The 505,855-nt window shown below is 41.2% G+C and overlaps 8 protein-coding genes across 32 annotated transcripts; 5 read left to right on the top strand and 3 right to left on the bottom strand.

The window, feature by feature from the left end:
- Positions 1-119,963: 119,963 nt before the first annotated feature.
- On the bottom strand, positions 119,964-125,514 carry S1PR1 (sphingosine-1-phosphate receptor 1). Of its 2 annotated transcripts, none has more exons than XM_027825041.3 (2): positions 124,301-125,514; positions 119,964-122,815 (listed from the first exon to the last, which is right to left on the bottom strand). In XM_027825041.3, the coding sequence occupies exon 2, from the start codon at positions 122,669-122,671 to the stop codon at positions 121,529-121,531; it is 1,143 nt and encodes a 380-aa protein (XP_027680842.1). In that variant the 5' UTR covers positions 122,672-122,815; positions 124,301-125,514; the 3' UTR covers positions 119,964-121,528. The 2 variants fall into 2 exon arrangements, with proteins under 2 accessions (XP_027680842.1, XP_043376814.1); XM_043520879.1 differs by having other exon boundaries at positions 119,964-122,877; positions 124,301-124,557.
- A 1,896-nt stretch (positions 125,515-127,410) lies between these two features.
- On the bottom strand, positions 127,411-204,015 carry LOC102931241 (uncharacterized oxidoreductase ZK1290.5). Of its 9 annotated transcripts, none has more exons than XR_005226440.2 (9): positions 203,892-204,015; positions 179,995-180,243; positions 166,217-166,318; positions 148,729-148,820; positions 142,566-142,748; positions 141,924-141,983; positions 139,910-140,013; positions 135,421-137,154; positions 131,388-131,440 (listed from the first exon to the last, which is right to left on the bottom strand). XR_005226440.2 is itself a non-coding variant. In XM_037906379.2 (8 exons), exons 1-8 carry the CDS (start codon positions 203,995-203,997, stop codon positions 131,433-131,435), a joined length of 903 nt encoding a protein of 300 aa, XP_037762307.1. In that variant the 5' UTR covers positions 203,998-204,015; the 3' UTR covers positions 127,411-131,432. The 9 variants fall into 9 exon arrangements, 4 of the variants coding, with proteins under 4 accessions (XP_037762307.1, XP_037762310.1, XP_037762309.1 ...); XR_005226439.2 differs by having other exon boundaries at positions 135,421-137,166; XM_037906379.2 differs by lacking the exons at positions 135,421-137,154; positions 139,910-140,013 and adding an exon at positions 132,130-132,232 and having other exon boundaries at positions 127,411-131,440.
- Positions 204,016-204,043: 28 nt separating this feature from the next.
- Positions 204,044-233,318, top strand: DPH5 (diphthamide biosynthesis 5). 4 transcript variants are annotated; one of them, XM_027825022.3, is made up of 8 exons: positions 204,044-204,140; positions 204,537-204,714; positions 208,233-208,357; positions 214,820-214,937; positions 228,001-228,121; positions 230,544-230,583; positions 231,547-231,650; positions 233,075-233,318. In XM_027825022.3, the coding sequence occupies exons 2-8, from the start codon at positions 204,580-204,582 to the stop codon at positions 233,296-233,298; spliced, it is 867 nt and encodes a 288-aa protein (XP_027680823.1). In that variant the 5' UTR covers positions 204,044-204,140; positions 204,537-204,579; the 3' UTR covers positions 233,299-233,318. The 4 variants fall into 4 exon arrangements, with proteins under 4 accessions (XP_027680823.1, XP_027680821.1, XP_007062676.1 ...); XM_027825020.3 differs by having other exon boundaries at positions 204,061-204,161; XM_007062614.4 differs by having other exon boundaries at positions 204,067-204,161; positions 214,820-214,928.
- Positions 233,319-234,350: 1,032 nt separating this feature from the next.
- On the bottom strand, positions 234,351-288,949 carry SLC30A7 (solute carrier family 30 member 7). 4 transcript variants are annotated; one of them, XM_037906374.2, is made up of 11 exons: positions 288,733-288,949; positions 288,353-288,454; positions 277,014-277,127; positions 270,528-270,615; positions 268,730-268,856; positions 267,637-267,792; positions 266,252-266,302; positions 263,529-263,664; positions 245,392-245,482; positions 244,128-244,277; positions 234,351-240,105 (listed from the first exon to the last, which is right to left on the bottom strand). In XM_037906374.2, exons 1-11 carry the CDS (start codon positions 288,810-288,812, stop codon positions 240,058-240,060), a joined length of 1,143 nt encoding a protein of 380 aa, XP_037762302.1. In that variant the 5' UTR covers positions 288,813-288,949; the 3' UTR covers positions 234,351-240,057. The 4 variants fall into 4 exon arrangements, with proteins under 4 accessions (XP_037762302.1, XP_037762303.1, XP_037762305.1 ...); XM_037906375.2 differs by having other exon boundaries at positions 277,014-277,122; positions 288,733-288,937; XM_037906377.2 differs by lacking the exon at positions 288,733-288,949 and adding an exon at positions 280,388-280,475.
- A 156-nt stretch (positions 288,950-289,105) lies between these two features.
- EXTL2 (exostosin like glycosyltransferase 2) lies at positions 289,106-304,122 on the top strand. 6 transcript variants are annotated; one of them, XM_037907257.2, is made up of 6 exons: positions 290,308-290,582; positions 292,969-293,008; positions 293,313-293,396; positions 298,062-298,489; positions 300,608-300,678; positions 301,373-304,122. In XM_037907257.2, exons 3-6 carry the CDS (start codon positions 293,392-293,394, stop codon positions 301,862-301,864), a joined length of 996 nt encoding a protein of 331 aa, XP_037763185.1. In that variant the 5' UTR covers positions 290,308-290,582; positions 292,969-293,008; positions 293,313-293,391; the 3' UTR covers positions 301,865-304,122. The 6 variants fall into 6 exon arrangements, with proteins under 6 accessions (XP_043376666.1, XP_043376667.1, XP_037763185.1 ...); XM_043520731.1 differs by lacking the exons at positions 290,308-290,582; positions 292,969-293,008 and adding an exon at positions 289,106-289,335; XM_043520732.1 differs by lacking the exons at positions 290,308-290,582; positions 292,969-293,008 and adding an exon at positions 289,106-289,335 and having other exon boundaries at positions 298,157-298,489.
- Positions 304,123-307,684: 3,562 nt separating this feature from the next.
- Positions 307,685-420,758, top strand: CDC14A (cell division cycle 14A). Of its 4 annotated transcripts, XM_007062612.4 has the most exons (16): positions 307,685-308,256; positions 308,826-308,916; positions 324,592-324,667; positions 337,484-337,576; positions 352,562-352,641; positions 369,223-369,289; positions 370,493-370,555; positions 376,123-376,210; positions 382,348-382,578; positions 385,507-385,645; positions 395,498-395,657; positions 401,785-401,900; positions 404,201-404,248; positions 405,796-405,924; positions 406,624-406,954; positions 418,678-420,758. In XM_007062612.4, the coding sequence occupies exons 1-16, from the start codon at positions 308,151-308,153 to the stop codon at positions 418,705-418,707; spliced, it is 1,848 nt and encodes a 615-aa protein (XP_007062674.1). In that variant the 5' UTR covers positions 307,685-308,150; the 3' UTR covers positions 418,708-420,758. The 4 variants fall into 4 exon arrangements, with proteins under 4 accessions (XP_007062674.1, XP_043376664.1, XP_043376663.1 ...); XM_043520729.1 differs by lacking the exon at positions 406,624-406,954 and having other exon boundaries at positions 307,811-308,256; XM_043520728.1 differs by lacking the exon at positions 418,678-420,758 and having other exon boundaries at positions 307,812-308,256; positions 406,624-408,290.
- Positions 420,759-426,885: 6,127 nt separating this feature from the next.
- Positions 426,886-429,932, top strand: GPR88 (G protein-coupled receptor 88). The gene has a single exon (XM_007072728.4). The coding sequence runs from the start codon at positions 427,481-427,483 to the stop codon at positions 428,576-428,578; it is 1,098 nt and encodes a 365-aa protein (XP_007072790.3). The 5' UTR covers positions 426,886-427,480; the 3' UTR covers positions 428,579-429,932.
- Positions 429,933-488,025: 58,093 nt separating this feature from the next.
- VCAM1 (vascular cell adhesion molecule 1) lies at positions 488,026-500,782 on the top strand. Of its 2 annotated transcripts, XM_027825016.3 has the most exons (9): positions 488,026-488,217; positions 488,912-489,187; positions 490,343-490,663; positions 491,333-491,605; positions 493,073-493,339; positions 494,074-494,340; positions 495,684-495,950; positions 496,694-496,957; positions 498,305-500,782. In XM_027825016.3, the coding sequence occupies exons 1-9, from the start codon at positions 488,166-488,168 to the stop codon at positions 498,463-498,465; spliced, it is 2,148 nt and encodes a 715-aa protein (XP_027680817.2). In that variant the 5' UTR covers positions 488,026-488,165; the 3' UTR covers positions 498,466-500,782. The 2 variants fall into 2 exon arrangements, with proteins under 2 accessions (XP_027680817.2, XP_037763751.1); XM_037907823.2 differs by lacking the exon at positions 494,074-494,340 and having other exon boundaries at positions 488,027-488,217.
- Positions 500,783-505,855: the final 5,073 nt, after the last annotated feature.

Raw genomic sequence — 505,855 nt, forward strand, 5'->3', positions numbered from 1 at the left:
TCCTCCACCCAGGTGACTGTAGTTTTCCCCTTCCAGAGCTGTGCATGTATCAAAGTCTCCCAGGACCCACTGGCCCAAGCAGACTTCCCTTTCACTGCTCCTGAACAGTGCCACTTCCCCAGTGGCTGGTAGGGGAACCCAGGCCGCCCTCCACACTGGGAACCAGCCCAGGGACCCTACAGCAAGCAGTCAAGGGTTGCACAGTCCTGATCCTTACTGCTATATTCCTGGGCTGTTTCCTACCTACTTCTCTCACCCTAAGAGTGACTGTAGTCTCTTCCTGTAGCCCACTTCTACTCTCAGCTACTGGACTGTATATAGGCCACTCCTGTTCCTGTCCAGCTGAGCTTCATCTTTAATTAGTCCTCATTGTTCCCTGGCCCCTCCTCCAGGTGCAGCCTCAGTGGTTAATTGGCCCACCTCGCTACCTTAAACCCATCAGGCCTTGTGTGGGTTGGCCACACCGCCCCTTAAATATATAATAAAAGGAAATGGAAGTCAAGCAAAATGACTATCTGTTAGTTTTTTTATGAACAAGAGGGCTGATACTAACATGAATTAAAATCTGTACACCACATAAAGGAGCAGTTCATGATACTTCCACTGTTTTCATCAAGTACTCATAGATCTTCCAAATACATCTTAAGAAAACAAACCATGAAGCAAGTGGCTGTGTCTTCTCATACAGCAGAAAACAGCCTGATTTTTGCAGTACTTTCCTAGACCTAGAGCACCTAATTCCTCATTGTCAGTCTCCCCATGTTGTGCTTAACCCTAAAGGCAATAACTGGATGTTAAAAAGAAGAAATCTAAATGATCATCTGCAGTTATCAACTGCTGCCATTTTGAAGTCCTCATCACTTAACATTCAAAGAGCAACTGGACTCCAACTAGCCTGCAGAGTCTTGAAATATTTTCAGAGTAAATCAGAGGCCAGGCTGAGTTTTAGTTCATGGCATCACTCAGTGAAAAGGTGGCATAAAGCATATTAGGATACTTTATAAATTGATGACTTATTTCACTAGGGCATAAAGTGGTATTCTATCCTTGCTTCTATCTTCTAAAGTTCACTGGCTGGTATTCTAACTATGACGACCCCTTTAGAATACTCATCTACTGGAAATCCATGATAACCACGCAGCACCATTCTGCCCTTTCATGAAAGCTTGGTGAATAACTTCTGTTATCCACATTATGCCTACATTTATGAGGCAGTGTTTAATCCCTAGAAGTCTTGTAATATGTGAAAAATGTTATTCAGAAGAAAAGGCAGTCTGGAATGGGCTCTCATTTAAAATACAGCCAAAGTTCCAAAAGGCACAGACTGATTCTCAAGTGTAGGTTTTACCAGGCTTCTGCATGCACCACTGCACTTCTCACTCAGTGTTTTTTCCTTTCTGTTACACTGGCACAGACCACATTTTCACAGTGTTGCTCACCTACTAGGTTCTGACCATCTGTTCCTCTGCTGTAATGTGTCCCTTTTGGAAGTGTGTTATATACGATATAGGATTTCTTCCACCAGCTTGTTTCAGGGAAAAAAATGTGTTTGATAAATGCTCCCTGCCTCAGAGTGAACACCATTTACAAACTGCAACTACCTCTAAAGGCAGAAGTTTTATAATATATTGGATTAATGTGAATACTCGTCCATCAGCACTCTTCTCCCTGGTTTTAATGCCAAATCTTGCTTGCTTGATATCGATGACAGCATCCCCTCTGGCACTGGTGGATGCAAATACAGGCCTTTAGAGTGTGTCTTCCCTGTAGAGTTAGCCCTGGTGATCAGCAGCTGAGTTCGGGCAGCCAGGTTACCCTAGCCCAGGTGTGAGCAGTCATGCTGCAAAACCATACCCTCATTACTATGTCCTCACTGTTTCTGCACTCATCCATATGTCTGGGGGCATTTCCCATAGTCCTTTCTGCTGAGATTGAGTGATTTAGCCTTTTTCTTCACTACAGTGTGGACAGGTGCTAGCCCAAGTTAAAGCAGAGCCTAGTCTCTAGCCTACACCCACAGCTGAGTAAACTAACCCAGGCTTAACGCACCTCCAAACCCAGATAAAGGCCTTTTGTGTGTGGACTGTAGGTGAGTTTGGCTTAATACCCAGGAAAGAGCCCAGGATAACTCTGCCACGAAGACATGTGTAGGTTCAAATCCAACAATGAGCTCCACAGAGGTGGAGTCTGTGCCTACTAGAATTAATACGGCTTAACTCAGGCATTGGGATTTATCTGCATGGAGCTCATTGCACCATCAGAACCTTGTTGAGCAATTCCTACATATTGACATACACACATATCCCATTCCCTGCCTGTCCCTCCTCTCAAGTCCTTGTCTCCCCAAAACACACACACACATACACATTCCATGGGCTAAATCCTCAACTGGTATAAATTGGCATAGCTCCACTGAAATTAATGGAGATATACTGATTTACATAAGTGTCATTGTTGTGGGATTCACCTTGTGTCATCTCCTGCCCTGCAACTCTGGATGCCTTAAATGCTATGCTGCTGTGGCCATCACAAACATGCAAGTCACATCCTAGCATCCACCACCTGGTTTCTTTTTGCAGGGTAACCCCAAAATACCCCAATCCCAAATTTCCTCAAAACTTTCTCCCAGTAGTGGCCAGCCCTCTCCTGGAACACTCAAAGAAGTTATTAAGTTTATTGCTCCTTTATATAGACACTAAACAGCAGCTCATTAATTTAACTGGGGTTTGGCAAACCACAGTACTGTGTTGCTTATTACTGAAAGAAAAGCATAGATTTTTCATCCTATTATTCATCAAAAAGGCATAGATTTAAATGATACCAAGTATAGGGGAAAAAAGACAGAAAGCCTTGGTACAAGCAAACAATAGTAAAAATATGCTTCTAAAACAAACTTAATTTCAGCAAGTTACAACCTTTGCCTAAGCAGGTTTCTCACCTATATTCAGTTCCCAGAGACTTCAACCCCTTTGACTAAAGGATCCATCATTCTGTGATTTCAAGAGCTGTGGCCCCATTAGCCCCTCAAGTGATAGATGCCAAAATGGTTTTCTATCCTTGCTTCTATCTTCTAAAGTTCACTGATCTTGCTCCAGGAGGCAAGAAGCCTTCCTCGGGGGCTCAGCTTTCTGTGTCCACCAGAGAGCTGACATCACTTTAATTTTTGTAGTCTCCTTCCTGCCCGCAAACCATCATGATAGCCTCTTCACTATCTCCTCATTCACTAGGTTGATGGCTTTGTTTACTTTTTATGGAAATGTACCTTCATTGTCTCTGCCTGATGACCTAGGGCAGACTGGGCTTAGGCACTGCTTGCCAAACAAATTTTAAGAGCATAATTCTAGCACATATTTATAACTTCTTGTCCACACCTCCAACATACACCACATAATGATTTTTGGAACCTTACATGACAACTTTTACAGACAGATTATGACAACAGTGTATGAGGTATAGTGAGTATGTCAGGCCTGACAAGAGTTGCTGACATAGAGTAGAGAACAACCAATGGGCCTCTGTGTCCCAACTGTGTAACTCCTCTATGAAGTGGGATGGGAAAGCATATTGTGCAGATGTTTATTTCAAAAAGGACATATGCATCTTTCAATCTATATTTTTTTATTTAAATTGTGTATTTATCTATTTACTTTGCTTTGGCAAGGGCACCTAGCCCAAAATATTCAAATTTCTGAAGTTAGGAAACTCAATACATATTTAGACATCTAAATAAATAGCCCTATTTTTTAGAGATCCTGGGCAACCATAACCTCCACTGCAATTTCTTTGAAGCCAATGAGAACTACAAGTGCTCAGCATCTTTGAAAACCAGGCCATTTAGAAAGGTGCTAAATATGGATTCTAGTGTCTCACATCCAGCACCTGCATTTGAAAATTGTTCAATTTTCTCTGATTGGGATACACAAGCATTCCTGAGAACAACCAGGCCTGAAGAGTTTTACTTCTGTTGTATACTGACGCAAGCTGGAGATAAAAAAGCAAAGTGAGAGAGGAAACAAAGTCCTGATCAGATAGCCATGTGGAAACCCAGACCTTACCAGAATATTACTAAGCCTTTATTGGTAGTAGTGTGACCCTGAAATCTCAGACTAATGGTGCATGATGGAACTGTCTCTTTGCAGCCTTATGGAGAGAGGTAGAGTAATCCTTGAGATAGCAATTAGCACAGCCATCTTCATTAAACACTTAATTGTGCTTTGAATAATATTTTGGAAGCACTTTAGGTACTTTGGGATAGTTTTGTTTATTTCTTTTAGAAAAATGTTGCCATCAACTCTGCCAATGCACTGCAGTCCTGAACTGAAAAAACCCTGCAATTTCAGCATCAGGCCTACTCTAAGCAGAGATTGATAATTGTGCTGTGGGAAGAGGCTAAAACTGACTGTGATGAAAGTGGGACTTAAACCCAAACATTCAGAGGTGAGATAGCAGTGTGTTAAATAGTTATGTAGCCCAAACTATGCATATTGTTATTGAAAACTAAGTAATTTATACAATAGCTTTGATGCACACATATATATTCTGACAGAGCCATGTTTGGGTATAACTTTGTAACCCTGGATCAGTCCTCTCCCTTCCAGTCACTGCTGCAGGCAGTGACTGTATTCATTCGGAATATTCTAGGAATAGTCAAAGGCAAAAGAAACAGCTGATTTTTTTCCTCGATATTTAACAAGGTGTCTGTAATATAAAAACACAATGATGCTAGGGGACGCAAAGACTCAGTGGGCCTCATTCTGATCTTGCATGCACCAATTTTACACCCATGTAATTCTATGGACTTTGAATGAATTACTTCTGAACTACCCCTGTGTAAGTGAAAGCAGAGTCAGTATTTATAGCGGGGTCCTCTAATAGATTTGCCGTCTAGTTTTTAAGTATTTCACTGTGCTTGTGTATACTGGCAACCTTGTTGAGATCATCAACAAATGTCAATACCAGATGCCCACTAAACACTCTTCTGTATAAGCAGCTTGTCAGTGGAAGAAAAGTCTGCAACAAAATTAGAGGGAAAACGTGGCTTCCTTGTCAAAAGGAAAGCTAATGGTGAAAAATAAAACTGCATTTCATTTCATGCCTTCAGACACACCGATGTTATAACCTTTTAGGAATAAAGAAAGAATATTATTATTTATGGCATTTAGGCAATGGCTCAAGTAAAGGGCAGTACAGAGCAGCACCACCGCATGACGAGCTGAGCAGGAGCACAGTCCCTCCCTGAGTGGCTCAGTGCACAGGGTAACTGGCAGCTCTAGTTTGTCCTGCAGCACCAGCGATTTTCAAACACTACTGAGTGAATTGGTCCTTCTGGCTTGAAAACTTATTCATCTGTTAAGTCAAATGATGGCATGATAACCTATTGTAGAAAATCAAAACCAACACAGTCTCACGGATACTAATGACGATAAAATGTTCCAGAACTCTGAGCGACAGAACCATCCTACTGAACTAAAATATACAAACATGTAATACTTGAACTAACTCGCCTACAGAAGTTCTGTCTTATGTCTTCTCAGAACTACATAAGCAGAAAAACACCAAAATAAAAAGGGTACTCAATAGGAAAGTGCAGAAATATAACAGAGGCCAAAAGCACAACATTAGCTATGATACTACAGAGCAAAGCCAAAAAAAAGGCCCTGAAGTTAAGAAGAAATCAATTGCAATAGCCAACACCTTTAAAATAACACCATGGGAACAGTGGTGCTCTGTTTTTTGTGGGAGTTTTACATTTTTTTGGATACTTTTACCTGGAAACACAACATTCTGGACAGTTCTAGACATTGGCAGTTTGACAATGACTATACCGTACATTAAGTTGGTGGGGGGGGGGTCCATTGTCGGGTTTGTTGGAGGAAGGTGTGTACCTCTTTAAGGGGTTAGAAAGGCAGGGGGTGACTTTTACTGCAGCTGCAAGGCAGGGCACAGTTGGAATGCTGACCCATCCCCCCAGGTGGCCAGAAGAGAGGAGGTACTATATAGGTCCATACCAGGCAGGAAAAGCCCTCTTTTACCTGGACCAGGCAGAGCAGCATGCACCCTCCCAGCCATGGAAGTGGTGAAATAGCCTCCCCAACCCTCATTCAAGGGGGTGATGGTGAGGTCCCAGCAGCAGCTTGGCTGTGGTCCAGGATGGGTAAGGGGAAGAGCTAATATGGAAGCCCCCTGGGTATATATGAAAAGGTTCATGAAACTACCTGGACTATACACTTTTATCTGCTCCCAGACAGTTAAGAATAAAGTTGTGGCCTAATTAAACCACATCCAGTGCCTCCCGTCCTCCTTCTGACGTAGCCAGACAATGTGAGGTGTATGAAGTGAGACAGGAACACTGGAGTGGGGAACATAAAAAGGTGACAATGCTTTTGCTAATAACATTCATATCTGCTTTCCACTGGCAAGCTGTAAATTAAACTTGGGTAATTTATATTTTATCGGACACTGGGGTTCTGATATGGCCATCAATTTATTTGTTATATACAGCTTCAGCTGTGCATTAGTGTTTTACAAGCAAAGAAGACGACAAGAGGCCTGATTCTCCATGGACTGGCACTTTGTGTATTCACAGACACTGTGCGAAGCGGGTGAACAGCACTACCTACTCTGAGGGGATAGCCTTGGGCACTCACTTTTGCAGTCATTTTTCTCACCTTTATTTATGTGACTGCTTGAGGCACATGACAGTGGGGAAGCACTTCCGAGGGAAGCACTTCCAAGCTCCCTGACCTGAGGGGCTTACAATCTAAGGTGAGCATGTTCTCACACATGACCAAGGGACACACACAGTGTAGCTGTGGATTAGAAGCCCTAAACAAACGAGGGGAGATGACAGAGTTAGGGAGATCACAGAAAAGTCCAGGGGAAGGGGAAAACCCAGCATTTTTTAAGACTTCTGGGGTGCTGTTTATCTTTCACTTTCATTGTAGAGTTTGGTTTGTTAGGGAGAGACCAGGTAATGTCAATGTGGAGATTAGTAATGGAAATGCAGTGAAAGAGCTGAGTGTACGGAGAGAGTGGATTTTTAGAAGTATTTTCAGAGAAAAATGTCTATATAACCAGTGGGCCTGATCCAAAGCCCATTGAAATCAATTGGAATTTTTCCTCTGACTTTCACTGGCCTTTGGATCAGGACCAATATGAACATCAAGGGACTTAAATGATCAGACACTCCTCATCTCTTTTTTTCTGTTAATAGCATCTGTAAGAAATTATAAGCTATATAAATCTAATTCCAAAGGTTATTTTAACAGCAAAAGATAAACATAAACAACTAGTAACACAGGTTGTGGTGCTGCTGTTCAGTATATATGAAATGCTCATCATCTCACATCGCTTGGTCTGCACAGTTTGACTTACAGAGGCTGATATGACTGTTCTTATAGAGGATGAGAAATCCCTAGCCTTGTCAAAATCAGTGAAATTGCATTAGACACCATTAATTTCAACATGCTGTGATATTTCGAAGTCCAGCAGAGCAGGGCAACCTTGACTTTTTGACTCAAGGTTTTAAAAATGAATGCATCCGATGAAGTGAGCTGTAGCTCACGAAAGCTTATGCTCAAATAAATTGGTTCCTCTCTAGGGTGCCACAAGTACTCCTGTTCTTTAATCTCTCTTGGTAATTTCTATTAGACTTGCTTCCCAAATCAGGTACCTGGATATTTTAATAATACACAAACTGGCCTCTCCAGTCCAACAACAAAGAGCATAATAATAGAAATGATATCACCTATTTGTTCTGCTCTGAGGGAATTATATTGATTTTAGTGCATTTAGGAGTTAACAGTCTCTCATGTAGAAGAAGAGAGCCCCAGCACACTTTCTGTTGTGAAAGTGATACTTCACAAAGGGAAAGCAAACACCACTTTGGAAGGAAGAACATCTTGTCAAACAGAGGTCTCCACATCAAACTAAAAGTCAGATTATACCCTGTGATTGTACTGAGCATGCTAATGTATGGAGCCAAGATCTGGCCAATGACAGCGGCTAACAAAGAGATTGGAGGCTGACCATCACAGATGGCTGAGGAAGATATTACACTTTTCATGGAAAGACAAAATAACAAATGTGAGAATAAAGGGATCTGACAGAGCAGGTCATGTTAGAAAATATTATCAATATAATCCCACATGCCTTCTGTGAATGAGGAGACCCTTCCCACTGCCTTCATTTCTGACATTTTATAACCAAATCTGTGCACTGCTCAGCACTTCCACTTCTGCAACAGAATTAGACTGAAAGTCTGATTGTTACTGAAGTGAAAAACATGTCTTGGCTCATGAAGAAACTGAGGAGGGGTTCAGGTGAAAGAAGGAAGAAAAAGGAGAGAGAACTTTGGAATCATTCTCATTATTCTTTCTCTTCTTATTTTCCCTTGCATTTCTACTATGAATTATTTTCCACATAGGAAAGAAGTGTTGCATAAAATCCTTTCCCACCTCCCGCACCAAGTGCTTTCAATTTTTTTTTTACATCTAATTTAAAGTTGACAACCTATAGTAGCAATAAGCCATATCAGGGTGCTCATTCCTACACCACTATGCACTGCTTGGCCTTTGGCCTTGTGCCTCACAACGTATTTAAGGCATGCACCAGTGGCCCAGGAATACAAGCCCTATTGTAGCTTATCACTTAATTGGCAATTATAATCCTATAATTAACTATAGAAAGAAGCCTCTTGCAAAAATGTGAGATATAAAATTGCTCCTAAAACCTGTCGACACAGACAGCTCATCTGAAAATAAATAAGCAAATCCCAGCAGAGAGTTAATGTTGTCAATTACAGCACCCTCTCAGGTCTCTCAGATCAAGTGGTCCATATCAGTTCAAAAGTGACAGAGCAACCATCAAACTGATACTGGACCAAACAGGTCATTGGTGGTATCCTCAGAAATGAGAGAAGACTGAAAAACCCCAGTCACCTTGTCTCTGTAAACACCCTCATATAATCTCTTAGTTGACAATCACTTACAGGAGCAGTGGTCCAATAAATGAGCTCTTGACAATGTCACTTGCAACAACACATCAATGGGCCAAAAGCCAACACTGATTGGCAACCATCCTGCTGAATTTGACTGAATCCTTCACACCAAACTGCAATACTAATTATATGAAAACATACAGCTGCAACCCACTTATTCTTTTTAACAGGGTGGCAGACAGGCCAAGACTGTGAACGACAGAAAATATATTCTAATAGGATTCACCTAATCTTTTGTTTTCGGATATTTATAACTTTTTCCCATTCCTCACACTTAAAATGAACAATGAATCCTTATAAATCCATAAGTCTTCTCAGCCTATTTATTAATTACTATTCTAGCTAGATGATAACATACTGTATCTGACCATGTGCTACAAATTCCTGGTCACACAGCCTAACTGAGCCCAGGCAATATCTATTAGTCCCTTTCCGAAAGCAGTTAATCTCAGGTTGCCTATAAAATGAGATTATTTTCTTTTTTCAGTTTATACACACTCATCTATGTTACCTCTGTATCTCACACACTACATGGTTAAACAATGTGTCGGGCATTCCAGTAGCCACAGAAGACTGAATAAGAATGAAAGGTGTTGAAATACTGGGTTCCTATCTACTCAAAGACAAATAGATAGTCATCTTTCAGGCTCACAACCCCAAAACCTCTCTGATTCTGGGTCAGATCCAAAACCCAATGGAGTCAACGAGGCCAGATTTTTAAAAGTGTTTAGGCATCTAAACATTCAGATTTTCAAAATCCCATTTTTGAGAATCCCATTAGGCATCAATCCACCTCTTTAGGCATCTAAATCCCTTTAAAATCTACCCCAAGTGTATTTTTGTTCACATTAATGCATTTGGATCAGGCTCTTAGGAAAAAAACCAAAATGATATAGACACACTTAGCATCAGTTTGTTTAATGGAAAATCCTGCTGAATAGGGAAAAAAGGTCCCTCACATCAAACCATTTTGGAATAATCCAGTACAATTTCCCACTTACAGATCATTGGCAGTGTACAAGATTCAACAGCTGGAAGTTGAAACAAATGCAGACTACAAATAAGGCACACATTTTTTAACAGTGAGGGTAATTAATTATTGGAACAACTTAACAAAGGTTGTGGTGGATTCTCCATCACTGGAAAATGTTTAATCAAGATAGGATGTTTTTTCTAAAAGATATACTCTAGTTCAAACAGGAATTAATTCAGGGAAGTCCTGATGCCTGTGTTATACAGGACTTCAGACTAGATGATCACAATGGTTCCTTCTGGCCTTAGAATCTATAAATCAATAACCACTAGTTTCCTTCTACAAATGGTATTTAATGCCAAGTATTATCTATGATAACAACTAATGTGTTTTTAATTTATTCAGTTGATGACTATATATAATGCTTTGTTTCCAGTTTTGTTGAATGGTTTGTGTGTACAGCTGTGAAACAGCTACAAGGACAACTAGAACAAAGATTTTGCTTGTTAGCGTTATAAGGTCTGGGAAAAACACTTCTGCTTTGATTTCAAAACCACCTTGAAGAGGGTCTGGACATTTTCTTGTCAGTACCTTGACAGCACGTGCCTTCTAGGTACTGATTTATGCATTTTTACAATATGGGATTTTCTGTTCTTTCTAAAGACTTGTGCACATTGAAAATGCATATTTTAAAGTACTGAGTAATACTCAACCAGTGCTGCTGCAAAACACTTTTTTTTATTGTTATTCCAATGCCTTTACATACCTAACTGACCTAACTAAAAGGATGAGTCCCTCATTTCTGCCCAACTTCAGTGGAGTTGGAAGTTGAAAGACAAATTGAAAATGGGCCTTTTGGTTTCTTTCTCCCTTCAAAGCGACAGGAGACAGAAGAACACACAAGCCAGTATTTTTCCAGGCAGACTGCTAAATCTGACATTTGGAACACCACCACTATTTAGCTTATGTTTTATGGCAAGCAATTTGAATCTATCTCACAGATTGAGAATAGGCCCTGTGTGGTTTCACAGCATATATGAAACTTTTATTTTTTAAAAAAAAGTATTCATTTGTCCACTCTCTAGAGAAAACATATTATTTTAAAACTTTTTATTTTAGGATACTCATGGTTAGTTGGGGGTATTTTTATTTCTCAAATTTGAGATTTTGGACCACATTGAAACTGTTTCATAATGTCAATGGCTATTTGAAAAAATATTATCCATGTTAATGTTAGACTAAATGACATGCTGGTACACCCTATTTAGTTATTCATTTTACCTTATTAACTATAAACAGAATTTTTTGGTCTTTAGGAAATTAGAGTAGCATATCTCCTACGGTGAGTTGTGGATTATTGTTTGCATTTCCATCCTGGTTATTTTCTCTTGGCTTCTACTTTTTCCAGTAGCATTCATCACCTTGCCAAAATGCAGAGCTTTTTCTCATGCCAACCCACCAATCAGCTCATGGGGTCTTCTAAAAGCAGTGGGGTCAGCAACTTTCTCAGAAATCCCACATCTCACCTGTAAAATCAACCCAGCTTCCAAGAGGTCACAGAAATGGCAAACATGGGGCCTGAACCTTCTCCCAAAGAAATCAAGGGCAAAATTCCTGCTGACTGCAGTGGGAGCAGAGACAGGCACCAATCCAATTCTCACATACCCTTTAAACATTGAAGAATTCAGATACTGGTTTTAATCTAAAGCACAGTATATAAGCCATGGGATGTTGAATTTTATATCTTCATCTTACAATTCAGTGATAAAGCTTGTCATCTCTCCTACTCACATCAAAAGACATGGACCTCTTAACAAATTTCAACCCCCACCCCACCCCACCCCCTCCCGCCCCGAGAATATCACAGCAGGTTTGAATTTCACATAAATCATTGTCCCTTATCTATATAATGTGGGCCAAATTCTGCTCTCAATTGCACTAATATAAACATGGAGTAACTCCATTCACTTAGCTGGTGTGTTTCCAGATTCACACTGGTGTAACTGAAAGGTAATTTGGCCCTGAATGATTAAATTTTCTCTTTGTCCTTTGTATGCTATTCCAGTTTACCGAGAGAATATCAACACACTGAGAAGCCTAGTGCCATAAATCATCTGCTGTCATTCAATTTCCCTTTTATATGCAGAATTTCCACTGTATTTTAAGACTCAAACTGATTTTCTTCATTTTGACAGAGCCAAGGTGGATGAGGTAACATCTTTTATTGGACCAGTTTCTGTTGGTGAAAGAAACAAGGTTTCAAGATACAAAGAGTTCTTCAGGTCTGGGAAAGGTACTCACAGTGTCACAGTTAAATTCAAGGTGGAACAGATTATTTAAAATAAGGTAAACATTTTGCAGGAGACCATTTAAGATGAAGCAGATAATTAACACCTCTGGAGTCATTGGACCAAGAAGTGTTAGTGGGTTATAGATTGTAGTAATGAGTCATAAAACCAGTATCTTTGTTGATTTTTTTAAAAGTCTAGCAGAGTTATGAATTTAAGGTCGGAGGCTCATCTTTTGAAGGTGTTATGCAGGTTTCCTTTGAGGACAAGGACTGAGAGGTCAAATATGAAGTGATCGCTTTGTGAAAAGTGTTTCCCCACAAGCGATAGGGTGTTTTTGTCTTTTATGATTTTCCTATGTGAGGTCATTGGAGAGTGTGGTGATTGTCATAGTTGTTGTTGGGGCATTTAATGCACTGATTAAGGTACACCACATGTTGTGATCGGCATGTATAGGACCCATGGATCTTGAAAAGTTTGTTGTGGGGGGTATTGATCACCGTAGCAGAGACTATATGTCAGCAGGTTTTGCATCTGTTGTTCTGTCAGGGTCTGGTGTCGTTCTAAGTTGGTGTGTCCTGGTCTGTGGGGAGCTTGCCTTTAATGATGAGCTTGGCGAGCTTGTGGGGTTGTTTTGATATGTGATGATACAGAGTGCACCTTTCAATCTTTCACCCAGGAGTATGCCAACAGGAGACCTTGTTGAGATGACTGCTTTTCTGACAACAGAAGTGACAGCATCTGGAGCATCTGATGAGCAAACTAAGAAACTGTAGTTTTCCCATACTGTAAAATGAAACCAGATTCTATCAATTTACTATTCCAATAGGTACATTATCTATATTTCTAAATACTCAGTAAGATGATATATTTCTCAACAGTAAGTAAAACAATAGATCCATGAGAGGACTTAGGTACTTACCCTATAAATAAGTGGTGTTTTTCTCTATCTACACTTGGTATACCCAATAAAGTACAGTCAGACAAATCCCATCAAGATGGCAACATGCAGCTGCAAACCTCTTAATAGTTTGTCTGCTTGTTTTCATTAATGAATAACATAAAGTCAGTGCTTTCTTCTTGTACCACAGAGAGTAGAGAACCATAGTAATCTGAACCAGGACTCCTGCAAGAAAGGTATTTCCAGAGTAGTGAAAGTTATATATGGCATGAAAGATGAGAATAGACCAGACCAAATTCAGAGATGATTTGTAAGGTAATGTAAATTAGACTAGCTTAGATTTTACATTAATTACATTAATGTAATTAATTTTACATTAATTAGACTTCCTTATATTGTTAGACTCCTTTAAAACTTCTTATACTCACTTACCAATGCTGAGAGCAAGGTAGTCTCAGTGGGTATAATCTAAATACTGAGGAGTCAGAAGAAGATGTATACTAAACTAAGACAGGTTTCAGAGTAGCAGCCGTGTTAGTCTGTATTCGCAAAAAGAAAAGGAGTACTTGTGGCACCTTAGAGACTAACAAATTTATTTGAGCATAAGCTTTTGTGAGCTACAGCTCACTTCATCGGATGCCACTGAATGCATTATGCTTGAAATGCATGAAAGCTTATGCTCAAATAAATTTGTTAGTTTCTAAGGTGCCACAAGTAGTCCTTTTCTTTTTACTAAACTAAGAGGGGCAGATCCTCAATTTGTGTGAGTTGACCTAGCTGCACTGACTTCAATAGAATCATGCCAATTTATATCAAATGAGGATCAGGCCTACTTTAATGACCTACTTTAATTACACTTTGTTACAAACCTCCTTTTAGTTACTTTTCTTGATGCACTTTCTCTTCTAACCCCCATCATGTGAATTAAACTAATGTAGACTCCCTAGACTACTTGGATCATATTCAGAGATGACATTGAGAAGAGTAATGTAAATTACATATTAGTAGGTGGGTGAGAGTTTAAATAAATCTGAGGGAGTCTAGGTTGATATAATTTACAAACTGAGTGGGATGGAAGAAGCTGTAAGTCATTCTAATTTAGATTCCCTCCAGACTTAGACTGGCTTAAGCCCATGACTGAATTTTACAGTAATTTTCACATACAGCAAAACCAGAATCCCTATAAGTGCAAAATGTTCTAGTGGCTGTGGAGTGTAATATTTAAGAGATATTCAAATCAGCAAATTAATACCCTTGTCTTTTTCAGACCTTTGCCTCTATTCAGATCCTGACAAGACAGCAGGACAATTCCTTCTCTAGTATCAAGAAATGAATTTCCATTTCTTGACTTCTAGCACTTTGTGTTAAAGAAAAAGCAAATAGTAGGTTTTTGTGTGTTTGTGGTGTGTGTTTGTTTTGTTCTGTTCTTTATTTTTTAAATCATGAAGGTTCTGTTTTACCATTTCCATCTGATAACTGAATTCAGCAGCTGAGTGCTCTGGACTTAATCCCCTTTGCCCAAAACAATACGTATCACTCTATTTTTTGAAAATTACAACCCTCAGTATCAGGGGACAAAGGAAGGATTCCACAACTTTGGTGTAAAAAAGTATTGTATCTATAGCATATATCTGTTCAGTTTTACATTAGTTAACTTCAGAGAAATACTTACTGGGAATGGCTGCTTCTCCTGAATTCATTCGTATCCCATTTACAAAACAAGGATGACCTTATGGTTAAGTCACTGGACTTGGGCTCAGGAGTTTGGTGTTCAGTTCCTGGCTCTGCTACAGACTTTCTGTGTGACCTTGGGCAAGCCTCTTTCTATGTATAATAATAATAATAGTTAATAATTCTTTCCCCGCCTTTTGCCTATCTTGTTTATTTAGATTGTAAACTCTTATGGGTTTACAGAAATTTTCTCTCATTATGTGTTTCTACCGCACTTCACACAATGGGGCACCTATCTCATTTGCAACCCCTGGGTCCAACTGTAATGTAGCTTATTGTGAAAATTGTTATTGGGTGTAATGCCATCACAGAACAAAGATTTGTATAAGTGTTACACTTGATACACACTTATTATGTGGTGTATGTTTTAGACATATTTAATTTAAACCATGTGTTCTGAAATGATTTTGCAATTAATTTTCACTGCTGTAAACTTTTCAGATTACCAGAGAAGTTAGGGTTGGTTGCTGCCTCCAGGAACACACGGATCCTGCTCCGTGAAAGAAGCTCACCATGCCTGGATAAGAAAACAAATGTAAACTACAGTATTGGATGAAGGACTCACCATTAAAAAAGGGCATGTGTGAAAAAATAACAAAGTTGCAAAAAAATCATCACCCTGCTTCTAACTATCTTGGAACTAACAAGTTGTTACAATTTATGTAACCCAGCAGGCTAAACAAAGGAATAACAGTCCACACAGGGAAACAGCACAATAAATAAAAGTTTATTAGGCTTGACAGTGTTAGATGTCCATGAAAAACGTACATGATGACGTCCCTAATGTAACCAATAGGTTAAATGTACAGCATGTGATCTGTTTGATCTCCATTCCAAATCCAAATACAAAACAGGTTTTGTTGTTGCTTTAATGATTGTGCTGTCCATTCACTCTGATTCACTTTCATTGTTGCTCAGTGAAGGATGTGCTCTAAGCAAGTAAGCAATGTACCAGCTGTGTCCATTTCTACCCACATAAACACTACAATAAAATCATATTATAAAAAACAGTGCAAGGGAAATAGCAACGTAGGATTAGCCGTACCGGATCAGATCATCAGGCCATACAGTTTGTTATTCTGTCTCCAGAACTGGCAATACCTGATGCTTCAGAAAAATATACCTGATCAGTTTTGCACAGCTGTACATAGAGAGAAAAAGGTCCTTCCTGACCTCTGGGGTAATCAGTTTATGCCCCGAAGCTTAAGATTTTTTACCCTTATTTTAGTATGAAGCACATCAATAGCATATGCAAAGCTGTCCTATACCTACCCCTTCCTTGTGGCTAGTTGGCTACTATAGATCTTGGTTACATGAAAAAGAAACATTACTACACTATTAAGCAGATGAACATAATCTTACTTTAACAGAGTAGGTGAGGCTGTTTGGTTGCACACACCTTATTTTGTATAGGCCATTTATTCCCTTTCCCTGTTTTTTGGACTTTACATTCTTACTACAAAACCCTTTTTGTAATAAGAAGTTGTACTCTAGTATCCTCCAACGATTGCAGGACTTTTCTGGTGATTCAGAGTAATGCCAGGAGCTAGGATTCCGCCTACGTTGTTTATGCCACATACTCAACACAAATGGCAGGATAAAGTCACCAACGCAGAGGTTCTTCAAAGGGCAAATTTACCAAGTGTGACAGCCTTGCTCAAGCAAAGACAAATGAGCTGGCTGGGCCATCTGAGTAGGCTGGAAGATGAACGCATAACCAAGGACATGCTCTACAGGGAGATATCAAAGGGAACAAGAACAACAGGACATCCCAGGCTTTGCTATAAAATCACACAGAAGAGAGATATGAAGGAATTTGGAATTGAGCCTGACCAATGGGAAATCTTGGCAAGTGATCATAACAGGTGGCACCATTGTCTGCATCAGGGTATCGAAGTCCATGACAGAAGCTGGCTCCTACAGCTTGAAGAGAAAAGAGCCCGCAGGAAGCAAGCAGCTCCCAACCAAGATACATACATTTGCAATAACTGCCAAAGATCATGCAAACCTTGGATTTGACTATGCAGTCACATGAGACTTGCGAACCATCTACATCATAGGCTGCAATTCCCACCGTCTCTCGCAGACAAAAGGATGCCAACAAAAACCTGATGTCTGACAAGGTGGGTCTTATTAAGCACCAAACTACATGGATGCTTTAGATGGAGAGATGGATTTTACACAATTTTTTTGTTAATGAATTGGCTCGCAGACTGTTCAGTATAATTACTCAAAAAGCAGTTCACTTCTACTTTCATAGCAAAGACATACTGTACTGAGGTGACAGTGAATGCATTCAGATTTGGATTTTACTGCTGATGTAGTCTAATTAGACAAAGGAGTCAACCTTTGCATCAGTGCACTAGGGACTAGCTGGTATATAACTTTGCTCTTTCTTCCATCATATTATTCACATCTATAGAAAACGAGCTCTGCTCCCACTCTACCCTGTAACCTTTTCTTTTATTTGTTTTCAACACCTGGGTAGTTCACAAAATGAAGTGTAATGACTAGCAACTCCACGCCAACCTGCAAGAGGCACAGAAATCAAATCAAATGCAGTGCTGCTTACTGTTTGACAGCAATAATGAATTAAATTGCATACCCCACTTCAATTCATTACGTCCTCCATGAAAAAGAGTTATATGTAAAATGATCAATTTAAAAACACATTCTGCATTTTATTAATCTAACACAGTGAATTGTTTTCTATATTGTAACGCTAATAATCCTTGTTCTCACACCGCTGCATCATGGCATAAAGCTGTGGTGCCTGTCCAATGAAAAGATGCAAAGAGGCAATATAGGGATCAAGAAAATGTCACCTTCTAAGGCTGACTTAGAAGCCACCAGCCTGTGAAAAATGTGTTTCATTTGTTTAGATGCCTTCATGGACCTGCCATATCTGTGCCATTTAGTTCCTAAATGAATCCAGTATCCTTTTAGTTTCAGTGATAGAAATTATCTTTACTATGCAGCATTCAAATTTCTCATTGTTACTTACTGCCATCTACTGGAATTTTAGAAACTTTCAAGCAAAAAATGTGTGGATTGTTTGGTTATTTCAGCACATGCTCTTCCTAGTGTGATCCTCTGCCACTGCATTTCACTGCTGTTAAAACGGTTTAACCGTTCTTTTTCATTTCTAGTTTTCTTTACAATGAGAGTTAAATTCTGCCCTCAGTTACGCTGTGACAGTGCCCATCGAAGCCACACGGGGGTAACTGGGGGCAGAATTTGCCCAATTATTGTTTTGTCATGTAGTTGTGACTATAGTTAATGTTTTAACAAACCGCTGTACATTCAGTCCCTTCAGAGGAAAGGTTATCCTTTAATATAAAGGCAATAAATGAGCTAATTTAACTTAGGCTCCTTATTCTTCAGAAAGGGAGAAACTCTAACTTTACTGTTAATGTTATCTTATATTTTTTACATACAAAAACTGAAGGAAAATTGTGTTTTGTAATGGAGTTCATGTATGCACTCTATAGGGTATGTAGTGCACTCGGCACTCCCTTCCATGAATGCTTGTCCCAGGCTTTGATTTACAGAGACCCCATGCCCTGGTCTACACTAGGACTTTAGGTCGAATTTAGCAGCATTAAATCGATGTAAACCTGCACCTGTCCACATGATGAAGCCCTTTATTTCGACTTAAAGGGCTCTTAAAATCGATTTCCTTACTCCACCCCTGACAAGTGGATTAGCACTTAAATCAGCCTTGCCGGGTCGAATTTGGGGTACTGTGGACACAATTCGACAGTATTGCCCTCCGGGAGCTATCCCAGAGTGCTCCATTGTGACTGCTCTGGACAGCACTCTCAACTCAGATGCACAGTTGTTTGCCGTTGCTCTGACGCAGGGAGGGGCGACTGACGACACGGCTTACAGAGTTGGCTTACAGGGAGCTAAAATCAACAAAGGGGGTGGCTTTACATCAAGGGGAATTTCAGGCAGGACTTCACAGAGGGTTCCATTAAGAAATGGTGCACCTAAGTTATTGTTCTTATTGGAACAAGGAGGTTAGTCTGGCCTCTGATTGATACATGGCTAGATTTACCTCGCTGCACCTTCGCTGTGAGTGACTGCAGTGTGACCTAGAGGAATGAGTCCCCTAGACGGGGGGCGGGGAGGGGGTGTTTGCAAATGAGTACAAAACAAATCTGGTCTATTTCTTGTTTTGATACAATCCATCTATCTTTTACATCTTTGGCTGGCAGCAGACGGTGCAGAAGGACTGCATGCCATCCACATCTCATGGCTGCTCGGCAGAAGATGGTACAATAGGACTGCTAGCCATCCTCATCTCTTGCCTGCCCGGCAGAAGATGATGCAATAGGACTGCTAGCAATCCGTATCACCTGCCTGCTCACCATAAGGTGGTTCAATAGGACTGACTGCAGGACTAAAGAGAATGACTTGATCAAGTCACTCCAAATTTAGTCCCTGCGCCCATGTCTGCCCAGGCGCTCCTGATCGACCTCACACAGGCGACCAGGAGCACCTCGGACATGACGATGATGGCTACCAGTCCTATTGCACCGTCTGCTGCCACAAGGCAATGGGTTGCTGCTGCTGTGTAGCAATGCAGTACCGCGTCTGCCAGCACCCAGGAGACATACGGTGACAGTGAGCTGAGCGGGCTCCATGCTTGCCATGGTATGGCGTCTGCACAGGTAACTCAGGAAAAAAGGCGCAAAACGATTGTCTGCCCTTGCTTTCACGGAGGGAGGGAGGGAACGGGGGCCTGACGATATGTACCCAGAACTACCTGTGACAATGTTTTAGCCCCATCAGGCATTGGGATCTCAACCCAGAATTCCAATGGGCAGCGGAGACTGCGGGAACTGTGGGATAGCTACCCACAGTGCAACACTCCGGAAGTCGAGTCTAGCCTCGGTACTGTGGAAGCACTCCGCCGAGTTAATGCACTTAATGCACTTAGAGCATTTTCTTGTGGGGACACACACACTCGAATATATAAAACCAATTTCTAAAAAACCGACTTCTATAAATTCGACCTAATTTCGTAGTGTAGACATACCCCATATGTGATGATACTAAACAGCCCGGGCAGTGGTTAGTTAGGCAGTGGTTAGAGCTAGACAGCCAGGGACATTACAAGATCTGTTTGTATCCAGCTGTTTGATGTTAGTTGTTAAGGCATCAAACTGGGAGTCATGAGATCTGGGTCCTGCTCCTGACAGTACCAGAAACTTCTCACGTAACACTAGGCAAATCTGTGCCTCTGTTTCCCCATCTGTAAAATGGCATAAATTATACTTTCTCCGACTTTACAAAGGTTTTGTGTGGCTAAATTTGCTAATGTTTGTACATCATCTTGAGATCCTTGAAGAAAAGGTGCTATAGAATTCAAAAGTGGTGGTGGTGGTATTATTTTCTTATTCCTAGAAATATAGGGCTGGAAGGGATCTTGAGAGGTCATCAAGTCCAGTTGCCTGGAAAGTAAACCTAGACCATCCCTGACAGGTGTTTGTTTAACCTGTTCTTAAAAACCTCCAGTGAGAAGGATTCCACAACCTCCCTTGGAAGCTTCTTTCAGAACTTAGGCACCTTTGTGGTTAGAAAGCTTTTCCTAATATCTAACCTAAATCTCCCTTGTTGCAGATTAAGCCCGTTACATTGATCACTGTCCTCTTCATAATAGCTCTAAACATATTTGAAGACTGTTTTCAGGTATCTCCCTCAATCTTCTTTTCTCAAGACTAAACATGCCCTTTTTTAACCTTTCCTTATGGTAGGTTTTCTAAACCTTCTATCATTTTTGTTGCTCTCATCTGGACTGTCTCCAGTTTACCCACATCTTTCCTAAAGTGTGGCATTAGAACTGGACACAGTACTCCAGCTGAGGCCTCACCAGTGCTGAGCAGAGTGGGTCAATTGCCTCTCATGTCTTATGTATGACATCCTGCTAATACACCCTAGAATGATATTAGCCTTTTCACAGCTGCATTACATTGTTGACTTATATTCAATTTGTGATCCACTATAACCCCCAGATATTTTTCAGGGTACTACCACCTAGCTGTTTATTCCCCAATTTTGTAGTTGTGCATTTGACTTTTCCTTCCTAAGTGTAGTAATTTGCACTTATCCTTGGTGAATTTCATCTTGCTGATTTCAGACCAATTCTCTAATTTGTCAAGGTAGTTTTGAATTCTAGTTCTGTCCTCCAAAGTGCTTACAATATCTCTCCTCCCTCACCCCAACTTGGTGTCATCCACAGATTTTATAAGCATACTCTCTATTCCATTATCCAAGTCATTAATAAAAATACTGAATAGTACCAGACCCAGGACTCACCCTTTGGAACCCCACTAGATCTGCCCTCCCAGTTTGACAGTGAAGCATTAAATATGGTCTTTCAAACATTTGTGCAGCCACCTTATGTTAATTTAATCTAGACCACATGTCCCTAGTTTGCTTGTGAGTATGTCATGCAGGACTATATCAAAATCCTTAGTAAAATCAAGATGTATCATGTCTATTGCTCCCCCACATCCATTAGGCCAGTAACCCTGTCAAAGAAGGAAATTCTGTTGGTTTGGCATGATTTGTTCTCAACAAATCCATGCTAGCTAATCTTTATAACCCTATCATCCTCTAGGTGCTTACAGATTGATTGTTTAATATTTTTTTCCAGTATCTTTCCTAGTATCAATGTTAGGCTGACAGGTCTATAATTCCACCAGTCTTCTTTGTTCCCCTTTTAAAAGATAGGTTCTATGTTTGCCTTTCTCCAGCCTTCTGGGACCTCACTTATTCTCTGTGAATTCTCAAAGATAATTGCTAATAGTTTGAAATTGCTTCAGCTAGTTCCTATTAAGTGCCCTGGGATCTGCCAATTTGAATACATCTAACTTATCTAAATATTCTTTAAGCTCTTATTTCCCAATTTTGGCTTGTGTTCCTTCCCTGAATTCCTTAATTATGTTGAGTTTCTGGATACTATTAACCTTTCTAGTGAAGACTGAAACAAAATAGGCATTAAATACCTCAGCCTTCTTGATTTAATCAGTTATTAGCTCCTTCCCCGCTAAGTAGAGGACCTATACTTTTCTTCATCTTTCTCTTGCTCCTTATTGTATATAAAGAACCTCTTTTTATTGCCATTTATGCTAGGTGTAACTCATTTTGTGCCTTAGCCTTTCTGATTTTGTCCCTACATGGTTGTGCTATACTTTTGTACTCCCCCTTAGCAATTGATCCATGTTTCCACCTTTTGTAGGATTTCTTTTTTAATTTCAGATTATTAAAGAGCTCATGATGGAACCATATTGGCCTCTTACTATTCTTCCAATCTTTTCTTCTAACTGGCTAGTTGCAGTTGTGCTTTCAACATAGTCTTTGAGAAACTGCCAGCCCTCCTGAATTCCTTTGCCCTGAGATTTTCTTCCCATGGAACCTTACCTACCAGTTCTCTGAGTTTGTCTGTTTTTTTTAAGTCCATTATGCTACTTTTGCTACTCTCCCTCCTTCCTTTCCTTAGAATCATGAAATGTATCATTTTATGATCATTTTCACCCAAATTGCCTTCCACCTTCAAATTTGATACCAATTCCTCCTCGTTGGTCAGAATCAAGTCTACAATGGCTGTACCCCTGGTTACTACTTTCACTTGCTGAAATAAAAAGTTCTTCCCAATACATTCCAAGAAGTTATTGAACTTCTTGGGTTTTGTCATATCACTTTTACAACAGATGTCTGAGTAGCTAAAGTCCCCCATTACTATCAGGTCTTGTATATTGGATATTTCTGTTATTTGCTCTTGAAATGCATCATCCACCTCTTGTTCCTGATTAGGTGATCTATAACAGATCCCTATCATGATATCACCCCTTTTTTTCTCCTTTTATCTTTACACAATGACTTGCAACTGGTCTGCTGCTCACATCCTTCTGGATCTCAGAACAAGTGTATATATACTTGATGTATAATGCAATACCTCCTCATTTTTCCTCCTTGTCCTTCCTGAACAAGATATACCCCTCTATACCAGTAAACAGGTCATGAGATTTATTTCACCAAGACTCTGTGATGCCAATTAAATAATAATTTAGCTTACGTACTAATACTTTCAATTCTTGTTATTTCCCATACTCCTTGCATTTATGTATAAACATCTAAGATGTTGAGCAGATTTCCCCATTGATTTCCCTCTTGTTGCTCCAATGACTCTTTTGTAATTTTCCATGTTTCCGCCCTCCCTCCCACACATGCACACCCAACATCTAGCCCTCTCTTAAGGTTGCCTTTTTTGTGCTTACCTGTGGGCTTTTTTCATCTGTCCCCTTTAAACCTAGTTTAAAGCCCTTCTCCCTAAATTGGCAAGTTAGTGCACAAAGACACTCTTTCCCTTCATGATCAGATGGACACTATCTTGTCTCAGCAGTCCTTCTTCCCAGAACATCATCCCATGGTTGAGGAAGCTGAAGTCCACAGATTGACACCATCTGTGCAGGCATGCATTCATCTCCAGGATACATGTGTCCCTGCCTGGGCCCTTTCCCTCAATCAGGAGGATAAACAAGAACACAGACATAGTGAATGACAAGTGAATGGTGAGCACAACAGAATAGATGCAGAAATGAAGTGGAAGCATTTGCATTACCTGCGACATCATGTCTGACTCAGCAGAGGTATGCTTACTGACACACAGGAAGCTTGAAACAGACAAAGAGATAGAACTGGCACATGGGTAAGAACTGACTCAGACACTGGTGGACACTGGACACCGGTTTGTAAGCAAGGCCAATGCCTTGGCACTTCAAAGGGATTTGGGTGCATATGTGTGTTTACTTATTTATTTTGCAGACTTATCACAACATCAGGATGAAACAAATCCAATGAAAGACTGAAAGGGAGGATTACAAACTGGCAATCTGTCAAAAACCGAGCCAGAGCAGAATGTGTACAAATAAGATCAGCTATTCAGTTCAAAATAATTTTAGTGGACAGCACAGCAGTAAACTGAATATTTATTTTTTAAAACACCACGACATAGCATTTACTACCTATGCTGGTTGGGAGTCTATGCAAAAATCATTACTGGAGGCCATGCCTTTCTCTTCTCCATCTCTCTCATTTTCCTTCTTCTTTCCTCATCTTACTGCACAGCTGTCAACAGATGACTGATTTCTTATCTGGATGCCTGCCAAAACCAACAGCATCATAGGTGCAGCACTTGGCTTTCTGATGTTGTTGCTTTGTGTTTTTACTTCGAGTACCATGAACACAATTTCCCATTGCACAGAATGCACACTGAGTGTGAGAGCATGATGTCCGGGTGTTTCTACTTACTTAGTAATACAAAGCTCTTAAACATTTTCTCCTCCGTAGGCCTCAAAGGAAGGAAAAATTTCTATTACAGATGGGGACACAGGCACAGAAAGATGAAGTGACTCTTGCTTAAGGTGACACACAGCAGGACAGTAGCAGAACTGGGACTAGAATGTATTCCTTCCAACTCCCTCTCTAGTTCCTTATACATTGGAGAATACTGCCTCCCACAATGGTAATATTTATATTGAATAATATTTGTATAGCAGCAGTGCCCAGTAGCCCTGATCAAGATCAGGGCCCCGTTGTGATAAGTGCTGTATGAACACAGAGAAAGATATGGTACCTGTCTCAAAGAGATCAGTTTACCTCATCACACTTCCATTCATCAATCAGCCTTAGACAATCTTACAACCTTTAAGGTGGCAGATAAATAAAAAAGTTTTTTTACTCTTAAAAGTCTACAGAGAATACAGAATATGTTGCATACTTTCTTCTGGCCTCAAATGGTGGAAGACTCCAGTGTTTCACGGATTTTCCAGACTTTGATCTTGTGACATAAAATATCTTGCAGAAGCTTAATAACAGACGAGAATGATTGGAGATGGAATGTTGGTCTCACTTGTAGTTTGTCCCTCATAATTATTGGCACCCGCAAAAAGTACTCAGTCCTAATAAAAGAACAGTGAGATGGCAAAAATAGCCATTGAAATGATAGATGATGTTTGTTTGTAAAAATAAATAACTAAATAAAATAAAGTCTAATGTTATTATTTATTATTATGACAGTGCCTAGGGACCAACTGAGAATGGGATCCCATTGCATGAGGCACTATACAAACAGAGTAGTAGACATTCCCTGCCACAAAGAGTTTGCAATCTAAATAAAGAGTTTACAAAGTTTATAGTATTCTATCCATTGATTTCAGTGAGCTCTGGATTAGGCTCTAGGGCATCTGTGCTGAGACAGCCACTGTATGGACCTAAATCTCTCTCTCCGTGCACATTTGACTACCATGTGCCATGCTTCTATCCTGAAAGACAAAAACAGAACTAAGTAAACGTTTGGGGGCCAGATTTTTAAAGGTATTTTAGGTGCCTGAAGATGCAGATAGGTGCCAAACTGGATTTTCATAAGAGCCGAGGCACCAAAATCCCATTGAAATAAATGAGAGGTCCTTTTGAATATTCCACTGGTTACCTATTAGCATCTTTAAAATACTTTTAAAATCTGTCCCTTTGTTTACAATGTTGGTACTTCCTGTTTCAAGGTAGAGGGAACTTCACACATACACAACAAATAACTATTGTAGAGTAGACAAGGATCAGGTACAGGGCTATGGTTTTCATAGTTACTAACCAGTACATGACGAACACTGAGAGCCAATACCCATCATTGTACCACGGCACTTACAATGGAGATGCAGAAAATCTTGTGCTATTGATGATTAGGATTTATTCTGTACCTCAGACCCAGTTCCAGAATCTAGCTTTAATTAAGGTGAATGTCCTAGAAAGTTAAACCAAACGCAACAGTCTAATTTTTCAGAACTATTCGGGATTCAGAGATGTTTGTTGACTTAGCAAAGCCAGGGACTACAAGCACAATGCTAAGGATTTATAGGTCAGGGTACTTCTACACTGCACACTTCTTTCTTGTAGAGTACATAGCTGCATAGCCCCCCTGGCCCGGGTATAAGTAGCAGTGTAACCAGTGGGGGATGGCTTAGGTACGTAGAGTACAGACACGCCTGAAGGGCGTGGGTACATATGAGAGAACATACCCTATATCCTCTCTACTTGCCCGAGCCATGCCTCCCATCTACAGTCCTGCTGCCTTCCCCCTGGGGGAGCGTTTCCCGTGTGCAGGAAAAGACCTCCCCAGGAGAGAAAGGTTCTGGCAGGGAGAAGGCAACAAGGGGAGGCTTTGCCAGCTCCCCCTTCTGGAGCCTTTCCCTGCTCCAGGGAAAGAGTCTGGCAGGGAGGAAAGGGTCGACCAGCTCACTGCAGCTGGAGCATTGCCCCACCATGGGGAAAGGGTCTAGCAGGGGTGAGGTGTCAGGGAAAGGCTGTGGCAGCTCCCAGCTCCTGGAACCATTCCCCACAGCAGGGAAAGATTCCGGAAGCAGGGGACTGCTGAAGCCTTTTCCTGCTGCCTCCCCTCTGCCAGAGCCTTTCCCTGACGCATGTAGCTTGTGACAAAGTGGGTTTTTCCTCTTTATTATGTGAGTCTTACTGTTTTGCATGAACACTGTGTGTACCTCAGTTTCCCTGTGTATTGCACCAATGCCTAGGTTGTGGGAATAAGGGTGTGTGATTTTTGCTGAGGCCCTTGGGGGCAGGTGAGGCAGCTCCAACTGCCTGCACTTACGCGATGGACAGTGCCCTTCGTAACCTGAGAACAAGGAAGGGGATGGGACCCGGTGACACGCTGTCCGGGAAGCAAAACAAAGACCAGGAGAAGGGGCAACGGGCATGTTGGAGGTCAGCTCGCTGGAAACTGGACAGTCTGCTGTTGGGAACTCAGAGAGGGGAGAGTCCAGGGCGTCCGGCCTGGGGTCCCCGCAAGATGAACTTTGCTGAAAGTCACTGATTTCTGTGCTAACAAGCTCTGTTCTATGCTCAGTTCCTGTTGACTAATAAATCTTCTGAGTTACACGCTGGCTGAGAGTCATGGCTAACTGCGGCGTTGCAGTGCAGGGCCCCTATGGATTCCCCAGGGGACCCACTGCGGGAAGTGTGCGGTGTGAACAGGGATGCTGAATGCTGAGGTCAGATCCAGGAAGGCCATAGCTGAAGAGACTCCTTGCCCTGGACAGCGTGCCCTGAGGGGAATCACGCTACCCAGAGTCCTGTCTGGCTTCATACAGAGCAGTTCCAGAGCATCGGACCTGTGACTCTATCACATAGCTACACACTGCAGTGTGGACACAACCTGCTTTGCACTGCGGCACATAGCTACATGTACACTACACGCTGACACCAGTGGTGTGCAGTATAGATGTAGCCATAGAGGGTTCAAATGAGTTACATAAAATGAGGACAGCAAACCCATTTCTGACAGGTTTCAGAGTAGCAGCCGTGTTAGTCTGTATTCGCAAAAAGAAAAGGAGGACTTATGGCACCTTAGAGACTAACAAATTTATTTGAGCATAAGCTCTGATGAAGTGAGCTGTAGCTCACGAAAGCTCATGCTCAAATAAATTTGTTAGTCTCTAAGGTGCCACAAGTACTCCTTTTCTTTTTGCAAACCCATTTCTGTTGACTGAGTTTTATTTTTACCCATCACTGTTGCTTTCCTATTCAATTAATATTGTTGGCTTCAGGAGATGTTTTGGGTTTTTTCCCCCAAGTAAATAGTGATTCTAATTTATTCCATTTTAAGACGTAAATCAGGCATATTGTTGGTCATTTTAACATAATCTTGCATCTTCAGTATCTATTCCCCCTCTTGATGCATAAGCATACTTCCATTAACACTAATGGAAGTTATACGTGCATCTCAAGCAGGGAATATACCCCTAAGTCTTTAAGGGATAAATGTTCTATGCACTCTTTTGAAGCAGTGGCATTAGGCAGAATTTGTGTAACAGTTTAAATAATATAATGATGCAATGAGTGGTTTGTTTTCCATGTTGTTCTTGCAGAGCATGTTATATTTATGGATGGATACCGCATGCAATTCACCAAGCCATTGTTTTCACGCAGTGCATGACTGTATTATACATTTGTATGGGTAAAAAGTTAATCAATACTGGGAGCAGGTATTTAAATGTATGAAACCTGACAGCTGCTTCCATTTTAGTGAACTCTTAGTGTCTACTTATTTTCCTTATTATAGATTTCTTTTCTCACCCTGGAAACAACACCTCACTTTATTTTGAATGGTATCCTGTATATTTTAGATAGGGAGACAGAAGGAAATTGTGTCTTGCTTGTCTGTGGCTAAAAGCCTCTCTCTCTCTTTCTCAGTTGCTTCATCTCTTCATTTTATGTCAACTGAAGCAAAGCTCTCTCAAGGCTCTAAGTCCTGTTCTCCTCTGTAATACTCCAGGGCCAAACACCTCAACAGCCTGCAGCTTTTTCTCCTACGGTGTCCCAAGCCAGGCTTCTTTATAGCCTGCCGTCAGTGCTGCTTTCTCTGCAGCATCCCAAGCCAGATTGGAGTTATTGACTATAGGTATTGATTGGAATACAAATGGCATGGTGCTGTTACCACTGTAAATATATTGCAAGATGCACCCACTTCAGATACAGGTGACATTAACATTTAATGAAACCTTGAAACTAATCCTAAAATATAATGCAGGATTTCTATTTTATTTTATGACCAAGTAGCAAAGGCCTAGTATACTCTCAAAGTACTGATTTATGAAAAATCCAGTGATCACAGCCTGTCAATAGTCTGCTTCAGTTGTTACCCACACTAAAATTAATTTAATATCATTTCAGATATTAGTATATCCAATTGTGTATGGGAATGTAAATACATGTTTAAAAGGCTGGCACTGCTTTCAGATTGAACATATTAATATATGTGTAGCTATAAATGAGTGTAGGGAGGGATAGAGAGACAGAGACCTCTTGCACACAGACTAAAAGTACGTGTAAATGAGTGCTTAAAATTGTTTACCAGGTCTTATTTATCTTTTTCACAGCTCTTAGAATTGTAAAAAGCAGTCACTCATTCTTTATTGCTTGCAGTCTGAGCATTTGTGGTCTTGCCAAGGAGAATAGATTGGGTAGTGACTATGAGCATATGTCTAGTAAATGCCATCAAACAACCTACATTAAAGTAACATTAAGGTTTTGACTCTAAGTGACAAAAGTGCAAAAACTCAGACCTTGTCTTCACTGTTAAAAAAAAAAATAGCATTGTTTTTTACCTCAGGGTAACTAACATCATGAGTTATGAGGTAAAAACACAGTGAAGAGCAGGCACTTTACTTTTACCATCTGTTTCTTTTACCAGGTAAACAGAACTATACTCCCTCCTGGGTCTCACCCTGGCAAGTTTACCTGATGATAAACTAAAGTGACTGGTCTTCACTGTGTTTTTACCTCAGGATAGCTCACATACATTAGTTACCTGGAGGTAAAAAAAATGAACCTTTTTAGCAGTGAAAACAAGACCTCAATTTTAACTCCAAAGACTTCAGCCATCTTTAAATGAAAATAACTCTTAATAGTCCTGACCTTATAACCCTTGCTTACACTAATACTCCCTTCTCAGGCAAGCAGTCTCCCTAGGCCTAATCCTGAAGTCTTTACGAAGTCAAAATTCACATTGAAGCTGACAGAAATAAGGGCTGAATAAGGAGTTTAGGATTTGACCAGGATTCATGGGATTTCTCATAAGAGTGAGGATTATTCATATGAGTGAGAAGTGTAGCAATTGAATTAACATTTGTTGCACTACTTTGGCAAGATGGTCTGAGTTAAGCATGGGATGGAAGAAACTACTTAGAATTCCTTTGTTTTGTATAGATCAGAGGTCACTAAACAGTGGGGCATGCTGAGGGATGCTCGGAGGGGGGGTCTGGCTGGGGCCCAGGCGAGCCCCTCGGGGGGTGGGGAGGGAGTGCCACCCAGGTCCACTTCTGGCCCTGGCTGCTGGGCCTGGGTGCCACACCCAGTGCCCCTGCTGCTGGCCCTACGCCCAGGGCCCTGGCTGCTGGGGGGTCTGAGGCTCCGCTCCTGCTCCTGGCCCCACCCCCAGCTGTGGCCCCAGCCTCGGCCCCCTTACCGTGTCTGCATCTCCCGCTCTCAGAACCACGGTCCTGCTCCCAGCCCAGCTCCGGGGGCGGCAACAGGCAGGGGCAAGGAGAGGAGAAAGATAAAAAGTTTGGGGACCACTGGCATAGATTATGCTCTATCCTTAATGTTTTAAAGTTGTTTGTTGTTGTTATTAATTATTAGTATTAAATATGTGCCTATAGGGATCAGGGCCTACTATGTTAGACACTGTACAAATAAATAGTAAGTAAAAGTGCCCACCCCAAAGAGCTTTCAGTATAAATCAATGTGATAGGCAATATTATCTCTGTTTTACAGAAGAGGAGCCACCCTAAGTTACACAGAGACTCTGTGCCAGAGCTGCAAACTACACAGATTTCCTGAGTGCCAGTTTTAACAAAGCCATCTGTGATGAGCTGAGGGAGGGGGTCTTACACCATACAGAGCTGAACAAACAGGAGTCCGCAAGCTCAGTTAGCCCACCTGGAAGGTGGACCAGACCTAATCAATGTGAAACCTGGCTGGGGAGGGGGAGTGGGCTAGGTGATGTTATAAACAGAAGAAGTTTGGAATGGGAGGTGAGTGACAGACAGACATTCTTTCCGCAGTCACTCTTCTGATAGTAGGAACAGAGGGACATGTGAGAAACAGGAAGCCTCTTACCAGATGAGGAGAAAGGCTTAATAGGAAGAAGTCCAGGGAGGAGGCAGAAAAAAGTCTGGTGAAATGAACCTTGAATGCCTGTCCTAAGGTCACTTGTCTTGAACTCAGTGTAGAGGGTGGGCCTGACTTCCCCTACCAACCAGCAAGGTGGCATGAAGTCTCCCTGACATAAGGGGGATAAGGATAATTCAGAGCCTGGAGAGAGAGAGATGTAAGGACTACTGGGCCCAGACTCAGGGGCTGGAGACCTGACCTGATACCAGGTCTTGGAATTATTTATTGGACTCCTGTTTGTTGGATTGTCTGTTGACCCAGAAGGGGTGGGAGTAAAATATGACCTGCCTGAAAGACTGAGTCAAGAAATGAGGCAAAAGGAATGTTGGTACCTGAGTGGCTGTCAGCAGGAGGTGCGACACAGGAAAGAACTGCCACACCGAGCCATGAGAGGGCGGACTAGAGGTGAGTCCACTCCTACCTCCCTTCTTCTTTCCTTTGTTTTTGCTTTCTAAATTGTTTTACTCAATTATTGTAAAACTTGGTGAGTTTTGTGCTCAGGAAAGTGAAACTCACACCAGTGGTGTGAACCAGGCATAGGGTAGACAAGCTTTGCTAAGCCTTCCCATACAGCTCTGTAACTGCCTCTCAGTCACACCCTATAACTCTCCCATGATACTAGTCCTAGGCATCTCTTCAGAAGAGGCTTTAGCCAGGCTGACTTGTGATATGGAAAAAATGGGTGAGACTCTTCAAACTCATGTTTATTTCTAACCTAAACAGAATTTCAAACTAACTTTCAGGTTGTGAAACAATATCAATATACAGTGGTTGGTTGGGTTTTTTGTTTTTTGGCTTTGGCTGTTTTGATTCTGGCTAATTTGTTTTTGTGTTTCATGGTATGACATTCGATAAAGTAAAAAAATTCTACTGGTACTGAAATGACATTACTACTGTGTTTTATACAGTTATTTCTTTTTGGAAATGTAGGTTTTTAAACTATCAAATAAACCTGGTGTATAGGATAACTGCTTCTCTAGTTGTGTGTACATAAGTAAAAATAGTTATTATAATAGCTCAGAAATATATAGCATGAACAGAATATATGTTGGAACTTGAGTGCAGAATAGATAAGAAGTGGGCGGAGCAGGAGATATTACTGTGGGAGAAATCTGATGAGGGGGAAAGGAACAGGTGAAGATCCAGAAGATGAGTAATGGAAGATGGGTGGGGGAAGGTGGAGACAACAAGGCATTAAATAGTAAATATCTTATTGCAAAGGCAATGAAACAATCAGTTACAGTAAGTGTTGGAAACTCTTGCAGTATTGGGTATTTTTCTAATAGCCTCAGCTCCTCAAACCAGATGGATATATGAGAATCTTGGCATTCAATTTTTTTCTTTAAATTTCTTGTCCTCCTAGTTATTGACAAATACTGGAAAACATGAACTCTAAGGGCTCAAACTCAAAAGCAAACAGTCCAGTATTCAGGAAAAATAAGTAAGTTTCATTTAGGGTGTGACAAAGCCAATGATCTAAATGGTATCTGATGATTTTTAATCCTATTATATATCTTTTCAGTGATTTAAACTTTGCTGAGTTCTGGGATAATAATGTTTCAGATTATAAAGACAAAAAGAATGATTTCACTGTTTGGGGAGATGAACCCTCTAACTGACTCTAGGAGAGGATTATAATCCACACAGTGACATTAGGAACATATCCCAGTGCCATCTAGGTAACTTCCGAAGTGGGGAGACTGATTAGATAACCCAATAGGGTTTTTCTGTATCTAAGTAATGAGCACTCTGAGCAAACAAAAGTTAGGTCTAAGTGTATTTGAATTCTGTTTTCAGTTTTTAACAACCTTTTTCCAAAATCCTTTTGGTACTTCAGGTTATTATTATAAAATATTCATATTTAATAAAATAAATTTGCACAGACTCGTGCTTCTTCAAATCACTCCTTAAAATTCTCCTCTGCTGCAATTCCTACAAAAGACTTGCAATGGTTAGGCAGCTGTAGTGCTGTAACAGCATCTTATTTTGATGATCAGTATTGTCTCATTGTTTTGTGTTGTGCTGGCCGCCACTTCCCGCAGCCCCCATTGGCCTGGAACAGTGAACCATGGCCAGTGGGAGCTGCAATTGGCCGAACCTGCGGACTCGGCAGGTAAACAAACCGGCCCAGTCCACCAGAGGGCTTACCCTGGTGGGCCACGTGCCAAAGGTTGCCGATCCCTGATCTAGATTATAAGATCTTTGGGGGCAGGGACCATCTTTATGTGTGTATTGCATAGAGACTAGCACATAACTGGCTACAAATGGAATCACTCCTATTACAATTAAGACAAAGGCATAGAAACCAGAGCTTTGAATACAATTGGCACGACCTGTGTATGGTTCTGTCCATCTTGAGAAGAGAAACACTTATTATGTTTTGTGACTGCATCAATGGTGCCCCAGCCATAAATGATCTCAAGAAGAAATGTATGCCATTCAAGAATACATAAAAGACACTAGAACTGGTAAAACTGAGGCTCATTTTCCCATTTTTCCTCTCTTCCACAGCCAGAAGCACACTCTACAAACTACTTTTCAAACAGACTCAATAATTAATTGCTTCCCCCCTTGTAACAGGGTGGCTTGCCCATGGGCTGGAGAGCCTGGGGCTAAGCCAGTCCTAATTACAAGATGAGCTATACCTGGTGGGTTGAGCCAGGTGATCCCAAAGTAAAAGACTGTAGGGTGGGGGCTCTTGCATTAAGACAGCTGTAGTGGGAGAGAGGTCTCGGGCAGTGGTCCAAGAGGAAAAGGGAGGAGGCACTGTACACAGCTTAAACCAGGGTGGAAGAATGTTCTTTTGTGTTTTCTTTGAGAACTTTGTTAATTTAATAATATTATAATAAAGACCTTAAGGAGGACTGTCATTGAAAGAGACTGGAAAGTTTGTTGAAGGAGCCCTGATGAAAGGTAAAAGAGGATCAGTGTTGGATCATATTAAAGACGTTCTGTATTAGAATCACAAATGAGTTTGATTCCCCATAGTTTAAATTCCAGGGTATTACTAATTAAGAGGTCTCTTGGTTTTTGGTACTGTTTCTCTCCCTCTGTGTGTGAAACTTGCAAGCTGCTAATTGTGTTAGTACATTCTAAGACAGAGTCTGTTCTCAAAGCAATTCACAGAGACTCAAAGCAATACTCTAACAACAGAAACAGCACCCAGAGACTCCCCGCCCTTTTGTTGTATTAACAATTGTGATTAAAATAGAGATAGAGGATGTATGTGGATGGATGCTTGGTGTGGATAATAACTGAATGATCAGGGAGGTGCCAGCCTAAGAATCCAGTGTCCATCGGCTGAAGAAGGCGTCAAGTGGAAATAACCAGAGGACCCCCGGAGGCCAGACTGGAATCCACCCAACAGCCTCAAGAATGGGAGAACCAAAGAACAAGATAACATCTTGGAGCCGTCAGGAATGTGCCATCTGCTGATTGATTCAGCAACAGCATGATGCAGCAATTCCCATAGACTGGCATAGGAAGAAATTCCTATAAAAATAGACTCTAAAAAGTCAGAACTTTGGGGTCTGATTCTGCAAACCAACTTCCAGGAGCATCAGATGAGCATCTGACAAGGCCCTGCTCCCTCCTCATGTCCAGGCCACCTGGCCAGTGGCTTGGCATGAGCAACTCTAAGGCTGGTAACTATGATAACAACTTTGCAGAACCTGTGTGTGTGTGTGTGTGTGTGTGTATGAATGAATGTGTGAATAAATATGAGATTGAATGGAATGTTATAGCTATAACTAACTGCTTACTATGATAACAACTTTGCAGAACCTGTGTGTGTGTGTGTATGTATGAATGAATGTGTGAATAAAGATGAGATTGAATGGAATGTTACAGCTGTAACTAACTGCTTACTATGATTCTTTCTGTATTCACAATAAATGTGGTATTTTGCCTTTTTCCCTTTAATAAGATCCTGCTGGTTTTTATTTTATTGGTATAACATCAGGGCATGCAGAAGCACCTCTGGCCACAAGGGGGTGCTCATGTGGCAAAAGGCCCTTGTACATACACACACACCCTCTACCTGGGGAAACAGAAAAATATGATCTAATGTTGTTACTACACTCTCTGATTCTTAAAACTCAAAGGACTGCTTGTGCTAAAAATTATAGCAGAGAATGTTATGTATTATTTAAGATGCATACAATTCCTACAGAAATATTAGATGAATATGAGCAACAACTTAAAAATGCATAATTTATCACAATACAAGAAAAGGGTAGAAAAGCCCATCTCTGCACAAAGCACTTTCTGAATGTAAGGCACTTTTGAGAATCTTGGCCTTTGACTTATTCTCTTGTCCATGTTTACAGTGACGGATGGACTGAGCTATTTTTATTGACAGTGAATAATATCGCATACTATCTTATTTTAATAAGTGCCATCCAGAGCCAGTGGGCCAAATCTGAAATCCTCGCTCAAAGTAGTTGAAAGCAATGCGTGTCTGCCTGTGCAAGGACTTCATCTATTTACAGATTCTGCTCTTGTGGCACTCTGTTCTTACTGGCAGAGACAGGTTTTCCAAGGTATGTCATTAATTGGGTGATGAGGATAAAGAAACACAGGAAGCGTCTATTTGTGTGTTTGAACATAAGAAGGGCCACACTGGGTCAGACCAATGGTCCATCTAACACAGTATCCAGTTACTTCTGAGAGTGGTAGCTGCCAGATGCTTCAGAGAGAATGAACCGAAGAAGGCACTTAGAGTGATCCAGGCCCAGCTTCTGGCAGTCAGAGGCTTAGGGACACCCATAGCATGGGGTTGTGCACATGTGTATAATATCCCTAATGTATTTACTGTTAGAATGTGTGGTGCACTCTGATACAAGGGTGACAAGTGCAATATAGTTGAGTAGCTCAAAGAATTTTATCTTACCTAATTCAACCTTTGGGCTGCACATCTTATATGAAAAAATCTACTTGATATGTATATTCTTATTGTATAGTCTGCTGTTCTGCTTTAGCACCTTGGACATAACACTAACTGATGCTAGACACCTCTCCAATCTACCACCAAATCCACCACTTTTCTACTCTGCTCAGCACTTCATAATCCTGTTGAGAATGTAGTCAGTGAAGGACTGGGGACAACTCAGCAGCAGGGACACAAGACTGTGAGGAGCCCTCTCACCCCCAAAATAGGCCTACTTCCCAGTGCTCCCCTCCCCACCCTTGTATCCTGCAGCTCCTGCCACCAGCCTCTTGAGTGCTGCACTGCTTCCTTGCCACTTTCCCCACTCCCAAGTCCTCTGGAGACGATACTTGACACATCATTTGTGTTGACTGAGCAGATGGTTTTTCTGAGAGCAAAGCAAGGAGCCTTTGGGCTGAGGAAGCATAGGAGGTGGAGGGGTGCAGCTGTGGTTAACAACAGGGATGAGTTACAGCAGCATTCAATGAGCAGAAACTGACTTGAGAATAGTAGTGGCTTTCATCTAGTCATTACACTTGCTTTGTGTGGCATAGCTTCAGCTCTTTTACTTGGTTCACATGCACCTAGGTTCTGGCCAGATTCTTTTCATCACCTCCTATGCAGCCTCCACACACACATTCGAAAACTGAACCTGAACATCAACAGATTCAACTATTGGCCACCCAGGGGTAGAGAATGAATTTCAAAAGAAAAAGACCATTGCAGATAATGCCCTGCCAATCACTCCCTCTCCTCTGTACTGAAGGGGGTCCAGCTCAAGCACCTCTGTTGATCTCAGCTGTGATAGTATGCCACAGGGAAAGTCTCCTGGTTAGGAAGGCTCTAAGCCATTTAGACTTTAGGGGCCACGGTTTAATAATGGGGTGGCTTTCACTACTATTGGTGATGTGATACTTTCTTTTAAGGTACTTTTAAAAAGTAGCATGGATAAAAAGTGATCAGAACTAAACTGTGTTTTAACTAATCAGATTCTATTAGCTAATAACAAATCTTGCTTCTGTTGTAGGGTGGAGGGAGGAGGGAAACAATGTTAAAAATGAAGTCTGATGGAATTCTCCTATTTTTGGATACTGCTAAACCAGCTCTGCCAAAAATGTCTTCTATCCCTGGCTCATAAGGGCTTCTGAGTAGCCAATATAATGCCTTTGGAATATTGAGAATCATCAAACAGATTGAATTTTCCCAGAAAAGGAACCAACCCCCTCCCCCGCATCCTCCTGCACCGACTGGACGAAAGCCCTCTATTTCTGTAACCCCTAGATAGGATTTTTACTACCTGCCTATGGTGACACCTTTCTAACAAAAGACACTTATAAGCTAGTTCAAATTTCTTGTTGGAATAGAGCCAAATTCTAATGAGTTCCCTGGCCAGTGCAAATAGGGCAATATAGTATCATGAAGTGTGTTTTCTTGATTTGTTTTGTGTTCAAACTCATCTCATCTGAACACTGTGTAGTTAGATCCTGGCTGTGAAAGATTCTAGCGTTTACCATCATGCAAGTTTGCCATGACCCCCCCAAAAAATAAAAATAAAAAATATTACCATTCCACTAAAGGTTCAATGACAAGAAAATTTTCTGGAATATAATGGAGAGCCTGGCAGCAGGTCTAATAATATAGTGGTAGGCTTTAAAATGCTGCAGTTATCAGTCAGTCACACAACAGAGCAGGTCATGCATAATAAACAGCTGCTTTATTAGCTTGATGGAGTATGCAGCAAATATGAAATGATAGAATACTGCTACAAAGCAAAAGCCAAGGAGCTGATGCAAAATATGCAGTTATGGACCAGATAATGTGTGCCATTTACAATAATGCTGGAGATCCATTCTGACCAGCGCATGTTAGTTATCTGTAAACCCCTGAAAAATGACAGTGAAGAAGCTATCTGGGCTCTACACAAGAGAGGATCCAAATCAAACTGGACTTTTTTTAGTAGTTCATATATTTTTTTTCCTGGGAGCTGCAAGGCATAATAAATAAACATGTAACATGAATAAAGATGAGCTTTTCAGCAGCAATTTTTCATGATAAATTAGTGAGGGTAATTGGTGATTTGTTACCATGCTGCTCTCTTTCCTTGTCCTTTTCTAAAACAGATTGAAGTACTTCTTCTGACTTTACCAGCCAAGCAACAGTCATTTATATTGTCCATAGAAGACATAAAACAGTTTTCAGGAAAATGAAAGGAATGTAGCCTATTTAAGCATATAATACAGACTGAGGAGAAGCAAGGGCTCTTCCTTTTCTGACAAGCAGGATGTCTGCAATTTTGCCATTGCTTGGTTTCTTTTAGTGAATCAGATAACTTATCAAACATGTTATTTATCAGTGAGATTTCCCTGACACAGTTTAGGAAGGTAGCAAGGCAGTACCTGGTAGCAAAAAGCTTGAGAAAAACTGTTATATCTGCCTCTGCCAAAGAAGTGATGGTGTCGTCTTTTGCACACACATTCTGATTTAATGCTCTCATAAAAACTACGAAGGGAAACCTGAATGACTTTTGTCCTAGTGCTCTCTAGTTGGTCTCAATATGATCAAGACCAGCCTTTATGGGAACATAGAAGCACAAGAATTGAGCTCAAACCACTTAATCCAGTAGTCTCTCTGATAGTGACCAATGCTAGTTGATTTGAAAGATACAGGAACCCCTGAGATAGGCAATACTGGAATAATCAGTCCATAGGGGAACTCTACAAGTTGATTTTTGCACTAAAGCATATGTTATTGGTTCTCTTTTAATCCTATTTAATCTATCTGTGGATGTTCACATTATCCATATAAATGCATTGACTCTTCAGTAAACTTAATTAGTTATTGACTTGGAAGTTCCTTTAAAAGCTTGAGGATCACGGCCACTTTGTGTGGACATTAGAGTTCAAGGACATTCACAGAATCAAATATTTAGGCAATATAGAAATTAGAATATTGGAACAGAGTGGTCCAGCTAGTCCAGTATCCTGTCTACAACCATGGCTAATAGCTACTGCTTCAGAGGAAGATGCATGAAATGCTGCAGTGGACATCATTGGGTAATCACCTCCATGGAAAGTTTTCATCCTGGACTCCTATATTTCATTTTAGCATGCCAGTATTCATGGTGATATATTGGGGTGGGGGTGCGAACATATATACATAGACACACCTGTGTATGTATGTAAAGGTTTTTTTAAAAAGTACTTTTTTGTAAAACTAGAGATTGATCTATGTTCTCCTGCCCCAACCATTGTGCTGTGAAACCTTGGCGAATACCATCCACCCCAGAGGTCGCTGCATGTCATAGTACTCTGACTATGGTGATAATTGCAATATAAATGCAAAGATAAGAGCATTTATACAGCTGGATTCTCTTCTCACATGCATGCACAGGTGTAAAGCAGAGAACTCCGAAGTCAATGAAATTATACTTGTGTACGTGACAGGATCAAATCCATATAGCTATAGTCCTGCAAGATCTGTGCAAGTGGACCTGCGCCATGTGTGGAGCCCACTGATGTTAATGGGGTTCCACGTGTGCAACATTCTGCTTGTGTGGATTAGTTCCCAAGAGACGGGCAAGAGTTTGAAGTATTTGGGGATCCTTTAGCCTCCAGTGCTTTATCTGTTATGAAATATTCTTATATGCAGTGTTGTAGCTGTGTTGGTCCCAGGATACTAGAGAGACAAGGTGGGTGAGGTAATATCTCTTATTGGACCAACTTCTATTGTTGAGAGAGACAAGTGTTTGAGCTTACACAGACCTCCTCAGGTCCTGTGTGGTCAAAAGCTTGTCTCACCAACAGAAGATATTACCTCAGCCACTTCTCTTGAAATATTATTGATATTACTTTTGAACAGGAATGTATTCAGTGCTTTTCAGTGGAGCGGGGCAGAGGTGCTCTGGAAAAAATTGGGGTATTTCCAAATAGATACTTGGAAATTCATGCGTGCTGCAGGCCATACATGCTATGTCAAGTAGTAATCTTAGTAGTATCTCCGCCCCTTCATAAAAATGTGCTATGGATTAGAATGGTCTAAAGTGCCTACATAAATCAGGGGCACATTTCCCATCTAAAAAAATCAATGTGACTTGTGCACCTAACTAACTTAGGGTGCTTTTAAAAATGCTATTCCTAAAGTCTACAGGAAGAGTTCAAAATGCCACAATAAGATGACTAAGCTGTAGTGGTATGGGATGTTATATACAGTGTATTTTCTATATAAACTTAGCTATTCCTTGAACTATAAAATTGTCCATGAAAGAGGTATGCTAAATCCATATATGCAAGGATTAGGTGGTGGCAAAAATAGGGCTTTTCGGGGAAGATCCTAGCAGGCGCATAACTCCCTTTGACTTTCAATGAATGAAAGTCAATGGGAGTTTGGCACCTAGTTGCCATTTGAAACCTTGAAAATTGAATAACAGTAGAACATAACACTTGAAGGAAACACATAGAGACTCACAATGTTGCAACACTGAACTTTGTTTTTGAGGAGGGTAATAAAACCTACACTGACAATGCATGAGAAGACACTCAAATAGATAATTCATTCACATTTCTCTGTTCTCACATTTCTCTCGCATATATAGCTGTTTAATTACAAATTTTCATCTTTTTCTTTCCAATGGAGTTTTAAAAAAAGAGAAAAATAGATCATGACAGTAGTGTCTTCTGCTGTAATACATGCACTCCCGGTCCTCTGCTCCCATCAGCACGTTGCTCACTTGAAACCCACACCCCTAAATTTTCTACCCCTGAGCCCCAGCAGTCATGTTTGAGCAGCTCCTAAGTAGTTAAAAATAGAAACAACAACAACCTTTTTTCCTCTCAAATGTGTAGGACAAATACTTTAGTTTAAAGTTTGGGGATGAAGGGGGATGCATATGAAGTTATTGAAGAGAAAACTTTGCGTTTAGGAATGACCAGGGACTAACCACTTTCAGTACTGCCTACTGTTGGAATGGTTTCCATAGCACAGACCCAGCTCCTGTAGAAGTCTGCCTGTCTCCAGCATAGCAAGCCTCCCCCTACTAGTGGACAGATTAATTGTTTCTACCTTCCTAACCCAGACAGATTTATTGCTGATAAAGTACAGTACTAGTAGCCCATAGACTCTACCGAACCACTAATACATGTATGCCCGTAACAACAGACCAGCTCGGTGAATGGCGGTTCCGTTTCTCCCTAGGCTAGACAAAGATACTCCCTCTGAGATACATCTTTATACCCTGATACAAACAAGTTAGTACTGCCCCTCTGATATATTTAGTTACTGCCCCCTGATATGGCTAGTTACCTATCACCTTGTACATGCTGGTCCAATCAAAATATCCATATTATGTACAGTCATCCTGACCTTATTTTTTAGGAGGGAGCAGTGTGTTCCTGTTATCCTTCGGGAATGTTTTTGTATCATCCTTGATATTGGATTGTTGTGGTACCACTTGATATCAGGATGTTTATGCGTGAGTACTCTGTGACTAGCACTTCTTAGGAATGTGTATTTCTGCAATATCAGCCCTGTTCTTGCCAAATTCTTTTAGCAGGTCCTGCCCCATACCAAGCCTCTAATGCACAGGCTTATGTTTCAGGCTCTCTTCCAACTACAACCCAGAGCTCACATATCTTCCACCGCACCAGTCTCCCAGATAACTAGGGCCAGTCCTTTTAAACATCAGGGTAGATCTCAAATATTCAAATCATGGCAATTATCTGTCTTAAAAATACTGTTTTTAAGCTTAAAGGTGTTGGTGTTAAGTCCATTTTCCCCTTTGTCATTAACAGAGTGTGATTTCAAGTTTTGATGTAGAATCATAGAAACGTAGGATTGGAAGGGACCTTGAGAAGGAAAGGCCAGTCCCCTCTGCTGAGGCAGAACCAAGTACAGTAAATCTAGATCAACTCTGTCAGGTGTCTGTCCAACCTATTCTTAAAAACCTCCCAAATTCCACAATTTGGAATTCCATAACCTCCTTTGGAAGCCTATTCCAGAACTTAACTACCCTTTATAATCAGCTTTTTTCCTAATATCTAACTTAAGGGTTTATCTACACTTCAGAGGTATAGCTAGGCCGCAGTAGTACTTCAGCGTAGACAATATCTATACTAACAGGAGGGGTTCTCCCATCAGCATAGGTAATCTATCCTGCTGAGAGGTGGTGGCTAGGTCGACAGAAGCTTCTATCAACTAGCACAGTCTACTCCAGGGGTTAGGTTAGTTTACCTATGTTGCTTAGCGGTGTGGATTTTTCACATCTTTGAGCAATGTAGCTGGGTCAACATGACTCATGAGTGTATACCTAGACTAAAGCTCCCTTGCTGTTGCTTAAGCCCATTACTACTTATCCTACCTACAGTGGATATGAGGAACAATTGATCATCATCCTCTTTATTACAGCTCTTAACATATTTGAAGACTGTTTTATCTGGAACTTTCTTCTTGTAGTATTGTTATGGACTATTTATTGTATTCTTCCCTTCTATACACCACCCCCTCCTTAGTCAACAGCTTCAGAATAGAAATGCAGATGGCAGTACAGATATAGTGAGCAATTTCTAAACCAAACGTTGGTTCATAACAAGAAGTGATGTTAACCAGTAGTTAGGAAATGCATCACCACTAAATACTAGGGTGACCAGATGTCCCAATTTTTTGGGACAGTCCCGATATTTTGGGCGTTTTCTTATATAGGCTCCTATTACCCTCGATCCCCTGTCCTGATTTTTCACACTTGCTATCTGGTCATCCTACTAAATATAGAACCATAGAACATTATCCACAGCATCTGATGGAACTTTTTTCTTCTCGAGGCAGACAAAATTAACTGAAATAATAGATCTGATGCACTGTGGTTCTCTGTGCTTTATCGATTTATTTGGAGGAAAGGTACCACTTTTAACTGAGGAACACTGCACAGGAACGACAATTTTCAATCCTTAAGTGCACCTCTGTAGATATACCCAACATTATCCTGTGATGTTACTTCAAGGAATCAAACTAAAAGCTGAAGTAAAAGAAATAGTTTTGAGTCACAACAACTTTGATACCAAGAATGATACAAACGACTACTGACAAATTGAAATTCTGATATTTCCCCCTGCAGATAAAGAACTGAAATTATCTTTTGTAGTGTCTTAGCTGAGGATGTTTAAGTAACACATAGAGTTATATAAAGATATTAAGGGATGAGACACTGTATTAATCAAAAAGTAGCTGTTCAATAGTTCTCTATTCTTATTAAATTAAGATTTCACTTGATTAAAGGATTACATATATTCATGCAGGCCATTTTCTTTTTAATTTGATAATATTGTGGCAACATGTTATGTTTTTAAAACACACAGTTGCAAAAGCTAATGGTAAAGTAAATATGAGGGTTTGTAGAGGCACTTTAATTACTTCCAAGCAGCGTGTCGTTCAGCATGATAACCCATTGCCTTAAGTGCTCCTTTGACACTTTCGTTTGTTGGGTGACGGAGTGTTAACAGCACACAGATTTAATGTTGCCGTGCAGTCAAACTTTGGAGTACAAATAATGTCAATACAATTTGTAAATGTGGAATTCAAAGGGATTTAGCTGTATGAGTTGGCTATGAGCAGTGATGCTACTGAGTTAGGAGCCAAGTTTCCAAGCTTATTTTTTTCCAAAGTTATCTTTGCAGCTTTTTTGTATTCTTATATTTTTGTGAACTTGTCACTTGCTGTCAAGGCTGAATCCCTACTCTGAGTGCAGAAGGTGGGGGCCCGCAAGGATTCTAAAAATTAATACTTGCCATTCCAGGCTTGTATTACACTCCCAAGGTTACAGCTTTTCTCTGACCTTGGCTTGGTACACGGTGCCACCACCCAAACGCAAAAGAACCCTTTGAACCCAGGAAGGAGCACTTGGGAATTCCTCCCTGTGCGGTACCCTCAAGCCCTTCATCCCCCCCGATGCCCCTTCCCCCTTCAGGGAAGAGCTGAGAAAGAAAAGAAAGGAAATTAGCTGTGGCTACCAGCTAATCAAACAACATACACAAACCTCTCAGGACACCAAAAATCCAATTCTGTTCTTAAAGGTAAAAACAAAAAGAAAAAAAAATACATCTGGAACTTAGGCTTTTTGCTAGATCTTAAAAGAAACAATTACAAAAATTAAGCACCCAAAATAGCTTTCTTGGGGGTTCAGCTTAAAGGTTACAAGCAAACAAAGGCATTTGGGGTTAACACAGAGGAGAACCACAAGCCAAAATAAAGAATAAACCTGATCGCGTCTAGCTAAACATCCTTAGTTTCAAATAAGTCATTCTAGGTATGATCTGATGAATTTTCATACCTGGTTCAAGCCTTACACAGCATTGCTGCTCCGTGTCTCCTTCTCCTGAGAACAACAGACAAAGGGGAAGTTTCTTTCCCATTTTAAAAAGTTTTAACCTTCCTATTGGCTCTTTTGGTCAGGTGCCCACTCCTTTTCTTTTATCTGTGGGCTTGTTAACCCTTTACAGGTAAAGCAAGCAGAGAACAGCTACCAAGTTACAGCTAACTGGCTGGCTGGGTGTCCATCAAAGGGAGCTACCCCACCACGTTATTTATCACACTTGTTGTCAAATCCTTGTGAAAAAACAATGTACAAAGAATGAGCCTGAGCCTGCTCCGGTGTAATCATTGGTAGCTTTGACTGCCATTGACTTCAGTGGGAACAGGACCAAACCCTGTATCTCACCACTAGTAAAAGTGCACCATGGTTTGATAGGCAGGTATTTAATTTCTTATCAGTAGAAGAAGTGAGGGCTACTATTGAGTGAGGTGTGTCCAGACAGATAACTCTACTGGTTTTCTTCTTTGCCTTCAGGTTTTAACTAGCGCTCGAAATAGCTCCAGTTCAGCAACTTCCTAACCCTTCATCCCCTCCCTGAGGCTTCGTTAGCTTTCTTCACCTTCCCCTCAGCTCTCATGACTGTTCCCTGGACTTTGTATCTGAATGGTTTCCTCACTCCACTGCCCTTCTCTCAATCTCCAACCACAGACACTTGCTTCTGTAAACCCAGTTCAGCTAGCCTTAATACTTTGCTCTTATATATTGCTTTTCATCCATAGCCCTCAAAGCACTTTACAAAGGAGGCCAGTGTCATAGGTTGGTGTCACTAGCCCCATTTTACAATTTAGGAAACTGAGGCACAAAGCGGTGATGTGATTTGCCCAATCAATCATCAAGCCAATGGCTGAGCAGGAAATAGAGCACATGTCTCCTGAGTCCCAGTTTAGTGCTCCATCCATTAGGCCATACAACCTCCCCTATTACCATTAAGTAATGTTCAAGAAGCCCCAGTTTAATCCGTAGGACTCTTCAAGAGTAGTGTACTGCTCAGGAGGATTATAAATAACATCTGGAACTGTCAGTGAAGCCAGAAGTAAACAAACATACCTGACCTTGACTATTTAATGCCAGGTTCTGATACTTACTCTGATATAATAGCACCTCACTGAACATGTGCTTCCATTGGCCTCCATGGATCTGCTTGCGCAGTAAGCTCTGATTGAACGCAAGTAAAGGCATTAGGACTGTTGTTGGGTGAATAGGAGAAGTTTTGCAGGCAGTAATGGGTTGTTGGGGTTTTTGTTGCTTTCATTAATTTACATCTCTTTATTCCACCTTTGCACCTCCCCCGTTCTGAGGCGTTTATTTAAAAAGAAAAATCAGGTGGAAGACTTTGACTTTTTCCCCTTTACAAATTGTGAGCAACTAGAGCTAGATGTAATCCAGACAGGCACTGTACAAACTGCTTCATAGAGCTCTGGCAATGTACTTTTATCTTAACCCACTAACCTTGTACTGATCTAATCCAATGTCTGTCGTGAATGGAATCAGACATCTGTGAGAAGCTTCTGAGATACTTAGAGACCACCAAATAGGATAGGCCATCAGATGTGCTTTCCTTTGTGCCCAGATTCATGCTACAATTGTTTTTTTGTATTGAGGTAGCACATAGGAGCTCTCCTGGATCAGGACCATGTACTAGGCACTGAACAAACAAACAAACAATGAGGGGGGGAAAAGACTTACACCAAATAGCTTACAATCAAAGATTTGAACTGATTTTTCTAGATGCCAAAGTCTAGTGGCTCCCACCCATAACCCTAGATAACTTCCATAGTCTATCTAAGATGCTATATTTGAAAAATAGTCATGCTCTTTTGAAATCAATGTACCCTTTTATGGTGCATTTTATAGATAGGTCCATGGTTGCAAAGTATTTTAGCCAACTAGCTGAGGACTTCTCAGCATATGGGTATCCACAGGTGGCACAGAGTGCCATCCCCCATTGACCACTGGTGTTGCTGGGCAGAGCCAGTGCTAGGCATAACTAAGTAATTGCTTAGGGCCCCAGGCAGCTCAAAGCACCCTTCTATTCATGAATTATTTTCATAACAAAATGCCTGTTTTAATATTTTATTCATTTTTAAAACGGTTTTCAAAGAGCTCTGAAAACAAGCACTCCAGGCTCAGCTTAGTTTATTATTATGTGTTACGGAGGGGGGGCAAAAAATATTCCTGTTTACCCCCTGTAATGGGTTGCCAACTCACCACTGCAGTGCCTCCTCCTGGTTGCTCCGGGAATTAGCTCTGTCCTAGCCATGAAGCACCCTCTGCAGGTGGTGTCCTACCCGTTGCCTGGTCTGCTGTGGTGTGCTATCTGGGACCCTTGCTGGCTTGTGGCATCTCTTCTGTACACAGCCCTCCAGCTGTGCCCCTGCTCTATTCCCCACCCCCGCCTTCCGGGGGTATCAGCAGTCCTCAGTCTGCACCTGCCTTCGTGGCCACCTGCCGCCCAAAGTCTAGTCCCTTGCCTCAGGGACAAGGCACAGCCTGTATCAGCCACGCTCCTCCACAGCCACATGCAATGCAAGGGGAAAGGGGGGGGACCCAGGCTCACCTGCTACTGCGGGTCCCAACCCAGGGACCCTCTAGCAGCATCCTCTCTCAGCCCTCCTTCTCTCCCCTTGTCCTCCAATCTTCCCTGGGCCATTTCCCCTTTGGCCCCTTGCACCTTCTTGTCAGGGGCCACAGCCTGGCAGGTCACAGGCAGGAGCCCTCTCTCTGCTCCCCTGAGCCTGCCCAGCACTGCTCTGTCCAAGGTGTTACCTCCCTATCTCAGGAGCCAGTCCTTCTCCCTTGCTAGTCAGGAAGAGACTGCTCTCTCTGCTCTGCTGCAGCCTTTATATAGAGCTCAGCCTGGCCCTAATTGGCTGCCTCTATCTTGGCCCTGATTGGCTCCCCACAGGCCCTTGCCAATTTGCCGCCAGTCTGCACAGCCTCTCTGGCCTGTTCCAGCCCTTTTTCTCATGGAGTGGAGCAGCCGCCCCACTACACACAGCCCTCCCGCTCCCACCCCCCCACATGGGCTAGCACTGCCACATGGCAGAACAGTACAGTATAACACTACCTGCAGTGACTCAAGAGTGAGAGTACCAACCGCAGGTCAAACTGTTTTTTTGAAGCAGGGCACAAATCCCAAACTGGTTGTGAATTTTATATCTAGATTTCACCAACCAATCAAATGTAAACTCCTCGGACACTATGACCCATGATTAGGTGGTTATAGACAATCCCCTGGGGTACTCAGATCTATCTAGCCATCCAGGTTATCATACCTTTGTGATAGATAGTCCCTTACATGAAAAATCACAGCAATATTTGTTACTCCCAGTCACTTACCCAGGTCAATTTCACCTTAGAGCTCACACCAAAGATAACACTTGTAGCCAATCCTATAATAAAGATTTATTTAATAGGAAAAGGAAATTAGAACGTTATTTACAGGGTTACAGCAGATAAACATACACACACAAATGAGTTACAACAGGCTAATGGCTGAGCAGGGAATAGAATCCAGATCTCCTGGGCCCCAGTCAGTGTTCTAGCCACAAGACTGCTCCCTAAGTAGATAGCATCACTAAAAGGATATTTCGTCCTACAAAGCTGTTCTAGCGGACAGAGGTATTCTTCATTCAAATTCCTCCTACCTTCTGTCTGCACAAATTGATCATATACTAAGGCCCAGATCCACAAAGGTCTCACTCTCACTAATTTCAGTAGGAGTTAAGCATCTAAATATCTCAGAGGATCTGGGACTAACCCACACTGAGCCTGTTGATTGTGACTTGTAGATCACTGAGTCCTTTGGTGCTTACTAGAAATAAAAATCTAGGTCAACACACTCTCATTAACTTCAGTGGCATTGGGACTGCTTGTGATAGGGCAAGATTTGGCCTTCTGGTGAACCTGGAGGCAGGAATAGTAAGTACTCGGTTTTACATGAGAATAGAGACCACACCAAAACACATTATGTATTTATCAGAAGCAAGAAAATGGCCATTTTATGCTAAAACGATGGCACATCATTGAGACAGATAAATTTAACAGATGTCTGCTGCTTTTAAGTTTATTTCTCAGTGCTACTGGACTGTCTAATGGTAGTGATATGGGACTTCTCAAAAGGGGCAGTGAATAGACTTCTAGAATTCCTGAGTCAGTTCGATCCTTCATGGCTATACACAGTAATGCTGGCTGAGGCAGAACTCAGAATGCTTATCTGACCAGTCAAATATCCTACAAATGTGGAGCCAGAATGTATTGATGAATTTGTTTAACGCTTGTTTGGAAAAAGATTGTTCACCTTTATAGCTTGTGACAGGATTCAAAAAGCTAATCAAAAATAAACTGAGGTCAGCCATTGGGCAGGCCAAATTGAACAAGCTGTCACTGTTGACTGAGATCTTGTCCCTGCAAGAGCACATCATGGAGCATGTCCACTGTGCTCCAGTAGGGCTGCAAGTGAGGTTAAGCACTACACATACTACCCTTTAGCATTGGGGACTAAATCTCAAGCCCCTAGCATGTCTGCTTCTTGACTCTCAACAGCGCAGGGTATGGGTGGCATAGGCATGTATGGGGAAACAGGGGTTTAAGTAAATTTGATAATCTCCTTACAAACGAGGTTCCTGCTTACAGCATGGCATGTGCTTCCTTCTTAGATCTCATTGCTGCTTACCAGACAGCTACCCTGAGCCACATTTCTGAGAGTTAGCAGGCTTTTTCAACAGTGCTATCTCAAACCACATTTGCAACAGAAGAACCAGACTAGATGCAATAGGCCAGTGGTTCCCAAACTGTGGGTGCACCCTCTTAGGGAGGTGCGGAAGAACTTTTGGAAAGATGTGGGGATATGGTGGGGCCCAGGTCAGCCCCCACAGGAGGTGGGAAGGGAGCGCCACCCAGTCCCGCTTGGCCCCCGGCCGCAGCTCCCGGAGGGCACGGACCGGGTAAGGGGAGGCGCCACGTAAAACTTTTGGGTACCACTGCAATAGGCCCAGGGAATAAATCCCATTCCTCAGAATGTAATTATGTCTTAGTGCTAGTAGAACAATCTGATTTTGGCAGTAGCTAAAGATAATTGATATATTCTGCAAGTTGAATCCACAACTGCTAGCAAATTAAAAGCTGAATAATTGCTGAAACAGTGCTGCACAGGTACATTGTAATCCACCATGTTGTTTTTCCTATGTTCTGAAATTCAAACTGTGTAGGGTGAGAGGATCTTTTTGTGCATACAAAAAGGGTCAAAGTCAGTTTCTTCTTGCTTTCAACATGTATTGTAAACTTAATATGTTAATCATTGACTTTGGCGCTATCATTGGGCCTTGCTGAATATAGGCCTTAATCATGAAGATTTCTGTTGGTTTTTTTTAAAGTAGTGAAAGATATTTTATCGTAAAGATGGGAGGAGGGGTCAGTTTGACCACTGATGATACTACCTTTCTTTGTCACCATTTTCATTCCACAGATTCATGATCTGTTTTGACAGTAGTAACCTAAAAATACAGACAAAAATTCAAGCCTCTTTAGCCTTACATCAAGAGGGACCATAGTATGGAAAATACTTCACTTGTATTGTTGCTATGGCAAAGCTTAATAGAAGCTTACAGACTGGGCATATAGCTGGGGAGAGGGGTGAAAGGAAGGGTTGACACCTAGCATTCCTTTGTTTGCATTTCTTCTTTTCTTCCTTTAATAGTTGGTTTTTGCATTCTCTACTCAAGAACATAAATGCTGCAATTATCTCCTTAGGAGCTTTATTACTATACAAAAGTGACAGCAGCATCTATTGTGCCACAGATTTTTTTTTTAAATCTCAGGGCAATAAAGTGATCACAAACTTCTACAAAGACTTATCATGTGTGCTATTAGTTTCCGGTATATCAAAAGAAGTCAGATAGGAAGTTCAGGAACACAAAACCAATGGTTTTCTTTTAACTTTAGTTTCTCTTTGTAGAGGAAAAAGAAAACACTTTCTGAAAAGTGACTGAAGTTTTTTTTAAACCATGGATTTCCATCCTGTACCTGAGACACCTTTCCTGACAAGTTTCCATCAAATCTGATATACTCTCACAAAATTTCAGTTTCAACTAATCAGCATTTTCTGATGAAAAACCATTTTGTCAAATTCCTAATCAGTGTCCCATCATCTTCAGCAAGTATTTGACAGTAGTTGTATTCTATAATTGCATCCAATTAACCCTGGAATTAACCTCCTCTGCTGCTGCCAAGTGATGAGCCTCTTGCTAGTGGCAGAAATTCTTATTAGACCCTAAGTGCACGACCTTGCACTTTGTACAATTGAATTTCATCCCATTTCTGTCACTCCAGTCTTCAAGGTCATCACGCTCTGCCTGTATAATATTCTGATCCTCCTCTGCATTGATGCTGCCTCCCAAATTTGTATCAGCAGCAAATCATTAGCACATGCCTACTGCTTGTGCTGAGGTCAGTAATAAAAATATTAAATAAGATTGGTCCTAAAATTAATCTTTGAGGAATTCCACTGCTAACCTCATTCCAGTCTGATAATTCACCTTTCAGCACAACCTCTTGCCTTCTCCTTTTTAGCCAGTTCCTTATTCACCTTACAAGTCTAGTACTGATCCCCATTTTCCGATGAGTTTCCAAATCTAACTAATTTCCCATGTGGTGTCATATATGACCAAACAAACACCTGTAGTCACACCTGACACACTATTGTAATAATCTGTACAAAATATGCCTTGTGAGGTATCATTTGAAAACCTAACTCACTAGTCAATATTGTGGTGAAATGTATGTAAGCAACATTATATGTAAAGTTATGAATTCCCCCTGTATGATATTGGTAGCACATGTTCAAACCCATGCCTGATAAGGCAGGAGTGGTTAAGCGGGTCTATCTTAAAGGAATGTTTACTGTAATTTACATATAAGTATTAAACAAGGTCCTTGAGACAGCAAGAGGGAGACAAGGCAAATCTGAATTTCAGCATACATAAAGGAGAAGAAAAAGAATGGGGGCACCTTCACCCCCAGACTCAACATCGCCTTCTTTACTGTTTGAATAAACTTTGCTTTGAGGTGTAATCCAGTCTGTCTCTCTCTTGCTCTTTCAATTAAGAACAGAAAGGAACCGTCCCTTGGACTTTGACGGCAGATCCCGACTTAAGAATTTGGTCAGCCCTGTTGCTGGAAACATGTGGTAAGGATTTTACCTTGAACCAAGTCTAGTTTAAGTCTTAGCTACTAGGAAGCATTTTATCTTTATTTCTCTTGTAACCATTTCTGACTTTAATTCCTTGTACTCACTTAAAATCTTTGTAGTTTTATTCTTTAATCAAAACTAACTCAGTGTTGTAATTAAACTGAATTGTTAGTTTAACTGGAGTTACCCAAACAAACTATCGGATAATGACCCCTTTTGGGGCAATGGATCTATAATATCTGAACTGTTCAGAAGAGGACTAGACAGTGAAAAACACACATTTCAGGAAAAACTCAGGACTGGGAGTGTGTTGGGGTCATCCTGCAAGGAGTAACCGAGGCTGGTGGAAGCCAGTGTGTGGCTGGTGTGTTGCTGACTGGCTGCTGGAGTCAGAGTTTCTGGACTAAGACTGCAGCTATACACAGACACTCCAGGTGCCCTGCATGCTGTTTGACTGTTCTGAGGGGCCCAGGTTGGGAGCCATAGCAGCAAAGCACTGTGAGGCACCCATGCTCACAGGGCAGATGGTGACACCCCCTCACTGATCTGAATTGCACCCGAGAAAGTGATGTTGTCTCAACTGCTTTACTGAAGTCTAAGCATCAGATTTACTGCATTTCCCTTATCTTAAAAAAAATTCTCAAAGAAGAAAATTAGTTTAGATCATGCCAGTCTGTCTTTGGTAAATCCACGTTGCCTTACATTTCCTTTACCATTTACCTCCAAGAATTGAATAGTTCTGTCCTCCATAATATTTCTAATACCTAGCATACTACTGTGGTCAGACTAACGGGTCTTTGATAGCCCAGATCACTTTTGTCCCTTTCTTAAATATGTCTGACATTAGCTAAACAATCCTACTTCTATTGACATTTTTATTAAAAATCCTTGTTACTGGACTAGTAATCTCATGTGCCAGTTCTTTCAGTATTTGGGGATGGAAAAGATTCAATATCCCCCCTCTTTTCCCCCCGAGTTGAGCACATTAAGCTCTTATATTTTTCTTATCTTCCATTTCTAGACACATTTCCATCAGAGGCACTGCCTTCATGCACATGTTCCATATCATCCTTACTGAAAACTGAGGCAAAGTATTAATCTCTTTTTCAGGCCATACCTAGATTAACTTTAGTTTCTTTGGGCCTCTATGCAGTATGGATGGAAACCTCATCCATCTTTATTCTTTTTATTTATATAACTTAAAACTTTAATTTCCTCGGAAGAGCTAATTCAGCTTGACTTTTTAGCAATTCTCACTTTATTCCTACATTTTTCTAATCCCCCATTATATGGCTCTTTTTGCTGATCAACCCCTCCTTCCATTCCCTATAGGCTCTCTGCTTACACCTTCCAAGTGGTTATTCTTCCAGATAAGTATAAAGACTATCCCTACAAGTTCTGCCCGCCATTGCTTGGGATGCAAATTTCAGCTAGTTGACATGAAGAAATTCCAAACACACAGTCCAAGATTTTCCTATGACTAGCTCTTCTGTGATGTCCTCACTACTTACCAAAAGCAAGTATAAAATTGCATCACCTCTTGTTGGTTTGGTGACAATTTGATGAAGAAAATTATCTATCACATCCAGGAATAACCGGGCCCTACCAGTATTAGTAGCATTTATTCTCTAATTTAGATCCAAGAAATTAGTCTCCCATTATGACTTAATTCCCCAAAGTACTTTTCTCTTCAATAATATTAAAGACCTCTACCCATATCTAAGTCTGACCCATGCGATCTATAGCAGAAACTCTGCACTATCCCAGTAGAATCTGTTGAAACACCTTCCCCAAAGTGATTTTGTCCCAAACAGATTTTGTCCATAATATCATTATTTCTTTAGTTGATTGTATATCAAGGCACAGTTACTCCACCAACTTTACCTTTATTAATTCTCTCTCTCCTAAACAGCACATAGCACTCATAATTGGAATACAGGTATTGAAGGCTATTCCGCAATGCTTTTGTAAGCCCTATAATATCCAGTTTGACCTCCTTGCACGGTATTTCCAATTCCTCCATTTTATTGCCCTGACTCCTTACATTCATGTACAAGAATTTCACTTGCTTCCTTCAGACCTCACCCAGTTTTTAGCCAGATTAGATAGTCCTTTCACTAACTAACACCTACCTGCTACTACTCCAATCAATATTTGCACTTTCTCCTGCTGTCCATACTCTTACCTTGTGGAGTTCCATTATCCCTTACGATATCATCATTTGGCTGATTGTTCTCCTCCTGTGTATTGGAGCCAGGCATGGAGACTTCATGAGTCTCTCTACCTTCATCGACTAATTTAAAGCCCTTCTTATCAATCATGCCAGTCTCAGTCTCAGAAGGTTAATGCCCCAGGTACTTACTTAAGTGGAGTCCATCAGTCAAAGAATTATCTTTTTGTGAATGTCGCACCTTCACCCTTCTTTAGGGACCAGAATTATTGCCCTGAATCACCTGAGTTTCCATTTCTTTAAGCATCTTACCCAGCATTGTTGTCCTTGTTCCATTCTGGTGGGACATTCCATGGGAATCTAGCAGCAGCATTTTCTCCTGACACGCAGCACAATTTGGACCTCCCCCCCACAACCCCCGCCCCGTGAGGATCCTTTTCAGCCTCTCATCCACATCTCATATATTTATTCCTGGCAAAGAGCATGTTCTTCTGTTCTCTGGTATGGTCACAGGTCTGGTGACTCTTCTGAGTATGGAGTCCCCAATCACACAGACCTGTCTCTCTTGCTGGTGCTGGTATGAACCTTTGTTTTTTCTTTTGCAGTCCTCTGTACGTTGTCATTTTTCCTTAGAGAGAAGCTCTGGTACATCTCTTCCTCTCTTTTGCAGGGACTGGCTTCCCTTCCCTTCTCTTCTTCCTTGTCACCCCATCTTCTTTCTCCTCCTCATTCCCCAATGCAGCAAACCTGTTACTCAACTCAACTCCACCACCATTAGCTGGTCTCTTCCTCTGCCTTGTCCTCAGTCACATTCTTCCATGGATTACTGTCCTCTTCTGGCAGTCCTTTTGTTCAGCAGATGTCTGCAAATCTTGAGGTTTTTCTGTACCACTTTCTTTCTCCTGCATTACACCTTCAGATCCCTGTTCAAATTCCATCTTCATCTCCAGCTGCATCTCTAGTCCTTGGATCTTCTCTGCCATGAGCTTGCAGGCAACATTTCCATGAGGTGCCCACTTGTTAGCCGATGGCCAGGGATGTTTGGTGAGGTGCCAGCTATGCCCGTTTATACCATCCATGACTTTAACCGCTAGGACGCACTGTCCCTTCGCGGCGGGCAGCCCGGGCTAGGCTGACGGATGCCCCAAGGTCCTAACCACCCGTGACTTTAACTGCTAGAGCTCAGAGCTCCTTCGCAGCGGGCAGTCAACACTGACTGACAGGTGCCCCAATGGCAGCACTAAGAGCCTCTCCACACCCGTGACTTTAACTGCTAGAGCTCAGAGCTCCTTCGCAGCGGGCAGCCAGGATTGACTGACAGGTGCCCCAAGAGTTTGCCCCGTGGAGGCGGCACAACTCAACGCTAGGCTCTTAGTACTCTCACCTAATGGCCAGGCTTTATAGCCAAAACGGCTGAGGTTCTTTAATTGTGTTGGCTGCTTTACAGTAAACCAGAGAAACAAGTCAGGCTTATGCACAATGGTTACCAAAATTTATTAAACTAGATTCTAATCATGTGGTTACAAAATTGCTAGTGCCTACTTAGTTAAATGTAGAGATGTTACACACACAAACAAGTTACAAAAAACTGAAGCCACAATCCCAAAGAAAGAAAAACAAAGTATAGAGCTCTATTTCAAAATATGTGTACACTAAAGATAGGAGATCAGGTGTGGGTGCTTCTTACCCTCCTTGCATCTCTCGATTCCAGCGGTGCCAAGCCAGGATCGGTCACTCAATTCCGCGGAAAGACGAATAAGGGACAAGGCTTAGGGACCCTCTTAGCTGCAGAAGCCTTGGGAGGCTGTCACTTATCTGACCAGCAGATAGATAGTGAAAAGCACTCAAAAATCATGGTGCTGTAGGTCCCATACTTATACCTCTGTACTCCTTTATTCTCTTTCTCCTTTCTTATGCCAAATTGGGGCTGGTCTGTCTGGGCGACGCCAGCTCTCGCAAGAGTAGTTCACACTTGCAAGGGAGAAACAATAAGTTTCGACTACTGGACACTTCTTTTATCAGGGTAAATATTTTCCCACCTAGGATGTTGGGGTGTGTGCATCACGCTATTTAGTAGGGGCTAAGAGCCATGTCTGTCACAGCTTCTCTGTCTGCTGTGAGCCTAATCGTTGTATATGTTCCCAGAGGCACATTGTCACAGCACACCTGTGCTTCTCACAGCTTCAAAGGCTGTGCTGGAATTTATGTTGAGTGCCCTGTTGTTTTGGCTCCCGTGTGTTTCCAGCAATGCTGGTCTGAGGGGGGCTGGCTGTCTGGCTACATTCCACCCCCTGATGCACCACACTACATCCCAGATTGCAAGGTGGCGGTGATGCCAGCACCTCTTGCCCTCCTTGGGGAAATCTAGAAATACCCAACAACCAAATTAGAGGATGAGGGTTCGCGGAATTGGTTAGGATCCCTTTTTAGCTCTAGGTATCTGATTTGTGTGGAGGAAAGAGCAGTTTGAATCAAATGCTTCATAATACATAAAGTTACACAAAAAACAATTACAATAATTAAAATGGTTAAAACAGTATTTACAACTGAATGTAAAAACGGGGAGAGGGAAAATCCCAAGTGTATCCCTTTACATATTCCACAGGCCGTCCCCAAACAGTGCGATGCCATTGTCCCACCCCCCCCCCCGAGTCAATGCGAGGGTTGGTGGTGTACCATGCTGGTGGTCCCCACCGAAAGATGTCGCTTTTGTTCCACCAATCATTTAGGCTGAGTGGTACAAATTCAATTCCCAGTCCATTGGTTGAATTTAGCAAGGTGCACATCCAGCAATTTGTAGCACCAGCAGCTGAGGCGATGGTTTGGATTGCTCCCCGAAGAGGATGTTCTGGTATTGCCAAGGTGACTGGAGCCAACAGAAGGATCATGAGGGCTTGCAGGAACATATCTCTGGTGGGTCGTGTTCTAGCTAAAAAAAACTTATTTTAAAACCAAAAGCAAAAATTACACCTGCTATTATAAGTAATGGCAAATATATCAACAGTCCATAGTAGTCTCTAGTGATCAAACAGATCTGCTGCATGGTCCATTTTGCTGACAGGTTAGCTGGCAGGTTGCTCGGAACCATGGGACCATTCCTGCAATAAATCACATGGTCAGCCGGTCTTGGATGCGATCCAAGCCTCTGTAATGGTTATTAGCCTTTTATCAGCATTTAAGGCACTCCATACACCTTTCTCTTTATAGGCGTGCAAAACGCAGGTAAAGGTTCCCAGGGCTGGGTGTTTAATCACAACAGTGTCCCCGGGAGCATACTTGGAACTGTGCAGTGGTGTTCTGGCAGGGGAGATAGCTTTCCCTGTAGGGAAGAATCCCCTGCTGATTGGACTTCCTGTAGGAGTCTGTCTGTTGTTTAATCTCTGCACCACTTCGTCCAGTCTGTCTCCCCATGTGCCATCAGTAGGCTTCAAGTGATTCTTTAGCAACCCATTCCAGCGCTCGACCATGCCATTAGATTGAGGTCGATATGGAAGGTGGAAGGTCCATTGGACTCCATGGTTAAGGGTCCATTCCCTTATAAGTTTATTCTTAAAATGCGAACCATTATCTGATTGGATTTCTTGAGGCATTGGGACAATTGCTGTTAAGCGGTTTAGTCCCATAATTGTGGACAACCCTGTTGCCAATCGGGTTGGATATGCAAAACCAATCCCTGAAACAATTTCTACCCCAGTCAAGATGTATTTCCACCTCTGCCTTGTAGTGGGCAGTGGTCCGACATAATCGACCTGCCAGGTTGCCCATAGTGTTTTTCCATCTCTTAGCCTGGCAAACCTTTGTCCTTCTGCTATATGTTTTCTAGTCTCAGCACAAATAGCGCAGGCTTGCACCAGGTCTCTAGCCTGTCTGTGGGTGATAGGCCACCCCCTGATATGTGCTTGCCGCACTAACTCATCACTTCCTGTGTGTCCTAAATTATCATGTAACCATGAATATAAGCGTTCCCATTCTACTTGTGTGGTAAAGAGCTGGGCAGCTGCATCGGCTAAATTGTTTAACTGTGCAGCTGGGGTATTATTCCTCTGATGAGCTGAGACATGTCCTATAGACAGGGGTTGTTGCAGGGCATGCTGATATAACCACTTCCAGTATTCCAGTCCCCATACTGGTTTACCTCCTATTTCCCAGTGGTTATTTTTCCAGTTAGTGATCCACTGAGTGGCACCTGCCCATACCGCATAGGAGTCCGTATATACTGCGGTGGCTCCTGCTTCACAGGCCAGTTTAATTGCAGCCAATTCTGCAAGTTGTGCTGACCCATCAATTTCAGCAGTTAGGGGTGCTGCAGAGGTGTCTGCAGGCACTGCTGCAGCTTTTCCCTTCCATTTTCCTTTAACCAGCCTGGCACTGCCATCAGTGAACCATACTCCCTCAGGCTTAGAAGGGTCAAATGGGGCAGCATCCTTAATGGGAGATTGCTGTGGAGGTAGGCTGTATTCATCAGGCATTCCTACTTTCCATAGGGATTCCTGAATCATAGTGGGGTTTTGTGCAGTGTCTGCACTACCTACCCTGTGGTGTATGTAAAGTGCCCATCTTTGGACAGTCATTTTTTGTGCTACACCAGGTGGTAACTCTTTCCCTTCCAATATAGGTTTAATGATTGGAAGAGGAGTGTGAATTGTGATGTCCTTATCCTGAGTTAATTCCTCAGTTTCTCTCAAGGCTGTGTAAGCTGCCAGAAGCACCTTCTCATAAGGCGTGTAGTTAGCCTGTGACCCTTGCCATGACTTGGAACCAAACTGAATTGGTCGTCTGGGAGCAGTGTCACTTTCTTGCCAGAGAGCATAAGACATTCCAGTGGCTCCCACAGTTAGGTACAAATGGAATGGGGCTTCAGGATGTATGGGACCCAGAGCCTGATAGGTGTGTATCTCCCCTATCAGTTGCCTGAGGGCTTCCTCATGGGCAGGAGCCCATTCCCAGGCAGCACTTTTCTTTAACAAATTGTACAATGGTCTGGCTATAATGGCAAAGCCAGGTACATGTTTTCTCCAAAACCCCAGGGTTCCCAAAATCTGTCTCAATTGATCTTTACTTTCAGGGGAGGGTGCCTGATTTAGCTCTTGCACAGTGTCATTAGGCACAGACCTCCTACCTCCCATCCATACAGTACCTAAGAATTTTATCTCTTGGGAGGGACCTTGGCATTTCTCAGCTGGTAACTCTAAATTAAGGGCTTCTAGTGCTTCTTTGATTTGATTCATAGCCTCCTGTACCTCTTCTGAGGTTTTCCCACCTATTAAGATGTCATCAATGTATTGCACAGTTTGTATATTGGGTGGCAGTATAAGGTCATCTAGGACCTTTGCCAGTGCCCCATGGCAAATAGTGGGTGAGTGTTTAAACCCTTGTGGCATTCGGGTAAAAGTGTATTGTACACCTTTCCAAGTAAAAGCAAATCTTTCCTGGTCAGCTGGTTGCAAAGGGACCATGAAGAACATGTCCTTTACATCTAATACTGCTAGCCAGGGTTTATCCCAGGTTTGTATGGTGTTTACAATATCTGTTATGCTAGGGACTGCTGCAGTTAATGGTCCAGTGTTACTGTTTAGCTTCCTATAGTCTATAGTGAGTCTCCATTTGCCATTTGGTTTCTTGATGGGCCACACAGGAGAATTAAAGTGAGAGTGGGTACGAATTAAAATTCCTCGCTGTTCCAAATCTTTGATCAGGTCAGTAACAGGGCTTATGGCCTCAGCTGGAACATTATACTGCTTTATGTTTGTTACTGTTGAGGGCGGGAGAGCAGGCGCGCTGCTAAGTAAGTTTACAGAATAGTGGGGAGGGCTTTCCTCTTCCAGGTGGGTGGCAGAACTGACTCCAAAAGCCCATCTTTCCCCATTAATCCTTCCCTTCTTTCCTCTTAAAACGTCCATGCCCAGTATGTTGGCATTGCCCAAAATCACCTCATATTTTCGGGGCTGATGGTGGGGTTGCAATGGGATATCCAGTTTTATCTTAACTAATGGGTAAGTTATGGTACTGCCATTTACTCCCGTAACAAGTACCTGCTTTCGGCCAGTAGGTGGCGAGCCCTGAAAACTTTCTCGCTTAATCATGGACATTTGAGCCCCTGTGTCCATTAAGAAAGGAACAATGTGTTTGTCATTTACAGTTACATATATCCGGGGGTCTTTTGCTGTTGTTTTCTCCTCTTTGGATTTAAGCTGGTTTATTGGGAGAGGAGAGTGACCCCCGCAAGCTAGTTTCCCTGTTCTGGTAACTCTTGCAGTTGCTGCAGCAATGGAGTATACAGGGTGTTTGCAGCTGGGGAAGGAGGAGAGAGCTGCAGAGGTGCACTGGGAGTAGCATTAGTTGTCTCCCAGTCAGCTCTTTTAAAGGTGGTGAATAATTTTAGCCGCTCTGTGGGCAGTCCATTTATCACATCTCTGGGATACCCTAAAGCCAGACATTGTCTCCACAACTTGGCTCTAAGCTCCTTTTCCTCCTGGGTTGGCTCTCGCTTGTTTTTATGTCCTTTAGATGGTGCCCCCTTGTTTCCCTGAAGGGAACGCATCTTAGCTTTGCCTGTCAGTGCTCTGATGTCTCCGAATTCTCTAAAGTATGACACCAGAAGGTTTAGCAGTGCCCGAAAGGTACTGTTATGTGCTGCAGCTTCTGATCTAAGGGACAGTGCCACAGCCCTATGGTTACTCGGAGCTCCCTTAAGCAGGGGTCTGAGATCCTCTACATTTACCTGACCCTCCCATGGACTTTCATAGGCTAACTCTTGAGGGTTTTGGCCAAGCATGCTAATGACAGCCACAGTTAATAGAGCTGCTTTTACCTCATCTATGTTGGTCCAGTGCATTACTGTGGGTTCATCTCGGTCTGCTGGGTAAATTCCTCTTGCCCATCGACAAGCCAGAGACCAAAGTGTTTTAGGGGTGTTCCCCTCTGAGTGTTCCAGGAATATTCCTGCACCTAAGTTAAGGCGCTCAGTTTCTTGGGCTGTCAGGCGTATATATCCACCCCCAGTGTCCCAGGGGCGGACCAGCCACTCTATTATACCTTCCTCAGGCTTTTTAGCAAAATCTCCCTGGATTGTTTTTAACTCCATGGGAGTATATTGGCGGGTGGTAATTTTGGTAAAGTGTGTTGGAGCTTTACTCCCTTTTCCCTTTTTACCTCCCCTTTTTGTTTTTGAAGAGGTGGATGGATCATTATCATCCCCTTCTTCATCCAGCTCTGCCCCACTCAAATTTCCCTCATGTTCTTCTGATTTGTGATGTGTGATAGCTGGTCTTAATTTTACAGAGGGACCTTCCTCCTCAGAGGAGGGGGACTCATCTGCTGAATCCCAAATGTCTCCATCCCATTCCTCAGGGTCTAGCCAGAGAGCAGTCTCAACCTTAGCCCGGTTGATTCTGCGTGTTTTAGTCTCCAGCTTTTCCCTTCGTTCTATCCCTTCTTTCTCAATTAAGGGAAGTAATCTTTTCTGAAGATGTTCCATATCCCTATTCAGTGTTCTTACTCTGGTATCTAAATTCTGGCATTCCTTGCGCAGTGTGTCCCTTTCCTGTTGTAGCCTATTAAATTCTGTTGCCAGACTATGATAATCTTTACAGGCAGCTTGCCAAATGTTAGTAAGCAGCCATATACAAGCACCTTTTCCTTTCCCTTTCTTCATCTTGCAGGCAGTTCTCCAGTTACAGAAATGCTGCCAGATCTCTGCTGGTTTTCCCCAATATTTCTCCAGCAGTTCTTTGCTCCACAGAGGATTTCCCCATCCCTCTTGGGTCAAACTTTTCTCTAGCTCAGGGAATTCTGTGGTGTTTATCATGACTGGTTTCATTGTGTTACTGTAGTGCAGCCTATATCACAATCCTGTTCGTGACGCCAAATCTGTTAGCCGATGGCCAGGGATGTTTGGTGAGGTGCCAGCTATGCCCGTTTATACCATCCGTGACTTTAACCGCTAGGACGCACTGTCCCTTTGCGGCGGGCAGCCCGGGCTAGGCTGACGGATGCCCCAAGGTCCTAACCACCCGTGACTTTAACTGCTAGAGCTCAGAGCTCCTTCGCAGCGGGCAGTCAACACTGACTGACAGGTGCCCCAATGGCAGCACTAAGAGCCTCTCCACACCCGTGACTTTAACTGCTAGAGCTCAGAGCTCCTTCGCAGCGGGCAGCCAGGATTGACTGACAGGTGCCCCAAGAGTTTGCCCCGTGGAGGCGGCACAACTCAACGCTAGGCTCTTAGTACTCTCACCTAATGGCCAGGCTTTATAGCCAAAACGGCTGAGGTTCTTTAATTGTGTTGGCTGCTTTACAGTAAACCAGAGAAACAAGTCAGGCTTATGCACAATGGTTACCAAAATTTATTAAACTAGATTCTAATCATGTGGTTACAAAATTGCTAGTGCCTACTTAGTTAAATGTAGAGATGTTACACACACAAACAAGTTACAAAAAACTGAAGCCACAATCCCAAAGAAAGAAAAACAAAGTATAGAGCTCTATTTCAAAATATGTGTACACTAAAGATAGGAGATCAGGTGTGGGTGCTTCTTACCCTCCTTGCATCTCTCGATTCCAGCGGTGCCAAGCCAGGATCGGTCACTCAATTCCGCGGAAAGACGAATAAGGGACAAGGCTTAGGGACCCTCTTAGCTGCAGAAGCCTTGGGAGGCTGTCACTTATCTGACCAGCAGATAGATAGTGAAAAGCACTCAAAAATCATGGTGCTGTAGGTCCCATACTTATACCTCTGTACTCCTTTATTCTCTTTCTCCTTTCTTATGCCAAATTGGGGCTGGTCTGTCTGGGCGACGCCAGCTCTCGCAAGAGTAGTTCACACTTGCAAGGGAGAAACAATAAGTTTCGACTACTGGACACTTCTTTTATCAGGGTAAATATTTTCCCACCTAGGATGTTGGGGTGTGTGCATCACGCTATTTAGTAGGGGCTAAGAGCCATGTCTGTCACAGCTTCTCTGTCTGCTGTGAGCCTAATCGTTGTATATGTTCCCAGAGGCACATTGTCACAGCACACCTGTGCTTCTCACAGCTTCAAAGGCTGTGCTGGAATTTATGTTGAGTGCCCTGTTGTTTTGGCTCCCGTGTGTTTCCAGCAATGCTGGTCTGAGGGGGGCTGGCTGTCTGGCTACACCACTCAAGGCTGATTTCTATCCCATGGCTTCTGCATCTAACTAACTACCTTCTCTCCTCTTGTCAGGTCACTTCTAGTTCTGCATCAGTAGTCACCATTGTCTTCTCTTCCTAGACCTTATTTTGAAGGGAGGATGGAGGGAAGCACCCCCCTCAAAAAAAAAAACCACTCCCACAAACTCTACTGTGAGCTTCTAGCTGTTTGCTGCTCCCATGCTCACTAGTGACTAGCTTTTAAACCTAGCCAAACTAGGTCAGCGCTGCCCCCTCATCAAGGGATATCCACAAATACTGAATCAAGCCAATTACCTGGAACAAATCACTGAATTCAGAACACAAAATCACCACTTTTCTCTCAGGCCAAACTCCCACGGAAACTTCACTGTTAGCTTTCTTGTTAGCATTAAAAATCATTCCCCAATATGTTTAAAACTGAACTTAATGGCCCAGGTCCTCCAGTCCAACTGAACTGTACTTTGTATAGAACAGGGGTTCTCAAACTGGGGGTTGGGTCCCCTCAGGGGGTTGTGAGGTTATTACATGGGGGGTCATGAGCTGTCAGCATTCACCCCAAATCCCGCTTTGCCCCCAGCATTTATAATGGTGTTACATATATAAAAAAGCATTTTTAATTTATTAGGGGGGTCGCACTCAGAGGCTTGCTATGTGAAAGGGGTCACCAGTACAAAAATTTGAGAACCACTGGTATAGAACTAGAGATAGGCTTTAAATCACCATTGTAATGCCTTGATACTGGGCTGACTGAGAACCCATTCAACCCCCAGCACAACTCAGAGCAGCCTTAGGGCTGCTCTAGGTTTGCCTGGCTACTTTGACATATGTGGGCTTGGTGGAGATTGCACCAGCTTCAACACCAGAATCTGCTAGCAGCTGCATTGCATTGTTAGAAATTAAGTATCATTTAGCAATAGTCAGTAAATTAAATGCTCAAAAGCTGACTCATCTGCATTTCTTCTGTGTACAAACATGTGAATTAGTAAGATATGCACAGTCCAAAATGGCAAGAGAAAGGTGCCTGAAGAGGAATTCATTGTAACAGTAGCCATTGGATTCAGTGGCTATTGGCACCTCCATTAGGCTGTGGTGTACGGACCTCTTGGAACCCTAACCATGTTAGGTTAGGGTTATGGAAATAAAGACCAGTCTTTACTGTGTACTATGCTGTTATTACACAGCACCTGTTTCTGTGTGTCACAGCAAGGCAGAGTTGAATCCCAATGTTCCTTGCCCCCAAAATGACTGCAATTCCTGACTGGGTCAGAAGGTGGAGTGTGACCTTAAATTAAAGAGATTCTCTGTTTAAGGTGAATCCCAGAACTGGCCAAACATTTTCCATCAGAAAACCAAAACATTTCAAGGGTTTCATCTAAGCTTTCTACCAAAATTAGGCCAGCTGGCTGGTCTGCCTGTCTTCCTGCCAGCCTACCTGGCTCCCTGGAATCGCCAGCATCCCACTCAGAGGGGATCCCAGGCTCCCTGAGCTATCCACTTCCCCAGCAGCCCACCTGGCAGGTGCCAAGGAAGTACGGCTCCCTGGGTTTCCAGGATCTCTAAGCTGCCTCACTCCATAGCTCACTGGCTGCCTGTGAGGCTGCCTGGCTCCACAGCTTCCTGGGTGGCCAGCTCCCCAGACAACTGGCTCAGCTTCCCACCTGGCAGATTGCTGTAGAACCAGATATTTTGGTGAGCCATGCAGGCTGCTGGAGAGAGAGGTGGATTCTGACAGTGTTTCATTTTGGAAACACGAACACCAGAATTTTTTCACTGCCTGGGAATTGGGAGCACTCTGTTTCTGAAACACAATATTTTGGAAATTCACTCCTCTTAACAATGTAAATTCTTTGCTCTTTCATCTGGATTTGCAATGAGAATTATTTTCAAAACTCTCAACTTTTTTTTTTTTTTTTTTTTTAAACACAGGCACAAACTCTCTCTCCTGGCCAGCTATAATGAACACATTGCAAATGAAATGGCTGCACTGCCATAAGAAAATACCAAAGATATGCCATCAACTTTTCACAGCAGTAGGCTCTAAGCCTAGACTGCAAAACCCTTCCATTAAAAAAAAAAATTATCTGAGGTCCATAGGAATAGCCCCACCTTGGACAGAGCCCTTAAAGAGCAGCGTTTCAATGGAAGGAGCAATAGGAAAACTATTTTCTACCATTATTTTGTGTAAGGAAAAAATTACCATCTTGGTTTTGCTGCATTTCAACATGCCTGATGGTGCAAAACAAGAAAAATACTTTTCAAATGCTCTAAAACTTTGATAAACTTTAAATGAACTCTGCTCCTGAACAAAATGAGATCAATAACAAGAACCAGCTACAGTTGAAAAGGGATCAATAGCCTAGTGCATGGTAAATCAGAAGAAACCTTCAAGCATGTCAGGTGAACACTTCCTAGGGAGAAAAGATTTATAGGCTATATTAATTTGGGGGAATGTGAAATGGAGACTTGAAATACTGCTTATGAACTTTAGCTTGCACACAGACTACCATCCCTCACAAGCCTTAGTTATAACCAGAGCCATGTTTTGCTCTGTCACATGAAAATAACTAGCAGCTGGATAGCAAGAGGATCTGTAAGGATGCAATACAACAGGAGTGATTGACACATGAGAGAAGGATACTTTCTGATCAGATCAGTAGCACTTCAGGATTTAATAATATTGTCATGGAAAGCTGTATTCGGTTTTGCTGAACCGGCTGAATGTGTATTGTTTTGGAAATAGCCCATATAATGTGATGGCTTGATGAATCTAATGAGAACACTATATAGCAGTACAGAAAGGTTTGTGATTGCTGCAATCTGTGTAGCCATCTGAACAGCAAAAGGTCAACAAAATTAACAGCTTAGAGACAGGGGATGAAAAAGTAGAGACTGGAGTGTATATAAGAAAAGCTATAAAACAGGAAAGTGAATGATCTGCTGTCAGAGATAGTACTACTAAGATCTGCCTCTGAAGAGAATATTTCTGTAATAGGGTTGTAACAGAAAAATTGTGTGATGACCCCTGATTTCATCCCAGAGGTCACAGCAAGACCTAAAAGCACTGAGGGTGCAATATTTTTTTTAAGATGTGGTTGCAAGGCATTAGTAAACATTAAGTTTTACAGTCAGATTAAAGACAAATAAATGTTATGTGATCAGCTACTAAAGCCAGGTCAGGGAGTTAATCCACCAAAGTAACTCCTTCTGATCCAAGATATTTTCCTGAGATGGCTCTTAAAAATATGAATTGTGACTTAATTGTATTAATTGTAAAAAGATGTATCTAAATTAGGGCTGTCAAGAGATTAAAAAGATTAGTTGCGATTAATCGTGCTATTAAAAAAATGTATCACGATTAATTGCACTGTTAAACAATAACAGAATACCATTTATTTAAATATTTTTGGATGTTTTCTACATTTTCAAATATATAGATTTCGATTACAACACAGTATATATGAAAATGTAGAAAATCATCCAAAATATTTAATAAATTTCAATTGGTAGTCTATTGTTTAACAGTGAGATTAAAACGGTGATTAATCACAATTAATTTTTTATTAGTTAATTGTGTGCGTTAACTGCGATTAATCGACAGCTCTAATCTAAATTCTGTATAGTTAGGTAAACACTGAAAGGGGATCACAGGAAATGTTGAAAAACACAAAATGGAAAAGGACTAGTTATGAATGAGATATGAGTAGGGTTCAAGAAAAGTGGTATGGGTTTAGATTCTTATACGTAAACTGCAAGCTGCTATCATGCTCTAGTGTACAGTTCCCAACAGTGGTCTGTGGGCCACTTGGTGGTGGTCTGTGGCAACCTGGCTGGCTTCTCCTTATTTCACCTTGCAAAACTGCACTAAAGACAGCTTTAAATGCACTGGTGGCTGTTTTCCATGGGAGCAGGAATCAGTCTGTGTTAAAATGAGGTCCACATTGTATAAGAATTGGGAACACCTAGCCTTGTGTTCAGCATTGCTAGGTACGGTTGCCAACTTTCTAATCGCACAAAACTGAACACCCCGCCCCTTCCCCAAAGCCCCACTCCCACTCATTCCATCCCCCCTCCCTCCGTTGCTCACGCTCTCCCCACCCTCACTCACTTTCACCAGGTTGGGTCAGGGGTTTGGGGTGCAGGAGGGGGGTGAGGGCTCCAGCTGGAGGTGTGGTCTCTAGGGTGGGGCCGGGGATGAGGGGTTCAGGGTACAGGAGAGGGCTCCAGGCTGGGGCAGGGGGTTAGGCTGCAGTGGGGGGGCTGAGAGCTCAAGGTGGGTGGGACCTGGGGGATGAGGGGTTTGGGTGCAGGAGGGGGTTGTGTTGGGGGGGAGCAGTCTCTGGGAGGGAGTTTGGGCGCAGGAGAGGACTCTGGGCTGGAGCAGGGGGTTTGGGTGCAGTGTCCCAGCGGCACTTTCCGCAGCTCCCGGGAAGCAGCCGCCAAGTCCCTGCAGCCCCTAGCCGCATGGGCGGCCAGGGAGGCTGCGTACGCTGCCCTCATGCCCACAAGTGCCTCCCCCCACAACTCCCATTGGTCATGGTTCCCAGCCAGTGGGAGCTGTGGAGCCAGCCCTCAGGGCGGGGGGGCAGTACGTGGAGCCTCCCTAGCTGCCCAGGCGTCTAGGAGCTATGGGGACCTGGCAGCTGCTTGCGGGAGCCGCAAGGAGCCTGCATTAGCCCCAGGCCCCCACTACGCTGCCGACTGGACCAGTCAGGGTCCCTTTTCCACTGCCCCACTGCCCAGGCGTCTAGGAGCTATGGGGACCTGGCAGCTGCTTGCGGGAGCCGCAAGGAGCCTGCATTAGCCCCAGGCCCCCACTACGCTGCCGACTGGACCAGTCAGGGTCCCTTTTCCACTGGGCGTTCCTGTCAAAAACCGGACGGGTGGCAACCCTATTGCCAGGTGTCATTCAGTTTGATTTCAAATGCTAGCCTCTCACTTTGCTGGAATGTGCGTAGTCTCTGGGTTGAAGAACACTACTGATACAGGGCGTTTCTATCAAGCCAAGTAAGGAGTGACAGTGAAAAGTGCTAAAGAGACCTCAGCCACCAACCTTCCAGAAGAGGAGTGGCTAATCATACAAATATTTGAGTGGCAGTTAGAATGGGAATAATTGTGAGGCTTCAGATAAGCGTGTCAGACTAAGTACTGGCCAGGATACAAAATGACAAGCTGCTGAATGAATATATGACCTAATATGTTAGCTTGCAGTCAGACTGCTTAAAGTCAAAAGATCATAATGTAAAAAAGAACAAATAGCCAAATTACGCCTGTTTAATGGCAAAGGAAAAGTCTCTTGCTTCCTAGGGGTGAGGAAAAAGGGTAATTGAGCCAGACTCTCAGCTGGTGAAAATCAGAATAGCTTCACTGAGGACAAAAGGAACTATGCAGACTTGCACTAGCTGAGGATCTGGCCCAGTAACTTCAGCTTGAATCCCTAAGGATGAGTCCTGAAAATGTATTAAGGAATTTAAACCGGCAGTGTTCTGTGGACATGTAATGGGTTTCTATTGGCAATTCATCTAAAAATCTATAGATTTTGATAGTGAAGAGATCCTTTATAGAAGCTCTTGATCCAGCCTCTGGCAGGAATATAACTTTCTTAAAAGTACAGAAGCTATGCATAAAAAGAATAAAAGGTTGCAAAGTGAGGGTCACTTCAACCAGTAAGTACCAGCATTACCAAGAGGGAATAGAGAATCAGTAAATTCTATACAGGAAAGATCTATGTGGATATTAAACATAAATATATATTAGTGCCACCTACCCAGAGAAACAGAGCTCAATATAGAGGTGTAGTTAAATTCAATGATAGGGTTGCTTTCACAAAATGTGCACTTGAACGCAGTGGATGTGTGTACTTACTCTATGTGGTGACTGATTTAATGCTTTGGTTGAGTGTGGATCAGTATCCTATCCATAGCCCTCAAAACTTTAATCAAAGTGTCACAAAACTGCTATAAGCTTGTTCCAATAATAGCAGTTAGTAATACCATCATCTGATTCAGCTTCACCTCATTATTAATACATAAAGGCTTGAGGGCACAATCAAACACTTCACTTTCATTTATAATGGAAAAATTCCCATTGACTTCAATGCCAGTGTATATCAAAAGTACTGTTTTCAGACTAGCTTTTCTGCAAAGCATTGTGAATAGCATCTGTGTGACTGGATGTGTGGGCTGTTTATTAGAGGACATACATAATGTGTTCAGGAACAAGTACAATTTCTAATACAGCTTAGGAAGGCTGGAGAAATCAATAAAGACTGCTTGGCTGCAACTCATGGAATCTATTCATGGAGGTGGGACACATTTTCCAAGGTTTGTTATTTTTCTTACTGTATCAACAGAACCTGAGTAACATAGTAAATGCACCCAGGCCCACCAGTGATATAGTTCTGAGAACTTTCTTATTTGTGTTTCTAGATTGACACCTAGTTTATTTACAGGTCCTAGTTCTACAATCCCCTCTCAGCTAGTAATCCTTACATGAGTTGTTTCATTGACTTTGTCAACTTTGCACAGGAGCTCCACACTTGCGCTCCTTTGAAAGTGAGCCACAGCCAAAGACTGGGCTCTGAGCTAAGCTCTAGGGCCCAATAAACTAAACTTAACACTCCTTCTCTGTGTCTCCTGGTATAAAGCTGCAAATAAATGAGAACTTGAACTCTAGTGAAAACCTCCATAATTGGGGTGTGTCATACTTTAGGAATCATCTATAGAATTTTTCTATAAACTGTGAATTGTATCTCAGCCCCCGATCTAACCTGCCATTTCCATGGCTTTTTGGCTGACTTTAGAGATAGAGAAGATAAAATTGAGCTCATAACATACATAACAGCAACTCAGTTGCGACCTTAACAATGGAATTTCTGCCATCATTCCATAATTGAGTAGCATTTCTCTGAGTTAATGCAGTAAAATGACTGGCTATTAAAAACATTAATCTTGGGTTGACGTCTCTGCAATTGATTAAAATGATATATCAATTTGAAAGCTAACCCTAAAATCGTAACTGTCTCATTTGCGGGGGTCTTCTGTTTAATATGCAGTCATTTTCTCATTAAATCACAAGCACTAAATATATGGTACTAGAACAAATAATTGCTGTGTTTAAACTATAATTCATCATTCCTTTGCTGATGCATTGTGCTGGTACTACCTAGAGAAAGTGGTGACATTCTTTTAAGTGACCTGCACCTTAAATTAACTTTAACATAGAAACTGATCCAGCAGCTGCAGAATATAGCTAACCTCTTATTCCTTGGGTAAAGGACTGGCAATGCCAGTTGTCTTGCAACTCAGATTACATATGAAATATCAAAGGACTTTGCAGTAATTCAATTGGGTCTTTGACTTAATATTTGAACCATCTCTTGTACGTCTCACCCAGGAAACTAGTCACCAAGAATACCTACCTTGAAATTAGTTAAAATTTAGCCAAGTTTCATCATAGGTTTGGTGTGTTTTTACTCTTCACTTCCCAATTGTAATGCTTCTGTGAAGGAGCAACCAACTCCGTCAGGCACATCCCTGGATAGCAGATAGGAGTACATCTGCAGATGCAGGACAGCTGCAAACATCCAAGAACCAGTCATGGACTAACTGGTGGTACCTCAGGGGTGTGGTGGGGTGGCTACCTCTATAAAATGTCATAGACCCTATGACCAAGGTGAATAGAGACCACCTTAAAATGTCTTACTGGGGCAGGTAGGGTTCCATAGCGTTGATAGACAGCTCATATAAGAGGAGGAAAACCTCAATTTCAAACCACAAGGTGTCAGGCCTGGACAGTTGCCATCCCATAGATATGCTCATGTGAACTGCTGATGGTATAGCAGAGACTTTACAGTGAATGTTGGTGTGACCAGGTGCCTGGATGGGCCACGCTGAGAATGCCAACTCAGGGCAGACTGCAAGAATTAGGGCAAACAATCCTCAGAGACAAGGGATTTATTCAATAATTAGATTCACCAAGCCAGTAACAAAACAACTTCTGTAATACCACAATGGTTAACCAGAAGTCAAATACAGTCCCCTTTAGGCAATCAAGCCTTTGGTTGCCATCTAGACAGTCAAGTTTAATATAACTGAAAACCTTATTCACCATGCTTAAAATTCTACCAATCCCAAAAGACCTGACACATTGCCCTCCAGGTCAGGGAATATTTCAGATCTCACCCAAATATATGCTTATCCTTATTAACTAAATCTAAGATTTATTAATAAAAGAAAAAAAAGAGATCAATATACATACAAATGTGTGAGACATTCTATACCTAGGGAGAGCACCCTGTAACCCCCATATTCCTCATTTATATAGAATACCTTACATGGCATGCTTTATATGTATCAGGGGAAAGGTTATGTGATCTGGTGAAAGTCACTGTTCTATCTAAATATGTATATCATTAATGCATATGAAGTTATGAGAATGTGTTGTATGGTTGTCACTAAAATATGCTGGGGGTTGGGAGGTGCCCAGATACCAGCTCTCCAATGACAAGGGAGGTAACCAACACCCAGGTGGATGCTGAACAGATATCACCAGCCATTGTCCAGCAGAGGAGTTACAATTCAATGACTCACTCACAGGAGACACACCAGGGTATTGCTTCACCTTGTGACTCAGCAATGCCCACCATACATGCCTGGACTTGTGTTCTCCAAGCACATAGACTGAGGGTATAAAACAGAACACAGGGGCCCACTGCTTAGCCTTTCTCCTGCCCCCACCTATGCTGCAAGCAACGAAGACACTCAGAAGACTGAAGACTCCAACAGAGGAGACTGTCCCTTAAATCTGAGCCAAACCTCTATATTAAAGACTGTGATATCCAGTGGAGTGAGAGAAACTGCTTAGTCTAGATGTTGCCAGTCTAATAAGGTTGGGAGTTTAGACTGCGTGCTTATGTTTTATTTTATTTTGATAACTAACTGACTTTTTGCATATCACTTAAAATCCCTTAAATTATCTTTTGTAGTCAAACTTCTTTTACTGTTTATCTTTACCAGTGAGTTTGCCTGAAGTGTGTGGCAAATCTTCTCAGGTTTGCAAAGGCTGGTGCATCTACTTTCCATTGATGAAGTGGTGAACCAATTTATTAATTTCCAGTGCTCATCTTGAGCAGTGCAAGACGGTATATTCCTGAGGTACAAGGCTGAGAGCGGCGGGGATATTGCTCTGGTGCCTTTCTCTGTGCGATTCTGGCTCTGGGAGCATTCATGCAATCTAGCTGAGTTTGGGGCTCCACATGCAGTTGTGCTGAGTGATAACAGTGCCTGGAGGGGCTTGCTGCTTGTCACTGGCAAGACATTGAGAGAGACAGTCCAGGCTGGAGAGAGCTAAGGGGGCAGAGCAGTCCCATGGTCACAATGTATATAAAGTCCTGAGGTCAGTTTCATAGCAGAGACAGTGAGGCTGCTGATTTGTAAAAGTCTTTCTGGAATTTAAAAGGTTATAGTCCAATAGGCAGTCCAGGTGCACAATTTGTTCAAATTCTTCCATGAGAATTCCAAAGTAAACCTGGAGACCTCAGTCTTGTGGCTTAGGCCTTCCCTGTCAAAGTTTAAGCAAATCTGAGATAAAAGGATCAGGCTTGAAGCTTCCTTTATAGCTGAAGCAAGTGGGGTGCTGACAGGTAATTCCACCACATAGGCTTTGATTAGGGTTGCCAACTTTCTAATTGAACAAAATCAATCACCCTTGCCGCACTCCCTCTCCAAGGCCCCACCCCACCACTACTCCAGCCCTCCTCCCTCAGTCACGCGCTCTCTCCCACCCTCATTCACTTTCACTGGGCTGGAGATGGGGTTGGCGGGTGGGAGGGCTCCAGCTGGGGATGCGGGTTCTGGGGTGGGGCCAGAAATGAGGAGTTCAGGGTGCAGGAGGGGGCTCTGGGCTGAGGCAGGGAGTTGGGGTGCAGGAGGAAGTGAGGGCTCTGGCTCAGGGTACAGGCTCTAGGGTGGGGCTGGGGATGAGAAGTTTGGGATGAAGGAGGGGGCGCCAGGCAGGGGCCAAGGGGTTTGGAATGTAGGAGTAGGCTCAGTGTTGGGGTAGGGGGTTGGGGTGCAGGAGGGGGGTGCATACTCTGGCTGGGGGTGCAGGCTCTGGGGTGGGTCCAGGGGTTTGTGGTACAGGAGGGGGCTCTGAGCTGGGTTTTGGAGAGTGGGAGGGGGCCCAGGGCTTGGCCAGCAGATTGGGGTGTGGGAGGAAGTTTGGCGTGCTAGCTGCAGGAGGGAGTTTAAGAGCAGGAGGGGGCTCAGGGCTGGGGAAGGGGGTGTGGGCTCCAGGAGGGGGTTCAGGGTGCGGGCAAGAATTAGGGTGTGAGAGGGGGGCTCAATCTAGGGCAGGGGTGGGGGCTCCAGGAGGGGGCTCAGGGCTGGGACAAGGGATGTGTGGTGCAGGAGGGGGTGCATGCTCTGGGTGAGGACTCAGGGTGCAGATAGGGGGGTGGGGTGCAGGGTCTGGGAGGGAATTAGGGTGCCAGAGGGGGTTCCAATCTAGGGCAGAGGGTTGGGGTACAGGAGGCGGGTTGGGGTGCAGGCTCCGGCCAGGCAGCACTTAGCCCTGCTGCACTGCCGACCGGGAGCCACCTGAGGTAAGACAGGCTCCCAGCCTACCCTGGTTCTGCACGGCTCCTGGAAGCAGCCGGCATGTCTGGCCCTAGGTGGAGGTGCAGCCAGGGGCCTCTGCGCAGTGCACGCTGCCCATGCCCGCAGGTGCCACCCCCGCAGCTCCCATTGGCCACGGTTCTCGGACAATGGAAGCTACAGAGCCGGTGCTGGGGGCGGGGGCAGCACACAGAGCTTCCCTGAGTGCCCCTGTGCCTAGGGGCCACTTGGACATGCTGGCTACTTCCAGGAACTGCATGGAGCCAGGGCAGGCAGGTAGCCTGACTTGTCCTGCCACTAGAAAAGAAATCTGTGTACTCTACCACAAAAATGAAGATGGTGAGATGGTCAAATGATTGGATGCTTTGTAACATAAAAAGAAATGAGGTCATATAGGGGCTAATGTGGGTTGCCCCAATTGAAGATAAATTGAGGGTGTCTAGGCTATATGGATAAGGATATATCCAGCAGACACCTGAGAGTTACATTGATAGGATAGCACTTGCAATAATTGTGAATGGAAGATAACCAAAAAGGAGATTAAAGACTTGTACATGGACCTGGTATCAGTGGACCTTAGACCAATTTGCACAACTGCCAGGCATATAATCATGATCTTTTGAAGAAGACTATAAAAGTCACCAATCCCAAATAAAGAAGTGGCAGGTGAGGACGAGGGGAAGAATGTCCCAGTAGAGATGGGAACCAAACTCAGACATGAGCACCCCTGAGCTTTTCATATGGAATCTGAAATTTGCAGACTCATCTCTAGTTGCATGGGAACCAAGTTTTGAGATGTCAGCTGTTTTAATGAAAACAAACAATCTTTGATCCCTTAACTATCAAATCAAAGTAAACAATGGCATGCTAAGAAAAAGACTATCTAGAGGTAGTTTAGTTCTTCACATTTCAGAAGGTTTTGGCTGACTTGCTACACTAAGACTCTTAATAAAATTCATAACATGAGACAGGGGTTAGTTGTTTAATCAGTTCTAATAGACAAAGTACTTTTGTAAGGAAAAGTAGTGAGTTTGTTTCATGAGTTGTGATGCCATAAAGTTACTCATATTTGTGAAAATATTCATAAATCTCAAAGTTTAATATTTAATCCAGTTCAGTAAATGCCCAGCTTTTGAGTACTCACCTTTTCACACCTTAAAGACCTGAGCATTTGTCCTCTGAAAATCAGCCCCTCTAAGATATCTTGAGCTGAGCAACTAAAATTAGTAATCATGTTTGAAAATTTAAGCCTATGTTTCTGAGCTGACCCAATCTCATAAAAGTTGTTAATATTCAAACTGAACAGTTAATGGACCACCAGCAGGATTTAAATTATTTGAAACTATTCAGCTGTGATTTGTGAGGAACAAAGGCATTTACAGAACTCAGGACTGGTTTGCAAATGACATGCTAACCAAAAAGTCTTAATTTCTAATTAATCCATAAAACAGTTCAAACAGCTCTATTTTCTATTAGCAATAGTCCTTACAATGCAAGTTTCATCTTCACTATTCACAGCATAATCAAAATGAGATGTTGCAACACTGCTCCCAACATGCAAAAGTAGTCTTGTATTGAACAGAGTATACATTCTTTACATTTGGAGCCAGGTCCTCAGCTGGTATAAATTGGCATAGCCCTATTGATTACAATAGGTCAATTTACACCAGTTTAGGATCTGGCCATAGATTATTTTTGAACTAAGATGCGTTTCTAAGATTATAAACTGTTCTGTAAGAGTTCCCAAACTGTTCAGGATTGTAGAATTCTATTCTACTTGGGTTCCTGGGTCTTCTCTTAATGGTATGGCTTTGCAGAGCATGTAGAGCTTAGCTCTGTGTTCATGGAAAAGTGACTTATCTGGGGAACATGTTTGCAGGTTATGGAAGATGTCACCACAAATTTCTGAGTGAGCATCATGAACAATATGTGATGGACTCTGTAAAAAGGAAAATGTTGTCGAATTATTTTAGTGACAATCTTTGAAAATGAACAGCTAAGAAGTCAATAGCTGTCTTGTAGTAGCAGAAATCCTCGGGTTATATATTATACCATTGGAAATGGCTAACCCATGGTTGAGAAACTACCCACTGACTTTGCAATAAATAAAAGGATAAGCTACTCGTTGTTTATCTGAAGTGGCCTGAGGCAGTGTTAATTTTGCCAGTTATAAAAACAGAAGGACTTGCTATATGAGTGAGTTGATGTTCACTCTATATAATTCTCCATGGAAACAGGCCTCCTACATCTTTAAGCGATTTTGCAGAGATGGACTGTCCCTAAAAACTGCCTCCAGCCCCCCATGTGTGATTGGGTGGGGGGGGGAAGAAGAGAGAATGACATGCATCATGTCCTCTCTGTGTGAGAGAGAGAAATCATATTTGCCACTGTGCAGCTCTGTCTTTACAACAAATGCAAGTGCTAGTGTGCTCTCTTGAGGCAACTTCCATAATGCCACCCAATATCAGAGCTATGTCAAAAAAACAATGCATCAGAGCTTGGAGTTTACATAATGTGCACATTCTACTTGGTGTACAAGTGCACAAAAGAGCACCAGCATCACTTCACATCATCCTACAGTGGAATATTTCTAACCTAACACAGCATCACATCTAACAGGTTTCAGAGTAGCAGCCATGTTAGTCTGTATCCGCAAAAAGAACAGGCATACTTGAGCATGGGCACGAAAGCTTATGCTCAAATAAATTTGTTAGTCTCTAAGGTGCCACAAGTATGCCTGTTCTTTCATCAGATCTAAGTGTCAGTGTCTTTTTAAAAAGCACATTTCTCTAAAACACTATGAATGTTACTTGTGTACACATATGTTGTGTTCCCCCTTTTTGAAGCCCAGCAGCTGGTCAAAATTTTGGGTTTTGGGTAGGGTTTACCACCTCGCTGGTATTTGACCAGCCTGGCTGAGTTTTTTATGAATTTGCCAGTTGCCAGAAAAATAGTTTAATCTGCTCGGGTTTTTTTACATGGGTCTAAAGATTTGCATTATCATCACAGTACACTGGGATATCTAATATTAAAAGTTTCCATGTCCAGATAAAGATGCTTCAGTGTTCCCACTTAAGCAATAACTGATCAAAATTGCTGATTTTGCCCAGCTGTCTGTCCACCAACACACAAGCAAACTGAGCATGTGAGAGAGGGGGTTTGAGTCATGCAAGAGTGAGGAGGCATGCCATGTTATAAAACTTATCAGTGCATTACTATAAACTACTATAAGCGGTTGTTGAAGGGAGGGTGCTGCAAAATTGCCCTGTGATTGGGGTTGTGGCAGTCTTGCCTTGTCGGGGGGGGGGGGGGGAGGGAGAGAAAAGTGCCGGGTTTTTGCATTTCAAATGTGGTAACCGAAGCTCGGGGGCCGGGGGGAATGTTCCAACTGGGGTAAAAAGTGATGGAGTCTGGTATTTTCTGTATACAGCCATCGTAAACAAGATTGCATCAAAGTCCTGCTTCTCTCAACAAAGGAGGAACCAAAAAAGCAGTAACTTTTCTTAAAGGCCCAAGTTTCTTTCAGCCAGCATCCCCATCCCAGAACTTCTTTGGGCTTCTCCCAGGGTCACACCTGGCTTACAGGCTGTTGCTTGGCTTTCATGGTCTGAAAATATTTTTGGCTGATACTGTACTCCTGGGTTCTCTTTGTCACCCTCAGATGCTGCTGGCATCTCCAAGCCTGGATGCTAGCCGGATTTCACTGGCACCACTGCAGTAACTCATGGAGGGAGTGGCACGGAAAAGCGTCCTATCACAGTGGAAGAATCAAGGCTTCCGTCTCTAGAAATGTTTGGGAGATAATTGCAGAATATCTCCGTGAGTTTCATCAAGATCTCTCAAGAGGATAAAAGGGACATCCCTATTCAGATAAAGTGCTCCCCGTGCCCACCAAACCTAGACCGAGCCAAAGAAATGAAATGAGGACACTGCCTCTGGTTGTTCTGTCTCTGGCTGAGCACAGGACAGTGATGTGATGTGGACTGTGTAAGTGGACTGACATTAATTTTCTTGAATTTATTCCCTAACACTTTATTTTGTAACATTGCTTTCTTCTAGTCAATGCCTGTGTTCTACAAACATACAGGTGGGAGGGACCCCATTTTTAAATTAAGGATGGCAAGGAGAGAGAGATGAGGTTTCAGGCAAGAAAAGCAAAACAAAATAAATGCATGAATACAGTTGTGCAAGCTCCCTCCCCCTTCCTCAGCAGGCTCATCTGCACTCCTTAGCAGGACTGGCTTGACTCTGGCAGAGTTTCAGTTTCTGGCTCAAGGTGTGGCTTGAGTCCCATGCCATGTCTTGCTCCTCCCCCACCCTGTTCATGGAAAGGGTCTCCACCATGGGATCCTGCAAAGTGTCCATAGATGTCTACAGGCTGCTGGTGAGGCCATTGGCCAGTACAGCATGTGGTTCATTGTAAAAGTAGTAGACCTGTGGGATAACATTTCTTGTTGCCCACCCTCACCTTCTGGAATCTTTGGCAAAGTTACTTTGCTTCCATACAGGACTGCTGCTTATCCCTGTCATGCGCTTGTTTCAGCGTCCCCTGTGCACTCTGCACAAGATATCAATATTTCTATAGCTGTTCCCTCTTTGTGCTTGCACAGCCTCTTCTCACCTCTGGTCAACTGGATCCAAGGTTTCTTGCCTGCTCCAGGTAGGATCACACCTAGTAGCTCTTTGTGCATGGAGCCAGCACGGACAGATGCATGCAACAAAGGTGAGCTGGTAGCCATGCTCACCAAGGTGGCAATCAGGAAAAGGTACTTTAAAAACATGTGCTGGGGAAGGAATAAGGTGGGTGAAAATGAGGTAGGATCAGAGTCTAAAATAGGGAAAGAACAAGTCAAAAATTACTTAGACAATTTCGATGTCTTTAAATTACCAGGGCCTAGTGAAATGCATCCTAGAATACTCAAGGAGCTGACTGAGAAGATATCTGAGCCATTACCAATTATCTTTGAAAAAAGTCATGGAAGATGGAGACATTCCAGAAGACTGGAAAAGGGCAAATATAGTGCCCATCTCTAAAAAGGGAAATAAGGACAACCTGGGGAATTACAGACCAGTCAGCTTAACTTCTGTACCCAGAAAGATAATGGAGCAAATAATTAAGCAATCAATTTGCAAACACCTAGAAGATAAACAACAGTCAGCATGGATTTGTGAAGAACAAAGTGTGTCAAACCAACCTGATAGCTTTCTTTGACAGGGTAAGAAGCCTTGTGGATGGCGGGGGGAAGTGGTAGATGTGGTATATCTTGACTTTAGTAAGGCTTTTGATACTGTCTCACATGATCTCAAACAAACTTGGGAAATACAACCTAGACAGACCTACTATAAGGTGGGTGCATAACTGGTTGGAAAATTGCTCCCAAAGGGTAGTTATCAGTAGTTCAGTCATGCTGGAAGAGTGGGGTCCTGCAGGGATCAGTTCTGGGTCTGGTTCTGTTCAATATCTTCATCAATGATTTAGATAATGGCATAGAGAGTACACTTATGAAGTTTGTGGATGATACCAAGCTGGGAGGGGTTGCAGGTGCTTTGGAGAATAGGATTAAAATTCAAAATGATCTGGATAAACTGGAGAAATGGTCTGAACTAAATAGGATGAAATTCAATAAGGACAAATGCAAAGTACTCCACTTAGCAAGGAACAATCAGTTGCACACATACAAAATGGGAAATGACTGTAGGAAGGAGTACTGCGGAAAGGGATCTGGGGATCATAGTGGATCACAAGCTAAATATGAGTCAGTGTAACGCTGTTGCAAAAAAAAAAAAAAAGGCAAACAATTCTGGGATGTATTAGCAGGAGTATTATAAGCAAGATATGGGAAGTAATTCTTCCACTCTACTCTGAGCTGATTAGGCTTCAGCTGGAGTATTGTGTCCAGTTCCGGGCGCCACATTTCAGGAAAGATGTGGACAAACTGGAGAAAGTCCAGAGAAGAGCAACAAAAATGATTAAAGGTCTAGAAAACATGACCTATGAGGGAAGATTGAAAAAAATTGGATTTGTTTAGTCTGGAGAAGAGAAGACTGAAAGGGGACATAACAGTTTTCAAGTACATAAAAGGTTGTTACAAGGAGGAGGGAGAAAAATTGTTCTTTTTAACCTCTGAGAATAGGACAAGAAGCAATGGGCTTAAATTACAGCAAAGGTGGTTTAGGTTAGACAGTAGGAAAAACTTCTTAACTGTCAAAGTGGTTAAGCACTGGAATAAATTGCCTAGGGAGGTTGTGGAATCTCCATCATTGGAGATTTTTAAGATCAGGTTGGACAAACATCTGTCGGGGATGGTCTAGAATAGATAATACTTAGTCCTGCCTTGAGTCCGGGGGACTGGACAGGAGGACATCTTGAGGTCCCTTCCAGTTCTGTGGTTCATGTTACCAAAATCCCAAACCACATGCAGTCTGTCTGGTTTCAGGCTCCTTTACAAATTCCAAACCCAGGAGTTTACTGAGATTTTCTAAGGAACACAAACTTTTCAAGTGAAAAGCAGCATGATTTCAATGGACTTCTTCCCCCACCCTCCCCCTATGATGTTTGTGGTTTTGCATGTGACCTGAGTTAAGCACACCTTCTTTTCCTCCCCTTAATATTTGGATTGGGCTGTAAAAGAGGATGCTGTTAGAAGGTAACATCACTTCTGATCAAAGCCACTAAAATGCTTGATGAAGACATTATGTTGTGTACCTTCCTATAGACTTACCAAAACCCAAAGTCTTCACATTATAGAAAAAAAGTACCTGTAGCCAAATTTTCACATAGCAAAACAGTGGCTAAAAATGTACATGGAGCCAGCATAAATCCAAAGTGACTATTTAATGGACAATCCAGATTATTCCAGTGTACAATGAAATGAAATGCAATGAAAATCTGGCCTACTGCACATAAGGATGGAGCATTGGGAATTTCAGGAGTTTACTATTGGCGGTCCATATTTCTAGAGTCAGTACACATTTGTAAAACTCCTTAGTACATCAATGCATAACTGCACATTTCTTAGGCCACATAGTAATGTGCAATGAGGCCCTACTTCCTTGCACATTGTCTGGTGTGATTCCATCTTAAAAGACTTCATGTAACCATGAAAGCAAAAAGCTTATTATGCAGAAGATCTCACCTTATGAATGATAAATGTTGAAAGCTTTGTGCCTAATCACAGAAACTGCAAAGCCATGATGAGCTTTGAGTATATGAAGCTGTGGAGTTTTGAAACAACACTTACCATATGCTGCAAAAGAATTAAGGAAACTGTAGTGTCAAGAGTAAAAGTTCAAAATATAAGAGAAGAGTTTTAAAATTCAGCCAATCATTTTTGTTTCTGAATGTGGGAGTAACATAATAGAAGTGAAATTCACCAAGAGGCACAAGAGCCTATAGAGAACCCCACCACAGTGGAATCATGGCACTTCTACGTGGGCAGTGCATGGTTGAAGATTAGGTGTACAAGTGCCTAAACCCCTGGCCTGCAGTGGGCTGGGCTCTGCATAGGCTAAGGCAGAGGGACTATTGATGTGGACCAGGGCATGTCCATTTGGTCTGGATTTTGTGTTTATCCAATCACTACAAACTTGAGGTTGAGCCAGAGTCATAGCACCTGATCCAGCACAGGGGCTGGAATGGAGGAGGCCACAAAGATTGAGCAATGTAGTTCCCCTGGGCAAAGCCCGTTGACTAGTGGTGTGTGGAGTGTCCAAGAATCAATATACCGCAAAGGTACAGCTCAATGGTTCTCCATCTGGCCCTGGTTCCGGCCTAGGGGCTGCTTTAATCTGCTCCATCTTGCAATAGTCTTGCAATGGACCGTCTGAACATAGTGAGACCACACCACCAAGCTAGAGCCACGTGTCAAACTGCCTCATGCATTAGGAATTGGCTACACCAGTTCTATCCCTGTGGATTCTGTCACACCGAGGGGGTTTCCAGTAATGGAGTTAGGAGCAAATTCCACACCTTTTGCACTGCAGAACACAAAATAGATGGGTTAGGGCAGAGAATTTGCCCCTGAACGTTTATAAACTAATAGCTTTCAATTCCTGTGCTACTAGTAATGACCTAGATTGTTAAAAGGGAAAGATTTTTAAAATCCCACTTAAGGGTAGAAAGAGGAGACCTTCCAGATCATTAAATTGAAGGCCACAGCCCGCCAGCATGTCAATAAGTGCACTCAATCAGCTGAAACAAAAATTTAACACCCTGGCACTCACTGATTGCAAGGCATATTATAACCAAGTGGCAGACCATGTTGAATTTGGCTTTGCCAGGGGTGACTTAAAGCCAGCATTCTGCACGATCCTCAACCTCACCGGTCAAGAGGTAGTCACTATGAACAGCATCCTGAATGGCAGCCAAGGCCATCCATGTAAATAGGATGACGACATCCTCTCACGCTGGGTGGAACTTTATCAGTGCCCTGAACCACCCTCTAGATGCTGCTTGCACAGAGCTGGACGATCTGGCAGCCACTGCGGTTCTGGACCCAGACACTTGTACTGATGCACCAACACTGGATGAAGTGAAGCGCACCATCTGTAAACGGAAAAACAGACGCACAGACAGCGCTACTGGCATCCCCCCCAGAGATACTAAAATGTGCTACTGACCCTATTGCAGAATCACTTCTGGCCATCTTTCGTCTGGTGTGGAGAACTGGAACCTTGCCAGCCGCCTGGAAGGACAGTATTATGCTCTCGGTTTATAAGGACAAGGGACCGTGCAGTGCATTTAAGAACTACTGGCCGATCACCTTCCTGTCTGTTCTAGGGACGGTGTTTGCGCATGTTCTGCTGGCACGCTTGGAGCTACATCAGAAGCAATGCCCCCAACAGTCAGGCTCATTAAACGCCATTTTGGCCCTTCACTTGATGTCAGAGATACACCGTGAGTTTAGGAAGCCCCTGCATGTAGTGTACGTTGATCTTAAGGCTGCATTTGATTCAGTTGACCGTGTCACGCTATGGAAGTCCTTAAAGGGCATAGGTGTCCCTACCACTCTTCTGGACTTGATTACAGAGCTGCATAATGGAACAACTGCCCATGTACATCTGGGGAATCAGATGTCAGTGCCTTTTAAATCAGTATCTGGTGTCAGGTAGGGCTGCGTCTTGGCCCCTGCACTCTTTTTGTCAGGCAATGGATTTCATAATGCAGCATTCCGTCAGGTCCATCGGCATTGAGATCGGTGATCTCTTGCTCTTAGACCTTGACTATGCTGATGACGTTGTGCTCTTTGTACAGAGCCCTGACAGGTTTCGCGAGACATACAGAGGAGTCGGCTAAGATTGGCCTCCATGTTGCGTGGTCAAAGACAAAGCTGCAAAATCTAGGACCAGGTCCACCCACGACTTCAATCTCTTTGAATAATGAAACTGTCGAAGCAGTTTCTCCAGCTTTTGCTATTTGGGTTCTATACTCACCAGTTCCTCTAACTCTCACATGGAGGTTCTTCATCGGATTGGCATCGCAGCATCTGCCCTGGGTCATTTACCAGGAATATGGAACCAACATCATCTCAGCACAACAACCAAGTTCAGGATCTATTTGAGATGTATCCTTGCCGTACTGTTGTAGGGCTGCGGACACTATGCCGCTCAGATTGGGCTAAATTGGAGGCTTTCCACACAAAATCCCAACACTGTATATTGGGCATAAAATGAATTCATCTGTAATACAGATATTCATGGTCACTCTGGTCTACAGACTACTGAAGCCATTGTCCGCAGATGGTGCCTTACACGTTTCAGTCATGTCATAAAAATGTGACAAGACATTACATCAAATGCCATTCTCCGGGTGGCTTGTAACATCCGGAATAAAATTCCACCACCCAAGGGGTGGAGGTGGCCCAGAGGCAGATCCCCTATTACATGGGTTCATCGAGTTTGTTCTGATGTTGGACTCTCAGGCCATTAAACCCTTGAAGCCATGCAGGAACAAATCAAATGGTGAACGATTGCTACATCCGACTGAACAAGGAAGAAGAAGGAACTCAAACTTCAACTCCCGTGAGGTACTGCAGAAGCTCAGAAGAATGCAGTCTGATGTTGAACCAACTCAAAACAAAACATTTGGATTAGTTCCAAATTTTTAAAAAATCCTTTTTTGGAAGAGAAAATGTTCTAGTTGTCTTTTTTAGGTTTTTTAAAACCTGAAAAAACTGAAACGTTGGTGGGAAGCAGAAATTTTTGCTTTTTCACCAAAAAGATATTTGTTGAAAACCCACTTTTCCATCAAAACCAGTTTTGATAGAAAATTTTCAACCCACCCATAGTGGTAACTTTTTAATACTCAATTTCATTTTCAGGTTCTTTCTGCTGTAAAGGTTGAATTTGAGTCACCTCAGAGGAAAATGTACCTGTTTTAAACAATTACTTTGGAATTTTTTAATTGTGGAAACACTTTTTATCTCTTATTTACAATTGTTTACAAAAATTTACATTTGGATTACATTTAATTTGACAGCCTCCTTATAATGTAGCAAAAAGTAAATATAACATTGCCAGCATAAGTCCTCTATTATGCTAGTTCCAGACTGATGTTTATATCAAGACCTAAACATGTCCTTCTGAAGTTGGTAATTGACTTGAGTTGCTTAGTGACAACTACAAAGAATGGATATTCTGAGAAGTAGCAAAAGTGGCTCTTTGCATTGAGTGTGACTTAAACCCTTCTGTGAAAAACTGCTCTGAGCACTTCATGTATACTGTGTCCCTGTACTTAGCCCATTCTCATCATATAAGTACTGTACTTCAGTAGGAATCCTACTTGGACCCTTCATCTTCCCCCTACCAGTTACCCAACTTATCCATATAGCACAGAGTTCCCTCCCTCTTTCACTCTCTGATCCTCCTTTCCTTTTAGATCCTGGTGTGACGTTGCACTCCATATGATTTTATGAAAATATGCTAATGAGTGTGAATACAATGTAACTGGAATATGCTTCATGCAAAAGGTCTCTTGTAAAGTATCATTACAAATCTTATAATCTACTGAGTGTGGTCATCCAATTTGTATAAATGTATCATTCTTGGAACTGAAACTAGAAATATGAAATATAACTGAGGTCCTATTGTAATTATGCAAAGTGTGGGCCATTAATGGTGGCTTGGAATCTTAATGGCTCCCATTAACCAGGACAATTGGCGGTAAATGGCTCTGTTTACTTGTAAGTCTTCCTGTATACATGTGTACTGGCAAGTGGGTAATGAAGACTTACACAGTGACATGTGATCATGTCACCTGAACTGGAATCCATCTTTAACCTGGTGCTTTTCCATTTAGAAGGAGGGGTGGGAACCCAGAGAGGGACAAAGGATTCCTGCCTTGTGCAAAAGATATATAAGGGTGTCGAACAGAACAAAGGGGATGCAGTCATGAGAAATTGCCTACCTGCCACCTGAGCTGGAACAAGGACTGTACCAGGGGAATGGATTAGTCCCAGACTAGAAAGGAGTCTAGTCTGTGAAAGAAGCTTATTAGAACATCTCTGAGGGTGAGATTTTATCTGTAATCGGTTTCTTACTGTATTAGGCTTAGACTTGCGTGTTTTTGTTTTATTTTGCTTGGTAACTTACTTTGTTCTGTCTGTTTGTTACTTGGAACCACTTAAATCTTACTTTTTATATGTAATAAAATCACTTTTTGCTTATTAATTAACCCAGAGCAAGTAATTCCTGGGGAGCAAACAGTTGTGCATCTCTCTCTATCAGTGTTATAGAGGGTGGATAATTTATGAGTTTACCCTGTATAAGCTTTATACAGAGTAAAATGGATTTATTTGGGGTTTGGACCCCATTGAGAACTGGGTATCTGGGTGCTGGAGACAGGAGCACTTCTTAAGCGGTTTTCAGTTAAGCCTGCAGCTTTTGGGGGATGTGGTTCAGACCTGGATCTGTGTTTGTAGCAGGCTAGCATGTCTAGTTCAACAAGACAGGGTACTGAAGACCCAAGCTGCCAGGGAAAACGGGCTCAGAGGCAGTCTCGGCACATCAGGTGGCAGTTCACAAGGGGGTTTCTGTGACCCAACTCGTCACACCTGGGTCCAATCCGGTACTGCCGAAACACAAGTTAGAGTAGCTTGATGACTGCTCTAATAGGACCAAAAATGACACACAGGCCACTCAGGCCTTTCCCCAGGCCACTCAGCACTTGCACATTATCTATGCTGTGGGTGAGAGGAGGAGGTGGCATTGAGCTAATTGTAGTGGCTTTATGCTGCTCCAAAATAACCACACACCAGATGGAAAGGGAGGGACAGAGGATCCCTATCGTCCATGGACTTCACTGTGCATTGGATCACACGCTAAGTCACCCGTTCAAATCTGACCTTTGTCATTATTGTCTTATAGCCATTTGATACCATGGATTATGTAAAATGTGTTAGTGGACATAATGCCATAGATAATGTCCACATTAAAAAAAAAACAGCCATAACGCTTGGTGGTGGTGTCAAAAGAGGCACTGCCGGGAGTCTGGATCATCAGCTAAGTCATAGGTAGTCCCTGCTAATGAGGCTGAAACTAACTGATCTGCCTTGGTGATGCTTACCTTGCCAGAATACATGCCATGTCTGACTTGTGACTAAACGGAAGATTTCAGTGTCCAGGGCCATCAGTCTTTCACAAGCAGAAAATAAATAAAAGACAATGGGAACTTGAGTTACTTTAGTATATTGGGAAGGGGGACAGTTTGTTGTTTAGTCCCTGATGATTTTGATTAGAAAAAGCCAACCTATACTATGATTTTAGGGCTTGCCTTAATTACAGAATTACCGTAGTTGCTCTTCCTGTGGTTTAACTTGTTGTTTGTGGCTTTACTTTGTAACTCATTAAATTTTATGGCATTAGCAGGGATTTGAAGCACCAGCTTTAATCAATACTTCTTACATCAGCACTTTGGTTCACTTCACTGTATAGTAAGTAACATTTTTAGTACATTATCTGACCTTTCCTTCCTGAGCCTGCACTTCCTAATTATAACTTTCCTTGTTTTTATATGATCTATAAGCAAGGTCAAGTATTGTCACAGCACTTGTAAATTTTCTCAAGGGGGATCACAGAGATGGCCTTTCTACTTGCACAAAACATAATTGCAAATACATTTGGATTATTTGCATATTTTTGTATTCATGTGGTTCACAGTTCAAGGACGCAGTCAGGAAAGCTGCTTTGATTTCTTTTTTTGTTTGTTTCTTTTCAATCAATGTGCTTACTATCACACACTTTTTTTTTTTTAAACTCTAACTACATTTTGCCTGACAATTCCCTTTCTATCAATCCCTCTGTCTGAGGATATCTTTTTGAAATTTGCTGACATGGCAGTAAAAGATGTTTTCTGGCTGACATCTTTGAAGTTTTAATTGGATTAAAAGGTAGGTTTTTTTCCTTTTTAATGCCTTGAAATAAATTTTAATTTCTGTGTCAGAGAAAGACAAAATAAATGAATTGATCTTTACCTTCAACACATCATTATTTTGAAACAGTGGAAAGGTTTAACTCTACGGTATAGAAGTGTGCCTTTGAAGCTCAAATCCTGGCTCAAGTAGTGACTAGCTCCCAAGTCTAATCAGAGGGGCAGTGGAACAGAAAGCACAAATAATTCCATCAAGCTGCTACAGAGGCACTTAGGAAAATGGAAGCTAACATATCTGGTGCGGAGAAAGAAACCAGGAATCTGATGCTGCTGAAATAAATCTAGATGTGACTGAAGAGAGCAAATCAGACATGAATTTCAAATTATATATATGGCAGCAAAAGAGATCAGTGCAGGTTTGGACTGCACATGTAAGGATAGTGCATGAGCAAGGAGGAGATAGTCCCTCTCTAAATGTCTCTGGTAAAATGCATGTAGATACTATATTCAGCTCTGAGTAGATATGAGTAAACTGGAAGGAATTCAGAAAAGACCTCCTAAATGTGCCTGTGTGGGGCTGAGCACCCTCAGTTCCCATTGGCTTCCATGGGATTTGAGGGGTGCTCAGCATCACTCCAGTCATCACAATATTGGGCCCAAAATTATTAGGGACTTGGGGGGGACTGGTTTTTAACTATATATTCTGTGGCTTGGCTAAAAATACTTATTGTAGGCCAAATAACTGTGTTTAAGTGTCACTGGTGCACAGACTCACCCAACAGCACCTCCTACTGGTTGTCTCAGAGAATTAGCATCCAGCCTCCCGAGCACCTCCTTCAGGCCAGTGTCTCACCACCGTCTCCCTCCCAGACCCCAGTGCCCTTGTCTTGAGTGCTTCCCCCTGGCAGTACCCCCACAGTTCTGGGTCTCCCCTTCCCAGGGGAACCCCCACTCACTATCCCCATCTCATCTCAGTCTTAGGCTACTGCCAGTCACCAACTAGCCCCCCGCTCCCTGGGGCAGACTGCAGTATAAGCCACTCATCACAGGGAAGGGGGTTTGGACCTGCTGCCTCTGCCTACCCATGGCTGCCCCTGCAACCCCTGTACCTAATAGGCCTTCCCAGGCCTGCAGCCTAGGGCTTTCCTAGGCCTGAGCTCCCTTAGCCTTCCCCAACCCTGCTCCCAATCTAGGTATTTTTCTCAGCCCTTACAGCCAGGTCCCTCTCTCTCTCCAAGCTAGAGAGAGTCTCTACTGGAATGTCTGGCTCAAAGCCTTTATAGAGCCAGCTGGGCCCTGATTGGGGTGTGGCCCCCAGCTGCCGCCACTTCCCCCAATCAGCCGGGGTTTTACTTCCTTCCCCAGCCCTCTGAAAGGTTTTTCCAACCCCTTCAGGGCTACAGCGGGTCCTCATCCCGCTACACTAAGTATATGAATGGTGTAAGCACCAAGAAAGTAGTAGAATTATTTAGAATGATAAAAGGACCAAACAAGATTTCATGAAGTGAAATGCTAAAGGCAAACTTTAGGCTAAATATCAGGGGACAATTTTCATAACAAGGCGGTTCTAGGGTGGGATAAGCCCTGTCATTTGGGACCATTAAGTCTATATTTGACAAAGTTTGAAAATAACACATTTTCTAATACTAGGTTTCAGAGTAACAGCCGTGTTAGTCTGTATTCGCAAAAAGAAAAAGAGTAAGATCTTCTGTACTTTCCACAGTATGCATCCGATGAAGTGAGCTGTAGCTCACGAAAACTTATGCTCAAATAAATTGGTTAGTCTCTAAGGTGCCACAAGTACTCCTTTTCTAATACTAAGTTCTCTAAGTATGATTATATGAAATGGTTAATGATTCTTCACATGAAGCCAATTTGTTATAGACTGTGACTGTTTTGACTTCTGGTGCCTGTATGGAAGTCATGAAACCTAGACAGCTGAAAAATTATTTTGACCTTCTTGGGAACTAGCAAAAATTGGCAACAATGGGGTCACTCTATTGAAATTCAATAATTGCCATAAGTATCAGGGGATAGCCATGTTCTTGCATCTGAAGAAGTAGGGTTTTTACCTATGAAAGCTTATGCTCAAATAAATCTGTTAGTCTTTAAGGTGCCACCGGACTCCTTGTTGTTAATAATTGCCATACTGGCTGAAATGAGAGTTTTAGAGTGGGATGTTCAAAACAGCCTCCGGGTTAGGCACCCAGCTGCCATTGAAAGTCAGTGATAGCCTCTGGCTGCAGGAGGATAATACTGTTTATATATATTTTTCTTAAATCTGATTTGAAATGTGGGAAATGTAGGCCGTGCCTACAGTGGCCTGAAGCAAAGACTGAACCTGAATGGCTGTTCAGAGCCTCAAGCGACCTAGAGGTTTTTAGTGAATGAAGAATGTTAAGCATTTTACCACAAAAGCACTGTTCCTACTAAGGGTGCCACTGTCAAGCCTAAGGGAGTTAGGTGCCCAAATCCTCTTGGAGCTGTGGAAAATTGTTGAGGGGAAAAGTATAAAAACTAAGCCTCTCTCTTTCCCTTCCTCTATCTCTGATTTCATCTTCAAATACCTGATCTGAATTTTAGGGACTGGCCAGAAGTGCCTTTTTGGCTCCCTTATGGATAAGTGGATATTTCAACTCTGTATCCCTATACCTATGGAATACTAATTAGTTAGTTCTGTATATTCTAGACCATTTACCAATAACAATCCAGTTTTGTATTACACAAAGTATAGTACATAATGTAATACATTTAGCACATTTGTGATTAAGAATATACTATATATGTTTGGTCAAATTCATCCCCTAGTGTAATTCTGACTACATTTTCATGTACATTGATTTCAGAGCAGTTATACCAGATATGAATTTGACCCTCTGACTTATGTATGCACTATAACCATGTTTTAATAAAAGAAAGTGCTTGCTTAAAGAAACCAAGGGAAAGCGGCTTTGATTTTAGTTTTCTATTTGGAAGGACTTCCAATAAGTACAGGACACAGAGTGCTGAAGCTAAAAGGTAAAAAGGCTGCTTTCCGAAAAGCACAGGATTAAGTTCATAGCTGTGTACTAACAACATGAGATGATGATTTGTTAAGGACAAATACTGTGTTCGGCACTATAGCAGACACAGTCCTTGCCGCAACAGCTTAAAAGCGAAACTGACAATATAGAACGCAAAAGGAGAGCTACAAATCAGTACTGCTCGCTACATATTGTTATTTGTTAATGTCTGGGGGGACAATATCTTTCATTATTTGGATTAGCATTTATGGGGTCCACAGAAGTGAATTTAAAGAAGGGATTTGAAAAAGCAAAAAACTCAGAGCCTAATACTCTCTAATAGGGTGGGAGTTCCATGCATAGGGGGAAGCAATGAAGAAGGCAAAAAAATTAGAGTAAGATGATATGAAGGAAGTGATAAGGTGAGCTCCAGGAGTGGAGGAAAATGGGTCAGGAAAATTGGGTCAGGGTGGAATTGTGCAGAGCCTTGAAGTGAGGTGAGAATCCTAAACCTAACATGGACGGTGAGTAAGCCAATGGAGGGATTCAAAGAAGAGAGTAACATGTTCGGAATGATGGGCAAGGAAGACAAATGTAGCCAATGAATTTTGAATTGACTGGAGGTGAGCAGGATAGGAATCAGAAAGGAGGAGGATAACCAAGATATAGAGAAGTATACAAGCAGCAGGAACAGAGAGGAAGGAGTCTGATTTTTGAGACATTATGGAGAAAACCAACAAGGATTTGGCAAGTACCTGGATGTCAGAGAAGGAGCATGAGTAGACTAATATGAGTGTGCAAGCCTGGGTGATAGGGTGGATGGTGGTGGTCTCAATGACACGTAGAAAGGATGGAGAAGTGCGTGCTCAGAAGCAAAAATGAGAAGCTCAGGTCACTATGTTTACTTCACAGTGGCACGCCCAAGATGCCATGTCAGAAAGACAATTTTAGAGATGCATGTCTGGACATCAGGGGTGGAGAGACAGATTTGTGAGTCATCAGTACAAAACTGATAGTTGAAGCCTTTTGAGCAGAGGAAGTTGCCCACATATAAGGTCTGGAAAGGATCAGGGACATAGCACTGAGAGGCACTGACAGAAAGAAAGAAAGAGTGGGAAGGAGAAGAAACTATCGTTGAGGAGAATTTTGGTGAAATACAGAGGCAAAAGACATATTGAATGGATATACGGGAGGAAATTAGAGAAGGTAAAGCATCAGGTGTATAAAGTATATGCAAGGATCTAGAGGTAAAGGTGAGGAAAGAGATGGGGTAGTTGCTAAAATCAGACCTTAGTCCAGATTTGTTGTTCAAGGTGACATTTGACCTGGCTGAAAGGAAAGCCAATCTTGTATTTTTTTCAGGCATATTTTTCTTTAATACAAGCCATATGCTGTACTCCTTCAACTGCTTTGTAACTTGTTAGGAAACATTTCAGTAAATAACATATGGACAGAAAACAGGCTGAGAAATTTGAAGTGTTTTAGTAGAGTGTAAACTTTCAAAAGCCCAAGGATTGCTATTTCTCCACTAATAATAAAGTCTGGTTTTAGGAAATGAAAAAGCTATCTGTTGTCATAGAAACAATGGCAACTGGTCCCAGTGTGTAAGCTGATGTTGGAGAGTATCACTGGTTGGCCATTTTCCAAGCATCCAAACTGAGAAATGCTGAATGGCTTAAAAATAGCCATTTAATTTCTGCCAAATAAGCCAATCTACCACTTCCTTCCCCATGCACTTTCAAATATTGCCAGTTGTTGTGGGTCAATTTCAAAAGCCCTGGATGTGGGAATGGTCTGAAAAAATATTTTCTTGGCCCAAAAAATCTAAACATTCTATTAGGCAAGTGTTTCAGATAGCCTTACAGTCTATATTCTGTTGCAGAAAGGTTATTAAACCTAAGCACATTGTTTCCAGTGTTCATCAGTGAGGAGATGCAATCATTTTAAGGGGCCTATAATTAACTCGGTGATTAGCTTTTGAAAAGATGTCCCAAGGGTGAAGAAGCAATGGCAAGGACCACCACTATCTGAGTAAAAGGCAATGTGTTCATGACTTCTCCCTTGATTTATGACCATTTTGATGTCTCTAAATGGCTTCACCTGTAAATCATTAAGACAACATGTAATAGTGGATCGAACCATATGAGGATAGGTCTAAATAGCTACATTCTCCTGATGGCTTTAGGGATGCAGAAGGCTTATGCTGGGAATGTGATGTGCAGGATACAGAAATTACAGAACATCAGGAGACAAGATAAGTGAGGTAATATCTTCTATTGGCTCAACTTTTGTTGGTGTGAACAAGTTTTTGAGCTTCACGGAGCTCTCCCTCAGTTTCTGAGTTAAATACACAGTGGAACAGATTAAGCCTAAGGGTGTCACACATGCTGTAGAAGACCATTTTAAAATGATGTAGGCTATTAAGAGTTAGCAGACAGTAGGGTGTATTGCAAATTGTTGTAATGAGCCATAAAAGTGGTGTCTGCGTCTATGGTTTTTAGTGTCCAGCAGCATCATAAATTTAAGTTCCCAGGCTTGTCTTGTGAAGGTGTTATCTATGAAATATGTGAGTGCTTTGAAAGGTCTTATTTTCATCGAATAAATAGGAAGATCACTTGTGCTGGAGTTTAAATATACTTTTGGTGTCTCTTTCCAACTCTTGGGTTCTTTCACCCCCACTTCCCGAGCAATGCCTCTTGCAGATGGTAAAGTGAAATATTTCTGCAGGTGTTACTTTTACTACAACACTTTTTTTAACATACTTTTCAGACAAATGTCTATGACTAGAATAGATTATACGCAAGCAGCAATATCTTGGCTTCATGCAGGCTATGAAAATTAAAACTGATATTGAGTAACAGGTTAGGGTTAGGGTATATGGAGCTCTTCTTGGAGGAGAAACCAGCTCCCTCTTTGGAAGTGATCTTCTACTGGGATGGTACTCTCCCCAATCAGATATCATGGTATAAAACCATACCATGAAATATAGCCTAGACGAACCAACTATAAGATGGGTGCACTCCTCATTGGAAAGCCATTTTCAGTAGTTATCAATGGTTAGCAGTCAAGCTGGACCACAGGCTGAACGTAGGAGGATGCCAGAACTTCTTGTGTGTAGAATCTGCTGGGAGCTTGAAAGAATAGTTCTAGTAAGCTCTGGATAACTAAAACCAAAGCTCTAAAATCCTGAGGATCATCATTAATGATCACACATTCTTCTCTTACTAGAAAAAAGCCAGTGGATGATAGTGAAGAAAGAACATTTCTGTGCCTGAGTCACATGGTGAGTGCTGCAGTCACAGCTGGAGAATGAAATCAGGCAAGTATATCATGGGTAACCCCACTGGTGCTTCTGAGAGGAGGAGGGGAAATATCCAGCAGAATTGCTCTGCTTTCTCAATGTAAGATGTGCTGGTGAGAACATTGAGGCCTGGAGTTAACTTGTGTTTATGCATCATTTATAAATGTTAAAGCATTATTAAACTAACCAAAGAGGAGCAACTGGAAAGAGAACAGTTGATGTCATGGCTTTCATATATCAAGGGTAATGCACTAAAGGGTAATTCTACATGTCAAGTGAATAGCTGATGCTGTGCGTTTTGGCTCCTCTTTAGCTCTGCTTTTATACTAGAAGCTTTTTTACGGTTTTATAATTTATTGCAGCAATACATAAAACTTGCTGCTACTGGTGTTTTTATGGTGGAGCTTTGTTTTGCAACTACTTACAGAAGTTGTGAAAGACAAATAGATTTGCACCCTCTGCTGGCAACATGTATCACTGCAGAAGCTCTGCCAGATACTGTAGGTCTTTCTCAGCACAGAAACAGGTAGAAATCTGGTGAGGATGATAACTTTCCTGTTAGAACAGATTGGGGAAATTTAATCTCTAGAATAGTTACACCAGGGATGGCTTTTCTCTGCTATATTGAGTGATGACAGATATATGTCTAAAATGTCCAGTATCATATTTATCTGATATGTAAATATTTAGTGTAATACTTAAATTAACATCCAATTTTCTTCTCACTTAACCCAAAGCAAATCAAGAGTAACTCATGGAAGTCAGTCAAATTACACTGCTATAAAGCTGCTTAAGTGAGAGCAGAATCAGACCTCTAGTGTTCTATAGGTATGTGTCCGATCAGATATATTTCTATGCCCTGAGTTATAATGCTTCTAAAAGGTTTATCTCCATGTGCATCGTAACAAAGTACTGATCAAAGTGCTTATAATACTTAATCCCTGGAAATAAAAACTAAACTGAAATGTATGAACATGCTTTGGATATTCAACAGCCCAGTCATAGAATCATAGAATCATAGAATATCAGGGTTGGAAGGGACCTCAGGAGGTCATCCAGTCCAACCCCCTGCTCAAAGCAGGACCAATCCCCAATCAAATCATCCCAGCCAAGGCTTTGTCAAGCCTGACCTTAAAAACTTCCAAAGAAGGAGATTCTACCACCTCCCTAGGTAACGCATTCCAGTGTTTCACCACCCTCTTAGTGAAAAAGTTTTTCCTCATATCCAACCTAAACCTCCCCCACTGCAACTTGAGACCATTACTCCTTGTCCTGTCCTCTTCTACCACTGAGAATAGTCTAGAACCATCCTCTCTGGAACCACCTCTCAGGTAGTTGAAAGCAGCTATCAAATCCCCCCTCATTCTTCTCTTCCGCAGACTAAACAATCCCAGTTCCCTCAGCCTCTCCTCATAAGTCATGTGTTCCAGACCCCTAATCATTTTTGTTGCCCTTCGCTGGACTCTCTCCAATTTATCCACATCCTTCTTGTAGTGTGGGGCCCAAAACTGGACACAGTACTCCAGATGAGGCCTCACCAATGTCGAATAGAGGGGAACGATCACGTCCCTCGATCTGCTCGCTATGCCTCTACTTATACATCCCAAAATGCCATTGGCCTTCTTGGCAACAAGGGCACACTGCTGACTCATATCCAGCTTCTCGTCCACTGTAACCCCTAGGTCCTTTTCCGCAGAACTGCTGCCTAGCCATTCGGTCCCTAGTCTGTAGCTGTGCATTGGGTTCTTTCGTCCTAAGTGCAGGACCCTGCACTTATCCTTATTGAACCACATCAGGTTTCTTTTGGCCCAATCCTCCAATTTGTCTAGGTCCCTCTGTATCCTATCCCTGCCCTCCAGCGTATCTACCACTCCTCCCAGTTTAGTATCATCCGCAAATTTGCTGAGAGTGCAATCCACACCATCCTCCAGATCATTTATGAAGATATTAAACAAAACCGGCCCCAGGACCGACCCCTGGGGCACTCCACTTGACACCAGCTGCCAACTAGACATGGAGCCATTGATCACTACCCGTTGAGCCCGACAATCTAGCCAACTTTCTACCCACCTTATAGTGCATTCATCCAGCCCATACTTCTTTAACTTGCTGACAAGAATACTGTCAGCATGCTCACAAAGGCTTCCCACAAATATGTGGATTGAGGATCATTAAGAATGGCTGATTGACATTGAGAAGTGGTGTTGGGAGATGCTGGTCCCAGGATATGAGAGACAAGATGAGTGAGGTAACGAAGTTGGTCCAATAAAAAATATTGGCTCACCCACCTTGTCTCTCTCATTAAAGAGAAGAGCATAGGAAGAAATGTGACTCTGCCATAACTAGCATTTGGAAAGGAATTTATCCTCTTGGCCTGATATGGGGGCTGATGTAATGGGAATGCTGGTGGCAGTGGGGAAGCTCTGCCAGAGCTGGTCCTCATCTTCTGTACATGTTCAACACTAATCATCTTCCTTTACACTACATTTTGTGAGGATGCCCCTCTCCTGAGTCAATGTTATCAGAAGATGGTACTTTTGCCTATGTATTTTTAAGTACGTGCTCCTAGATTTTACTTGCTTCTCTGTCACTATCCACAACTTTACATTTATTTAGCGATCTGGGTGACTGAGTGCATATACCTTATTTCCCAACAGACTTACAATATGACAGAATAACAGCATTGGTGGCAGAGATGAGACAGTACATTATCTCCAAATTTCTTTCAGGCCTGCTTTTTTCTTATCCCACTTTACCCCCTGACATCTGACATTCTACCTTCGTAAGTCTAGCCAAGATCCTTGGCTGAGCAGATTTTACTGAAACTACGAACTATCAATCCACTAATTAACATTTAGGATTTGTTCTAAAATTACGGTGAGTCTTTAACCTACTCTGCATTCATCTTGTTTACCCCAGGCCAGGCAAGCCCCAGGGAGTCCTGATATTTTTTCTAAAAATGATCTTATCTGTGGGAATGTTGCTTTAAGCTTTGCTTTCATGAGTGTTAGAACAATGTGTATAATGGTAGTGCTGAGAGCCATTGAGACAACCTGTAAACCCTGTATATGATGGAAACCCCTTCAAGCCAGGGAGTACAGCAGCACCCCTAGTTCCAGCACCTATGTGTGTACCCATGGTCCATTTGTTGTGAGTAATGGCAGATCTTTGATTTGATTATTCTGAGTATATGCTATCATTAGGGCCTTACCAAATTCACAGCTGTGAAAAATGGTTCACGGACCATGAAATCTGGTCTCCCCGTGAAATCTGGTCACTTGTTTGTTTTCACTCTACACTATGGGGTAAAAGTATACAAAAGTACAGTTTCTCAAGGGGGGTTCCGACCCAAAAGGAGGTCATAAAGCTATTGTGGTGCGGGGGTCACAGTATTGCCACCCTTACTTCTGTGCTGTTGCTGACAGCGGCGCTGCCTTCAGAGCGGGGCACCCAGCCAGCTGCTGCTGCTCTCCAGCCACACAGTTTTGAAGGCAGGGCAGCAAAACCATGAACCCCCTACAATAGCCTTGACCCCCTTTTGGATCAGGACCCTTAGTTTGAGAAATGCTGAGTCTTAAGGGCTTTACATGTTTATATTTTGCTGTTTTTAAATAAATATTAATGTTTTGTTACAACACCGTGAAATTTAAGATTTAAATATCTGAAACCATGACATTCAAGATTTTTAAAATGCTATGACCATGAAATTTACTAAAATGGACCATAAATTTGGTTACAGCCCTAGCTATCATCATCATAAATGCAAAAGTATTGTATTTGTCATCATGCCAACAAATCGTTTCTGGGCTTCATCCATTCCCAGCCTTTATGTTCTATTTTATTTACAGTTTAATTCTTCTCATACTTCAGGAGAAAAAATAATTTAAAGGAGTAAAGTTTGTTTACTGATTGTTACTTCTATTCAAAGTTTTGATCATGCCAGGTTTAAGACTGAAAAGGAAAATAGAGTTGCTTTCCTCAGGAAAACTTTGCTCCCTGCCATGAGAATTCACACACTCTGATTGAATTACATCTGGCAGGTTTCACTTTCACAACTAAACCCATATTACAGAAACACAGGACAGTGAATCCATTTTAAATAAAACATCAGTCTTCGTTGATCTCTCCTACCTTTCCTCCTCACCTTGATTACATTAATATTTAATCAAGCCCCTTCCTGAAGCTTAAACCCCAGATGCATTTTCTGCCTTAAATATACCCTTCTCCATGTACTCTGAAGAGGGTTTTCTAAAAGGGCAATTTAAACACAATGCTGTTTCTCAGATGTTTTCTCCTTCATATCTGTCTCTAGCCTCAGTTGCTAACCACCCTGCTCTTCCCTTTTACAGGCTTAGGGGTGTGCACTGGGTTACAATTCATTTCTGCTTCCTGGGCTGACTAACAAGGATTTGTGTGTTAAGCAGGAGATTTTCAGAAGTACAAAATCCAGTTAGGGGGTCCAACTCCCATTTCTGCTTTAGAACATCTTCCCCTAACTTCTTATGTTTTAAAGACATACAAGTCTAACAAAGCAGACGACTATCTTTTGAGCATGTGGTTGCAATGTCACTCAGATTTGGCCCATGTGTCCCTCTCCCTCCATCTAACGACGGAGGGATGGGCCAAATCTGCATGGCTTTGTGACCCCATGCACTAGGTTGCAACACCTGGAGTGAGGAGCTAGGCCCAGAGGTATAGTTGGAGAAGTGTCATGACAAGTGCTGTACTCAAGCTAGTGCCAGACACCTAGACATCTTACAATGTCCAACCACAAGAAAATAAAAAGTTGAACTTATTAAGCCGTTCCTTTAGGTGGCAGTGGAAGAAAGGTTCAATGGGATTGTTGAATCACTTACATGAGTATCTTTCTACAGTAAAGTTCTGTATTATGTCTGTGTTTACCAGTCCCATTTTCTATAACATGCTGTGTCTGAAACTCAAACCATAGGGCCTCTTTCTCTTTCTATGCTTCTTGCCCTTCAAGACTTTCCATCATGACAAATTCAAAAAATTTTCCTGGGACCATCCATTATTACTTAATTTCTGACTATTTTCGTTGATCATTTACCCAGGTTCTTTCTCTTTGACTACTTCAGACTCTCTTTATATGCTGTTAACCTTTTATACACTAGCGGTCACATTCTTATGCTGCAGGATACAAGAAATGTTTACTGATCTCAGTGAGGGTTTTCCCTATCCTGCCACAGAAGAGTAGGGCTTTTGGGGTCATAGGCATTGTACACCTTGTCTGCTATTAGCTGCCAAATAAATGGATTCCTAGGTATTTGACTTGCTAAGGCTAGTACATAAAGCCTTGGTATCAGCTGTTTTTGTCTGATATGTAAGAATACTGGGCAATGCCATGATGAATTGCATATGTTGTAAGGCTTTTAAAAACTCTCTGCCTGTGCTCTTTATTGGTAATTAATCCAGATGGGGAAGACAGATCCTGGGAGTATTTAATCAGTTCAATAACATACCAAAATGGAGACAAAGAGGGCAGTTCAATAAATAAATAAGGGCACATCCAATAAATAAATAAATAAATAAGGTCACGTCCAATAAAACTGTTCTAATAATTCTGATGTACTTGGTTAAATATTCTCTGCAGCCATAAATACCTGCATTTCTGCAAAAAAAACCCAAAAAACGAATTTAACTGGCCCCAGGAAAAAAAATACAGGGGAACTTTAAAAAGCTGTTACTGATTTTTTTTTTTATTTAAAAAAAAATCCTTTTTTCACTGAAATAATAAGAAGTGTGCAGTTTTTTCTCCATAAAGAGATTTCAGTGCTGTAACCGTTTTTTTTTTTTTTCTTTTCTGGCTTATTTTACATCTTGTGTAAGTAAATTACAACAAACCATAGATGTAAAGCTAAGAAGGCTTCCTAGTTTCAGGCTTTCCTCTCCTTTTGGCTACTTTGATATATAGCACCACATTTTTATTTCTATGGGAGAGAGGGGAGAGTGTGTGTATGATGGTAGGGTTCCCCAGGTGCCACTGTTGCACATAGTCTTCCATGTCTCTTTCTTAATGTGTGAGCACATGTTGAGTCTTGGGAAGAGATGCTGTTTTGTTAATTTTGATTATGCAAGCTAGAGGGCACTATGTAAGTATCAGAGTTTTCACTCTGCCGTCATCTCTAATTAGTCAATTCGGGGCAGAGTTGCTGTCTGGGAACCAGACATTGGTGTTGAGCTGAGATTCCTGAAAGAAAAGATCGCCTGCATACAGTTTTACCGCCTGTGTTCCAAGACTGCTACGTATATATAAATAAAATGTTATAATTACAGTATACCAGATTCTGTGTCACTGGTTTCTCCTCCACTGGGAAGACTTACCAGGCTCCAAATTTCTACTGCCCTTTTACCAATTGTTCCCCGTAAAAGAGCTTATCAGATGAAGGGAGAGAAAGTAACGAGAATCCATTTGTTGTCTCAAACTTGATGCTGACTATAATAATAAATATGATCCAACAGTAGTGTTCAGTATTGGTTCAATACAATAGTGCTCACCCTTATTTCACTACTAGATCCTGTATATAATTTATATAGGAGCTATCAGCAGTGTTCTGGGTGACGACTATAAGACACTATCCTGTTTTCAAGAGAAGCCTAGAAATCTGCACTAACGCATTAATCTGCACAGTTCCAGGCATTTGGCACAAGAACTTGGGTTTGGACCTCAGAGGGGGTGTATAAACTCTTCCTAGCTGTTGGGAGAGAAGGAATAGAGTTTGGCAAGAAGGACCACAGCTGTGTGCCTGCCCTGAAGGCAGAGGAGCTGACCAACTATGGAAAATTAAAGAGGGATGTGCTGTGTGGAATGGTGGCAGCAGAGTCTGACTGTGAGAGTCAGGGAGGAAGGATCTGTAGATAAAAAGCAAATGCTGTAAGGAGAGCAAGGGAAAGCCTCTGGAACTAGACTGAAGGGGGTCCTGCCTTATACCTGTGCTTTGAGCTTTGGTGATGAGAAGCCCTAGTGTAGTGACTGACCCTCAAAAGTGCAGGACATGTTTCAATGTACCATTCTGTTCTACCACCAAGGTGTGTATGCTCCTGCAAGGCCTAGCAGTATTGCCAACCACAAATGTTCAAAAATCATGGGTCAGGCTCACCAAAAATCATGAGATTATGTAAATATAATAGATTTGGTGTTTTTTTTCTTTGCCTTCTGCTTTTTGAGCCTTTAGGGTGCAGTAGGGTCACATTTTGAAGCTTTCTCCACAGCTATGAGAGCTAGAAACTTACCTTTGCTTTAAGCATGAAGGTTGAAATCATCTCATATCCACTTCACTCCAGGACTTGGGGCTTTAAGGAAAACAATAATGATCATGAGACTCATGGCAAAATCATGAGAGTTGGCAACACTGGGTAGCCTATCTCACCCATTAGAGAGAGAAAAGCCCAAGATGTGTAATGTGCCTCTAGATCCAAGCTCTTCCATGGTTCAGTGAAGTTTGGATCTGGGATTCTGGTTTGGCCCTACTTCCAGTCATTAATTATTGTGAACAAGAGAAGGGGCTGAATGTATTTTCCTTTTGTAATACACTCCTCACTACCCTGGAAAGTAATTCTCAAGAGTTAAAGACCAATTACACATTTTCTTAGAGTGACACAGAATGTAAAATGAAAGGGGGGAAGGAAAAGTGAGGATAATAGAAAAGACTGTGAAAATACTACTGTTCACTTTGTACTTCAGAGGGGCTGATAGAGAGGATTTAGGGTAGCCTCCCATCACCATATGAACTAAAGTTAGAGTTTGCTTAGATATGACATAGAAAACATCAGTTGGGTTAGCTACAGCCAGTTTTTAATCCTGCAGTCCACACTGCCAGCTGCATCTTCGGAGACGAATGTTCTCCTATGGGGGGGGCGGGGTATCACTGACTTTATACATCAGTTACTGTTGCCTTTGATTTGCTTAATGAAGGAGATAACCTGGCAAAATAAGGAGAATAAAAGGAAAAATGAGATCAAATAACATATGCAAAGTTAGCTGCTTAAGTGTGAATTTTTGTGAGTAGCACGTTAGTTTACACCTGCATGAATCAGGTGGTATTGTGGCCCCAAACCCCACTTAAATAATTTCCTGTAGAATTTGCGGGCCAAGTAAAGGAGAAAGCACACAAGTCCTTTTTCACAGACTCTAAAAGGATTCATGCATCTGATCTTCTCTGATGCAATGTCCTGGAAATATCCACTCTTCACAAGTAAAATGGAGACAGATCCAAAGAAAATCTCTCAAATTTAGTACATGCTGGGACAGAACACTCAGGATACGTCTACGCTACAAGCAGTACAGCAGCACAACTGCAGCACCATAGTGTAGACACGTGCTACAGCACCGGGAAGGGTTTTTCTCACTGTTGTAAATCCACCCCCTCAAGAGGTGGTAGTTAGGTCAATGGAAAAAGTCTTCCATAGACATAGTGGTGTGTATACCAGGGTTTAGATCAGCTTAATTACGCCTCCCAGGGATGTAAAAAATTCACATCCCTGAGCAATGTCGCTAAATTGACCTAAGCTCTAGGTATAGACCTGCCCTGAGGGTCTGAACCAAAACCCAGTGAAGTTAAGGGGAGTCATACCAACGAGTTCAATGAGCATTAGATCAGGGCCATAGGGAGTTCAGTAGCTGTGAACTAATTCTCTAACAGAGCTGCGTGTAGTTCTTATAGCTGTTTCTTATTTTCTTTAATTCTGAGTCTTCAGCATGTTAAAGAGTACTAGTTACATGGAAAGCAGCATCTGCATTTTTCCCTTTTATATCCTATATTACACACATAACTATGTTTAAAGAACATTATTAAGGTTGCAAAGTCAAGTACTCAAAAACTGGGAAATGCCAGAATTAAGTTTGCCTGTGCAATATTATTTCAGTGCATGTGTATTATGTTACTTTTACTCAGTTGGAATTATCTCATATATTTTTGCCACTCTTGAGCTGATCCAGGAACAGCTTTGATTGGGTCTTTGGGAGCAACAGCTTGCCCTTCTTAGTGCCCCAAAATGTGGTGCATACAGCCCTGACATCAGGGGCACTCTTTTTTGGGGGGGGGGGGGCGGGGGAGGCAGAGACTTCATCTTTATTATATGTAGGTTTGGCAGAATTCAATTTTACAATTTTGAAAATATCCGTGTTTTTAAGCATTTTTATCAATTTAAATTTTCAATTTTGGGAAATTACGGGGGAGTCAAACAATCATTAAATGACTGTGAGATTCAAAAAGTTAGTTTTACAACTGTTCAAACTGTCATCATATTTCAGAATTTTAAATTCTCAGGCAGCATTTTTCTTTCTGCCTTTCTATACATTTTGATTATTACTGATGGAAATATTTTTTCTTGGTTTTGTGTGTGTATGGTGGAATCAATGGGTATTGACACTTACCAATAAAAATGTAATCCTTCCAAACCTAATTATGTATGTGTCAGTGTCAGCATAATGGGGTCCCAAGGTGGATTAAAAATCAATTATTTTTTTTAAAAAATACAAAAAGATTTTTTTAATTTAAATCAGATTTTTTTTATTTAAATTGGAAATTTTTTTTTGATAAAATGCTTTTTGAGGAAAAAACCTACCTAAAGATAATTAATTAAGATACATTATAGCTCAAAGATATCTCATCATGGAATAGAGATAATAAATTCTAATTCTATAGTATGAGACAATATATTCATGTAATGTTTAAGAAAAGTTTTGTAAATGAGTTCCAATAGTTCATAGATTAGGGACCCAATCTTATGGGCTTCCACAGGCTTCTGTATAGATTATTTAGGTTAATCTTTTTCTATCTACCCAATGGGACTCAGGGCTCAGTCTGGAAGATACCATCAGAGATGCTTAGTTTTGTAGTTCTCAAACTGTGGATTTGTGTCTCCAGAGGTAACATGCTTGTTAACAGCAAAAATGTTTTAAAATAAATAAATAATATATAGAGGTGAGAAATAACAGACCCTCAACTCTATTGTCCCTCTGCAAATTTGTGTACACAGAGTCAATCCCTTACCTCTCTTTAAAAGTGCAAAGTTTCAAAATGTCCAATAAATAGAATATTGTTGGGGGAGGAATAGATCTGGACAAGGAGAAGAAGTCTGGAGATAAATGTGAGAAGCGAGGGACATATGCTTGTTTTGTTAAAATATTATATGTTTGCTTTTGAAGAAAAAAATCCAGAATACTTAACATTGTTGTCTTAGTTAAATAAAACAATTCAAATGTCTGTCTGGTGATGTTCTCCTCCTAATACAGGATGGCAATGCTCTGTTTAGGGGGCTCTGTACAGGTTTAAAGCAAACAGCCACTAGGTGGCCACCATGTCTCATTAACAGTGAAACTTCCTGGTCCTGGAAACCTGATTAGGAATCACCCAGACACTTTGCAACAAGACCCAAATACCAATTAATTATGCTAGAAGGCAGTTAAAAAGCAATACGTGTTTGTTATGTTATTGCTAGTCTGCCACCAATGTGTCTGAGGTATTAAGGCTAATCTGCCTATCCATTTACTGGCTGAGGCCATGTGGAATATTTCTGGACAGACTAATTCTAACATACTGACTAGCTTCTCTTGAAAGCTACATTTCTTCAGCTGCATAAATTCCGCCATCATGGTGCAGCATTCGTAATAGGCTAGGGGGCGTAGGAAGGGCTTTCTCCTTCTGAAGCAGGGCTGAGTTTGGGGAAGGGGCAGGAGAGGTGGTGATAGTAGTAGTAGTATTCTTCTCCTAAACTCTGTCCACAAACCATGCTTCACTTAAAATGCCAAAGTAGATTGTTTAGCTCCCCATAAAATTATTACCCCTCTGCTTTCTTGTGTGCAGATCAGTTAACAGTATAGACATGTGAACTACATCACTGGGATTCAGAGTGAACACACATTCGAATGATGAGACACAAGCACACAAATGTAAGTATCTATTGTATCAGGCTGTGTGAAGACTAAGGCAGGCATCACTGAATCAATTTAGACTCTGGTTCAAACTCCGAAGGTTGCATTCACAAAGAAAAGCGCTAGAGATTTCATAGTATTTTATTTTGGTTTTATTTTTTTAAAAATTATACTTAAATTCTGAAGCACCAGATAACAGCCCCCAAGAAAAAGTTCTCCCATTTGCCAAGCTGTCATAGGCTGGCCCAATGCAAACTTTTCTCTGAAGTATCTGTAGGTGAGAGCCAGGGACAAACTGCCAAACTAGACTGATCATTAGTGCTAGTGTTACAGTTCTTAAGCCTCCATGCCTCTACTAGACAGGCAACTTCCTGTCCCAAGAGATGACCCCTAAAGCAACTCCCAATGTACTGAATAAAATTGGATTCTAACTTTATTAAAAGACAATCTCTATTGAGTAACTATTTCTTGTCCATTCCTCTGAATGGATAGTTATGATAGATTTCACTGTGTATATGTAGAAGTCTGCGACATTTGGAAAAATGTCCTGGCTTTCCATGCACTAAGTCTCTCTCTCTCTCTCTCTCTCTCTCTCGTGTCCACACACATTCCACCTCTCAAAGCCCCAGCATTTAAAAACCCTTCGGTTATGTGTGATTCAGCTTCTACTGAGTGTTTCCATGTGTCTGTGTTTTTGGGTGCTAATGCCATTGTTTCAGCCACCCAGTATTAATGGCTTCTTTACATTTATTGTGAATAGAAGGTGGTAGCCATGCCTGACCCTTAACAGTGCTTACCTGAACCTCGCTGACCATCAGTTTCTTCTCATTACAACACTTTGCGAATTCAGGTATCCCTGATATTACAAACTGTGATTTTATGAAACTCCTGATATTTCAGATCCCACTTTGAGTTTACAGGGCTGACAGGAAGAAAAATCTCTACTTGTAAACTGATCACCTTCTGTATGGAAATCATTGAGGACAAAAAAGATGGAACCCCATAATACCATTTTTACAGAGTAATTTGAGAAACTGGTTAGAGTTGAGAGAGAGCCATGAGAATGATTAAAAGATTGGAAAACATTCCTTACAATGATAGATTCAAGGAGCTTAATCGATTCAGCTATCAGATTGAGAAAGTCAGGACCAAACCGTGCCATGCTCTGGAAACCCCCAGTTCATGTACAATCTCTTGGGAACTGTTACCATCTGAGGAGAATTTAGAACAGCGCTCAGACTGCTGACTTCCCCTAACCTACTCACTTTCCTCTCAGTGAAGGACACTATTTCACCCAAAGTCTGCAGACAACTTAAAGCACATCAGACTTTCACTGAACAGAGCAGTGGTTGCTTTTAGCTACAAATCCAGGTTTTCTCCTTAGTAGATCTAGACAAATACTACAAACAATTTTCTCCAAACAGTTGGGAGAATATTAAAATCACTTCACTGTGGCCATGTTCATGACCATTTTGTGTTCGTTTCTAAAACATTTGAAAGATCACTTTACTGGCACAATGGCCATGAGGAATGAATTTTAAAAAATGTGTGAGTGTGGGAGGAGGGATAGCTCAGTGGTTTGAGCATTGGCCTGCTAAACCCAGGGTTGCAATTCAATCCTTGAGGGGGCCGTTTAGGGATCTGGGGCAAAAATTGGGGATTGGTCCTGCTTTGAGCAGGGGATTGGACTAGATGACCTCCTGAGGTCCCTTCCAATCCTGATATTCTATGATTTGCAGAAACCCAATTTTAATATGCATGAGAAGTCCGGGTTCACTACCCAATCAAAGAAAAGGAACAATGCCATGTGACCTCTGACCAATCACAGGAAACAAAAGTAGCATTAAGTGCAAACACTGAATAATTGTAAAGAACTGGTCATGATCAGTCTACTGAATTAAAAGCACCCACGTACACAATGAATAATTCTGAATAATTCAGGGAAATCATGATCTGAAAGTGGCAGGAAAGGGCTTAATCACTGAATAAATTATAGGTTAAAATTATTTATTCATTTCCAGTCCCTAACATACATGAAAGTGTTATCATGAGCAGGAAAAATCCATGTTTGATTTCTAGTTGACATTGGAAAACTAGGAAACAGATCTGAGATGCCTAGTAGACCTATGTTTGTCGTCTTAAGCATGAATACCCTGTGTCTAGGCTAAGAGTTTCCTTTGCTAAACAGGATACTGCTGAACAAATTAGCTGGGGCTATTCAACAATCTCTAATACCCGTTCATGTGCACATGTAACACCTAAAGTTGAATAATGCTAAGGGGTGACACAAATTGATGCAAGAAATGGGAATGGAATGCATGATTAAGGAGGAAACATGACACACATCCTTCAGCAACAAGGAGCACAATGAGAACTGAATTTGGCACATCATTGTGATTTACAATATGCTAGAAGAGAGACTCCGAGGGACAATTCAATATTGGCAGAGGGCTTTCATTTCTAACCCATACAGGGAATATTTTCCAGGAAGAGCACATGACTTGGGAGCATGAGATATGGACTCTATTCCTAGCTCAGCATTCCCTTTTTGGGCGACTTCAGGTAGGTCACTTAGGGCCTGAGGCTGTGAAACGTTGAGTGCCTCTGCAAGGTTCTGAGCTCCTTCAAATCCTATGGATTTCAGGGGAAATAAGCATACTCAGAACACTGTAGGTTCAGGCCCTGGGACCTGACTTTTCAAAAGTGCCCACCAGTTTTGAGCACTTAACTTAGGACACTTGAGCATTGACTTCAGCTGGAGCTGTGGATGCTCGCCACCTCTGAAAATCAGACTCTAGCTGTTTCAAATGTAGGCACCCTAAATTAGCAGAGCGGGGAGAGGCTCCAAGGAGTATGCTTTTCACTGGTGACATGATGTTGTGTCATGAAGATAAAAATGAACTAGAAAGGGCCTTAGAACTATGGAGAGCTGTATTAGAAGAAAATGGCTTATGAATCAGCTGACAAACAACTGAATACCTGTGATGATTTGTTAAAAGGGACAACGAGAAGCCAGTAAAACTAGATGGTAAAACTAAAACACCTTCGTTCAGTGTGGAACCATGATGGGAAGGTGGGTGTGGATGTTAGAAGCCACATGAAGAACACTTGGTGTAATGAAGAGAGTTGATGGGAATTCTCTGTGATAAGAATATGCCGAGTAAACTGAAAAGCAAAGTATATACGATCATGATTGGGCCACCTTATGTATATGTAAGTGGGGAAATGGACCCGCTATTGTGGGGAACTTTCCTTGCTTATATACTACCCCGGTGAAATGGGCTAGCGAAAGGATCTGAGTCCTCGCTCCCACTTCCTTACCCGGAGGTCTGCCTGACCTCAAGGGCTCCCCTTCCACTCTCCTGTGTGCCAGAGTCCTCGTAACCCCAACAAGGCTGGACCCAGGATTCCTGGGGGGCTCGAACCCCACCCTTGTTGTGATCATTTAGGGCAGGGCCGTGGGTGCCCCCCCTCCAGGTGCTCTCTTTGCACTGGATGCTTCCCTGACCCACTGATCATTACATACAGTTCAAAGCAAATACAACTTATTGAACAGCAATCAATTTAAAAAAAAAAAGGAAAAATGGGAAAGGTTAAAGGAAAACACCATAACCCCGCTCTGTGGCACAGGAACACCACAACCAGCATCTCTGGAATCTAAGGGAAGTTCAGTCTGTTCTTCACACGTCCCAGGCCCCTTCTCATGCCCTGGCTGTGCTGCAGGGATGTTGTGGGTCGGACACTTGCTCTGGTGGTGGCCACACACCCTCAGGCTGTAGGTGGCAGGACCCTTCTTCCGAGCATCACCCCCGCCCCATCGGGGTTATGATCCCCCTCCAAGTCTGGCCTGCAAGGCCTATTGGCTGGGGGCATCTCCCTGCCCTGGGCCTGCTGCCCTGGGTCCCCCTCACTCTTCCCAGCTGCTCACCGCACCCAGCTCTGGACTGCTCCAGCTCCACTCTGCCTCAGCACTGGGGCTGCTCTGCCTCCAGCTCCCTGGGCTGATTCTCTGGCCCCTCTGGCTCTGGTTGCTGCAGCTCCCCTCCCAGCACAGGTCTGCTCTGTGGGCTGCTTCTCTGACTCTGCTCCCAGAACTGACCTGCTTCCTGGGCTGCTTTTCCTGGATCTGGCATGGCTCTGCTCCCCAGCTCAGCTTGGGCCCCTGCTTTCTCCTTAGTTCGGGCCCACTCTGTCTGACTGAGGCAATTCCAGCTCACATGGAGACGGGACCCCCTGGTCTCCTGACTCCCTGATTAGTCTGCCTGCCCTGTCAATCAGGCTGACCTGGAGCATTGGCCTCTTCCCATTGCCCCGGGGACTGTCAGTCTCATGGTCCTGATTTCCCATCAACCCTTCCCCTTTCTTTTGGTGCTGGGAGCTAGCCAGCCAAAACACCCCCAGTGATTTTTAGTAAGGGGACAACAGTCCCCTTACATATAGGTCAGATGGTGGAGAATGAGAATGCATCAGTGGAGGCTGGGTAAAACGAGAGCTGGTAGGCTATGCAACGAAACAGATTGAGCCATGATGCAGGTAGGCCCCATCATGGAATAGCTGAGGGAGTATCAGCTGAGATGGCTGGGTCACATGAGGTGATGTGGGGCATATGGTGGCCGGGGAGTACAAGAGCTAGTAGTCACTGGGAAAAGACCACAAGGAAGATCTAGAAAAAGGTGGTTTGCGATGCTGAAGGATGACACAAAGAAGGTTGGTGTCCGCTTACAAGATGCACTTGACAAGGGAGTTTGAAGGTGAAGAGTAAGAGTTGCTGAAACTGATTGACAGGGCAAGCCAAAGGTGATGAAGACATAAGCAGAAACTTTAGAGAATATGGGCCTTAACCTTTGCGTGTCAGTTCCCTATCTGTGAATTGAGGATGATAACCCTTCCCTGCCTCACCAGGGTGGTGTTAAGCTTAACACACTAATGCCTGTAAAGCAGCTTGAGATCCTCAAATAGAAGGCACTAGAGAAATTCCAACTATTATATTCTTGTTTTATTACTTTGGGGGGGGGTGCCTTTCCTGTGTGCTAGAAACAAGAAATAGTTGCAAACACTCTGATACTGAAGATATTGCTTTCTCTGACACAAGTGTCATTCATAATACATTTCAATATAACATGCAAGTGGATGCCCACTTCAGCTGTTAGTCTACCAGTCAGACAGCAGGCTAATCACTGCATTCTGGCTATGTTCGTATGGCAGACAGAACCATAAGAGAGTGGTTGTCAACCAGGGGTCCAAGGCCCCCTGGGGAGCCATGAGCAAGTTTCAGGGGGTCCGCCAAAATAAACTAGAGAGCAGGGCTGCCGTTAGTCACTGTGGCCCAAGTCCAAGCCCCACTGCCCAGGGTGGAAGCTGAAGCCCGAACCTGCTGCGTGGAGATGAAGCCAACTTAGCTTTGTGGAGCCCCTGTGGCATTGGGCCTCCAGCAATTGCCCTGCTTGCTACCCCCTAATGATGGCCCGGACTGTTAATCTACTGGCTATACATGTGGCACAGGTGCACTACAGAGCTTTTATAGCATGTTGTGCAGGGCCTCAGAACGAAAAAGGTTAGGACAGTGCTGGAGCCAAGAACAGTGCAAACCTTCTTGTACTTCTATCACGTGGTGGATCACTCAATAATTGCCCTGTTCTGTTCATTTCCTCTGGGGCACTTGGCATTGGCCACTGCTGGAAGACAGGATACTGGGCTAAGATGGACCATTGGTCTGACCCAGGATGGCTGTTCTATGGTGATTATGGTTCCATAAGATTAGAAAATGCTGCATTTTTAAAACATTTAAATGCGAATACAGCTCTGAATACTGCTACTCTGTCCTGGTGGATAAAATAAGCTTTGTGGGCAAAGCTTTGTCTTTGCTATATAAATAAACTTCGAAGAGAGGAGTTTTTACTGAAAAGCAACTCATTTGAGTCTATTTTATTTTCTATTCTGCTTTCAGGAGAGCTTGCAGGACCACAACTATATTCTAATGAATTTTTTTTAACCAGGTGACCTTTGAGGTAGCTATTACACTGGGAATACATCTGGGTTGGTTACCAAACTCAGGCTCCTTTTTTGCTGATTTGTATTTCCACCACAACACCCCTTTTAGTGCTGATTTCATTACTGGATAAGAAATCATTTGTAACTGATGCGTGGCTTCTTTCTCTGATCAGGGTAATTTGAGGACAGCACTTTTGGAAGAAATCCTTTTAAGCTATCACAGAGATGTTACTCAAATCTGTCCCACAAAGAGTTAAAAGCACTTTTATATTTCTCACTGGAGATTCCTCTAAACTTAAGGGTAGGATCCCCTGGGGGACTAACATGAAGGGGAAAGGAGTCCAGGAGAGCTGGCTGTATTTCAAGGAATCCCTGTTGAGGTTACAGGGACAAACCATCCCGATGAGTCGAAAGAATAGTAAATATGGCAGGCGACCAGCTTGGCTTAACGGTGAAATCCTAGCGGATCTTAAACATAAAAAAGAAGCTTACAAGAAGTGGAAGGTTGGACATATGACCAGGGAAGAGTATAAAAATATTGCTCGGGCATGTAGGAATGAAATCAGGAGGGCCAAATCACACCTGGAGCTGCAGCTAGCAAGAGACGTCAAGAGTAACAAGAAGGGTTTCTTCAGGTATGTTGGCAACAAGAAGAAAGCCAAGGAAAGTGTGGGCCCCTTACTCAATGAGGGAGGCAACCTAGTGACAGAGGATGTGGAAAAAGCTAATGTACTCAATGCTTTTTTTGCCTCTGTCTTCAGTAACAAGGACAGCTCCCAGACTGCTGCGCTGGGCATCACAACATGGGGAGTAGATGGCCAGCCCTCTGTGGAGAAAGAGGTGGTTAGGGACTATTTAGAAAAGCTGGACGTGCACAAGTCCATGGGGCTGGACGAGTTGCATCCGAGAGTGCTAAAGGAATTGGCGGATGTGATTGCAGAGCCATTGGCCATTATCTTTGAAAACTTGTGGCGAACGGGGGAAGTCCCAGATGACTGGAAAAAGGCTAATGTAGTGCCAATCTTTAAAAAAGGGAAGGAGGAGGATCCTGGGAACTACAGGCCAGTCAGCCTCACCTCAGTCCCCGGAAAAATCATGGAGCAGGTCCTCAAGGAATCAATCCTGAAGCACTTACACAAGAGGAAAGTGATCAGGAACAGTCAGCATGGATTCACCAAGGGTAGGTCATGCCTGACTAATCTAATAGCCTTCTATGATGAGATTACTGATTCTGTGGATGAAGGGAAAGCAGTGGATGTATTGTTTCTTGACTTTAGCAAAGCTTTTGACACGGTCTCCCACAGTATTCTTGTCAGCAAGTTAAAGAAGTATGGGCTGGATGAATGCACTATAAGGTGAGTAGAAAGTTGGCTAGATTGTCGGGCTCAACGGGTAGTGATCAATGGCTCCATGTCTAGTTGGCAGCCGGTGTCAAGTGGAGTGCCCCAGGGGTCGGTCCTGGGGCCGGTTTTGTTCAATATCTTCATAAATGATCTGGAGGATGGTGTGGATTGCACTCTCAGCAAATTTGCAGATGATACTAAACTGAGAGAAGTGGTAGATACGCTGGAGGGCAGGGATAGGATACAGAGGGACCTAGACAAATTGGAGGATTGGGCCAAAAGAAACCTGATGCGGTTCAATAAGGATAAGTGCAGGGTCCTGCACTTAGGACGGAAGAACCCAATGCACAGCTACAGACTAGGGACCGAATGGCTAGGCAGCAGTTCTGCGGAAAAGGACCTAGGGGTTACAGTGGACGAGAAGCTGGATATGAGTCAGCAGTGTGCCCTTGTTGCCAAGAAGGCCAATGGCATTTTGGGATGTATAAGTAGGGGCATAGCGAGCAGATCGAGGGACGTGATCGTTCCCCTCTATTCGACATTGGTGAGGCCTCATCTGGAGTACTGTGTCCAGTTTTGGGCCCCACACTACAAGAAGGACGTGGATAAATTGGAGAGAGTCCAGCGAAGGGCAACAAAGATGATTAGGGGTCTGGAACACATGACTTATGAGGAGAGGCTGAGGGAACTGGGATTTTTTAGTCTGCAGAAGAGAAGAATGAGGGGGGATATGATAGCTGCTTTCAACTACCTGAGAGGTAGTTCCAGAGAGGATGGTTCTAGACTATTCTCAGTGGTAGAAGAGGACAGGACAAGGAGTAATGGTCTCAAGTTGCAGTGGGGGAGGTTTAGGTTGGATATTAGGAAAAACTTTTTCACTGGGAGGGTGGTGAAACACTGGAATGCGTTACCTAGGGAGGTGGTAGAATCTCCTTCCTTGGAAGTTTTTAAGGTCAGGCTTGACAAAGCCTTGGCTGGGATGATTTGATTGGGGATTGGTCCTGCTTTGAGCAGGGGGTTGGACTAGATGACCTCCTGAGGTCCCTTCCAACCCTGATATTCTATGATTCTATGATTCTATGGTTTAAGATAAAGTTTGCAGTGCCCCTTTTTCCTGCCAAAGCACTTTTTTCTCAATAGTTAACTAACAGAGTGGAAGGGAGGGGAGCGCAAAGATTATTTCCTTATCTGCACAAATGAAATAATACGGTAATATGGCATCTCTAGTTGGAAATCAAACTAATCTGTCAGCGAAAGCAGGTCTTTTTCAGATTCAACAATAATACAGTGCAGAGTTTTTTGCTTTTCACTAAACTGGCTGCAAAACGCTGAGGCCTTGAAGAGGGTCCAGGGAAGACTAACAAAGCATAAGAGCTTTAATAGGATGAGCTAACATAAAAGGCTCGCTGAGCACAGCCTTTTCCCACCAAAGACAAGGAAAGCTGGAGACATGATATTCAGGCCTACTGATACAACGGTTACAGTGGAGTGCATAATACAGAGAGAAATAAAATTATTCAGATGAAATACCCTCAAAATACAGACCAAAGTCTCAGACTTGGGAAACCAGAGACCGTTACATCAAGAGTTTTTCAAATTAGACTTATCTGAACTTTTGAGGTATTTTTTTTAAATGACAATGTCTTTAAAATACTGTGTTTAAATACCAAAGATTTTTTTTTAAAGTGTGAGTCTAGTTTTTCAGCATGGGTCTCTCTATATTTAGGAACTCAAGCCAGTACTTGGATATATATAACAGGTATGTACAAACCTAAGTGCTTAATTTGAGTTCCTAAATGGGGGCTAGGGGGGTAGTATTGGAACATTTTAGTCTCACATGTGGATTTAGTGCTTGTTATAGGTAATGGATTGACAGCTATTCAGTCCTTCATCTCTGTCATGAGGCAGCCAGCAAGGTACAAATCATTGCCATTGTAAAGTAGCTCCTTGTTCACTAGGAACAGGATTTAAACCACTAAACAGCCTTCAGATGATAACTTTCAGCCATTACAAAGACGTGGACTGGATTAGACCAGTGACTTGGAGATGAAAGGCAGTCCCTCTGAGCACTCCAGTCCATTTTCAAGACTATTTAAGTAATTGCTTTCCCCTTCATCCCCTGCCCACTGCTGTCCTTTTGCTCCCCTCTAATTTCTTTTATGATCCTCTCTTCTTCCTATGCTGTTTTTGGCATCTCCTGTATTTTGTTGCCTGTCTCCCTGCCTTCAACTTTTCTCTTCTGCATTTTCCTTTCCTTTCCTCTCCCCTCCTGTGTTGTTTTCCCCCAGCTCTGCTCTATTCTGTGTTGGCAGAAATAAAACTTGCTAGAATCCTGATCCCTGAATCACTGAGCTACAAAGAGCAGGCTCCTTTGAAGTTTTGCTTTGCTGTGTTCACTGTAACCCAGTGGTATTCACTGATTTTACAATTGTGCCCTTGTACCATTTGGAGGTAGGAGGTGGGAATGTAGAGTCTGCTGGTGTATCTTTTACATTGTGAGGCTTTTCATGGAGATAATGAGTCAGGAATTTACAAAACAGAAAGAGACTTTCACTGAAATGCACTTGTACTTCTTGGGGGTGGGGGAGAGCGTTTTGTGATGGGGAGATCAAGCTTACTTGAAGAATTTAAAGATCTTTAAAACAAAAAAACACTAAACTTGCTGATCATTTTAAATACTGATTTTTCCACGTCCACCTGAAATAGCAAAATCAGATCTTTTGTGTCATTTTAAATGGTGATCCTGAACTGCACAATTATTTGCCTCTTGATGTCATATGAGGTATATGTAGGAGAAAAGTTTTTTCTATATGACTGGCACATGCTAAAAAATTGTGCTAATTCAAATTTAGTGTGATGGCTGAACTCTGCAACGCAGTACAATATCGTTCAATTCCACCATAGTATGTCATATAGTGCAGAATCTAAGCTTTTGGGTTTTTAAAAAATAGTTTCTAACCCTTATGGTTCTGAAGAAAACTTAAAAATGTGACTGGCACTTGCATCTGCAGAGAACCTAAAACAATCAGTCAGAGAGACATGAATGGCCTCTTAAATTCAATGGGGTGTTAACTCTGAAACCTAAAGGTGACTGTGTAAGTGCAGTACTTGCAAGTATTTTACTGCTGATCATTTTAACAGAAACATCAGGCTAATGTGCTTAGCCATCCTTGTTGGGGAAGGGTGCAAAGGGGCATCTCCTTTCTGTCAAGAGCTGTGAGATCAGCATGAGAGTGGGAGCAAAGAAATCACCTTCCCCACTCCGCTACCAAGAGCCTCAACTCAGTCCTGGATGCCAAAACCCCAAGCTGCCTCCCATGCCTTTCTGGTGCTAGAAGCCTCAAATCTTCCATGTTTCCTTGTGAAAACCTCCAGGTTTCCTCTGACAACTTTTTAATGTGTTTTCTCTTCAAAAATCTGAAAGATATTGACTATTTGGAGCAGTGTAAAATGGAAAATATCCATGTAAATAACACAATGGATGCTTTAGTGGTCGGGTTATTTATAATCAGATTTAATTAATTTAGAACCTCTATTTTTGCATTTAGCTGAATCGACCACACAATTTCCAGTTTCTCATTCCATGGAAACCTGACCGCAGACAATAGTTCAGTTTGCTGCACAGCACAAATAGCTCAGCAGGTCTGTAACAGTAGAGGAGCTACTTGGGGAGTATGGAGAAACCAAAGAGCCCCACTCCTGTGCTCTGAAAGAGACCAGCATGGAAAACTGTAAGGCTCAGCTCAACAAAGGTATTTAGGTTCCTAATTTCCACTGAATTCAGTGGAAGTTAGCAGCCTAAATACTTCTGTGGATTTGGGCCTATATGTCCTTTAAGGTGGTATCAGTTGGCAATGGACAGAGATACAGGCAGTGAGTGGGACAGGGTTAAGTAGGACAGAGCTGCGTAAATCCAAGGTCCCTGTGGTATCATTTAGGTTCATGTATCACACAGGAACCATTGCCTTGAATATGGCCTAATTTCTACATTCAAGTAGCACTGAAAAAGGCTCTGCATATTGTGCCATGTGCGTGCCGCAGCCTTCTCTGTTTTGTTTGTTCAGAGATGGTATCACTGTTCAGAATATGGTGTGAAAAGTGTCAGAGTAGCTAAAAATAAACTCTGTTTAAACACTTCAGAATGTTTACTCAGAATATGCAATACCTTTACCGTAGAACCTCAGAGTTACGAACACCTCAGGAATTGAGGTTGTCTGTAGCTCTGAAATGTTCATAACTCTGAACAAAACGTTACTGTTGTTCTTTCAAAGTTTACAACTGAACATTTACTTAATAAAGCTTTGAAACTTTACTATGCAGAAGAAAAATGCTGCTTTCCCTTTATTTTTTTAGCAGTTTACATTTAACACAGTACTGTACTGTATTTGCTTCTTTTTGTTTATTTGTTTTGTCTCTGGTGCTGCCTGATTGTGTACTTCCGGTTCCAAATGAGATGTGTGAGTGACTGGTCAGTTCATAACTCTGGTGTTTGTAACTTTGAGGTTCTACTGTATTTCAAAATCACTACTAGCAAAAAAATAAAGGTAATTGCCATAATACAGCTGTCAAAAGAGAAATAACATTAACCACAAAATAACAGCAGTCTAACTCCCAGCCTGAGTTTTACTAGGGTAAATTAGAAATTCCTTCACCTAACAATCATCTGCAATACCATTAATCTGTGTTGCTTCTTTCCAGGCTCATATTGCAATGAAGCAGGAAGCAGAAGCATTGCCATTGAATCAGAGGTAAGATTGTCAATGATATACTTGCATGCACAAGTTCTTACATTCCAAATCAGGGAACTGAGAGGGAAATTTCGTTAGTTATTGTAATTCCTTACTTATATCAAGCAGCTTGAAGTCTGCCTGAGGTCTAGGGGTTTAGTAAGTGGTACAGTATTGCTTTTTTAATGTATTCAAGGGTTTGATAAACCACTATAGTAAGCCTATATTCTGTGTTTGACTATAACATAGCATCCCCAAAATGTGAAAATCAAATGAATGATCTCCATAGATTTTTGTCTCTCAAAATAGCTTTATGGCTGTGACTGTAATATGAAAATGCTTGCCAGTCCTTGCTATTGATTAATTTTGGTCTACTCCAAACATTCAACCATAAGCAAACAAAACATTTTTTTATTTTTGCTGATGAAGACTTTTTGTTTCTAATGACAGTTAATTTTGGTGTGACATTGAAGGGTGGAGCTGTGGTTTAAAACATCAGAGTCTCATTCTGAAACTCACAGACACAATCAACTTTGCTCCCAGCATGGCAGGGAAATCTTGTAGTGACTGACAGGAATGCAAGCAAAAGTAAGAATTATTTTTTAAAAACAGAGTGATATTCAAGCAACCCAACGGATCTTTATTTTTCACTATGGGCCTGATACTGTTCCCACTGAAGCCAATGCTAAAACTCCCATTAACTTCAATGGTGCAAGATCAAGACCTTTAAAGCCTCAACTAACATCAATATATCAGTGGTTAAACACTGAATATTTAGGGTATGTCTACACTGCAATTGAAAACCCATGGCTGGCTCGTGCCAGCTGACTTGGGCTTGGGCTAGGGGCTGTTTAATTGTGTTGTAGATGTTTGGTTTCAGCCAGACACCCAGGCTCTAGGGTCCTGTGAGGCAGCTCCAGCAGGAATATCTACACCACACTTAAACAGCCCCTTAGCCCGAGCCCAGCGAGCCAGAGGCAGCTGGCATGGGCCAGGTGCAGATGTCTAATTGCAGTGTACATTTAGAGATTCAGACTCCACTCTGGTAAGTGTCATTCACATAGCTACAGCTTTCACTAGCTCTTCATCCATAGCCACATGGCTGTCAACTTTTGCTTTTCATGTATAAAAAGGCTAATTGAAGTGTGCCCTTTAGGGGTTTGTGGACAGCACCTTGTGGTAGAGTGCTTAATGAGAGTTAATATTAGTGGAGTTCCTAAGTGATTTACCTGCAGTGCAGAGAACTTTGGTGGGGGTGAAAAGGAAAAGTCTGATTACCAGGTTCCTACAGTGTTAATTTCATTTTCATGGCTGACAGGTAATTAGAGAACAACCAAATTTTGGGGAAACTGAAATTATACTTATAATAGCCGCTCTGTTGACATAACCACAAATAAAAACCACAGATGGAACTGCAGTAAGACATCTGCAATGAAAAAAAACTATATGAGAAGAAGAAAATTAGATCCATGCACCAGAACCTCACGTGAAACTATGGGAGGAAATGTACAGTGCATCCTGTTCTTGCCTTTCTTTCATCACATTTATTCCTTACGACACTTTAATTCTGTGACCTCTAAAATATATGCAAGAGTAACATATTGCGTACACAAGAGTGGCTAAACCACTAAGCATAGTCTCTTTCCTTGAGTTCATTTTGCACAATGGCTACCTGTGGGACAGCTCATCCTGCTGTGAATTCTGGCATTGGGAAGAGAGCAGGTTCCATGGATAGCAATTCCAACTTCAGTAGAGGTGACTTGTAATGTGAACTACACTTGGACTGTCTGGACACTGGTTGGCAGACAAAATTAAATGCTGGAAAGACCTCGTGCTGTGAGATTCCAAAGACAACTTAATTCTCTCTACATACTTGGAGAACTGTTAGCTCTGTAGTTAGTTACAATGAGAGATGCCTTAGAGTGGATTGGAGCTGGTGTGGGGAAGGTGGTTTGTCAAGGGGATTGGATGATGTCAAGACCATAGCTACCTTTGTGCCTCCTCAATTTTGGCCCCCCCTTCTCAGCATAATTTACAGCAGCTGCAGGGGTTGCTTTTCCTTAGAATAACTTTGAACATCCCACGTTGACTGCTCCGTGGGCCCCAAACATCTGGAGTATAGAGCACTTTGACCACAACTCCTCCATTACACAATATTCCCACTACCATCCCCTAAAACACTGGTCACTACTGGAGGATGGCACAGCAACTTTGTTCACCCTACCTCACCCAGGGAACTCTGCACCAGGAGAATACCCAGGTGCCAAGATGCAGCTGTTTTCAACCCCTTTATGGCCCAGAAACAAAATGTAAAGGGGCCAGATCACAGCCCTTGGTGGCTCCTGTGAAACCCATTGGTTTTGCAGAGGTAACGAATTGGAATGGAATGTAAAATTCTGTTGGTGTTGCACAAGGAGGAATACAATCCCGCTCCCTCTCTTGTTGCTGTGTTGGCTCAGCCGGGTTAAAGGAGTAAAAAGCGGTGAAAACTTATTTTTGCCATGAAAGTGAAAGGGATCTGACTCCCCGTGTACAGGGAGCAGCTCTGTGGAGTAGGAAGGTGCACGTTCTGCAGCGTAGAATGCTCAGTAGCTGGCATAAACCTGTTGATTTATTGGAATAGATGTCAGTGGCCTAGAGAATCCACATAGAAAAGAGAGAAGGAGGTTAAGTAGATCTGTACGTCTCACTTCCTGACATGAACCCCTAGTTTTTATTATATACGACATCACCTCTATTCCCAAAGTATGAATCTCTTTGAGAATGAGCGGGTATGTCCTAACTAGCCAGGAAGTGAGTTACCAGTCATCTGTATCAGGAGAGTTCCTTCATAAAGGCTGATATACACCCATGTGCAGAGGGGGTTAGTATGAGGCTAACGCATCACTTTCTATTTATTGCATAAAATGCAGTAGTGCCTAGAGGGCCCCAACCAAAACTGAGTCCCCACTGTACAAACACATCATGAGAGGCAGTCCCTGCCCCAAAGAGCTTACAGCTTAAATAAACAAGACAGACAAAGGGTGGGAAGGGGGACCAAAGGGACAGTGAGAGGAAATTACTTGCCCATGGCATACAGCAGCTGGAAATAGAACCTAAATCTCCATCAATTGCCCTATCTATTGGACTACATCAGTTCTCATTCCGAGGGCTTAAGTGTAATTTAAGTAGTGCATAATCATCATTCCAGCCCTCTGCATGGTGGGGACGGGAACAAATCATACACAGAGCATTTAGCTTATGTTCCCTATTGCCTATCAGTGCCCTAAGTCACTGCCAGAATGTAGGCCTAAGCCAAGAAAAGTTTTATCTTTTGCACAAATACAGATTTGACGTTTTTTCCAGCTTTGCTCAGGACAGTAATTAAAAAGCCTAGGAAGTGAGCATACATGAAATCATTCCTTCCGTACAGGCAGACAGATGGAGAGAAATTCCAGTCTGTTTCCACTCTTTTGTCTTCAGGGCATTTTTGGAATTTCCTTCAGGAAGTGAGAGGTTCTGACCTAAAGCCTTCCTCAGTTAGTAGGCTCCAGTTTCCCACAGTAAACCTTGCACAGAAATGACGTACTGCATAAGAAGGTGAGGTTTATCTTTACGCCCCAACTGTATCCTGTATAAGCTGAATGAAACTTTTAAAGTATTACCTAGAGAGAATGGCAGCAATAGGGGAAATGGAAGAGTCAAATCTTGGAAGAAATACAGTAGCTACTGAAAAACATTGGCCAGATCCTCAGCTGATAAAGTCAGTGGAGTGACATTGATTTACGCCAGTTGAGGCTCTGGCTTTATATTTTAAATATAAACCACCTTGATGTTTGTAATAAGCTAAAAAGCAAAATTCACAACTATTTTTAAAGATTTTTTCCCCCATTTCCATATATAAATACAACAAAAATGGGACTGATTAATATATGACTTAATTTCTAATGCATGATCTCCTGAATTATATGGTATTTCATTTATTCCAGTCTGGACAGTAACTGCAGTAATCTCCATTATTTGCCATAGTGAAATTTCTTGCTCTGGAGCATAGATATATTCAAGTTCTTTTACTGGCACCCATCACCTTTCTTTTGGAGCACCTAAACAATCATGTTCTTGTACCCTTTTATATTGTTTTGTAAATAAAGGTGTCATTATGGATCTATGTCCTTAATTGAACAGAAATGTCATGCAGAATCAGCTTCATCCAATGTCTATTGAAATCAATGAGAGTCTTTCCATTGACTTCTATGATCAATTAATCATGCTTCAGATCTTGATGATAATACAAAAAAAATTGTGATAGTAGCATCTTAAAAAAATCAGTTTATTAATGTTTAGAAATCAATAAAGCTATGTGCAAATTGAACAATAAAAGTCAAACATTTTAAATACTATTTTTTAAAAACAAAGAAAAAAATCAGTTTAATTGCACTGGAAATCATACTACAAAGACAATATTTTTATAGAAAATCACTTCTAGGTTTCGACAATAACTGTACATTAATCAATTGTTCAGCTACCCCGATACACTTTTTTTGTTATAGTAATGCTCTAGGTGTTTGAAGACTTCTGCATCTCGTTAATTATATCTATTGTATACATTCAACCCCCTTAATGCAGGTTAGAAAAATACCGTAATAGAAATGATGCCATAAAACAAATACATTCAATTTAAATTAAAGGTATTTCTTACGTGAATTGATAAAATACAGATATCTTTGCTGAAATTATGAACATTCTAATCAAAGAAGACAAAGTAAGTGTCAAAAAATGTCTTGCATTTTGTTATGGAAGTACATTTATATGTCATCAATAGCCATTTCACTTGGACAAAGGTCCTTTTATATTTCTCTGAATCTCATGGTATTCTATACAGACTTTCTAATCAATCTTTACTATGGAAACACTATGGGCCAAATCCTGAAGTTCTTTTTCAGTTTTTACTCTGTCCTTACTCAGGCAAAAACACTGATGCCAATAGTACTTGATATTATTATATTTATCTTGTCAAATATCACACGTTAATTTTCTCTTTAACTGTAGTTTTATCCTGTAACTATTATGGTCATGTAATTTATTTCATACTCAATATAACAAATCAATAGATCTATCGGGCCAAATGCTATTCTGAGCTCCTCCCATGCAATCCTGTTGACTTCTTTGGGGTTATATGAATGTAATTGAATGCAGAGTCTGGCTCATGATCGTAAAAGTAATATGAATTTTCAGCACAACTTCACAGAACTGATCTTGCTAAAGAAAAGCTTTGGACTCCGCAGGAGAAATCTTATTACATCTAAAAACTCAGGAAAGTGATGCCAGCCTATGGTTGTTAGTGATCTAGATTACATTGGTGTAATCTCTTTCCCGCTGTGTGCCAAATGGCGAACGCTTGTGACCCAGGATAGTAGAGCCATCCCTAAACTTGGTACAGAAAGGTCTTTTGTGTCAGGGCTTTTTCTGCAAGTGAAGAAATAATAACTTCACGTTCTTCACACAGAAAAAAAAAAATCATTCTCCCACCCTCCTCCTTCTGCCCCTCAGTCATGCACATACTCGCGCGCACACACACACACACGGCACCGTTTCACCAAGGCATCAGTCTTTCCGAGTTATGAATACTCCTGGCAATCCTGAGTCTGCCTCAGTGCAAAGACAAAACATGCTCCATAGGGAAATGTTTTCAAGCCAGAACAGTCTGTCCCACTTCCTGAACTCCACCCTTGCAAGTGCCCTGCTTGCCTCTGCAGAACTAATGCTACCTTGCTCACTTAGGCCATCTCTTTGGAGTTGCTACAGTGAGCAGGTAGCTTCTTGTCTGTCAGGTTTCAAAGGGGAGGCTTTTAAATATGCCCCCGATGGATACTTCTAAGAAGATGAGTTGACATTGCCTGAAGACATGATTGTCTCCGGGCAGTCACCCTCATCCTTCTGTGGGTGGGAGGAATTGTCAGATTTGCTTCGGCTAAACTCCATCCCTCCTATGATTGGCCTCTTGAATTTGGCCCCAGAATCTGCAGAGGGGCATTTGCAGCAGCAAAGGATCTTGATGAAGGCCCTCCGCATCTCTTTGTTGGTTAAGGTATAGATGATAGGGTTCGTGGCTGAATTGAGCACAGCCAGTACTAAGAAATATTCAGCTTTGAAGAGGATTGAACAGGCCTTCACTTTGCACCCCACATCCAGCAAGAGTAGGATGAACAAGGGACTCCAGCAGGCAATAAATGCGCTCAGGACAATGATGACTGTCTTGAGTAAGGCTAGGGATTTCTCTGAGCTCCTTGTGGCTTTGGTAATGTTTTTTCGAAATGTCAGCCTGCGGCTCCTAGTCCTGACCATGGAATAGATCCTGCAGTAGAGGACAACGATGGATAATAAAAGACCAGTGAAAACTGTAGTGCAAAAGAGAATATAGTGCTTATGGTAGAGAGGCAGCACAGTGGAGCAACTCTGCAGGTGGTCGAGGCAGTTCCAGCCCATAATAGGGAGCCCCCCTAGGATCATGGATATCACCCAGCAGGCACTGATCAGTAGGAAGGAGCGGAAGCTGTTGCTCCCATTGTGGAGTTTCATCTTCAGCATGGTGATATACCTCTCAATGGCAATGGCCAGCAGGCTGAACACAGAGGCTGACAGAGCTACAAACATGCTGCCTTCCCTGACAAACCACTGGGTAGGGGTGAGACTATAGGTTTTGTGTCCAGATAACAAAAGGTTGGCAGTATAAGCCACCCCAGCCAGCAAGTCTGAGAGAGCCAAATTCCCAATGAAATAGTACATGGGTCGATGAAACTTCTTGGTTTTCCAGATGGTCAGCAGGACAAAAATGTTCTCTAAGATGATAAAGCAGCAAATGATGATAAAAACCACTGAGGTCACTTTTATTCCACTGTCTGCCTTCTCGTTTAACTTCCCTGTGAAGTTGTAATGTTTCTTAATGATTTCAGAGTTGACATAATCGCTGACTGAGTCATTGAAAACTTTCTTCTGGCGGCTGGTGGTAGAGTCCATGGTTCCAGGCTGAGCGGCACTTCTCCAGCCACCCACTAGAGGGTGAAGTCAAGTAGAAACCTCACCGGCCACCCTTGTGGCAGTATCTTTGAGGTGGAGGTTCCAGTGTCCGGTACTCCCTGTGTAACCTCAGACACCACAGCCCTTAAAGCAGGGGCATAAACAAAGCAAAGAGTCAGAGGAAGGGATGCAAACAAGGTGGCAAACTGAAAATAATAAAACAATCTGTTCATTTCACTGCATGTCAGATTTAGATATTAGATCACAAACGAATCACTAAGGTCCATTCACCCTCTCCCCCCACCATGTAAAAAAAATGGCTCAGCAAAGTAAATAGATAAAGCTCATCAAATAAAAATTTTTTCTTAATGCAGATTTGCACAAATAAGTAGGAGCAATGGGACTTGCACTGAGTGTCTATATCTCACCCAGTGCGAGGGATCCCAAGGTAAGCCAGTGGAAAACACAAGTTCCATCTCTCTCTCTCTCTCTCTCTCTCTCAATTTCTCAAACTTTTGACATAGGAAACACCTTTTAAAAGTTCAGGTTTAGAAAGAGAAAAGGCTTGATTTGTTTTAAATGCAACTGAAAATGCACAAAATGAGTCCGGCATGAAAATCACTTGACTGGAGCGACCTCACTGTTTTTCCACTATTAACATTCTAAATGTGTTGTGAGGGAGGGCAGTTCTGCAATTTACTGATGCCAAATTGAGAAGAGGTAAAGGGGTTGGTGCTCACTGATGTGTGTAAAGAGACCCATCTCAAAGCTGTAAGCAGAAAAGCCTCCCCTACTCACTTCTATTTGGCAAGATCATCCTTTGCAAAAGTTGTGCCAGTGTGAAATTCAGAAAAGCAAATAAAATAAGCTATCAAACACATTTTGTAAGTCTGTCTGAAACAAAGGAATGAGCAAATGTCAGTTTGGCATTTAGTTATTGCAAATACAAATATAACATGTATAAACACACAAAATTTATAAGGCTTGTAAAATTATAGGTGCCACTTAAGGGTGGAAGTAAAACAAAAGCAAATGAATTAGCTGTGTTAAATAATGCAAGGAAAGCAGAAAAGAAAAGATTATAGAAGTAGAGAAGCAGAAAGTGGAGTCCCAGGTGCCTAGCATGTTAAGGTGTGATATACAAGAGTGATCTATTGAGTGATCAGATCATTACTTCTCTATCAAATTCTCCCAGAGATCTCACTAACAAATTTGTGTAGTTTTACTGTGAAATATTCTTTTGCCTACTCCTGGCCAAACACAGTTGCTGATGCTGAGTAGTTGGCAGTTGCTAAGGACACTGGCTATTCTACTTCACTCATCAAAATGAGAATCACAAAGCAGAAACTCTGTGTTTGTATGGTGCTTGGACCAATGGGTCTCCATTCCTGGATGTTTCTGAGGTACACTACTGTAATAAACATGAGTAATAATAATTAAAGCTAAACCCACATCTACTCCGGCAGAAAGTAAGGGGAGGCTCAGCTGCCGACGAAGGAAGCTCTTGAGTCAGTAATCCAGTATTTATTCTGGGGAAGACTCACTCAGAGCATTGATTTTTAAACGGGGATTTATACCAAAAAGCTGGTTTCTAGTGCCAGCGTCCCAAACCGTGCTCCCAATGCTTACCTTGCTCAGAAAGCGTTCAGTCTCTGAAGCCACTGCACGGCCTGCACTCCGCATCTCTGCTGCCCCAGAAGGAACTCCAACTTGGCTTTGTTATGCAAGTGGCTTTAAACGTTTCCTTTAGCTAGTGGTCTCCACCCCTTGGGTTTCCTATTTTTCTAAAGAGACGATTTAAGCAGCTTTTTAACTCTTCAGTAACCACAGGCTGATTTCGTTACATCTGCCCTGCTGGGTTCCTTGACACACACACACAGCTGAATTGGAGATCTGAACCCTAGACAGGGTGCGGTGCCCTAACTGAAATCAGTCAAGCAGAGAAGCTTCGGCCGCCAGGCTCAGCTCTCCTCCCATCCTTTTCTCTCGTGCCTGAGCCAGCGCTCCGCTGCCGGCGGGGAAGGGTTAATCCCATCTCCCTCCTGCTGCAGGGGCTGTAGCAGATCGGGGGCTGGGTGTTTAACGCAAAACACACATGGGAAGAGGCGCTGAGGAGCCAGCCTCAACGCTGGTGGAAGCCCCTCGAGGAGTCACTCTGGAGCTAGCCTGGTACAAAGCAGGGCTAGCCTCTTCCTCTCCCTTCTACCCCCAGATTTCATAGTCAAGCCAGCGACAGGATTCAGAGCTGGGGAGACCCGAGATTTCAGCCAGAGGAGGTGGGGGGGGAGACCTAGCACGAAATGACTTCATTCTTTTAACCCTTGAGTGCCTAAAAGACATCCCAGTCTCCCACCTCCCAGAGGCCCCCTGCTTCAGGCACTAGACAATGTCACCCTCTCTGGGATCCTTGCTCCCCCCGGGGGCATCACTGCCCCCACAGGGGGAAAGGCTGTGTTTGAATCGTGTTGGCTCCCTCTAGGTGGCTTAGCATGCTTAAAATGCCTGTCGAGATGCCCGCTTTGCTAAGCAAACTGGATTGAGCTAACAGACCCTTCTGCCCGGCAAGGCGGGGCAAATGTGAGGTGAGTGGAACCCTGTACATCAGCTCCCCTGGGAAAGCAGCAGTTTGGTCAGGAGAACGCCCTCCTTCCGTCCTTGGAGGCAAGTGATGGCATCGCAGGTCTTCTTCCTTTTCACTGCTGCCCAAGGAATACCACAGCAGCAGCCGGGACCCCGTCTGCCCTTCTGCCGCCAACACTAGGATAGTGACGACTGAGGCCTGGGCTCCCCTCTTCCACCAGCAGACATTGGCAGGCTCCTGCAGCTCTGAATGTTAATGCCAGGACCTGCCTGTCTCCTGAGAGCAGATGGCCTATGCTGTGCGCAGTGTGCTCCACTTGCACTCCTTGACCATGTGCGCTGACAGCATCATCAGTTCAGGGGTGGCAGGTTTGTATAATTTTTGGTGGTGCCCAGAATGGGTCAAAGTCCTGCCTCCCCACCCCCACCTACATATTGGTGCACATAAAATTAATGGGGTGGGGCCGAAGGGTTTGGGGTGTGGGAGGGGCTCAGGGCTGCGGCAGAGGGTTAAGGTGCAGAGGGTGAGGGCTTTGGCTGGGGATGCAGGCTCTGGGGTGGGACGGGGCTGGGGATGAGGAGTTTGGGGTGCAGGCAGGCTGCCCCAGGGCTGGGGCCAGAGAGGAGGGACTCCACAGTCCCTGCAGCCCTCTCCCTGCTGGCAACAGCAAGCTCTGAGGGAGGGGCCCCCTCTCCCCCGTGGCAGCACACTGACCAGGCACTGTCACTGCATGTGCTCCTAAGGGCCTGGCCCCTCTCAGGTCCAGAAGCCTCCTCGCCTCCCCTGTGGTGGGTGCCGGGGGTGGGGTGGGGGCTGCCATCACACGTGCGCCTTCTCCCTCCTCAGCCTGCTGCCCCCTTTTGTAGCTGGCAGTGGCCAGCGAGGGAGCACAGTGCGGAGCAGCAGGGCAGCTGCCCAGGGCGCAGGCAGAGATGCTCCAGGGGAGGTGCACAAGGGCAGCAGGCGGGGCTGGGGGATGCTCCAGGGGAGGCGCCTGGGGTGGCTGGCAGGGCCTGGGGAAGAGACCTTGCTCCAAACATTGGTGGAGCTGGGTCCCCGGACTCTGAATTTTCTGGAGCATGGGCACCATATAACTTGCCACCCCTGAGCATATTGACCCCAGAGCCAAGGGTCACAGTCATGAGCCTTTTATGCCAAATAACTAATCCGTCCTTGATTCTTCCCCCTCCTGCCCATTAATTCCAACATCTACCTTTCCTATGCCAGCCAACAATAGAGGACCACGGGTTCCAAACTAGGATTTGTCACAGATGAGAAGGAAACTCCAGCATCTCTTCTGTTCTTTCCCCCGCAAGAGATTCTCTAGATGGGGTTAAGAGGTAAAGAAATCAGGATGACAATGATGGAGACCATACCAAAAAATAGTGTCAGTGTGCCCTTTATATGTCATTTCATGTGCTTCTGTTCCAGCTGTGGATTTTAAAAATAACACTTGTGGAATGAGTTGAATAAAAGGTTTGTTGTTATTGCCTCTAAAAATGGAACATTTCTCATTGTTTTGTGCCACACTGTTATACTTGATCCCTTTTTGTGGTAACGTTCTTATCTACAAAAGGCAGCGTGGGCTAGTGAAATGACCATATTTTGGGTAGCTAATAGCACTTGAGATCTGACACTAACTCCCTGTGTAGCCATGAGTAATTCACCTAAAATCACTGTGTATCAGATTTCCCATCTGCATAAAGGAAAAAAAAAAAGCACTTACCTTTTGAACTTCCCTCACTGGGTGTGGTGGTGGTGGTGGTGGGGGGGGGGGGGCATCCTGAGGATTGATTAATATTTGTAAATATCTGAAGATGTGAAGCACTTTCATTCTGAAAAATGCTAAATATTTTAAATTCATTATTTATTATTAGAACAAAAAAGGCAGTGACAGTGACTGGTGCTGAGAGAGAGTTGGCGGATACTCTATGGGTAGAGTGTGTGTGTGAGAGAGAGAGAGAGTTTTACATGGGGTTTATTCACTCTCCTTTTAAATTTTTGAAATAAATACTATTCTGTAGTGTTTGGAATATTAACCCTTACTTGGCTTGTCAATGTGGCTAACCATGCAGAAACCTTCTTCCCCTCCTTGCACTGTTCTCTTTACCCCCACCCAAGATCTCAATACGAAGGAACATCACAATACACAATAAGATTTTAATAAATTAGGTCTTTTATTTCATAATATTACATGCAATTCAGTTGGCAATAACACTGCCACACAGACCAGAGCATCTCATTTTATTTATGTTGATAGTCATGTTTCAATTGCTCCACACCTCTCCATGAATGATTCAGCTGAAATTGTACTTGAAAACAGACATTTACTCATCTACCACAAAACTAGAATCATGAAAGTTCTTGAGACTGGAGGAAAATACAGCGGTTAAATTGCAACTGTCAGAAAAGTCATGCAAAAATAAATCATGCTTGAGGTTGACATATGCATCCCCTTGTAACTGCCTCACATACACAAGTTGCATATTTTAGTGACACCCCTTATTTAGCTTATTTATGAAGACAACTAAGTGGAAGTGAGTTAATAGATATCTTTTTAAATGTATTTCTTTTCAGGAAATACATTCTCATGTAACCTTACTCTAAGGTAGCAGTACATGAAAGTAACGTGCTGTACTTGGGGATGACTCAGGGTATCTCTGTACTGATTTTTAGGTGTCTGGTCAAAATCCAGCCTAAAATGGTCCTGACTGAAAGTTGTTCTCATCTGACTATTCAGTGGCCTGTGTAAAATGGCTTGGTAATCTCAATCCAGTTCTCAGGAATCAGGTGCCCACATCACAAAATCCAGCATCAATGCTGGCTGACCACCCCTACTTGACATCCGTGTTGGCAGCTCAGCAAACAACAAATGGTACATGGAGGCTGAATTATCTTCTTACCCTTTCAGATACTCTCCCTAGAACAGGCATGAGGCATGTTATTTGTCACTATCTTTCCTACACTTCTTTTGTGATCTTTTTGTTGTCCAGGTGCATCTCCTCCTTTTCTTCTCTCCCAGCCTTTTCCTCTGCTTCTGCACTTTTTCCAAGGCTGATTTCTAATGAGTCCTTTTGGTGCATTTCACTGGGTTACAGACTACAGGAGCACAGGCAAAACCAAACTTTTCTGTTTCTGGCTATATTGAACCGGCTGAATAACTCCGGTTCTTATCCTGATATCTGAGAATAAGCACTTTGTCTCATGCAAGCATTATTTCTGAGTCACAACAGCTGATACAGTACTGGAAAAGAAGCAAACTCCAGGGCTACTTTTGGTTTGATTTTGCTACAGGCTGTTTACCTAGCCTGAATCGACTGTGAAAAGACAAGTGGAGCTTCAAAGAAGCCAGAGCTAGGCAAGAGGCAAAGACTTGTTAATTCTGCTGTGCACCCATTTGTCCAAGGATAGGTTCTCTCCATAATGAATCCATATGGAGAAGGAGAATTCCCCACCCTTCCTTCAGAGGTTCGTACCCCATTCTACTCCCTTTAAACTGTACACTTTCCTCTCTTGAGACAATAAGAGTGCATAAAGAGCTAATGAGTGCCCATCTCCAAGGGGCACTGTTACTGCTCCAGGAATTGGCCCGCAGGAGGTGACTGCATATCTAGTGAGTTCCCCATCTACTGAGTTTATCACCTTTGTGATCTGAACAAGATATCCCAAACTGGTTCTGCACCTGGGTACTCCACATCACAACATGAAGTGTTACTGTCCTGTCACTTTTTCAGTATAAATAGTTTTGTTTTGCGTGTATACCAAAATCACCCCAGTAAAGCCAGGCACAATTGCACTGATGTGCTTGCTATTCCATTGCAAGTCACAGGAGAAGCACCCATGTACACCAGGGCTAAGTTTGGCCAAGGTCTTTCTTTTAGCTGTGCTGTGACTTTCTTCTTTTCTTTCACTCTTATTGTACCAATCCGAAATGTAAATGAACATTTTGTGTCAAAGTAAAGCTGCAGGCCAATTCAGATGATTAAGTTCTTGTATAATTGATATCAGGTAAATTTCAGAAGATCTACTGAGATAACAGTTGCCCCATATTTTTTTAAGAAATGAGACTGTGAAAATGATGACCCAAAGCTTATGTATTACTTAAGGAATGCCATCTCAAAAACAGTGTGAACAGAGATATTGTGAGTTTGTATATTGAATAGGAAATGGCCAGAAATTTCTCTCCAGCTACTGATGAGTAGCTGGCTCTTAGAGGGATACAGTAGGTCACCTGAATATGTATCTGCACTATTTACCATTGTTGTTGTTGTCTATTAATGAACTAGTTTACATTAGCATTTCATTCCGTCCTGATTAATGATAGAAAGGGAACTTTTCTGTTAGATCTCTTAACTTTCCTAAATTTAAAATGACTGCTGGCTCCACTGTGAAGGAATGCTGTATTGAATACATCCTAAATTATCCTGCTATAAAATCTAACATCTTTGAAATTCCATATATATGGCTCATTTGAACTTTCTGCTCTGGAATTACCTGTGTTCAAGATCAGGAGAAAGGTTATCTTTAGCCCAGAATTAGAGAACAAAGGGACACTGTCCCTGAATCTCAAATATATCAGAAAGCAAATTTCAGTGGGATGGATGTAGTATAGTTAAATGTCTAGCAGTGGACTGTTACAGAGCAGCCACTTCACCCGTATGTTTTCTTAAAACGTTGGGTGTCAGGAAACCATGCGACTGGGAAAGTTTAACTACTGCTTCCAGTAGTTAGAGCAGTGGTTCTCAAACTTTTGCATCAGTGACTACTTTCACACAGCAAGCCTCTGAGTGCGACTCCCTCACTATCCACTCTGTACATTTTTTGTAGACTGCCCACAATTTTTTGCACACAATCATTTGTGCAGTCAAACCTTTGAGTCTTTGAATGCAAAAAGTGCTTGTTTCTTTAATAAGACAAAATGAAGACTGGAGATCAGGCACCATGAGAGCTATCAGGGCTGTTCCTTCAAGTAAGTCAGGACTTGATGGTCCTTGTAAGAGTGCCAACAGCGTAGCTTTGCCCAACTTAGGAAGAGTTCAGATAATGGCCTGCAGTGTCCTGGAAGAATTTACAAAATGAAATGAAAACGGGAGAAATGTAAACTACAGAATGGAGACTCTGAGGCAGATTCTGATCTCTGGTGCACCACTGTAAACCAGGCGTAACTACACCCAACTTCAGTAGTTTCTCTGGATTTGTACTAATGTGACAAAGATCAGAATTTAGTACTCTGTTCACAGTCCAATTGCGGAATCCCAGATTACAAATCAGGATGTACTGGTTCTATTCCCAGCTCTGTGATTGACTTGCTATATGAGCTTGCACAAGTCACTTAACCGCTTAGTTTCCTCATCTGTAAAACAGAATAGGGCTACTTACTCCCTTATGGAAAGCACAGATGGATGTATTAAGTACTGTTTTATTTTTTTATTAAGAAACTCACTTTGAACACGTTATAACATGCTGAAGTGAAAAGGAGTTTTGCCCATAACTGAAAGCTGGATTGAGGAGACAATCCTGCTTCCACTGAAATTAAAGTCAGATTTCTAAAGGTATTTAGATTTTTAAAATGTAGCTTTCGAAAGCACGTAGGTGCTTAACTTATTGATTTCAACTAGAGTTAGGCACCTTAAATGCTTCTGAAAATCTCACTATGTGCCTATTTCCATCTTTAGGTGCCCAAATACCTTTGAAAATCTGGGCCGGAGTGCCAGAACTCCAATAGGTATAAATTGGTCCAAGTCTTGACTGAAGCAGGGTCCCAAACAGTAGCAGCTGAATTCAAATACGGTGAGGTTGAACAGAATAACTCAAACTATTAGAAGAAAATATTACAGAAAGACCTGGACATCAGAGAAACAGATTATTAAGAAACGTATGTGTGTGTGTGTGAGAGAGAGAGAGAGAGAGAGAGAAGAGAGAAACTAAGCCACATTTAATTCACTTTGTGCATATAATAGTCAACATCATAAGCTATTGACAGGAGCTTTAAAGGTAATAGAACAATGTAGATGTGAAACAGTTTTGTGCAGTTCAAAATGTATTAGTGTTTCAGTTGTTGCAGGTTAGAACAATCTGGTTTGAAGTTATCCTTTCCATAACGGATAGGTTAGGTGAATCAGTTTTTTGTTGATGTTCAAAGAATCTAAAAATTCCAGATCTTCTTCCCTCAGACTAAAATCAAAAACCTGGGTTTGAGGGAAATAATACAATGATTAGAGTAAAGCAGGTAAAGATAGATTGTTTACTATAAATATGCTATCAAATAATAAAATCAGGTTTCATTCTGTTGTTAAATAACATAATAATATTAATCATGATTAACTTATTTAATGTGTATATGGGTGTCATAAGAGCCCTGGGGGGTTAGACTGTAATTTAGCATTAATTAAACTGACTTCTATTTCAAAGTGATATTGAAAAACATATTTCACTTATTTGTTGCAAAGCCTAAATTAGTTTTTGTGTTTCCATATAATACAACTTATTTTTGTGAACTAGACCAGTAAAAAATGGGTGAAATCAGGAGCAGCTTAGTTCCAAAACAGTAAGAATTAATAAGCGTTAGCACACTAGTGTCTGAATTACAAGTACAGCACTGAGTTTATTAATGCCACTGCAATAGACAGAGAAAGGGGGGAAAAAAGAGAAAGTCAGCAGCAGGAAATGAAAATAGGATTGAAAGGAGTTCAGTAAGTGACTTGAAATACTTTTACCAGAAGTCACTGCATCCAAAGTCCTCAGAAACTTTACTATATCCCATCACTACGTATCTTTTTTTTTTGCACTTATTAAAATATAACAGAAGTGCCCTAGTGGTGCAACTGGAAAACATAATACTAACAAAAATGTAGTGGAAAGATATTCTCAAACTCACTTTTACTCCAATGATGCAAATCAGTCCAGCAAAATTCTACTGTTAGCTTTCTCTGTCTCACCAGCAAACTTGACATTACTGGACAGAGCATCAGAGCTAAACACTGAAGTCAAAGGAGCAAGAATATAGTCTTAATTGAAATATCTGCCATTAATTGGAACCTTGTTTATGTGTAATTCTGAAAGAAACTGAGCAAGAAGACAATTCCCTAGACAGAATGGATTGTGATAATCATCTTCCAGATATATCAAAGGTGTGTATAGCTGTAGACCAGTATTTTATGATAATCGTGCTACACTGGACATATTATATGATTAACAAAAACATTTGCTGTGCCATTAATATAAGGCCTCTATTAAAACAGCCTACTCTTTCTATGCCAAGAAAGTCAATTGAAGCCACAGTACAGGACTTCCATCTCTATACTCCAGAGAGTGATCATTTACCAACCTTGCCATGCACCCAGTTGAATGATTTACCACAAATTCCTCCAGCAGTGGTAGACTTAATTTATTTTTATGGGATGGATCTATGCTGTGGAGAGCCATTAGGGAATAAAGAGCTCACAGAAAAGAACTCTCCCTTCTCTCTCACCATGAAACTGTAAAAAGTCAGATGAAAAAGGGAAAAAAAAACTGTATTTCATAGCTAAGTTATGGATTTATTTAAGGTCGGCGCATCCTCGGTGGAATTTTGAAGCCTTAGCTAAACAAAACTTGGAACTCCCTTTTATAAAAATTGGGTGGGGGAAGAGCTCACTATTTATGGAACTATCATACAGCTGATATAAAGTCTTCTTTAGTAGTTCTGCGTCTGAATTGCTCTCAGCCAGCCTTGACAAGTCCACTCTCAAAAAGTACATCAAAGATGCCCCTGTAGAGGGCTGGCTGTACAGGCTGAGCAAGAGGGCCACTGATGGCAACATGTTAAAAGCAGCAAAGTTTTGTGAAGTTCTTTGCATGGGTGACTGAGATCTGGTACAAGTGACTTAGGGCAGTAGATCTCCTAATGCTGGCTCTGTGCTGTCCACACTTAGCAGAGATCATTTGATGTTATCACTAGTGTATATGTTAAACCACCACTGGGTGGGGGATGCAGCAGTATTAAAATTGAGCCAAATTAATCTGATGGTCTATGTTGGCTTTTATTTCAGTGGATTCTGAAGGAACTCAGAATCCTGGAGGTTTGAGCTCTTAACCCTTAAGCTCTGGTCCCCTTGCAAGTCATGAGAGTTGTTCTTTAATCGTTTGGCAGTAGTTGTAATTATTCCTGTTTGGTGCTGAGGATGGATAAGTGGCTGTTGAATAAAGATGGCGAGTAAAGTCATGTTTATGTCATAAATATCACATGAGCTCATTACAGGGAATACAGTTCAAATATCCCTTCAGAAGCATTGCATTCTCAAGGGAGGTTGAGAAATGTGTGCAAGGATTAAGTTCAAGTCTACCAAACAGTATCACGAAATGTTACCACTAGGTTGACCCATCTTTAACTTCTATTGTGTACAATGAAGTCAGGGACCTATTTCTCAGATCTTCAAAGCACTAGGAGGAGATTTAACCATTTTGTCTCCAATTAACGTCAGCAAGAGCAGCGTCCTTCTAGTACAGTGCTTTGAGAGAGTGGTGTTAATGTTATCAGAAACCAACTACCTTTAAAAGGAAAGGAGATGATGTTTACCACAGTGCACAAGGGTGGCAATATATATTTCTAACTTCTTGACATTGAGGGCTTTTGAACTTATAATTATGACAGCCTGTTTATTACATGTTGTTCAGAAAAGCAATACAGCTACCTTTAAGTTTAGACTGTGGGGAGAGATGTTATAGAAGTTCTGATTTTATGCAATCACTTCTGCAGCTTGGTCAGAAATGCTTTGTGTCTGCACTTAACATAATGACCACAGGTATTTCTCAACTAAAGGGTCTGAGATGCCTTTAAGTCACATAGTATATAAGCTGCCAAGAAAACAGACAAGCATAAAAAGAAAAGGTTAAAAAAAGCCACTCTCAAAAGATCAGACAGGAAGCTACTTGACTGGGCAGCTACCTCGCCCTTCCCCTTCAATTTTTGTTTATTTTTCTCCTTTCCTTATTTATTGTTTCAAATTAGTTTCCATTCCCTGAGTGATCAGCGTGTTCTAGCAAAGATGGTTGATTAGACTTACATATGCAGTACTTGATTCATCAGTATTTCAAATCAGGTTAAATCAAATTTAACCCCAATTAAAGGGGCTGCTCTAATAGCTTAGTGTGTTAATAATATACTGTGACAGGGTTGGGCCGGATGGCTACAGGAGAGTAATAGAAGGCAGATATATTAGCCCCAGGTTAAGTAGGTCCCTTTCCCCTGGGTAAGGTAACAGGGAAGGTTCCAGAACAATCAGGAACCTTCTGGAGACAATTAAGACAGACAAGCTGATTAGAACACCTGCAGCCAATCAACAAGCTGCTAGAATCAATTAAGGCAGGCTAATCAGGGCACCTGGGTTTAAAACGGAGCTCACTTCAGTTTGTGGCGCACTTGTAAGGAGCGGGGAGCAAGAGGTGCTATGAGCTAAGAGTGAGAACGCATACTGTTGGAGGGCTGAGGAGTACAAGCATTATCCGACACCAGGAGGAAGGTCTTATGGTGAGGATAAAGAATGTGTTGGGAGGAAGCCATGGGGAAGTAGCCCAGGGAGTTGTAGGTGTCGCACAGCTGTTCCAGGAGGCACTCTAGACAGCTGCATTCCACAGGGCCCTGGGCTGGAACCCGGAGTAGAGAGTGGTCCTGGGTTCCCCCCAAACCTCCCAACTCCTGGTCAGACACAGGAGGAGTTGCCCTGGACTGTGGGTTCACGAAAACGGCCAAACTAAGGGCTGCCATGAAGCTCCAAGGCGAGAAAATCCGCCAATAAGCGCAAGACCCACCAAGGTAGAGGAGGAACTTTGTCACAATACATAATATTGGATAACAAGTGCTGCCCTCATCTTTATTTCAGCTCCTATTGGCATGGCTGGGGACTACAGTGATCATGTGCAACAATTTTCTAAGCCTTAATTTATGTCTGTATGAAGGTGAAAGCGTTTACTCTCTGGAGACAGTTGGTCTTACTGCATTCCATCCATTCTTTTTGTGTATTTGAGCCCTGACATTTATCCTTTATCAAAGAGGCACACCATAATTCTGAATGTGTGTGTGCATATACATGCATTTTGAGAAAATCTGCAAAAGCATCCTCTACCGCTGCCCTCTTGGGCATTGTAATAAGAGGAAACAAGAAGTGGAGTTGGCTTTCAGTTTTCATACCTTTAGTGCTGCTTGTTTTCTTGGTAATTGAGTCGGAGTATACCTGCTTCTAGCACAAAACACAGTTACTCATATCTTGAAAGCAATGCCAAGTGATGCCTTTAAACTAACAGCTCATTTGCCCTTTTTTCCTTCCCCACCATTTCTGATTAGTTGGACAATACTTTAAAGAAATAAGAACACTGTAAGAATATTAGGATATTGGTGTAAATACATCTATATGGAGTTCTGATTCAAGAAAGGCTGAAAGAAGCGCAGAAAATGACAAGAGTTCCCTTTTTAAACAGCATAAAGTTAGTTGTAAAGTCAAAAATGTAAGATATGAAACCAATGAACCCAATTCTTTCATGGTCCAACATGACTGAAGCCAAAAGAGACAAAGAGAATTTGCCCCAAAGCTCTTAAATTAAACTAAATATTTTAGTATTAAGCTTGAGAAAACAATTCACAAGGGAAAGAAAGCTACAGTGGTAACATGCATTATATTCCCAGCAGCTAGGAGATAACAGGATTCCATTCTTATGATACTGCGGGAATTAGTGCTTCCGAAAGGAAACAATGGGTGGTGATTAGTGATGGCACAACGTGCAGAACTACATGTCACATCATGCCTGCAAGGAAGATAACATGTCAACTTTGTAACAGCATTATGAAACCTACATTAGCTCAAAGTACTGTGCACTTGACTTTAAAATGATCAGGCAAAAACCAAAAAAATCCTTACACTCAGGACAACCAGGTGTAAGGGTAGTTAGAGAAATAAGAATTACCAAGTAAAACAGTTACTTTCAGTAACTGTTCCTTAAAAGGAAGTGGACTAGCAATGAGCCTTTCCCATACATACTATTTCTATCTGATAATTGACACCCAAGCCTTGTGAACATGTTCCTTGCAAGCAAAAAGAGATTTCATTTTGTACATAAACCAGCCTTTAAATTTAGAAGGCATGATTTTATAATTAGCTGGTATTAAATACTATTCAAGCCACTCAGTAGAAATAAGAAAAGGAGTACTTGTGGCACCTTAGAGACTAACCAATTTATTTGAGCATGAGCTTCCGTGAGCAAAAGCTCATGCTCAAATAAATTGGTTAGTCTCTAAGGTGCCACAAGTACTCCTTTTCTTTTTGTGAATACAGACTAACACGGCTGTTACTCTGAAACCTGTCAGTAGAAATAAAATGTCTAGTGACTAGTTCAGCTGATTAAATGGGCATACCCTTGATATCTAGTCCATTTAAAAAAATCAATTAAAAGCAGTTTCAAGTACTACACCTGAGATCAACCCTCCTCACCCTCTTCAATGTTTAGGGGTGTAAAAAACCTTTTTGTTCCTTTCAGCTGTGATAAAACCCACTCAACCAGAAGTAAACTGACTATTTGTATCCCTACAGGGAAAACAGTGAGACTGTCACAAAATGTATTTAGATTCACAAAGAAATCCCCCCTCTAACTCTTTCAGGGATAGTAATTTTAATTTTTGTTACTTGCCGTGTCCTATGATGTGTCCCCATGTCCTGGGGAACTTCTTTCCACTACCCACCTAACCATTTGGGTATCGCTGTTGGAGGCAGGGAGAAAGCTGATGGTGGACTCTCTTGCTTGACCCCAGATTTGAGCAGAAGTAGATGCTATGTCAGATGTACAACAGCCTCAGAAGAGTGAATAGTGAGCTACAGCAAGGAAGCAGGAAGAAAGCTTGCCTCTGAAGTGATCACTGCAGCTTGTAATGGGCCTGGAGAGGACACTACAATGAAATCATGGCTTAGTTCTAGCTGCTCAGAACAGTGAGACAAACCACTGGGAATGAGAGCAAAAAATAGGTCCTGTTCTGGCCTAACTAGAACTGTTGACCAGTAAGCTCCCTCGGTCCTTACTCTGACAAACTCCATCAATGGGAGTTTTGCTGGAGTAATGTAACTAAGCAAAGACTTCTATATCTGGCACATTTTTTTTCCTATGCATCACTATGCTTGAAAAAAGAGGCAATATTTTGGCATGATGGTTGTTTTTTCAAAGTAACTACTGGTAAAACTCCAAACTATTTCCTGTAGTTTCTGAAATATTCCCCAGTGACGATAAGCAAAGCCTTGCAATAGGAGGTATTGGTTCACTTGGGTGGTTCTCTTATGTCTCTCAATGCATATGAGGCCCAATAAATGCACTAACAGCTTATTAGTGCACAATATGTTTTGTTTTATTGCTTAATTTGAATACTCTTTAATGAATTCCATTATACTAACTTATTGTTCTATAAAATGACTTTTCAGAGGTGCATTAGTTGATGCTCACTGGCAGAAATGTTTATTTGTGCTTTCTTTCAGAGAACTCTCCCATGCTCACTTTGCCACTGAATTCATTCCTGTCCTCCTTAGAAGATGACTAATAGGCCCAAATTAAAAAAAAAAATGGCTTCTCATTTTGGATGTCTAAATTTTATGTGCCTAGAGCCTACTTTGCAGATCTCAGTAACTCTGAAAATCAGGCTCCTAAGCATCTAAATTTGGGCATCTAGAAACCGAGGCAGCCAAATTAGAGGCTACTTTTGAAAAGTTGGCCTTTAATCGTTGTTAGGAAGGTTCAAAATCTTTCTTCGAACACAGAGCTGTACGGGTGTAAGTGAGGGCAGCATTTGGCCCAGTAAGCTTTACTTTAAAATTCTGGCAAATGATATTGTACTTTCGGAGATAGGCCTCGGCATATTTTTCTCTTGAATGTTTGCAGAACTAGCCAATAGTTCTGAAGGAGCTATAACCAAGAAGAAAACTGTGTCTATATTTCAATTAGCTGTGTAGAAACTAAACTTTAAGGACAAACAACAATGCATGGCCAGAACACATGCTTTGCTATAAGTTGGTTCTTGATAAAAACCAAGGAGCTTTGTTTCATGATATAACTAAAACTGAGTGGCAGTGGGAAAACTGCCTCAGGAAGTCTAAACACAATGTAAATCATAGTCAGATTTTCCATACCTTTCTAGACACAGGAACTCCTAAAATATCAGACCAACGTGATTATACGCTGAATGCTCTGTTTATAAGAGCTTGCAAATATATTTCCCAAAATATATCTGTAAACGGTATGTACACATTTTTAGCAAAAAAATCAAAGGAACAGTATGTGCTGTGAATGAGATTTCCTGAATGACTGCACCAAAGAGAAAATTAAACTAATTCTTGCTGCACAAAACACTCATGGCTGCAATATGAATAAGAAAAGAGAAATTAGGCAGATATTAGATCTGTCCTGTTTCTGCTAAGTGGATTAGCTGGTTACAAACAAACAAAACAAACTCCTGTATCAAATTTCAGTTACTAAAAAAAGCAAAGGAAAGAAACAGACATATGCATTTTTGCTGTTTATTGACAATGATTGCGGCTGTGCTTTAAATATTATGGGCCAAATCTGGACCCTGTGTTATGAGGTATCCTGATCTCTTGATCCCACACACATAGCTGTGCACCAGCCTGATTGACCCTAAGGATGTTCAAGCCAGTGCAGAAGTGAGCCATAGAGAACTGGCTCAAGGGGTGTGAAAATAAGGTGATGTGATGTACCTTTTGTGTAATGGCTGGAGAGTGTGTATGTACATTTTTTATTTAATTTCATTGTGAGTTGAATCTTTCTTGCTATATGCACACAGATAAAACTACTGAATGGACACTCACATGAATAAGGACAGCAGGATCAAACCCTATATTTGCAATGGTGTCAATATGTATATCCCTATTTCCTATAGGAGTCTATGCCTGGCATTGGTCATTCCTTCATTGCTCTCCCTCACACGACTAAGATTCCCACAGTAGATCTGCCTCAGGAGTAGTTTAACTTGTACATTTTTTGTTCTGTGTTCTGTTTTCTAATTCTGTTTCCACACTACTTCTTAGATTGTAAATTCTCCGGGGCTGGGACTGTCTCTTTTGTTCTGTGTTAGCATAGTGAGGGGCCCTGGTCCATGACTGGGGCTCCTAGGCACTACTGTAATAACAAATAATAATACAGCTTGTTTTTTTAACTCTCACCCAGCATTCTCTCCTTCACACTTCTAACCATCTGCCTAACAAGTCACCTGAAAAGTCACCTGACAAGTCATTTTGCACTGAATCATGTGTTTCTTAATACCACTTTCCTTTCATTTCTAAAGAAGAGGTGTAGCCTAATATTTTCCGTATAAATGGTCCTGTTCAAAGCCTAATGAAATCAGTGGGAGACTTTCCATGAACTTCAGATCAGGCCCAAAGAGCACAAAACACTAAGTACAATATAAATCATATGCAATTTACCAATAGAGCAATATTTTAGACTGAAATTTTTCACATCTGTTTGACAATATTATCATAAGAAAATGTTCCTTTTGTATGTTACAGATTTTAAATCAGTTATAACTACTGATAGCCATCAACATAACAATTACATTCTACTATGAGACTACAAATTTAAATTGAAGTGTGTGGATGGCTGATCACTGACGCAAGAAAAAAAGCTCAAACCTTGCAATTTACACAATAGAGCTTGGGTCCCAGGAAACATGCTGCCCATCATGCATTCCATTTATAATTGCAACATCATCTTCTGCTAGTATAAAATCAAACACCTATGGGAATGCATATGTGGTTAATGTAATGGATACAGTGACAAAGCTGGACACTTCCTATTATTTAAACCCAGATTTAATTCTGTAGCAGGCTTTTATACTTCCTCTGCCCTCAGAATGATTCCTTTTCTGTTTTCCTTTTCTTTACTAGAGTTCACAGGAACAGAACTCTAGTAAAGTGGGCCTGAGAAGCTTTCTTAGGCCCTTTCCCCTTTCTTGTGACTGCTATTTACATTTAAACTTTGCTACACTATTCCCCAGAAGAGGCAGCAAGATAACAAAAAGGTAACATGAAAGCTGCTTGTGACAGCACTCCATATGGCCATCAGGAAAGATAAGTGAATAACCTGACTGCTATCCCTCTGCAAGCCTAAGCTCATCACTTCTCTGTCACATACAGACACTAGGTCCAGGGAGTCGCAGCCCCTTCCCACAGAGAGTCCCTAAAAAGTACTGGTGCTTTAGTCAAGCCAGCAAACCAAAAGCTTTACACGGATTCCAAAGTACGTATATCTTGTCAGTACTCTTGGGGAGGAGGATATACATTGTGATCTACTAGCAAAGTGTGTCATTGCCTCAGAGCTGGACTTCCCCTATGGCCCACTCAGTGCTCACCAGAGCTCCGTAACACACAGTGGAATGAGCTGCTGCCAGGCAAACTCCTCCCTCATCCTGCAATCTTTGGCTGCTGGAATGATCCCTGGTAGCCATAAACTCAGTCCTCAGCCTACTTAAACTTAAACAGGGGACCCCCCTAGGACTGAAGATATGGACTGCTGGCTTAAGGCTGTCTTTGCTTCTTTCTCATTCCACTGTGCAGAACGCGGATCAATCATGGTTGGGGGGAGCTGGGCCAAAATGTGGAGTGAATGAAGAGACAAAAAAAATAAGAAAAACAAAAGCAAGACAGATGTAGTAAATTACATTTAAAAATTACTTAATAGAAAGTTAAATGTGACAAAGTGGTGCATGTGACTAATTTATATGTACACACACCCAGTGTTGTGACTGAAGGGGAATTGATTCCCTTGCTCTGGTAACGTTCATCCTCTTTTCTGCTAACCAGTCTCTGCCAGAGAGATCTTTAGGAGCAAGGCTAAAATTTATTTCTGAAAACTTCTAGCTTTTGTAAAGCACCAGCTGACGCATATTATTAAAAATGGTTCCTGGGGGAGGATAGATGGAAGGACTTCAGCCCACAATTTACGTGTTGAAACACTGACATGAAGGAAAAGGAAGAATCAATTACAAGACAGAATTCTGTATAAAACAAACACTGGATGTCACAAGCTGAGATGATGTCAGTCCCCCTTTGGTTCCAACACCACCTGCTCTGTGCTGGGACCTCCTGCAGAAGGATTGGGAGGGTGGGGGTGGGAGGGAGGCAGCTATGCCAGCTCTGCAGCTTCCACACACACGGTTTCCTGAACCTGGGATATCCCTAAGATAGCCTTTGCAGCCCCCTTTGCACTGCTCAAAGGTGGGTCTCAGTACTACAGTGAACTCCTCCCACTGTCTTCCTATGTGCCTAGCACAATGGGGCACTGAGCCTGGTTGGAGCCTCTGGGTGCTACCATAAACCTAATAATAAATACAAATAAATAATAATAATGAAACAAAACTCAAAACTTTATTGTTATTCCTTGATCAAATTGTTTAGATGCAGTGGGTCATCAGACAATGTGTTTTATACGTAATTATGTCTTCCAATTGATTTCTTACATTTGTGCACATCAGAGAGCTGATTTTTCCACTGTCTTACAACAATTTTATGTTGCAGTAGTTGAACTGATTTTAATGGAATTGCACTGACATAAGATTGGTATAGCACAGTAGAGAGTCAGACCCGAAACATTTTATCTAAAATAATTTGGGCATTAGTCATACGAAGCCAGTAAACCAGATCTTACCTCACAGTTTTCCCGTATCCTTTCTATTTTTGTAGATTTTGGAATAGTGACAATCCCATTCTGAAAAATGTAATCATTTTCATAATTAAAAATAAAAGTTATTTAAAACAAAAACAGAATCACTTTTCAAAACATCTCTTGGAGCAATAGCTGAACCTAAATTTCCTTCTCAGGTTTTGATTCTACTATTCAACTTCACTGGAATTTCTGTGCAGCACTATTTATAATCACAGTTACATACACTATATACAATTCTAACACACTTCACACGGTTTTCTGTTCAGTATCAAACATTAATTCATATTCACTGGTTAGTTGAGAGAAAGGAAGAGAATGATTAAACTCACTGACTGTAGCATTTATATTGGAAAAATAACTCTTTTCATTTGTATTTCCTTTTATTTTGCTGAAACCAAAGATTATTTCCATGGTAAAGATACTGTCATGGACAGCCTAGTATATTACCACTACCCAATATAAGCACTTAGTTCATGGGACGACAGCAGCAGAAGATCAGAGGTAAAATCACAATTTTCTGTATATATTTTGGTTTGATGCACAACAAATATATTATCTGAACAGAACTGTTCCTTTACAGTTACCTCTCTAAGTAGGCACCATTATCTTGCTGCCCTCTCTTACCTGTATGCTCCAGCGTATACAGATCTGTGCAGGGGTTTTGCCATATTTCTTTGCCAGCTGAATTATATTAGGATGAGTAAGAGCTTCGCCTTTGGCTAATGGGCAGTAGCCTTCAAAAACAATGTTTCTACTTCTACAATAATCCACCAGCTCTTGGGGCCTTTGGAAAGGGTGATATTCAACCTTTGATAAGTAAGCAGAAAATCTAAGTAAAAACTTTGATTAGAATATATTTAAAAGACAGTTTTCTCTTTGATAGTAAAATATGATTGACCTTTCTTTTTTTTAAAATATAATAGAATGACCATGAGTGGAATCACAGTACTGCTGTAAAATGTATATATAGCCTTCCATCATCTTTAGAAGACAGTAAGAGGGCATTAATGCACAAACCCACTACATTAACTTACACAGCAATTTTCTTGAATATATTAAGGCCCTTTCCCTTGTGACCATGCCATATAAAGCAGCTGCTTCCCCATGCTGCAACTGGAGTTGCACTCCTGTTCACATGGAACTGATATTGCACAGTATTCCTGAGGAGGCGTACAAATGGTAACACAGAAGGGAAGAGCCCCAGATCTAGGCATAGTGACTTAAAGCCCCTTTTGCTTTCCCCCATTCCACCTCCTTGCCTCATTTCCACACTTTTAATCCTCTTTTTGATGACACACAACTGAGGGGAGCACAGAAGTCTCTGATCAAAAGTGAATACCTAGCACCACGGCTTGGAACGTCAGAGTAAATGCAATGAGCACTGAAATTGCTGGTGCATAGGAAAATCCTATATTATATGTTAATGAGGTGTCAGAGAGAGAAGGTGGTGGATAACAAGGAGAAGTGCTGAGACTAGGTTTTCAGGGTGCCCAGCCTGGGGATAAAGATTGCCAATAACCCGTAAGTGGCTGCTGAAGAGAGGAAGTAGCTGAGAGACAGTGGTATAAAGGAAGGGGAGGATGAAGGGTTAAGGAAAGAGAAGAAACCCTTGGATAAACAATCAAACATTTTGCTGCCCACCTAGACAAACTGAACATTTGAAGGTTCATCCCTATAAAGTTCATCTTTGAAAAGTCATGGAAGACAGGAGAGATTCCAGAGGACTGGAAAAGGGCAACAGAGTGCCCATCTCTAAAAAGGGAAATAAGGACAACCCAAGGAATTACAGACCAATCAGCTTAACTTCACTACCTGGAAAGATAATGGAGCAAATAATTAAGCAATCAATTTGCAAACACCTAGAAGATAATAAGGTGATAACAGTCAGCATGGATTTGTCAAGAACAAATAGTGTCAAACCAACCTAATAGCTTTCTTTGACAACGTAACAAGCCTTGTGGATAGGGGGCACCACTAGATGTGGTATATCTTGACTTTAGTAAGGCTTTTGATACTGTCTTGCCTGACCTTCTCATAAACAAACTAGGGAAATATATCCTAGATGAGATGGAGCTACTGTAAGGTAGGTGGATAACTGGTTGGAAAACCGTTCCCAGAGAGTAGTTATCATAGAATCATAGAATATCAGGGTTGGAAGGGACCTCAGGAGGAAATCTAATCCAACCCCCTGCTCAAAGCAGGACCAACTAAATCATCCCAGCCAGGGCTTTGTCAAGCCTGACCTTAAAAATATCTAAGGAAGGAGATTCCACCACCTCCCTAGGTAACACATTCCAGTGTTTCACCACCCTCCTAGTGAAAAAGTTTTTCCTAATATCCAACCTAAACCTCCCCCACTGCAACTTGAGACCATTACTCCTTGTTCTGTCATCAGCAACCACTGAGAACAGTCTAGATCCATCCTCTTTGGAACCCCCTTTCAGGTATTTGAAAGCAGCTATCAAATCCTCTCTCATTCTTCTCTTCCATAGACTAAACAATCCCAGTTTCCTCAGCCTCTCCTCATAACTCATGTGTTCCAGTCCCCTAATCATTTTTGTTGCCCTCCGCTGGACTCTTTCCAATTTTTCCACATCCTTCTTGTAGTGTGGGGCCCAAAACTGGACACAGTACTCCAGATGAGGCCTCACCAATGTTGAATAGAGGGGAACGATCATGTCCCTCGATCTGCTGGCAATGCCCCTACTTATACATCCCAAAATGCCACTGGCCTTCTTGGCAACAAGGGCCCACTGTTGACTCATATCCAGCTTCTCGTCCACTGTCACCCCTAGGTCCTTTTCTGCAGAACTGCTGCCGAGCCATTCGGTCCCTAGTCTGTAGCGGTCCATGGGATTCTTCCATCCTAAGTGCAGGACTCTGCACTTGTCCTTGTTGAACGTCATCAGATTTCTTTTGGCCCAATCCTCTAATTTGTCTAGGGCCCTCTGTATCCTATCCCTACCCTCCAGCTATCTACCTCTCCTCCCAATTTAGTGTCATCTGCAAACTTGCTGAGGGTGCAATCCACACCATCCTCCAGATCATTTATGAAGATATTGAACAAAACTGGCCCGAGGACCGACCCTTGGGGCACTCCACTTGATACCAGCTGCCAAACAGACATGGAGCCATTGATCACTACCCGCTGAGCCCGACAATCTAGCCAACTTTCTATCCACCTTATAGTCTATTCATCCAGCCCATACTTCTTTAACTTGCTGGCATGAATACTGTGGGAGACCGTGTCAAAAGCTTTGCTAAAGTCAAGGAACAGTGGTTCACAATCAAGCTGGAAGGACATACTGAGTGGGGTCCTGTAGGGATTGGTCCTGGGTCCAGTTCTGATCAATATCTTCATAAATTATTTGGATAATGGCATAGAGAATACACTTATAAACCTTGCAGATGATACCAAGATGGGTGGGGTTGCAAGTGCTTTGGAGGATAGGATTAAAATTCAAAATGATCTGGAAAACTGGAGAAATGGTCTGAAGTAAATAGGATGAAATTCAATAAGGACAAATGCAAAGTATTCCACTTAGGAAGGAACAATCAGCTGCACACATACAAAATGGGAAATGATTCACTGGGAAGGAGGATTGCAGAAAGGAATCTGGGGGTCCTGGTGGGTCACAAGCTAAATATGAGTCAACAGTGTAACACTCTTGCAAAAAAAGCAAACATCATTCTGGGATGCATTAGCAGGACTGTTGTAAGCAAGACAAAATGTAATTCTTCCGCTCTACTCTGTGCTGATTAGGCCTAAAATGGAGTATTGTGTCCAGTTCAGGGTGCCACATTTCAGGAAAGATGTGGACAATTCTGGAGAAAATCCAGAGAAGAGCAAGAAAAATAATTAAAGGTCTAGAAATCATGATCTATGAGGGAAGATTTTTTAAAAAATGGATTTATTTAGTCTGGAGAAGGGAAGACTATATGTTTCAAATACATAAAAGATTGTTACAAAGAGGAGGGAGAAAAATTGTTGTCCTTAACGTCTGAGGATAACGTCATAAGAAGCAATGGGCTTAAATTGCAGCAAGGGAGGTTTAGGTTTGACATTAGGAAAAACTTCCTGTCAGGGTGGTTAAGCACTGGAATAAATTGCCATGGGAGGTTGTAGAATCTCCATTGTTGGAGATTTTTAAGAGCAGGGTTAAACAAATACGTGTCAGGGATGGTCTAGATAATACTTAGTCCTGACATGAGTACAGGGGAACTAGATGATCTCTCGAGGTCCCTTCCAGTCCTATGATTCTACAACAAATGTTATTTTGAAAAACATTTCACAACTAGTGAATTGTAAAAAAACCAAACCAAACTAAAAACGCCTCCCTGTGCATTCATATCAAATTGAGTGTAGTTTTCCCTTACACAGCCACTATATAATCATGTGACATGACTTCAAATCAAACAGTCGTCACTGTTGTTCCAATGATCTAGCTCTTCCGTATTTTGAGAAAAAATATTGTTTAGAACAATTACATCAACATGCGGAATCTGGAAAAATTCTTCCACCATAAGAAGGACAAATGAACATTTCCTGTTTCTCATCTTTAGTACATGTTGTCTTTCAGACAACAATAGGCTGGCATTTGTTCAATACATGCTAAGAAAAACCCTGCCCCTTGAAGGCTGGGCTGAGTCAGCCTAAAAATGCTATGATCTAAATTACTGTGCGGACTGTGGACAAGGTTCAAACAACAGACACATCCATTTCTTCAATCTTTGATGTTTCTTAACCTTTGAGTGGCTTTTGTATTTAATGTTTATATTTATATGGCCAGTGTTCAGGTCACTGTTTTATTCGTTGGCTTACACCTGAACAGACTAGAAAAATATTTCCATTGTTTGTTACACAGAATGTGACAAGAAAAAGAATGAGCCAGCAGTTCCTTGCAAAATACTGTTTAACACAATCCACAGCATATCTACCGTTTTTGTTACTTACCAGACAGCACTACACTAAAAACATTTAGAGAGGCAATAAGTGATCACTTGAGGGGCAGGAATGATTTTATACTAGTTATTAAACACTTATTAACTCTAGTGCAGTGTCTCACAAAAAGTACTCCTAGTCGGTGAAATGATAAAACCTTCAGATGCAGTATTCTAAGGATGCATTATTTAATTAATAACACTGTAGTAAAATTAAATAAAAGTAGGAATTGGATATTTAAGTTAGATTCCTACTGGGTAAGTGTGATCAATATAATATGTTACGAGAAATTAAATAAAAAAGTGACTAATTTTCTAATTCAGGACCAAATTCTACTCCCAGTTACACCAGAGTAAATCTGGAATAGCTACTGGCTTCAGATGATGTAGTCCACATTTAGATCAATAAAACTGCAAGCAGAATCTGTCCTTTGGTCTTTTAAGGCTTCAGAGTTACACAGTTCAAGGTTATTTCACAAATATTTAGAACAAGTATGGTATGCTGGTATGTCACCCACCAACTTGATGAACTGGATACAGGGCTAATGTTGCCTTTCTTCTGGAGACAATGAACACCGTATCATCCATTGATTAGAGAATCCCAGACGTCATGAGCTGAGTTCTGGGAATTCGTGATATTCAGCTGCATGGCTGGCTAGAGCAGGTAATTTCTTTACAGTTTTTTTTTTAAATTCAGCCCTAAGCATTTTTTTCTTTTCAAACATTTATGGATGATTTTTTGGTGCTACTGACAGTGAGGGACAAATAAGCTTTGGCTAGAGGAGGCACAGGGAGAGTGACCACTGTGCAAGCTTCTCCTCTACTAATAACTCCTATTTCCTGACCTGCAACACCCCTGCTATTCTAGTCCTAGAGCTTTCTCAGGCGAAGACTACCAATCATATGTTGATGGAGCAAGTCCTGCTGTTCTCTGGCACTGCTCTTTACTGAGCCCTTGGATTTGTGTGTGGAAACCTGGCAGGGATTTAATAAAGGAGCTTGCAGCTGAATGAAATCCTCCACCGTTGCTATTAGTTAAATCACCAGGGAACCCAAAGTCAGCATGGTTTTTGTATAAGCCATACTGTCACGGAGAGGGGATACTGGGGCTTCATAGACAGCTCCTGTCCCGATGGATCCAGAGAGTCCATTCCCCATATATATCTCAGACTGCAATATGCAGAGAGGCTTTGCCCCCTCTCAACTCTATGCTACCTGTGTGGGGCAGCTGCACCACCACAACTGGTTTTACATATTTCTTAGTTGTTAAGGACCAAATTCTGCCACCCTTATTCACCTTTGTAGTCCATTGAAATGAATGCGAGTACATATGGAATAAAGTCTTGCACAACATGAGGAAGGATAGCAGAATCTAGCCCATACTGGGGAACAGAAAGAGTAATGAGTTGCAAACCAAAAGAATCTTTAAAATGTAACAACTGTATACTGTCATCAGGATTTTCAGTGTTGCCTAAGGGAGTTAGGTCTCTACTTTTTAAAAAGCAGTACATAAATGTGCCAGTACATCCTCAAGTATCTTGTTGCTATGATGGTGATTTGATACTCAGTATCTAGTTGAACGTTGTTGATTTGCAAACTATCATCATCTAAAATCGAGCCATTGGCCACAACATCAGTCACAAACAGGTCTGGTAAGAAGACAGCTGACCATGTGGGGAAATTATTTTAAAGTTGTGTTTTTTTTCTTTTTTTTTTTTTGTTTTTTTCTGGTCTAACATTAATTTTGACATTTGGATTTGTTGAAAGGGACTGGATAATTAACGTTTTTTGGGTGATGGGGTTTACTCTAAAACAGATGTCTTAAATGTATTGCATACACACTCACCTGATTAACATGTGGGGTTATCTTACAATCTTCCTTAAGTTGCTCCAAATGATTAATGAGAAAATTGCTTACACCAATAGACCGACATATACCTAATAAAAGGAAAAGGAAATAAAGTAAGGCATTGTACAGTACTCTAGAAGAGGAAAAAGTGCTCTAAGTTTGGGGAGGTGGGGAACAACTTGAGAATATAGCTTCTGAGGGGACAAAATGATTATTCACTAACATCTGCATAACAGAATACTGCAGAGAGTGACAGACAAACCAATGTTGAAATCCAGTTTGACAGTATTATCTGAAAGCATGGTACTATCAGAGTTCTATTACAAAAGTGTTTTATAATCTAAACACACAGGAGGCTCCCCAGTGTATAAAAACTCCAGGCTAAATTCTGGGAAACGCTAATGTAGTATAAGCAAACAACAATTGGACTTCACCAGAATGAAAGGAAGGAAATGGTGTTCTTAGCAGCTTGCCAAAACTAAAGAAAAGCGGAACATTTGTAGAAGACTAATAGGTAATGAGTAATAAAACACAAGGACACACAGTCTAAACGAACTGCCCACTACTTATATTTAAGGTAGGTTGATACTGTGACAAAAGTTTATATGAAATTCAGTATAAAAAAACTACACTTAAAAATGAAATGTATGAAAAAGTCCGGAAACTCAGAGGATCGAGTAGAGTGTCTGCATTAACACTGGATTTCTTGGCTTCTGTTAGTGTACATTTAAAATATATTAACAAAATTTAAAACGAGTGTGTGTGTGCAAATTCAGTGCTGACTGATAACCCTGGGGAGTCAAATGTCCTCTTTTACCTATGGAAATGACATAGCACACTTCCCAACACTACCATGCAACAACCCTGACCAGTCTCGGGGGGGCCTGACCAGTCCTGGGGGGGAAGGGGTCAGTCTTTGGAGTCTCTGTTGAGACTGTTAATACAGGATGTCAATTGCGGTGATGGTTTTTGTGATGTAGACTGGGCTAATAATTCTTTAAATCACTAGTCAGGAAGACAATTTAATCATGGATTTCTACATAAAAGTGCATTCTGGTTGGTTGTTATAACATTAATACATATTCTTCAAAATTCAGAGATAGATGTAGGTTTCATTTTTAGAAGGTACACACTATACATTTTTAAAGTGATTTATTTTGAAAACTTGTCAGATTAGTTTTACAGCTATATCAGAAAATGAATGATTGTTCGGTTATTTCATTTACCAAAGGTAACTGAAGCAGATATTTATGAAGTCATTGGGAGGTGAACTATCTCCAGTTCAACAGGTTAATCATTAATATTTGGAGGATTTTCTTGCCATGCTGCATTAGGAAGAGAACATCACCAGACAGACATTTAAATTGTTTTATTTAACTATTTCTCACCTCTATATATTATATTATATATTTATTTTAAAACATTTATTTTAAAACATTATATATTTAAAAGCATGTTATCTTGGAGACACAAATCCACAGTCTGAGAACTGCAAAACTAAGCATCTCTGATGGTATCTTCTACACTGAGCACTGAGCCCCATTGGGTAGATAGAAAGATTAACCTAAATAATCTATACAGAAGCCCCTGGAACCGCATAAGATTGGGTCCCTAATCCATGAACTATTGGAATTCATTTATCAAATTTTTCTTAAACATTACATGAATATATTGCCTCATATTATAGAATTAGAATTTATAATCCCTATTCCATGATGAGATATCTTTGAGTTATAATGTATCTTAATTAAAACTATCTTCAGATAAAATTATTTTTGAGGAAAAAACCTATAAAAAATCCGATTTAAATAAAAAAATCTGATCTTAATAAAAAAGTCCAATTTTTAAATTTTTTTTTAAAAAACATTGATTTTTATCCATCCTGCTGGTTCGCCATCAGATGTTAACACTTTCACTTGTTACTGACCTTAGTGGATTAGAGCTGGCAACTTTAGAGCTGAAAGTTTCTATGAACTTTTTACCAATCTCCTGAGCCTTCCAGTTCTTCTAATGTTTGCATTTCTCTTTTCACATTCGTGTGAATTTGGAATTTATGAAACGAACTTCTTTAACCCTTTAGGGCTAGGTCAGTAATGACTAAAAGTCATTACTATCTGTCAGCTCTTTAATGGGGTTTCTGAAGTGAATTGCATCCAGTTCTTTATAGACTGGGATTTATATAACAAAATACATCACCACAACTAGCTTCTTCACTGGTAGTTGGAGAGACCAAGGACTGAATGTGTGGAGAGAGTTTTCCTTTCCCCTCCAAGTTTGTGTGATGGCTGTTGAAATCTCCGACGTAGACAGCTGGGTGTGGCAGGCTTGGTAGAACCTTTTGGTTCCAGCTGACTCTTAGAGGCTTCTAAATATTTGCCAGCCAGAAACCACCAACCTGGATGGTGTCACAGAATTCAGCAGACATTAGCTGAATGGCATCTGCAATATCAGATTGAATGTATGTGGCTCGGCTGTACTTCTGATACTGTAACGCCTGGCTTCGGCAGTTGCTACGTGTGTCTCTTGCAAGCAAATGATGTTGATAATATGTTGATGAGCAAGAATGCCAAGTAAATCATGCTTGGCAACCAACAAACCCTCCACATTAAGTTGTAACACGCACAGAGTTGGACCAACGACACAGAAGTCACTGGGCTGCACAGTGGATTTCTCGGTGACGATAGTGCTGGGATTCATTGAGCTGGTGCTTGCAGAATTCGGCTTGCTGATTGGAGCATTAGCTTCCCCAACTGCTGTCAGGTACTGGTGGGTGGTGTGACGAGGATGCTGATCCACTGCCTGTTCGTGAAAGTATCACGGCTCCTGCTACCTTGGGTCACAGGCGTCATTGAACTGTTCCCATGATAGGCAGTTCAGAGTCCATATGGGGGAGAAGACAAGTACTTGGAGATGACAGAGCAATGGGTTACCCCAGGGTTCTGTGCTTTCTCCAGCCCTGTTCAACTTTTACATCAATGACTGGCCAACAACGGAGTCACGAAAGTTCATTAATGCAGACGGCATCTGTTGCAGTACCCTGATCCAGATGTTTCACGAGCTTGATGTCATCTTAAACCGAGACAAGACAAAGTTAGCTGACTACTGTAAGACTTGGTGCCTCTAGTCAAGCATCATAAAAACAGTCTCCAGTTTGTTCCATCTTCATCACACCAGTGCAACCCGAGAGTTGAATGTTTATCTGAATGGTCAGAAGGTGAAGCATGAAGTAGAACCGGTCTATCTAGGTATGACCTTAGACTGCACACTGAGTTACCATGCCCACCTGAAGACAGCAGCTAAAGTTAAGACACGTAATAATCTTCTTAGCAAACTGGCAGGTTTGTCATGGTGTGTTTGTGCGCCAACTTTGCGGACGTCAGCTCTTGCCACCTCATATTCGGTTACGTAGTACTGTGCACCAGTTTGGAGTCAATCGTCACACACCAAACTGATGGATACGCAGTTACATGTTGCCATGAGTATCATCTCTGGCACCCTGCGTCTGACTCCACTCCCACGGCTTCCAGTTCTGAGCAATACTGTTCCTCCTCATACCAGACGAGAGTTACTGGAGAAAGTATGTGCCAACTTAAGCCTGCTGCTGCACAATGACCCTTTTAAAACACCAGCTGCACGTTTGCTGTCACGTTGCCCATTATGGTCTCATCTGCCACGCCAGGATGTTAGGGTGGAAACACTCTGGTGAGAGGAATGGATATCTGCTATAATCCCCAACCAGTCCCTCATCGCCGACCCCACAATTTGCCCGCCTAGTTTTGACCTGCCCCGTCATCAATGGTCCCTGTTGAACAGGTTCTGGACCGGGCACGGTCTCTGTGCAGCCAACCAGTACTGCTGGGGCCTTCATGACAGCCCTTTGTGCAGCTGCAGCACAACACAGACGATGACGCACATTGTTGATGAATGTCTTCTGACTAGGTTCAGTGGTGGCCTAGAAGAACTGCATCACGCCACTGAGGATACCATCGCTTAGCTAGAAGACTATGCACACACTAAATAACCTCCGAGTCAGGCACGTTACTGGGCTCACACTGCCGTTACCCTGGATGGGCCTACCCTGTGAATAATCAAAGGACTCCAGTCACTACTTCTGTTAAGCCAGCATCTCTTCTGAGCACTATCTTCATTTCAAAAGAAGAAAGAAAACAAAAGCTATTCTGGTCTCTCCAGAAAATACTTCATCAGGCAATTTCACACAACTGATACTAAGGTAATTACTGACTAATGGCCTGATTTTCAGCCGATCCATGTCTGGAGCTGCCATTGTCTTGACTTCAGTGGGAGCTGTGCATGTGGAACAGCCATGGAATTGAGCCCCACAGAGGTATACTTGCCACTCAGTGCACATATATAGCTGTCATTAATACTAATGGGATTCAGGAATACATTAAGGGAAGAATTTACCTTGATTTAGAATTTAAAATAAAGTTAATGGAAATGTGTGAGGAAATTTTGCTACGTAGCTATCTCATTTTACACACACACACACACAATATTTTAAATACCAAAAAATCATAATCCACTAGCAGAGTAAAAGTCTGACTGATTTTGAATTACATGACTTCAATAAATTATCCAGAATTAGTATATCCATTACTTAATTATGTTAAAGCAAATCCAATTACATACTACTATACTGAAATTTTGTAAATCAAGTTACATTATGGTGCTAATTTGTATATCCCTGTAAAATGGCCTATGTAGTGGAAATGCTGATACTTCTTCAACCATAACCAAACTCTGCAATTATGTAGCTTTTACATATTCAAGTAGGACAAGTGGATACACTGTAAAGCAGTAAAACCTTGTACCATCATTTTTTCTAACATGACTTTTGTTTTCAACTAGACTGCTAGATAGCTCTCATTTAGAGAAATGATCATCTGCTCAAGATGTGTAACATTAATTAGGTTATGACCCACACCACAGCAGTTTGCATAATTTGTATTTAATCTGCCAGAAGGGGTCAATCCCTAGCTTTAGTCCTCTGGTGACAAACAATCCTGCAGCATCAATACCAATAAATCATTATGCCAAAGAAGTCTGAAAAACGTTTTCAGTTTAAACACAAAGGGGACACCAAAATACTATACACTATTGTTGTCTGTGAAGGATTTAAAAACCTTTCTTTTGTGGTTTCTCTTTTGCAAATGAAAGCATTTATTTGAAGCTATAGTACAATGAAACTCAGTATCATAGAAGCCAAATATGAAAAAGACTTGTGAGATCCTCTAGTCCATCCCCAGAACAAACTCCCAGGATGTCCTGGTGTATATTTTCAAGTGTTTTGTCCACTCCAGTTTCAAATATCTCAAGCAATAAGAATTCTATAACTTCCCTTGGAAGGCTGTTCCAGTCTCATCAACTTCACTGCTAGAGAGATTTTTCTAGAGCTCCTCAGTTTGACTGAGCTTTGCCCTTAGTTACACTTGACTAGCCCCACTGAAGTCAACAGGGTTGCACAAGTATATTTAAGAGGCAGAATTTAACCTTTCCAGTGAAACATCTCAAGGTGGGCAACAGAGCTGGTCAAAACGTTTCTGATGGAAACCTCTGATTAAATCAAAAAGCTTGGTGGGAACATATCACTTTCATGAAAATTGTTGACAGGAAATTATTGAAATGCTTCATTTCAATAAGAGCAAAATGTATTGTTTCACTATACTCAGAATGTTTTGTTTTAACTTTTATGTTTTATATATATAACGAAAGTCAAAATATTTACATTATTATATTCTAAATCATAACAAAAATCAAAACAATGAGGTGAAAAACAATCTGATATCAAAACAAAGTTCTATTATAAAAATTAAACATCTGACAAAGGCATTTCAATGTTTCTGAAACAAAATATTTCAGAATTTGTGCTTGGCGGTTAATTTCTAAATTATGACTTTTTGTTCCGATTCAAAATGAAAAAAATGTCAAAATATTGGAATTTCCCATGGAATGGGAATTCCAAGTTTTGACTAGCTTGAGTAGGCAATCAGCATGGGAATCTGGGTCAGAGAAGACAGCAGTTGTACCAACCCATCAATGGCTCAAATCCTGCAAAGACTTACGCAATATCTTATATAAAGTTACTCACGCGCTTAAGTCTTTGTAGGATCAGGTCCTAACCATGAAGGATCAGGTGGAAAATGATGGACCGAAAATCAAGGGGTGGTCAATCCATAGTGTGAGAGACCACTGGTTGGGGCTACGTGTACCCAGAAGAGGTGGGAAGGTACCACCTCAATGCAAGAAACACAAAAGAAACTAGTGAGAAGCTGAGGTGTTTGACGTACATTAATTCTTTCAGTTCCTCAAAATGTACAGAGCCAGATCATAGGCCTTTCTTCCAGCTGGTATGCACTGCTCAGGCATGTCCTGCAGGTGGAGCTGGGGATTCTGTTGGCATAGAGGAATACCCAGATAATTTTGCTGGCTCTATAGCACCTGTCCCTATGATGGCATAATGGAAACGTCATAGTAGAGTATGCAGAAGGGGAGTAGGGGAATGGGCAGAGCCAGAGTCCATTTGGTTCCAGCCACTCCTTGCTAGTAGAGACAGAAAGGTGGCTTAGGACTTGTCTACGCTTAACACACTACAACAGCACAGCTGCACCGCTGCTGCAGCACCACTGTAGAGCTTAAGTGTAGACACTACCCATACCAATGGGAGGGATTCTCCCATTGGTCAAGTAATCCCGGTCCCCGAGTGGTGGTAACTAAGTTGATGGAAATACTCTTTGGTCGACCTAGCACTGTCTATACAGGGACTTAAGTCTGCTTAACCATACTGCTCAGGATAGTGGACTTTTTCACACCCCTGAATGATGTAGTTCTAGTGTTGACCAGGCCTTCGATAAATGTAGCTGAGAACTGAGGCCATATTAAAAAAACAAACAAAATCCCACTTCAAATAAATGTATTTTCCAATAATTATATATCACTAAGGTTCAAACATTATGTATCTATGTTTAATCTCAACCCATTTAAAAGTGCATGATAAAGCTTTACATTGTTTAAAATAAACACATGCTTCCATCTCTACAAAACAGAATCAATGTCCGCAGTCCAGCATTCATGAACAACACCTACAGTAAAAGAGCAATCTGTGCATGCAATGGAGAGAGGGAAATATGGAGAGAGGACACAGATTGTAGCTGCAAGTTTCCAAAGGGCTGCTCTACAAAAACAGTGAATTACAAAGGAAAAGAGGCTTTTTATATAATGGGCTAAATCCTATGGTCTTTACTCAGGCAAAATGCCCACTGATTTCAAAGGGAGTTTTGTGTGAGTAAAAAACTAAATAAAAAACTAAGTAAAAAATGTGGGTAAGTCATGTTCCTACATGAATATATCTGCACTGGGACCAGTGATCTACTCTCAGGCCTTATTTAGACTGGGGAAGAGATGCTTTTTTCAGTCTAGTTACCACCTTAACTTGATTGAAAATCCCACTTGAAACCAATTTAGCACCATATTAGTAGTTGAAGTTAAAACCTAGGTTTCCCTGTAGCCTTCAGCTTTACCAGTTTAGCATGTCCTAAAGTGCAATTGCTTTGTTCTGAGTAGAGTTTTAGAAAATGCTAGGTAGGTCCAGTTATATAGCACAATCTAAACACAAACCTTTACATTGTGTTGACAAAGCCACAGAATTTACGCTCCAGTAGGGGAAGGACTAGCTCACATGTTAAGCAGATTTTGGGAACCACCAGGGACCCTGGCTCATCTGCATAGAAGCTCTGTGACTCCCCATTAGTTTTGGGCTCACTGGAGTCATTCCCCCTTCTTTGGCAACATGGCTTCAACGGCCTAAAGGAAAATGTAACAATAATGCCTCTTGTACACATATTAAAAAGTGACTAATGTACAATGGAGAAATGAAAATATTTATCCCGCCTTGAAAAGAGGTCAAGAAATGTTACAAGAGCATTTACAAAACATACTGGCCTTCATAATGGTGACTGATGATAATGAAAAAACTAATGCTAATGAATACTTTACTCACCCATCAGGGAAAAAATTCCTTACCCCAAGCAAATGTGCAAGTAATCTTGCTGGACTGTATTAGTCCCATCTGCCAGGAGGCAATACATCAAGCTAACAGACTGGCTACATAATGTATCAGTATATTAAGCTTAACACACTTTACCTGACAGCCTAAAAAGCTGATAGAGTTTTTCCTTTACTTAGCAGAAAACCGTTTGAGGAAAAACGTCTTACAAGATCAAAACTCTACAGAGCAAGATGGGCACTGTTAATCTTACCACAATAATCTATAAATATGCTGTTTTGGCACAATAGCATTGTTTTAGTACAATAGAGCGCCTTATCTTTCTTAAACACTGCTATAGGTTTTTATCAGACTCTTGAAACCTTTTGTTATATTAACTGTACAAGGTTCAATCAAAATGTTTTTGAAAGCAAGTATTCAATATATTGTGACAGAACTAGATGCTACTTTTGTGGTGCCAAGTCCCCTATGTGCTTTAGCCTGTCAGAAAAGGTCAGGAGTCCACTACATGTGGAATGGTGCCCATTCCATTATGTTGGCTCTGGCTAATGCCACAGAATAAAAACACAAATGGATTCACTTTTCACATGAGACCAACTGCAGTAAGTGTGCTTTTATTAAAGAAGGATACACAGGCTGGAAGGCTCAAATTCTGTGTTCCTTACTCACATGAAGACCCTATTGAAGTCAATGAGACTACTCTCAGAAAGCACTCTGAGTTTGGTCCAAAGTGGCAACAAAACTCTACGGGATGTTTGGGGGAAGCCTCTGTTGAGTAACTCTTCCCACAGAGACAACTTTCCCTTCTGCTCCTACTTGTAGTTGTCATTCCCTCCTCCATGAAACACACTGATCACCCTATGAAAGCGAAACAGACATAAACACACCACCATGAAAGACATGTTCCCTCCACATGCTTCCCTGAATCTGTGAAGCACCCAACAGCTCATGTGAAATGTCCAGGCCCCCCAACTCAGACTCAATGAGACAACTTCCCATGAATAAAGTTCCTTGTCTTACACCCATCTTCTCATGCATGCTCCTCTCCCTGTGAATCATAAGGAAAGACCCTCTTAACCTGAGACCCCGCTGAAGAAATAGAAACTGAGGAGAAACTCCCATGTCCTGACTTCCCATTGACACCAGTGAAGTAGGACATCTCCCAGTCTGATCAAGTTCCACCCAATCCTCATGGAAAAGCAGAAGTTACGGGGAGGTGGGGTGGAGCCTCTTCCAGTATGAGCCTGCTTGTCCTCTGATAAGTAGCAACAAATCCTATTGATTAGATCAGGGCTACACAAAACAGACATTAAAGCTACCAGATCTCATCTCATATCCATGTGGCTTCCCCAGCCCCACTTAGACAAGGATATTCCTGATTCTTGGGTATTTGGTAAAGAGCTTGAACTGGACAGTGCACATCTGGATGGGTCATCCAGCTGGTGCTCAGCCACCAGAAGGTCATAGAGTTCCTTCTCCAGCACCTGGTACTTACTGGTGTTCCCCAAACCCTGATTGGCTGCCCAGCCACTGGAGAAATCTAGGGGATTAGGGTTGAGATCTGTACAAAAACAGATTTAAGTGGTTCCAAGTAATAACAGACAGAACCAAGTAAGTCACAAAACACAATAAAGCAAAAACACGCAAGTCTAAGCCTAATACATTAAGGAATTGATTACAGATAAAATCTCACCATCAGAGATATTTCAATAAGCTTCTTTCACAGACTAAACTCCTTCCTAGTCTGGGCCCAAACCTTTCCCCTGGTACAATCCTTGTTAGTTCCAGCAGACATTTTAGGTGGAAACTAGGGGTTTTCTCTTGACTAGCAGCCCCCCTTGTTCTGTTCCACCCCCTTTTATAGCTTTGGCACAAGGCGGGAATCTTTTGTCTCTCTGGGTCCCCATCCCTCCTTCTAAATGGAAAAGTACCAGCTTTAAGATGGATTCCAGTATCAGGTGACATGTTCACATGTCCTGTGAGACCCTAGCCTCCATTCTTCCAGAGCTGGCCCACACCTACCCAGGAAGGTTTGCAAGTAAGCAGAGCCATTTACAGGTCATTGATTCTGAAGCACCCTTAATGGCTTCCACTTAATATGTTTACATTAGTAATACAAGTTAAAATCTTATTCTCCTAACTCCAGACATAGAAATATTACAAACAAACAAATGGGATAAACACACTCAGTAGATCTTAAGCTTTGCAATGAGACCTTATAAGAGACCTTTTGCATGAAGCATATTCCAGTTACATCATATTCACACTCGTAGGCATATTTCCATAAAACATTATGGAGTGCAACATCACAGAGAGGAAGGATGATCTTTTGGTTAAAGTACAGTAACTCCTTGCTTAATGTTGTAGTTATGTTCCTGAAAAATGCTACTTTAAGCAAAATGATGTTAAGCGGATCCAACTTCCCCATAAGAATTAATGTAAATGGATGGGGGGGTTGGGTTACAGGGAATTTTTTTTTTTGCCCGACAAAAGACTATTTTTATATATACATACATACACAGTATAAGTTTTAAACAAACAATTTAATACCGTACGCAGCAATGATGATGATTGTGAAGCTTGGCTGAGGTGGTGAAGTCAGAGGGTGGAAGAGGTGGGATATTTGCCAGGGAATGCCTTACTGCTAAATGATTAACTAGCACTGGGCTGAGCCCTCAAGGGTTATCACACTGTTGTTAATGTAGCCTCACACTCTGCAAGGCAGCACAAATGGAGGGAGGGGAGACAGCATGGAGGAGGGAGACAGAGTGTGTGTGTGAGAGAGAGACGTGCATTGCCCCTTTAAGTATGCTGACCCCACTCTAAGTACACTGCCTTTTAAAGTAGATCAGCAAGTTGAGACAGCAGCTGCTGCCAGCATGCTCCCTTCATCCTGAGCCCTGTCCTGTCTCCCCCCCCACCACCACTCTGTGGAAATGGGGTAAAGGAGCGGGGCGGGGGGGCAGGAGCAAGGAGACACCCTGACATTAGCACCCCTCTTCCCCTCCCCTTGCACACAACATGCAGGAGGCGCCCGGGAGAAGCTCCAAGGCAGAGAGCAGGAGCAGCACATGGCAGTGGGGGGAGGGACACCTGAACTGCCTGGCACTTGATAGCCTGCTGGGCGGCTGCCGCACAGGGAACTTAGGGGAGCTGATGGTGGGCTGCCGGCCCACCCTGGTTCCAATCCCCCACCAGCTCGCTCCAACGGTCTGCTCTTTCTGCAAGCAGTGGACAAAGCAGGTGGCTGCCAAAGAACATTATAAGGGAGCATTGCGCAACTTTAAATGAGCATGTTCTCTAATTGATCAGCAACGTAACAACGAAACAACATTAACCGGGACGACGTTAAGTGAGCAGTTACTGTACTGTGTTGGGACTCAGATCCAAGGTAAACTCTTGGCTCTGCCATATACTTCCTAGGGTGACCTAGGCACGTTACTTCATCTCTTTGGGTCAGCACCTCAGCTGGTATAAGTTGGTGTAACCCAAGCGATGTCAATGGAACTGTACTGAGTTACATCAGCTGAGGATTTGGCCCTCTGTGCTTCAGTTCCCTATCTGTAAAATGGGGATGATAATACTCCCTTTCTCCCAACTTTTGTTTGTTTTGTTTAGTTAGATAAAGTTCTTCAGAGCAGGGACTTTCTCTTTCAATATGTTTGTTCAGTGATTAGACCTATGGGGCTCCAATCTTGGGTGGGAATGTCTAGATACTACTATAATACAAATGATAAATTAAAATAATCCTTCATGTAGGTTTACTGTAGTGAGCTCAGTAAAAAAAATCATTTAATATTTGTCAGAAAGGGGATTCACATGAAAGTGTACACGAACAGGATGTTGCAATAAATCATTAAACAGAGAGGGCTGAGGGCTCATTTTTGCATTAAGAATTCACTGTAAAACACATTACAAAAAACAATTGCTGCAAAACATGGCATAAGAGGGTTGATATTTCTGTTGGTTTAGATTAGTTCTCTGAACCATACCACAGTTCTAGATTCATACCACAATGAGCCATATATATATATATGTCAGTTGCTTATTTTGAAAATGAATGTTTAGGGTTTTGTTCATATTGCAGTTTAATAAAGGCTAATTTCCAATCATTAACTGTAAAAAAAAAAAAGTGGTTGTTATATTTTCTTTCCCGCAAATCAACATCCTGTTGTCTTATCTGATCAACAGGGCGTGGTGCAGTCGACATCCTCCCAAACCACATACCTTTGGAGGCCATGTGAAAATCTGTTTGATCATGTTTGACTGGGTTGGTGTTACAAAAAAAGGAGGACCATCATCTTTATCTGCCTGTGCAAAGAAAGCACTGCTAATCTTAATGTGAAAGAGCCCCTGTGCTGTCACCAAAGTTAGTCACTTGCTTTTAATGACTAAAGCTGCAAGGTGAACACACATACACACTTTATATAGATATATATACACACACACACACACACATTATATGGGGGTGTATGCATGCATATCAACATCCATCCATTTTTAGGACAGAAATCATTTAGCATTTGGGAATGGTCACAGTTCTTTAGGCTCTGGCAATAAAAATGTAGATATAGGATTAGAAGAGATGTACTGTCCTCACTAACTACATTTTGTGTTGCCTACACTACACAAAACGGCTGTAGTATGTTTACTCAGCTTGTTGCTGTACTTTTGAAAACTGACAGACAAAGGAAGGAAAGGTGCCGGCTGTACTGATCTACGCACACAGAAATAAAAGGCAAGTTATCCAGTAAGGATTAAAGATTTCCACCCTCAGTTAGGCAAAACATTATCATGGTCTCCAAAGATACAGAAACCCTGACCTCCACTATAGGCAGCTAGGTCTAAACAACCTCTGCTAGTCTCTGAGGTTGTCTTGAGATAAAATATGGGGAGAAGATGAGAATTTAAAAAATAAAATTCTAAGGTCCTGCTCCTTTTTAAAAAAGCACTTCTCTTTTGTTCATATTGCAGTTTATTAAAGGCTAATTTCAAATCATTGTAATAAACATACCTATGAAGCTGAAATTGACCAAAATGGACTGTGAATTTGGTAGGGCCCTACACATAAGCTATTCATGAAGTAAGAGTAGTTAGATACAACATCCCCATCTGCCACCAAACAGATCCTCCAATAGCAACTCTGCCAACACTCAAGGGAATGTTTGACTCCATAAATGTTTCTTTGAATATGCTCTAAAGTCAGCCAAACCAGCATTCTGTTGAATCAGAGAAGATAATTCCACAACTCAGAATGCTCAGACACCAGCCCACAAAAATTCAAATCATAGGATTGACACTAAGAGAACCCTAGTTTAAATCAGCTGTTGCAACAGAGAACTGGGAAATCCAGTCTCTCTAAACAGAAGCCTCACTGTTGAATAATTATGATTTTTTTAAAATGCTGTTCTTTTGGAATGCAGTGTCAGTGATCCCTTGAATAAGCAGAGAGTCTGCACCAGACTGGGGCTCAGAAGATCTGGGATCTATTTCCAACTCTTCCATGTATTTCTTATGTGACCACTGGCAAGTCACTTAATATTTTTGTGCCTCAGTTTTCCCATATATAAAATGGGGATAATACTACTGTCACCTCAGAATGAAAAGTGCTACATAAAATCCTAAGTATTATGATTATTACCATTTAGTTTAAAATTTTACTTCAAAGTGTAAGGCCATATTATCAAATGCAATACCTAAGATACACCCCCAAATTTTGTGCCTGGAGTCACTTTTTACTAACAAATTATCTGAGTGCACAAATTTCAGGAATTTACAGATGCAATTTAGCCATCTGCCTTTAGGTCTGTTACCTCAATATAATGCTCTATTCAAATTAAGAATAGTGTATCAAAAAGTACTCTCCCTGCATCTCTGAAATAGCTGCAAACAAATTAAAATGCTATGTTCTCAGACAGAATACCACATAAAGAAACTACTTTTAAAAAAAAATGTCTTGAATTAAAAATATTGGACCAGATTCCCCTTTAGTGTAAATCTGCATAGCAACATGACCTGTTGTGATGGCATGTATGAACCCCACACTGGAACTGAAGGAGTTAAGGGGCAGTTCTGGGCGCAGGAGAGATTTATCTTGGGAGATCCTGAGTAAGGATATAGAGTCTGGGCTGTTGAGGAAAAGGGTCTGCAAGCAGCAGCTACCCAAGGCACTAGAGGAGGGACTATCCTTTTTCTAGGACTAGGGAACCCTTCACTCTAATTTCTGGTGGATCATCTGAGGGGTTTTTGACTTCACCCTGGTTTGGGAAAGTAAGTGGGAGGAAGTGGCTGAGGAAGGCACCCATAAAGCAATATGGGGTGTTTGCTACCACTGTGTCTCGTGGTGCTCTGGGTCAGAGCCCAATAGAGGGGGAGGGCTTGGGCTCTCCTACCAACCACCTTCTCATGAAGGGGGAACAAACCCCTTCTTCCACCCTCCTGGAAGAGAAGGTGGCGATAGAGACACTGTAAGTCCTAAGGCAAGGGCATGCAATCCACAGGAACCTGGAGGTGGGCTGAAGATGCTTTATTTTGTTGGACTCTGTTACCCCGGTAAGGGGGCAGACTTGACTGGTGACCTGGCCAGAGGGCTGAGTTGCTACCTACCAAATGCCACAGAGAAGGAGTGATTGCTGGTAGGGGACACTGAAGATGGGGGAGAGCTGGGAGCCAGTGATCTAACCATTAGGTGTCACCATTGGTAAGCCCAGCCTCCTCACACCTGTTCTATTATGAATTAACTAGCAATCAGTTTAGTTCTATAGAATTAGCTTATTATCAGATACCATCTCACATTTTAAAACAGTAACGATAGTTATAAGGCAGGGAGGATGGGGTTAGGTTGCATTTACCTGATATTGTTGGAGACTTCAGATATAAAAAGCTGGGGTACAAAATCCCTAGAGGAACTATAATGGGGCACTCAAGCCTCCATGCAAGGCAGGAAAAGGTTAATCAGTTACTGAAAGCCCAATTAGTCTAAACTGAGAAACCTGGAGCTGGAGCTATGCTTCCATGGAGGAGTGAAACAAAAAAACAAACAAAAAAAGGAGGTCCCAGCTCAGGAACAGGCTGAGAGAGAGAGAGAGAGAGTGTGTGTGCACATGCGCACAGATATGGGACTCTCATGATGGGAGAGAAGGCTAGCTACAGCCAGGGACTATGGGAGACTGGTGCTTAGCAAATCTCCAGGAGGAATGGGAAGAACTGATGACACAAAGCTAGCAGGGTGTTGCCAATACTTGGGAGGATAGAGCTAAAATTCAGAGGGATCTTGATAAATTAGAGAACTGAGCTAAACAATGAAATGAAATTCAACAAAGACAAAAGTAATGTGCTACACTTAGGGAAGACAAATCAAATGCACAAATACAGAATGGGGGAAACTGGCTTAGCAGCAGTACAGCTGAGAAGGATCTGGGAGTTGTGAGTTAGCAACATGAGTTAGCAGCGCGATGCTGTTGCAAAAATGCAAATGCATTTTTGGGTTGCGTTAATAGAGCTATAGCATGCAAGTCACGGGAGGTGATAGTACCACTCTACTCGGTACTGGTTACACCTTAGCTGGAGTACTGTCTCCAATTTTGGTCACCAATGTATAGAAAGGATGTAGAAAAACTGGAAAGGATCCAGAGGCAAGCGAAAAAGATGATCAAAGGGATGGAATGCAAGCCATATGAGCAAAGGCTGAAGGAACTATGCTTTAGTTTGGAAAAGAGGAGATTAAGGGGGAATATGATAGCAGTCTTCAGATACTTGAAAGGCTGCCATAAAAAAGATGGAGAAAAGTTGTTCTCTTTTGCCACAGAGGGCAGGACAAGAGGCAATGGGTTCAAACTACAGGATAACAGCTTTAGATTAAATCTCAGGAAAAACGTCCTAACTGTAAGAACAATAGGATAATTGAATAAACTGCATAGGGAAGTCATAGAATCTCCTTCACTGAAGGTTTTCAGAAAGAGGCTGGATGGCCATCTGTCTTGGATGGTTTAGACACAACAAATCCTGTATCTTGGGAGAGGGTTAGACTAGTTGAACCTTGCCGTCCCTTCTAATCCTATGGTTTATGATTCTATGAAGTCAAAGCACCTCTGCACAGGCTCAGTCAGGGGTCTGCCTGCATGGATCCAAATGCAGGACCGGGGTCTAATGATCTAGACACAAACATAAATAATCAAAAGTGTCAAATGTGTGATTACATTTAAATTTAGCATATGTCTTCAGCACAAATCTGCATTCCAACAACATTCCACCCACGTAGAGTTCTTTAAGAATATGTTAGGACAGTATTATCAACCTTTACAGGCTGACAACCCCTTATTCACAATCTCCTTACATTTGCTATAAAAGTAAAAAGAATGTATCAGTGGTAATAATGATAAGCCTGTATAATTATGTGTCTGTATTTCAAGAGGCTGACAGAAAATACTTGACATTGAAGGACATGATTGTATGAGGAATGGGTGAGCGAGAATTTCTTTGCTTTACATTGTAATAAATTTTTCAATGCTTCAAAACCCCCTGATTGCCTTTCGCAGCCCATCTGGGGGTCATGACCCATTGATTGAGAAACACTGGGTTAGGAGTTGGAGGTCTTTTTCAGCCCTGTTTTCCAACTTTGATACTTAGGAACTTTCCATGGAATTGTAAATGAGGTCTACTACTATTGCTTGAAAATATCATTACTGGAGAACCTCATAATAATACTGCATACATTAGGGGCAAAATCCTCCTCTTAAATTCATGACAAATCTTGATGCCAATATTCTAATCTTCCTGGCTCTGGAAAAACTCCCATTAAATGTCAACGGGGGATCGGTGCATGCAGAATAATACAGTTGAGAGTCATAAGGATCTGAGAGAAGAATTTTCTCCTTAGCTTTGTACCTCCTTCAAGGGGATGCTTTCAAGGTTAATTAACAAAAACCCTGCAGCTCAATTTCTGTTCCTCATTCAATCAGCTTGCTTGAGTTGACCTTTTCTAAACCACAGACAACAAAGATCCACTAACTACTGCTCTATGTAAAGGCGAAATGGCACTTTACAGTTAAAAAAACAAACAAAGGGAAGTTAAATTAGATGGCATGGCTTTGAATTTATACCATTTGCAGCCCAGCACAAAATGTACTGTAATCTACAGAATATAGACAATTTCAAAAAAATCATACATAACAGCATTTACTTCTTCAGGACCACAATATGGCAATATGTTATTTACAAGCAGCAGCTAACTCTTTTTGCTTAGCTTGCCACATGGATAATATTGAGTAAGTTTGGGATTTTTAAAGGTGCACAAGTGATTTGCATACCCAAGTGGCATAGAAAGACAATGGGATTTGGGCACCTAACTCTCTCAGGCTCCTTTGAAAAATCCCACCCTATCACAATGTTATTGGATTCCTGAACGTTTAAATCAGTTACAGTCCCTCCTGCAAAGAGTGATTTTTTTTACAGTCCTCCCACCTTTCTCATATAGGTCCTCCATGGCTCTCCAGGTTTCGGCTCGGATCTCACGATTACTTTTACCAGGAACTTGTGCATCGGGCCAGTGTACCAAATAAAGATCTAAAAGGGAAACACAATCAATTTGTATTTATTTATATAAAAATAAAACCCTCCAGTGATGCAGCAGAGTACAGTAGTTGAATGGCATTCTTCACCCCTTAGCAGTACCAAACCACTCCTAATCTATCTCTATCAAAAAGTTTATGACTATTACTAAGTGACCAGTAAATATATTTCCTTTCTTGATTTCATAAACAAAACCCTTTACCACTTTATGCCCCAACCCTGCAAACATTTAATTAATTAATATTATTTGTATTGCAGTAGCATCTAGGAGCCCCAATCATGGATCAGGGCTCTTACATACACATATGCATGGTGCTAAACTTTGAACACGAGTAGCCCCATTGAAATCAAAGGGCAGTACTGTAATAAATATGATTAATAATAATAATGCTAAACCCACACCAACTCCAGTAGAAATTAACAAGAGGCTAGAACAGTAGGATCAGACGGTTGCCTGAATATCTCAGAAGTGCCCAGCACCCTCAAGTCTGTGGGAGGTGAGGATGCTCAACACCACTGGTGGTGCATAGAACTTTCACAGGAGTGGGCCTTTGTTGCCCACTGAAAAGAATACTACTGTTTATACATTTCTATGGGAAATTACAGTACAATCATTCCTTCATGCCATTGTGTACTAGAATTGGCAGCGCTTACATGTTTCTAATGCTCTTTTACCCTAACAGTGTGTTGCAATTTTTTATGCAACACAATTATATATAGATAGATATATGTTTTGTTAACCTTTTTATGAAATGTCAACACATTTTTCTAAAACAACTGACATTTATTGCAGAAGAAATTACCCAAATTGGTACCATAGCCATGGGCACTGAAAAAATTAAAATAAGAATGGGCATCCCAGATAGATTTTTTTGCACCAGATCGGGTACATAGAACCTATAGCGCAGCTCTTTCACCAAAAATGACACATTTCCAATATAGTTTAAAAAAAAGGAATAATTTATACATACTGGCCAACATTTTCAAGCCTGGTTGCCTAAAGTCTGGCTGGTGAATCTGTATTTAAAAACATAACTAGAAATGCCCTCAATTTCAAAGGTGATGAGCAAACTCAGCTCCCTCTGAAATCAGTGAGCACTTGCATCTTTAGTGCTTCTGAAAATGGAATTTGGAGTTGCTCAGTACCTTTGAAAATCAAGGCATTTTTATTTAGATTCTCAAATATGGATTCAGGAGCCTAATTTCAGGCACCCAAATTTGAAAATGGTAGCCACTGCCTTGTACTTTTAGTCCACTGATACCCAGACAGCAGCTTGTGAGCTGCACGTGGCTCATTAATGTGTTTCCTGCGGCTCTTTGCAGCACATGATATTAAAACACAGTGTGATTTAATTATTAAATTATTAACCAATCCGGATGCTTTTCTATGTTATTAACCTACTACTACTAGATCGCATGCCCTGATTCTCATGGGTGACTTTAATTTTCCTGATATCTGCTGGGAGAGCAATACAGCGGTGCATAGACAATCCAGGAAGTTTTTGGAAAGCGTAGGGGACAATTTCCTGGTGCAAGTGCTAGGGGAGCCAACTAGGGGGGGCGCTTTTCTTGACCTGCTGCTCACAAACCAGGTAGAATTAGTGGGGGAAGCAAAAGTGGATGGGAATCTGGGAGGCAGTGACCATGAGTTGGTTGAGTTCAGGATCCTGACGCAGGGAAGAAAGGTAAGCAGCAGGATACGGACCCTGGACTTCAGGAAAGCAGACTTCGACTCCCTCAGGGAACAGATGGCCAGGATCCCCTGGGGGACTAACATGAAGGGGAAGGGAGTCCAGGAGAGCTGGCTGTATTTCAAGGAATCCCTGTTGAGGTTACAGGGACAAACCATCCCGATGAGTCGAAAGAATAGTAAATATGGCAGGCGACCAGCTTGGCTTAATGGTGAAATCCTAGCGGATCTTAAACATAAAAAAGAAGCTTACAAGAAGTGGAAGGTTGGACATATGACCAGGGAAGAGTATAAAAATATTGCTCGGGCATGTAGGAAAGATATCAGGAGGGCCAAATCACACCTGGAGCTGCAGCTAGCAAGAGATGTCAAGAGTAACAAGAAGGGTTTCTTCAAGTATGTTGGCAACAAGAAGAAAGCCAAGGAAAGTGTGGGCCCCTTACTGAATGAGGGAGGCAACCTAGTGACAGAGGATGTGGAAAAAGCTAATGTACTCAATGCTTTTTTTGCCTCTGTTTTCACTAACAAGGTCAGCTCCCAGACTGCTGCGCTGGGCATCACAAAATGGGGAAGAGATGGCCAGCCCTCTGTAGAGATAGAGGTGGTTAGGGACTATTTAGAAAAGCTGGACGTGCACAAGTCCATGGGGCCGGACGAATTGCATCCGAGAGTGCTGAAGGAATTGGCGGCTGTGATTGCAGAGCCCTTGGCCATTATCTTTGAAAACTCGTGGCGAACGGGGGAAGTCCCGGATGACTGGAAAAAGGCTAATGTAGTGCCCATCTTTAAAAAAGGGAAGAAGGAGGATCCTGGGAACTACAGGCCAGTCAGCCTCACCTCAGTCCCTGGAAAAATCATGGAGCAGGTCCTCAAAGAATCAATCCTGAAGCACTTAGAGGAGAGGAAAGTGATCAGGAACAGTCAGCATGGATTCACCAAGGGAAGGTCATGCCTGACTAATCTAATCGCCTTTTATGATGAGATTACTGGTTCTGTGGATGAAGGGAAAGCAGTGGATGTATTGTTTCTTGACTTTAGCAAAGCTTTTGACACGGTCTCCCACAGCATTCTTGTCAGCAAGTTAAGGAAGTATGGGCTGGATGAATGCACTATAAGGTGGGTAGAAAGCTGGCTAGATTGTCGGGCTCAACGGGTAGTGATCAATGGCTCCATGTCTAGTTGGCAGCCGGTGTCAAGTGGAGTGCCCCAGGGGTCGGTCCTGGGGCCGGTTTTGTTCAATATCTTCATAAATGATCTGGAGGATGGTGTGGATTGCACTCTCAGCAAATTTGCGGATGATACTAAACTGGGAGGAGTGGTAGATACGCTGGAGGGGAGGGATAGGATACAGAAGGACCTAGACAAATTGGAGGATTGGGCCAAAAGAAATCTGATGAGGTTCAATAAGGATAAGTGCAGGGTCCTGCACTTAGGACGGAAGAACCCAATGCACCGCTACAGACTAGGGACCGAATGGCTAGGCAGCAGTTCTGCGGAAAAGGACCTAGGGGTGACAGTGGACGAGAAGCTGGATATGAGTCAGCAGTGTGCCCTTGTTGCCAAGAAGGCCAATGGCATTTTGGGATGTATAAGTAGGGGCATAGCGAGCAGATCGAGGGACGTGATCGTTCCCCTCTATTCGACACTGGTGAGGCCTCATCTGGAGTACTGTGTCCAGTTTTGGGCCCCACACTACAAGAAGGATGTGGATAAATTGGAAAGAGTCCAGCGAAGGGCAACAAAAATGATTAGGGGTCTAGAGCACATGACTTATGAGGAGAGGCTGAGGGAGCTGGGATTGTTTAGTCTGCAGAAGAGAAGAATGAGGGGGGATTTGATAGCTGCTTTCAACTACCTGAAAGGGGGTTCCAAAGAGGATGGCTCTAGACTGTTCTCAATGGTAGCAGATGACAGAACGAGGAGTAATGGTCTCAAGTTGCAATGGGGGAGGTTTAGATTGGATATTAGGAAAAACTTTTTCACTAAGAGGGTGGTGAAACACTGGAATGCGTTACCTAGGGAGGTGGTAGAATCTCCTTCCTTACAGGTTTTTAAGGTCAGGCTTGACAAAGCCCTGGCTGGGATGATTTAACTGGGACTTGGTCCTGCTTTGAGCAGGGGGTTGGACTAGATGACCTTCTGGGGTCCCTTCCAACCCTGATATTCTATGATTCTATGATTCTATAACCAATTAAGTTATCAACTTGCATTAAGTTAACTTATTTGCTATGGTAATTATATATATATAAATTAAATATTCCCCGTCATACTGTTTAAATATGAATATTATAGTAAATTAAACAATGAATTCACACTACTGTGGCTCTTTTGGGTAATGCTGATCTTTAATTTGGCTCCTGAACCACTGAGTATCACTATTCTAGTCTAAGACACAAACAGGAAAAGGAAACAAGTGATTGGCTTAAGTGTGTGTCATTCATAACCACAGATATTCTTTGTGTTTAAAATAGATGTCTCTTGCTGCTAGTTCCTATCTAGCCTAGGTGAAGGAGTAGAAATTGTAATTCTTCACAGTGAAAGTATTTTTCAGAATATACCACAACAATCACTTACAATAACTGTTTGTGGAAACAGGACTCCTCTGGCCTATTTTTTTTTTTAATCTCTTAAAACTTCAGCCAAAGTATTGAGGATAGCTGGCACACTGAGTTGGTACATTAGTCTTTCATTTCTAGGCAAGATAATTCAAAGCTTGATTTAAGGGGACAAATAAAAATAAGTTTGATGTTTTCATCCTGGTCTTCATTTGTGCACAACCTAGCAAAATTATCAAAATATGTGTCTCCTCCTGATAGGTATATGACTAGAATAACATAGGGTTTTGCATATTAGGACTAAGATGCATTGGCAGACGTATGTAGGGAAAGCTGCATACAAAACCATGAGCCAATACTTCAAATTCCTACTGAGGTGAGTAGTCCAATAGGCTTTCAAATAAGCATGTGAGTAAGGACTATATGTAAGGATTTGAAGAACTGGGATCTATCCCCCATTCAGGGATAATGCTATTAGTTCTTTGCTCTTTTTATACATTTATTCCCAAAGTTAGAAAAGATCAGTAAATAAAATCTTTAATTTAAATATACAAGACAATTGCCACAACTGAACAGGGACAAGTTATTAGTACAGTTAGAGGCTGACCTCATCTGAAAGAAGGAAATTACACATCTTTAATTGCTATGTTCTCCAATACAGAATAATCAGGACTGCTTAGCAATGCCAAAAAAAGTATGCAGGGAAAGCTCAATATAACTACTAACTGCAACAGTATTCTTGCAAAAGCCTAAATATCCAGCTATGCACCACAATCTGTAAATGTTCATGAAAATAGCTGTTCTGCAGATTTTCACATACAAAGATGCTTTGTATTCAGCTCGAGAAATTGCAACACCCAGAGAAGAATGACTTTTAACAGCTTTGAGAACTGTAAGACCTCTGGCCTTGTAGATCTCAGAAATGCAGTACATTTATCCTTCCTTGTGTTAGTGTCTCAAAGACTTCTTCTGATACAAATGGGATTAGCTGTCTTTCAGGAATCTTTTGTTTTAGAAGAGTGATGTTTCCACACCTGTGATGTCTATATCGTATCATGATTTTATTTAAATATATTTCAGAAAGCCATAGGTGAACTTAAAATGAGTTTAGTGTTGGCATGATAAAGCAATACCACTTGCAGATTTTCTCAGTTTGCAAATTCTTCGTGAAATTTACTTCAGTTCAGAGATGATCAAGGCAATATTCATCAATTAAACCCTCTGCACTTAAGTGAATTTCAGCCTCTATGATAAAGTAAATGAAATCACAGCAAGCTTATTTTAAAAAGCAAAATATCAAAAGGTACTTAGATGTTGAGAAGAAAATCTATGAAAGACTGTACCATACTGAAATGTTTGAAATATACTTTAAAAGGCAGATTGTGGCTACTTACATGATGGTGTACAAAGGGTGGTGAAGCAAATAAGTAGTCTTCTGAACTCTCCTTCTGTCCTTGTACAGGAACCAGCCCTTGAAGCCCTTTCTCTCCTAGGGTAAAATTCATCCCAAAGCAGAGCACTCATACAAAAGCTTATGCTCTATTTAAGGGGCAATTCTGATCCTAAGGAAGTCAATGGCAAAAATCAATAGGGCCTGGATCTGGCCACAAGAGATTAACTGGTACCCTGTGCTCTGGGATGAATATCCCCACCAAGTGCAAGAACCCTTCTAGGCTGGTGCCTTTGACAATGCTTGATATCTCAAAGGTGGATTGCACTCGCTATACCAGAGAACAGAACTGAGCTGGAGGGAGGGAAGTGCATACTGTACCCTTTCAAAGAGCGGTGGTGCTGCCACTCCAGTTTCATCTTTTACAGTTTATTCAGTGGTTATATTTCTTTATTAGTCATTGAAATGGAGATCTGATTATGGTTTATGGCATAATCATTGTGAATGTTGAGCACTTGAAAAGAGATCAAGTCCTGAAATTTCATTTACTATGTGTATGTATTAGGGCTGTCAAGCGATTAAAAAAATTAATCTCGATTAATCGAGAAACATTAAAACGTTAAAAACATTAAACATTAAAAACATAATGTCAATTAATCGCACTGTTAAACAATAATAGAATACCATTTATTTAAATATTTTTGGATGTTTTCTACATTTGCAAATATATTGATTTCAATTACAACAGAATACAAAGTATATACAGTGCTCACTTTATATTTATGTTTGATTACAAATATTTGCACTGTAAAAACCAAAAGAAATAATATTTTTCAATTCACCTAATACAAGTACTGTAGTGCAGTCTCTTTATCATGAAAGTTGAATTTACAAATGTAGAATTATGTACAAAAAACTAACTACACTCAAAAATAAAACAATGTAAAACTTTAAAGCCTACAAATCCACTCAATCCTACTTCAGCCAATCACTTAGACAAACAAGTTTGGTTACAATTTGCAGGAGATAATGCTGCCCATTTCTTGTTTACAATGTCATCTGAAAGTGAGAACAGGCATTCGCATGGCACTGTTGTAACCAGCGCTGCAAGACATTTATGTGCCAGATGCACTAAAGATTCATATGTCCCTTCATGCTTCAACCGCCATTCCAGAGGACATGAGTCCAAGCTGATGAGTTCTGCTCAATAACGATCCAAAGCAGAGCGGACGGATGCATGTTCATTTTCATCATCTGAGTTAGATGCCACCAGCAGAAGGTTAATTTTCTTTTTTGGTTGTTCGGGTTCTGTAGTTTCTGCATCGGAGTGTTGCTCTTTTAAGACTTCTGAAAACATGCTCCACACCTTGTCCCTCTCACATTTTGGAAGGCACTTCAGATTCTTAAACCTTGGGTGGAGTGATGTAGCTGTCTTTCGAAATCTCACATTGGTACCTTCTTTGCGTTTTGCAAATCCGCTGTGAAAGTATTCTTAAACCAACAGGTGCTGAGTCATCATCCGAGACTACTAACACATGAAATATATGGCAGAATGCGGGTAAAACAGAATGGGAGACAAGGAGTTCAGTCACAAATTTAATTAATATATTATTTTTTTTAACAAGCATCATCAGCATGGAAGCATGTCCTCTGGAATGGTGGCCGAAGCATGCAGGGGCATACAAATGTTTAGCATATCTGGCACATAAATACCTTGCAAAGCCGGCTATAAAAGTGCCATGCGAACGCCTGTTCTCACTTTCAGGTGACATTGTAAGTAAGAAGCAGGCAGCATTATCTCCTGTAAATGTAAACAAACTTGTTTGTCTTAGCGACCGGCTGAACAAGAAGTAGGACTGAGTGGACTTTAGGCTCTAAAGTTTTACATTGTTTTGTTTTTGATTGCAGTTATGTAATAAAAAAAATCTACATTTGTAAGTTACACTTGCATGATAAAGAGATTGCACTACAGTATCTGTATGAGGTAAATTAAAAAATACTATTTCTTTTATCATTTTTACAGTGCAAATATTTGTAATCAAATATTATATAAATTAAGCACTGTACACTTTGTATTCTGTGTTGTAATAGATATCAATATACTTGAAAATATAGAAAAACATCCAAAAATATTTAATAAATTTCAGTTGGTATTCTGTTGTTTAACACTGCAATTCATCATGGTTAATTTTTTTAATCGCAGTTAATTTTTTTGAGTTAATCACGTGAGTTAAGTGCGATTAATTGACAGCTCTAGTATGTACATGTGTTTGCGTGTGTGTATATATATGATGTTGTCTCCTGCTTTTTATACATAATGTATATATGATGTTGTCATAATATATATACACACACTACCAAGTGTATATACTGTGACAGGGCATGGCCAGATGACTATAGTAAAGTAATGGGAGACAGATACATTAGCCACAGGCTAAACAAATCCCTGTTACCAGGAGAAGCAAATGGCAGCTACTCCAGGTCAATTAAGAAACCTGGGGCCAATTAAGATCTTTCCAGAAGGCAGGGAGGACATCTAGGTTGATTGGGACACCTGAAGCCAATTGGGGCTGGCTGAAACTAGTTAAAAGCCTTCCAGTTAGTCAGGTGGGTGTGTGTGTCAGGAGCTGTAGGAGGAAGTCGCACTGTTGGAGAGACTGAGCAGTACAAACCATATCACGCACAAGGAAGGAGGCCCTGAGGTAAGGGTGAAGTGGATCTTGAGGAAGTGGGGCCTGCTGTGGGGAAGTGGCCCAGGGAATTGTATGCATCCTGTTTCTAAAAGGTCAGCTACCATAGCTGATACTATTAGGTTCTCTGGGCTGGAGCCCGGAGTAGAGGGTGGGCCCGGGCTCCCCCGCTTGCACCCCAATTAATCACTGAGACTGGGAGACAACAGAGACTGTGCAAGGGAGAGTATCTTCTCCTCACCTCCCTTGCTGGCTAATGATGAAAATGGCTCAGTAGGCTGTGACCCTTGCCTCTAGAGAGAGAAGGGCTATGTGGAGGGTCACAGTGAGCCTCTGAGGCTAGCGCAATCCGCCAGGAAACGCGGGACCCATGGAGGCATGGACGGAGCTTTGTCACAATACACATAACACACACACTTTGATTTACCCAAATGTTTTTCTCCTTTGAGGATTACATGAACACAAACATTATTAATTTAACAAATTTATGGTAGGAAATTAGTATTAAATAATACAACAAAATACTCCTGGTCCACTGGACTGGCACATTTTGAGAAGAGCTCCCATGACCAAAATGTTTTGTAAATTGTGAGTGGCCATTTACTAGTTAGCTGTAAATTAAGTAATAGTACAAATAGCAATGTTAAAACACAGTCTGTTAAAAAAGCAGGAGACAACATCATTTCTAATATTTCTGAATAAAGCAACAGTGTTGAAGACTGAATTCTGCTTCCTGGCCAATAGTGCGAATGGAATCACTAGCTAATTCGTTTCCAAAAACGCTTGCTTAGAAAATCCAAATTAATTTATTTATGTATGCCACTTAAATGCAGAATTAAGTAATAGTTGCTATGATTCCTAGCTGTATATAAAAGAAATAACTTTTTGCATCAAGGAAGAAATCAAAGTCATTAACCACCATTTAACTACTGTTAAACACAAGACGCTTTGGCTATGAAATTTGTTTCAAGCACCCTTTAAAGGCAATCAAACTGGAATAATGCTGTAGTAAATATGGCCCTGAGGCTGGAATATCAAAATATGGCACTGTAGGTAACCCTAATAAAAATCAGCGTATGGAGTATTTTTAGATTGTGATACTTAAGTCACTTGGTGGGTCATTATTTCTTAGTTGTAGTCGCGTCCAGAGACAACAAAACCCAGAAAAAGCTCATCTTCATTCAAAATGCAGGCCTAGTTCTACACAGTTAAAAGTCAGTAGCATGCCTGTTAGTGGAACTAAAGTTTGTGATTCCACTTGAATTCTCAACTCAATAAAAAGCATACAGCTAACTAGAATCTGAGGTTCAACAGACATGAGGAAAACAAAATAGTTTATGAATTCAGTAACGCACAAACCATACTCAAAAATAAATTATTTGGGGGGCTGTGTCCAAATCCAAAGGAATGTGTTCTTGTATTGCCAAACCTATAAGATTTGCTGCTATTCCATACTGGTTTATCATGGATGCCAGACACTAATCTTAAATGGAAAGAGCAAGGACCACATTTAGAAAACGCAAGCAATGGAATATTTGTTTTAACCACGGCCCATAAATAATACACATTTCCAGCTTCTCATGGATATATAATCCACTAATTAAAATAAAATCCATGAACACTGAAGTCAATGGGGCTTTGCATGGAATCAGGAGTTCCAAGTGGTTAAAGTTTCTGGGGCTTTAGTGTCTTTTCAATTTTCAGTCATACTAGTCAGATTTGCGCTATAATATAAAAATATAAATTGTAAAAACAAAGGCATTGTTTAAATATCTTCCATCTTATTGCATCATCCATGTATCTTTTATAGAAACTATTAGAAGAAAAGAATTCTTGTTATTATATTCTAATACAATCAAGAAAATTTCATTTAGTATTTTACCCTGCTCCTTATTCCATATACCCTTCTCTCACAGAAGAATTGCTGGGTTTCAGCAACTGTATCAGAGATGCTCATAACAAAAACAATTTGCTTTCCTAAATAAGCTTGGACACACATTGCCTTATCATCACCAGAACTTTTTTCATCATATATTTTCATACCCTGCCTGTTCATAAGAATGGAGAAGACTGGTCTGTGGAAGGCTGACATAAAATAAGGTGCATGCTCATGAATGAAAATAGAGCTGATATATCTAATTTTAGGTCTACTAGCCTTTAACTAGATCCCTTTATGTAGGTCTCTGCATTGTTGTTACATTCATAGGATTTGTGAGAAGTTTCAAGTTTGGGGGGGAAAATGTATTCTCAGAAGATTTCATACTTTTGCATTGTTAAAAAACTTGTAATTTTATGTCAGAAGATGCTCCTGATGGTATTTTTTGCCTCAAAGTCCATCAAAGCACCCTAGAAACAGAAGTAAATTGGAATAATGGGAATTCAATCCAAATTTATTCCAGCTAATAAATGTGAAATAATCACAGATTTGCCATGACAAAAACACAGTAGCTCATAATTTTAGCTGAGTCTGCCCACCCTCAAAAGCCAGGGCATACATTTTGTCAAACATATTAAGTGCTTTAATTTAAAAATTTACTAAAGGTATAATAAACCATTCAAATAAGAAAGAACCATAATACACTTAACTTTTTTTATGAGAATTGTATCAATAATCTAACAGGTCTTGTTTTCCTAAGGAATGTTACACATTCCTACATTACATGGTGTTACAGAATTATTGTAATTTCTAAATGCATCTTATTAAAAAAGGAACCTTCTGCAGAAGCATTATTTGTTGATAAGACAGAGAGAGATAGTGCAGCATCCGTTTTGACTAGGTTAGTGTTTAGAAGGCTATCTTCACAACCGTAAGGACTATAATCATAAGGCCTGATTTTCAACTCCTATTGACTCTAATAGGATTTGTGAATGTTCAACTTTTCTAAAAGTCAGGTCCCTTTTAAAATGAAAGTTAAAATGTCTCTGAAGGAATAGCCATAATTTTTTTAATTTAAACTGCAAAAAACTGTGGAATCTATTAACAAAATGACCAGCCTGAGTTATGACTATAATTGAAAAGAGCAAATTGAAAAGAGAGAACTTATATCAGCTAGATTCTGCCTGGCTTTTAGGTGGGTACACAACACACTTAAGGGATGGGAACTGCAGTCCCTGTTCTTTCCAGTTACTCTCCTGGGGTACAAAGGTGGCAGGGAGAGGTGGAACTATGGCTGGAGCTATGGCTAGTCAGCTGTCAGCAGAGATGGCTCACCATGCAAAGGGAGTATGCTTCACCCCTTAAAGTAGTGCAGCAGTGTGTGTGCTCCTGTGCACAGTGGGGGACTCTGGGAGACAGTTGCCACTCTGAGATAGAATACTTCCTGTGCAACACAAAGGAGGTCTGGCTTTCTCCTGCCCTCAAAGGAAGGCTGTAGCTAAATGTCACAATCTTAAAAGAAAAAGCCTGCTCCATACCTCAATTACACAAGGGCAAATCAATATCTCACGAGATGTCAATGAAATTACACTAGTATAAACATGATGTTAACAAGAGGAGATTCAGCCATGAGGCTCCCGAATGAAAAGATTTGAACATACCTAACAAACACAAGCTATCTCACTCGCTCTCTTTCTCTCATGCCATTCCAAGAACTAGATGGTAACAGCATCTAAAATACTTCTGCCACCTGAAAATAAGCTTTTTTTTCAATGCAACCATTCCTGGATCAGCAAACCAAAAAATAATGTATCTGCTGATTATTTGTACAAGTTCTCAGTCTTATCAATTTAGTACCCAAAAAGGATACAAAAGTTTGCAGTATTCAAATAAATGATCTAAAAATGATTTTCTGGAGTTGGATCAAGTTTTTGCTCATCAGCATTCAGCACCAGTGCCACAGCAAGCAGAATAACAAGAGACGAAATACAAAACATGAAGAGCTACTAAAGGGAGAGCAGTGATGAAGAAAATATGTTCCTTCTTAATTTAGACAGAAAGTACAAAGTCATGGACTGCAGTTCCTTATTTATGAGAGCATCCTTCCAGTGATCAGTATCTGTACTGCATAGAAGTATGGAAGTGGCTTTAGAACATTTCACATTAGTCTGTAGGAAACCACTGATGGATACATTTGCACTGTTAACAGAACTAGAACACACCATGTTTGCATAGACGTATGCCACAATCTTTTAATGCATACACTATGGTAGCTTTGATAAATTATTTGGATTTTCTTTTTGTTCACCTTACAACACATGGGAAAAACCCTAAACCCAGCACTCAGTAGGATATTCCACAAAACCTTTGTGTGTATTTTTTTTTTTTTTTTACAAAAGCTGTTTGTTTCTGCCTTACAGTTTATTTATTGGTGCTGGTGCAGGAAGCGGAAGAGGAGCAAAGGGAAGGTTTTCAGTGCCACCACTGATAAGTTTGACCGTTACATTTATTTTCTTTGGCAGTCAACACTGACATTTTGGTCTAAGCTTCTACAGTAAGATAATTTTAGATTGCTATTTTTCATTTCCTCTCCCCTTTCTTTTCCTCCTTTCAGCTAGGAAAGAGAAAGTGCCCCCCCAACCCCCCAAAAGCTTTTAAAATACTCTCCATTTCCATTTCTATGACATCCCCCTATTGCTATCAAAAGATAATGGGCAACTAACTAGTGTCCCCTCTACAGCTTCTTCTTGCCTCAGATAATAATCTATGTTCTATGACATGAACTCTGGTGGCAGCCATGTCAGTTTCCCTGATTATGATATACTATACTGTAGGTACATCACTAGGATAAAATTTTCAAAAGTGCCTAAATCTCATTGATTTTCAATGGGACTTAGATGTCTAAGTCACTTGAGCGCTTTTGAAAATTGTACCCAAAGTTTATGGCATCAGATAGCAAGCAAGCTAGACAAATCTTTTAAAACATATTCATAATTTTAGAGAAAGTTTAAAGGGTGACATTTTCAAAGGTGAAATTTTTTACCCATATTTTCAAATTGAACATTTCAGAAATTATAATACACCATGCAAGCAACCAAGACTTTAAGAGTGACCTTATTTTAAAGTTTATACAGCAATCTTTGTTTCCTTAACCAAAACACCTGAACTGTTGTATAGCTGATCCCCAACTTGATTTAACGATTAAATGTAATTTTACAAAATTCATTCTAGACAATTTAAAAGAGATCTTGCAACAGCTACAATTCTAGGGCCATATTCTGTGCCCTCGGTTACATACATGCAACCCTCATGAAGATCAGTTGGGACAAGAGGTTTTCAGACATATAACAAAGAGAAGAATTTGGCACCTGTGGTCTCTCTCTGTTATGAAGTCCATCCTAGAATTTATTTATCTTCCCCAACACTCACATGGGAGGCACAGTATATCAACAACATAAAAATGTCATACCAAGGTACTGAACACCAAGTCTTTTGCATGATTCCAGGCAGGCTTGTTTTGTGTTTTCATAGCCATAGTCGGTATGCCAGAGTTTGGTAGTTATCCAGAGGTCCTCTCGCTTCACATCACTTTCTTTGATAGCTTTCTGAAGGAGTGATTCACAGCCGTATCTTTTTGCTGTATCAATATGACGAATGCCACATTTTTGTAGTGCATACACCACAGCATCATGGGAATATCCACCTTGATGGGATGTACCTAAGCAAATGTTAATAGGCATGAATTGTTATTACTTAGTGATAAACAGAATTTTGTCCGATTTTTCAGTTTGCAATTTTTGCTGTTGTGACAATTAACATATTGAGTCCTCAAATAATTATACAAAAGAAATGGGAATTGAACGAGAGAGAATACTAAAAAAAATACAAACCCTAGGAGAACACAGGGTCTAATTCTGATCTCAACATTGGTGTAAATCAGGAGCAACTCTGCTGAGAATACTGGCATTTCAGCAGCATACAACTGTAAAAAAGTGAGATCAGAATCAGGGCTATAGGATTGCATGACCTATGAGCATACACTACTATAATTAGTTACTTCTGAAACCAGTATCCTTAGAGAAGGACAGAGACCAGTTATATATAGTATGGCAAATAAACCACATTCATTTGCCATGTGGGGTGTAATATAAATATTTATATGGTGAAAATATTAATTAAATATTAAAGTAAAAAATGAAAGTATCAGTATGTCACTTCTTAAAAAGAATGAGTTAGATTCAGCAATTTGCTGTGTAAGAGACAAATCCTGACGTCTTTACTCCATCAAATTCCATGGAGCCCCAGGTAAATATTATACCACAATACTACATAAAGGGCTATATTAATCTCCAGCGTAAACAGTGTAATTCCCATACAAATTTCCCAGCCAAATTCATTGAACCGAAACAGTAGTGTAAGTTACAGATGGGATAGCACAGTGTTCAATTGGTAGTCCATGGCCCCCTGGGGGGTCCGCGAGCCCTTTCAGGGGGGCTGTGGAGCTCCGCGGCTGAAACCCAGTACCCTGAGTCCCAGTGCTGAAGCCAGGAGCGGCACGGGGCTGAAGCCAGTGCCTCCCCCACCCCAACCCCTGAAGCTGAGAGCAACATGGGGCTGAAACCGGCAAACTCCCCCGCCTCCCCCGCCCAAGCCAGGAGCAGCAGGGGGCTGAAGGCAGGAGCCCCAGCGCCCTCTCTCCTCCCCACTGCTGAAGCTGGGAGCTGCACTGGGAGGCCACCCCGCCCATACACAGTCCCTAGCTACCCCCCTGCCGGCACACACCCCTACCTACTCCTTGCCTGCACCCTGAGCTACCCCACTGCCTGCACACAGCCCCTAGCTAGCCCCTCCCTGCACCCTGAGCTACTCCCCTCACTTCACACAACCCCTAGCTACCCCCTGCACTCTGAGCAGTTTTCAAACTTTTTGAACTGAGTCCCCCCCTTGAAGTTATATATTTTGGTTGCATTTCCCCACAGCCCAGACAGGCTGGGTGGCCTCCTGAGTGAGTCAGGGAGTGGAGGTGGCACTTCCTCCCTGGACGGTGCTGTGCCGAGCTGGCTCAAGTCCTGCCAGCCCTTGCCCCGCCCCCCCCCAAATAGAAGTAAAACTATTCCTATGCCCAAGGGTGCCCCCCTGGCCTGATCCCTGCACCACCACCCCAATTCCCCTGCCAGGCAAGGGCGTTTTTACAGCATGTTGAGTGGGGCCTCAGCAACAAAAAGGTTGAGAACCCCTGGGATAGAAAATGGACATAAATGGGGTTTAAATGATAAGACAGTGTAATTTGCACTGCCTAGGCATTCACTGGATGTACTAAATAAATGTATTTTACATGGCAAGGGGATGGAAGGATGAGACTACTTAGCAGGAAAAGCCACTGGCAGAAGGTCTATTAGATAAAGAGTGTTTGTGAGTGTGAGGAGGGGGCTGTTTTATCTTCTATCTTCCTATTAGTAGTTTTTCCTGCTAAGGGCCACCCACCCCTTCACAGTTGTTTCCCAACAGCAATATTTTCCACAATCTCTGTTTGGGGACATGCTCAGTCCACTCATAAAAGTAAGTTTCTAAGACTATGGCTGCTACCAAAGACCCTAGTCCTGCAACTGACAGTGGGCAGGAAGATTGCTGCATCTGCATTAAGGCTCCTCATTGGGGCTCTTCAGGGGCACAGCAGTCTGCCTGCAAAATACAAATTGCAGTATCAGGCCCTAAATGATAACCAGGTCACTGTTGCACCTAAAAGGGATAAAGGACTCCGGTTGCAGAAGAATATTATTCAAGTGACGTATCCCCTGCTGGTTTTCTCCACCCTCCAAACCTGCTTCATTCTACACTGAACACAAAGATCCACACCTTTACCAGATGAGTATACTGTGTATATCAGGGGTGGACAAACTACAGCCCGCCAGCTGTTTTAAGCTGCCCCTCGAACCCCAGCTGGGAAGCAGGGTCTGGGGCTTGCCCCCCTCCAGTGCTCCAGCTGGGGAGCAGGGCCAGGGAGCACTCCCGGAAGCAGCAGCATGGCCCCTCTCCGGCGCTCCAATGGGAGCTGCAGGGGTGGTGCCTGCGGATGGGGCAGTGTGCAGAGCTGCCTGGCTGCGCCTCCGCGTAGGAGCCATAGCAGGGACAGGCCGCTGCTTCCGGGAGCCGCTTCAGGTAAGTGCTGCCCAGAGCCTCTCCTCATGCCCCAACCTCCTGCCCCAGCCCTGATCCCCTTCTCGCTCTCAAAACCCCTCAATCCAAGTCTAGAGCACTCTCCTGCATCCCAAACTCCTCATCCCCAGCCCGACCCCAGATCCCACACTCCCAGCCGGAGCCTGCATCACTTTCTGCAACCCTGCCCCAGCCCTGATCCCCCTCCCACCTTCCGAACCCCTCAGTCCCAGCCCAGAACACCCTCTTACACCCCAAACTCCTCATCCTCAGCCCTACCTCAGAGCCTGCAACCCCAGCCGGAGCCCTCAACCCCCCACCACCACCCACCCTCCTCCCGTACCCTGAGCTCCTCATTTCTGGCCCGACCCCGGAGTCCGCATCCCCAACCAGAGCTCTCACCCCCTCCCGCACCCCAACCCCAATTTTCTGAGCATTCATGGCTTGCCATACAATTTCCATATCCAGATGTGGTGCTCGGGCCAAAAAGTTTGCCCACCCCGGTATATATCATTACTTGGGTTATCACAAGGGAGAATTAAGGGAAATATATAAAATAACAGTGTTTTTTTCTACCCTCACCCTAGTGTCTACTGTTCCTGGATAGGAGCAAAAGTGGGAGTCACTGCCCATCCTGGTCCATGGGACTCTGCCTCTTGGAACTTTCTGAACCCCAGTGCTTGTCAACCCCTGGCCCAAGGGCTGCTTGCAGCCCAATCAGCACACAGATGCGGCCCATGTGACATCCTCATGCGGCCCACATAACACACAGAGAACAGCATATGCAGCCCACAATGCTAAATACGTTGGGAATCACTGTTTTAAACAATTGGTGTTGGAATGAGGGAGTTTAGGGAATTCCTATGTTGCATGAATAAAGCAAGCTAGATTCGCCTAAATTCTTGTCACAGTATGTCCAATCACTATCTCAGAATGAAGGTCATGATACTGTAGCCATCTAATCTCTCCCATTACACCATGCCAATTTTAAACAAAACAGGTTTAACCTGATGTAACACCACTGACTTCAGTTCAAGTAAAATCATAATCAGGCCTAATGAATGGATAATACTGTATTGTAGCACAGCAAATCTTTTACTTCTTCAAATATGAAATAAAGTTTTAATATTTTAAAAGTGGGAAAAAACATGGGGGGGGGGTGGTTTAAACACTGGCAGTAAATATGAATAATATGAGAGTGTTCACAGAAGATCAAGAAATGAGTATACATATATTTGTTTCACATTAAAATTCACAAAGTTAAAATAAATTATGTTCATATATTAGATGTTGCAAAAGCTTCATATTAACTGTTTAAAAATGTAAAATGAATATATATTACCACACTTTAACCATTTAAATAAAATATCCTTATATAATTACACCATAAGATGTTAAAGGAATGTAAAATTATATAACTACCACAGAAAAGTTACTACACTTTTACATAATGATCTCTTCACTTTTAATAAGCTACTCCTGACATCAAAGAAATTAGGTTGTAACTATTGTGTCTGTGGTTGAACAGACATTTCCAAGTATGGAATGAATGAAGTTCATTCAGAAGTCTTGCACATGGGCTCAGACCCTTTTCATGCATAATGGATTCCACTAAGAACATTTAGGACACACAAACTTTTACTTTTTTTAACCCTCTTATGATGGGGAATTTCAGAAATTTCAGTTTGTTATTGTTTCTCTTCTAATGATGGAGTGTGTAATATGTTCAGATAAAATTAACAGATAATAGGGAGGAATTCTCTGAATATCTGTAAATTAAAATTAGCCATATCATATAGCTACAGTAAATTTAAAAAGTCCCTCAACAATTAGAGAGAGTAGTAAATACTATGAACAACTGAAATCATGAAAACCAGGAATTACAGAACTAATAATGCTACTCACACTAGGGATTCTGTGAATTGCAGGCTTCTCACATTATTCATACTGTTGCAGTACCATATGTGCTTTAATTCAGAAGGGTACAAAGATGAGTTAAGGATATAACCTTAACTCTGAACTTATTTTTTCTTTATTTTTGGTTGGTTGGGGTTTTTTATTTATTTTTATTGTTAAGACCGACTTTTACCATTATTTGAATGTACTATCTGGGTCTGGTGTTTAACATCTTTATTTACTACCCAGATATAGGAATAGAGAGCACACTGAGCAAGTTTGCAGATGACACAAAGCTAGCGGGGGGTTGCCAATACTTTGGAGGATAGAGAAAAAATTCAGAGGGATCTTGATAAATTAGAGGACTGGGCTAAACAATTAAATGAAATTCAAAAGTAAGATGCTACACATAGGGAAGAAAAACCAAATGCACAAATATAGAATGGGGGGGAAAGTGGCTTGGCAGCAGCACTGCTGAGAAGGATCTGGGAGTTGTGGTGGATCACAAACTCAACATGAGTCAGCAATGCAACGCTGTTGCAAAAAATGCAAATACAATTTTAGGTTGCATTAACAGAGACGTAACATGCAAATCATAGGAGGTGATAGTACTGCTCTACTTGGCACTGGTCAGGCCTCAGCTGACGTACTGTGTCCAATATTGGTCACCAATGTATAGAAAGGATGTGGAGAAAGGATGTGGAGAAACTGGAAAGGATCCAGAGGCTAGCGACAAAGATGATTAAAGGGATGGAATGCAAGCCATATGAGCAAAGGCTGAAGGAACTGGGTATGCTTTAGTTTGGAAAAGAGGATATTAAGAGGGAATATCATAGAAGTCTTCAGATACTTGAAAGGCTGCCATAAAAAAGATGGAGAAAAGTTGTTCTCTTTTGCCACAGAGGGCAAGACAAGAGGCAATGGGTTCAAACTACAGTAAAGCAGCTTTAGATTAAATCTCAGGAAAAACATCCTAACTGCAAGAACAGTAGGACAATGGAACAGACTGCCTTGGGAGGTTGTGGAAGCTTTTTTGCTGGAGGTTTTCAAAAGAAGGCCGGATGGTTTAGACACAACAAATCCTGCATCTTGGCAGGAGATTAGACTAGATGACCCTTGTGGTCCCTTCTAACCCTACGGTTCTATGGTTCTTTAAAGTAATTTCTTTTTGGAGCATTTGGTCTAACTTTTGTTTCAGATTTATAAATAATTCCCACTGAGCTGCATGTATGTATTTCAAGAAAAAATGTGGCCCTTTATTTTTAAAAAGAAAATTAATTGATGCAAAACAAGTTTAAAATAATAATCTGCAAGACTAGACAATCACTCTACCTCTTCTTCACCCAAGAGCCTCTTTGCTGTCAATGCATTTTTGCTTTAGAGTCCTCTGATCAACCCAATATATGAATTAATTATATTTGATTAAGAGACAACACCAGACAAGTTTGCCTCAATTAAAGAAACCACACGCATGGGTTTTCATGCAATTTGATATTAGCAATTCAATCATTAAAATCTGTTCAGTCGAGCCCTTGCTCTGGCACTCCAGGAACAGTGCCACACAAGAATCCAACTACACCAAAGTTCAGGTGGCCAGAGGAACTATTTTTATAATGTCGTTGGTAAAGGCTGAAGAGCAATTATGAGAGGGATAACATGCTAAAGAGCAAAAAATAAGTAACCTCCGCCCCCTTCCCCCTCAGAGTTTGATGTCCAAATCTCAGCAGGTCTACCAAGCAGCTCCCTTACCCTTCTCTCTCCTCCTTCACTGGAAGTTGTAGATATTTTGCTAGAGATGCTTTGGGTCAATAGTAATGTAAAGGAGTACCAGGCACTACTTTTTTTCCTTGGAGAGCTAGATCCTAAAGCTGTGTGTGCTAATATGAAAAATGATCCCATTTCATATTAATTTATAACCTTGTAATATCTAAAATAATAGGGTCTGATTCTCCACTGTACTCTTGTTTTACTAACTTTACGTATTTGAAGTCAATGGGTCTACGTACATGTGTAAGTCTTTACATGACACTGACCATGGGAAAGAAAAGCATATGTAGAGCCCATGAGCATGCTAATTTATCTGACATTATCTGATCTGGTATCTGATTAATTACTCTACCAGAACATTCTTATTACATCAAACTGCATTAAAATTAAACAGTGATATGTCTATTTTTGCATTACTTTTAACATAGTGTAAAAAAGTTTAAAAAGTGTAACTAAAGATGCTATCACAGAGCCAAACAGTCTCATGTTAACTTTCTACACCTATTGCAGTACAAACCACAAATACACTTATCGCTATACGATGGTTTATGTTTCAATAACAGGGTCACTTACTAAGAAAGCTGTATTTAGCATCCCAGCATAAGTAGTTCATTGTGTCTTATCTACTTTGGAACAGAGATTTCATATGTACCAGCTGGACTCTGAAAGTTTCATTTTGTTATGAAATTGTCACTCTGTATAATTTTCACACAATATTTATATATTAATCTCATTTTAGGGCTCAATATATGTTCCAAATAAATCTAGATTTTGCTCAAGTGAGGAATACATTGACAACTTGCCACAAATCCAAGAGCAGCATCTAACATACATATAATGGAGAACTACAGCTCCTCTCTTCTTTAATAGAGAAGTGCAACCCAGAGAAATGATAAGGCTGTAGTAGAACTGGTAGGGAAATTTCAACAAAAAAACAGAAACAAATTTTAAATCATTTTCATGTATTTCCTCCCTCCTTTCCAAACCAGCTTTAGTGTACAGTTTCTATATGCCACAAACTCTATATTATAAATGAGGAAAGACACTGGTCAGATTGTGTTATATGGACAATGCTTTGGCCAACCCTGCAGAAGTAAATCACTTAAAAGAAAAAAAGTGCACAGCCCACACAGATGTTAAGTTATCAGAGGTATATTCAGGCACAGCAGAACTACAGTCCATTTTTTTTTTCCTGAGCAGGGAGTTCCCTTTTGTGAGGATAGAGCACTAAGATACCAATGCATTGTTCAACCTGCAATAAAAGTGATGATATGCTCTCATTCCCAAATCCCATTAATGGGGCTTGCCTCCCTTCCTTTCTCCTCTCTGTGTGACGGGTGGAGGTAAAAGGTAGTAAAGGAGAGGAAAACCAAGGGTTACAACAATAAGATCTTGAAGTTACTTTAAGTTAGGCAGGGACACATCTCAAATGGCCAATTACATCTTTTTTATTGTAATTATTATTCCTTACTCACTTCTTGTGGCCATTGTGAAAGATATTAATCTTAAGGAGGGTTCTGAATGAAGAGAATGCAGTGGCTTGGTATATCCCAGTTGGTAGGGTATTCCACATGTAGAGAGCTGCGTGGATAAAGGCACATGGTGACTTGTGGAAGAAATGGACAGTCAGGGTATCTATGGCTGGTGTCATTAGCAGATTGGAAGGGGCAACGCAGGAAGAAGATTGAGAAGTCAGAAACTAGGTAAGCGGGAGGAGAGAATCAGAAAAAGGAGAGACAAGGAGAGGAAAAAGAGAGCAGAGTAGGCAAACAGGACAGAAAATGGCAGAAAATAAAAAAAAAAAAAAAGGAGAGGTGCTGCAAACAGCAGCTTTTATCCATAGAGACAACGGGCATTGCCTTATCTATACCCAATCCATGCATTTACGCAAACAACATGGAAAATCTACATTGTTCCACTTAAGATAAGGATAAAATCCACCGGGGAGAGGATTTTTGGCATTGAGGCTGCATCTTTTTCAATAATATTTTAGGGAAGGGCAGCTAGATCTCCCCCACTTGTTTTTCCTTCTCTTCCCACACACACATTTAATTTGAAAATCAGCACAGTATCAATGTTTATGTGAAGCTCCTCAAGTGGACTTTACCTTATTAAGGGCCTGAGAACCTGCCAAACTCCTGCTGTGCTCTTGTTTAAAATAAATATTATTTTCAGTTGGTGGGCATAGATATTCCAAACTTCCCAACATAAAAAACTGCTGTTACAGCCTGGCTGCTGTTTAAAGTCTTGTCTACACTACGGAGGAAATCCTGCCCTACTGAAGATGGAGTGGGATTTCAGCCAAGGACACCAAGCCTTTGCTCACAATGGTTTTCAGCAATGATTCCCCCTGAAGTGGTAATGAAAATGGTTTAATAAAAATGGTTTTCAATACCATTTCCAAGGATAGTTGTGGTCTTGTTGGAAGCCAACCTTTTTTTAATCTAAAAAACTCTTGAGAGAAAAATATTTCTCCTAAGGAACAATGAAGAAATATGTAAACTGTAACTAGAGAGTCCAACCTGAACTTTCTTTCACCTCTGGGAGAACTTGAGGAGGAATTTTACATGAAAATCTATTTTTTTTTCCAGCTCTGTTTGCAGGATTTAATTTGCAGGATTTAATTTAATTTTAATTTAATGTTGTGTGCATAGATGTATTCTAAAATGTTTTCCTCCTCTGGAGCCCAAGTTAAAATAAAATGGTAGACTTGCATATGAGGAGGAATAAAAGGAAGCAACAGGGCGTCTCTACAACTCCACTCAGCCACTGAAAGGCAAAAAACAGTTTGATTCTAGCTGTGCTAATGCGGGAGAAGGAAACACCCTTTTCCCACTTTCTGTGTATCCATGCTGGGGAAAGCCAGAAAGCTGCTGTTTATGCTTCCTGAGAGCAATGGGGCAAAGGGATGGGGGCGGGGGGAGCCATTTTTGACAGAGGCACTCTAGACCCCAGGGCGTGGCTGGCAGGGTAGGATAAGGACTCTGAGGGCTGGTCTACACTACTGCTTAAGATGTAACTTACATCATTCAGGGGTGTGAAAAAGACATCCACCTGAGTGACACAAGTTACATCGAGTTAAGCGCTGTCCCCACTGGCGCTATGTCGGCGGGAGATGCTCTCCTGCCAACATAGCTTCTGCCTCTTGCGGAGGTGGAGTAATTATGCTGACAGGAGAGCACTTTCCCATTGGCATAGCGCATCTTCACCAGATGTGCTATAACGGCACAGCTGCATTGGTGCAGCTGCACCAATGTAGCGCTATAGTGAAGATTTGCCCTCAGATGTTCTTCTACAAGATTCAGCCCATCTCTGCACATCAGCTAGCATTTCTCTAATCAGGACTTTCGAAAAGAACATATAAAAGCCACTTCTGAGAGTACTCCCCATAGCAACCATAGAGGCCCTGCATGCCTCAGCATTCTTCAGGAAGAATGCCTTCACTCACTGTCACTGGCCGCGCTACTCAGCAACCACCAACCCACTAACGCAGTTCTGTTTTTAAAAGTCACAGTGTGACCCAGAGCAAGCAAAGACTTTTGCTGCAGGGTGACATGGGCTCTGATATGCTATTTGAAGTATCCAGCTTTCATATACAAATGTTTCTTCCTATTGCTCATAACCTCTTTGTAGAGTTTATCTATGTAGAAGAACAGCTCTGAAATCAGACCTGGACATTTGAAAGGCAGGCTATGAATGTGTAATCCATGTAGAAATTTCATAAGATGAACTGCCGCACACATTTATTTAAATGCCTTTATGGACAGACTGCCAAATCTTGCAGCCTTTTCTTTCACTCAACACTTTCCCACCATCATGAGAACTATTTCTCATTAACAACCAAATTGTTTTCAGATGCTCTGCTATAAGATGTTTCCTTAGAAACCATTTGGTAAAAGACTGTGGCTTTCTTCCATAGAAATCTCAAGCAGTGAAAAGGCAGATTTTCTGGCATAAATCAAATCCAATTTCTAGGGTTCACTAAACCTTTTCTTCTAGGAATAATGTTTTGTGACTAGATCTTAGCAGTTAATAGTGCACGAAGAATTGCTGGTGTGAGCCAGTTTTAAATGATTTTCATTTTATTCCTTTTGTTAACTCAATTGAAATTACTTCCAGTGCTGCTTATACCTTGATGAAACTTTAACTTCATAACTGATAAGGATGATATGTGCAGCACACTGGCAAAAAGTATAAATTAACAGTAAGTAAACTGAACACAAATAACATTAATGTTTTTTTTCCCTCGGATACCTTATTTTAGGCTTTTAGTAAATCAACCTGTATTACTCTGATGAAGATCTTGTATGCACTTATATAAGCTGTTACCAAGTAAATTAAAGAAGATTAACTGTTGATCAACAATATTAGATTTTGGAATCCTTCTCCTAGTAAATGAGGCTTGTGACTTTTTGGGGGTGGGAGGAGGGCATTTCACATAAACGTATGAGGCAAATGTGATCAATCAAAAGGAGATAATTACCTTTGAGGACAAACGTTCCCAGCAGAAATAAACTTTGTATGAGACTAACCATTTTACAGTATAAACTATGGATTTAATATTTGCATAAATGTTCAATGTATCATTTATTGTTATGCAGCTACAGGAAAGAAGGCAATATTTTTAAAAATATTGAACAGGGGCAGGAAAGAGAGTTGATTTAATATGAGGTCAATAATTACAAAACTAATATTTAAAATATCTTTATACAAAGAGAGTTAAAATCTACAATGCTGATATATCTAGATACCTTAGGAGCTGAAAACATAGGTACAATAACGATCATCATAGTATACTTGAGAGCTACTGCTGGTTTAGACCCCAGTTCAGCAAGATACTAAAGCTTGTGCCTAACTTTAACCACAACAGTAGTGCCCCTGAAGCCAATGAGACTACTCATGTGCTTAAAGTTAGGACGTGCTTAAATACTTTGCTGAAACAAGGCAGAGACCCTAATCTGCAAACTGATGCAGTGATGCAGGCTCTTAGACTCACGTGGAATCCTGCTGAGGTCCACTGGAGTTAGTGTGTTTGGGGCAAAGATCTGCATCAGCACATCTGTTTGCAGCACTGGGGCCTAAAACTGAGCATTAAAGTTTGACAATAAGTTACCCTTCTGATTAAATGTGTTTTGTTTTTAGTTTCAAATAGGAAAACGAAAAGATACATTCTCAATGTCTCTAAGATGAACTACATTTTTCATACTTCCTATTACATACAGCCTTAGAATATAATTATGTACTAGAATGCAAAGGACTTCCTTTCATGCACTGAGTATAGGGAACTGAGCATATTGCATATGAAACTTCAGTAAATGTGAACAGCAAAAAAAAAAAAGTTTCTTCTCTGTTTCTTTAACGTATAAAGACTACCTCAAAGATGATTTGCAAATAACTCTTTTATCCTGTTTTTCCTCTTGCCTGTGTTCTGTATAATCAGGTCTTCATATCACTCTCTTTGCTGGAGTCCTTAGCAAGAATACTAGAGGACCCGAAGAAAGTCTATGAATCAGCACCCCTTCTCTCTCAGTTGTGGGGGAGGAAGATAGATGAGGGACTGCTGCAGCTTAGGTTACAGCCTCATGTGACATCACTATTCAGCTCTTCCAAAGAACTTGCCAAGGATCTCTGTCAAAGAAGGAAGTGGGGGCTCTATGCTCCAAACGTGATATGTAAAAGGTGAAAAAAGGGGGCAGGATAGTGAGACGTTCTGTACCTCGGAGGAACACCCTACACCCCCATGTTCATCCTTATAATATGATTGTGTCGTAACCAATGCAAATATTGTCATGTCAGGTGTCTTTGGAAGGCTCATGATGCACTGAGCATTGTTGTTATAGGTTGTAATTTTGTGTATATAGTTATGAGGCTGAAAATGTGTCCTCATGGCTTAAAAAAAAGCCCAAGCAAAACTCTCCAGGAACAGAGGGGCAGTTCACACCTCATCAGGGCATGTATGGGACAAACCCAGCCCAGCCTCACAGGAACAAAGGACACTGGCCTAGGCAGCAACAAAGGATCTGTTGGACTCTCGAGTGCATCACCCCCCTTCTCTTGGTCAGTTTGGGACAATGATGAAGTAATGCTCACCTTACCCTAAAGAGGGAGAGGGGGCACAAAGCCAACAGGGAAGAAAGAACATGCCAAAAGTCTCTCCCTTTTATCATGCTGACTCTCTTTTCCACCTCCATCTACAGACACCACCACCAAGTGACTGAAGTGCTGATCAAAGGGGAGAGCCTGGCTAAGGGCAACCAGCCAGCCTGTGGTGAGAAGCATCTAAGTTTGTAAGGGCACTGAAAGTGTTAAGATCACCTTAGAATGCGTTTTGCTTTTATTTCATTTGACCAAATCCAACTTGTTGTGCTTTGATTTATAATCACTTAAAATCTTTTTGTAGTTAATAAATTTGTTTGTTTATTCTACCTGAAGCAGTGCATTTGGTTTGAAGTGTGTCAGAGACTCCCTTGAGATAACAAGCCTGGGACATATCAATTTCTTTGTTAAATTGATGAACTCATATAAGCTTGCTGCGTCCAGCGGGCATAACTGGACACTACAAGACGGAGGTTCCTAGGGTTGTGTCCTGGACCAGAGATATTGGCTAGTGTCATTCGGTTGCACAATTCAAGCAGCGGCTGGCCAAAAGTGCTTCCTCATGTAACTGGGAGTGGCTTACATGCTAGAGACTATGCGTGAACAGCCTGGGAGTGGGGGTTCTCACAGGAGAGCAGGGTAAGGTGGCTCCCAGAGTCGAGGACTGGAATGACCTAGCAGATCACCGGTCCAGATAATACCAGGGGAATGTCACAGGCAGAAAAACACTTTTTTAAACAAGAAATTTTAAAACATCTTTCTATATCATAAAAGCACAGTGAACGACTAAAATTAAATATACTTGGTTTGTTTTACTATTCATTTAAAAGTTGTTATCTTTAACTCTTACCACTCCATTGCCCATCTGGAGATTGCTTTATATTTTTTCTTTTATGTAAGAAAGTTGTCAAAGAAAGAAAATACAAACTGGATTTTTATATTATACAAAACTACTTTCAGTTAAAATTACCACTGTTAGGTTAAAAATCACATATTTAAAATGTCTTTATCTATATTAATAACATTTTTAATTACGAAAAGTGATTGTTTTAAAAATCTAAATTTACTTTTCATTATTGTTAATTGTTTACTTTTTGGACTTAACTAATCTTGGGCAATGGAAACTGACTATTTACTGGTGCTATGTTTCATTCAAGTGAGGATCACTTCACCACTGGGTGAGGGTGCAGAATTCTTACTGTCCTCTTATTGTATGGATGAATACTAGTGTCACAATTTGTGTCCATGTCACATGAACAAGAAGTGCCAGAGAAGCCAGCATGAGAGTAAGCTAGTTAACTTTCTGCTGTTAAATTACAGATAATTTGTGGAGCTGATCATGAATTTGGACAAATGGAGAGACTGTTCTTGTAGCTAGGAAAGTGTCCACATGAGCCAGTCTTTGTAAAACAATGTCATGGTGGGAATAGAACAAAAATGAGAGCAAAGGTACTTTTAATACTATTTCTCCTTCCTCTTACTCCCCACTAGGTGGCAGCACTCACACCATATATTCTAATCCAAATGGAAATGCAATTGAGGGTGGGATCTGGCATTGAGAGTTCCAGGAGGGCCTCATGGGTTTTCTTCATAAACCTCTTTCTTCAGAACATGGGTATGGGAATATGGCTGCAATCAATCAAGAGTCTGTAGAATTCACTTGGGGGGAGGGGCACACTTGCACAGAAATTCTTGGCACTAGAATGAACTTAGTACAAATATTTATGCCTCCATTTCATACATACTGTAAATTCCCCTGTATTTTTTTCTCTCATTAGATCCAGATATTTACCACAAATCTCTGAAAAATCATAAACTCATGGCAAAACTCACAATGGCCTCACCCACTTTTTGATCCTTCTTGTGAAAGCAAATCTACAAAGAGAGGACAGTTGTCTTTAGCACAAAGTGATTATCCAACTTTTGTTATACCCACTTCAAAGTCATTTTCTATAGCCTCATTTTCAAAATCAAGTGGTGTATATTTATTCTCAAATTCTCTTCCCATCACGTCTAAGGGAGTTTCCCAACTCTGTGTTCAGTTTAGTTCAGGGGCGGGCAACCTGTGGCACGTGGGCCGCAGGTTGCCCACCACTAGTTTAGTTGGAATTAGAAATTCAAAACCTGAACTATTCTTTCCAATAAACTGATTAATCAAAGTTACTTAGCTACTGGATGTAAACGTTGCCCTTTTCAAGAACTAGAGGGCACTACAGTTTGGTCAGTGCTTTAAACTTCTGAAACATTAGCCAGATAAGAGTTGTTTGTGGCTGTTTTCTAAACTTTCTAATTCTAAAACCAGAGGGGGGTTAAACGTGACCTGCAATGAGGGAAAAATTTTATTTGTGTCCTCTATTTGTCTGTATGATATAGAAACAAGACTTGATTAAAACTCCTTTTGTTTCTTTTTGATAACATCTATTTAACTCAAACATTTAATAAATATTTGGGTAGGAAAGATTTTTTTTGTGAAAGATTTAGCAGTCCCCTGCCCTTTCAGACAAGGACAGAGAAAGCCTCTCAGTTCTGTTCTCCAATTCTCCAGCGACTCCAACAAAAGCAGGGAAGGATAGCTTTGAGAGTACTGAGGTGTTTCTAAGAGGCAAGGGAGAGGAAGAAACAACTTCTTCCCCCAAATACAAGACGCTTCAGGCCTGTTTTATACAAAATGGTAGCAAAAAAACGAGCACATTTTTAAAATAATTAAATTGGTGTTTGGCAGGTTTTTAAAGTAAAGTAAATAAGCACCAAGTTGGAACTGGGTGAAATCGGAAGTAATACAGGGACCAGGCCAACAGTTTAGTTAGGATATAACAATATGCTCATTCTGTTACCCGAGTGCAAATATACCGCTGCCTAGAGAGTGGCCATGTTTTGAATGTATGTAGCAAGTGAAATATCTGGAGGGCCTCAAGGATCAAGTACAGCTTCTCTAGGTCAGAGCTACTGAACTGATGGATGAATGAGAGAGAGAGAGATTTGTAGACATGGCATTTAGTTCATCACAAGAGGCTATTAAGGAAACATGGTAACCAAGGGTGAGAAGTAAAAGTCTGTCAAGATTACAACAAAAAACTGGTTGAGATAGAAAACAAAGAGAAGCTGATGCCATAGAGCTTGGTACCAGGAGCAATGTTCCATAAATTTCTTGATCTGAAAGAGCTGAAAAAAGCAACATCGCAAAATTGTGGATGACACAAAATTAGAGCCCAATCCTTCTGCCACTTCCATTGATTTCATTGGGAGCAGGAGGATGCCCTTTCTTATGTTGGTCAGATTAGAAAGGACTGAGCATCTCTAAAAGTAACCTAACAAAACTAGAAAAATGGGTAACAAAACTGCAGGACAGAGTGTGGACACATGCAAGGTAATGCACATTGGAAGGTACAATTTAAAATAGTTGTATGCACCAATAGGTTCTGAATTATCTGTAACCTCTCACGAACAAGGCTGAGATGTTATAGTGAAAGAGCAGTGATTGCTCCAGAAATATTAAGCATTTCAATGAAGGGAACAGAGAATAGTCCAGGAAATATTATATTGCCATAATGCAAATTGATGGTACTGTATGCCCTAACCTTGAATGCTGAAATCCGTGCAAGTTAATAAAAAGCATTTTTTTTTATTATCCAAGTCAGTGAATAAGACTAAATTACAGTTACAGAGATCACTTCTGTAGAATAAGGTGATGGGTTTTTTTTACAGTTACTTGCCTGGTTATGGCTACAATTTAAGTTGCCAATTTAAATACTGAAGTCAGGACATAAACAAGTAAAGGTTTTTATAGCTGCTCACCTTGCAGTCAGTATATGCTAAGGTTCCATAGGCATTTTAAAATGTCCAGTCACCCTGTGCCATGTGGCCTCCTGACCAAGAGCAGTTTTGGTAAAAGAAAGCATAGCAGCAGAAAGGCAATGATCAGTTGCAGAAAGTGCTCTCTCAATCCCTGTTCTGTCTCTCTCTTACTATTTGTTTTCTCTCTCCTTCTCCAGAAACATCATCAGACCTTGAGAACTTTACCAAGTTCCTAACTAGCCAGAGGCCAACACAAAAACCAGCATGGGGTGGAAACTAACAAGCTCCACGGACAGTGTGATAAAAAAAAACATAGCTCTTCTGCCACTTCTAGTTACTGTGAATGGGAAAGGTGCTGGATTTCTGCCAGAATGGTGTTCTTGGACCCTGCTTATGGGCTCTTTTACATCAGCCTCTGGCTAAAAAGTGTCTTAAAAAATGTGAAGCTCCATCCCTCAGCTGCTCTTCTACCCCTCCAATCTCCTGGTTGCTGTGAGTCGTGAAGCACTGGTCTTTGATATCCAAAGTCCTCCCCACCTTCCAGTTTTGGGGTCCTCCTCCCTCATGAATAACTCAAGTGCCTGTCTGTGCTGCTTGCCAATTAACATGACTCTGGACACTTACACACTGACCCATAGGCTATGTTCATTTCCCTATGCAGTTTAGGAAAGCTTAAGTAGAAGCAGATACATTGGAGCTGTCTGTTCTCAGACTTATGAAGACAGCACTGCACTGGTTAACATTCAGTTCCACAAGGGTTAGAATTTATTTGTAATGAAATCTTAAATTCTGCAGAAATTGGCTTATTCACCCTTCTCCCCCCAACTCACCAGGAAAAGTTCCCCACTCTCTACTACTGAGTGGATTTTTCAAGTCCTGAGCACCAGCACAGTTAAGGCGGTACCAACAACCCTTTACTATTATATTACGATTATTATTTATTTATTTGTATTGTGGCAGCATCTAGAGGCCCCTGGCATGCACCACTATGCTAGGCATTGTATTTTCAGGAAATAGCAGCTTAACCACAAATATAAATATAATATAAATTGACTAAGTCTCATGCTTTTTTGCTTGAAGTGTTTTGAGGCATACTTAAGCACTTTTTAATATTGCCTTATTGCTTCTATATATTATAGGGTCCTCAAAATAGCTGGTGAGGTTATAAGCCATTTTCTATACAGTGCTCTACCTAGGTATTTGGGTTGTATCAGAGAATCAGATTCCGTTGTCAGTTATAATGTTGAGAGACAAGGTGGACCAGCTTCTGTTGGTGAGAGAGACACACATTCGAGCTAACGCTTGTCTCTCTCACCAACAAATGTTGGTCAAATAAAAGATATTACCTCACCCACCTTGTCTCTCTAATATCGTGCGACCAACACAGGTACAACACCACAGTTATAACACTGTAAATCAAGAGTCACCCCTTTGAAGTCATATCTGACAGAAGTTATTGGCCCAGAGTGTTTCAAATTTAGCTGAATTTTCTTGCTTTTCTGTTTTGTTAGTGCCGGTCTTGTGGTTTCACTTAGGAAGTTCTATAAACAATTGTTTAGTACTTACTGAATGATAGAAGAAGCCAAACTATTTTGAAAAGAATACAAGGGAGTACTAGAGAGACTATGAACTGATAGATTCTTCCCCCAATCACCAGCAGTTCCAAATACAGTGATAAGCAATTTGTAGTTTTGCAATCTCCAGCGGGAGCTGGTGGGTGGAGGAAATAATTTCTGACGCAGTCAGAAATCTACATATTCTAATTACATTGGCGTGATTGACAGCAAAAGAGGACTGTCTGCATTAGTGCACTGTCAATGTAATCTCTAACTCAGTAATTAGGAACTTATTCTTCAATTCAACTATCACAGATCAAAGACAATGCTATGAATTAAATAAAAAAACCCTAAAGCACAGGGAATAAAACGAGCCATTTGAATTATATAGGCTACTTCATACACTCTCTGTGCCAAGGACAGCAGCATCAAGCCCTTATTAAACTAAGGTTAAACAATAATAACAGTGATTTTTAATATGCAAAATAATTCAAAAAGATCGAAATACATATTTTTAACTACTGATAAACACTGCAGTGATTTTAAAAGAATTTTCTCAATGCTACCGCGTGGCTACAATTTTATAGCTGTGTCAAAATGTTTCTTGGCACTGTGTAGTAAACACTAAAAGTTTAAAAGAAAGATTCTGAGTGAAATCCTGACCCCATTAAAGTTAATAGCAAAACTCCCCTCGACTTTAATGGAGCCAGGATTTCACGCGCTGTCTCTGATAGCTCGCTTCTGAAGCCATTGGGCCTGATTCTGCCCTCATTTATACTGGTGTAAACTTAGGATAACTTCATTGAAGTCAGAAGTGTGTAAAACTGGTGAAAGTGAATCAGCCTCACAGACCTGAAAAGAAACTGTGCTGGAATATTAATAACTTCTATTCTATATTAGAGAAGTGGAAACTCCTTTTATTTTACAGCTTAATTACTTGATGGTTTCTGTTTGGCTTGATTCCAGTGCCCCAGACAAAGAACACAAGTGTTTTTGGTTTTGTGGGTTTTTTTTAAAATCACAGAGAAGCTGTAATATTTAACTGAAGTAGAATAAATAATGTTTCATGTGGAATGATTTGGAAAAGGTACTTGAGTTTTACAACATGCTGTCAAACGAAAGAGGCTTTTGGAAAGATCACAAAGGAGAAGAGGGGAAAAAAGAAAAGCTCTTCAAATGATGCATGAAAGAGGATCTGACCTTAATCAAATGGTCAAATTAACTAGTATGCTTTACAACATACAAGAGCTCAGATTTAATTTGCCATAAAACGAGCATAAAAAATTAATAGTCATGTAACAAAAATGTTTGAAAAATCAGGTCTGAGATTCCAGGCCTCCATGCTGGGGGGAGGAGAGAGAAATCCTGACTGAAACAAAGCAGCAGAGCCACTAGACAGCATTTACTATAGCTTCAGGGCTGCAGTAACCCCTGTGGTTTGCTCCCCCTTTGTGGGATCTATTGGCCATGCCTCTGTCCCAGCCCATCCTTGCCCCATCCTCGCATCTGGGAAAGTTCGTGCTTTTTGTGTGTCAGGAAGATTGAAGTCCTTTATTTATCAACTTAATATGTACAGCATGAGCAGCTGCAGTGCAGGATTACTCATGCTCTCCTACCTACATGCTGCTACGCTGACTTAATGGAGGGACAATCTTTAGGAATAAGAGGGTAGTTCAGGCTGCATGTCAGTTTAATGCTTGGATTCTGCAGAACCATCAGCCAGGGTGCAAATTCTGATGGCTGTGAGTGGGAGATATGTTATTGGGGCAGTGGAGGTGCCAAAAAGAATGTTCTAATCCAAGAGAAACTTATTTTTTCAGGATATTTCAACTGCGGTTCAATGAACAAGAAAATCCTTTTCTCTAATTCTCAAAGAACAGAGGGAAGGAATATCTGCTTTGCTCTGCTTCGCTGATAAGAAAGAGGGAAATCCTTTCTTTCAAACTTTATGGAAACTCTGATGCCTGAATAAGCATAGCAGGGGTATATTCCGGTTAGTTTGTATTCTCAGCTATGCTGATTTTTATGAAGCAGTTTCTCTGACACATCGCTGGTTTGATCAAAACAGCTATTATACAGTGTCCAGATAGGTTTCTACCCTTTTTCATCTTTAAGTAAACAAAGCTCTCTCAAGTGGTTTATTAACCCTAGTGTCGGATTGTTTTCTATGCTATCAATAATTTAGATTTTAATTTTGGTATTGACAAAAATATGTTTTCATTATCATTCTCCTATTTTCAGGCACAGAATGTGACTTTTTTTGAAGAAACATGTTTTCATAAATAACAATTATTATAAAAAAACCTAACTTACTCACTTATCATAATATGACTATTAATAAACTACTAGTATTTGGCCCACTGGATGAATGAACAGTGCAGCCTCAATCCTGCACAGTATTATATGTAATTCCAAAAGTCTCAGAATAAGGCATTAACTTACCATAGCACAAAGACGGGTTTGATAGAATAAAAAGCAAGGCTGTAAATATAGCAAATGACATCTAGTAGCCTTCAGCAAAAATATTTGTACAGAGAGCCCAATCCAAAATCCCATTGACTTCAGTGTGAGTTTTGCCTGTGACCACAATTTTGCATATGGATCCCCATGCATGAACCCTCACACCTGACAGTGGTATCTGTGTTAAGTTTGCAGTATCAGGCCAAGAACTCCCTTTACAATCACTGGTTGCAATGTCGCCTTCTATTGTGATTTTCTGTACTCTTCTTAAAGCCCTAGCTCCTGGAGTTATTTGATTATATGAGAATCTCAGCTTTCAAAAATTTCTAGCCCTCATGGTTGCAGAGAAAAGCTAGAGAATATGACTGCTGAAGACTCAAAAACAGAAAGCAAATATAAAACCCCTCCATTCTTTTTTTAAAGCTTGTGATTTTTAAGCCTCCCTCATGACTCTTGGGGGCCTGACTCACGATTTTTGAACACTTGTAGTTGGCAATACCATGCTTGTATTACAGAATATATTTGTCAGACTTTTATTATGCAACACCATCCCCATCAATGACACAATGTTTACCACAAAGCTCCTGGCCCTAGTATTCGTAAATTGGATTTGAACTATGTACTTTAAGCCGATAAATAAAAGTGAGTAACTTTTTTTAATGTCAGGTTTCAGAGTAGCAGCCGTGTTAGTCGGTATTCGCAAAAAGAAAAGGAGTACTTGTGGCACCTCAGAGACTAACAAATTTATTTGAGCATAAGCTTGAGCTGTAACTCACGAAAGCTTATGCTCAAATAAATTTGTTAGTCTCTAAGGTGCCACAAGTACTCCTTTTCTTTTTTTAATGTGGTGATCCACTTCATTGTTTTCATGAACTGACTAAACAACCACTGAAAAATTTAGCCTAACTTTAACCCGGCAAAGAATATTTGTTTCCACTTTCATGAACCCTCTTTACAGTCCTGCAAATTTATGCATGTGCCTAATTTTACTCACATGCATGAGCCCTGGATAAACAAAGGATTTGCAGGATTGTGTTCTTGATCCTTAGGCACCTGAATTATGCCTCCTTGCCACACTTCCACACTTTATATGTTAGGAATATTGAAGCATTACTCTCCCCCATCCCACTCTGCAAACTCATGCCTATTTCCCCTTAAGTTTCCCAGAAGAATCAATCCTTCATGGATTTGTTGTTCAAACCAAAGGACCAAACTCCACTATCTGAGTAGCGTACAAAACTTCCATTCAAGAGAAGGGGCAAAATTTGGGCTCAAAAGTGGTAGCAGCGAGATGATGACTTAAACTAGGGTGGACTGATTATGTATATGACTTTTTTCCATTAACTAATTTTTGAACATCCAACTTTCTTATAGAAGGGATCCCTTAAATAGTATGTCCACATAGTTTTTTGGTGTTTTTAAATCTTAGAATTTTTGTAAGTGGCTTTCTGTTTCTGAATTTCTGATTCCCCAGCTGAAGATTAGGAACATCATTTGGGATGATCTAAGAGCAACACTGAACATTAGGGCTGGCCGATATTTCTTCCACTAGAAATTTAGTCCATCTTTTAAAAAAATGAATTTTTGGGAATTTTGTTTCAAAGTGGCAGGACAATTCTTTAGTTTCCCACCCTAATTTTTCTCCACTGGAAAAAAAGGGGGGAGGTAAAAAAAATAGTGTGTGGGGGGAAATAAAATAAGTAAAACTGGAAAAAAATCAAGAAATGCTCTGTATATACACCTGCCTGCGATCTCTTCAGTTTCACTTTGGCTACTGTTCTTACTAGTAAATAAATACCCTTTTACAAAATCTGGGGCAGAATGTGCATAAAGGGAAGGAAGAGTGAAGATCTCCCCAGAGCAATGCATGAGAGTGATATCATCTTGCTAGGGTCTGAGGCAGGAAGTGCAAGTGACCATCAACAAAACAAACTCACTGTATACAAAGTTCGGTCAAATATGCCAAGGCTCCCAAGTGAAAAAGAGCACAGAAATATTTTATAATTTCTTTCTATTACAGTAACCTTAGGTGTTATTTGAATCAACAGCATACTTGTATCAAAACAGTGATAAGTTTATTGTATATCAATGGTCAACCCTCTATGCATTTGTGATACCTTACAGTATTGCCAACTCTAAGCACTGAAAATTCATCAGTCACCCCGTCACTCCTTCCCCCCACAAAAAATCATGAGATTTAAAAAAAGTAGATGAGTTATTTGCCTTCTGCTGTCTGAACCTTTAGGATACACAAAGGTCACATTTTAAAATATTTGCCTGCAGCCATGAGGGCTAGAAACTTACTATACTTTATGTAAAAAATGAAAGCTGAGATTCTTGGGGAGACTTCTGAATCCAGCAACTGGAGCGTTAAGAAAAACACCTAATATTGAAAGACCTAAGGTAAAATAACAAGAGCTGGCAATGTTGCTTTAAACAAATTTGCTGAAACCGGAAAAAAAAATAGTCAAGAAAGATAAGTCAATTGCAATTTTTCCCCCCGATCTCTAAGAAGAAGACACACCTGCTCCACATTTTCCCTCATTCTGCAGAGGTGGATGGGTTCTAGTTTTATTTAATGTGTTTATTGTCCTATACAGAATCTATAAGTACATAGGTGCTGCACAATAGTAATTCAAAACTTACAGATGCTGAAAAGCCATCTTGTTCTGGGGCCAGATGATTTCACTGTGTGTGTTTCATTGTGACATTTAGGACCAAATTTTTGTAGAAGAAGGGCTGAAGTCTCAAAACTGCACCAGCAAATGCACATGCCTTTACAGTGACTGAATGTGCACGTCACGTAATCACACATGCAGGTACATAACCAACTAGCCATTTATGCACACAATTACCTGATTTGCATGTGCAATTACGGGTGCACACTTGCGAGCGAACATAGATGCTTTTTGAAAACTCACCCCAAAAATCTCCCCTCTTCCAACCTGCACAAACTCAGCCGTGCCCCAAATCTCCCTCAGTGAGGAATATAGTGGTTACCTATAGGCAGTGTTTACAGTCCTCACTTCTGGGGAAAGAAGGGTTTGGTAGGAAAGCAGGGGCATATTCATGCAGCGGCACAGTCTCTCTCTATGAGAAGAGGAGGGTGCATATTTCAATAAGACCTGTGATAGTCTACCTTGGTCTTTTTGGAAGCCTCGCTGCAACAGTGGGCTGGTGTGTGGTGTGACACGGGGTGGGGCAGAGCAGTGACACAGGCACTGGACAGTGGGCTGGGGACTCTGGTGTTACAAGGAGACTGCTGGTGCAGGGCAGCGACACAGGCGGTGGGTAGCACAGGCTGTGCTAGGATGTGGGACGGCTGGTGCAGGGCAGTGACACGGGCACTGAGCAGTGACAGAGGCACTGGGCAGCAGGCTGGGGGCTGTGGTGTGGGCAGGGCAACGGCACAGGCACTGAGGTGGGGGGTGTGGTGGGGCCTGGGGAGGCGCAGGATAGGGCAGTGACACAGGCACTGGGCAGCAGACTAGGGGCCACCGTGTGCTATGGGTAGAGCAATGACAGGCACTGGGCTGTGGCGTGGTAAGGACGCAGGCGCTGGGCCGGGGCAGGGCCACGGGCGCTGGGCTCAGCCCCACCACCAGCGCCGCCGGCTGGGGGAGAGATGCAGGGCACTTACCCAGCCCCAGCACGGGGATGTGTAAGCCATTGGAGAGGGGGAGCGTGGGGAGGCCCAGCGGCGCCCGCTCAGCCGCCCAGGAGGCCATGCTGAGCCGCGTCCCCATCTGACCGCCTCCTCCGTCCGCGCTAGGCAACTGCCTCCAAGCCCCCGCCTCCTCCTCCCCTGCCGTCGTAAAGCGCCGCAAAGCGAGGCGGGCTTTACGGCCGGGAGCCGGGGGGAGCCGCGTGCTGCAAGGCGCCAGCTCCGGTGCGGGGAGGTTCTTGGCCCGTGAGTCAGGCGGGGACCGCCCCCGCTCCGGGCTCGGTGTCCCCTGTACGGAGCCAGCCAGGCCCAGCGCGCTCCGGGGCTGGCCTAGGCTGCTCCGCGTGCCGCTGGTAGAGCCTGGGCGGCAGCCCGGGCCGCGGAGGGAGGGGATGTTACAGGGGAAAGCTGCGGGGCGGGGGCTGCTTTGTGCCCGAGGTCCACATGGTGGAGGGACATCAAACGGCCCGGTGACCCCCTAGAGGGGACTGGGCCTGATGTCTGCCCAGCGCTCCCGCTGATCTGGAGCTCTGCAGGGGAAGAGTCTCCCTGCAGTGCTCTCCTGCGGAGCCACCCGGGTATCCATCCCTCCCGCTGACACCTGTTCCCTTCTTGTGGTAGGTCACACTCAGGAACTGGCTTCTCTTCCACTCCTGGAATTAAAATGCTTTACCTGATTGGACTAGGGCTGGGAGATGCCAAAGATATTACCGTGAAAGGACTGGAGGTTGTAAAGCACTGCCGCAGAGTATACCTGGAGGCCTACACGTCGGTCCTAACTGTAGGGAAGGAAGCACTGGTAGGTTTACGTGCCACTGAATTGAAAGTCTTTACTCTATTATTTCAAAAAAGATATTAAGGGGGATGCAGGAATTGTGGATCAGTAACAGTACCAGGAAAAATAATAATGCAACTCATCAGAAGAAAGAATAGTAAAGCATCTTTGTGAGTGTAAATATGATCCTGACACACCAGCATGCACTTTATATGAGTAACTTCCGTCCCTAGTTTGTTAATCCACAGGAAATCCCAATATTTCAACATTTGTTTTCATCCCAAATTGGGACAAAGTCCAAATATCAACATTTTTCATAGAACAGAAAGTTAGAAAAATATCAGTTTAGAAATGCTTAAACATTTCATTGTTTAACTGGGACTTTCACCTGGTGCTTTAGTCAGTACCAGAGAAGTGTAAATTTGAGTGCACATTGGTGTGTCACACAATAACTGGCCTGTGTGGATCCTGCTGGTGCATACTGAAAGATCCTTAGTACGGTGGTTTTCAAACTTTTTTTTCTGGCGACCCAGTTGAAGAAAATTGTTGATGCCCATGACCCAACGGAGCTGGGGATGAGGGGTTTGGAGTGTGGGAGGGGCTTAGGGCAGAGGGTTGGGGTGCAGGGGTGAGGGCTGTGAGGTGGGGCCAGGAATGAGTGGTTCAGGGTGTGGGAAGGGGCTCTGGGCTGGGGCATGGGGTCGGGTTGCGGGAGGGGGTCAGGGCTCTGGGCTGGGGGTGCAGACTTGGGTGGGGCTGGGGATGAGGAGTTTGGGTGCAGAAAAGGGTTCTGGATTGTGGGGGTGCTCAGGGCTGCTGCAGGGGATTGGGGCGTGGGGTTGGGGCACAGACTTACCTCAGGTGGCTCCCGCTCAGCGGTGTAGAGGGGACGCTAAGGCAGGCTTCCTGCTTGTCCTGGCACTGTGGACCGCGCTGCGCCCCGGAAGCAGCCAGCAGCAGGTCCAGCTCCGGAGGCACGCAAGCAGCTCTGCGCAGCTGTCGCCCACAGGCACCCCACCTAGCCTGCGCATATTCTCCCCCCGCCCCTTCCCCCCCTGCATGTACACCCCCACCCCCTGCATACGCACACACCTTAGGCACCCCTCCCTCCCCCAGCTCCCATTGGCTGGTTCCTGGCCAATGGAGTATAGAGCCGGTGCTTGGGGTGGGGGCAGCGCACGGAGCCCGGTGGCCCCCCTGCCTAGGAGCCGGAACTGCTGCTGGCCGCTTCCAGGGCGCAGCGCGGTGTCAGAACAGGTAGGAACTAGCCTGCCTTAGCCAGGCACCACCACCGACGGGACCAGAGCTGCCGTGACCCGGTGCCTTTCATTCCACAACCCAGTACAGGGTCGTGACCTGCAATTTGAAAACCACTGCCCTAGTGCACATTATGTAGTGCTGTTTGAAACGGGATTATATTAACATGTACCAAAAAAAATTTTTAGTGCCCATAAGCAGGGTCCACACAGGCCAGTTAGTACACGAAATGCTAGTGCACACTAAAATTTGAACCCTTTGGTGTGGACTAACGCATTGTGTGCACAAGACCTTAGTTTTGGTCTGTTGAATGTTAAATAGTACCTGCCTGTGGTGCTGTCAGTGCATCATGGGAAATGTAGTCCATAGGAGCTAACGATAGTGTAAAATACCTGTGAGGCACCACTGCACTTAACACAGATGTCAATTCAACATTAAACTGCCTGAAATGAAATATTTCAGTTTATTGATTCAGGTTTATTCTATCCCAGAAACAAAATATTTTGTTTAGATTTACCTTGGCAAAATTGAAATTTTCCTATGGAAAATCTTGATTTTGCAGAAACTACATTTTCCGTCAAAAATTCCCAAGCAGCTCTACATGTTAAATATAAAACATTGAACAAAATAATATAGCTGTTATTTGTCTTTCAAATAGCTTAACATGAAGTCCCTGGTATGATATTGTTAGGAACGTTTAATATTCCTAGGGTGAGAGGCCTTCTTGAGGCTTTGAAACTGGTTAGGAGATGGGAAACAAAAAACAGGAATAAATGGCCAGTTCTTAAAATGAAAAAGGGTGACCCTTAGGACGTTGCTGACCAAGTTAAAAGTAGATGGAAACTGGCTGCTTAATGGTTTGGAGGGCAATCACATATGAGCAACAATACAGGGAATCAGAAGGCTGTCTAGAGATGAGGACTCTGGCCTGCAATGGATTGCTAAAACCATCCCATATTCTTGACGTGTAGGGCCTCACAGGATTTGGGGATCTGGGGTAAAATCAAGCTCCTGCTCCAAATCGGGCAGAGCAGGGATTTGAAAACATCCCCCATCCTGGGTCTCCCCCATCCCAAATGAGTGCCCTTATAACTGAGCTATTGACTATTCTGGGAGACACACACACACTCACCGGAAAAATACACAGTCTTCACTTGTACAAGGCCCTGACCTGGTAGGTGTGCTGTCAGGCCCCACTGGAAAGATAGGAGTGGAATGCTAAGGTTGAGTTTCCTGCTGGGGTTTAGGCATGAGCTAGGGTTCCGAGCTGCTAATTAGCTATGTGGCAGCATAAAAATATAAGTGGCTTTGCAGAGGCCTACCAGCGGGGACTTTACACACCAGCTGAGCAATAACTTTGTGAATGTCAGTGACACCTAAATATTGGTCTTGGGTGCCTAAGTACCTTTGTGGGTCTCGCCCTAAGTGATTTGCCCAAGGTCACATCATAGGTCTGTGGCAGAGCAGGGTATTGCACCTAGGACTACCAGATCCAAGGCTACTGCCCTAACCACAGGACCATCCTTTGCTACTCCTTTATGCTGTGATCACTGTTATGCTGGTTCTTTTTGTTTTATACATTATCCTTTGTATGTGGAGAGCAGAGCTGGAATTGATGTCACATTTTCTGTAAAGTCAGACCTTCCTGACCTCAGATGGCTAAACAACTATGATTTCTGTAGCTCCCAAAAATGTGCTAGGTGGCTTACAGAACAGAAAGACGTGACATGTCCCTGCCCTGAAGAAGCTTGCTATCTAATGTAACAATAGTACTTACATAGCATGATGAAACTTGAGTTATAAGAATGTTCAGATGTGGAAAATAATCACTAAGCATTCTACAAAGGAACCAAGTCTCATGGCTCATATGTGAGGCCTTGATCCTGTGAATGCTTACACACATGCTTAATTTAAAGAACATGTGTAGTCCCATTGACTTCAGTGGGATTGCTCATCTATTTAACGATAAGCGTTTGAAGGATCAGAGGCTAAATGTGTTATCAACATGCATGGAAAGGTATTCAGCATGCAGAACCAGAATTGGAGGGTGAATCTGAGGTGCAAAGAAACCAAGCATCAGCTGTTGGAGTCACATTTCTCTGGGGATACTAATAAAGAATGGTTTCAAGACTGGTTAATTACAACATGATATAAAAAAAACTAGGTCATAGCACAGTTTTAGCGAATGTCTAATCTATATCTGGTTGGATGCCGCAGAAGACAGACTAAGACAAATGGAAGTCATCACCAGCTGTCTCATTTTGATGTTTTTCTTCTGTCTCTAGGAGGAGTTCTATGGGAGAGAATTGATTCTGGCTGACAGAGAAACAGTGGAACAAGAAGCGGATAATATTTTAAAAGATGCTGATCTCTGTGATGTTGCTTTTCTCGTAGTTGGTGATCCATTTGGGTAAGAATGGATTAATTTTAATTATTCTTCTGGCTTTGTCATTTGGCTACTTCTAGCTCTTAACAAATGGGAGTTCTCTCATGTTACCATAATTTTCTTAGTGGGAAAAAGAAACATTCCATTTTCATAATGGTAGGAGAGTCCCCCATTCTTTTTCTTGCACAACTGGCTACATTTGAATTTGATACAAATGTAAATAAGTAGTTCACATTTTATTCTCAGTCTTGTTTTGCAGTTCTCGCACCCAAACAGCTTGCAAAACATCCTTATCAGATAGGAACTCAGACCCACAGGCACTCACATAGATACATAAATCTTCCCTTCAAAAGTCAAGCGACAACTGTACAATTAATTGCCATTATCCAAGCTGCACTTCATAAAAAAAATTTGTTTTAGATTTTATCAGCTTAGCAGAAGAAGTGCTAGGCTGTTACAAAGTATGGTGCATTTCTTGATTATGTATTATTCATGCTTTGTAGTTATAAACCATACTTTGTATTTTCAGTTGCTTTTTAAATGAATGCTGGGTGTTGGTTGCACACGCTTATGGTATTATCTATTCTAGTCTTTAAGGATGGCTGAGCCATTATAAATGTCTTGTCAGTTTGGTTTATTAAGCTTCCTATTTCTGTTTCTTATTGCTGCTAGAAGCTATAGCCTTTTTCTGTCTCTAGAAGGATGTCCTTCTGCCTATGTAATCAAGCATCATCAATCTGTAATGTCAAGCCATACAGAAGAGCTCTTTGTCTCCAGCTGGTGATCCAAGACTATGTATCGCAGCTTTAAGAGGCACAAGGAAAATTAAATCACTGAGGACAGTTTGGTGGGTGGGTACATTGAGGGGAGGGGCAAGATGTTATAAAGGAGAGGAATAACTTATGAACTACAGACTCTGGGGAAACATTGAGACAATTTTTTTTTATTAAACTGTAGCTGCAGGTGATGCTGGCTATTTAGAAATATTAAAGTAATTATACTTGCAGTGTGCATTGCCATTAGAATCCAGGTTTAAGTTAAGGTGCAGTACCTATACCCTCTTGCTTTGATCCAGAAATAAGTTTAGGCATACAGGCCATATAACGACTGTGTCCATCAAAAAGTAGTTGGAGTTTGCATGGGGGTCACCAGGCCTGCTTCTGCAATGTGTACACCAATGTTTTTAATGACTAGAAACGCATGCTTTTATTATAACATAGTGCTCTGTCTTGAAAAAGTATAAAGAATTTTCTAAAACTTTTATTTATGTGGTCTAAATGTGTAGGCTTTTAGGCCCCAATTCTGAAGTCAGATCCATGTGGGCAGACTCTGATGCCTGTGTGGAGCCCCACTGACTTCAGTGGGTCTCCATAAGGGAGGATATAAGGGTCCCCCTGTAAGAATCATGTTGGAGAACCAGGACCCTAAAATCTAACTCCAGGCAGCTTTGAAGTTAATTGGTGGTGGTGATGATCTAGAGCATTGTGCAGTGTATTATATGGCCACAATTTTCAAAGTTGGATCTCTAAAGCTAAGCGCTCCCCTCCCTCACCGAAAAGTGGCTTGCTGTTCAGAGAGGTTGAGCACCCAGAACTGCTACTATCAATGGGAGCTGCCAGTTCTCAGCATCTCTGAAAAACGGGCCACTTAGAATCATAGAATATCAGGGTTGGAAGGGACCTTAGGAGGTCATCTAGTCCAACCCCCTGCTCAAAGCAGGACCAATCCCCAATTAAATCATCCCAGCCAGGGCTTTGTCAAGCCTGACCTTAAAAACTTCTAAGGAAGGAGATTCTACCACCTCCCTAGGTAACGCATTCCAGTGTTTCACCACCCTCCTAGTGAAAAAGTTTTTCCTAATATCCAACCTAAACCTCCCCCACTGCAACTTGAGACCATTACTCCTTGTCCTGTCCTCTTCTACCACTGAGAATAGTCTAGAACCATCCTCTCTGGAACCACCTCTCAGGTAGTTGAAAAGAGCTATCAAATCCCCCCTCATTCTTCTCTTCTGCAGACTAAACAATCCCAGTTCCCTCAGCCTCTCCTCATAAGTCATGTGTTCCAGACCCCTAATCATTTTTGTTGCCGTTCGCTGGACTCTCTCCAATTTATCCACATCCTTCTTGTAGTGTGGGGCCCAAAACTGGACACAGTACTCCAGATGAGGCCTCACCAATGTTGAATAGAGGGGGACGATCACGTCCCTCGATCTGCTCGCTATGCCTCTACTTATACATCCCAAAATGCCATTGGCCTTCTTGGCAACAAGGGCACACTGCTGACTCATATCCAGCTTCTCGTTCACTGTCACCCCTAGATCCTTTTCCGCAGAACTGCTGCCTAGCCATTCGGTCCCTAGTCTGTAGCGGTGCATTGGGTTCTTCCATCCTAAGTGCAGGACCCTGCACTTATCCTTATTGAACCTCATCAGATTTCTTTTGGCCCAATCCTCCAATTTGTCTAGGTCCCTCTGTATCCTATCCCTGCCCTCCAGCATATCTACCACTCCTCCCAGTTTAGTATCATCTGCAAATTTGCTGAGAGTGCAATCCACACCGTCCTCCAGATCATTTATGAAGATATTGAACAAAACTGGCCCCAGGACCGACCCCTGGGGCACTCCACTTGACACCGGCTGCCAACTAGACATGGAGCCATTGATCACTACCCGCTGAGCCCGACAATCTAGCCAGCTTTCTACCCACCTTATAGTGTATTCCTCCAGCCCATACTTCTTTAACTTGCTGACAAGAATACTGTGGGAGACCGTGTCAAAAGCTTTGCTAAAGTCAAGAAACAATACATCCACTGCTTTCCCTTCATCCACAGAACCAGTAATCTCATCATAGAAGGCGATTAGATTAGTCAGGCATGACCTTCCTTTGGTGAATCCATGCTGACTGTTCCTGATCACTTTCCTCTCATGTAAGTGCTTCAGGATTGATTCCTTGAGGACCTGCTCCATGATTTTTCCGGGGACTGTGGTGAGGCTGACTGGCCTGTAGTTCCCAGGATCCCCCTTCTTCCCAGGATCCCCCTTCTTCCCTTTTTTTTAAAGATTGGCACTACATTAGCCTTTTTCCAGTCATCTGGGACTTCCCCCGTTCGCCACGAGTTTTCAAAGATAATGGCCAATGGCTCTGCAATCACAGCCACCAATTCCTTTAGCACTCTCGGATGCAACTCGTCCGGCCCCATGGACTTGTGCACGTCCAGCTTTTCTAAATAGTCCCTATCACCTCTTTCTCCACAGAGGGCTGGCCATCTACTCCCCATGCTGGGATGCCCAGCGCAGCAGTCTGGGAGCTGACCTTGTTCGTCAAGACAGAGGCAAAAAAAGCATTGAGTACATTAGCTTTTTCCACATCCTCTGTCACTAGGTTGCCTCCCTCATTCAGAAAGGGGCCCACACTTTCCTTGGCTTTCTTCTTGTTGCCAACATACCTGAAGAAACCCTTCTTGTTACTCTTGACATCTCTTGCTAGCTGCAGCTCCAGGTGCGATTTGGCCCTCCTGATTTCATTCCTACATGCCTGAGCAATATTTTTATACTCTTCCCTGGTCATATGTCCAACCTTCCACTTCTTGTAAGCTTCTTTTTTATGTTTAAGATCCGCTAGGATTTCACCGTTAAGCCAAGCTGGTCGCCTGCCATATTTACTATTCTTTCGACACATCGGGATGGTTTGTCCCTGTAACCTCAACAGGGATTCCTTGAAATACAGCCAGCTCTCCTTAAGTGCCTCATAATGGATTTTATGGTTTAATTTAGGCACCTGAGTTCAAAAATTTGTTCGTGTTCCTTATAGAAACTTTCCCTCTAGGGTGGTCATCTAAACTTGGCCAAATCAGTTGGAGGTGGGGGAAACGTAGCAAACAAGAAGTGAAACTAAGGTTCTCGCGCTAATTCTTTCAGTCTATTAATATGTCATTTTTTGATGCTTAATCTGAGGGAAGTATGGATTAATTTTTAGCAGTAGATATAAAATTCGTAAAACCCATGACAGACATTAACCATTTATAAGCACGCTAAAAGAGTCCATGGTGTGTATTTCAGTCAATCAGTGTTTGGACTCTCAGGAGGGTTGAAGGCAACTTACTGAAGAACAGTGTTCTGAAGTTTAATGCACCCCGTTTCAGATGTCTTTTTTTTTTTTTCCTAATTACTCCAAGCACGCCTGCTCCCTGGAGTCTCTGAGGTGATTGACTGGTTGCTCCTAGTAACAAAGGGCAGGATTGTCCTATCCTGTGGAAAACCTTGTGTGAGGGTGACATAGGAGCCAGGACACTCCAAAAGTTGACTTCAGAGTTTTCAAGTAATCTCCTCAAGAAGGAGAGGTTTAGCTAGTGCAGAAAGGAGGTGGGTGGCCTTTCAGCCCCACAGGTAAGGGATGTCCCATCCTGCTGATACAAAGGCATAACACAAGGTGCAGCTACCCTGGAATTTTTCAGTTCTTTTCCCGTCCATTTGCAGTTGTGTCTGCAATATTGGTAGAATGTGTTAATGTAAACCAGGCAACTTTTAGCACTATGTCAAACAATGTGGTGACTGAAATAAATGCCCACCTGCATCCAGTTTATGCAAGTGCTTCCATAATTGCTACTGCCTGGTCTAGCACCAGTAGCATCTTCGCAGTGGTGTGGAAAGTGGTAGCGTAGACAAGGGCACAGAGGGCTGACTCCCTCAGGCCCTCTGCTGCAATTGGCTGAGTCTCCATATGTGAGCACATTGCCTGCAGCTGTGCTGCAACCCTTGCAGAGGGGCCAAGTGGGAGCAGATGCTGACTGGAGCAGATTTCAGTAAATAAGGCCAGCTGTTCCCCTGATTCAACTATTAGCAGACCCACAAAGTCTCCAGAGCCGTTATGCCATGGATCTGGAGAGATGGGGATGAGGCTGAAGAGCAAGTCCTCTGCTCTCCCTCAGCTGATGTGCTTGGGTCTCCTTTGCTCATGGAAGTGGGGGGGGGGGGCGGGTTATAGGACAGAGGTTTGCAGTTAATGAGGGAGCTATTCTAAGTTTAGATTACCTTACTGCTGTTCTCCTAGGTGTTGCAGTCTATCTCTAGCAATACTTCCTGACTTCCCATAATTCAGACTCCACTAGTTAATCTGCTGTAGATGAATGAGCCTTTATCATATTTTTAAAAAACTGACACTTCGTCCCAACTGCACCAACTGCTGCCACGTTTCTGTGTCCGTATCTATGCACTTAAGCTGGCCAAGTAGTTGCATAATAGAAATGCACTAAGGTTGGGAAATGGTCAGGCCAGGGATTGAGGGAACTCCATGAGAATTCAGCTTGAACGACAGAGGATGTTGGGGCTAAAACAACCCTCCTGTGTAATTAGTCAGTTCAGCCAGATACTAGTACTTTCCCTGTTTCACTTTATGGAATGGGCAGCATTGACTGAGGTGTCTTAGGAGAAAAGGAGACAGCTAAAGCAGTTGTTCAGATTTGACAGCTTTCTTATTTAAATGCATTGCCACATTTCACATGTAATGTGGAGAGTACAGTACTACTTTAACATCTTAACATGCACATGTACCATTTGAAATAAAAATTAATTTATTTTAAATTGTTGCAATTTAAAAATAAGACTAACTTGGATCTATTTGTGCTTCTGATGCTGATCATATTTGGAACTCAAGCCTGCAATTCTTCCTCTGGGCAAAGCTCCCATTAACCTGACTGAGAGTTTTGTCCAAGTGTGAAGATGCAGGGTGCATGTTGACTGATGGGTATGTTGAGCCAAATTCAGCTTGTGGTAAGTTTCAAAGGGGATTGCTCCTATTTACTTTTGGAACGAATTTGCATGTTGTTTATATATCCCAATGCATTTTCCCCGAGTCTTGTGGATTTCAGTACTTAAGTATATAAAAGACAATAGTTCTAAAAGCCAGGCTTGGCTTTTCCAAGGTTAATATATAGCTACTGTATACATGTGTATACAATATGTATAAATCTTTAAAATGTTCTGTATACTGTGTAGTTCTGTCTTTCGAACATGTTTTCACAGGCTTTCAGTGCAAATGTGAGATGGCCTGGTTGCATAGTAATTATAGGAATACTGGAGTTATGCCCAAGTTCTCTGTGCTAAGCTTAGCTGACATTTGCTATTCAACAGGCATCCAGCAGACACCTGCAAAAGACAAAGGACAAATGGAACTGTCCTCTTTAAGTTGCTACCAAAAGTTACTTTAAAAAGTAATAAATATGCTACTGTTGCAGTTTTAACTTTGAAAAAGCAACTGAGAGCTGTGAAATTCATGTGGGTCCCTGTGCTTTTTAGCCCTTTTTTTGCTACTTATTGTTATGATAAAGTCAGAGTAAAGTCCTTACTACCTCTCTTACTACCACTCTTGGCATGCTGCATAGCTTTACTCATGAAGCATTTTAATTTTACTTTCAAAACAAACGATGTTGATGGTTATGCTCAGTCAGTGTATTTTGTCAATCTAACCCATTCCTTCCTTACCACAGGGCCACAACACACAGTGATCTTGTTTTGCGTGCAGTAAAGCTTGGGATTTCCTACAGGGTTATTCATAATGCTTCCATAATGAATGCAGTGGGCTGCTGCGGTTTACAGGTAACTCTTGTACGTACTGTTCTACAACTGTTAATGTTCGAATCAGCAATCTCTACCGCTCTGACATTATGGAAGGGCTGCATGAAGCCATCTAAACTTTTAAGGAAGACAGGTGTAGAAATTCCGGCCAGTTCTCAGAATATGTTAACGTTTCCTTTTCAGAGTGTTCCATGCATTTATCATTATGTAACTTAACATTTGGGAGGCAAAATGCCTATTTGTATTGTTGTATGTGTGAGTAAATGGGTGACAATTCTGGTTTCTCTCCCCCACGAAAAAACTAGGCAGTATTTTCTATGTATTTCATATGTAAAGCATTGTGTGTGTATGATGATTGTTTTGCCCTGTTAACTTACGGTTCCTACTGGTGATCATCTGGTGAGAGAAAGTTATCTCCTTGAGAAATATACCATCAATGGAAATAAAATAGGTACATACATGATTCTGTGTGTTATCCCAAACCCAGATGTAAAGTGATGTCAAAAATTTAGCATCAGACACATCCCTTCCCTCCTGAGTTGATCCTCACCTCTTTAATCTTCCTGCATGTCTGCCAACAGCTAAGGGACCTTTGATTTTTTTGTTTTATCAGAGGAATGCAAGGATGAGAGCCACATACCTTGAATTTTTTTTAAAAAAAAGATATTAGCCTATTGCATGTCCCAAAGATTGGTTATTTTGGGCCTTGGAAGCTCAGAAAAGTAGAGACCTATTTTCTTTAATATTTTTAAATTTCTGTCATAGTCTGCTCTGCCTGTTTTGTAAAATCTTTCTTATGTTCCTCTCCTTGCTCCTGTCCCCGTCCCAGTTTCCCAAATCAGAGAATCAACTGCTGGCAGCTACATAGTTTCAAGGGAAGAAAAGAAAATAATTCTACTCCTCAAGGCAAAAGCTGGAATATTTTTATTTTATGAATATAGGGAAAATGGTTGCTGGTTGGCTGGAAAACTCACAGGAACTCCCTGACTCAATTGTGGGATAATTTAGTGCCCAATATAAACAGCTTTCAAGCCATGTAACTACTATAGGTCTGGTTTTTCTGCTTCTCACAAAGTTAAGGCAGTGATGGTCTAATTGGTGTCCAGCAAGCTAATACTAGGCAGCTTCCTTTCATAGATGTCCAGAAAACGCTCTGCCTTTCATACAGGAAAAATGCTAGACTAACATGTATCATCACTAATCATACATATATTAGCTGTCTGCAACTTTCCCCTCTGTTACTCTTGTTAATGATGAGCATTGGCAGTGTGCTCAGCCCTTCCCTTACTCTGTCCCCAAGGAACTTGTCATTGAAGGCCTGCACATGTGTAGGCCCCTGTGAAGAGTAAGTGAAGCTGTATGTGAACATAGGGGTCTGCTTGTGAGGAGCCAATTGGAGGATCAGGGTGTAAATAAGCGATGAGATGCATGTCCAGGGCAATTCCATCTCAGAAGGAAGAAGTCCTTTCTAGCCTAAGGAAGGAAGAGCTGCCTGTTTTTAACAGAAATAACTGATACCTCCAAAGTTATACCAGAAATACTAGCAGCCTTACTTGAGTAGTTGCCACCAACAGCATATCTGTACCGGTTGTAGATATGGCGTAGGCTTCAGCTCTGAGCAGACTTCCATGCCACAGGGTGAATCTACACTGGCCCTGGAGGAGTAATTTCCAAGTCGGGGAGACGTACCCATGATTGCTTTGATTGAGCTAGTGTGCTGAAAAATAGCAGTGTAGCTGTGGCTGCACAGGGAGTGGGACAGGCTTGCCAACCCCAATGCAATCCCACCTGAAACCCGAGGTATGTCCTGAAGGTGGCTAACCCGTCCCTGTGCCACCACAGCCATGGCTACACAGCTGTTTTTAGTGCACTGACTGAATCAAAGCATGGGTAGGCCTACCTGACTTGGAAATTATACCTCCAGCTCCGTTGTACACATACTCACAGTGGTAGAAATGTCTGAGCCCAGTATGCTCTCATACTTAACTGCTAGTTCAACAGCACCATTCTTAAAATGTGAATGTTAATTGTAGTGTACGGCTGCCAACAGGGAACGCAACCTGTGACCTTCGCAATGTGATAATTCTCCCCATGAGTACTTTCTCACAACACCTGTCTGTTGCTGAAAGGAGAGATCATATTATCTTTTAGGGAGGAAGTAGACTTTCGGTGTTACAATCTACATAGGCAGTAGACGGTGGCAGGTGTCACATGGCTGCACTTTTATGGGTAGGGTAGCACAGGGGTTGGCTCCTTACCCTATCTGCTTTATTGTGGTGCACAGCCTGCTTCTATAGTCAAGAGCTGGCAATGGATTCCTACTGTTCGTTAGCATGGGATGGTCTTGCTTTCTGTGCCATGAGGAGAGAAACTGAAGATCTCACCCTCCAATCCAAACTCTGACAGAATAAAAGGAAAATATAGACATCTGACAGTGCAGGTGTCTATATTAAAAATCTATAGTGTTTCTGAAAATTTGTCCTACCTTGTAGCGGTTGTACAGGGAGAGCATCTAATGCTGCTACAGAGAGGCAATTTCTAATCAGGACTGCCCTTAAAACAATCCATGCCGTAGACCACATATGCATGTCTCTAGAGTTGTCTTTACTTTCTTTATCCAATGCTGGGGGAACCTACCATGACAGAAACATGGAGTTATTCACCCTGGCAGTAGTCTTTTTCCTTCCTAACCTGGGAGCTGCTTCTCTCTCGTAAATCAACATATTCCCATTCTTGTAAAAAGCACCCTGGGAAATCATGATCATGTTATATTACAGGATCGTAACCAGCTGAATGTTTAAATCTTCAGTGTTCTTTGAGGGAGCAAACAAATGAAGGGAGATCAAAGCAGACAAGGCACCTCTCATTTATTAAAAGTTGTGGCTGTTACTTCCATCATCCCTTAAAACCCTCCACTTCTTTATTTTCATAATTATCTCCTGTCATTCATTTGTTTTAGGAGCAGTTGCTTTTTTGAAGCATTTTGTTACTTTTTAGTATGGCGAGGATTCCTCTTATACATACATGACCACAGAACAGGTTTGTTTTTTTTCCCTTTTATTCTGATCTTGATACAAAATGTCTTGCTCTACTAGTGAAAAACAGGAAACACCTTTATAGATTGTACTTATGGTTTTCAGAACAATGAGCTGTAGCTGCTGATTAGACTCTGTCTGGATGAAATGCAGTTACTGCTCAAGCTGCTCACAAAAGAATGCGTCTCTTATATGATCAGACCAATGTTCAGTTCTTTCTGTGAAGCATAACATGCAGTTAATTGCATATTCTTACTGCACAGAGTAAGTCAGTGGAGAAAGCATTCTGCTACTATACATCACTTTTTGTGTACTGATTTCTATAAAGATGCTGCCATAAGCTACAAACTACAGATCACAGCATGCGCTAGGGTTGGACTTACTGTTTCTGGGACTGAAGGAGCAGAAATGTAGTTTTTGCTATTTTGCAAAAGCTCATTAAAAGTAAAATATTTTGGAAGGAAAAACATGCATCCACTCTGAAAACATCTTTTCCGTGCAGTCCAGATCTGCGCTGGTGGTATGGAGAATCACTGTGGTAACAGGTTAGAGACTGCATGTGATAAAAATGTTAAAGAAGCTATTGGATTGGTTCATATCACATTAAAGGAGCAAGATCTCCCCCTTTAAAAAAAAAAAAAAAAAAAAAAAAAAGAAATCCTTTAATGCTGAGCTTCTGAAAAGCTCTTTCGCTGCAGTTTTTGATACAGTTGACTGGAGCTTTTTTGAGAGCTGGGTCAGTTAGGCAGATGGAAAGACAGCTGTAAGCACTAGTCACGTTGTGCCAAAGCCTCTAGATCCCTCCTGTGCCCATCTCTCCACCCTGTTTGTTCTTTGCCATACTGGTTGTAGTATCAGGCTTTTGTTCAAGATTTGGAGAATGTTCCTTTTTATTTTTCCAAAATGGGACAAACAAGACAGGTGGGAAAGTGCCTTGGATGTGAATTGTCACTTAAACCTGGTACCACTGGGCTCATTTCTCCATTGCCCTCTGGACTCTGACTGTAATTTGGATGGTCTCAGTGGTATTTGTTAATGTAGTATCACAGTTACTGGCACTAAGCACCATTCTAAAGGCCCTGCAGTTCTGTGTCTGTGCAAGTGGAATGATCCTGCCAGGGAGACTGGGGAGGGGGTGTAGCCCCACAGGAGTGCAGTCTAAAGCCCTCACATAGCACTTCTGTTGGTATCTGCTGGAGCACTGCAGCCTTTTGCCTGAGCAGCTAAGCTGTACTCCTGGTGGTGCTGGGAACCTGTGACTTCAGCTCTTCCCCTGCTCACCTACTTGGGGAAAGAGGCATGGCCTCAGCCCCATTTCTTCCCGTGAGTCTACACCACGGGTTCTCAGCCTTTTTCTTTCTGAGGCCCCCCCACAACATGCTATAAAAACTCCATGGCCCACCTGTGCCTCAGCAACTGGTTTTCTGCACATAAAAGCCAGGGCCAGTATTAGGGGGTAGCAAGCAGGGCAGTTGCAGCTAAGTTGCTCAGGCTTCGGCTTCAGCCCAGGGTGGCAGGGATCTGGGCTTCATCCCCATACAGTGGGATTTCAGCTTTCTGCCCTGAGCCCCAGTGAGTCTAACACTGGCCCTGCTTGGTGGACCACCTGAAACCTGCTTGCGGCCCCTGCTTGAGAACTACTGCTCTAGTCCATGTAGCCTGTAGGTAGAAGGAAGGGAGGAGTCCTTTGCTGCCTTCTACAGGCTTCAGTTTTTCACTCTTAGGCCAACTGCTGGGGCAAAAATGGCTTGTAATTTTCCCCTCCCCTGAATGCCATAATAAAAAGCTGCTGTAGCACTGAACTGTGAGGCAGGGGACAAGTTGTGGGGACAGATATAAAAACTGGGACCTACAAAGAGAGAGGACAGTAGGGGAGAGGTTGACTAACGAAAGCCAGAGAGTAGGGGGAGAGAGAACAGAAGAAGAAGGGAAGGAACCAACTAAGGGTGAGAGGCTTGGAATAGATGGAGGAAAAATAACCATAAGCAAATTGCTCTAGTTTTATCGGTATTGCTTTTGGCAACCACATCCAATTACTGTTCCCATTAATTAGCTGAAAATTGGCCTTGTGTGCACACTTCGTGCACCACCCTAAATTTATAATCCCCATACATTTGAAAGGGAGATTCTTTCCCTGTTCATAGGACCAAAACTAAATGAATGCCCTGGTGTGCCTCAAGAAACAGCTCTAAAGAGCCAGTACCTGGGAAGTAGTCCAGACCTAGGCTGTCTGCAGTATGTTACTGTAGTTTTCCTTGCATGCCCTTGCTACGCTACCAAAGGCCTTTCTGTAAGTCATGGCTCAAACTGGTCCTTTTGCATAACCTCTCTTCCCTAGTTTAGGAGCTTCAGTAGAGCGGCTTAAGCCCTCAGCCTTCATCCTTCCAATTAGTGCTATTCATCTCTCTCTTTTTGGTGGGAGTGTACAGACTAACATGACTGACAGCTAGAGTAAGAAGAGCCGCTCAGCTCTGGGAAAACAGCATTGTCAAGTACATAAGCATTTTTTTAAAAGGTAACAAGGAAAAATGCCTCATGTCCTGGCCCTTTTGCAAGGTAAATCCATTCAGCCTTCAGAACAGCCTCATGTAGATCTGAATAAACGTCTGTCTCCTTTGATCCCTCAGTAACTCATTACACTGATAATTTTCAAGTACTAGCTACCTAATTAACATTTACAAATGTAACTACAGTATGAAGTAGGTTTACATTTTAACCAGTCACTGGTATTTTGTAACTGAAAAATACAAATACAGAACTGTGGTGTTCACTTCTATAGTATCTAAGCACTTTGCGAGGAATGAATAAACCTCACAACATTCATGTCCTGTAGAGGAAGTATTATTTACAAATGGGAAACTGAGGCACACAGTAGTTATGAGATTTGCCCAAAGTCGCACAGGAAGCCTGTGGGAAATAGAACTCTTATTTCCTGACTCTGTTCTGTGCCTTAACCACACGATCATCTGTCTTCCCTCAAATGGGAGAAATATAATACAAACATTTTTCATTCATGTAAAATAGTAACCAAATATATCTTACTGTCTCCAGTTCGTTTTCCTGCTAAATGCCCTGAGTCTTTATTGTATGAGTTAGCACTTGTTTTGCACACCCTCTAAATGCTAGTTCAGTGCAAGCGATCCTACTTTATTGCTTCCATGTGCTGTGTAATTTACAGCACCATTTATCACCACTGAATCTGACCCAGAAACATCCACCTACCAGGGTGAATTTGGCAACTGTGTTTCAGGTTAATACAGGGGAGGTGGGGGAGGAGAGATTTTGAGCTAATGTTTCTATATATGAAGAGCCTAAGAAGGGTCCCAGAGCCTCTAAGGTGACTTTACCCTTTTGGATTATGTCCTGTATCCTTCAAATGCTCTTGATGGAAGGAGGCTCTTAATGTTGAGTCCCATCTTACTCACGTGGAAGCCATTTCCTGAGCACCAACGGGGAAGGCATCTCAGCCTAGAGAGAGAGAGACTTCCCTTTGTTCTTTTGCCTAAAGTTACTAGGTTGAAAGCCATGGCTGCTGCATAGCATCAGCCATAGGATGCAGAAACAATCCCGTTCAGTGCTCTTTCTCCAACTTGTCAGCCATCTCCCCACATCTCCATTCTCTGTGACTGACAGCTCCCAGGAATTCTAGCCCAGTTGTGTGTGATGCAGAAACAGCATTTTAAGTAAAAGTTTTAATTTTCCATGCTTACAATTTTATAAAACTGGGCAAGACAGTGTGAATGATAAGCCTAAGGCTCATTTTAAATGGCCAAAAGTCATAAGCAACTTCAGATTTAGTTTTTTTGTTTTAATACCTCTGCTGACAGGACTGTAGCTACAGTGGTTACCCTTGAACTGCCCAACCTTGCCCCTAGTTATTAGATATTAGCACAGTATGCCTCCTTTGGTATGAGAAATACCTGGGGAAATCGGGTATCAAGGGCAAAAAATTCCTTTTTTAAGGATGAACATTGTGTAGTATCACAGCCAAAGTCCTAATACCAAAGATGAAGGAAAGGGAATCACTTTCTGCAGCAGTGTTTACCAGCAAGTAAGCACTAAGATCCTATGATGCAAGGTGCTGAGTGGCCCTTAATGCCCATTGACCTGTTTCCACTTACATCGTTGCGGCCAAGAGTAGCCCTTTTGACTTAAGTGTGAGTTAAGCTTCATGTACATCTCCCAGGAATAGACTCCATAATGGTATTAGTTGCAGTATATTCTTACCCCGTAAGAATGTCATGTCATATAACCCATGATTCTCAACACAGCAAAGAAGATCAAAGGTAGCCCTTGGTTGCATATTGTTCAATTCCCTTTACAGTCTACTGGGAGTCTGCACATGCGTAAGAGCTGCAGATTTGGGTCTAAAATACTTAACAACAAGAATGCTTTTGTATTCACCTCCTGAAATGTTCCTGATGAGTAACCCATTTTCTGAACAGCTTCTAAAGCTGTTTTGACATTTTAAGAAAGGAGACAGTGTACATAATTGACAGAATGCAGTGTCATGGTTACAGTTGATGCAGCAATAATTCTGGGAAAAGATGCTGCAAAAATAAACCTTTGCATGTTGAAATATTTCTTTCTTTGTTTCCCTGCAGCGGGTACAATAGTGGCCTTGAATATTAAATTGCATCTTCTCTGCTGTTTGTTTTAGTACACTACTGTGTTTGAGGGGGAAAGAAAAATGTTTTTTTTTCGTTTACTTTTCCCTACTTAGCCTCTGCTCCTTCTTTTTCATGTTTTGTGTTCATTAGCTATTTGGCCACAACACTAAGAAGGGTTTCTTACGGTCTGGACCACAGAAGGATAGATTCTGATCTAATTTAAACCAGTGTGCATAATGAGTAATTCCACTGAAGGTTGAAGTCTTCAGTGGGTTTACACTTCTATAACTGAGGTTAGAATATAGCCCATTCTCTCTAATATGTTTCATTCCACCTTGTTTATATTTAGCCCGATGGCTGAACTGCGCTGTTTAAAAATACCGGTACAAAATAACTGCAGGCTCCCAAGTCTTTGGTACAAAAAGTGCTTTGCTTTTCTTTCATTTTAAGTATCTAAATAAAATAGAAAGCACTAAATATATTTGCAGTTTATGCTGGGACAAAACAAAGCAAAGCGTGAAGAATGGGGGAAACTGACCACCTTGTTTGCACTGCTTTATGATGCATTTCGTGGGAGACGTTCAGGTCTAGCGGATCAGGCACTGGATTGGGAGTCAGGAGACCTGGCTGCTCTTCCTGGCTTTTAGTAGTTGTACTGTAACAGATAATCATAGAAAAGATTTGTTTCAAACATCTACAAGCACATGAAGTTTCTCACTTTTTTGAAGATGCCGCTTTTGTAAACTTCCCATGAAGATTTTGAACGTTAGAGAAGAGGGAGACTGGTTTGTCTCTACTGCTGCTGATTTGAAAGGCCTGCCCATCCATCCACTAAGTCCAAATGCAGTGCCTTGCTCTGTTGAAATTCCAGCTGTGTGTGGGACCATAGGACAGGAATCCGATAAATCTGATGTTCAGTGCAAGTGTGTGATACTTGAGATGTTTGAGCTCTCACATACAAGACACCCCTCCTCCGCAAATGCCAGGCTGTGTTTAGTGAAGGACACAACACTATCACGATTGCTCAGAAATTAATTTGTTTCCTTCTTTAAGGGGCTATTGTTGTGTTAGCCATTTTATGTCTGATTAGTTCATTGAAGATGTCATTCAGGCTATTATAAGTTTCTGCTTAAAAAAACTCAGAACAGAGTGTCTGATCCTCACTTGTTTTGTTCTGTACAAAATACACATTGAATATGAAAACTGCAATGGTTTTACAGCTATGTGCCAACAACATCAAGTTTTACATTTTGATTTCTAGGTCCTGATCCAAAAGTCCAGTGAGGTCAATGGAAAGACTCAGTTTGATTTCTTTCTGGTTGAAATGGAATATCACAGAGCAGGATCCTTTTAAGATATTAGTGTTGTTTGTTTAATAATATCTATTGCTCCCTCTGCATTAAGGCTTTTCTTGTGAGTCATTTGCTTTATGGTGGATTTCAAGAGGCAGAAATAATAGCATAACATAGTACAGCAGCCTCATGTATCAGTCTCTTGAACCAAGAAAGTACCATATCTTTGCAGGGTGTAGGAAAGAGAGTTAAAATACTGGTTTTATTAAATATGCACGTTTTGCTTACAAATGATCATGTTTCTTCAAACTTAGGTAGGCTTGTTCTGCCACAGGAGTAGTGTCCAAGTATGTGCTGATGTATGATGTGGGTGGGAAATTTGTGCCTGTGCATATACAAATGTTTGCATGCACAACAGCTGTAATTTATTGAGGTCCTCAATTTAACACAACAGTAAACTCCATTAATTCTTCGATCCCACAGCATTTCGAAAATGATAGTATACCAGTGAATTGCGAAAGCCAAAAGTAATTGTCTCCTATTTATCCCGCTTCTCCTTCATTTCTAAGAAGGAATATTAAATGTTTGGGGACCACCAGAAAGGCACATGCAGTAAAAATAAGGAAACTTCTCTCAAAATCTAACTCGTACAGGGGTATAAATGACATGGATGGTTGTGCCCCCAATAATACAGTGGTGCCTCGCGTTGCTCTGAAAGCAATTTCCGTGCTGGCCAGTGGTGCAAAAACAGGTGTTAAATGTTTGATGCTGGAAGAATTGCCTCCTTATTGAATCAGTACTTCTTGAAAGTATGCTAAAGTATTTTACATTCATTAACAGTATTTTACAGACTTTTTCCTTTCCTTTTTTCCAAGATGCATATACATCTTTTGGACCTTCAATTTAAATGAAAGACCTATTACTGATAGTGTATAAAAGAGAAGTCTAATGAGTTAGTACAGTTTTGACAACTGCTTACAAAATAAGGTACTCATTTAATGACATCTTAGTGAAAGAGAGGTCTCTGCCACAATTTGCTGAGAAGCAGTGCTGTGAGAAATAACAGAATTGGGTTAACTGGTAATGGGAAGTGGGAAGCTTTACCCCCTTGGTCTCTAGTTCACACCTAGTTCAGGTCAGCAGTCATTGTGAAGAGTGGGGTAGTGGTTAAAGGAGTGATTAGCCTTAGTACTGCCATCATATGGTAACATGAAGTGAGTTGGTTGTTTCTGTTCAGTGTGTAGAGGGATGGTTGTCTGCATTGCAGATGTTATCACCCAATCTCTAACCACCCTTTTCTTTGATCTGTGCTGCAAAGAAAAGCTTTTCTGCTCCATGTGTACTTGGCCACCAGTGGCACCACAGGTCAGGCCTTCGTTAGGAGAGGAGACCACTCCTACTTGGGTAGTGAATGATCTCCTGATGGTTTCAGATGTCAGCCCGTAAGCAAGTCCATTCATGCTAGGCCCATGGCTGACCATGGGTTGCTGCACCAATGACTAGAGGTTGCTGCTAGTTTGTCTGAAATGGCCCTTCAGTGATCCCAGTCATATTGGGAAGACTGCAAATTATTAGAGATAATTGATCTGATAGCCAAGATCTTTGGATGCTGCTCATCTCCCAGACTCATCTTCCATATGAGGCCTGGTGGCAAGGTATTTCTAATGTGGAAGTAGAATATATCCAGTAGTGATAATATACAATTGTGTAATCACTTGTCCTGTTAACTTTGTTTGCCCGTTTTCCGCCAGTGTTTTTTATAACTATAAAATGAAACTGAACATTTATTCATTTACCAAAGTATTTATAGTTCACACTTTAAGGCAAGTGGATCACTAATTAAGCTTTAATATTAAAGGCTAGTCTGTGTCCAGAGCATAAGCTTTAATTAAAAGGTGCGGGTGGGGGGGGTGGGGAAAGGGTTAAACCTTTCAACCGGTGTTTCAATAGCCTCTGGCCATGGTTTGGTACCAAATGGAAAGGGTCCAGCTAATTGAAAAATACTTGGGGTTTTTTTGTTGGATTTCTACAACATGGGCCTTAAAAAGTTAAAAATTACATGAAGACCTTATCCTTCTGTGTGACTTTTTTTTAAGTTTACCAGCAGGACCTCATGGTTATGAAATGTGAAATATGGGTTCATGTCTTTGAGTTACTGAAGTGTAATATTTAAATGAGGAAATACTTTGTGTAATATGCCAAGAATCATTGAACATACTGTCCTCCTATCAGAATGAACAAGTAACCCTTGGGCACCAGTTCCATAGAAAACTAACTTGTTCCTGCTTTGAAGCATCACAAAAATCCAAGCTGAAATAGCAGACCTGATTCTTTGGTGCCCTCTGGCCACTTCGTGGTGCTCTGGCAGTGCAAAGGAGCTGTGCTCATGGCTTAAATGGCCAGAGGGAAATCCCCAGATGGCATAGAACCACCATAATGTCTTCTGTATAAGATTTAAATAAAGGGTAGTAGAGGACAGAGTGCAGCTCCTCCTTCTCTGCAAAAAGCAGGTGGGAATTCCTCCTCCTGTCCCAGGCTTGAAAAGAGCTCTTTGTGTGTACACACACACACACACACACACACTCTCTATTTAACTGTGTCTTGTGTGCCACCTGTAGCTAGGAGCCTGGTAAGAGGAGGCAGAGAAGAAATAGTTGGGGAGTTAAGAGATGTTCTTCTCTCATCTGCTTGTAGCAGACAAGGGGGAATGTACTCCTTCCTTTGCTTTGGTGTAGGATTTAAAATAAGGGGAGCAATTGGAGTGTGTAGCCATGGTGGAGAGGGACATGGCCAGGCCCTATATCAGGGAGCTGCAAATCCACCTTTGTTGTCCCACCCTAGACCTGCACTGACTACAACCTGGCTAAGACAGGGTCTTGAAGATGTGTTTCTACCTTTTGAGGTGAGACAGTAAACAGATCAGGATTTGGTGTTTATTGCCTCTGCTGCCTTCCGGATCAAATTAACTTAGTGTAGATGCATAAATACGTTTTCCAACTCCCAGCCCTGAAACTCAACCTGGGATCTTAAAGCCAAGCTGAGTTATTTCCTTTGTATACATCAACACCAGTAATAGATTTGCAGGCCAAATTCTGCCTTTAATTACAACTCAGGAAAATATTTCTATTTTATGCTGCCCCTTACAATACCCATCTGGAACTAATCTACAGAACTATATCAAATATCTTCCATGGCACACCTTTCCCATTACTGTGAAGACAGCCAATATATGACGGCAAGACTGAGGGACAAGTGAATGTAATTGCCACTGTGTCTGCCTACAAATGAGGGTGCATGTGCCCACACACAAAATATATCTATCTGTAGCCGCTGTCCTCTAATCCTCATGGTACTGGTTGTCTCTCACATTCTAACTTCATTTGCACAGGGACAGCATCTTCATATATAGCACACGCATCCTATGAGCACTATTTTAATACAAATATTACAAGAATAATTTATCCCCAGCCTTGTAGAAGCATTACACGGGCAATGCAGATGCTACAGCAGTATTGGAGGCTGCCTACCTGCTTCCTTATAGATTTAGGAAATAATCTATTAGATACCTACAGTTTTGCTTCAGTTTTTCAAAAGGGCCTAGTCCACCTTGACTTAACTGGGGAATTTTTCCTGAATAAGGACATGATTGGGTCTTTTTAAGTATAGAAGGAATATTGAAAGTTAATGAAGAATGGTGACCAGAATAAAGAGCTGGATACAAGCCTTAGGGGGCAGCTTCACTACTCATTCTCTAACATGCATCGCTGCCTGGAGGATGACAGAACAGTAGTTAACTTCCTATTCCATAGCAGAGAGGGAACTTTGTTTTTTCTTTGTATCTAAGTCCGGAACAAGGTCTTGTTAATGCACCATTCCAACGACTTGCAGTGCAGCAAGGGGAGAACAGGACAAACAGGACACCTTTTTTTAAAAAGGTATTAATTTATTCTTTCCTGTGTGTGCAACAAAATCGTTGAGAAAATACCCTTTTATATAAGGGTGCCTTAGTTCCACTCTGATGCTCCCTCCTTAAACACACTCACGACTTCCTCGCTTTTAGTTTTGTCAAACCTTAATTTCCTAATTAATGTATAGAAACTTTGTAATCCACACTTAAGTAATTTCTTCTTTGCTTGTGTGGGTTTTTTTCTTTTAGTTGTACAACTTTGGAGAAACAGTATCTGTAGTTTTCTGGACGGATACGTGGAAACCAGAAAGCTTTTTTGACAAGATTCAGAAGAACAAGCAGAATGGAATGCACACGCTGTGCTTACTAGGTAACGGATATCTGTCTTTGTTCTGTAGTCACTTTTTTATACAACATCCAGAGGCTATGGTGATAAACGTAATACATTTAGAAGAAAAATGTTCTTAATTGTTTGAAGAAAAAATACCAAAAATTGCATCCTTTGTGGATTGCTTATGTGAATTTAGAATAGCTTTACTGGCCCTATCTTGTTTAACTGTGGCCTGCAATTTCTAAAAAGGAGTCAAGAAACCAAAAAAAACCCTGTGCTTCAATAGAAGTCAACAAGGATCAGAGATCTGCATATGCTATTAAAATGCAGCATGAGTTTAAGGACAAGTGTAGCTCCTGTTCAAGATCCAAATCAGGTTGCAGTAATTAGCAAGTGTCATCTTTTTTAAAATTGTTTAGACCTTAATAGATCTTGGAAGAGGCATGTCATATTAGCCAGATGTGTACTATTTAATTAAATGATTTTCATCTTCTAATATAGCATTCATTAATCTGAAGACATTTACAGTGTGACAAGGTTACATTGTAATATATAAAAACACTGTAAAGCAAGGATCTAAAACAGATGACTGATTTTAAATTAGCACCATCCTCAGTAGCTCACATTGTTTTGTCTGATCTTTTTATTTAGCCCTATCTTGTAATCCAAATCTTAAACACCAGTGCTGGAAACACATAAGCCTGTGTAACTCTAACATGATAATAGTCCCATTGCATAAAATTACACACATGCCGAAGAGTGTGCAGGTTCGAGCCCTTGGTTTGTGACCACTTCAAGAATGAGAGCCTTTCCACATGTCTTTTGGGCTGAGGAGGGAGCTGTCAGTGCTTAATAAATTACTAGTTTAAGTAAAAACATGCATTCTGTGGGGGATTGGAAGAACCTTAGTCTGGAAACAATTTAAATGTACAAGTGTCATTGCACATTTGGCTGACTTTCCAAATGCACAGAAATGTTTTCAGAGTTGATTAAAATCAGATTTTTGGTAACTTTTTAAAGAAACATGAACTTAAATTAAAGTTTTCAGAAGTGTAAGTCCTATTATTACAAGTTAACAAACTTAAGAAGGGAAGCAGGAGGGAGATTTTTTTTTTTTTTTTGGTTCACTTACTCTGCATCTGTTAGCATTTAATCCTTTGCACTGTTTTTCATTTTGTGTTGATTTTAACATTGCGGTTTTGCAAAACCACAAAGTTCGGGGTGTGGGGAGGGGGGAGAATTCATGGCAGGTATAGGACTTAAATCTAATTTTAAGTCACATTTGAAACTTGATAAATTTCAAGTTAATACCAAGATAATTTCCTTTAATACCACTTGGTTGTGGTCTATTTTAATTGATTTAGTCAAATTACATTAAAGGATATTTCACAAATGAGTAAAAGCAAAATGCAGAAACAGTGTATTAGAATATGGTTTTGATTTGGAAGTACCGTAACTTTAACTTACGATAAATTGTATCTCTAGTTCCCACAACTTAAAAAAATAAAAGGCCAGTTTATGCACAGATCTTGTTATAAAAACCTTTTCCTCAGAATTTCCTTGGCAGAGGTTGATGCTAAAATCTGAACAGCTATTTTAAGACTGAAAACATACCCCAACTTTTACCTTTTTTGTACAGCTTTTTTACACATTGAATACAGATTTAAGATGTGATGTAAGTCTCCTGCCTACAGATCTGAGTGTAATGCACTATGATTTGAACACCAAGTCAAAAATTGTGAGTCAGTACAAGCTAAACATTCTACTCTTTAGTATATAATTTCCACTGCTACCTATTGTAGAACTTGAGTGCCTGTCAGAGATAATGCAGGTGCCTGAGTCTCCATAAAATTGCAGAGTTGCTCTGTATTTAAAACACACACATCCAGAAATTGTAGCAGGAAGGAACTGCTAATGAATTAGGTTCCTGTGTGGTGGTTAAAGTGAATGCTGTTGTTCAGTTATGCTGCTTTACCTTCTGACTACCGAGATGCAACTGAACCTAGAATATATGAATGAAGTGTGCAATACATCTGGCTTCCAGAAATGTCTATGTTTAAATGTTTTAGAACAGTATCATTTTGAGATTTTTCAATCTTATGACAACTGTGCCCATCATTGTAGTACTTAAGTGTTTTAAGGGCTGTTTTACATTGTTCTTATTTGCACTAGAATCAATGCAATCCCAGGTAAAACTTCATCTTTATAAAAGGAAAGGAAAGTTTTTCTTCATAACTACTATTTGAAGCTCACAATAGAGCTGATACTACTTTGCTAGAAATCCATGTTTGTAGTTCCCTCACTAGCTAAAATATTGGTGTATGAAAAGCAGAAGAGACCTGCTAATTTAAACTACTAACTAAGCCCTTACCCGTTTATACAGTTAAGATGAGTGAGAAGATTACGGTATCTCGGATGAAGTCTTTATTTGTGCCTAATAAATATAACTTTTATCCTGCAGACATAAAAGTAAAGGAGCAATCTCTGGAAAACCTGATGAAGTGAGTCACTATTTTGAAAATAAATATATTGTCAGCATATTCTAGTGAAAACTGGTTGAAGATCCTTCCTCCTACTTAGTAATACTGCACTCACCTGTTTCTTAGATGCTCACTTGTAATGAAGTAAAGCACTTAGGCATGGTTCTGCACTCACTGCAATAAATGGGAGTTTTGCCATTGATTACAGTGGGATCGAGCCCTTAATTTGCAATAATTGCACACTAGTTTTTGGTATTGTGTTCAATAAACAAAACATTTTGTCTTAACTAGGTCCTTCTATAAGAGGTTGTTCAGTGAATGAAGTCTTATAATTGTTCAATCTTGCACAGTATAGTCTCTCTCAGCTGAAAGCAAGACAGTGCTCTGAATCATCCCAGTGCACTGGCCAGAAACTGCATCTGGAGTACTGACATTCCATTCTCTTAACACCAAACAGAAGCATTTTTAATAGTGTTAGTTTAACTAAGTTCATTTAGCTGTCTCGAAGAAGTTTATCATTTCTAAACCATCTTTTTATAATTGGGTCTATAAACTTTTGCTTCAAGACATGCTGTAACTTTTGGCCTAGACTCACATTCATAAACTTCGTTTGAATGTAGCCAGAATTGGCAAACTCGCCGAAGAGTTTGAGAAATTTCTGCTTTGTAATTATCTGCTTACATGATGATTGTTGGAAGTAAATGCAGATGCTGTAGTTTCCAGCAGTCTCACTTGAATCTTAAGATAGCAAAATATCAGCCACTTATGCCCTGCTGCTTTACAAGTGTGCAGAGAGCCCAGGGACTGCAATTGAGCTGAAATTCACCCCCACCCCCACCCCCTATGGATTACTTAAACCATATGGGTTATGTTAAAGCTGAAATGTGCCATAGAGATAACGGAATGAGAGAATTACAATAACCTAGTATTCTGTGGTTGAATAGTATTTGGCAAGGCAGTTATTACTTCAGTTTTTTCCATCAGAGGAAACAAGATTTATGAATCGCCACGGTACATGAGTGTGAACCAAGCTGCAGAACAGCTTCTTACCATTGTTCAAAATAGGAGGCTTCAAGGAGAAGAACCAGGTACATATTTAATAGTAGTTTCCAGATGCTAGTGCTCCAGGCTTCCCCTTTCTCTACCTTTACTGAGGAGTCTCTACTACTGCTCAGCTCCTATTCATTAGAGCAGCTCCTGACCTGAAGTGAAACTGGGCTACCCTCAACCCTAGTCAGCTGATCACAAGATGTGTTTGGCAAAGCCCAAGCTGTACTGCAGGCAGTGAGCGCTGGTGAAGGGGAGTTCGTGGTTCCTGGAGGTATAGTCAAGATCTTTAGTCTGGTTCAACTGGTATAGTTACCATTCATCTTTCCATTTGGTACATCAGATTAAACAAGGGGAGGCTGTTTGAATGGATCAGAATGGAGGGTTTATTTACACAGGTTTTTAGAACTGTTAGAATATGTTAACTGACATTTCCCTTTAACTGTACTGTGAATGCCTTAGACAATTGTACCTCAAGATTTTCATATGATAGACACCTAAGTCACTTCACTAGTTATTGGCCAAATTCTTATTTACCCCAGGGTAAATTCAGGTTAATCCCATTGATAGAAGTAGGCTTGGAAGAATTAGATTTGTTGGTAGATGTGTATATGATAAAATAGACACAAGCTGACATTTACATTGTCAATTTACAGATGAAGAAATACTGCTTGAACTTAGTTTGATTTAAAAATATTTACTGTCTATATTTTGACGGTGTGAAGTTAAAGCTTTGTTTTTGAATCTCAGGATCAGACACTCCCCATAACAAATTTTAAATTGATAAATCAAAAAAAAGTTTAAAACCCATAATTTTGTGGAACTGTAAAAATTGGATAAAATGCATAAACTACTATTAGTATGTCAGTTATAAAAAAATCAAATTCTACCAAGCCTTTATATTAGGTAGCTACTTTACATTTGTACTGTTACTGAGAGCAGAGCTAAAACAAACACCACCTTAATTCACTTGTATTTCTATTAAAATTTGGTTTGATTTTTAAATTTACAAAATATACATTTTAGAACAGATTCCCTGCCCTTATTCCTTTAGTAGTTTACTTCTCTCTGCTGAGGTCTGGAAGTAGGAGTGCGAAGGTAGTCTTCTCACCTAGACCAGTATCCTGCTACTTGGACTGACTGAAAGGAGGACTCACTTGGAGAAGGGAACTAGCACCCCTCTACTGTGTATTTGCCACATCCCGTTTTAAACTACAGTTAGTAAGTGGCTTATAGTACTGCATCTCCTCGAAGAACAGAGTTCCATTCCATTTTGCAAAAAAACTCCTGGCTTTAAAGCATTAGATTAAAATCAGACTGGAATCTTGAGACCCAATGCTTTTGTAAATGTAAAATACATTCATTACTTTCAGTGAAGCAGATATTGCTCAGTAAAGAGATTGAATTTGCTCTCTAGAAAATGAAAGATGAATTATTTCCTGAAATTACATTTTCTTTTTTGTAGAAGTTACGGAGAGCACACTCTGTGTTGGCCTAGCAAGGGTGGGTGCCATGGATCAGAAAATTGCTTCAGGCACTTTACAACAGCTGTCCACTGTAGAACTAGGTGGTCCACTACATTCCATGATCATAGCAGGCAATATGCATCCTCTGGAAATAGATATGCTTAAGCTCTTTGCTGTGGATGAATCTAGCTTTGAAGACAATGAATGTCAAAGGAACACTTGAATAAAGAACCTTTACCTGTCCCCTGCTTTGTGGCAATTTTTAAAATTTAGATTTTTTTCCCATTCTTACTTTAAACATACAAACAGCATAAGTGGACTTATACTCTGCTACCGACAACATTCCCTTGAACAGGAGTTCACATACTCTGCAGATGAAGACATGGAACTGCAAGGAAAGTGTCTTGCTGGTTTCAGGCCCGCTTATCAGGAAGTTTTCACAGGTTTGAGCTCATCTTGGTGAAAAGCTTCCCCTTCCCAGGGGCATCATGAATGCTAGAAGACCTACCCCTGGAGGGGAGGAATGGCCTCTGGCTGGGAAGTTCAGATGAACCTGAGCAAGATGAACTGGGTAAGTGTGTGCAAAAAATAGTTTGCCAGTTCTGTGCACCCTACACCACATGCACTGTCCCACTAGCATGAGACAGACCTGCACCACATTCTCCAAACAGGATCGGTGCTCTGGGAAACTTTGCTGTGCTTCGCTCCTGTCCTACTATGCCACCCAAAGAATCACCTATGCCAGGGTAATCCAAGTAGCCGTGTAGGGGTTTGGGCTACCCTAGCTCTCAAAGATGTAATTAATTTGGCCTATTTATTGTGTGCAATGGGGACGTGAATGTGAAAAGAAATTAACGGGGGGGTTTGGGAAACAGCCAGGCCTGTCCATAAACCCTGCTCTACCTAAGAAAAGGGAATAAAGGTGAGAACATTGCAGCCTAGGAATCTGTTGAAGTGGTGACTGTTAATCACCTGAAAGTGGCAGGGAATGGAAGAAACCATGTCGTCTGTCATTTCAGGGGGCTGCAGCCCACATGTTGGGAGGTTTGGATATGCCAGCAGGCATCAAAAATTATGTATTGTATTGGCACCCCTTATGTGATTAAAACTGACCATCTGTTCTGAACTGTTCTACAAAAGCTAGTTTAAGGGGAGTTTTCTATCCCGTAGATCTACAACTTGATATTTAAAAGTTCTTGAAAAATCAGGTCTACAACATGGACTTTCAAGATCCTTACTTGTCAGCTAGTCACATCAGAAAATACACGTGCAGGGTTTGTTTTTAAAACCAAGTTTTATTGAAAGGAAATCTGATCCCAAATCTTTTTCAAATACATCAGATGAAATGTTTTACTTAAACCATTCAAGTAGAAAAAAGGTTACATTAAAATTTTAAATATTGCACTTGGGGCAAGTCATAATGGCTTAATGTCAGCACTCCCAAACCAAGTTACAGTATAGTGTCTCCACAACTGTATTTAGAATCAGCAATTTACTACTCAAACATTTGTTTATAGATGTTCTAATACCACACTATTAAATTTAAGCACACCAATAAGAGTACTTCATGTATTTGAAATTAACTGGAAAGGTGCAAACAGGACTCTGTTGCTGCTAGGAATGGTTTTGGCAATTTTTTCATTCACATTGCTTGGTGTGCTAGCCAGCCCCTTCAGTAGCTACTGATTTCAATTCGAACTAGATCCTGGCCCATATTACCATCAAGGTTTTTTGTATATGTGGGAAGTGAAATATGCAAATTCCTTTACACAACAGTGCTTCTGCCAAACATTCTGTGAAGAGTAAAATTAACCCACAGGAAGGAACTTACACTTGAAGTGTGGCTCACTAAACCTGAAAGGTAGATAATTCTGCATTTGCACATATTGAGATGAATAAAAATTTCAGTTGCTAGTAGATCCTGGGAGAATGACCTGCATCTTTTGACAGGGTACTATAACAACCTCCTGCCTGTGAAGGCCAGACACGGATGGTCACCAACACAAGGGCTTTGAGGAAAAGAGAAGTAAAATAAAAAAAATAAAAAGCGGAAAGAGGATCCCTGGTCTTGGGGCTGGGGGGAATTAACCACTGCAAGCATGGGTAGTGCTATTGTATGCAATGCAGCATCCTATTAAGGTAGGGTCTGAGACCACCATATTTTGGTTTTGAAAAACCAGTATTAACAGTGAGAGAACTGGGTTGAAGAAAGCTCCTCTGTATCGTATTATTCCTTTACCATCTAAAAATCACACAGTTCAAAAAATAATCAGCTGTCATACCAAATACAATCGTAAAAGCTAACTGAAGAAAACAGGACAAGGTTGTTCATGAATAAAGGTGCTGATCTGAACTGATACTTAAAACAATCTTAGATGTATTCTCATGCCTATTTAATAAAAATTCAACATCTTTAAAATCCATTTTCCATTTCATACAATCCTCAAGGTCTCATATGACATCTGAATTATGCAGTACCATAAGTCAGTGGGTGTGAAGGTACACGGAGCAGTGCACTGATTTGAAAGATATATAATATTGAAGAACAGTGCTATTCTACAGCACCTTCTCCGGGTATCTCATTTGCATCCCCACAATACATTGATAGTTACTATCTGTACTGAACTGGTGGGTATTTCCTTCCTCCCTTCTCTACCCAGATTTTTAATTCTTAAATTTTAAAAGTAAAACAAATCATAATCTCAAATATAGTTAAAATAGTGAATCTTAGGTGGAAGCTAGTGCTACTGAGTATGAGTTAGAGTTCTAGATTCTGATAATAGGCAGCCTGTCTAAAACATTTTAGATTTTAAAATTTCACAGGTTAATGACTGGAAGATCAAATACAGATTACTGCAATAATGCATTACAAAAATGTACTTGGTTCAATTATTCTGACATGCTTATTTTTTGTACTAGTTTAACCCATACTGTAGTGTAGCAAGGATACTAGATTTACTTAAGCTCCTCACTTGTGGCCCACTCACGCACAGTATGTAACTTTATTCATGTTTAACTGTTTATAGGATCAGATTGTAAACTCCAATGGATGGCCTGTTTTCCTCCACAATATGTTCAATGCCAAACAACATTGTAGGTAGTAATCTTATACATATTTCTAGTAATGAGATTCACTGTAGCACCTTGCTGTTATGTCTTCATGGAGAATTAGATGAGATTTTGACAGTTATCAGGTTTGTCAATTAGAAAAGTGAAATTTAGTAAGGTTCTACTGTAATTCCTCCCCCTCAATCATTCTTAAAATAGACCATCTTCTGCAGGGATTCAGGATAAAGTCAAGAGATTACCAACACCTCCATTAGTATATTAGAAGCAGAATCTAATGTCATTTGAAACAAAACAGTTGTAAGTAGTCCTTGATGTTCAACATTCAGGGGTTTATATTAGTCAAATGATCTACAGTTTTCAATAATTCCAGCTCACCCAGTAGTTCATTAGTAGGTGAAAAAAATTAAATGCTGCTATGCTGTTTGGAAGCAGGGTGAAAGACTTCCTGGAAGACCTAAAACATGATGGCTGGACAGCCTGACACCTATCCTTCACAAGCATCCTACCCCATAATGGACCAGAGTTAGCCCAGGACAGAGCATCCTGAAGGCACAAAATGCATTTGTTGGCCTCTATGCTGCCCAACCAATGCTGTTTGGACTTCATGCTGCAGGAGTCAATTTACACCAACTTAAAATTCAGGGTATGCCATCTACCTTCTTTTGACCAGTTTACTCACACATTCTTTTAAAATAAGTCTACTCAGCCAAAAAGTCATGTACTTGAAATGACAACACAATCCTGTTGCTGGACAGCAAACAACTGGCTTCCATACACTAGCACCACATTTAAATTACATTTTACAAAAACAAATGTGGAAGCTATGTGCATCTTGCTATAAAATGGCAAACAATCCCAAACGTGATTAAGATAGTCATCTTGATTGTAAAAATGTGCATTTCTCATGAGCATGGGCCTAATTCCCATGGGCCTAATTCCTCCCCCAAGTCTCAAATTAAAGATCTTCCTAGGCAAGAAAAATTTAATCTTTGTTACAAGTAGTTTAAACGGCAATTTTCATTAAAGCTCAGCGTGCAGAAAACAGATTATGTTCTCAGTCAAACACTGGTCTTGGCAAGGAAGATTAGCCATATAACCATCTTGAGTCCTTTTAAAATACACAAGAGAAAAAAAACAGTAACATCCAAGCAATTGCTCACTTGCAGTAAGACATTTAGGAAGTCACAGCAACTGAAAAAGCATCCCACGAACGTTCAGCTAAAACATTCACAATAAGCAGCTTACCCCAATAATTTGGCTAGTGTTAAAAGTATTTTAAGATGATTAGGAAGCTTTGCTCATCAGCCCAGAAACAAATCAAAGCTGTAAGTCTGGAAGGCATAATCACCCCAAAAAATCAGTTTGAGGTTATGGCTTGTACAATTTAGGTGAAAGAGGCTGGGTCTTCCTTTTAAAATGGTGGCTCAAAGTGACAGAGGCCACCATCCTTAAGATCAGTGGATTGTTGCATTATTGCCTGTGTTAAAGACCACCCAAACAATAGACAATACCCACAGTCCATGTATGTGCATGACATTTTGGAAGCAATGGAAAAGGTCTTACCTTGGGGTTTGAATCACAACTTTGTACAAATTAAAAATTATTAGTTCATTCAGCGCTCGTATATCTGCATCAATCTGGTGAGCTCAACTCAAGGCACAGACTAGCAACTGAGCAGCATTTATATATATAAAAATACAGACAGAGTGAGTCATACAGGAGGAATAACACTGAATTTAAGAAGCTGCTTATACCTGTAATATGAAAACTGCAACAATGCAGTAACATCTGCAGCAAAGCCATTGCACTATACAAACCATCCCTGCAATTCTATCTCCGGTATTTCTGTAGTCTCTATCATCCTCAGTGCTCATCAACTGTCACTAAAGTTGAACTGATTAGAACTACAATGCTCCTTGGTTTTACTACTACCCATTACTAGGTATTTAAATCAATTACAAGGACAGTGATATTTGCATCAGAAAAATACCTAGAATTCGTACCAGTCAGCAGCATGTTTGATTTTTCAAGCAAGCATCCTTGTCTTGTTTTACTCCACTAACCACTGTACATTATGTGTAAATTTATTAATTCATAAGTTTCCGATCAAACAGAAAATTTATTTCCGAATAATAAAAAGGAGACTTCCTTTTTCTTGCTCTGTGTCCTAGTCAGACTAACCAACAGCTTCAAATATGGAAATCAAAGATACATTTGAGGGATCTTTACTGTTCAGTCTCTGAATTCAAATGGAATGAGAGACTACAGTAATTTTGCACTGATAACTGTAGTAATGTAATTTTAGTGGAAGCATTGCATCTACAGTACAGGTGTTGTAGGATTGTCTCAGGAATTTAACACTCGTTTTGAATTCAAAATATAAATTAATATAAGTGCCAGTAAAGATATGGTCTATGGGTGTTTCTGGAAAGCGCTCTGTGGACAAATCTTTGTGAGTGTGTGGAAACACACACAAGACGTCGATAAGACAGATCATGATCATGTCAGAATCAAACAGGTCAACTAAGAATATGTGACTTTACATAGCACATCCAATAGTTCTCATTTCCACTGCAGATACATTTGCCAGGAAGAGCTCCTCTCTCCTCTTCTCCCCAGTTTAGTAACTACTTCCAACCTCTTTAATGGTCTGTTAAAGCCTAGTAGACTAATTTTCACAGCAAAGCTTTGACAGAAAAAAGATTAAGTCCGTATTTGAAAGATAAAAGCAAACCAGCTCTTCCATTACTATCATTATGCTGCAACTGCCTTTCTCTATTGCATGGTGACTTTAGGAACATGGTTATTGCAATACAATTTCCAATTACTATAACAGTAGAGAGAAACTTTCATTGATAGACTTAGACCCAGGGTTGAACATTTAATTTGGTTAAAACAACTCTTAGGACAATATATCAAATAGACAGATGTTTTGAAAGCAAGTTTCCCCACAATAGCTTTAACTTGTAATGTAAATTAAACAAATTTAACTCCAGTTCATCTGATAAGATGCAACAGTAAAAGGGAGTCTAAAATCTACAAGTACGCAAGTACACAGTCACATACATCACTAGCAAGAATAAGACTGTGACTGTATAAGAACAAGCTGTAGCCATAAAAGTAATAAAAACCCTTCATGTTCCATGTTGATGCTGGCAAATACTTCTTCTGATATAAAGGCACTTTGAAAACCCAATATGGTTTGGTTCATTAAGTTTGCAAAGTACAAACAATTTTACAAACATACGATTATAATGAAGAATGCCACCCATTGTGACATTATGTACAAGACCGCGCTCCAATTTTTGATAACACTGGTTTTGTGGGAACGAGCAGCTTTCAGGCTTGTTCATGTGAACTGGGGTGTGAATCTACTCAGTGCTAGCCTGCCAGAGACTAACGGTCGATGTGGACCCTGCTGACATGTGCTTAGATCTAGTCCTCTTCAGAGCAGGACTAGATCAAAGTGCACTAACAAACCGTTAATGCATATAACAGGAGCCACATGGGCAGTTAGTCTGCAGAAGGCTAGCGCAGAGTAGATTCACACCCCAGCTTCCTATGAACAAATTTTTTGTTTAGACAAGCCCTTCATTAAAGACATGACCAGGAATTGCAGTCCCACAATCTTAGTTTCCTGTTGGAACAACTGTAGTAAGTAAAAAACAAAAAAACAAAAAAACCCACAAAAATGAAAAAAGTTTAGGGGCCACAAAAGACAAGACCAGAAGTCCAGGACGTATCCTTTCAGTTTTTACTCCTTAAACGTGAACTCCAGAAGTAGCCAAAAGGCAGCAGTCTATTTGGTCTTGGTTAACTGGGGTGGCGGTGGCTCTGTCTTGAAGAGTACAATGTTTTATACCATTACAGTACCAGAAAACTTTGGTCCAAAGAACGCAATTTATGATGTTCATTACATGGCTGCAAAGTCAATCTGTACATAAAGCTGTCTGACTCCTGCCTGTAAACACAAGAGGGAGAATTAGAAAACTGAACAATTATGACCCACACAACTATACCCCAGTTCCAAATGCTATCATACGTACACCTTTTTGTTTGTGAACAAACAAATCTACTGGATAGCTTGTTCTATAGTAATGATTTTACGAAACAGTCAAACATCCATTAAAAATGGATGTATGTAAGTGCATGAGTTGAAGATGTGTAGGGCTTCTACAATGTTAAAAAAGCTTATCTTAAAGCACAAGTTCTTCAACCACAATCTAAAGATCACGTGACATACATTTTTAAAAAGGCTAATGTGTGTTTTTAACCATTAGAACAGATGCCAGTTCAAGTGAGGCAAAGCATTAGGATGTGACGTAGTTTGAACTATGAAGCTGTTCTACACCATAACAGGGATTTGTAGAGAAGACAGGCATGGCAATGGAGTATTTATGTGAAACACCAAAATAACTTTTGGTAATACTCTATGAGCACATAAATTACAAATCACCTCTCTGCTCAAAAACCTCAAGAGATTAAATTTAGGGAATGCCTTTCGCTCCGCCATCATTTTATATCAAATAAGGAGTAAATTATTTAAGAGACTATTAACCCTTAAAGTCATGCTGCTAGGCTGCAAAGGTGGTGTGCATAGTTCCTTAGGCAGAATCATCTTCAGGAGAAAGATAACAAACATAGTCGGAAGGAGAACACATTGCTGAGAATCAGATTAATGTCAACTAGCCTCTTAGATGGCTACGGTAGTGGAAGACAACTTTTAGCGAGCTCAAGATCTACACAAAAAATGCTAAGCTTCCATGCAAATAATCAAAACATCCACGACTGCCTCTCAGAACTTGTCTACATAGGAAGTTATACCAGTATAGTTAAACTGCTACGGTCACCGTGTGGACACTGATGCTGGAATAAGAGTAGCTTTTTGCTGTTTAGCTTAAACTACTTCCAAAATGGCATAAACTAAACCAGAAAAAGCCATATTTACTCTGGAATAAGAATGTCCATACAGGGTGTTATAGCAGTTTCAATTGATACCTTACCTTACACTGGTACGACTCATGTAGGCAAGCCCTCAGTCAAGGATGTGCCATACTCTAGAATAAACCTGAGAACTGGAATCACTTGACTTGAGTCTTTAGGAACAGAACCACACTCGAGAAAATGTAATATGTCTGGGTCCCTGAAGTGTACAGGGCTTTGTTTCAGCAGTAATATATACAGACGCTCCCCAGGTTACGCAAGACCCGACTTATGCAAATTTGCACTTACGGAAAAAGTTCCATAAGCTAGGAACAGGAGGTTTTTTTGTTGGGTTGGGGTTTTTTGGCGTAACTTTTGGGTATACATTTCCGACTTACGCAAAATTCAAGTTACGCAAGGCTTTCTGGAATGGATTGCTTAAGTCAGGGAGTGTCTATATTGAACATCCGAGCTCACTTTGACTAACCCGTCAATTACAACTTTAAGAACTATGATCTCCAGTACTGCTCAAAAAATGCTTGCTCCACCTACTACCACATATCAAAAGGAAGGAAGATGTATCCTTTATCCTAAGTCCATTTGATACCAACCCCTAGAGTGAACATATAGAATAGGTGACGTCTTGCTAGCAAAAAAGTCTTTTTCACTGGAGATTCAAGAGATTTGAGATGACAAAATAATTACAAGTCTGTCCATCCAAACAGACTGCCCCCACAGCCAAGCTAACCTTCCCAAGAACTGGCCCTCCCACATATGTAAGCCGTCTCCAGACTGAACTGTTCAACCTATTTAAGCTGTTTTAACTGACCAAGGCAATTCCTGTTTTCCTCACTGACATTATAAATATTTGGGCTCAAATAAAACTCCCTTCCTTCGGCATCTTGTCTCTCTCTATTGATGATCTCCTTGAAGTTAATCCTAGGTCTATGGGATAATCAGTTCATTATCATGTAATGTTGTGTCACATATTGATCATCATCACTTTAGTAACAATCTGACAATATTTTATTAAACCTCCAATAGTTAGAAAACAGGGCAAGAAAAAAGTATGCAACAACTGAAAGGTAAATTAAGTTTGAAGCCCATGTATAAAAGGTTTCATCCCTTACTATTTACCTAGGTATTTATATGCTGCTCTCTCCCTCTCCCCACTATCACGGTGCTTCTGAGTGCATCAAGGATTTAAGACTAGACATTACAACAATCCCTTACTTTCTTCAAGCCTTGTAACAGAAGTAACTTGGTTAGTTTACAGCTTTGTTTTCAAAGGTGCACGTGTGTTCACTGCACACAACTTTTTTTTTTTGCAGAAAAGCTTAAGCCAAATAAATGAGTTTTGCATTAAGTTTCACATCAGGATTGCGTTTTCTGCCACCATGACTAGTTATGCATCTAAGTGCAAGTTGGTGAACCAAAAATCTGAGGGCAGATGCCCTTTACCGTGAGATATGTTCAGAGAAAGCAAGTTCTTGGAAGCATTCCCATCTTCCTGTCTGCATCACCTCAGTCTTGCACAGGGTCAACGTTTGGAATTAAAGCCTCCCTTTAATGCAGATGCACTGTGCATTCTTAAGTAAAACAGTGTGGACACAAATAAGTACATGTAAGTTCCTATCTGAACTCTTCAAACAATGCTACTCGAATTTGATGAATTCTAGAATAGAGTTAACGCTGGGGAATATGGACAGGCAGAGGCCAATTCAGAGCTGAACTGATGCTACTCATCATCTACAATCTAAGAATTTCCTGTGTTGGAGAGGCACAGGTATCTGAAGGAAGGTATTCCTCCAACGGACCAAACATAGGATGGCTCTTAGTCTGACAGTGATACATGGGATGTCTATCCAGAAACATCATCAAGAAGTCAAAAACAGGACACAAGCCTGGATTCTTTGGAAGCTACAGAACAGAGAGGGATAAGTATGTTGGCTTTTATTCATAAAATATGCAAAAGATTTCCTTTTTTCTGGAGAAAACTTCCTATTTCATTAGAGTGAAATCAGGGAAGGGGAAACATTGGAACTCTATTATTTCAACTGCCCAGATATTTACCATTTTTAGAACTGAATGGTATACAGCACCTTGTAACACTTGAGCGTCAGATCCTGGTCAAGGTAAGATGTCTTGTGACTTAGAGGTTAGATACAACAAGGTGAAATGTAGCTTGTTAGAGTAAATGCAGCAGATACCATTAATTTTTTTTTAAACTGTGGCATCATTTGTTATGGACTTCAGATATTAGCTATAGACAGCCAACTGAATCTCATTGCCTTTCCTTTTAATGCGTCAGTTAGTGATAGAAAACTGGCTTTGGTTGTTGATTTTTCTTCCTTTAACAAGAGAATATCAATTTCTAATGAAGTGCTCTGTATTGATTTTGGCAGTGTAACCTCAGCTGGAACCACTTTTACCACACAGTTTAAGATACAGAAGTTATTTCTTAGCCTAAGAAAAGAGGAAATGCAATGATCTCAAACCAGCATATGGTAATGGTTGGTAAATGTTGACTTTAGTGGCTACCACCGCCTGGAAGTTGCTAAAAGGCAACAAAGCATGCAGAAAATGTGGCTTCTTAGAGCAACAGAAGTGAATGCCAATACAGAGGCATCACAGTGGATGCAGAAGTAGGGTTAGTCTCTGTGGTCACACATCTTATCTAGAAAGCCTCATCTGTTTTTTTGGTCCCTGGTATGTCAACATAAGGCTTCAATGCACCTCTAAGACTACAGCATTCTGATGTCATGTCTCCCTTTAAGAGGCAGTAAAGAGACTGATGAAGAGGAATGAGCCACATATATTGAACAGGTTTCGGTTTAACCATTCTGCTTCTGATAGCTGGAGTTAATCATAAGTTTAACAACAACTGTATTTGGTTTGGTGTTAAAGACAGAACACAGAACTGTTACTTTTATAAACATTTTGTTGCTCCACTTTTATTTTTACATCCATGTTTTCTCTATCACACACACACACCCCCCCCCCCACGGTATCCAAGCATGCTACTGTATTCCGAGTTTCTAACAAGTAAGGCAGACATACCTGAGTAAAAATATTGTGAGTTTGGCTTAGAATCCACTTGGCGTCAGCATCAGGAGCTACAAATAGTTTCAAGGTCCCTATGTAAACATCACTACAAAGGGTCCAGAAGTGTGGATCATGTAAACTGTAAACTCCTTGCAACTGCTGAACCTAAAATACCAATGACAGACATTTCAAAAATGATTTCTGAAAAAAATACACTACTACACATTATGCTTTCCTTTATAGCAAATAGCTAATAGAAATGTCAGGCATAAAGTACTCATCTTCACAAGAGCATTTAGTGAGGTCTCATTTAAATTAGTACTTTTTGTCTTCAAAGGCATGAGAAGGAGGAGAGTTAAGTGGAAAGGTTCTATTACATATCCACACAACTGCTGCACTAGGCTACAGTTGTATTACACATTCCCTTCACTGGAACCTGGTGTTTGTTCTTCACTCCTTTCTAAAAACAGTTTTGTTTGAGGCAAGGAAGGCGGCACATGTACAGTTGTTTCAGGGTGTGCAAGATGCACCCAATTCTCATCTCAACCAGGAATTCTTTTTGTGAGATGTTTAGTGCTACACAGCAATCCCATAAACCACTGGGGGGAAAAAACAAAGACACTTTTTTGGTACGTGCATCATGCTAGCATTCCATAAGAGACATGAAATGTATGCAACACATACAATACTGTATAGCTATCAGGGACACAATTCCAAATGCAAACTATGTTTTTAATATGCCTCACCACTTCTTACGAAAGGTTAAGGTAACTGCTCTAGCGGGGGAGAGAAAAATACTCCTTTTTCTATTCAAAGGATCTTCAGCAATGGCTGCTGAACATCAGTTCAGAACTGGAGAACGAGCAAATTCTACAGACAAAGAACCAACTGGTCTTCTTGTGAAATTTCCATTATACTGCTCTCTAATATGCACATTAGGTTTACACCACTTTTTTTTTTTTTTTAAATATATCGTGTCACAAAGGTTTTGAGATCTATTCCAAGCCAAAAGTGTATACTGTGAAGGTTAGGTTAGGACTACAGAATATGTAGAATTTGTGACTTCAGATGGTCAAATCCAGGTTTTTTGTTATGCTTTTGAGCATTTCCAGATAAGCATTCATTCATATGTATGTGTTTAGGATAGATTTAAGGAAACCTCTGTGGATTTACTGTTAGGAAAACATTCCAAAACACCCCCTAGAAGTCCAAACATACGTTGCTTATTCATTTAATAGTTAAGTCTTATGCAAAAATGTCCTGAACTGGAACAGCTCACCCTCTGATAGCACTGAGGCAGGGCACTTTCCAGGGAAGGCGGAGTTCGCTGCATTAAGATTCCAATGGACTCTCTTAAAAGTGGAACAACACTAGAAAGAAAGAACGAACGAACAGTTAATTACAGCCACATCTTCAAAGGATGCAGAATACAACAGCATTACCACCACTTTCTGATAGAATAAGTAAAATCAGTCAGGATGTATGAGACAAAACACTGGGGAGAAAGCATTATTACAGATTCACCAGAGTGGGGAAAAAAACGTTACCAGAGTGGGGAAAAAACGTTACAATGACATCACAGTAATACAAAAGCATGAATCTTTATCGCTCAGGCATTTTCTATAAAGACCGTCAAGCAAGAGTAACAGTTTCATTTTGTGGGATTTAGGATGGAATCTTGAAACTATGTTCTAAAACATAGGGAAGAAAAATCATATGGTAAAGTGTAGTTTAGAACCAAGATCAGTTTCAAACAGCAATTATAATAACCATAAAAATGTGCAAGAAAAGTTAAATCATTCTTGCTTTTGTCTCTGGCTTGAGACATATTTTTCTTATGAACTAAGATGGGGGCAGGGGAGGACATCATAAAACAAAATGAGCATGAACCAGTCCAGCCAGAACAAAACGATTTGTCAAGAACAGCCAGCTTAGCAAATTCTTGATGTTAACAAAATGTGGGGGCCTCATCCAAGCCCAAGCAGTGAACATTTGGAAGCAATTTGAGGTTCCTTCCTGGCTGTCTACTCTAGTGCAAGGAGCAAAGAAGGAGCATTGTGCCAGCTAGGACAGAGAGGTTTCACACATAGAACAAGTTTTACAATTCACAAGTTTTACAAATTCACTCCTCATGAGCTAATGCAATAAGTTCACAAGCTCTTAAACTACATCACCTTACTGCATACACCAAGAATAAAAGTACCCTGAACACCATCTTAAAACTATTACACCCTTTTGGCTTAGTGTAGCATAATGAAACTTCACAGGATGAAAAGTAGTTTGATCTTGTACAATGTATATATATTTCAGCTTACATTTAAAACAGACTGCACTTGTAAACCACCTGACACGCTCTGACAGTAGGATCAGCAATATCTGAAACTGGAAACCAGATGCCAACACCAGTACAATAATTGGAATAAATGTATTGTTTCCGAGTGTCACAATCAGAGGAGTGATGGGATGAATGTAATCAGAGGGAATTTAGAATGAATCAGGAAAGATTTCGTAAGAGTGAGATCAATTAGACCATTTGCCAAAAGAAATTGTGGAAGCCTCATTTAAAGCCAAATGAAGCACTGGAGACACATTGTAGAGAAAATTCTGTATTGGCACAGGGGATGGACAAGATGATCTCATGGGTCTTTGCCATTGCTAATTTGTTAGTCTGTGGTAAGTTTAAACAGTGATGTGTCACGTCTTTCAGACAGTTTGAGCTATAAGAGTACAGGAACTAAGCTGTTCCTGACAATGGACCCCTATATTGTGTGTGTCACAAACATCACTTTTCAAGTGAGAACAGGCATCCCTGAATGGATTTGAAGTTAACCTGAATTATAATTCATAAATTTACTTCCTGGTATGTGACCTTTTACAGTACTGTGCAGAATAGGGATACAACTTGAATACCAGCTTATTGAGAACTCTACATTTCACAACGACGTGCTTTGTCAGTATTTTAACATAAGGCTCCGACACCTAAAGCTTTAGATAAGCCACAGGGACCAGGACTGCACATTCTTTCATAGAGGAGGGCAAGACGGCCTATTAGCTGGTCTTCCTATTTAAACAGAAGTGTCTTCCTCAGCCAGAGAAGGAGGCAATACCAGTCAGCAAAACAACATATGAAACTGAACTTTGCTGGAAATATTTATGACTTCCTGGAAAAATATAACTATTGATAGCATAAAATGGTATTTAACTTGTGTCATTTGAAATTGGGAGTGGAGGTGAAGTGTCTGTAGAAGGTCTGGGTGTATCTACCCTCCTGAGAGTCTGAAAATTTTTGTCATTTGGTGCAAATTAGTCCATTCTAAAGGTTGGGTTTGGCTAGCCCATATGGCTGGATCAAACCAATTTTTAAACATAGTGCACACTGGACGAAGCAAACACCCTGTTAGAAAGCAATTTAGCAGAAGCTATCTTTAAACCATGGTTGCTTAACTCTGCTGGGACCCCAATGTAGACAGGATTTAAGAGATTGGACATTTCTAAAGTTTTGTAATTATGAGTCCCCAAAGATAGCGTGTGAAGCATCCCCTTGACAGATAATAAATCCAGTTGTAGCAACACTTAACACAAAAAGAACTATCTTCCCAACCTCAACTCTTACACAAGTAAGGGACTGAAAAATGAAGAGATTTCAAAGGATGAATGGGAAAAAGATGACCCCACTATCTTCCCAGCACATGCAGTGTGACAGGAAAGTCTTACTGAAAAGCAAAAAGCCATCCCAGAAAGGAAACGGGAGGAAGAGTTTAATGACAGAATCTCACCCCTGTGAGGAGACTTGCGTTTTCATTACTTGTATTTGTGAAATGGTCCTAACAAGGCTTTGAAACAGACATGTAACTAGATAGTTTTAGGCAGTAATACATTTCACACCTTCGCCTGCTGCCTACCTAGACAGAATTTTCTGCAAAGCAGCACTGCATTTATTAAAAGCCCAACCACATAACCAATACAGCTGTGTCAAGGAACCTGGCTACTATGTTGTTTCAGTCTGTAGTGTACAATGGAGCTGAAAAATGTTCTATAATCAAGCTAATGTCTTACCCTCCATGTCCCCTAGTGTGGTCACTGAACTTAGGCTAAGAATATAGCTTAGTTATGGAACAGTGTTGAAACAGACCAGGGACAATATAAGCTCATCTACACTGCACTGCTGATTACGGGCTGTGAACTGTAGTGTACCCTACTGTGTTGTGCTCTAACTACCCTACATAGATCCTGCTGGCATGAACTAAAAACTATCCTGTTCACACTAACATGTTGGAAATGGGACTACATCAAGGTGAGCTAGGTACCTTTTAGTTTGACCCAGCAGGGTCTACACAGGGAATTTAAAGAGCGCAATAGGTTAGGATGCTCTACAGTTCACAACCCTTTAGTCCAGACCGTGGTGCCATGTACACAAGCCTTATGTCGAGACTGGGTTCCCTGACTCAAGACATATCTGTAGTGCAGAAAGTTGCATTGTGAAAGTCATCTTTGCAGCAGAAAGTGACAGCTATTATTTCAGATAAGTGAAAGTTCTGATTTGGCAGAAAGCCAGCTGTGATAAAGTGTGTGTGGGGGGGGGGGGGTTTCAGAATATTTTGTATGCATATTATGCATGCCTCCATTTCCCCTATGTACTGCAAGTTTAACTAGGGGAAGGGGAAAAAGGTGTTTCTTTGCAGAAGAATCCAGAGATCCAGATAGGCCCTGGGTCCTGACAATTGCCTGGTGATTTGCTACCAAGTAACTGCCGACCCTGGCCCTCTGCAGGAAGCCAGCCGGTGGGGCCAGCTATAGAACAAAGAGCAAGTCAGGAGGAGACCAGGTGACCCTGTTAGCCTGGGAAAAGGAACAAAAGACTAAGAAGGGGCCAAGGGGGTAGCTACATGTGGGCCATGGTCTGCTGGAAGCAGGGATGCTGAGGGTCTGAGAGAGCGCACCCTGGGCTCCAGTCAGCCCCAGAGGGACTTGGCTGTTTTCCGTTCTCCATGCTAACCTAAGGGCTCCCTGTGCTGTATTCCAGACATTTAACAAATCCTTCTGTTTTACATCGCTGCCTCAGAGTCACTCTAGACTAAAGAGGTCAGGGTTCCATTGCTCCCTTGGGGTGTGCAAGTCTTCCCCTGGAGATCCAATTCGAATGGACTCACTGAGGGGAGCTCACAGACTGAAGGCTCGGAGGTGCGGTCCCAGGAGTGTGGTGAAGCCAAGTGGCTTACCCCAGTGAGCGGGAGTAACCCTCAAGGAGGGCTGTCACACTGAAGGGGTTCCACCAGCCATGTGAAAGCACCACCATATGTGTGGTTCCATGATACCAGTATTAGTCAGCCTCTAAAAGTGAGAGAATCCAGAGTTTATGGCCAGTGATTTTCCATCCCCTCCCCCCACACACACAGAGTAAGTTTTAAACAAACAATACTGTACACAGCAATGATTGTGAAGCTTGGTTGAGGTTGTGGAGTCAGAGGGTGGGATATTTCCCAGGGAATGCCTTACTGCTAAATGATGAACTAGCACTCGGCTGAGCCCTCAAGGGTTAACACGTTGTTAATGTAGCCTCGTACTCTACAAGGCAGCAGGAATGGAGGGAGGAGACACAGCATGGCAGAGAGAGACAGACACACACCATGTGGGGGGGTGGGAGGGGCGGAGAAGGAGAGACCTGCACATTGCCTCTTTAAGTACACTGACCCTACTCTAAGTACACTGCCTTTAAAAAAAAGAAAAGGAGTACTTGTGGCACCTTAGAGACTAACCAATTTATTTGAGCATAAGCTTTCGTGAGCTACAGCTCACTTCATCGGATGCATACTGTGGAAAGTGTAGAAGATCTTTTTATATACACACAAAGCACGAAAAAATACCTCCTCCCACCCCACTCTCCTGCTGGTAATAGCTTATCTAAAGTGATCACTGTCCTTACAATGTGTATGATAATCAAGTTGGGCCATTTCCAGCACAAATCCAGGTTTTCTCACCCCCCCCCCAACACACACAAACCCACTCCACAGGTACTCCTTTTCTTTTTGCGAATACAGACTAACACGGCTGTTACTCTGAAACCTGCCTTTTTAAGTAGATCAGAAGTTGAGATAGCGGCTACTGCCAGCATGCTCCCTCAGTCCTGAACCCTGTCATGTCCCCATCCCCCCGCTCTGTGGAGATGGGGGGCAGGAGTGTGTGTGGGGGAACGACACTCTGACATTAGCGCCCCCCCCACCCCCCCCACAGCAAGCAGGAGGCTCCCAGGAGCAGCTCTAAGGCAGAGGGCAGGAGCAGTACATCGCAGTGGGGGGAGGGACAGCTGAACTGGCCTGCACTTGATAGCCTGCTGAGCAGCTGCTGCACAGGGAACTTAGCAGACCAGGGAGCTGATAGGGGGGCTGCCGGTCCACCCTGGTTCCGATCCCCCACCAGCTCGCTGCAACAGGCTGCTCTTCCTGCAAGCAGTGGACAAAGCAGGCGGCTGCCAAACAACATTATAAGGGAGCATTGCACAACTTTAAATGAGCATGTTCCCTAATTGATCAGCAACATAACGAAAAACATTAACCGGGACAATATTAAGTGAGGAGTTACTGTACTAGAAAGCACTGAGATTGTGTTGACTATATGCTTGTGTGAGTACAATTACTTTCTGGGCCAACCCATCAGGAATGAGGGTAGAGAATATAAGAGGGTAAAAAGTAGAGTTTGGCCAAACATCCCTAATATTTTGATATTTTCCACAGTTTTTTTTAATTAGTCATGGTGGGGCTTGAAATTCTTAGGCTTTTTTCTCATGAGGTAGCTCATGCACTAGAACTTCCGTTCGCTATTAGTTCTTGATGGCAACAGACTGAGAAGGAAAGCTAACAGCATGGAAGCCTCCTGGGGAACAAGCCACAGTGTACTCTTAAGCATTCTTGCTTAAGCACACTCTGCAAACGATGCAACTAACAGAAGATGCAATTTCCATAGTGACCGCGTCTGGGAATAGAAAGAGTTGAGGCAACCATGTCACACTACTGGATAGTGTAACAGAGCTGTAAAGCAGCACTAACTAAGCAAGAGATAGGGCCTGAACCTGCTGCCTGAAAAGAACAGTTACATAAATGTCCAAATGTGTGTAGATCGTGCAGAAGCAGCAAGCAGTGAAGCACATCGCACTCTCAGATACAGAGGAAGTGAAAGGTGTTAAAAGGATCAAACAGAAAACAACGTATGAGATATTTACAAGATCAAAACACCGTTTGTGGCTAACAAGATTTGGTCAATAATCTAAACGTACCAAAGATTCGCCAGATTAAACAGTGATCTAGTTTTCTGCTTCACTGTCAAATATTGATTTAATTATTTGTAGAGTTTCATCACACATTTCTAAAAACACCTGAGCTCAGACTGCATTACTGTTTATGGCATTGTCAATGTTGGTGCAGTTGCATCATTCTTGGAAAAGAAGTGAGTTTTTTAGAATAGACAGCCTTGGACAGCAAGAATGAAAAAAAATATAGGCAGAACACTGCATAATCAGACACTTTATTTACACCACAAACAGGAAGTTAGATTAAGGCTGTCAGCAATTTAAATACTAAAGGAAACTTGTGACAGTCTGCTGAAGGCAAACAATCCCTGCTGAGTTTCAGGGACCAACTCTGATCTGTTCTTCACATAAACCGTGGTCTTAAAAATCTAAATTCAGATTTCAAAATCATTTCCTTCCAGCAGCTAACCCTTTTCATTTGCAGTATCAACAAACTTACAATTGCACAAATATTTCTGTAATTTTTTTACCTTTAAAGTTTTGAAAAAAGAGGGTTGATGACTTTGTCTAGATGATGAGTTTTACTTATATCGCCAGCTCCCACAATTAAGCTAATTAAATTTGTGAATAAGTTTTTCCTTCTTGTGCTTATTCCACTTATCTTACAGCACTGTTAATATCCATCCATCTTGGATTCCTTTTGTGGGGCAGGTTTTGGCTTTGTAGTGACAAAGCTTACTAAGGCACTGAAACTCAGGCACTGTACAGCTGCCACAGTTCTGACCCCTAAGTATAGACAAGATCAAGCTGGGATCAAGCTGCACTGAGCTAATTTGAAGCTTTCCCCTGTACTTTTAAATGGGCCAACCTCAATTAGCTTAATCTATGCAACCCCCTGCTCGTCCTTTTTACACAATTCAGGGTGGCTCCAGTACAGCTATACCATTTGCTGGCTGGCCATCCCGATGGCTGAGTAGTTGGGGGCCGTTCAAGCTCTTTTGCCTTGTCTTCACTAGGAAAAATGAGTTTAAAAACTCAAGTTAGCAGAAGTAACGTGCTATTGCAGTAGAAATCATAAAATCCAGTGTCAGATCCTATGTTTATCAAGGCAATGGATGCAATTTAACAACTGTGGCCCATAATAGATAGTACTGCAAATGGTTTAGGACACTTGCTTCAAAATTTTCTTTCTGAACATCAGTGAAAGCAGATCTTTGCAAGCACCGTTAAGGGCCATCTGCTCAAAATTCCATACCAAACATAATCTTGGGTTTAATAAAAAAAATCTGGTAATTTTTTTTCTTGATTTTAATCATATAGTTAAACAATGTGATAAAGTATTGCCATTGTAATAACTGTTCAGTTATATATGTAAATTGGTTACGTTTTCCCAAATCTGAAGAAGAGCTCTGTGAAGCTCGAAAGCTCATCTCTTTCACCAACAGAAGCTGGTCCAATAAAAGATCTCACCCACCCTGTCTCTCTCATATATGTAACCTTCAATTTAAATGGGGTTTCATAAGTCTACATTTATAACACTACTTCTTATAATACTACTTCTTCCTCCATAGCTGATTTGTACCATTTCATGACCAAGCAGATTCAGTTCTTACCTAAAAAAGAAGGGGGTGGAAGGGAGGAGGGAAAAAAATGAAAGCGTAATCCACTGGAAAGAACTTCTCTGGTAAATTAAATGTTTGTACCCATTCAGTCACTGCAATTAAATGCCTTGTTTCTTTGACTGCTTAATATGCAGTCCATGTGCTTTCCCAGATCCAGTACCGTATTTAGTATATGGTATCTTGCTGTAATCGCTGTAGCTTTGAAAGTGGTTTCTAGGAGACCTCTTGCTTTATGTTATTGTCATATTTTTCTGCTGATTAATTCTATACAGCTGCTTGACCACACTGTTTGGTATTAAAATTGCTTCAACATTTTGGAATATTTGTTGCCTGAGACTACAAAATACACAGTTTTTATATTTCCATACTTAAAGTAGTTAAGGACCTGCACAATAATTTGTGGCTTCTGAAACCCATTAAATTTAAGTGGATCCATGCAGGAAGACCAGAAGATAGTTTGAATACCAGGAAACTTAAGAGGTACTATAATGTTCAAGCTTGAGAACAATTTCAGATAGGGTACTTGCTACATATTTTAAAAACAAGACCATTTTAATCTAGACATTTTCTGTTTAATCTTGTGCACAGATGCTGTCGGGGGTGGAGGAGTAGAAAAAAGTTAAATCTTTGTTTTCATTAAATAGTAAGACCAGCAGAATTAACCCTCAGTTCCTGAGCAGCATGTACTGCAATGCTCACTGCATGGTCCCTTCGATCCACCAGCCTTGTTAGTGAGCAAACAATTCAGATTCATGAACATCTCACTCTCTTTTGAGGGAAAACCACTATCTTGGCAGCAAAATAAGTGTGCTCTAAGCTCCCAGACATACCTTGATAGTATACTATCATTAACTACATGTGAGAGGGAGTACAACAGTTTTGACAACACTGTTTGACAACTTGGCAAATCTCATGAGATAGGCAAAAGATCCAAGCGGCCCAAGAGTAAGATGGATATGGATCTGTCCACCTTACAGAATAAGCTGTGTTTTTCATATTAAAGTTTAATATGATCTCCACAACCCCCATGAAATTGGCTTTGAACAGCTTGGCCACTCACATGGAAGGAGCTAAACCGTGTAAAACAATTTTCAAAAACATGTACCGGAATCTATGCAATCAGGTAATACATGCACAAAAACAGTTTAGGGAGAATCTGTATTTCAGTATTCTAATGAGTTTTAGAACATTCCCAAAGCTGTGAACAGGGCCGAGGTGGGAGAGGATATGCCAGAGGTCCCCACTATGATCAGGAACGTCTAAGGGTGAGAAGGGGTTCCTGATGTCAAATCAGATCAGCTACTTACAGCATCTTTACTCAAAACTGGTCTTCTGTGAAGCAGAGGATTGAGAAAAACTGCAGAATGTAGACAACTTTCCTAACTGAGAATGCACCCCCCAACACCCACCCGTTTGGCAGGGCACCAGAAAAATTCATCAATGGAGAATGGGCAACTTTTGCTGACAAGTAACAGTATTAGTACAATGAAGTTTACAGGGTCAGTTTTATCCCTGCAGCCAAGAGTTGAACAGCAAGAGTGAAAGAAGTCTCCCTCCTTCTAACTTCTTTCCCCAAGCCTCTGCTTCTCCATGTTTCAGAGCAAAAGGGAAAGTTGGGCTATGTCTTCACTCCCCAAAAATGCAAAATAAAAACTAGCATTAGTTATCTCACAGAAAAATCCTAGTGGAGACAAGACACTGGTAGTTTTTATACCTATGTAATTTGGTGAGGTCAACATCATTCCCCCGCCCACACACGGGGCGGGGGGGGGGGGGGGAGCGGGGACCTCTCCTAGCTACACAGGGTAAAAATTACCAGCATTTCAACTCCACTAGGATTCTAAAGTGAGATAACTAATTCTACAGTGAGGTAACTAATGTGATTAGTTATTAGTGATCTTGCTGTCAAAACATACCTTTTTTGGGGTGAAGAATCTTAGGCTGTGTCTTTAAGGCAGACGACTGCTTATTTCTACAATAAAATTAACCCCTCTTGAGTTAGCCTCTCTCAAGTGAGAGCAACTACACAGAAACAACATTCAACCTGCACATAGTGATTGTGTTGGCAGGTGCCTCACACCATAACCAACCAACTCGAGTTGAGAATACTACCACACCTGAATTAAGAGCTTGTGCGTATGACTCAAAGTAGGAGCAACACTCAAGTTATAGAACGCTAGTTAACTCTGCAATGAAGACAAGCTTAATTTCACTGCAACTCATGATTTTCTTGAGTCTTGAACTGTGCCATTGTGGAAAGCTGTGAGCAGAGCAGAGGTATGTAGGTCATTAATAGAAAGGGAACAAGAGATTGCTCCCAAAGCTACATCAATGAGAGCTGTTCACATGGGTACCAGGATTCCCTAACATTAAGTGAAAAAAATCTAAACTGAAGTGGACATTTAATCCAAATGAGTTGCTCACCCACAGAGGAAATACATCAGCCAGTAGTAGGGAGATTAACATTTTATTTGAAAAGGGTAGTGTCTTTGAGCATACTGTTCCTTTTCCACCTACAATTTGTTTCAATTAACCCACTGCTATATTGTCTGAACAGATTAGCACATCTTCACTGGAACAGACTGTCCTCCTTTTCAGAATGAATGGTATCGTACAGTATGTCTGGACTCCTTTCTGGTTTTGGGTGAACGTAGCGGCACTGAGAGGTAGGGTGGGTAAGATATAAACAATTTACATAAGCCAAAACAGCAAACCAAGACCACCAAATATTCCAGCAACAGATGCAACTTCTAACCCAAACCCTAAAACAGTTTCACTTCAGAGGTGAGAGTTAATTGCATATATACAGTTGAACTCTTACCCTATAGACATAAGAATGAAAGGGAAAAAAACATTAACTAAAACTGATGGCCATCAAGAATCAAAATGTGATAATCATCATTTATTATGCTGTAGGTTCTTTACAAGGTTTGAACTTTTGTTTTTCACATCTGCCTTAGCTTTCACTTCGATTCTTGAGCAGTTCCCTCCTAAAAAGCAGCATACTATAAAAAGACATTTCCCTATGCAAAGCCCCTCACTATAGTCTTAAAGAGCACCACATTGCTATCACTTTTTTCAACACCACCTCAAGAAGTTAACATGAAGTCCTGTTTAAAGACAGGAAATCAAAAACAGTGCTTTAACAGTGAAAGTGCACAAGATAGGCAAACTCTTCACTTTACAATTCACACCTTTTTCTGACACTTCCACCCTCTGCAAACTGTGTATTCCCCTGCAAACTTTTTGGTTTAAGCTCTATTTGTTATTCAAAGCCTTGTTATTCCTCTATTTTGAATGTCCTTCTAGAGTAAGCACTTTTACACGTTACTTTAAAACCACATGAAAATGTGCAGCGCAATATATTGCCACGATGTGGAAGTTGTCAGGTTGTTACACAATAAAGCTCCATTATGTTGCTCAGATGTTCATGGCATTACACTGGCATCAAGCCAAAGCAACATGACAGTGCAATTTGATGTCAACTGTGCTTCAAAATAAAATGATTTGGGGAACCACTTTTAAAAAATGCTTATGCTTCCCAGTTTTTTTGTTCTTCCAATCTAAACATCCATAAGTTGTGTTGTCATCTACAACACTGCATCAAAACAGTTATAAAAAGTTGTATATGGTCAAGCAACAAGTTTTGTGGTCTCAATGGCTCTGTCTTGAGGGGCAAAAAGAGTGTATTTTTCAATTGTATTAGCTCAAGTTGATGGAAAACCCTCAATAAATATGCATGCTAACACATCTGAAGTCATGTTCCAACCTAGGTTTGATCGAGGGCTCCCCAGTAGGCTACAACATGGTCTGTTAATATAGTGGCAAAAACATACATTTTATAGGGGCTTTTCAACAGTATTAGGCTAACCTGCTTGACTGAGTGAACTTGACTGAAATACATGCCCCTTTTGCCCAACAAGACATACCTTATGGGCATACACATCCAAAAGATTTTAAATTTGTAATGCTAAAAAAAGTAATTTATTCCCACTATCATGGACAGTAGAAATCGAAGTTTGGGTTACATGATGAAGAGGATTTCAGGATCATACCTCATGTAGTAAATCAGTTTTATAAAGTTATTGATGCATGTGCTGAGTTGTCATCTGATTTACAAATCCCATTTCAAGTGTTTAGTCTTAAAATGGTAATTTGCATGAGCACAGGGACGGGGGGCCAGAGAATTCAGGACTCAAGTATAGGCTGTGCCTCATAATTAAGGCATTTTCCCCCCATTTCCTTGGAACTTGTCAGTTTATTCTAAACTAAAAAAATACGTAAAAATAGGTAAAGACCAAAATTGAAGGGCAGTGTGGTTGGAGGAGAAGGCTGCTCAGCATTCACAAAATACTGGTCAGGTGGTCTCGGCTGCCAGGGTCTTGCTCCCTGTCCCTCTTGCTCCCCACTGCTCAAAGAAAGCAGACAGTGCCACACTGAAGAGCCCGGAGGGGTGCACAGTGGTGAGCTGGAGCCAGTTCACTGGAACCGGTTGTTAAATTTAGAAGCCCTTTTAGAACCGGCTGTCCCACGAGGGACAACCGGTTCTAAAAGGGCTTCTAAATTTAACAAACGGCCAAAAGTGGTGCCTTAGGCGCCAACTCCGTGGGTGCTCCGGGGCTGGAGCACCCACGGGGAAAATTTGGTGGGTGCAGAGCACTCACCAGCAGCTCCACGCCCGGCCCCAGCTCACCTCTGCCTCCTCCTCCTCCCCTGAACATGGCGTCCCGCTCTGCTTCTCCACCCTCCCCCTCCAGTTTCCCACGAATCAGCTGTTCATGCGGGAAGCCCGGGGGGGGGGGGGGGAGGCTGAGAAGCAAGCAGCGGCTTCGCGCTCAGGCCCGCGGAGGCGGAGCGGAGGAGAGCTGGGGGGGGGGCAAGGAGGGTCGCCCACGCTGCAGCAGGTAACCCGGGGGGGGGGACATAGGGGAACCACTCCCCCCCCCCCCCAGCTCACCTCCGCCTCCCTGGGCCTGAGCGCGAAGCTGCCGCCTGCTTCTCAGCCCTCCCAGGCTTCCCGCGCAAACAGCTGATTCACAGGAAACCGGGGCGGGGGGTCGTGGAGAAGCAGAGCAGGGCGGCGCATTCAGGGGAGGAGGCAGAGGTGGAGCTGGGCCAGGCGGGGAGCTGCTGAGCACCCACCAAATTTTCCCCATGGGTGCTCCAGCCCCGGAGCACCCACGGTGTCAGCGCCTAGGACACCATTTTTGATGTGATCAATGGGGGAAGTGGCCGCTCCCGCAGCCCCCCCCCCCCCCCCAGCTTCGCTACCCCGCCCCTAGGAGCCAGAGGGACCTGCCAGATGCTTCCTGGGAGCTGCCCCAGATAAGCACTACCAGGACTCCCCACCTCGCCCCCGGCAGGTCCCTCTGGCTCTTAGGGGCAGGGTGGGCACCCACTACGGTGGCCTACAAGACCCTCCTGCCCAGTTCAGTCAGGGGACAGGGGAGGGAGGTGGATGGGGCAGGCATCCTTTGGGGGGGCGGAGGGGGAGCATCAAGGAACACGGTGGGTTGGATGGGGCAGGAGTCCCGGGGGGCAGGGGTGGGCCACGACCCCCTCGTGGGGTGAGGAGGGAACCGGTTGTGAAGATTTTGCCAGCTCATCACTGGGTGCACCCCACGAGTATGAACCAATCCCCACTGGAGAGAGCACTTCCTACCCTGGCCCTGCAGGATGGAGCCATCCGGTTCCCCTGCCACTCTGAAGGGCCAGGAGCTAGTACTCATTGGGTGCAGCCTTCTGCTCTGCTTCAGCCCCATCTGCTTCCTCCACAAAGAATTCTCAAGTCCCCCAAAAAATGAAGTTCGGGGCAGGGGTGTTTGAAAGTTACTAAAACCGGAATACCGGCTTTTAAAAATCCAGGATTGTTTTGGAGAAATATCAGTAAATACAGAAAACAAAGTGCCTTACTCATAATACGATACTAAATGATACACTAAATTGGGGGGTTTTTTTGGAAAACCAGATACTCACTGAGACTAGCAAGGATAGGTAAGGTAGAACTCCAACAGGAGTCAAGATAGGTAGATGCAGCTATTGGCTCAAACTATTAAAACTCACAGAGAAGTAGTTTCCCACTCAAATGACCTAAAAGTGATATAGATTAACCAGCACTAACACAAGCACTCTCATCCAGGTCTTCTTAACTGGAACAGAAATGTTTTCACAGTGCTCACGTAATCCTGCCGCATTTGACTTTATTTCTCTAGTGGAGGGGGAGAGAAGTAGGGGGGAAGAGACATTGCTCTTAACTAGTTACTCGGTCTCCATGCATGTGTAGAGAGCAGGGCAGGCGTAATTCAGTTGGAAAGAGAACAGGATGTGGTAGCCACCAGCCCCATGCTCAGAAGCTTTTCTAAAGCTGTATAAAAAAAATGTTCATAGTGGCAACCCAACCAACTGGTCACACTCTAGTCCCTCTCTGAGAACTGAGCCAACCAGAGAGCAAGGGGGGGGAAGAGGTCAAAAACAGTCCTGTGGACTCAGCAGAAGATCAACATAGGACCAAATGATGTGTTACCTGTGTGGGCTGTGTCCAATACCAACAACACGGATACAGGCTGCAGACATCTGCTCACCAGCAACTGAGAGGATCAACCAGCTATTAACCCCAGGGCTGTAATGCTGCTAGCTGTGGCTTTGAAGAGCCAAGTGGCACACGTTGCATACATACACACAGGCTATAACACTTTTTGGTGGCTATGCAAATACTGTAGCTGATTTTCATCTTGCCCCTTAAAACTTTTCATTTAAGTAGTTAATTGGCCAGCTTCTTTTTTCTTCTCTTTGCTCTGTATGTCTCAGTCTAGCCCAGTTAGGCCAACAAGCTACATCCACCTACTTAAAGTAGGTCTACACAACAGACTATACTAGCATAACTATGGCACAGAATAGAATATCAGGGTTGGAAGGGACCTCAGGAGGTCATCTAGTCCAACCCCCTGCTCAAAGCAGGACGAATCCCCAATATTTGCCCCAGATCCCTAAATGGCCCCCTCAAGGATTGAACTCATAACCCTGGGTTTAGCAGGCCAATGCTCAAACTACTGAGCTATCCCTCCCCTCGCATAGCCCTGTAGCTTGGACACAGCCTACACTAACCAGTGTTTTTTTTCCACCAACTGCCTGAAGGGCGTTAGCCCTCTTCTGTCAATACAGCTGTGTCTATACTGGAGTTCATATTGGCATATCTACACTGGTGAAAGGTGTGGTTTTCTCACACCCCTGACTGACATAGCTATGCCAACACAGCTGCACCTACATTGAGGGTTATGTTGATAGAAGAGGGCTTCTGTTACTATAGCTAACTCCGTTCAGATAGATGGTGTCCTATACAACCATTGTCAGCATATGTTGTGTCCATGGCTATGTCTACATTGCAGAAGCTACAATGATGCTGCAGTGTCTGTAGCATAGATGCAGCAATGGAAAGTGTATCCTGTCCTCTCGTCCCGCCCATCGCTGTAGTTAATTCACCTCTCCAAGAATTCTGCTGTCAACATAGGTGCATCTACACCTGGGGTTAGGTCATCTTAACTATGTCACTCAGGGGCATGAATTTTTCACACCCCTGAGCAATGTAGCTAGGTTGATTTAAATTTTAGGTATAGACCAGGCCCACGCTATAGGGCTATGCCAGAATCGGTATGCAGGTATAGTGTTCATCGTGGAGACATAACACACTGTACTAGATCAGAGGTGGCCAAACTTACTGACCCTCCAAGCCACATACGACAATCATCAGAAGTTTGAGAGCCGGGGCACACCTACCCAAGCCCCGGCTGGTGCACCCTGCAGGGCTGAAGCCCCGAGACCCTCCTCCTCGCTGGACAGAAGCTCCTACCTCACCACCCCACTGCAAGGCAGAGGTCCTGAGCTCCCTCCCTAAACCCCCGCAGTCTGGTAGGTGGAGAATAGGGGGGCTTGCAAGCCACGCTTTAATGGTAAAAGAGCCGCATGTGGCTTGCAAGCCACAGTTTGGCCACCCCATACTAGATGCTGAACACCTAGTTAGACATGGTTACGGTTACAATTTAGTCATGGATTCCATGACTTTACTGGACCTCTATGGCTGAAGTCAGGGCTGGAGGTGGAACTGTACGCCCCTGCCCTCCGACGGCGGTTGGAGCTGTGGCTGTGCCCCCTCCCCCCAGCTGCAACTGTGACTGTGCGCCTGTGGCTGGGGTTGGAACCGGGACTGCGTGCCCCTGTCCCGCAGCTGCGGCCACCTCTGGAGCAGGGGCTGTGTGCCCCTACTGTGGCTGCGGCAGCTGGAGCCACCGCTGTCCCCCACCCCCGACATGGCAGGGGCTTGGCCTGTCAGTCCCGTCTCCCCCGCCCCCGCACCCCCAAATCATCACCATGGGACTTCAGCTGTCATTATTCCTGCCCTACCTAACCCTGTCCCCCGGTTATTTTGACTAAAAGTCAGACAGGTCACAGACTCCCGTGAATTTTTGTTTATTGCCCATGACCTGTCTGTCACAGTTATTTTTAGTAAAAGTAATGAAATCTTAACCTCAAACATGGTCCCTACCCCAAAAGAGTTTAAAGTCATTTGAAACCAGATGCAAAAGTGTGAAACAAAATGAAGCAAAAGATTATGCAGTTACACAGAAGGGAGAAACTGAAGCTGACCTTTCTCCTATTAAAAAAATAAATAAGATCAGTTATTCTTTACTGCACACAACCTAGCATCATTGAATGGCTGATTTCTTGTAGTCATGATTGCAGAAGTGAGTCCTGAGGAGAAGAGAATGGCGTTACAGATTAATTCAGGAAGAGAGTATCACACATCTCACTGACCAGGTCCCCAGCAAAAGCACCAGAGGCTTGGTTTCCAACTTCAGATTTTTCGTTATATGAAAAGGCATTTAATCTGTCCCTGCTGCAAAAGGCTAGACTGGCAAAGACTGAAACACAAGCTGCTTTATGCCGAGGATGTGGCCAATTAGTGGCCAACCTGCGCAGTGCAAAGACCCCAGAATGATCCTGGGCAAGCAAAGTAATATTTAAAGCAGCCTCTCACGAAGGCCAACACAACCCTGCCAACTGCTCCATTTTTTTTCTGTCTAAGCATTATGTCACCTTGAACAGGTCTCCAGCCCTTTCATCACATGCTACAACAGCCTGGAAATTCTCTTATCTAAATAGGACATGCTATTCCTATGCCCACAACATAAACTGATATAATCTCTACTAAAGTAGCAGCGAACAGCTTCCAGTATCCAAAGAATGTCATTTATTGTCCCCTCATTCCCACTCCACTTAAATGGTATTTTTTGCTTTGCTTTGTGCACAGTGCTAAAGTTAAGCCCACGCATTAGTCTCCACAGGATTGGACCCTAAAAACCACAGAATACTAGTCTACAAAAATCATAGCATTTCACTAAGCTTCCACTTTAGCTGTATCTTTTTCCTATTAGTCAACTTGAATTTTCTTAGTTATATTGTATTTTAGCAGTTTCATTTGTACAATTGCTTAGTTAAACTTATTAAATAATTTAGCTAGTGTTGATAAAAGGAGAAAATAATAAGTATACTGTTATAATGCCTGTGTATTGCATGGGTATTAAGAAATGCAGTCAAAATAGAACAGTTTATTAAAATTTACTATTATAAATTGTTTTAGGCATCCCTGAAAAGTTAATGCTTAAAACATACTATCCGCCAGTCTCAAAGATACCACAGGAGAGTCACATCAGACTGCCACCAAATACTGCCATGTATTACCATATATGGTAATAGTACCCAAGTACAGCTGCAGCCATTCAAATACTGGATAACACCTGCCTGTTAAACACTAGAAATGCTCGGTTATAGTAGTTGTCTGAAGCTGAAATACTCTGCCCTCTACCATCACTGAAGAAATTACCAGAAGAGTGCCACTGAAAACTCTGGTTTCAATTAACTTCTATTTACAATCATTTCAGTAAACAGCAGTAATGGGGAACTATATGGCACTTCACCATCTTCTACTATTGCATGCCTCAACTTTTTAAATGACCCAGCATGTGCTATTTAAAAGAGTATCCACAAAGCCTAAGGAATATAAATACAAAAGGGTCAAGCAACATTCTCTGATGAGCGTGAAAGTTTAATTCAGCAAGGACCAGGCCACATCTTGTACCAGCAAGCTGCACCCCACTACACTAAGCTATTCTGCTCCACTTCCTAGTATAGTACCTCAGCTTATATTATCATGTACTGCACAAAGGGAGAGAAGCGTTTTACAACATGGATCAGAACAATATATTTGTAGCGCTAGGCTAATAAAACAAAGAGATGCAGATTTTATGTAGCAGCAGTGGCGATTGCTGAAAAAGATAAAGATGATTCAAGCAAGAAAAACCAGAACAGGTACAAAGAATAGAAAAAACCACCAAAGAGAGGAAACGGTTTATTTTAGAGCAAAAGATTCACTGTCAAGACACAACATTGTAATTTTGTTTTTAAAACAGACCTACCCCTGTTTTTAGGCTTGTGATTCAAACAACGTAACGGGGTCACTGAATGTTTTATTATTTAGTCATTTGTATCAACACTTACCTTATTCCTATAAGTAGAGCTATGAGCATTGAACAGATAGGATCTGCTATCATTAGACCATAGTTCTGCATCAGTATAGCTGATATGATTACACCAACACTTCCAAGAGTGTCTGCGACAACGTGTAAAAATACACCTACAAAAGAGCATTAAAAAAAATCAAAACACTTAAAAACCAAAAGCCCTTAAAAAAGTTGGTGGAAACATTTTGATGAGAACTCTTAAAAGCAGACAACAACATGAACTGTGCTAGCAAATTTGATGTTGATTTAAAGGGCTTCCTGTAAGTCAGCACAGAATTAGGTCCTATACCCTGAAGAGTAGCTAAGGCATTCAGAGAAACTCTTTTTTAATGTGGCCATGCCATGGAATATTCTTGACTACCACCATCAACTGAACTGGGGATTAAATGTCAGAATAGATTTAACCAGTTAGAAGTCCTTCATCCAATGGCTAGGCCATAATACAGCAGATGAGTCAAATCTCTACCCCGGTGATCCATAAGCAACATTTCTACTCGAGGAGATAAGTTTTTCTAGCAGGAGCTCTGCAAAGCTTTGCGAGATATTTATGTTTTACAAGTTACATATTCACTGTCAATACAAATTAAAAATATTTCTTGCATTAATAAATTATGATTATATGTGGGCAAATATAGCTTTAGGTTAAAACAGTTGAGAGCCAACTCTTTGTAGCAAGCCAAAGATAAGCCTGTGGAGCTCTCTGCTGGCAATTATTGGTACAGTCACAGTTCATCAGCTGCTGTTAAAATAAGTAATTGTTCACAGCTTGAAGTATTTCACCCATAAACATCTAGCCAGATTAAAAAGAAAAAAGATTTGTATTTGATTAAGAAAAACATTTTCAACAGAATTAAAATCTCAAGCTAGTTTTTAAATTGTTTGCATAAGGAAACACTAAAGCTATAAACAAAACACAGAGCAACTTCAATATCTTTACTGAGAGTTTCAATTAAAATTTTTCTGCCAAAATAAGAAAGGTAAAATAATTGCATTAGTGTTCATTTCACGATGCATTGTTTGCGCAACAAGCAGGAAGATGGCTTCCGAGGTATGTAAAATATATTCTAAATAATCATCCAGTATCACTAAGTTTTATTCATTAAGATAAAACATGTAAGAAAACCTTGAATAACCAGTCTTGTTAAATTCACATTTCATTCTAATTAATATCCTATGTTAAGACCAACAGGCCAGAAATTTGCCTTAAAGAATTTTTTTAAAATTCTTGTTATGTATTTGCTTCTGAAACATAGCCATTCACAAACACTTTAATGTGCTGGGCGGGCGGGGGGGCGGGGGGGGGGGGAGAGAGAAATTTAAAGTAATACATATGGTGGAAGAGATCAGATAAGACTGTTGCCTTGCAAGTGATATATCTAACAACTACAGGATAACCCCAGAGCCACAGAAGTATCCGATAAGAGACACCACAAGTATACATTTCTTTATGTCAAGTATAACGCAAGGAAATAAAGTTACATGTCACATGCTGGCTTCCGTGTGGTTTGGTCAGGCCAATGGTGATTAAATAATCAATTTTCAAGTAATTATTTCTCTTATTATTCTTGTTTAAGCTGCACACATGCAACCAAATGTCCCCTTTGGAGCTCATGTATTGTTGTGTATCATCAACAGCCAGACAAGACCGAGGACGGTGGCAGATAGAGAGCCTTTGTGTATGCCTTCCCTAGGGATCTGGCAGACCTTGGGGAAGAGTAAAAGCATCCTTTTCTTATGGTGATCGAGCATAAGTGGAAAACTAGGTAAATGGGGCCAAAGGCTGTGGGGCTGAAGAGAGGGGCCCACAGACAGTGAAGCTGCACAGCCACTGAGTTTCCTTCTACTCTCCCTGAACAGATTGTAGCAACTGCCAGGAGATAACCTTAACAGTCTTCCCCAAATCCCCTCAATTACTAGAGATCACCCAAATCCTTCATTCTGAGAGGCGGGGTAGAGGTCAAGAGATGACCGTGGTTCCTGCCCAGCAGCAGACAAAACCATGGAATGGACTGTATAGACAACCCAGCAGCTGCTGCAGAATAGCTCACAGAAAGCCAGAAAGAGCAAAGTACTAGGGCAGCTTCGTTGTCAGCCCCTACCTAGCCTCCCCAGCAGCTCCTAATTTCCCTCCTCACCCTTCCACTTATTTGGAGACGGAAGAATATAACACTGTCCCGCACTGACGTTTAGACTGCAAGATGCCCACAGGGACATGGGTGTAGAGATGTTCTCTACCAGCCCCAGTCCCTATTCCCAATTTATGTTATAAGAAAAGAATTGATCCAGGTGTCCAGAATGAGCTAAGTTACTGGGGGTTTTGTTTTAGCTAGACAAGATGGTTATTCACTCACCATATTCTCACTTTCCTGAAAGGTGAAGTTAAGTACCGCAATCCTCAACCCTTTAAAATCCAAAATATTGGCCAAAGCTTTTCAAATTTGTTCCAGTATGATATTACTTACTATTTCATTACTTTCCAGAGCATGTACTGCCATAGGAGATAGGCACTTAAAATACAGAAATTATGTCACTTGTATAAACTTTTCACATTGAATTTCTGAAGAAAATAAACCAGACACTTAACACAACTTTCTGTTCATTATTAATACCTATAATAACAAACACCACTGAATTTAAAGCCAGCATCTAAATGGGTCTATTATCTAAACTAACAACCCACTATGGTTATTCTTGTCATACCTTCTAAAATCTGTCTGTTGGATCCTGCAGCCCCTTCAAGAGAGTGATCATCTGTAGAGACAATTATTGGCAAGTTAAGCCACATACAATGTATCCTTCTAAACTTATCAATTCTGTTAAGCTTCAGAAAGAAAAACTACTTTGAGTGCACCATAAGGTTATTCATGATGACTAGTCATATCTCTGGCTAGAAAATTTAGTATTTGCTGTACCAGAATGAAGGTAAAGAGCAAGCTGAAATTTCAAGATGGGGAGAGGGAGGAGAGAAGGGGAAGCCTGTGTATATGTGTGCGTGTATAGGAGTGTGTGTATATATTATATTTTACACACACTCTACTCCTGTTTATCCAAAACTCTATTATCCAGATCTCTGCAGTATCCAAACTCTTTCATTGTCCCTCAGCATGAGACATGTGCTGCTGAAGGTATGTATCTCATGCTGGGGGACAAGGGGGGAATCTGAATAATGATGAGGTTCGGATAATGGAGCACAGACCCTCCGCAACGATTGCAAGGACGACGAGGAGCAGGAGCCATTGCTGCCCTCGGCTAAGACGGAGACCACCTTGCTACTGCATGGCTCCTGTAGCAGTGCAGGGAGCCCTCTGCAGCCCAACTGTGGATTGAATGAGCAGGGCTATGGCAACAAAGGGCTCCCTATGCAGCCTGGGGACAAGGAAGGGGGCAGAGGTTGGGATAATAGGGTTTCGAATAAATGGGACTATACCCTATAAATGCACATGTGCATAAAATGTACTATAAAATGCGGATCCCTGAAAGCACAAAGTGTGGGGGATTGCAGTGGAGGCTGCAGTCCTGACAAGAGAAAGCAGAAACTATACTTTGAACCTTTGCATACACATGTGAATACTTAGGTGGACACATCTTTTTTAATGTAACCAAGCTGTATGCATAGCTAAACCAATATAACAGGTATAATTCTTTATTAAAGTAATATGAACTACATGACATAACTCGAGCTGGTTTTGTTAAGGGCTTTTTGAAAAGCTGATACCTTTAAGTTTTCCTCTACACAAACAAGTTTACAGTTAAAGTTGCATCTTTACTACCACAAATATTAGTATAATTCACAAGTATTAGATTAGTTCTCATTATTGCAATGCTGAATTTACTACAAAGCTCACAATGAAACAACAATTATATGCCGCAAAAAGAAGCAGCACTGACTCAGATCTACCACAAGATGCATTAGGTGGATAAGAACATACCACTAGCATTCTCCTTTTAGAAACATTTCTTCCATATGTGCTGGCTAAAGCAAGCTGACAGCATCTTCTCATCTATCCACAAAGATCTATGCCAGTAAAACTTAATGGCACATACCATCTCTGGTGCATGGCCTTTGTTTTCAGACAGACACTTACCATGACAATAATCCTGATTGTGCGAGTCTCTCTTCCCATGACTGTGATCATGAGAATGCCCATGGCCATGTTTGGATTCATGGCTGTGACCGTGACCTCCGTGACTGTGTCCATGGCTGAGAACACCATTAAATAGAGAATGACTGTGCTCATGCCCTATAAATAAATATCACTGTCAGAATACTGTGTACGTGAATATTAAAGAAAAGTATGCTTTCATTCATTTCTAAAGTACTTAATATCTACCTGCTCCACACGGAAAAGAGATTTTTTTTCCATGTAGATCAGAGAGAGAAAAACTAATACACATAATTCAAAATCTAAATTAATCCAAGTTACGTTGCGGCATAAAATATTTACTGAACTTGAACAAGGAAGTCAAAATGCTTTATATGTTACTTCTTTTTGAGCCAAGCCATTTTAGACCACCACTGAAATATCCTGCATACATTTTTGCATGACTGTAACACACACTTCCAGCTCTGTGAGGTGAACGTGGCCATACTTTTCTTGCGTTTATACTATGATGTTTTTAAAATCAATCACATTAAAAGGTGTGTAAAATACTTACACTACTTCCATCTATCAGGATGAGTTACAGTTCACAGACTATGTTAGAAAGTCTAATGTCAGCAAAAACTCAGAAACATTTAACAGATGTGTGTATATAAATCTTGAATTTAATTTGAAAAACCATGCCAAACAATTGCAAGAACTACTGAAAGAGTTTCCTCTTCGATTTAAGATTTTTGTTCAGCTATTCTCCTGTAAAATGCTCCACCTGAGGCCATTTCAGTCTCCTATTTAAAGAGAAAAATCTTTTGTAGAAATGAAAATTCTTGCAAGTCTCTTACAATAAACTACACGTTCCAGACAGCAGATTAATGTCTTTTTGGGTTTCCAATTATTGGGAGTTCAATAAGGAGGAAAAATGGACACTATCTTAGTAATACTGAAAAAGCCAAGGCTGTACATGACTCAATAGGCTTGCTACTGAAAGACATAAAACATGCAACATGCAGACCCTGGTTGGAGGGCTAACTGTAACTGAACACAAATGAGGAAAGGATAATGAGAATTACAACGGTCATACCAGAGCCATGTGAGTGTCCATGGCCTCCATGTTGAAAAACAAATATTCCTATAAGATTCACAAGGAATCCTAATATAGACACAGGAAGAAGTCTCTCATGATGCACATCAGGAGGCTCCAGTGCTCTCTACAAAAAGAAGAAAGTTTAGTGTATCATTTATAATCCTACCACACAATTAGAAGCAACTCCAGAAAATAGACAGTATTACATATCTGATTTGATGCAGGAGTTTTCTGATACAATATCCAAATCAAGAGATTAATGATAATGAATTAGGAACGCTGGTATTCTAGAAGAATTATGAAAACTTAAAAAACCTCAATACCTATATTTCTCCTTGTTTGGAAGTAAGTCACCAAATATTTTGTATGTCTCTTTTCAAATGGTATTAGAGCTACATTTCACTATCATCTTCTACATTATATTCTGTTATGACATTATTCAGCTCAAAATAATACCAAGACATTTTAGTTCAGTTATACTGGGACTACGTAAAATTATTTCTCAGTCTGAAGAATACCTCTTTTCTCTCAAAAGGTGAGGTAAGAGGAGCAGCTGAGAGTCTATTTTCTTGGAGTTTTAATTACCCCTAAATCCTATGTTAAAAACGGAAACAAGTTTACCAGAACCTATTACGGACATCACTAAAACACTCTAGAATTACTTTTTGTAGTCAGCAATGCTTCCTCTGACACTGTTTAATCCTGCAAGCCTCTCTAACAGAGTAGGAAAAGGGCTAAAAAGGGAAGAAGTGCCTGCTCATTTAGCATGTGAGTGGGAGGGAATGGACTGCCTATTACCAGAGGTCAGTATAAAAAGATGAGGCCCCCAGCATGGGCCAGGGGGAGCACTCTTAGGAAAAACCCACTCCCACATTCCCAGCAGAAAAGACAAGCTGCCATTTTATCAAGAGACTGCTTTGAGGCCTCCTGGTGGTCTCCACACTGAATATCAGGCTTTGGGTTAGTATTTTTTCTGGCTAGCTTTTGTAGTCTTAGAGTAAAGTTTTCCAAAGCATTTAAGTAACTTACGAGCCTATGTCCCATTAACTTTTGATTAACTAAGTCACCTGTGAAAATGGGACTTCCTGCTTTTGAAAGTTTTACCTTTTGTTACTATCAAACAAATAAGCTACCTGTCATTAGAAAAGAAGAAAACATACCTGCAAGTGTTCAGATTGTTACTGTGTGACATTTATTCAAGACCTCTTCCAGGCAAAAATTAACACTACCTCCTAATAGCATAAAAGCCAGTTTCTCTGCTCACTCATTTTTCTTCACAACCTAATCAACACTACCGCTGCTGTTTGACAATCTTATCCCTTTCTTTCCTTTTGACAAATGTCTAATCCTAACTTCTTACTTAGAATGCTCTGTCCACATAAAATGCCCAAATGGTTTCCTTTTGTTTTTCTAGCCTTATTTTTCCTTTAATAATGAAAAGGAAGAGCCATTCCATGGAATACCATACTGGCTGCTGAAGAAAAGGGTAGATCTGACAGAAGTTAGCATCATTCATGCAATCAAAATACGTTATTCTTAAAGCTAATACAGACACTCTGAAAAAAGAAGATATTTATACATGTACATCCAACACTGACTCCAGCAGATTTTCTCTATTCTGTTCAGATGACACAAGTTTAATTGGTTGCAAATATGACTACTCATCATCCATTACAGTAACGCTTAGGTTGTCTTCTCCCCTTAAATATACACTCCTAAACAGAAATGCAGCTTCTGCAAAGGTAAACATTTTTTCAGAGGAGATTTATTGACTGCAGTTGACCTCAGAACATACCTCAACGCCTTCAGAGAAAATGAAGAATGCTGTGAAGATCAGAAACAGACCATTTACAAAACCAGCCAGTACCTCTGCTCGAACATACCTAGAATCAAATCAGCAATACCAGATGTTACCTCTCCTTTTTATAAACTGAACGTCCAGAAGTGTTGAGAGTTTTTAATTTCAGTATATCAGAGGCAGGATGGTGCTATGGACTGGACTATGGTTTATTCCTTCCTCCCCCTACTGTAGCTTATGTATAACCAAATTTTTGAAATGAAAGACTGATGTATGAATTGACGGGGAGTTTTGAATGTCAACTAACCTGATTTTTATTGGCTTGGATATAAAATACACTAAATTATTTTCCACACTGCAGCACACTTTTCAGATGATCTCAAAGTGTACTACATAGGGAGGAGAGAATCCCCATAATACAGATGAGGAAAATGGCACAATATTAAGTGACCTGGACGGTCTCTCAGACAGCCAGTAGTAGAGTGGGGAGTAGAACTGATGTCTCTTGACTCCAGTCAGGGCTGAAAGTAACTGAGGCCACTTACTGGGGCGGGGAGCCTCCAGCCCCAGAAGGGGTGGGGCCTCAGGTGGAAGGGGGGGAACTGGGGGAGGGCGGGGTCAGCATCCCCCAGCCAGCCCTTCCAGTCCAGCTGGCCCGCACCGCCCAGCTGATGTCCCATGTTGATTTAAAGGGCCCAGGGCTCCGGACGCCACTGCCGCTACGGCAGCAGCAGCAGCGTCTGGAGCCCCGGGCCCTTTTAAATCGCCAGCTCCAGGGCAGCTGCTCCCTTTGCGCCCCGCCCATCGGCGGCCAGGGGGGCCAAAAGGGGCAGGAACATTAAAGCGCTACAGGGTCCTTTGCCGCGGCCCCCGCCAACGGGGGGGGCACAGCAACATTAAAGCACGGCGGTGGCAAAGGACCATCCTTAAAGCGCTCCTGTGGCAGCGCTTTTAATGTCCCTGCCCCTTTTGCCTCCCCTGTTGGCGGCCCTGCTGGGACGGACCCGACCGGCAGGGCTGCCGGCAGGGCGAAGGGGCAGCGGCAGCGCTTTAAGGACGGTCCTTTGCCGCGGCAGCGCTTTAACATTGCTGCCCCTTCCCCCCCGCCCCCCCGTCGGTGGCCCTGCCGGTACGGACCCTACCAGCAGGGCCGCCGACAGGGGAGGCAAAAGGGGCAGGGACATTAAAGCACTGCCATGGCAATGCTTTAATGTGGGCTGGGTATGGACCGGTGCAGGTTCTTACCGGTACACAGTACTGGCCCGTACCAGCTCACTTTCACCCCTGACTCCAGTCCACTGATATAAACACTATAATAGGCTGCTTCCCCTTCTCCAGTTGTTTACGGTTTTTCAGATACCAGATATATATAAAAGAAATGGTTCCTTATCTTGTGGTAAGTGTTTGAGATATTCTGTGCATGTGGATCCTACTTATGGTGCAGCAGCGCCCCTTGCACAGGTGTTCTGAAGTTCAAAGAACAGTGTCCAGTAGGGATCATGCATATACCCTTCATGCCCATATGCACCTCCTCACAACTTGTTCTCCCTCAGTTCCTTCACTGCCCAGAGTCTCAAGAGGAGTCTCCAAGCAGCAAAGATGGAGAGTGGGTCTTGGGAGTCATAGGCACAGAACCTCTTGAAGAACAACAGTTTACCACAATTCTTCTTCATGTTCCTGCACATGTGGCTCCCAGTTACAGTGATTTAGGTAGTGGGAGCTAGGAGCTTATCTTCCAAGCTGAGCATATCCCAATCAGCATGCATTCCAGATGTTGATACTAGGGAGAGTCGTGGTTGGTCAGTGGGTAGAGAACCACGTCACAGCTCTATAAAATTTCAATGACTGCAACTCTGCTGAAGCATGCTGCCAAGGTAGCTTGAGTAGAACTAGCAGTAACTTGACTTGGTATCTGTAATTTATGGATGACAAATTGATACAGCCCATATAGATAATCTCCAAGAGGAGGCTGCTCTGCCTTTAGATGCACTGCCACATGCTTTAAGAAGCCTAGGAGATTTTCTGAACAAACTTGTCTTACTAAGATAGTACTAATGTACCATCTGACGTCTGGGGACGAGTGAGGCCATGGAAAAAATAGACCAAAGCGTATATATTGATTAACATGAAGGTCCAATACAATCTTAGGGATAAACGTAGGGTGAAGTTGCATGGTGACCCCGTCTGCATGGAATATTGCATACGGTGGATTAGACAGTGTGTGGACTGATCTTACTCTATACGCAGAAGTGCACAGGAGAGCTCCAATAAATATTATGGATTGGGATGGAATCAACTGAGATTTCTTTAAGTTGATTTTCAATCCTAACTCTGAGAACAGGCCCAGAATCCATTTTACCAAATTGGAGACCTACTGGCTAATTTGCCTCGGATTAACCAACTGTCAAGGTGTAGGTGCATAAATACCTTGACAATGTAAATGAGTGGTTACCACCAACAGACACTTCATGAAAATTCAAGATACAGCTGAGAGACCAAATGAGACGACCCTGAACTGATGTTCCTTCAGTATTGCAGTGAGGAGAAGCTTTGTGTGTAACAGAAATACAACCACATGAAAGTGTGTGTCTTGCAAGTTGAGAGTACTGAATTAGTGCATTGGATCTAATGTCATATGCCAGAGTCACCATGCAAAACTTTGGACTGGCCATATACATGTTGAGGAGCCTGAGAGCTACTAAAGACTGCCACTCCCCCTTTTCCTTTGGTAGCAATAAGTAAAGGGAATAAAATCCTTTTCCTCTGAAGTGAAGCACCTCTGGCTCTACAACATGTAGCTCTAATAGAAACTGTATCTTTTGGTGCACAAGAATCATGTGAGATTGGTCCCTGAAAAGGGGTGGGGAGGAGGCATGGTGTACCATGGCAAAATTGTAGGGCATACCTTGTTGAATGACCTGCAAGACCCAACAGTCTGAGGTTATTACAGTCTAGACATCCTTGGGGTGGGGAAGATACAGATCCACAGATTGGGTTGGTATCCTTGACTAAAGCATTATATTTGTTGTTGGGATGGTTGAGAAGTATATGAAGAAGTTGCTTTCTGCTTTAGGAATCTCTGTCCCTTTCTAAACTGATTTAGTTGTTTCTGATGGTGCAAGGATGTAGATGATTGAAACCTCTGTCAAGAAGTATTCTAATATACTGTAACCTTTTAGAGTTGGAAATATAAAAGCCAAAAGATCTAAGCATGGCCCAAGAATCTTTCAAAGGGTGCAGTGTGTCACTAAACAGGTCTTTTCCATCAAACAGTAAATCCTGTACCATAGTCTACAGTTCTTTAGGTAGACCTCAGGCAGACAATCAGGAGTCTCTCATCATGGCAATTCCAGTGGCCACTGACCTTGCGTCTGTAAAGCTCTGCATGGAGAAAGACTCTAGAAATCTAACGTCCCTCTGAGCAGATCAAGTTAAACTCCTCCATTAAATCAAGTGATAGTTCGTTGGAAAAATCTGCTGCCTTGTCCCACTGCATAGTTACTTCTAGCCAACAGAGCTAAATAGTTCACCATCCTGACCTGAAGGGATGTTGAAGGGCAAACCTTGCAGCCAAGGGGACCTTTTTCTCATATGACAGATTTGTAAGCTTGTTTGGCTCTAACTAATTGTTGTGACTAACGATGACGACGGCAATGAACGCGAACAAAAATATTCAAATCCTTTAGAAAGGACTCGTTACTTTCGTTCAGCCCTTTTCAAAGTATGGGCTTGCCCATAATTCTTTGGCAGCAGCGAGAATCTCTATCAATTGGAAGAGCTATTCTGCTCTGAGCAGCTGGTAGCAAGATATCAAATAACTTGTATGTCGTCCTAGAAGTTCCTTTGGAGCTGTTTCAGGATGTCTGCCATTCTTTTTAAAAGTTCTTGATAGGTCTTAAAATCATCCCACAGATGAGGTTTCATCTGGTGTAGGTATAGCAAGAGGTGTATATGAAGGGTTACTGTGAATTTCTCCGCACTCTTCCTCAAAAGATTTTGTGATTCCACATTTGGTTGAGGTATTGGCAGAGAGCAGGGTTTTGACGGCTTTCTCAAGATGATTCTTGGGAGACTAAAAGACTTGGTAGCCATGAATGAGGCGGCCCAGGTGGCCAATAAGGCCTTAGTTGAAATCCATAAGCAATGGGCTTAAGGAGGCTGTCCCCAGGGAATGAAAGCTGATTCTTGCAATGGGGGTCTAAAGGTAGAGTCCTTAGGATAAACTATTTTATCCTAAAGCTTAGCTCAAGAAGGAGACAGTGAAGGTGGACGAGGTTCTGGTGAATGGTCTCTACTGGGTGCTTGGGAAGAGTCACAGATGACAATGAAGAGTCTTCAGAGTGGGGAATTGCACAAGAAGGCATTGCTAAAGTATGAGGAGTAGACAATTTACCATGACTATGGCTCCCAGAATGTAGTGATATCTTCATGATCGGTATCCTGGGCTGTCCAGATAGTCTTCAATCCAGCTGAAAGAGGGGAATAAGCCAATAAAGGGGAGCATAACTCTGGAGTTATTCTGATGTCATCCATGTCCCTAAAATGGAGAGCTGAAAGCATCTCTGGCAACACTTACGAGAAAGGAGGAGGAGTCTGGTACCACTGCTGACAGGTTCTTCTTGCCTGAAAATTATAGCCTCAGCACTGCAGCAGCCAATACAATCCTAGTGGCTCCCTGAGCTGGTATGGAGGAGTTAGCATGTGAGTGTCCTGGTACCATAAGCCTCTGCTTGTACTGGGATATGCTATGACTGCTCTTGCTGCTGCAATGGCACTGAGGAAAAAAATGCTGAAAAGTCAGTCCTCAATCTCTTTGGCCTGCTGAGGGAAGCTGATTAGGCAGAGCTACTTTCTTCCTTGGAGATATCTGTGCCAATGCGGCCTTGAGCAGTTCCCTCAGTATCCATGACTCTGCCTTTTTTCTTTTGCAGTACCAGGGAAGGGAACTTCAGTCTAACTGCAGGTTTGTCTACATGGTCCCTGAGCCTGTGGGCAGCTAGAGCATTTGCCTGTTCAACTGGACGCGCTTTAGAGCGCTTAAAGGAAGAGCGATGCCTCTTAGGAGTCACAGAAGTTGGCATTACCTCCGTAGTCTCTGGGGCACTGACAAACAGGGTCACTGCCATTAAGCCTGAGAGTCCTTGAAGCTCTAGCATGTCAGCTTGACTGAGGTCTTAGTTCTCCATTAGAAAGAGACTCAGTCTGTTTTCTCTAAATTTCTAGGTGCATTTTATAAAAGCTGTGCAGATGTCCCCTCAAAAAGTTCCATGAGACCTCCCTGCTCCCCACAAAGATGACGGACTGTGTCCTTTTCTGTAAATGGGTACAACTTGAATCCTGGCAAGCAGGGAATAAAGTCTGAAACTGACAAGGTAATTGACTAATCTTACTGACCCTATTAAATTTAAAAATAAATGTATTGTTTAAACTAAGTAGCCAAGAACTAAATAACTAATACAAAGTTATAAGGCTAATAAATTGAAACAGTAACAAACTATACTAACAGCGAAATCATAACAAAATGTCCCCACTCGCTGCCAAAAAGCAGTTAGAAGGAACTGTGGATGAACAGGTAATGCTGCCCCTTTATGCCCAGAGAGGAGGAGCAGGGTGAAGTGCACCAGTGGGCATGAAGGGCTCCTGCGCAACCCTTACTGAAAAACACCTACGCAAGGGATGTTTCTGCACCATAAGTGGGATTTACACGGACAGGAACTAGAATAAAGCTTTCCTCAATACTCTAAAATCTTCCCCACTAAGATCAGCCACTAAGGGGAAGAATATTTTCATGCCGCAGGTAGATGGTTAGAGCCACGAAAGCAATATTTTGCCCACCGTTAACAGTTTTATTTGGATAATTGTTCCCACTAGCATGTGAGCAACAAGTTAATTTTCATTTAGGACCGCCACTGCTGTTCTTAAAATACACAACCAGCATTTCAACCACTCCATTTTTCAAAAAGGCAAGCAGAATTAGCTTAGTGTGGTATGCAGTACTCCAATATAGGGAATATTCAAGTTAAGACTGGGGATAAACAAAGTCCAAAAAGAAAAGCTGTTTCAACTTTGGCTATCACCCATTAGGGTGGATGCTAGCAGCTGAACAATATACAATGTGACATTTTGTTTTGCAACATGATTTGTGATTCCATTAATATCAATCAGCAAACAGTTCTTGGAAGGGTCTTAAACTTCACCCCAGAAACACAACACTAATTTTATTTATAATTATGCTACACTTCTGTAGGAGACACACTTGGCTACTTATGTGCCAATTTCAAGAAGTTCAAGTTTAGTTCAATATTCTTCCCCCTGCCCTCGCCTTTTTTTTTTTTTTAAATGAAGTTGATTTCAATAGTTTCCCCAAAATTTTTCAACAAAAACTAGTAATGCTACACTTTCCTCAGGCATGGCAACAGGAAGTGTTACCTATGCACTTATGAAAATATATTTCCTATGCTATAAGAAGCTAAAATTTCTTACCCATATGAGAAAGCATCATTTGATCTCCACTTTGAAATGACTGAAGCTGCTAATCCAGCCAGTAGAGCAGTACAGTCGAAGAACATATGAAAGGAATCTGATATTAGACCTAAACTAGAAAGGAGCAGAAATATTTCAGTTAGTTCCATAAGGCCATATTAAGTTTGAAATTCAAAGTGCTTTTAACACTCCCCTCCCGCCCAACACCCACCCTAGCAGTGCACACTCCTGTTCCTTTTGTGTCTGAGATTATAAATACTATTGAAAATTACTGAGCAACCGTCAGGTGGTGGGGCTATCTGAATCTGGCTTACCTCTTACAGAACTCCCATATAATGCCTTTAAGAATAGTTATGATGCTTTAGACAACACATGGAAAAATTCTACTACTGGAAAACAAGGTTAGACTTCCTAAGTCTGTACACATAACATTTAGAAGCCAAAGTTAAAAGGGTCATTATACGCTAAAAACCCAACAAGTTTCCATGTTTATTGTCTCAAGAACTTGATCATAGTCACTTAGTTACAGGCAAAAAGATGGCAATTTAAAAAAGTAGGCAACTCTGTCAACTCAATCTAGAATTTAAAAATATATAAAAGAAAATCTGATTGTGCATCATTTAGAATAAAGATATGGCAACTGAAACTTAATTCTCTCAATATAAGGGTCAGAAAAGAAGTCCACTTCCTTCCCCCCTTCAATAATTCCATTGATCCTATTGTGCTAGCAGGAGAAAAATGTGTCAAGCAAAGCAAACACATGAATCATTACTATATTTAGTATTACTATTGTGGCAGTGAGTAAGGATTCAAACAAAGATTAGAGTACCACTGTACTAGAGACTGTAGAAAAGCCACCACAAAGACAGTTCTTGCCACAGAAAGCTCACAGTCTATGATATGCAACAGATGATTGTAGTTATTAGTTAAATAAAAATATCTTAAATGTACTTGATAGGTAAGTCAAATGTTTCAGAAAGTTTTTAGATAAAAAGGTTTTGCACTTGAAATTAACTGATTTATCAAGCAAAGGAAGTATTATTTGTAGTTAGTGAATTGAACTGATAGTTTTGGGTCATCATGTCCCTCAAAATTTTAGAACTAATAGATTCTCATTCTCTCAGTTTTTATTAATAGGTTTATTCCATTTTTTCAGCTCCCACTTGGTTTCTTAACTTTGAATGAACAAGTAATTGAACTAAACTAGTCGAATAAACTGTAAAGAGAAAATATTCTCTCTGCACCTGCTGAAGAGACTACTGCTATCAAAAGATGGTTTAGTCACTTAGCCAGTGACTTCCACCAGTTTAGTGGTTTGTCTTTCTTTGCTTAATTTCTTTTATTTAAATTATTTAATATATGACAGTTAGTTTAGGCCTTACCAAAAGCTGCCATAATTTAAAAAATAAGCCTGTATTTAATTTAAATTAAAAAATCTCTTTCTTTTAGTCATCCATTTTTTAATCCAACCTGTAAGGATCCGCAGGTCTACAACCCAGGTTTGCAGAGTCGTGGGCGACCAACACCTCCAGAGTGCCACTAGGGAGTCAGGCAAAGCACCATCCATTCATTACGGGAGGGGTAGTCACTGCAGAAAGTACCGCCCAAAGATGTCAGCGCAACTGAACCCAGTGGTCGCCTGATTGGTGCATATCAACTATTTAAGCCTGGAGGCTGCTCCAAGGAACCATCTGACCAACAATGCAGACTCTGGCTTGCCACTGCTACAGACCTTGTCTTTTCTCCTCCGTCTTACTCCTGACTTAGATCCAATCCTGGCTTGACCATGCTATCTGCTTTCCTGACTTGGCTTGGCAACTAGTCTCAGCTCTTGCTTTTTACTCCGACTCAGCAGACGTCACTGGCACCGCCACCTACACCCTGCCCATTATACAACCTGGGACAAGTTAGCAGTTCTACGTGGTTGACAGCGTAACCTATGCATTGAGTAAGGTTCAGATGCATTGAATAAGGTGACACTTGTATGTAGTCATTTTTCAGAGTACAAATTTACTTTTAAGCTTGAACCAAACGTGTGATATTGCTCCCAATACATTCAGACAGCACACAATCATTTCAGGCAACTAATTTTTTTAAATGTGCATACTGGGTACTATGCATTATCAGGATTGCATGTAAGGTGTGCACCATAAAACGGCATTCAAATGCCTCTCTACAGTGCATACGAACATCAGAAGCCATTATGCATTACTGAACTGTGACAATACAGAGTCTCCAGTAACTCAAGCAGCCAGTGTTTACAGAAGTGCTAACATAGCAGGGAACAAGCACAATAGTAGGGTAGGTAGGGCATGTTCATGTTAAAGACTTTTTATAAAATCTAATAATTCAAAAATGTTGTTGTTTTAGGAGTGGGGAAGAGAGGAATCCCAAATGACAATTCAAGCAGCCTGCAACTTCTTTTAAGTCTTTGCTTGGTCCTGAGTTCATGAGCAGTAAATTGAGCCTAATGTACATCATGCTGCCAGAAGCTGCAATAGTGTGAAGCAGCAAGCTGGAAAGACTTGCAGCTCCTTTAGGAAGAAATATTGTATTTTTAACTCAGCAGTAACAGATATTCTCTGAAGGAGACTTAAACCAATATCAGCATCTGCTTCAAATCAAAATTAATCTTTCATAGCAGCACCTGGACTAGGGTGAAATGAAACAGCACCCACTTCTTAATGCCATTCAGTGAAAGCAATGGATTCCATTCAAATGTTGGGTTAGACTCATTTGTAACATTACATTTAGAATAAAAGGAAGTTTTCCTGCAAGGCAATCCATGTGCATACATCACAAACATAATTAACCAAACAGCTTTCTTTGTAAAGGCCAAATAACAGAAAGGTTACTTCTGTGGTTCTTTGAGGAAAAGTTACTTCTGCACTTTCACACATGTCTGATGTACCTTCCAGTACTAATGCTTTCATAAAAGCAGTGAATGATGAGGGTCACATTAGTACCATTTCACAGAACTGAAGATTAGGAGCTAAGCTTACATGGAAATGCAGCGGCCATTTCAAAGAATCACCAAAAACTTCCCCCATGCACAATTACAAAATATTTAAGGGTCAGAAAATGTTTTTAAATGGACTTGTGTACTTTTGTTGATTTATGATGTATAACAGCCAGATTTATTTTAAAGTTTGCTTTTGTTTTTTTACCTATCAAGAATAGAAAAATCTATTCTTCTCTGATTGTGCTGCAAGACATCTGGGAGTTCCTAGAAATGTTTTCTGTTATATCTAACACTAAATTTAAGGGGAAAGGCAGTTTAATATTTGGGCAAAGAAACCTTCTATTATAGATTACTAATTAAGGTTAAATAGATGTTAACTAAAAAACAAATCCAGAATTTTAAGTAGCCTTACTTAAGACTTCTTCTGAAATTGCTCAACTTTATCTTGGCTCTTGTGTGGTCCTCCAGTTAATCTTTAAATACAGACAGGACCTGAATTTCTAATGTAAAAAAGGCAAACAAGCAATTTTATAAAGAGACCTTTCAGACCTTCTTTACCTTTAAAAAAAAAGTCAGCAACAAATGGCACAAACCACATTTTCCCCTTTAGCAGGTTACCTATACAAAAACATAACTGTTTTCAATTAACCTATTTCAGACTCTAGAATATATACTGTTTTGCTAGATATATATATATGAACACTGGAATTTTCAAAAGACCCTAAATGAGGTAGGTACAGTACTCAATCCCCTTTGTATTTCAGTGGGGGCTAAACACCCAACTCGTTTAGGCTTCTTTGAAAATCCCAGCCATACATCAGATATAATTAAATTTAGATAATCTTGCAACATAGGAGCTTCTGTTTTACATCTTAGTAACCATTCAAGTGAGAAGTACAAAATGAAATCTACTTAGCAAGTTTTGTTTCCTGTTGCGAAAAAGTCATTAATTCCCTCTTTTTAAAAAAATCCAATACAATGTATCATAAAGCCAGTATTTCAGACTAGTTAATTTTACAGTTCCTCCTCAGTGAATTGATTTTAAAATACTGCTTTTGATTATAGGGTACATCCTGAATATTTCTAGTTTGTCAAGAGAATTCTTAAATGTGTTTTGACAAAAGGGACTAGAACTGCTACATTGCTAGCACACTGCTCAGTAAGAAACTTGTCTTTCATTTTTTTCAGAAGTATATTTTGTGAGCAAGGGGGCACTTTGGAAGAATTTATAAACACACAAGAACTGATATCAAATTATTGCATTTATACCTGGAAAAAATATCTATCATATGCAGTTGGTTAGCATAGCAGCAAAAAGATTCTGAAGTGTGAGAAGTTGCAAATCTTTTCTTTTCAAAGGACAGTACACCAGTTTAGCATTTTGCACAGCCAATGTCTCTCCTAAACTGCCAAATTCAATTTATCCAAATATATTTAGATACAACTGTAATAAATATAAAGGAAAGGGTAACCACCTTTCTGTATACAGAATTATAAAATCCCTCCTGGCCAGAGGCAAAACCCTTTCACCTGTAAAGGGTTAAGAAGCTAGGATAATCTCGCTGGCACCTGACCAAAATGACCAATGAGGAGACAAGTTACTTTCAAAGCTGGGGGGGGAAAGAGAACATGGGACAAAGGGTTAGGCTGTCTGCGTTATGCTTTTGCCGGGAACAGATCGGGAATGCTCTTCAGAACTCCTGTAAAAAGTTAGTAAGCAATCTAGCTAGAAATGCATTAGATTTTCTTTAGTTTAATGGCTGGTAAAATAGCCGTGCTGAATGGAATGTATATTCCTGTTTGTGTCTTTTTGTAACTTAAGATTTTGCCTAGAGGGATTCTCTGTGTTTTGAATCGGATTACCCTGTAAGGTATTTACCATCCTGATTTTACAGAGGCGATTCTATTACTTTCTTTTTTAATTAAATTCTTCTTTTAAGAACCTGATTGTTTTTTCATTGTTCTTAAGATTCAAGGGTTTGGGTCTGTATTCACCTATGCAAATTGGTGAGGATTTTTATCAAGCCTTACCCAGGAAAGGAGGTGTAGGGCTTGGAGGGATAACGTCTCCAAGTGGGCTCTTTCCCTGTTCTTTGTTTAACACGCTTGGTGGTGGCAGCAAAGGGTTCAAGGACAAGGCAAAGTTTGAACCTTGAGGAAGTTTTTAACTTAAGCTGGTAAGAATAAGCTTAGGGGGTCTTTCATGCAGGTCCCCACATCTGTACCCTGGAGTTCAGAGTGGGGAAGGAACCTTGACAACAACCCACTACATTTAGAAGCTAATCATAATTAGGAAGCTTTTGTAGTCATTACAAAGATTATTTTTAACAGAATGATGCTATCAAGACATGTTCTAAATGGCTAGGAGGCTGTATGTACATAGTCATTGCAAGAAGCATGGTGCCACTAATTCTTAAATCAAAGCACAAAGTAATTTGTCACGGTGTATAAAAAACAGCAATAATGTATGGCCGGGGGGGGGGGCGGAGAGCAGAAAAATTTTTCCATAGCTAGTCATAAAGAAGCACCCTTTAAATTCAGTGACATACCACAAGGAATATCACGCTTTTGGAATCATAATTCCAAATCCCACAGCAAACGTTTGAACTTGTCATATGTAAACATAGCGGTAAAGAAAAAAAATGCTAAGTCTTACATATATTTAGCTTTTCCCATCAGCCATCAATTGTATAGCGATATCAGAATAGCTAAACTGAACAATAATTTTATTTGATGCTGCTATACCTGCAGTGACCACTGCCAAGTAGAAACTTTACCAGAACACTTAATTTATCAAGTACCTCTAATATTGCACAATAACAGATTTGTGTGTGTGATGATCAAGACCCATTTTCAAAAGACAAGCAGAAATGGTAGTAATATCGTTCTCAAACTCACTGGCAAAGTTCTACAATTACTACTATTTACATCCATTATCCTTTGGATGCTGTAAATAGTTGTGGCCATATGAAAGAAAACATCGGGGAGGGAAGGTATTTTCCTATTTTAACATCCCACACATAGGTTAATGGCATAAAGAATCCTTGCTTTTTTAGGGAAAGTAAACTAGCAGGTAAAGCATGAAGATGTTTTAATTAAAAACATCTTCACAAAACTGGGTCATATACATGAAGACAGGCAAGGTAAGTGATCCAAAGCAGTGACAGTATAAGTATCAGGCACAAGATCATTTTGGATGTGTAAAATGAGATATTATTCAAAAATATGTTTTCCGGCACTTTATTTATTAACTCTATTTATTAACATCTCTCTGAATTCTGCCATTCATTACAGTATGTAAACTGAATTTTTCCCCCTTTATTTAAAAAAAATGGACAATGAACAAAAAAAGATAGGTAGCAACCAACTGCTTATTTTCACACTCAGTAAACCAAAGGTGTCCACATTCTCTATATTCCCTTTTCAGACCTCAGACAAATATTGGGAAAACATGCATATCTGAAATACTTGTTACTCTGAGTAAAATTCTTTGCCAGAATTCTTTTCTAAAAGGCAACGCCTTCATTCTAGGAGATTAAAAACAGACATTTAAGATATAAATAGGCATATGCCTATTTATTTGGACTGTGAAATGTAATTTGAATTTGGGCCTATAAAAAGTTATCACAATAAGCATCGTGTTACTAGTGATTTAAAAACTTATTTTCATTGTTCCATATTACAAGTGATTCATACACAATGTTCTGTGCAGTTAATTATTGCTGTATTAGTGCTAGAGATTGCAAAAGTCAACTGGGAAACTGCCAAGCACTCTATACAGTCATATAAATCCAGAAGTTGAAGATAATAAGCTGTTACATGGTATGCTAAGTGGCTCATCTCACCATGACCATGTAACCAGTACTTCATAGGCGGCCTACTGGTTTCCAAATACAGTTTACAATGCTGATTTTGATCTAGAAAGCCCTAAATGGCTGGGATTCACCTATTTGAAAACTGTCACTTGATCATTGCTATTTTTAATTGTTCTCACTGCACTTTCCAGGTGAGATTTTTAACAACACAGCACTGGTCTAACTTTAATGTTTTGGCAGAACATTACAGTCTGGCACGAATATTTTATTTGTTAAGCTTACATAAAGATCAGACCTTCTAAGATAAAAACCTTCTTAATGCAAACGTGTCTGATCCTTAGCATCTACCATCCTAAACCAACACCTGGTTTTCTAATCCTTTTCAATATAAAGCTATAAAAGTAGTACAAATTTAGACGCAGATATCCAATCACCACACACGTACTCACTTGTAAATTTACCGAAATTGTATTGTACATAAGATTCAGCTCTTACCCTTACTCTTACTGTAGTCTTCTTCATTATAAGATTTTTTTTTAAAGATGTGATAAAGCTGTACTGATGAGCATTAAGACTATTCTTGATTTATATGAACATTTTAATCTTCATAAACAATATTTTAGCCACTTTTAAAAATCTAGCGGACATTTACTTCTGAAGATACTACTAAAGGAAACGGGATGTAAATTTTACAAGATTAGTAATGAAATATATAGCCTTTTATTACTGATTATCATTTCAAACTCAACCCAAATCAGAAGTAAAAGTTGTTTCTATTTCTGACTCTTTGACGGTCTACATGAAATGGGTTTGACTGTCTCAGTTATCAGTAAACAGATCACAGAAGACCACCTCTACAACTAGCACACCTGTTGGCAGTTTCACTAAAGGAAGTCAATGAACAGATTATTCTCACATTTTAAGGTGAGCCTTCCAAGCCAGTATGGGCAAACTTGAATTGTTGCCATTTGTGTTGTTCCTATTCCAAGCCTGTCACTTCAGCATCTTTTGTCAACATTAAATTCACAAATATTGTTAAAAGAAATTAGGAAAGACACGCTACCCAAATTTAAATGAATAACATTAATTAATTAATTATAAATTAATCATGTGGTTAATATTTACCAAACAGGATACAAAAAGATCTAGATCAGCTGTTCTCAAATGGAGGGTCGGGACCCCAAACTGGGTCATGACCCCGTTTTCATTGATCAGGGCTGGCATTAGACTTGCTAGGACCCAGGGCCGAAGCCCCACCGCCCAGGGCCAAAGCCTGAGAACTTCAGCACTGGGCGGCAGTACTTAGGTTACAGGCCCCAAGCCTGGGGCTGAAGCCCTTGGGCTTTGGCCCCCGCCACCCTGGGTGGCAGGGCTTGGGTGTTGGCTCCCCCTTCTCCCATCTTAGGTGGTGGTGCTCGGGCAGACTCAGGCTTCAGTCCCCTCTCCTTGGGTCATGTAGTAATTTTTGTCGTCAGAAGAGGGTTGCAGTACAATGAAGTTTGAGAACCTCTGATCTAGATTAAAAATAACCCCCAAAACACTTGGTCTGTAATTTAAAATTCAGAACAAAACAGGTTATAGTCTTTAGGAGTGAATGGGTTATACACTTGAAAATTAGCTACCAGTGATTAAAATGACACTGAAGTATATTTTCAAATGTTGTTCTGATAGGTCACTTTGTAGTCCCTGAAATACAAGAAGTACAGACTTTATAAATCAATCAAGTGTACTGGGAATTAGGATTACAGTTCCAAAAGTCTTTTTTGGTCCTACCAATTATCAGTTCTCATTCCTCTTACCCCAATTAAAAGCTGGAAAAGCAATCCCTCTATAGCCATAAGACTTATTGCACACAGGTTCAACTACCTTAGTTAGGAGGAAGATCACAGGAAGGGTGGTGTTAGGATTACTTTACTGAAGAATCATCCTCCTTTGAAAACTAATCCCTCAAACGAGGTTATTTCTAAAACTTTTTAAATCTGAATTGAACATTTCTTTCTCTAACTAGTATCTAAGGAAGACTGTTCCAAGATGCCTAGAATGGGAAGGAAAACAAAGGCTTCTACCTTCCTCCTAGTTGTTAGGAAAAAGTTAGCATATCAAATGAAGCTGTAGTGCAATGTCCTGGAATCCTGAGGCAATATTTTTTATGACATAGGTACATCTGCTGCTCACAGTCTCCAATTATCAAAGATTTTACACTCAAATAAGGCTCTCTTCCCAAAGGAAAGATCATTTAGATTAAGGTAGGGTTCAAATTTAGGAATAGCTATTCCTGATTAATTCTGAAATAAGATCACCTTCCAGAATAACTTCGTGTATATACAAGCTCTAAGTAAAGAGGTGAACATCTTTGGCCATCAAGTGTGCTTATGAAGAAGCAGCTTCCTAAATAGGATAGGATAAAATATATTCTTTTGGCAAACAGCAAGGGATTGCAGAATAAAGACATAAAATACAATCACATATCTGATTACAATATACACTCAGACCTGGTCTACACTTAAAAGTTAGGACACCAGAGCTTTGGGGCTTAGTGGTGTGAAAAATTCACATCCCGAAGCACCGTAGCTATGCTGACCTAACCCTCAGCATAGATGCACTAGGTCAGCAGAATCTTCCAGTGACCTAGCTACTGCTGCACAAGGAGGTGCATTACCTACAGCAATGAAAAAACCTCTTCCATCATTGTAGGAAGCATCTACACTATAGTGCTAGAGCAGCATAGCTATAGCGCCATAGCTGTGCCACTGTAGCGCCCATAGTGTAATCAGGGCCTTAAATAGTATACTAGGATAATGGGTGCTATAGAAAAGCCTCCGATAGATGCCAACCTTTCGGAGCTTAATTCTACAATGATAAAACAGTTCAAACACAACTCTCTCTGACCACATCTATTCTAGTGAACATTTCCAACATCTGAGACTTTGCTCTTAGCTTCTCCCATTAGGGCAGAGATGTGAGCAGAATATTCGGACATACCTAAGGCAACAATATCAAGTATCAGATTTGAAATCCTTTGATCATCTGGCCCTGTTATACATCCTTCAAAAGATCAGTTTTAGAAATCTCTAACATCAACCCTTCCTCCACACCAGAATAGTCTAATTATGCCCACAGCAAACTATTCACAATTCTCAAAATAACTACAAAGTCAAAGTCAGGCGAATCTAAAGGATTAATTGCCGTTCTGTGCCATCCGAACCGTGCTGAAGTAGCAACTCTTTTGATGAAAGCAAAGGGTTTTACCATATGTTCAGTGAGACATTTAAAAACAATCATAGAAGGCTAACAGGAAAAAGAGCTTTTCACCTCTAGGTTAGTGCTTAAGTAAGGCTCACAACAGAAAACAGTTAGTCTGATGGACCTTTTACAGTTTGTGAAGTCAGACCAAAATCTGAGTTCAGAAAGCAGAGATCCACTGTTGGCACTGACAGACACCTTTGTGGTCAGTTTCTGTAGAATCCAAAAACTGAATATGCGAAGACTGAAATCTCTCATCTTAGGGACAGTCCCTCTGTCAACAGAGAGGCACATCCATGGTGCAAAGAAATCTGCCACTGTTTGTACTCTACCTTTTAAAGGGGATAGATTATTTCTATTTACACTGGTGTCAAATGAGCACCTTAAACCACCACCAAAAATCACTCCACTTTTTTTAATTTCAGTTTTTACTATTGAAGTATTCCATTTTGATTAAGCTTTTGTCCTGTCTGTGTCTTGTCTAGCTTTGAGTTAGTGGCATGTATTGTTTACCTATTCCAGGATGTTTCAACTCCACTTAGGGATACAAAGATAAGGGCACTCTATGCAGTGTTACTTCGGCCTCTTGGCTGTCAGTTTATCAACACTTTCACTTTCCAAGATAAAGGATCCATGTAGCAGGTGGGGGACGGCGGAGGGCAACTGCAGCAATCCCCATATGGTGCAGTGCACCCCAGAGCCACCACTACTCCTCTGCCCTGAACCCAGCAGACACAGCAGAGGAGACGAGGTCAGAAGCCCTCTTCAGCAATATGCAGGATAACACCTGAGAGATGGACCCAAGAGACCAGAACTGGCTACCCGATTTTCATACCTATTTACTGGGGTATAAGCATGGCCATTATACACCTTTCAATTCACACCCTTCCTTAATCCGAGTTAACTTTCAGGTGTAGACAAGAGCTCAGACTAGCAGGGTGCAATGTCAGGGAAGGGGGAGTCACAACCCTGCCATCACAAAGCTAATGCTGTAGGAATCTTTCTTCAATCATTCAAAAGCCCCACTCAAGCCTGGTTATCAATCTGAGATATAGAGCCATTGCCCTGCCGGGGGCTTGAGAGACAAGCATAGCCCTGAAGCTGATGGAAGCAGAGGGTGGGGGGGGGGGGCAAGGTCAGGGCCCCTGACATCCCCCGACTCAACCTCCCCCACTTCAGGGGCACCCCCGCCCGTAAACACGGCCTGCCGGTGCTCGCACTCCAAGCCCAAAGCCAGAGGAGCCGCCGCCTGCGGCCCCAGCGGCCCAGTAGACGTGGCACTGGCTGCTGCGGGAGCCGCCCCCCTGCCGCGCCGGTACCTGTTACTCCAGATGCCGTAGAGCAGCTCCACGAAGGCGAAGGAGAGGTTGAGGCAGAGGAAGAAGAACAGGTTCCGCGAGGTCTTGTCGGACAGGATGGACCTAGACACACGGCACAGCGGTCACTCGCTGCCGCGGCCCCGGGGCAGGGCAACGGCGGCCCGGGGCACGGCCAGGGCACGGCGGCTGACAGCGTCACCCCGGGGGGGAGCCGCCGCCGCCCCTTCCCTCCGCAGGTGGGGGGGGTCCCTAGGGCGCCGCTTCCCGGTCTCCTGCTCCCAGGCACAGAGCCTGGGGCCGCCGGCTCCACCCCGGCCACTGCCCCCAGCCCCGGGGAGCGCGCCCCAGGGGACCCCCCAGGCCCGGGCCCCGCCGCTCACCTGAACCAGCCCGAGACCTTGCTGAGCAGGTTGAACTTGGGCGGCTTGTACTCATCGTCCTTGATGGATAAAGGCAACATCTTCCCGGCGCCGGCGACCCCGGAAAGGAGCAGGGCAGGCTGGGAGCGGCGCGGCTGCCGCGCCGGGATCCGCCTCCGACACTTCCGGCACCTGCTCTGCGCCTGCGCAGACGCCACGGGAGCGAACGGGCGGGGCCAGAAACCTAGTTCCACGTTTGGGGGCGGAGCTAGACCAGGAGACGGGGGCGATTGGCAGGACAATGGCCCCAGCCTCTATCCGGAAGGGGCGGGGATGGGTGAGGGCAAGCTAGTGCCTGAGTCTGCCGGCGCGTTCCCTTCCTCCTTGCTTGCCGGCGGGCCTGCGTGGGCTCGCTGGGCTGGCTGTGGGGTGCTGCGGTCCTGTGTGCTGACGCTCGCAGCAAAGCTCTTTTAGCCGGAGCCTGCGGAGGAGACATGCCTCTGATCGTTCCTCCTTGCTGCAGGCGTTTACACCTTGCTTCTCCGTCCTGAATCCTTTCCTGGATGTTCAAAAATGACCTTTCCTTGAGTCTGCCCTCTCTCCGCACCCAGAATCCTCTGTGTGGTACGCCCATAACTACCTCCTTTCTAAATCAAAATGATCCCCTTTTTACTGCATAGCTTCGCTGCTTGACCCAGTCCCCTACACACCGCAGCTTGACAGCGCAGTTCAATAAAAGCAAGCATTTGCTTGCAGATCACCTTCATCTTTTGCAAAAAGAAAAGGAGTATTTGTGGCACCTTAGAGACTAACCAATTTATTTGAGCATAAGCTTCATCTGATGAAGTGAGCGGTAGCTCACGAAAGCTTATGCTCAAATAAATTGGTTAGTCTCTAAGGTGCCACAAGTACTCCTTTTCTTTTTGCGAATACAGACTAACACGGCTGTTACTCTGAAACCTTCATCTTTTGATAGGCGAGACAGCTGTATGGAGCCTCCCTCCGCCCACACAGACACCAGACTAGGGACGCATTCTATACAGCAATTTCTTTAGCTATTTCATTTCCATGCATTTTAGTCAGAGTTCTCAGAGGCAGCCAAATCCTAACGCTTTCTTGAAAGATTTATGCTGTTACTAAATAAAACCTACTGAAGGTGGCTGCAAAATCCTCACTGTACTATAATATCCTATAGGGTAAAATAGTATTTGTATCAACGAAGGCGTGAATAGGTTAGATATGTACATTTCCTCTTTAATTTTCTATCCAAATGAACTTCACATAATTATATCTTGCTTTTCTGTGTGACCAGCAATCTATAGAGAAATATTTGTATTTGAACTGGAATGAGGAAGAGATTTAATAATAAAGACTATAAGGCAAATTAGGGAAATTTAGTTTTATAGATTCTCAGGTCCATTTCAAGGTGAACTTCTCCTCCCATCAAACAGACGGGTACCATCTGTGACACTGAAAACAAACACATGCAAAAAATATCTGATTCTCTGTAAGAATCAAAGCTTGCTTGAAAGTAGGGTTGACAAACTGTTATGGTCGGGATAAAGCACGAACTACAAATTCGAGCCTGCTGGGAAGAGGAGTGTTTTCATCCAGCAGGAAGTACTATGCTACAGAAAGGGAAGGTAGTACGGGCTTGTTCCAGCCCTTCTGCTGAGTCTCTTATGTTGGGAGGAGGAAAGGAGGGTTTTTCTATCAATGTTGTTGACTTAAAAATACAACCAGTACAAGCTGACTGAGTTTACAAAAAATGTACAGGCTTCTTATGTTCGGTTAAAAAATCTCTATTCTTCCTTATGTAAATCAAGGCTTAGACAAATAAGCTGTCTGGCTCACGGTCTCCAGCATTCTAGGTAAGGATACAATAAAATGCAATAATATGGAAGGTATTTTTAATTGGGGCAATGATGTGAAGTGGCTGTTCTATGAATAATTTAGTTTATTTGTGGTTTCTTTTTTAATGAATTGTTTTCATAAAATGAATGCTGATTATTAGAATGGGTAGGGAGATACGGTCTAGGCAGAAAGACAGCAGCTTCAGAAGAATTCTTTCTTAAAAGGGGGGTTAAAATCGCATATCTTGACTTTCTCAGTATTTGTATTTTATTTTTGTTTAAAAGAGGTAAATATTCCTTACAAAGGAATGTTGAGACTTTCAATGTGGGAAGAAGTCCAATACAGTTGCAGTGGAATTTTATATCCTACTTTGCTGCATTGTTCAGCACATTCATACATGAAAGCACCATGATACTAATTCTAATTTAATATCTTAAATTGAGATTCATCTATGATATCCTTATTTATCATTTACAGCCCATTGTATGTCATTAAGTAAACACAAATGTACGGAAACCCAACAGTTTTAAAATAACACATAGCACTTATGTTTGGATTTTCATTGTGCTTTAAAAATATTAACTAGTTAATCTTCACAACAATCTTGGCAAGTATCACAATGCCTGTTTTGAAAATAGGGAATCTGAGATACAATTTAAGGTCCACATTTTTAAAAATGCACATTGATTGCAGCTGTATCAGTTTACGGGAGACCATCTTGAAACATCTCTGGGCCGATAAGTTCTGATAAGCAGCAGCTACTATTGATTTCATTAGGAATTGCACTTTCAAAAGTTAGGCACAATGGTGTCTCAAGCTGGACACCCACAAACTGAGGCAAACAAAATCATGGGTCACTTTTGAAAATAGTGTAAGTGATTTCTCCAAGGCCACACAGAATCAGAACCAGAACCTAAACTCAGGAGCTCCTGTCTGTCACATGTTCAGATCACTAGACTGTGCTGTAAATATACAGACTTTCCAATTTGCATTTCTGTCAGTAAAGTTTATATAACCTAAAATAAGTTATTTTGTTGATATGGAAGCATAGGTTCAACAACTTAATGCTAGCTCTTCCTCTTCTAAGTTCCCATATTTCTGTTGTCCAAACATAGAAGCAGGTATCTATCTACGTTCCTCACACAGACAGATTTAACAAAAAAAACCCTCACTAATTTTCCTCTTAGTCTGGAGAAAAGTAGACTGCGGGGGGTGAGGGGGAGGCATACTAGTTTTCAAGTACATAAAAGGTTGTTACAAGAAGGAGGGTGAAAAATTTTTCTCGTTAACCTCCAAGGTTAGGACAAGAAGCAATGGGCTTGAATTGCACCAAGGGAGGTTTAGGTTGGACATTAGGAAAAACTTTCTGTCAGTGTAGTTCAGCACAAATTGCCTAGAGAGGTTGTAGAATCTCAGTCATTGGAGGTTTTTAAGAACAGGTCAGACAAACACCTGTCAGGAACGGTCTAGTTATTACATAGTCCTGCCTTGAGAGCAGGGGACTGGACTAGATGACCTATTGAGGTCCCTTCCAGTCCTACACTTCTATGATTGTCTTCCATCCAAAATGTATGAAATGCTCATTCTGATTTGCAGGCATGGAAAATGCCACCTCTGCAGTGCACAGATACCCCATAAAGTGCTCACCCTTATTATTCACTATGAGTACTAACTAGAGGCTCCAACAAAAATTGTGGCCCTATTGTGCTAGGCACAGTGCAAACACAGAGTATAAATAACCCTGCCCCAAAGAGCTTATAATTTAAACAGAGACAGAGAGAGGAAGTATTTCCCTTTCTAGACAATGAGGATGCCACTAGACAGAGAGATTAAGGCCCCAATCCTGCAATGACCTGCAGGCAAGGAGATCCCTAGTTCCTTCACTGGCACAAGTGACCTGTCCAATGTCGTGTGGGAAGTCTGTGACAGAACTATGAACTAAACCTGGATCTCCTGGACTGCAATCTAGTGCCTTAACTACAAGACCATCCTTCTTTTCTGCCCTTTCACTTTTGCTACCAACCCATCTACCCTCTTGCCCCTGAACTTTTATTGCCATCTCCACCTCACCTGCCTTCAGATGAGACAGGAAAAATCGTAAAACCAACTGATCACAATACATGCTTCCCCTTTAACCTCTAAATCAACCAATAAACATGGGAGATGGAGAACATGAAAGGCATGCACTGGAAAAATGGGAGACTATCACCTGAACCAGCGGTGATTATGGTAGCCCACGATGTACTCTAATGTGGTCTAGTGGATATGACATATTGGACTGAGATTGAGGACACTGGAGTTCTTTTCATAGCTCTGCGTCACCAACCTGATGTTTCATTTTGGGCAGGTCACTTCATCTTTCTGTGCCTCTCTTTCTCTTTCCACACTATCTTATTTATTTAGATCGCAAACTCGTCCAGACTACCTATCAAAATGGGGGCCTGTAAGTATTACTGTAATACAAATAAATAATATTGCAATGAGCAGCTAAATATGCTTGAGCTAAGAACATTTTTCTTTCTAACATACTGGTTTAGCAATGCATTTTTATAGTGGTCATGAAATCCAATGAAAACTCTTCAGCTGAACCACAGGAAAAGATGGACAGTTGCCAACAATGTGTACATTCATCAGTTGTTGAGATGAACACTTGTTTTATACAAAAATATATGACTGTGACAGAATCTTGGGTGATTGGTGAGCAAATGCATGATCAAAAGTTACATAATTCCTTTCACCTCCAACAGATCCATACAGAATTGATTTCACCTAATCAGCACCATCCTTTAAAACAAACCAAAATATACCCAGTCCATCTTGGCAAAAATGAGGTAAGTACATTTTTTTTTAAACTAAAAGTATGACTTTATTAAATTGTTTCATGCTAATATTGTCTAAACTGGTCTGTTACTGTGTAATTAATTAAGCTTGCATTTATTGTATCCAGAGGAAAGTAACATCCCTGTAAACTTTAATACTTTCTCTAGGGTTTTAAACATGAAAGATCATCACGTCTCACCAATTTTTAAACAGAACTCCCCACTCAAATCAATGGGGAGGGGGGTGTCTCTGCTTAAGCAAAACGCCACTCCCATCATGATATGGCCCACTAGTTGTTTCTTAATAACCTTTATTGATCAGTAGCAAGCTTAGAAAGTTACATCTGACTCATATGTCTTGAGAATAAATGAGAGCAAAACTACATAACGATTTAAAAAGTTTACCTAGGATACCCATCTCATAGGGCGTACCTGCCCTATGAGAAAGAAACAAGAGACTATTACAGAAGTGGTGGTGATGGTTCCTAAGAGATGAATCAGGATATCATTTAATCAAATCAGCTGTATTCAAAGTAAGAATACAGATGATTTTGCCAAGATCCTATAGCAACAACCAAAAATCTCAATGATGAAACTAAAGTTATATCAGCAAAGTCATTTTACATATTGGATGCTCTCAAGTTAGAGTTGATCAAGATATGTACTAATATAGTCTTTATACCCAAGATATTTGGGGTTTTCTCCTCTTCTGTACACATCATGTTTGAAGAAAATATTAATTTAAAAGATTATTTCAAAATAATATTTTTGTCTCTCAGTGCATACCATGCAATGATAAGAAAATAAAAAGTACAAAGACAACATTAATAAAGGCACATTGGGATACTGCATATTTCAGTAAACAAATAATATGCAACTAAATCTCAGAGATGAGGTGTGTGAGGTAATATTTTTTATTGGACCAACTTCTGTTGGTGAGAGAGACAAGAGACCAACACGACTAAAACAACATTGCATATAACAATCTCAGGTCCATCAAGATATTTCAGGATTAACAAGACACAAAGCTGATGAGTTTCTTTGGATTGATCTGCTTCAGCATATTCAATGAACAATAGTCAAGTAACTGGCATATGAATAATTCTTACGGAAAATATATTATTTCAAAATGGGAGTTGAAATGAATCATATGTGCCAGCAACCAGACTGAACACGTTAAATAATAGCTACTTAATACTATTAGACAACACCCCCACATACAGTGTTCTCCATGCCGGATGTAAGTTTTGAGACAAGGCCCTCTAGTTATTGTGGTGCAGCAGCACCACTAGATTGTGACTAATTGATTGTGTGACTAAACTATATGGTTGCCTTTCCATGGCAGCATAAAATAAACAGAAGAACATTGAAACACAGGGTGATTTTCTTTTTAAATTGAATTATATATTAAAATAAATAACCAGTAATACTGCACTGAATTGTAGAATATAGAGATGTAAAAGAGCTATCTGGGCATCTCAGCCATCTTCCTTCCAATTCATGCTCATTCCTTGTCACATTTTCTTGTGTTTTGTCCAAGTGTATTGATTCACTCACCCCACACTTTGCCTTTGAGCGCTTTTATCACGTCACTGGTTGGTTCACATACACAGTGATGATGTGATTCCTATCCAGGCTTTATCTGCCTCCTTGTAGACGTGCCCAAGAATGTGCTCAGTCTGTCTGTAGTATTGAAATTCACTGCCTAGTATCATAGTTGTGTCCTTATCAGCTCCAGCCCAATGCCTGCCACAGGAAGGAGAGGCTCTGCACCTCAAATAGTCAGAATATTACAGAGAGGAAATTAACCCTGTCACTGCCTCTGGCTCTGACTCCTTTGCCACACAATGCAAACATGGTTTAGTCTTTCCCATCTTAAGAAAAAAAAAAAAAAAAACCCACAACTGACCATTGACACCACTTGCCTCTTCAGCTCCCGCCCCATCTCCCCTCTTCATTTACTCTCTAAACTCTCTGAATGTAGTATTTGCAGTAGCTATCTGGAATTCCTCTCCAGTACAATCCTAAACCCTCTCCAATCGAGCTTCCACCCCTTGCACTCAATTGAAACCACTCTCACTGAAGTTTCCAATGACTTCCTCTCAGAACTAGTACTCCATTCTCATCCTCTTTGACCTGTCAGCAACTTTCAACACATGCTCTTCTTCTTGAAATCTTGTCCTCCCTTGGCTTCCCATAACTGTGTCCTCTCCTAGTTCTTTTCCTCTCTCTCTAATTGCTCCTCCTACCTCTCTGATTGCTCCATTAGCATGTGCTTCAGAGGATCCTTGTCTTCCCCCTCCAGATTTCTGTGGGGGTTTGCACAGGTCCTTGGTCTCCCTTCTAAACGTCTTCCTCTATGAAACACAAATTCAACTACCATCTCTAAGCTGATGAATTACAGATCTATCTCTGCTCCAGATCTGTCTCCTTCTGACCAAACTAAAATCTCTGCCTTTCAATGACATCTCCTTGTGGATGTCCAGCCAGCAGCTCAAATTCAACATGGCTAAGAGAGCTCTTACTCTTCTCACCAAAAACCCTCTATGCTATCTCCTTTCTCTTTCACAGTGGACAATACCACCATCCTGCCTTCACTCGGACCCATAACCTGAGCATTATCTTCAACTCAGACTTCTGTCTAGGTCTTCACATCCAGGCTATGTCTCATCTTGCAGATTCTTTCTGCATAAAATATCTAAGATATGGCCTTTCCTATCTATCTACACAGTTAAAACTTTTGTCCAGGCTCTCGTTATCTCACATACTGATTACTGCAACTTCCTTTTCTCTGGCCTTAAATGCAGTCTTGTCTACTCATATCCATGCAGAATGCTGCTGCAAAGATCATTTTCCGAGCTCATCGCTTGGACCATGTCACTCCTTTCTTTGCACCCCTTAGGCTACCCGTTTAATAAGTAATTAAATATTAGTTACTTGTTTTCACTTTCAAGGCCCATCACAACACATCTCCATCTTACCTATCATCTCTCGTCCGGTATTGAGAGGTCAGCCCCTCCCGCTGATCAGCCCATGATGCAAGCTTCTATCACCCACTTGTTAAATTTTCAAACAAGCACCTTTGTGCTTTCTCCCATGCTGATCCTCACACTTGGGAGGAACTCCTCATATACATCCTCAAAGGCACTTCATTGTTCTCCTTCAAATATCCTAAAAACTATCCTTTGTTGTGATGCCTACAAATAGCTTGACAACGGTTAGACCACTACCTATCATGCTGACTAATATTGTCTCACTGTATCCTTGTACTCCCCGGTTTGTCTGTATCAGTTGTCTCTTATCTTACAATCTAAGTATAAGGTCTTTGCGGCAGGGACTGTCTTTTTGTTCTGTGTTTGAACAGTGCCTAGCACAAGAGAGTTCTGGACCGTGATTAGAGCTTTTAAGCATTACAATAATATCAATAATAATAATAAACCAAACTTCTTGCTGCCTCCTGTCCTGGATGGCAGAATCTCTAATGATGGATTTTCCCTGCCATTCTCTTCCTACAAAAACCGTCAACTTTTTCATGATTTAGTAAGCAGAGTCAGGAAGCAGTGCAGTGGAAGAGGAGAAGGGAGTGGACAGAACTGAGCATTGAGGTCTCTGCAGAAAAGTCATGCCTTGAAGAGGCATAGAGGCAGTCCTACCCTTTCATCCCTCGTGATGATTCCTTTCAGTCAATTTGGGACAGTTTAGTGAAGCTTGCCTATAACTATGCTGTACCTGTTACATTAATAAACAAAGGACTCTGAAGTTATTAATCCAGCACTTTTCATAAAAATTAAAATTCACTTAAACCCAAATAATTATGTATAGACTATAAGCTCTTTGGATCAGAGGCTGTCATTTGCTATATGTTTGTAAAGCCCTAGCAAAATGGGTCCCAAACTGGTTGGCCTCTAGGTACTTTCTTAATATAAATGTTTAGTGATGCAAGGAGGAGGTGGTGGCAATAGGCAGTGGGCAGGAGGAGGCATTGGAGTGAGGGTTCAAGTGGGAAGGAGGAGGGGAAGATGCTCCTTGATTCTACTTTCATTATCCTTGGCACAAGCCCCACCTAGTAGAGTTAACATGCATGAGTGTCAAGGTAGACTTCGTATGGGATTCATGACACATCTTGAGTTTTGCTACCACTCATGTGTCTATTGCCTCAGGCGGTCACCTTTACTGCTTCTCCCTGGTACCAGCTCTATATCTGTCATTTTGTCCATCATTGTGCATCACACTTCTCTGGAAAAAAAAAACCCTTTTGATCCGTGTTCAATCATCTGCTATTTTTCAGTGGGTGACCTCATAGGTAACATCGCATGTAGACTTAACTCCTGGTGTACTTGCAAGACAAGAGTACATTCATGTGTAGTTTTAGAGAGGATACTAGAATATTATCTCATGTTTCACATAATGATTATACAAATAAAGTTTTTAAGGACCATCTCAGACTATTTATAAGGGTTTTTTAATACAAATAGTAATTATTCTTTCTATCCCAGGAGCACGTAGAGGCTCCAGAAAAGATTTATTCATTTACTTGGACAAAACTCCAATTTACTTTAATTGGAATTTTGCTTGAGTATGAGCTGAGTGAGGTCTATGTTAATTTTACAGTGAACTGACTATGTAGGTAGATGATTGATGAATTTTCTCTTCCCATTTCAATTTATGTTAATAAAGATGTTATCACATCTGTAAGCTACCAGGAAGAGTTATGGGAATCCGACTACTTCGCTTCTCGTCTGTGGTGATCTTTGTCTTACTCCTTGTGGCAGGTGCTTTAATGGCTTTGCTTCCTAACAGTAAAGATGACAAAATGCCCAATTTGCGAAGGGAACCAAAATCCCAGAGCCAATCTGCCTTGGATTCATTTACTCTTGTTATGCAGACATACAACAGAACTGACTTATTGCTGAAACTCTTAAATCATTATCAAGCCATCCCCCATCTACACAAAGTAATTGTTGTGTGGAACAATGTTGGGGAGAAGATGCCAGAGGAAATGTGGAATTATTTGGGACCACATCCTGTACCTGTTGTCTTCAAAGTGCAGACCATGAATCACATGAGGAACAGACTCCAGATCTTCCCTGAATTGGAAACAAAAGGTAATGAATGCCTCACTCTTATAGGTAGCATTGTTGCTAACAATATTATTTCCACTTTTCAGGACACTTATCATTTTATCTATCACTCAGAACAACGGCATATTTGATCATTATGGGAAAAATCCCACTGACCAAGTGGATCCAGAAACCTCTGAATCCACCAGTTGTTGAGCAATTCCACTTAGCAGAAAACAGCAGCAGGGAAGATGTAAGCAACAGGACACATGGAGATCATGTAGCATGGATGTTAGACACCCTCCACCCCTCAGAGGCTGTATTAGAAGCACTGGGTGGAGGAGAGAATGGGGGGAGGGCCCTTGCTGTACTCATGGAAATGTGGCTGCTATCTCAGTTTCTTCTTTCAGGCAAAGGTGACTAGATAGATTAGCTTTCCAGCCAAATCCAAAATTCCTCCCTAATCCAACAAAACTAACATAAAAAAAGTCCAAATCAGTACAGGGGTTCACATGCCTTTTTCTACAGCCCTTTCGTGGAAATCCAAAAGCATGTGCTGCTTCCTATATTCCCCCCCTTAGCCCAGTCTGATTCTTTAGCCCAAATCACTACTCCTTCTCTGGGTATTTTTCCCTGCCCTTTGGCTTTTCATCCAGGCCTCTTCCTCAACTCTTTGCAGGAGAGACCCGACAACAAGTCTTGTTTCCTTCAAGTAAAAAGACGCATAAGTCCCACATCTTTTGTGGGCTCTTTCTTGTTTGTAAAAAGGAAACTTTTATTTCACTACCCTCTACGCTAGCATACATTGCTACTCAACCTAAAATTCCCAGAAAGCCTCTCAGCACTACAGCCCCCAGAATGCCCTGCTGCTTAATCAGGGTTGCACTGAGCCATAGCATTGCCGTAAAGGGGTCAGCACCCCATTATGTTTCCTCCCTGAGGAACTGACCTACGTGCATCCTGCTTTCACCCCTACATGCAGCATGTTTACAGGCTCTAGGATCTCATACAAGGCCAGAAGGGACCACGAAATCATCTAATCTGATCCCCTGTATATGACAGGCTACCCATCAAATCCACCCAGCACTCCCATACCACACGCAACAACTGAAATCCAACCATAGTATTACACATGAAACTAGACTACTACATGTGACAGGGAGATAACAAGAGGGACAGAGGTGCATGAATGCCTGAGACTTCTGCAATATCAGGGAACTGATTTAAGTGAGATATACCCAGTTAATCCCTCCCATGCTGCTGAGGAAGGTGTCCCCCAAGGTCACTGGGGATCTGAAGCAACAGGCCTTATCCTGCAGTTAATAAGAGGGAATTTTTGCCTATATAATATGCTCTTTTTGCCTGTCTAGGTCCCAGAGAAGTGGTGTGGAAATACTTATGTCTTGGTGTTTCCTTGATGTTAAGAAATAATTATTATGTGGAAATTCATATAATCCATCATACTGGACAATATGGGATCTGATTATTTTTCCTTGATTTTTATAGTTGTCCTTTACACAGTATTAAAAAGCTATTAGGATTGCAACGTGACCTGCAATTAGTAAAATCTGTTGTATTCCTTTGCCAACCCCTCTTCCCGCCCCCGCCCGACCACAGATTTTCCACTGTACAGCTGTTCAGCTATGCTACACAACTTTTAATGCTATAGTGATAGTTTGTGATTGATAATAGCAATAATGTGCTAAAAATTATGTTTGCTTCAGGTCAATTAATCATCTGTTACAACTGCAAAGTTAAACATCCTTTTCACTGTAATCTTAATATCTAAGTATATATTTTCAGCCTGGTGCATGGTGATTTAGCTATGCAACTCACCCTAATGTTTATAGGAGTTGTCTGGCTAGCTTGTCATTGCACATAGCACAGGTAAATTGTCACATACAGGCAGTCCTCGGACTTACGACACAATTGGTTCCTGAAAATTGCATCATAAGTCGAAACGTCATAACTCGGAACTGCAGGCGTCGTAAAGTCAAAACCATTGGTCGTAAGTCAAATCAGGGTGTCAACCTAGAAGGGTCGTACGTGCTGTCTTAAGTCAAAGCTCATAAAGTTGAGGACTGCCTGTATTTATCACTGAATGATTTTAAATTTTTCTTTACCTTAATTAAAAAATGTAAATGTCTTTTTTCCTCTCTCCAGCTGTTTTAATGGTGGATGACGACACACTGATTAGTGCCTATGACCTTGCTTTTGCCTTCTCTGTTTGGCAGGTAATGTTTGTATATTGCATCCTGCATATTTATAATGGAGTTTATATCAATTTTACTAAATGGAAAGATTAAATCAGTTCATTGTTGCTATTTCTAGGACATACTGTTATCATCTGTTATATACATGATCAGTTAAATTCTAAAAGGCAAGAGACACTGAAGAATAATATTTTAATGATACAAAATTATAGACTGCCGGTATAAGCGATGTTTTTATCATTCCTCTGCTTAAAAGGCAAATTACAAAGTCACAGCTATCAGAAAATCTAATTGGTTAAATGCAGCAAAGAAATTTTAATTTGATCTGGAAGCTGTGCACCAGAAATCAATAGTAATATTTCTCTTTACTGTGCAGAGATTATCGTAGGCTTATTTTTGATCCCAAACATGTGACTGCAAATTAACTTTGGCCAGATGCTACTTGGCATTGTATGATGTGGAGGGAAGCACAGTCTATCAGCTTTTGCAGGTCATTTTGTATTAACTTGCAACAATCTCCATGTGGTGCAGGCCAGCAGACCACAGAGCTGATTATTTTATATTATCTGCATCTTTCGTAGCAATTAATTTGCACTTCTATCAATAATAGGCTCATAAGGGATACTTCTATTAAAAGGTTTTGTACTGCTGTATTGATTAACATTTTGACTGTAGTGCGGAGCTTTAATTTTGCTATCTTTTGATTTTCTTACAGCAATTTCCAGATCAGATAGTGGGATTTGTTCCTAGAAAGCATGTTTCCACTCCTTCAGGTATATACAGTTATGGCAGCTTTGAATTGCAGACCCCTGGATTTGGAAATGGGGACCAGTACTCCATGGTTCTCATCGGAGCAGCATTCTTCCACAGTGGATACCTAGAACTCTTTCAAAAGCAGCCTGACGCTGTTCATGCTTTGATAGATGAAACTCAAAACTGTGATGATATTGTCATGAATTTTCTAGTGGCAAAGCATACCGGAAAGCCTTCAGGAGTGTTTGTGAAACCTGTTGACATAAGGAATTTAGAAAAAGAGACTAACAGTGGTTATTCCGGAATGTGGCACCGAGCAGAGCACTTGCTACAAAGATCTTACTGTCTAAACAAATTGGTTAATATTTATGACAGTATGCCCTTAAAATATTCTAACATTATAATTTCTCAGTTTGGGTTCCCTAATTATGCCAATTACAAGAATAAAATGTAAGAATGTATAGTACATGGGGTATATGTTACACATCAAACAGTGAATTCAAGTCAGTGTAAGTTAAATGCTGAGGGGCCAGAAGAAGGCATACATTACTCCAGCTTGTCCTCCTTTACACATAGCCTCTGAATTTTGCCCACAGTATTTTCTTTCCCCAGTGTACGTTATTGAGAAGTTTAAAGAACAGCATATGTGTAATGTTCACTTATAATAAATTCACCCTCATCTCTTAATGCTTGAGAAGCTGCTGTTGTCGAAATTACAGGGCTAGACCTTCAAAAGCATGTACAGAAAAATGGACAATCACTTGGTGCACACATATGAAGAACTAAACTTCTGTTTCTTTAGAATGGTATTTTGGCATATTTGTGTTATACATATTTTTTTTTGAGACTGTTCTATTTTTCTTGGTTATAAAACTCTTCACAGCTTGTATGTTAACTACTGTTCTTCAGCGTGAAATGTTCCTGAGGTTCCAATCAAACCATAAACCCAACAAAGTCATGGAACAAAGCACGGTCTCTGTATCAAAAATCTCTAGATGCCTCACATATAACAATGGCCACTGAGGAGTTATGGAGCATAATGTTGCTGATACCGCCTTTTTTCCTATCATTACTTTGCCCACAGTCACTGGGAGGCTGCTCAGGAACTGAAAGGTAAACGTTCTAATTGTTAACTTGGGAAAGATAATGAACATGGAAAGCATATATCATAAAAAATGTAGCTTATGTTACCACATATGCAGCCAAAAGAGACAGATGCCATATTTGCTACTTACTACAGCCTTTAGAACTTACTCTTATTTCAGTATTTTGCATATACAGTAGAACCTCAGAGTTATAAACAACCTCCATTCCCGAGGCATTTATAACTCTGATGTTAACTTTTGTTCAGTTAACTCTAACTTAACTGAACAAAACATTATGGTTGTTCTTTCAAAAGTTTACAACTTTGATTTAATACAGCTTTGAAACGTTGCTATGCAGAAGAAAAATGCAGCTTTCCCTTTATTTTTTTTTAGTAGTTTACGTTTAACACTGTACTGTATTTGCTTTTTTTTCTTTGGTGCTTCTGGTTCCAAATGAGGTATGTAGTTGACTGGTCAGTACATAACTCTGGTGTGCGTAACCCTGAGGTTCTACTTTGCATTATGCTGGAGAAGTGTGCCTGAAAAGCAACTCATGCTTCTAAAAAAATGTTTTAAGTATAATTCATGGTAGTAACTACAGATATATTTTATGTCTGTCTAGCTATTTTTGCATCTGATCCAGAAGGTACATTTTGTAAGCGTACAGGTCTACTTTATTTTGTTTTACTGTTTGAATTGAATATATTCTATTTTTATTTCCTTCACTTATTTTCAAATGGCAAAACTAATAAACGTCTATGATAAAAATAAAATGTTGTGTAGTTTATGGAGACATTAGGAAATATGTTGTAGGCTACATTCCTGGCGAGGACTGTACTAGATGACTTGTTGGGTCTTTTCAGTCTCTGAATTCTTTGGTTGTACCTATGTTAAATGGACTTGTTACCATCAGCTGATATCAGCTTTGGACTGCTGAACTAGTACTGGAAACATCTTAAATATACATCCTAAATATAGGACAAAACTATTACAAAAAATATTCTTGAGACGTGGAAGAAATAATCTATGGCAATGTAATTTAGACACGGACAGATCAGATCATTGAGCCTTGGTGGAACCAAGTCTCAGAACTAAAAAAGGAGTTAGTCCCATCTGCACTAGCAGTAAATATTGTTCTAAATGCTAGTTCAAGGGGATCTGTGGCAGACAACCATTGTCAGGAATGAGTCATTTTCCTAGTGTAGACATGGTTTACGACTATCATTCTTGTAATAGGTTAGCTGAGAAAAAAGGACTCTTGAGTAATGTCAGAAGTTCTTTACTAGTAGGCTGATGATGACCATGCTTTTTACACTTGTTCTATTAGTTGTATTACAGGATTTGTTTTAGATAGTGTAATCTTGGTAGCCTTAGAAGTTGTCAAATTTTAAGTGGCAAAGCATGTTTTAATGTGAAGACTAAAACTCTGCTTACTTATCTTGTTGGAGTAATCAAAGTAGATTTAATGATAGTGATAAGTGATAAATAGTATATACATATCTGTGGTCTTTCTACCAATGCAGACCTCCTTGCAGTAACTCACTGTGCATCACTTGCTTATTGTTGCTTCTGTGACTTTTTTCTTTTCTGTATCAATTGTCAATTAATAAAATAAGTGTTTCTCATATTGGTAAATTAATTTGTAGCATTGTTATACAAATTATATACTTATGTACTTTTTTGTCTTATAGTAGTACTATTGGCAAAGTTTTAAAGTGTTAGGTACCTAAGCTGTGCCCACAAAATTGCTGTACAAACCCGCCCCACCTAACAAATCTTGCCTTTCTGCAGGCAGTTTGGGCAAATAGGTGCAATATGTACCCAAAGGGTTAGGTTAGGCCCCCCCATTTGAAAATTTTGGCATTAAGCATCTGGTTTAAACCTAGAAATCAAAGAAAATTAAAATCTCATGCTGCAACTCTAGTCCTAAGTCATCCTCCTGTGCCTAGGAATTCAAAGTTTTACTACTGTATCTTCCTTCAATTGGTGTGGGTAGTAGCTCCATTTGCCATATATTGAAGTTCCATAAGGGACAGGGTAGTATGACTCTTAGTATGCTGCAAGTCTTAAGCACAATGAGCAGTGTAAAATTTACATTTTAGCCTTAACTGTATTTTCTGATGTTTGTCAAACCCAGATTACCTACCTCTCCGAAGAAAAATAATAACAGATAGGGGAAAGGAACCCTTCCTGGACAGATGATCAGGCAAGAAGCCCTACCCTATAATTTTCCTCAAGATGTTTTTTTTTAAAGGAAAGTAGTCCATATAAAGCCCATCCATCCCATCTTCAAATCTGTTTGAAGCTTCCAACACTTGGACTGGACTAGTCAGTGGATGAACAAATTCTGAAAATCAGGAGTAGTAAAACATGGGTGGCAGAGAGTTTTATTTACATGAGTTCTTGCCATCTGAAGTTTTTAAACAACTTACTCCCAAGGTACAGTGTTTGTGGGGAAGTAAACCACTTAGGCAACTTTTACTCATGCTGAAAAGTACGTACTTGTGCAAGTAGTCCCTTTAAGTCAGTAAGTGTGAAACTGATCCCTCTGCAAAGGGCTAGCACAAGGTGTATGCACCATGTAAGTCCCAGTTAAAACAGGGTTAAGTAGGACTAAGCTATTACTATTCCAAGTTAATAAAAGGTTGCAGAAAGAGGTCCATAGTGAGGTCAGAACCAAACTGTTTTGCTCTCTTCCCACACCAACAAATCCTTCATGGAAAATAACTAGACATATGCACGTGTAAAGAGTGGTATTTCTGAGCTGGTGGGGACTGAATTGGAAGGAGTGGGAGTTGATGGGGAACGGGAAGTTCTAAAATGACAAGGGGCTGGGCTGGTGCACTGAACATGGTAGTCTTTTAAGGCAGGCATGGCCTACCATGGCTGTTGCAGGGCCTCAGACCCTTTAAGACCTCAGGATTGTGGCAACTTTGGTCTCCAGACAAGTTATGTGACTAATCATATGATGAAACTGAGAAAAAGGCCTGATAAGAAGAGAGGTATGTCTTATGGCTAAGTCTGAAAAAGACCCAGAGCAAGAGAATTGCCTCTCAGACCTGCCAATGAAGCAACAACTGTAACAGTTTATCCTCCCCTGGTAAGGATTTGGGAAAGGAGCATAAGTAAGGTTTTGGCTAGCAACTGGGACAGAGACCACTTGGAACTACTGTAGATGTCTGCAACTGGGGGGGAGGGGAGGAGACTATATACAGAAGGTGGTGGAAGGGCTGGGGGAACCCCTATAGCCAAGGATGAGGAAGACTGTTGTGGACCCTGATATGGGGGGAGAAGGACTACAAAGAAAACCTAAAGGCTTCACAGCCCTTTAATAAGGACAAGGTGGATGACAGGGAGCTTCCTGTTCAAGTACTCGAATAGAACCAGTATATTATTAAACAGACCCCAGAAAGGGAAATCCTATTTTGGAACTTTAGCCATGCAGTGTGTGAGTAGCCCAGATGTATGATTGGAGAGGAAACTCAGGCATAGTGGTGTGCCTGAGAGAGACTAGGTAATCTGAACTACCCATATTTGGGCTGGCAAGGGAATGGAATCAATGTGTGAATTGTGGGGGAGGAGGACGGTAAGGTACAGCTATATTTGAAACTAGGATCACTCTGTGTGGAGGAAGACTGTTATCTAGAGTCCCCCTTCCCCTTATTCTGGGCATCAGCTACTACTGCTTCTGCCAGACAGAGCAAAATAAGGGTATCCAACTCTATTTCACCTCCACTGACCTACTTATGAAGAAACATCTTTTCTGAATTGACCAAGGGTCAGTCTCTCACCATTACCAGGTATAAACAAATTATGAATGCTTTCCCCATAGTCCAGCTATTTCCACAGTCTTAACAGTAGCAACCTCTAGTCAATATTAGATCACGGGATAACTTCTTAGAGGCCCCAAAAGAATGGGCTCAGAGTACCTGAGGCTCAGCCCAATGCACTGGGAATTTGTTTTATGATGCAGTGTGAGGAAGCGAGCTCTACAATACTGGACAGTAGTTCAGGTGTAATGAAGATGTGAGGCCCAGTTCTGCTCAGACTGACTCTAGCTTCCCGAGTTTTCTAGCCAGTTACCTGTCGGCGTTCAGCACTACAGCAGTTCCTATTATACCTGCGCCAAAGGTAAGGGGCTGTTACCACTGCCCAGTAGTTACTTCCATAGGAGGGAATAAAGCCCACAGCAGGACCGGCAGACGGAGCCGCCCTCGGCCCGTACCCCCACCCTAGCCCCCCAGGCAGCGAGGCGAGGCTAGCCCAGCCCTGCCTGTGGAGAGCGCCCCGCCCCCGAATTCTCCCTCACAGACAGGACTGTGGGGAAACGAATTCAATGGGGGGGGATTTCAGGGGCACCTGGGAAGAGCTTACACCGGAGAAGGGGCGATGTGCGGCGGGTGCGTGTATCCGGGAGGCCGGGCTGGGCCGCGGCGCGTCTACCTGGAGACTTCAAACGTGCCCGCGCAAGTTTTCACCCTTATTTCCCAGCCCGCCTTTCGCTGCCCTCCCCCCCGCAGGCTGAACCCAGCCCGTTCAACCTCGCAAGCGAGGGGCGTGTTCGGGAGGGGGCGGCCTCACAACCCTGCCCCGCCGCTGACTACGAACGCGGGAGGGCGCTCTTAATTGGTTGATCGCGTCGTCCATCAGGCTGAAGGCTGCGTCCAGTAGATAGCGCTGAGGAGACCCAGGCCCCGCCCGCTCGCTCGATTCAGTAGAGGAGCGCGCTCTGAGGCAAGGTCCTCACCGTGTGAAACCAAGGCACTTCCACCCCGCAGCGCTAGACCCCGGCAGCTTCCCAGGCTGTCTGCTCTCCATGATGCTAGGGCAGAGCGTGGGGGCTCTCTGGCATCACCCCGCAAGGGGGGCTGCCGGGGGCCTGAGGAGGACGGAGCGCAGCTGGCTGGGCGTAAGGAGTCTCCGAAGGGGCGGGGAGGGGGAGGCGCTGGCGGGAGGGAGGGCGGGGTGTGGGTGTAAGGAGCCTCCGAAGGGGCGGGGCGGGGCGGGTGTAAGGAGTCCCCGAAGGGGCGCTGCTGGCTGGGGGGGGAGGGCGGGGTGTGGGTGTAAGGAGCCTCCGAAGGGGCGGGGCGGGTGTAAGGAGTCTCCGAAGGGGGCGCTGCTGGCTGGGGGAGGAGGACGGGGCGTGTGTGTAAGGAGTCTCCGAAGGGGCGGGGAGGGGGAGGCGGGTGTAAGGAGTCTTCGAAGGGGCGGAGAAGAGGATCCCCTTGCAGGCTGTAAGGCAGCGGGCGGGGCAGCCCTGAGTGCAGGGGGGGCGGACTCTGAGGGAGGAGCGGAGGCGGGGAGGGACACTGGTCTCTGCTCCCTCCCCACGGCACTAAGTCCGGTGTAACAAAGCCTTGGTAACGGGGTTGCTAGCGCGCTGGTCGGCGCCTGGTAACCAGGCGCTGCCCCTTTAAGCGGCGGGGGTGTTGCCCTGCCGGAGGGCGGGGAAGATCCGAAGTCCCCTTCGGCGCCCGCCCGCTCTGTGCTGGAGCTGGCAGCTCCCCCCATCCCCGTTCTCACTCCCATGCGGGCTGTGGGGACGACGATACTCTGGGCAGCGCGGCCGCAGGCAGGCGGCTCCTCTCGATATGTCCCGGGGACTCCCTGTCTGCTGAGCCCGCGCAGGTCCCGCCGGAGCAGCCCCGGGGTCCCATGAGTTCAGAGCTGCCCCGCGCCTCGCCGCTCCGCGCTCTCTTTAAGATGGAGCCGGCTCCGTCCGCCTCTGAGTTGCTGGTGGGAGCTTCCGAGTTCCTGAAAGGTGAGAGCCTGAGGGACACAAGGCGTCCGACTGCCCTGGCCCCGGGACCCTGCCTGGCTGCCTTGGCCCCGGGGGATTGTGGCTCCTGCCTTCTCCTTCTTATTCCTGTAGTTCTGTGGTCCTCGCCGTCCTATCGCTGTCCCCGGCGCTCACGTACCCAGCTCCCCTGGGCTGGGGCTGGTCGTGTTTAAGCCGGTTCCTCCCGTCTCCGTTCGGGTGAGGAACCAGCCGGCACCTGTCGCCACGGGCTCTGCGCTGGGTAAAAGCCGCCCCTGTGGCTGTCCCTGTAGCGAGCCAGTCCCGCCCAGCCCTCCTGGGGGGACAGCAGCGTGCGGCTAAACGCAGACAGCCCGACTTTCTCTTCTCCCTTCTACGCAGGAGAAATGTAGCGATGCCCCGCCCGCTCGGAGGCCGAGGTTTAGAGGGCGGGTGGAGATTGCTCTTTTACCCCCTAGCCTGGAGCTGCCCCTGCTGGCCGGGGGGAATAGTAGGGGCGGGTTGGGGGAGGTAGAGAAAGCGAACCGCGACATCTGTATAGCCTTCGTCAGTTGCCTTCAACTTTGTTTCAGATCGATTATATTTTGCTACTTTACGGAATAAACCCAAAAGCACGGTAAATACCCACTATTTCTGTACTGATGAGGAGCTGGTCTATGAAAAGTAAGTGTCTTTTAGTTTCCATTGTCCTGCAAGGTTCTTGTTAACTGCTTAACTCTCTTGTTAATTGATGCATTTCAGTCCTCTGTAATGAATGGAGTGTAGTAAAGAACCAAACATTTATGGTGAACGACATCGCTTCCTCCCCTTAAAGAATAACAAGACTGCAGTGCAGTTACTTAACTTGTAGTTGACCCAGGGGTGGGTGGGATGGACATGCTGCTCAGGATTTATTTATAAAGTGAGGCTCTCAAGAGTAATTACATCTTATTGGATAAAGGCTTACATAGAAGTCTGTGAAGGGGAAAGTCAGGTGAAATAACGGGCTTCTCTGTTTTGTTAATAATTAACTCCTTGTATTTTCTATATGCAGAAAAGTACAAAGTGATTATACTTTGGATTTTTTTTCTTTTATAATTTAAAGATAGTGAAGTTTGAGGTGGGCTCTTAAATGGACACACAAAGCTTGAAATCTAGTCAGATTTGGAAGAAAAAAAAAGGGGGGGGTATCTTTTACTGATAGTTTTGTAGGTTTAATAAATAAGGATGTTTGTTTTTCTTTCCTGTGGGATGAAAGACCAACACCTGCAAGGGAAACTGACGATTCAGGGTCAGCAGTGAAATTGACTGTACACAAAGTGGTGTCCGCTGCACAAAATAAACAAGCTGAAAAATAGAGATTAAAGAAAACTATTCATAAATGTTGGAAGTAAAAGCACTTTTAGATATGTATGTTTTCTTAAGTTGGCTGTGGCCCATCTCAATAACATTATTAAAACAAAGTGGCTCTGTTATGTTACCTATTTTATTTGTATGATCTGAACTCAAAGTAAAGAGAACTATATTTCATGCAACAAAGTGAGGCTATGCCTCAGACTGTAGGATACAAAATACTGTTTAAAAACTCAAGAGAACCAGATTATATCTTGAATGGGTATGCTCTGTTTGTAGCTTAGAATGGGCATCCAGAGTTGTGGCAGTAGTACACAAATGTGGCATCCTGATACTGGGGCCAAGGGGAGAGGCATGAAGAATAGAGACCTGAAACTTGAGGAGAAGAAGTTTAAACTTCATGTGCCCATTCACTCGTAATCTGATTATTTGGGGCATTCAGTACACAAATATATTTAGCAATATTTAACTGTCTGACCCTAAAGAATTTGGTTTTATCCTTTTTACATGCAAAGGTTCACTTAATACAGTGCAGCCATATAAAGATGTATAAATTGCTCTGTTGGGGAAGTGAGAGAGAGTTGTTTGTCTGTTATGGCTCTGATGGAGTATTTTTGTTTGCATTTGGTATATCACCCTCCGTGAAACTGTTTTGGGTTCCTGACAATCTGATGAATCTGTATTTTCTGCTCGGGTAAAAATAATTCTTGCTGCTTTTTTACCTGTTTGCAGATTAGTTGCTTTTGTGGGTGTGATTGTGTGTCAGGAGGGACAAACATGATGAAAAATTTCATATTCAGGCAGGTTTAACCTTGTTGAGGCTCTGAGGATTCTTGAAGAACTTCATACTGTGAGACTTAGTGCATGTCTACACTTAAAACGCTAGAGCAACACAGCTGCATTGGTGCAGCTGCACCACTGCAGTACTTCAGTGAAGATGCTGCTACACCAAGGGGAGAGCTTTTCCCGTCAGTGTAGTTAATCCACCTCTGTGAGAGGCAGTAGCTATGTTGACAGGAGAAGCCCTCCCATTGACATAGGATGGTTTACACTGGAGTTAGGTCAGTATAACTGCATCACTCAGGGTGGATTTTTCACACCCCTGAGCAACATAATTATACCAATGTATGATTATAGTGTAGACCCAGGCCTAAGATTCGTGCCTATGGCTGACTAAATTATGCAGCAGGGTTCTGGGTCTGTTACTGGTGCTATCTTATCTTAAACAAAAAACTGTTAGGCTGTGATTCAAGAAGTCTGCTCTTGACAAAATCTTGCTAATTATTGTGCTGTCTGGGGCTTGAATTAACCGCTTGTTCAGTGCTTGCAGTACTCAGTCTCCAGATTTTTCTTCAATCTTGGTTTAAGCCTAGATATGATGCAGAAATTGCATGGGTCTCATTATACATTCTCCTTATGGTTATTGATCTGAATCAAGTGGTCATGCTAATTCTTATTTCTGTCAGGTGTCTTTGATATTGCTGATCACAAGATAATTGTGATGTGTGTGCAATTTATGACCAGGCAAATACTGTTTTGGGCTTCAGTATTAATTATACACAGATAACATCAAGCTCTGTTTTCTTTTTATTGCATTTGGATGGGACAGTATGTATCTGGATTAGGGCAAAGTGGCTGAGAAAACCTGGCAAGACGGAGATAATGTTTTTAGGGTAGGGGAACATCTGGCAGCAATAGTGAGATCGGTGTCCCTTCTGAAGAGATTTGCCCTCTTGTTAGAAGGGTTTGCAATTTGGAGATACTTTACTAAAATTAGCTGGGTATCTAAGGGTAACACTACTTTACTAAAGTAGCAGCTAAAGCACTTTAGGCTGTACTTATTTGGTGAAAAAGCCTGTGACATCTTGTGGATATGGACCTTGCTACGGTTGTCTTTATCCATATTCAATCACTGCAATATGGTCTGCTTGAGGAAACCAGCAAACCACTTGGAAATTTCACCTCGTGCACAATGCATGTCCAGATTATTTAGGCGAGGTCTATGTTTGAAACTTTCGCTCATGTAGCGATCTTGGTTAAGTGTGCCTTTTTTCGCCCCCAGCAAAAGTCCTAAGGTTGATGAAGTTATATTGGCATAAAAGTGTTTTTGCTGGTATAGTGTATTTCACACACTGAACCAGTGTAAACTATACTGGAAAAAGCATTCTTTTGCTGGCATGAGGCCTTAAGACTGCTAGATTTCTTCTATAGTTATACCAACAAACCTTTTCAAGCATAGACTAGACCTTGGTAGCATTTCTTGAGCTAGCACAATACCTGTGTTTCATGATCTTCATTAGCTTCCAGTTTAATTTTTGGATGTAATTCAAAGTTCTGGGTTTATTTCTCTTATGGCACTTTTTATGTCTTGGGGCTTAGCTACCTCAGACCACCTGCCTCTCTCCCCAGTTTGCACCCCAGGTTAGGTGCTTCATATCTAAATGTCTGGGCTGGTGACAAGATGTTAACTACTGTGATTTTGTATTGGTTTAATGGCAAGCAGAGTTTGATCCACCATTTAAAAATATAAATTGACTTCCTTTATATGTAAGATGACTTTGATTGGACATGTTTAATTCTAAACACTCTTCTAAAGGAAAAAAACTATAAAGCTTCAGTATATACAGATTTTGAACTTGCTACTTAAAAATAATTGAAATAAAAACTTCACTCATTATTGTTATGGTCAGGAAGATTTATCTGTATTTTACTTCCTCACTGGAGGGACACCTTGCTTCCAATATACAGTATCCGGAAAACATATACAGAAATTCAAGAGGGGGTGAAAAAACCAATTGGAAAAACTTTAAAGTCCAAATAGTGTGTATCTTCATTCATATCAGTAGTTACATGCCCGAAATGTCCTGGTAATCAGCCTACCTTTTGCGGAAGGATTGTAAAATTGCCCTTATATTTTAGGGCATGTGTCTAAAGACATTTTGTATGCAGTGCTTTGAGTGTCTCTCCTCCCTTCCCCCCGAACTAAAATTCTAAAGCAATACTCAAACTCTCCATCAGATTTGGTCCTCTAATGATAGCCTTCTGCTAACTCAGCCTGAATAACTCCTATGATGGGCTAATTATAGAATAAGTCCTGTTCAGTGTTTGATTTTTGAGAATACCTCTGTAATCTATCTGGCCAAATAGCAGAACTTTATAATGTTTTAAATGACTTTACAGGAATAGTGATGTGTATTTCCTTGTCCACCAACATCCATTGACCGTTTTAACATAGCTTTAGCAGTACGGTTGTTAATTGATCTTTGAATCACTAGGAAAAGCCCAGAAATGTTGTTTCATAGATTAATGAAAAAATAGTTATTTTAGTTTCTTTGTGCACAGCATGACAATTAAAAAAACAAAAACCAACAACTTTTTTTCCAGGGGAAGGGGTTAACTGTAGATATTTATAAACTAGGTGGCAATTAGCAGCCGGCATACAGATTTTAAGTAACCTTGTGCAGCAATATATACCTTCCTTCAACTGGCTGATACCAGATTTTGCCCTGACATTTGTTACCCCTCACACAAATTTTATACTGTATACCGGATATGGATGGCTTCAAAAGTACGTTTTCCCCTATGAAACTTGGGTCGTCTGCAGGTAAGCATACGGTGGCCTAGCAACAGTACACTCCACATGTTTTATTCATGTATTTCTCTGAAGGTAGCAGGTTGTAGCAAAACTGGGAATAGAATATAAGTCTCCTGATTGCTGGTTGGGTGTCATATCAGCTAGACCATCTGCCTTCTAATAATGCTTCTTCTGTCTGTTTAGATTGTAAGCTGTCTGTGGCAATAACTGTCTTACTACATGTTTGTACAGTGCCTAGCACAATGACACGCCAATCTCAGTTGGGACCTCTAGGTCTTACTGTAATTTAAAATAATTTTGTAACTGCATTTTTTGGGTCAAATAACAGTGTAATCACACCAGTTTAAATTATGTTGGTAATTTATTTTAAAATACCTGTCAGCAACTATGTCTGTAACAACACAGACAACAAAAAAGATCCAGGAAATGTTTTTTTGACAAATAGATTCATTGCTAGGTATATTAATATAGAACTCCAAGTACTAATTCATTTAAACGACAATACAGAAACATATTTCCTGCACCCCTCAGAAGCAGTGCAAAGGCCTGGGGGAGTCAGGAGTAATGGAGGAGCTGAGGGAGAGGGAAGTGTAATTGCTGGGAAGGAGCCTGGGTGTGAAGATAAAGGTTTGTGTGGGTGGGAGAAGTATGGAACGGGTTGTTTGTTTTTTTTTTTTTTGGGGTGGGGCAGGATTGTTAGGAATCCTCCACCACGCAGACTCTGGCTGACCCAAATCCGTCTCGTTCAGTCAGGCACATGTGTCCCTTTTCCCATGTATCTCCCCCCCCCCCCCCCCCCCCCCATTCAGCTTCTGCCCCAAGCTGTCCTCCCATGCTAGCCCCTCTGAACCCCAGTCTGTGACCCCTCCCCTCAGGAGCCCCATGTGCCCCATGCTGTCTGTTTCCCCCATATCCTGTGCCTCCTGGCCTGGACCCATGGGCAGAGCACTGCGAGGAAGTCAGATTCTTTCTCTTGTCTATCCACAGCTGGTGCAGCTCCTCTGTTCTGCGGCTGCTCTCTGTTCTGGTACCACAGCAGTCCCTGGTGGGTGAAAGGAGCAACTGCACAGTATTTTCTGTGGAGGAGGGGAATTCTGCACTGCATGGGAATTCTGCACATGCGCAGTAGTGCAGAATTCCACCAGGAGTAAAAATTGTGTGCATCATTCAGAACGCCTTGCTACACAGGCCCTTTCTGTTTAAAATTGTTAGCATTTGAAATCAACTGAGGCGCTCAAGCTGTTATTGCAAACGGGGAGAGGATCTTTGAGGTATTGATCCAGCACCCAAACTGTTTATGGGACTTTATTGGTATAAAAAGAATGTTCCAAACTACTGTGGGATATGTGAGTAATCATGCAACTGATTGAAATTACGAATGTATACAGAAGAAATTACAGACTGCCTTTTATGGTGATACCACTATAAGAACCCAAAACTCATAAGGTGTGTTCAGCAGGGTTGTAGAAACTCTGAACTCTTTCTCTGAAGCCCATCACTGTGCATTCATTGAAGCAGTGTATATATTTCCTAACTAGTTACTCCAGACACTCAGGCAGAAGATTGTCAGCCTAATAGTTATCAGGATTACATCCTCTGATCACTCCCAGTATTTAAGATCTGTCCCCCTACCACAGCTCTTCGTTCTTCAGAAAGTACCCTTGAAGAGTCCGTAAAAATGATTTGCTGTTAGACATTCCATTTATAGATAGGAATTTTGAGGCCCCATCGTTGTGGCTTTTGAGGTGTTTGGTCTCGAGTACTGGTCACGCCTATCATTAAAGATAACAACTCTTATATTCTGTAATTATTTTTTATAGTCCAAAGTATATGCAAAGCATGACTGAATTATGATGAAAATTAAAGTTGGGAATGAAACTGAGTCAGAATTGCGTACTCAGTACTCTTGCTCAAACTTTCAAATCAAATGTCTCAATATTTTATCAAATGAAATACTTTTAAAAGCTATTTAATCCCATCTCAAATGGTAGCTATCTTGAATTTCACTACTGTAATGATGACTGTTCTGGTTAAATATGTTATGTGTTGTTTTTACACCATGGCATGATAGTTGAGAGCTTGTATTAAAACCACTTCCTTTCTCTTGTCAACCTTGTATATCATCAAATTAAAGGGAAAAAGCTGAATGCAGTTATCCAGCTGTGACTACATTAGGTAAAATTGGTTCTGATCTAGTGAAGGTTATAAGTGAAACTTTCTGGTCTTAAGATGACTGGGGTCTCTCTTCAAGAGGTACATGCTTTCATCGGTAAAAGGTATGCCATTTTTGATGCCTTCAAGGACGTAGAGCTGATGAGAAGTAACCCAGCTCGCAGATGATCATTTGGCACACAGACATGGCCTGTCTTGGATAGACCTAATAGTTAATGAGTCAGGCCCTGGTAAATAGCTTTCTTCAAGAAGAATAGGTTTCAGAGTAGCAGCCGTGTTAGTCTGTATTCGCAAAAAGAAAAGGAGTACTTGTGGCACCTTAGAGACTAACCAGTTTATTTGAGCATAAACTTTCGCGAGCTACAGCTCACTTCATCGGATGCATCCAATGAAGTGAGCTGTAGCTCGCGAAAGCTTATGCTCAGATAAATTGGTTAGTCTCTAAGGTGCCACAAGTACTCCTTTTCTTTTTTTCAAGAAGAATAGTGGCTCTTGTTCTTTGTTTTTCAGCCATCGGATCTGGGTTGGGCATCCTACACTTGACTGATTAACATACAGTAGGCTTTCACTTGTTATGTCAACAAACTAGAGAGCTTGCTGGACATGTTTCAATTTTGGGTACTTTTTATCAAAAAATTTTATTCCAGTACTGCAGTAATGAAGCATAAGGATCCTTCACTGTCTTCCTAAATTATAGAGCCTTTAATCAACCATTTATTCTGATTAGTAATTATATTATCAAGACATCAGATACTATGCCGCCAGAGACACTCTGTGAACAGCCGCAGAAGTAATTATATGTGACAGTGGAACATTTTGTACGGCATATACTTCATATCAGCAAGAGGATCTAGGTTAACTTACTCAAACTGTGATATATTGCTGTGGACCAAGCAAGCTTAATTCAGAGAATATATATCCCTTGTTTTTGAGGTTAGGAAGTCGTAAAGTCAGTATCTCGAATGCTTACTGTGTAATAAAGTTAATTGGTACTTCTAGAGCTGTATTGGTATGAAATGTCTTCTTCACTGCCTTCATATGTTCAAAGAAGCAGTTTCTTTTTCCTGACAGAGCAATGATAAATTTTCACGTACTTCACAAAGTTAAGTCTCTTTACTTAACTGTAGTGACCCAGTAATTGTAGCTGTGCAGAAAGCCCTGAATGCTCCCTGATTCAGTGGCTGTAGGACCAATAACGAACATTTAGACTACCCTTGTCACACCACACACGAGCTACCGCTTCACACACAAAACAGTGAGTTCTTTGTTCATTTCAACAGCATGATGTTAAATTGAACATCAGTTGACCAATCTTGTCAGGCAATAGAATACAAGAAAAGCCATTTTAGAAGGCTAACATGGAGTACAAGCAAGAGACCATAAATCATGTGTATGAGAATACTTTGTGGCAAAACTACAGTTTCTTCAAATACTGGTCCAACCAACACATGCAGTAATCATACACCACTATTAAAAATTGAAGTGTACCATTCCCCCCTCCCCTCTCACTTATAAAAAATGAACTGCCAAACATTTAAGGTGCAGAATTAGCCCATAAAGGGGAACCTCAGATTGTATGTGGAAGTTCTAGGTAGCTGTTCTAAATCATACTTCTAATTTTTAGATCCTACCCAGATTTCTACTGGGGTGGAGGAGAAAGATTAGTGTCAGTACACTTTTTTTTTTTTTTTTCCCCTCCTTCTTGGGAAGTGGTGGGAAACAAAAAAAAAAAAAAAAAAACCCCTCCCCTCAAAACATTTGTGCTGAACTTTGACCTAATTAACAGTTTTCTGCACTTGTACTGTGCCTCTCATCAATATCTCAAAGGGGCATCTGTGCATATCTGTTTCTCTCACTAAAGGATAAACAAATCACCAAAAACTGCACTGCAGGTTAGTACCAATCAAAAATAGAACTTGCCTTCTGATTCCCAGGCTCCAGCTTTCACCGCTGTACACCATACTGCCTCCCTGCATAGACAACTTACTGAGGAACTTCGAATTCCTCAAGGTGGTTTTTTCCCCAAAGAGAAGGGGCTTCCAGCATGCTCTGAAAATGATCATACTCTGATTTAAAAAAAAAAAAAAAAAAAAAAAAAAAAACCCTTGTTCTATAACTAAACCTTCTTGACTGAGAACTTTATATCCTGCTCATAAGCTTTGTCCTGGGTTCTGAGGCACCTTATCTCAGGACTGCTTCTCTATTGATAGTTCATTAATGGAAGTTCAGTCATTGATGCAGCTGGGTCATGATTCATTGATGGTTTTGAAGATCAGGACTGAAGTCCTGAAGAGGAGTGGAAACTTGCTGAGGGAGTGAAGCACAGAGTGATGGGCTTGTTTGTAGCCTATTCTATTTATGTAGGCTGGAGTCCCTGAGTTGCATTCCCATTCGCTCCTAAGTATAGTGACCTACAGTAACTCAGCAGGGAGACGGAGAGCACAGGGGTCACTGTGGCCAGATTCTTATATGGAAGGAAGAGTCATGGTTTTTTAGCAAATTGGAGGTGGAAGAAGTGGTGAACTGAGACCAGGACACCTTGGCTTTGAACACCAAGGACACCTTGGCTCTGATAGGTGGACAGGAGGAAAGGAGAATAAAAACCCTGCTAATTCTCTAAAGCATTTCTACTTTCCGACTAATCTCTGTGATTTTTTTGCTTGAGTTTACATATCTGGACATCAGAATTGCTGACACAAAGGATTTGCTGCTTGGTGGCTTTACTTGGGTATTCCCACTAATCAACAATAACATTGCCTCGGAGGATATGCACTACAATCATGGAGAACAATGAAGAGCTGGATTGCTCTGGACTAGTAATGAGCTATGGCACAACATTGAATCAAGAATTCAGGAGATCCAATAGCTTCAGCTCCTCTTGAACATCACAGCAGTGTTAGGATTTGTCCTGGGACATACTCTTTGTTTTTGGACATCTTGAAATCTTGGTCACAGGTGTCTGGGCTTGTGTGAAACATGCTTGGATTCAGTCACCACAAGTCTGACATGGTAATAATTATTCTGCATCCACTGCACTGCCATCAGCATATCATGTAGAGAAGACGCTTAGACTTGCCTGCCAAACAAGAATAAAATTTTGCCCTCTTTCCTTCAGATGAGCTACAGTTATTGTCATTGGATTCATGAGAACTTGGGAAGCTGAATGGCAGGGCACAACAATTTTACATACTAATATTCACATAAATACCTAGTCCGTTCTTCTCTCAGAGCAGGATTGTTAGGTACCAGATTGTTAAACAAAGTCTATGGGTGTCTTTCTGAAGGTTAATGTGTCTGTATCCAGGCTGAACTGAGGACTTCCAAGGAATAAAATTGACATCCCAAAGTATCCACTGATTTTAGAAAGTGCTTGTTCAATACATTATAATTTGATTTTTCTATTTTTAAATTTGTAGAAAATGATTTTAGAGTTCAGGAGTGCCAGATTTATAGCACTAAAGACTCAAGTCTTCTGTTAAAATACCACATAACTACAGCATGTGAAAACACCTCTGCTCCCATTGATTTTAAAATGTGCCTCAGTTCTGACTTTGACTTCTTGACATGGTGCTTCCAAGAACAAATTCTCTAAGCTTTAACCTTTTGGCCTGCCTGCTGAGGCAGCTTCCATAAGGTGCCATAAATGGGGTGAAGTTGTTGTTGATGGTCTCTTGATTTGGAGTCCATTAGCTTATTTCACAAAGGCTACCAGATAATATTTTGTCACTGCCAACCTAAGACAGATTCAAACCAGTGATTTAGGCTCTTAATCTCATTACCATTTCCCCTAGGTCAGGGGTTCTCCAAATTTTATTAATAATATGACCCTTCTCTTAGTCTCCTGCATTTATAATGTAACATCACTGTAGAAAGTATGGAATACTTTCATAGCAAAGCAAGCGTGGTCATATACTTTCAACTGATTTTTTTTTTCTTTTTCAGTTGGAAAATTGGGCTTTTGACCAAACAAAATTTTTCTTAGAAGAACTGAATGCCCCAAACTCAAAATATCCATATTTGGATATGCCACCACTGCTGCTTGGGCATTCTAGCTCAGTTGCCTCAAATCGCTGATCTCCTCAGTGGGCCAGGCTTCCCAGCTGGACTGTGGCTGTGTCTACACTAGAGAGCCTACAACAGTGCAGCTGTAAGATCTCTCGTGTAGCTGTTCTATGCAAGCAGGAGAGAGCTCGCCTGTCGACATAATGCTGTGCACGCTGTCGTCTATGTCAGTGTAACTATGTCACTCCGGGGGAGGTGTACAACATTCACACCCCTGAGTGACTGACAGGTTTTGCCAACATAAGTGGTAATGTGGACATAGTCTCCCTGCTTGATGAGAGGAGGTGCTGCATCATGAGAGATGTAGGCTATGGTACATCATGGGACATTAGTCTGTCGAAGAGAATGGACATATTAGGCACCTATGCTACAGCTTTCATGAGGAACCATGATGACATTTCCAAATAGACATTTTCTGACATTGTCAACTTTTTTCTTTGTTACTGAAGATTAAAAATTTCTGTGTGATCGAAAATCCCTGTTTTCCTAACACAACTATGAAAAAGTAATAGGCAATTACTTAATGTATTAACTGCTCTAATATAAGTGTGTTAATGACACTGGCCACTTTTGTTGTTCTTCCCCTTGCATCCTGTTCCTCTTTTTCTCTCTACATATGTTTTTCTAATGCCTGGTTCACCCCTGCCCACAAAACACACACACACCCTGCCCCCATCTCTCTTGGTAAGTGGTTGGCTCTTGTAGTGAGTAACTTCTGTTTTCTTTCTTGCTTTTAAGCATCAGAGGCAGGTAGGAAACTCCTTTGCTTCCAGATGTTTTTAGGTCACCTAGGTCCAGTTTGTAATGAGAAAATGACACCTGTAGAAGTGGCTGGAAATGAGGAGAGCTAATGCTGATTGGTCAGTTTTCTAGGGGCCACCAGCAAATAGTATGTAGATCACAGTTTGGGAGTCATTGTCCTAAAGCATGAAGTCCCTAAGCACTTGTTTGTCATAAACTTCAGTAAAGAATATCCTGGGTATGATGGGTTGGGTCACAGAAACCCCCTTTGGGAACTGCCACCTGATGTGCTGGGACTGCTTCTGAGCCCATTTTCCCTGGCACCTTAGGACTTCAGTACCTTGCCTGGTTGTGCCAGACACACTAGCCTGCTACAAACAGACTCAGGTCTGAACCACGTCTCCCAAAAGCTGCAGGCTTAACTGAAAACAGCTTAAGAAGTGCTCCTGTCTCCCAACACCCAGATACCCAGTTCCCAATGGGATCCAACCCCCAAATTAATCCATTTTACTCTGTATAAAGCTTAAACAGGGTAAACTCATAAATTGTTCGCCATCTATAACACTGATAGAGAGAGATGCACAGCTGTTTGCTTCCCCAGGAATGAATTAATTACTTTGGGTTAATAAGTAAAATGTGATTTTATTAAATATAAAAAGTAGGATTTAAGTGGTTCCAAGTAATAACAAACAGAACAAAGTGAATTACCAAGCAAAATAAAATAAAACATGCAAATCTAAGCCTAATACAGTAAGAAACTAAATGCAGATAAATCTTACCCTCAGAGATGTTCCAATATGCTTCTTTTACAGACTAGACTTCCTCCTAGTCTGGGTCCAGCAATCACTCACATCCCTGTAGTTACTGTCCTTTGTTCCAGTTTCTTTCAGGCATCTCTTTTGGGTGGAGAGGCTATGTCTTGAGCCAGCTGAAGACAAAATGGAGGGATTTCCAGGGGCTTATATAGTCTCTCTTGTGGCTGGAAACCCCTCTCTCCCCCGGTATAGAATCACAGCTACAAGATGGAGTTTTGGAGTCACCTGGGCAAGTCACATGTCCATGCGTGGCTCAGTTCTCTACAGGCCGAGCCATTGCCCACACGTTAGCCCGAATATTCCCAGGAAAGCTCAGATGTGGATTGGTGTCTATCAAGTTCCATTGTTAGCCAAGTACTTCCATTTACTTGAATAACCCCTGAAACCCTTCACACTCTGTTGATCAAATCTGCCTTAGGTGCTTCCTACAGCAAACACTTTAAATACAAGCATAGAGCCAATGCTCATAACTTCAGATATAAAAATGATACATGCATACAAATAGGGTGAATACATTCAGTAGAACGTAACCTTTGCAAAGATATGTTCATTGGCATATCTAGCATAAGACCTATTCCAGTAAAGTCGTATTTATACTTATAAGCATATTTATATAAAGCATTATGGGGTGCAACGTCACCCTAGGTTGTTGAGTTTTTGGGGGGGAGGGAGGATGAGGTTGGGGAGAGTTTCTTTACCTGTCCCTGAGACACCTCCCCTATCCCTTTTCTGATTAGGAATAAAGAAATTTCCATATGTTAGTAAGAGGGAACTTTTTAAACAAAAGAAGCAAAAATGTCAAATGAAGCAACAAAAAGTCTCAAAAGAACCTTTGCAAAAAAGATGACCAGTCACCCTTTTATACCCCCCAATTTTTAAAAAGGCGGGCAACATATATAACAACTTAGTGTCACTGTACTAGACTCTTCTCCCTTCCTCTTTTCCTTCCCCCTACCTCCCTGTGGGAAAGTCAACTTTAAACCTATCTCTTCTTTCTGTTCTCCCTCCCTCTCTCAGAATGTTGTCAGTAGAGGAATATGTTGAAATTATTAATCAATAGAATGGCACGTTTCTCCCCCTTCTAGAGAAGAGGTGGAGGCTGTCCTGGATAGAGAGAGCAGTGGCTGAGCTGGGTGGTAGAGCAGACCCAATAATAGACTAGGAGCAGTGACCTCTTTAAAAGTTTCACAGTGGCTTCCATTGTAATCTCGTTTTCAGTCTCCTAAATTCTTGAAGATGTGTGGAGGGTTTTGTTTTAAAAGGAGCAAAACTTTCATCCTTTTTTACCTTTCCTTCAATAGGAAAAGGTATGGTTGTTAACTGTAGTAAATTAACTCATAGTAAAATTCTAGTGAAAACAAGGCAATTTGTAGTTTTCACATAAGTTAACATAGAGGCAGGCAAACTACATGGCCCGTGGGACTGTCCTGCCCGGCCCTTGAGCTCCCACTTGGGAGGCTAGCCCCTGGCCCCTCCCCCACAGCCATGCAGCTGCGTGGGCAGTGCTCTGGGCGGCACGGCTGGCTCAGCTGCCAGACGTGCCGCTCTGAGTGGCATGGTAAGGGGGCTGGGGACTGGATAAGGGGCAGGGGATCCCGGGGGGGGGGGCAGAGGTTTGCGGGGGGTGGTTGGGACAGGGAGCGGCGGGAGTTGGATAGGTGTGGGAGTCCTGGAGGGCCTGTCAGGGGGCAGGGGTGTGGATAGGGGTTGGGGCAGTCAGGGGACGGGGAAGTGGGTGGGGTTGGATAGGGGTAGAGTTCCGGGGTGTGTGGGGGGGCGGTTGGGGGCGGAGGATTCCAGGAAGGGGCGGTCAGATGACAAGAAGCTGAGGGGGTTGGATGGGTCGGGGGTTCTGATGGGGGGCGGGAAGTGGGAAGGGGCGGAGACCAGGCTGTTTGGGGAGGCACAGCCTTCCCTACCCGACCCTCCACACAGTTTTGCAACCCTGATGTGGCTCTCTGGCCAAAAAGTGTGCCCACCCCTGAGTTAACAGGTCAATTTAAAAGAATATGGAAGACTATGCTTTCTAACTCAATCTAATTCATGTATTTAGACTGTATCATAATACATACACACACAGGGAGGCATGAAAATGCTTTAATTTTGGCACTTTCTAAATTTTGAGTGCTTGACTTTACAGCCTTAAGGTCCTTTTTAACATAACTTTTTGTGTGTAATTATGGTACATTAAAGAAAGGTGTTATAAGAACGTTATTTTGCAAGCAAAATGACGCACTCAAGTTTTAGGAAATGCCATGTTTGGGATTGGCAGCGAAACCTTAACACTGCACCCTTTGCATGTGCCTGATACAGTCTTTAATTACATTATCACCTACTATTTTTTTTCATAGAGCTTCTATCAGCACATAGATAAGCAAGGGGGCCAAAATTAAGGTTGCCCATGCAACTGTAAATTTGACACTTCCTAACTTTCAAGTACGTGACTTTGCAACCTAAATAATGTTCCTGTAACGTAGCATAGGGTTTTCATGAATATAATTTTCTAGAGTGTATGGTTGTTTTCGTTTGTTTTGAGCTAAAAGAGAAATTACACTTAACTGCTACAACCTCCCACCATGAGTGGTGTTTACATCCTTAATCTTCAGCACCGCAGAACAGTGAGTGCCACTTGAAGACAGGACTAACTACATTAGCTGATAGTGGGAAGGATGTTTTCCCTGAGGGAGGTCGGAATGGGTTGCTGGGGCCATGTGCTGGATCTGGGAGGTGATGGAAGAGAGGCTCATCTGGCCTGGATATGTCTTCTCTCTTCCCAGCTCAGGAGTGGGGAGAGCTCCTGTTTCCTGTGATGTGCAGCCAGAGTGAGGGAGGGCCTTTTGTGTCATGTTCTGCGTCTGGGAGGGTAGTCAGGAAGTGTCTTTCCTGGCTCTTCTGTGACCCTGCACAGCTATTTTGGCAGTTCCCGATGTGGTGTCAGCAGCAGTTGCTCCTTAGGTGGCAGCATGAGCCCAGTCTTATAATGTTTGTTCGTATTCTGTTGTTTTGACAAGCTGCCATAATTTCCTGAGGAATGAAGGTGAGGGAAGGGAAGTGGCTGTTTTCAACAGTGCATGTCTCAGTAAAAACTGAACATAATTTTATGAGACAAAGAGGGTTTCTCTGAGAGCTTGTGTGCTGCAAACAATGGAGGTCTTGGGACTTCTCAAAACAAAGTTTTGAGAATATTTTATAATAGAAAGTATTAGGCAACTGAAATATAGAGGCCCCCAATAATGGATAAAATGTGTTTTTAATTACACAATATATATTGAAGAGACAAAATGGGTGAGGTAATATTTTTTATGGGAGCAACTTCTGTTGGTGAAAGAGACAAGCTTTAAAGCTTACACAGAGCTCTTCTTTTGCTCTGTGTAAACTCGAAAACTTCTCACCAACAGAAGTTGGCCCAGTATTGCTTCACGCACCTTGTTCTCTAATTCCCTGGGACCGACATGGCTACAACAGCACTGAAAACTTTTCTGCCATGATTGCATTGCATCTGAAATGGAGCATAGAAAAATTACTAACTTGCTTGCAGTTTAAGGAGCTGGAAGCAGATGTTCATTGAAATAGTTTAGTTCTTCTCTAAATATATTTTTTTCATCTTTCTCCACTCCACAGTTTCTATGCAGATTTTGGACCTTTAAACTTGGCGATGTTATACAGATACTGCTGCAAACTAAATAAGAAGTTAAAGGTAAAATTTTAATCCTTTCTATTTAGGTTTCTGTACCAAGTATTCAAACTCTGTTGTTTTTAACAAATTGCAGTGCACAGCATTGTTGTGCAAGTGTCATTTACATGGTTAACCTTGAGCTTTGGACACAGAAGTTGTGCTGTCTTGCCATGTGTGTACTCCCAATGAGGAACTAAAAATTGAGCCTTTTTGTTCAGCAATTGAACCACAAAGGACATGTACACCTTTCTCTTCAAGGTGAAATATAAGCCAAAGGAAGTTAGTGTAATAGTAAACAAAGGAATAAAAGCCAGAATCCTTTTGAGTTGTGTTGATGTCTTTGAGTTCATTGCCAGCATACCTGCCTGTAATCTATAGGTATATTAGCATGAACAGTATTAGAAGACTGAGGGATCATGATAGCATGGTGAGAGTGTATGACAAAGGATGAAAATGCATGTTTAAATGAATATTTTTTTCAATGGAAGAGTTAGGACTTCTTTAGATAGTTTCTTTAAAACCATATATCTTTATTAATGTAACAGTAATACAGAAACATTCAGTTAAATTCATATACAAAAACACTTTTTTCTGATGTGGTGGCCCAGTTGCTGTTCCTAGCCACGCATCTGTGTACCTATTCTCTTCTCTGCCCCTCCATTAGGGCTTTCTAAATTTGGTCCTTGACTTTGACTTACCTCACATAAGACCTATGGACCTATCTGTTTTCTTTGGATGCCATGACGACTTTTATTTAAATTGTAAAATGCCTGTTCCGAATCCTAGGCAGTACATAAAATATACAATTCAGAATTAAAATGCACCAAGTGACTTTCAAAAATGCATATAAAATGTGACTGTATTGACCTCCTCTAAGAACAATAATAATACAGTCATGTAGCGTTCAGTCCAGCCCTGTCCCCAGATGCCCAAGGAAAACAAAGGTGGTTTTCTGCACCTGGTGTAAATCCTAACAAATTCGGTTGCCTTATAAGAAAAGTAAATATCTTAATTAAACTTTGTTAGGAATCTTCTGACAAAAACAGGCTCTGGTACAGACCTTGCTGTCAATTTTCACTGCTGTTTTTCAGAGATGGACAATGTGAAACTGACAAGAATATGTCCATTTCGGTCATCAGCTGCTGGATCCTAGGGCCCATGTTTTGTTTTGGAAATGCCATGTGTCAGTGCTTCCAAAACTAAAATTTTACACAATTTAAGTTCACAGCAATCTTTGAAATGGGAAGATTTCCCATCTACTGGAACTTTCCAAGTTTTGACCAGTTCTAATTTTAACTTCAAGAAAACATTTTTCAGAGTACAGAAATAGTCTCAAATTTTTATAAAGTTTTTAATAAATTTGTACTGTTCCTTTCAAATTCTTCACTGACTATGTAATATAGTTAAAAAGTGATTTAAAGCTGATGGAATTATAGAACATATTACTGCAAAACAAAATACATTACTACCACCTAAGTAAATGTGTGGAGTTAGATTACTTTATATCATTAGCTGAACATTTTACTACTAAATTTTTCCTTCTAGAACAAGATAATACTACAAAAATAATTCTGGCACTCTGAATTCTCACAGTGATCTTCTCACATTAGTACCTTCGTTGAGTTTTGTCAAATCTGCATTAAAAGTGTTCTTAAAACAAACAGCGAGTGCTGGGTCATCCTCCGAGTGACCTTAAATGTTGTGCAGGTAATACAACATCCCACACTTCATGGTGTTCAGAAAGAGATCTACTCTTGTGCAATCCTTAGGTTCTGTGACAGTTCATTCCCTCCATATGAGAGCTAATTTATAGGAACTTGACTTAGTAGCAAAATCTAAATGCCTGGCATAAAGTTGCAAACAAGTACTTGATTGAAACAAACTTAAAAGCCCTAAAGGGAACTTCTGCAAGAAACTTTTGTTAATATATGTTGTTCATAACCCCTTTGCAAAATAACCTCTCGTAAAAATGACCATTTATTATGTTTTTGTAATACATTGGTACAAACAAGTTAAAAGAACATTATTAAAGTTGTGAAGTCAAGCACTCAGAAGTTAAGAAATTCCAAATTTACAGTTGCCTAACTATGCAACCTAAATTTGGCCCCTCCTTGTGCATATACATCTTGATACAGTCTGTAATTACACCATTGCATACCACTTTTTTCCTCAGAACTCATGCCATGGGCCCTGGAAGCCCAACCCAGGACTTCTCAGCACCACGGCAAGAAGCCTGAGAACACTAGCTCTAGCCAGGGTGCTCAGGGTTTCTGGGCTCCTTCCTGTGGAGCAATGACCCTGGAAACCCTTGGGTTCCCAATTCCAAGGCAGTCTGCATGGCAGGGCTGCCCTGGAGCGACAAACTCTGGAAGCCTGGGGTTTTCAGGAACAATTTTGGTTTGACTGAATCAGCATTTTCTGATTGAAAACCTGTTGGGAAAATCCAACCAGTCCTACCACAAACCCTACTTATAATATGTGTATGAAACAATCATTAGTTTCAGGGTTTTGAATTATGTCCTGTGGGTCGGAGTTAAATGTTGGAATGCATAATCTGGATTTTCTGTGCCAATATTGTTAATCAAATGTCGAATATTTGCATAATATTTTTTGTTAGTGCACCTGTTGTGCTAGGAATTTTCCAAACAAAAACAAGGCCCAGGCCTTGTCTTTTGGAGTACTCAGTCAGAAACAAACCGATTAAAGGGAAGGGATACAATATATTAGCTGGGTGCCCAAGATGGCCCTGGGTCAGGTACTGGCAAAATAAAGTTGAAGCATTAATTCTCTTGTTGGTAGAAGTCAGTGAGTCTTTTCCATATGCAACACAACAGAAATGTGTCTTAGGAATGGACTTAAATGTGGAGTGGATGCGGGTATTTTAATTAAAAATCAGGAAGGACGTTTCATGACAGAAGGCAGTATGGAATTAAGCAGTTGATAAATAGGTGGCTGGATCTGTCATCCTAGAAGTGGAGGGCTGATTCAAAGCAAGACAATAGCAGAAAAATAGGGAGGGAGCATTTATATAGGGCATTGACAACTGAGACAGGAAGCTTGAATTTGGTATAGTGGCAGAGGGGGAAGCCAATGGAGAGATTCATATGTGGGGAGCATGGTTAAAATGATAGGCCAGGAAGGTTTTTAACTACAGCATTTTATACATGCTGAAGAGGGTAGTGTGGAAGTCAGGGGGAAAATTTTGCAGTAGTAGAGACTGAAAGTGAGGACCTTACTGGGGAATGTTACATGTTTGAACTGTTAAGGTCTAGGCATTTGGTTCATTGGTGAAAAATTTTCTTTAAAGATGCTGTAGTTAGTTTACATAAGGGTTATATGATTTATCTTAGGAAAAAACTGAACTTCGAGTTACTTTTTTTCTATGGCTAGAAATTCCTGTAGGTACGGACTAGTGACTTTTTTTTTTAAACTGTTCCTTTTGTTTACAGTATGTGGACTCCAAGTCGTCTGCTTGTGGTGTGTTTGTACGTGGGGATTTTTTTGTTTTAAAATAATCCACTTTTTATTATATGTTAAATGTACTCTGTATTAAATTCTCCCTCTTTTGGAATTCAGACATTAACACCATTTTAAACTTGTTTATATCTATTTCCCTCATCTTGTCTAACTATTCATGACAGTAATTCTAGGAAGGAGAAAGCAGTCTAGTATAATGGTCCTCAGAATACCTTAAATCTTAGAGGAATTGGGGAGGCAATCCTGGGCTCTGAGAATTTACATAAATAAAATAAGGATTATTTAGTGGAGCTCCCTTTAAATCTTCCCTCTTAATTGGCAAAAAGTGTGGGTGTGTTTTAAATCATGTTAACTCAATTGAGTTAGCATAGCACACTGAAAGCATGATCAAGACACAGGCTAATACATCTGAAGCCATGTTAGCTGGCTGCATTTTTAGCCTTCAGATGTGTTAACCTACATCTTAATGGGGTTTTTCAATTGCGTTAAGCTCAGAGTGGGTCAAGGCAAAAGTTATCAGACCACACACATCTGTCACATCATTGAAAAATGCAGGGAGGGAATATAATCACCCATTGATTGTGTATTTCATTGACTACTCTGAAACATTCAGTACTATCTGACATGATCACCTTTGGAAGATACTGCAGACATGGAGATTCCAAAGCATTTCACTGAACTCATTGCAAGTCTAACATTGACAGATTACAGTGTGAATAGCAGCAGGTGACAGCAAGTGTGTTTTTTGTTTTTTTTTGTTTTTTTACTGGGCAGGGTGCCACACACACATACACGCCTTTTTTGTATATACTTTTCCCAAACCTTTTCAACATGTACATAGAATTTATTGTGAGACAAGCCCTGGAACGTTTTGACAAAGTGGATGCAATTTGGATTTCCATTAATGGACACTTCTTAACCTATTTTAGACACACTGACAAAGTACTCTTTGCTACAACCACTGATATAATACAATTAATTGTGGAGTCTGTTAAAACAGTGAGGGATATGAACCCTTCCTGAATGAGTAAAAACTAAATGCGTGCACATTTACACGATTAATAAAATAAGATACAAACAGGAATCAAGATTAATGCTCAGGTTTGAGAGGCAGTAGATAGAATCCAGTCATCTAGGATCATACATATCCAACCAAGGAGGCGGTTCTGAAGAAATCTGAAGACTAGGAATGGCTTGGTCAGCCATGGCCTCTCTTATGGACATTTGGAAAAACCATGACATCTTAAAATGTATGAAGGTTGACTAGTGAAAGCATAATTTTTTCCATAGCGTCTTATGATTTGAATCATGGGAAATTAATGCTACTGAGAAGAAGAAAAATGAAGCCTTTCAGATATGGTGCTGGCAAAGACTGTTGCGTATCTCCTGGATGGAAAAGAAGACAAATACATGTTAGAAATATTATTGGACAGAAGCAGAATCTGCTGTCGGAAATCAACAGGCACAAGCCTACATGCTTTGGTCACATCAGGTATAGAGATGGAAGTAACCCTGAGAAAGTTATCATGGAAGGAGTGGTGGTGGGTCATTGTAGCAGGGGACAATCAGCAAGGAGTTTAATAGAAAGTACATGCGGCAGATCACTGGGAGTTTAGCTGCTGAGGGCTCAGAGCTGGCAATGGAATGAGAGAGCTTCTGAAAAAGTCTGCTGTGGTGTCACCAATATTCAGATATGAATAATGATTTTCTTTATTTAATTCAGTTGAACTAACAATTGAAAAATACACCCTTTTTACCTGTCAAGACATGGTCTAAAAGTAAAATCCAGATTTCCTTGTTAGAGATTAGGTTTTGAGATTAGTGTGTGAACTAGTCCTTAGTAGCAGCTTTTTGGAATAGTGACTTCCTTATGTGAATAACAAATAAGTAGCTAATATATTGGCTATTTGTTGTTGTGAGCCTTTTGTTTTTACATACTTTGTTTAAAAAAGGCTATGTATGCTACAGTTATCTCTTCTTATGAAGGAAGTGTGGGATACAAATATTTAACTGGACAAACTGGAGTGTGGAAAATGTCATGATTACCCTCTGCTCAAAAATGCACCAAAGAGAAATGGAAAGCCTTCAGCTTCTTAAAATTGTTTTAGGTTTCTGTTAGGGAAAATGCCAGAGGTGTTATCCACTTGAGCTAGTAGTCTGTCTTACTCAAATATTCTTCTGTTGTGCAAAAAGTCCCAGACAACTTTTTTTTTAACCATTGCACTTTTCTTTAGGCATTCTGCATGTAACCGATAAGACTGTAATGGGTGGTTGAAAGTGAACAAGTGTATCCAACAAAATACATTGGTTTATATGGGTTTAAATAAATCCTACTCCAAGCAAAATTTTTGCCTCAAATAGAAAAGCTCCAGAGACTCCATTACGGATCTCACCATTCCCAATCTCCTGGAAGCTGCGATGTCCCCCTTGCTCAGCTGCTAGGCAGAGGCATGGCCAGGCAACTCTGTGTGCTGCCTTTGCCCAGGGCACTGCCCCCGCAGCTCCCATTGGCTGGATGAGGGGGACGTCACAGCTTCTGGGGAGCCACCCAGGTTAGTGCCACCCAGAGCCTGCCTCACCCCATCCCGGGCCCCAACCCCCTGCCCCCTCCCACACCCAAAGCTTTTCTGCTGCTGGGGAGTATGCGGGGGGGCACGCGGTTGCCCAAGACTGCCCCAGCAGCAGCTGGTGCACTTGGCACAGGATCTGTCTGAGCTGCCCCTGAGCCAAACGCACCGGCCACTGCAAAGTTCACGGAAAATCATGGAATCCGTGACCTCCATGACAAACTTGCAGCCTTAAACAGCTGTAGCCTCACTGTGATGTTCTATCTCTTCTCCAAATTACCATGAAATAGGCAGAATCTTTGGGGAGTGGGGACCATGAGGGTAGCTGCCTTTGGGAGCAGAAATACGGAGACACTCTTGTTCCCACTGAGTCTCCAGGCTGAGAATCTCTCATCAAGTGTCTGATGGTGTTGAGAGTCCTGCTCCATGTATAATAGGAAAAAAGCCTTAGTCCTTATATCCAACCTAAAAGTGGAGATAGATTATGGAAATGTCAGTTGGAAACTACTGCAAAAAATCAACATTTGATAAACCTCCTTTCATAAAACACACACACAGTTCCCCTGACTGAAATACAAATTAAATATGCTTAAAAAGTTATTAAGTGATAGCTACATTCCATCAAATACTGGTCTCCACTTAAATATTCCCTTATTCTTAGGGGTTTTTTAATTCCTTGATATACAGTCATGTATATTTAATATAATGAACAATACTTGGGAGCATGTCTGTTTATAACCAACATTGAACTTTAAATAAGTTAAATGGCTTCTGAGAAGTTGTACGTCAGCTGTATTTGTGTGTGTACTTGTGTCAGAGTCACTGGGCCAATGCTCTAGAACTACTCCATAGGAAGCTAGTCAGGACTCTGGGGTAGTGTGCCTCCCCTCTCTGAGCATACTGTCGCCAGGTCAAGAAGCTTACACAGCTTCGACCTTCCTGGGTCTGACCTCGGAGCATTCAGCCTCCCCTTCCTCCCCGTGTGCTTCCCGCAGCGAGTCCGCCCGGGCGGGGCTCTTGGGGAAGCCAGAGGGCCCTGCACCCCAACTCCACAATCAGATGTGACTCTCAGCCAGCCAGTAAAACAGAAGGTTTATTAGCTGACAGGAACACAGCGTAGGACAGAACTTGTTAGCACAGAAATCAGTGACTTTTAACCAAGTCCATCCTGGGGAGTCCTGGGCCGGAAGCCTTGGACTCCCTCTCTTCCAGTCCCCCCAAGCAGACAGCCCAGCTTCCGGTGACCCGACTTCTGACACCCCCATTGCTCCTGCTCCTCCTCCTTGTCTTTGTCCCTGGGCAAAGAGCCACCTGGTTGCATCCCTACTGGGTCTCAGGTTACGAAGGGCCATGCAGATAGCTGGAGCAGCCTCACCTGCCCCAGAAGTCTCAGCCAAAATAACAAACCCCTGTTACCACCACTGAGGTATTGGTGCAGCACACAGGGAAACTGAAGCACACATTCATGCAAAACAGTAAAACTCATAGGCTCAACAGTAAGACTCACATATAACATAAAAAGGGAAAATCCCCACTTCGTCACAACTTGTGCGGGGGCAGGTGTTTGTTTTTAACAATTGGCTACTTTTAGTCTTTAAACATGGTTGGGAGAAAAGTTGTTTTTTTTTTTTTTTTTTTTAAGGTGTGGCTTGGTGAGTGTCAAAAGCAGATTTACAATTGTTTGTGTTTTAAAAATGTTATATTCTGGTGGTGGATTTTAAAAAATGAACTTTTTTGTATAATCAGAACTTATTCAAGAATATCTTTTCTCAAAAAAAAAAAAGAAAGAAAAAAAAGAAAAGAAAAAAATTGTAGGTAAAGCACTGAGAGGTTATGCTTGATAAGAGAGCCTGTTGACCTTGTTTCATTCCTTGTGTTTTGATCACTGATTGCTATGGAGATGATGTGATGCTGTTCTAAGTAATCAACAGCAAGACAAGAATACTTGATCATAATATCCTGTTTGCTCTTTGAAATTGAGCTTTGGTGAAATGCTTAACCCACTTTAACATTACGATATTGTGGAGCTTGATTGTTCAGAGAAACTCAACGGCGCACTCTTTTTTTTTTTTTTTTCTTCAAACAAGTGAAGAACAAATAGAGTAACCATGCAGTGCTATACCACTGTTTGGTCTGCTAAGTAAACCTGACTTAATAAAATTGCTATAACAAAAATTACTTGCAAACTTTATTTTTAGCATGGCACAGAGCTTTTGGGCTTCATACTCTAAACTGTGATTTGTTTGTAGATAGTTTGCAAACTTCCCTGAGATTTATCTGAACTTGCAGTTCTTTCTTGTAGTAATCTAATTTTCTGTTAAATGCAAAGCAATATCTTCATGCTGAACAATGCAAGGGCTATGCCATATTGATTGAGTAGTATACTGTGACAACATCATCCAGTGACCGTCGTAATGAAATGCTAATCTAGTCACAGCATAAATGAGAATTTCTAAAACTTCTGGCATTTTCTTTTGTCTTGGATCTCTCTAAATAATTGAACAGTATGAACTTGTTTGGGAATCTGGATTTTGGGATTCTGTTGTGTAAATGAATGAGTTAGATTTTCTTTACTTAAAACTAGAACTAGCATGTTCCTTTTGTAATATAAAACCATATGAAAAGCACTTCCTGTTAGAGATGTGTTTTAACTTCAAAATAGTCTGAGCATATTCCAGAGTTTACCGTGAAACGTATAGCACTATTGTCATGTTGTGTTAAGTGGACTTTTGCATCCTCACTAATTGAGAAACTGATGGTTTGTGTGGAGTAAAAGCTCTAGTTTAATTACTAAAATAAGTAACTTTTCATTATTATGATTTTGAATAAAGAAGCACTTTCGTAGCATTTGAAGAATGTGGACTAAGGCTAGTTAACTGATTTTTTTTTTTTAAATATATATCTTGATATTCATGAGTTTTACTACTGTAACATCCAAACTGTGGTATCCTAGGAAAACAGAGGAAGAGCATTCTTTTTGTATTACACATATTAAATCTTTCTTTACATATTTAAAAACAATTGGTATGTGGTACTATATAGACTTTTTAAAAAAACAAGCTGAAAGGAATCTGAACACTTTTTTTAAAAAAAGTTTTACACATGTAAAGAAAAAATTGTAGGTATTCTGTTGGCAAATACTATAAATTATTGCTAAGTGTTTTATCATAGCTAAAGGCCTGGCCCTGTAAGCTGATCTAAGCAGTGGACCTCTGTGAAAATCCACAGATCTCAGAGGGCTCCACCTGCGTTTTAAGTTTCTGCCCACATGGATCAGCTTGCAGAACTGGGGGTCTAATGGCTTAATATGTTAACTATAATCTACTGCATTTAATTCTCATCTGTATAACTTTAGCAATTGTGGTGAAACTGGAATTGAGCTAAATATAGAAGTTTCAATTGTGTAAATGTTAAGTGCAGATACACAGTGTAGTGCAGTGGTTCTCAAACTTTTGTACTGGTGACCTCTTTCACATAGCAAGCCTCTTAGTGTGACCCCCACCCCCAATAAATTAAAAACACTTTTTAAAATATATTTAACACCATTATAAATGCTGGAGGCAAAGCAGGGTTTGGAGTGGAGGCTAGCAGCTTGCGACCCCTGAGGTAATAACCTTGCGACACCCTGTGGAGTCCTGACCCCCAGTTTGAGAACCCCTGGTGTAGTGCTCTTGTAACAATGTCATTTTGGCCAGTACTTGTTGTCATTGTTCCTAAATGAATGGGATTTTTACATAGCAAAGTAGTGATACAGCATGGTAGTAGTGTTCCACATTTCTGAATCTACTGGAATCTTCAATTTAAATGACAGGTTTCAGAGTAACAGCCGTGTTAGTCTGTATTCGCAAAAAGAAAAGGAGTACTTGTAGCACCTTAGAGACTAACCAGTTTATTTGAGCATAAGCTTTCGATGCATCCGATGAAGTGAGCTGTAGCTCACGAAAGCTTATGCTCAAATAAATTGGTTAGTCTCTAAGGTGCCACAAGTACTCCTTTTCTTTTTTCAATTCAAATGCTTATCTTGTAAATCTCCCTCAGCATTTGCTGTATTGTAAATGAGTTTTTCATGCCAGTTATTCAAAACCAGTTTTCAATCTTATTTAAAGCTTTAAGCTTATCAAAAATTGATCTAAATGTATAATATAGAAATCTGAGTCCATAGAGATTGAAGTGTAGCGCTCTCTTCCATTTTTTTAAATGGCATGGAAGCAATGAAAATTCTATATTCCAATAGTTTACCTTAAATGTCAGGGATGCTTCTGAGAATGAGGGTGTTTTCTCTCTTTCCCCCTCCCTCCCCCCACTTGGTACAACAATAATGCCATCAATAGTAGTATATTACTGCAGTCTACTATCACCCTGTTTAAAAGAAAAAAAAAAAAAGATTGCTGTTTAGGTAGAGGAGGTTTTTACATGACTACTAAACAATTTTTTTTAATGATTTTTAAATAAAGCAAATTCCAAAGTGCTCTTGCTATAGAAAGAATTGTATTTCAAAAGAACTGTAAATTATGTTGCTATGAATTATTTAAAATAAGAGATGTAGACAATAAAATACAATTGTTTGTGTGGCACTATTATTGTAATTTTGTCCGATTTAGACCATAATAGACTTGGTCAAAATCACAGAATGCTGGATGCCAGTGTGATAAAGAAAAAGCTTATTCCTATATTCTTGAGCTATTGGGTGTGACTTGTCAGATTTTAATATCCGTTGAATGCCATAGAAGATGGGGGTGTGCACATATAATAAATATAAAGCAGGTCATGCTTGTCTGTCTCCAAGCATGACCTGTTGTAATCCGTGAGGATGCCCCTCCCCCACTCTGGGGGATTATAGTCCCATTTAGATGTACTCCAGTCACATTAATTTAAATCACACTGTTTATCCTCTTGTGGAAGCAGTGGTGAATAAGACCAGCTTATAATAACATACAAACAGATCCACTGCTGGAGGGGCTATTCCTATGGAGGATAGGAGTAAAAAAAACTGATGAATGTATTACAATAAGTTTCTCTTAAATTTGCTGGCTATTTTTGGTTCTTTTAGATAAATGCTTTTTTGTATTTAAAGCTTTCGTATGAATCCTTGTAGAAACATCTGTATCTTAAGTTTTATTTTCACTATGTATGAAAAGTCAGTATGGCTAGCATCAATTAAATTAATTGACAATGCTGCAAAAATCTGTAGTAGTGTACAGTACTCCTCAAAAGTTTTCAGTCAAGAAACTTGCTCCCTCTAAATCAAGTCTCCACAAACACTGCTTAACACATTTGCAGTGTAAAAATCCATGCTTATCTGTCTGGAAAGTGCATTGTGATCTGAAGTTTACACAATTTAGTGGAGTTATGGAATGTCAAGGTTCCTTCCCCATTCTGAACTCTAGGGTACAAATGTGGGGACCTGCATGAAAACCTCCTAAGCTTATTTTTACCAGCTTAGGTTAAACTTTCCCAAAGTACAAACTATTTTCCTTTTTTCCCTTGGACTTTATTGCTGCCACCACCAAGCGTCTAACAGATATATAACCAGGAAAGAGCCCGCCTGGAAACGTCTTTCCCCAAAAAATCCTCCCCAAACCCTACACCCCCTTTCCTGGGGAAGGCTTGATAAAAATCCTCACCAATTTGCATAGGTGAACACAGACCCAAACCCTTGGATCTTAAGAACAATGAAAAAAGCAATCAGGTTCTTAAAAGAAGAATTTTAATAGAAGAAAAAGTAAAAGAATCACCTCTGTAAAATCAGGATGGTAAATACCTTACAGGGTAATTAGATTCAAAACATAGAGACTCCCTCTAGGCAAAACCTTAAGTTACAGAAAGACACAAAAACAGGAATATCCATTCAGCACAGCTTATTTTCTCAGCCATTTAAACAAACAGTCTAATGCATATCTAGCTAGATTACTTACTAAGTTCTAAGACTCCATTCCTTTCTGTTCCCAGCAAATGCATCACACACACAGACAGAGACTTTGTTTCTCCCTCCCTCCAGCTTTTGAAAGTATCTTGTCTCCTCATTGGTCATTTTGGTCAGGTGCCAGCAAGGTTATCCTAGCTTCTTAACCCTTTGTAGGTGAAAGGGTTTTTCCTCTGGCCAGGAGGGATTTTAAAGATGTTTACCCTTCCCTTTATATTTATGACATGGAATGACAAAATATCAATATTATAAATTCAGTGATTCAACACTTATTCACTGAGTGAACTAAATATCACTGTGGTTCACATGTGCTTTAACTAACACTGTTCCGGTTTTAAGTCCATTATGGATTTCTGAGATTTCCGTTCTTGCTGAGATATTGTAATCATTGGTCTTCCTTTATTTAATTATAAAGAGAATCCTTGTGAACTAAATATTGCTGTTTTTAGACACTTATTCACTATGACTTGTATCTCCTCATCTGTGCAATTATTTAACTGTTTCTTTTCAGATGGTTTTAGAAGGATTAGTAAAATCAATGCAGCAAATAAGATTAGGCCTAATGCTAAGGGCATGTCTACACGGCAGTTAAAAACGCATGGCTGGCCCATGCCAACTCGCTCAGCCTGAGCCCAATGGGCTGTTTAGTTGTGGTGTAGACATTCAGGCTCAGACTAGAGCCTGGACTCCGAAACCCTCTCACCAGCAGAAGTTGGTCCAATGAAAGATATTACCTCACCCACCTCATAATATTTTTGATTATTTTATCAAATTGAAAATGATTTTTTCTAAAGCTCTGGCTTTTTGTAAATCCTGTGTCTTATTGTAATTAATGTAGCTGACACATCCCTCTCCTTTCTCTTTAAACAGTCTTTCAGTCTATCAAGAAAGAAAATAGTTCACTATACCAGTTTTGATCAACGGAAACGAGCAAATGCAGCATTTTTAATAGGGTCATATGCAGTAAGTATCACTTGTTTATATACTCCTCTATCCTTCCCTGAGCAGACACTTTTGCAGCCATGTAAAACTGTGGCTAAACATAGACTTCAGTGAAATAGTGAGACTGTCATTCAATCTTCTGTAATCTAGCTCTTTGTACTGTTTCTTTAAGGTGTAATTTAGAACTTTGATGGAGTTGCTTTTTCTGTAGTAGCCTATTCTGGTCTTTTAAAGTTTAATTTCAGTATGAATTGTTTATGTAATCAGTAATTAAAATGGGTATCCAAAAGTGTTTGTCCTATAGCTGAACTAACTGAATAACAAATATGATTACAGATTTTAATTTATAATGCAAATACAGTTAAGTACACTGACTTTTTTCCATTATCCTTGAGCTGTACAGACCCTGATCGAATTGATATTCCGTTTATGCAGTACATGAGATATATGGGGAGAGATCTTAGTCCTTTTAGAGGATAAGTCATAGATTTTTTCTAGCAATTGGTATTTCTTGCTCTAATGGTAAGCTCCAATTCCTTATCTTTTGTAAGTGAATTATTTCTGTAGCAGTATCTACATTAATCTGTTCTGTATCGCACATCAGAAGAACTAATGTAGATATCAAGCTTATACATTTCTCAGACAGGTAATATATATCTCAAAGGAAATCAGAACAGGTAATCAAATGGCATTATGCCAGAATTCTGAAAGAAGTCTTAAGAATAGAAAATTTAAACTTTATCCACCATTACTGCAGAGCTGTTTAATTTGGACCTTTTTCTCTTACAATCTAGTTTCCCTTAACTGCAAATAATTCTTTGACCTAGGAAATTGTCACACATTGAGTATTATGATCAGACTGTGTGAGCGAGCAAAAGGATCTGACTTATGAATGAGGGGTGGGTTTGGTTTTTTTGTAGTTGTGGTAGTGGCGGATAACTGCAAACCCTTGTAAAATTTACCGTGTCATTCTCTTTTTAATCAAATAGTAATTTTAATTTTAAAGGCTTGGTTTTAAAACAGTATTAAATAAGCATCCTGTGGTCTTTTAGTGCCAAGCTTTACCCCAAAGCGGATTTGTGTATCTGAATGTTAAGCCACTGAGAAAGGGTTGTAATGAAAAATTTATCAAAAACTCTTTGGAAACACTGGAGATATTTGTGGGTTGGAAAGAATGTGATGTTCTTCAAGTAATGTCCCTATAGGCGCTCAGCTTCAGGTACGCATGGGCCCTATGCCCCCCATAATGAAGCACCATAGGAAGAAACATCTCAAAGAACTCCAGTTACTGTGCAGGGTAGGTAACTACTCCTTGATTCCATGCGCAAGACTGGATCCAGAATTCTAAGAAAGCAACAAACTTATAATTATGATCTCTACCAGGAGGGAAACAACTAAACTGAGGACAAACTATTCTCCAAAAGAGATAGGAGGTAGCTTTCTGAAATAGATGCTATAAATTAAAGCTGTATCAGCTTCACTGTTAGGCAAACTTAAGCAAAGACAGAGCGAGTACCAGAGAAGGATATGGGGTCCAAAGCACAGGTCACAACATGGAGCATCCCCAGCAGTTCTGGTACTCTTGATCTAAACTCAAATGGAAGGTATGGCTTTTGTTCCTGTTCTGTCGAGATATTACTCTGAATGCATAGAAGCAGTTTAGGGGAGTGGTCAGCCATATGAAGACGGCCATTAACCACATGGTGACCAGGAATAGAGCCCCATGTATTTTTGCATTTGTACAATACCACAAAATAAAATAAAACCTTAACAAAAACTACATGAAATTAAAAACTGTACCACTCCTGGTATAAAACTGTACCACTCCTGGTACAGTTTTTAATTTTATGTAGTTTTTGTTAAGGTTTTATTTTATTTTATGGTATTGTACAAACGCAAAAATACATGGGCCTCTATTCCTGGTCACCATGTGGCTACTGGCTTCCTGGTCTGGGTGTTATGACGTGGAGCATAGGGTTGCAGTGCCACTCAGTCAGATTTAGGCCAGTTGTCCCTTAGTCATCATGATGCCCTCCTACCCACTTCCACAGGGCAGGACCAGTGGGGGAGGGGGAATTATCTAAGGGGGAATAGGAAAGGGGTTTCTGGGACTTAGAGGGAGCTGGGGCTCAGTTGGAGAGGGGAAATAATTAAGGAAGGGACAGTTAGCTGGGGCTCATTGGGGAGCTGGTAGGATGAGGTTCAGTGGGAGAGGAGGGACGTATAAGGGGAGAGGAGGGTGCCTGAAGGAGGGCTCCGTGGTGATATAAAGGTGAGGACGGGGGTGGAGTCAGTGCTGGAGAAGGAAGCAGGAAGGATTAGGAAGATCTGTGGTGCCCATCAGTGGGTATAAAGAAGTTGGGGTTGTTTAGGGGGCTGCAGTACTAGGTAAACTTCAAGGGGGGACCCTAAGGAGTTGTCTGGGGTATTTTGGTGTAGCTAACTATGACAGTTGTTGGTGAGTATCTCAAGGCCTCTGATAATGTTTAATAAAATGATGTTGTATAGATAAACTAGGATTTATATGCTGTTATTTATATATGGTGATTGACATTAAATACCTCAGAATGTAATAAAGAAATAAAACAGTTTTAATGGATAAAACGAAATAAGAAATTCCTGAAATATAAAACAAACTATAAAAAGAACTTCACGGCGCTCTAGCCATGAACTACTGAGCTGTGTCATAAGAACTGTCATCAATATGGATGTTAGCATTCTAGCTTATCGGCCACCTCAGTGAGGAACTTCAGCATCCCTGCATAATGTCCTGAAGTGCTGTGGTGCTGACATCGGTCCTATTTTTATTCCAGGCTGGGTCTCACATGAAAGATGTAATCTTCTCCCCCTTATGGCCTGGATTAAGGATTCAAATCCTACCACATACCTTTGAAATCCTCGTGCAGTTGCATTGTTCTGTCATTTGCGTCCACCTAATGTGGCCACTGAATGGAAACAGTGTCTGCAGCTAAGTTGTTATGTAAGGGCATTCAGTGCAAGTCATTGTCAGTATAGGGTCCATCTCAACATCATCCACCAGATGAAGGCGGCAGTTCCACCACAGTTTTGAATCCGACCCTTAGCAATAAGGGGACACACCACTTCATGCTACCTCAGTTGCACCACTGCCACTGAGATCTGACAATTCAGTCTGGCCCAAGTATGAGAGAAACCCAGAGTTTCACACTAATCCCATGAGTCTTGCTCTGAGTTGCATAACAAAACAAACCACTTTCTCATGACTGACTGTCTATGCCTCCACTAATCTCCAAATGTATCCTCTTATAAATAAGAAGGGCACTACCTTGCTCATTTGCAAACCCATTGAGACTGGAAAGTGGGGTACACCCCCCCCCCAAGGTTATGAAGAGGATATTAATCTGAATTTCTTACTGATCTCATGAGAGACTTTCCTGGAGGGGAAAGGGAGAGGGAGAAAATCCGTGTTCACTCATGTAGGGTCTTTTAATTCTAGCCCCAATTCTCTTCCCTTAAATGTCAGGAACATAAACCAAATTCTAATCTTCTCCACCCCCAAACTGCCGAAAGGTGGGAACCCAGGATCAGAGCATCTGGTGGTGGTGGTATTGGGGGAGGAAAAGAGTTTCAGGGTATGTCTACACTCCAGCAGGGAGCATGCCTCCCAGTCTGGGTAGACAAATTCATGCTAGTGCTCAAAAAAATTGCAGTGTAGGTATTGTGGCTCAGGCAGCTGCCCAAGCTAGTGACCCAAGCCCAGACAACCAGGCAGAGGCGGATTAAGGTTTTGTGGGTTCCAGGGCCAGAGCAAGTGAGGGGGGGGCCCTCCCCACCCCTTCCACATGCAGCTCTGCCCCATCTGCCTGTGGCCATGCCCACGGCCCCACCCTGTTCTGTCCCTTCCCCTACCACGTTCCACACATGGTCTGCCCCATTCTTCCCCGCACACTGCAGTTCCGCAACCTGGCTCCTTTCTGTCCCCCCTCCCACTGCGGCCCCCATACAAGAGAAGCTCTGTATCCCACCCCCTTGCTATGGCCCCAGGCCAAAGCGGGAAGCGAGAGCTCCCCCAGCCCTGAGGCTGCAGCAGAGAGTTAGAGCTCCTCCAATCCTGGGGCCATAGTAGGATTGCCAACCCTCCAGGATTGGCCTGGAGTCTCCAGGAATTAAAGATTAATCTTTAATTAAAGATTATGTCATGTGAAGAAACCGCCAGGAATATGTCCAACCAAAATTGGCCACCCTAGGCGATAGGTGTAGTTTGACTGTTTATATTTGGGAGGAAGAAAAGCATGCATGCACGCTGAAGCCAGTCCCCTTGGTTCCCTGGCTTTCTCCACCTGCTTACAGTGGTGCTGTGGGGGGCACAGGACGGCGTAACAGGGGAGCTCCATCTGCTGCTGGCGACCACTCCGGCACCAGCTGCTGCTGCGGTTGGGGCTGCTGCTGCCCAGGGAATACCACCTGCTGGGCTCCTGCTTCCCTGCCCATTCCCATATCCCCTTCTCTTCCCAATTCCCGACCCCTTTTTCTCCCCTTCTTCTTATCCGCACCCTCTCTTGCTCTGCCCCCCACCCCCAACCCAGTACTGATGGTTGTAGAGGAAACAGGCAGTAAGACCCAGGAGGCAGTATGCTGCTGAGGCAGGACCTGGAGCACAGGGTGGAAAGCCGCTCTGTCCTGCTCCGTCTGCTCCCTGAGAGACTGAGGGCACCCATTTTTTCCACAGTCCCCCAATTGGCTGGGGCCCCTGGGCACGGGCCTCGTCGGCCCAGTGGCTAATCCTCCATGGCAGCCAAGCTGTTGGGTGGGCTTGCGAGCCCAAGGTGCAGAGTCTGTGCTGCTATTTGTAGTATGTTAGCTCGAGCCAATTTAGAGCAAGTCTGTCTACCCAGGCTGGAGGCTCACTCCCACCTGCAGTGTAGACATACCCCAACAGCAGTCATGGCTGAAGACTCCAGTTTAGAGCCAGAGAAATTGTTAAATTGGTTTAGGTGGTTCCTTTTCTCTCTCTCCTCTTCTAAATAATCTCTGTATTGTCTCTAAATCATGTGTTATGCCTTCATTTTGCACTGTTATCCTAGTCGCCATTATTATTTCAGTCTTGGTAACTAGCATTGACTTCTCTGTTCTTAAGATGCAACTGCTCACTCATCTCCTCAGAATTAACATAATACTGTGAAGAAAACTTCCATATTTGGATCATTTAGCTAGCTTCCCACTTTAGGGAACCAGCAGTTTTACAGTGCATGGTCTATAAAGAGACTCTGCTGTACTTTCACTTTCGAGGTCTGTTTATATTCCTTTGTAGCCTCTCAGGCATGGCAAAAAGACCACGCCATAATGTTGCAGAATTAAATGTTTGTGCTTAAATTCATTTAACTCACATTTTGAATATCTTTCATTTTATTTCTTCACAGGATAGAGGCAATCCATCCTTAACTTTTATATGCATTACTAAAGCAGTATGCACAGTGATGAGCTGCCAAAATTTTAACAACCGGTTCCCTCCTCACCCCATGAGGGTGTCGTGGCCCCCCCCGGGACTCCTGCCCCATCCACCCCTGTCCCCTGACTGCCCCTGGAACCGGGCAGGAGGGTCTCATGGGCCACCGTAGTGGGTCCCCGCCTCTAAGAGCCAGAGGGACCTGCCGGGGGGCGAGGTGGGGAGTCCCAGCAGTGCTTACCTGAGGCAGCTCCCGGGAAGCATCCGGCAGGTCCCTCCAGCTCCTAGGGGTGGGGTAGCATAGCTAGCAAGGAGAGCAGCCGCTCTGGGGCTGGAGCACCCACAGGGAAAATTTGCCCCATGCCTGGCCCCAGCTTGCCTCTGCCCCTGAACGCGCCGCCCTGCTCTGCTTCTCGGCCCACCCCACCCCCGGTCTTCCCACGAATCAGCTATTCGCGCGGGAAGCCTGGGAGGGCTGAGAAGCAGGCGACGGCTTCGTGTTCAGGCCCAGGGAGGCGGAGATGAGTTGGGGCAAGGAGCAGTTCTCCTGCGCCTGCCCCCCAGGTTACCTGCTGCGGCACGGGCGGCCCTCCTCGTGGCCCCCCGCCCCAGCTCGCCTCCGCCTCCCTGGGCCTGAGTGCAAAGCCGTTGCCTGCTTCTCAGCCCTCCCAGACTTCCCGTGCGAACAGCTGATTCGTGGGAAACCGTTGGGGGGGGGGCGGAGAAGCAGAGCAGGGCGGAACGTAACTGAAGGGCAGAGGTGGAGCGGAGGTAAGCTGGTGCCGGGGGCGAGGTGGGAGCTTTCGTTGGGTGCTCTGCACCCACCAAATTTTCCCTGTGGGTGCTCCAGCCCCAGAGCACTCATGGAGTCGGCACCTAAGGTGCCGCTTTTGACTGGTTGTTAAATTTAGAAGCCCTTTTAGAACCGGTTGTTCCTCGCGGGACAACCGGTTCTAAAAGGGCTTCTAAATTTAACAACCGGTTCCAGCTCACCACTGAGTATGCAAGAAGTAACCTCCTTTCAAGCTAGCCTTTGGAGGAAAATGCTTCAGTCATCCTGTTCAAACCGTTCTTTTTTCTTTACACTTTAATAATTCTATCTCCAATTAAAACTAGAAAGTGTAACTTTTATTTTAAATATAGAATTACATAATGTGTGCTAATCGAATGCTTTCTATATGGGGACTTATTCAGATTGTGTAAATAAGAGCCAGTCAGATGGTCTAGTAATGTATATCCTAAAGTTAGGGTCTACATGTGACTTAGCCAGACTTGAATATACCAGAAAGTAGTAGTAGGGGTCCTTGAATCCTCCTTGATACAGCTCAAAGTTGAAGGGAGGTGCCTGTTGCTAGACTTATTAAAGTACTAGGGAAGAATAAGTTCTCATTTCATTGCCACTAGTGTTACCCTGATATTCTCTAAATGGGTTAGTGTTGTGTAACTGTCAATCACTTTTTGCACTGTAAATGTGTTTTGAGAAAAACAAAGATGGGAAGGGTTCTTGCCCTCGTTCATCCTCATGCCATCCCTTCCCACGTTTGACACCTTTACAAGTAATATTTCTAAACAATAGATTATAAGCTCTCCCAAGCAAGAGAATTTGTTTTGTTAAGTACTCCTCCACAGTTGGATGTTGTAAAAATAATTTTAAAAATATAAAAACTTTCATTGGTCAATATCTATTTATAAATAGACTTATTTGCAAAACAAGTCAATTAATAAACCATATTATTGAAAGTGATTTTTAGAGGAAGGAGTCATGAGTACTACTGGGCATGAAACTGCTTAACCTAACAACAAAATGGAAAGAAATTGCACTGCAAAAATGTTAGCAGGTCTAACTCCACAATGTTGGAAATTCAAATCTGAGCCAGAAATCTCAAATTTGAAAACAAGGCTGCAAAGATATTTTTTTCCCCTCAATAATGCTTCATAACATGGAAAGCTAAATATTCTAAACAGGAATAAACAAATATTCAAAATATGTTAGCTCTGTCTGTCACTGTATCAGTAACTTTCCATTCAGTACCATCTGGAGGATGTACATTATGATTCCTAGTACAATATTGAGCCTGTAAAGCAGATTAGACCTGTGGAAAACTTAGATCTCCATAGAAACCATTGAAAATAAGTAAAAGGTAAATATCATTTTAAGAATGAACTGTTCTAAGTTTAGTTACCTGATAACTTAATAGTTTAACTGGCTAAACCAACTATAAAAAAAAATTTATTTTTTAATGGAGAAAATCTTATATTTTTCCCCAATGGTTTTTAGTGGGACCTAGATTTTCAGAGGTTTAGTCTGCCCTGGAAACTTTGGACATGGCAGATTCCTACCAGGTTATATTTTGTTATATTTCAGGCATTTTTTAAAGGTTTGTTTTTCCCCAGATATAGTGGTTAAGAATAGTTTTATAAAGTTCCCTTTTAACTAATATTTTAACCTGCTGTACTCTGGGTTTTAAATTTTTTTGTGAGGGGGAGGGAGAGTTCTAGATTCCCTCCCTTCTGTATTGCACCTTACCCAGCATTCTCTTCCCCCATCTTGGTCCCCTTCCCACAAGTTCCTGCAGTCCCAGCAGTGGGACAGGTTCTGGAAGGATTAAGGTGTTCCCCCAACCCCCACCCCCGCCCTTCTCCCTGGTACCTGCTACAAGATTGTTTGCTGCTCTAGCTGGCCTCTATGGAGTAGCTTTCCCTCTGTTACCATAATGGTGTTAAAAAGAAATACTCAGTACTGGTACAGAGCAACATGGTTGAGGCCCAAATGTAGAGAGCAGCCTCTATGCTTGTTGGAATGAAGTACTCCTTGCAAATCTTAAGCATCCCCTATTACCAGAAGGCTGAATTAAGAGAGATGAAGAGTAAAACAGTGGACTCCCACCACAGAAACTCAAGTAAAGGAATCTGGACTAGGCAGGGTATCAAGAGGCTCTGCAGAGCCCCTGGCAGAGAGCTTAAGATGGGGCGGGCAAACTTTTTGGCCTGAGGGCCACATCGGGTTTCCAAAATTGTATGGAGGGGCAGTTAGGGGTGGCTGTGTCTCCCCAAACAGCCAGGCATGGCCCGGCCCCCGCCTCCTATCCGACACCCTCCTTTCCCCCCCCCCCCCCCCCCGTGCTTCTTACCCGGACAGCCCCCCCAGGACTCCTACCCCATCCACCATACCCCTGCTCCCTGTCCCCTGACTGCCCCCTGCTGCTCCATCTAAGCCCCCCTCTCATTCCTGACTTGCCCCCCGGAACCCTTGCCCCATCCAACCACCCCGTCTCCCTGTCCCCTGACCGCCCCTGGAACCCCTGCCCCTGACTGCCCCCCGCCGCCCCATCCAACCCCCACCCCCGGAACCCCTGTTCCCATTCAACACCGCTGTTCCCTGCCCTCTGACCGCCCCGCCCCCATCCACACCCCCGCCCCCTGACCACTCCCCCAACTTCCCTGCCCTTTATCCAACCCCCCTGCTCCCTTACTGTGTTGCCTTGAGCACCGGTGGCTGTCAGCGCTACAGCCGCACCGCCCACAGCACTGGGTCAGGCTGCGGCTCTGCAGCTGCGCTGCCCGGCTGCCTAGAGCATTGCACAGGCGGCGTGGTGTGCTGAGGCTGCAGGAAAGGGGGAACAGCAGGGGAGGGGCCGGGGGTGAGCCTCCCGGGCCAGGAGCTCAGGAGCTGAGCAGGAGGGTCCCGCGGGCTGGATGTGACCTGCGGGCAGTAGTTTGCCCACCTCTGGCTTAAGACCTATATAGGGCAGTGTGTGCTCCTTGCTGAGCAAGCATGCAGATGGCCCCTGATCCAGACTGTGATTCTCTGATCTGGGACTTTCTAAAAATTGTTCTTCCAATATTTAACGCTGAATTCAAATCTACATGTAAGTGTTGCAGCAAGTGAAGTATTTTAAAATGTACTAGTGGGAAAAACCCTGGAAAATTTCCATGCAATGTGGTACAATTGGCAGTCTCCGCTCATATGAGCGCCTGTCCGAAGCTAACCTGTTTACCAGTCCTAACTAATACTTTCTGATTGCCACCATATGCTGCTGGGGCTTGCATGTGCACAGGATATGGTTATTCTCTTAGAAAAATAATTCGGTGGTTTAACTTTTCTTTGGCTGGTTGATGCTGTAAATCTTTTATCGCTGATGTGCAGATAATAGCTTGGTCTATTACATCAGTGCATCCGATGAAGTGAGCTGTAGCTCACGAAAGCTTATGCTCAAATAAATTGGTTAGTCTCTAAGGTGCCACAAGTACTCCTTTTCTATCAGTGTGACTGTAAACCAAAAAACTGCCCCTTTTATTATGGGATATTTTCATATGCACACTAGTTACTCTTCTGATTTAAAAAACCAACATATATAGCTTCTAAAACAGTCAAATACATTGGTTCTAATTATAGATTAGTTGAGTAACATTCATGTTACAAAAAAGTTTAATTTTAAGGAGTATAAAAGTATCCTTTGACCTGCCTAGTTCATCCCAGAGTGAATTTTTATAGCTGTGTGTTAAACTTGTAAGTGTGTTTATGGAAACACATGCACATTTTTCCTACTCTGAATTATTCTGACTTGCAACTAAGTGCTGAGGGGTAAATTTTTGGTGTAATGATTAATAAAGTGAGTAGTTTTGACCCACTCTATAATGTGATACTTCATAAAAAAAAATTGGCTTCTATAACTTCCCTTGAATCCAAAAAAATTTTTTTTTTCTATTAAAACCAGCATTCTGTGATTGGGGTTTTTTTTTTTTTTTGTATTAACTGTGATGATTGGCACACAGTCGACTATGGGAATGTACAGCATTAGCTTTCCCTTGCAGCATAAGTGCTCTAGTTTTTTGACATTTTAGTACCTCTTCTTTTTCAGAAATGGATCTCTCTTTACTAGTTGCTCTTATTCTTCTCCAGCACAGAAGCATAGCATATCTGTTGGGACACACTCACACTCACTCACTCTAATGGAAACTACGCTAATCTAGGTTTCAGAGTAACAGCCGTGTTAGTCTGTATTCGCAAAAAGAAAAGGAGTACTTGTGGCACCTTAGAGACTAGCCAATTTATTTGAGCATAAGCTTTCTTGAGCTACAGCTCACTTCATCGGATACATACTGTGGAAAGTGTAGAAGATCTTTTTATACACACAAAGCATGAAAAAATACCTCCCCCCACCCCACTCTCCTACTGGTAATAGCTTATCTAAAGTGATCACTCTCCTTATAATGTTGAACTATAATGGTCTCATCCCTAACTTGAAAATATAAACAATTTCTTAATCCTACTTTGTAGCCTTGAGAGATTACTTGCTCTTAATCTTAGAAGTCAGATCAGCAACCTGACATGCTGTTTACTTCTTAAGTGGGGGCCAACAAGCAGTCCCTCGCTCTTCTCACAACTGTAGGTCTGGATTTTCCTGCTTCAAGCCAAATTGCCCTAAGGCTGCTTTGCAAAATTCTCAGGAAAACTTACCAGCCTCTGCAAAGATGTGTTCAGAAGCTACTGATAAAGTAGATATTGGGGGTCAGAGGAAAGAGGATGTAATAGATTCTATCATACAAACCTTGGGAAAAGAGTTTTGCAAGTCTACCTTACAGATTTCCTTTTCTCCTCTGAAAACCTTTTAGAACATGCAGCTGTGACTTTCCTTCACAGTTGGTTTGTGGCCAGCATGTCATTATCTGGCATGTTCCTGTGCAAGGTCCCAGGCGTGGAAAGCTTTATCCATCAAACAAATAATAATTCAGGAAGCTGGGAGAGTGAAAACTGAGGTCAAAGCCAAACTGTTTTGCAATCTTAAACATCGCATTCCCTCAGTCTCTGTTATCTTCAAACCTTTCTGAAGCAGTAGCAACATGCAGTTCTGTTCTGGTCGGGGGTGGGGGGGGAACACCTGTAAAACTCCTAAAAGTTGGTTTTCTTCAAATAGTGTCCCTATGGGTGCTCTGCTTCAGATGCCCATGCTTCTCTCATGTCTTGGATCAGAGATTTCTTGCTGTCTGCCTGTTCGGCCCACACATGCACCCCACACCTCCCCATGGCAGACACCAAGGCTATATAGCAGGGGTGGGCAAACTTTTTGGCCCGAGGGCCACATCTGGGAATAAAAATTGTATGGCAGGCCATGAATGCTCACAAAATTGGGGTTGGGGTGCAGGATGGGTTGAGAGCTCTGGGGTGGGGCCAGAAATGAGGAGTTCAGGGTGTGGGAGGGGGCTCCAGGCTGGGGCAGGGGTTTGGGGTGCAGGAAGGGGTGCAGGCTCTAGAGTGGGGCTAGGGATGAGGGGTTTGGGGTGCAGGAGGGTGCTCTGGGCTAGAATCAAGGGGTTTGGAGGGCAGGGGGGGATCAGCGCTGGGGTAGGGGGTTGGGGCGTGGAGAGAGGCTCAGGGGAGCAGGCTCCGAGTGATGCTTCAAGTGGCTCCCGGAAGCAGCAGCATGTCCTTTCTCTGGCTCCTAGATGGAGGCGGCCAAGTGGCTCTGCACGCTGCCCCATCCACAGGCACCGTCCCTGCAGCTCCCATTGGAGCGTTGGAGGGGGCCGTAGGAGCCAGGGCAGGGCCATGTCGTGGCTTCTGGGAGCCACATGGTGCAGCCCCCAACCCTGCACCCAAGCTGGAGCACCGGAGCGGGGCAACCACCAGACCCCACTCCCTAGCAGATGCTCATGGGCCAGCTTAAAACAGTTCACAGGCCGAATCCGGCCCACGGGCCGTAGTTTGCCCACCTCTGCTTTATAGGGATGTGTGGGCGAACCACCTTCAGTTCCTTCTCTGCTGTCTTGCCCCAAGACAGAATACAGGTGTATCTGCCTAGAGCATACTTGACTTTTCTCTTTTTCTGTCATAGTAGTTGGCTTAGGGTTGTCATTAGAGTTAGTTTTAGGTGAGAGAACTGTCTGCCCCCTCTTTTCCCTCGGGAGCTTTGTTCTCTTCTGGCAGGGTATTCCTGTTTCATCAGATTTCAGTGCTGCCTCTCTTGTCAGGAGGCTATACTGGTGAGTGACAGGCACTCCAAGTGTGTCCATTTTCTGGGGGAGTCTCTCATCTCTCAGAAGTACTCTTTTTTTTTTTTTTTTTTTTTTTCCCCTGAGTGCTTGCTCATGTCCATTCCATTGTAGGTGTGTATGCTTGCCATATGCACCGTTGCCGGAAGTTTTTCCCATAGTGGTATCTGTAGGGGACTGGCTCTGGTGCCCTCTGGAGTGGCATGCATATGCACTGGTATAAGGGGCGCCGCTGGCTTCCCCCTCCCTCAGTTCCTTCTTACCGGCAGTGACAGTGCTGGAACGTCTCCTGGCCTCAGCAGGCTCACTCCTCTCAACTGTGCCTGGTTGTGAACTTTTTTATACAGTCGTTAAAAACTTTGATAGTTTTATAGTCCCCTTAGTGTAGAGTTAGTGATAGTTTTAGTCCTGAACAGGATTTAGCCTAGGGACGAGACATGCCCCGGTCCCCAGGCTTCAAACTTTGTGACTGTTGCAAGAAACCTATGCCAGTCTGTGATTCCCCATAGAAGCTGCCTGAAGTGTTTAGGGGAAACTCACGTTAGCAACAAGTGTCACATCCGCAAGAGCTTCAGACTGCGGACCAAAAAGGAGCAGGACATTCGTCTCTGAGCGCTCTTCATGGAGTTGGCCTTCGCACCGGCCTCAGAGACAACCAGATTGAACTCTGCTCCTAGCACCACAGCCTCAGTACTGGCTAAAAAGCAAGAAAGAAAGGCCAGGAGGGGACATTCTCCTACGTCCAATAAAGGGAAGGAGAGAGCTAGAAAAGAGCAAAGACCCACGCGGGGTAGCTCTTCCCCTCCAAGGCCCACCGGCATGCCACCCTGGGGAGTGGCAGAGACACTTGGCACCTTGCAGTGCCGTCCATGCTCCCTGCCAGCGTTGCCCACGCCGGCCATGGTGGTGCCCTGTTCAAGGGGTAAATCTGCCTTCGGACCCTTTCAACAGTCCCCATCAGTGTGGCACCGCTCCTCGCCGTAGGGAGTGCCCTGTCAGCGCTCACCTGAACAGCATCACCAGTCCCCGGACGTGGGTCGGCTTGCCTGCAGAGTTCCCGGCGTCAGTCCCCAGACTCCAGGCAGCGTTCTTCGAGCTCTAGGTGTCAACTGCCAGTGGTCTAGCACAGACCCGCAGCGGCATGCATCAGTCCCCACAGCCTGGGTGCCGGGAGCACCCAAGTCTCTCTCCCAGCTCACGGCCTGGCTCTGGAGGGTCAAGACTCTAGTCCCTTGAGCCCCATTGCCGGTATGGTTCACGGAAGGCGCATCAGCGGTCTCCACCACGTTGGTCTTCTCGCTCCTGTTTCCGCTTCCGCTCTACCGAACAGCACCGCTCATAAGGCGTAGATCACCGGGGTACTGTCTCTGATCTGCAGAACGTCACCGGGATCGTGGCACTGAGAGCCATCGCCCTGTACAGCTCCTCAATGGAGGTCCACAGCAAGAGCCGATGGGATTAGGGTAGAGAGGTGGCCTCGGCACCGTCCTCGTCCCCCAGACAAGTCTCGCCCCCTCCTCGGGCTGCGACAGCAAGGAGGAGACCCTGCCTGCGGGCCATCAGGGGCATCATGGCCCCAGGGCCAGTGGCTGGCCCCCTAGCAACTCTGGAACCTCTGGGAATTTCCCCACCCATTGCAGGGGCATAGGTCAGCCTTGGGGGCATCCGACAGACTATCGGCAACAGTCTCCTGTCCGCCGCCTCGCTACGGACATTGAGTCAGAGCAGGTTCCTCAGGGCCAGTCAGCCTCGGCTGAGGCTCCCACAGCAGAAGCGGCAGAGTTTGCAGATCCGCGTGTAGCTGCCTCCTAATCATCTATCCATCTACCAGTATTTTTTCCAAAAACTCATAGTTCCAGCAGGAATCCTATTTCCCTTTGCTGGGTGTTAGAAAGGCCTTAGCTGTCTACCTGGATAGCAATAAGCAGTTTAGGAGATCTCCTAGAAGATTAATGTCCTTCGTGGATAGATCTGACAGGGTTCCCATTTCTGCTAATCCATTTAGACAGTCTTTATTGGTTTGTATCTGTACCTGTTATGAGTCTGCAGGTTCTCAGCCCTCACAGGGTGCCAGTGCATTCACCAGATCACAAGCGACATCTACTGCATTTTTGAAGAGTGTCACAGTATCTGAGAGAGCTTCTGTGAGGCACTGGTGGAGTTGGGAGCATCCTGTTCAATAACCTATGGTGGTGAAGGCATTGGAAAGAAATGGGCCAATCACTGAATGGAGATCTGTTCATGGATATTGTCCTAATCGGAGGTTAAATCATAGGAATAGTTTACTCACTGATTTTTAGTTTGTTTTGTATTGTCTTCCTTTGTGTGCCTCTAGATTGCAATAATCTATAAACAATATTTCTGTTTACTTGTAACTTCTGTTGAAGATAATTTCTGTGTAGATACACCCTATTAGGTCTACATAATAATGGGGGAAGGAATAAATTACATGCAAATTAAGATGACAAATACAGATGACTATATTATGTCAGAAGAAATACATCGTACAATTTGATTTATTTTTTTCATGACTACTTTGCGGTTGAGTCCGGTGGCTGTTTTCTAATGACTGGTTGCATTTTTTCCAGGTAATTTACTTAAAGAAAACACCAGAAGAAGCATACAGAGCACTTTTATCTGGATCTAATCCACCATATCTTCCATTTAGGTACGTTTGCAAATTAAATATTACTTGTTGAAATTTTTACTTTAGGACTTGATTTTCCTGAAGCATTTTCAAAATCGTGAATGTGTGATGTAAAAATTTTACGGTTATAAAATGATTACTTCCCAAGAAATTCTTCTTTGACTTTTGGAGAAAACACTTGCTCCCGGATAGAATAATAAATCCATGTGGATTGAGAGCCGTGTTTAAGACACATTTCCATCTGAGAAAATCACTGCTGATCACCCACTAATTAAGGCTGACAACACTGTAGTTCAAAATTAATTCATTAGAAAGGTAATAACTTGCTGGTAATTTTCCATGTCATACACTGAATTTTACAAGTAACAGAAGCCATCTCAATCAGTTTCTTTCAGTGGGGCCTGTATAGCTAGACTTATGAATTAAGTTAATTTTATACAAGTGATCAAAGCTTTATGAGTAGAGAGCTGTTTTGTTCACACCTTGTGTTTAGACATCTACCAAAAATATACAAAGTTTGTTGAGCTGCTGGCATAAAAATCCTGCTAAGCTGCCACTGTTCATAAAATAATAAAAAGGCACTGGGTGGCCTTAATAAAGAAACACACCTTTTACATTGAAATGCCAGTGCTTGATCATAAAATCCACAGGATCGAAAGTGTAAAATGTGTGGACGGTAGTGTGAGTTTTTGAAAAAGCAGTTGAACTACTTAGTCTTAGTAACTGTGTTTCAACTAGTGCATTTTTCTGGCTCCTGGTCTTTCCCTCCTCGTCTGTGAGTTGGGTTGTGCCTCTCGTCTCTTGATGCAGATACTGTTTCTGAGGCTTTAAGGTGTGGTCACATTCCTGTCCTTGCAATACATTCTCTACCTCTGGTAGTACAAAAAAGGCAGCTTTCAGCTCTTCTGCCTTTATGGTTTATTTTGAGGGAGTGACAAATAAAAATCCTCTCTTTCTTCTCCTTTAGGAGACAGAAATTTGGGGAGCTTTGTTTCTTAAATGGTGTGACCCACTGAGCTCATTCTCTCCTTTTCCTTTCCTTTCCCCCATCATGGAGAAGACACAGAGCAAGCCAAAGTTCAGGAGACTTAGAAGGGAGCTCTGTCACAATCGCTCCCAGTCCATGGACTCTTATTTTGCTAGGGATTCGGAGCATGGATTTGTTAAGGCTGCAGCCTACCCGCCCCACATGAGTCAAACCTTTCTTAGAAACAACTTGAGAGTGGTTCAATCCTTCTTGGTTCTTGGAACTAAGAAAACCAGACCTCCTTCATCTATCAAGGACATCAATGAGAGAGAAGTATTTAAAAAAAATTTCTGAATCCCCATTCCATTCCACCTGGAAAAGGAAAAGCTCAAGGATCATCCCAGATTCTTAAGTGGGTAACTGAGTCACTTGGCAAGGAATCGAGTATTCTTTGAGTCTCTTTACTGAGAGAAAGATCCTATGCTCTCTTAGGGATTGGATGATGAAGAGATGCTGACTAAAACCCAAAATGGAGCACCCAACAAGAAAAGGGGGTGGTCCTACTGAAATGATGACCTCTCCCACTCCACATAAGACAAAATAAATACTAAAAACGAAGGGGAAAAAAAGCCAAGAATTGCACCAGATTGTCCTCTTTACATAAGTTCTAATACCACCATCAAGGAAGGGGCACTATCTGCTTCAGGATTTTGAAAACCCTGCAATGGAGAAGCGGGAACATTTCTTCCCCCTGGCATGTTTGTATGAGAGTGGATTGATTTTGCTTTTTAATCAAAGTGACTTTAAATGACTGATTTGTATTGTGATTTAAGTAAGCAAGCAGACAACCTTGACTTTTTAGTTACTTTCCTAAAGAAAGGTTCATTTTCCTTGACTGGTATAACTGTTAAAATACCTTGACTTACAACTACTGAATATAGCCTTTACACTAAACTTGGTATTTCTTTTTGCTAACCAGGAAGATACACTATATTGATATTCATTTATTTAAGCAATTATATACCTTGACTTACATTTATTCAGATACTTAATTTTTACATTTGTCTGAAATGACATATTTATGTACAAGATTTTTTTTACATGTGATTTGTTTAAGTTGCATTTGGATGTAAATAGGAATTCAGTTAAAATGCACAAACAATGTTAAAATGTTTTTTATTAGTTAAATAAAACTAAATATGCAAGTTTTGCATTTAAAACTAACTGATTCATTAAACAAAAGAAATATCTGTAGTTAGTGAAATTGACCTGATTGTTTCTGGTTACCTTGTCCTTCAAGTTTTTAGAACTAGTAAACCTTATCCTCTCACACCTTGTTTTTATTCATAGTTTGGTAGAGGAAAACAAGCTTTTCTGCTTTTTCAGTTCCCATTTCGCTTCTCCGCAAATGAATGAACTAGTTGATTAAACAGAAACAAAGAAAATATTTGCTTTTCACCTGCAGGGAGGGGCTGATTCTGTGAAAAAATGGTTTAGCACTTCAGCAACATCTGAAGTCAAGTCTTAGCCAGTGATTTCCATCAATTCAGTGGTTGAATTTTCTTTTAAACTTGAGCAGCAGCAAATTATTTCAATAGTTTATGCCTTAACATAAGTTGTTCTGATTTCAAATTTTATTATAAATTTGTTAATTTTTAAAAAGTAAACTATTTTAGAAGTCTGATTTTTAAATTAAATATCCAATTTCTTATTTAAAAAAAAAATTCTCTATTTGTGTGTGTGGTATATGGATTTGGTTTGAATCCATATGGAGGAAGGTGGTGGATACCACTGATATCCAACCTGAGAGAGAGAATGAGCAAGCTAAATCTAAGGATAATATCTCCTTTGCAAAACTATGAAATAAGTTGCAATTCCCTTGCATTCCTCCTTTTGAAGAAGTCCATTAGGGAGTAGTGGGAAACCCCTGACAAAGGAAAGAGGTTTAATTGTCAGGTACTGAAATTCTAGAGCATCCCGGAACCTAGACTGTCATCATAGTCCCCAAGTTTATGCAGTAGTGGCAGAGATATGGTAACCTCTTCAAAAACAAACCCTTGTGACCCATCCATTCAGACCAAAAACTGCAGACAGAAACATCCTAAAAACTGATGATCCTCAAGACCCATGATGAATTTAACTTACAGAAGCTAGGGATTTTTAGTAATGTTTGTAACAGATGGCTTCTGTGAGGCTGGCAGTAAGAACCGTGGTAGCTTCTGATCCACTGAATTGCTAACTCTTTCTTAAATCCTGAACAGTAGATAATTATCCAAAGCTAATCCTCTGTGATTTCAGGTTCACAGAATTCTGCTCCATGACAAATCTAATAAGGTAGTGGCTGAGACACAAATGAAAGTGCTCACTCAGGAAAATACGAGAAATGATAAGACCCTGTTCTAAAGATAGAAGTTCATTTCATTCCTAACTACAGAAAAAAATACTACTCTTATCCAATGGGTAAGACCTTGACTCAGAATACTAAGGGGAAGTCCACATCCAGGAATGGGACCAACACTTTTTTCCAGTCCAGATAATCAGAATGAGTTCAGTAGTGTCTGTCTATGTCCAGAAATGGCTGTTGGGGAGAAGGTTATCCCACTTCTAAAATGTATCTGGTTCCAGTCAACTTCAGACAATTGGGTCTGGGAGCTAATGGATGGCATAGTTATTTTCATAAAACCTCCTGCTCTTCTACATCTCTTCCAAACTTCAGTCTCTAGTTGATCAAGATTCCTTGGGGTAGCTCATCCTATCCAAACCAAAAGGCATATTTTCCTATTGAGGTCTGTCCACAATGCTACGAGCTCTTGTAACCCATCCATTTGAACTAATGGCATTTAATTCTCAAAAATCTCTGCTCTTAGAAGACACAAGCCTTAGAATACTATCCATGAGGACAAAGTAGGTCTTTTGATCACAAAGTCATTTGTAACCAAGAGTAAACTCACAAGAAATCATTCTTTCTTCTCCAAAACTTCAGCACCAAAGGAAAATACATGGCACATGGCAGCTTTGAGAGAGTCAGTAAAAAATACTGTTGTAGAACCAATCAATTCAAGAAAACATCTCTCTATATTCATTTCCTTCCTGCTGGTCCTGAAAGCATCCACAGCTAGCATACCTAGGTAAATCAAATTAATCAGCTATCATTGAAGTATATCCAGTTATATATAAACTGATTTCAGAAGGGATCAGAGGTAACTCAATACATTAGTGACCTTCTGCGCAGGCAGACGGTCAGTTACCCCCAGAGAAAATCTGTGCATCTGCCACCTGGTCATCAACTGACAATATGATAAAGCACTACAGACTTGAATTGCATTCCTCTGCAGAAATATCTTTGTCATGAAGTTTCTCCAAGCAGTATCCTAAAATACAAGTATTACTACATTTAGGGCTGTGGAATCATCTTTTTAATTCATTCTTTCTTATACCTTATGCTTACTACATCCCAGATGTCCAAGTGGACAAGAGATATGATCCAGAATGGAAACTGTAGTAACTTTATAGTTTCCCTTAAGGGACAAACAGCTTCTCTAGTTCACACCATTCAAGATGCCGCTGGGTATCTATATGATGACCTCCTTAGTAGGTCAGATATAATTGCTGTACACATTATTTCAAATGTGGGGTGCCTAATGTGTGCTATAGGCAGGGCTGGTAGCACTTCCTATTATAAAGCGTGAAGTGTGGGGTAAACATAAGACCCTGTTTTCAGTTACTTATAACTTTGAAGTTTAACCATGTGGGCTAAAATTTTCTATGCTGAGTGTCAGCTTCCAACATGATTGAGGTGTTTCCAGTAAAAGGGCTTTGGGCAAAGCACATTGCTTTGCCCATGTTAAAAAGTTCTGGTGATCTTTTCTTTCAGAAGCTCAACTCCTTGCTATAAAGCATGGAGATATTAGAGCTTTATATCAGGGATGTGCTTTCTGTTTTCAGAGTAGCAGCCATGTTATTCTGTATTCGCAAAAAGAAAAGGAGTACTTGTGGCATCTTAGAGACTAACAAATTTAGTCTCTAAGGTGCCACAAGTGCTTTCTGTTGTTACTGTGAAAAGCCACCCATATTTGGCAATGTTATAAGCCTTTGAAAAATCGCAGGCACGCTCTCTCTAGAGACTTGCTAGAGCTTCACAGCTTATTTCCCTGAAGATTCCACCTTGCGGAGCAGGATTTTCACTTCAGTTGCTGCCTTGAGCTGTGTGGACTGGCAATGCTGGGTCAGATGCAGAAGAGATGAGAGACCTGCCTAAGGGTTGTGGGGGGAGAGGAAAGGGGCTGATTAGAGGCTAAGAGGGAGGGGAGGGAAATTCAAACTGCGAGTTGGGGTCATGACAAATGGACTGGCAGCTGGAGATGGGGATGAATTGAGAGCCTGGGGAGTAGGAGAAGGCAGGGAATGGACACTAAGATCAGACTATCAACAGAGTGGAAGAGACCAGGTCTGAATATATATTGCATATATATATTGGGATGGGCAATATATATACATAAAAAGATAGATCCTGAAGAGGCCATCCTATAGATAGCGAGAACACTTCTCTCAGGTGGGGTGGGCTGGGAAAGAAGTCCGTCTCAGAAAGGTTGCCACCAATTTGTCAGTCTTTGATTTTTTATTTATTTATTTATTTATTTATTTTTTTTGGCTCATGTTTTTCCCATTCACATTTAGTCTCATGGATCAAACTGAACTGCCTTTGGTATGTGCAGAAAGAGATACAGTAGAACTTCAAAGATATGAACATCAGAGTTATGGACTTACCAGTCAACTCAGACACCAGGTGGAACCTGAAGTAATCAATCAGGCAGCATCGGAGATCACACCAAAAAAAAAACCCCAGCAAATACTGCACTGCTTACTGGTATAAGTGACTTCATATTCAGAATTTCTCAGTGTAATGATCTGGGGAATCACTGTTGAATCGTGTCTGCAGATAGTTTCTTTAGTTAGGGGAAGCTGGTAATATGACCTTTTAAATGTCTTTTGTGTATAGAAGACTATATTCTTTTTTAAATAGTTTGGAGGTTGCAGGATAGACAGATTCCTTTAGGGGACACTAAATATGTTTACTCAGAAACTGATTTAGTTTCATTTAGCTCAATGACCTGAAAAGGCCTTATTCAGCTTAGAACTTCAGCAGTCATTTCATTTAAAGACTGCTTCAGCAAAATATTGTGGAAAAGTATCACTGTACCCTTTACCAGATATATAAAAACACTTCTATAGTTGCAAACTTGCAGACAAAGCAGTAGCTCAGAGAGGCTTATAGACATTACTGCTGCATTTGAGATACGTGTGTTTTTCTTGGCTGACTCATTTTTCATCATATCCAAACCCTCTAATTTCTGAAGGTGCCTAGACTCTTACTGTCCCCCCCGCCCCAAAGGAACACCATTGTGTCATTCAGACATCCTTTTTCCTACTGTAACCTTGACATTTAAGATTTTCTTTACAACAGCATGGAAATCATTTTTGCAAAATTACTTAAATGGAAATGTGCATGTGTTGGTATTCAAGAAAAAAGCCAAATATGTTTGTATTACAGTAATTGCATCTGAAAAGCTTTTGATTTTTCTTAAACACTGAGGAAAATAGAAATGTAAAAAGCAAAACTAAACTCTTGCATATTGTCTCCTACCGTTTTTTTTTTTAGGAAAGATGACTTGTATTCAGTTGAATGTGCTACGAGAGCAAAGCCTATTGAATAAATATCTGTGAGGTCTGATGTTCATATTACTAGGTTTGCAAGTCCCATGCAGATTCCATTAATAGTTTGTCACATATAGATTAATATTTTTCATATTTCAAAACCTGTTACTACAGATCTGCATCAAATAGCAATTAGTAATGACTTTTTTAAAAAAAAGTCAGTGTACACAATAATGCAGCGAGTTGGCCACTTGAGATTGGAAGAGTTCTCTCCAGCTACCAGCAATAAATTACCTGACAAGCAACAGAAATACAGAATATAGTATAAATTCATAGAATTAAGTAGTAAATATCTGTCTGTTACCATTTCATTATTTTATTGATCTGATATCCAGTTACAACAATATCTCTTCATTCCTAACACACAATTTAATGAATTGGACTATAGGAAATACAAGAAGAACAGGAAGTCAAACAGCTGCTGTACATTTCAAACATTGAGGCTCTACGCCTGCAAATAGTTATGCATGCTCACTTGTTTACAGCTAAGCATATGCATAAACTTGAATGATTGGGGCATCATTGTGGTAGGCAGAAGGCTTACTTTTTAAGAGTAGATAGTTTAAAGAACTGTTTTCTCCCCAGATTCCTGAATTTCCTCTCTTGTTTCCACTACCTAGCACTATTGGGGTCTACCCTGCACCCCAGGTCTGACTGCATTTCAGTGATGCTCTGTGTATTATATGTGAAGTTCTTTGGGATGCCTAGGAATGAAAGGCCCAATCAACCTGGCCTCTCAAAGGAATACATTTTACAAAACGTGGAATTTTTTCTGTTGTGCAGAAAACAGGAATTTTTCAGGCTCTCTTAGGGAAAATATGTGCTCTACTACTAAAATTAGCTTCATAAACTCAAAAACCTTCATGGACTTGAGTTTCTTAGTATTTGAAATTCTTATCTCTTTCAAAATGATTGATCACTTTTTCCCTTTGTACAACAAGCCAGCAAGTTCTGGCAAGCCTAAGAGATTTAGAATAACAGTCTCTGAGATTTACTATTAACCAAGCCACAGCACCACTATGTATCCCTTTCACAGCAACAAAGTGCCAGTAAAACCGGTCTCGAAACTAAGTATGATCTACTATACCAAGGAAGACAAGAGTCATGCAACATGAAAAGACCCATAATATTATAGCAGACCCCTACAATTCTCTGTAATCAAGTGTCAGGGCAACAAAAAGGAAGCCACATGTACAACTTAAATTCCACTCATTCTAATTATTAGAACAAAATCTCATTTTCCCCCAGTATTTTTTTTTTTTAAGTCAGTCAATAAAACCAATATTGTCAGTTTTCATGGCCAGTGGCCTGGGTGCCAGCAAGGATGGGGGAAGGACACAGAGCACACGAGAGAGCAGTTCTCAGTTCCAGTGTTCCACCCCACTTTGCCCTGGAACAGCCATTAAATGGAAAGTCCAGCTTAGCCCTGTAGGTCTGAGGTACAACATGCTCAGTTACTCTGAGAATAGTGCATGTGCAGTCTGCTCAGCACTAGAAGTAGTGAGAGGCTTGAGCATACTTACTTAGGGCAGAATCTTCTAACATTTTAGCTGATAAAAGTGAAATAAGTCTACTGAGCATGTGTGAACAGCAATTTTTCAAAGGCTTATAACTTGGCCAAATTTGGACAGATTCTCAATGGCACAGCAAAAGGCACATCAAAGGTCACCTTTTCCAAATCTCAAGTCTTTGTTCCAAACCACAGGGAGAGGTAGAGATTTCCAAAGAAGACGCTCCCAACATATATATTTTTTTAATACTGAAAAACAACAGCCTTGTTCTCAAAAAAATGGCTGACCCACTTTGACTTAAGTTTAAAAAAAAAAAATTAGTCTGATGCAGACTCCTAGCAAGGAAAGTTTCTCACCAAACAGTTAAAGTTTGGCAAAGTTATAAGCAACTGAAAACAGGGTCTTATAATGGGACATGTCAGGCAACCTTAATAATAAGCAGGGCTGGTAGCACCAGCTGTACATTATACTAACATCTAGTCCCAATCTTTACTGGGTCCACCAGAATAAAAATAAGGCCTTAAGTCTGAAAACGTTTGTGTGTGTTTAGTTTTATGATAAGCATGAAACTAAGTGTTTGCAAGATCAGGGCCTAAAAAAACCCAAGAGAAATAACAGATGCTTGAAAGCTTGCATTTTTTTTAAATTGACTTATTTTTGAATAATTAAATTGTGACAAAACATCTTTAAAATATTTTTAAAGAATTTTTTTTAAAGACTTTTCAGGGCATGCTATTTAAACACACGTTTTTCTACTTTCTTGCTGACATTTGGAATGGGCCCAGGAGTAATTCTACTGCACCTACTTGAGATACACTCTTATCCTTCTCATTTGTCCACTTGCCTGCCTGCTCTTTCTCTATATGCTTTCTATACATATGCCTTCCTCTCTGTTTAGTTTTCATCTCTGCTGCTATTGTTACTGGTGAATGCCTTCTTGCAGAACCAGGGGAAAAGCATACAAGTTAGCTCCCCCCGATCATTATGTACCAGCAATTGTATTATGTTAGTGCATGAGACAGGAAGTGAAATGGGACATCAACAAAACAGTAAAACGGACTACACAGAAATCAACAAACATGCACAGTCTACTAAGGACCACTGCACCAGCCAGAGTGACCAGACTTGAGGGCATTGCACCAGGTCTCATGCAGTGAAGTTCCCAGATCTGGCTCAGTCATGTGCATCCAGAAATCTGTGGGGTGGTCCCATAGGCAATGCCAGCTAGGGTCACAGGGCATGCACTTCATGTAACAATGGAGCGCTTCAGAGCACTGTGTGCAGAGGTGTTTTTGTTCTTCTAGGCAATATGACCAAAGAGCATACAGTGCTGCTTTTGAATACGAGTGACTGAAATCTTTGTGAGATTATGAAACTTCACACAAAGTCAGTTGACTTTATGCTCAGGATTTGGTGCTGACAGTGCATATGGAATGCCTCAAGTCACTCCAAATTTGCCTGTAAGAAGGTCCAGGTTTCTGACCCATATAGCAATACGGATACACAGAAATGCGGTCAAATTATACAAGGTAAACTAACTGAAACAACAGAGAAAATATCTTTTCCTGTAATCTTTCCACTAGTCATCTTGTTACTTGTAACAATAGAACATTTTTAGATAGAAATACAGTATTCAAGTTGCACTGTCCAGTTTCATTTTTCATGAAAACTGCCTCAGAATCTTTAAAGTCCATGAGAGCATTCATGATCTCTGTCTTTAAGATTACATCTGGAAGATCCCCACAGAGTTGCTTGGTACTCAGCTTATGTAAATTGTCTCAAAAGGAGAGGGATGGGTTGACCCCGTTGGGATCTGAAATTCATGTTCCAGGGAAGCTGGTTAGTTTCATCCTGTGATTTAGACCATCAGGCCATTCCTTTCATTTGTCAATTTGTCTAAATAAATTGTATTATGTTTAAATAGGTTTAAAATAAGTTTTCCAAGTTCCAAATGGATAGTTTTTTATTTCTATAAAAATTGAAACAGACACAGCAGTTATCCCTGTACAGAGCTATACTCCTCATTATTTATATTAAAATGCATCTTCTAATAGCAATTAATAGGAATAATTGACAATGTGTGGTTATTTAGTTAATAGGGTGGTAGCTTCCTGTTTTGTTTTGTTTGTTTTTTTAATCTACCCAAAGAGCAGGTAGCTCTCCAGAGTTGATACTTTTCACATCTGCCTCTGCTTGTCTGGGTTGTTAAGAAAGCAGATAATTTATATCTCCCCTTATCATGTGTATGGAAAAACAGGAAACATTCCAGTTCCTGTTTTCTGACCTGATTGCTTGGTGTTCTTCCCCTGTCACAGGTATGAGATGCATGGTGGCTATTAGTTTTGCTCTCTCCATTTTGATCTTTGATCCTAGCTTTCTCCTGTTCTCTTACCATTTCATTGTCAGGGTAAAGAAATGCTGTGAGTAATTAAACATTTTATTCCATTGAACACTTTCTATGACTTTAGGAATTGAATCTTTAGATTGAGTGTGGTGCTCTAGTTGTAGTTAATGAAAATCTACCCTCATGCAACTATTGTTTGAAAATATGTTTTACCTTATGGTGATAGGATAATAGGTTTTGTAAAATGAAATGAAGAAAAGTAACTTACACAGTTGCCACATTTCATTACTACATGCATTTCATCTACAAATATACAAGAGCTGTTGACTTTTATGTGAACTGACATAAGTAATGAGATAAAGCAAAATTTTGTATTCATCTAGGCATTAAAATGTAACAGGCAAATTATTTGGGTTTCTGCAGTTAGCTAAATCAGCTGTCATGACACTTCCTTGATGCAAAATGGATTCTTAATTCAGTGCCTCTGCCACAGTATCTGAGGGCTTATCAGCTGGAGGAGTAGTTGGTTATTGCGTACATATTAATATAGCCAGAATTATATGCTATTTGTAATGGAATGTTTTGGAATAAAAGTAAAAAAATAAGTCTTGTGCACAATTTGTAGTATAATAACTCATACAAAACGAGTCTAATCACCACCACTCATTACATATTTCTGTAAACACTTTACAGAAACACTTCATGTCCTTTTCTCCTAGCTTTGCCACTTAATTACCTTCTCCACGTATAATAAATTTTCTGTTACTGTTGTTCTGTTCAGGGATTTTTTTCTTGATATATCCATATGTATGTTCCTATTCATTCTGTCTCTCAACAGACCTAATACTAAAATACACCTGTGTTTATCTTCTCCGAACTCCTTTTTTATGCATTTTAGCCCCATCAAAATTGCATCTCCTTTTCCGTAATAAAGTTTATTATTTTCTATGTATTTTGAAGCTTATCAAGAGGATATTTTGATTTTTATCGAGAAAACTTGAAAGTTTAAAGTTTTTAAATGAATTTGTTATAATTAAATATTTTAATGTAACAATGAAATTATTCAAATTCAGTTTTTTCCGTGCTAAAACTTATTTCAAATAAACATGCTTTTTATAATCTAGTGATAAATATGAAGTTACTTTTTATGTTTTAACTCATTTGTAATGCATCACAAAGCAGTCTCTCATTTTTACTTCTCTTCAATAAACTTTTCCCCGAATACAACACATGCCATTATAATTGCAACTAAATATATTTTCTTCTGGTGAGACTACATAGTCTTCTCTTAAAACATATGAAAATGTGTACATAGAAAATAGTAGCTAGCTAAAAAGGGAAGCTGTATTGCGATGTGCAGTCAAGGCTTGCTTTAAATGTTTTTGTTCTGTATTTTCTGACAATCCGGCTTAATTAGGACCAAAGGAATTGCCTTACCAGATAAGACAGACCAAAGGTCTTTCTAGTCAGTTATTCTGTCTCAAGCAGAGACGAGTACACAAACTAGAGAAATGCAACCTAGATGGCGCTACTATAAGGTGGGTGCATAACTGGTTGGAAAACTGTTCCCAGAGAGTAGTTACCAGTGGTTCACAGTCATGCTGGAATAGGGTGACCAGATGTCCTGATTTTATAGGGACAGTCCCGATTTTGTGGGCTTTTTTTTTATATATAGGCACCTATGACCGCTCACCCCGTCCCGATTTTTCACACTTGCCCTCTGGTCACCCTATGCTGGAAGGGCATAATGAGTTGGGGCTCACAGGGATCAGTTCTGTTCAATATCTTCATCAGTGATTTAGATAATGCCATAGAGAGTACACTTATAAAATGTGCAGGCAATAGATACCAAGCTGGGTGGGGTTACAAGTGCTTTGGAGGATAGTATTATAATTCAAAATGATGTAGACAAACTGGAGAAATGGTCTGAAGTAAATAGGATGAAATTCAATAAGGACAATTGCAAATATCAGAGGGGTAGCCATGTTAGTCTGTATCCACAAAAGCAATGAGGAGTCCAGTGGCACCTTAAAGACTAACCGATTTATTTGGGCATAAGCTTTCATAGGTAAAAAACCCACTTCTTCAGACGCAGGGAGTGAAAATTACAGATACAGGCATGAATATATATTGGTATTTACCTTACAAGTGGAGAACCAATGTTGAAAGCCAATTTAGTCAGGGTGGATGTTGTCCACTCCCAATAATTAATGAGAGGGAATACCAAGAGAGGGAAAATTGCTTTTGTAGTGAGCCAGCCACTCCCAGTCCCCATTCAAGCCCAAATTGATGGTAAGTTTGCAAATGAATTGTACCTCAGCGGTTTCTCTTTGAAGTCTATTTCTGAAGTTTCTTTAGTTGAAGTATGGCTACTTTTAAATCTGTTGTAGAATGTCCAGGGAGATTGAAGTGTTCTCCTACTGGTTTTTGTATGTTACCATTCCTGATTTCACATTTGTGTCCATTTATCCTTTTACATAGAGACTGTCCATTTTGGCCAATGTACATGGCAGAGGGGCTGTCATAAATATAAAGGGAAGGGTAACCACCTTTCTGTATACAGTGCTATAAAATCCCTCCTGGCCAGAGGCAAAATCCTTTCACCTGTAAAGGGTTAAGAAGCTGAGGTAACCTAGCTGCACCTGACCCAAAATGACCAATGAGACGACCAGATACTTTCAAATCTGGGGGTGGGGGGGAACAAAGGGTTAGGCTGTCTGTGTAATGCTCTTGCCGGGAACAGATCAGGAATGCAGCCTTCCAACTCCTGTAAAGTTAGTAAGTAATCTAGCTAGAAATGCGTTAGATTTCCTTTTGTTTAATGGCTGGTAAAATACGCTGTGCTGGATGGAATGTATTCCTGTTTTTTTGTGTCTTTTTGTAACTTACGGTTTTGCCTAGAGGGATTCTCTATGTTCTGAACCTGATTACCCTGTAAGGTATTTACCATCCTGATTTTACAGAGGTGATTCTTTTACCTTTTCTTTAATTAAAATTCTTCTTTTAAGAACCTGATTGGTTTTTCATTGTTTTTAAGATCCAAGCGTTTGGGTCTGTGTTCACCTATACAAACTGGTGAGGATTCTTATCAAGCCTTCCCCAGAAAAGGGGATGTAGGGCTTGGGTGGGGGGAATATTTTGGGGGAAGACATCTCCAAGTGGGCTCTTTCCCTGTTCTTTGTTTAAAACACTTGGTGGTGGCAGCATATGGTTCAAGGACAAGGCAAAGTTTGTACCTTGAGTAAGTTTTTAACTTAAGCTGGTAAGAATAAGCTTAGGGGGTCTTTCATGCAGGTCCCCACATCTGTACCCTGGGTTAGTGTTTCTGTGGTGTGGTGTATAGATGCTGGTGAGTATTTGCTTCAGGTTGGGGGGCTGTCTGTAAATGAGGACTGGCCTGCCTCCCAAGGCCTGTGAGAGTGGGGGATTGTTTTCCAGGATAGGTTGTAGATGGTTGATGATGCACTGGCGAGGTTTTAGCTGGGGGCTGTATGTGATGGCCAGTGGTGTTCTGTTGTTTTTCTTGTTGGGCCTGTCCTGTAGTAGGTGTCTTCTGGGTACCCGTCTTGCTCTGTCCAGATAATACTTAGTCCTCCCATGAGTGCAGGGGACTGGACTAGATGACCTCTCAAGGTCCCTTCCAGCCCTATGATTCTATGAGTCAGAAAAGGGTATAAAAGACCTCTTCAGTGAACAGTTAGGGAACAACCTGTTTATAGGGCAGATCATCTAATGTCAGGAAGTGAATGCTGTCCTGAAGTATCAGAGTGTCTCTTCTAAATTTTTCATCTTACCTAACTATGGATGTTCTGATTTGAGACATTTTTATATCGATCAATTATATTGACCTGGTGCAAGTATGGCTGAGGCAAATGGTTACTTCCTTTACAGACCCTTTTGAGAATGAGCCTAGGAGAATGTGCTTACCAAAGCTGTATGCAGTGGGATCCTTGTTTGGCAGGTTGGAAGAAAAGGGGTTGTTACCCCTTCAAGGGCACCCTGTGCAACTGGTACCAGTGGGGGAGGAAGGGAGAAAGTTTACCCAGAAGGAGCAGGAAACGGCTGACCCAGGTGGTCATTGTGGGGTGGGGAAGGTCCACTGTCCTTCCAGCTGACTGGAAGTCGGGTCATTTATACTTTGGGCAATCTCAGAGAAGCTGTCTTTTACTTGGATCAGGCTGGCAGCACCCACAGCGCCCACCCATGAAATCTGAAAAAAAAAACCCTGGGTTCATTCGTGACCCACCGTGGGCATTATACTAGTCACCCCTTTTTCCTCAGGGACTGAAGGAAAAAAATTCCCCCCACTGCCAAATTGGCCAAGGGGTGAGTTTTTCACTTTCCCCACTTCAGGTTTGGGGTAGGGGAAGGGGGTTTAGAGTGTAGTGTCATTATGGAAGGCACATGGTAATTGGATAAAATAGATTGGAAAAGGATTTAAAGGAAAACATCCCTAAGGGAGATGGGGAAGCGGAGTTCAGGGGGTCCTAAGTCTGGTACAAGGAGGAGCCAGCCCCCCTCTTTTTCTAGCCCCCTTATGAGGGTCCCAGCAATGCAGTAGCTGGACTTGATTGAGGATTATGTGGAAATGATTAAGGAAGTGGTGATGACCTGCACTGTACAATAGATATTTTAAGGGAATAAAGTTGCCACCGAGTTAAATCACATGCAGTGCCTCCTGTCTTTCTTTACTGTGGCTGGACAATGAGGATACTACTGTGGGAAAGAGATGGGTTTAGCTCTGAATGTAGTAAGGTTATTTGTAGTTCCTATTTTTTTTTCTGATAGTTGGTTGCCCCAGGTGCTCTAAGTCAAGCAGCATTACAAAATTGCAGATAACAGCTAGACAGAAACATTAATTTAGTAAAATAAGCAGTGGACCAAATTCCCTCCTTACCCCTGCCTTCATGTATTACTGTCAATTAAGATAAAAATCAATACATCATCAAATTGACCATTGCATATGCAAATTAGGTATGCATTTATGTGCTCATAATGCAAAAATCATGTACTATATGTCTACACTTTTATAATGGTCTCTCAGTTCTACAGGATGAATAGTGTGAAAATTCCCAAGTTAGAACATGTTGTATTAATGTTTTGGCAGTATGTCTGTGGAAAAAAATGTTTGGTAGACTACGGCATCATTTTGAAAAGCCTTTTATTTCTTCCTATTTATGAGTTCATTATGGAAAAGTAAGTTGTCTCAAAATATTAATATAGTAAACCATTTATGAAGTGTATGTTCCATGAAACTGTTGAACAGTTTAAAAAAATCATATTTTCACTTCTGCTTGGCAGTTTTTACGAGTGTGTTCAGTGTAACTTTTGAATGATACTCTTTTTGTGTTTGTGGTTTTGGGGGGTTATTTTTTTTAAATATCTGGCTTGATGTTTAATATAATTTCATGTCACTAAGGGGAGCTACATTTTTGCCATACTGGTAAAGTTGTTAAGGATGTCAGTGTAATTTTCAGTTACTTTGTGTGTTAGGATAATTGTTAATCATATCTGTAGTGACACATTTAAGTGAAATAGTTTTCAGAAAAAATGCCAATTGGTGGTCATCTTCATCCCTCTTCCTTAGGGTATCTGGGTTGATTAAAAACAGAAATTAAGACTTGCTTCTGATTTTTGTTATGTATTTGTCTGTTGTTGTCTCTTGCTAGACTGCTACTGTTCTTGCACGTGCTGTGGTAAAGACTTTTTTTTTTTGAAGAGGTTGCTAAGCAATGCTGCATGTGTAACGAAGAGAATTAATCTATCACAAAGCAGTACTGTGTGCTTCCTGAAAATGTATTACTGCTGAGATGAAAGAATTTTGATTTATTTTTTTAAAGATAATTTAAACATTAGTTACTAGAAATTGAGTTAATGAGTGTGGGGGAAAGATATTTGGCATATTCATATTTGTAAGTGATGTTTTCTGCCAACTAGATTGAGCTTTCACATGAGAATTGAATAACTATGAAATAAATGAATGTAATAATGCCGCTGTGATTATGCCTTTTCTTGACAGACTTTTGTCCGGTACATGTTAAAGTTAATTTGTATTAAATTTTTAGGGATGCCTCATTTGGGAACTGCACATACAATCTCACAATCCTGGATTGCTTACAGGGAATAAAAAAGGTAATATCACTTCTCCTTACTCTAAAATGCAATAATTCTTTTTTTTTAAAAAAAAAATTACCTAGAAATCTGGTGGGTGGGGTTTTTTTTGTTTTGTCTTTTTTTAATTTCCTGGGAAAGAGTCATACCCTGCCACAAAACTTGGAAGAGTGGGGACTTCCTTTAAATGCTGAGAGTAGGAGAAAGTATTAAACTACTAATTTGCTAGTTGGCCACCACCTGAGTTTTACAGACTTCTGAAGATCAGCTGATGTGTAGGAACTTGTATGTACACCAAACCTCATCTGTGTAGAAATGTTTCTGTAACAATTTGTTTGCTCAAATTAAAAATTGGTACAAAGGAATAATTTAGGTCAGTTTCCTTACTTATTGAGAAAATAGACTAAGATTTAATTTAAATTATTTAATCTAACTGGCATTTCAAAAATACTATGTTTAACACAGTATTTGCGAACGATGGTGAGAAAATTAACAATGTTTAATCCAGTATTATATTTATGACCTGTACTAAATAAAATTCTTGGCATAGTGACTTTTATGATTTGATATAGCTTTCCAGCCTTTCCAAAACTCTTGAAAAAGAAAAATGGTAATGCAATTTTAATAACTTGCTTAGTTTTTGTTGTACCATTCACTTTATGCAGCAATTTGGCTAGTCCTTTTCTCATTCATTGTGCAGCTTACACAATACACTATATAAAGTAATAAGTAAGTAGTTAAAAATAGTCAATTTTATTATTAGGAAAAGTAGTGGCCGTTAATGTAATTAAAGGCTACCTCGAGGAAGGAGGACTCCCCAGACAGCAAACCAGAATATATAGTCAGCTTCTTTGAATATTAACCTAATCCTGAATAAGTAAAGTACGATGTAGTGTGTTAATATTTTATTGTAACTTTGCCTTAGTAAAAAGTTTTAAAAAAAAAAAAAAAAAAAAAAAAAGACTGTACCATAATTATATGTGTAAGGGGGTAGAATTAAGATGGCAGGTGGTACCTTAATGTTACTTAAAGTTCCAAGTTTTCTGATTTGCTCAAATGTGCAAGCTTCAATGGTCTTAGTATAAACTTTTGGATTTTTAAAAATTTTAAACTCAGCTTTATTTTGTTGATTCTCAAATATGCTACAAAATACGAAGACCTGACGATACATTATGATGATCAATCTCCTATGTAAGAAATTTTTTTATTATTATTTTTTTTTAGGCTTTTCAGCATGGATTTTTTGATTTTAAGACATTTGACGTGGATGAGTATGAACACTATGAGGTTTGTATATCTTAATATTCTTAATTCTAGCTTTGCTCAAAGTATGTTAGACTTGCATGTGCAGTGGCATATGCTATGAATTAGAATGTGCATAAATAGCAATCCATTGTAGTGTTGGACCTTGGATTTTATTTTTGTATGTCTATCATGATATGCTGACCAATGTAAGTTAAAACTGTAGTATATGTACCAGTGGTATATTCAATATTAAATTGAATACATACCAAAATATCTTCTGGAGATTGCTTATTAAAAAATGTATCCAATGCTTTGATGTATTACTGTATGTATTTCTAGAAAACTCTGTATTTTCAAAAATCATTTATGTAGCTAGCACAGAGGCATTGGTGTCCCTTTTTAAGTGTAGTTTAGCATGCTTAAACAAAATAAGTCTAAAGATCTGTAGACGTGCTTAACTTAAACAGGTCTTTGTGACTCCATTAAAAATCTGTTTAATTTATTTGAGATAAGATGACGGTTGGCAGTTTTTCAGAGACATTATTAACGGCGCAAGAGCAAACTATCCCACTGCATAAGACAGATAGGAAGTATGGCAAGAGACCACCCTGGCTTAACCAGGAGAGCTACAATGATCTAAACTCAAAAAAGTTTCCATGTTTTGTAGGACTCTATGTCAAATTACAAAGGATGAATATAACAAATAACACAAGTATGTAGGGAAAAAATTAGAAAGGCCATGGCACAAAATGAGGTCAAACTAGCTAGAGACATAATCTACAACTACATTAGAAGCAAGAGGAAGACCAAAGACAGGGTAGGCCTGTTACTCAATGCGGGGGGGACGACAATATCGGAAAATGTGGAAATGGCAGAGGTGCTTCATGACGTTTTGGTTTTGGTTTTCACCAAGAAGGTTGGTGGTGGTTGGACGTCTAACATAGTGAATGCCAGTGAAAATGAGGTAGGATCAGAAGCTAAAATAGGGAAAGAACAGTTAAAAATTACTTATACAAGTTAGATGTCTTCAAGTCACCAGGGCCTGATGAAATGCATCCTAGAATACTCAAGGAGCTTACTGAAGAGATATCTGAGTCATTAGCAATTATCTTGGAAAATTATCTATAAAAAGTGAAATAAGGACAACCTGGAGAATTACAGACCAGTCAGCTTAGCTTATCTTCTGTACCCGGAAAGATAATGCAGCAAATAATAAAGCAATCTATTTGAAAATATCTAGCAGATAATAAGGTGATAAGTAACATTCAGCATGGATATGTCAAGAACAAATCGTGTCAAACGAACCTGATAGCTTTCTTTGACAGGGTAATAAGCCTTGTGGTTAAGGGTAAGTGGTAGACGTGGTATATCTTGACTTTAGTAAAGCTTTTGATACTGTCTCGCATGACCTTCTCATAAACTAGGGAAATGCAGCCTAGATAGAACTACTATAAGGTGGGTGAATAACAGGTTGGAAAACAATTCCCAGAGAGTAGTTATCGGTGGTTCACAGTCATGCTGGAAGGGCATAATGAGTGGGGTCCCGCAGGGATCAGCTCTGGATCCGGTTCTGTTCAATATCTTAATCAGTTATTTAGATAATGGCATAGAGAGTGCACTTATAAAGTTTGCGGACAATAACAAGCTGGGAGGGGTTGCAAATGCTTTGGAGGATAAAATTATAATTCAAAATGATCTGGACGAAATGGTCTGAAGTAAACAGGATGAAATTCAATAAGGACAAATGCAGAGTACTCCATTTCGGAAGGAACAATCAGTTGCACACGTACAAAATGGGAAATGACTGCTTAGGAAGGAGTACTGCGGAAAGGGATCTGGGGGTCATAGTGGATGACAAGCTAAATGTGAGTCAACAGTGTAACACTGTTGCAAAAAAGTGAACATCATTCTGGGATGTATTAACAGGAGTGTTGCAAGCAAGACACAAGAAGTAATTCTTCCGCTCTACTCTGCGCTGATTAGGCTTCAACTTGAGTGTTTTGTCCAGTTTGGGGCACCACATTTCAGGAAAGATGTGGATAAACTGGAGAAAGACCAGAGGAGAGCAACAAAAATGATTAAAGATCTAGAAACATGACCTATGAGGGAAGATTGAAAAAATTGGGTTTGTTTAGTCTGGAAAAGAGAAGACTGAGGGGGGACATAAGAGTTTTAAAGTACATAAAAGGTTGTTACAAGAAGGAGGGAGGAGAATTGTTCTTCTTAACCTCTGAGGATAGGACAAGAAGCAATGGGCTTAAATTGTAGCAAGGGAAGTTTAGGCTGGACATTAGGAAAAACTTCCTAACTGTCAAGGTGGTTAAGCACTGGAATAAATTGCCTAAGGAAGTTGTGGAATCTCTGTCCTTGATTTTTAACAGCAGGTTAGACAAACAACTTTCAGGGATGGTCTAGATCAGGGATGGGCAAATGTTTTGGCCCGAGGGCCACATCGGGGTTGCGCACAGTATGGAGGCGGGGTAGGGAACGCTGTGCCTCCGCAAACAGCCTGGCTTCCGCCCCCTTCCACTTCCTGCCCCCTGACTGCCACCCTCAGAACCCCCGACCCATCTAACCCCCCCTGCTCCTTGTCTCCTGACCACCCCCTCCTGGGACTTCCCGCCACTAATCACCCCGCCAGGACCCCACCCCCTATCTAACCCCCCCTGCTCCCTGTCCCCTGACTGCCCCGACCCCTATCCACACCCCTGCCCCCTGACAGGCCCCACGGGAGCCCCAACCCATCCAAACCCCCCGCACTCCTTGTCCCCTGACCACCCCCTCCCGGGACCCCCATCCCTAAGTGACCCCCCCCAGACCCAACTCCCTTTCCAACACCCCCCCCCCCCCGCTCCTTGTCTCCTGACCACGCTTCCCCCCCTCGCCCCCCCCCCCCCCCCCGAACCTCTGCTCCATCCAACCGCCCCCTGCCCCCCGGGGCCTCCTGACCACCTCTCCCCGCCCCCTTACCATGCTACTCAGAGTGGCAGGACAGGCTTCTTGGAAAGCCTGGGAGGTGGGCCGGCGTGGCTGCAGGGGAGGGGGGACAGCGGGGGAGTGGCCAGGGCTAGCCTCCCTGGCTGGGAGCTCAGGGGCCAGGCAGGACGGTCCCGCGGGCCATAGTTTGCCCGCCTCTGGTCTAGATAATACTTAGTCCTGCTAGGGGACTGGACTAGATGACCTCTCGAAGTCCCTTCCAGTCCTGTGATTCTAGGATATGAGTTAAGATCCCTCTGAAGTACAAGAGGCAGTAGGAAATGGGCAAGAAGAATGGCTATTGAGAAGTTAGTTGAGATTTTAGTTTGCAGGGAGTGAAATGACAGCCAAACCTTGAACTCAGTATTGAACATTCAGCATTCACCAAATTGAGTTCTCCCATGTCTCCTGCCGTCTAGCTTTTCCCACAATTTTAAAAATCTTTGAAAGAGGTTTTTCTAAGTATAGTAGTGTGCAATTGTGTATAGACTGGTAAACCAATTTTGTTCTCCACAACAGCAGTCTTTGTTGCATTGCTTAGCGTTTTTTATTATAGTTACTATATTTTATGTTGAACAAGTAATCTTTATTCTGTTTACTCTTTGTATACTATAGTAAAATGCTTGTTCTAAAAACAAAAGATAGTTGATTGAAAAAAGAAGATTCTTTGGAATATGTATGTGCCCGTTCAAGTTTCTTTAGTAGGGTGTGTACATAATAGTATAAACTAGTGATCTGTGTACAAAGTGTTCCATTATTTGTTAAATGTTTACATTTGAGATTATTCACTTTTGAAGAATGAGAATGTGGAATATGTTGTTTAAAGGAACACTGCTGCCTTGGATTAATTTTGACCTACTTAAAGAAATGAGAATCTGGGAGCCTCTTCAATTTCCTCTTCTTGCATTCTTTCAGGTTTGCCCATTTAAAAAGTGTCTGTGTTCTCCTTTATCCAGTTCTCCCCAACTTTCTCATAACCAAATGCCACTTACCTTTATACTTGCACTTCTCCAGTTTAAACTCTGAGCATGCACACAAACTAACCTGCTGTGTGTATTTATTCAGTCCAGATGCTCCCGGTATGTGAAGCTAAATGTAAACACTTATTTGTGATGGTGCCAAAAAAATACATGTGATGACTTGTAGTGTAGATGTGGGAGTTGTTTTAAGAGTAATTTTAAACGGACAGATATGCAAGAATAATGGATGTAGAAACCAATTCTCCTTCATTGTCTTACACAGGTCCAGGCTTATAGATTGTTCCCTTTTCATTAAACTAGACAGAAAATACTGAATTTATAATGGTATCTTAAGTTCTTATCAGCTATCTCCAGTTATCTGTCAGCTGTATATTTCTTCAGGTAGGTTAAAAATTGAGGTGTGGATGATGTCCCTTTTTAAGTACAAAGAATTCAGTATTCATGAATACAGCTGACAACATCGAGTGATCAAGTGAAAAATGTTCTTATATAAAATTCTGCTCAGTCTACTGAGGTTACAGCCATTGGTATAAATTTGTTTGTTTCTGCTGTTTGCCAAGTAAGGAGTCAGGCCACCGGTCCTTACGCTCCTATTTACTTCAGCATGAGTTTTACTTGTGGGAGGACCATGGAGTCAATTGTAATGGAGTAGCCAGGCAAATAGTTTACAAATTACCTACAGTGATGGACAGAATCAGAACTTTTTACTTGGCAAGATTTTATGTGGGGTGGCGAGCTGGTCTACTGAATATATCATCTACTCATAAATTATACAAAAATCTTCATACAACATGAAAACAGTGTGTCATTGCAAAAAATGTCATGTGTAGAGCAACTACACTGTCAAACTGGGAATGAACCCATCTGTAATTTTTTTTAAGAAACCTTAGAGATTAGAGAAGCCTTGGGTTATGTATCTCAGAGATGCTTTCAGATTTGACCGGCTGAGTGAACAATGGAAGAATTCCAGGTTTACAGATTAGTTGTGAAGCCTGAGTTTAAAAATAAACAAAACACTTTTGTTTCTCATGTTAGAGGAACATGCACTCTTTTAGTTTCTTTTAAAGAAAACCCTCTTTCAAACTTTAATATCCTCTTATTGATTTATAGTTGGGTTTGTTTGCTGACCCATCAGAGCTATGCCAGTACATGGATTACAACTTTCAAAAGGAAAAAAGGAAATTATTATTTTGAGAGCTAATTTGTCTTAATTTGTTTACTATTAATTCCTTTTTTGCCATTGTTAATGATGTGGCAGATTTCCATAGCCTTTGATAATGCATAAAATAAAATTGGTGTTTGCCAGCATCTGTTGTATTTCATAAGTAGAGCTGCATTGGAAAGCCTGAGCCTTTAAGCAGAAATGTCTTAGGTCAGGTGTAGAAAGGTTTGCCTATTTGAAGATCTCTCCAAAGCAGGCTTTTCTAAGATTACCTTTACTATCGTGTACATTTCTGGCAAGAAGCTTCATATATGGCTGGTTTCTCCCATTTTCTGAGCCAAATAGTTACATCTGAAATGCTTTGCTCATATGATTTCTATAGAGAGGATACAGTTATTTTTTTAAAAAGTATTATTCAGAAATAGATTTTTAACAGTTGTGTGTGAATTTTAAAATGTTTTTCCTTTCTTCTCTCCTAAAATGTTCACTAGCGGGTAGAAAATGGTGACTTCAACTGGATTGTTCCAGGAAAATTTTTAGCATTTAGTGGACCTCATCCAAAAACCAAAATTGAAAATGGTATGTTTTTCTTGTCAATCATACGTCAAAACATTGTATTTTTTTTATAACCCTGCTATTCCTTAATATGATTAGTCTTTATTTCCAATCTCTGGCGTATTTGTGAAGACAGTAGTTAAGGGTTAGGGTATGTTTTAAAAAAAAAAGTTACATTAATTCTAGTTGGTGGATTGGTAGGTTGATGGGTTTTTGGGTTTTTTGGTCAGTTTGGATAGAATTTTGTATCGAGTTTTCACATCATAGGACTGAATTTCATTCAGTGACAATCAGAAGAGATCTGTGAAATTCACTCAGTAAGTGACTCCGAAATTTGAGGTGGCTCCCTACTTTTCTTCCTGAAACTGACAACTGAACTCACTTCTATGCAGAATTAAAGGTGAACGACAAAGGGGGGAAATGAAGAAAAAAGCGTGCAAGTCCAGATTCTTTATATCGTATAAAAAAAGCCCTGAAGGGTTTAAAAATGCTTGTTATTACGTTAGAAATTCAGGTGTTGTCTATTGAAAATTCTGTAGATGATGGAGAAACTAGTAGGTTTTATAACATTTAGAGAGAGCAAGGAAGTGAAACCTGATTGAAAAGGGAACGGATTTGTATTCATACTACTTAAAGGGGAAGAGTCAACTAGAAATCAAGTTAGTTTTTAAAAAAATTTGCAAAAATTGCATCCGATGAAGTGAGCTGTAGCTCACGAAAGCTTATGCTCAAGCAAATGTGTTAGTCTCTAAGGTGCCACAAGTATTCCTTTTCTTTTTGCGAATACAGACTAACACGGCTGCTGTTACCTGTTATCTGAAACCTAAAAAAAAATTGGTTACAGGCAGTTGTTTTGCTACACCTTACCCTGCAGATTCCCTGCCAATCTTTGTGGTTTTAAAGTCACGCTTTCTAATTTTTAGTGGTCTCTTTCCAGCTGCTGTATTTAATATAAATACGCATACAAATTAAAATGGAAACTGACTAGCCATACAGGGAAACGGAAACCGCAAAGTACTGTCAAATATATTGAGTACATGAACTGAGAAAAAACTTTTTTTTTTTTTTTTTTTACTTTTCAGTTACAAGCATTACCTGCAGTAGGCAAAACACTTTAACAGATGTGATTTATAAGTTGCTCCTTTAAAGCACGTATTCAACTAACTACTGGAGTGGAGGGATGAGGGGTGGTCCAACTGGCAGCCAGTGGGCAGGATGCATCCCTCAGGACGATTGTGTCTGGCCCCGAAAAGTGTCCAGCCCTGCACCATTTTTCTCTACAAAATTGGCAACCTCCGCACAGCATGACCTCACACATATGGTGCGTGCAAGGTCACGCCTCATGGAAGACACTATTTTGTTAATGTACATTGCCTGCAGAGGTGCTACACAGCTACGAATGCGGCCCACAGTACTGAAAAGGTTGGACCATCATATGAAGTCTGAATACTTTAGAGTTGCAAAGCCATCCACAAGTTACTGTATCCTTGCTGGTGCTGCAGCCACCTGTGTGTCACCAGGACTTTTGGGCGCATATCTCATGATTCTTTGTGTTGGAGTAAGCTGAGCCGTTCTTTAACTCTTTCCCAGTGAATTGTAGGAGAACTTGTCTGTCTTCTGGGCATACAGAGGGCATTGTGGCAAGGCAATGAAGGACTGTAATTGCTTGAGTGATTTAATCTGCATTCTCATTGCAAAGTGGGTGAGTTCTTCGAGTGATTGCACATGTCTGTTCTACTGTAGGTATGTACGCACCTCATGTGCAGTTGTTGGGGAACTTTATCCCTCATCAGTATCCATTGGGATAGCACAAGCGCTCTCCACCATCGCACACATTGCATGCAGGTATAAGAATATGGAGTTGCAGCCAACCGCCCTTCAGTTCCTTCTTACCACAGTGATGGTTGTTGGAGCACTTCTGGTCTTGCTGTCATAAGCTTTTCCCTCATTTTTTGTATATAATTTATTTGTTCTCTTAGCAGTCAGTTAGGTATAGAGTATAGTTAGTGCTGGTGATAGGCTTCAGTTTTAGGTCCTTTTTGGGCCAGATTTGAATCTCAGTACTGGTACCAGAGCCATGCCTCGCACTCTGTGGTTTAAATCCTGTAAGTCGGGTGCCAGGCTGATGACCTAAGAGGCAGTACAATCCAGGGGCAAACAACCATTAATATCCCCAGTACTGCCATTCTCTAGCTCAGCTTATCTATCTCCTATCCACATGGGTTCTGCTTCACTGTTATCAAAGGACTTGGAGTCATTTTCTTCATACTCGAAAGTGGGGTCTTTTTGTGTCCCATGCAAAACAGGATGCATACCCTCCATCAGAGCTTTGGAGTTCATGGGTCTCACAGCAATTCCAGCAGTGGCACACCTCAGAGACAGTGGCCTATGCTAGTATGGGCCCAGACACCATGTTATAGAACTTTCTGGACACCATCAGGTGTCCCTCCCCCTACTAGGACCTCCCTTCACCCACCTGAGTTGATTTCTGAGGGGTAGTCAGCACCTCGGGGAATGTTCTCTTGACATGTGGTACCAAGCATCTGGAAATTGCTCAGACAGCTTTTCCACTACAGGAGACCGACCAGACGTTGCCTCAGCATCCTGGTGCATCATCTTCCTTATCATCAAATGAGGTTATAGAGATGGTGAGTGATCCTCCACCACTGGAGGATTGCAGGGTTCACCAAGAACTGCTTAAAAGGGTGGCTTTGGTATTAGACATTCAGGGGAAGAGGTCCGCGAGAAATGCCACAAACTAGTGGATAAATTAGCTTCGATGGCAGCCTCCTGAGTTGCACTCCCAATTAATAAAGCAATTGGTAGACCCCTTCTTCCTTTCCTTTCCTTCTTCCTACAGTGAAGCAGGCAGAGATGTCCCTTTTAAGGGAACTACTCTCACCCAGCCCCAGGGTCTTTGGTGGTGGCAGTAGCTAACGAGCAGGAAGGATAGGGGCATCAAGTGTTCACACCAAAGGGAAGGCATCGAAGAGACTGGACTTGTTTGGCCATAAATTTTATTCAACAGGAGGGGTGCAACTTACAGTTGCTAACCAGCAGACTCCTCTGAGTTGTCATGACTACCCTCTGGGAAAACATCATGAAGTTTAAAGACAGGCTAATGGAAGATTCCAGGCAGGAGTGATGGTGGAGGAGGGCAAGCTGATGGCCAGGATCACTGGGATTCAGCGGACTCAGCAGTTTGATTCATGGTGTCTGCCATATCTGTGAATCGAACTGCATATGCATATGGCTGCAGTCTTCTGGTCTTCTCATGAAGTATAACAGACCATTCAAGATCTGCCCTTTAGAGGTCCTTTTCAGAAAAGATGGACAATAGGTGACGTAGTATAAAAGGTTCCAGGGCAGCTCTGAAGTCGCTTGGAATCTACACACCAGCGACAAAGAGGAAGCTTTTTGCCTCCGCCGCAAGACCTGCTGAGAAAAAGGGGCAGAAATTATTGGAAACAATCACCTCCTCACTCCTCCTTGCGGCAGCAGATTCCTCTTATCTAGCTGTCCATTCTAAAATCACAATTTTGACAGTTTGTCAAGGGCAATATACTAGTTCATACAGGCCCATCTGTTCCTTCCCATATGTTTTCCCAATCCTCTATACCACTTCCTCCATGCTCTTCAGGGACACTCTCACAAGACCATTCTTCAGCAGGAGGTTCAATCTCTCCTAGCAGTAGCCATAGAGGAAGTTCCTCTGTTTCTCAGGGAGAAGGGTTTTTGTTCTTGCTATTTCCTTATTCCCAAAGCAAAAGATGATTTCAGGTCTATTTTAGATCTGAGAGAGTTAAATAAATACCTGAAGAAAATAAAGTTCCACATGGCTATCCTAACTTCTATTATTCCTTCCCTAGAACAAGGGGACTGGTATGCTGCCCTCAACTTAAAGGGGGCTTACTTTCATACAGTGACCTGTCCAGATCAGCAGAAGATTCTAAGGTTCATAGTGAATAGAACCCACTCCCAAGTCACAGTACTTCCATTCAGCCTATCAACAGCCTTCCCACCAGTGCTACAACTGGTTTAACTCCACTGGGTGGGATAAATGGCAGCAGGGGAATAAATGTGTGCTGTGTGAGATCCCTCCAAAATGCCACAGTGACTAAGTTTTGATGCCCACTGTGTTCCATGGAGTACCCTACCATCAATGACCTTTGTCTGCTTTGCTCCCCACACTGTTCATCCTCTGTGTCATCTAAGGCTTCCTTTCTTACTGATCAGAGCCCCTCCAATCCTCAAGCTGCAGATAGTCGGCAACTTTAAATTGCTTGTTTGAATTTGAGAAGGATCAGCTCATCTCCCACCTGACTGCCAAAGCAACACTCTTAAGCACAAAGGACAGGACTCTTTTTTCTTTTTTTTTCTTCTCCTTTTCTGGGTTTGCAGTCCTAGGGCAATTAACACTTTTCTAAAATAAGCAAACATAAAACAGCAAACCTGTCTCTTCTTTTAAAGATACCCATTGGCATAACATTTTTCTCAGACCTCAGCTGATGGAGGGAAACTTTCCTCCCACTCTGCACATTTTAATGAAGATGACCTGAGTTGCTTATTCGCTAATGAAGATGTGGAAGAATGCTTGATTTGAGCCATTTGCCTTTCAGATAGCCAACCAATAGCCCAGTCTCTCCAGGACCCTCTCAAAATGAGCTTTAGGAAAAGCGGTTCAGTTTTCCTCATTCTAGAATCTCTTGAGAAGATTGTTGATTCAGGTGGTCCATTAATAAGATCTCTCTGACATACCAAGTCTAATTGGATAAGGGCACCAGATTCTTTTCTGTTCCAAAGATTGATTCATCCTTTCTTAATCTTAATAGGACCTGATCTGATGAAAATAAATTCTAATCCCAACTGATGAGGTTGGTCCGGCAGAAGATTTTATGGGCTGTGGAAAATCGAACATTCCCATAAAAGTGGTTTTAATCATCTTCTGTTGCTTTACATATTGCTATAGCATTCACATACTCACTTCAGAATGGAGACTCCAGCTTTCAGGTTCAAAGAAAAAGCTTCCTGTAACATATACGTTTTTATTTGCAGGATTTAAATTTAATTAACTGTTTCTTAACAATCCTAACATTAATATTATGGTAAGTTACTGCTATAAAATTAGCCGTAAGGCAGTGGAGACTTATTACATAAATGGTGAAATCTTGTCCCTTCTGAAGTCAATGGGAGTTTTGGCTTTGACTCCAATGGGACCAGGATTTCACTTAGTTGCTAGGAGTATTTAGTTTTAAATGTTTGTATAAGTTTATTTTCTCCATTCCTCTATATGCCCATATAGTCATGAATAAAATTTTTCATAGGAGAAATTCTGACTAATCCTATCTCCACTTGGCACAGCCAGACTTACTGCTAGGAAGAAATTCAGGTTAATAACCCAAATCAAGAAAAAAAGATCTGGCCTTTTTTTAACAAAAGCAGCTATTTTCTCCACATGAGTTACCCTCTCTTAACCAACAATAAACAATGGGAAGTTCAGTTTGGCTAGGTCTACTACCCACAGAAATAAAGGTTAAAAATAAAAAAGAAACAGAATACCAATTTAAAATTAACGCGTCTTGTGATAAACCTAATGCACTAGCATAGTAGTAGCATTGCGAGCATATTCTTTACATATTGTACTGTAGCTTCTTAGTTGCAGAAGGTGTCCACTTGTTCTAAGGCTCTTGGCCTGTGGCTCCATAACAAATACACATCTGCACCATTATGGAATCCTACATTCATATACATGCCCCACTTTAAAGCAGACAATCCTTCATTATAAGAATAGCTTTAGAGTGTGAGTGGGTGTCTAATGTATTAATTGTAAACCTAACTTATAACACACAGGACATTGTACAGTACCCAAGAGACATTATGCTTTAATGTCTTCTGATACCTTTATTTGTAAGAATAATAGCTTTATAAACCTCAGACTAAAGCTTTTTGTTAATTTTTAACACATCTTAGCATATTTTTTCTCATAGATATATTTACCTTTATTAAAATGTCAAATGTGATTGTTTACAGCATTAGTAAAAAGTTTTTCATTCAAAAATGTGTTCATTTGTTTTGGTTTTTTAATGGAGGTTTGGATTTGTGTGTGTGTCAGGTAGGTTTCAGTGATTTACAAATGTGTAATCTTTTTTTGTTTCTTTTAGGTTATCCTCTTCACGCACCTGAAGCCTACTTTCCCTATTTCAGGAAGCATAATGTCACATCAATCATAAGACTAAACAAAAAAATCTATGAGGCAAAACGGTTTACAGATGCTGGCTTTGAGCATTATGACCTGTTCTTCATAGATGGAAGCACACCAAGTGACCATATAGTGCGACGGTTCTTGAACATCTGCGAGAATGCTGAAGGTGCTATAGCTGTACACTGTAAAGGTATGTAAAAACCTAACACAGTGTACTCAGGAGTTTTTAGTTCAAAATAAGAAAAAGCATTTGCCAGTTCTGAAAATAATTTTGCTTAAGAGTTTTTGATCCTGTGCAGGTTATTTTCATTCTACAAAGAGTTCACAGTAAATTCTTCTACTCCAGCATGAGAGCTATACATTACATTATTTGCTATTCAGGGTTTCTTTTTTTATTCCATATAATGATGCTGCTGTTTGTTTTGTTTTGTTTATTTTGCTGAAGATCTCTCTTTAGCGTTTATAGAAAGTGGGCTAGTAGATGTTAAGAGGCACACAGTCGTCTTCATGCTTCTGAACTGCTACTATGAATTTTGTCTAAAGAACATGACTTTTTTTTAATTGTAAAATACAATTTTGCAGTTACTGTTGTAGCCTGAGGAAGAGTAAAACATCAAGTACATTGCGCCATAACTTAATACTGGGTAGCACGTAATAAAATCTTTATACTCTGCCTGGCATGACGCTTTTTGTTAGCTATAGCATTGAGGGACTTAATGTATCTTTTTTTTTTTTTTTAGTAATCAAATATGGATTATGTCTCCAATTAAAATTTTAGACAAAGGAGAACTGGATAGGTTGCACAGTAGATCAGTTCACTAGAACTTGATCTCTCATAACATGAAAATAAGTGGTTGCAAATTAACTCCCATTCGTAATACTGGTGTCACAAAGCTTTATATCTTGATGCATCAAGCACAGTTAGTGGTAGTTTTCTTCAAGATTATATAGGAAGGACTAGCAGGGCCATTGAAGATCAAGAATGAAGTGCATGAACAGAGTTATATAGAGAGGTTAGCAAAATATTTCTTTGCACTACGCCTCGCTCAGAACAGTGGTATACATTTGTCATTTCTATGAGCACTAAATTTTCCTACAAAATGTTCAGAAAAAACTAAGTTCAGGTGTGTAACAATCCCCTACCAGGTTTCAGAGTAACAGCCGTGTTAGTCTGTATTCGCAAAAAGAAAAGGAGTACTTGTGGCACCTTAGAGACTAACCAATTTATTTGAGCGTAAGCTATGCTCAGATAAATTGGTTAGTCTTTAAGGTGCCACAAGTACTCCTTTTCTTTTTGCGAATCCCCTACCAGTAGTTGTCAGCAGACATTTTGACAACAATAACACAGAGCTGTATGGCTTGAACTAAAGTCGTAACTTAAATTATTGATGATAATAGTAGATTGTTATAATTTATGTGGATTAATTACTAGAGGGACATGATACGCTTAACAGTTGTGTTACAAGTATATGACTCTAAATGCTCTGAATTCAGTGTCGTACATTTATATTGTTGAACTAGTTATCATTTAGGTCAATAACATACTGTCTGAAGATCAACTACTTGGCCTTTGTTCCTTCCTTGGACTCTACTAAATTTATAAGATACAAATTCAATGTTCATTCGTACTTAATATAGTGCATAGTAGTTGTATTGCTCTCTTGTTTTTCCAAGGATGTTTTTACAGCTTCTAGGTTAGAAATCACTTGTTACTGGAGCTGTTGTTAAAATCATTTAATCTGAAAGTTTGCTATTGCAGGTGTTTCCACAGCCTTAGTTTTTTCACATAGCTTTTCTGCTGAAACCTTCAGTAACAAATGTGATGTAATAAAAAATATTTTTGTAGATCAGAGAGTGTTTTCTTTTTCAGACAAATATGTGAGTTGTTACAGTTTGAGAAATCTATGTATAAACTGCCTTCCCAACACAAACTGCATGTCTGTCTCTAATGTAACACTATTGTCTTTCACTTCAAATCATTCTACAGAGCTAGTGCGGTACTAAATAGAATCGGCTCATTATTTGTTCTTGTGACCCCATTCATCCCATTTCTTAAATTATTTTAGCATTCTGAGAAGTCAGACAGCAAGATTAGTATTCCTTGATTAAATGTAGAGTGGTGGTGGTTCTATATTAAATGGAAAAAAAATACTAGATAGAAATGTAAAAAGGTTTTCATCTCAACAGTTACTGTTAGTGCAGAAACCATAGTTAGGCAGCTAATGGACATCTGCAGGTAATTAACCATACTGTAAACTCTAAATATTTTATTGGGGAGACAGTGTGGTCTAGTGGATAGAGCACAGCACTGGAATTGGGCAAATCCCTATTCTGTTGCTAACTTGCTGTTAACTTAGCTTCTGTTTCTTAATTTCCCTTGTGCAGAACAACTTGATCATTGCTTTAATCGGTTTAGATTAAAACAGTTATCGAAACACTAACTAGTATTTATTTTTTTAGTTTTGCCAACCTGCAAAAAAAAAAAATTAAAAAAATTAAATTGAATGAGTGTTCATTTAATAACACAATATAGTGATTCCAGAAACTTAATTTGGGTCCCAATCCCGCCAACATTTAAATGTGAATATCTTTTCACACCCATGCTTAAGTGTCTGCAGGATTTGAGCCCTAGCTTGTAAAGTGGTCAGTCTTAAAATTTTCTTTCTACTTTATCAGGAAACACATTTTGCTTTTTTAACATTTATTATAGGATATTAGATACATTTTTGATTTTATAATCAGTTATAAAAATTAAAAACTTCCTTTAAAAAATTCTTTATTGAAATAAATTTCAATCTAAAGGGTTTTAGTGGTGAAATGATGCAAATTACAATGAAATCCACAATTCCACCTTTCTTCCATGTTTTCTTAAACACTTCTACTAAAACAAACTTCCAACAATTTGATACTTGTTTAGGTATCTGGCCAGCTTTGTTTCTAAAACATAGCAAATTGAATAAGAAATTAAGCAAAAATCATAAATCCAACATCAGAGGCATGGATGAAATTGCAATATAGAGATGTGGTATGGGGGGAACACTTCGGTTTCAAAATACTTACGTGTTGTACATGTGTATTTGTATATGAATATTTATTTTGATACTTTTGTCTCTTGTAGCTGGTCTTGGGAGAACAGGAACATTGCTAGCCTGTTACATAATGAAACACTATAGGTTCACGCATGCTGAAGTCATTGCTTGGATTAGAATATGTCGGCCAGGCTCTATTATAGGACCGCAGCAGCACTTTTTGGAAGAGTGAGTATAGCATCTTTTATTACTGTAGGTAGTCTACTGCTTCTAACCATCTCTATTTTTACCTATTTGTAGTATCTACCAAATCTTATCTATCTAATTTCATAGGGTTTTGTGTTGCCGCCCATCATCACCTTAGTGTTTGACTATCTTCCACATAAAATCAGTAGCAATTGTGACATCTCTATGGAATCTCTGGCACTCTTCCTTTATTGGAGTTAAAACTCTCCTGGATTTTGGGTTTGATTATTTTTGGGGCACGGGGGAAGGGGTCTGGGAGTTGAAAGGGGTGTCAGTGTTGGAGGCTAAGCCTGTGATTATCCAAGGAGGATGAATGTGGGGGGAAAAGTATGTGATAATGTATTTAAAGATGGTATCTTAATGCATATGCACAAGCATCCTTAATTCTGGCATTTCCTGATTTTTTGAGTGCTTGACTTTGGACTCTGAATATTTTTAATGACTGTGAGTGTAATATCTTCGGCTTTTTAAAAAAGCAAACTGAAAAAACAGATTCCGTAATGTGGCATTTATATTGACACCTACGTGGGTCATCAGCAGGATTGGAATCTTTAGATCGACCTCACAGCCCTCTGCCACTTGAACTAATGAAGTAACTGATAACAGTAGTAGGTTGTCACCCTCTATGTAAGCTAGCATTGGAGGTGGGAATAGGACACTTTGCCATTGGATTTCACAGATATTTGCTGACAGCAGAGGCATGGTACATACAACTCGGGAATCTTCGGTTCCTTTCCAGGCTCTGAAGGGGAGTGAGGTTTGGTGAGCATAGACTCTTCTGCCCATTACCTCCCCTCCTGTCCCAAGCTTAACTTCCTTTCCAACACAAAATACATTTTAAGATGACCACTGTAAATGTGCATCATTATGGGAAAAATCTAACAGAGGATGTAGTGTCGTTAAGAAAAACTAAGAAATACACAACAGTCTTGCTCCATCCCAGGCCCTGCCCCTTCCCTCAAGGCCCTGCCCCGCCTCTTTTCACCCCCGTTCCACCCCCTCTCCTGAGGGTGGTCATAAATAACTGGTGCCTCCCCATACCGGGGGGGGGGGCACGATCTAAATGGGGGTCCCATGACCAGGAACATGTCATCTCTCTTCTCCCCCCCCCCCCCCCGGCCTCCCCTGCACTCAGCCTGGGGCCACCGTGCTCTCCCCAACCCATGTTACCTGCAAGGTGGGGGGGGGTGCTCTGTCCTCCCTCTGCACCTGCCCCCCCGCCCCCGGCACATTCCTGGCGGGAGGGAGCTCAGGCGGGGAGTGGGAGGGAGCTGCTTCTAATGCCGGCCCCTCCCAGTCGCTGCTCTGCAGCCTAGCAGCTGTCTGGGAGAGCCTGGCTGGGGAGGTGGCTTCCACTCTCTGCCTGGGCTCAGCTGCTGGGGACCATGGCTGAGCGAGCTGGAAACATGCCAGGGGGTGGGGGACTCTGGCTCGCTCACCCCCAGTTCCTGGCGCCTGAGCAGGGAGCAGAAGCAGTCTTCCCAGCCAGGCTGAGCAGGCTCTCTCAGACAGCCACCAACGTCAGCCCACCATGCTGCAGAGCAGCATCCCAGCGGCCGGAAGGGACTGGCTGGTCCCGCCCCATCTGCAGCTGGACCTCCACCCCTTCCACTCCCCGGCGTCTGGGGTATGCATCGGCCAGGCCAACCCCCTCCCGCACACGCTGCCGCCAAACAGCTGATGGGGGTAGGCAGGAGGTGCTGGGGGGTGAGGGAGAGGAACTGATTGGCGGGAGACACTGGAGGGGGAGGAGGAGATTTATTAATTTTCTGTGGATGCGCCAGCCCCAGAGCACCCACGGAGTCAGTGCCTATGCATAGAGATTAAAAAATGACTAGTCCAAGGTCGCACAAGAGAAACCTGTGCCAAAATTTGAATTGAAGATTCATATCTTTAATATCTATTGTTGCAGAATAATAGTATTATTTGAGAAATACATTGTTCTGGAGTAGTGTAAATGTGGTGTTTGAGAAATAATTAACTTCATCAAGATTGATTATAAAATGAAAATATGAAAACTTAAAGCACATACATGTCTTGTTTCAGAAGCTTCTAAAGGACAGTAGAACAGTGACGGCCAAAGTGGTGGTCATCTTTATTTTAAAAAAATGCTTGAGTGTAGTGTTGCTTAGCAATGCCCAAAGCATCTTTGATGTATTCAGGTTCAAATAAAGCCTAGAGCTGTGGCAGATTGAGATTTTGGCCTGAGAAAAAGAAATATGTTACTTTATTATCTTTACCTTAAGTTTGGTACCAATGGCTAGATTTGGGTCACAAATCTATATATTTAGTGTCTGATTTATAAAACCTTTTCTGTTTTAAAAAAAACACACATATTCAATGAGTCCTGTGGAGGTGCCAATCTAGTCTGATGCCCCCGACTGTCAGCTTTCTCTTGGCAGTAAGACAGAGGGTTGTCTGGAAAGATAAGTGAAAGCGCTGGATTCACTACCTCCTAGCCTGCTGGGGTCCCAGCACCAGCCACTCGCTCTGCCCTCCTCCACTCTCTACATCTCACTCATGCCCTGATTTAGTTAGGGCCGAAGGTTCTCCCCTTACTCCCTCCGCCCCAAAGGGAGCAACAGCCTAGCCTGTATTCAGCAGCTCCCTCTGGGGAGGGGCCCTCTCCCTGGAATAGGAAGGGGGCTTTGCATGTGTGTCACAGATTGTGCTAAAGTAACATTTATTTCAACAAATGTAAATACAACAGTCTCAAATTAGCCTATTACTCAGAGCGTTACTATTCACTCAATTGGACTTACATGCTGTGACATAACTCTTGTTCTGCAGCACTCCAATGTGGGAAATTGCAGATTTTACTGTAAAATGCAGGGAAATTTTAAAATGGAGTTATAAATTTTTTAACCTTTCTCTACATTTTTCAGGTTTTTGTGCTGTAGATTTTTGTATTGGCAACACAAAACTTAATTTTAGAAGTTGTTAGAACAGAGCTCAAGGTTTTATTACCTGGGGACAGTTAAGGCTTTTGGCACCTGAGAAAACATGGAAGGTGGTTTGGGGTTGTGCTTGTGTTAAAATGTGAAGCAGTAAAATAAGTAACAGATTTGCTATTTAAAATATCATTAGTATTCAGAGTGAACAACACATATAGATAAACGGAGCAACTCATGCTTGTCTTAGAGTTGCTGCTTTGGGCTGTAAGCAGCCCGAGAAAACAATTCTGCATTGATTTGCACATTGTTCTCATCTGAAAAGTTATCTTCCCAAACATGAGAGCTAGAAGCACAATTATATGTATAATTATATATAAAATACACAAAGCCCTCTTATAAATTATCTTAAACTTCATGAGCAACATGATTTCAGTTTTTACTTGTTATTGAAGCGATGGCAGGATTCCTCTACAGCTCCATCTCCTATATTGGCTGTTTTCGTTTTAAAAATTCCCATCATGTTCTTCCGAGTTAACTTGGCTGACAGCAGCAGCTGTGTAATCTCAGATCATTCTTAAGTATACTGGATATTGACTTTCCTCACTCTGTGTAGGAACACTTTTTCAACTATCTAATCCTGCTATATTTACTGATTATCTGACCTCCCAGTGGGAGCTTTTCTCTGAGGCAATGCATGCACATAATCCAATCTCTTTTTGGTTTATTGCTATAGTGTCACACTTTTTTCCCCTCTAACAGAGGTGTTATTATCTTATACTTCTGATGGGGAAAGAAGGCTAATAGAGAAGATTCGAGAAATAGATTATTGTTCCTTTTAAAAAATGTAAAAAACTAAATTTGGAGCTAAAAAGATTTATTCATAGTGAGATTTATGTGTTTATGCTCCCACTTTTATGAATATTTGGAGCCAAAAGAGAGAGAGCACCTCAGGTAATTAGTTCACACATGCTGGCAAACATGCAAATATTTGCTATGTGTGGTAATAAAGCATGTATTCAGTGTATATATCAGGAGGTACAAATTCATCATCCTAAACCAGTCAACCAGACTTTCTTTCTCTTCTGCAACAATCATGTAAAAGCATATTATTTGAAATTATATTGACATAGGCCTGTCTTTATCACTGACTTTATTGCTACACTATATTCATCTTTTAAGCTTATACAAAGGAATATATGTTTTATGACGAATGAAAGGTTTCCAGTTCACTTCTGCATATGCTTTTGTGATGGTCACTCATCTTTGGGACTTAGGCAATGGTTTTCATGTGTACAATAAAAAGCTATTTAGTTTCACTGAGGAAAATGGAGGAGGTAGGAGGAAATGCATTGCTTCAGTTTCCTACTGCTTTTCTGAGCAGCAAAGTGTCAAGAAAATCAACTTGATAGTAATTTTGTGAAAACTGTTTACCATAATCTGTGCCACAGTGTACTGTACTGGTGAGAGGAGTGAACTTTCAAATGATCTGTACTGCCACTTTTATTAGGCTATGTAAGTTTGCTTTCAAAATTTAGAGTTAATGGACAGCACTAAAAACAGTGTGTTCCAACCTCTGCTTTACATGTAACATACTTTGAATGAAGAGAGTAAAGACTATCACTGTAACAAGGCACATGCTTGCATCCCAATAAGCTTGTTACAGTCCTTGGGCCCTGTAAGCAGAGACCTGGGGTTGGAAAGGAACTGGAAAAGAGCTCTCTGCACCTGCCAGGCAGAAGGCTTGAGGCAGGGGACACCTGCAGGGCGCAGGAGCTGGCTGGGGAAGGCTATGAAGAAGGGCTGTAAGGACTTTGAAGCCCTAGAGACAAGGGCTAAGACAAGACCCTGATGGGTGGTGAGACAGGTTGCTTTTTTGTTTTGCATTTTATTATTTATAAAGACCTGGGAAGAGAACAGATGCTGAATTGTTTGAAGCATGATTTTCCTCCCTAGCTAGCAGAACAGTCCTTCCACTTACAACCACACTTTATAATAGATTTCCAGATCTTGTAAAGAAAAAGATAAAGTAAATTTCTGCTGCACAGCTTCTGTCCTCATTCATCAGTAATAGGTAATCCCTCTGACCTGCACAGTGTAGAAGCAATTCAGTGTTGTTGCTGGAACTTCCAGCAACTAAGCCCCACTGTTCAACTCAGGCCACCAAAATTCTATCTCTGGCAGCAGAACAAGCTGGCAGTTCAGTTTTGTTTCATAACTTTAATTTTTATTCATTTTCATGCAGTAGCAACTTCATTTCAGCTTCTAGCTCCTCCCACTCTCTCTGCTGAGCTGAAGGATCACTGGAGCATTGATGCTCTACCCCTCTGGTTCCTCCAGTGCAGCGGCACCTCTTAGCAAGCTCCCTCTGCCCCCATCACAGTAGCAAAGAAACCCTGCACTCATTGAGCCAAGTCTAAGATGCTATATTTATAAAGTGATTTTTCAGGAGCCTCACTGGATGAGCCGGGCATGGTGCTTTGAATCAGATTGGCATGCCCTCTCCTCTCTCCCTCCTTCTACCACCCCCAAACCATAACTCTGCTGTAGGAAGGCTCATTGAGGAGCATGAGGGTTTCCAAGGAGAGAAGAACCCTCCCAGCCTGCTCCAGGAATAAATCTTGCAAACCCCAGAGGCTTCAGATCCAAAAATAGAAAAGCAAGCGTAGTCTTTGTAAGGCATCATTTCATTTTGTTAATGAGCAAGTGGAGTAAATATCAGGGTTTAAACCCATTCTTCTTTGCCTTTACACCCAGATGTAGTGTTTGCTGGGACTTTTCAGTTCTCTGTAAAGTTCCTTCACTGTGCTTGGTATTGGTCCCATCTTCACCCTGCAGCATATGTAGACATGCAGAGAAGCCTGTTACTCCTGAGAAGCCCTACCTCAGGCTGCAACATAGTAGATATTGTGCCTTTCTAGCTTTTAGCCCATGAACCCTGGCTCTCTCAAGGAAAGGGTCTCAGATTTCAGACAGCAGTGTAATAAAAATTTTGCCTGTTTCTTGTTTACTTCCTGCAGACCCTCACTTTGACAGGGAAAGGGAATCAGAATCTGAAGAGTAGCAAGAGGTCTCTCTCTGTCCCTCCCCATCTTCATGAGCTGGCTCCACATTAGATTAGAAGGAGCACTTTAGGTAGTCTGTACTTACAGCAGAAGTACATTCCATATGCAGCTACATCATCCTAGAATTACAGGGACGTAAGAGAGAAATCCCTTCCCATGTTCAAACTGGCTCCTGATTTTCTGACCCCTAAAGCCTTGACTGGTACTAGGTTTCTTCTGAAGTACTCAGATATCCGCTGGCCATCCTGGGGAAGCAAACAGGTGTCCTTTCAGGCTCCTTGGTCTTTCTAACAGATTATTCTCACAATCAAGCTATTTGTCCCAAAAAAAACCCTGCATGACTATCACAGGACAGGAAACCACTAGCTTGCAAGGAGTTCATCAATATTAATTATAATAAAATATCTATTTTCCCCTTCAATCATAATTCGGTAGAGGGTTTTCCACATGTACCATCTTTGAGGACATCGTAACGTCCAAATGGGGGCTTTCAGTTTAACATTTGGTTTTAGCCAAAATGTTATATTACAAAAAAATAGAAATTGCGTAAGTTTTAGGAGCCTAACATTGGCAGAGCAGTAGCCCCACCAATGAAAAGATGTCACACCCTCAGAAAGAGGATTTCCATTCAAAAAATCCCATAAACTGTAAGGGTGAGGAAGACTGCATAGAAATTTCAAAACCTAAATTGTAGGCATTCAGACCAAAAATATTCCCTATACTTAGTAAGGAACATCTCTTTGGTGGCAAGCAAGTGGTTTGTTTGTTTCAGGGTAGGATCCTTGCTTTCAGTGTGAAAGTTTTCAAGTTCACATTCTGGTCAGATCTTTTGTAACAGCATGCAGACTATTCTTTTTTGGTATTTTTTTTTTCTGAGTTTTGAAGTCATGTATGGCAAGAACAGTGGCTCCAAAATCAGTAGCTACAAGGAATAATTTTACCACCTTTGTAGATTTTTGCAAATCTTTACAACTTCACTGTCAGGAAGTGACTGATGCAATGGTCATCCTTACCAGTTATCTCTAGCAGCTAGGATTGTTGGCACTATGCATTGATATCATTCCCGAAGCAGGACTTCACAGAATGTTCCTCCAAAAAGTCTTTCTGAGGGCATGGACCCACTTGTTGTATGCAGTACAAAAATAAGCATCATTCATGGTACATATCTGAATGTCCCCTTTTAGGCAGGTAAATACAGACAATATACTGAAAGACAACCCAGTTTTCACTCTGCATCTTTGCGTGCTCATTGTGGAAGCAAGCCACACAAAGTGAGGAGTTTACGTGGAAGATTAGATGGTCCTGGGGTTATGATCCCTCACTTAGAAAAAAGAAAGCATCCAGCTCTCTCTCCAGCTCTGACTGTCTGCTGTACAAATTTCCAAAATCTAAGGCTACCGTATCCTTTTACTTCAGCTCTATCAATTGCATGTCTGAGCAAAAAATATAAGAATACCCATACAAGATTGACCACTGTGGTCCATTGAGTCCAGTGTTCTGTCTCACAGTAGTCAGAGTAGCAGCAGCTTCAGAAGAAGGTGCATCAAACCCTGTAGTGGGTTTTATGGGATAAATTTCCTAAAGGGGAAGTTTTGTCTACCCTCCTGTAGGTTAGAGATTAGCTTGCGCCCTGAAACCTGAACCCCTTCCGAAATCGGTGAATAACCAGAGGTCAGACCTTTTCTGAAGTAATGGAAATAATTCCCAAGGCAGAGAAGAATCTGCTGTCTTTAAACATAGAGAGATGAAGTTTCATCCTCCTAGACCACCACTTGCCTAAAAGGCAGTTGTTTGGACTTGCTAGGCAGCCAAAGAAGCAACAAAAGATCAGACCTCTTAAAGCAAGGATGTCTTCTTTGTCCAGACCTGGACCACTCACAGTTAACAGCCTAGTGTTGAAGGAAAAGTGTAGTTCAGGAGTTCTCCATTAACCTCATTGATATATTTTGGGCTCAAGACAGAACTCAATTAGGAATAAGCATTGGTCTTGTCCAATTCAGTTTCTGGTATGAGGACAAACCATTTCTTTGGGGCAGGGATGGTCTCTGTTATATTTTTACACTGCCCAGAACAACTGGAACCAGCCTGTAGATGTTTGTTACACAGATTTAATAATCACAAAGTTTACCACAGCAGAGACACTGGAGTTTCCCCAGGATAGTAGGTCTCACCAGAGAAAAGTAGGTAACAACCCTACCAGCATTCTTTATTCAGGTATATTACCCTCTCCAACTGATGTTGAGATTAAACAAGAACAGATTAGACAAGCCTGTGGGTGGTTTTTCTAGTTGCCATCACAAGAACCCACACTCCTTTTGTCATAAAGAAAAGATTATTCTTATAGCTCCAGAAACCTTTCTGCCCAACGTAGGTTCCTCTTACCACAATTCCTGGGAAGTATGACTTTGTTCCAGTCCTCAGCACTTCTTTGGCACAAATAGGCATTCCTGGAGTTGTAAAGATACCTCTCAAGCATTCTTATGGGAAGAAAGTGTCTGAGCCTTACCTGAGGAAGAAAGTCAAAGGTTTCCATTCCTCTGCAGAAGGCATCCTTTGGTAGGAAGTTGCTACTGTGTTCCCAAATAGTTCCTTAAATTACAGAGCTTTTGCTTTATATTGGGAGGCACAGTTTAATTTTTGCTTATTCTACTATAATGAATAACACTCTGCTTATCTACTCCCCACCTGCCCTCCATGCTTCTGTGAATCATTGTTCACTACTTCCCATTTCTTATGAATGATGAGAGAACCTATACAGCAGTATGAGAAATTTCTTACCTGATCATTTTCTTTGATAATAGATTCCATCTTCATTCAACCACCTTGGAAGTCTGGTAAATGACTAAAACACAATTTGTAACAAAGTGAATATTTTCTCTAAAGGGAGACTTAAAAATGTAATTGCCTGTTAATATAATTTCAAGTTGTTGTCTTAATGCTAATATTCAGATCCTGGAGTGTTTCTATAGCTTTGGAAAAACTCTTCTGGTAGCCTGAGTTGAACCACGGGGCTTAGTCTTTGCACCTTGTTGGACTACCTGCAAATTCCACAGGCAAGAGGCATTACCCATTTGTTATGAATGAGGAGAGATGTTCCTAACAGACACGTGTTACTAAAAATTCTTTCATTCCTCTCTCTACTCTCCATTATTACTACTAATATGAAACACAGTAGTGTCTGACAGCATTTGTGCATACACACAGCAAAAACAGTTTTTGTCCTAAAGAACTTCCAGTTTAATCTATCTCCAGTTTGCAAGCTCACCCATCCCATAAATGGGTGGCACAGTGGATAAATGCTACTCTTTTTTTTTTTTTTTTTCCCCCTCCCCCATGCACCGAAAAATCATCTGCCCATTCCTTCCATTCCTGGAGCTGATATTCTTGTCTTGGTTCTCTTTACCGTACTTCTGTACTTCCCCCAATCTCCTGCATAACTCAGCCGTGGTTTTGCTACTTATGATTAATCCACACCTCCCAAACTCATGCCAGTAATACAACATACAACACCCCGTTGTCATGCGTTGTGTGTGGGGCTTTAACATATTGTTCCAAAATGACTGAGTTCTACAGTACGTTTGTTTTTCTGATTCAGATAAGCTTCTTTTAAACAAAATCCTGAAGTATTTTAGAGCAAGCGACAGCTGGAAAATATATATCTGATGCACAAAACCATACAGGGATTCATATCTGATCTATGACTTTTTTTAAATTTACCACTGAAGAAGAGATGTATACATTTATTATACGATGTATTTATGAGGCGATATAAAAGACAAAATATTCTCAGTTGATGGTTTGGCATGTTTCTCTCTCCAGTTTTGTTTGCATGAAAATTTGTGGTTGATACTAATTGGTTGTGGTTTAATATTAAACAGGAAGCAAGCAGTATTGTGGATCCAAGGAGACTTCTGCCGATCCAAACAAAAACAACGATCAGCTGATGATGGAACTGTGAATAAAATTCTTTCTAGCTTGGATGACCTTTCAGTCAGTGGGAGTTTTAGTAAAGTACAAAACTTAGATCCATGTGGGGAGGTAAGCATTCACTGGAAGAACCGTACACCAGCGGGGAGAGCTCATAACTTTTACCCAATTTTAGTGCTTCTTTCCATAATATAGTGCCTGTTATAAAAATCACATGTGAATGCAAGAAGAAAATAGATCTTTTTAAATTTATACATATTAAATGAAGACAGGAAAAATAAAAAGAATGAAGAATGTCTTGGTGTATACTAATAATAATGAAAAAGAAGAGCAGAAAACAACCAAAATGATAAAACAGCCATCAGTGATGGAAAAAATAGAATTCAAAATGAATGTAGATTCTAAGGAAAAAATGTTTGGGCAACATGAATATTTATGATAAACATCACAAAAGTGAAACTTAAAGCTTATTTGTTATCTATTTCAAAATGTAAATTCAAGATTAGCATCTTGATCGGACAGGATGATAATAGCTATTATTGGTAAATTATGTTGGCTGAAAGAATATGGCAGCTACCTGATATTTAGTATTTTGAGGAAAGAAAAGCAGCTAAACAAAAAACCAAACCCTGGCCACTACCCACTGAAATGGAAGATGGCATGCCTTGTGTGACTCTTTGACAACTCCATTGATTCAGTCATCCTGGTTTTCCAGTCAGTTCTATTGAAACCAGGTCCAGTTTCAGTATAATTCTGGATTTATCCTATCACCTAGGCTGTCCCAATAGTGCTTTTTGCTGCAAGGTAGCACTTCATTGCCTCCCCCAATCTCTTGGGTAGCTGCAGTTCTCATCTCCACTGGCTAATTTTCAAGTACTTAGCAAGGAGTGTAAGTGAATCTCCGCTGTGATGAGAATCACAAAAAGTACACAGAGGTGTGGAGACATTTCCTCTTTGGTCAGCTGTCCTTAGTATAGCAAAATAGGCATTAAACATCTCAGTCTTCTGGATGTCATCAGTTATTAGCTCTCCTTCCAGCTAAGCAGAAGACCTATGCTTTCCCTCATATTTCTCTTGCTCCTAGTGTATTTATAGAGCCTCTTTTCCTTGCCTTTTATGTCCCTTACTAGGTTTAAATCATTTTTTGCCTCAGGCTTTCTGATTTTGTCCCTACGTGCTTGTGCAATTCTTTTGTACTCCTTAGCAATTTATCCATTTCCACTTTTTATAGGATTCCTTCTTAATTTTTCAGGTCATTACATTGCTCCTGATCTTCCTGTCTTTCCTTTGTATCGGGATAGTTTGCTGTTACACCTTTAATATTGTCTCTTTCAGAAACTGTCAGCTCTTCTGAACTCCTTTTTGTCTTTTGAGAATGGGTCACTCTGAGTATACAACAGTGGTATATTCTGTATTCTATTCTGGCAACTATTTGTGTCCAATTGTCATATAGTTTATTGCTTAGGATCTGTGAAGATCCTAACTGTCTAGTTTTCTGGGAGAGTGCATTTCTTGTTTTCTGCTGCGGCTTTTAGGATCAACGGGGTTGATGTTGTAGTCTGCTAACTGGAACTAAGCATGTAGTTGTCAGACCATTCTTAATTGAGGGGTTTTTTTGCTGGAGGAATTCATTCCCTCTATTAGTTCCCAAGGGCCAGTGTTTGCTGTCCTTTTGGGAGTCGTTTCAGGACCTACTTGTTCACAAAGGCCTTTGATCAACCATCTTGGCAAGTGTATAGTTTAAACTCTCTGACTATTTGTGATTTGGAGTCTTGTTACAGAGTTCATATGCTAAGAAATAATCACATCATTAAAATGAAAAAATTGTTAAAATACTGTCCCCATCACAATTTTTCGTCTTTGTTGACCCTCCAGCACTTTGTTTCTGATGGTTGTGACTTCATCTGGTTAAAGAATACAAACCTAGAAATGGAAATGGCTTAGGATTGTCTCAGATTTTGTTTGCAGTTGTTGTAGACATTCACTTTTAACAGATATTGTTTACAAGTTTTTTCAGAAAAAATCTTTGCCAGTTTCTTTACTAGCTCAGCTTAATTGATGCAGACATGAAAGCAATGAGACACGTGCCAGAGTATGGTTACATGCAGAGGCCACAGCTTTGTTAATCTATTAATCAATGAGAAAGCACTCCTCAAAATACCCAACTGGGTTGTTCCAGGGTGAAATTGAACTGGGCACCAGTGACTCTGGGTTTTACAAACCTGCAGTGCCCCCTTTATACCTTCAGGCCTGCCCAGGGACCCTGGCATGAAGCCAGAATCCCAGCCCATTTCCCTCATACATACTGGAGGTCGGAAAGATGAGAGATGGGGAGCCCCAGGCTGCATGAGACATGGAGGCATACCACCTTGTGCAATGTGATGCTTGAGGCCTGTACCCAAGTAGCCCATTGGGTTACTGGGACCTTGCATTGGGTCCTTTTCTTAACCCAGTCACCATACTGGAATCCACCGGAATTGCAACAAGTGTAATGTAAACCAGACTCTTGGATGTTGGATGGAAGATGAAATGGTTTCCATAGCCATTTGCCAATTTTTGCTATGTGGGAAACATCCCTTCCAGACCTCAAATAAAATTTGATGATCAGCATAGCCCTCAGCATCATAAGAGGTATACCATGTCATATAAGATGGGAGGGGGTGGCGTTAAAACAAAGCAAAAATGGCTACCAGCCAGCAAGTGGGCAGAAACAAATACCTCCATTTTTTCTTCCCAGTCCTTGCAGGTAGTAACCAATGAATGACCCCAGTCATCTATGGCAGCTGGAGCATGTGGGACAGGCTTAGAGCCCAGACTCGGTTAGAAATCAGGTGGATTGGGATCTTAGACACCGAAGCATTAACCCTATCACCTGCGTTATTCACGGAATAGTTAACGTTCTTCAGTATTTCCTTTCTGTAAATATTTCTTTATTGAAATAATTATAAAAGGAGTATCGATTCGTGCTTTGCTTAGCCAGATTTCTGTTTTACAGTGTTTCATTTTCAACCTTTTTTTTTTTTTTTTTTTTTTTTGAGATTTTTAATTTTGATGTAAAACAAAATAAAATTCTGAATCAAGTTATGTAGGTGGTGTTTTGGGTGGAAGGAATTGTTTTAACTTCTGTATTAAATTTGAAAAAAAAATCTATTTGGATATTTTTGAGTTGTAAAAGTTATTTTTAAACAATAAAGAGAATGTATTTTTAGGATGCTGTTTGTTCTTTCTATAATGTAAATTGGTTTAGGCTTTCTATAAAAACTTGGTTATGACAGTACATAATTAAGTTGTTTTTTTACTGTATTTTTAAGGAGTTAAATTACTGAAGTTTAAAATCGGGTAATTTAGATTTTCCCCACCCATAAATATTTCTAAGAATTCTTGCAATGTTAAATGCATGGCTTTTGAAGCAATTTTAATCTTATCTGGCTAAGGACCGTTAAAAATATAAACTGTGTCTAAGTAGCCATTCAGCGTAATGTAGTCAGTCCAATTTAAATGCAAGATCCCATGGTAGGTCTGGTATTCTTCATGACAGCTGTATTCAGAGCTTGTATCGGAGAACAGTGAGAGGTGGCATTAATCAGTGGTGAAGCTGTTCACATGCTGCTTGTTACCAAGTTCTTTTGAAAATAATAATTATTGATTATATCTGCCACAACTTTAGAAAAGAGCAAACTCTCTGGGAACTTGGAACCATCCACACTTTTTCTTCTCTTGTTTAGTTTAATGTCTCCTAATTATTATAGTGTAAAATTTCCATATTTTTTTCCTATTAAAATTGTAGGTTAAGGCACTTGAATCTTTACTTCTCTTGCTTTTCCTATTATGCTATTTACCAAAAGTTTTTTGGTATCATACTTTTTATTTTGTGGGAAATACATAACCCAAGCTATACAGAGGATCTTGCGTCTGAAATACCCTAACTTGTACTACTTTATTTTTTATTAAATTCAAAGTTCAGTGGAAGATAATCTGTAGCTTCTTAGATTCCTCAGTATGGATCTGATCCTGCTCCCACTGAAGTCCTTTGATTGATTGATTGATTTATTTATTTATATATATATGCGCTATGAAGTTCACTATTGTACACTTAAAGCTGTTAAGTGCTTTCTTAACACTTTTTTTTATTGGTAAATGACCCAATACTAAGATATTTCAGAAATGTGCTCTATTTTGTAGTATAACATGTTTTGGCATTCACTTGAATATTCCTTTTGCCTTAATGACCTATAGCAGACTTTTGAGAAACACGTGTCTTAGTTGAATTTTTCTGAGGCAATGAATATTTTAAAGTGCTCGGAGTTCAAAAGGCTTTTTTAATCCTGCTGATAAACAGTGGGGGTACATTCCTAATTTAGAATACTATTCCCTTTTTTATTCTTGTGTTTTCCTTGATATTGGTTTTTAATAGCAGAGCAGAACTCTTCCAAAACTGCATTGTTCGAAAGCAGTGGTTCCCAAACTTGTTCCTCCGCTTGTGCAGGGAAAGCCCCTGGCAGGCTGGGCTGGTTTGTTTACCTGCTGTGTCCACAGGTTCGGCCATTGCGACTCCCAGTGGCCGCAGTTCACTGCTCCAGGCCAATGGGAGCTGCTGGAAGCGGTGCGGGCCGAGGGACGTACTGGCCGCTGCTTCCAGCAGCTCCCATTGGCCAGGAGCAGCGAACCGTGGGATCAGCCAAATCTGCGGACGCGGCAGGTAAACTAACCGGCCCAGCCCGCCAGGGGCTTTCCCTGCACAAGCGGCAGAACAAGTTTGGGAACCACTACCCTAAAGATCTTGAAAGTTTCTTTTTCCTCACTTCTCACACTCCCTTGCTAGAGAAATTAATCTTTTCAGACGCTTGCCTCACAATCCACAGCACAAGAATTTATCCATTTATTTTATTTGGTGTTAATCTGAAGGCTCTGCTCTTGATCTTAAGTCAAAGTGTAAGAATAAGGAGAATAAGTAAGAATAAGAAGAAGCTTTTGTTAGCCTGACAGTAGAGATCTGAATTAGGGTTCCTGGGTTCCATAACAACTGAAATATCAGTTACAAAATATTTCCTATTTTATTTCCAGTGTTTTATGTCACTTGTCTCCGACTCAGTACATAATTAAGACTAGATCCTATAAATGCATCCATGTGGCTGCATGCTTACATACTGCCCCATTGAAGTCAGTAGCAGTGTGCCTATATTAAGTGAATTTATTTCAGTGCTTAACCACTCTGACAGGAAGTTTTTCCTAATGTCCAACGTAAACCACCCTTGCTGCAATTTAAGCCCATTGCTTCTTGTCCTATCCCAAGGAGAACAATTTTTCTCTCTCCTCCTTGTAACAACCTTTTATGTACTTGAAAAGTGTTACCATGTCCCCTTCCAGTCTTCTCTTCTCCAGACTAAACAAACCCAATTTTTTCAATCTTCCCTTATAGGTCATGTTTTCTAGACCTTTAATCATTTGTATTGCTCTTCTCTGGATTTTCTCCAGTTTATCCACATCTTTCTTGAAATGTGTCACCCAGAACTGGACACAATACTCCAGTTGAGGTCTAACCAGCACGGAGTAGAGCGGAAGAATTACTTCTTGTCTTGCTTATAACACTCTTGCTAATACATTCCAGAATGATTGCTTTTTTTGTAATGATGTTACACTGTTGACTCATATTTAACTTATGATCCACTCGGACCCCCAGATCCCTTTATGCAGTACTCCTTCCTAGGCAGTCGTTTCCCATTTGTATTCTGTGCAACTGATTGTTCCTTACTAAGTGGAGTACTTTGCATTTGTCCTTATTGAATTTCATCCTGTTTATTTCACGCCGTTTCTCCAGTTTGTCCAGATAATTTTTAATTTTAATCCTATCCTCCAAAGCACTTGCAACCCCTCCCATCTTGGTATCATCTACAAAGTTTATAAATGTACTCTCCATGCCATTATCTAAATCATTTATGAAGATATTGAAGAGAACTTGGACCCAGAACTGATAACTGCAGCACCCCACTCGATGCGCCCTTGCAGCTTGACTCTGAATCACTGATAATTACTCTCTAAGAATGATTTTCCAACCAGTTATGCACCCACCTTACAGTAGCTCAGTCTAGGTAGTATTTCCCTAGTTTGTTTATAATTGCACTATCTGACCCTTAAATTGTGGTCTCTGCAAAGCAGAAGTAATCTTTGAGGCACTGAAATTAGATCATTGTTCTAAAGATTTTGTATTTTTATTAGAGTGCATCTTCCTTTGTTTTAGAATGACTTTGAAGACAATGCAGAGTTGGAATCTAAGAACGGCATGACACAGGGAGACAAACTTCGTGCCTTAAAAAGTCAGAGACAGCCGCGATCTGCTACAACTGGCGCTCTTAGGTAATCCTCTTCCCACTTTTTGTATTATTAAATTCAGTGTGTACTAATTCTTTATGGCAAACATATGCTCGTGTGTTTGTTTTATAATTCTGACACTTACAAATTATGGTATGTAGACCTTTTCATTTTTAGATCTCTTTACAAACATTAATACTGCCAACTTTTCAATGAGTTAGGTAGGCGCTCAAATGGGGAATCAGGAACTGAGAGGTTAAATGACTCGCCTAAGACTACAGAAGTGGTTAGTCTTAGAGCTGGTATTAGGGTACCCTAGGTGCTATGGTAATACACAAAACAACAAACAAATACTAATAATTAGAACTCAAATTTCTAGCTCCTAGTCCTGTGCTTAGTCCACCTACTACCACACCACTTTCTACCTGCTATAAACGTTAAATTTATAGAGGGTTTGTTGTTAGTTTAAAGTTCACTGCTTTCCACCAGAAATAGTTTGCACAATCTTAAGCTTTCTTCTTCAAAGGTTCTTCAGACTTAGGTCTTCGTCAAGTTTGTTCACACCACCCTTCAAAATCTGAAGAGGCAGCATGTGCTAATATCAAACAAAACCAACCTTCAAGATTGGTTAATGTTAGCCATTGATATTGTTGCCGTTTGTCTGGACTGCATTTGTGGTAGCCAGATACTGCTTTGTGGTGTAAAAGCTTTCATAACTGTAACAACTTACTGATGCAATTTAATATGTGCATACAGCATTGTAATTAGCCAAGTAAAAGGCCAGTGCCCACATTTCAAGAAGGGGGAACTCATTTTAGCTAAAGGGGAGTAGTCTAATGGAAGTTCTCTTTGCAGACACACAGGAGAAAATGGATTTCAGTTTCCTGTCTCCTGTTACGAACTGGGAGGTAGTACCCTTTCACCCTTGGAAAGATGTTTTGTATTTCTCAACAGCGACGCCTAAGGAGTTGTGGCAAGCACCATACTAAGTGCCACATATTGTCCCTCAGCAAGTGCGTAGAGTTGCTTCCTGATATGTGGACAGTTAAAGCAGATAAAAATGGTGGGAGTCCTAAAAGCTAAGAGAGATGCAGAACTGGAGAAACTTTAGAGAGGGTAGTATTATCAAGCAAGGATATTTAATTTAAAATAAAACTTGCATTCCAAAGGAGAGAATTATTCTCTCTGCCACTGCAGCGGTAAAGAGATTTGTATTATGTCTGAGCCTTAATTAGTTATGCTAGAAGTATTCTAAGACAGAACTGAATATAATATGGACATATATATTGTTCTATTCCTTTCCATGTCTGTATTTTTTTTTCTTTGCTGCTGTTTACTAAAATAACCCTGTATCATCAGGCACCAAATGAAAATTTGAAAAATGCAACTCAAAATCTAAAGTATCAGTTGTTGTCATATTATAAATGTATACTTATTCACCATATAAAAGTTTACATTCCTATGAAAATAATTAACAATATATTTGGTTCCAGTTTTAAATTATTTATCTGTATTTCTCATGAGTTTCAAGTTCCATCTTGTAAAGCAATAACTATATGAAAGTTTTTAAGGATAACAGTTAAACAAAATGCCATTTCATATATAATCTTAATTACAGCAGTTCAAGTCAAAATGCTTTGCTATTGCTTAGTAACTGCACATGAAAAGAATATTTGGGTTCCTTTTTCATACTTCTGATTTCCTTTTATATTTTCCCCCTTCTGCTCAAAAATTTCTTCTTTTTAGATATAATTGTAAAACATTGTCTATGCAAAAAATATGATGCTGAAGTCTGTATTTAAACATATTGTGCAGTTCAAATAGAAGGCTTTTAAAGCTGAAGACATCATGAATAGTACTCCCCACATTCAGAAGTAAATGCAAACTTCATTTTTCATGTAATTTTTCCACAGTAAGCTGACCAGAGACTTAGTCTTCTAACCTATTTTCAAGCTACCCTTAAAGGTGAAGAAGGAATAGAAGTTTTATTTCTATCCTTCAGTTCATATACTCTGAGGAGGAGGACCACATAAATACCTAGATAGTTGGCTTTTTGTAACAGAATTTTCGTATGCACGTATGAAGCTGCTACTGTATGACAGGAGATGGCAGCTGATTGTAGGTGTGATGGTTGTAGTTGAAAAACAATGTTACAGGAGTACAATTTAAAAAATTATATATTTGTATGATGCATCTCACAATTTATATGAAGCATTTTCTACTTTATGTATGCGGCACATAAATAAAACATTGCCCAAGTCAGGGTCTTTGTTCTTATATTTACTAAAAGATTGAAACGATACTTTCATAATTTTTTGTGTGACAAGCTGCTTTAATTACTTTAGGCTGGAAGATATGAAATTGCACACCAGATCAATATCACAACCTTTCAGGTATCTATTTACTTAGTTAAACTTGTGAGAAAATGTTTAGTGCATTTACATTTCATTTTTTAAAAATGTCTGCTATTCTACTCTTTAACCTTTTAGTGCTTTGTCTTATCAGTTTGATTAATAGCAATTTGTTTGACTTCTGCTAATGATATTAAAATCTATTTTAAGCAGCCATTCAAGGGACAGACAACAAATGGTTAATTAGAACAGCTAGTCTTCTAGTAATGGTGGAATAAAACTTTTTTAGTCTTATAACTGGGCCTTTCCTAATTAAAGTCTGCCGGTTCTGTAAAACGTATAGTAACTTTATGAAGCTGATAAATGTCCTTTAGAGACTAGAAGGACACTACTTCACTTGTGACTTGGGTCAGAATTAAACATTTCTGCAAACCTTGTGCCACATTAAAGATAATACAATTTAGCATGAAAAGTGGTGTTAATATTAAGAACCATATTAGAAATGGTACTACATATAAAAAGATAAATTTGAATCATTATTTCCAGCAGTTGGTTATTTCCATTGTGCCTGTCACCTGGTATCTAAGGTAGATAAATAATACTATTTAGGGGAAAGTATTTAGTAAACAAAAGAATATATTGGCTACAGTTGTCCCCAATGTGATTTTAAGAGACATGATTTTTAAGAGCGCTGATCTCCATTTCCCCTTGTTTACTTTTATCTATCTCAGAGACTCCTTGGCACAGACTTAGGGGAGCTCCCACCCAAGACCATTATTACCATGTTATTTCAGTTGGAACCTTTTAAGAACCGAAAGCACTTTCTTTCCCCAGGAGCTGAACATACTGAGCTGCCAGCTATGGGAGTGAGAGGATATCACAGTGTCACTAGATTTTAGGACTTGTCCAAAAATATTTCTGAGAAACCTTCTGCACCATATTTCTGTTGTTATTAAGTCATATATTACTTAGTTATTAAATGCCCAATCCTAGAAAAGAATAGGTGCGGAGTACTTTTTGACATCATTTAGAAGAGAGGATGCTCCGCATCTCACAGGACCAACCCCTAAAACACAAGAATGAAGAGCAGAATTTAGGAACAAAAATGAGCTTTATCAGCAGCAGACTTTCTATCTAAAATTGGCAGTTGCAACTTAAAAATTTTAGCATGCTCACGGAGCCTTTAACCAAGTAAGTGACTTGATACATTGAGGGAAAACTCAGCGGCTGTGAATAACAAACTGACGTGATCTTTTAATATCTAAAATTATCTTTATTCTGGTTCTTTAAACATATCCAGGGTTTATTAGCAAAAATGCATAAATAGGAGCAAATCAGAGCCAAGATTTTTATTTTATTTTTTTTAATTGGGGTTTTTCAAAACTGATGTGAATGGGAGCTGCTGAGTGCTTACACTTTTTTGAAAAATCTGGCCACCTACTTAGTGCCTAAATATGGATTTAGAAGCCTAACTTTTGGCACCCACTTCTGAAAATCTTGGCTCAGATGTTTAAAACAATTTATTATTTCTGAAGTTCACATTTGAGTAATATAATCTCGCTCCCCATTAAAGCTTTGTACTTTTTCAGATTGAATAGTTCAAGTAGTACACAAGTGTCTCTGTCTCCGTCAAAGTCCTCCAAGGTGGCCGCAGCTGTTTCACCCTCTGCAAAGAGAATAAGCAGAAGCCCTACATCCTTAGGATCTAATTTAAAAAGGTACGTTTTCTTGTCCTTCTGTGGCTTTTTGGGTGGCTTAAGGGAGGGTTAGGTCACTTTCTCTAAAGTCACGTGACAAATTATGAAAGAGGCCATTGTGCTTGCTTTATACATTTGTCACTTATGTCTGAGATGGAATATAAATTAGTGGGAACACTCCCAAAACTTTAATATCTATAAAATTCTGTTCATCTCAAGAAAATACTAAGTGGGAGATCATATGCCCTTATTATGAACTTTTCATTTGTTACCATTAGGTAACAGCTTAGATATTTCTGCTATTCTGAACAATGTAGGACGTTAAATGAAACTCACGATGGTTGATGAATTTTGACATAACCTCTGGACATAATGAATATTCATTCATTAAGATGAAATGAGATGTTATGTTAGCCCAAATAAGTGCTTTAGTGAACTAAAGGCATCCTATTTTTTACTCTCAGGATATTTATGAAATAGCTTTTTGGCTACTTTATCTTGTCTTGCATTATCTTGTCTTATATTACTACTTTTGATGTGCAATTTGTACAGAACTTGGATTTTCATTATTTCAGAGAGAAAATTAAGCTGTGTGCTACCACTGTTTATATGTGTCAGAATGGTCCTTGTCATTTTCCCCAATGTCTTTAAATGTCTTGTGTGTGAAATCTTCACATGTATATACATTGCATGTATTTTTCCCACATGTTTTCCACTCAGCGTTTCCGTAAACTCCAGGCTAGCCAATTCTCTAGGGAACCTGTATGCTGCTTCAGATGATACAGAGAGCAAAATGATGTCATCATCCTCTAGGACAGGTTTTTCTGTAAACCATATCTCCAGTCATTTGAATGGCAGCTTGCAGCTGCCTACCAGAAATTACCATGAGCTGAACAACAACCTGTACAACAGAAGCAGCAATAATGGCACCAACCTCAACAATCCTGCCAGTTCTCACAGCACCGGGACAGATGACGACAACAGCAGCTACCAGCCCTCCTTTATGGGGTTAACTGCTTCTCCAGCACGATACCTGAGTCGTTCCATTCCTGTAAGTTCACAGCCACAAAAGCTCTCTCAGGGACATGACAGAAGCTTATCTACCTTGCTTCTTCAGCCAAAACTATCACAAGAAAACTCTTAACAATCTAATCCCTTCTCTTTTAAAATTTCCTGAATGCATATAGCACCTTTGTCTGTTTCTATTGTTCTTTCAGCTGCTTCCTTTTTGCTTCTCCAGAATTTGGCTCAGAGAAAAGTGTTATGAAAGTAGACAATTTATAAAAATACCTTTCATGATTACAGCTTCTGATTTGGAGTTTTTTTCATTTAGATTTTCCATTTCAAATCATTTGTGTTATATTGAAATTCTCAAACTAAAAGTTATATGTAGTATAGGATCTTCCTGGATCATTAGATATCATAGGTGTCTTTATACAGTAAAATTAGAGGAACTGCTTTGTGTATATACCACACTAAATTGAAAATAAATATGCGTAAAATGAATCAACTTAGTTCTTTAAAATGGGCACTGTTGAAATCTCATCATTTTCAAACACTGAGTTAGATAGTTCAAGGTAGTATGCCAGCCCCCAGAGTCCACCTTCTATTTTTCATGGTTTTATAACCCTGTTTTCCTTTTGAGGGGGAGGGGTTGAGAGTGGGAAGAAAGGTAAATGCTTTTTCTCCCTTGTTGATGTGTAAAAAACCCACACAGAGGTACACTGATATAGTAATGAACTCACTATACATTGTTAAATGTACAGAGTAAAGAAACAGGGAAAAAATAGAGAAATTATTTCTCATCTTTCAGTTATAATATTTGTGGAATTTGCAAAAATAGGAGGTTTTAAAACAAAAAAAAGAGAGAAATCAGAAGTGATTTTTTTTTTAAGTTGAAAAGTGTCCCTTTAAGACTCTATGAAAACTTCCAGAATAAATCATTCCAGTATGTGAAGTCGTATTAAGTATTAAAGAAGTACAATTTTAATATCTTACGCCTGTGCCTTAAACACATAAGTGCTTTCATGTATGTGTAGGGATGGCTTACTGAATCACGGCCTAGTCTCTCTAAAACTTGATGTTCACATCTTTTTATATCAAAAATGTTTCCTGTTATTACTTCCGTTTTAGCCACTTGGTCAAGACACAACAGTGATGACTACAATCATATTCTGCAGTTCTTTCTCCTTGGGAAAAAAAATTGCTGTTTCTAAGTAGAATGCGTTAAAAGTAAATCAAGAATTACTTCAAATGCTAAAGAATATCAGTCTTCAATAAAATGTATAGTCTGAACAAGCAGTAGGACTGAGTGGATTTGTAGGCCCTAAAGTTTTACATTGTTTTGTTTTTGAGTGCAGTTATATAGCAAAAAAAAAATCTACATTTGTAAATTGCACTTCCATGATAGAGATTTCACTACAGTACTTGTATGAGGTGAATTGAAAACTAAAGAAATTGTGTTTTATCTTTTTTACAGTGCAAATATTTGTAATAAAAAATAATAAAGTGGGCACTGTACACTTGCATTCTGTGTTGTAATTGAAATCAATATATTTGAAAATGTAGAAAAACATCCAAAAATATTTATAATAAATTTCAATTGGTATTCTATTATTGTTTAACAGTGCAATTAAAACTGGGATTAATCACGATTAATTTTTTAATAGAGTTAATTTGTTTTGAGTTAACTGCAATTAATTGACAGCCCTACTAGGGACATTTTGAATTCCATGGCATCCATGAATGTAACTTCCTTACACAGGATCCTCTTAAAGGAAGCTGTACCTAGATCTTGTTCTCAGATTAAATATAAATGTAGGGTGTCTAATGACTAGCCAGGATAATTGTCTAGAGTACAGTTTTTAGGAAAGGATAATCTAGTAACACAGCACCACTTGCTCGGATTCATTCTTGCAGGCATGGACATTTTAAAACAATGGAATAACCCATGCAGCAAAATAAGGATCTTGAACTTCATGGAGAGCCGTGAATGTTCTTGGTTCTTTTTTTTTTTTTAATCCTCCTTGATGAATGTTCCCAGGTATCTATATGTTATACAACTGAATTCACAGACAGGAAAGTGCAGGGAAGAGGATAGGAGTGCAGGTAGAGAGAATCAGGGCTTATACGACAGAAGGCTCCACTGACTGACTGACTGCATTTGAGCATTTCAGGCAGGTACCTTGGAAGCAAATTAAAATATTATTAAAAATAGCAATATTCATCATCAGAATAGTTAAAGTGTTAAAGACTCAGTTTCCTGTAAACTTCTCACCGTTAAGTAGTCTCATCATTTGGATGATGTGAATGTTTTTCCTCTTCTTTATAATCTTGATGGTTAGAAGTGTTCCTTAATGTTTGTGACAGTTTTCCCTTCGTGGACCTGGCCTCAATAACACTCCTTCATGATCTTAGAAATTCATCATGCTATACGTGGGTTTAACTCTGAAGGGCATTTGGAAGCTACAGATGATGCAGAATGCAGTGATTTATTTTAGTCAGATTGGCTTTGAACAATTTCGCCAGTGTGCCAAAGACCCCAATGGGTCTTTTGTTTGCTTCCTGTTTGTTTCCAGCTGTATTTCAAGATGTTGATATTGATCTTAGTCTTGTGTGATTTTGGTCCTAGCATGTCTCTCTTTCCATGCACAGCTGTAATTGTTGCGATCAGCTCACACACTAGTATCAACATCTGCTAGATTTGAAAATCTTGGAGCTGAAATGCTGGCATTTTCAGTGGAGAGCTTGCAATACTCTTCAATCTGGCAGAGCCCAAGGTACAGTGTAAAAGACTGTGTAACTCTGGCTTTTCCCTGAAGTACATTTGGATGGGACCATTTTTCTTATTTTTAGCAGCTTAGTTATGGGCTACAGTCCATTAATTTTTTTTATTCATCAATTGTTATTGTTGTAAATAAAATGTACAAGCAACTGTGGTAGATACATGCTTCCATTTGAAAAATTTGAAAGTAGTGATTCTGTTAGGTTTCATTTGGTCATGGGGGAATTACTCAACATCCACAAGGATCTTTTCTATATGAAGTCCCACTGGGTCACTTTTGTCCCCATCTCTGCAGTTCTATCTCTTTTCCGTTTGGCTCAAGATTGCGGAGTTGATATAAAATAGCTGTTTGATGCTCAACACTGAAGTATTCCTGGTGGAATGGTGAAAATGTCAAGAGGATTTCATTTATTTAGTGATAGCCTTATCCATTTAGAAAGAATGCTATAGGCAGGTTGATCTGCTTTGAATTCTGGTGTCCTTTTATCAGGATTTGAACATGGAAGATTAGTTTTTAGTAATGATCAAAAATGGCTTTTTTCATTATCAAACTATTCTGCAATGGCAGCCTGTCTTCTGACCATAGATAGACCACAGTGATCCAAGTCTCTTTGACCTCTAGGCTGAGTTACTGTAATGCACTTAGTTGGAGGTTTCCTTTGAAAACTACTCATTGATTGCAGCGTCTGTAGAGCATGGCAGCATGACTGTTTAAGGAACTTGACCATGAAAGTTGATGATGCACTGTTCTATGATCTGCAAAAATAACAAGGAGTCCTTGTGGCATCTTAGAGACTAGCAAATTTATTTGGGCATAAGCTTTCGTGGGCTAAAACCCACTTCATCAGATGCATGGAGTGAAAAATACAGTAAGCAGTATATATATATTACAAAATATGAAAAGATGGGAGTTGCCTTACCAAGTGGGGGGTCAGTGCTAGCGAGGCCAATTCAATCAAGGTGGAAGTTCTATGATCTGTTACCCAATGAATGGTAATCATCAAGGTCTTAATATTTAAACTTCAAATATAGTACTATGCTTAAGGGACAGCCTGCAGTTAGGGTTGAAGTAGTTGAGAAGGAAGGATGCAGGGCTTTGAAGGCCCTGTCATGAGTCCACTAATCCTGAAATGCTCTCCCTTGGATGTTTGTTTGTTTTGCACTTCTGTTGTATCCTTCCAAGTAAGAATCAGTGTGGCTTTGTTTCCTTTCCATTTATATATTATAAGATGGTGGTATTTTTGTATTGAAGGTGGATTATTGGTCTTCTTATTTGGCCACTTTACTGTGTATTTTTCTTTATAATTTTTGTGTAGTCTATATAAACGAACACGTGGGTTCACACACCCACAGAGGCCTGTGGGCGTGAGATGTTTTATAACTAATCATATATTCAACAACTTCTTTGTCACTCTATTTTCATTTTCTTGTGAGGTTATTCACAGTATCGTGGATAAAACATCAAGAATCATAAAACCAAGTGGTGCTATAAACTAGTAGAGGAATAACACATGCAGTGTAAAGAAGTCCAACCAGGAATCCTCAAAACTACAAAACTTAGAAAGTTCAGTGCAAAATGTGACATTCTAAAAGCAACAGTTAACATCCCTTTTAGCATTACACTGTGTCCCTACAGCCTTACACAGCAACTTATCTTCCACAAAAAGTGCAAGTATGGTTTGTTCCATCAGTGAACATTTTAACAAACAAAATAAAAACCTGCATTAGAGGACTACTGGAAATTAAAAGCTAAACTGTTGTTCCATCTTTAACCCAACGTTTTGCAGCACATCATATCTTACATACAGCTATGTAACATCATACATAGTACTATTCTGGAATTTTATGCATTACCTAGACACAAATAAGAAAGGAGCCCCAGCCATAACTTAATTTCTTCACCTATTTTGATTAGTGTCATATTCCTGTTGTTAATGTCTAGCTTTTAGTCTTATTACTGGGGTTCAAAAATGACTTTGATAGAGGAAGACTTTTACCTCAGAAGAATAATTTCGGCACAGGTGACTAATATAGCTGAGAAAGGAGAGGTAATTGAATAACTAACCCAAAAATGGTAGCAGGTGCTCTCAGCCAGTCAGCTGTTTTTTTCATTTTCTGAAAGTATGAGAACCCAAAAGAGAAAGGTGAACTGCCATAATGGAGCAGAGTTGCCTTGGCTTAAATCAGAGGTCTTCAATCTGTGAGGCATGCCCACTTAGCAGGGCATGGAGTAATGTTCGCAGGGCGCAGCTGGGGCCCAGCCCCCACAGAGGGAGGGAGAGAGCGCCGCCCAGATCCACTCCATGGCTGCAGGCCGCGGCCCCCAGCCAAGGGTCCATTCCGACCCCCACCTGTGGCCCTAACCTCGGCCCCCTTACCCTTGTCCATGTTCCCCCCGGAGCCATGGCCCTGCTCCCAGCTCCATGGGAGGGGGCGGACAGGGGTGAGAGGGGGTGTGAGGTAAAAAGTTTGCGGACCACTGGCTTAGGTAAAGGAGGAGATGCTGTTTTTCCACATGCAGGTAATGAGAGATCAGAGGGGGGAGAGGAGAAATGTTTACTTTAATTTGCATGTGATCATGAGAACCAGATGACTGAGCACTGGTCTAAATAGAATTTATTTAGGTAGTCTAGGAAGTTGCTTGGTAAGACAGAGAGCCTTTGAGAAAAAGGGGTCGTGTTGTCTAGGATATGTAATTGAGTGTTTTAAAACAGGACAATCTTTTCTCTCCCCATCAGACACCTATATGACTCAGTAATGTCCTCTCACCAAGAATGATGTAATCTTCCAATAGTTCATGTTCTATCATTCCCTAGTTAGGAACAGAGATTGTACACAGCCAAATATGATGTGTAATTTTTAAGTGCAAAAGCTATAATCTTCTCAATAATGTCTAGTTGGCCGTAAATAGAGTTTTTTCATAGTTCCTGTAAATCAGAAGCAATGAAGGAAAATACTTAAACTAATATAGGTAGAAACATGCATACAGCTTTTGCATTGTAACAAAACATCAGTTGCTTATGTTTTTTTTTAACCTGTGAAATAGCAGTAATTTGTCTGATTTTAGTGCATTGGCCTAATAGCTTTAAGTATGGTTATAGTCAAAAAAGTGATTGTGAAAATGTCACAACAGATATGTTTGCTGCCTGTATTCAAAGTCACATTGGCATACTTTTCTGATTAAAATACGTTTTTTCTATTTGTACTCCTGTCAGCCCTGCATAACTGTCACAAACACAAGGGAGAGAGCTGAAGTCTCTTCTGGCTTATGCATCGTCAGATGGATTGTTATCTGAATCACAGTTGCAGAAAGAGGCCAGAAGGGACCATTAGATCAGTGGTTTTCAAACTTCTTTTCTGGGGACCCAGTTGAAGAAAATTGATGCCCATGACCCAGTGGAGCTGGGGATGAGGGGTTTGGGGTGTGGGAGGGGCTCAGGGCTGGGACAAAGGGTTGGGGTGCAGGAGGGGGTCAGGGCTGGGGTTGCAGGCTTGGGGATGAGGGGTTTGGGGTGCTGGAGGGGCTCTGGGTTTGGGGGTGGGGCAGGGGGTTGGGGTGCGGGAGGGGGTCAGGGCTGGGGGTGCAGGCTCTGGGGTGGGGCCGGGGACGAGGAGTTTGGAGTGCAGGAAGGGTTTTCGGGTTGGGGGGCGGGGCTCAGGGCTGGGGTAGGGGGTTGCGGCATGGACTTACCTCCGGCAGCTCCCGGTTAGCAGTGCAGCCAGGGTGCAGAGGCAGGCTTCCCGCCCATCCTGGCACCTCGGTCCACGCTGCGCCCCGGAAGCTGCCAGTAGCAGGTCCAGCTCCTAGGTGGAGGCACACAAGCTGCTCTGCATGGCTCTTGCCTGCAGGCGGCACCCCACCAGCTCCCATTGTCCGGAAAGCAGCTAATGGGAGGGTAGAGCCAGTGCTCAGGGCGGGGGCAGTGCGTGGAGCCCCATGGCCCCCCTGCCTAGAAGCCAGACCCACCGCTGGCCACTTCCGGGGCGCAGCGCGGTGTCTGAACAGGTAGGGACTAACCTGCCTTAGCTGGGCAGCACTGCTGACCAGGACTTTTAACGTCCTGGTCAGCAGTGCTCACCAGAGCTGCTAGGGTCCCTGGGTGCTGAGCAAGGCGACCCAGTGCCTTACATGCCAAGACCCAATATTGGGTCGCAACCCAAACTTTGAAAAACACTGCATTAGATGATCGTCTGATTTGACCTCCTACATATCCCTGTAACCCCTGTATTGAGCTCAATAACTTGTGTTTCACTGAGGAATATGTTCCAGAAAGGCATCCAGTTTTGATTTGAAGATATTGAGAGATGAAGAATCCACCACTTCCTTTGGTGGTTTGTTTCACTGGTTAATCGCCCTCACTATTAAAAATTTGTGCCAAATTCAAATTAGAAATCTGCCTGCCTACAGCTTCCAGCCACTGTGTTTTGTTTTGCTTTTCTCCACTAAATTAAAGTGTCTTTTAGTACCCAGTATTTTTGACCTGTGGAGGTACTTACGTGCCTGCTAATTTTTAAAATGTTTATTCCTATTAGATGTGATTTAAAATCCTCCTTGGTTACTGATGGACTAGTAAGTACTTCATCATCCTCTTGTGATACCAATACATCATTTTGCTTCTTTCCAAATACAGAACAGAAATATTTATTGAACGCTTCTGCCTTTTTCTGCATCTTTAATAAGTTTTACTACCTCCATCTACTAAAGGTACTTACTGGTTATAATACCTTGCTTGGATTTTTCCCCCTCATATCTTAAAAAAAGAAACACACTCCTCCATCTTATTGTTCTTAGCTTTACAGCTATTGATTTTTCCCTGATGTCTTCAGAATCCCTTATCAATTTTTTACATTTCATAGCAATCTATATAAATGAGAGGTTATCCATTTCCCTTTTTTCCATTTGTCATATGTTGCTATATGATAACATTAACCACACCAGGATGCCATGAGAAAGTTCCCATGAGATCTTTGATTTTCAAATTGCAGAGTGAGTTTGCCACACTAGTAGTTAGAATAATTATCCTTTTACTTGTAAATTTACAGCATACTGGATATGCATATTGTTTCCATGTTTTTCAAATTGTCTTTAAAATAGCAAGAAAACTGTTTGGTTCAGTGCCTCTCGGCACCCCCAGTATACAGATTGTTCCAACAACCCTAGCCTGACTTGAAGCACATCAGTAATTCCATTGAAGTCAGTATGACTATTTGCATCTTTAATGTTATTCTTTTAGGTGCTTTGCTGGATCAGGCCCTTTGTGAGTAATTAGCAGCTTGTCCACACAGTGCCTTAGTATGTACCAGTGGGGTGTAAATTTTAATGTGCACCAGCATGTCGTGCATTAACTTGCCCATGTGGACCCTGCTGGTGCACACTAAAAGTTCTCTAGTGTGCATTAATGTAGCAGCATTTGAAACAGGACTCTGTTAATGCATACTAGGGAACTTTTAGAGCTCACGAGCAGAATCCACATGGGCCAGTTAGTGCAGAACACACTGGTGTGCATTAGAATTTACACCCCTGCTAGTGTGCATGAAGGCCACTATAGGCAATATGTAGACAAGCCCTAGTCTGATGATTAGGCATAAAATATCAAGTTGGCTATTGTATCAGACCACACCAGGATGCCAAAAGAAAGCTCCCGTGAGATCTTATGGATATCCTTTCTAAAATTATCCCCTTTAACTTAGTTTACTTATTTTTATTACTCAGTTTACTTTTATTGCCTCATCATGTTCATTAGGAAAAACACTTTTATGACTAATTCTTTATTTTCACATTTTAAATTCTGCTTGTCTTCAAAATAGACCATGTCTGAGTTTTGTCAAAGCCAGATAACTCCAATGTGGATTCAGGGAGTTTAAAAAAAACATTAGTATTCAAATTCAATATGGTAGGTCATACTTAAAGTGCACATGTACACAGATCTAAAGTGTTAACTGAAGTAGTGAAAAAAGATAAATACAATCCACAGGCAGTAAAACAAGGATTATATTATGGGATCCAAAACATTAGGTAGACAGTTTTTCAGCTCTTCCCCCCCCCCCCCCCCCCCGGAAAAGAAGGTTTAAAAAAAATCATTTGCTACAACTGTGATTGCAATCACGGAGAAGAAGAAAATGCTTTATTTTTGTACAAATAAAAAAATTAAAATTTCAAGTAAATAAAACTAAACAAGGCCATTGCACTTTTCAGCAATTTCGTTGTAATTATAGCTACCATTGTAGCTTAACAAGCTTTTAATAGGAAATGTATTGGGGATAATAGCAACAAGATTTAATCTGCAAAGAAATGAAGAGCTCCTTACCATGGCCAAATGATGATATATGTGAGGAAATTATCATTTTTAAAATTCAATTTAGTTCTTCACTGTACTTAGAAAATGATTTAGAACAGTGGGAGGAGGATCTTTTATTGCTATTAATTCGAGATGACGAGGAGGTGGAGATGCTGAAAACAGCAGTGTACATCACAAGACAGAAACTCCTACCCATCTGTGACAAGCATTTAAAAGACAAACCAAAACAAGTGATCAGTGTTTGAATCTCTCTGTACATGTGCTATATACTTATTTGTTCTTCTTTTTGATATGTTGCTATGGATTTTTATCTTTCACATCCTGATGTTCCATGTTGTGATAAAGCACAGATCTTCTAATATCAAGAATTGCAGCTTGAATCCCAGAATTAAAACGTTACTTAAATTGTGATTCCAGAATCATGTTACAATTTACTATTAAGTAATTATGTGCTGTTCTTAGTTCTTTGAGTCAACTAATGACCTATTCCTAATTGCTGTCTGGTCATTGTGCGCCTATCAAAAGCTAAAGAATCATCCATTATTCTGAAACGCCCAATTATATAGAGTTAATTTTTAAGTTTTCAAGTTTGTGATGGAAGTTGTTAGTCAGCTCTACTTTGACTTTAGTTTTTAAGAGATCGCTGCAAAAACTTTACAATTCCACAGGGACTACATTTCAGTCAATAAAATGTTCCTTTAACAAAATGGTCTTAAAATAGCTTTGAGACCAGCAGAAATCTTAAGTATTCGTGGACAAAAAGAAATACGGACCCTTCAACATCAATTACATACAGTAATGGATTGCCTCACAGACTTTCTTAACAGAGCTAATAATCTGGCACAATTGCCAGTAGGTAGATCAGGAAAAATAGCGTGGTGCAGGTTTTCAATTCCCTTGTGGTCCTAACCCCTGTAGTAAAATAGTTTGCCATTTTAAAGACCTCTTTCTGTCTTTTCTTTCTTTTACAATGACCTGTCTTTACATATTTACTCTCATATATAAAGACACGGTCCCTTCAATCTGAATATATTCATTACTAAAGCCTTGCTACTCTAGTGAAAGCTGTTCAAAAATGTATATAGAAAGTGGGATGGGGGGGTGGGTTTAACATATGAAAGAAAGCACTCAGATGCTGTCAGAAACATCCACGGTGTGCCAAATACTTTGGAGTTATATCTCTGATTATTGAACTCCATAAAAGCATGCGTGTTTGAACAGATATATAGGCTTTCTGAAAAAAAATTTTTTTTTTTTAAACTTAATTTTTTGGGGGATTTTTAAACTACTTTTTCACTTAGCTCTATTGTGGATGGTAATCTAGCCTCTGGATGAATTAATGATGTTTTAATCATTTTTTAAAAAATCATCTTGAATCAGCCTTTGGATAAATCTCAGATTCCTAGCTTCCTTGGAGTTCACACTAGGGAAAGCTGGGGTCTTTTCCCAACAGTCCTTTGTAATCCTGTTGCATTGCTACTCTTTAAGTATATTTTGATATAGTTTATAATTGTTTTTCAAATATATTTTAAGGCAACTGTGATGAACTTTCAAAGTAAAAGTAATTTTTATTCATCAGTACAATTTTATTAGAATTGGTGAACATTTACCTATCTTCATTAATTACAAAGCTACTGCTCTAACACAACTGACACAGATTACATCTGTATTGGAAGAAATACAGACAGAAATACAGTTAGACCATGTCAATCTGAATTTTACAATCCTTTTTAATATAAAGTCATATTAGTTTTTAACTGATACACTACCAATTGCAAGACTGAATAGTTGTAAAATATTGTGGATAACCAGATGCAGATAAACCAACCAAAGGTTATCATGCCTTCCTCTTAGCTGTACTAATTTTCTGTCTGCTACTCCATGTTAACTGCTTGCAAAAACTATTCACAGTCCTTTCTCTTTTTTGTTTTTTTCATTTTGCTAATTATCTCTAGAATGTTCCACTGTATTTAATTATGTTTTGCTTTCTTGCTTCCTTTCACAGTAATTACCCATATCTTACATGTTTCCTGTGTCATCTGAATCAAAATCTGTAAAGTGCATTGTATATTTTAGTAGCATTTTCATTCTCATTGTTTGAGAGAGAATGAAAACAATTAAATTACGATAACTACAATCACATTTTTTTCTATTGAGATCAGTTTTAAGGGTATTGTCTGTATGTTGGATTTGAATTTCATAAGGTTTTCATTAAAAAGAAAAAAACTTCTAAAATTCTCTGAATTAGAAGTAATTGAATTAAAATGTAACGAATTATATAAAAGGACAATGCCAGTTACATCTTTAAAGAATTTTTTATCCCAGTTACTCACAAACAATACATCTTGATACCTAAAAACATTTAAAAGTAATGCTGTTACCTAAAACTTCAGCATGAACTGACGAGGGAAAGCTAGTAAATATAAATCTACATACAGAAAAGATGCATCTGTTTTATATAGCTCTTGCCCATTTTTGGTGCATTTGCTATATTATAGTCCAGAATACATTCATTTTTTGGCCTATGTACAGGAGACCTTGGAATAGTCCTGTTTTCCTCTATGGCTTAATCTGTTTTTTTTCTCCTAGAAATACAATTTCTTGATTTGAAGGTACAAGTTGTGTGTGTTGTTTAAAGTGACTTTTCTTAAACTGAATGTTAACACCAGTTTCTGTTTCTCCTCTGCACAGTCCCTTCAGTCTGAATATGTTCAATACTAAAGCCTTGCTGCTTCGATGAAAGCTGTTCAACTCTTAAAATCCCATTTCTTCATGGAGGAGCAATGTTGAGGGAAAGAAACTGCTCACTGAGAGGAGAACTCTTCATCCCTAGATACGTTAAAACATTAAACTAAGACACCCAGCAGAGACTTTGAACAGCCAGAGATTTCTGATTAATGACTACTGCAAATGCACTGAAGTTAAATTTATGAAAATTGCAACAATTTTGTATACAGCTGGAAAATTTTAAAGTTGACTGATTTGAGGGTATTTCTAATGGATTTCAATAATACATTTATAATTACATTTGTGTATACAGTGTTACAGTATGTATGTATTAAGAAGAGTATTTTGATAAACTATAAATATATATAATTATGTAAAAATTAGAATATATTTTGATTTAGATTTCTTCACTTCTTTGCTACCAAAAATATATATTTTTAAATATATTTTAAGGTTTATCTACAGTGTATGAAAACATTTTATGAACAAAACCATTTTTGGTTTTATTTATGGGTCCATTGTTACCGCTTCAAGCTCAGTTTGTTTTTAGCAACTAATCTGCTTTAAGTAACTTAGTTGGAAAACTAGTTAGTTGTATCATCTAATAGAGCTTGATATATCATCAGGTTTTCCTTTCAGCTGTCAGCTGCTGATGTTCCATATGGTCATCCTAAAAGGAACTTAAAATAGCTACTTGTGGATTAGGGAAAACCCAACATTCGTATCATCATATGTCCTCCTTTTGAAAGAAAAAATAATATAGCTGCTAATTCTGCTATATTACTAACATTTTCCTTCTGATAATTTATTTTAAAGGGATGTTTTACTCTTAGCTTTTTACTTTCAGCATTGCTAAATGTGTATACCATTTGATCTACCCTATAGTTACATTTGTGTTGTAGCAGTTTTAAAGTCTAACATAAATCAGAATTAACCTTCTGCTGTGCATTTAAACTGTGCATGAAAAGAAAGGCCAAATTCAGAACGGACATACGCAGTGTAATTCCACTGAATTGGGTGGAGTTGCGCACCTGCTTATAACGATGGCCAGGTGTGCAAGTTGGATGGCAAAAAATGTTGCCACAGATTTGGACATGGAAGGAAAAAATTATTTGCATTACAGTTTGCAAGTGAATTAATATCTTTTATAGACATTTTCTCGACTATACTCTATTGTTAGCTAACCAGACATCCAATCAGGCTATTAATTATTGTTATACCACAAGCTTATTTCACCAGTGGTACAGACAACCTTGGACTTGTAGATCTACTTAGAGTTAATTAGGAATAAAACTTACTGAAAGCATTTCAAACAATGTTAGCAGATGAGGTTTGTAGTACTTGACTATAACAGAACTATTTCTCCTATATTTATAGGAGAAAGTGTCTTGGTGAGATCATCACATACATATATGTGCAAAAAAAGTGCTTTTCAAAAAAATGCACTAATTTGATTCTGCAATGAATGATCAGTATAATTCGGAATGCAGCAATAAAACCTAGAATTGTCAGCCTCAAATCTTTTCACTAGTTACAGAAAGATGAGGAGGAAATATTAGGCTAAACGTTGAGTCCTCATTGCTAAAGTACATTGAGTGGACTAACCTGAGTAAACATACAGGTAGGTGCTGGGAGAGGGAAGAGAGGCAGCAAATGAAGTTACGATAATTTAATGTTTTATTATGAAAAAAATCATGTTTAGATCACATTTTGACGGGAAGCAGTCATAATGAAAATCCCTATAGTTACATAAACCATGTTGAATACAGCTATTTAAATCACTGAATAAAATTTACATGTAATAGCCTTGTGTATATGTAACATATACACACACCAAGTAGCATATGTTTGTGCGTGCATATATATATGCACATAATGATATACTGTATATGAATGATTGTTAGGTTAATTGTAAGGTAATTCTACCTCCTATAAAATTGTTTGTATTTTGTTATGAATAGTTTGCCTCATAAAATACAGATTTTGTTCTATTTTGAAGTAGACACTGCTAATCAACAATAAAAAAAAGCAATGCTTATATAAGTCAGCTGCCTCCTTTGTTCTTTCATCTTTTACTCAGATTTTGTTCTAGCTTTTGTCAGTCATTGTACAAGAATAGAGTTGACTCTTAACTACATAATGTTAAACTGCTTTTTCAAAAGACCATAATTCTACTGTTGTAGATGGTGCGTTTTTAAGAGAGAATTTGAATTTCACAAAAAGATCTGGGTACAGAAAGCCATTCTCTTTCGAAAAAGTGACAGCCAGAGAGTTCTTCACTTTGAGTGCCTGAGGCTGTGTTCAGTCAATAATGTAAGAATACAGTGATTATAAAAAGAACAGTACTATAATGAAATTTATCATATGGTTAAACAAATGACCTCTATACAAGGATAATTATTAAAGGTACTACTCCTATTCCTTCATGCATACAGAGTAGTGTCCTCCGTTCCTATCAATATTTTTCCCAATAGTAGCCTGTGTCCACCAGAACCTCAAAACCATATGGTGATGGACTTAAGGAGCTCAATCTATTTAGCTTAATATACAGAAGGATTAAGGGGTGCTTGATTACAGTCTATATGAGGAACAAATATTTGATAATGGAGTCTTCAGTGTAGCATAGAAAGGTATCACATGATTCAATGTTGAAGCTAGACAAATTCAGACTGGAAATAAGGTGTACATTTTTAACCATGAGGGTAATTGACTTCTGGAACAATTTACCAAGGGTTGCGGTGGATTCTCCATTGTTGGCAATTTTTAAAGAATGGGTGGTTTTCTAAAAGATCTGCTCTAGGAACTTTTTCAGGGCAAGTTCTATGGCCTGTGTTGTACAGAAGGTCAGACTAGATGATCACAATGGTTCGCTCTGGCCTTGGTATCTAAGAATGCGTCCCTCATTTTACGCCTTTTGATTTTCTGTTTTTCCGCAAACACAATAGGGTTCTGGCGATTGATGTCTAGAACATTCCCTGAAGTTTTGGAATTGAGCAGTTGCGGAGTTCAAAAGTTATATTACAGACAGATGGAGAAATGCCATCCAATTGAATGTATGGTCTCACAAGCTCAGCCAATTACTCCATCACTGTCCTGTTAGAGGTACAAGTACATGTTGGTTGTCCAAATGGCAGGAACACTTTAATTGATAGCTTGCTATGAAACTCAATATCTTTGGACTTTCTAAAATATGGGTATTAAAGTACACACACTGGGGACATGTTTCCTGTTACAATTTACAAAATATCCTTCAATCACAAAGTACTGGAGCTAAGATCCGCTCTTGTCTTTGACGACTGGGGCTGAACCTCATGTGCAAAATTTATTATTATAATTTATGACCTCTAAATCGTGGGAAGCTTAAACAAGGTTTCACCTTGATTGTATCATAGGTGCAGTGGAAAGGAAAGATAAGAGAGAAGCAGTGAGTAAGGTGCTGATGGAGTAAATTTTAATCATGTGGGCAGTCCCAATAACTTCAGTAGGACTACTCATGTTCTTAAAGTTAAGGACATACTCAAATGCTTTGCTGGATTAGGGCCTAAATATCATAGTAGTTCGCACTTGCAAGCTGAGCTCAGACCTGGAACACACTTAATTGTCATATTCTCAACCACAAAAGAGAGTATTTCTGTCAGAGAAGATCTGCTATTCCTCAGTGCAATAAACCAGCGTGTACATGTATATACATACACATTAATATCCAGACTTTTGTGAGCGTTGTAATCATTGCAACATATTTCTGTGAATTGAACTGTTTGTGTTCTCCAAGCTTCCCATCCCTCCACATGTATGACAGTTGGGTCTTACTAATATAAGAGACAATCACCCACCACTGAGCAATGTGACATAGTATTTGGAAATACACTATAATGTTAAGAAAATGCACATTCTATAGTATTAACATGATAGAGAAGTTAAGTTATGCACTGTTGGTGTTTAAAATACACATGTTCTTTAATTTTACATTGACATAAAATAAGATTTCGACAGTAGACTGGAGAAAGCAACCAGAACTGGCTGGAGGTTGAATCAGCCCCTCCACCTGGTGGTGAGTAGCCATTATTTGTAAATTGGGCTTGTGAATTTCAGTGTGAAATTCAAGATGGTAGTTTTGACTTTTGAAGTCCTAAATGGTTACTTTAGTCCAGGGTCACCTTTTTTTTCCATAATACCATCACTGTGATTAGTGGAGGCGCTAGAGCTGGAGATCCCTGGCTGTAGGGAAGGATGCTGCCAGGGTGCTCTCTGTGATGGCTCCTGCTCTACAGTCTACAAAAAGTTTTTATAATGAGCACCATAGTAGCTGAACACCATCAAGTAGAGCATTAAGTAACATGACCAATATCTGCCACTTGTGCTTTGTTCTCCTATCCTCTCACCAGGGGGAGAATTGTGTGTGCAGTGAAATGTTTTATTCTCATAGGGCTTTTTGGTGGGAGGGGGGTTGTGTAATGTGGCAAATTGTTGGCACGATTATGATGGGTCCCACGCTTCCTCTTCTTGTGGGGCGGGGGGGGTTCAGGGTGCAGTTTCCTGCCCCTGAACTAGGGTATCTACTGTCCCACTAGTAACCCAGAGAAGGGTAGTGGAGAGGGAGGGACCCGGGCCTGCCCTCTACTCCAGGTCCCAGCCCAGAGGCCCTAGGGATAGTGGCAAACCACTTGAACTAGTGCTTCTTCCCCCTGGGCTACTTCACTCTCCTGCTCTTCAGCTTGTGGGGCATCCTGCCCTCTCTCTGAACAAGCTGGGTGTCTCTTTACCTAGGGTCTTGGTCTTCTAGCCAGCCACGGCTCTTCTCCAAACTCTCCTCTACTTCAACTCCTCCAAACTGCACTCTGCTCCAACTCCTTCCCCTGGCTGATTGAAGCAGGGGGTTTATATCAGGTGACTGGCTTCAGGTGCTCTAATTGGCTTCAGGGGCTTTTAATTAATCTATAAAAACCTTTCTTCCCTCTACAGGGAATAAGGCTTCTCCTCATCCTGGGACTTACATATCTCTCCTATATCATTCTAATGCTGCCTTCTGGCCATGCTGTATCACAGTAAGTATGGGCTGTAATGCGTTTATATTGGAGAAGGCAAGTCCGAAAAATGCTCTTTGCTCTTGGGCTGGAAGATGATGATGTTTGTGATGGTCTTTGGTTCCTATGGGAGTTTGTTCCATTGTGTTGGGCCACCCTCCAATAAAGATCTGTCTTCTGTACAGATGAAATGTTGCCTACAGCCTTTGCCCTGGAGCTTTAGGGAATCTTTTAAATAACCTGGGCCTAGGCTGTTGAGCACTTTGAAAATAAGAAATGAGGCCTTGCACTTGACTTGATATTCTATGGGAAGCCAGCTCAGAGAGCAGAGGAGAAAATATTTGATGTGTTCATAGTATCCAGTGTTGGTGAGATGTGCTGCAATGTTTTGTACCAGGTAGAGTTTCCTAAAGGCAGAAGGCTTCATGCCCAGATATGTCTCAATGCTGTTGTACAGACAGGAGGTGGTGAAGGCATGAATAACTGAGATCAGGTCACCATCTGCCAGAATAAGATGGAGTCTCCTAGCCATCTGAAGATGGTAGAAAGTACTAATTGTGGATGTTGCGATGTCAGAGCTTAGCATCTGTGAGGAATCTAGGAGCACTCCTAAACTAGGGGCTGAATTGACCAATTGCCGGTCAACCAAAGGAGATTGTACTGTGGCCGCAAACTCATCACAATGCTTTCTGCTGCCCACTTGCTCCGGTTCAGCTTCAATCAGCTCTTCTTTGTCCATGAGTTGATCTCATCCAAGCACAGGGCCATCTTGGTGGCAGTGGTCTGGTCATACGGATGGATCCACGGATTCCAAGGCCAGAAAGGACCTAAGTGATCATCTAGTCTGACTTCCTATAAAACGTAGGCCACAGTACTTCCGCAAAATAGTTCCTAGAGCAGATCTTTTAGAAAAACATCCAACCTTGATTTAAAAATTGCCAGAAATGGAGAATTCACTGTGACCCTTGGTAAAATGTTCCAATAGTTAGTTACTCGCTCCATTAAAAATGTACACCTTATTTCCAGTATAAATTTGAGTAGTTTCAACTGGATCACCTTTCCCTGCCAAATTGAAGACCCCATTGTTAAATATTTGTTCCTCATTTCAATACTTATAGGCTGTAATCAAGTCAGCCCTTAATCTTCTCTTTCCTAAGCTAAATAGATTGAGCTCCTTGAGTCTATCACTATAAGGCCTGTTTTCTAATCTTTTAATTATTTTCATGGCTCTTTTCTGAACCCTCTTCAATTTATCAACATCCTTCCTGAATTCTGGGCACCTTAACTGGACACAGTATTCCAGTAGCGGTCACACCAGTGCCAAATATAGAGATAAAAAAACCTCTCTATTCCTAATCATGATTGCCCAGTTTATGCATCCCAGGATTGCATTAGTTCTTTTGGCCATTAGCATCACAATGGAAGCTGAAGTGAAGCTGGTTGTTCACCATCACCCCAAAAGGATAAGCAGAGCTGAGTGTCATTTGCATATTGCTGGCAGTATATCATCTGACCAGTTCACATGGTGGTTGCATGCAGATATTGAATAGGTACAGCAAAGGAGTTGATCCTTGTGGAGCTCCACAAGTAAGAGAGTGTTTTGTATGTGTCTAGTAATGGAAGTGCTGTTTCTGGTCATTACTCATTGGGTGCCTCTCTCCAGGGAGAATTCAAATCATTTTAGCACATTTCCTTAGACTCATGCCACCTCTCTCAGGCGGGACAGCAGTATCACATGGTTGACAGTGCTGAATGTTGCAGAAAGGTCCAGGAATATGATGATGAATGTCTGCTCTCCATCCATTTATAGCAGATCATTCATCAGTGTCACTAAAGAGGTTTAAGACCCGTATCTTGGCATGAAGCCAGATTGTGCCATGTCTAGGATATTAGCTTCAGTTAGATAAGCTTATAGTAGCCTTTGGCTAGCTTCTCTAGGAGGTTGCTTGGGAACAGGGGTTTTGATACTGGGTGGTAGCTGGCTAGAACTTTTGTATCCAGTGTGGGTTTCTCAGTTTGCAAGTGCAAACTACTACTACATTTAGGTCCTGATCCAGCAAAGCACTTAAGTATGTTCTTAATTTTAAGAACATGAGTAGTTTTATTGAAGTTAGACTATTGTGTGCTTGATGGAGAGGAATGGGCTTTCCCGATGAGGCATTGGCTATTTTGGTCATGAATGATACCAGTTACTTTTGACTCACTTTCACAGGAAAGTAAAGGTATAGGTTAGATTCACAAGTCACGGCTTTTTGGATATCGCGTACTGGTTGATGAGCGAATGTACTGCACTCCAGAAACACGGGCACGCTGATGTTGCTGGGTACCACAAATCTGGAAGGTGCTCCCCACAACACTCTGCACCCTTTAAGACATATTACAAAGCAGCTGTGTTGTCTTTACATGCAAATGGATCCCCAATGCCCGGGATAACCTCAGCTGCAGAGATACAATCAGTCTTCATTCCCTTTGTGCCACTGTGGTGAAAAGACTGAATCTCTAGCTATCCCTTTTTCATCCCCATGCCACTCCTGATAACCCTCAGATAGACCATAGAAAGGGTTTGTGTGGAATTAACACCAGTTCGTGATGTCGAGTATGGAACTTGCACTTGTTTGTATCAGGTTCCTGCTTCTGGAAACCTCGTCATGTGCTTTCAGTAGGATTATTCGTGGGAGTAAGGGCTGCATGGTCAGGATCCATGTTTATAACACTAGACTGTTCACAGTGAAGAGTCGTGATAGAACCAGAGCAGAGGCTGTGTAATAGATTTCCGTGTATTCCACAGTCACATTTCCTTCCCCCTACCAAAATTATATGCATTTGGGGCTTAGCTCCCTAAAATGAAAAGTTTTTTCTTTTGACAAGGCATCCTATCTAATAAATGAGGTGGGGGGATTCATTCAAAGAGCATGTTGCTACTAGAAACCTGCTCTAAAATTATACTTTAAAAAAAAATGTTTATAGATGCACACCAACCTTCCTAACAATGTGAATCAGAAGAAATCCGTTAAAGTGAATAGTTAGCACGGGAGTTTCTACCCCAGATAGACTGTGTTTCAGAGGCAGGCGAATGAAGTCTATCCACGTCTGTAAAGCTCATTGAGGATGAAAGGTGCTGTGTAAATATAAGGTGGTGTTAGAACCATGGAGCTGCTGAAGCAGGGGGGAAATCAGTTGGTGTAACCGCAGGATTTTCAGAGCAAGCCGGAGGGGGGGGGGTTCTCCTGTTTTTGCAAGTAGGAAATCTGCTGAATAATTCATGAAGAGCGAAAGGGCTGAATTTTCCAGGAGTGATGTACGGTGTACATAGTGTAGTGCAGAAAAAAGCTGCAAAGCTTCATAGCAGCTGCTGCCGCTCTTCTTGCTGTTGATTGCAGAGTGCTGCTTCTCTTGGTATTTTCACAGCTGGAGCATCCTTGCTGCTGCCTGCCCTGAACCATCCTTGCTTGATGCATGCTCTGAGCCACCCCTGCTAGCTGCTGCCCTGGACCTGCTCTGGATCACCCATTGCTAGCTGCCTGCTCTGGATGTTGCTAGCTGCCTGCTCTGAACCATCCTTGCTAGCTGCCTGCTTTGGATTTTGCATGCTCTGAAACATGCCTGCTACCTGCTGTGAATCCTCCTAGCTGAATGCTCTGGCTTCTCTCTGCTACATGGTCTGTGTCTCGGCTTCACAGCCTCCTGACCAGATAAGGATGGGATTTGCCCAGAGGAGTTGAAGCTGAGCTGCATTCAACAAGATGCCCAACTTTTCGTCCTCTTCTGTCTGGAGTCCAAGCTCCTCTCTGCTGCTGCTGTTTGAAGAATCCGCGGGGACCAGAATCTCCTTGTCTCTCATCTATTCACTGTTAGCCCTTGTGGGGACCTTATCCAATGTGATGGTCATTTACCTGGTCTTCTCCTTCAAGAAGCTACAGACCACCAGCAATGCCTTCATCGTGAACGGCTGTGTAGCTGACCTGAGTGTCTGTGCCCTCTGGATGCCGCAGGAAGCGGTGCTGGGGCTGTTGCCCCCTAGCTTCTCCTCTGCTCATTCAGCAGGATACAGGCTGCTGCGGGATGGGCTCCTTGGCCTTGGCCTCACTGTCTCCCTGCTTTCCCACCTGCTGGTGGCCCTCAACCGGTATGTGCTGATCACCAAGGCACCCAGCACTTACCAGGCACTCTACCAGCAGAGGCGCACAGGGTGGATGATCGGACTTTCCTGGGCACTTGCCCTGCTCTTGGTGCTACTGCTGCCTGGGCTCTGGACACAATGGCTGTCACAGCAGTCATCTCAGCGGGAGATCAGCAGTGCCAGCAGCAGTTCACACTACACTGCCCTGCTGGTAGCACTGGCCGTGCTCAGCCAGACCATGCTGCTGCTCCATTGCTACCTGGGCATCATGAGACGGGTGCGGGTCAGCGTCAAACGGGTCAGCGTCCTCAACTTCCACCTCCTGCATCAGCTGCCCTTCCCTGCTGCCCCACTGCCTGCCCGCCGGGTTCAGCGGCGCCTCAGCAGCGTCTCCGTGCTGCTCCTGTGCTGTGTCTTCCTTCTGGGCACCCAGCCTGTGGTCTGGGTGAGCCTGCTAGGCTTCTTCCTGCAGTCCGTACCCCGGGCATTGCAGGTGACCAGCTGGCTGCTCTTCTGCTCCCTGTCTGCATTCAACCCATTGCTCTATACCTGGAAGAATGAGGAATTCAGGCGCTCTGTGCGCTCAGTGCTGCCCAGAGGAGAGACCCCAGCTGTAACTGTGGCAGCAGCTGCTGCCCTCCCCACGGTGTCACTGCCTTGCCAGGAACAGTCGCGGCAGGGTACCAAAGTTGAGAGCCTGGGGAACCTAGTTCTCCAATGATCTGCTTGGGGATTGCATTCACTTCCAGAGGTAGCATCTGACACATTTGGGATGAGTGTGAGCGTAGATGACTCACAGAACTGCACAGCAGAATCCTCCACTCCCTACGGGAAAGACGTTGAATGCTGCCTTACAGACACAGCCAGGTTAAAATGTATATCAAACCAATTTCCTTCCCTGTGTAATCGACATCACCAGGGATTTACATGAGATGAAAGCATTTTATACCTCTAAAGCCCCTGTGTCATGCTGTTAGTTTCTCTTTTGCATTTCTCTCAGCTTGGACAATGCCACTTAGACTTGTTTATGGTCGGTTTCACTTCACTCTCTGAGTCTTTTACTTTAGCATGATGTTTCTGTGTTCGGGTTGTAGATGTAGCCTTGTAAAAATATTTCCAGGGAGACTCTTCTACAGGGTCTGGGGCTGCTCAAACCCCCTCACCATAGGCTGGTGCATCATAGGCAGATTTAAATGAGGGCCTCAGGGTTCTAGACAGGCACCCAGAAGTTGGGATAGTGATGCAAACCTGGGGCAGCCCCCATAACCCTCCATCCCACAAACCCTCGGCACAGCCGCTTGGGTGGGTGTCCCTGAAATGTGTTTGGAGAAGGGCAGCAGGTTCACTCCTCTGCTTGCAACTTAAAAGGAGGATGTTATGCCCGTTCCCTCTCCTCCAGTTTCTCCCCTCTCCCTGAAGGTCTGTGGGGCTTCTCCATCTTTCTCTCCCTGCCCACCCCTTTGAGGTTCCTCTCTCCCTTCCTATTGAAATCCTATTTCTCTCCTCTTTTTTTAATCCCCCTTCTTCTGTGAATTAGTTTCTCTTTTTTCTCCTTCCCTGCCCCCTCAATGTAGCTTCTTTTTTGTGCCCCCCAATTTGCTCTCTCCCCCAAGTTTTACTCCCTGCCCCCTCTTTTTTACTGCAGCAATGGGAAGGATGAAAGTCTCTGGTCAGCACAGCTAGGGGACTAGGAGATGGGGAGTTGGTGTTCGTCACACCTGCTCTGTAGCCTGGGACTTCACACCCCTGCCTCAGCCTTTTCTGCTGGTGCCTTTAGTGCACAGAGGCAGACAAGCCCTCAGTCACAGGCTGCAGCCTGCCTTCCCTGCACCACATTATCTAATTGCTGCAATTTTTTTTTAAATTGCCTGTCTGGTGCAAAAGTTAGAGCCTGCAGGACTAGCTTTAGAAACCTGGCCAAATTGGGATAATTGGTAAATATGCTTCGGCATGTAATTCCTTTCTTAAAAAAACCAATTACATGCTGAAACTCTTATATTAATGGAGAAAACTCTGTTTTTTAACATAATTTGCTTTGGATTTTTTTGGACAGCCCTTTAAATAAAACAAATTTTGACACCTATCTCTGCGTTGGGAAATTCTCTTTGATCAAAATATCCTACAGGTTCTCTCTCTGTTTATAGTATTATAATCTGTCCAACTATTTATTTTCTTGAGTTAGTAGTTCTGGCATATAGCTCATGACAGCACAAATAATGAATTAGACGCTGGGTAAGTGATGTAGCTGCTCTATCACAGCAGCAGCATCCAGAGATGTTAAGCTCATCTGTCCGCCATCAAGACGATGAAGAGGGCAGTCCATAAGCAGATGGCACACTGTTTGTTCTGGGGTGCCACGCCCACAGGGGCGGGTCAGGGAGCTCAAGAAACCTCAACGGTAAAGATGTAAGTTAAACCTCCCATGACCCAGGAAGGTTGTGTCTGATGTACTGTCCAAAAGACTCAGGAAAGGGGCACCTTGACTTTAATTGGCCTTTCTGATGTGGCTTTGAGATGAAATTGTGAAGTAAGCTGACTTGCTAGTTACCTGTGTGCAGTAATGTGTCCAGGGCCCTGCCTTCAAACCTAATCACTGGGGAAGCAGTGACAGCCAGGATAGGGAGGGTGGAAACTGGACTTGTCCAGGTCACACGAGTGATGGTACGAAGGGCGGAGTTGAGAGCTGAGTCCAGTTTGCCACAGTGATGACTGGAGCCCCATTCTACCACCAAGAGTTCAGCAGGTGCGATAATTTGGGCGTGTTAGTTTAGTCAATTGGATACAAAACCACATTAGTGTTACAAAGGGATTTTACAGTTTGGGCCAAGCTGGAGACCACAGACACAGTGGATGGATTCTCTAGTATTTTAGGGGGCGGGGAAAGTAAATCCTCCCACTCAGGATACAGAGTGGCAATGGAGCTTTCTGGTAGCCGCGACTGCAGCCTCTACACTTCTTCTGACAGTGGACGTAGAATCCTCTATTTTACCTCCTTTCAAAAAAGCAATTAAAAAGCTCCCTTTTCCCACAAGGACTGTCGTTGTAATGCCGTCCTGTGGAGATGCTAGGTTATAATGTGAACATTATCATCACAGGTGCTGTCTTGCAATGAGTGCTGATGGTAGCCCCTTCCCAAGTCCATCAGTGCTGCTCATTCAGACTGCCAGAGTTGCTGCAGAGCAATACAATGCACTTCTTCTCACAACTCCACGTACCGTTTGGTTTAGCAAGTTGTCTCCATTGATTGCCTAAATCTTGCTGGATAAGAATACAGGACGGAGCTTATGTATGTGTGTGTGATCTTAACAAAGGTACAACTACATCGATTTTAATGTGGTGGGGACCAGGAGTGAAAGCTCACGAGTCATGCAGCTATGCGAGAGGAACAGCAGCAAGATGGTAAGACCTTGGGGAAGGGATGATAAGATAGCCTCCTCTTCATCTGCTGTGGCTACAGCAACTGAAAAGTTTGCAGTTTACAAAGTTCTGTGAACTTTGCTTCCCTCAGCTCAGATGGTTTGCTTTGAAGTACGCTTGAATGGCCCCTCTGCTACAGCAAGCCCCATGGCGTGTATCCTGTGCTCAGCTGAAAGGCTAAACTGGTAGATATGGGGCCTACTGAGCCTTTCGGGGAGGAATAAGAGGGAACAGGGAGGGAGATCCTTGGTCTTCTCCTCCCACCCAAAATATGTCACTTGGCTTCTATGTGAAAAGGAAGAGTGAAAATCATGTGAAATGGGAGATCTGCTAACCACAGATCTGTCTGAGACTATTAACATTGTTATAGAGGCCAGAGTACTCACCTGACAGACTCAGTGGGACTAAGAGGAGAGCAAGGTAACATGAGTATAGAATGTCTGTGCTTCACCACCACTATTCCCATCTTTTCAGCACCCTCTCTGGGGGAGCGGGAGATCCACTGTGTCTCTGCTGCATCCTCTCTGCCAAATGTGTCACCATCCTTCTTGCTAGCGAGGGCTGGGAGGAATCTCTCTCCAGTGGTCCCTCTTGAGCACTGCCGAGTATTCTGCCACCCAGGGCTGAGCACTCTGTCTAACCACTGCTAGATTCATTCCCACCACAGTAAAACAATCCTAGAGCCCAAACCCACAAGAGCTGAGCAGCTTAAATTCCCACTGAATCCATGGGAGCTGAAGATACTCGGCACCTTGCAGGACTGGGTCCACAAATAGAAGAGCAAATGTTAAATGAATAAACAAATCAGCCAACCAAATCCAAGTACTGTATTCACAAGGGAAGAAAGCTGTCTTGTGTTTAAAGCAGCGCCATGTTTGGGCTCAAACATCCACCACAAGAAAAATTGGAGGCAGCTGGCTTTAGTCCCTTCTGGAATAATGCTGCTGATTAAATCTAAAATGCTTGTTTGTTTTCATAGGGCAATATTTGAAACCCAAGCTTATTTAATTTACATTTTAAATGAGTATTGTCATGTACAGAACCCCTATCTCCTAAGAGCTGCACTTGGGATTTTTTTCAGATATATGTGCTATGTATTAAATTCCACAGAACAGTTGGAAAGCCTTTGGAAACTTCTGAGGCAATTACATTTGATTACTAATCTTTGAGGATGCGTCTTTAGACATTCAGGTAACCAGAAAATAACATTACATGACCATTTTGTTCTGTGCAAAGAAATCACCATAACATAATTTGTCTTAATTTCAGATCTCTCTTCCCCCTGTGAAATTACTGCTCAGAAAGATCATGTATTCCTTGACCCAGAGCTAAGCGCTTTGTCTTCCTACAGTATAAATAACCCATGGCCAGTGACATTATGCGCTTCCCAACACTGACTTTGTGTACCGGGCCAGCCTTAGGGGCAAGTGAGCAGGTGAGTTCTTTGGTTGCCAACTTCTGGGGGCACCACCTCACTCTGCCACTAAGCTGTGTTGGAATTTTTGCTTAGCTGGCCAGGGGTGGGAGGAGCACTGAAAATGTTTTCCATTCTGGGCGGCAGAAACACCAAAGGCCAGTCCTGCTAGTACACTGGTGTGCTCTAGCACTCGCGTCATCACCTCTGGGATAAGAAAGTAGATCAGACTCCCATTCACTCCTTGGCATCTCTGCTATGCTGTATACAACTTGATTGATTCCACCAATCAGCCATTAGACTTTTGTTCACTACTGACCTGCCTCTGTCACATTCAAATACTAACCTACACGTGAAAGGCTTTTCAGAGCTGATTACTATTCCAAATGCCTGAGCCAGCCAGTCCTCCAAGATGTGTAATTCAATGTAGTGGGAATCCCAGCAGGTAACCAGGCAACGTTCTCCATTGCTGTGACACATCATGACCCGAAAGCTGGTTTTGAGCATGGCCTAAAGAATCCTACTACTGATTCAGAAGCACCATTTTTGGTTTGGCCATTTAGGAATCCACCCTCTCCCTTAGGGCCCCTGCTCTTTGGAGATGGCTATAATTGTGAAGGGAGAGTGTGATGCCAGAGGCTAGAGCCAGGGCTGCTCGGGGAATCAGCTTGAAGGGGATGTACCTGTGACCAGCCATCCCCAACCCCCTGGAGACTAAGTGCCACAAATCAACGTTCATAAGGAGCTAGCAAGAGACCCCAGTTCACCTCTTGACTCAGGTAGCTGCTAGCACAACGTGATCTGTGCTCCCAAGCTGCCAAACTGGAGCTATTTTTAAAACGTTCCCGTACAGATTAATTTCAAATAAAGTAGTTCAGGTGCAGCATCTTGTTAAGGAAAAATTGCAAATAAAAATGACAACATGTAATTTCCACATCCCTTTCATCCTAAAATGTGCAAATAGATTATTGCAGCTTTGGTTAAAGTCAAAAGTCCTGTCTCCAAGTGACAGAAACCAAAGGCTTTTCTCTTCATTGTTCTCTAATGTGTAAAAAACTGTTCTATTTTTGCTCTTTCGCTCCGTTCTTTCCCATGCATTCTGGTTATTTTACCACTCTCTCCCACGCCACCTCTTTATTTCTCTTCCAGATCGTTAAAGTCTTTACTGCAAGTTTCTACGCTTAAAAAAAAGCATTTGTTGTGTATGCTCAGGGGACTTGGATGAGGCTGTTTGTACTGAGTGGATGGTGGAAGACTGACATGCACATGATAAATAAGAAACTAAGGGACAGATCCTTGATCCATGGATGTATAAACAGGGTGAGAGAGGTGAATTTACCTCTGTGTGCAGCATTGATGAGACCAGTACTAGAATACCGCATCCAGTTCTGTGGTCCACATTTTGAAAAGGATGTTGATAAATGGAAAAGGTGCAGAAAAGAGCCACAAAAATTATTCAAGAGCTGAAAAAAATTCCTTACAGTGAGAAACTTAAAGAGCACAATCTGTTTAGCTCACCAAAGAGAAAACTGAGAGGTGACTTGATTACTGTGTATCAGTGCCTTCACAGGGAGAAAATACGGGGTACTAAAGGGCTCCTTAAACTAACGGAGGAAGGCATAACAAAAACCAATGGCTGTAAGCTGAAGCCAGACCAATTCAAATGAAAAATAATACACAATTTTTTCAGAGTGATTAACCATTGGAACAGACCACCAAGGGAAAGGGGGGATTCGTGATCTTTTGATGTGTTCACCTCAGGACTAGAGGCATTTCTGGAAGACATTCTTTAGTTGAACATAAGTCACCAGGCTCAGTATAGGGGTAACTAGGTGAAATTTTACAGCCTGTGTTATACAAGAGGTTAGACTGGTTGATCTAATGCTTCCTTCTAGCCTTAAAATCTGTTTTTAAAGTCCTGCTTTATGGATGTGGACAGCCCCTAGCAATGGAAGTACAGTTCTGCTATGCAAGGGTAGGCAGGAATGTGGGGGAAGAGGGGTTATGTACACCTTGTCTAGCCCACAGTTCATCTCAGTGGGCTTCCCTGAATGTCAGTGCACAGTGGTGTGGTAGGCAGAGGAGTGGAGCAATGTAGGGGTGGGATGGGAGGATATGATAGTACATAGATTCTTTTTTTCACCTGCTCCCGACAAAGGAATACAGCAGAGCCATGGAGGCTGCTATTTTGGCTGCAGGGCAGCTCCATCATGCCCTAGGGGAGGACTCTTATCCAGGCATTGCACTACTGATGGAGATGCCCAGACAAGTGTTCAGGCCATGCATGGGATGAGAAGGTATGGAACTAGACACACACTTTTTAATAAAAATTAAAAGGGCCTCAAGACTGACCCAATAGTGATTCCTGGCTTTGCCCCTTGAGTTTCAGCACAGAGAATTTCCCCCCCAGAGCAGATAACTGCATACCCTATGCAACACACTATGTTTACAACCTGTAGCTCCTTGAAAAAACTGCTAAAAATATGGCAATTAGCCTTTGAGAACTGTGTTGCTGAGGGAGAGGGCCCATGCTGTGAGATGGGCATGATCTGTACCTGGGGAGCTCAGGCAAAGCAAGAGAACCTGATAGAACAAAACTCTTTTCTTGGGCTTATTTTAACCACCTCATGACAGAAACCCCTTGGATACTCAAGTACAGCTGAAAGAGTGCCAAAAAATAAAACCAGAGTTCCTGGGATTCCTTAAAGCTCTTTGGTCTGGCAGCTTTATGAGCCATTATCCTCAGCCTTTAGGTCTTTCCTGCTCTTTTCAGAGGGGCAGCTGAAGAAATCCGAGCTTATTTTTCACTACAAAGAAAGTATTCCATTCTCCTCGTTTGGGATGAGAAATGTGAACAGCTCTTACAGCCGAAATACTACGGGATAAGAACCATGAATGGTGTTACTGTCAGTGTCAAAGGTTTAGACATGCGTTACCAAAACAGGCATGTTAATGGTACAAAGGAGCACCATCCATAGATTACAGGGGTGAACAGATACAGCAGGAAAGTACAACCTTTGAATCCTCTCAAATGGAGGTATTGAGACCCCTTTGTTTAATGATTAGTCAGTGTAACTAGTAAGCAGTGTTTGCCTCAAACTCTTCCCATTGTTAGAAGGTGTTGATTATCTTAGGAAATGGTTAAGTGGGTTCTGGTGACTCAGTGCGGGAGGTGACTTATTACCCCATCTGGATATAGAGGAGGTGGAGTGGTTCTGTAGGGGAGGGAGAATCTGGTGTGTTGGCTGAGTGGTCCTGAGGGAAGAACTCTAAGAGCAGCTGAAGCTGGAAGAAAGGTCTGATCTTTATTATTTTATTGCTATTTTGTCAGTGAAGCCAAACCCCAGATCCATGTTTGTGGAGTAGCTTTGGAAAGGTGTCTGCTCACACATGGCTTCTGAAAAACCTAGGGTACCTACCTGCCGTAGGACCCACTCATTAGAGAGCAGGTCTGCGGTATTACAGAGGTACAAATACAAACGTGGCTGAGGCAAGAACCATAATAATCTTGATCTTTTCTGAAGGTAATTATGAGGTGGAGGCTGAATGCCACTCTTAGAGTGGAAAAATTGTAAATTTAATAATATATTAATGAGAAGTAATGTTGGTAAAGGTAGGTGGCAGCCAGAATTCATTAAGCCGCAGGATGACAGTGCACACCATGCTCCTCTTGTGCTCCACCTCAGTCACACAGCTAAGTGTCCCCTTTGCTTCCTTCTCCCACTCTTGTCTCTGATGCTCCCTACTACTGGAACTCCCCTTCCCCTCCTTGCCCAGCATGTCTCTACCCTTTCCTTCACATCTTTCCTTAAAACACCTCTTCCATGATCCTATAAACTTTACTCTCCATTCAGAGAAGAGTTGACATCACAGTTAACCACTTTGATTTCTGTTGCATCTCAGATCTCTTTATCTGGTCAGATTAGAAGCCCTTCCATGTAGGTGTCTTGGCTTCTGCAAAGTGCCTCCTTCAGTTTTGTGCTATATGAATAATACCTAATTAGTAAAAGGGTGGTAGGAAGAGGAAGGTCTTGTGGGAGCTGAAATACTGGTCAGGCTCCACTGGGACTTTCCCAAGGTTTGTATATTTTAATTCTTTAGTGGGCATGTTTGAGGTGACTCCATGCTTTGAACAAGCTTCTCCCCTTATGCTGTGGGAGGGACTCTCATAATCAACCAGTAGTAGCTGGAGAAAATTATTATACATTCCCATGGCCAGTAAACAGCTTCTGTTTATGAACTTGGCTGTGCTGTGTATGATATCAGGCAGTGCAATGTACATCTGCTAACTCCTCTCAGGAGCAAAACAGCCCCCTCTTTCCTCCGCTCTGACACCTCCCCTAGCTGTAAATTGGTATTTTCCAGTCTGTGTTATTGCACTCCTCCAGACAGCAGAGATTGGTAAAATCTGACAGGGAGTAGGCAGTAATACTGACATGTAATGGTACAGGCTCAGTACTGCTTAATGGGGCCTTATTTCATTGCGTTGACTCTTGCAGAAGACTAAAGGGCTGTCGATAGCAATCTGTAGCACCCAGATGTTTTGCACTGATTTTTAAGGCCAGGTAACGTAATAGTTCCTGCGATACATTGAGGATAACAGAGCTGATATAATACGAACATGGTCTGAACAGTAAAATAAGTACAGTATATGGTGAGGATATGAAAGCTTTCCCTGCAGGATTCTCTAGCAGAAGATCTTTTTTTGGCTCTTTGCAGTACATTACAACTGACGTGTTATTAATAGAAACAGGAGAGTGACACTAAAACACGACACTGCAGGATACATGTGAGCTGACTTGAGAGGCACAAATGATTATCTTTTGTTTCTTGTGTCATCATATATGCTATTGTACACTCTAATTTTCTTATGTTATACCTGCTGCCCGGTAGCAACCATCATAGTTACAGTAAAGTAATTGTTGCTATCTACCCAAGCCACACAAAAGAAGAATATTTACAGTAATGTCAGAACTTTCATTGTAACCATCTTTTGTCATGTACTCATAACATACAACAAAATGCACAAAACTTTCTATACTTTGTCTCAGCAAGAGGTGAATAATTTTTGGAAAGTTTGAGGGAAAAATATGTCTCAGCTGTTTCTGAGTTACTGGAAGCACAAAGAAAATGAAAAAATATCAGCCTTTTGAGACTACTTTTCCTCCCTGAACAACTGAAATGAACACAAACTCTCCAGACTGCATATGTGAATAGTCCCTTTTGAGGACTCCCAGCCCTCTGCTGCGTTTTGGAATTGAAGAATTAAAAAAATTAATTGAAAAAATTCACTTCTGAGCATGCTCAAGATAATGTGCTCTGGCGCTAGATTAGCTGGATGAAGCCCTTCTCTTTTGTGCACGATTGCCCAGATGTAACCGTAGATATTGACAGGTTTCAGAGTGGTAGCCATGTTAATCTGTGAGCGAGGACAAAGTCACAAAGTTCAGCCACCAGGTTTGCCATGACATTATCGGGGATAGTGATACAGTATCCCTTGATATATTATCGGGGATACTGTTCCTGATGGCTTGTAGTCCATCTTTGTGTGGAATGTTATTGTAGAGGGCTTCTGCATCCATAGTGGCCAGGATGGTGTTTTCTGGAAGATCACCAATGGATTGTAGTTTCCTTAGGAAGTCAGTGGTGTCTCAAAGATAGCTAGGAGTGCTGGTAGCACAGGGCCTGAGGAGAGAGACTACATAGCCAGACAATCCTGCTGTCAGAGTGCCAATGCCTGAGATAATGGGGTGTCCAGAATTTCCATGGATCTTGGGTAGCAGATTGTCATAAATATAAAGGGAAGGGTAAACCCCTTTAAAATCCCTCCTGGCCAGAGGGAAACTCCTCTCACCTGTAAAGGGTTAAGAAGCTAAAGGTAACCTCGCTGGCACCTGACCAAAATGACCAATGAGGAGACAAGATACTTTCAAAAGCTGGGAGGAGGGAGAGAAACAAAGGGTCTGTGGGTCTGTCTATATTCTGTCTTTGCCGGGGATAGACCAGGAATGGAGTCTTAGAACTTTTAGTAAGTGATCTAGCTAGGTACGTGTTAGATTATGATTTCTTTAAATGGCTGAGAAAAGAATTGTGCTGAATAGAATAACTATTTCTGTCTGTGTATCTTTTTTGTAACTTAAGGTTTTGCCTAGAGGGGTTCTCTATGTTTTGAATCTAATTACCCTGTAAGGTATCTACCATCCTGATTTTACAGGGGGGATTTCTTTATTTCTATTTACTTCTATTTCTATTAAAAGTCTTCTTGTAAGAAAACTGAATGCTTTTTTTTCATTGTTCTCAGATCCAACGGTTTGGGTCTGTGGTCACCTATGCAAATTGGTGAGGCTTTTTATCCAACGTTTCCCTGGAAAGGGGGGGTGCAAGTGTTGGGAGGATTGTTCATTGTTCTTAAGATCCAAGGGTCTGGGTCTGTAGTCACCTAGGCAAATTGGTGAGGCTTTTTACCAAACCTTGTCCAGAAAGTGGGGTGCAAGGTTTTGGGGAGTATTTTGGGGGGAAAGACGTGTCCAAACAGCTCTTCCCCAGTAACCAGTATTTGTTTGGTGGTGGTAGCGGCCAATCCAAGGACAAAGGGTGGAATATTTTGTACCTTGGGGAAGTTTTGACCTAAGCTGGTAAAGATAAGCTTAGGAGGTTTTTCATGCAGGTCCCCACATCTGTACCCTAGCGTTCAGAGTGGGGGAGGAACCTTGACACAGATAGAATACTTTGAGACTTTGTCCTCACCCACAACTATTTCACATTTGGAGACAATATATATCTTCAAGTCAGCAGCACTGCTATGGGTACCCGCATGGCCCCACATTATGCCGACATTTTTATGGCTGACTTAGAACAACGCTTCCTTAGCTCTCGTCCCCTAATGCCCCTACTCGCGCTACACTGATGACATCTTCATCATCTGGACCCATGGAAAAGAAGCCCTTGAGGAATTCCACCATGATTTCAACAATTTCCATCCCACCATCAACCTCAGCCTGGACCAGTCCACACAAGAAATCTACTTCCTGGACACTACAGTGCTAATAAACGATGGTCACATAAACACCACCCTAAACTGGAAACCTACCGACCGCTATACTTACCTACATGCCTCCAGCTTTCATCCAGACCACATCATACGATCCTTTGTTTACAGCCAAGCTCTAAGATACAACTGCATTTGCTCCAATCCCTCAGACAAACACCTATAAGATCTCTATCAACAATTCTTAAAACTAAAATACCCACCTGCTGAAGTGAAGAAACAGATTGACAGAGCCAGAAGAATACCCAGAAGTCACCTACTACAGGACAGGCCCAACAAAAAAAGTAACAGAACGCCACTAGCCATCACCTTCAGCCCCCAACTAAAACCTCTCCAGCGCATCATCAAGGATCTACAACCTATTCTGAAGGACGATCCCTCACTCTCACAGATCTTGGAAGACAGGCCAGTCCTCACTTACAGACAGCCCCCCAACCTGAAGCAAATACTCTCCAGCAACCACACACCACACAACGAAAACACTAACCCAGGAACCTATCCTTGCAACAAAGCCCTTTGCCAACTCTGTCCACATATCTATTCAAGGGACACCATCACAGGACCTAATCACATCACAGGACCTAATCACATCAGCCACACCACCAGGGGCTCGTTCACCTGCACATCTACCAATGTGATATATGCCATCATGTGCCAGCAATGCCTCTCTGTCATGTACATTGGCCAAACCAGACAGTCTCTACGCAAAAGACTAAATGGACACAAATCAGATGTCAAGAATTATAACATTCAAAAACCAGTTGGAGAACACTTCAACCTCCCTGGACTCTCAATTTCAGACCTAAAAGTTGCAATTCTTCAACAAAAAAACTTCAGAAACAGGCTCCAACGAGAAACTGCAGAACTGGAATTAATTTGCAAACTGGACACCATTAAATTAGGCTTGAATAAAGACTGGGAGTGGATGAGTCATTACACAAACTAAAAACTATTTCCCCATGCTAATTTTTCCCTTACTGTTACTCACACCTTCTTGTCAACTGTTTGAAAAGGGCCACTCTGATTATAACTACAAAAGTTTTTTTTTCTCCTGCTGATAATAGCCCACCTTAATTGATTACTCTTGTTAGAGTTGGTATGGCAACCCCATTTTTTCATGTTCTCTGTATATATATATCTTCCTACTGTATTTTCCACTGCATGCACCTGATGAAGTGGGTTTAGCCCATGAAAGCTTATGCCCAAATAAATGTGTTAGTATCTAAGGTGCCACAAGTACTCCTTGTTCTTTTAGTAGATATTGAGATTCCTGATGTGGCAGAGGATAGTGACCTTTGTTCCCGTGATCCAGAACAGGTGCCAGGAAATAAATTTCAGACAAAAGTTCTGTAAGTTATGCTTGTATTAGACCAGGGACTCCTGACAGAGCAATTTATAAGAAGGACATTTGCCACAGAATCTTTCAAAAGATATAAATTCAGGGCACGAGCCTATTCCTGTGGAGGGCAATAGCAGAACTCCCATGGACTTCAAGGACAGGAAGATGAAGACATTAAAATGTGTCTTTTTTTCTGGTACTGTTGCTATCATCTGTTGCTTTATTATATATATGTTGCAGCCTTATTCATCCAGCCCGGAAGAACAATCTTTCTCATTGTTTTCTCACAAATCAACCAACCAACCAGCAAACAAACCAAATCTATAAGCAAATTAAATGCAAAAACTTTTGTGAATGCAACGTTGAGGGCATATGTTTAAATACAGAAAGGTAGTGAAAGTAAAGTTATGGTTTTCAGAATAACAATTTTCTCTCTTAATGCATATATAATAAATTAGATTATTTGTTAGTGCATATATTCAGCTATTGCATTTAGTAGCCTATATGCAATGTGAGGAAGTTAATTTTACTATGAGACCTTAAACTTCAACACAGTTCAGATTACTACCATAAGATTAGAATAGCACATTCAGATTTTGGTGTCCCAATGTGATAGCAGCCATGCTGGGACATAGTTCTACTTCTTGCTCTTATCACCTGATTTGACCATTACTCTGTATTAATAGATTTTTGCAAACAGTTTCTACCCTGCTTCAAAATGTTGCTATTTATCATTCTAATATGGTTGCTGATAATATTTGGACCATCAACAGTTGATTTCAAACATAAGCGTAGAAAGCAATTTAAGTGCCAATTATTTCCCGTTGCGATCATGTTTTGGTGACATAGACACCTGTCCACTAAGATCGGCACTGAGACTTCATTTCACACAGGCCTTAGATGAGCAGTCAGCACATATTTCTATTAAAAATCTTTGGTTAATCATAGGGCCAGGTGATCCTTAGCGATAGGGCAAGTGCTTAGCGGTGTGGACAATGCAAGCAATTTTCAGCGATCTGTCCCACACCCTGCATTCCCAGCATAGGGACAATTCCCTCTGCGAACTTCATAGGGACAGGGAGGAGGCTGGCTGCAGCCCACCTCCTCACTCTGGCCTTCTAGCAAGGCACAGAAATGGAAGCACCTTGAGTCATCCACCTGCAGGCCAGTGGCTAAATGCACAAGCTGGCTCATTATTTTAAAATCTGTGCATGTAAGGCAGCATCCTGCCACCCTTATTCTCATTGAATTGTACCTTACTCTTCAAGTAGTTCCACGGTGGAATCTGGCTCACAGTTTCTTAGTTGACCTGGGATTTTAAACACTTCCTCGCCCCCACAAAAGTTTTGCACTTCTCCTTTAAAACATTAAGTGGCTAGTAGAAAACCAAGGGAAATCGGGCAGTTCCAACTTAAGTCTGTCAGCAGCTGAGGCCCAAAGCCTGGATGGACAGTAGCACAGAGAGGCTAATTATATTCACAGGGTGGTAATACTGTGTGGGGAATGGATCTTGTTCTGTGATGAGACACAGCAGGAAATTTCCCTCCACGGCCGAAAGAACACCCCAAGGAATGAAGAGAGCATGGTCAGGAGGGTAAAATGGATATTGTTTATTCCTGGCCCAAGGGAGCTGCTGGGGGAGGGAGAGGGGGGGTCAGGCAGGCCCAGACTTGTGGCGAATTCGATCTACTGTTGTACTATCATTCTTTGAAATGGAGAGCAGGCTTCACCAAGAAGGCTGGATTTGCTGTTGTGCATGTGAGAATAGGCAGGCCCTGGATATGTTGTAAAGACTAAGGAGAGGCAAAGACAGTTTCTGTTCACCACCAGCAGTTTTGAACGTATTGCAGACTCTTGCTGAACACGTAGAAACTCTTTGCACAAAAAGGGTTCCCATCTTGGCAGGCTTATTCCAGGGGAATATTATAGGTTCTCGTGGTGACAGTTGGTTTAGCTTCCATCTTACAGGTATCTGGACTACCAGGGGCAGAGAGAGGTCCCACAAAAACCCAGTGGGTCACTGCAATGAGAGGTCTCGTCCCTTTAGCTCATGCTGGTCCTCACACTCTTTCTTGCCTTGTAGGAAGATTTGCACAATCTCTTCGTTGAGGCCCCTTTGGGACAGGGAGCACTTTTAAAGAGGAGCTTCTGGGGCTAAGAATACCTGGTAGTCCTGCTCCAGTGTAGCCATGTTGTCGAGCAGTGGGGGTTGGGTAACACTGGGGGCCAGCACCATAGCAAAGGCACAGGGTCTCCCTGAGAATGTTCTAGAGGAGCTGTGTGGATCTCCAGTTTCTTCACACTGTGGGGGACAGCTCCTGTGGCCTGTTCCTCAGGGGAATAAACCTTTGTCTCCATATCTCCGCCCTGAATGGAATGATGGAGGAACTCCAAGATGGGATCACTGTGGAGTTTCTTTGTCCTTAGGCTCTTTCTGTAGTTTATTCATGATGTAAAGAAACCATCTTGCCCTTCATGTGTGGGCAAATATGTCAGACCTGCTGTGTGACCATAATCCACTTAAGACTGGCCACAGGGAAATATTTCTTATGACATACAACTGTTCAATTTTGCTGAACAGCCATAAAGAGAGAAGCTAGATGGCACTGTGCTACAAGGAGATTTACTTCGTGAGAGTAAGTCCTAAGCAGTGCTAATGTTCTCTGGGCTCAGAAGCCTGTGGCCTTTCATAGATTTCAGCAAAAATAGGGACAGTCTTATCAAAGGTGAACAGGGAAAGTATGGGTGCTTAGCTATACATTATCTTCTTTTGCTTTAAAAACTGTAAAGTATTGCTAAATTATTCCAGAAACTGGCTAAGAGAGAGAAATCAAAGAGTAGGAAGAAGTGATCAGTTTTCATTATGGCAAAAAGTTAACCATCGGTGTTCCAAGGTTGCATTAGAACCAGTGCTTAATGTATTTATTCCATTTTTCTTTTCTTTACTTTTAAAAAAAAACCAAACCTATATATTTAGGAAGTTTTAACAAGTTTGCAAATTCTTGCCATGAAAATATCAGAAACAAAACAAAAACAATGAGGAGTCCTGTGGCACCTTAAAGACAGATTTATTTGGGCATATACTTTTACGTAGGATAAATGGACACAAATGAGACATCAGGAATGGTAACATACCAAAGCCAGTAGGAGAACACTTCAATCTCCCTGGACACTCAATAACAGATTTAAAAGTAGCCATTCTTCAACAAAAAAAACCTTCAAAAACAGACTTCAAAGAGAAACTGCTGAGCTATAATTCATTTGCAAACTTAACACCATCAGTTTGGGCTTAAATGGGAGTGGCTGGCTCACTACAAAAGCAATTTTCCCTCTCTTGGTATTGACACCTCCTCATCAGTTACTGGGAGCAGTCCACATCCACCGTGACTGAATTAGCCTTCAACATTGGTTCTCCACTTGTAAGGTAACTCCCTTTGCTTCATGTGCCAATATATATTCATGCCTGTATCTGTAATTTTCACTCCATGCATCTGAAGAAATCGTTTTTTTACCCATGAAAGCTTATGCCCAGTGGTGAGCTGGAGCCGGTTCGCACCGGTTCGCGCAAACCGGTTGTTAAATTTTGAAGAAGTTTTAGAACCGGTTGTTAACCCGCTTCCCTGCAGGGGGCGCTGAGGCTTTGATGGACTCCGACCGGGAAGTGATGTAATTCCTCCTCCGGCTGCCGGGGGCGCTGTGCTGGGGGAGCCACGTGGGCTGCCGCCTGGCCCTGAGCACAACCCCTGTTGCTGCTGCTGCTCCCCTGGCCCTGGGGCTCCCGATGCTGCCTGGTGGGTCCCCGGCTGCTCTGCTGGGCCTGGGCTGCATCCTGCTGCTCTCCCTGTGAGTACCCACCACCCTGCCCGCAGCCAGCCCCTGCCTGCAGCCACCCCCGCACCCCCTGCCCGCAGCCAGCCCCTGCCTGCAGCCACCCCCGCACCCCCTGCCCGCAGCCAGCCCCTGCCTGCAGCCATCCCCACACCCCCTGCCCGCAGCCAGCCCCTGTCTCCAGCCATCCCCTGCCCTGCCTGCAGCCAGCCCTGCACCCCCTGCCTCCAGCTAGCCCTCCCCCATGCCCCTGTCTGTAGCTGGCCCCACGTCCACTGATGCCCTGCAGTTCCCACGGCAGTAACCCTGCACACCTGCTTCAATGAGGGGGGCAGGGAGCAGCTGGGACCCACACATGTGAACACCCTAGGGTGACCAGACAGCAAGTGTGAAAAATCAGGACGGGCGTAGGGGGTAATAGGAGCCTATATAAGAAAAAGACCCCAAAATCGGGACTGTCCCTATAAAATCAGGACATCTGGTCACCCTACCACACCCCCAGGGAGTGGCAGGGACCCACACATGTGAAACGGAGCTCATTTCTAGTTCAGGCCCATCTTTTTAAAAAAGAACTTTAGGCAGGGTTAACATACATCCGTATTTTCCCGGACAGGTCAGGCTTTTTGGTTCTTAAATCGCCGTTCGGTGCGATTTTTAAAATTTAAAAATTCCTCCCGGGAAAATACGGATGTATGGTAACCCTGTTCGTACAAAAAATACATACTGGGGCACATACCTTAAATCAGAACTTTTTATAGGGAACTGGTTGTTAAGATTTTGGCAGCTCATCACTGCTTATGCCCAAATAAATCTTAGTCTTTAAGGTGCCACCGGATTCCTCGTTGATTCTGTGGATACAGACTAACACAGCTACCCCTCTGATACTTAGAAACAAACAATCATTACAACAGTTAGCTTTTGTTTTAAGGGGACATTATACAGAATACCGTCATCAGATCCTTCTGTTTAACAGAGAATTACCATATTACGGACTGAGCATCCTTACAACATCTGTCATTTCTAGTGACTTTATGAAATTGAGTAAAATCTCTCTATACACAGACCAAGTATGTCTATCAAATGTTAATATTAAAAAAAATTGGACAGGTGTGCTGGTTTGTTTGTTTGTTTTTGCCAGGTAAATGTACTTTGAGTACTGAATGAAAGGTTACCCAATTTCTAAGTAACTGGTAACTGTCTATTTTGCTGAGTACATAACTGGTGTGTTAATTTTTCCGTATACAACCTCTCATATTTTTTTAACCATTCCTCGATGGTTAGGCTATTTTTATTTTTCCAGTGAGAGGCTACCAATTAATCAACCAGCCACTAGCAGATGAGAGATTAATTCCTCTTGTGTGGACAATGTATTGATTAGTGTTCTGGAATGGGGGTGAGCAGTGAGATGGCAATCTTTGCAGGTGATACAAAATTATTGAAGTTAGTCACACCTGGAGAAGAGTGTAAGGAACTTCAGAGGTGTGACAGGTTGGATCACAGAAACCCCCTTGGGGCTGCCAACTGATGTGCCAAGACTACTTCCGCCCCTGCTTTCCCTGCCAATTTGGGACTCCAGAGCCCTGCCTGGTTGTGCCAGACATGCTTGCCAGCTACAAACACAGACCCAGGTCTGAACCAAGTCCCACAAACTGCAGGCTTAACTGAAAGCAGCGTAAGAAGTGTTCCTGTCTCTAACACTCAGATGCCCAACTCCCAATGGGGTCCAAACCCCAAATAAATCCGTTTTACCCTGTATAAAGCTTATACAGGGTAAACTCATAAATTGTTTTCCCTCTATAACACTGACAGAGAGATATGCACAGCTGTTTCTCCCCCTCCCCCCCCCCCATATTAATACATACTTTGGGTTAATTAATAAGTAAAAAGTGATTTTATTAAATACAAAAAGCTGAATTTAAGTGGTTCCAAGTGATAACAGACAGAACAAAGTGAATTACCAAGCACAATAAAATAAAACAAGCGAAATACAGATAAAATCTCACCCTCAGAGATGTTCCAATAAGCCTCTTTTACACACTAGCTTCCTTCTAGTCTGGGTCCAGCAATCACTCACACCCTCTGTAGTTACTGTCCTTTGTTCCAGTTTCTTTCAGGTATCCTTTGAGGTGGAGAGGCTATCTCTTGAGCCAGCTGCAGACAAAATGGAAGGGTCTCCCCGGGGTTTAAAAAGACTTTCTCTTGTGGGTGGACACCCCTCCCTCCCCCTGGATAAAATCCCAGCTACACGATGGAGTTTTGGAGTCACATGGGCAAGCCACATGGCCATGCATGACTCAGAACTTACAGGTAGCAGCCATGGTTCACATGCTACCTTGAACGTCCTCAAGTAGACTTCTTATGTGGATTGGAACCTTCCAAGATCTATTGTCCGTTAAGTGTTTCTTGATTGGGCACTTAACTTGCAAATTCCTTTCCAAAGAAGCTGCCCAAATGTCTTACTAAGGCTACTTAAAATCAACCAAGTATACAGCCAATATTCATAACTTCGAATACAAAAATGACACATGCATACAAATAGGATGAATACATTCAGTAGATCATAACCTTTGCAGAGATATGTTACATGTCATATGTAGCATAAACCATATTCCAGTTATGTCGTATATACATTCATAAGCATATTTCCATAAAGAATTATGGGATGCAACATCATAAGAGGGACCTAGCAAAGCTGGGTAAATGGCCAACAGGCCTCATCCTTTGTCTTTAGGCTCAGTCAAACTTTGACAGTGCTGCAAATGGAAGAGTTGTGATATTGGCGGCACAGTTATATAACTTCTGCATTTAATGCCATCTCAGCGGGAAGAAGATGCGCTTACAGTAAACAGTGCTTAAAGGCCTTAGAACAAACTTTTTTTTATATGTGTCATATAAGCACTTTTTTTCTAAAATTTGAGGAAGCCGAATTTTGTTTCTTTTAGACTGGGTAAGCAAGCCATTCTTAAGTAGCTTGAATGTTGGCTGAACTTCTTACAGATCCAAGCTATTAGTAGCTCAAATGAATGAAAGCTTATGGACACCAGAAGTCTAGGGTCAAGTTGTGTATGGATCACGGTAGACATATAGTGGTAGGCGACAGCAGGGCTTAAACAAACAACGCCTGGTGCCAATTTCTCAATTATTAAGGATGTGAGGGTTTTCTTGTTATATCTGATCTCTGTTTCCTATAATAATAACTGTGTACAGCATGTCCCCTTCACATTTGCCTCAACTCCTGGTGTCCTTAAAATACATAGTCTAGAAATTTTTTCAAAATAACGTGTTTTTCTAGGAAGTGCTGATGCCAAATAAAATACTAATAGTTTGGGTCACAGCAACCCACCCCAAAGTGAGCAACTCAGCAAGAATTCCAGTGTATTATTTTTTGCGTTCACTGTGTAGGTGATTCTAATTGAAGAGTTCAGAAGCAGGTAAATTCAGTACACTTTAGATCTGGATGAATTCTGAAAAAAAAACCCTGGAATATTCATTTAAATTTGTTAACAAATTTGCTTATCATGTGTCGGAGGCTGTCTTGTGTTCACTTTCCATGAAGATTTGAGTTAAAGAAATTATCATGAAGACTGTTCACCAACCGAATGAATTTTAAGTGAATCTTTGCAGCATATTTGTTAATTACCCATTCAGATGTTGTATTAAGTAATGTGTGTTATAGTCTAGGCTGATGGATTGTTCACAAAGGGTCTGAACAAAGCCTAATAAACTCAATGGAAAGACTTGGCAAAGTTGGATCAGACCCAAAGGCCCAAATTCATTAAGATACTTAAACACCTAACTCCTGTTTGGAATCGAAGGGAGTGAGGTGCCTAAGTACCATTGTGAATTTGGAACAAAATGTCCACAAACACGCTGTAATTTTTCTTGAATGTGTTCGTTATACTGAATTAATGAAGAATAACTTCCTTCTAAAATGCCTGTTCTGAAGCTGGTTTGTGAGCCATCTTTTGCTAGCACTTGATTTTAGAAATTTGTGATTCATGCTGCTTTGAATAGATACCTAAGCCACATGGCATGCTTCTCTTCACTGATTGGATGAGAGCAACTCACAATCAGGTTTCTGGTGTGAATATTCATCATTATAGTCAACTATGCTGCAAGGTTCACTTAAAATTAACTGTTTTGGTTGTTTTGCCTGTAAATTCAAGGTTTTTGGATGATTGTGGAAAGCAACTACAAGAGCATGCTCTCAACACATGCTAAGTGAATATGTTTAAAAAGTTCAGTGAATATCACGGCAATTTCTTGCAGTATTCCCCTAGCTCTATGCAATGTACATAGAATTTTCCTATTTCTGCTCTTTCCAATTAGTGTCAACTGCAGCAGTGAACCCAAAAATCACACTGGGACTCTTGCGGAGTTTGCTTATTTGGGGGGCATTTCTATCATCCAAAGTGTTGTCCCATCCACACTACAAGTTCAAACAGTGATAGAAAACAGACATCCGCAAAGTTTTGGACAGCTAAGTTAGACTTGAAGTGGAGGTGAGCCCTAAATTCCACCATGCTTGGAAGTTGTAAAGAGATGTTATAATCATACTGCAGACCCTGATCATCTGTATCGGTACAAGGGTAGCTTGTTGCCTTTGTCTGAATTAAACCCGTTATGCTGCATCTTTCTCCTTTCTTTTCCTAAAAAAATAACCATTACCATGGGAACTGATAAAAGCCCTGGAAGTTCAGCAGTGTTTCTTCTTCAGCCTTCCCGGTCCCTTTGCCTAAATTAATACTTTACATTTAGGATCGGAAGGAGTTTCCATCCACAAAATGTATGTGAACCCATTGCAGTCACAAAACCTGTGTGGGAGATGCAAATATTGCAGGTGCACCCAATATACCTTCCATTAAAAATCCTGTCCTGTAGTGCTATGTATTAGAATTGGAAAAGGTACAGAAAAGAGCAACAAAAATGATTAGGGGTATGGAACAGCTTCCATCTGAGGAGAGATTAATCAGATTGGGACTTTTCAACTTGGAAAAGAGACAGATAAGGAGGGATATGATAGAGGCCTATAAAATCACGACTGGCATGGAAAAAGTAAATAAGGAAGTTTTATTTACTCCTTCTCATAACACAAGAACTAGGGGTCAACGAATGAGATTAATAGGCAGCAGATTTAAAATAAACAAAAGGAAGTATTTCTTCACACAACGCACAGTCAATCTGTTGAACTCTTTGCCAGAGGATGTTGTGAAGACCAAGACTATAACAGGGTTCAAAAAATAACTAGATCCATTCATGGAGGATAGGTCCATCACTTGCCAGGATGGGCAGGGATGGTGTCCTTAGCCTGTTTGCCAGAAGCTGGGAATGGGTGATGGGATGGATCACTTGATGATTCCCTCTGAGGCATCTAGTATTGGCCACTGTTGGAAGACAGGGTACTGGTCTAGATGGAGATTTGGTCTGACCTAGTATGACTGTTCTGATATTCTTTTGTATGGTGTCAACTCTGAGTGTTGCTTTCAGGGACAAAACATCACAGCAACAGAAAACCATAAAAGCATCTTGTTTGTGGGTGGCATGGATCCAAAATTACCTGATAGGTCTTAACTCCCTCTGCTTTCAGAGATACCTGAGCATAGCTGGACTGGCTCAGATAACGCAATCTTTCCTCAGCTATATCAGGGTCGAAGCAGGGCAGAGGAGGGGAGGATCAGTGTGGATGAAACAAGACTCTAGTTCCAGCTCCCCACTCCTACTTGCATAGGCGCCGACTTACTTAGTTGCTGCGGGGTGCTTGACTCTTGCTCCTCCCCAGGCCCCACTCCACTCTGCCCCTTCCTCCAAGCCCCCACCCCTGCCCTGCCCCCACCCCACCTCTTTTCACCCCTCCCCCACATCTTCCTGCCCTTGCTCCTCCCCCCAATGCCTCCTGCATGCCGCGGAACACCTGATCTGTGGTGGGCAGGAGGTGCTGGGAGGGAGAGGGAGGAGCCGATTGGCAGGGCAGCCAGTGGACAGTAGATGCTGGGGGCGGGGGAAGGGGGATGCACTGACTCACAGGGGTTCCAGTGGGCGTGGAGCAATCCCTTTTTTTCCCATGGGTGCTCCAGCCCTGGAGCACTCACAGAGTCAGCGCCCATGCCTGCTTGCACACTAGAAACCTCCTGCTGCACTGTGGAAAGACAGCACATGGAAAGTTACACATCTTTCCTTTCTGCTTCTGTTGAAGCTCTTAATATTGTTGGCTGGGGGAGCAGCTCACATACACAGGGCTGCCTGCTTGCCTACCTATGCATCTCTTCCCTTTGTTCCTGGGGCACCCATTGTAGCCTGAGTGACTCCAATGTATGCTCCTCAAACGCAGCACCACATAGCCTTGCCATGACCAGCAGGAAGACTATAAGGCACATCTAGGGTGTGAGGTTTAAGATTCCTGCTTTTGCCTCCCTTTTGTGTCACTTCGTATCAACTCTTCTCTATCTTCTACTTTCTTTTTTGTCTTCTGTCTGAGTCTGATTGTGCAGCCTTGGAATTAAATTTAACTACATAATATTCCCCTCACTAGCATGGTAGGCTAAAGACAGCATGAGCAGCTTGTGCCCCAGCATGAAGGAGGACCAGTGGAGAAGCCCAGAGTATGCCAGCCAGATGGCATCCCAGATCCGTGAAACAAGCTGGAGTCCACAGGTTAAAGCAAACTGGTTTATGACTGGCCAGTCTGTGTCCTATCTGCAGCATGGGAATGAGGCTGGCACCACTGAGACACTATGCCTTTTTCTTCCTTTCTGTTTGTCTGTTTAAACAACAGGAATGACATCAAAAGTCAACAGAAAGCCAAAATCGAAGAGTGGATTGTCTCCTCCTTTTCCAACGAAAGAATCTTGGTACCAGCAGGAGACTTTTTAAACAACATTGTTGCTGCTGAAGGGCTTAACTAAATATAAGAGATAAGAAAAACTTTCCCTACATGCATACTCATTTCACTTCTGAATACTCAGAATTCTAACTGCCATTGTGTTACAATTATGGTTATTTTGCCTACTTCCTCCTTTTGCTAAGCATTCCCACAGCTTCAGAAGCCCACACCTGCTTTGTACATTTTGCAAGTGTTCAGAAGAGCTATTATTTTGTGGTTGCTATGTTAAAAGTAGGCCAGCTTTCTTTTACACAAAACTGCAATGAATTGTTTAATGTTGTAACAGCATAGGGAAGATTCTGCTAGCTCCTTAACAATGTCACCTCATCACAATATTAAGGCCTCTTTGAGCAAAGCACTTAAGCAGGTGCATAACTATACATACATAAGTAATTGGAACTATGCACATGCTGAACAGTATATATGCATATCAAGGCTCTGTTTCCATCAAAGCACCCCCTTTGGCTGTTACATGGAAAGTGCATTCACCCAAGTCCACTCCTTCCACCAAAAGTATTCAATGTCTGTCTAAAGATAGCAGGTTCTCAGCCCTCCAGCCAAGGTCTTCTGACTATTTCTCCCCCTTTCAGAGTTCCCAGTGAAACAAACAATCCAAGGTGAGCAAAAGAGATTGCAGGGAAAAAAACTTGTCAGCTGCTCTAGCCAGGATATTTGTCCTCTCTTTGGACCACAATTCAATTCAAGGTTCACTGGTTTTCCAGCACAAGCTATAGGATACAGTTTCTTCCCCCTTTTTAGCCCAGGTGATCTGTGCTACTTTTCCACAAGGGCAGAAGCTTTGCTAGCTACAAGGCCTCTTCGTAGAAAGCTTAACAGCCTGCTCCCTTTCTAGGGCTGTCCGCTGCTGCGTGGCCCTTCCTCTTTTTAAACTCCTCCTCCATTCCTGGCATGACTTGCAGGTGTGTCAGACAATGCTGCTCCATCCCAAAGCAACTCCTTCTCCCCTTCCAAGTGGGCTTTATACACCTTGACCCAGTGTGCTTAAGTCTTTTGCTAGATTGAGGCCTAAGACTGCCCCTGGGCAGGCTTGAAAGAGTAAATAGTTCAAAACGTGGTAGCTGACCCATAAGGAACGGTGATCGCTTTAAGGATTGTTTTCTCATTTTGGGAACCTTGAACATGTTGAGCTTAGTGTGTGAATAAAACTGTTTAAAAGGATTCAGAAAATAATTAATCACATGAGAAGATTTTATTTCTTGTTTTATTTCACGTGTGATGGGCATTTTTATTTTTTAACAATTGTTTCAGTTTTTTCTTTTCTCTTCTTACTTTTTCTTTTTTTCTTTTGCGCTTTTCAGTTTTGGTAACTTTTAAACATTTTTCAGGATTCTATGTAGTTATGTGTGGGACGCTTCTAACAACGTGGTACAAAAGAAAAAGTAAGAATAGGGCTAAAGGGCATGCAACAGCTTTAACTGCAATGTCAAGGTGCAGGACAGGTAGCTTAATCATTTTTAATTCTACTCTTGCTTTATTAATTGAACCAACTGAGTTGAAGGATCATGAATCAGGCAATAATTTGTTATCAAAAAACAATAGCATGGTTACAAAAGAACCTTCCAAATGATGCTGGGAGAACTTGGAATTGGGAGATTTGATACTACAGAATTACGCTAATTTGGAAAGGTATCAGAAATGTAACAAGGCAATGCATTTGGTACCCATTTGGGCTCTGTGGCAGCTAACAGTTTTTTATTGGTTTAAACTATCAGAAAAAATTGCAGACTGCTTACAGTACTGGATGGTCCCTTTGAGGTACGCAGTCAATTGAACAGTGTTGTGACCTCCTTACAGATAGAAATGAGGGAATGTATGCAAAAGAAGAGGAGAGAGATGCATTGAAAAAGGCAAATGAGGGTTTAGTTGCAATTCTAAGAACAGAAACCTGGCTTTTCTAATAGATGTGTTAAAAAGGGAAAAAGAAAAAGAAAGCTTGGCCTGTAAACCTGTGGTGGTGGAGGGAAAGGAACAAGGGTAGTGTGGTATGGTGTAAGAGAATGTGACCTGTTGCAATAGAATGCAATTTTGTGAGGGATGAATAAACAGTCTTTGAAGCTGACGTATGCAGAATTGGAAAGGGAGAATGAAATACGTAAATGCTGCAGGGAAAGATTTGGTAATAAAGGGGAGGAATTATTTAACTGGTCTCCCATGTTTACGAAAGATTAATTCAAACTGGAACAAGTGCAAGGAAAGGCTACTAGGATGATCAGAGGAATGGCAAATTTACCTTATGAGAGGAGACTCAAAGAGCTTGGCTTGTTTAGCCTAACAAAACTAAAGCTGAGGGGAGATATGATTGCTCTCTATAAATACATCAGAGGGATAAATACCAGGGAGGAAGAGGAGTTATTTAAGTTAAGCACCAATGTGGACACACAAACAAATGGATATAAACTTGCCATCAACAAGTTTAGGCTTGAAATTGGACAAAGGTTTCTAACCATCAGAGGAGTGAAGTTCTCGAACAGTCTTTCAAGGGGAGCAGTGGGGGCAAAAAACCGAACTGACTTCAAGACTGAGCTCGATAAGTTTATGGAGAGGGTGGTCTGATGAGATTATGTACGATGGCATGTAGCCAATCTGTGACTGCTAGTAGCAAATATTTCCAGTGGCTGGTGATGGGACACTAGGTGGGGAGTGCTCTGAGTTACTACAGAGAATTCTTTCCCAGGTGTCTGGCTGGTGGGTCTTGCCCACGTGCTGAGGGTCTAACTGACGGCCATATTTGGGGTCTAGGAATTTTCCCCAAGGTCCGATTGGCAGAGACACTGGGGTTTTTTCACAGCCTGGGGCACAGGTCACTTGCAGGAGCATAAATGGCAGATTCTCTGTAATCTGAAGTCTTTAAATCATGGTTTGAGAACTTGAGTAACTCAGTCAGAGGTTATGGGTCTATTACAAGAGTGGGTGGGCAAAGTTCTGTGGCCCGCAATGAGCAAGAGGTCAGACTAGATGATCATGATGGTCTTTTCTGACCTTAGAGTCTATGGATCTATGAACTGAAAGAATAGGAAGATGAGATGAAGAATTAATTATTAGCAGGGAAAGGCTACAAAAATCTCTGTCTGGTTAGTGGAAAAAAGGGAAATTAGAGTGAAGGGCTGGGCGGGCACTTCTGCAGGAACCAAGAAGGAATGTGACACAAAAGAATAGATTAGAATGGATCCCATCTCAAGGTACTAGAGGGTGAGATTGGGTTGATAGGGAGTGTGATTTTGTTACCCGATTAATGCAGATAGGTTGCTGGAAATCTTGAACTGGTCGGTAAGAAGATTTGATAGATAAGTGAGACTGTGGAAAAAGTTTAATGAAATCAGAGTGAATGTAAGTGCTGATACTTGCTTACCAGTTTCAGCAATCCTCCTAAAGAACTGGCTGGTAAAGGTTTAGTTCTAATGGAGGAGATCATATTGTTAGAACAGACTTCTAAAGATAGACTAGGTTACCTCCCTGTCAGCAGATTGCCAGTATATTTTAGGCTATTGGTGCTTGCTTTGAGAAAAGTGCTTAGCATTAATAAGGCACTAGTAACTGCTGTAAGTAAGTTGCTTATATTAAACAGGAAAATAATTTGAGTTTCTTTGAATTCTGTGAACAATTTTGCAGATCAGAGAACTGTGAGGACTTAAACTTCTAGGTACTTTTTATTAGCAGACTGAACACGTGTTCAGGATCCGTTATCTGGGTGGGTGAATGGAGAAGAAAATTCCATGAGTGAAATGTTGAGCCATGCTAAAGAAAGATGGGAAATTTAACAGTTTACTTTTGCAATTTAACATCCCTTTCCCATCTGTAAAAAAAAATTATATAGTGTTTAGCCCCACACACATATAGGATAATTTCTCTGTTAAGGCTGCGAAAGTGATCTGAATTATGGACATATAAAGGGAAGAGTAAATTGTGAACCATATGAAGTGATTGCTCTCATAATGCAAAAGAGAAGGTGAACATAAATTCTGTAACATAAGTTGGAGGATGCTCCCTTTGGAGGCACCCATGTGAAGAAGCTTATTACAGACTCCCCTGGGGTAGTAACTGAGTACAAATATTTACATGTGAAAAAATGGTCTTAGAAGGATCTGAAGACTAAAATGTCTGACTTAATGGGCCTGAACTAATGGGAGTTCACATGGAGGGCTTGTGAGGCCTATACTGTGGGTCAGTTTGCTGTTTGGTGTCCCTAGTATAGCAGTTCCTTGATCTGTTTTATTTTGTGTCATCTCACCGTGCAGGAGAAAGACCTGTGAACTCAGTTCAGTTCCTGACTGCGGCCTTGGTACATAGAAAAGCAGTTCAGCTCACCTCAATTCTCAGGTGTGACTCGGAGATGAATAGGCTGCATGGCACAGGAGTCATGTAATGTTATTTTTTTAACACACTGACTGTTAAAAGCGAATGACAGATGACTTTTCTTCATATCTTGTTAATCTGCTTCCAAGTCTGTAAATATATGAATATACGGGCCTCCTTTTCCATCAGAGCTCTCATGCATTCAGACTTGGTACTGTACTCATGAGAGGGAAAATGGGGAACTATGGTACTGTTTAAAATGTTCCATGGACTTGCATGATGAAACATTCCCCAATTTTGAACTCCCAAGCACAGCTCTGGGGCATTTACCATTTGTATCAGTACAAAAGTATGTGCCAGACTTGCAGGGGGGGAGGGAGGGGGCTTTCTTTCCATGTGCCTATTAAGCTACTTCACAGCTATCTTTTCATAAGATAGTTGCATTCTTTAAACTTTTATACTCGTTGCTGATTGCCAGCTCTCACACTGCATTGAATCACTTGAAGCACTTGTCACCAGCTGTAACTGCCCGCATGCTGACCAAAAGTAAAAGTGAAAAGAGGAAATCATCTTCTGATCCTGTGGGCAAAAGCTGTTCATGTTCTCTGGCAAAAACCTGGCAAAGGAAACTATCGCTTTCTGTGACTAAACAAGAAAGGCTGTAAAAAAAATACACGTGATTGCAATGAAATCATTATGGTTTGAAAACATCTAGTGCAAGTGGTTACGATTTCTGTAGAAAAGGAGACGTATAAACATAAATCCAATCTACTGACAAGTCATGTGGAAGCTTGACACTGTGGGTTATTCTCATTATCCTAACTGAGGTTGTAGCGTTTCTGTTGTTAAAAAAAAAATTCATAAAGAAAACAAAACACACATACCCAAAACCCAGGGCTGAGGCAATTATTTAACACTTTAGCAATAAAAAATGCCCCAGCTCTGTGTTTGGTATTCGGAGACAAGGCATTCATAGAATCATAGAATATCAGGGTTGGAAAGGACCTCAGGAGGTCATCTAGTCCAACCCCCTGCTCATTCTACAGTGCTCTGATAAAAGCAATCCTCAAACACAAGAAAATTGCAAGACTGATCCATTAAAAGAGGCAATGTTAGACTTCTGTCCAATTTCCACAGAGTAGTAATGTCCCCAGGCAGAAAGGTCTAGTGAAAGCAGCGAGTAAAGTATGTGAGAGAATGTGTTAAAAGGGAAAAAAAAATTTAATAGAATGTAAAATGGGATGGAGTGGAGGGGACGTAAGGCTGGGAATCAGGTCTGAGTTCTACATCTAGCCTTGCTATGTGACTTGACTTGATTTTTCTCTGTGCCCCGTTTTCCCCATCTGAAAATAGGGATTCATAGATTCCAAGGCCAGATCATGGTGATCATCTGGTCTGAACTCCTACATAACACAGGCCATAGAACTTCCCCAAAATAATTCCTCGCTCAGACCTTTTAGAAAAACATCCAGTCTTGATTTAAAAATTGTTAGTGATGGAGACTCCACCACAAGCATTGGTAAATTATTGCAGCAGTTATTTACTCTCCTCTCACTGTTAAAAATGTTAGTCTTTTGATGGTGGTGACTTTGTGAAGTTTTTGAGATCTAGCAATTGAAAGGGATGTATAGGTTTCCAATAATCTTATTGAAGGTTATTATTAATAATGGGAAATAATCTAAATCCAAACTTTTTTACTGTAGCCTTTAGTGTCCAGTCAGTACAAAGGTTTTAACTATCTTTGAAACTCTCTTATAAGATCAATGTTTGTGGGAAATTTCTTTCTTATGGGTGGGTTTTTCAGAAGCCCCTAATGGATTTAAGTGCCCTACTCTGGGAATGATTCATCATCAAACACACATAGTCTAGCAAGGACTTTTGTGTCAGTGACAGTGACTACGGTTGGTGGTGTCGCACCAGGCATCATGTAGTGAACTTCCCAGATCTGGTTCAATCCTGCAAATCCACAAATCTCTGGGTCAGCCCCATGGGTGATGCCAGGTAGGGTCAGGGCATGCACCCCTTTGCACATCTAAGGAAAGGTTGAGAGCAGCTATTCAATATTTCTTTGTCTCCTTATTGTTCAATATGTGTCTCCATGCCTTATTTACTGAACACTATTCAAACCCTGCACAGAGGATAGATTTATTCATTTCCTCGTGTGCTTTTCTGTGGTGTTCATCACTTACATATCTGAATGCTTCACAGACATTCATTAATCTTCACAACACCCCTGTGAGGTCAGGAGATATTATCTCCATTTTACAGATAGGAAATTGAGGCCCAAGAGAGATTAAGGTCAAAAGTATCCACTAATTTTGAGTGCCCAATTTGAGATGCCTACGACTTTATTTTTCAGAGTATTTACCATTATATAGCACTTTATATATTCAAGCACAGATCCAATTGACTTCAGTTGAGCATTCATAACTGCAACACTTCTGCAAATCAGATCCCAGGGCCTGAAGTTGGCACCCAACATTAAAAATGTCAGCCAAAAGGATGGTGAATCTCAGGGTTAGAAGGGACCACAAGGGTCATCTAGTCTAACCCCCTGCCAAGATGCAGGATTTGTTGTGTCTAAACCACTGGTTCCCAAACTTGTTCCGCCGCTTGTGCAGGGAAAGCCCCTGGCGGGCCGGGCCGGTTTGTTTACCTGCCACGTCAGCAGGTTTGGCCGATTGCGGCTCCCAGTGGCCGCAGTTCGACGCTCCAGGCCAATGGAAGCTGCTGGAAGCAGCGCGGGCCGAGGGATGTGCTGGCTGCCGCTTCCTACAGCTCCCATTGGCCTGGGGCAGCGAACCGTGGCCAGTGGGAGCCGCAATTGGCCGAACCTATGGACACGGCAGGTAAACAAACCAGCCCGGCCCAGCAGGGGCTTTCCCTGCACAAGCGGCGGAACAAGTTTGGGAGCCACTGGTCTAAACCATCCAAGACAGATGGCCATCCAGCCTCCTTTTGAAAACCTCCAGTGAAGGAGCTTCTACAATCTCCCGAGGCAGACTGTTCCATTGTCCTATTGTTCTTACAGTAAGGAAGTTTTTCCTGAGATTTAATCTAAAGCTGCTGTGCTGTAGTTTGAACCCATTGCCTCTTGTCCTGCCCTCTGTGGCAAGAGAGAACAACTTTTCTCCATCTTTTTTATGGCAGCCTTTCAAGTATTTGAAGATTGCTATCATGTTAAAAGTTTCGCAAAGTTATAAGCAACTGAAATCAGGGACTTATAATTGGAAGTCTCAGGCAACCTTGGTTATTGCTGATATTAATGTATGTGTGTGTGTGTGAGAGATATACAAAAAAGCCATGTCAAAAGAACTTTTTATATGAGTCAGATACATGAAATGCACTAGTGGCTTTATTATTGCCAATATATTTTACATGGAAGTCACTCAGATATTATAGTGATTAAAAGCAGTACAAAATCCTAATATATATTATGTATAGATAAGGTATAAGATATATAAGAGGAAGAACACAAAATAATGTTTTCTACTCTGTGTATGTGTGTGAATGCAAATATGCTCATATCCTTGTACATCTAATCTTTTAGATTTATATCATGGCAAAGTGCTTTACAGAAATAAACTTTATTTATAAAATATCAAACCTGAATTTTTGAATCCCTAGAGGGCAATGATTCCACAAATATAAAATAAAGCGTATTGCAGTTACTAAGATTTTCCAATGTGATGAAATCCAACTGATGTCAATGAGAGCTACAAATGCTTTGAAAATTGGGCCATAGATTCTCAGATACTAAAAGGTTTAATTTGAAAATATGGTTATTCCCACAAATTGCTTCATCTACTATAAATGAATATCCTGGAGAGGGTGGAGACTGGCAATGTCTCCCCTATTGTTCAAAGTCCATATTAATCTTAAAACTGATACTCTTTTAATTTTTTCTTGGAAGCTGGTGTTGAGGTCTGAGAATCTGAGGGTCATGCTTTAAAAAAAAAAAAAAAGGATAGACCTAATGAGAATTCATGCTGCTGCATCCTGTAAAGATTACTAGAAAATAAAGAAATATAGCGATAAGGCTGAGAAATGTCAGAGATTGACTGGTACTTAAAGGGACTTCCTGTTAATCAATGTTCTCAGCCAACCTGGCTATGTTTCTGAGGTGGTTAAAAAACAACCTTGAGAAAATACGAAGATAATCATTGAATGATCAACTCAAAACCAATGACCTTGGATCAGTCAAGAGAGTCAGTAACGTTGTCAGTTGTGACTTGTAGACAGGAAACACTTTTCAAAGGTGACTAGGCTCAAGGCCCAAAGCCCAAAGCAGGACTTTGATGCGTAATTTGTTATCACCCTGTATCTCTATACTAGGAAGAGATCTGCATTATAATGGAATATGACCTTTGCATAAAACAGGAGGAAAAATTTTTTTGTATTGTAACGTCATTGAATTACACTCAAAAAATTAGAAAATAACAGCGTTCAGAAGAGCTAAATGCAAAATAATTATCAAGAATTAGGATGAAATGAAAAGAAAAGAAAAGCCTCAATTTTATTTCAATTAAATCGGGAATTTAATGCTGTAATATCAGCATTCTGGAGTTAAACAAAAGGATTAGAGGGAAATGATGTGGTTTTTATCAGTTTTATTAGAACAAATATTAAAGAACCAAACCCTCCACCCCACCAAAAAAAACCCAACTAAACAAAAACAAACAAAACAAAACCTTTCATTGCTTGCTTTTGTTACAGTGAGTGACTCAGCAACAAAATGGCAGATGAAATTCAACACTGGTAAGTGCAAAGTAGTGCCCATTGGAAAAAATAATCCTGACGATACATATATGATGAGGCGTTCTAAATTCGCCGTTGCAACTCAAAGAAGAGATCTTAGAGTCATCGTGGATAGTTCTCTGAAAACTTCATCTCAGTGCTCAGCAGTGGTAAAAATGCTAGGAACTATTAGGAAAAGGATAGATAATAAGACAGGGAAATATCATAAAGAAGCTGGAATAGGAAGACAGGGGTGGATATCTCCAAAATTGCTCTATATGGTATACTACCTATGATGCTCTGGCATTGGCCCCAATTGGAGACAGGATATTGTGTTAGATGGACCATTGGTCTGACCCAACACGGCTGTTCTTATGTTCTTACTTTATGAACACCTCCTGTTAATAATTTAGTGGCTCTTTAGAAACACCTACATTAATGGTTTAAATTTCAATAGCCATTTTTGGCATTTATTCTCTTTTTTCATTTTTTCTTCAGTGCTTTCATGTTTCTCCTGATGTGAGCAAGTAATAGCCTAGTGCCTTCTCCCAAATAGACCATTTCCCACTAAATAAATTGAAACCCAGAGAGTTTTTGGATTGGAACAGTATTTGAAAACAATGTGGCTATAACACATGCATAAAATCCATCATATTCCCATTACAAAGTGGATTCTGTCAACAGGCAGCACCAGGGAAGATTAAGATAGGAAATCAGCAAAATAACCTTTAATCTTAAAAGAGGTATTGAAACCAAGCGTACAACAGATCTAGAACAGAGTGCAATGTGTTTGTCCTTCAGTTATCATTTAGGGGGTGACTTGATCTCTCCTTTGGCTTTTGTCTTACTTTTGTTGAATGGACAACTGTTTCCTTTCGTGATAATCAGTAAGGCCAAGACAACAGTGCTTTCCTCTTTCCCCTTCTGATCTTTTTGTGTGCTGGCACAGGATGACATGTTACCTTTATGGGGAGATGGACTGAGCTTTGCCTGTGATTACTCTGAGACTGTGGGACTAGGAATCAGCAGGTAGCCTGAAGGCAGGAGTGCAAGTAGGGTGGTACCCTCCAGTATGCAGTCCTGGAAAGAAATTTTTAGCAGGTACGGGATACCGGAAAGACTTGGGGCTAGCCCCATCCCACCCCCACCCCCGCCTCCAGAGGGTGGTGGGGCTGTGCTTTGCTCCTTAAAGGAGGAAAACCTGGCTAGGGAGGGGCATTCATTCTTTATATGGCTTTAACAGCACAATACATATGCTAACAAACTTAAACAAAGGTTTTGTTTAAGTTTGTTAGCATATGTATTGTGCTGTTACATTGTGTCAAGCGGAGAGGGGTTGGGGGGATGGAAGGTGTTTAAACAGTGTTTTTTATTCTGTTTCTCCCCATTGGTCTGAATTATCCATGACATCCATACTGCATCACATCAAGTCCAAATCATTAGAGGAATGCCTCTGCTTGCAGTAACCAGAGGATGTTTGGATTCTGATGTCAGCCCAGTTCTGCAGCCTGATATAAATCAGGAGTTGTCCCCAGTGTACATAGAATTCTTCTTTGCAGCCAAATGACTCTAACAGGCATTTTGTTACCTGGAACTGGAGCAGCAAAACAAAGAAAACAAATGCCTCATTTTCCAGCTTTGTGGGTGAGAGAACTACAAGTGAAGATTATAATGCTGGACACTGATGGCCTTAAACCAGCTGCCTCAGGAATCTGCCAAGAACTTTGCTGAAAATATGTTCCTCATCTTAGCAATGGTGCTAAGACTTATCACATATCTACCCACCTTTATTTAAATGAAGCTGCTTCTGATCTGACAGCTCAGGCATTGTCAGTTTCATCTAGAACAATTTACAAATTTGGAACCTAATCCTGTAAACCCTTAATCATTTCTTCAATCCCATTGAAGACAATGGAACTATTTGCATGACTATAGACCATTTTTGTGGACTGGTAAGAGTTTCAGAAGTCTGTTCCTATAAAAGAAGGTGAATCCCCCATTGAAATGCAGTGTTTGGGTACAATACCATTAAGCAGTTTAGGATACAGTTCTACTTAAACTTTGTTTTTTAATAATTCATATATATGCTGAAATGGCTCCTCACCCAACTCCCATATTCCATATAAACAGACTGAATACTATATATGCTGGGGGAAAGTGAGTAGTTAAGTTGATGTTTGTATGTAGAAAATGGGGCGTCAGAGGGGACAGGGAGAGCTTGGGGGCCCCAGGCTGGGAGCGGGACAGAGAGGAGTCACATGGAGAGTCACATGGGGAGGTCACATGCCCCCTTGTGTCCCTCCCATGAGTGCAGTACTGACAAGAAATGATTTCTACTTGCTCCACTGCCTGAAGGGCTACCAAGAGCTCAGTTAAGGGAGTGAACTGCAAGGAGCAGGGGAAAGAACCCAGTTATTAGCTGCCTCCCAGATGGCCTGGTAAGTGAGAACTGCAGGGAGCAGGAAGGTTCCCACTGGAGTCCCTGGGTTAGTGCAATGACCCAGAGGGGCCAGGAAAAGCCTCTGGGAACTGTTGGGCAGAGGAACTACTTTATTTTGATATTTTATCTAAGTTCGTGGTTAACCAATAAATTGTGCCCTGAGGCAAGGGCCTGAACCAGCTGCTGGCATGGCACTGATCCTTCCCTGACTGGTGAGAGAGCCCACCAGCTAGCACATGTGTACAATGGTTGAGCGTCTAGCACACGGCACTGAACTCTTGATTAGTTCGAGACAAATAGTTCTGGCCAAAATCTGGCCCAGCCCCAAGCCAGCCAGGTTTTGTTGGTGGGACATTGTGAACGGTCATCAGTAGACATGCAGCGTTGCATGTTGCAGTACTGACATTGTCCAGCCAAGCTTTCAACACAGAAGAGCATCTCCAGGAGGTGCTGCCACTTTGGGACGTGGCATGTCTCTGTGAACAATCAGAGGTCCATGGACCACAGAAAAGGGAATGCTGGCTTAGATCAATGTTCATTATCCTTTCATGATCTGACATTTTTTTACTTTGTTTTACTTTAGGACTACTACTTGGAGGTTGCTACATCAACCCTTTTTTCAGAACTTGTTCAGACTGAAGTTTACATAGTTGGCGATGTCCAATGTATTTAGGAAAATGTTGCATTCCTTCATACGTTAGTAGGTAAAACCCTCTAGACTGAGACTGATGCAAGATTCCAGTTCATTCTGATCTGTTTTCATATGGTAAAAGTGTATACTGAAAAAGGGGCTTCTTGAAACAACACAGTTGAGCTTTTGTTTTTAGGTTACAACACACTTGAGCTTTTGTTTTTAGGTTACATTGAACTTTTTCAATGTAACCTCAGAACAAAAGCTCAAGTGTGTTGTTTCAAGAAGCCCTTGCTGACAAAGGCCTCCACAGTCAAGCTAAAAGATTATTCGAAGAGAGCAGCAGCCATTCATCTCTGTGCAGCCTTCCTGAAAGTTCTCACCATCAGAAGCATTTCTCAACTTGTGCAAATTGCCAATTGCCTTTGAAAGGGAAGATTTTCATTAAAATTGGCATTTTTGAGCCACCCGCTCACTAGTGTTGCCCAAAGTAACATGGTTTGGGAGTCAGGATGCCAATTTAGCAGCCCATTGGTACACAGAGCTAACCAGTTTCAAGTCTTCTTAGCATTGATTTACCAATTTTTAAAGATACTGTTAACATTAGCTGTTTCACTTAAGGTACTTCCCCAGTGACAGTTTAACTGATTTTTTTTCACTATTACTTTAGGTAGGAGGCACAAACATAGAAAAGTCCCTGTATAAAATTCCTTAGAGGGAAAATTCCAGTGACCTAATGCATTGTTTTAACACTATTTCTTCTGGCAAAGGCTACTTCTGTTGGCAGTCATTTGAGATTCTGAAGTCCGCCTACAGGAAGGCAAGTCTCCATCCTCTTTTAATTCATCTGTGTAATCCTTGGCCCAAAGGAATCCAAATTAAGTGGTTACTTCAGAAAAAAAAATCTCTGTTGCAATTCCTGACAAACAGTGGGATTTGCAGGAACTACACAAAGAACATCTAATACTGGTGTGTCCACCTTCTCCTTGGACTCAGGTCTCTGCACCCACATGTTTCCCCTCAGAGAGACAGGCACAGAAAAGGGAGCAGCACTTCTCCAGTGCCTTGGTGCTGCTATTTTCATTTGAAAAACACCCTGTTACAATATTAACAACACTGAACCTTTATTCCATAGCAACACTATTCCTTTAATTCCTCAAAAGAAGCTGACAGTCTATTTTCCATTGCCATCTAACATCTGTATTAGGAAATAAATGAAAACCAACCAGAGATTTTGAAACTGTGAATATTTTGCCAAAGGCTGTTATTGAGGCAAATGGCTTAGTGCTATATGTTTTTGTTTGTTTGCTTAAAGGATTGGGCATTTATAGAAATAAGAATAGCACCTATCTCTGTACACTAGGTGGGATAAAATTACAAGGGGAACTACTGTATACTTCACTGCATAAAGTGTACTGCAGTATCAATTATTTATGAAAAGGTAATCAGGGTAATGATGCATGTGCCCCAGAGAGGTTTGGGATGCTTTATATGGCCAGAAAGTGAGGAAAGAGGACAGTTATGTCAAAATCAGCACTACAGCTGGTGGAGTTTTGTTTTGTTTTTGTTTTGCTAAAACATTAGACTGAAACCATGGATTTTCCAACAAAATGAAAACGTTTATTTTGATAGAAATTTTGCAGTTTTTCAACAAAAGAACATAAATGGTTCCTTCCTTATTTTTATCTTTTGTAGTGGAATTCAGGCACACTGGAGGGCAGAAGGTGTCTCTGTACTTTGGCATAATTATGTCTCTTTTACAGCCAAAGCATCTAACATTCACTCTCCAGATAAGTAAAGAGATCCATCTGAAAGACTTTTTTTTTCTACTTTCCTTTTAGGCCTGTATTTCAATTAGGTTTCTTAAAAGGTTTAGTGATGTAGTTTATTAATAATGAAAACTTTTTTTTATCTCAGCTAGAACAGTGTCCTGTACTTTTAGTGTTCTTGTTAAAAGAACTCAAATTAACAAATTCCATCAGATTAAGGAGTCCACAGTCTCCCTTTGGAGTGTGACACACACTAGATCCATTACTGTTAATGGCAGTTACCTCTGTAAATCAAAGGGAGAATAAAACTTTAAAAGCCTAATTATTTATGGCATCAAATTACAGTAAAGTGGGGACAGCTTTAATTGTAGGTTTTCTAATCTCACGAGAGATCAGACTAATACCAGGTTGAAGCTCATCAGGATTTTCCTACACATTTATTTATTATTGATTTAGACCAGAGCCGACCCTAGACCAAATGGCGCCACTGGCAAGAAGTGTCTTCAGTGCCCCGCCCCATTTGTTAAACTTTTGAATACTTTATTTTTTATTGCATTTGTAGTTCATATCACAACTTTGATGCACAAGTTGCATTCATGATTTATCCCTGTCATATAAGATGGACTTCAGACCCTGGACTTCAGAAAAGCAGACTTTGACTCCCTCAGGGAACTGATGGGCAGGATCCCCTGGAAGGCTAATATGAGGGGCAAAGGATTCCAGGAGAGCTGGCTGTTTTTTAAAGAATGGATTGGATGAATGGACTATAAAGTGGATAGAAAGCTGGCTAGATTGTTGGGCTCAATGGGTAGTGATCAATGGTTCGATGTCCAGGTGGCAGCCGGTATCAAGCGGAGTGCCCCAGGGTTGGTCCTGGGGCCGGTTTTGTTCAACATCTTCATTAATTATCTGGATGATGGAATGGATTGCACCCTCAGCAAGTTCATGGATGACACTAAGATGCGGGGTGAGGTAGATATGCTGGAGGATAAGGATAGGGTCCAGAGTGACCTAGAAAAATTGGAGGATTGGGCCAAAAGAAATCTGATGAAGTTCAACAAGGAGAAGTGCAGAGTCCTGCACTTAGGACGGAAGAATCCCATGTACTGCTACAGGCTGGGGACCGACTGGCTAAGCAGCAGTTCTGCAGAAAATGACCTGGGGATTACAGTGGACGAGAAGCTGAATATGAGTCAACAGTATGCCCTTGTTGGCAAGAAGGCTAACGGCATATTGCGCGGCATTAGTAGGAGCATTGCGAGCAGACTGAGGGAAGTGATTATTCCCCTCTATTTGGCACTCGTGAGGCCACATCTGGAGTATTGCATCCAGTTTTGGTCCCCCCACTACAGAAAGGATGTGGACAAATTGGAGAGAGTTCAGCTGAGGGCAACAAAAATGATTAGGGGGCTGGGGCACATGACTTTCAAGGAGAGGGTGAGGGAGCTGGGCTTGTTTAGTCTGCAGAAGAGAAGAGTGAGGGGGGATTTGATAGCAGTCTGCAACTACCTGAAGGGGGGTTCCAAAGAGGATGGAGCTAGGCTTTTTTCAGTGGTGGCAGAGGACAGAACAAGAAGCAATGGTCTCAAGTTGCAGTGGGAGAGTGTGACATTCTGTACCTCAGGGGAACACCCAGCACCCTCATGTTCATCCTTATAATATGATTGTTTGGTATCTAATGCAAAGTTTGTCATGTTGGGTGTCTTCAGAAGGCTCATGATGCACTGAGCATTGTTGTTATAGTAATGTTATAGATTGTAATTTCATGTATATAGTTATGAGGCTGAGAATATGTCCTCATGGCCTAAAGCAAGCCCAGGCAAAAACTCTTCAAGAGCAGAAAGGCAGTTCACACCTCATCAGGGCATGTATGGGACAAACACAGCCCAGCTTCACAGGAACAAAGGACACTGGTCTAGGCAACAATAAAGGATCTGTTGGACTCTCGAGTAAGTCACCACCCTTCCTTGGTCAGTTTGGGACTGCAATGAGGTAATGCTCACCTGACTCTGAAGGGTGGAGGGGCAAAGCCAAGAGGGAAGAAAGAACATGGTAAAAGGGAGAGGTGTTTGCCATGCTCTTCCTCTCTCTTCCACCTCCATCTACAGACATCATCATCAAGCGAATGAAGCGCTAATCAAAGGGGAGAGCCTGGCTGAAGGGCAACCAGCCAGCCTGTGGTGAGAAGCATCTAAGTTTGTTAGGGCACTGAAAGTGTTCAGATCAGCGTAGAATGCATTTTGCTTTTGTTTCATTTGACCAAATCTGACTTGTTGTGCTTTGACTTATAATCACTTAAAATCTATCTTTGTAGTTAATAAATTTGTTTGTTTATTCTACCTGAAGCTGTGCACTTGGTTTAAAGCATGTTAGAGACTCCCCTTGGTATAACAAGCCTGGTGCATATCAATTTCTTTGTTAAATTGATGAACTCATATAAGCTTGCAGTGTCCAGTGGGCATAACTGGACACTGCAAGACGGAGGTTCCTAGGGTTGTGTCTGGAACCGGAGATACTGGCTAGTGTCATTTGGTTGCACAATCCAAGGAGCAGCTTACATGCCAGAGGCTGTGCATGAACAATCCAGGAGTGGGGGCTCTCGCAGCAGAGCTGGTAAGGCTGGCTCCCAGAGTCAAGGATTGGAATGGCTTAGCAGATCGCCGGTCCAGATAACACTAGGGGAACGTCACAGTGGTGCAGTGAGCAGGCTGTATGCACATTCTAGGAGGTTAGTGAAAAAGGAATCCACATACTGAATACCTGAAACATTTTACTTTGTATTTTCCCTTTTGTCTCTAATTACAAAAACAGCACCCCAAGCCCAGCACCCCAGGCGATCACCTGCCCCTAAGTCTGGCCCTGATATAGACACATATATGATACTGCTCATGGCAGTTTTACACACACACACACATATATATCCTGGAATGTCTTGTCAGCAACTCTTTGCGGATACATTTTTCTTACTAATGTCCCTTATGTTACAATGCAAATAGTTCAAGTAGAAATTTGCAATACATAAATTTAATACACTACCAAAAAGCAAATAAAAAAAGGTGATGCTGATGATAAATTATTTTATTATCTGCTTTTTTATTATCTCGTCTTTTCTGCAAATTGGTCCTACTTTGGTATGTATATGATGCAGACAATAATGATAGGGATATACAGGTATATATGTGTATCATGTAATACAGACAATTATTTTTTTAATTATGCAACCAGCTGGTGCAAGGAAACATTTTGGGTATTAGAAAGAGAGGCTTAGACAAAAAGACTGGCTAGAATGGGTTTTACGAAACTGTAATTGGGAAATGAAAATCATAAAACAATCTAACAGAGACTAATAATGTCTGATGACAAAAATGCTAATGGTAAAGAAAATATCTGTGGTAGTGATCCTAAACCTATGAGTTTTCACATTCTGTGTGTTTTCTCTCCTGGGTTCTCAGAGAGGCTCTCTGTGAAATCCTAATAACAATGTGGTGATTGTCCTGGGGAAAAAATGTCAATTTAAAATAAAACAATCAATTCCATTTACTTGAGTAAAATCTGTTTGCACTTGTAGATTACTAAAGTGCCATCTTCTGCTTTGATGTTTTATGGCGACTCATTCAAGCCTCAGCTCTTTTGATGAATGTATTAACTATAATTTACTAACGTTTTTTACATTTAATCTACTATTATTTTATGCCTCCATTTGATGACAGAGGCTCTTCTCTTGTTAAAGGTTCGGTAACACCTCTCCAGACTACAGAGGTAAACTGAGTCTATTTATAACATTCAAGAGGAGAACCATTAGTTTCTGCATGGTAGTTATTTCAACTTCTAGGCTAGTTCAAATCTCAGCACTTTGTTTCTTTAGAGCTATGCTTTTTTAATTTATAGCCTTCATTCTTCTTGTAAATCACTGATTCAAAAAGTCAGATACTTAGCTCTATTCAAAGTACCGAATAATCCCACATAAACTAAATGCAGCCATAGATGCATTTTTGTTATCAGAAAAAGAAAAGTATACATTTTAATTCTGCAAAAGAAACCTCTCTCTCTCATTTCCAGTCAGTTCACATTCTATTCCTTAAATGAAACAGTTTCTGGATTTTATATTGTTTCCAGTAATCGTTCCACTGTTACTGGTGCTTTTAGCAATGAATGGGTTTCATCCCACACTGAGAGACTGTCATATTTGGTTGGTTTGTTTTTTAAGAAGAAACGGTGGAGCTTTATGCAGAATCAGTTACTCCTATATTTAATAAAAAGAAAAGGAGTACTTGTGGCACCTTAGAGACTAACCAATTTATTTGAGCATAAGCTTTCCTGAGCTACAGCTCACTTAAAGCTTATGCTCAAATAAATTGGTTAGTCTCTAAGGTGCCACAAGTACTCCTTTTCTTTTTGCGAATACAGACTAACACGGCTGTTACTCTGAAACCTATATTTAATACACATTGTAATTGAGTCTCATTGTGTACATTTTTTACATTGTTGAGGGAAGAAAATTAATAACAAAATAAACTAAGAAATGGAAAGAAAATCAAATCTCATGCCCAGGGACATAAACCTGTCTCAATGAGGGAATAATTTGTAGCATTGCAAAGTAAGTTAAGTCCTTTATGTGGAGTCTTCACCTTCCTCTGAAGCACCAAGCCAGCAGCAGGATATAGGATGAATGGTCAGAGTGCTGATATGACAAATCATCTGTTCCTCAAGCAAACCCTGCCAGATAGCACTAGAGTATGGCGGAACTGATTTGAGTGCAAATATATCTCTTTGTCCCAATGGTCAGCTTTTGACATGACAACAAATTGATGTTCTTTTTCACTGTCCTTGCGGAAGCATGTGTGGGGAAGGGGGTCTCCCTTCCAAAGGATATTCACCTTCTGGCATAAATACATAGTGATAGACAATGCTGAAGAATAAATCAACCAGGAAAACATAACAGGAGGGTCAGAAATATGATGGCAAAGGAAAAAACAATGAGAATATTGTATATGTCAGGACTTTGATTGCTGTTTCATAAACAAACTTCTTCCCATTGTTGTATATTTTACTTGGATATCCTGTCTCTTTCATTGTGCCCTATGTGCCAGTAAGGTTTTGAAAAGAACAAAAGCCATGGAATGGTTTCACATATGATATATTTGGAAAAACAAAGACTTCTGCTGAAGTCTAGAAATGTTTAAAAGTGATAATGGGTCCCACTGAAATATTAACTGGCATCTTTTTGCCATATGTGCAGAACAAGAAGAAATATAGGGAAGGAAAAGTTTCTCCTTAGACATGCCTTAGAGATTCAACATTCTGTATATTCTATCTGAAAGTTTCCTGTATTCTGTGAGATTGATTATAAAAACATAAATTTCCTAGTTCTATTGCAATGCTGCCTTTCCCAATTTAGCTTAAGATTTAAGTCCCTTGTGTAACAGAGTATACAAGCCCTTCTTCGCTTTGTGAGATGCCTTCCTGGACTAAAAACATACCCATCCTAGAGCAAATCTCAAGTGTTGGGTGGCTATATGTGTTGAGAGGCCATCAGTGATATTTATTGGAACCAGTTCTTTGTCATGCTCCTAATCTAGTCATATGGATCCCGGGGAGCACAGTTGCTGTAGATTGGATGAGCAGGTGTTCCAGTCTTTCCTGTTTGTCTGGAGGCAAGTTAACTGAGATTCATCTGGAAATCCACTAACCAGGGTAGTTGACCTCTGCTACTTTAATGAGCCAGTTAAGGGAATCTATGAAAGGGGCTTACTTGTTATCAGAATTGGGGAAGCAAGGTGGAGACACCTGGAGGGAGAAAGATGCTTTCTGAGAGAGGGACACAGTGACCTCTTTGAACCCAGATATTCTTCTCGAGCTTCACCTCCAGTTGGGAACTAGAGAGCTGAATGTGTTTGCTACCTTCTGAAATTTTAAACAAGATTCCTAGTACTCTGAAAATTAATCACAAAGTACAAACTCTAGGGCTGATCAAAAGTTATCTGCCAAGACTGTTTGTCAAGAGAAAAGTGGGTTTTCAACTGAACAATTTTTTTTTTTTACAGTATCTGCTTTCTGTGGAAAATATTGAGATTTTTGTCAAATTTTTTGATTGAAGACCAAAAACTTCTAGGTTTTGTTAGAAAATCCTCACCCGCCCCCTTTTAAAAAAAGAAATTGAATGAATTTTCCATAGAAAATTTTGACAAAAGTGATTTCTTTTCCGCATTGTCATCAAAATATTTGGTGGGGAGAACCCATTTTCTAACCTGTCCTGGAAACCTGATATTTTTTAGTTTTCCTCCACAGTATAGAAAAAATCAGAAATACATTCCCATTGATACTAATCAATAATGACAGTTGCCATTTTAAGAAATAAAATACATTTTTAAAATCTGACCATATGGAAGAGTTACACTGGGGTCAAAAGGATAAATCCAAAATCCAGTGAAGATTTCCACTGGAGTTTCGCTCATGCCCACAGGGGAGGTACAAGACAGCAGGTGCATGCTGATCTATGGGGCAGCTTAACAGTAGAGAGGGGAGAGTCAATGGGCAGCTTTGCAGAAGCACTGGACATGAAGGTAGCAGGTGGCTGAGGCTTCTGTGTAGCAGAAGCACAGAGGTGGGAGCAGGAGGCTGGCTGAGGTGGCACTGCAGAAGCACAGAAGCAAGAGGTGGCAGAAGCAGCAGTACGGAATTGGAAGCCTGAGACAGAGTCATCTGAGGTGGCTTAGCAATAGCATCATGTAGGCCAGATTCAGTGGGTGGCTGAGCTTGCTTTGCAACAGCATGAAGGTAGAAATTAGGGGGCAGCAAAAGTGGCTTTGCAGCCGTGGTCCAGAGACAGGTTCTGGGGGACAACTGAGGTGGTTTTGCAGTGGCAGATGGGTGATCTTTGAACTCTAGATGAATTGGTATAGTTGGGAGATTTCAAAAGCACCAAGGAGATTTAGGAGCACAAGTCTCGAACATTGGTGATATTTGTGATCCTAAATCCCTTGGATGCTTTTGAAACTCTTCCTGTTAGTGCCTGAGGATTTCTTCTTGTATTAAATTCTGCAACTGAAAAAACATTTCAGTCTAAAAAGAATCAACATCAAAGGGAAAATGTTGTAATGTCTTTAATAAGGATAAAAATCTAAATTAGGTAAAAACAATAGAAGTCAATAGTATATATTTAAAATCTAGTAAAAACACCATGTACGTTGAGAGCCAGCATGTACAGGATACAAGACCCATTCAATGTACAGAGAAAGTTCTTGCATTACTTAATCATGGCCCTCTAGTACTGAGTCCAGTTGCAGCCCTTCTGGAATCTCCACTCTATAAGAATAATAATTGGTTTGCATTAAAAATATTCAAAAGAAATAAAACTGAATTTCAGCCAGACCTAAAAACAATGCAAACCAGCCCAGGGAAATTCCCACTGATTTTTTCCCTTGCAGACTATGTCTCCTCTCAATTCTGCAGTTTGTCACAGACTTCTCTGTAGTCCTGGGAAACTGGGCACAATGGCTCAAAAGCCACATCAACAGACAGATAATAGTACTCTGAACTAATCCCCTTTAATACCATAGTGGGAGGTGAATTCCATTTCTGGGCATGAGGCATCCTTTGGTTCTTTCTCAATGTCTATTAAAGGTACACTTTTGCTTTAAATGAACACTACTATGTTTTTATTACAATATATCAATTACCATGCAGCCTATGATGTCATAAACAGATCATTTTAAATCCAGGGCAGAAATAGGCAGCCAACAACAGCAGAACTTGCAAGGAGCAAAGATCCCTTTTTCATGCAAGTATCCCTAATCATAAGAAAGAAGGGAAGAACTGCAACCCCAGAACATATCTGACATATCAGAATAAATGTTTTTATATATAATGTTTTCTATCATCAGGTCTTTAAATTTGAAGTGGCAGCAATATTTGATCTTCCAGAAAATTTAAAAAAAAAAAATTCTGATTGGTTTCAGCCAGAGCGCTTGATTATTTCCTGCAATATATCCCCTCTCTCTTCTCCTCCTCCCTTAGCATTATTTGTCATGGCATGAGGAGTGTTTGTAAAGGATGTTCTTGAACACAGAGCTGAGATTTGTCTGGAAACATTTGGAGCAGTTGTGGATCAGAGGGACTCTGTTTGTATAAGAATACTTTGTATTTTGTTTCTTCAGAATTTTTTCCTGCCTTTCTTTCTCCATGCACCATGAACCATGCTACAAAGACTGAGCCAAATATCACACTCCTTATTCAAGCAAAATTTCTATTTACTTCAGTAGGAATGTTGCCTGAGTAACTGGCAATGAGCAGAATTGGCTCTATTACATGTATTTATATACGTCCTTTGGGCTAGATTTTGACTCAGGCTGAGCATCTATGCAGTGAAGTAAGAGGAAGTAAGAACCCCTATGCACGCTTACACAGGCTACTCAGACCTTTGCTCTGGACATGAAGGACTAAACAGAGCTATGTGTCACTTAGTCTGGAGCAGGTGGGCATGGAAGGGTAGGAAATGGGCAGAGCCTTGGCTCCACCCTGACCTGTTGTTGGCCACAGTAACTGAGCATGCATAGGGTGAAGGGTATAATTTGCTGCTGGAACATGCCAACAGTGAGTCACTAACCATGACTTCTGGAGCTGGAGAGAGAAGGAAGGAAGCCGAGGAGGAATTATGACTCAGAGGTGTGTCTCGAAGGGCTTGTCTACACTTACAGTGCTGCAGAAGTGCCACTGTAGCGCTTAGCAAAGACACTACCTACGCTGACGGGAGAGCTTCTCACATCATCATAGTTATTCCATCTCCCCAAGAGGTGGTAGCTACATCGATGGCAGAAGCCCTCCCGTCAACAGAGCACTGTCTACACAGGGAGCTCAGTGGGTATAACTGCTTCAGTCAGGGGCATGGATTTCCTACACCCCAGAGCGACAAAGTTATACTGACATAAGTATGCAGTGTAGATCAGGGCTGAGTCACAGTGCCTCTTGGGGTGGTGCAGCAGCTTACGGACTCATTACTGTGGAAGGCTGTCCCAAGAGTCATCATTTAGTCCTATGTTCTTTTTGTGATTTGCATTATAACTTGCTAACTGTGAGCCCAGTCCCGCAAGGTGTTGAGTGCCCTCAAGCCCCACTGAATGGAAGGGGAATTGAAAGCACTCAGTGCACTTCAGGAGGTCCTTAGAGCCTCAGGAGATCAGTGTTTGTATCCAGGCTATCTGCCGTAGTCCACAGCTCTGAGATCATTGTGTGGCTTCTCATTCTGCCCATCCTAAGAACAGTACAAATAAACAAGGACCAGTTTCTGCCATCTATATTCATACTGAGCGGCACCTCACTCTGCGAGGGGCCTGGTGAGCTCCCCATAGAGTAAGGTGTCACTCAACATGAGCAGGATGGCAGACTTTGGCCCTTAATGTTGAGATTTTCACAGCCTCTTAGGGGATTTGGATACCTATTTCCCATTAATTTAACAATTTCCGCCTTAGCCTCTAGCCACTTTTACTGAGCACTGCTACATGTTGTAAACGCAGATGTGACAGTATCAGTTATATTCTGTTTCATTCCAGCCTCTTAAAATGCCATGGACTTTACAACATGACAGAGCTCTCAACATAACCCATTTTTTTTTCCTTTGGAGGGAGGGAGCGCAGTTAAAGCCAAGAGAAACATGGAAGAGTTCTATCACATAGTAAAGCAGTTTCCACTGTGATTCATTTTCAGTGACCTTACCCAGCAACCAATGTCTATTGTTAAGCTGTTAGAACTGATATAACTAATAACCACCCAATTTCCTTAGCAATTGCAGATGACTTTTTGCAGATTATTCCTGCAGATTGGATCTTGTTAGGGTTTCCAGTTATTCACAATCTTTTCCTCTGAGACTTTACACATAACAGTAAAGTGCTATTTACTGTCAGAAGTGATCAAACAGTAAAAGCAAATCTGATGAGGAAATATTTTATCAGCCAAAGTACTGAATTTGGTTCACTCTCATATGAGTATTCAGAAGGCCACTATCTACATATGAAAAGGTTTACAAATCTTCATAGCCAAAAAATTTGTATCAGAATTGCATTGCTCTTTATCCTTTTGTTCAAAAAGTTTCAGTCATCTAATTAGGGAGCGGAAAAAGTACTATATGACCAGATGCCCAGTCATACACCGTGAATACTGAACAATATATGCAAACAACCTATACCCTTTAGGCTGAAAATCATCTGTCAAAACTATTTGTTTAATTTTTAAGAACAAAAAAAAATCCATGTAAAGAAAATTCATAAATGATTCATTAATAAAAAATGAAGTACTCAAAATGAAAAATTCAATCAGCTTTATGTATAATGATAATCTCTAATTTTATCCCAAATTAATAACCCTTTCTACAATTAGAGGATACCCAAATACTATCTACTCATTCGGATCATAGAATCATAGAATATCAGGGTTGGAAGGGACCTCAGGAGGTCTTCTAGTCCAACCCCCTGCTCAATACCATGACATAGAATGCTGACGCTGTATAACTCCCATAAAATACAAATATCAGGGTTCAACAGATGCTAGTAAATGGTCCAGATGAACTGAGTAGCTGCTTCTCACAAAATATTATAAGCAGTGGTGTCTGCTGTATGATTTTTTAAATGGGAGGGTAATTAACCAGTGGAACAATTTACTAAGGATTGTTGTGGATTTTTCATCACTGGCAATTTTTAAATCAAGATTGGATGTTTTCTAAAAGATCTGCTCTAGGAATTATTTTTGGGAAGTTCTGTGGCCTGTGTTATAAGGGAGATCAGACTATATGATCACAATGGTCTCTTCTGGCCTTGGAATCCGTGAATCTAGAGCTGGTGAAATTTTTTGACCGAAAGTACTTTTGGGTGAAGAATGGAGATTCAAGTTGACCAAAACATTTTGCCACATCGAATTAGCCACATTTTTTGGTTCATTGGTTGGGAAAAGAACAGAAAAAAAATCTGAAAAAAATTAAACTTTTCATTTCAGCATTTTCAAAATAAAACATTTTGATTTTCTGATTCAAAATAACTTTTTCTTTTGAATTTTACCTCAATTGTAGTTTTAAAAGAGTTAAACTTGATAATGTAAATGAAACATTTGATCTGAGGTTGAACCACAATTTGGTTCAACCTGAAACTATTTCTTTTTCAATATTTCAACTGAGTGAACCAAAAAATCAGCTACTCACACAGCGAGAGTTATGACCTATAATATAAAGAAAATGCTTGTTTTGTTTGTTAGTTGATATGTTTTTGCTTCCTGTTCCTCCAATCATCCTGTATCATGTACTCAATGAGAGACGATAGGGGAAGGCAGTACAGAGCGCATTAATCTGTCCTCATTTATATTACATATAGCAATCTTCTCCTGGTATTATTTTTTAACACTATTTTATAATGAGCAATTTCCAGTTTAAAGGGAAATTGAAATACTTTATAAAATAAAACAATTTTTTCAAAACTACCTGAGACCCACAAGCCTTAATCAGATATATTTGTAGATTTAAAAATTATACACAATATACTTTCCCCTCACTCAGAAGTGACCAGTAATAACCCTACACTGACCCTGAGATAAGGTTATTTCACAGAATTACTATAATTACTTCATAAAATTCAGCACATTCATGGCACAGCTGCAGGTCGGAACCATGGACAGGAACTGTAGTTCCCAATAGTGACAGAGGAAACAGCAGATCAGGTAGAGGCAAAGAGCTTACCAAAAATCTAACTGTGATGAAGCTCTCTGTAGGAATATGAAATCAAATCATAGCTATAAATGTTAATAAAAATAACTGAAGACTGACAAATGAAACCTGAAATGGCCACCTGGTTTGGTGGTCTTAGGGATATCAAGTCATCATACCATACAAGATCCTATATAATTAATAGGCTATATTTGCAAATCAAAAAATTACAAACAAATACACTTTCTCTTTCAAAAGTAACCAGCAACTATACTGACCAGCAAGCAAGATGACAAGCAAAAGCGACCAGAAACCAAGCTGAACTGCTCACCTCTTCACTTCTCTGAATTTCGCACATTCATGGAACAAGCCACTCCTGAAGTGCTGAAGGAAATCCAAGTAATCAGCTGCAACCTGGAAATGTAGAACAGGAATTGAGATTCCCAGTAATAATAGAGGGAACAGCAGATCAGGTAATGCTAAGACCTACCAAAAATCTAACTCTGGTAAGGGTTTCTATAGGATCACAAAATCAAATGTTAGCTATAAATGTAATTACAAATAAGTGAAAAGAATTCATCTTCAATCTGATATATCTATGTTGTAATCATTGAAGTACAATAGGCATCTGAGGAGCCAGGATAATTTGGGTGAAATCTAAGCAGTGAACTAGATGAATTCTCCCATGAATATTAAAACAGGCTGCCAACTGGAACTTGAAATGGCCACCTGCTCTTAGGGATATTGAGTCATCATACCATATGAGATGTTAAATGCACAAAGAACATTTAGAGAAGTGTGGTCGCAAGATCAGGTTAATAAGTGTTGCAACAAAGCTTAACTGTATTTGGAGGCTAAGTCTCAGGTGTTACCATTTACCCTAAGGAACTGAACAAATCCTGTCATCATTTAAACTGGTACACATCCAGAGTAATTCTGCTGATGTCAGCAGAACTACTTGGGCTTTACAGGGTGCCAGTGGAAGCAGAATTTGTCCCACTACTTGGATCTTCAGACCAATCTGTTCTTTAAGAATTAATGTTACAAAAGCATTTTGAGAAACTTCCTTTGCTGAGAAATGTGGTGATTTTAAAAGTCAGACACTCTTTTTGAGGTAATTCAGTACAAAGCCTCATAGTGTCTGCCAGCAATTTCATACATGCATCACATTTCTCAAGTTACCTTTCTTATCGCTTAAAAAGTACCATGGCCTCTGATAGAGGGTGACACAGCCATGAAAGTCATTCTTGCTTGGCTGTCTATCTCTAGCAACAAGGACTCTTGGCTTTGAAGCCTGGCCAAATAATTCTCTTGAAAGGGGGAATAAATCCCAAGAATTCATGTCTCCATTAACTTGGCTTGTCTGTAAGACTCATTGCCTACAATTCTTATCAGGCTATTAGCTACTCATACTTTTGCATGTTCTTGCTACTCAAGTGCTAACAGAGCAAGGTGCTGGGATGATGCTTCTTGTTGAAAAATGCTCAGACATTTAGACTAGATTAAAATATGGTATTTTGTTGATTTTAAATCTACTGTAATACCATGATGATCATGCAGAAAAAGTGTTACAATGATCACAGACTAGCATCTGGCTTTTAAAATTGCTATATTTTTGTGATGCAGATAGTAACACAATGCCCTACCAGTTGCAATGGCGATATCTCTTTGGTGTTTCGTCCTTTGGAGTGGCTTGGCAAAGACAAAAACAAATCTGTTTTCTAGTTGGAGTGGGTTTTTACTGGAACAGGGTTTCCAGCTCATTCCCTTGAGAGAAAAAAGTAAGTGCTCATTGGGTCAAAGAATAGTCTTGTTCAGTTCATTGGGCTGGTGGGGGAAGAAAAACCAGGAGCGTGAGCCACCCCTCCGCTTTCATCACTTACGAGGTCCTGAAGTTACATAGGGCTAAACCATTTTAAAGTTTCTGAACTTACACAGGGCTAACCATTCCATCTCCCTATGCTTATTGGCATATATATGTGACTCCTCTGCAGGGGCATTATAAGAGAATGAAGAACATAGTGTCTGGTATATAGTTGGTAGGATACTTGCATAGTCCGGTATTTTGTATGTTGTTTGATTTTCATAAATCCAAATGATATTCAGGTAGTAAACTACAGTGTAGCTGGGAGGGCCAACACAGGAATTTTTTGCACCTATTTCTGTTATATGATGTTTTACCTGTAGTATAACACCAGTGTTTTGTTACAATGGCTGATCTCAACAATTGCCTTTGTCATGTTTGTAGAGCCACGTTTCTTGGAGAGCAGTGTCCTTGCACAGCCGCAGGTGAGCGATAGCAGAAGTTGGTCACAAAGCTCCCCTGCACCTTCTCCTTGATTGACTCTCGTTCTGAAGACCAGGGTGAAATCCTGGCTATACTGAAATCAATGGCAAAAGTCCCATTGACATCCATTGAGCCAGCATTGTACTCTAGGGATCTACTTCAGTGAGAACTGCCACGTGTGAGTGCTGGCGCTCTAGAAGGTAAGCAGCTTGTTCATAATTCATTGTTAAATGTTTTCAGTTTGTATTATTTTTGTTCTTGCATATATTCTGAGCCTGCAGTCCGCCCCAGGCCGAAGTCCAATGAACCCAGACTAAAATCCAACAGATATATGAATGAAAACAAAAAATGTAATTCAAAACAAGTGTTGTCTCTTAGTCTATAATTCCGGGGGGTTCAATTAGGGTTGTCTTCAGTGAGGACAAGTGCCTTTGACATGTCTGAATACATTTGGCTCACAAACAAAAATGTAGACGTAGAACTAGGCTCAAGCTGCAAAATTTGAAAGTTTAGCAGTGTTTGGATTTGGACCTTTATAAAGACAGGGACCACTTGCAAAATTCAGGTCTGAATCGGGGGTGTCAGATTTTACAGAATTTAGGGAGTGTTTCAATCCAAGGCTTTGCTTCTAGCCCAGGCTTAACAGATCTAGTTTTTCTAAGAATTTATCTGGCAAATTTTGCAATATTTTCCATATCAATTTCTTCATACAAATTTTTGTCTACTATGAAACCAGTTTTAAGGATAAGCCATTGGAAATGATATAGTAGCATGTACAATACCACTACTGTTTTTTAACATGCCCTTGGTACAGAAATCAAGACAGAACTGTATGTGCACTGGGAACTTACACACACATGCTTGCTAAGTACATTTGCCCCCAGTTACCCTCATTTTTTGAATCCTTGAAACATTTGTGATTTAAAAAAACAAAACAAACCCTTTGTATTCCACCATTAAAGAAAGTGGAATTTAAGCTGTCCAAATTGATAAAATTTCCCTTTTAAATTGTCTTTTAATTTCAGTTGTATTTTTCCAGGCAATGTGGGTTTGAAAACAGGATATGCACCAGAAGTCCAATTTTAGACATGGCTCTGTTCATGAAAGTCATTGCTTTCTCACTTTGAAACTTAAAACTTGGAATTTCCACAGCCTGCACTCTCTGCGAACAACAATATGTTAGGATGGAGATCAGGGAATTTTTTTCGGGAGACAGGAGGGCTTATTTATTTTGTATATAAACATCAGGATTTTTTTAACCAAATAAACATGGTCTCTGAAGAAAACCTAATTAGAAATTATCTATTTTGTCATCTGTGTAAATGCCTAACATTTATTTTCATTTTGATCATCCCTTTTCCTGAGTCTGGTTGTTGTCAGAGATTTTTCTGTTAAACTCATAGGAATGGAAAGTGAAGCAACTATGTTGTGTGGTGAGGATGATGTATGAGCCAGCTATGTCACTTCTTCACATCTCAGCATTTCCATGGGGAGCAAAGGGAATGAAAAACTCTCTCAGAATTTTTTAAATAGATGATAGCTTACAACCTGGAATACAGTTCTGCAATAAGGGGTGGATTCCATACCAATGCATGGGCCCTGCCCATGTACATAGGAACAGAGTTAAGGTTGCCCACGCCACCTAATTATCCTTAATTAGATCTATGTGTGGATCTCAGCAAAAATGGAGGTGAAAGGGGACTATTTGACTCAGCAGCAGCGTATCACATTTCCCCTTCCTGGAACCATACAGAGGGCAGTATCAGGATCTGGGAGTGGAGCCAGGAGACAGCCCTGCATTGGGAGGCATCAGGACTGGGAAGGATGGCACATTATTCATACACCGGCCCATGGCGATGAGTCAGAGAAAATAGCACAGCTACAGTGGAGGCTAGCAGTTGGTGGGGTAGAAGCACCAATGAATTAAGTCAATGGGACAGCACAGGTACTTAAAGTTATGCATATGCTTAAGTGCTTTGCTGGAATGGAGCTGTATGTGTTAATACAGTTAACTATTTCAGTGCTGGGCATTTTTAGCAGAAATATCAAGCAGAAATATCCTATATCCCATGTTGGTGGATATAGGAACAAAGGCTGGGGTGGAGTGCAGCAGGAGCAGTTAGTTGCTGTCTCGGGCTGCTGGAGGGAAAATAAGAAATTGAAACTTAACCCACATCTCTCATATTTGAAGTCACTTCTATCCCTGGAAAAAGGTGGGGGGCGGGAGAGAGAGAAAGAGAGCGAGAGATTAATCCCTTTTCAGGTACTAAAAATCTCAGCTGTCCCTTGGACACTGAAACACAAAACCACCTCCCACGCTTTTTTAGATGCTGCAGTCTCAACTTTCACCTATCCCCTAATCAAACCCTCCGGGTTTCCCCTGAAACCTTCCACAGGCAACAAGGGCTTATAATACAAAGCTCTGCACCGCACTGAAAATGTGGGGACTAAATAAAATACCTTAGATTTAATGTTCCATTAAGCCAGTAAGCCATCAGTACTGAATTGATTGAATTGGAGTGGGGAGGGGAGGGACAGAGAGAGGACCTGCAAGAGCATGGGGAAGGCAGTATTGCCAACCCCAAACTTTCAAGAATCATGAGTCAGCCTCACAAAAATAAAAATGAACGTTGGGTTTTCTTTGCCTTCTGGCTTGTGAGCTGTCAAGGTGCAATTGGGTCACATTTTCAAGCATTTCTCCACAGCTACGAGGGATGGACAAGTAGAAAAATAGAAACCTATTTTTAAAAAATCTGAGATTCTCACCTAATCACTTGACTCCAGATGCTGGGACTTAAATAAAACATGAAATGTCATGAGAGTTGTGACAAAATTGTGAGAGTTGTTAACATGGGGAGTGCCGTATAATTCCATGGTCCCTGTCCAATAGGATTTGTTCCTTTAGTTATGATGGCCAATTAATAGACTACCCCCCTTACATGCAGATTACAAGAATATTTGATCAAGTAAATCTGTATCCTGTGATTATTATTTTTTTATGTCTTGAGCAAATTGAGCTCTTGAACTCCATCAGGTAGCTGTTCAGAAAAGTTATAGAAGCATGAACTAAAGCTAATGCTGAATCTTTACTTCAGAAGCAGCTTCCCTTTCCTTCTCTTTACATGCCAAAAAATTTCATGTCAGTTTCCTGAAAAGCAGCTTTATGTCCTGTTTTCAGATCAGAGATAAAATGCCTAGGCACTCCTACTATGTAGTTTGTAAGTGAACCCCTTTCCCAGTCACACCAACCATCTGGGATTCCCCTCCAAACCTCGAGTAAAGCGAATTTCATTTATTGGAAATAGTGGAAAGACGCATCAATCCTGGATTTTAACTCTTTTAACTCTTTCAGTCTTTTGCCCATGCAGCTTGCTAGCAAGAGAATTGGGGGGGAAACATCCAGCAAATTGATGTGAAGAACTGAAATCATGTGCCACGTTGATACTCCTCAGATTTGCAACAGGCTGTTGAAAATGTTTTCAGATGAAGTTGATTCTCCAGCTCTCTTTGGTGCCACAAACCTTCCTGCATTTTCCTGGCCTTCTGCTACTGCCATAGCTTTAACTCCAAAAGAGCTTGGAACTTTTAGATTTATCATATTTCTCAACTGGCCCTCCTGCATGACAGCTCTAGTTATGGGCCTAGAGGCAAGGAGAACGCTGCTTTTTCGCACAGTGTTCAGAGCTGCACAAAAAAATGTAAAGAGTTGCACACAAAGAAGCCATCTGCAGTGCACAACAAGTTGTATTGGTCCTACCCAGGAACAATGCTGCATATACTTGAGCAGTATCTACTGGCCCTTTAATCTCTTAATTAATCACATATATGCAGATATCTTTTTTATACTGCACTCCTGTAACACTTAGCACATATGGTCTAATTACACTCTGCCGGCCATGTCAGAATTCCTGCCAGTGTTTTCTGTGGTGTTCATCCTCATTGCGATGCCCCTTCTCTTTTTTACTTTACCCCAGATTTTAATTCAAATGACATGTGGGATCCGAACCTTTGAGGTTAACGTCTAAAACCTGTCAGCTGTTCTCTATCAGCTTCCATAGAGATCCAGTCCTGCACCAAGCAAAAGTGGTGCTCCCTTGACTTGGTGTGCTTGTGGCAGGCACAGTGCTGAGCGTGACAGTCGCAGCAATAAAGTACATTTTCTTTTTAAAAGAGGAACCAGAAAGGCTCATATGGAAGCCAGCTGAGTGTCAGGATCTTACTGTATTGAGGAACCACTGCCTTTGGTGAGTCTTGCACTTCCTCTAACAATATGTAAAATGGGTACTGCTCTGATACCAGAGACATATTTGTCCAGATATCAGTACAGTTACCTTTGCTCTCTCTGCTAAATATATTGCTGATGTCTAGTTGGCTCAGGGCCCAGCATTCCAGCTCAGGGCCTGATCCAGCTCCCTTCAAAGTCAATCAAAAGTGTCCCACTGAGTTTAAAGGCAGTTCGATCAGGCTGACACTGCCCATTCCATGTTATTTGATAAAAGATCTCACAGCATTTGTAGCTTTCCTTTGCAATGCCTTCAATGTGCTGACATGCCCTACCACTTTTACGCTGTTTCATTCCTGGGGATTGAGGACATGCCCTTCATAGAAATCTACATTAGAAGTATCTGAACAGTCCAGATTTTGGAATCACCATATGTATGACCTCTCTCCTCTGTAGTGATGACAAAGCATGTATCAGCAATTTTACGAAGAAGGGGAATTTTACTTCCCCTTCAAAAATCTTTTTTTTTTTTGATTGAGTCGAAGCACCGTTACTCAGTCTGTACACTGCACACATTCTGTGCTCTGTGATTTGAGGGTTTTCAAGCATGTAAGGACTCTACTCCATAACCTTTTCTCTTCCCATTTCCTGAGAGGATTTTTCTTTTTTGTCTACCATGACAATGACAAACTCCATGGTCTTCACTTCAGGTTAGGGATTCTGAGCTCAGGTGTCTCCTTCTTCCAGGGTTCTCTTGGTAATTAATGGGTTGTCTCTTTTAACTCTGCTATATTTCTGGTTTCCTTCACCTTTCTGACCTAGATGTCCATGTTCTCTTTGGAGCTAATTTTTGCTTCCTACCAGTTATTACACTCCTTTCGTGTTGGTGTGTTTATTATCTGTGATGTTTATATACATAGTCTCTGTTGCCTCTTTTGGACATAATATTGAGATTCTTACTGGGATTTATGCATTTATTACAATGTACAGTCACTTTGGCGTTCCAGGGAGTGTATTAACTTGTGCTGTAAAATCTCCCTTTAGGGGGATTCCAGGGACAGCTGCAGTCAGGAGAGAACCTGGAAAAATGGCTCCTGCTAAAGCCATGGTCTCTAGGGACCAGCAGGAGCACATTACATGAAAAGTATTCCTTGTATCTGCTGCTACTGCTCTCACCTGAATGGCGTAAAATTAAACCATTATTAACTCCAATGAATAATGGAGTGTCCATTTCCTGGACACTACAGTGCTAATAAGCGATGGTCACATAAACACCACCCTATACCGGAAACCTACTGACCGCTATTCCTACCTACATGCCTCCAGCTTTCACCCTGACCACACCACACGATCCATCGTCTACAGCCAAGCTCTACAATACAACCGCATTTGCTCCAACCCCTCAGACAGAGACAAACATCTACAAGATCTCTATCAAGCATTCTTACAACTACAATACCCACCTGCTGAAGTGAAGAAATAGATTGACAGAGCCCGAAGAGTACCCAGAAGTCACCTACTACAGGACAAGCCCAACAAAGATAATAACAGAATGCCACTAGCCGTCACCTTCAGCCCCCAACTAAAACCTCTACAACGCATTATCAAGGATCTACAACCTATCCTGAAGGACGACCCATCACTCTCACAAATCTTGGGAGACAGGCCAGTCCTTGCCTACAGGCAGCCCCCCAACCTGAAGGAAATACTCACCAGCAACCACACATCACACAACAGAACCACTAACCCAGGAACCTATCCTTGCAACAAAGCCCGTTGCCAACTGTGCCCACATATCTATTCAGGGGACACCATCATAGGGCCTAATCACATCAGCCACACTATCAGAAGCTCGTTCACCTGCACATCTACCAATGTGATATATGCCATCATGTGCCAGCAATGCCCCTCTGCCATGTACATTGGTCAAACTGGACAGTCTCTATGTAAAAGAATAAATGGACACAAATCAGATGTCAAGAATTATAACATTCATAAACCAGTCAGAGAACACTTCAATCTCTCTGGTCACTCGATTTCTGATCTCAAAGTGAGTATCCTTCAACAAAAAAACTTCGAAAACAGACTCCAACCAGAGACTGCTGAATTGGAATTAATTTGCAAATTGGATACAATTAACTTAGGCTTGAATAGAGACTGGGAGTGGTTGAGTCATTATACTAAGTGAAACTATTTCCCCTTGTTTATTCCCCCTCCCCCGCCCCCCCACTGTTCCTCAGACGTTCTTGTTAACTGCTGGAAATGTGCTGGAAATGGCCCACCCTGATTATCACTTCAAAAGGTTTTCTCTCCCCCCACCCCACTCTCCTGCTGGTAATAGCTCATCTTAAGTGATCAGTCTCCTTACAATGTATATTTTTTCATGGTCTGTGTGTATATATAAAATCTCATCACTGTACTTTCCACTTTATGCATCCGATGAAATGAGCTGTAGCTCACGAAAGCTTATGCTCAAATAAATTGGTTAGTCTCTAAGGTGCCACAAGTACTCCTTTTCTTTTTGCGAATACAGACTAACACGGCTGCTACTCTGAAACCAATGAATAATGTGTTAACCTCATGACCTACATGACTCAAAAAGTAGGACTTCAGTGTGGGACCTTCCTTTGCTCACTGTTATTTATATTTGGGGCTTATGACTTTGTGTTTATTTTTTCTATATTTTCTCATTTATTTTATGCAGATTATTACTTGCTACCTGGATCAGGACCAGAGATGAAATAAGCAATACATAGCCACATTTTACAGCAATTAGCTTATCAGTTAAATGATCACATATCAAATTAAATTAATTAATCATAGACATTTTTAACGGATGTTTTACGTTTTTGTCCTGGATTTCTTGCCACTTGTACTTGGCAATTAAGGACATGCCCTCTAAATAAAAAACTGAACTCTACAAAAATTAGTAAGCAACATCTGCTTTATATTCTGCAAATTCTGCTTCTCAATTTTTTGCATTAGTGGCATTTCCCCAGTTTAAACTGGACACAGAAAATCTGCTTTTACTTTGTTTTTAATGACATCTTCCTACCAGCCAGCACTTGTCCCCAAAAATATCCTTTGCACAAGACTAGCTTCATATCACCCCTGGAACAAAAACACTGAAAATAGAAACATTGTGTTCATTCCTTCACATAACATGTTTACTCTTTCCCTATTACTGAGTAAGGGCATGAAAGCTAGAAGATGTCAGTTTAAATTGCTTCTTTTAAAAGAAAAAAAGACAACTTTTTTTAAATCTGCCTACAGTTTAACAACCTGAAAATTTTCAGCTGTTTTGAGTCCATTATTTAAATAGGACAACGTATGATTGCAGAAATAGATCGACAATCTAGGGGAAAATCAATCAGTGGTGTCCCAGAAAAAAGAACCATTTTAGGGGCAATTGCCCTTTAGCTGCCATTAAAAATATTGTATCTCTTCGGTTGCCCTACTGGAACCAGCAGACTCAGTCCAACACTCATTCTATTCAGCTGTATGTGATTGGCCTGAGCCTCAAAGACTGGAGCTGGAGCTGGGGTGTTAGGATCCAAGATTTTGATTTGAGCTCATCTCTAGTCCTTCATTACCTGACTTGGAGCCATGTTTCCTTATTTTTATGGCTCAATCCCCAAACCCACAGGCATTTGGGTAGCTTTATTCATGCAAGTTGTCCCACTGATTTCAAAGGGACAACTCACTTGAGTAAAATTACTCAAGCATTTGCAGGATTGTCCCCATAAAACCCAATCATGCAAAAAATATGCATGTGAGTAACTTTAACTAGGTGAATAGTCCCACTGACTTCAGTGGAACTTCTCACATGAATAGCTTCTTTCACATGACTAACCATTTGCACGATCAGGTCCTTATTTTGCTCCTTATACTTGTGATATGCAATAAAAATGCTAAAATAATTAATTTTATCCTGGTCTTAAAAAGATTTTTCTCATCTGAATTGTTCTTGATATTCTCCATCTCTGATATATTTATTTTGCTAGTTCAGTTTTAGAATTAGTTTGAAAAAGACACATTGTAATCCTGTATCTGACAGCAGCAGAGGGCGCTGAAACCATCTACACAGCCTACAGGGGGATTTTTCCTAACTGCGCTGTGGGTTTCCCCATCTAGGGATTTCCTACACTCTGCTTGAACTAGAATTGTTATAAAGAGCTGAGTAACTGTTACAACTGTCATTTTCAGAGCTGCAGACTCACGCAGTGTTTCTTCAGAGAGAACAGAGGATTTGGAGCTTGCTTTCTTTTCTTTATATAGCAATTGCAAAAAGTTAGACAAATGGGAAGACTATTTCCATCAGTGACAGTGCTTTTACTGGTGTTTGTGACTTGTGAGTTTTTGTTTGGTTACTTCATTAATTAATTGTTGTAATTAATTTGAATTTTCCTTTATTTTAGAATCATTTCTCTTTACGGAAAATGATTTTATATTTCAGTAAATAAAAATTTGTTAATCTCAGTTAAGATGTTTTGTTTAAATAGCAAGAAAATTGTATTCAGCACTGACTGTTCTGTAGTAATGCAGTCATTTTGTAATTTAGTTTGCTACAAAATTTATTGCACAATAGAATCACAGAATCAGAGTTCTCTAGCACATCACTGTAGGTTTGATTTTATTATCCCTGAAGCATCCCTGATAGATATCAATCAAATATAGTATCAGTCCAGTATATCTGCAGTGAAGGTGATTCTATAACCTCCCTTGGTAACTTATTTACCTATTAGTCTGCTGCAAAGTTTTAGAGACAGATCCCAGCTGGTGTAAAGTCATGTAGCTCCATTGACTTCAATGGATTTACATTGTTCATCAGTTGATTAGTTAATGTGTGTAGAGTATTTTGGAGATGGAAAGCACTATTTAAGTACTAAGTATTATTAGTTTAATTTTCCCTATGCAACTATTAATTTAAAAATAGTAAAACATCAGGCAGGCTTTAATAATCTCATATACCATACTAGATTGCTAGTGCAAAGGAGAACATGAGCAATGAATGCTGCTGAGTTTGCATTTTTCTCCCTTTTCAGCTAAAGCTTTTGAAATTGAGGTTACACCTGAATACAACGTTGCTGCTCAGATTGGAGATAAACTTGAGCTGACCTGTAGTACTATTGGCTGTGAATCCCCAAGTTTCTCTTGGAGAACCCAGATGGACAATCCCCTAGGTGGGTCAGTGTACAATAACGGGAGCACCTCCACCTTGACTATGGATCCTGTTGGCTTTGGGAATGACCATGAGTATCTCTGCAGTGCGTTTTGTGACAATGTGAAAAAAGAAAAAAGCATCAAGGTTGACGTTTACTGTAAGTGATTTGTTCCCTTTATATGTGACATTGGTGCAATGCTCATTCATAATAAATGTGATTAATCGTTCCTACAGTGGAGGGTCAATTGTATCCCTTGCACAACAGTTCTGGTATGGTTTAAACATATATTTCCTGGTAGGGGTCACAGATTGGTGCAGGGATTTCTTATTAGGCATCTTGAACTAGGCTCCCTAGGGTGAATTTAGTCTTCCTGGTTTTATTTGCTCTTGGTGTTTTCCTCAAAGTATATGAAAGCCAGAAGATAATATGCTCTGGGTGGAAATGTTTGGGGAAAATTTGAGTATAAAGGGCCTGATCCAAAGCCCACTGAAGTCAAAGGAAGTCTTTCTGTTGATATCAGTGGGTATTGGATCTGGCCCTTAGGACCAAATCCTGCCCACCCTACTGATGCAAATTTCTCCATTGACTCCAGCAGGCCTCCTCTTGTGAAGTGAGCAGGAGTTGGCTCGTATTAGAGGGATTTTGTAAATTCACTCTGCCTCCCACTATATTAGCTGCAGATACAAGGCATGCTTCTACACCACTAAAACCAATAGCAGTTTTGCCACTGAGTTCATTGGGAACAAATCAGTCCCATATACCTTAATATTTTGGCTTGGTATGGGAAGGTCTTTACATTTAATGGTAGCTGCTGTTATTTGGGAGCCACATTCAATAGCTACTGGGGGTAATAATTAAAATTAATAGAAGTTGGGCCTTCTAAATGAAGATACAGCACACGCTATGCCTTTTTATTCCAGTTATTTCCAAGAGCAGTATTATTGCTGTCTGTCACTAATTTAGAATATATGTTATCTGTTATTTTCTAATTCTATCAGTTAAAAAAGATCAGTATTTTTCTACCTTTTCATAAAATGCCATGATGTTTTTAACATGGACATGTATTAAAAGGAAAGATGGATCCAATCTATACCCCAGATACTAAGACCTCCAACTCTGAGTGTGTGTGGGGAAAGAGTCTGGAGGGTCAAAACCCCAAAATATGGACCCATATTTCATGACTGTACTGGACTAAATCAAAAGCCAGGTCGTGAACACGTGAACTTGAGGGTGTTTGAATTCTGGCTCTAGTTTCAGTGGTTGTCTCTTTGGCCTGTCTCTAGTAAAAAGTAACTGGTATTGTTCTTTTAGCTTTTCCCAGTGCACCAGTCATTGAGATCAGCACACCCCTGAATGTTGGGGAAAAAGCCAGTGCCACCTGCATGATTCCCAAAGTGTATCCTTCTGAGCGTTTGAAGTTGCAGCTAGAGAAAGATGGATCTGTTCTTGACATGAAAGAGTTTTATGAGGAAGTAAGCACCAAAACCACAGAGACAAAAAGTCTGACATTGACTTTTATCCCCACCTTTGAAGACATTGGGAAAGAGATTACTTGTGTGGCTGAATTAGAGATTGATGAAATGGAATTTGAACCCAAGAAAAGACAGACTTCACAGAGATTGAGTGTAAACTGTAAGTATATTTATATTAGGGGTTTCAAATCAAATTAGGATTCATGGGCCAGGGCTACAAAGTTAGGGATATAAACAAAAGTACTCCTGATCCACACTGGGTCTCACACTGATGTCAGTGACTGTACTGTACAAAGATCAAGGATAGGACGTGGCCCTTAGGTCATATCATCTCTTGTAATCCCTTCATGTGAAGAATAACCATTGACTTCAATGAGTGTTCTCCACATGGAGCACCCGGGGTTATTAAAGTTAACTGTTGCATTCAGTAACAGTGAAAAATAGCTATGCATGTCAACCTTCAGCACCACCATTGTAGCTCATTCCTCTCTCCTTTTCTTTGGTAGCTGGTGCAGAATTCAGTCAGAGGGCAAACACACACAGTCTGAATCAGAGAGAGCAATAACTGCCTAAGCAGAGGTGCTTTTTTGAAAAATTTCCCTTGAATGCCCATGTAATTCCCATTTTAGTCAATGGGATCCACATGCATATATCAGGGAGCAGAATTTTGCTCTAAGCAGTTCCTCTTGGAAAACCTCTACTGTTGATTCCTCACTGAGCAATCTGGGAAAATTGTTCTATTGTCCTATTGACATCACAGCTTTTGAAATGTTTCCCAATATCTGAGCTTTTCCCAATATCTGAGCTTTTCTCTTCTGTTTTCTTCTAGTTGGTCCACAAAATGTTAACATCACTGTGTCTCCAAGCAACACAACCACGCAGGGGGAAACGCTGATGCTTGCTTGCAGGACTACAAGTAATCCACCAGCAAGGATTGTTTGGGGAAAAGAGCTAGAGGATTCAAGTGTGCAGCACATTATAGACAACGACACCCTAATCATTCCACATGCCCAGATGAGTGATTCTGGGCTGTTCATCTGTGAAGCCATGAATGACGCAACGAATAAAACAGAGAGAGCAACAGTGGTCATTTCTGTACAAGGTATGAGCCTGCAAGAGTTTGACTTCTCTGGTTCTATGAAGCATAGAATTTCAACTGATCTACAGGTGACTCCTGAATGAACAAAAAAGTGGGGACCCTGAAATAATGGAACTGGGAAATTTCAGGGTCCTCACTACTGTATATTCAGGAGTCAACTATAGGTATGCTACTGCTATTCAGGAGTCATGTTTGTCATTGTAAGGTCTGATGTTTCTCTCATTACAATGCCTGATGTTTCATTGCTTCTCTCTTTTTACTCTCAAGCTGAGATAAACATAGCTCCCCCAGTCAATGGCCCAGTGTGGGTATGATTTCTCCCAGGTCCTCTGGGTGACTTACCCAACCCACATTTAAGTGTCCCCTCCGAAACAGGCATTTAACAGCCTCTCTAGCTCCATGTGAATATGGTAGTCACCCTAAACGCGTAAGGGACAATAACCTCCTTTAAGACTGGAATGCCACTATACAAGTAGCTGTGTGCAGCACATTGCCCAGGAGCCCTGTGTTGCTCCCAAAATCTTCTGGCTAATTATGTTTCCAGGTGGTTTATGTATGCAGCCAGGCTGCAAACATATGTGACTTTGTACTATGAAACCTGCTGAGCCATCTGACATTTAAATAAACTGTGTGTCAAATGTTATCTTTGAAATCTATGAATTTCTGAGCTCAGAATAGTCTTTTAGAGACTATTTCCTCCAGCAAAGTTTAAAATATGATGAATTATAGATGTCATCTGTTATCTGCTTCATTGACTACCTCTTTGAAATCTCACCTGAAAATCAATCTTTTCACCTATCCCTATGCCTTTTAATTAAATTCTCCTTTTCCTTATTGTAATTGTATTATACAATTCTGTTATGACAGGCCCAGTCCTGTAGGTCCTGCCTTTGGCAAAACTCAAATTCAGATTCAGTCCCTGAAAAAGAACTGCAGGATCATTCCCCATAATATTTATTTGTTTACTTAAAATATAAGATTGTTGCCAAGAGACCTGGGTGCATTGCTTCAATCAAAACAATCAGACATTGACAAGTCAGAGTCCCTTGCTTTACCATTATTTATTAATTCTTTTTCAACCCCATACAGCACTATTAGGAAATTTCATAATGTGATTCACATGTCTGACTGGAGGTGTACACAATAATGTTATCCCTATAATGAATCCAGTTTAACTACATCTGGACAGCAACATCACAAAAACAAATATACAATAGAATTCATGGTCAAAATTCCAAAGGGGTGTCATTCTAGCCTCTAAGGCCCCAATCCTGTAATGGGCATCCTCTGGACAGATCCCTGCACACCCAAAGAACTCATTGCAGGATCAGGGCCCAGTTTGGTACTTGCAATTGACTGCAGGCAGAAATGTGACAATGTAGGGGGTCTGCCACCCACATTCTTAAAACCCAGTATTACTTTGGTAACTATTTCTCCTTTAATAGAAAGGCCTTCCCTCTTTTCATGCAGGGGCACCAAGAATTACAGAGTTCTCCATACAACCCTCCACAACTGTTCAAGAAGGAGATAATGTTACCATCCTGTGTTCTGTTGAAAGCAACCCTGCTGCCAGGATTGTCTTAAGGAGAAAATCAGACAGTGAAGACACTGTGCTTTATAGTGAGGATGGAGTTGTCCATATCTCAAGTGTGACGTTCCTAAATGCAGGAAACTACGAATGTGAAGCAGAGAATGCACTGGGGGAAAGCAAAATGGCAGCAGAACTTAGCGTCGAATGTAAGTGTAAATTATGCATTTCCTATGACCCAATAAAAAGTTCTTTCTGTGAACTGCTCATCATTTACTTCATTGCTGGATATAATCCTCAAAACAAAACCAAGTCTAAGAAGTGAACTGAGCCTGTTAGGAACAGCCCATAGTAAGGGGAGACCTGGAGCAGCCCATTATCTCTTTAAGACAGAATGCCCCCTGGAACTCCACAGTTGACCTGGGAGGGATACCATAATTTGGATGCAGTGTACTCCTCCCTCCCTGTGTGGCTGGCCAGAATGAAGAGCAGAACAGAACCATGCTTCTGCCTATCTCTGGTCTACCCCACGCACTTTTTGGTGAGTTGCTCCCTGGGGGGAAGTAACACAGTCCCATCCTCCGCAGTCCCCTGAGCACAGGGGCTGTGAATGAGTGGCCTTATAGGGGCTGTACAAAAGGAGAGGGGAGTCGTCCCAATGTGCAGTGTGTAAGGGCTAGTCCCCATTTAGCCCTCAGAGTGATGGCAGTCTCAGGTCAAGTACTGAGTGGACAGTACTTGACAGTACTGACCTCCCACCCATATAAACATACCCTCTTGGTCAGGACTGAGGCACATTGGCTAAGGACGGCTTGCACTGAAGCTCCAAAGCTATCTGTGCTGTATTTGATTTGAGGATAAATAGGGGATTTCAGTGTCCAGGGCTGACAATCTAGCACCTAATAAAGAACGCTCTCATTGCTCCTGTTATTAATAATTTTAGATGGACCAAGAAATACGACAATCTCTGTCACCCCCTCCACCACAGTGAGAGAAGGGGAAGCTGTGATAATGACATGTACTAGCTACGGTAATCCATCTCCAAAGATCTCCTGGACAAAGCATTTGATCAGTGGAGAGTTGCAGTTTCTTTCTGAAGATGCAACTTTGACTATAAATAACGTAAAGGCTGAACACTTGGGGCTTTATGAATGTGAAGGAGTTAACCAGTTTGGAAGAGAGAAAAAAACTGTGGACTTAATTGTTCAAGGTGTGTACAACATGATACGTTGTAAGCCTTGCTTCGAAATGTTAGGGTTAATCTTGCTCAGACTGAAGTCTGTGAGAATTTTGCCTTTAACTTCTGTGAGGTCAAGAATGGCCCTTAATCATTAAAGGTAAAATTTACCTCATGCAAAGTTCTCTGAATCACTAGAGCCCCATCGGGTGCAACTACACATCCCCTGGCAGCCTGCAGAAAGCCTCCACACCAGGGCGACAGACTCAGGCTCACAGGGCTTGAGATACAGCACTAAAAATAGCTGTGTTTGCAGCATGTTTAAATTGTGGCTTGGCCTGGAGCTTGAGCTCTGACCCCTAGGGAGAGAGGTGGGCTTCAGAGCCCAAGCTCCAGCCCAAGCCACAGTATCCGCAAAGCAATTTTTAAGAGGTAGCACATCCCCCACGAGCCTGAGGCTGTGTAGACATACCAATAGTGCCTCTGCCTCGGGGGTCGGGAGGTGGTTGTGTTAAGCAGCCACATAGGGGAGCTTCTATATTCCCTGCACACAGCAACTAGAGTTCTGGCCTGGCTTCAGGTGCCCGCATGTAAAAGGTGTCGAGGGGATGCTGGTTCTAAATGACCAGTCTGGAGGGAGTGCCTGTGGATTGGGGTTGTGAATCCTATTCTCCCATGCCCTGCTGCATTTCATACTGAAAACTTGGTTGCTTGGGCTTTTGTGCAGGGAGAGATTACTATTCTTTTGGTTGTCTCTTGGGATGAGGGAACCCATTTGAGGAAAACATCATCTGACCCTGACCTTCGTCACAGATGCAAAGCAAACTAAACCTGAACTTGTTTAAGGGTAAAAAATTTTTTAACTATATAACTCTACTTACCTTGTCTTGGTGCTAGACAGGTAAGTAGATACACATACACTTTAATAAGAAAAGGAGTACTTGTGGCACCTTAAAGACTAACCAATTTATTTGAGCATAAGCTCCAATGAAGTGAGCTGTAGCTCACGAAAGCTTATGCTCAAATAAATTGGTTAGTCTCTAAGGTGCCACAAGTACTCCTTTTCTTTTTGTGAATACAGACTAACACGGCTGTTACTCTGAAACACACTTTAATGAACTTAGTAAACCTGAAAGGTGCCAAATTGACAGCGCTGCTATATAAGTACGTAGTATTGTTGATTATTATTAATTGATAACATAAATTATTGTATTAATAGCAATTTACAAAAAAAAATCACAAGTGGACTTTCAGTAATATTTTGGTTTCTCTGCCTCTGCTCTGCTACTTGTGTTTACTGTACAGTAACACTGTATTGCCCAGGGATCACTTCTGTAAACTAATCTGCCTTCCCCTCATTCTTTACTTTTTTGCAGTTCCACCAAAAGACACAATGCTTTCAGTTTTCCCTTCAGACACTGTAAAAGCAGGAGACAGTGTTACCTTCTCTTGCACATCTGAAGGTATTCCGGCTGTTCAGATCATCTTGAGGAAGAAAACAGGAGGTGCGGACACAGTGCTTGTGTCCGAAAGTGGCAGATATACCATAGATGGGGCTCAGCTAGAGGATGCAGGAATGTATGAATGTGAATCCAGCAACAAGTTGGGACAGCAATTTAAAAACAGAATGCTTGATGTCAAAGGTCAGTTAAAATAATGTTCTCTATGTTAATGAAGGGTGTGTGTGTGGGGGGGGGGTTCTGCTAAAGGCATAAAACATGGTCTAAAATATCAGCCAATTTCTTCAGACTCTAGATTTTGGGGTCATTTTTTGTCATTCCCTAGGATTTTAATGTCGTGTGTGTCATGTAGTGAGTTACCTAGGGTCTTGTCATACATAATTAGTAGGAACACATTAACAGTGGGGGCTGTTCTCCAGAAAGATCCAGACATCAGAAAACAATTGTTCTCCAAAATCTTTTAACAGTCCCTTACACTGGGGTCCCTCAAAACAAGGTTTGAAACAGTGGAATGCTAATGGCTTTCTCACATGTCTGAAGGCTGGGCAGACATGCTCTTTTTTAGCCTCTGATCCTTTGTCTTTGCCTTTTCTGTGCCTATTCTGTAGACTGAGGACTTCAGAAGCCATGCTTGTCTATTTTTCTTCTTTCATGAATATACATAATCACTTTAAATTAAAAAAAAAAAAAAAAAAAAAAAAAAGTTCGGTATAGTGAAGTGTGCTACGTCCATCAATTAATAAAATATCTTTCCTGCCAGCAGCCTTGTGTGAAGACTAGAGAGTACCTTTAGCTAGTGATCAAGCAGATTTTAAGAAAAAATTGTGGTGAATCATTCAACTGAATTAAGGCCCTGAGAACCCGTTGTAGTTTGTCAGTCTCTACATGTGCATTTAAATCTTACCCTACATTTTCTTTCCTTTTAGTTCCTCCCCAGAATACTACAGAGTTAATATCTCCATCAGACAATGTTGATGAAGGGGAAAATATCACTATTATGAGTACAACCTATAGTAATTTACCTCCACAGACTGTCCCACAAAAGATCCATCCAAGCAACACAACCATCCTCTCATCACAGAATGAAACCTCTACGCTCTGCAGAGTCATCAAAACTGATACAGACACATACATGGTTGCTTGCAATGAGACTGGAAATAACACTGATGTGATTGAGATAGCTGTTGTAGGTAGGCATATGTGTTGCTTTGAACTTACTTGTATTGTTACCTTCCAATGATTGAAAGGTTGCTGTTAGCACAGCTAGTGTACTGTTCACCCACACATAGATATACCATGGTTAGTGGTGAAAAACAGAACAGAACAGTTCACTAGCAAATATCAGTAATTTACTAGCCTCCTATACAGCACTGATACTCTTGGCAATACTACCCCAAAGTGGCACAGTGGCTCAAGGGAGGTGGGGAGAAGGCAGGGATAGCCCCACTTCCTCTATGCACCAGTCTGCAGAGCAAGATTGGCACATAGGGAGAAGAAGCCTGCACCCCACAAAAGGAGATAGAGGGTGCCCTGTTGTGCGCTAGGGAGCTGCTGGAGGCACTCTATCTGCTTGAGGGAGAATGCCTCTTGGTCCTCCCTGGAGCAGTCAGCTTACAACACCCTTTATTATATACTATACCAAACAGGCCTGAACTTACGTAAGACTAACAAACCCAAGACCAAGACACTAAGCAATGATTAAGTTGATTAGGGAGGGTGTTTACTGAAGACGAGAATGTAAGACAGATTGCTTGAAGAAGTGGGTTTTAAGAAGGGATTTGAAGGAGGATGGAGAGCGCTATGCAGATGAGAACCAGGGGAGTATTCCAGTTGAAGGCAGTAGGGTCTGTCCCGTTGCAATAGCTGGGGCACTGCTCCACTCAGAAAAATGAGAAACTAAAACCATAATAAAGTCAATTCACAGTCTTAGCTGTTAACATGAGACGATAGCTCTTTCAGAGCAGGATCCATGTGGAACAGCTGCTCCAGTGCCCCAGACTATATCATGCGCATGTTCACATTCATTTTGGAGCTCCAGGGGAGAACATCATGGAGCACAGTACTAAGGGGCACTTGCTAAGATACCCTGAATTAGTGAGCATAAGTGGAGCTCAGGAAAGCTAGAGTTCCCCTGTGCAAATCTTTGTCCGATAGACACCACTGGGCATAGGGAACTGCATTATAAAAAGTGTGAACCCATTGTGGGAGGAGTCAGGAGATGATGGCAACAGAAAGATGAACAGATTGGAAAGGGGGCAGGGAGGGGAAAGAGGGAGAAATGGGATCAGAGATGTAGATGTACCAAGATTACAGAGAGCCTTGTAAATGTGGACAAAACCTTGAATTTGATGCAGTAAGAGACAGGAATCCAGTGAAAGAATTCAAAGGGGTCAGATAAGATGCTCAAAGCTGGAGGAGAGGAAGATGACATAACAGTAGCATTGCCTTTACAGTGATGTGCATACATCTACTTGTAACAGTTTTTAATCAACTTCTTCTGTCTCCTCTTTTTTTTCTCTCTCTCTCTCATTTTGCAGAAATAGTGAAAGAAACAGATTTAATTATTCCTGTGATTGTTGCGCTCTCTTGTTTATCAACAATGGCAATCCCTGCACTTGCAATATTGCTTTACATGTCAAGGAAATCAAAGATAAATGGATCCTACAGTCCTGTAAACGCACCGAAACCAAATGTTTAAGCGAGTGACTAACCTTCTTCATTCCATGACATAATATGACATGCAAGTGACTTTTTGTAACACTGTCATGTGAAAAACATGAAAAAATGGTCTGTATTGTGATAAATACAACACCCTTTACATTAGAGGGGAAAATAAGACACTACCTTAGAAATAGGTGAATCGCTTCCCTATTGAAGCATGCTCAACAAGAAGAGTTCTTTGAAGTGCGAAGTTTGTAGATAGTATCCCATTTCCTGTACATATGTATTATAAACATATTCAAGTGAACACCAGTTTGGAAATTTCAATATGCTATTGCAGCTGTACATAGAAATGTTGTTTCCTGAGATATAAATCAACACTATTTTAACTGATTAGACTATTTTGGCATTATTTAATAGTGAGTGTTTTAAATATAATTTGTGTAAATGTTTGTTGGTGGTACTTTCCTACTGCATGTAATGTGTTCCAGGTCCTCCTCTTAGTTATACCAACATAACTCCATTGGCTCCACTAAAACTGCATAGTATAAATAAGAAGAGAATTCGGCTTTTTGTTTCTAATTAATTGTCACAAATGTAAATCCTTTAGAGTCAATTAAAAACTTTTAAACGTTTGTTTAATAAATGTGCCAAAACTTTTGATACGCATGTAACAGTTATAAATGTAATTCAGCAAGTATCTATTTGGGCTTAAGGTACAATCAACTGTAGCATGTGTGATATACATGTCGCAATGGTATGGTATTTATTTGGGGTCTTGTCACTTTAAAGTATATAGCAAGATTTCCATTGACTTCACTGTGGGCAGGCCCATAATTTAGAAGTTAACTCTAAATAGACATGCTTTATAAACTTTCACACTAAAGTAAATCCACCTTGGGGTATTGCTGTTAATCATAAATGGTAATAAGGCTCCAATACACATATTCAACTCTTATTGAATAGACACAGAATTTATTAGACTCATCGTAAAAAAAAAATTGACCTAACATATTTAGATGAAATTTCTAAATATTTCACTGTCTCCTGTTCTTAGTGCAGTATTTTTGTTCATAGAAATGTTTATTGAGTTGAAATTCCCAACCAATGCCTGGGTAATAGTGAGATGTAACATGTATGTTTGCTATATTCCCACCTGTTAATCCTTATTTCTTTGAACAGCAAAGTGGTCAAAATGCTGAAACTAGGTGGTGTATTTATTCGTTTTGTTTTCTATCTTGTATGGTGTGTGTGGCAATAATGAGATCCAGGACACAGACTGGCCTGTATGAGGGAAAACTCAGGGAGTTAATGTGTACATTCTACAGATGGCACCAACACAAAAGCAGCAGCTGCAGTGGACTTAGTAAACATTATGGGTTAATTGTCACAAAGCAGTCCTGGGTACTTGAAATTTCTGTCAGGAGAAGAAAAGAAGAGATGCCAGTCTGTTAATCTATGTAAAAGGCACCTAACATGCTGCTTCTGCCAATCCTGAAGAGAGAATGATCTTCCCTAGTTAAGGAAGCATGTGATAAAGCAGGACTCAGGGCCTGGAGCACAACTCCAAAGGAGTAAAAAGTCTGCCAGGGTCATCTCTTCTTAACAATACTTTGGGCCTGGCTGGGTCTCTCAGAGTTGAATTTGCTCCCTAGAACTTCACACAGGTTCTCTCCCTTCTGCTTGGAAAGGGGGACCACAGTCTCTGTGGCATCATTGTGATGCTGACAGGCCAGGTGCCAAGGCTTTAGGTCTCAGCCAAGTCCTGAAAAATTAATTGCTGGGAACCTGTCTCTGTGTTAGTATGGTTAAGAGGGTATTGAACTTATAACAATGTGTTTAGACCTTCCTTATGAAATGCTTGTAAGTTGCTGCATGCCTTAACATCACAGATAATTTCTTTATCATGTTATAACATAACTTTTTTTTTTGCTTTGTAACTATACAAACTGTGAACCCAGGCAGGAGGGATCATCTACTGCCCCTCAAGAAGGCCTATCAAAAATAAGTGCATGACAGTGGAACATCACAATACAAAGACAGTGTTAATTATCCCCTTGCACCCACAAAGAGGCTACGTGCAAAAGGGCTTGTCCCATAAGCTTGAATTCTGGAAGAAGGAAATAAAAACAGCTGACAAGAAATTTTTTCCATCTCTTTTGCTGTTTGACTCTTACAGGGCCAGAGCTACGAAACAGAATCTGAGATCCGCAGGGTCAACCTGGGTTAGCCCTAAAAGACATTTAGAGCTCACAGATCACTACAACATTATCACTTTGTAAAACCATAGACTAATTCATTTGTATGTATGTAATTCTTTTCTTAGTTAATAAATCCTTAGATAGTTTACTATAGATTTGGCTACACTGTTGTCTTTGGCCTGAGTTCTAAGATACCAATTGACCTGCGGTAAGTGATTGGTCTCCTGGGACAGGGAGTAACCTGAATGTTTTGTGATCTTTGGTGTAGAGCAGTGGTTCTCAAAGCCGATCCGCCGCTTGTTCAGGAAAAGCCCCTGGCACGCCGGACCGGTTTGTTTACCTGCCGTGTCCGCAGGTTTGGCCAATCGCGGCTCCCAGTGGCCACGGTTCGCTGTTCCAGGCCAATGGAGGCTGCGGGAAGGGCGGCCAGCACGTCTCTTGGCCCGCGCCACTTCCTGTAGCCCCCATTGGCCTGGAGCGGTGAACCGCGGACAGTGGGAGCTGCGATCGGCCAAACCTGAGGACGCGGCAGGTAAACAAACCGGTCCGGTATGCCATGGGCTTTCCCTGAACAAGCGGCGGACTGGCTTGGAGAACCACTGGTGTAGAGCATTACGTCTAGCTTGCCTGGGTGGTGAGATGGACTGAAAGGCCCAAAGGGATGGTCTGTGACACCACAATAAGACTGTTAGTGCTTTAGTAGTTCACATTTGTTACTGGGCTGCTGAAATCTAATTATAGCATATACAACCAGTTTGGGGCTTCTGCCCTGCTTCTTGACAGTCTGCCCTGAGGTTAGCACTCATGGTTGTGAGCCACTCCAGACAGCATGACAATCATCATCCTTCCTTCCATTCTAGTAGAGGGAGTGGAGACTGGCTACAAATCTTACCAATTCAGTCAATGTCTAATATTAAAGAGAATAAGCACATGTGCTATTCCCATTTTATCTAAGCTATCAGGAACATACTCTCTTATATTGTTGTTAAATCACATTTATTGAAAACCACTTCCTACTAACACTTCATGTTAATTACAGAAATAAGTATCTTAAAAATCACCTCCAGTTCTCAGCAAGTTTCTTTCATATCTCATCTCATCACAGAAGGGTTCAATTATTAACATTTCTTTTGTTTCCATTAATGTTATCTGTAAGTGTACATATACATACACATATGTCACTGTTAATATAATTCCAACATTTTAGAATTTTTCAAAACAATGCATATAGATAATCTCATTTGTAATTTCTCACTAATACCCAGGAGAAAGTAACATTGGGAGTGCCTCTGTTAAAACACTACAGAGTACGTTGTTTAAATATACATTATCAACGCAATAATAAATTCTTCAAACTACATTTTATTTCATAAAATGCAGTTCACACAATTCCAAACCTCACAACAAATTTTATTTTTTATTTGTATCTATTACATTTATTGAAAACCCGCAATAATAATACAGGGAAAAAAATCACAGCTACGAGATGTATTTGAATGTAGTACTACATTAATTGAGACAATCCCAAAGAATAAGAATGGAAAACATTTTACCACAATAATCCAATGACCTAGTGCATTGTAAGAAAGTATATCATTTTGCATGAATTCATTTTTTAAAAAAAAAAAGAGAAAAAATCTGCAGTTATATGGGTCTATTAAGCAAACTACGTGCTCGAGCCTATACTGTATTTTCCAGTTTAAATAATTGCTTAAGTACCTGCTTACCTTTATTCATTCTCTTATATCACATTGTATTTACTGTTACTTAAGACTGTGCTTAGCTGACGGTGCTTTGCCCTCAGGGTGGGCATGAAAGATCATTAACATTTACCATCTCAAATTTCATTTCTCTGTCACCTTGACAGAATGCTAGTGGAAACTACTCCAGAGGTGGCATGGCTTATACCTGTTTATGCATAAGCTTGTATGAAATGGATTAATCATTCTGGCACACAAAGAATATTATGTAGTTCATAACTACATACCTAGAAGGGATACTCACTGTTAAAAATAAACTTGATATGGAACACAGATTACAAGCATTTCTTTATTTTTAACAACCATATGTTCTGTCATGCTTGTTTTAAAAACTGACTAACCAGTGCAGATACCAGTGTTAGAGTCATGGCCCCACTGAACTCTATTGTAAAACTAATGTTGCCTTCAACATGTCAAGTACTGTACCTCAGGTCTATAAATCAAAGTACTATTGAATACATGTTTGGCAGCAGGAAATACAGCAAACTGCTGCAGCTGTTGCTTTATATTCACACTTCCATGCTATTTGGACTTGAATATTTTTTTAAAACCATTATTTTGACCTTTTCATTAATGATATAATATTTCCATGTAGCTACATAAGAAGTAGCCCTACCTTTGTGCTTGCTTTCTCAACAATGCACTCAAATTTACATTTGTCACCTACATTAGACAATGAGGAAAAAGTTAACTTTTCAAAAACATTTGATGAATCAGTTGCCATCCATGTTAACTGTTATTTAAATTTACCTTATCACCCAACTTGCTTATTGTCATCAGGCCATGAAATGAAGGACTGTGCAAACTCATTTTTCTCACTTTTGCCTCCAGTCTGGCTGTAATTTTGTGGGTCTGCACAAATGTTACTAGAAAAGAAATTTAACACATATTAGCACCTAATACAATCTCCTTTTTCTCTGTTTCACCATTGTGTATTCTGTCATTTGTTTGCTGATATTTTTACCTCAAAACCTTTCACCATACTTCATAAGTTGAAGTATACTATCAAAATATATAAAAATTTCATCAACATGCTAAACAATTACCTTTGTGAAACCATTCTTTGTCTTCCATATCTTCCAGAAACATGTAATCAATATCACTTGGATTGCTGCTTTTAACTTCTACTGCTACTTATTTCTTTTCTTCCGCTGCCATACATTCCTTTTCTTCTGTGTCTGTGATCTCCAAGTTTATCACACTGCTGTCATCAGGGTTCTCTGCCATAATCACCACCTATTTTTCTAATAACGGCTGAGGGGACTGTTTTTTCAATATCACCCACATCTGTTTGGATGTTTTCCTTTGACAATCTCTTTTCAGTACCTAATGCTGGTGGCTTTTTAAGTGGGAGATACTGTACATATATCTGAAAGTCTTCCCTTATAAGGTTTCCAGTTTAAATGTATTACTACAGAAGTGGTAACTTTGTATGGTCTTCAACAAATATTACAGTATCCCTCCCTTTCTTGTTCTCCTTCTTGCATTCAGTAACATAATGCATTCCCCAACCTTGCATGTTATTTTCCCATATTTAGAAATTTCTTCTAGAATAGTATATTTCTTGGTTTTGTTATGCTTTAGAAATATTACTAACAACCAATGCGATGTCAGCATCCATTGCAGTTTTCAGATTAATACTGTACTCTTTGTAGTATTTTTCACTGAATTCCTTGAAAGCATGTGGCTTTGTAAATAAATGGAGAAGGTATTGTATTCATGAAATGGAGAATCACAAACTAACGTATTTACATGAAAGCTGATAGTATTTACATACACTTACAGTGTAATTCTCTGAAACTTGGTCTGGAAACCTTGTTTCATAACCATACAATAGTTTGAAAGGGTGACATTTTGGTTGTCGTGTGTGGTTTAGAACTCAAAGAAAAAAACAAAGAAATTCATTCCAATTACTCTTGGTGTCAACCAATTTCCACAATGCTTTGTAAAAGGTAGTGATTGATTAGTTTGTGCAAAGAAAGAAAGAGTTAATAACACATCTTGACTGAGACAGACTATACATAGAATCAACCAGGTGTAAGCTGGAGGACATTGCAATGTATTGTTATGATTATTTTTCATTTCATAAGAACATAAGAATGGCCATACTGGGTCAGACCAAAGGTCCATCCAGCTCAGTATCCTGTCTACCAACAGTGGCCAATGCAAGGTGCCCCAGAGGGAGTGAACCTAACAGGTAATGATCATGTGATCTTTCTCCTGCCATCCATCTCCACCCTCTGACATTTCACATGTGATACACATGTGATAAAAAGACTTTGAAGATTTATTACCAATACACAGTTTACAGCATGGTCCTGTCTACTTACCTTTACTATTGGAAAAAAATTACCTGTGGGTGGATTTGTTGGTGTTTGGGTTGAATAGGTAGAAGCTATGTTCTATCCCCATTTTTTTCACAAAAGGCAAGGTTAAACTGAAAAGAATTTATGCCTTAAACTTTCCTTTGGAAATGTGCACATTTATGTTCCTTTCCCTATTTCCTATTGATATTATATGCTAGTACTGTGGTTTCCTATCCCATCTTTTAGTATTACTATGTGGAAAAAATAAATATGTTTGTAAATCAAGTTGCTATTAATTTTTTTTTAAATTGTGTGAGGATCCATAGAAAAAGTTGTCAGCAACAATTTTCCATAAAGAAAATAGTCATGAGAACAATGAAGCCAATGTTCACTGTTGAATGTCAATGACTTGATTGTATAGTTGAAGAAATAGTGAAAAGAATCTCAAAAATAAGTCATTACCTCATTATTGAATTCAGAGCCATGAACTGTCATTATCTGCTCCAGCCATCCAAATGGATTTATAGTTTTACAGATTTTCTTTACCATCTCATGTGCTGTATTATTTCTAAGTGGAAATGCTTCCACCCATTTTGTAAGATGATCTGTAGCTGTCAATATGTACTGGTTTCTTTTGTTACTGGTAATGGCCCCATTAAATCCATTCCCACCAATTCCCAGGGCCTCTGGACCTGTATGCAGGGATACAGGTTACACTTTGGATCTCTCCTAATGTTTTCTGGGATTTTCACAGTGGTTTAAACAACCACACAATCAGAATCCACTTCACTTAAGAAAGTAAAGAAATATAGGGATAGGAAAAGTCCTTCAAGAGTAAACCTACATAAACATGATGTGCCAGAGCAAAGAGCAATAGAGGTTATTGTTGCACTATGTCATGCCATCCATATACATTGCTTGTTGTTGCCAGTTGGAAGCCTTATTGTGTAGCAATAACAAACACAAATAATAAATAATTTTCTTGGACAGTCTTTCAAAGCTTCCTTTCTGTTTTTTAAGGAAGTGACTAAGACTTTGTACCAGGTATATGTAACCTGCACTGAGAACATTCCTAATGCATTAACAATGGAAGGGATTAAAAAAAAATTGGAAAGATAGATAGTAGAAATATGAGAGTCCAAAATTCACTTTAAAGTTTT

Source organism: Chelonia mydas, chromosome 8 (genome assembly GCF_015237465.2).
Source record: "Chelonia mydas isolate rCheMyd1 chromosome 8, rCheMyd1.pri.v2, whole genome shotgun sequence".
Taxonomy (NCBI): Eukaryota; Metazoa; Chordata; order Testudines; family Cheloniidae; genus Chelonia; species Chelonia mydas.

What these genes read in the sequence shown, in the direction of transcription:
- LOC102931241 (XM_037906378.2), bottom strand. Translation starts at nt 203,997, where the DNA reads ATGGGGACGCGGCTCAGCATGGCCTCCTGGGCGGCTGAGCGGGCGCCG. An exon ending in TAACCCCACATGTTAATCAG is followed by an intron (nt 142,749 to 148,728) that starts GTGAGTGTGTAT and finishes TACTTATCAAAG; the next exon opens with GTTGAATATCACCCTTTCCA. An exon ending in GGATACGGGAAAACTGTGAG is followed by an intron (nt 132,233 to 141,923) that starts GTAAGATCTGGT and finishes CTTTGACTTCAG; the next exon opens with TGTTTAGCTCTGATGCTCTG.
- SLC30A7 (XM_037906374.2), bottom strand. Translation starts at nt 288,812, where the DNA reads ATGTTGCCTTTATCCATCAAGGACGATGAGTACAAGCCGCCCAAGTTC. An exon ending in CAACAGACAGATTTTAGAAG is followed by an intron (nt 263,665 to 266,251) that starts GTATGACAAGAA and finishes GCTCTTTTGTAG; the next exon opens with GTGTATTTTTACACGTTGTC. An exon ending in GCTCTACTTATAGGAATAAG is followed by an intron (nt 245,483 to 263,528) that starts GTAAGTGTTGAT and finishes CTTTCTTTCTAG; the next exon opens with TGTTGTTCCACTTTTAAGAG.
- VCAM1 (XM_027825016.3), top strand. Translation starts at nt 488,166, where the DNA reads ATGGGAAGACTATTTCCATCAGTGACAGTGCTTTTACTGGTGTTTGTG. An exon ending in AGTGGTCATTTCTGTACAAG is followed by an intron (nt 491,606 to 493,072) that starts GTATGAGCCTGC and finishes CTTTTCATGCAG; the next exon opens with GGGCACCAAGAATTACAGAG. An exon ending in TGTGGACTTAATTGTTCAAG is followed by an intron (nt 494,341 to 495,683) that starts GTGTGTACAACA and finishes ACTTTTTTGCAG; the next exon opens with TTCCACCAAAAGACACAATG.
- DPH5 (XM_027825022.3), top strand. Translation starts at nt 204,580, where the DNA reads ATGCTTTACCTGATTGGACTAGGGCTGGGAGATGCCAAAGATATTACC. An exon ending in GCGGTTTACAGGTAACTCTT is followed by an intron (nt 214,938 to 228,000) that starts GTACGTACTGTT and finishes TTTTTCTTTTAG; the next exon opens with TTGTACAACTTTGGAGAAAC. An exon ending in TCTCTGGAAAACCTGATGAA is followed by an intron (nt 230,584 to 231,546) that starts GTGAGTCACTAT and finishes TTTTTCCATCAG; the next exon opens with AGGAAACAAGATTTATGAAT.
- EXTL2 (XM_043520731.1), top strand. An exon ending in CCCTGAATTGGAAACAAAAG is followed by an intron (nt 298,490 to 300,607) that starts GTAATGAATGCC and finishes TCCTCTCTCCAG; the next exon opens with CTGTTTTAATGGTGGATGAC. An exon ending in TTGCCTTCTCTGTTTGGCAG is followed by an intron (nt 300,679 to 301,372) that starts GTAATGTTTGTA and finishes ATTTTCTTACAG; the next exon opens with CAATTTCCAGATCAGATAGT.
- S1PR1 (XM_027825041.3), bottom strand. Translation starts at nt 122,671, where the DNA reads ATGGACTCTACCACCAGCCGCCAGAAGAAAGTTTTCAATGACTCAGTC.
- CDC14A (XM_043520728.1), top strand. Translation starts at nt 308,151, where the DNA reads ATGAGTTCAGAGCTGCCCCGCGCCTCGCCGCTCCGCGCTCTCTTTAAG. An exon ending in TTTTAATAGGGTCATATGCA is followed by an intron (nt 337,577 to 352,561) that starts GTAAGTATCACT and finishes CATTTTTTCCAG; the next exon opens with GTAATTTACTTAAAGAAAAC. An exon ending in GCTTACAGGGAATAAAAAAG is followed by an intron (nt 369,290 to 370,492) that starts GTAATATCACTT and finishes ATTTTTTTTTAG; the next exon opens with GCTTTTCAGCATGGATTTTT.
- GPR88 (XM_007072728.4), top strand. Translation starts at nt 427,481, where the DNA reads ATGCCCAACTTTTCGTCCTCTTCTGTCTGGAGTCCAAGCTCCTCTCTG.